Raw genomic sequence first — 532,429 nt, forward strand, 5'->3', positions numbered from 1 at the left:
AATGTTCAGCCGGGCTCAGCACTGCGAACTGGGTGATGTCATCCTCCTTAATGCAGTATCGACTGTGCTAGGAATATTTATAAAACCTGCTTCTGGGGGAAATACAAGCTCTGCTGAATATAAAATTCTCCTACATATGAAACGACTAACACCTCCCAGTCTATAAAACTCAACAGTCCCACAAGATGGCTTAATTTTATACATACAGAAGTGCATGTGATGATAAGTACAATGCTTGCATGCATTGAGGCAATGTGTTCACCCCAGTCCTTAATTTATTTGTAAAAACCCTTTGGATTCTCCTTAATTCTATTTGCCAAAGCTATCTCATGTCCCCGCTTTGCCCTCTTGATTTCCCTCTTAAGTATACTCCTACTTCCTTTATACTCTTCTAAGGATTCGCTCAATCTATCCTGTCTGTACCTGACATATGCTTCCTTCTTTTTCTTAACCAAACCCTCAATTTCTTTAGTCATTCAGCATTCCCTATAGCTACCAGCCTTCCCTTTCACCCTGACAGGAATATACTTTTTCTGGATTCTTGTTATCTCATTTCTGAAGACTTCCCATTTTCCAGCCGTCCCTTTACCTGCGAACATCTGCCTCCAATCAGCCTTCGAAAGTTCTTGCCTAATACTATCAAAATTGGCCTTCCTCCAATTTAGAACTTCAACTTTTAGATCTGGTCTATCTTTTTCCATCACTATTTTAAAACGAATAGAATTATGGTCGCTGGCCCCAAAGTGCTCCCCCACTGACACGTCAGTCACCTGCCCTGCCTTATTTCCCAAGAGTAGGTCAAGTTTTGCACCTCCTCTAGTAGGTACATCCACACACTGAATCAGAAAATTGTCTTGTGCACACTTAAGAAATTCCTCTCCATCTAAACCTTTAACACTATGGCAATCCCAGTCGATATTTGCAAAGTTGAAATCACCTACCATAACTATCCTATTATTCTTACAGATAGCTGAGATCTCCTTACAAGTTTGTTCCTCAATTTCCCTCTGACTATTAGAGGGTCTATAATACAATCCCAATAAGGTGATCATCCCTTTCTTATTTCTCAGTTCCACCCATATAACTTCCCTGGATGTATTTCCAGGAATATCCTCCCTCAGCACAGCTGTAATGCTATCACTTATCAAAAATGCCACTCCCCCTCCTCTCTTGCCTTCCTTTCTATCCTTCCAGTAGCATTTGTATCGTGGAACATTTAGCTGCCAATCCTGCCCATCCCTGAGCCATGTTTCCGTAATTGCTATGATATCCCAGTCCCATGTTCCTAACCATGCCCTGAGTTCAGCACCATTCATGACTTCTCAGATACTAAAGGAGTCCATATGCAAATGCAGCAGGACCTGAACAACATTCAGAATTGGGCTGACAAATAGCAAGCAACATTTCCGCCACACAAATGCCAGGCAATGATCCCCTCCAAGTCGAGAGAATCTGACCATATTTTGACAATCAATGTCACTGAATCCCCCACTATCAAAGTCCTGCAGGTTACCATTGACCAGAAATTCAACTGGACCAGTCATATACAGTAAACAGTGTGACTCCAACAGCAGGTCAGAAGCTGAGAACTCTGCAATTCTTAATACCCCAAGTCTTTTCCACCAGCTACAAGACACAAATCAGGAGTGTGACGGAATACTCTCCATCTGGTTAAGTGCAGCTCCAACAAGAGTCAAGAAAATTAACACCAGGACAAAGCAACCTATCCCTCACCTTCAACACTCACAACCGATGCATCGTGTGTACCATCTACAAGATGCACTTCAGTAATTCACCAAGGCTCCTTCAACAGCACCTTCCAAACCTATGACTCCTATCAACTAGAAGGTCATGGATAGCAGATACATGGAAGCACCAAGTTCTCCTCCATGCTGCTTACTATCCTGTCTCAGAAATATATCAGAGTTGAAGAGTGTGGTACTGGAAAAGCACTGCTGGTCAGATCGCATCCGAGGGGCAGGAGAGTTGAGGTTTCGAGAATGAGCTCTTCATTAGGAATGAGGGGGTGGGGAAAGGGGACTGAGAGATAAAGAGGAGAGGATGGGGGCTGAGGGGGAAGGTAGCTGGGAATGCAATAGGTAGATGAAGGTGGGGTGAAGGTGATAGGTCAGAGAGGAGGGTGGAGGGAATAGGTAGGAAGGAAGATGGACAGGTAGGGCAGTTCAAGAGGACAGTGCCAAGTTGGAAGGTTGGATCTGGGGTAAGGTGAGGGTCAGGGAAATGAGGAAACTGGTAAAATCCACATTGATTGCATGTGGTTGGAGGGTTCCAAGGAAGAAGATGAGGTGTTCTTCCTCCAGGCGTCGGGTGGTTAGAGTTTGGGGTTGGAGGCAGCCCAGGACTTGCATGTCCTTGGTGGAGTGGGTTTGGGTGGGTGGGGTGTGTGGGAATGGTGATGTTGAAGTGTCCGGATACAGGGCAGTGGAGTTCTTTAGTGCATGTGTCCCAGAGATGCTCTCTGAAACGTTCCGCAGGTGGCACTCTCTTACACTGTGTTCTTGTTCAGTGGCAGCAGAGGTCTCACCAATATTTGAGGTTATATTTAAACCTCAACTATGTACCATTTCAAATGCTGCAAGCTGGAAATGCCCTTCATGGTGAGATTGCCTGAGAGGGGGAATTACTTCGCTGACAGAGATCTGGGGTCATGCTGGAGGGGTTAGTGGAGGAAGGTGGTCTTCTGTCCTCAGGGCTTCCAGAGTAAACCATGGCATCAGGCCTTTCTACCATCTCCTCTCAGCTACCTCTGCAACATATCACCAATAATCTACCCACATCAACACTACAGTCAAGAAAACACACCAACGCCTCTACTTCCTTAGCAGGCTAAGGAAATTTGGCATGTCCTCAATTAGACTTACCAATTTTTATAGATTCACCATAGAAAGCATCCTATCCTGATGCATAACAGCTTGGTGTGGTGTTTGCTCTGCTGAAGACTGTAATAAGTTACTGAGAGAGTTGTGAATGTAGCCCAGCCCATTACATAAACCAGCCTTCCTTCCATTGACTCCGTCTACACTCCCCGTTGCCTTCGGAAAGCAGTCAACATGATTAAAGACTGTCCCACCCCAGTTATACTCTCTTCCACCCTCTTCCATTGGGCAGAAGTTACAAAAGTTTGAAAACACATACAACGGATTCAAGTGAGATAGAACCATTCTGAATGCAAGTCTGGCAGCCACTGAGTATCCTGCTGTGCCTGGCTATTCACGGCAGCCACCAACCTTCTCATCAAGGCACCCGAATAAACACATGCCAGAAGTAGTGTGGAACTGATAACACTGGTGAACTTCTCCCAACTTCGATCCAGTTTCCCCACTGTTACCAAACTTATGAACAGATCTCTCATATGAGAGTTGATCTTTCCCTGCACCTTCTCTGTAGCTGCAACACTATTTTCTGCATTCTGTTCTATTACCCTGATGTACTACTGTAAGTTATGATTTGTCTGGAAACATAAGCACACAAAAACTTTTCACTGTATCTCAGTACGTGTGATAATAGTAAATCAAATCAAATCAAGTGACATGCGTTCAAACTCTGCTGCTGCACTCGCCTCCCACCAAGGCTCATGATCTACCATTCTTGCTATTGCTTGCAGAATTTCTGCTTAATGGCTCTCAGCTACCCCAAACTACTAAACCTTCCTGCTCTATGCACTTCCTACTGACCCACTCGGACAACCTGACCACCTTTCCTCCTCCTGCACTAAAAATAACAGCTGTGTCAGCCCCTTTTGTCTCACTCAATCTCTCCTTCCTTTTGTCTCATTGTAGGAGGAAATGAGCTTTGCTAGACCTGAAAGGACTAAGACAGGTTTCATGGTGGCCAACATTCCTCTCTTCATCCTGTGTGAGGAGAAAATCCTTGAGCTCGCAGGAGAGGACCATGGTCACCCATGTACTAATACCAAGACTTCCATGTCCCAGCAATTTAGTTATGATGTGCTGCACTGCTCCCCCATCACCACCACTGTAAGTGGATGCTCAACAAACTCAAGCCTCTATCCCAGCCAGTACAACTCTCTTGTCTTCTGCAGACCTGCCCTTACAAGTCATCAGCTCCACCTCCAACCCATGAGGAAGAAGCCACAACGTCCCTCAGAGAATGCCCCGGCAGGGCTTTCTCCTATACCCTCTCCCTCCCTCAAATGCTTGTACCTCCGTGGATACTTTCTCAAAATTAGACATGGGAGCACATTGTGGTGAGCACCTCACTGCCATGTCTCCACATCTGGCTGAGGAAGAAATTTCCCCAACCCAACAGCTCTCAGAGGCTTGCTGGAGACCAGGAGTCTGCTCAGCCGATTCCCCACTGTATCATCTATTGATAACTCCTGCTAATTCACAAATAGATGGAGGAGGAGGTTTGTTGAAGACACTTGAGAAACTGGATCGAAGTTGGGAGAAGTTCACCAGTGTTATCAGTTCCACACTACTTCTGGCATGTGTTTATTCGGGTGCCTTGATGAGAAGGTTGGTGGCTGCGGTGAATAGCCAGGCACAGCAGGATACTCAGTGGCTGCCAGACATGCATTCCGAATGGTTCTATCTCACTGTAGCCACTGGTACTCAGTGTCAACAACAAAGTGACAGGGAGGATGAGGAAACTTGACCTCACTTCAGGTGCTCCTTCTTTACAAGGAGAAAGGGGGAGTGCCAGGATGCAATGACCTGAAGGAGAGGGAGACATCCCAGAAGCTTCCTCTCAGGACACTCCAGAGGTGCCTGGGCCCCTCCACCTTCCATCTGCATGTGATTCCCAACCCTGAGGAAGTCCAAGCTGAGAAGCATCAGCCTCGGCAGGATGATCCCAGGGTCTTTTGGCCCTCCAGCCACAAACATCCCTGAGGTCTTATGCTTAAACTTTCACAGCCATAGTCTGTACTATAGGACAGGCTCCCTCCAATCTACCCACAGGCCCCAGGACTGCACTTAGACATATTGGAAGGGAAATGAGTAGGTAAACCTTTGAGCACACACAGATGCCAAGTGTGATACTTCATTGTAATCAGAAATTCATGTTAATCAATATATTGATTAATTTAATCATTATCTCTCTGATTGACTATACTACATTTTCACAACAGGCACTGAAGCTCTTGAGGCTATCCTTCCTCAGTACCATTCAATGTTAGAACCCTGTCTGAAGGATTGCTGCTGTTTCCCTAAGGTCTAGTGTAACATAACATGTTATCATTCTTTAGCAGTCCAGAGTAAAAAAACACTGGGTTGATTCCAGACATGGGGGCAAGTCTTATGAGGAGAGGTTGGGAAGGTTAAACCTGCTGCAGAGGAATTTAGAAGAATGAGAGATGACCTTATTGAAACATTCAAGATTCTTAGGCAGCTTGGTACAGTAGATGTGAAAAGGTTGGTTTTCCCACATGGGTAGTATAAGGAATCACAGACTTAAGATGGAGAGGAGGAGGGATTTCTTCTCTCAGGGGGAATTGAATCTGTAGAATTCCTTACTGCAGTGAGCTGTCAAGGCTGGGTATTTAAGCATTTTCAAAGTTGACACCAAAAGATTTTTAATCTGAAGGGAATCAATAGTTATGGAGACAAGGTGAAAAACTGGAATTGAGGATTCTCAGGTCAGCTATGACCTATCTGAATGGTGAAGCAGACTTGTTGGCTGAAAAGCATCCTTGTGTTCCTATGTTTTATGGTTCTTCATTCTTGGAACCATCCTCGTGAACCTTTCCTGCACCTTCTTTGATGTTTTCACATCCTTCCAAATATGTGATGTCCAGAACTGGACAAAACATTCCTTCTGTATCTGAACCAGTGCTTTTTGCAGGGTCATCACACACTTTTCCTATTGTACTGTATGCCTCTATTCATGGAGCCCCGCTAATCCACGCTTTATTAATGCTGCCTCAACACGCCATCTTCAGTGACTGTCCACTTATATCCTTGGGTCTCACTGCTCTTGCTTTCCTTTTATCCTTCACTTCACATGCAGCACCACATTTTTCTAAGAATAGAAAAATGAATAAATTTTAAAAAGTTTTGTCCAAAAGGAAGTTTGAAACTTGGGATTTACAGAATGAATTTTGCTGCACAATCCAAATTTTTCTCTGTTCTTATCCAATAAAGAAGCTGTCCTTTCTAGTTTTATTGAATGCAACATCTTCCATTTGATGTTAGAACTCCAGCCAAGAATTGACAAATTGAGCCTTCATTGGTACAATTAACGCTGAGGTGAATTATCAGTCAGAAAACTCAGGCAGGGATTAATAATGCTCAGTGATATGATATTTAAAATATACAACTACTTCCTTTTAACGAATTCAGACACAAATGCAGACAAAACAAATGTACACCCTGCTTAAGGGCTTGATGGTAGTTCCATTATACAAACCAAACAATCACTGTCTCAGAAAACCAAATCTTGTGAGTCGTGTCAAAACAGTCATTAAACACTTCAAATTAACAATAAGGCATAAGTATCATTTGCAGGTTTTCCAGCATTCATGTTTCACCTTAAAATTAAACTGATATGTTATTTTCAATATTCATTATACATGAGTCAGATCTAGTTTGTTAATTGAGTTGAATACTCTATGGGCCTTTTGTTTACAAATTAACATTTACAATTATATTTACATATAAAACTTGTATTCGCTCAGTCACTTTCCCTTTCTCATCAATTTTTCATGTTTCATTACTGCTTATTTTTATCTCCCCAGAAATAAACATTTGTGGTGAAGTTTGAAACATTATGATCGAGGTTTAAATCAATAGCAGTTCCTTTCACTCAAGGAGTTTAAACAACAGATTATGTTACCAGAAGACACAGGGGTAGAGGTAGGCCATTAAACCGTCAGTTCTGTTCTACCATTCAATGGGAACATGGTTAATCTGATAATCCTCAACTTCTTTTTCCTGCCTTTTCCCCATAACCCTTGATTCCCTTACACAGATAAAAATCTGCCTATCTCAGCCTTGAATATACTTCATGATCTGACCTCTAAAGCCCTCTGTCATGAAGAATTCCGCAGATTCACCATCCTCTCGGAAAAGAAATTCTCCCCAGAGAATGGGTTAGTAAATTTGCGGATGACACGAAGGTCAGTAGAGTTGTGGATAGTGACAAAGGATGTTGCAAGTTACAGAGAGACATTGATAAGCTGCAAAGCTGGGCTGAGAAGTGGCAAATGGAGTTTAATGTGGCAAAGTGTGAGGTGATTCATTTTGGAAGGAGTAACAGGAATGCAGGCTAATGGTAAGATTCTTGATCGTGTATTTGAGCAGAGAGATCTATGTCCAGGTACATAGATCCTTGAAAGTTGCCATCCAGGTTGATAGAGCTGAAAATGTGTTGCTGGAAAAGCGCAGCAGGTCAGGCAGCATCCAAGGAACAGGAACAGGAACAGGAGATTCGACGTTTCGGGCATAAGCCCTTCTTCTTCCTGAAGAAGGGCTTATGCCCAAAATGTTGAATCTCCTGTTCCTTGGATGCTGCCTGACCTGCTGCGCTTTTCCAGCAACACATTTTCAGCTCTGATCTCCAGCATCTGCAGTCCTCACTTACTCCATCCAGATTGATAGGGTTGTTAAGAAGACATACGGTGCGTTAGCTTTTATTGGTAGTGAGAATGAGTTTTGGAAGCATGAGGTCATGCTTCAGATGTACAAAACTGTGGTGTGGTCACATTCGGAGTATTGTGTATAGTTCTGGTCACCACATTATAGGAAACATGTGGAAGCTTTGGAAAGGGTTCAGAGGAGATTTATTCGGAAGTTGTCTGGTATGGAGGGAAGATCTTATGAGGAAAGGCTGAGGGACTTGAGGCTGTTTTTGTTGGAGAGAAGGTTGAGAGGTGACTTAATTGAGGCATTTAAGATAATCAGAGGGTTAGGTAGGTTGGACAGTGAGAGCCTTTTTCCTTGGATGGTGATGGCTAGCATGAGGGGACATAGCTTTAAATTGAGGAGTGATAGATATAGGACAGATGTCAAAGTTAGTGTCTTTACTCAGAGTAGTAGGGACATGGAACCACTGCCTGCAACAGTAGTAGTCTCACCAACTTTAAGGGAATTTAAATGGTCATTGGATAGGCTTATGGATGAGAATGGAATAATGTAGGTTAGATAGACTTCAGATTGGTTCCACAGGTCAGCACAACACCAAGGGCCAAAGGGCTTACACTGCACTGTTCTGTATTCTATGTTTGTTTTAAACATACAACCCTAATTTTGAAATTATGCCATCTGGTCCTAGACTTTCCTACGCTGGGCTAAAAGTCCTACCGAGCTGCCTCACAGTCTTGTACATTTCAGTAAGGTTGCCTCTCATTCTTCTAAACACCTGTGTGGGTCTGCCCAACCTACTCAACCTCTCTTCATAAGACCATCTATTTAATGCCTGGAATCAACCTAGTATTCCTTCTCTGGCCCTGCCTTCAGTTACAGTATTTAGATCTGGGGTCCTAAATTGTTCACTGTATTCCATCATGGTCTGACTAGTGCCTCTGGTCAAGACGCACTTGACAAGAATTCCCTATCGTCACACTCCAATCCATTTGCCTTTCCAATACTTGCTGAATTTGGAGGCTAATATTTTTTGCAATTCATAGACAAGGATTCCCAAATCCCTCTGGTCTGTAACTTTCTGCAATTTTTCTCCATTTAAGTAAAATTTAGATCCTCTATTTTTCCTGCCAAACAGCATAACCTCACATTCTCCCACATTGTAATCCATCTGCCAAATGTTTGACCAATTAATCTGCAGACTCTTTGCATTGTGAACCTGATACAAATGTTGTGAAGATTTCATTCAGCATCTTGAAAGCTACGGAAAAAAAGTCAGGTCAGAATGGAGTCTGTGATTTGTTTAGTTATCTATGAGTGACGGAAGGCAGCTACTTAAATCCGTAACTGTTGAAGGGGTTTTGAGCAGAGATTGCTACATCAGAGAGCTGCTTTGGAACTTGCAGAGATGAGTTAATTCTCACAACTGAAATGTTGAAAATCTTGCCTAAAGTGTGTCTGCCATCTGCATGATTTTTGGTCCTTTTGTCAGGATTCACTTGTATTTGCCATCAGCCGACATGATGTAGTTACAGGTTCTGCTCACGGGATGGCTCTGATGTGAACTTTGGAAATTCCTTTCCCAATTCTGTAACCACAGAATGGCTAGTGGGACTTGTGGCACAGTAATGGTGTCTTTAACTCTAGGCTAGAAATGTTGTGTTAAAGTCCCATCTATTATAATGGTTGCTTTAGGACAATGCAACAAAAGGGGAGTATTTTGCTCACCATACCTGTGCCAATTCTTTGAGAGAATTATTCAATTAATCAGGGACTGTAGACGTTCAGAAAGGCAACTTATCACCACCTTCTTAACGGCAAGTACGAACAGGCAATAAATAGTGGCCCAGTCACAACCCACACATTATTTTTAAAATTCATATCTGCCTCCATTTATAAAGATAGCATTATATTAGATAGCCTTGGTCATGTTCATAGTTAAAAAAATATAAAAGTCAACTATAAAATAGTTATTAAATATTTTTTTCTTTTGGAGAAGTACAGTTATTCTTATGTATAAATACATATGTATCCAGTTATTCACTTGCAAATTCAATTATTTAACAAATGCATTCGATAGTTAAAATCCAAAACTCAGCTGGATGTTTTCCCATTTCCTGAAGATGTGCAGTGTCCATGGAGACACAGGTCGACACAGTAGCCAATGAAAAGACCAAAGACAGGACTTCTGTTTATTATCCCTGGCATATCAACAAATACCTGAAACCAGAGCCATTTACTCTAATCATGAACTGGTAACAACCCAAGCTTGTCAGTAACCAAATGTACAAAAGCCAATGGCCAGAATCTCAGGCAGAAAAGATCCAAAACCCTGGCATTCTTTCTGTTGATAACAAATGCTTCCACAAGCATTTTTGTATCCCAGTACTAAATGTTCTACTCATGTCCACTACTTTATTTACGACTGCCCCCCTACTAGTGCTGTTGTCCTTTTGTTCTACAGATAATGCTTAATCATTATAGATTAACTGGCCATTTTCTCATGGCTGATTGGGGAATGTTGTTGGAGCAGAATAGTTGCTGCAGCAGTATGCATTGCTAGTGTGGAGCATTTATATATTTTTATTGTATTTGGAAGAGGAATCTGTCTTTGTTTTTCCAACGTTCTGACTCACGTTGGCATCCTGTTGTGTTATTTGTTCATTGGATGTGGGGTAATTGGCTGAACAGAATCATCCTACTGTTGCAGGTAACGGCACCCGCCTGTCAGGTTGCTCAGGGAAGGAGGGGCTATCTCTGACACCTGGCTTCCCTACGCTTTCTTCCAACCCCTCTCCCCTCAGTCAGCAACCCCTGCCTTGTAATCATGACACCCTCCCTCATGTACAGCCTGGGTCCCTTGGCAATCCTAGCCCTTGCCAGTGTCTGCCACTTCTCATGGTGCTCATAAGGGAGAGTTGATGTCCGAGTGGCTGTCAGCTCAAAGCTAATGGGATTCTACTCATGGGGCCCTACAACCCAGAGATGGCCTGATACTACAAGTGCCTGATGGGCAATAAGACAATGAGTCTCGTCCAATGGAGGTGAGGCAAGGCTGTTGCTCCAGCCAGCAGGCAAGAAAATCCCTGATTCCTGGATTAAATTTCACTCCGTGTTCACTTTTACTTTAAATATTAAGCTCTATACCATCAACTTCAACTATCATTTATACAGCACCATAATCTTGGAAAAGTGCTGTATAGAGTGACATTTCAGTAATAACCTGTTTTCATCACTATTTTGTATTCCCTTTCAATCACCTCCATTTATACTCTCATCAACAGATACGTTCTCTTCCTCTACACTTTGCTTGCTTTCCATTTTTAAACCTTGCTTTCTAAACATGTTTTCTCTTCTTTTCAAAAGTGGCCAGGAACTAATAAATATTTTCTCATTTCTGATAGAAGGCAATTAAGGGAATTTATCCAATCATCTTCATTACTTAAATACAACCCACCCTTCATCAAATAAATGATCACTTAAATTGGAAAAGTTATGGTCAAACTTTTCAATTTTGATGAAGCCATTACTCTGACCTAGCATATATTAATGTTTTATTCTAGATTTGCATCTCAGTTTTGCTTTGGTGGGAGGACACAGCAGAAAATATTTAATACCTATGACAAGTGCCCCCGATCCCAATGTTTCACTTCCACTAAAGAATGATGTGGATCATTCTTGCTGGATCTTAAACCTTACATTGCTTCCATACTAATAGAAATATTTCACATAGGGTAACAAAGTTGAGTGGAAATCTACTTCCACCTATAATTGCTGCTATATAGAGTCATACATCATATAGCACAGAAACAGATCCTTCAGTTCAACTAACTTAGTCCACCCACCTGAGCTTGGCCCATATCCCTCCAACATTTCTTATTCACGTACTTATCTAAATGTCTTTTAAACATTGTAACTGTATCAGCGTACATCACTTCCTCTGTAGGTTCATTCTACACATGAACAACTCTGCGTAAATAAAATTCTCTCATTTCTTTTCTACTTTCACATTAAAAATATGCCCCCTAGTCTTGAAATTCCCCACCCTAGGGAAAAGACATCAGCCATTCACCTTATCTATACCTCTCATAATTTTATAAACGTCTAAAAGGTCACCCCTTAACGTCCGATGCGCCACTGAAAAAGTCCCAGCCTATCCAGCCTCTACTTCTAACTCAAGCCCTTCATTCCTGGCAACATCTTGGGAAATCTCTTACAAATCCTAAGCAGTTTAATAGTAGTCTTCCTATAACAGGCATCCAGAACTGTTCACAGTACTATTGAAGAGGCCTCACCAACATTCTGTACAACCTCAATATAGTGTCCCACCTCCTATATGCAAAGGTCTGAGCAATGAAGGCAAGTGTGCTAAACATCTTCTTGATTTAGAGATGACGGTGTTGGACTGGGGTGTACAAAGTTAAAAATCACACAACACCAGGTTATAGTCCAACAGGTTTAATTGGAAGCACACTAGCTTTCGGAGCGACGCTCCTTCATCAGGTGATAGTGGAGGGTTCGATCATAACAGAATTTATAGCAAAAATTTATAGTGTGATGTAACTGAAATTATACATTGAAAAACTGATTGTCTGTTAAGCCTTTCATCTGTTAGAATACAGTGATAGTTTCACTTCTTTCATGTGTAAATCACAAAACCTTTTTTTAAAAGTTGCATTCTCGGGTTAGCTGTTAACAATGGTGATAGCTAGACAATATGTTGAAGGTGTTAGCTCCCTGTGTTCTCTGTCTATGCCATGATGTTTAGATTGATTCTAATCTAAAAAGTGAGATAACAGAGTTTTACATGAATTCATGCAGTTTTTGAGCAAAGTACAATGTAACCCTGAAAATACAAATTCACCCCACAAAATGTGTGTGTGCATGTGGGTCTTTGTCTGTCTGTGTGTGTCTGTCTGTCTGTCTGGGATAGGGGTTGTGAATATGAGAAAGTGTGTGTGTGTGCGTATCTTAAGTCTTTGAGGGGGTGCATGTGCGAGTGTGTGTGTCTATAAGGGTGTGTGTGGGTGTCTGTGTGCGTGTCTGTGTGTACCTGTGGCTGTGTGTGTGTGTGTGTGTGTGTGTGTGTGTGTGTGTGTGTGTGTGTGTGTGTATAGGAATATCTGTGTGTGTGTGTATAGTGCAATGGTAGTCGCCTGTAATGTGACATGAACCCAAGGTCCCGGTTGAGGCCCTCCCTATGGATGCTCAACTTAGCTATCAGCCTCTGCTCGGCCACTTTTCTCTGCTGCCTGTCCTGAAGTCCGCCTTGGAGGATGGTCACCCGAAGGTCCGAGGTCGAATGTCCTGGACCACTGAAGTGTTCCCCAACTGGGAGGGAACCCTCCTGTCTGTTGATTGTTGTGCGGTGCCCATTCATCCATTGTTGTAGCCTTTGCTCGGTTTCCCCAATGTACCATGCCTCCGGGCAACCTTGCCTGCAATGTATAAGGTAGACAACGTTGGCTGAGTCACATGAGTACCTGCCATGTACAAGGTGGGAGGTGAACTCTGAGCTCAAAAACTGCATGAATTTATGTAAAACTCTTATCTCACTTTTTAGATTAGAATCAATCTAAACACATGGCATAGACAGAGAACACAGGGGGCCAACACCTTTAACATATTATCTAGCTATCACCATTGTTAACAGCTAACCCAAGAATGCAACTATTAAAAAAAGATTTTGTGATTTACACATGAAAGAAATGAAACTATCACTGTATTCTAACAGACGAAAGGCTTAACAATCAATTTTTCAATGTATAATTTCAGTTACATCACACTGTAAATTTTTGCTATAAATTCTGTGTGTTAGGATCAAGCCCTCCACTATCACCTGATGAAGGAGCGTTGCTCCGAAAGCTAGTGTGTTTCCAATTAAATCTGTTGGACTATAACCTGGTGTTGTGAGCTTTTTAACTTTAAACATCTTCTTATCTGTCATTTACTTGTGATGCAAATTTCAAAGAATTATGTACCTGAACCCCTAGCCTCTCTGTACTACAACACTCTCCAAAGCCCTTCCTTTTTATTGTATAAGTTCTGCCCTTGCTTATTTTACCAAAATGCAGTAGCTTGCATTTATCCAAATTAAACTCCATCTGTTACTCCTTAGTCCATTTAGCCAATTGATCAAGATCCCTTTGTAATCTTAGATAACCTTCTTCACTGTCCACTATATCACCAATTTTGGTGTCATCTGCAAACATATTAACTATGTCTTCTGTATTCTCATCAAAATCATTTAAATAAATGACAAACAAAAGTTGACCCATCACCAATTCCTGTGGAACATTGTTGGTATTTATATTTCTCTATATTTATTTGTGTGTTTGCTGTAAAACTCCTATCTAGCAATTACTACACAATTAGTTCATATACCTTTCTCCAACCCCTGCAGACATGAAATAATACCAATACTGTGTTTTTTTTAGAACTTATCGGTTTGATCATTCTTGCACTATTAATTCCCTAATGCACTAATCTATGCCTTTGAATCAAGGTGATCCAATTGTGTAGTTTAGGATAAACAAGCTTCCCTGTGCAACATATAATGTCAGCTCTATATCAGAGCTTCCAAGTGTAAAGTACATATATTTAAAATTGATATTTCCTTCTGCAGGTTTTTTTTTGATGGACTAGATTTTAAAATCACATCCATGTACATTTGCAAAGCTACAAACAAGAGGACTCTGCACGTTCAGCGTGCAAACAGTAACAGCAAACAATTAACCAAGTCAAAACACAGCATCCAACTGATATAAGTGATTGTTCAGCCTAGAGCTCTTAGGACAAATAATCAGCCGAGGCTTGGAATAAGGTAGAGATAGGTTGTAATTAGTATGCAGATGAGTCTCTGAGGAATGCTGCGATGTAGCTGTGAGCTCAATAGCTATATGATAGAGACTCTGCTAGAAGGTTGGAATTGGGACTGTTTAGGACAGAAGGGTCCTTTTGTATATAATGTAAATAAATGCCTGGTGAAGATACAGACAGAAGGCTGTCCCATACTGAAACAATTGTCTCCACCCCATTCCCTAAAACTAAAGCTAGTAAAATGAACAAGTTCTCCAACTCAAAGTGACCTTTTCTGCATACATTGGAGGGAGAAGCTTGGCTTTAGGGAGGGTATCCAAGTAGCACTGTATTCTACACCATTCACATGAGCCAGGCTTCTTGTTCTGGATAATGACAGATCCAATGGGAGTGACAACAAACCAAGAGCTTCCACTGCCATCAAATAGATTCCCAGAGCTGGAAAAGTCTGGAGGGACGGACTTATGACAGGAATTGAGCGAAAAGTAAAACCTAGCCATCAGGCGCAGCCTAAAATCCTGGAGGAAGCCCCAGTCAATAGACAATAGACAATAGGTGCAGGAGTAGGCCGTTCTGCCCTTCGAGCCTGCACCACCATTCATTATGATCATGGCTGATCATCCGCAATCAGTATCCTGTTCCTGCCTTATCTCCATAACCCTTGATTCCACTATCCTTGAGAGCTCTATCCGACTCTTTCTTAAACGAATCCAGAGACTGGGTCTCCACTGCCCTCTGGGGCAGAGCATTCCACACAGCCACCACTCTCTGGGTGAAGAAGTTTCTCCTCATCTCTGTCCTAAATGGTCTACCCCGTATTTTTAAGCTGTGTCCTCTGGTTCGGCACTCACCCATCAGCAGAAACATGTTTCCTGCCTCCAGAGTGTCCAATCCTTTAATAATCTTATACGTTTCAATCAGATCCCCTCTCAGTCTTCTAAACTCAAGGATATACAAGCCCAGTCGCTCCAATCTTTCAACATAAGATAGTCCTGCCATTCCAGGAATTGACCTCGTGAACCTACGCTGCACTCCCTCAATAGCCAGAATGTCTTTCCTCAAATCTGGAGACCAGAACTGCACATAATATTCCAGGTGTGGTCTCACCAGGGCCCTGTACAGCTGCAGAAAAACCTCTTTGCTTCTATACTCAATCCCTCTTGTTATGAAGGCCAGCATGCTATTAGCCTTCTTCACTACCTGCTGTACCTCTATGCTTGCCTTCATTGACTGGTGTACAAGAACACCCAGATCTCTTTGTACTGCCCCTTTACCTAACTTGACTCCATTTAGGTAGTAATCTGCCTTCCTGTTCTTGCCACCAAACTGGATAACCATGCAGTTTAATGTGGATAAATGTATCTGCCATGCATCTGACTATTCACCTAACCTGACCAGGTCACCCTGTAATCTCCTAACATCCTCATCACATTTCACCCTGCCACCCAGCTTTGTATCATCAGCAATTTGCTAATGTTACTATTAATACGATCTTCTATATCATTAATATATGTTGTAAAAAGCTGCGGTCCCAGCACTGATCCCTGCGGTACCCCACTGGTCACTGCCTGCCATTCCTGGGAACACGTGCGCTGCTCAGATATGTGAAGATGATCTTTCTAAGGATCCAAGCTGAAAAAGAAACTGCACAGAATCAACTTTTTGGAGTTACGATGAGAAAGTTTTGTATCATTCATTCTTTTGTTTTTGAGTTGTCACTTGTAGTAACGTTATCCTGTTTTGTGGTATTGATGAAAAATGTGTTGCTGGAAAAGCGCAGCAGGTTAGGCAGCATCCAAGGAGCAGGAGAATCAACGTTTTGGGCATAAGCCCTTCTTCAGGAATTGTTGGTCTGAACGTAGTCCGGAGTCCATGCAGGGGTCAGTCGGTTCCGTACACAGGTGCTGAGGAAGGAGATGTGGCTGTGGTAGCGAGTCTGTTTGAGAACGTGGAAGAGCTTCAGGGCAGAGGAGATGACCTGGGGGGTGCAGTGAGAGAGGGACTCACTGAGATCCTTGTAGAGGGAGGAAGAGAGCTTCTTCAAGGAAGGCATCCTTGCAAGAGGATTCGCAGTAAGTTAAAATCAACTAGGAGAAAATGAGGACTGCAGATGCTGGAGATCAGAGCTGAAAATGTGTTGCTGGAAAAGGTCAGGCAGCATCCAAGGAGCAGGAGAATCGATGTTTCGGGCATAAGCCCTTGAATCTATGTTTGTGAAAAGAGATTGAGTGTGAAGGGGAGTGAGATGTCTGTGCTGAAACCCTGGAGCTGGGGCTTAGTATTGTGATGGGACAGGTTGGGGGGAGGGGGGGGGGGGGGGAGGGTAGTGATTGTTGGATGGCAGATGCTAATGGCCGTTGAACGATAAATACTAACTCTGGTTCTATATTATTGTCATTTCTATATTGGGTCACAAATAAGAGTACTTTGTAAATGCAAGCTGACCAGTAATGTTACTGGAACATCTGTACAATGGTCTGGCCACAATTCAAGATCATTGTAAGGATAAGTCGAAACCATCACTGCACCCTTGTGGACAATGCTGAAAACTACTCAAACAGTAATAAGCAGAGAGTTTGAAACCTCACATCCTTGATGTCAGTTATGTATCTGTAATTTATAATCTGCGATATTGAGAATAATTACATTTACTGTCATAGACGTTATCCCTGACTAATTATTTATATGCCAAAGCCACAATAAGGGGTCCAAGAGGCCATTCTGGGTCGCTCATCACACCTTTTGTTGAATTCACCTGTATGGACCTACCTTTATTTTCCACGTTACTTGGACGAGACCAGTACAGGGATTGGTAGCCAGTTCAGGTATTCCCCTGTCACAGGTCCCTCTCTGACCCTACAAAGCCAGTCATGTGATCCCAAGCAGGCGTCAAACTGCTTAGTTATTTACCAGAAGAACTGGTCTTGCCTTTTCTTCAGCCATTAGCAATCCTCTTTCTTTTTGAAAATGTTTTGAGACACCTTGGGGCAGGATTGTAAGCTGACAGTCATATTGCCCACCTCTAGAATCTGGTCCCACATTAGCCTATCTCCCTGAGAAAGGGCCTCCAAACTTACTTACAGCTTTTTTAACTTAAAGTGTTGGCTGTTGGGGTTTATTACCGCAAGACAGTGTCTTTGTGTCCCAAGTTAATTTTCAATACGTGTTGGTAAAGTCAGACAGTGCAGAGGAGATTGCATTCACTGGTGAGAGCGGTATTGCAAAGAAGTCCTCTAGTTTTCTAATCTATATGAAAACGTGAATACTCAAACAAACTGTAGGATAGACATGGGAATAAGGTTTTGTAGTGGATGCAGTAAAAGATTTTCAAAAGAGTACAGATCAACTAGTTTGAATAGACATATCATAAAGAAATTAAGATGGATAATAAATGTTAGGTTTAGCCTGAATCATTGATAGACAGCTGTATACAATGAATGAAATTAATACTAGGGTAACTAGAAATGGATAAACAGCTTTAGACATGCCATTTTTAACACCGAGACAGTGTGCCAATTGAAGTTGAAAAGTGAAGTGGAATTCTAACTTATAGATAGCTAGAACAGTAACATGGACGTCTACACAGGCTGTGCAAAAATGTTACACTGTACTGGACCACACAAGGTACTATAGTCAGTTTTGGTCATCGTGCCAAAAAACATTGAGAGGGAGGATACAGAAAAGAATAAGAACAACTTGTGTTAAGATGTTGTTGGGTTAGAACTTTAAATGATCTCAGTGGTGTATATAAAATAGTAAATTCTATTCATAAGGTAAACCCACAGATTATTACTTCAAAATGTGATCAATTAACAAATAAAAATCAGTAATATGTAAAAGTTATAGCAGTAAGGAATTATTAATTCAGTCTAAAATTAGTTGGAATAATTCATCAAAGAACAAGTTATATTCATACAGTGTCTTTAAACTAGTAAAATGAAACAAAGGACTTCATGAGGAGATTAGTAATAAAAAAAACCCACCAAGGCAAATAAGAAGATGCTTCTTCCAATAATCAAACGTTGGTCAAAGAGTAGTTTTGATGGAGTGTCTTCATGGAGGAAAGTCAGGTAGAGACACTGAGAAATATAGGGAGAGAGCTCCAGAGTTTAGGACCCTCGGAATTAAAGGCCTGGCCACTGAAGGTGGAACAACTAAAATTAGGATGTTCAAAAGACCAGAAACAGTTGAGTGCAGATATCTTTGGAGCTGGAAGGGATTTATGGACATATGCAGAAGTGAGGCCATGCAGAATTTTGAAAACAAGGATGACCACTTTAAAGACGAGGGCTCGGCTACTAAAAAGAGACAGTGAGGTCTGCAGATGGTGGAGATCAGAGCTGAAAATATGTTGCTGGAAAAGCGCAGCAGGTCAGGCAGCGTCCAAGGAGCAGGAGAATTCACGTTTCGGGCATGAGTCCTTCTTCAGGAATGAGGTAAGTGTGCCAAGCAGGCTAAGATAAAAGGTAGGGAGGAGGGACTTGGGGGAGGGGCGTTGGAAATGCGATAGGTGGAAGGAGGTCAAGGTGAGGGTGATAGGCCGGAGTGGGGGTGGGGGCGGAGAGGTCAGGAAGAGGATTGCAGGTTAGGAAGGCGGTGCTGAGTTTGAGGATTAGGACTGAGACAAGGTGGGGGGAGGGGAAATGAGGAAACTGGAGAAATCTGATTTCATCTCTTGTGGTTGGAGAGTTCCTAGGCGGAAGATGAAGCACTCTTCCTCCAGCCGTCGTATTGCTATGGTCTGGCGATGGAGGAGTCCGAGGACCTGCATGTCCTTGGCGGAGTGGGAGGGGGAGGTGAAGTGTTGAGCCACGGGGTGGTTGGGTTGGTTGGTCCGGGTGTCCCAGAGGTGTTCTCTGAAATGTTCCGCAAGTAGGCGGCCTGTCTCCCCAATATAGAGGAGGCTACATCGGGTGCAGTGGATGCAGTAAATGATGTGTGTGGAGGTGCAGGTGAATTTGTGGCAGATATGAAAGGATCCCTTGGGGCCTTGGAGGGAAGTAAGGCGGAAGGTGTGGGCGCAAATTTTGCATTTCTTGCGGTTGCAGAGGAAGATGTTGGGAGTGGAGGTTGGGTTGGTGGGGGGTGTGGACCTGAGTCACGGAGGGAGTGATCTTTTCAGATCGCTGATAGGGGAGGGGAGGGGAGGGAAATATATCCCTGGTGGTGGGGTCCGTTTGGAGGTAGCAGAAATGACGACAGATGATACAATGTATATGGAGGTTGGTGGGGTGGTAGGTGAGGACCAGTGGGGTTCTGTCCTTGTGGCGATTGGAGGGGCGGAGCTCAAGGGCGGGGGAGCAGGAAGTGGAGGAGATCCGGTGGAGAGCATCGTCGATCACATCTGGGGGGAAATTGCAGTCTTTGAAGAAGGAGGCCATCTGGGCTGTACGGTATTGGAACTGGTCCTCCTGGGAGCAGATGCGGCAGAGATGAAGGAATTGGGAATATAGGATGGTATTTTTACAGGTAGCCAGGTGGGAGGAGGTGTAGTCTAGGTAACTGTGGGAGTCGGTCGGTTTATAGTAAATGTCCGTGTTGATTCGGTCGCCCGAGATAGAAATGGAGAGGTGTAGGAAGGGGAGGGAGGAGTCTGAGACAGTCCATGCAAATTTGAAGTCGGGGTGGAAGGTGTTGGTAAAGTGGATGAACTGTTCAACCTCCTTGTGGGAGCACGAGGCAGCGCCGATACAGTCTTGTAGTGGAGGAAAATGTGGGGGGTGGTGCCAGTGTAGCTGCGGAAGATGACTGTTCCACATATCCTAAGAGACAGGCATAGCTGGGGCCCATGCGGGTGCTCATGGCTACTCCTTTGGTTTGGAGGAAGTGGGAGGATTGGAAAGAGAAATTGTTCAGAGTGAGGACCAGTTCAGTCAGTCGAAGGAGGGTGTCAGTGGAAGGGTACTGGTTGGTACGGCGGGAAAGGAAGAAGCGGAGGGCTTTGAGTCCTTCGCGATGGGGGATGGAGGTGTACAGGGACTGGATGTCCATCGTGAAGATAAGGCGTTGGGGACCAGGGAAGCGAAAATCATGGAGGAGGTGGAGGGCGTGGGTGGTGTCTCGAACGTAGGTGGGGAGTTCTTGGACTAAGGGGGACAGGACCGTGTCAAGGCGTACCAAAGCTCACCACGCCTAACCCCGCCCCCACACCGATCTCTGTCCCCACGCTGAACCCCACCCCCGCCCTGATCTCCATTCTCGCCCCCACTCCCAGCTCCAGCCCCACACCAGGTCCCAGGTCCCATCTCCCAGCCCTGCCGTGTTTTCTCCATCCCTCCATAACGACCCTTCTCTACGATGAAAGATCAGACCTCAGCAGAGGCCTCACCTTCATTCCCCTGCACGCTCGGATTAACGAGTTCAACACGCAGTGAGACATCGAACAATTCTTCTGCCGCCTTCGCCTCCACACCTACTTCTTCAACTAGGATTCTCGCCCACCCTCTGACGACCCCTTCTCCCGCCTCCAACACACTCCATCCACTTGGACACCATGTGCTGGTCTCTTACCTGCCTTCGATCTCTTCATAGCCAACTGCCGCCGCGACATTAACCGCCTCAACCTCTCCACCCCTCTCACCCTCGGAACGTGAAGCCTTTCACTCCCCCCATTCCAACCCCAACCTCACTATCAAACCGGCAGACAAGAGAGGCGCGGTAGTAGTTTGGCGCACCGACCTTTACACCACTGAGGCTAAACGCCAGCACGCGGACACCTCCTCATCCTGCCCCCTTGACCATGACCACACCTCCCACCACCAAACCATCATCTCCCAGACCATCCATAACCTCATCACCTCAGGGGATCTCCCATCCACCACCTCCAACCTCACAGTCCCACAACCCCGCACCGCCCGTTTCTATCTCCTGCCCAAAATCCACAAACCTGACTGCCCCGGCCGACCCATTGTCTCAGCCTGCTACTGCCCCACCGAACTCATCTCTGCATACCTTGACACGGTCCTGCCCCCTTTCATCCAAGAACTCCCCACCTACATTCGGGACACCACCCACGCCCTGCACCTACTTCATGATTTTCGCTTCTCCGGTCCCCAACGCCTTATCTTCACCATGGACATCTAGTCCCTGTACACCTCCATCCCCCATCACAGAAGACTCAAAGCCCTCTGCTTCTTCCTTTCCCGCCGTACCAACCAGTACCCTTCCACTGACACCCTCCTTCGACTGACTGAACTGGTCCTCACCCTGAACAACTTCTCTTTCCAATCCTCCCACTTCCTCCAAATCAAAGGAGTAGCCATGGGCACCCGCATGGGCCCCAGCTATGCCTGCCTCTTCGTAGGATATGTGGAACAGTCCATCTTCTGCAGCTACACTGACACCACCCCCACACCTTTCCCTCTGCTACATCGATGACTGTATTGACACTGCCTCGTGCTCCCACGAGGAGGTTGAACAGTTCATCCACTTTACCAACGCCTTCCACCCCGACGTCAAGTTTACCTAGACCGTCTCAGACTCCTCCTCCCCTTCCTAGACCTCTCCATTTCTATCTCAGGCGACCAAATCAACATGGACATTTACTATAAACCAACAGACTCCCACAGCTACCTAGACTACTCCTCCTCCCATCCTGCCCCCTGTAAAAACGCCATCCCATATTCCCAATTCCTTTGTCTCCGCCGCATCTGCTCCCAGGAGGACCAGTTCCAATACTGTACAACACAGATGGCCTCCTTCTTCAAAGGCCACAATTTCCCCCCAGATGTGATCGACGATGCTCTCCACCACATCTCCTCCACTTCCCACTCCTCCGCCCTTGAGTCCTGCCCCTCCAATTGCCACCAGGGCAGAACCCCACTGGTCCTCACCTACCACCCCACCAACCTCCGTATACATCGTATCATCCGTCGTCATTTTCTCCACCTCCAAACGGACCCCACCACGAGGGATACATTTCCCGCCCGTCCCCTATCAGCGTTACGAAAAGACCACTCCCTCCGTGACTCCTTCATCAGTTCCACACCCCCACCAACCAAATCTCTGCTCCCGGCACCTTCCCCGGCAACCACAAGAAATACAAAACTTGCACCCTCACTCCGCCCTTACTTCCCTCCAAGGCCTTAAGGGATCCTTCCATATCCACCACAAATTCACCTGCACCTCCACACACATCATTTACTGCATCCACTGCACCAGACGTGGCCTCCTCTATATTGGGGAGACAGGCCACCTACTTGCGGAACGTTTCAGAGAACACCTCTGGGACACCCGGATCAACCAACCCAACCATCCCGTGGTTCAACACTTCAACTCCCCCTCCCACTCCGCCAAGGACATGCAGGTCCTCGGACTCCTCCATCGCCAGACCATAGCAACATGACGGCTGGAGGAAGAGCGCCTCATCTTCCACATAGGAACCCTCCAACCACAAAGGATGAACTCAGATTTCTCCAGTTTCCTAATTTCCCTTCCCCCCACCTTGTCTCAGTCCCAACGCTCAAACTCAGCACCGCCTTCCTAACCTACAATCTTCTTCCTGACCTCTCCGCCCCCACCCCCACTCTGGCCTATCATCCTCACCTTAACCTCCTTCCACCTATCGCATTTCCAACACCCCTCCCCCAAGTCCCTCCTCCCTACCTTTTATCTTAGCCTGCTTGGTGCACTCTCCTCATTCCTGAAGAAGGGCTCATGCCCGAAACGTTGATTCTCCTGCTCCTTGGATGCTGCCTGACCTGCTGCACTTTTCCAGCAACACATTTTCAGCTCAGCTACTAAAAGCAAATATATCAGTGACCAGAAAGGTTGGAGCTGAAGGGAGCTTGGTGAGAGTTATGACATGGACAGCAGAGGTTTGGGTGACCTCAAGATTAAAGTGGAGATATCAAACCTGAGCACAGCTATAGAGGCTAAATCATTGTGTTCATAGTGTAATGTACAAATCACATCTTCTATTTTTGTCTGCATTTTTGATTGTGGGCTGCAAGGGGAAAAGAACTTATTTAAAAACAAAGGATTATGGAAAGAATTACTGCACATTTTTTAAAAGCAAGTCACCAGATACTCATAGCGAGTATTGTGCTACAGTGCTGTTTGTTCAAATAGAGGGAGAGGTTTATTGCAGGTAAGCAAATAGATTAACCCAGCAACAAGCAGCTGATTGGGCAGTGGAGTGGTGACCAGTTGTCGATGAAAATGGCCTCTATTGCCAACAACTATATATTTGGCACCCAGGCAGCTGAACAGCTTGTGGGTGTGAATACTTGGTCAGAAGCCATTGGACTCCTAACCAAGGAGTAACAGATACCTCAAACCAGAAAAAAAAGTTTATTTTCCCTCATCAGTTGCTGTAAACTGTGGCTCTTAACTGACAAGTCAATAAGTGGATAAGAATGTCTCCTCAATTGAGCGAAAGTGTCTGGAGAAGGAAGATTGAGGAGCAGCAAATCCTGATAACCCAAAATGCTTATTCCAGTGACTCCTGTGGACAGGGATCACTGAACTACCTTCCCAGACTTTCCCCTCTGTCCATGACACCATGTTTTTCTTTTGTTGATGTGTGCGTAGAGGAGTTGCATAAGGGAGTCCGCATTTTAACTAGTAGAGTTATATCAATGGCTTGTAATACTTTAGCTGTAGCTAGAATCTATTTATTTCAAACAAATAGCAATCCTTCTCAAGTACAGAAACTTGATCCATGTTTTCTGTAAACCTGGGTCTAAATGACAAATAAGTTGGGGAGTTTTGGTTATTTTTTATAAACTTTTGTGATGACTGCAGGCATATTGGGGCTTGCTTTCCAGCACACTACTCAGTGAGGTATGACAATCACTAGGTGCTATTTCAGTGAGGTATGACAATCACTAGGTGCTATTTCAGTGAGGTATGACAATCACTAGCTGTTTCGGGAGAAGGACCAAACACAGCTATACAATTTAACAACCATTTCTCATTCTTGGCTTTTCATAAACGCTCAGCACCCAGTATTCGCTTTGCTGAGAGATAAGCTGTTTTTATTGCAGACTGTCCATGCACACTATCCTCAGGCAACTCTAATAGTCTCTCCTGATTTTCCACAACTGGTGAACAGTAATCCACTAACGGGTAATTGAGTGTGACAGAAAACGATCCCACATCTCCACATGAGAGTTGAATGTGGAAAGCATCCATCAACACGTGGCAAGGAAGAGATACCTTGTTAATAACAAATTAACACAAGTTGTTGAGTGACTGAATTTCAACAAATTACTGCATCTGCATTAATTTAAAATGCTGTAGGAAGTTAGCTAACAGAGTTATTGTTATCTAAAAGCAGAGTATGGTAGATAATAAATTGTTATTACAATATTCTCAGTTCTACAATTTAAAACTTTCTTAATCTTCTTTCCTGTCTCTCGGTTTTCTCTTCATTCACTTCCTTTTCTTTCAGGGCTTGCTTTGACTCTAGTTTGCCATTTTTCCATCTTTGTTGGCCCTCTGTTTATTCCTGTATTTTTAATTTTCATTGGTTAAGGTGTTAGAACTTTGGAGCCATTATTCACAAAACTTCACTTCATGTCATTGTAAACGTGCATTTCCAGCAATGAGCTCGGCAATATATTTACAAGTTGAAGCTTGAACACTCTTATTCCACCAAAGCCAAGTTTCTAACCCTATTTCTTTCCTCCAAAACAATACCTGCCCTCTGCAACTTACAATGCCTTTGTATCACTGCATTTGCTGCTGAAACACATCCCATCTTTCTCACCTCTAGATCAAACTATCCCAATGCTCTTGTAGCTGATGTCCTTCAATACTTCTGCTACTTGTATCCCATTCTGTCCAAATTGCAGATATGCATCATGAGACTATTTCCAAACTTACGGACATGCTACTGGAATGGAAATAAGCTAATGTTGTCTTTTGTATTCAGAAAAGGTACTGTGCCTTTATTGGTCAGAGTATTGAGTGGCGGAGTTGCGAGGTCATGTTTGGATGTACAGGGCATTGGCAAGGCCACTGTTGGAATATTGCGGGCAATTCTGGTCTCCTTCCTATCGGAAAGTTGTTGTGAGACTTGAAAGGGTTCAGAAAAAATTTACAAGGATGTTGCCAGGGTTGGAGGATCTGAGCTACAGGGGGAGGCTGAATAGGCTGGGGCTGTTTTCCCTGGAGCGTTGGAGGCTGAGGGATGATCTTATAAAGGTTTACAAAATTATGAGGGGCATAGATAGGATAAATAGACAAAGTCTTTTCCCTGGGGTCGGGGAGTCTAGAACTAGAGGGCGTAGGTTTAGGGTGAGAAGGGAAAGATCTAAAAGAGACCTATGGGGCAACTTTTTCTTGCAGAGGGTGTTACGTGTATGGAATGAGCTGCCAGAGGATGTGGTGGAGGCTGGTACAATTGCAACATTTAAGAGGCATTTGGATGGATATATGAATAGGAAGGGTTTGGAAGGATATGGGCCAGGTGCTGGCAGATGGGACTAGATTGGGTTGAGATATCTGGTTGGCATGGATGAGTTGGACCGAAGGGTCTGTTTCCGTGTTGTACACCTCTAGGACTCTATTTAGTCCACAATATAGCAGAATCAATAGTGACATTAACATACAGAATCAATCATTAGGAATAAATTTGTCCTGTGCTAATTACAAGGAATTATTGTCCAAATAATTTGTCCCCATGGGAGATTGGTTAGCAAGGTTAGATCTCACGGAATATAGGGAGAACTCGCCATTTGGATACAGAACTGGCCCAAAGGTAGAAGACAGAGGGTTGTGGTGGAGGGTTGCTTTTCAGACTGGAGGCCTGTGACCAGTGGAGTGTCACATGGATCAGTGCTGGGCCCTCGACTTTTCATCATTTACATAAACGATTTGAATGCGAGCATAAGAGGTACAGTTAGTAAGTTTGCAGATGACACCAAAATTGGAGGTGTAGTGGACAGCGAAGAAGGTTACCTCAGATTACAACAGGATCTTGACCAGATGGGCCAATGGGCTGAGAAGTGGCAGATGAAGTTTAATTCAGATAAATGCAAGGTGCTGCATTTTGGGAAAGCAAATCTTAGCAGGACTTATACACTTAATGGTAAGGTCCTAGGGAGTGTTGCTGAACTAAGAGATCGTGTAAGAGTGCAGGTTCATAGCTCCTTGAAAATGGAGTCACAGGTAGGTAGGATAGTGAAGAAGGCGTTTGGTATGCTTTCTTTTATTGGCCAGAATGTTGAGTACAGGAGTTGGGAGGTCATGTTGTGGCTATACAGGACATTGGTTAGGCCACTGTTGGAATATTGAGGGCAATACTGGTATCCTTCCTATCGGAAAGATGTTGTGAAATTTGAAAGGGTTCAGAAAAGATTTACAAGGATGTTGCCAGGGTTGGAGGATTTGAGCTATGGGGAGAGGCTGAACAGGCTGAGACTGTTTTCCCTGGAGCGCGGAGGCTGTGGGGTGACTTCAGAGGTTTATAAAATTATGAGGGGCATGGATAGGATAAATAGACAAAGTATTTTCCCCGGGGTCGGGGAGTCCAGAACTAGAGGGCATAGGTTTAGGGTGAGAGGGGAAAGATATAAAAGAGACCTATGGGGAAACGTTTTCATACAGAGGGTGGTACGTGCACGGAATGAGCTGCCAGAGGAAGTGTGGAGGCTGGTACAATTGCAACATTTAAAAGGCATTTGGATGAGTACATGAATAGGAAGGGTTTGGAGGGATATGGGCCGGGTGCTGGTTGGACTAGATTGGGGTGAGACATCTGGTCAACATGAACGGGTTGGACCGAAGAGTCTGTTTCCATGCTGTATATCTCCATGACTCTATAATTGGAATATTAGCTTTTGATAAGTAGTAGTTTCTCCTATGGCATTTTAAGTTCAAAGATTTTAAAGTAAAATGTTGAAATAAATAAGTGATTACTGAAGAAAATAAATGAGAGAGTGCTTGTTAATGGAACCAATGTGTGGAGGGCAGTTGTGTGGACATTTTGAGTGGAGTACCTCAAGAATTAATGTTCTGGCCAGTTTAGGTTTTAATTTACATCTTTGGCTTTTTATAAACTGAAAGCAATTTGGCAAGTTCACCAAGTCAGGGGTGGAAGCATACACAGTCAGAGGATGCAGTTATGAATCAAGAAGTTAAAGTAAATCTATAAACATAAAGAAGCGTGACTGGGAAAAGAGTTACTACCCATCGTAACAAAATGTGGACAATATATATATAAATAATGAATAACAGAGAAAAACCCAAATACGCAGACAAAAGAGTTGCAGATGTTAATCAAGTCAGCGTGCAGTGGCAATTAACAAAGGGTATAAAATACTGAACGATACTGCCAAAATTGAGTCAGAAAATGATATGTTCTGGTCAGACTGCACCTTATGCATTGTTTCAGATTTGGCCGCCAGGGCACCATTGAAACATTCCAGTCCTGCAGGCAATATTGCAGAGCGCAGAAAGACTGGCCCTGAAGAGCAGAGGCCAAATTCTGAGGGAAAACTCCAGAAACTGGAGGGTAAAAGAAAAAGTGAGAAACTGACTTTCCAAAAGTATGAAATGTATATAAACAGCAAACCCAGAAGACTACTTCAAGGTTCATCCTAACAGTGAGATCAGGATGCACGGACTCAGGGAAATGAAGGTGAATTTAAGGAATACATATTTGTTATTGAAGTGATCGGCACTTCAAGATGGTGCAAAGTGTTTCACAGCTAACATCTTACCTTGTAATGTAATCACGATTATTTTGCAGGAAAATACACAGCCAATTTACGCACAGGAAAGTACTTTGATCACTAGTGGGCTGAAATACAAACATACAGATATGACAGGTAAGGAATACAACACAGTCACAATGATTGGAGAATCACGACAAGAGAATCCTGTGGCCTGGCTTGAGATTTGGGATTCCATGGTGAATGTTGATAAGACACTGGGAGAACAGTCTATTCAATGAAGGAGGGTCATCATACCCTTTGTCTCATCCCAATAATTCAGATGAGTCCACAGTTGACTGGGAGATGCAGAATTTTCATCAATGCAGAACTGTCAATAGCTCTGAGCTAACTTGGGATAGATTTGAATAGACTCTCAAATGGTGTTGGGATCTAAACCCTTGAGGATTAATCAAGAGCAATTGGATGACTTAATGAGCGGATCTGGTTCTTTTGTAGACAAATGGACTGAATGGCCTTAATCATCTGTATTTATTTTGTGAAACCTTTATACAGCTTTGGAAAGTTCTTGCTAGAGTTTAACTCGTGACGAAAATCCACTTTGCGTTTAATTGGTTTCATATGCAGTGATATAAGATTGGTTTGCATTTCCAATTCTTCACAAAAGTGGTCACAGACTTTACCAAACTGTAAGGAAGCAGCTTGGAATGTATGTGCGGTACTCCTATACCTGGAGGATGTGATATGATTTGCTTTGATGTTCCTGCTGGTAATAATCAGCAATTGGCCAGCAGCAAGAACCATCCTAATGCCCTAGGTAGGGTGAATTGGGGTGATCAGTCCATGCCCCATGATGAGGTGGGAGATGAGGTGGTGGGAGGGGCAGTGATCTATGTTGCCACCTTGGCCTCCTCAGTAGAACTAGCAGCCAAGGTGGAAGGTGACCTTTTGAATAGGTGAGAGTGTGACCTTTTTTTTGTTTTGTTTCTGGTTTAGTTTGAGAATGGGATGGGTGGGAAAGTTTGAGGGAGTGAGGATGCAAGAGTTTGACCTTGGAGGAGTGGGGAGCCCTGCACAGTGTGAATCGTCCTAGGCCCCAAACTCCACTAAGGAAGGCTTTCTCCAACTTGAAGTCATTTGTGTAAGGATTGGGTAAGAAGCAGGGAGGATCAATCAGGACATGTCTCACAGTGTCTTTGGGTCGGAGGAGACAAAACTTTTAATCCCCTGATCAACCACAACCCTGTATTTTGAAAGGCATACTGAAATAATGATTAAGCCAACAGATTTTCATCATCTCCAGAGTCAATAAAACAAAAAGCAAAGCAACACAAGAGAATGGTGAAACATTTAATTGTTGCAATAACACTTATACAAACATTCAAAAATTTAAATCTCACAGATAAAAATATAAAGTATATGAAAATGCATCACACAATCCTGAAAACCTTTGATCCTATAGTTTAAAATGTAGAATGCTATTCATTGGTAGCACTTGGTATATTTTCCTATTTCAGCAATCTCTTTAATTCAGCAACCTTGCTAACCATATGATGGAAGGTATGTTTGGATCTTGGTAGATAATTGTTGGAACTACATTGCAGCTAATCTATTGATTGAGTTGTCAATTAGTGGTTTTTTTTTAGAAGACGTTATCTTAATACTGCCTGTAAATGGTCATTTAAATGATAAATGAGACACCCAGTGCAAATTTGTGTTTGTGACATGGACTGCCCATGAGCAAGCTGGTTTGTCCATGTCTGCCAACAATGTTTAACATTGCAGACAACTCCAAAACTGTTTATTGTTGCCTGACAAATGAATATGCTTTCCTCACTGTTACCGTAATGTAGCAATCTTTAGTTTTCATGTCAACTCACCATCCTGTCAGTTTAAGATATCTTTACAACATAGCTTTCCTGGTTAAAGGTCAGTCATTTGACATAACTTAAATATTTATTGTTATCGATTTGATGGTTCCACTAAGTCCACAGGTGGTTTACGTCCACAATATTTAAAGTGGGAATCGCCTGTAGTGGCCCAGTGACTAAATATATTACATACAGGTGAGCCATATATGCCTGTGGAAGTAGAAGTTCCATCACTAATCTGTAGTGAGTTTGCTAACTACTGACAGAGCACCATGGGGAGGGGAAGCGTCTTAGTGTCTCTGAAGAGAAGAAGAGGAAATTTAGCCCGTGCTTTCATACCTGATGGCCATCAATTGACTCCTCTTGGATGTACATGTTTACATCATGGAGGCGGACAAAGTCGAGTTCAGTCATGAAGCCCTTTGATGTCTAAAACCTCAATGCCATACACTGCCCAGTTTCAAACTCGGGGATCGCACTGAAAGGGTGAACACCAACTACCAAACTGTACTCAAGAAACAAGAGTCGCTATCTTCAGAAAAAGAGTGGGGGAGATTTATTGGGGGAAGAAAACAGATGAAAGTTTTCAGTTGAACGCGTGCAGTCTTGAGAGAAAACATCATAATTCAGTCTATCTGAAGAAAGGAATGTCATTCATTGTTTTGACTGAACTCCGATCTGACCTCTGAATCCATTGTCTACAATGAACTGGGCTGTAATACTTAGTGAGCCCTCCTTTTATGATTCAAGTTCAACAACGTGATTCCTTCCAACAACCTGCTAGTACAAGGTGCACTGTAACATTTAAAAGTACTTGTGAAGTTCAGGAATCTGGAGGGGTATGAAAATGTTTTCTCTATCTTTCGGTGCTAATTCGTGAAGATAGTCTCACATGATCACTGAGCTTCATTTGCATTCATGAAGTTTTATACTTCCACTTCTGGGGCTTTGGACAGACCCAAGGCCTGGACCACATCCGGAGTCAGACCGCTCTTCAGGGTTCTTCGTACTGCACAGAAAGAACAATCACCATTAGTACAGGTAGACTGAACACTTCTATCTAGTACTCTGGCCACCGATCCAATTCTTGATGGGATGAAAACATAGCACAGACGTTCCTCTGATATACTGCAAACTTGTACAGTACCATTCCATTCAGGAAATATAGCCATTGTGGGAAGTATTACACAATTCACACTGGCACACCTGAAATGTTCTGCTCAGATACAGAGAAAGTCAGATCAGTGGCACAGGACAGACAGTAGATCAGGTTATTGACCAACATCAGGTTGGCCTATGACAGAAGAACCAACTTGTATTCATACAACATGTTTCATAACCTCAGGATGTCTCCCAGCACTTTACAGCTTTTGGAAGTATAGTCACTCTGTATTCCACATCATCGCAATTTGATAACCACCAACTAATCTGAGTGGAACTTTGTTGAGGCAGTGGGGGATCTTGTCAGATGGCTATGGAGCTGGTGAAAGGCCCATGCTGCCTCTTCCTGGGATCATGAACAATACACCAATCAGGCAGTGACAAGGCCACCCGAGGTGTTGCTCGTCAAAAGGTAGCAACTCTCACACTTAGCAATGACACAAAATGAGATTTGAACCCTTAGGTTCAAGAGCTTATAGCACAGAAGCAGGCCATTCAGCCCATTGTGTCCATATCAGTCAACAAAGACCTGATTACATCAATCACATTTTCCAACTCTTGGCCCATTGCCCTGGAAGCTATGACAATGTAACCAAATATAGGTCCCACATGGTAGACTGATTAAGTAAGGTTAGATCATATGGGATCCAGGGAGAGATAGCAAATTGTTTCTGTGCTCTATGACTCTAAGTACTGCTTCAACGTTACTAGAGTTTTTGATTCAATCATCCTTTCAAGCAGCGAGTTCTAGACTCCCACTGTCTTCTGGGTGAAAACCTTATTCCTATCTCTCCTCCACCTTTAATCTATGCCCCTAGCTATTGACTCCTCCACTAATACAAGAAGTGCCTTCCTATCTATGCTCCTCATAAACGTATACTGTACATATCTGTTCCCCTCTCAACCTTTGCAGTTTAAGAGAAAACAACCAGAGCCTCTCCAATCTTTCCTCACAGATCAGATCTTGCAGCCCAGGCAACATCTAGTAAACCTCCTGTGCACACTCTCCAGTGCTATCACATCCTCTGCAATAATGTGGTGACCAGAAATGAGATGTGACTCAACCAGCATTTATACCATTTCTGCATAAGCTCCCTGCTCTTGTGTTCTATTCCTCAGCTAATAAAGGCAAAAGTCTCCCAACTGTCTCCTTAACTACCTTAGCTAGCTGCCTTACTCCTTTCAGAGATATCTGGATATACACAGCAAAGTCCCTCTGATCATCCAAACTTTCCAGGGTCCTACCATTTATAGTGTCATCCCATGCTATGTTAGCCCTCTCCATCTGCGTTACCTTACACATTTCCAATGAATTCCATTTGACACTCCTGTGCCTCACAGTCTGCTGAAAATCTTCCCACAACTATCCTCAGTATTTACCATCCAACCAATTTTTGTCACCTGCAAACCTCTTAATCATAACCTTTAGACTCAAAAGGAGTCTCAACAGGACCATGGCCAACAGTTACACTGACCTGGCGTTTTGGTTAATGCTACTTTATAGGAAGGGTGTGTAGTGCAAATTGCTTTGATTCCCAGTACTGACTGTTCACTTTGCAGATATTAACAGTTACCTCCTCCTCTCTCAGTAAAAAAAAACTTCTAACAAATCTTTTTTTTAAATTGGAACTGATATTTTACAATTCTGTTTACCAACATTTGGCAGCATGAACCATGTTGACAATAAAAATACAAGTTAAAACAGCACCAAATCTCCCCTCCACAGAAAGCAGATGGACAAATCCTTTCATTAGCTGTCTAAAATACAAGTGACAATAAGTGGCTATTCTCTTCTTAAAAAAAAGACAATACACATGCTGAACGTTAAAGAAAATCACAGACATTGTAAAACCCCAATTAGAAAGCAAATGAAGGGCACTGCCTGAAGACTTGCATTTTAATTTTTCAATAAGTGTGATAAAAGATTCTGACATTTCATTTGGACCCAGCCACAAGTAATAGTTTCCAATGACAATTCTGAATAACTAAAGAAGCACAGAGTTCAGAGGAGGCCCTTTGGCCCTTTGAGTCCATACTGCCAAAACTATACTAAACTTACACTATTCCACTTTCCAGCACTAGACCCATAGCCTTGAATGTTATGACATTTCGAGTGCGCATCCAAGTACTTTTTAAAGGTTGTGAGGATATCCACCTTAATTATACCCACCCAAGCAGTGCCCCAAGGTGAAAACATCTTTCCTCCAATTCTGTCTGCCTTTCACCTTAAAAGTGAACCTTCAACTAAGGCAAACAGCTGCTTTCTGTTCACCCTGTCCACACACCTCAATATTATGCACCTCAATCATTTTCCCATTTCAGCCTTTTCTGATCCAAAGAAATTAACCTGAGCTTATCCAGCCTCTCTTCATAACTAGAATGCTCCAGCCCAGGCAACATCCTGGTGAATTCCTCTGCACTCCCTCTAATGCAATCACTTTCTTCCTTCTCGTGCGGTGACTAGAACTACACAAAATGCCCCAACTGTGGCCTCACCAAAGTTCACTATAGCTCCAACATAACCTCCCTGCTCTTATAATCTATGCCTCAATTGATAAAATCAAGTGTTCCATATGCCTTCTTAACTACTCTATTAACCTGCCCAGCTACCTATGGACAAGTATCCCACGATCCCTCTGTTCCTCTGAGCTCCCTAATGTCCTGCCATTCATTGCATTTTCCCTTGTCTTGTTACTACTTCAAATTGTGCCACCACACACTTACCATCTGGCACAATCCACTTCTGTACTCCTCTAACTCAAGACCTTCTTCCTCATTGTCAAAATACTGGGCCCATTTTTGTGTCATCTAACACGTTATTTACCATCTCATATTTTACCAAGGTTGATGCACCTCGCCTGCACATCCCTGGACACTACAGGCAATTTTCCATTGCCAGTTCACCGAACCTGCACATCTTTAGACTGAGAGAGGAATCTGGCGCACTCAGAGGAAACCCAACCAGACATGGGGAGAAAATTCAATTTCCACACAGTCAACTGAGGCTGCAATTGATTGTGGGTCCATGGTGCTCTGAGGCAGCGGTGCTAACCAGTGGGCCACCATGCAGTTCTGTTGCTGTAAATTTTCCAATGGCAAGATTGCTTACATCCACCTCTGCAAAATTTCCCAATTTCATCGCTGCCACAGCTCATCCAATGTTAAGCTCTTATTTGTGGATGTGAGGCACTGGGACTTCGCCTGCCACAGTGTCAGGCTGGGACTTCGCCTGCCACAGTGTCAGGCTGGGACATAACTACTGCACTGTCAAACTGGGATTTAGCTACTTCAGTGCTCTCTTAACTAACGTCCATTCTTACACGTGCTACATGCTCAAGGACATGTTAACTACTGTCTGTAAACCATTTCACATTAAATCCCCTTTCGCAGCGTTATAATTGACCGACACTAGCACCTGGTCTACCTTGATTGTAAAACTCTCATCCTTATTTGGAAATGCTTCCCTGGGCTCATCCTCCCTGACTCTGCAACCTCCTCCAGTCCTGCAACCATCAGACATTTCTCCTCTCATCCAAATCTAGGATGTTGTTCTTGTGCATTTTCTATCTCTCCACCATTGCTTCAATTGTCTCAGTCCAAAGCTCTGGAATCCTGGTTAAAGCTCTTTGCCTCTTCAATTCCATCTTCTCCTTTCCAATGCTCCCAAATCCTACCTTCCTGATTACCTGGGATCTCCTTTTGAGAAAGGAGCACAGGAGGTCTTGTGACACTGTAGGCTCTGGGCTCGAATGCCTGTCCAGGTCTTACAACCCACAGAAGGAGTATTTGCAACATGGACTAATAGGTTGAGCGTCAACTTTTAAGTCTTTGCAATGCACTAATGGCAGGTCATGGAGTCATAGAGTCATAAGAGATGTACAGCACGGAAACAGATCCTTTGGTCCAACCTGTCCATGCTGACCAGATATCCCAGATATTAGGTCTCATATCTTTCCCCTCTCGCCCTCTAGTTCTGGACTCCCCCTCCCAGGGAAAAGACTTTGTCTATTTACCCTATCCATGCCCCTCATAATTTTGTAAACCTCTATAAGGTTACCCCTCAGTCTTCAACGCTCCAGGGAAAACTGCCCCAGCCTATTCAGCCCCTTCCTATATCTCAAATCCTCCAACCCAAGCAACATCCTTGTAAATCTTTTCTGGATCCTTTCAATTTTCACAACATCCTTCCAATAGGAAGGAGATCAGAATTGCACGCAATATTCCAACAGTGGCCTAACCAATGTCCTGGACAGCCGCAACAGGGCCTCCCAAACTCCTGTACTCAATACTCTGACCAATAAAGGAAAGCATACCAAACACCTTCTTCACTATCCTATCTACCTGCGACTCCACTTTCAAGGAGCTATGAACCTGCACTCCAAGGTCACTTTGTTCAGCAACACTCCCTAGGACCTTACCATTAAGTGTATAAGTCCTGCTAAGATTGGTTTTCCCAAAATGCAGCGCCTCGCATTTATTTGAATTAAACTCCATGGTTGGCATGGAAAAGGGTCTGTTTCCATGCTGTACATCCCTATGACTCTATGTGTTACTATCTGCAGGAGAGAAGGATGGTAGGTCTCTTATGTGGCTTTGTCTATCATTTTTGTTTGATAGTATTCCTGTGAAACCCCTTGAGATATTTCACTTTGTTAAAGGTGTTATATAAATGGAATTTGATGTTATGACTCTGAGAGAATTGCAGTTCTGCATAAATTGCTTGGATCTTCTTGTAGATTTCTTGTAAATGTCAGGCCCAAGGTCAATGGCTGGGTTTCTCCTCCTGTAACAATGGTGCAGTTGCATGAAATATGTCAATTTCTGTTGGCAGTTTGAAACTAATTGGCTTGCTGCAACCATCTGTATTATGGTACTTATCTTGAAAAGAGACTCACTTCAAAGAAAATTGTATGATTACAATGCAGTTGATTTTTCATATGATTAAAAACTCGTGAATGTTGCACCCATAAATGGAGGGGTGTTTGGCAAAAGGTCAATCGTGTTAGTGAATGAATCACATTATCACAACAAGCTAGACAAAGGTGTGAGCTAGTCGCTGCATGCCACATTACTTTTCATAATCCTGAGTGACAGTCTTACGTGCCCTGAGGAGTTATACCAATATGAATAATGCAATGTGCATTGACGTTTTTCATTATAAATGACTCACTAGGTCAGATACTTGGACAGCGTAATATCACAACCAGGAGGTCAAGTCCTGGAGTTGTCTATCATACCAACTCACATGCTTCAGAAGAAAGAATCTTATCCGTTTATAATCAGAGTGAGAAATAAAATGGGAGGCATGGTGAAATAAAACATTCAGCGTACTCTCGCTGTAATTTATTCACTGTCAAATGATCGCTTATTACGGCATTTGGCAAGGTATTATAATAGTGAGCTGCTTTTAAGAAGAGCAAAGAAACAACTTGGGAAGGCTAAAAATAAATGGATGTGTACAATGAACAGGAAAGCTGTTGTATGAGCATTCAGCAAATGTATACCATATTCTGCACCAATTAATATGAGCCAAGAAGTGGCTTATTGAGGAGTGCACTGAATGTCTACATCTAAACTTCACTGGCTTACATGGAGTGAATAAGACTGCAATAAAGAGAGGCTCAGACTTACAAATTTCACATCAGAAATGCTTCCTTTGTTGCAAATTCAGAAGCATCTTTAAAATTAATAAAACTATGTTCAAGTTCAGGAACATGGAGAGTTTTAACATAATTGCACATGGCTAGCTGACGGCTATCAAACTACAAATTTCCCTATGGCCTGGAATATATTTGATCAAAGGTTTTTCTTGGATCATCAGTTATGAATCATAGCTGTAAATCAAACATGACCAAGTTCTAGGTCTGAGAACCACACCGCAGTATTTCCAAATGGAAAGCAAAATAACCATGGATGTTGGAAATCAGGAACAAAAGAGGAAATTGTTGGAAAAGCTCCACGGTCTGGCAGTGTCTGTGGAGAGAAGTCAGAGTTAATGTTTTGGGTCCTGCATGAACTCTTGATTTCTCTCCACAGATGCTACCAATCCTGGTGAGTTTTTCCAGCAATTTCTGTTCTTGTTTCCCAGATGTACATTGCAATCATTATTTCACTCTTTGCATAGTGATTTAAATACAGGATGTACTTTGCGCCTTTTACTTCCTACCTCTGTGAGGATTTTGTAATATGATTGGTTGATCCTCATAAACAGCATCCAATTCAAAGTAGGTTTGGAATGGAGGATTTCTATACTACAGAATTCATTCTGTTCTCAACTTTTCTCAAAATTAGGACTTGCTGTTAACTCTTCACTAACGACTGTATAATTTGCGCCAACATTCTGCCTCAGCTAATTTTACTTCAGCAACTTGCAAGTGTATAGCATCCTCAGACAAGAAGAAAATGTATCATAGAAGCCTAATCAGACACAAGGCAATAGCAGTAACTTAGGAAGTAACGCTATTGCTACACAGTAGAACCTTGATTACCAAATGAGACGGGCAGGGAGTATTTTGTTCAGGTAGTTGATGGTTCAGATAATCAGAACCAAGCAGTAATTTATGAGTGGCTGTTATCCGAACATTTCTCAGTTATCTGGCAATGCAGGTCATAATGCCATTTAACTGATAACAGAATGCTCAGTTGCCTAATGCTGTTTTTACAGGACCTTGAGATCTTGTTTAGGTAATTAGAAATTCGGATAATTGATGTTCAGATAATCGAGGTTCTACTGTATATGCTTTACCTTTGATTAGTTAGATGAGTGAGAGGATTTTTTTTCAACAGCCCAGAGTAGAATTTTGTTATATGGGATATTTCATTCAAACAAGTTAATACTTTATGAATCCAGGAATATGAAAACTCTATAAAATACTGGAAACTTTACCATTAGTACAAGCAACAGTTCTTTTGTGATCAGGATTCTGTTGAAAAGAGAATCCTCATTAAGAATAAATGATAAATTTGCTTCATTTTGAGTCTGAGAAGGTTTTGAGGAAAGAGTCACTGATTTCACATCAACCTCCTGTCCACTCCCCCAGAGACCCCAGTGTCTATCATAAACACTTACAAGATTTCCTATTTGCTCTTGATCTCTTGCGTTCCTTCGGGGTAGATGGCCTCTGGTTGGGATTCTGGGTGACCGATTTGACCAGGCGGTCCATAATTTCATCAGTAGCATCATCGGGTGGACTCGCTGCTTCATCTTTAGGAACAGAAGGATTCGGCGGACTGAACCTTCCTATAGCTGTATAAATCAGAAGAGGAAAATAGGAATATCAGTTGAGTTTGTAAACAACTGCTGCACTAATGTTTGTAATGCATTGTAAGCATCAAACATTTCTGCTGATCTAGTGGTTGTGTATTTGTTCCATGTATGTGCAAATTGGACAACCTGTTTTAGCCAATAAAGACACAAACTGACTCTGATCTCTTTATAGTTATTTCTAGCAAAGATTATTAGTGCTGAATGATACTATTGACTTAAAAAAAAATCAATGTAATAGACAGTTTGAACCTATCCTTGCCTGTACAATTGCAGGGATAATTGAGTTTGTATAAAATAGCTGGCCCATAGTCTGTACTGAACTCTAATGAGGAATAATCTTGCACTAAACTTCTGCAGGGAACCTCAACACCATCCAATCTAAAGTTCCAATGGTTCAGTTGGGTAATGCCAAATACGGAGTTGACTCAAAATAAGGTGGCATTAGATTTCATGTTTAGTCTGCTCAGAATTAACAAATCTGAACTACAATGATGTAGGGATCAACTGTTGGCCTCAGGGGCTCCTGCAATAGGGAGAATTAAAAAATAAATCAGCCGAGATTCCTGCCGCTGTTCAGTATCTATCGGGAAAGAACATGTTTATGGAAGTCAGATGCAAGAATCATCTATTTAGATTGTGATGCACATCATTAATGAAATAGCCCCACAATATACTTTCCATGTTGCTTCTAAATTGAAAATGCTCCAATTGACAGGATTCTGGAGGGCGTTCATTATCAATGGACGGCGACCTCAGCAAGGGCCTGTACTACCAAGTAACAAAGGCAAGAGAAATTGGACTGTCCACTGTAGCTTTCATCGTGTGCATCGAAATTCTACAGTTATGAATCCATGAGGATTTTAAATTGTTTCTTAAAAGAATACAATAAAATACAAAGAACATTGATAAATACTGAAATAGATTACGATAAATGTTGCCTCAGGACTGAATGTTGGAGAGAATTGGCACTAAAGTTCTTGAGCGAAATTGTGTACAGTCCAAGATGTGCAGATTGCTAAAATGCTCTGACTAAACACAATGCACTCTCAACGAAAAAAATTAAAAGTAAAGCTCACATCTGTTGCCTCTGCTCCTTCGAGTCTGTGGCTCTGGAACAGACAAAACATTCTTCATATTTTCATGCTCTTCATCGGCTTGTAGCTGGTGATCTGGCGTTTCAGGGGCTGGGCTACTCTCAGTGCTACCAGCAGCTGTGGAGAACTTTGCAGTCTGCAATTGTATTTGACGAGAAACATGGCTCAGTTAGATTGGTTGTCAACATAAAATGGACTTGTTTCCACTCACCATGACCTGAATGTTTTGGTCTCTTCATGACACACAAAATGCGATAAATTAATGGCAAACATTATTATATTATTAAAAAAATTGAAGCTGACACCCTATAGTTTTAATTGGTATGATATTTGTGTCTCCATTCATCAGTAATTAACATAAATATTCACAGGGTATAGGAGTTTGGACAATACATTATTAATATGCTAACACACAAACTTAGTTTTATTATGCAATGACTGCTTTTTGAGGAATATACCTGACACTCAAAAAGTTCAATGAATGCAAACCAGCAACTAGCAAAGCCAGTATAGAATACTATGAAGCTAATACAGTAGGCTACAAGTCAGAGGCGATTGTGATCAAACCACAGTACTCTGGTCAGACTAGGGTCCTGTTCTGGTCACCAAGCCACAAGGGAAATGCTCAATTCTTGGAGACAGTGCAGAGGAGACTGAACATATGCCAAAAGAACCCCAGGCTCTTTGGCCTTAAAAGGAGCCTTCTTGCACTGTACTTAAGAGTTATTTTTAAGATGTTTAATGGTATGGAAAAGGTGAACCGGGAAAATACTTCAACAGACTTTGCAAGATTTGGAGAAGGAAAAACGCAGGTTCAAACAAAGGAAAACTTAACATTTGCACATACAAACATGCAAACACTTGATTTGATTTATTTACTGTAATGTGTGTCTTGTTATAAAACACAGTGAAAAGTTCTGTATCGTATACATTACTTAGTGAACGGATATATTCTTCAAGATAAAAAACCTGACAATTCTTCAAAGGCAGTTGGATACCCAGGGTCTTTCTGGATGTATGTACCAAGATAGACCTCAAGGTCTCCCTCATCAATAAGTACCTTGAAAAAGAGAAATCTAATCCCCTCAGGAATTTTATTATACAACCAAATTCCAAACATCATGCTCCTTTTTTTTAATGTAAATAAAGATATTCATCATGAAACTATGTCAGCTTATTTTGATGTTGACACATTTCTAGTAAGGTGACAACACAGTAGCTTTTTAATTTGAAAGAGTGCATTTTTATAAATTGCATGTTATCGTATTTGATGTGAAGACAATGGAATAACTACTTACCTATTGGACTGAATTATAATCCACAGAATAAGGGACAATCAGATAATCATGTTCAGGTATTGCCACCTTTTCCATTTGTGTTTATTTTGGATGCATGACCCCATTTAGTGTCTTTGGGAATATTCTCTGAATTTGGAATAATGAAAGCTGTTTGGCTTATGCTTAACATCTTGCAACCACTTGCATTCCTGATATCTGATTAACCAAAGGGCAAGTGTGCAGTGACAAATGTACTTGAAAATAACTCAAGCAAATCAAAAGGTAACAGTGCTCAAAAATAATCTTGCATTGGTCTAAACATTGCATTTGGTCTTGAAAAACAAACAAACAAAAACTCTCTTCTGGGTCAGATTGACCTCATCAAAATAACTCAGCCTAGAGCCAAATATTAAAACAGAGTTGGACATTTTTCCTACTTAATATCTAATTTTTTTTTACAAAATCAGACATGGCGCACATTCTTCAATTTTATAACCAGCAATCCCTTGAGTGTAGCAAGAAGAGTTCGAATTCTGTGCTTGTCACCCTGACCTACACACTCAGAGACACCGTCATTCGTGTTGAATTATTTTCTGGTATAAAATTAAAATAGTCTAAAGGCCAAACTCAATTCAAATTACATGCGAGCTGGAAGTCGTCATATTATTTTTGTTAGAATGTCGCTGCGTACAATTGCTCAGAATAAGGAGCAACAACTTAGAGGAAAAGCAAGTATTTTCCAGCCAGGTGAGGGGTTGAGTTTAGAGCAAGTTGATCAATGAAATCAAAAGTTCTATAGACGGTTTCAGCCTGCTCTCCCCAGATTGAATGGGGAGAAAACAAAACTACAGAATGAATTGCATTACCAAATTGTTGATTTCTCTACCTGCTTGCCTTAGTTTCCACCCTTTCGGTTTGTAATCCATTTTAGTCTCTGGAGTTTAATGCTCTTATAAACAATGAAAGAAACTTGTTAACAATCCTGTATTTGTAGATGAAGAGATTTTCTATACAGTGCTATAATGTTGCTTGAGGTTTGTTGTGTGCACTTTCTCCCATAAAACATTGGAACTGGAGAGCAATTGATAGGCCAATCAAATCAGTAGTGTTATAAATTTTGTAAATGTCAACACGTGGAGAATACTTGCACAAAATGAAGCAAGATAGAAATGTAGCTTGTGTTTTTGTGCTAGTTTGTCTCAGTGCAGAATTATACTGAAGCTTGTGTGTGATCAGCACAGTGTGCACTCCAAGAAAGGAATTAAAGCTCGTTCAGGGATACAACAACAATTTGAAAGTATTTTTTGGCCTTACTTTAGCAAAGATAGGAATGACACCTCCTGCTTTAGCAGAACAAATCTCTTTCTCAAATAAATCTAATAAACTTTCTAAGAGTAGACTTTATTCCATAGGCTGGCAGATGGAATGATCTTGTAAACTGAGAAGCCCTGAAGTGAATGACCAAAGCTCAGTTGTTGATGTCAATGATAACCCATTTACAATGAATAAGTTATTGTTGATGTTTGATTTGGAAAACTTGGACTGATTGTATAGCACACCAGCAAAATAAGAAGACAGAAAATGAGATCAATCACAATGTAGTGATTAGGCAAAGTCAAGCTTGGATTTTAAAAGCCTGTTGATTACAGAGGTTAGAATGGTTGAGCAGGACAAGGAGATGAATGCTGATGCATTCTGGAAAGATTTGTTTACTGTTCTTGCTTGCAACAGACCTGAAGGACAACATACATGAAGCTTTGGAAGAACAAGGAAAAAGCTCAGAGAACTAATGATTACAATGCTATTTTAAAAAGACAAGGTGACTCGAAAGGCTGCAAAGGAGAGAGACATAGGAGAAGGTGAGGACTGTAGATGCTGGAGATCAGAGTCAAAGAGTGTGGTGCTGGAAAAGCACAGCCTGTCACAGGCAGCATCCGAGGGGCAGGAAGACAGATTGGCAGTTATCTAAAGACAGCCTTTTTGTACTATTAGAAGACAGTTTCTGAAAATGCAAGGAATAATCTTGTGCTAGAAAATGGAATTTACAAATCAAAATCTAAGTTGTTATAAGGTAAAAGAAGAGTGTGGTAAGAAAATGGAAGTTCAAATTTGTCAATAATGGAGATATTTCTGATTTGCCATTTGGGAGACAAACAATTGGATCTAATCTGATGGCGTGACTCAAGAGTAGCAAACACTTTCCAGTTTATAATATATGGAGCTGCTTCGACTGGGGTGTCCAGATATAAAGGGTCAGCTTTTGGCAATTATTCCCACTTTGAAATGTCGCAGTAATGGGTTCCTGAGTATTGCTGTCACTCACTGAACTTAAATAAGATGAGATTTTCAGTCCCAGCTCACTATGTTAGGAATAATGAAGAGAAGGGTCACTGAAAATTTGTTAGCTGAGGTAGGTTTCAAAAGTAAGCATAACAAATGAGTATTTGCACATCCACTGTTGTAATTAGATGACCGTACTGGTACCCTTAATGCATTCAACTGGGATATAATTGCAGTCCAAATTATGCAACTTCCTTACTCTTAGTTTAAGTCACAAAATTATTCTTAATTTCTGTGGAAGACTTGGCACCGAGCATGGACACTTATCTGAAATTAACTTGCTCTGATCTTTTATGTTTATCAAAGAAAATAGCGGGTGGAGCTTGTTCATGTTGCTCTGGTTGTTTCAACTCAGATCCTTCAGCTCCTCCTTGCTGTCGTATACCTGAACCAGAATCCTGAGAGGTCATGGGTTCAGTTTCAACAGTGGCTTGACAGGACAGAAAGTCGGCCTCCAGTCACGTGCTGGGCTTGCTCAGATCACGGAATTAGAAATGATCACACGTTCCTGTGGCATTAACTTGCCTTTCACTGGATTTTCAGTTACCAAGACATTATAATCTGATAAGGTAACCCTGGCCTCTTGAGTATATATTTAAGTCCTCAGGAGAGGAAATACAAGCCCATAATTCACCACTTAGAAGCAAGCTTTGATCTATAGTGCCAAGCTACTATGCAGACCTCCCCAGTGCACATCCAGAATGTCAGGGATACTTGGGGACTTGAAAAGATGACCTCATGCAGACCAGGAGGCCAAAGCCCTTAGAAACAGAACACGCGCACAGCTCAGCCTCCTGCATTGCACATTCATTCCGTTCAACTGCTGTTAGATTAAAAATCTTTCACTGAACTTGTCAAGCATTTCCTCTACTAATGGTTCAATGTTAAATGTTTCCATTTCAGACATAGTAGATAGCAACAAGAATTGTTGTGTCTCCTTATTCTACGTCTAGTTGGGCTAAATTATGCCCCATGTTTAAGAAAAATCCTTTTTGTATAAAATCATAATTCACCTTGTTAAACTGCAATTTTACATTTCAATTCCCAGAGTGGATGAATCTATCTTAGACACATCTGATGCCTTGGACCTGTGCCTTCATTCCTCTCTGCATCGTTTTGCGAAGATTCTTCCAATATGTTTCAATTTAGAGTCCCAAGGCTCAGCCATGAAAAATCCAAGGCTAGAAGAATTTCTACAGGGCTCCAAAGGCAGGAATTCATGACAAATTCTTAAACAGTAACCCATACGGTCTCTTCACGGGGTTTTTATTGTCTTAGAATGTAAGGAAATCAGAGCCTAGGATTGTAGGCCTTGTTGATGTTTACAGGCTACTGAAGAAATTCCATTTTCAAATAACCATAAAGTAAAAAAACAATGAAACCAACTGAATAAACTAATCATTCACATGTCTGGAATGAGGTCTATTCCAGTCATTTGAGGGTAACAGACTTCTGTAAATGATACATTAAAAAGCTGAAATAGCTGGAGAAACTCAACGGGTTTGGCAGCACCTGCAGAGAGAAAGCAGAGCTGTGTCGTATGACCCTATGACTCTACAATGTTTTGGGTTCACTGACTCTTCCTCAGAACTGACTGTACCTAGGAAAAGGCAGTAGATATGCTGTCGACATGGAGTGGGAGTGGAAAGGAGTAGGAGGCAGCACTGGAACCCAGAGAAACAGCAGACAAAAGGATGGATAATATTGAACCAGAGAGAAAGCAACGTTGATAATATGGACCATTAGTAGACGATGATGAAAGCAGCCCATGTCATAACATGGACAGGGGTGTGGGGCTGGATAAAGGGCATGGAAGAAAGTAGTTAGGCTCCAAAATTATTGAACTTGATATTAATATTTGAAAGTTGCAGGGTCTCCAGGTAGCAAATGAGATCCGTCCTTACAGCTTGCACTGAACTTTGCTGGTGCTGTTGCACTGAAGTGACAGGCAACTGGAAGCCCAGGGAAACGTCTGCAGAGAGAAAGTTGGTGTTCTGCAAAGAGATTGGCCAGTCTGTGCTTTATCTCCTCAACATAAAGGAGATCAGGTTGTGAGCAGAAAGTACAACAGATTTCACCTGGACAGTGTCTCTGGGGCCTTGGATAGTGAGGAGGGAGGAAGTAAATGGGCAAGTGCTACACCTTCTGCAGATGCAGGGGATGGTGCCATGGGGCTGTGGAGAGATGCTGAGAGTGAAGGAGGAGTGGACCAGCTTGTGCTGGAGGGAATGGTCCTTGCAGAAGACTGACAAGGGACAGAAGGGGAATGTGTGTGTCTGGTGGTGGCATCTCACTCGAGGTGGCGGAAATGGCAGCGAATGATCCTCTGGATGTGGATGTCGGTGGGGTGGTAGTTGAGTATTTGAAGACCCTACGGTGTTGAGGGCGAAGAGAGAGGGGGTGAGGGTAGAAGTGCAGGAGATGGGTCAGACCTGGCTGAGGGCCTTGTCAACCACCGTATTGGGAAATCCTCAGTTGAGGAAGAAAGCATCAAAGTTGGCATCATCAGAACAGTTCCAACGGAGACAGAGGAATCGGGAGAATGGAACAGAGTCTTTACAGGAGACAGGGTGTGAGGATATATAGTCAAGGTAACTTTTGGTGTCAGGGGTTTGTAGTAGATATTGGTGACAAGTCTAACCCCAGAAATGGAAATAGAGATATCGAGGAAGGGAAGAGAGGAATCAGGAATGGACCAAGTGAAACTGGAAATAGGTTGGAAATTGGAAGCAAAACTGATGAACTTTTCCAGTTCCAGATGAGAGAGGGAAGCAGCACCAATGATGTTATCAATGTACCGGAGAAAGCGTTATAGGTGGAGTAGGACTGGAACAAGGAATGTTCCACATACCCCACAAAGAGACAGAGGTGACTGGGGCCGGTGTTGGTACCCATGGACACCCCTCTGACCTGAAGAAAATGAGAGGCTGAGCTCAGGATGAGCTCAACCAAATGGAGGGCAGTGGTGATGGATAGGGATGATTGTGGCCTTTTCTTTCTGTAAATGCTACCCTGACAGAGCCAAATAACAAATAAAACCAGGAAAGGCTGGAAATACTTAGCATGCCAGGCAGTACATCTAGAGAGAGAGAATCAGGGCTAACATTTCACCATTGACCTGGAGAATTAACTCATTTTTACTTTCTACAGATTCGGCCAGACCAGCTCTGTACAGGATCATTGAAACCTTACAGCATAGGGAAGAAACTACTAAGTGCAATGCAACTCACTTCAAGAGCAACTCAACAAGTACCCTCTGTCAACTCCATCTTTATCCTGTAGCCCCCTTGTTTCTTTTACCAATCACTTTAAATTGGTTTTCCTTCTTATTGACCTCCCTGCCATCAATGGTAGCAGTTTCTCCCTATATACTACGTCAACACCCCTCATGACTTTGATTACCTATGAACAAGGAGTAGGCCATTCAGCCCCTCAAGCCAGCTTTACCATTCAAGACACAAACTCCATATTCCAGCCTGCCCTCGTGAGTTTCTGCTCACTTGTTGGTCAATAATCTCTTTACCACTGCTATGAAAGTATTCAATGACTTGTATCAATTCTGCCTTCAGTTTTCACTTCTCCAAACTGTCCATGCTATTGAAGCCTCTCATCCTGGGAATAGGGCACGAAGAGAAATAGGCCATTCAGCCCTCTGAAGCCCATTCACCATTTAGAGACATCACAGCTGATCTCCGACACAACATAACCTGTTTGTACTATCCCTTGATGTTTTTAATATGTAGATAATTATCAATCTCAGTTGTGAATATACTCAATGACTAAGTCTCCACAGCTCGGGGGCAGAGATTTTCAAAGATTCAGTACTTGCTAAATGAAGAAATTTCTCCTCTTCTCCTCCCTAGATGGCCTGCCTTAGGGAGAAGGTACAGAAGCCTGAACACATGCACCAGCCGGCTTCGCAACAGTTTCTACCCTACTGTTGTTACTGAATGGACTCACAAACTCCGAACATTCTCCTGTACCTGTGTTTTTGTTTTTGCCACTGTTTACCTATTATTTATTTATCTCTGCTACTTAACTCGGTGATCTGCCTGAATTGCTCGCAAGACAAAGCTTTTCACTCTGCCTCGGTACGCATGACAATAAATCCAATTCAATACTTATTTTGAGACCATGTCCCTGCTTTGAGACAGCCTTACTCCAATCACTGACTGATCTTCCCTCTGTGTCAACCCTGACAATCTAGGTAAAAAGGTGGGAATGTAATTTTATTAAAAATCCATTTTTCTAAACTCGAGACATTAGAAATAACCTAAAACTTATAATACCATGATTACTATTCCCTCAATTTTCCCCTACTGATCCAGCATTACAGAATTTTCCTGAATATACTTCAGAAACTTTTCCCCCCTCTCTGCCCTTTAACATATGACCATTCCAGACAATAATAGGATAATTAAAGTTTCCTATTATCTAAATCAATAATTTTTACATCTCCTTCTAATTTTCTTGCAAATTTGTTTCTAAACCATTTTTACTGTTTGGTTGACATCAAGAATACACCCAGTAATGTAACGGTACCTCTTTTCTTTAACTTGAAAGAAACAGATTTAATCCTTCGCCCCTCTAGAACATCCAATTTCTATTACGCTGTAATATTCTGTCATACCTCTACCTTTCTTTCCCTTCCCAGCTTTCATGATCACTTTCTATCCAGAAACCTTTACTACCCAGTTCTGCCCATGCTCAGCCAGTTTCACCATGGACCTCAACTCTGGTCTCCCTGCTATAGTAAGGATGTTGTGAAATTTGAAAGGGTTCCGATAGATTTACAAGGATGTTGTCAGGGTTGGAGGGTTTGAGCAATAGGAAGAGATTGAAAAGGTTGGGACTGTTTTTCCCAGAACGTCAGAGGCTGAGGGGTGACCTTATAGAAGATCATAATATCATGGGGGCCATGGATAGGGAGAATAGCCAAGGTCTTTTCCCTGAGGTTGGGGAATCCAAAATTAGAGGGCGCAGGTTTAAGGTTAGAGGGGAAAGATTTAATAGGGACCAAGGGGCAACTTTTTGATGCAGAGAGTGGTGCATGTATGGAATGAGCCTCCAGAGGATATAGTGGAGGTTAGTACAATTACAACATTTAAAAGGCATCTGAATGGGTTTATGAATAGGAAGGGTTTAGAGGGATATGGGCCAAATGCTGGCAAATGGGGCTAGCTTCATTTAGAATGTCTGGTTGAAATTGACAACTACTTGGACTGAACAGTCTGTTTCCGTGCTGTACATCTATATGACTATTCTAAATGGTAGGGCATGCTGTTGAAGAAATCTTATTGAAATGTTGCAGTCCATCCTGTAGACTAGACACACCACAGTAACAAAATGGAGGGTTGTGTTGGTGCTGGTGGCACATATAGTAGGTGTTTAAGGTGAAAGAGGAGGTGATAATTGAGCTGGCTGCTTTATCCTGAATGCTGTTGAGCTACCCAAACACTGTTGGAGCTATATACATCCAAGAAAGGGGAGACTATTTCAGCATACACCTGGCTGTGCCTTGTAGATGGTGAAGAAGCTTTGAGAAACAAGGAGGTGAGCTACTTACAACAGAACAGTTCACCAGCTGACCTGCACTTACATAGTTTGCCTGTTTGACTTTCCAGTCAATGAAGAGATCCCAGGGTGTTGATGGTCACACCTGTTGTGATGCAAATAAGGCCTTACACCCAATATCAAGTGGGCATAGAGATTATCCAGTCTGACAATGAGATTGGCTATTTTTAGATCAAATTCGTCTTAAGTCCATGTTAGCTTCCAATTGTCTCTTCCAGTGACAAACTAAGACCAACAAGTGGGGAGCAAAACTACTGTCCTGTATTAGCATTTTAATCAACAGAAAAACATAGCCTTGTAAAATTGCAGCACCAAAGCTATTTCAATAAAACTGCATTCAATTGTAATTGTTCTCTTTAAAAAAAAACTGGAGATAGAGAGTTAATTTTAAATCAGCATACCTCGGTGATCATTTTCCCCCTTGTCTTGTTCCTCTCTCGATATGCAGCCCTCTTCTGTTTCTGCTGCAGGACCCGTTCTCTGGTGGTCCGATATTCTAGTGCAAACTCACTAATTATTTTACAGAACCTGGTAATCTTCAGCTCTCGGGCAGAGTTGGAAGGATGGCCCAGGTAGAGCAGAAAAGAATGGAACCTGGAAGAAATGGTGACATGAATTTGGAATGACTCGACACAGATGAAATTAGAAAGGTAATTCCATGGGTTTGCGACTGAGTTACCATAGTGATGGTACCCATGCTGTGATATGGGGCCTCTGGGGTCTAAGCTAAGTGCTTTTGCTTTCTGTGATTAATGATGAATGTAGCAACTTTCACACATCAGATTCCTCCACAAGAGTGCACCAAAGCACAAGAATGCAAGTTGACATCCTTCACTGCAACGATGTTGTTCTCTTTAACTGGTTTAAATGGTAGGGGAAATTTGTTACAGACAGGAGTATTTTGTGAAACAAATTGCTGACTGACAGTGGCTCCACATACACAAGGGGCTAAAAACTGGCTCTAAATTACTTTTTGCTCCTTGTTGAATTTAATGTTTTGATTGACAACATTTTTGTGGTTTTGGATTTGTCTGTAGATTTTTGGGTGGAAGTTTTTATCTCATGCTATAATTATGCAAACTCCATTGAAATTCTGAAGGGACTTTTTTTGCTTCTCACTTCTGGCACAATGAGAGAAAAGAGATTAATCAAGGTGAGGGATGTTAATGCTGCAAATGGAACACTTTTGTTTTTGTGCCCAGACTATTTTTATCTTCGAAATTCACATTCACTGCTATCAATACACTGTCTGAATGGTTGCAATTGTAATATAGGTCAGCCAGGTGGATATCATAGAATATGAGTTCCCTGATTGGGGCTGTTAATCTGGTCCAATTAGGGACTCCTGGCTGACAGATATAAAAAGTGTCTGACATCCTGTTCACTCAGAGCTAGCTCTGAAAGAGCTCGATCAGCATCAACAACTCTCCACTTGTAATTAAAGGGTGACTTGGTCACAGAATACCAGCCTCTGTGGAGCTATTTCACCAACCTCTCAAAGGTTTCTCCATTCCCCACATCAGTTGTTAATTTTGGGAGAGGCAGTAAATTTAGAACCAATTACACCTGAATCAGTGTCTTAGGGGCCAAGCAGATTAGAAACTGGGGAGAGCTGATTCAGGCTCATTGCATTTCGGACCCATAGAAGTTGCAAAGGGAATTTGTAACCCTCCCATAAGATTATACTGGCTTTAAGCAAACAATATACAGAAATGTAAAATATTGAAATGTCACCCACAGCCAACAAAAGTTTATAATTTACTATTTTTCATTGAGAAATTAATTCCTTAGAAAGTCCCCTGCAACCTTTTCAGTCACCTGATTTGTCTTACAGCTGACAGAGTGGGCACAGAGGGATCACGATTAGTCTCAGTAGTTCGCCACTAGGAGGCACCAGGTTGTTTCTGGAAATAACTGAGTCACAATAAAAGCCTTAACTAATCAAAAGAGTTCAGTTGAAATCATAAGCAGAATAGGTTCACCTTTCCACAGCACTCATCATTTGTGCAGTAATGTTTTGTGCAGTTGCATCATTCCCAAAAAGGTATTTTATTGTCCAAAACACAGCAGTCTGTCTCTGTCAGGCTCAGTGCAGTAGTACAATCGTGCCACTTTCAAGGAGTAATTGTAAGAGTCTGGAAATTACAGTTTTTCTGAGAATATTTTCTATTGAGCCTGAAAAGTTCCGTTGAACTTGCTACATGTCCCCCACTTTGGACTATTCTTACCATCTGAAATTACTGTGTTTCATACTTCCTGTACTTGTATTTATTCCCAGGATGAGAGAGTAACCAACTATCGCCCATCCCTACGTATCCCTATCATATTCCTGTTTCTGGAGTCACATAGAGACTGGGTAAGGATGGCAGATTTTCTTCCCTAAAGGGCAATAATAAATAACATTGGTTTTGACAACCAAAGCAGATCAGTATTTTCATGGTCACCATTTCTGAGACTAGCGTTTTATTCGAGATGTGTTTAGTTAATTGAATTTGAATCCATGTGTCCAGATCATTAGTCCAGGCCTCCTCATTAGCACAATGCCATGACCTTCTCTCTTCCTCCCCTGAAGCTAATGGCTCCTCTCTGCAATGGTTTCACAGTACTGGCTGCCCTCCAGTGATTCACTTCAATGGCGTGCCTTGACAGACTGTTCAACCCTGAAATCATCACAGCTGCCATTCCAGAATGAACTGCGGGGGCAGTGACCAAGGGTGTGAAATCTGATGGATTGTTTTTGTTGAGCCTGTAGTACCATGCAGAGTAGCTACCCCAGTGTAGGAGCAGAAACCCCCGTGTTCCGTACGGTTCAGTTACTCACTGTGTCCTCTTTTTTGTTGCTAAGTGAGTGGAAGTGAACCTTCTGGGGCTTGCAGTTTGGTCTCTCTTCCACATCCAAAATCATACAATGCAACAGCAAGCCTTTTTCTATAACCTACTGTATCACACCTGCTTCTAAGCAAAATACAGATGTATCTTAATCTTTGAATGTGCTTTCAACAAGGGATAGGCACCAAAAACTAAATGACACTTCATACGAGGGTGAGCGGACGGGGGGAGGGGGGGGGGGGGGCGGCGGCAGTGCGGTGGTGGTGGAGAGAAGGTGGTTGGAATTGGTAATTTCCAAAAGTAACACTTTATGGGAATTTGTGATGCATAGCCTCTGCCTTTCCAGATCCATGCTGGGTAGGTAGATTGTGACAGAGAGAGACACACACAGACAAACACAGAAAGCGACTGAAAGAGACAAGGACAGCTAGCCAGACGAAACAGACAGACAGAGAGATAGAGATAGAGAGAGAGATAGAGATAGAGATAGAGAGAGAGATAGAGATAGAGAGAGAGAGAGATAGAGATAGAGATAGAGATAGAGATAGAGATAGAGAGAGAGAGAGAGAGAGAGAGAGAGAGAGAGATAGATAGAGACATACACAATTATGAGAGAAAGAGATACACAGAGAGACAGATAGACAGATAGAGACACAGTGAATCTGACCAAGCCTATAATCAGGAATCTTTTCACACTAAAGGAAATCTGAAATGATCCACCCTGGAAAGCGGTGGATCCTGGGTCAGTTGGAATTTTCAAGACTCAGTTCAATAGCTTTTTTTAAATTAGGTAAAGACATCAACAGATATAGGGCAAGGTTGGGAATAGAGCTGAGGTTCAATACGAACACGTTCCATCTGAATTGTGGAACTGAATGGCCTACTGTTAATGTTTTTGGCTGTAACGATGGTCCTTGCCATTGTAATAAAGGAAAGCAACTTATGGACAATCACTTAGATGCCAGTTCATTGAAAGACTGCTGATTGTAGAATGGGTTTTTACTTTTAACAGAAGTTTCACCAATAAATGTATTTCAATGTTAATGATTCTGACCTGTTTATAATTCGACGATGTACTACTTTGAGGATTATAATCCTTTCCGTGCTGTCCTTCAGAAATTCAGTCATTTTATTTTTTAGAACAGGCTTGGTTTCATGCTTAGCTATGACCTTCAGGTGATCCCACGAAGCTTTACATTTTCTTTCCAGCTGAACAAGGCTTTCTGCCAACTGATCAAAGTCAATCTGTGAATGCAGACAAGAGAATGTGAGACATGAGCAGCTCAGGAACAATGTCCCATCAAAACTGAACACCTTTGCAGCTAAAAGCAAAAGCACGAGTTATGAACTGTAGCTGCTCCCATCAAATGTGGCACATTAGTCAGAAGGACATTGCATTTGGTTTATTAAATGATCAGTGGAAATGAAAGTGCTGTAGATCTGTACATGTGCAGAGGGCAATTTGAAAAGACCCAAAATATGCAAAACAGTCCAATATAGCACAAATTCCATTTGCTAAGAAAAACCTGAGACAATACAATTCATTATCATATTGGACTGCATTCTTGGACTGTACATTATAGAATGTCAGACCCTTTTCCACATTGTTTTTCTGCAAAAATTCAAAAAGTCCCTCGCAACCTCATGAGCAGCAATAACTAACAGTTTCCATAAAACTGCATTTCAGCTGCAGCTCACCCATTACAGACATAGATTTTGCCACCTCCCGTGCTTTGAATTTGGCCAGTCCTGTTTTAACTCTTCATTACTGTCTTGTCAGGATGGTAAGGATGGTTTGGGGAATGCTGCAAGCCCAGCTGCAGTCTGTCCTGGTGCACTGAAAATTGTAGGACTTGAACCTACACTAGCTGAATGCAATGGCAACAACAACCTGCATCATGTGGCCATTTAACACAACAAAATGTCCCAAGATCCTTCAAAGGAGCATAATGAAACAATAATGGACATCAAGACATCTGATCATCATCCACCTGTTCAAATAAATACCTATTTTAAAGAGTGGAAAGGTGAAAGGAAATGGGCAGGGAATTTCAGACATTATAACAAGTTGGCTAAAGTTATAACCTCCGAGTTATTGGATGGATATTATGAGGGCGCATGATGGTCATGATTGGAAGCGTGGATGGGACCAAAACCGTCTTCTCTATCAGCTAGGCAGTAGATATAAGACCATATGACATAGGAGTGGAAGTAAGGCCATTCGGCCCATCGAGTCCACTCCGCCATTCAATCATGGCTGATGGGCATTTCAACTCCACTTACCCGCATTCTCCCTGTAGCCCTTAATTCCTCGAGACATCAAGAATCTTTCTCAGGTGGGATTAAAACATTGATAGAGCTGAGTATCAGAAACCTTTCTGCGTAGCTAACTTTGTATCAATCATGCAGTTTGGAATACTTACTACCACTAGGTATATGAAAGAGAAAATAGCAAATTTAGCAGCATTGTCATCCTGCACCAAACCTTAGCATGCTGTGAAATAACAACAGAAAATGTTGGAGAAACTCAGCAGGTCTGTGGAGCATGATGATGTGGAGAAGCCGGTGGACCGGTGTGGACAAAGTCAAAAATCACACAACACCAGGTTATGTTGCAACAGGTTTATTTGGAAGCACTAGCTTTTAGAGTGCTACTCCTTCTTCAAGTGGTTAAGGAGCAGTGCTCTGAAAGCTAGTGCTTCCAAATAAACCTGTTGGACTATATACTGGTGTTGCATGATTTTTAACTTTGTGGAGAGTGAAATAGAGTTAATCTTTCGAGTCCAAAGACTCTGCTTCGATATTGAGTTCCAATTATGTCTCTCTCTCGCGCGCTCTCTCCCCACCACACCCCCACTGGAGTTGCTAAACTTCTCCAGCATTCTGTTTTTAGTTCCAGATTTCCAGTGTCAACTGTATTTTGCTTTTTATTTCAACTCAGTGGGTGTCTTCTTGGCACTTACTTTAGCAGATCTCGTGATTGCTGCAATCTCGGAATACACATCTGTTGTGTCTGGGAATTTCTCCACCACAAGGTTACACATGTGATACAGTAAAGATTGCCTCTGAAGCGTATCCTTCACCTCAGACACTTTCTCCAGATAACTCAGCTCAAATCCTTTGGCCTAGGGGAGAAAAGAAACAAGACCTAATATGTAAGCATTCGTGAGGGTTTCATACAGGAATTCCATTATCCTGAAATGAGATTGGCTTCTTACACTGGAATTGTTCAGAAAATTTCCAATTGCGAGTAGAGTTGCCAAAAGGCATTTAAAGGTTTTATTCTTCGCAAGTTGCTCCATTCCATGCTTCAAGTCAAACAGCGGCTCGGCAATTTCCTACGACAAGAAGTTAGAAGATTCATTTTAGAAGTTTACATGCAAACTTTCTCAGGGGTCAAACTTGAACAGACTAAATCAGTAGAAATTATTAAGCAGGCAATCTGAAACATTTGAAAGATTTAGGAAAATGGATTCACATTTTTTCTTGAATTATAGTACCCTCCTAAAAGCATTAACCTATTAGGCACCAAGTTTATAGCTGCAAATCCAACTGTGGATCAAACATCAACATGTTTTATGATATAATGTAATGAGTCTTTCAGCATTGTTAACTCCCATATGCATGTCAATCTAAATATTTCAATGTTTCTCTTAAACTACAAGTAAATGTAACAACATACCCATCTATGCATCTAGGATTACCAAAGCTGCTTATTATCAGTCTGGCTATCTTGAACATATCAAGATTTGGATTGATCACAACTGATAATTTACATTACATTCTACATGCTATTAACTCGGTGTGTCTCTACTTATATATGGAATTTTTATGGACTGTATCGTACACAATACAGAAATGTTTATTTATAGTCTTTCCCCAATGAATTACCTTTCAATTCTGAACATTACACAAAATCCAGAACTCTGTAGAAAATCCAGTATATGAGATTACATTTCTTTTTAAAGCTCAAACATTCCGTAGCAATGTAGCGCAAAGATTCAATAACAATTCCCACCTTTTCCATGAGCTCATAGTCCAGTTTGAAAGCCCAGAGTTGAAGCCTGGCTGTAATCCCATTGATTGACGACAGGGTTAAAAGGAACTGTTCTGCCGTTCCCAAAGGAACGTCGGGATTCACCAACTGAGCTTCTTGGATCTTCTGTTTCTCCTCTTCTGTGGGCACCATGGTCAATATTTTCTGTTAGAAAACAGGAGGGGGAAGGGTGGTGGGGTTATCAGTGGGTAATCGCATCATTCGACACATTAACTAAATAATTAAATTAGTTTGAAAAAGTCATCCTTCAACTGATTAGATAGAATAGGATTGCTCTTTATATGTGTTTATTTTAGAACAGTTGCACTGTGAACCGAGTAGCCAGTTAGCTCAGCTAGTTAGAGGGCCAGCGTGGTGTTTGGTGTGTGTCAGTGCAGGCTTTTAATGGTTTCTGACTGAGTTCATTTTGGAGCTTGTGTCCTTGCCCTGCCCCACATGGGACTTAGCCATCGTTCAGTAAATAGTCACCAAGGACCAGTCTTCAGGAACAAAGAAGAAGCATTTCAAACATGAATATCCTTTTATCTCCACAACGAACTCCTCCTAATATTTTTAAAAAGCCTCTTTAAAAGATGAGTTATATAAACTGAATTTTTTTTCAGGCAAGGGCATTATAAAACATGAAACCAAGGAGAGTGTAAATGGAGTTAAGAGACAGATCAGTCTTGATCTAATCAAGTGGCAGAACAGACTTGAGAGATTATGAACTGCTCCTGTTCCTAAACAACTGACACTCTCCTGGTTAAACACAACGATATATTATGTTACCATTAAGTCACATTCACATTCTACTTTGAGAACGAATTGACAACAGGAGCGACTGAAAGTGCCCCACAGCACACTTATGAAGCATCAGAAAAACTGAAACATCATTGTCACAGTGAGCTGTGTAACATTAGGATAATGCAATTTTATAAGAGTTCTTGTAAACAGCTAATGTATTCTGTTTTTAGTGCTGATGTCATACTTTTATCAGAATGACATGATCTGTGATGACCCAGATAATACACTGATCTCACCATCAGCCATTCAAAGCTCTTTACTAAAGCTGAACTCATGCAGACATATCTCCGTCTACTTATCTTTGAGATTCACAGGCCCCAGCTTTTAGTCTTTGTTACGAATGGCAGCACAAATGAAAATAAAAGTGAGGAAGAATGACTCTTAGAGGTGAGCACTATTAGAGGTGAACACTAAATATTTATGGATAAACAAGGAATGAAGTTCCTCACCCAATGTTTGGTCTCAGTCAGATTTCAAAGTCCCTATAATGGATAAGCCCCCACACACCAAGGCAATGGATGCTGGCAGGAAATTGAGTCTCCAAGGTTTTGCCATACATATTTTATAAATTAGCTATAGGAATAAATATAAACACATTACAAACAGCATAAATTGAATTTAATCCTCTTGGGTTGAAGAGTTGGCAAGATTTGTGGAGGCTCCATTGTATCTTACTGTATTCCCAGATGGCAGAAGGAGAGAGGATGAGAAAGGAGACAACTAAAGGATCTAATGAGGTCTTTCCCAGGAATGAAGGTTGGTAACTAATCTTGGGGTGAAGTAGCAAGGTGGAATTAGTGTTGATTATAGAGCATAAAGCAGAGGAGGACCATTGGGTCTACTTCCCCTTTTTTTTGGTGCAGAGGAATTAGACTTGGCTTGTCACATTTTGGAGGATTTTTAAAGTATAAATCAGCAATGAAATTAGATTTAATTTTGAAAACATGAACAGTTCCTGCCTGAATTGCTTGTCAGCACACCATGTTTAGTCACATTTGTCTGCACTTAAAAAAACACATTGCATGTATTCCATGTCATGCTGCCAGTTCAGTAACCTCCACAGTGAATATGTTGGAATTTCCAGAGCGACAAGTTGATATTAGTTATAAAAATGACCCGAGTGGCACATAGCAAAACATCCTTTTGCTAGAGATTGAATTTTATTTGGTTACTTTGCATTTTGTTAGTTTGAATGAAAGTTAGCAATGATGTGCGGCTGCAGGGGTGACTGAAGGAGAGTGTTCAATCTCTGGGCATCACGGTGTGAGTCAGCCTTAGTAGATCAACTTGTCTTTGCCTGCCCATAAATTTCATACATCTGTATGAAATCTGAATCCAAATACTAACTGATGCATGCCAATGGTGGAGCAAGCAATGGCTGCAACCTAATATTCCCATTCGTGTTCTTGTCCCTTGTTAAACTGATGTACTCCCCCAATGCCCTAGGCCTACAGGTTCAAGTTTACTTGCCTTACCTCAATACCTTCCTTGTTTATGGCATATTCGTCAAAGTTGAGGATGGCATTTTTGATGATATGAACCGGTGGTAATACTGTGAGCCCAATGTTAATTGCATTACTCCTCTTTGGGTCCAGCACGATTACTTCTTGCCTCTTGGCATCTGTTCCTTTCTAGAAATTAAAACAGCAACCAAGGTGAAGTTTGGTTGTTTCATTTTATTTTTAAAAAATATATATTTGAAGCACAATAGCCACTGTATGTTGGGCCATTTGTGGATATAATGACCTCAAAGTATATCCACTGTTTGTGTTGATATTCATCATCACCGTCCATCTATTATCAAATAAATTCAGTCAAGACAATTATAAGCTGCAGCATGGACAGGAAGCAGGTAGGCTGTTAGCTGTCACTATCCCTTGAGCATGAGTTTCCTTGGATCAATTCTTGAGGATTTTCACAGAAAAGTAGGTAATTGTAGATCTTTCATGTACTCCAGAAACTCCCCCTATTTTACCTTGGGGTCGGTCTACCTGTGCAGTGAGCAGATCATCTGCGAAAAGAACTAACTTCATTCAATTCCTCTATAACCAAAAGACATTTTTCACAAACTAATTTTGAAAGTAATTCATGAAGTAGCCAATCCCTGGTAAGTACAGGAATTATTGACAAGTTAAAATGAGACTCACCTCAGATTCTTATGGGATAACAGATAGCTATAGAATATCCAAATGTTCTACATCTCACAAGGACTTTGATTGCAAGGTGAGTCTGGGACCAGAGAGGATAGGCTCAGAACAAAGGGAAGCCAATTTAAGACTGAGATGAGGAGGAATTTCTTCTCTCGGAAGTTGAGTGTCTTTGGAGCTCCTTACGACAGAGAGCTGAGGGGTAAAGTCCTGGTATATATTTAAGGCTGAGATAGAAAGATTTTTGATCAGTTGGGGAATCAAGGGTTACAGTGAAAGAGCAGGAAAGTGCATGCGAGGAATTTCAGATCCGCAATGATCCTACTGAACAGCAGAAAGGCTCAAGGGGCCTAACAGCCTACTCCGTTCCTATTTCTGATGGTCGTATACCTTTTAACATCAATATTCTTTGTTTAGCAGTTCACCATTGTGTATTCCAAAAAAATTAAAATAGCATTTTGACAGTGAGGAGAGATGCACTGAATTTATCTGATGTTCTTGATGACATTCTTAATGAAGGCAGGCAATATCAGAGGATCCAGACAGTGGGATGCAACTGAGCTGACACTGGCTACAATTTCAGCAGCTGGGCACTGCAGATCCCAACAGCAAACCCTAATCAGTACTGGTCACCTGCTTTTCACTCAATGGTGACTGTGTTTCCTACATTACAACGGTGATGACATGTCATTGGCTATAAAGTGCTTAGTCACTTACTGAGATAGTAGAAGTCGGTGTATAAATTGCTAACCTTTCTTTTTGCAGGCAGAGGGGTGAGAGCTCTCTTGCACTCACCAGTATATGGTGCAGGAATGGGAAGGACACAGATCCTTGTGCCTCTTTAAGGCCTTCATTTTTAATCTGAAATATTTTCTGGTCTGTTAACCTAACATCATGCATATTCATTGGGAACTTTGAGACAAAGCCTTCACAAAAGAATTTCTGCTCCTATGTCTTGTGGCTTTATGATATCAAAGTGGTATCTACTCACAAAATACTGTTTTCCCGTTTAACACAAAAAAGAAGAAAAATTCTGCATGAGATTATTTCAAATATGTTTGCATTCCACTAATAGTTCACTAATTTTATCGAGGTAAGTAGTTGAATTATCGAGACTAGGAAACTAAGTTGCATCATTGACCGGCACTGTAATAATGAATTGTAGCTGTTACAATTGCTATCTCAGTCCATGCAATAGGGAGATGATATGAGTGGTACCTGCTGGAAAAGCACTTGTCTGGACTTTGGACAAGTGTCCTGGTGGCACTCACTTTCAAAAGCCTCATGGATGAATAATGGTTACTGTTCAAAAACTATCTCCTGACCACACAGTCATATCACTCAGGAGATGAAAAGAGGGGTGAGAATGAGGAAATAAGGAAGAATGAACAAACTTTAATATGATAAGAGTACTATTTGCAAGCTTGGTGATTTCCCTTCAGCCAATGAAGTTCTTTTGTAGTGCAGACATTGTTGTGATATAATACACAGAAGCAGCATAAAGACCTAACCTGAATCAACAAGCACAGCAATAAAAACACCAAAGCCGTCTTCCTGTCTATATTTCAGGCCATAACAGATCTCAACTCCAGTCACTTGCCATCAGAACAACAGGAAGGTCAGTCATTCTTTCCTGGAACCTGCGGTGTTGGTATTCAGCAGGAAGTACACAGGAATGTCAACCTGTGGTTGTCTTACAATCTACAACTTTGAAAAGGAACAGCAGATTTCGAAACCAAATTGAATTAAAGGAGGCAGGTAAGTGCTATCACTGATAGATACTTACCCAGCATTCATTCATAGTCTACAATAAGGATTGAAAGTACAGACTGACACAGTTCTCACTGTAATGTAAAATATTTTCCTATCTTCTGTAAAGATCATCTCAACCTTAACAACATGAGAATTGGGAACAAGAGTATCGAAGGGGCCCCTCCAGCCTGTCCTTCCATTCAATACAATTATGGCTCATCTTTTGTTTCAATCCAACTTTCCCGCCTGATCCCCATATCTCTAGATTCCCTGAAACACCCGAAATCTGTCGATCACAGTCTGGAATGTATTTGATAATGGTGTATTAAGAACCCATTGCACTGGACAATTTTAAACACTCAAAACCCTTTGAAATGAAGAAATTTCACCTCATTGTGGTCCTCTATAGTTGGCTTCTAATTCTGACACTGTGTGCCCCCATAGTAGATCTTCTATCTCAGAATGATACAGAAATGATAAGTGTTTCTGTGAGAAACAGATCTAATTTCCTGTTGTTTAACATATACTCCATGCTTCAGCTCTGGCTTCTAGCACGTTGTACAATTTGTTTACTTTTCTCTAAACCCACAGTCAGGCATGAACAATCAACAGACAAATATAATCAAACAAGTGAACACGACACACCCACCTCCCGCCTTGACCACCCAGGAGGAGAAAACTCTCAGTTGCTCCTGTGTCAAAAAAAACTGCTGCAAAGGGATTACCTCTCATTCCTCTAAACACCACAGAGTACGGGCCCTAGATAAGCATGAGGTGCTGCATTTTGGACAGGTAAGTCAGGTATGACTTATATATTGTTGAAAAGTGTGGTGCTGGAAAAGCACAGCAGGTCAGGCAACATCCGAGGAGCAAGAGAGTCGACATTTCAGGCATAAGTTTATACCCAAAACATCGACTTTCCTGGTCCTCGAAAACTGTCTGACCTGCTGTACTTTTCCAGCGCCATATTTTTTGACCTCTGATCTCCAGCATCTGCAGTGCTCACTTGCTCCTAAGACTTATACATTTAATGGTAAGGTCCTGGGAAATGCAGGTTCATAGCTCCTTGAAGGTGGACAACTTTTATTCGTCAAAGCATTGAGTACAGGAGTTGGGAGGTCATGTTGCTGCTGTACGGGACATTGGTTAGACCACTGTTGGAATACTGCGTTCAATTCATGTCGCCTTCCTGTTGGAAGGATGCTGTGAAACTTGAAAGGGTTCAGAAAAGATTTACAAGGACGTTGCCAGGGTTGGAGGGTTTGTGCGATAGGGAGGGGCTGTTTTTGCTGGACCTTTGGAGCCTGAGAGGGGACCTCATGGAGGTTTCTACCATCATGAGGGACATGGATAGGGTGAATAGCTAAGGTCTTTTTCCTGATGTAAGGGAGTCCAAAACGAGGAGGCATAGGTTTAGGATGAGAGGGGAAAGTTTTAAAAGGGACCACATTTTTACACAGAGGGTGATGCGTGTATGGAATGAATTGCCACAGGAAGTAGTGGAGGCTGGTACAATTACAACATTTAAAAGGCATCTGGATGGGAAGGATTTAGAGGGATTTGGGCCAAATGCTGGTAAATGGGAATAAATTAGCTTAGAATATTTGGTCAGCATGCACAAGTTGGACGTGAGGGTCTATTTCTGTGCTGTACATCTCTATGAGTCTCAGTGCTCAGCCTCCCAGAGGACGTCTTTTTGTCCCAAGAACCAACCTGGTGAACCTCAGGGGTACTACCTCCAATACAAGTCTGTCTCTTCTTCTACATGGAGACCAGCACTGTACACAGTATTCTCGGTGCAGTCTTCTCTCAACCCTGCAAAATGTCAGCAAACCTTCCTTATTCTTGTCTTATCATTCCCTTGCAATAAATGCCAATACAGTCAATTTGCCTTCCTAATTGTTTGCTGTACCTGCAAACGTCAGTGAAAGTAGACTCTCTGAACATCAACATTTTTGCATCCATTAACCAAATTTTGCGATAGCTGTGGTTATTATTCCGGGGAATGTGGGAGTTGTGCATGGGGCCTATACGGATTCCTGATCATGGCAGATACCAAACAAATTGCACAGGAAAGTGAAGATTTTGCTGGGCCAGCCCTCCAACCTTGAAGACCTCTGAGAATACCCATTTAAATTATGCAGTTCAGATGGCTCTGATGAAATTAAGTGTGTAGTTATTCAGTAAAAATTGGACCATTTGATACATGCTGTAACTCCTGAGTGATTATTCACCTAACCCTGTACCTAACGTAGACATCCTTAGACAAAAACATGCACACCCTATCCTCTCCTACAGGGACCCTCTCCCACTTAGCCCCAATCTGAACCCAATCATCTGCATCTGGCCCATTTTCCACCTCTCCGGACCTAATATCTCATTCCCCACCACCCACCCCTGCAAGGCTGTGGCCCTCTCCGCCCTCTGCTCTACCTCTGACCCTACCTCCCTCCTGGACCCCTATTTCCCTCAACCTCAGTCCCAATCCTCCCCTCCCCCCAGCCCAACATAGCCTCAACACCAAATCACAAACCTGGCAAAGTCCTCCTTGCCATCCTACCCACCACACTCAACCCACATGACACCCTACCCATCTGTTTCCCTACCCGCTCAGCACACTAACCTTACCCTCACCTTACGTGCTTATTGCTTGACTGTTGCTGTCAAAGTGGATGGGATGCTGGATCTTTTAATGTCAGTATACAACAGCTGACTGCTGTGCAGATGGGGAGTGGTTTGCCTTCCTCTGATAGTCCAGCACTACCAAACAACTGTCAGAATGGAAGCATGGTTCCACATTTCCGAGGGTGCTCGGAGCAGGATCTCATGTCAGAAACACAGAGCTTTCTCCTTTCTGTGAGATAGCCTCTCCTTGGAAAAGCCAGCCCATTCCATTTTTATGCTTGTGCTATCAATGTGACTAAATTTGTAGTTCCCTATCTTCTACACCATCTGTCTCCTTGATCCTCACTCACTTGATTCAGTCTATGTCTTCCTCATGATTTACATCCCCACCTGGCTTTGTATGATCAGCAAACTTAGGTAAGGCAAAGCACAATGCATCCAAGTCATTAACATAGGTTGCAAAAGAGTGATACCCCAAGCATGGATCCTTGCAGCACTCCACTAGCTACAGCTTCCTAATTTGAAAATACACCATTCATCCCAATTCCTAACTAGAGCTAGAAGGTAAAGCCTCAAAATAAGGGGGAGCAGATTTAGGACTGAGTTGAGGAGGAACGTCTTCACCCAAAGGGTTGTGAATCTGTGGAATTCCCTGCCTAGTGAAGCAGTTGAGGCTACCTTGTTGAATGTTTTAAAGGCAAACATACATAGATTTTTGAACAGAAAGGAATTAAGGGGTATAATGTGCGGGCAAAAAATTGGAGCCGAGTCCACAGAAAGATCAGCCATGATCTTACGGAATGGTGGAGCAGGCTCAACAGGCCAGATGGTCTACTCCTGCTCCTATTTCTTATGTTCCTTTCCAATGACCAATTCCTTGTTTACACTAAAGTATTACCTCCAGCTCAAAAACTTGCAAATTAATCTTTGTGTAACACCTTATCAAATAGCCTTGAGTGTCCAACCATATTACCTCCATTACTTTCCTTTTGTTACCTTGTTAACTACACCTCACAAACAAATTCATTTGTCAAGCATGATTTCCCTTTTTTAAAATCATGGTGATTTTGTCTGATTATATAGGGATTTTCTAAGTGCACTGGTAAGAGTTCCTTAATACTGTAATAGATTTTCTCAGTGGCTGATGTCAGGCTAACTGACCCATTAGTCCCTCATTTCACTCTCTTTCCTTTCTTGAATAACGATGCTACATTTTCCAACTTGCAATCCACTAGGACTGTTCCAGAATCTAGAGAATTTGCAAATTACTTAAATATATTTATTATTTTGTTATGGCTCTTTAAATTCTTTCAGGCACTATAAAAGATTCATTAGTTAAACATTTACAACAATTATCAAATCTGGGAGTGATTACTATGACATCTTATTGCTTCCTTCAACATACTTGGAACCAAAAATCATAGAATTTCAAATTCCCTGAGGCCCTGAAACAACACAATCAGAAATATCGCCATCCCAGGTTGTGGTTTTACAAACCTTTTCATGACTTAAACAGGAAATGATTCAAACAATGAAGAATTAATCGCAGCGCAGTAAGTGTGTGCGTTAACTAATAACCCAGGTCACTTTAATTTCGTTGACAGGTTCAGGAGGTCTTTGGCAGTTCTTGTTAATAATTCCAGACAAATCACACACCACAGCAGAAAATTAGCCAACATTAAACCTTTACTTAGCTATAATATCCTCCCTGCTCAGAACTGCATGTAGTTAAGGTCTCTCTGCAAGAGCATCTCAAGGTTAACCACTGTGGGGATACAGATCATTGAGTCTCTCTAATGAGGAAGTGCTTGATCCACATTTTGTACCTTCCCAAGAGGGATGGCTAAATAATTAGCTCACTGAATCAGCAATTGAAGAATCAATGAACCTAAAACTGTGGCACAGTACACTGGCACTCTGGTCTGACTTGACATTATGTTCCCACTGTACCTCATTTTTGAGATTTGATCATGGTGATTCTATTATTTACATACTTTTGCAACACCAGTATTGCAGGTTTATTTTAGAACACAGTATTGCAGCACACAATGAGGGATGAATCAATATAGTAATTACCATGTGCCAGTGTTAGTTCAGTGCAAAGGCTCTTGTCTCTGAATCAGAAGGTTGTGGGTTCATGTTTAGCCTAGGGAGAGTTCAGTGAGAGTCGGGATTATATGTTTACATTCTGTCGTGTACTGACTGATGGAGAACTACACTGTCAGAGGTGATATTGTTTGGATTAGAAATTAAATTGAGGTTTGGCTAATCTCTCAAACCACTTCAAATGGTTGCAAACTAAACAGCAGCACTGCAATCCTCCCCAGGGTTACACCCAACGATCTACATCAATGAAGCAGATAATCTGACTAGTATAAAACTGGTGTTCATGGGAGCTTGCGGTGCCCAAATTAACAGCTACATTTTCTCCAGTGCAACAGCGACCACATATCTATACTACTTAATTGGTTATGAAGGCTGAGGACATCCAGAAGTTGCTACAAATGCAAAGCTTTTTTTTCAACTTATTGCAATTAAAGCAAACAACAATATCTTTTGCAAACATAAAGAAACCGGATGCCTGTAATTTAAAACTTTAATTCATTGATTGTACCTCACCCACCCAGTGTTTAACGGAACAGATTCGAAGTACAATGTTTGCTGAACAGGCGACAGGAAGGGGCAGGGATAATAGACTATCTCCTGGTCCCAGGAACCCTGCTGGAAGAAAACTAGGAGAGTGGGTTTGCAGGAGTCCTGGAGAAGAGATTGGCACATGTGAATGGGCAGCCTTCCTCCGTGGCCTTTCCCTGAGGATGACAAATATTGGCAATGAACAGATAGATACTCAGGCTGCCACTGATCTGGGCAGAAAAACTGTGCAAATCTCAGTTTTCTTATTGAGTAAATTAATTCATTGTCTGACTGTATGAAACTCAATCTCCCAGTATCCATGAGGTCAGATGAAAAATCACAAAGGAAAATACAGGTTCCAGGGAGATGCATTCTAAGAGCAGGGAAACAGATACACAAAGACAACCCATAGAGTTGTTTGATGAAGCAAGATTTCCAAAATCGATCCCAATCATTTGAGAGGACTACATGAAAAACAAGAGAAAGAGAAAAATGTAGTGATTGTAATGAGGTCAGCCAGATGGATATCATAAAATAGGAGTTCCCTAATTGGACCAGATTAACAGCCCCAATCAGGGAGCCCTGGCTGACAGATAAAAACAGGAGTGTCAGAAATCCTGTTCACTCTGAAGGAGCTGGATCATTGACAAGAACTGTCCACCTATAAGGGTGACTTGGTGACATGATACCAACCTCTGTGGAGTTATTTCAGAAAAGGATAGGAATGTACAACTGAAACAAATTTAAGGCTGACTATAAATTTCTAACGTTGCTCTTTGCATTCACTAAAACATTGAAAAAGACAACACTAACAGAAATCACTGAGTAAAGATTTGCTGTGGTAGGACATGTAACAGCATCTTCAATTAGTCAGACCTGCCCTTGTGTGTTTTGATTTAACAATATTTTTATGGCAACTTGCTGAAAGCGGAGATATATTCTAACCAAACTGTTAAGACATGTTAGGACACACATCTAGACTTGAATCCATATGATCTGGCTCAGAGATAGGGACACTACCACTGCACCACAACAGCCTTCAAGATGATACCGAAGCATTTGAATGACAAATATTAAGGATAATTGGCAGTAGACAGATTTCTGAAAATATAAGCTAGCAACTCTGCAGTGAGAAATCTAGGAATTGGATGAACAGGGCAAGCAACTATGTAGCTCCTTAAAGAATTAGATTGAAGGATTGTAAAGTTAACAGGGGAAGGATTGAGACTAATATATAAGTAGATTGGGTGATTTAAAATCAAATAGGATATAGATAGAAATATAAAGAGTGAAAGAAATATTGACTCAAAAGCAAAAGGAAGACATTCATAAAAGTAAAATACTTTAGCTTTAACATGTTAAAAATCTTCAACAACAATTAAAACCTGACAAAATGAGACTCCATTTGAAATAATGAATGTTCAGTGTTGGAGAGAGATTGACTGAAGATAATTAGCATTTATCCCATTATTAAAAGGATACTCAAGTGAACAAGACTTAACTTTAATTAGTATCCACAGTGAAACCATAGCAACCTCAAGTCATTTGATACATTTCAATGGCTAAGTGGTAAGTGAGATATTGTTTTTGCAATGCCAGTGTCAGAGTTATGCATGTTTTTTCAAACTTCAGAATTTCTATGTTTGACCTCATATCAGCTCTCAGATGAAGCATTGCTGCAGCATTTCTGCACAGATAATGGATGAAATTACATTTATACAAAGTACCATCCATTGCAGAAACTCACAAGGCCCCTAAGATAGTATTTTCCAAACTTATGGCCACTTTCATCAAGGACAACAACGACAACAGATATATGGGAACACCAGCATCTGCACGCTCCCCTCCAAGCCACTCACCATAATGACATAGAAATATATCGCCATTCCTGCAGTGTCACTGAAACAAAATCCTAGAACTCCCTCCCCAGTAGCACTGTGGGTGTACCTACAACAAATGGAATAAAGTGGTTTACGGCAGCAACTCACCACCACTTTCTCAAGGGCAACTAGGAATGGTGATGAAGACAGGGTATTTGAGAACACAGTTTGAATATCAATCATCTAGTCCTCAAAGTAATAAACCTGACATTGGACTAATATTGAGTGGAATACGACTCGTTAAAATAGAAAACGTTATCTGCATGGAACACCTTATGATCTTAAAAATAGTTGAGTCTTCATTAGCTGATCTTGCCTCCACAATGTGATAAGTTCCTACACTATCTATGTAAAACATGGCAGTAACATGGTACAATGATTCATGCAGGACAAAACTATTGATCCATATTATAGATCATTATGAATTCTCTCTCAGGATCCTGACCTGATTTTGGATGGATACTAGTTCACCAGAGTAACTATTCTTATCCTATTTTTAAAAATCTTTTTATTCCACAATCCCAGGGTAATTTTTCCCATAAGTCTATCACTATCTTATTAGTGATTGCTAAAAACTGTATTTTCATTCAATGATTGTAAGGTAACCACCATCTCACTAAGTGTCTTACCAGCTCAGGTTCGAGAAAAGTGAGGAAATGCACACGGCACATGTCAGGTGGCCAGCATCCTGTGTCAGGCAGATAACATATCCAGAAGTGGCACTTAATTTCAAATGTGACAGGAATGAGCAGGTTCACTACAACTGAGAATTGTTGTCACACCTCCTTATCTTGCAGCTATGTTACAGAATTGAAGAGGAGCTCCAGATGAGGTCACCAGTATAATTTAGACATCTTTACCTATTGTTTATAGGTTACAAGCTAACATCAAAAATTTCATTTGCTTTTTAGTCCCTGGAAAATTAAATGTTTTCATAATATCCAATAATCTTGCCAAAAAACATTGATTAGTGTCAAATTCTCTCTGTGTTTTACCTCCCTCTCCATTGGTATTGATAATGGTGCATTGATTAGCATCACTAGGCAGCTTACTGTCATCTGTAAATTTAGACCCATTGGAGCTGGGTCCACTGTTGCAGCCATCAAATCATTTATGAGACTATTGATTCCTGTGGATTTCACTGGTAGATCCTTTTCCACAAAATTACCCTTTGCTGTGTAAATTCCGGCTAAATAAATACAACTAGTGAATCAATTTCAAGTCTATCTCAAATATCTTTCTGATATCATAGCAATACAAATATGCCCTGACTCCTCACCCACATCCACCACATCTCTAACATCCCCGAAGGAATTCATTACATTAATCAGCTATAACCTGCCCAACAGAAAGCACAGTCTCATTTGAAGCAGATATTACTGACATGCAACTCTTATGGCATGTAAAATGGCTTTTTTTTGTTAGCTTTTCTCAGTAATCAAAAGGCAGATGAATCCTTACCTTTGTTGGTAACTCCTTAGCTTTAGACTCAAACAGATGTTCCAATTTAGTGGTGTCCACTGTCACTTTATCTAAGGAAGCCCAGACAGTGCCCCGGCCAAATTTACAGCTCTTGGAGGGGCCTTCGGGCTGCTTCAGTTCCTTCCAGAAGAGCTTGACGGTCTTTCTCTTCTTTGTTAATGCAGAGTTCGCTCCTTGTGAAGGGAAAACATTAGTGGGTGGAGGTGGGGGAGGTAGAGGAGGGCCAGATGATTGTCCAAAAGGTGGAGGTGGTGGAGGGGGAGGTCCTCCAGATGGTGGAGGGGGAGGGGGAGGAGGAGGAGGAGGAGGACCACCTCCGGGCGGTAGAGGGGGTGGAGGTGGCAGCACCGATGGAACCACTGAACTCCCAGGTGATCCAGAAAGATCATGTTTAGCAGTTGCCTTGGTCATGCATGAGTCTACATCTAATACATCGATGTCCTCCTCCTCACGGAGATCTGTGAAATCTAAATCTTTGATTTTCAGCACTCTAGGACTTGCTTCTAGTTGGTCCCACATGTACTCAGAGTCCTTCTTCATAATGGATGTTTTTTCCACATTTTTCTCATTAAGTTCAGCCTCAATGCTGACCTGTTCCTTCAAAGCCTTAACCTGAGGTTCTGCAAACTTCTCCAGTGTGGACTTTACACTTCCAGGGATGCTTTCAATGCTGGCTTTCTTCTCACACTCCTCAGTCTGATAGCTGGCCTGCCTGGAAAAGTGTTTGATTAGACTCTCGGTAGATTCCTCCGAAGCCTTTTTGGTGACTCTCCTCTCACTTTCAGTGGGACTCTCTTCCTTGGTGAGCTGAAAGTTATTGACCTTGGCTTTAGCATAAAGCATATCAAGCATGAATTTCTTGTCATTGGAGATGGCACTGCACTGATCCAGACTGGACTGACGGATGATGCATCGACCTGCAGACAAGCAAGACACCAACATAATAAGCTACACTAACCTGTTAAACAATCAAACCGTTTCTAAGCAGTTTTTTTTAATATATATGTTCCAAAAAGAAAAGACAAAACTAAGGCTAACAGTAAATCGCAACCCTCCTGGCTTACTTTTGTGGTGTCCAACATTGGGACAAGGCCCTGAGCTTCCACACACCACCATTCTGAGCTTCAGAAAGCAAAATGATGTTCTTCTTCAAGATGGCAAGTGCAGCTTTGTTGCACATTTCACGCTATGCCGTGCTCTGTTCAACAAACTGAACCCAAACTAAACAGAGCACAACAGTTGTTTTGCACCAAGCAAAGAACGTGACCATTTGATCAAAACAATTTACATAGTTTTTTCTTAAAAACATAAACGTCAAATTACAAGTAGTTTACTCTGCCAGGCAAGGGAGTTGAAGTTAAGTGTGCATTCTGGCAGGAAGCCCAGAGTTCTTTCAATCATATTAACAAAACTTCTGATACTTTAAAAAACAGCAGAGCAGATTTCAGCACTTCCCTCTTTATTTAGTATGGAAAGGAAAGCAGTCCATTCTTCTGGGGTTGATTAGGCTGGTAACCCACCAATTTATCTATCTTTTACAAAGAAACATTTCTTGCTGTTTAATGAGAAATGCAGACCCTTTGTTTAGTGGATGTCCCCACAGTTTGCTCTTGGGGATTGAACGGATACTGGAAGATGAAACCTCTCTTGCCTGTCTCATTATCGCCAGCCTGTCTGTCTCCCCTCTCTTCCCTCTCCAACGTGCTGCTGGTTGATGAACTGCTGGAGGCTGAACATGGCTCTCTCTCGTTTAATGCTTCATTCTGTTGCTCCTTTTCACTCAGCACCTCAACTGAAAGCAATAAGAGTGATTCAGTTTAGGGAATTTGACAACATATTTTTATCAACAGTCATCAACATACAAAAACCAACAGCTTGGAAAAAAAAATCCATTGTAAATATGCGTCTTGTTATGAACCAAAATATCCCAATGATTTCTTAATTCCAAGAAGTAATAACTCAGAAATTATTCATCTGACTAAGTACTAAAATAGCTACTGAGTAATTCAACATAATCTTCCACAACTGATGATTGCAAAATACAGTGTAGTGTTGGATTACTCAGACCAACAAGTTCCTAGGGATGCTCATTGGCATTAATTAGTAAATCCAACAGCCTTAGCTGAGTTTGGGTACAACAATTGGCCTCAGTACCAGAAGGTTAAGATTTATCAAAGGGTTCAAAGAGAGAGTAAAGAGAAATGCTAGGAAAATCATCTTTATGCTGACAAAGAATGGAATTCTTTGCCACAATAGGAAGTACAGGCAGAAACTGCAAAAAGCATTGACAGATCAGCAGCTGGTCATTTACACCAGTTGATGATACAAGATCAAATAGTCAGAAAGAGAACACCTCTGGGCCGCCCGGACCAACCAACCCAACCACCCCGTGGCTCAACACTTTAACTCTCCCTCCCACTCCACCGAGGACATGCAGGTCCTTGGACTCCTCCACCGGCAGAACATAACAACACGACGGCTGGAGGAGGAACGCCTCATCTTCCGCCTGGGAACCCTCCAACCACAAGGGATGAACTCGGATTTCTCCAGTTTCCTCATTTCCCCTCCCCCCACCTTGTCTCAGTCGGTTCCCTCAACTCAGCACCGCCCTCCCAACCTGCAATCTCCTTACTGACCTCTCCGCCCCCACCCCACTCCAGCATATCACCCTCACCTTGACCTCCTTCCACCTATCCCACCTCCATCGCCCCTCCCCCTAGTCCCTCCTCACTACCTTTTATCTTAGCCTGCTTGGCTACTCTCTCTCATTCCTGATGAAGGGCTTATGCTCGAAACGTCGAATTCCCTGTTCCTGAGATGCTGCCTAACCTGCTGTGCTTTAACCAGCAACACATTTTCAGACCAGAAATAACAGGCCAAATAGCCTTCTTCTGTGATGTAAAGTTAACACTGGTCTAGCTGCTGATTATTTGATGTGTACAAGTTATGTGTAATGATGTCATTAACTTGTAGTACAATTCCACAACTTCATGAGGGAAAAAATCCATTGGCTATTTTGAATTCAGAAACAGACTTTTTATTTTGTTTTGGTACTTTCTACAATTTCAATGTAAATAGCGATTGGGAAAAATTTTATCACCATGTTTATAAAGCACAAAATGTTAGAACACCAAGTGTAGAATGGCTAAAACCCACTCACTTTATGAAGCAAATATAATCTCTGATAATCAACTCCCCTGCAGTGAAGTCTTACACAATGTCTCCCTGAACTCAATAAAGGTAATCAAGTAAACTTCAGGGATAATTACAATCGAACTGAAAAGCTGGGAGGTATGCCATGAGCCAGACAAGTATTTGTAAAGAGCAGCAGACAATGTATATTACCAGTTCATTTATTCCTACAATTAACCTGCTTTTAACATGGTTCCAAAGCAAATAAATCAAAGAAATTAACCATCAAAACAAAAGCAGGGTATGGCAGATACTGGAAATCTGAAATGAAAACAGAAAACACTAGAAATACTCAGCATGGCTTGGTACATCTCTAGAGAGAGAATGTTCAGGTCAAGGAGAGTAAAAGGACCTGAGATGTTATCTCTTCCTTCTCTCCACAGCAGTTGTTAGACCTTCTGAATGTTTTCAGCACTTCCCAGTTTTTCTTATTTGAACTGGAAGTTAGGCCAGAAATTCAAAAGGCTTTGAAATCTTGCAAACATCTGTATCAGCACTCTTGTGCAATCTCCACAAACCTTCTGCTCCATCAGCACCCCAGCAGGACCCCAAAATCTAATTTATTTTATAGCAGCTCCACATTGGTATCTGCTGGTCAGCTGTTATCTTAGATATCCTGAAATATGGAAAGAAAGCTCTTCATTTTTCATGATTCATCTGAGTAGCACCTGTTAAACAGGTTCAGAAATCATTCCAACATCAGTTGCCTCAGTCAGTTTCATCATGTTGTCAGCCAGAGCTTACTCTCTGTGCTGCAGGGAATATCACATAGAATCCCCACACTGCAGAAGTAGGTCATTCGGCCCATCGTGGTCACTCCGACCTTCCAAAGAGCAACCCACCAAGACCCACATCCCCCCATCCTAACCCCATAACTCTGCAAATCCCAGGGTTAAAGTATCTAGCCTGCACATCCCAGGACACTACTGGCAACTTCCCATGGCCAATCCACCTAACCTGTGCATGTGTGGACTATGGGAGGAAACAGGAGTACCCAAAGAAAACCCAAGCAGACACAGGGAGAATGAGTAAACCCCACACAGACAGTCACCCAAGACTGGAATTGAACTGGGTCCCTGCCACTGTGGGTCAGCAGAGCTAACCACTGAGCCACCGTGCCACCCAGTTATTATTATGGATGTTTCTGTTGCATACAAGAAAGTGGATAGGTTGTAGCATCGTATAAGTTTCTTTCCTTGTTACATGCTTGAGTTCTCTTTATGATGCATTCTTCATCTTCACAAAATTACTTCTGGTTCTCTCTGTACTCCCTTTAACTTCTGCATCCCATCTGCCATTTTCTGCTTTCATTGTCCTAAAGAGGCAAATTTAACTGCTTTTTCTATCCTGACATAACACGCTTCAATCTTCACTGTAATGTCTTTGAATATACTTCTAACTACCATTGATTCTAATCTTAAGCTGTTCATACTCAATGCTCACATTACAAACTTCAAGAGTGTACATGATCTACAATATTTTACAGGGTCTCTTCTGATTCTGCAAGTAGTGCTTTCAATGTACAGAAAATTTGTTGGGTTCTTAACACAATAAATTGTATCCCTGGGAGTATCTCTAATTCTATAAATAATTCAAAGTTTGGGAGAAGATTTATAGCTCGGGTGCTCATTGTTGTGGTTCTGTTTGCCGAGCTGGGAATTTGTGTTGCAGACGTTTCGTCTCCTGTCTAGGTGACATCCTCAGTGCTTCAGAGCCTCCTGTGAAGCGCTTCTGTGATCTTTCCTCCGGCATTTATAGTGGTTTGTCTCTGCCGCTTCCGGTTGTCAGTTCCAGCTGTCCGCTGCAGTGGCCGGTATATTGGGTCCAGGTCGATGTGCTTATTGATTGAATCTGTGGATGATTGCCATGCCTCTAGGAATTCCCTGGCTGTTCTTGGTTTGGCCAAACAGAGAATTATTGTGTATAAATTGAATAATTTTGGTAACAGCCTTGTAATTTATTTTATTCACCTGAAATATGTCTGAATGCTCAATACTTGGTCCCAAGTGTATGCTGCAGTTCAATCTCATATTTTTAGTGTCAATGTTACATTTCAGCAACACATCCAATAACTTTTACTGATAAAAACAAGTTATTTTTCAAAAGTCTATGAAGCACATGTAAATGTCCTTGGTTCCTTCTCTGTATTTCTCTAAGGTTTTTGGTTTAAAGGTCCTTCTCTCATTCCTACTCCAGGTCTAAATCCAGAATTTGTTTCATCAATCCATGCTTCAGGTTACTAGACTGGGTCTGTCACAGGGGATGCGGGAACCAATAAGAGGCAAAAAACATTCTTAGCCTCATCCTCATCAATCTACATGCTGCAGATGCTTCAGTAAGAGTGGCCAAGAATTCCAATCTTCACACTGAGAATACTCTCCATTAGGTGATGCAGTACGATCATTGTGCTAAATGAGATAGACTGCAAACAAATATAGCAGCTCGAGGCTGGGTATCCATGAGATGATGTGAGTCAGCAGGAGAATTGTACTACAACAGAATCTGCAACCTCATTGTCTGGCAAATCTTACTATTTCTTACTATTACAATTTTCAAAATCACTTGAATAAGATGATTCACTCGGGACAGACCCTTTGGTTTTATTTCAATTACCAGCACTGAAATTAGGGATTTTCAGTGGATCAAGCAGCCAGTAAACCAGCAGTTAGCATCACTTCAGATGGAGAAGACACTGCCTGATCACACTGTTGCAGTTCCTTGGGTAAGTAACAACTCAAACAAAATGTGGTAAGCTGTATAATGTATATTTAACAAGGTACCATAGAGAAGAATTATTAACCCCAAAGCTGTGGAGATTTGGTGCAAGAAACTGGTATATAATAACAGATAATGATTAGAAGGGTAATACCAAGGTGATGGAGGGAATTGGTGAGTGACATTCTTTATGGTCCAATTTTGGGACCACTAGAGTTTCTAATTTACATCAATGACTAGGATTCTGAAACTCAATGGAAATGAATTGGCAGTGACGCCGAACTTGGAAATGTAATAGCATTGAAGGAGTTAGTCCAAGCAGATAAACTCAATATGTTAATGGAAGGAAGTGAGGACTGCAGATGCTGGAGTGTCAGAGTCGAAAAGTGTGGCGCTGGAAAAGCACAGCAGGTCAGGCAGCAGCTGAGGAGCAGGAGAGTCGACATTTCAGACGTAAGCCTTTAATGGCAGGAACAACAGAAGCTGAAGTGTAATATCTCCACGTATAAGGCATTGTCTATTTTCCTTCCTGTTTGCAATAGTTTCTACTTTAATGACTGGTACTAAAATCGATTTGAATGAAGAGAGATCGGGATGTCATAAAACCTCAAGTTCAACCAAAACCAAGCAGCAGTTAACAAAGCCAGTGGAATATTGAATTGCAGTTAACACAGTACTGTAGTTGGAAATTGTGACAAAACTGAGCAGTGTTCTGTTCAGACCACCTCCTGAGTGTTGTGTCCAGTTCTGATCACTGAAGCACTAGCAGCCTTCCAATGACCAAAGGCAGTGCATGATAGATTACAACTGTCTGAGTTGTGAGGAAAGCCCGTAAAAATGTTGGCATTTCATCATGGAAAGTAGCTAACTGAGAATAACACCTGAGAGTATATCAGACAGAGGGAGGCAAGGAAAAGAGTCATGTGGAATGTGAAACAATATCAGCAAAGTAAAAGGAGGCAAGTTTTAAAAGGTAACTTTTTTAGATTGAATATTTGGAGACTGCCCTGTGTGATGAGCATAAACAATACTTGGAATGACTTCTTTCTGAGCAGGATGAAGACATAAACAATATGAGCCCTTAAGTAACAAAAGGATGCATCTATGGGACAAGTGCATTAAAATGGGCTGAACAGTCCTCCTCATTCTTAATTATGTTATGAAAGATCAGAGCAACCAACTTACCGTCAGGAGGTCTGTCTGTGGGTATGGAGGTAAAGTCTCTGGAAAAACGCGACTTGTTTAAATTCCTCTCTCTTTGTGTGGCAACAAGATTTTCTAAAAAGCGATTTCTGTAAAAGTTACAGCAGGATCTCAGCATTTCACATTAGGCAATCCCACAAACCATTTCTAACAATGGGAGCACAAGTGACATTCCAACTAACTGATTTTCCACAGCACACCATAGCTGAACATGCAGTTAAGCACACCGATCCCTGCACACGGTAAAGCAGAGTTTTTGCAGACATTTCAAATCACAAAGCACTTTGCACTGATACTTTTGCCCTGCTTTATTACTTCAGGAGCAAATAGATCCAAAAAGGCAAAAAATCAATCCGAATCAAACTCTGGTTGATTCATCTCATGGAAGAAAACAATCACCCAATTCCCAAGAAAACAAGATAATAGTAAACATCATTCTCCTCTCACCCAGCACCATGGCACCAAGCACCAATGCATCATTCCAAACGTCTTACTATAGGCCTGTACTCAATTGTCTATGGGTTCTTAAATGATGAAACAAGAACTGATGTTCAATTTGCAAGTATTTCAATCAAGGTGATTAATTGATACTTCAAATATTAATTGGAACATGGTTTAATTATGGTAGAGTTTTTCTTTGAAAATAAAAGCTCAAAAATGGCCTTTTGTTTAACACAATGTCGAGATTATTGCTGGATTCAGATACAAACCACCAACAAAAGCTGAGGAAAGGTTGGTGAGCTATCCATGAGATGCATTGCCATGACTCTAACCGTTCAAGATCAGGTCAAATGTCCCCACATCCTCTCACCTTGTACAGGCCTATAATAAAGATAGACTTCAAACTGTGTACCTGGAACAAATGGAAAGATCACAAAAAAACCCAGTCCAGATCACAAAAGTTGAAATTTCCATTCCAATCCTAATACTTACTCATACTTTCTCAGAACTGGTTTATCAATAACAGCAACTTTCTCAGCCCTGAGAAAAAGATCAATTTCAGTATAACAACTTGCATTTATATTGTACCTTTAACCTTGTGAAACATGCCAAAACACTTGAGTGTTAGCAAACAATGATTGGCACCAAGCCGTTTATGAAGTTATCTGTGTAGATGACCAGACATTTGGTCAATAAGTGGGTTTGGGAGTGGTTTAAAATGAGGAAAGAGATTTAGGGAGATGGGAGGGAACTCCAGAACTCTGGAACCAGAATTCAAGGAGCGCAGAGATCTCAGAAGGTCATAGACCTAGAAGATACAAAGATAGGCACGGGCAAGGTCATGAGGGAAGTTGAAACGAAGGATGAGTATTTAGAAACTAAGATGTTGTTTAACAGAGGTAGTGAGCAGAGATGTGAGGGATAAATCATAACTTGTTATGCATGGGAAGTTCATAAGTCATTGGAGGTGTCGGAAAAGAAACAGATTTTATAATTTCAGATTGAAATAGTTGATAACTCAATCATTGTAACATTACTTACAAAGTCCTATGTGGTCCTTAAAGACACAGCTATTGTTGTGACCATTGTACATTAGTGGTTGATTGAGCAAACCATTTTTGAGAAAATGTGACCTAACTCTTGTTTTATGGTTAAAGACCTTAACCTTTAAAAATGTCTGATCAAAAAGAACTGTCGGTTGTACATCTGTATCTCTACCTGATATGCTCATAAATACAAGACATTCACTTGAAGTTTTCAAATCTCTGCCAACAACCATCTACATTCTTGACAAGAATCTTAACTGAATGAGATTGGGTTTGTCTGTCTGAGAAAATCATGGATGAAATAGGTCTTTGTCTCATCACGGGAGTGCCCAAAGACATCCTGTGCACCTCGCCAAATATCGCTTCTTATTTCTTAGTTCATTTTCTCTTTCTGACTACTTGATCAAGTGGAATCCAATGGGGTACAAACTGTCTCCTATTCAAACCTGAACTGTTTGCCCATCTCTGCCTTTGGCCCATTAGCAATGCCACGACTTCCCACAACGTGCATACCTTCTTCAATCACATTCTTAGCCCAACGTCATTGAAACTTTGATGTACATCTTTTTCATTCCAGGCTTGAATTTGCCAAAATCCATCTATTAGTTCCTTGAACCATATTCTGTGAAACCCCAAGTCACCCAGAACTCTGCTTCCTTAACCCTTGCTATTTCTTAGGTCTGCTCCCTTATCATTCTTGCGTTCACCCCATTTGCACTATTACTGCAGAACACAAAGTTAGATATTTATTTCAGATTTCCACAAGTTTATATACTATGATACTTGTGACACCATGGTCTTACTTACTTCATAATACTGAAAAGGGGAAGGGAAGATGCTGAAAAAACTGAGTAAACTTTCAATATAAGTATTTCATACTTTACAGAACAAAATAATTGTCTCATTACAAATTGACAGGTCTATTTAAGTCAATTTCATTGCCCATCATGGGAGGTATCAAGAGTTCACTCTGCATGACTGTCTGATAACATTATTTGAACTGGAGGAAAAGTTAAAGAAAATAACAGTCTGATTTTAGTCAGTGGGGAGAGTGGATTCAATGCAGTGGAAGGTTCATATGGAAACAATACATTGTAGGCAAAAGTAAGGACACGGAAACCATCAAGTGACAGATTAGTTTGACAGTACTTTAAGAATTGAATTGATTTTTAAAACTACAAACAGAGAAAAAGTGACACTTAAATCAATATTCAAGCTTGAACTCCATGTAAGTGGAAAACAATTCACAGGAATGTACAGCATTTGGAGTGGTAGATGAAACTATGAACTGAATTAAACAACTACCAATTACTTTCCGTGATGTGAGAAAGCTCAGAAAAATAACAACTTTATAAAGCACCTTGAACATAATGAAGCATTCAGCACAGGAGTGTTAACAAACTCTCAAAGTGCAGAACTGATAAATCAGTGCAGCCATAATGATCTTTCCTGATAAGGATTCCCTCCAATGATGAATGGTATTCTGCTGTTTAATTAATATCTCTAATTTTGATCCTATACATATGGAAGAACAATTCACTATCAGAATGATCAACCAATACAGTACAATACAAATAACCAAGGAAACATCACTGTGGCTTTGTATACCAGGATAAAGTGAAATAAGGCAATATCCTTTAAAAGGTTTCATCCTACAGAAAGTGCTGGCTCTGCTAGGCAGTCAGGATGGCAGATAATAGACTGACTTCTCAGCACTCCAGAACTTGGGTATTACTAAACAGACAAATATATTGCCCAAGCTTTTCATCTTGCACTCATCAGGTCAAACACAAAAGCCAGTTCACACTGTGACTATACAGCCGCTACTAACAGGATGCTGCCGTCAGTCCAAAAAAATGTTCTTACTGTGTATGAATTTCAGTGCTTGTGCAATGTCAAATGTCCCAACAATCAGCTGACCAAATCGAATGGCATTTTTCTTTGGCTGTTCATTACGGACAGAGGATAGTTAGTACTCAAACAGCCTGTGCTTACAAAACCCAAAATGAAATCTCTCCTGTTACATGTGAATCTGTGTTTGGGCAGCAATTACTGAACAATCCTGAGCTACACTAATAACCAATTTAAAATTATTAGTTGAGCTCACAACATGGCTTAAAGACAGTTACTAGAAGTGACATACATGAGTGTGCAGGGACCTTGTTCTATCCAAATGAAAGGAACATGTTCAAGCCTTATGCTTCTTTTCAATTATACAGGAGTTTAGAAGTCAACAGTTCCCCACTACCATCTCCGTGGCAATATCTTGGCCAATCAGAATCAACTTACCAACCAACTAGTTACCTTTTCTGGAGTATAAATTACTGTAATATAAATTTAGTTTTCATGCATTTGTCCTCAAATTCACAAGATGAAAAGCTCAAGTAATATGGCTGCCTTTTCAGCAATGATGGAATTGTGGATAGTTAGAGTTCCAAATTTACTTGCTGCATTATACACTTGTTACAAAAACAACTTGTGATTACTAACCACAGATAATCAAATTCTCTTTCACTGCTCTGACTTACTTGAAAATGCTTTTTTCTCCAGGGCTTGTTTTCATTGCTTTCTCCTCTGAAGGCGTGTTCAGCAGATCTGGCTTGCTAAACGATGAATACAATTTTCTGGGTGGAAGGCTGTAGACAGATAGAAGATCATTTAGGGAAAAAAAAATCAGCACACTGTAACAAATGTTTGCTTAAAAACGAAGCAAAGTGCATAATGATCTGCCAGTGTTTTCACAGAGAAGCCCCACAGCAATCTCACCAGTCCTGCTGAATCTCAAAAATGAGCCAATGTCATCAGTGTCTGCAGACTAAACATCTTCCTGTCAGTTACCAATCTTCAGTATCAGGCTGATACCCTCTGAATCATTGGGATGTTGCAACACTGAGGAATTGATTTTCTTTCATGAAGCAAAGCAATTCATATACCATCAATGCACATTTATATGTAAATTTTGAATAGCTACCTCAAGAATAATTGCATTGTAACATGTCAGAATAAAAATCCCTGCAATATACTTTAACCATTAAACACAAGTTTCAGAAATTGGTGATATTGCATTTAGCAAGAGTCTATGACCTGACTGATATAGTAATTGAGAAACACCAATTAAATGTCTAAAGGGTGCGTTTTGTCATTTTGGAGAGAAATGGTTTGAAAGGAAATATTCTGATTGAGCAACTCTGCAAATCAACTGAACAACAATATCCAAAATAGGTCTCATAAGTTAACTTGTAGTCAAATGCACTTTTAAAAATGTTGGAATCTTATGAAAGGATAATAAATTTGAGAGTTTTAAAGCTCACAATTATACGGAGAGAAAAATGTCAAAGAACTATTTTGTATATAGAGAATTATTTTGCTACAAATTTTGACCAGAGGAATTTTATTACCACATATCAAACTCAGAAAAATAACAAGGTTTAAAATTTCCCTTCTATCTCATGGATAGGGTAGTTTCCTTCTAATTGCAATACTGTAAGTGTTCCCAATGCCTCAGCAAGGTTGCCACGTTGAACATATAGAGGTTAAGTGGTTAATACTTTCATATGCGCATCTAATCTCAGCACTGTGCCATTCACTGAGCAGGGAGAACAGTACAGATGTGATGATGGGGAGAAACAGTTCATGAAACCACCTGGAATGAGGGATTCAAATCCTGAGTTCCTGGAAAACCACAGGAAATAAGTCATTGAAACAACCTTCTGTCAAAACCTATCCCAGTAAAGAACTTTAAGAAATAGAACTATTTCGAGGCATTTGATAGGGAATATCTAAATTCAGTTCATTAAAAACCTCAGGTTTCTTTTTTTTTCACACTTTAAAATCTTTGCACTTACTGACATGAGGACTGCTAATTAGTTGTTTGAAACAAGAGTCAACCTTTGAGCCCGTTACTACTGGTACATGCTATTTTTGGAATATAAAACTCATTTCTGGAATTTACAGAACTTCCTGAATTCACTTTTTGTTTGAAAGCTAGACCTTGAAAATGTCCTTACTGCCAATACAAATGTAACACCAACCTGGGGAGGTTCAGGGAGCTCTCATCTGATGCTTGGTTAACAAGGTTAGGTCTTGATGGAAAGGTGAAAGAGGTTACTGCATAGTAGCTGGTGTAGGAAAGAGTCCTAATAAAAGGACCAGAGAGGTAAGAAAATAATCTGGCAAACAGCAGCTGGAAAAAGTCATCCACCAAACAGTTTGTGCACTATTAATAAAAACAGCATGCGAAACAAGTTGTTAAATAGCTCAATAAAAGCATGAAAATGGGACAATTGATATACTTCAGTGTTGCAAAGAACCTACATTTCATGCAGACTGAAAATATTAAGATAAGCAGCTAAAGGCAAATAATTAATCTTCTGAAAGCTAGTAAAGAAGTGAGAGACAATTCCTTCATACCAGCAACAATAAAATCAATGTTAAGGTACAAACAGAAACACTTTTGTACGATCCATTGGTGTGGAGTTAGATGAAAGAGCACCTGAGTTTTGAAAGATTCACAAGAAAAGGTGGGATTTCCTTGGTGGCTAATCCCAAAGCAGATCAACATTCATCAAAGCACTTCATCGGAAAATCACAGATCGTAGATGCTCAATTTTCTCCATATGACCATAAGACCATAAGACATAGGAGTGGAAGTAAAGCCATTCGGCCCATCGAGTCCACTCCGCCATTCAATCCTGGCTGAAGGGCATTTCAACTCCACTTACCCGCATTCTCCCCATAGCCCTTAATTCCTTGTGACATCAAGAATTTATCAATCTCTGCCTTGAAGACATTTAGTGTCCCGGCCTCCACTGCACTCTGCGGCAATGAATTCCACAGGCCCACCACTCTCTGGCTGAAGAAATGTCTCCGCATTTCTGTTCTGAATTGACCCCCTCTAATTCTAAGGCTGTGTCCAAGGGTCCTAGTCTCCTCGCCTAACGGAAGCAATTTCCTAGCATCCACCCTTTCCAAGCCATGTATTATCTTGTAAGTTTCTATCAGATCTCCCCTTAATCTTCTAAACTCCAATGAATACAATCCCAGGATCCTCAGCCGTTCGTCGTATGTTAGACCTATCATTCCAGGGATCATCCGTGTGAATCTCTGCTGAACATGCTCCAGTTCCAGTGTGTCCTTCCTGAGGTGTGGGGACCAAAACTGGACACAGTACACCAAATGGGGCCTAACCAGAGCTTTATAAAGTCTGAGTAGCACAACGGTGCTTTTATATTCCAACCCTCTTGAGATAAGTGACAACATTACATTCGCTTTCTTAATCATGGACTCAACCTGCATGTTTACCTTTAGAGAATCCTCGACTAGCACTCCCAGATCCCTTTGTACTTTGGCTTTATGAATTTTCACCGTTTAGAAAGTAGTCCACGCTTGTATTCTTTTTTCCAAAGTGCAAGACCTCGCATTTGCTCAGATTGAATTCCATCAGCCATTTCTTGGACCACTCTCCCAAACTGTCTAGATCCTTCTGCAGCCTCCCCACTTCCTCAGTACCACCTGCCTGTCCACCTAACTTCGTATCATCAGCAAACTTCGCTAGAATGTCCCCAGTCCCTTCATCAAGATCATTAATATAGAACGTGAACAGCTGCGGCTCCCTGTTTAATGGTCAGAATCTCCTCAAAATTTCCAAACCAATGTATTCTGTAAGCTACTGTACCTTCCTGTTGAATAAACCCAACCAATCTCAAGAGATAAAAGCTGTCATCCTCACCAATAATGTTGAGTGTACTTTTGCAAGGGACTGTCTTAACATATTTTAATCTTTTTGTGAGCACAAAGATCACTTTAAAGAGCCTTTGAATGTTTATTTTGACAAAGGCCACAGTTTAAGGATAGGGATTGGGCACTTTAGGACTGACATGAGGGGAAATAGCTGTATGATAAGTAGGATTCTCTGCCACAGAAAGTGACTGAGACCAAAACTTTAATTGCTTTCAGGAAGGTATAATTCTTCAAGCTAAAGGGATCAAAGGGTATGAGGAGAAAGTGGGAACAGGGGACTGAGATGATCAGCCATGATTATATTGAATGGCGGAGTAACTTTGAATGGTCAGATAGATTATTCCTGCTCTTATTTTCTGTTTCAAATATCCCACTGTAAGGAACCAATAGGGAGTTATTTTCATATTTCCAATTCTGAGTGATACAGTGGATTGATTAACAGGCAAGGAATGTTGCTTACACTAATCAGATATGAGCATCCCCAGCTTAATATCAGCCTAGAAATCAGAGTGGAGCATTTGTTGTCACTTGTAAGACTGGAGGAGAGTCATAGTCATGAAGCACAGAAACAGACCCTTAGGTCCAAAGAGTCCATGCTGAGCATAATCCCAAACTGAACTCGTCCCACCTGCCTGCACCTAGCCCATATCTCTCCAAACCATTCCTATTCATGTACTTATCCAAGTGTCTTTTAAATGCCATAACTGTGCCTGCATCTACCATTTCCTCAGGAAGTTCATTGCACGCACGAACCCCCGCTGTGTAAAACTAATGCCACTCGTGTTTTTTATATCTTTCTCCTCTCACCTTACAAATGTGCTCCCTAGTTTTGAAATCCTTCCTCCTAGGGAAAAGACACCTACCATTAACTCAATCTATACCCCTCATGATGTTACAAACCTCTATAAAGGTCACCTCTCAACTCCCTATGCTCCAGAGAAAAAACTCCCAAATTACCCATCCTTCTTTACAACTCAAACCGTCCATACCCAGCAACATGCTGGTAAATCTGTTCCGAAACCTCTTCAGTTTAAATAATATCCTTCCTATAACAGGGCGACTAGAACAGGACACCGTATTCCAGAAGAGGCTTCATCAATGTCTTGCACAACTTCAACATAACATTCCAACCCCTATACTCAAAGTCTGACCAATGAAAGGAAGCATGCTAAACGTCCATTTTAATCAAAGCCAGGAAAGAAAACAAAGAACTGCAGATGCTGCAGATCAGAAACAAACAAAATCAGAAACTACTGGAGAAACTCAGCAAATTTTCTCTTCAGAGATACTGCTCCTGAATTTCTCTAGAAACCCTGCAACAAAGGACCCAGAGACAAGAACGCCAACACCAGTCAAAGTCTTGCTGCAAGATTAGTTGTTATCACCTGAGTTCATTAACAAATTTCTGGTGACTCTACAGACATCAGAAAGATTCATTTCATACTGATAGGCAAGCTTGTTGTGATACTAACAAGGTGTATGTTTGTACAGCATAATTGGATACATAGGTCATTTACTATATACCGTGAGTAATTCACATTTAACCTTGCTATAGTTTAGCTGCAAGTAGATCACAAAGTAATAATATGTATGGAAAATCTGCTATTTGAGACTGAAAATAATGTTGGTGAAGGAAGAGCTGGCAATACCTTTATTGGTCAGAGTATTGAATATAGGATTTGGGAGGACATGTTACAGTTGTACAAGACATGTTTTGTCCACTTTTGGAATCTTGCGCGCAATTCTGATCTCCTTCCTATCGGAAAGATGTTGTGAAACTTGAAAGGGTTCAGTAAAGATTTACAAGGATGTTGCCAGGGTTGGAGGATTTGAGCTATAGGGAGAGGTGGCATAGGCTAGGGCTGTTTTCCCTGGAGCATCGGAGGCTGAGGGGTGATTTTATACAGCTTTATAAAGTCATGAGGCATATGGATAGGATAAATAGACAAAGTCTGGGGTCAGGGAGTCCAGAACTATAGAGCAAAGATTTAGGGTGAGAGGGAATAGATATAAAAGAGACCTAAGAGGCAACTTTTCACACAGAGGGTGGTACGTGTATGGAATGAGCTGCCAGAGCAAGTGGTGGAGACTGGTACAATTGCAATATTTAAAATGCATTTGGATGGTCTAAGAATAGGAAGGGTTTGGAGGGATATGGCCGGGTGTTGGCGAGTGGGACTCGATGGAGTTGGGATAGCTAGTCAATATGGATGAGTTGGACCGAAGGGTCTGTTTCCATGCTGTACATCTTTATGACTCTTTCGATCCGATACCTATGAAGATGCAAAAGCCAGGAACACCATGTTCTACCTCCTCTACAAGTGTATAAATCTTAGATGTTGTTTGAGTGTATCCTAGATGACAAACGACCTGCACCTTCCTGCAGCAGATGAGCTGCAGATAGAGTCTTGGCAGAGAACCATACTATTACAGAGATGTTATGGCATAGGAGGAGGCCATTCCACCCATTGTGCCTGCACCAGATCGTTAAAACGAACAGCATTGCCAATTTTTGGTTCCACCACACTCCCCATTCATTCCACATTATTTTTATCCATATGCCCTCTTGAATGTCTCAGTTGAACATTTCCAGGAGTGCATTCATCTCCCTAACTACTCTGTGTTAGGTAGAGTGAAAGAGCTTTTCCTCACTTGGTCCTTGCTTCGTTTACAGATCACTTTAAATCAATACATTCTTGTTTAAAATTCTTTTATGAGTGGTTACAGTTTATCCAAATCCAATCTATTCAACCTCCCCATGATTTGAATACCTGTCTCCTTTCAGCCTTGTTCCCTCCAAGAAGACAAATCCCAACTTCCTCAATCTATCCTCGTAACTGAAGTTCTTCATCCCTGGAACCATTCTGGTCAATCACTTCCACACACTCTTTAATGAGTTCACATCTTTCTGATAACGTGGCACCCAGAACTGCACATAATGTTCCGTAGAGGTCTAAGAAGTTAGTTTATGAGTTCAACATCACCTCCTTGCTGTTGTATTTTATTCCCTTATTAATAAGGTTGAAGGTACTGTATGCTCTACTTACCACTCTCAGTATCTTCCATCCGTTGATTCTACCTATACTATCCGCTACCTCAGAAAAACAAGAAAACATAATCAAAGACCCTTCTCATCCCACTGTACTATGGTCCACGGAGAAGATGATATAAAAAGTTCTTCTCTGCTGCTACCAGACTTTTGAAAGGACCTCTCAAATGTTAATTCTGATCTCTCTCTCTACACCTTCTCTGCAGATGTAACACTGCATTCTGCACTCTGTTCTGCTACCCTGATGCACTTTGTTCACACAGTCTGCCTATAAAGTATACAAAACAACACTTCCAATTGATTTATTATTGTCGCATGTACTAAGATACAGTCAACAAATCAATATCTGTCCTGAAACTTCCAATAATCTATACACATAAACATTTTAGAATTGTACCTCCTCTTATACATTACCTTTCAATGTTCTTCCTATCAAAGTGCATCACCTCACACTTTCCTGCATTGAACCTCATCTACCACCTATCGACCCATTCCACCAACTTGTCAATGATCTTTTGGAGTTTCACACTGTCCTCTTTGCAGTTTACAGTCCTTCCAAGTTTCATGTCATTTGCAGACTTTGAAATTGTCCCCTGCACACCAAGTCCCAGACCATTAATATACATCAGGAAATGCAAGCATCTCAATATCGACCCAAGGGGCACACCACTACAAACCTTCCTCCAGCCTGTAAAGTATCTATTGACTATTACTGTCTGTTTGCCATCACTCAGCTAATTTAACATCCATGCTGCTACTGTCTATTTTATACCATGACCTATAACCTCCCTCACAAGTCTGTTGTGCAGCACTGTATCAAAAACCTTGTGAAAGTCCACTTAAGCATATCAACAGTCTTCCCTTCATTGAGTCTTTCTGCTACCGCTCCCAAAAGACTTCAAGTTAGTTAAACATAAATTTTCCTTTAGAAATCCATACTGTCTCTTCCTATTCGAATCTAACTTTTCCCATGTAACTGCGAATCCGATCCTGAATCATTGTCTCTCGATGCTTCCCAATCACTGAAATTAAACTGACTCATCTCTTTTTGTTGAGCCTATCCTTACAACCATTGTTGAACAAGGGCACAATGTTGCAATTTTCCAGTCTTCTGGTATCTCCCCAAAGACTGAAAGATCATGGCCAGTGCCACCAGCATTTCCACACTCGCTTCCTTTAAAATTAGTGGATGCATCTCATCAAATCCAGGTGCCGTGTCAACTTTAAGTACCAACAGTCCATTCAGCAATTCTGGCCAATCAATTTTGAGACCTTCCAGTGACTGAGTTCCCTCCTCCAGCACCATGGACTGAGTTGCTTCACATGCAAACATCTGCAGGTCCAATAACAAAGACCCACTTCTTGGTAAAATGTACATGGGAGAATACCTTAATTTTTTTTTTATATATTGCCTATTGTTTGCTGCTGCCAGTTTAGATTAACTGCATGTGCCCACTTGATATCCATCAACACAAAGGTGGGTTCCCCCAATGCAACATTGGTGTTACGTGCCCATCGTTTACTGAGTTTGCTACACAGCTCACCACTTTCCTCCCAACTCTCAGTATTCCACTCACCATCCCCTCCCAACCCCTCATCGCTCGACTCACCATCTGCCTCCCATCTTGTCATTTCCTCATCCCCTCACTACCGCCTTTCTGGCACTTCTCCCAATCACTTGTTACCACATTCACTGTCTTCCTCCTACCCATCTCTGCTCTACGTCCACCATCTGACTAACAAAACCTAGCCCAACCCATCAGTGCAACTTACAATGTCAATTAGTGGCAGTTCTTCAGAAAAGCCTTGTTCCAATGGATCTGTACTGTAAATTGTATTGTACTGATGCTTCTGAAAAATAAACCATTTTGATCGCCTACCTGCTTTATGATATGGAAGTGCCAGTGTTGGACTGGAGTGGACAAAGTTAGTAGTCACATGACACCAGATTATAGGCTAACAGGTTTATTTGAAATCACAAGCTATTGGAGTGCTGCTTCTTAGTCAGGTAAAGTGACAAACGAGCAGCGCTTTGAAAGCTTGTGATTTCAAATAAAGCTGTTGGACCATAACCTGGTGTCATGTGGCTTGTGATTTTGGTTTTTGGGGATGAACATTGTCTCAACAGTTCTCAATAATGCCAGAGTTGCCAACTTTCAATTGCGATATTAAATCAAGATTCCATCTGCCCTTAGGTAGACAAACGATCCTTTGGAACCATTTCGAAGATGACCAGAGAAGTTCTCTCTCTTGTGTTCTGGTCAATGTTGCTCCTTCAAGCAATGTCACTATCTAATATTTAATCATATTGTTTGGACCTTGCTGTGCATAACATTATTGCTAGAATTCCAATTTAAAAGTGCTGATTTGGCTGTGAAGCACTTTGCAATGAGCTGAGGTGAACGGTGATATCTGAGTGCAAGTCTTTCTTTCTTATTGTGTCAGTGTGCAAACCACTACAATCTTTCCTGGGTGGAAATAATCAACTGATTTCTAACAATAAACATTAACTGTTGAATCAAGCAAACATCTAAATAAAGGCCTACATTTCTTTTTGACCTGTGTTGAAATGATTACAGTGATTATGTTGAAACTTCAGTCAATCATAGACACTATTTTTCCTTGAAGGTATCTACTTGTTACAGGGGAGAATTTGATATGCCTGCATTAAATTTGCTGACTGCATGTCCACTTCCTACAGTCTTTGACTGCAGGAAATGAGTAGCACAGTGAGTGCAGACTGAGAGGTTAACACATGCTGCTTCCATATCTAAATCATTGACACAGTGCAAATGGAAAGTACAGCTACTCATCCTAGCAATATAAACACTGGCACTTTGATTTATTCCTGTCATGTGCACTGAGGTACAGTGAAAAGTGTGGTCATACATGTTTCATAGTCAAATCCTACTATACAATGGCATTAGGGTAACAGAACAGAGTGCAGGACACAATGATCCAGCTGCTGAGAAGGTGCAGAGAGAGATCAACACTAATATTAAAGAGGTCCTTTCAAAAGTCTGATAATAGCAAGGAAGAAGCTATTCCTGAATCTGTTTGTATGTGTATGCCTGAACGAACTCACTTCACATTTTCCTAAACATTAGAGAACGAAGGCCCAGTCTGTTTAATCTGTCCTCATGAGACCATTCCTCCACCCTATAAACTTGGTGAACTTTTGTCACACTCCCCCCATGGCATGTACATATCTTCATAGGTAAGAGACCAAAACTGCACTCAATGCTCCAGGCATGGTAGCACTGAGGCTCCATATAAATGCAGAAAGACATCTTTACTTTCATTCATAAATCCTCTTGTCATAAAAGCCCAGATATTACTTGCCTGCTTTCTCTCTTGCTGCAACTAACTTTCAGTGGTTCATGAAAAAAGACACCCATTTTTCTTTCAGGACAAAGGGAGCTAGTTCATCCTATTTTCACATTTCATTACATTCTTTGGTTTTGCATTATCTGTTTGCATGTTTTAATGGGAGGAACACACAACAGCCACGTAGAGAAACAAGCTAAAAAAACAGTGTATGCACATCAGATATATGTCATCGTGTTAACTAGACCTTAAAAGCCTAATTTTATATTGGATATAAGTAACCAACATGAGAATCTCAGACATTTCAGGCCTGTTGTCAATTTATTTGTGTAATTGGTAAGTGTTGATTCTGGCTCAAGTTTATCTATTTCAGAAGTGTTGCAATGATTTTTGTTTTAAGTAATTGATTCAGTCTTATAATTACAAATAACGTACAGGATTTCTAATATCAAAAGAAGTTAATTATTTCTTATCATGATCTGCCCAGATTTCAAAAATAATTTAATTGCAAAGGACTTGAAAATTTAAATCAAAATTGCAAGTATCATGATTTACTATATCCCCTTTCAGCATTGTATGGTGGAAGACAGTGAATTTTCTCCATTTGGCAATGCAAAGGCATTCGTGAAGTGTGCAGGCAAAAGTCTTAAGGTTATTAGAACATAGAACATAGAAAAGTACAGCACAGAACAGGCCCTTTGGCCCACGATGTGTTATTCTTGGAAGTTGGAGGAGCTGGATGAAAGAAAGCTTGGAGCTGTTGTATGTGACAAATACATAATCTAGCATTCATCCTGGTGTCTAGGCCAACATTTCCCCCTCAACTAAGATCCAAAACTGATGCAATGTACAGTGATCTGATTGTTGTTTGTGGGAACTTTCTGTCAACTGTGACTTGGTGAGGCACTCTGGGACATTTTACTACATTAAAGTTATATTGGCACTGCAGGTCATTCTCGTGTCACAGCCAATTAAGCCACAGAGACAAATGACTGTGAAAAACAAATGCTCACCACCTCCACTAGAAAAGCACTCCTGTTTGATTTAAAAATCCCCTTATCAAACCTCTGCTGATTTTTGTAACTATACCTACTGAGCCACCTACACAAAAGGATCCCAAGTTTATTTTCATTAATTTCTAACTGTCATGAACCTTCTTTGTTCTCGCTTGCGTCTAATTTGACATGAGGGATTAATTCTGTTGCTTTGAGGTAAGTAGGTACTATTGATACTGTGTGTTGATATAACAACCTCCATTAAGGTCAATTGATTTCATGCAATTGCGTAGAACAGATCATAATGAGCTTGTTGCTCATCTCTTCAGTTAATACTTTGATTAAAGTCAACAGAATTAAAATTTAGGGAGATATGAAACAGACGGCTGATTTGCTGTCATCAATTTTACACCATCACAAAATTAAAATTACCTCCAGTGAATGAAAATCTGAAAAGCAAGACAGAAGAGGAAACTTCTCTCTTTCAAACACACTTTCACAAAATAGTTATCAATAGTAATTCACAGACTCAATAAAAACTGCAGTGAAACAGCCAACAACTAATTCTGCCGGGAAGGCAAAGAATGTTACAGGAGGCAAGCACAAGGGGGCATAGCTTTAAATTGAGGGGTGACAGATATACGACAGATGTCAGAGGTAGTTTCTTTACTCAGAGTAGAAAGGGTATGGAATGCTTTGCCTGCAACAGTAGTAGATTCGCCAACTTGAAATACATTTAAGTCGTCATTGGACAAGCATATGGACGTACATGGAATAGTGTAGGTTAGGTGGACTTCAGATTGGTATGACAGGAGGGCTGAAGGGCCTGTACTGCACTGTAATGTTCTATGTTAAGGCAGAACTCCCAGCTTCTTTGTGGTGCCTTCATGATTTTCAACTTAAATGCCTTTTCCATTTGCAAATATGATTATGGACAATTAAAATGTAGGATGGCAGAAGTATACCCAACCAAAAGGAACAAGGTGATGGTACGCTGTTTTACACTTATATATTCTGGTCAATGCCAGTGTGTTGTACAACATTCAGCTAGCACTGCTGCCTCACAGCATCAAGGATCCAGGTTCAATTCCACCCTTGGATGACTGTCTGTGTGGAGTTTGCGTGCTCTTATGCCTGTATGGGATTCCTCTGGGTGCTCCAGTTTCCTCCCACAGTTCAAAGACGTGCAGGTTAAGTGGACTGGCCATGCTAAATTCCCCTGTAGTGTGCAGGCTAGCTGGGCTAACCACGGGAAATGCAGGGTTATGCAGTTTGGATCGGGCGAGGGGAGGCAGGGATGGTCTGGATGGGATGCTGTTTGGAGGGTTGTTGTGGATTCGATGGGCCAAATAGCCTACTTCTACACTGTAGGTAATCTCTGTTAATCTCTGGATGACAACATGATGAAATATTATCATTTCAGCCTGTCTTTAAATTTTCCATGAAATGTAACATGCTGTTAAAAAAAACACTCCTAATCAAAAGTTTACACAATTACACAAATAGTAATTTAATATGACAGAATGTTTACTGCCTCAGGCACAAGTTAAATTGTTCAAGTATATAAGGAAGCTTTTAGTTTAGGAACATATACCTATCACTCAACCTTTTCCCAATAGAATACCAGGTGGTAAAGTGCTTTGCTATCCTTAACTAGAAATGTAGAATATACCGTGTGCACCATATAAATGAGAAATATTCAGAAAAAAGTTTTAAAGGGACGAGGTGATGATGAAATTGAAAGGGAGTGAAATGCACTTTGATTGACCTTCACAGTGATAATGAACCAACAGGAAAGAAGCTCCTGTGTCCTAAGAAATTAATGAAGTTTCACAAGAGATGTTTGTACTGGTGCTTCCGAAAACAGTCCATATGGGAGAAGACTTGCTCTATGACAGTATTTTGTACAATATTCAAGATAATACACTGTGCTATGCTGGGCTTAAAGTAAGCACTGAGATTGAAGAAAACCATATTGGCTCAGGCTATGCCAAAGCAGGGGTATGTAAAAGTGTGTCCTCATGGTTAAGCCTGTTTCCATGCCCCCTCGGCTTCAAAAATGCTGCCCATTAGAATGAAAGAAATGCTCAGCTGACAATGATTCAAAACCAGCAATGGTATATCTGGGACACTGTGGACAAAGGATAAAATGGTACATCTCTTTAATGAATGAGATTAACACTAAATCTAAAACTAAAGCGAGAAAACACTGAGGAGGGTGAATTAGAAAAGGTAAATTCAATGTTAAATCATATAAAGAAAGAAAAATTTAGAAAAGGGAAAGAATGGGTAAGGTAGATAAACAAATGACAGAAAGGAAAACAAACAACTTATTTCAAAGTTCAGTTTTAAAGATCATCAATCAACCTGAAGAAGTGAGACTCCACACTTTATATAGTTTCCTTTCGAATCTAGAGATTCTGATTGTGATATTCATAAGCAATGTCAACGTTAAAAATGGGACTGATACTAGGGCTAGATATTTTAAAATCAATCTGTTCAGATTTGTTATGACACAGCTCTGGAGCAGCTGGGAGCTGAATTTGGACCTTCCAGCTCAGAGATGGGAACACTACCATTGCACAACAACTGCCTCAATTACTAAGCATACCTTTGTCTGATGAAGTTAATGTGTAAATCATGACAATCCTGGGGAGACTGGAAGATAAGGGGAAGATATGGTTTTCTTAGAACATAACAGTACTGGATGTGTAACCACACTACATGAACTGCAGTGATTCACTGTAATCCTAGGGAAACTTAGGAAGGAATGTATGCTAACCTTGCCAGAGATCCTCACAACAAATAAATTTTAAAAATTAAGAAATGATAGAGGAGTTCAAACTGGCCAGCAGATTATGACGATTCACAAATCATGAGATTTCCCTCCTTACCAAAGCTGACTAAATGAGGATGACTGTTCACATTCTGCAATCTTTTTCAAGAAATTCTAACCAAACATTGGTATTTACACAGTACCAAGTGCTTCACAAAAAAACAATTCAGAAATGACACTGAGCCAGAGAGGGAGATTAGGGAAGATGATCAGAAGTTTAGCTAAAGGAGGTTTCAGGCTGCCTTAGAGGAGCAAATTGAAATGAATGGACTGGGAGATATAAGGAAGTAATTTTAGACTGAGATAACTTAATGTTCTTTAAAATGTGCAAAATATGTAAACATTCAGAGAGACATGGGTATATCCCTACAAGAAATGCAACATTTGTGTTCAGATACAGTAACCAATTAGGAAGACAAATGGTTATGTGGGCCCTTATTGCAAAGGGATTAAAACAGAATAATAAAGACGTCTTGCTACAGTTATAAAAAGCTTTGGTCAGATCATATCTGAAAATGTGTTGCTGGAAAAGCGCAGCAGGTCAGGCAGCATCCAAGGAACAGGAAATTCGATGTTTCGGGCATAAGCCCTTTATCAGGAATCTCAGATCATATCTGAAAAACATTGCGCCATTTTTGTCACCATTGTTTTATTTTATTCCCTTTGTAAATTTGCCGTGGAAGTGGGACAGTGAACTGTATCAGTTTCTAAGATGACGGGTTTGACTGGTGATGACGGGCTGACCAAACTGTATTTAAACTGTGCGACATTTAGAACAAAAGGAGGTGATCTCATTGAATAGTTTGAGACTCTAACAGGGTTGGACAGGGTAGACACAGGCTGTTTCCACTGGCTGGGGCATCTGGAACATGGCAGCATTCTCTCAGGATTAGAGTTTTCATATTGCAGTAAGGAATTCCTTCACTCAACCAAAGGTTGTGCATCTTTGGAACCCTCTATCCAAGAGGGTTATGGGTGAGGTAGATGGAATTTTGAAGTTTCCTGGAATCAAAATATATGGTGAGGGGGCAGGAATGTGAAGTTAAGGCTGAAATCAGCCACAATCATAATGAATGATGTAGTAGGCAAAAAGAGTCATACATGCTACATCTGCCTCTATTTCCTTTGGTCTTTTGTTCACATATCCAGCACAGAGTATTGTATACCGCTACCTGCACATTGAGATACCGATCTGGAATAGTTTGGGATATGGGTTGCACACACACTATTCCCGAGTCTGCCTGTTCCTAATCTCTAAATAAGGCTCTCCAACTCTTCATGTCTGTAACAGTCCTTTGTTTACTTTGTGTGCATTGGTCATCTCATGTGATTTCGAAGACTTCTCTTTTCACATGCTCATTCTAGCCTTCATTAGAACGGTTGTCACAGTTACGTGATCAGTACATGACTTTTGTTATACCGCACGGAGCAGGCTGGTTGTTTCATCTAGGCAGGAATGCTGAGAGGGGTGTGCATGTCATTTGGTAGATCCACCGTTACCAAGGACAGATTTTGATTATGGATTTTAGCCTCGTTCCAAAGAGGCATTGTTTAAAAAAACTGAAGTACTGCATACTACATAATGAGCAGGCAGATACTCCTATCTTGCTAATAACACACATTTCTGAAACAGTTTTAAAATATACTTTATATGTACCACATCCATATTGTGCACATTATATAATACTATAATTGAGAATACCATGGTCCATTTGATAAGGGGTCCTTGAACTAACAGGATTTGAAAGCAACTGACTTATAACGAAGGACTGAGGGTACTCGGAGGAGTCGTCTGAAATTATGAAACAATAACTTTTAATTTCAGCATTATCTGAGTCCAGCAATAGCTTGGACAGACATGAAACCTGAATTAAGATCCCCAGATAGGAAGAAATGGTGCCATGTTTCTTGCGTGTTTTCACATCGATTGTGTCCTCCTAATCAACATTAAACTAACTTTCATCTTTTTGTAATCCGCATCCTTCATCCCTATGGGACTGTTGATACGATGTGGATTGGCAAGATACTGGTTCATAAACAGGAAAAGAAAACTTAGCACAGATGAATGGTCAGAGTCAATGTCAACGATGGGTCACGTTTTATCCGTAGAACACACTAAGACTATTCATGTTTAGTCCAAATGATATTGTAAACTGATTCATGATTCTCAAAGATTGGTTGAGCATTTTGAATTTTAAACCGACAGTGGACAACTGGTCTCCCCTGTGTACAATGTACTTTCTAAAACACTGGCTCAATTAGATGTTTTAGATAATGTAAACAAATTGGAGCCAAGCATGGAGCTAAATGAGATGGGCAGATAGCTTGTGGGATAATAAGTAAAGTCCAATTAACTTCGATGAACTTATCACATTATAACTGGCAATTACTTTAATGGTGAGCACATAACGACACTCCCGCTCTAAAAGACTGGTTCCTTTTAGAGCACTGCAGATTAACAGCACAAAGTGATACTGCAATATACACATCATCCTCTGCCCAATGTAAAGTCCGTCAAATAACCAAGAGATGACTACTGAACTGAAGTGTTCCAAGGTGATAAGGAGCTCATTGACCCATCAGTTCTTTAATAACATTAAAAGAAAGAGCTATGTTGCTTGGGAAATTTCCAATTTATTTTAAAACTGAAGACATTTTAAGATTTATAGAGTAAACAGCAGTCAGCAAATAAGTGAAGTTGCAGGCAGGTCCCACTCAAACTGGTATTTCTACTGGTTCTGAAAGTCTGTGTTAAACAGAGATTATAAAGTGGAGCTGTGCTGCAGATTTCAGATCAGCTCAGGGGGAAAATCACAAATCCACAACACAACTGTTTTGGAAGCTATAAAGACTGCTATCCCCAGATAGCACATTGTCAAGGTTGAAAGCTATTGTAGGTTCTCTCTATTGGAAGCTGATGAACCCTTCAAGTGTTTGGAGTTTCATTATGGAGATCTTTTCAACAGGACGAACCTACCTCTGAGGATGAACTATAACTGAGTGCTGCTGGGCCTTAATGACTGTCAGAAAAAAATGGACACATTCTATTTTAGAATCACTGTCAAGACATAAAACGACTTCAATAGTGATACAGTAGAGAAGAAAACATGGGAAAGAATGTCTGCACAAACAAGGAACAACAGTATGCTACTCAGCTCTTCAAGCCTCTCCACCATTCAATAAGATCATGGCTGATCTGATTTCGACCTCAACTCTGTATTCATGATAACAATCCCCGACAATCTTTCATCTCCTTGATAATCAAGAATGTACTGACCTTGGCTTTAAAAACATTTAAAGATTCTGCTTCCGTGGTCTTTTGAGGAAGACTCTCAACCCCCCCCCCCCCCTCCCCCGACCCCCCAAAAAATGTCTTTTTTTTTAAAATGGCACCTTCTTAGTTTTAAACTAGTCACCTCTGACTCTTAAAGCTTTGGGAAGCTTCTGGAATGGTTGAGGACTGCTCCAGATAAAACAGGCTAGCTTATCCTCACAAGGCAATCCACTCATTCTAAATATTAGTCTGAACTGCTTCCAATGCATGAGCATTCTTCCATAAATAGTCACCAATACAATACACAGTATTCCACAAGTGATTTCATTAATGCCTTGTATAACTGAAGTATAACCTTCTGCTCTTGCATTCAATTCTCCTTGCAATAAAGCTTACTGATTACTTGCTGAATCTACACGCTAACCTTCTGTGATTCATGCTGAAGGAAACCCAGATTTCACTGCAACTCAGAGCTTTGCAACTTCTTACCATTTGCATAATATGCTTACAAAGTCATCAGCATGGAAACAGACGCCTTGATCCAACTAGTCAACAATGACCAAGTTTCCCAAACTAAACTAGTCCCACTTGCCTGTGTTTGGCCCATTTCCCTCTAACCCTTTCCTATTCATGTACTTATCCAAATGTCTTTTAAATGTTGGAACTGCATCTGCATCCATCACTTCCTCTGGAAGATCACTCTGTGTAAAAAAAAAAGTTGTCCATGTCATTTCTAAAAGTTGCTCCTCTCACCTTACAAATATGCCCCCTAGTTTTGAACTGCCCCACCCTAGGGAAAAGACCCTCACGCTTTTTTGTATTTTGCTAAAATGAACTATTTCACACATTCCTACATTGTATTCCATTTGCCAAATATCTGCCCACTCACAAACTATTTATGTCCTTTCGCAGGCTCGTTATGCCCTCTTTGCAATTCATTTGCCGACTTATCTTTGTGTCATTAGCAAATTTAGCTACCCATGCCTTCAGTCCCTTCATTTAATCATTTATATAAATTATAAGCTGGGGCCCCAGCACTGACCCCTGTGGTACACCACTCGTAACATTCTACCAGTCTAAAAAAAGACCCATTTATGCCTACTCTCTGCTTCATTTTAACAAGCCAATCTTCGACCCCTGTCAATATATTAGTCCTTACACCACAAGCTTTTATTTCCTGCTGTAACCTTTGATATTGTACCTTATCAAATGCTGTGTAGAAATCCAAATTTAATACATATTTGATTCCCCTTTCTCTACAGCACAAATTACTTCCACAAGGAACCAATACATTAATTAAACATGATTGATTTTCAACAAAGCCATGTTAGCTCTGCCTGAATACCTTGAACTTATCCAAGTGTCCTCTTGTAACATCATTAATAATAAAAATCTTTAACAATATATTTAATATTTTCCCCATGATAGATGTTAAGCTTGCCGGCCTGTAGTTTCCTCCTTTCTGGTCTTCCTCTTTTTGAATAAAGGGAGTTACATTAGCTATTTTCCAATCTAATGGAACCTTGCCTGAATCTAATGAGTTTCGGTAAATGAAAACCAACACATCAACTATTTCATAGACCATAGAATTTCTACAGTGTGGAAATAGGACCTTCTGCCCAATAAGTCCACACTGACCCTCCAAAGAGTAACCCACCCAGACAAATTGCCCTACCATATTACTCTACATTTATCCCTTACTAATGCACCTAACCAACACATCCCTGAACACTATGGGCAATTTAGCATGGCCAATTCACATAACCTGCACATCTTTTGATTATGAGAGAAAACCAGAGCACATGGAGGAAACCCACGCAGACACGGGGAGAATGAGCAAACTCCACACAGACAGTCACCTGGGACTGGAATCAGACCTGGGTCCGTGGCGTTGTGAGACAGCAGTGCTAACCACTGAGTCACTGTGCCACCCACCAGGCCCTTCTTTTAAGACACTAGGATGAAATCCATCAGGACCAAGGACTTGCCAACTCAATGATTTACTCAGTGCTACTTCCCTGGTAATTATAATTTTCTTGAATTCCTCTTTCCTTGTATTTTCTGATTTACAGCTATTTCCAGGATACTATTGGTGAAGACTGATAAAAAAAATGTTCAATTTGTCTGCTGTCTCTTTTTTCTTGATAACTAGTTCCTCCAGACTCATTCACGACAGGACCAGGACTAACTTTGTTAACGCTTTTCTCTTTTAAAAATCTGATGAAATGTTTCCGACTTGTTTTTACATATTTGGCTAACTTTCTCTCGTACCCTCATTTTTCCCTCCTTGTTAATCTTTTACAAATTCTTTGTTTATATATATAATATATATACACTGTCTAATCTTCTGACCTGCTACTTATCTTCACAGAATGATACATCTTTTCTTTGAGTTTGATACGATCTTTGCCTTTTTGAAGTTAACCTCAAATAGCAGGTCTGTCCCTTAGAACTTTTCTTGTTTGTTGGAATGTACTTATTCTGTGCTATCCCCTTAAATGTTTGCCATTGCATCTCTATTGACCTATCCCCTAGACTGAATTGGAGCAGTGTCTAGAATTCATTACTAGACATGGGCTCAAATCTGGTATGTTCTTTTACTTAGCCCATTTCTCATCCAAAATATTAGCTCTAATCCGAGACTCGAGTGGCAATAATAACCAGAGCTCACAGTCAGAATTAGTCTGTATCTGCCAAAAATAATCCACCAGACTACCAATAAGCAATCTTAAATGTTGCAAAACAAGGCATCACAGAAACTTTGGTGGTTACAGTCTCTGACCTTTTATAGGAAGAAAGTCCTTTTATTTTCCAAAGGGATGGCCAATTTGAGAAACTTCTAAAATATATGAATGGTGACCACAAATGCTGATAGTTTGATAGTCTGATTGACCAAAGTGGGCTGATGGGAGGGGGAGGGGAGCAGAAAGTTTCCATCCATTGGCATAATAACCTTTCTTTCCACATCCAAATGACAGTCTAAGTCTTCTTGACTTTTGTGGAGAGATTTAGTCCCCTCTTGTCTGGGTTGAATGAAGCTGTTCCATGTTTGCCTTTATTCTTATTACTCCTGTATATTATTATCGATATTACAACTGAAGTCAACACTCAGACACGATAGGAAAGAAATAAGGAAGTAAATAGTGAGGAGCGGCAATGTTGCATGAGTCAAAGTTATTCTAGAAAGGCAAGATACCATTCCCATCACCCCTTTTCCTGGTACCATGCAGTTGGGCCTGGTCCAACCTGTTGAACACTTCAGAGTCAGGAAGCTGTAGGCTCCAGTCCCACTCAAGAGGTCACAGCACACAATCAAGCACACTTCACATGAAGTAGCGAGGAGCATGTTGCACGACAGATGTCATCTCTCGGATGGTTGCTAAAACAAAGCCTCCATCTACCCTCTCTGGCAGATATAAAAGACCTCATGGCACAATGTGAACAATTGCATGAGGAATTTCCCCAGTGACCTGATCAACATTTATTCCTAGCCACTACCTAAAGAGGATGATTTGATTCTCATTGATTTCACCTTGCTCGTGAAAGTGATCTACTGTATTTCTTACAAAAGCAACTATTCTTCACAAGTGTTTGACTGAGTGTAACACTCTTATGGGACGTTCTCAGGCCATAAAAGGCAATGTATAATTGCATGTCTTCTTTTTCTTTGTTCACTACAGGAGAAAATTAATGACATAAGGAAGGAGCAGATGGTGAAACACTGCAGAACTATTTTGGCAGTTTTGTGAACATTATGAAGGGGATTCAGTACTGAATGAGTTAATGTTTTACTCAATTGGGTATAGCATCATGTTTCAACAACCAATCCTATAAACATGTGTGCTGGCCAGATATAATACTGTTAGACTTTCACAATGGCTCCAGCTTTGTTTGGCACCACAGCAGTCTCCTGGTATTTATTTGCTCTTGGTGTTCAATCATTACTCATAACCTCACATATACACTTCCCAAAGTCAAGTCTCAGGAACATTTGATTCTCTACAGCAGCAACAAGGCTCCTCACCAACATGTTGCTATTTTTCACCACAAGGGGCAGAATCTTAGTGGGGTCTGAGCAATGCGGACCATGGCGAGATTCATGGCAAAATCAGCCAGGAAGGCCAATCTCAACATCAGGACCATCTCGCTGTGCTGTTGTCCAATGGTGGGGTGAGTTTTTCACAATTTGCCAATGAGAGGATCGTAGCTTGTTAAATGCTTTATGATTGCCACTATTCACCTCATTAACATTCAACTTCTTATTTTACCACATGCATCACCCAAAACAAATGGCAAGGATCTCCATACTGGATACTGGGCACCGACATCTCAAAATCCATGGGTATCAGCTACATGTAATCCACATCCACTGACAGTGACATCCAACATGTGCCAGTCCTTGTGGTAATCTCAGATCCACTTGCTGGGCACTTCTGCACATCACTGCTGTACCAGCCATCATCGTCATGCTCTGTGCACTCAGGAACAAACACCCAGCTCATATACAGGACCAAGTTGCATCTCTAGGCTCTCTGCTTGCTGTCATCGTGTTCACTCACTCTGAGCCAACCTTGGTGCCCACAGCATCCCTGCCTTGCATTTCCTTTCCTCAACTTTTTGTGATTTGCCTCTTCAACCTAGGCTCACTGTACTTCTGTCTTGCCTTGCAGTTTAATGCAGACACAAAGCCAGGAAACTTGTCATGGTTATCAGCAGTCCTCAGTCAAATGTTTGAGGAGGTAACAGGAATGACTGAGGAGGGAAGGACAGTGAATATTGTCTTTGGTACATGGACTTTGCTAAGGCACTAGATAAGGTACATCATAGCAGGCTGGGCCAGAGTTTCATGGGATCCAGGGTGAGCTGGCTAGATGGGTACAAAACTAGCTTAGGCATAGAAGAGTCATACCAGACTTAAAATATTAACTGTTTTTCTTTCTCCATTGATGCTGTCAGACCCGCTGAGTTTCTCCAGCATTCTCATTGCTTGTTTCAGATTTCCAGAATCAACGGTATTTTGCTTTTATTAAAGAAAAAGCCCCAATTGTTAAGATCTTTTCATTGTTACAGAACTGTTACTCCTGATCTTCTTTTGTTGTGTGGTTCAATGCCACCCTATGAGCTTGGGTTAAAGACAGAGTGAATAAGGAGAAGGGAAAGTCAAGTAATGTCTTCAAAATAATCCCATTTGTTATACATAGAGTCATAAAGATGTACAGCATGACAACAGACCCTTCGATCTAATTCATCCATGCCGACTAGATATCCTAAATTAATCTAGTTCCATTTGCCAGCACTTTGCCCTATCTCTCTAAACCCTTCCTGCTCACGTACCCATCCAGATTCCTTTTAAATATTGCAATTGCACCAGGCTCCATCTCTTCCCTGGCAGCTCATTCCTCAAACGCACCACCTTTGCATGAAAACATTGCCCATTAGGTCCCTTTTAAATCTTTCCCCTCTCACCCTACACCTTTCCATCTAGTTTTGGACTCCCCCACCCAGGGAAAATACTTTGTCTATTTATCCTATCCACGTCCCTCATGATTTTATAAACCTCTACAAGGTCACCACTCAGCCTCTGACACTCCAGGGAAAATAGCCCCAGCCTTCAGATTCTCCCTGTAGCTCAAACCCTCCAACCCTGGCAATATCCTTGTAAATCTCTTCTGAAGCCTTTCAAGTTTCATTGATGCTGAATACTGCTTTACCTGACATTCACAAATAATCCAGATTCGGATCTTCCAGTTATATTAGGTAAGGACTGATTTATCATTTCTGTGTGTTTGTATCAATGTGTTTTTAACACACTCTAAAGTTCTAATCTAATGTTGGATAGTCTAGAGTAGGGTGGTGTATTCTTCTCGAGTGTCCACTCTGTGCTATTTGTGACATTATTTACAAGGATGCTCCAGGGTCCTGAAGCCTCCCAACGTCAAAACTCACTGGAAACCACGTTTCAGCTCAATTCATTACCAGTCACTTTCAATGTCCATACATTTAAAGATGCTACTTTAATTTCAAGAGTAAGTCTTATACGCTTTATGGTGACAAGATACTTGGCACCATGTGGGTCAAAGCAGATCATTTGATTGGTATTCCATCCACCATTGATGCAAGGTGGCAGCAAAGTACACTATCCACAAGTTACATCTGCAGACACTCACTAAGCCTCTTTCAACAGAATGTTCCAAATTGCAAACCTCCACCATCCAGAAGGACAAGGGCAGCAGATACATGGGAATATCAGAAGCTGCAAGCTCCCCTCCAAGCCACCCACCATTCTGACTTGGAAATATAATCACCATTCTTTCTCTATCACTAGGCCAAAAATCCTCAAACTCACTTCTTCCCAACAGCACTCTGGGTCACTCTAAATGCCATGTGGTTCAAGAAGTGGACAGGCTGGAGGCTGGAAGAACACAGCAAGTCAGGCAGCATCAGGAAGTAGAGAAGTCAACATTTCAGGTGTAACCCTTTTTTTAAGGCTGGGGGTGATTGTCAGGTGAGCTGCAGATAAAGAGGAGGTGGGGGAGGGATTTGGGTGGGGAGGGGGCAGAGTGTGAGGCGGTGGTAGGTGACAGGTACAGGGTACGACCTGGTGGGTCAATGGGAGGAATGAATCCAGTTAGTGGCTGGAAGGAAGGGTCAGTAAACAGAATGCAAAGGAGGAGAGGGGCCGGGAAGGAAAGTTATTTGAAATTGGCGGACTCAATGTTGAGTCCTCCGGGCCATATGCTGCCCATACAGAAGATAAGGTATTGTTCCTCCAATTTGCAGTCTGATTCGATGTGGCAATGGAGAAGGCCAAGGATGGTCATGTCAGAAAAGAAGTAGGAAGGGGAATTAAATTGGGCCGAGACTGGGAGGTCACGTCAGCTCCTGCGGGCCTGGCTGAGATGCTCAGCGTAATGTGCCCTTAGTTTGCGTTTGATCTCTCTGATGTAGAAAAGACTGGAACACCGGATACAGTAAGCTAAGTTGGAGGAGAGGCAGGTAAACCTCTGTCTCACCAGGAAGGACTGTTTGGGGCCCTGAATGGAGGTGAGGGAGGTGTGCTGGCAAGTTTTGCATCTTTTACGATTGCAGGGGAAGGTACCGTGGGGTTCGGGGGAGGGGGGTTGTTGAGAAGAGTGGTATGAACCAAGGATTGATGAAGGGAGTGGTCCTTGCAGAAGGCAGACAGGGGTGGGGAGGGGAAGATGTCCTTGGCGGTAGGAGTCTAGTTGGAATTAGCAGCAGTGTTTAAGAATGATACATTGGAAAGCAGCTCACGGTCACCTTCTCCAGGGCAATTAAAGATGGGCAGTTAATATTGGTCTAGCCAGCCCACAACCCACAAATGAATGCAGAGAAATTCACGCTGTTAGGAATCTAACGTAACCACAGATAAAATAAAGATGCAGTTCAATTGTACAGAGGAAAGAATTGCCGTTGATATTGTTCTCCTCATATTGTTCAGAGCAACCTTAAAAACTCACACATTGTTTTGAAGTGCAGTCAGTGCAGAACAGCCAAGGGGTCTGTGAAACAGTGGCAAGTTTTTGTTTAGTTGTGCTGGTTCAACTACTGGATAGTGATCTACCATTCCTCTCGAGCTGATATTGACATTTGTAATTAGTTACTTAAATCTAAAAACATGGAACTCGCAAGTGTCAAGATTGTCATCGAGGGCAGAGGTCTTCAGGCAACACTGCAAAGTATCAACATCTTGTATTTATATATTCCTTCAGTAGCAAAACATCCCAGGGCACTTGACTGGAGCAGTATCAGGCAAACTGAAGGCAAGCCAAAGGTTAGGATAAGTGACCAAAAAAGTGACCAAATTATTCATGGGAGATTGAAACAAGTTAGCTCTGAAAAGATCGGATTTTGTTACATTATTCACTCAATGTTTTGAATTGAATGAATAGAGGGAAGTTTGCATTAACTATTATGTTCACGAAATGCATCTCAAATAAAGTAGATTATTAATTTCCAAAGCTCCTCCGATTAGGCTACGGTCAAAAATTGAGCCCAATTCCAGGCATTACACTTTAGGAAGAATTTCACCTGTAGAAAGGGTGCATTAGAGATTGACTAGGATGGCATTAAGGATGTGGGGCTTCCATTCTATGGACAGTAAAAGAAACGGGGGATTTCTTCTCCTGAGAGCAAAAAAAGTTTAGGAGGATCTATGGAGGTATTCAAAACCATGAACGATTTTGATAGAGTAAATAAACAGAAACTGTTTCTAGTGGCAGAAAGGTTGGCAACCAGAAGAAATAAATTTTACAAACTTGGGATAGAAGCAGATTCTCTTTTACTCACAGTGAGTTACGCAGATCTGAGATTCATTGCCTGAATGGGTGTTGCAAAAAACATGCAATAACATTTTGAAGAGGGAATTAGATAAATTCTTGTATGAGAGAAAGTTGCAGGAGTACGTTGAAAGAACCAACGAAAGGAACTGCCTGGAAACTATTCACAGTGATAGCACAGGGATGATGGGATAAATGCCCCCCTCCTTAAAATGAACCCCTTTGACCAAGCTTTTCATTACTTCCTGTAATGTCTCCTTTAGCTTGCCTTAAGTGTAATTCTAATCACCATCTCTCATCAAATGTCTTAGTCTTCCTTCAGAAAGGCTGGAGAAACATGCAATGAGGACACATGTGAATCCAAAAGGGATTCCTTTTGCAGCAGTCTTCGGTCTGTGGTATGATTATGTCAGAGTGCAAGATGCTCAGATGACCTTTAGGACTGAATAGCACTGCTATTGTGCATGTTAAGCAAAGTAGCCAGCAAATCCCACTACCCGTTGTCCCCCCTCTTACTTTCTTCAGTCAGCCATACACAAGGAGTACTTTTCCTCATCAGGTCAGTCCTCCCCGATCCAATTATCTCTCCTGGATACAGCACACTCCCCAGATTTTCTACCTTTATTGAAAATTTTAGTGAAAGAAAATTAAGGGAAGCTATGCACTGACGGATTCCTCCAAATATTTTATCGTCACATCAAATATACTTTAAAAAATACCAGATTTCCTGTTTAGCCCTATCTGAAGCCAGAGAACTAACATGTCAACTTGTGAGATTACAATTTGTTGAATATAATTGGAATCACATTTCCCTGCTCTCTATCAATACACTGCATGTAATTTTATAATTCAGGGAGCCTTGCGCTGATCAGAATCAACACACAGCTGGATTAAAATGTGTTGAGAAAATGGATGACACCTTATACATTTCTGCAGTATAAACTACTGACAACTTTATGTGCAATACTATTAGCAGAGCAGTTAAATTGTAATTGATTAAATGTGCAGATACACTTAGAACGTCATGTCTGATGTATGGGGGGGGAGGCTAAGGAAGACGATTTGGTTCACCCTCATACCCTCAGTTCCTCTAATAAACTGGGTCATTTCCAAAGTCGGATTACTCAGTCAGTGGACCAATTCCACTCAAAGAACAAGAATTCAGTGGGCACTGGTTCACTGTGAATAAAAGCCTCCTAGGGAAGAACATCACCATCAGTCTGAATCAGAAGCAGACAGGTATTCATGAAAATCTTAACTTTGGCTCCCTCTGCCTGAGGATGCTTCAGATTCCAAACTGAGTTTCGCCTGGTTTCAGGAGCACCAACCCACTGGGGAGAGGCTGAATATGCTGGAGCATCAGAGGCTGAGAGGTGACCTTACAGAGGTTTATAAAATTATGAGGAGCATGGATAGGGTGAATAGCCCAAGATCTTTTCCCCAGTGTAGGGGAGTCCAAACCTAGAGGGCAGAGAGTCATAGTCATAGAAATGTATAGAACGGAAACAGACACTTCGGTCCAACTTGTCCATGCCGACCAGATATCCCAATCCAGTCTAGTCCCACCTGCCAGCACCCAGCCCATATCCCTCCAAACCCTTCCTATTCATATACCCATCCAGATACCTTTCAAATGTTGCAATCGTACCAGCCTCCACCACTTCCTCTGGCAGCTCATTCCATACACATACCAACTTCTGCGTGAAAAAGTTGCCCCTTAGGTCTCTTTTATATCTTTCCCCTCTCACCCTAAACTTATGCCCCTCTAGTTCTAGAATCCCCTACCCAGGGAAAAGACTTGTCTATTTATCCTATCCGTGCCCCTCATGAATTTATAAACCGCTACAAGGTCACCCCTCAGCCTCCGATGCTCCAGGGAAAACCGCCCTGGCTTATTCAACCCCTCCCTATAGTTCAAATCCTCCAACCCTGCAAACATCCTTGTAAATATCCCTGAACCCTTTCAAGTTTCACAACATTCTTCCAATAGGAAGACCAGAATTGCACACATTATTCCAACAGTGGTCTAACCAACGTCCTATACAGCCACAACATGACCTCCTAAACTCTTGTACTCAATACTCTGACCAATAAAGGAAAGCATACCGAACACTTTCTTCACTATCCTATCTACCTATGACTCCACTTTCAAGGAGCTATGAACCTGCACTCCAAGGTCTCTTTGTTCAGCAACAGTCCCTAGGACCTAAGCATTAAGTGTGTAAGTCCTGCTAAGATTTGCTTTCCCAAAATGCAGCACCTCACATTTATCTAAATTAAACTCCATCTGCTACTTCTCGGTCCATTAGCCCATCTGATCAAGATCCCGTTGTAATCTGAGGTAACCTTCTTCATTGTCCACTACACCTCCAAATTTGGTGTCATCTGCAAACTTGCTAACCATTCCTCTTATGCTCACATCCAAGTAATTTATATAAATGATGAAAAGTAGTGGACCCAGCACCGATCCTTGTGGTACTCCACTGGTCACAGGCCTCCAGTCTGAAAAACAACCCTCCATCACTACCCTCTGTCTTCTACCTTTGAGCCAGTTCTGTATCCAAATGGCTAGCTCCCCCTGTATTCCGTGAGATCTAACCTTGCTAACCAGTCTCCCATGGGGAACCTTGTCAAATGCCTTACTGAAGTTCATATAGATCACATCTACCACTCTGCCCTCATCAATTCTTTTTGTTACTTGTTCAAAAAAATCAAGTTTATGAGACATGATTTCCCATGCACAAAGCCATGTTGAGTATCCCGAATCAGTCCTTGCCTTACCAAATACACGTACATTCTGTTCCTCAGGATTCCTTCCAACAACTTGCCCACCACCAACGTCAGGTTTGAAGATGAGGAGAAAGATTTAAAAAGGGACCTAAGGGGCAACTTTTTACGCAGTAGATAGTGCATGTGTGGAATGAGCCTTGGAAGGAAGTGGAGAAGGTTGGTTCAATTGCAACATTTAAAAGTCATCTGGATGGGTATATAAATAGGAAGGCTTATGGGGATATGAGTCAAATGCTGGCAAATGGGACTAGATTATGTTAGGATATCTGGTCGGCATAGAAGAGTCGGACCGAAGAGTCTTTTTCTATGGTGTACATCTCTATGACTCTATGGCTGAATAATAGATCAAAGGAAGTTCTCAGCCGTATCAAACCATGGGCTAAATTGGACATGGTGGTCTGAGCAAAGACCTAAACTAAAGAACATTCCAGTGGGAAAAAAATAGGCTACACAATCAATGATAATTGCTGAAAAATGACAGGTAGGGCAGACTATTTTTCTTCAAAGAGACAGATAATCACATAACTTGTTGAAATATTCTATCATCATTCCTTTCTCCTTTAAATAGCTATCAAATTTTATGAGTCGGTGTCTACCTTACAATTTAATTTTATGTTTGGAAAGAAAAGGGAATGATAAAATAAACATTGGCTGGCCATACACAATCAAATGTTGTTGTCGTGGTTAACTGGTGTTGACCAGATAGTTTAAGGCTGTCTCTTTAAAAGTCTTTTTGTCAGACAATCGTTTCGTGATTATTTAAGTAAGTGATTTTCTGTTGTGTTTCCTAACCTTTCACCTCTTTGGGCCTCTTCCCAATCTTGCCTCATGCTTTATTTGTGAATTACCCCTCTAAACAAAGATTCAACAGACACAGCACAGTCTTCAATAGGCATTTTGGCTAGGACCAAGCAATGTGACAGGATAATCTTCTGGCATTAGGGTCTCAGTCAGAAACATTCAGTACAAAGCCAGATTTTACAGTGTAGATAAAGTTAAAAATGAAGGATCAAGCATTAGATAGTATAGGAATGCATTCAAATGTTGCTTGAAGGCCAAAGTTTGTCTTTAATAGACAGTGAGTTTTTTTTGTACTATTTGTTATATTTACACTTATTGTCGCTTGAAGTTTGAAACAAAATTGCCTGTTTTGACAACTTATTTCCAGTAAATCAGTATTACTATCTACAACAAGTGGTGACTCATGTTCAATTCATCCTCATTAAATAATTCGTAGGACACCAAGATTTATCGGTTAATGTCATTCTTAATGGATGGTTTTTCTCATATTAGCTTTTGAATGGTTCATGCAGACAGGCTAACACGATAAAATAGGCAGTAAATGTGGGCAGAATGGTGACTCAGTGGTCAGCACTGCTGCCTCACAACGCCAAGGTCCCGGGTTCAATTCCAGACTCGGGCGACTGTCAATGTAATACTTGCACATTCTTCCCATATCTACGAGGACTTCCTCTGGTTTCCTCCCACACACCAGGGATGTGCAGGAAGGTAGGTTAGTCATGGGAAATGCAGGTTTATAGGCATAGGATCCGGATGGGATACTCTTTGGACTCGATAGGCCAAATGGCCTGCTTCCACACTGAAGAATCATGGAATTTCAGACTTTCAAAAGCTTTCTCTATCTACTAGGCAGGAGATTACAAGATCTACATCTTAGCAGGAAAATAAAGAGCTGGATTGAAAACTGGCAAATTAGGGAATCAGAGTTCTTTACAAATGGTAAAGAATCAGCCACAAACAGTGGACAACAGTTCACCAATGAAACACCAGTCATTCAAAACACCTCCAGCACTAATCAGTCCTCCATATACAAATCAATATAAATTGCACAAAATAGATCCCATCTCAGTATTGTAAAAGAATTATTCAACACAGTAAGTCCATTGTGGCTTTTTGTAAACAAAAATAATCCAATTCATTCATTCCTCATCTCCTACCCTGTAGCCCTCTAAAATTTTCCTTTTCAAATATGTATTCAATTTCCTTTTGCCAGTTCTTTCAAAATCCGTCCATGTCTCATGAATGAATGAAAATAAAAATGTTTCTAAAAGCCCCTTCTGGAATCCATTTCAAATGACAGCAAATGTATTCTACCTTTCTAACCTTTTATTTTATAGGGTGCCATTAAATTCAAAGAAAATATCCTTTTTGAAAAATCTTAAAGATAGATGTCATCTGATTACAATTGCTACTTTGCTACAGTCTGGAATTTAAACTTTGCTGTCATTGGGTCAAAGGTCACAGACCCATGTTATGGAACGTTATATGATCTACCAAATCTTTGACATGACTCGAGTGTAGTGAGTTAACTGCTAGCATCAGCCGGAGACTTCATCTAGGGTGGTTTAGTCAGGCCACACACTAGGTTATGATGAGACTGATGTAGAATATAAATAGAATTCTAAGAATGAGATGAAACACTCTGAAAGACAAATTCATTGCAAAGAGCCTCATATGGGAAGCAATGCATAGTTACTTGGTTAGAAAGGAACTTTTTGTTTTTATTCATTTACAGAATGTGAACATCACAGGTCAGGCCAACGTTTATTGCCCATCCCTAACTTGTCCAGACGGCAGTTAAGAGTCAGCCACATATTGGTAGATCTAGAGTCACATGTAGATCATCATCTTCCAGAGGAGCATTCAAAACTAAGTCCCCAAAACATTACTTCGGTCTCTGCCTTAATGGTTCAGTGATAAGGTCATTGCCTACCCTTTGTTGAGGACACCCAACATGGTTTCATGGAAATAGATCATGACTTACAAATCAAGTTGTGTTTTCTTTAAGAAATATGAAGAGTGGAGAAAATGGATGCCCAGTAGATGTTTGAAGATGTTATCCAGTAGACTTGCAAAAGTTTTTCTCTATGTGCTAGGCAAAACATTAGAAGACCAAAGACTTTGGTACTAGCAGTAAAATAAAAGGTTGGATTGAAAACTGGCAAGCTGGATGTAGGCAGTATGAATTTACAGATGGATTTAGATCTGTTTGGAGACTACTCCCTAGTAGTGACCAAGAGCTAGTTATATGATCTACCTTTTACTATTTTTATTAATCATTTGGGGATGTAGATGCTGGGTGAAACAACTTGGAAATCCACAGAGGAAGTTCTGTGGAATATTTGTGTGTAATAGGACTGTAGAGGACACTTGCCTGCCTCAGGGAGATCCTGACGAACTGAAGGATTGGACTTCTGGCTTGGCAAGTGAAGTTTAATTTGGACAAATACATGGGATCAGGACATATTGGTTTATCCTTGCTCAAGGTATTGATCGGGGCATACTTGGATTACATGCTGAGTTTTAGTCTCCTCACAAGTTAGGTGTTTGTGAAGCTTTGGAAATGACATTGAGGGCAACTGGTGGAAAGCATCTCAGTTAATAGACGGGTTATAGAGTTAGGACACTATAGTTTCTCATAAACTTCACTCAACTTCACTAACCTTGATTATCTGGACTAAATATATAAATTAGGAGATAACAATTTGAAAGAATGGAAAGATTAGATCAACTCATCTCATTCTTGGTTCAGATGGTAACACTCGTGCTATCTTTAGAAGGTTCTGGGTTCACACAGCCTGACACTTTGCTGCTCTATTACACATACTGCCTTTGGACGAGGTATGAAGCAAAGGTGTCGTCTGCTCACTCATCAGAGACAAACAATCCCATGGGGCCATTTCAAAAAACAGCAGGGGAGCTATGCTCAGAATCCCAGTTGATAATTAGCTCTCAATCATCACAAAGTTGGTTCATCGGGTCATTCTCACATTGTGATTAATGGGAGCTTGCTGTTTCATCATGTATATTAAGGTAGTGCTTACTCTTCAGACAATACTTCATTGGGTGAAGGTGCTTTGGGACAGACAATGAAATATAATACATAAACATGAATCATTCTTTGTTTATCCAGGAAGCTCTTTTCCCAGAGAAAGGATGATGAGCTTCCAGGGCAGGATGCTGTCTCACATGGTGCGGGCCAACTTGCTGGATTCCTTCCTAGAAGGACTGGATCACATCTTGCAGAAGGAAGCTAATCCTGGAAATTCCCAGTCAGAGAGAGATCTCCTGAACTGCTTTGGATTGTCTGCATGGGTGGGCAATCAGATCTTACCAAACCCACTCTCTTCAGCCCGGACTTGGTTAGAGGGTTTGCTCAGTTGACTGCCTCACTCAAAAGATCATATGGATTCAGGTGGGGTGAACGGTGCATAGAACGCTGATATACCAAGCACCACAACTGTGTCAGACAGGCTGGATAGTATCTGCGCCCAACAATATTCATATGCTTGCAATAGATCAAATGTTGAGTTTGGTGTCTTTCTGATCTGTAGACCTTGGTTGGATAAATTGGCTGGACCGCTGGGGGAGTTAGGAGTCCTTGTACATTATTTTAGCAATTTATAGGCCTATTTTGTTTTTTATGTGCTTGTTTCAGTGTCCTGCATTCTGTTTCCTTAATAAGTTTGGACAGTTACTGCATCTGCTTTACAGATACACAATTTCTAAACCCGACTTTCATTATATCTGTGATCTATGTACTAACATGGTAAAATATGCCCACTTCAATAACTCACAAATAATTGTGGTTCGCTATGAGCTAATTCCTCATCATTCTCTTTAAAATCAGGAATGCTAAGCAGGCTTTCATTCAGACACAGTGCTGCTATAAGGATGAGCTGGGCAGTGTCAACGTTTCTACATGTCATGCCTTAAGGTGACGAGTTCAGTTATCACATCTGGATAAAATACACATGCTTTTCATTTATGGGTTGGATTCAACACTGGGCAACAGCACAAGCAGCAAGCACATGGACGCAGCTGTAAAATGCCAAGTCGACATAGGATGACAAGAAAGTACCTAATTCCTTAGCTTTTACCTATCGGGCCAGAACCCAATCTACCATTGCTGCTGGATAGCACAGAACAATAGCTTGCTATGGTTAAGAAGGCAAAGGACCAAAAATATTAACAAGGATAAAAACATGTTTGTACTGACGTAAGATCTCAGGTTACATCACTGATGGTGCTCATAAAATACAACTTGGGACATAAGCCAGCAGCGCCATGCATCATTCCACAAATTAAAGACTTATTGAATTCCTCTTTGATGATAATACAAATGACAGTCAATAGATTCCTCTCTTTAAAACAGAACCGAATGTGTATGAAAAATGTACAATTAATGCAAATTTACAAACCAACAGCTGCATAGCAAAGGCCAGCGGCCATCCAGTCACTGAAAGCATGACAGAACTTGTATGCATAGACGTTTTTATGACCTCGAGATATCCCAATATGCTTTGCAGCCAATGAAGTACTTGCTTTTAAAATATTCAGTTACTTGTTATGCTGGAAATGCTTCAGTTCACTCAATCACCTCAGCAAAAATAGGGCTGTTAACATATTTGCTATTGTTGGACTTCATCACTGTCTTCACAGAGTGAAAAATTGCATTAATAACGCCACAGAAAAACATCATTCCAAATTCCAGCTCTAGCTTAGTGTCCAACATAAAGCATTTGTTAATATCACACAGATTAAATTCAATGTTATAACTTACTCTGTTGAAGCTTTCACTTGGTTTGTAGATGGTGAATTTAAATCACATGTAGGAGTTACTGGTGTGGGTGAAGGTGTTGCAGAATGGCTTTGGGTGGTTGCTTGTGCTGACTGAATGGAAATCACCTTTGAATTCTTTACATCAAACTGGGTAGGACTGCTTGGACTCACTTTTCCTGGCGTTGGGCTGTGTGCTCTTGCTGGTACTGGACTGGCTGCTAGTTCAGCCATGTTTTGTCCTACTGATCTCCTAGTTTTCCGTCCATCGTCCCCATTTGGGGTCAGCTTCCTCCGGTCCCTACGTGCGTTTGGCATCTGTCCATCATCTTCACCGTCTTCGTGCTTTAGTGCATTCTGGGTAAAAGGAAATCACAGTCAGCTCTAGACCACATTAAGCTGGTGACAGAAATCTTCATATGCAGAGGAACTGGCAAGCTTGCAGTAACATTTTTGCTATCAAATCCCAAATCAGAGTGAAAACAATAGAATTATTTTACAAACAGAACTAAACACTTTGATATCTAAGCAGACCAGCATCCAGGTAGTTTGCCACCATTAATGTAAAAAGACACCAGCTTTTAACTTTCTATATTTATCTGGAATTAACTCACAGATGTGATCTGACTTGTGCCTAGTTTTACAGCTCCACTATTAATGATCATGCCTTTCAGCAGCTTAGGCCCTAAGCACTGTCAATCCGTTTTTAAACCTCTGCACCTTGAAAGGCATTCCCTACAACCTACCATTTTGAGCAAATGTTTAGTCAGCTGGCTTTGCATAATCTCACTATAATAAATAGTTTTATTTGATTATGCTCCTGTGAAGCACCTTGAGATAGCATTTTGCATCCACAATGCAATATAAATGCAATTTGTTGCCATCAGGTATTAAAAAAAAATTAATAGTCTAACAACAGTCTAGTTTACCCAATATTAGATGTTTCCAACCCTTAAAAATGGTTGCCCTCTGCATGGAAGCGAAGGGGAATGTTGCTCAGTCTTTTGAGCATAGGAGTTGGGAAGTCATGTTGAGATTGTATAGGACATCAGTGAGGCCTCTTCTGGAGTACTGTGTCTACTTCTGGTCACCCAGTTATAGGAAGAATGTTATCAATCTGAAGAGAGTGTTCAGAAGAGATTTACCAGCATGTTGTCGGGCATGGATGGTTTGAGTTATGAAGAAAGGCTGGGTAGACTGAGAGCAGAGGAGGTTGAGGGGAGATCTTATAGAGATTTATAAAAACATGAGGGGCATGGATAAAGTTAATGGCAGGTGCCTTTTCCCTAGGATGCGGGATTTCAAGATTTAGGGGGCATATTTTTAAGATGGGAGGAGAGAGATTTTAAGAAGACATGAGGGGCAAATTGTTGACACAAACAGTGGTTTCCTGAGGATGTGGTGAATGGGGCACAATTACATGTTTACAAGACATTTGGATAAGTACATGAATAGGAAAGGTTTGGAGGAATATGGACCTTAAAATTAGAGAGGGTAAATTCAGAACAGAAATGCGGAGACATTTCTTCAGCCAGAGAGTGGTGGGCCTGTGGAATTCATTGCCGCAGAGTGCAGTGGAGGCCGGGACGCTAAATGTCTTCAAGGCAGAGATCGATAGATTCTTGTAGTCTCGAGGAATTAAGGGCTACGGGGGGAATGCGGGTAAGTGGAGTTGAAATGCCCATCAGCCATGATTGAATGGTGGAGTGGACTCGATGGGCCGAATGGCCTTACTTCCACTCCTATGTCAGAAGCAGGTAGCTGGTAATAGTTTAGTTTGGGATTATGTTCAACATGGACTGGTTCGACTGAAGGGTCTGTTCAGGAACTGTATGGCTCTATGACTCTATGAGCAGACTAAAGTTCTGCCAATAAAGTTGAAGAGTCAATTTTTACAATGCATTTTTGTATTTCTGAAATCAAAAACGTTTTTCAGACTGAGCCAGGAACTCTCTATTCTTTTAACTGGACATTTTGCCAGGTTTCCTTTCCAGTGGTTGTTTTGTCCCTTATGTGCCGTGAATCTACATACAAGAGAGTGGAGAGGAACCTTTCAGTAAGGCTGCTTATATAGGCAACAATAAATGATGGACAGGAGGAGGAAAAAAGCTGTTATGGAGGATATCTGGACAATAAGACAAAAGCAACAAAGAAAAGCAAAGCAATAGGTAAATACTTCAGATATTTTCCCAGGATTTTCATGTTGATTATGCATTTCTACCATCCCACAATAGTTCAACTACCTTTCACATTTATTGTTGTAATTGTGTGTGTATAAATATGGAAGAACAAATAAATTTCAAAACACGTTTTTTATAAATGGTCATTTTTATAAAAAATTCTGATTGTGATCTGGAATGGTAACAAAAAGCCAATAATAAATGTTATGGATAAATTCAGCATTACTCAATACTTTCAAAATGGACATTTAACAGGAAAAAACTGCGATCATTCTAGAGAACTCTAAAAATAGCTCAGTTATGCCTTATAAGGAATCAGAGATCCAGGTCTTGCTACACAGTTAATCTGTCCACAGCCAAAACTTCAAAGTCATCTCACGTTACACAGGATAAAAGGTTTTCCGATTTTTGCAAGTGCCATCTGATTTTGCGTGCACAATCCAACTTATCTGTGGGGTTTCTATTCCTGGGTTTCACATAACATTGAGCAATGAAAACAAAGTATACAGTATTTTAATACATATTTAGTGTTTGAGCTAATTATGGAAAAACACAGATTTATCAAGCTCTACAGGGCAGGAACAAAGAACTATGAAAGGAATGAAGTTTTGGTGCATGCATTTCAAAGAAAATGAACTGTTTCCTACAGTTCATAATGGCAAACTGCTTCATCCCTTTAAATGCCATCCATTCCAATTAAAGACTGCATGAAATCATTTGTTTGTTTCATCTACTAAGAACTTTCTAGTCAAATTGTCAGACTGATTGCATTGGATTGTGTAGTGGGCTGTGGGCCTCAGGCAATGGGACCAAATGGCAACCCTAAGCTTGGTGGTGCTTGCAGTGAGACTGCTCAGCAGTATTCCCAGAGGCAGGCGATGTTCCAAGTGGCTCCCCAATCAGAGGGCTTGCAGCAATGGAGCCTGGGATAGCCCTAAGGGAAGAGGTGAACACTGCTGATGCAGTCAAGAGATTTCAAGGCAAACTTACCATGGAGATGCTCTCCGAGGATAAAATTACATCGAATAAGCTGGGGATTCTGGATGCCAGGTCTCTCGGATTGGAAGGGAAGCCCTCCACATCACGCACTGGGTCTGGCCAGGACCCTTTGTTTTGGGATGGGGGATCCTGGGCCTAATTGTCCCAATAACTGCTGCAGGGGAGCTACCTCAATGAGGTTGGTGCCCTCTTCACATGGTGCCTGTTGTACACCCAAAGTGCCAGTGAGCTGGTAATACCACCTCTCACATGGCCCTTAATTACTTCACTGTCTACCTGCCTCTGTAGTGCACAGGGCATTATAAAGGCCACGCCTAGTGTTTCATGGACAGTTTTTCTCTCTGTACTTGAGGAATATACTGGCACTGGAAGCAAACCAAACAAGGTCATTAAGCTGCTTCCTGGGACAAAGGGATCATCTTAGGAGGAAAATTGGGTCTGATTATTAGAAGAGTGAGAAGTGCTTTTATTGAAACAATAAAAGATTCAGAGGGGGCTATAAAGGGTAGATGTTGGGAAGATGTTACACTTTGTGGCGAAATTGGGAACTAGGCAGCACTAAAAGTAAGGAGTCTCCCATTTATCATGAGGAGGACTTGGAGGATTTTCCTCTCTCAGAGGGACGAGGAGTCTTTGAAATTCTCTGTGTCACACAGCAGGGGAGTTTGAGACATCGATTGCGTTCAACACTGATTTTTTGAGCCACAAGTGAGTCAGTAGTTACATAGTGGGGGAGGAGCCTGGAAAGTAGAGGTTAAGGTCACAGTCAAACCCACCATGATCTCAGTGAATGGTGGGGCAGGCCCAAGGAGCCAAATGGGTAATGCCTATGGACATTTCTCACAACCTTATCTCCAGCATCTCCCTGGGGAACGCTCCAAGCAGCAGGACTGCCCAGAGAGGTCAGCCTGAAGCGCCTCCCCGCTATTTTCCCACCTCTACCACCATTCTTATTCCCACAGGAGGCTGTGAAAATTCTGCCCAAACACCTTGCTGTAGTATCTGTTCGATACTAGTCACCACCATAAGTTGAAACCAGTTTTAATGAGGGCCAACATGACTTGTTTGATCTCCCCAAAACCACAGTGCCACAGACTGAGGATTTCTGCTGCATAAGGAACCATTTCAAACAAGGGCAGAGTTTGGAGCAACCCTTTCAATCTGATGATGAAAGGCCTGTTTGGTTAACAACAGTAACAAGTTCCACATAATTAAATACAAAGAACATGCTGATTTTTGTTTATGATATGAGAGGAGTCCACCACAGTGATATTTGCTTCTTTTGCAATTTAAGATGAAAAGGACTTTTCAGATCTTCAGCTTTCACTCCGTAACCACCATTTCACTTCCAAGTAGACGCCACTTCGACTCTGGTCAGGAATCCAGAATCCAGCTTCCAAACAGCAAATGGTTTAAATACATTGAGGGGTGTTTGGCTTATTGAGGTTTGGAAAATGACCCACACCGAAGAAGAGGTGCAAACGGCATTGAGAGTTGGAAGTGGAGTCAACAGAGAGCAATAAGCTCAGTGTGGAGTGTCACAAGACTAGACACGCACAGGAAGAGAGCCTCTAACCGCTAAACAAGAGGGCATAAAAACCAGGACAAGATTTCAAGAGAGAGCCCCAGCAACTGATTGAGCAACGTTTCAGACTGCATCAAATCATGGAGAATGCAGCAACTCCATGTTCCATCAAGTGACTACAGTAGATCAATAGATTCATCGCAGATTAAGTTGTCAAAATCAGAAGGGACCATTTCTTTAATATAAGGTAAATGAATGGATCGTTTAATCTGTTCAGCTATCTGCCTGCAATAAGCCTGGATGATTGGAACATTTGAGATTAAAGGGGGTGGGGTCAGGGCGAGCTGGATTGTTTTATTTGGAAAAAGGTGCAATGTAATTACACTCAGAGAAAATGGCAGCAATCTGTGTGTTAATAGCGAACAGAGTGAGTCCCCAGAACCCCACAGAAATGTTGAGGGAGTCAGCTTGCGAACAGTTGTGTTTTAAATTGTCGATGAAAAAAAGAGCAGTCGTCTCAATGATGGCTAATCAGTAACAATTTATGCATTATAAAACTAGAACGCAAAGTCACCACAGTCCATAGGCGAGGGATAAGGTTGAGAAGGGGAGTGCCTTCGTGGTAACATCAGCCCATGTGGCAATTGAACTCACACTGTTAGCATCACTGTACATTGCAAGCCATTTGTTCAGCCAACTGAGCGAACTGACCCCAATACAACTTGCCATGCTCTTGTGCTTTCAGGCGGGATGAGTACAAAGGGATTAATTGTGATACTGGATTGTGGGCTTTCCTCAACCACCACAATGTCGCCAACAGTTTCAATTAGCTAGTATCTGGGACAGAACCAGCAGTTACTTCAGCTTGCCATTATGGCTCACCATGCAAGGATGTGGATGGCAGCTCACATTCCAAAAATGGAGACCAAATTACGAGGGAGTTAAAACAAACCTGGAAGATTTCTCTAGCCTTAGTTGGAACGAAGAAGTACCTAGAGAACATTTCACACTAAAGGACAATTCTGGTGTTAAGTTTCCACGCTGAGAAAGGAAAACACCAGAATTAAGTCATTTGGACCGATTCTGGAGAACTGAATGTCTACTTAAAAGGACAATTTAACAGATTGGTTAACCCAACTGTACTGGGTTTTTTTTTTGTCTTAAGTTGTAGTCACGTTTCTATTCGGTAAGCACAAGTTGCTGACAAAAGTAAATGTTTGGTCAATAGTGTCTCTGGTCTATTTGCGACAGGAAACATTTTAAAACAGGAAATGAAAGCAAACTATTGCAGATGGTTAAAATCTGAGGCAAACACAGACAATGCTGGAGAAACTCAGCAGGCCTGACAGCACCTGTGGTGAGAAATTCCTGAAGAAGAGTCAGAAGGTTCTTAATGAAATGCACAGCAGCCTCAAAGGACTGAATGGCCCACAGCCACTGACATTTCATGTGCTGGCATCAAGTCAGTGTGAAAATGGGCTAAAAGACTGACACATTATTGAATAGCATTACTTTAACAGTTGAGCAGGTAACCCCAAGTCTCGCACACATCTGAAAATTGAGTGTGTTCATAGAGTGTTCCACTAGCAGAGAAATATTTTGGATAGTGTTTGTCAGTTGGGCACGACTTCAGGATGTGGTATTACCATGAGCACTTTTCAGAAGGAAAGAGCTAACTGGTTTGAGAACGATTGAGAGTGGCATACCTTTACAAGAAGTAACACATGGATTGTTACTGCAGCTATAAAATGTTGTCAACGCATGAGGTATTTCAAAACCTGGGGCAAGACTTCAACATACTCTGTTTAATTTCATTCATTTCTCAAATGATTGTCCCATTCAAGAGATTCTGTGTATTTCAGCATACAGAACTGCAGAATTGACACATTAAGATGTCAATTTACTGATACCTCCCTGAAGGTCTGTCCAAACTCATGAATCTCCTAAAGAATTTCTTTCAACCAAAACTCCTCAAATGAAATTAACAGATTAATCATCTTTTAAGATAAATTAACCAGTCAAACCAAGAAAAAGGTAAATATAAAACATGTTTAAACAAAGTAGTATTGCAACGGAAATGGTCGATCACTGTTTCAAGTGAGAGTGCGTCATCTGTGGAAGTTGATACAGAGTGACCTTTACATCCGTTCCTACCTGTCGAAAGCATATTAAAGTTTATCCCAAATCTTTTCAAAGTTCTTATGAATGTTGAGAATCTCTGTATAGTAAGCAATTGTTACACTGAAACAACAATGCATCCTGATGATTACACACAGTATCCTTTTAAGTATGGAACAGAGGCCCCAAGTAATTTATAGGGAGGGTAACTGTAACCAATTTTGCAATTATTTTCTTAAATCACAGCCCATCAGTACCGGGCGTGAGATTCTATTTATATTCCACAGCCTCCCTGGGGAGGTTTAGGAGGTAAATAGTCCCTGAATATAGTAAACTTTGTTACAGCTGTGGAACATCTGTGTGGCAGGTGTGGCAGTCATGCTTTGACATATTTTATTTCTGGCAAGTGTGAGTCAGTGCCAGGAATACTGATGCGACCTATACGCTGGAATGATTGTCCTTCCTCACGCAATGAAGTCAACGTCATTCCTGAAGGTGCAGGCTAACAGATAACACTTTTCCCCACCCCTAACATCTTTGCTTGTCCTGCAGATTTACACTTCACTTGTAATAAAGTGTCATCTGTGGAGCAGCCATTCTGAAGTCAGCTGCCACGTGCAAACAGGAATTGATAGAATGTAGTGGTCGCAGCAGTTGGTGTGGTGTTGCACAATGCATCCAGTATAAAAATGTTATATCTTGGCATCAATCCACAAGCAGTGGAGTTTTATCAAAATAATCACATCGCCACAGGTAACAATGTCCAGCAGTCAGACTTCGGTCAAGTGGATGTCTTCAGAATCAGAAAGGTATTTCTTATCAATCTAATTGAATACAATAGCGTCTGCTTTGCCTGGCTGCCAATTATGAGAAATTTGGGGAATAAGAGACGGTAACCAAAGGCCTCTGTGAAGAGCTCCGCTTGTCAAAGGATTGTGTCTTGTACTGTACTAACAAGGGTAGGCCCAAACAATATCAACAATAAAACAAGACTGTTCAGCAAAACGAATGAAAACAGCAACCCACATCACAGTGCTGTAAAAGGCAAGATAGCACCATGGAGACACTTCAGAAATTCTGCTAATAGCAGATTCAGAGTATGTGGGAGCCATTCATCTTTTTTCTGAAGTGTGTAAGTGATGCTATTTGGGTTATCCATGCATTCCTGACCTTGAAACTGCTCTCATGGATAGTTCCTCATTTCCACCCTCTCTGATCTTGACTCATCCAAAGCCCAGCTGTCCATATCTAACTCTCAGAATCCACCGTGCTTGTCGATCTAAAATGGCTCCTCATTCAGCAACATTTGCAAAACCTTTCATTGGCTCACTACTCCATGTCTCTATAGCCACCACAAACCCTACAACCCACTGAGACTCCCACAAGGTGGGACAAATAAAGTCAGAATTCACTAGATGGTGAAAGAGATATAGCGCAAGAGGAATCAGAAATAGGGAGCTCATTATGTGGATAATATGAACGAAAACCAAACTGCATTCAAAAACCTCAGAGAAGAAAAGTAAACAAGAGAGGCAAAGAGAGAGCATGAGAAGGTGATAGCAGTTAAGATAAAAGGCAACTCAAAACTCATTGATGGGAATATAAAACAGTTCGTAAAGTCAATGGGACCAATTAGGAACCATAAAGATGATTACGCATGGAGGATGAGGAAATGCCAAAGATATTAAGTTTGAACCTCGGATCTGTCTTTACCAAATAAAAAGATTCTATTGAATTCATAGCAAAAGAGGTGGTGGTTTAGACAGTGGATGGGCTATAAATTGATATGCAAGTGGGATTAGAAATGCTCGCTGTACTTAAGTCACCAAAGCTAAATGGGACTAATTTAAGAAAGTTTAGGGAAGTAAAAGAGGAAATTGTAGAGACACAGGCATAATCTTCCAAACCTTCCAAAGAGTCTTGCATGTGTATGAAATCAGTAAAATTGTAAATATTATGCCCTTGGCCAAAAAAGTGGGCAAAGTCCAGTAACTGCAGTCTAGCCAGTTTAGTTTGATAGTGGGGGAAAACATTTGGAAATGATAATCTAGGACAAAATGAACAGGAGGGAAGATAGGTGTAGACTAATTAAAACAAGCCATCAAGTATTTACTAAAAGCAAGTAGTGTCGTACTCAGAATCACAGAATTATTATGACACAGGAGGAGACCATTCAGCACATCATGTTCAACACTGGCTCGAAGTATGTTAACTTAGGGCCACCACCTGTCTTTTCCCAGTAAGCCTGCACATTGTTTCGATTTAAATACTATCCAATGCCCTCCTAAAGGTCTCAATTGAAGCTACCTTCCCCAATTGAAGCTACTTCCAGGTACTGCATTCCACACAGTAACCACGCAGTCAGTGAATGGCTTTTTTCCTCCACTTCTGGGCACCATACCTCAGAAATGACATGAAGGAAATATAGAGAGTTCAGTAAAGCTTCATAAGAATGATCCCAGGGATGAGGGTGAGAGTCACCCAGGTTGACTGGAGAAGCTGAGGCTGATCTCATAACCATGTTTTCTGTAAAGTGTAGAATCAATAGAGATCTTCAAAATCATGAGGTAGTCCAGACAGAGTACAGATGGAAGTGGTTCCCACTGGCAGAAGGTTGAGAGCCAAGATTTAAAAGGTGATTGGCAAAGGAACCCTAATTGGAGATATAAGGAAATGCTTTCTTTTTAACACAGTGTCTGGCTCTGACCTGGAATTCACTGCTGGAGAGGGTGTTAGAGGTTGATTGAATTGCAGCTTTACTAAAATGAATTGGACAAGCACTTAATGGGAAAACATTTGCAGGACCAGGGAGTAAGGACTAAGGGGTCAGGACTAGGGGGGAGGCAATGGGACCAGCTGAGCTATCTTTCAAAAGAGGCAGCACGGATACAATTGACTGGATTGCCTTATTGTGGGCCATAACCATTCTATCATTGTAAGACCATATGTCCTTTCTCCTCTGATTCTTAACCTCTTCAGCATCCCAATTCCTTTTGGCAGCCATGGCCATTCTAGTTTGTCCCTAAGCTCTGAACTTCTCCCCCTAAACTTCTCCACATCTCTCCCCTCTTATAATTTTTTTTAGGTTAGATTAAATGACCTACAGTGTGGAAACAGGCCTTTTGGCCCAACAAGTCCACACCGACCCTCCGAAGAGGGACCCTCCCAGACCCATTACCCTCTGACTAATGCACCTAACACTATGGACAATTTAGCATGGCCAATCCACCTGACCTGCACACCTTTGGACTGTAGGAGGAAACCCATGCAGATGCGGGGAGAATGTGCAAACTCCACACAGTCACCCGAGGCTGGAATTGAACCGGGTCCTAGTGCTGTGAGGCTGCAGTGCTAACCACTGAGCCACATTGCCACCCATTACAACCACAACCTCAACTTTGGGTTCATTACTGCCTGTCACATCAATGCTATTTTGTAAGCATGAGGTCTGTACAGCCCAAACACTTCAACCGTACTAACTCCACCATGGTAAGGACATTAGGGACATGCATTGGGACTAGAGACAATAAACAGTCTGTGACTTCAGTCGGTACCTAACTATGATCTGCAACCATTTGGATTGTGCTGTTTGAGCCAATGTCCTCTCTTATATCTGCAAGAAGCCTTCCTCACTTACCTCTGCAATTAATTAAAGGATCATCAATAACTTGCAGGTTAGTTGCTGACTAATTTCTGATGGCTCTTTCAAGTCTGTGAAACCATTTGATGGGGTTAACAGTTGATCTTGACAGGGGTTGGTGCTATTATAGTGGAAGGTCTGGACAGTGACAGATAAGTGCTTTGGTCAGGCCATCGCATGGGTGCCATAGTTAGATCCTCTTGGGCTGCAGCACATGAGGGGGAAGGAACAGAGACAGGATGAGAGAAGGCAGAGCCTTCATGCAGTCAAGCAGAAGCTCTTCTCTGACCTTGACCTTGACCAGGAAGGGAGGATGGTTGTCCAAGGAGGTGCTCATGAAACTGTGCCACCTCTTCAATCAGACCAGCAGCCTCACGGCAATGTGAACTATGTGATAAGAGTAGAGCTGAATCTCTTCACATTCAGATTCTTTCAGATGGAACAGGCAAAATCTGTAACGTCCCAGTTTGTCATGCACTGCTGCATTACAAAGGTCAGAGGAGCAGGGAGAGGGGAGCACATTGCAAAAGGCCAATCTGTGGGCATATGGTTTTGAAAGTATCCCATGGTTTCAAGGGTACCACCAGCACCTGGCTCTAAGTGCAAAGTTGTACCATAAATCACAAGGTTTAGTGCTTGTTGCATGTGTGACTGAAGTGTCAGCACGTTGTTATGGACCAGGCCAGACACCCTCAAAATATTTCAAGAAGGTAGCACATACCCTAACTTTGCTAGTTGTTTTAAGCACCTGCAATATAGATATTCCAGGAGAGATTATGCTGGTCAAACCACTTAGTTTTAAACAAAATAGTATTATTTACAAGATTACTGAATTAAACTCAAACAAAAGAGAGCTGATTACAAAATAATTTAACCGATCAGAAAACCCAACAGATTATCCCAACTTAATGATGCTGTTCCAATACTTGCAACAATTTCCATAAACACCCCTTGGATCAAAAGGTAAAATCAAACCCAGGGTCTTACAGGAAATAAGTGAGAGAGAGAAGCAGATCAGCCTGCTTTTTTAGGGCCAGTAGCTTTTTCTCCCACTACTGCTTAAACAAACCAAACCAGAGAAAGGCTGAGTTGGGAGAACTGGCCATTCCCTTTTTATTGTACAAGTGTGCTTTTTAAAACTTCAAAGCCATCTGCCAGTACCTGTTAGCTATAATCCTTCATACCCAGACTTTTGGGAATCTGTGTCTTTTATGACCTCCCTGGGGAAAAAAAAGCCAAGGACATTTGTTGGAGGAGCAGCTTTGTCACAACATTCAGAACACTACCCTGAAGCATGTTCACTACCTCCACAACAGTGATTCTGCACCAGGCTGCCACTCCTGCAGTGTTTAAACACCTCATCAATGAAACCTTGGCTGCTCTATACCATACTCTACAATCCAGACCACTGTTGGTACTACAATGGAAACTGAGGTATTGGCCATCAGACACTGCACCACAATTGAGTGCACAACTGATGTCATGAAGAAGGGTCACTGGATCTGGAATGTTAACACTGCTCCCTCTCTACAGATGCTGACAGACCTGCTTGAGTTTCTCCAGTAATTTCTGTTTCTGTTTCAGTGCTTTCATGTAGTTGGTTACATCTTGGAAAGGACACATTCCAAATTAGCTCCAAGATGTTCTTGCCAAATTTGAGCTGCATTCCTTCAGACTCTTTGATACTGACATCAGATTTGCTGGCAGTTTTCCCAAGCACCAAGCATTTTACTGTTCAAACCGGTCAGCCCTTTTTCTGAACACTATTCCATTAGTCCTCATCCCCCGGTCGCAGGATTCGTATGTGGCTTCACCCACCCCCGCAGAGCTAGCACCTTGTTATGTATCAAGGGTTGCAGTGAGGGGTGGGAGGCCTTGGATTTTGTATCTGACAGGAATTGAACTCATAAAACTTGGTGACAAGATGTAATAATGTCAGGAATATGGAAGTTATCAATTACATGGTGCAGCTTTTAAGTTGGCTGATAAATCTTGAAAGCCACCTGCCTGAGGCAATATCTGTTAGCAATAAACCATGGCAAGAGAGATCTGTAGGTTAGAATCCTGAAAAGCATAATTTCAGTGCTTATTATCCAAATACAAGTAATAAATTAATGTGCAGATAGCAAATTGAAATGATATCAGTGAAAGACTCTTTCAATCTCACCTTGACATTTATACTCACTGCTGATTCCATAAGATGTAAAAACTGAGATACTATGATCTAGATATTTATCTTCCAGTGTGTACCAAACCCCTTTTTCTTTCAGATTCTTCTACAACCAAATTGTGAAAAGAATATACCTCCTTGTGGGCCCAGGTCTGTTCATCACATTGGCTGCCTGTAACTTTATCAATCGCCACAGGATTTAACCAGAAGTCAAATATTATGGATGTACACACTACAGCTATCATGGATCATTTTAAGACTGCAGCTACCAACCTCAGCCCATTACCTATCTACAGAGACTAGATGAATTCTACTACTTAATTTTATCCCTTCTGATCAAGGAAAACAAATAAATGGGGACCTGGTGTGAATCTGAAGCGATGTGAGGTGTTAATAGCCTGATGGTAGTTTAGATAGTTTAATATTTGAATCAAACAGCCAGGTTTCTGTTAGCATGGATGTGAAACTATTTTGCATTGTAGTAATAAGTAGAATCCAGCATTATCTTACTGAGAAAATTTCACCACTGGCAATGCAATTTCCATCACTTGTCATAAACACATTGGTCTACATGTGACTTCATCTGTAACATGGTTGAAGGTAAAACTAAAAAGACAGCGAGCAGCACATTCTTTTCAGGGGAAGAGGAAATCTCACCATCCACCTCGCTCTCCTAATTGTTAGCAGAATCTCAACACTGAAATAATCACAATTTAAGGAGTGAGAACAATTGATTTGAAACAGTTCAAAAGCTGACTTTGGCTCAAATCAGCAGAGCCATTTAAAATACATTATTGAATTGCTTAAAATAGTGCACTAAATAGGTGATTAGTTGCTATAGTAGAATATTTAATGGGGTATCTGTCATTAATTAGACTGGCTCGTGGACATTTAGATTCAAAATGCTCTTGCTTGGAAACGTGATGGAAGGGGAAGTTGATGACATCTCAGTGAGGGAAACCAGGCATTTGAGAGACATGAATAAACAAGGTAAGTAAACATTTATGTCTTTAACCAACCTGATTCAAACAGTGTGAAAGTGAACAGTGCAAGAGCTAAGGAGGAAGTCATTTGATAGGACCAAACTTAGGTATTATTAAAAAGTTTTGTCAAAGTTTTTTTTGCTTTGCATTCATCAGGACAATTTGCAAGAAATACCGAAGTAAATGGAAAACAACAGTTATACTCTGTGAAAGGAGAGAGCCCAGTTGGTTAGCAAGTGGATTCTGATTGGTAGGGGTGTTGTCATGAAGAATGCATTAATCATAGCTTGGCAGTTACTGGTCGGTCATTGATCAAATCTTAAGCAAAGCTGGTTGACTCTGATTGATCAAAGATTTGCCCTGACAAGTGAATCAGATAATGTTGTCAGCTAACAGAAGCAAATTACTGCAGATGCTAGAATCTGTACTGAAAACAAGAAATGCTGGAGATCACAGAGGGTCAGGCAGCATCCATGGAGACAGAGGAAGCTAATGTTTTGAGTCTGGACACTTCATCAGAGCTGAAGAACGGGGCCCTGTGTATTCCAAAAGAATGTTTTGCACAGTTGGGATTATGTAGCAAATGTTGTCCAATTGCAGAATTGCATCAAATGTTTGAAGCTAAATTGTGATCTTTGCAAGCATGAGGTGATTCAGTACAGTCAGCAGCTTGCTTTTTGCAGTCATCAATAACTGCTTGATCCACCATGGGCAGCATCTCTACCAATCAGAGTCCACTTGCCAATCAATCAGCACTGTCCTCTCATAGTGCATGTTATTTTCCTGTTATTTCTGGATATCTTGCAAAATATCCTGATCAGTGAGAGACAAAATCCTTTGACAAAACTCATGTGTTTTCAGCAATACTTGAGGCTTAAGTGTAAGTTAGAGAGGGTCACTTCAATCTCAGATTAGTTACAGAGAGCAAAACCAAGGCTGAAACTACCTGCTCAGACTAAGTATGAAAGCAGGAGTTTCCCAGTAGGGAAACAAGGATGGGAACGCCTGCCCGAGCTTTCGGAAAGCAGACAGGTGATCACTTGCAGGCTTTCTGCTAGAATTAATATCCCGGACCAGGACGTCCTAGCCACATGGTGATGCCAGCCAATCAGAGGCCAACAGCACTAGAACCTGCTGCAGTTCCACTTCCCAGTGTCTGGTGGCTGTTGGAAGCTGTGGAGCCTCAACTAAGGATCTCTGATGGCGATGGTAAGTGCTGTTTGGGGGCAGAGAGTGTTTCAGGGGTGGAATGGAAAGAGACTGGCTGGCAGTGTTGGAGGTACGGGGTAGGAGGAGGGTTGGGCACAAAGGCAGGGAGAGGTGACTCCCTGCCACTAGACTTCAGAGCCCCAAAAGTGCAGAAATGGAATGTGGAATTTGAAACAAAAAACAAACAGAGGAGCCATGATCTTACTGAAAATGGGCTGTAGGAGCTGACTGGCCTACTCCTGTTCCTATTCTGTATGCTTGCAATCTCCCTCCAGACTGCGCCACAACCCCGCCCCCCACACCAGTGGCAGACTGCCTCCATTACTGCCGGGTGGCACGGTGGCTCAGTGTCCAGTTGGGTTTCCTCCGGCTGCTCTGTTTTTTTCCTAGAGTCCAAAGATGTGCAAGCTGGTGAGTTAGTCATGAGAAACGCAGAGTTGTGGAGATCTGGGTGGGTTGGTTTGGACTTGATGGGCTGAATGGCCTACTTCCGCACTGTGAGAATTCTGTGATTCTATGAGTATATCTGTTGAGTGGGCCGGCTCTTTCTCATCCTATCAGGAGCGGAGATAATTGCAGACCAGGAAGGACACCATTGAGATCATTAACTGATATTCAGATGCAGGTAACACTGTCATCCTATCTCTGGGCCTGGAAAACGGCATCCTAACAGAGGGAAGGACTGGATCAAGAGATAAGGAAAGAGACAGAAAGGAAAAACAAGCAAAACAAAAATGTTCCATATTTAAAAGGTCCAAAAACTAAACCCTGAAGGAATGAGACTTGTAAGCATTCATTTTCAGTGCCAGGAAAGTTGACTAGCTATAATTAGTGCATACCACATTATTAAAAAGGTACTTAAACTGAGCTGGACAAGGCACAACTGTCTGCAGTCTGATCATTTCATATCTACTGTACAATTACAGTTACTTCATGTCATTGCATGAATTTTACTTAAGAGCCTGCCAGCCCAATGGTATTTCCACAAAGTTAGTTAGTGAGGGAGGGACACAACTAGGGGCAGCAACTTTTCAGATTTCTGGATTTATCTTGCAATTGTCCCTCTCCTAAAGGTGCTACACCATCTGTGCGTTAACAATTGTGACAATTGTTTACTTCAGCATTATTTTGACAGAAAATTGTGGCCTGGTTACAAACAGTATATTTCTAACTGATCTCAATAGTAATAGTTTGCCACATATCGGCAGTAGATAAAATTCCCTTGCAGCACCAAGACTTATTCATCCATCTAACTGATGGCAGATTGATTATGAACTAATTTGGACTGAGCCAAACTAACAGACTCCCAGGGCAAAGCAGACATGATGAACTGACAAAACAACAATAGGAAGAACTAAATAAAAACTGAACGAACTGAGGATGCCGTAAAGCTAAAACAAAAACAGAAGTTGCTGGAAAACTTCAGCAGATCTGGCAGCATCTGTGAAGAGAAGTCAGAGTTAACATTTTGGATCTGATGACCCATCCTCAGAACTCAATAGGAGAAACTAGTTGGAAGTCCCCATCAGAGATCAGCATAAATACAAGTAATGGGATCTGGGTGATTGTGTGGAGTTTGCACATTCTCCGAGTCTGCGTGGGTTTCCTCCAGGTGCTCCGGTTTCCTCCCAAAATCCAAAAGATGTGCAGGTTAAATGGATTGGCCATGCTGAATTGCCCCATAGTGTTCAGGAATGTGTAGGTTGGGTGCATTAGTCAGGGGTGAATGGTGAGGGTCTGGATGGGTTACACTTTGGAGGGTCGGTGTGGACTTGTTGGGCCAAAGAGCCTGTTTCCACACTAGGGATTCTATGATTAACTAGATCAGACAAACTGGTTTCAGTAAAGCATCACAAATTATAACCTTGAGAGAAAGTCAGATTATGTTAATAGTGGACAAAATCTGGGAGAAAGCATGAACTGAAGAGGGACACCAAGTACAGCAGACAGTATAAATCACCTGTTTACAAAATGCTAAATATATAAAGGCTTTCTAAAATCCTTATCCTCACTCCGAACTTAACTTCTTTGGGATTCAAGAACAGTCCCACGTTAAACTGCGTCTGGCACAACATGAGATAAAGCAATGCATTCACAACTTGGTATGAAAAGATGCCTGGATTGAAAGACACTGGTAGTAGAGCAATTTAGAAATAGCCAAATCAAACAAAAAGTGCAGTATACAGTGGCTCCAAGCCAAGACCACAACTTCCTTATATCTAATCTTTAAAAGAAAATCTTCAGTTTATGTTTAGGGCTCCAATTTTTTTCCTATCTTTCCTTTTTAAAAAAAACTTAAGTATTAAATTAAGACTGATGTTCTTTTTCTGTTTTTAAAAATGATGCATCATAAAGGAAAAGAGCTTGAGTAATTACTTTATAAATTAAATCAAATATGATAATGATTAGTGTTGCTGTGCAGCAAAGTGATCCAGAGCGCAAATATCTATTGGAGGTGTTTGCAGCTCAGTTGAGGAGTTGGAGTCTGAGCTACAGATATGGCTGCACATCAGGGAAGAGCTAAATTACTTGGACACTTTGAGCCAAAAGGTGGTCACACCCCTCAGATTAGGTTGTTCAAAATTGGCCCGTGATCAGGGACAGGAGGGTGTGACTGCTAGTGAGACAGTCAAGAGGATCCAGGGGATTATAATTGAGGAGCCTCAGTCCTTACATGTTTCTAACAGTACAAGTGGGAAAGAGTGGAGCCTTCGGGGAGGATGACCATAGCACCTTGGTACAGGGAGCTATTCACATGGGTGAAGGAATCAGGAATATAGTTGTGGTAGGGGCATTGATATTTTTCTCTGCAGCTACAAGCAGCAGTCAGATTAGCAGGGGAAGCCATGAGGAAGCTTGAGTGTTCAAGACAGTTTCCCAGATCAATATATTGTGGATCTGATCAGAGATTCAGACTATTTTTGATCTGGTAATGTGTAATGAGGAAAGTTTAATAACGATCAGAGTGTTAAAAAAAACCCTGAGGAAACAGTAACCATAATAGGTCAGAATTTAGCATAAAATTTGAGAGGGAGGAACTTGGGTTGGAAACAAAAACTCAAACAAGGATAACTACAAAGAAATAAGGCTGGCATGGACTGGGAAAAGAGTTCAACAGCAAAGACGATCAAGGAACAATGGCAGACATTTAAGAAAATAGTTTATGGCTCACAGCAAAGATTTACCCCAGGGAGGAATTTCGATTCTAGGAAGAGGCTAAGCCAACCATGGTTAATCAGACAAGTTAAGGATAGCATCACATTGAAAGAAAAAAAACACATAATATGACAAAGATTAGTGATAATGCAGAGGATTGTGTAAGTTTTTAAAAAAAAAACAAAAGACAACCCAAAAGTAAGACAAAGAGAAGATAACTTTGATGGTAAACTTGCAAGTAATATCAAGAAACTTCTTGAAATATATAAAAAAAAGTTAAGAAAAGCCAAAGAAAACATTGGCACCTTAGAGGATGGGGTTGGGGAATAGCATTCCAAAAGCACTAAATAGTCATGGGGCAAATAGATGAGAAAAAAGTAAGTAAAGTGGTTATCACTGGAGAAAAAGTCATAGGGAAATGAGCACATAGTGTAAATAGGGCTAAAGACAGAAATGTCCTTCGAACCTGATGGGATGTATCCAGGGATTTTCAAGGAAGTAGCTACAGAGATGGTGGATGTATTGGTGGTAATCTTTCAGAATCATTCAATTCCAGAAAAATCCAAGATGATTGGATTAGTGCCAATATAACACCTTTTATTCAAAAAAGGATAGAGATAACAGCAGACAGTTGTAGTCCAGTCAGCTGAATGCCTATTATTCGGAAAATGTTAGAGTCCATTACACAAATAGCAGAGCATTTAGAATTAAATAATACGATCAAGCTTCATGAAAGGGAAATTATGCCTGGCAATCTTAGTGGAATTCTTTGAGGAGGTAACCAAGTAGGATAGAGAAAGGGGAAGCAGTGGATGTAATATATATTTGGATTTTCAAAAGGTATCTGATAAGGCATTTGGCTGCATAATAAGATATGAGCCCATGATGTTGGAGATACGATATTAGTGTTGTCAGAGATAACTGATAGGAGACAGAGTTGGGATAAAGGGTCATTTTCATAATGGCAATGTGTAATTAATGGTATCCCACAAGAATCAGTACTGCAGTTACAATTATTGACAATATATATTCATTATTTGGATCTGGAAAATGAATATACCATAGCCATAGTTTGTGGATGACAGAAAAATAGGCGGAAAGGTAATTGTTGTGAATGACAAAAAGAGGTTGCAGACGGTAACAGACAGGTTAAGTGAATGGCAAAATGCTTGGCAGGTGTACCTAATGTGGGAAAATTTGAGGTGATGCACTTTGGCAGGAAGAATGGAAGAGCTGAATATTATTTATAGAGTCATGTACAGCATGGAAAATGACCCTTCAGTCCAACCTGTCCATGCTGACCAGATATCCCAACCCAATCTAGTCCCACCTGCCAGCACCTTGCCCATATCCCTCCAAACCCTTCCTATTCATATACCCATCCAAATACCTTTTAAATGTTCCAATTATACCAGCCTCCACCACATCCTCTGGCAGCTCATTCCATACCCATACCACCTTCTGTGTGAAAAAGTTGCCCCTTAGGTCTCATTTATATCCATCCCTTCTCACCCTAAACCTATGCCCTCTAGTTCTGGACTCCCCGACCCCAGGGAAAAGACTTTGCCTATTTACCCTATCCATGCCCCTCAAAATTTTGTAAACCTCTGTAAGGTCACCTCTCAGTCTCTGACGCTCCAGGGAAAACAGCCCCAGCATGTTCAGCCTCTTGCTATAGCTCAAATCCTCCAACCCTGGCAACATCCTTGTCAATCTTTTCTGAACCCTTTCAAGTTTCACAACATCTTTCTGATAGGAAGGAGACCAGAATTGCACACAATATTCCAACAGTGGCCTAACCAATGTCCTGTACAGCCGCAACATGACCTCCCAATTCCTGTACTCAATACTCTGACCAATAAAGGAGAGCATACCAAACACCTACTTCACTATCCTATCTACCAGCGACTCCACTTTCAAGGAGCTATGAACCTGCACTCCAAGGTGTCTTTGTTCAGCAACACTCCCTAGGACCTTACCATTAAGTGTATAAGTCCTGCTAAGATTTGCTTTCCCAAAATGCAGCACCCTGCATTTATCTGAATTAAACTCCATCCGCCCCTTCTCAGCCCATTGGCCCATCTGGTCAAGATCCTGTTATAGTCGGAGGTAACCCTCTTTGCTGTCCAATACACCTCCAATTTTGGTGTCATCTGCAAATTTACTAAGTGTATCTCTTGTGCTCGCATCCAAATCATTTATGTAAATGACAAAAAGTAGAGGACCCAGCACTGGTCGGAGTATTGATTTCAGGAGTTGGGAGGTCATGTTGCGGATATACATTATACTGGTTAGGCCACTGTTGGAATATTGCGTGCAATTTTGGTCTCCTTCCTATCGGAAAGATAGTGTGAAACTTGAATGTGTTCAGAAAAGATGTACAAGGATGTTGCCAGGGTTGGTGGATTTGAGCTATAAGGAGAGGTTGATCAGGCTGGGGTTTTTGGGAGTCCTTATGTATAAATTATGAAAAGCTAGCAAACAAGTTCAGCGGGTATTAGGGAAGACAAATAGAATGCTGGCCTTTATTTCAAAGGGAATGGAGCATATAAATAGAGAGGTTTTGCTAAAGTGATGCAAGACACTCGGTAGACTACAGATGGAATACAATGAACAATTTTGGGCCCCTTATCTGAGGAAGGATTTACGGCATTGGAGGCAATTCTGAGAAGGTTCACGAGGCTGATACCAGTATCAGTAGAACTGTCTTATGAGGCGAGGTTGAGTAGGTTAAGAGTTTGGAATTTGGAGTTTGGAAGAATGAGCAGTGAACCTACTGAAACACAAAAGGTTCCTAGGGGACTTGGCAGATTTAGATTTTTAAAAATTCTTTATATAAGTTGGCATGGTGTGGAGATAAGGTAGCAAAGTGGAGTTGAGGATTATCAAATCAGCCATTGTCTCACTGAATGACGGAGCAGACTTGATGGCTGAATGGTTTACTTCTGCCCCAATTATGATGTTGTTGTAGAATGTTTTTGTTGCCAATTTGACACAATTACAGAAATTCAAACTCAAGATTCCACATTCCATTTCTCTGTCCCTTAATGCAGCGGGTATGTAATGTCCTTCAGCAAGGTTCACAGTGAATCGACATGTGTAATCTCCATCTTGAAGCATCTTAGTCCCACAGATAAGTTTAAAGAACTGTGCGTGCATACATTGGAGTAGCACAGAACTACAGGAATCCTGAGGGAGGTATATAAAATAATGAGAGGACTGGACTGTGTGCATCAGCACCGAGTATTTTAGACTGACAGAACAGCGATAAATCGCTGTGCATGGCTAGGAATATTTGAGATCAACAGTCCACGAACTGGAACAAATGGGCTTCATACGAATAACATCATCAATCTCTTACCCGATTGGATTATCCTGGCAGTGGGCAGTAACCAGTCACAAGACCGATTCCCAGCACTGAACACTTTGATTGGCTACAATCCTTCCAATGAGGCCTATAACTATGCAGCTATGCAAATAAGTAGGAGGGTTCTCAATGGTCTCTCCATGTTATACATGGCTTCTTACCACAGAATGTACTCTGGGACAAGCATCCTTCTCACTTTGAACCTAACCTTCTGTTGAGTGACTGCCTTGTCAACCTATCCCACAGATCCACAGGAGGATAGATTTAGGTGTGAAACCTTCATACAGTCATACAGCATGAAAACAGCCCCTCCGTTCCAACCTAACCATGTTAATCATCTTCCCAAACTAAACTAATCCCACCGGTCTGCATCTGGCCCATATCCCTCCAAACCTTTCCTGCTCAAGTACTTACCCAAATGTCTTTTGAATGTTATAAAATGTTCCTGCACCCATGACTTCCTCAGGCTGTTCATTCCACATACAAATCACTCTGTGTTAAAAGAGTTGCCCCTCACATCCTTTTTAAATCTTTTTCCTTTCACTTTCAAAATATGTCTCCTAGTTTTGAACTCCCAAACCTTAGGGAATGGACCTATGTTAATTACCTTATCTACATCCTTCATGATTTATAAATTTAGATAATGTCACTTCTCAAACTCCTACCCTCCAATGAAAAATGTCCCAATCTATCCAAGCTATTTTCATATTTCAAATCCTCCATTCCTGACAAACATCCTGATAAATCTTTTCTAAATCCTGTCAAGTTGAATAATATTATTGAATCCCTATAGTGTGGAAGCCATTCAACCCAATCAGTCCACACCAATCCTCCAAAGAGCATCCCACCCACATCCATCCCATTACCCTATCCCTGCATTTCCCATGTCTAACCTACCAAATCTGCATAGTTCTTGACTCTATGAGCTATTTTAGCATGGCCAATCCACCTAACCTGCACATCCTTGGACTGTGGGAGGAAACCAGAGCACCCGAAGGAAACCCACGCAGACACAGGAAGAATGTGCAAACTCCACACAGACAGTTGTCCAAGGATGGAATTAAACCCAAGTCTCTGGTGCTGTGAGGCAACAGTACTAACCACTGAGCCACCGTACCTTCCAGGCTGACCAGAAAATCACCAGTGTCCTGTACAACCTCAATATGATGTCCCAACTCTTATTGTCAAACATCTGAGCAAAAAAGGCAAGCTTGCTAAAACACCTGAACCACTCTGTCTACCTTGACACAAATTTCAAAGAATTATGTACCTGAAACCCTGGGCCTCTCTGTTCTACAACACGACACAAGGCTCTACTTTTAATTGTATAAGTTCCGGCCTTGCTTGTTTTACCAAAATGCAATACCTCACATTTATCCAAACTAAATTCCACCTGTCACTCCTCAGTCCATTGATCAAGATCTCTCTGTAATCTTAGATAACCTTCTTCATTATCCACTACATGACTAACTTTGGTGTCAACTGCAAATTTACTAACCATGCCTCCTATATTCTCATCCAAGACATTTATACAAATGACGAACAAAAGTGGACCCAGTACCATTCCCTATAGAACACCACTGGTCACAGGCCTCCAGTCTGAAAAGCAAATGTGCTTAAAGGAATATATACCAGAAAATCTTCAAGAATAGAGCAGTACATCTTCTGGCCCTAGCACAAAGGGAAAGATTGCCAGATCCAAAATTATTTCGACAACCAGCACATTTTAATAAATTCTGTTTAAAGCAGTTTCAACATTCAAAGATAAGAATCAATTCAAAGAATAAATATATTTTAAAATCCATTTCTCCAGAAATGACTCATAAAATTGGGTACTCAGGATGTTCATTCTCCATTGCAAAATGACACGAGCAGCAAAAGTTTATACTTTTGATGCCAGGAAGTGCCTGGATTGTAATGGTGGAGGAGTGTGTTTGAGATCAATAAAGTCACTTTAGTATATAGCATTCATTCTCAAAGTAAATCCCAAGGAAATAGAGATGGAGTTTATAACTTTATTAATGGGAACTACTGAACAGGAAAAAGATCAATGATCAGTTGATTACATCATCATAAATGCAGGTCTTCCACTAATTCCTGCACCTGATGCAAGAAACATGTAGGACACCCCAAGTTTTCAGTACCTCTACCTCACCCACATTATGGTGATGACTGTTTCCCTGAACTTCCCTTTTCCTCTGAAGGTCAAAGTGTACTACCTTATGATATGCTGTCACACTGTGTCCTGCTCTGGCTCATTCTCACTCAGGTCTTTAGGCCAAATGACCTACTTCTGTTCCTACATCTTATGGACTTTACTCAATCTTCATCCAAGGTGTCCAACATTTTGGGAAGTGGTGTTCCATAGGAATCCGTGCTGGGACCACTGTTGTGAACCATATGCATAAATGATATTGACTTTGCAATTGGAGGTCTCATGTAGAAACGTTTATGTTCTCTGTCAATGTGTGGCTTTTTGATCCTGAGATAGTGGGGTTGTGATGTAGGTATTTGTTTTGTAGTTTGAGAGGCTACTATGTTGGCAACAATGACATACTTGCCGTCACTTGTGTTGTTTTCAACCAATGGGCCTTGGGCTGGCTCCTGACCTCTCAATTGTCAAAAAAAGGTCAACTACTCTCCAAAAATACTGCATAGCCTGGTGAGGAACAAGGTTACTGGGGAATTAAAGAATGGGATGCCAAACCTTCATGTAGAAAAAAAAACTTTTCTTAAACACATGCAGCAATGATAAAAGACTTTTTTTCAAAAATAATGTAATTTAATGCATACATAAAAGATTATATTCCTAATTTACTGGAATCTGGGAAAAAAAGGAAAGAAAAACAAATTAGTAAATTGCCTGACTCGAAATGCAAACTATTCAAAAGAGAGGAAGGGTGAACCACATCACTGATCATTCTCTGATTGTTCCTAGTTCTCTGAAGTTTTCACCATGTGTTACTCATCAAAGCAAAGCTGTATTACACACACTCTGCCAGACCATAGACCCAAATATTGAAGCTTCTACTTGATTAATTCTGTTATCCATTTGATCTGGCTTAAAATAAACACTAATAAAGTGCAGGTTTATGGTTCCATCATGTGGGGCAAAATGTACGTCTTCTTTGTGGAAAATGAGAAGGCATGAAATTATATTACTTCAGCATTTTACTCACAATAGAACACGGAGTATTTCTAAGGCCTTTGACCTCTAGCATGCAGATGCATTCCAACCTGACCATTAGTTAGTGGCCTGGACGCCATTCTCTCCTTTCAATGTACAAGAATAACACCTACAGCAAACCCACAGTTTGGTTTTACATTTGGCATGCACGCCACCACAGTTATAAATTTATAGCTAGCAAACAAGACAAATTATTTGTTTTATCTCACTATCTCAGGATCAAAAAGCCACACATCGACAGAGAACATAAAGGTTTCTACATGAGACCTCCAATTGCAAAGTCAATATCATTTATGCATATGGTTAACAACAGTGGTCCCAGCACGGATTCCTGTGGAACACCACTTCCCATTTTCAGTTAGTCTAAGAAACTTCCTTTAACTCCTACCCTGCATTTTTGGGTTTTTGGTCTTCCTTTGATTCAAATGTTCTTTACAAGTGCAAAATTTAATCTTTATATTTTACTTTATTTTTGATTGTGAATTGAATGGGGAAAAATGACCATTTTACAGTGAAGATCCGAGAAAGAAATTGGAGTACTTCTGAAGAAGAGCAAGCTGCTGAAACTCAATGCAAGTTGTGTTTACACTGTTGTTTTGTATGAGGTTGGAAAAGGTACGAAAGGAGTCTGTACACAAAGTGGGATTCAACTACCAACAGGTTTGCTAGTTGGTCACAAACTCAACAAATAAAAAGCCACCATCTTGACAAAAACTATTTGATTGGCTCCTGAGTGGTTGAAAAGCTTGTGGCGTATGAGCAATACTAAATTAAGCCTTTGGACAGTGGAAAGGAAAGTTGGTGGGTCTTTCTCCTGCCACTCACTAGTGAGAACCTCATTTCAACAAATGGAATTTAATTCAAAAACATAACTCATTACACTTGCCATGGAGAAAGGCCTCACTCAACTTTTCACACGTTTCTCCCAAATTTCTCACCATTACCAAATTGTGCAGGGTCTAGGAACAGTCTGCTGAATTATTTATTTACTGAACCTTTAAGGCCCTATTCCCATCTTAATTCTCCTTTGATAAATGCGTGCTTTGGAATGGTTTCCTATTTATTGATATTTCTTCTCTACTTTCCTAATTCTTTTTACTGTTGCCATCCTTCTTTACTGTTAATATAGTCTACATACATATTTTCTTTTGGATTCAATTTTATCTACCTTGTTTAATTTATTCATGCCATCTTGTTCTTGGCTAGTCTGTTCTCATCACAGAATGCTACATTATCTTACTAAATGTGCCTTAAATATTATGCACCACAGTCCAATGTTTTAGACATTTTGTTTCTAGTTAATCTCATCTTCCATGACTCTACCCTTTTTCATAGCAGTTTGTGTCCAATCTATCAATTTGTTCTTTGAGCCCAAATCATTTTGAATCATTATCTTAAGCCTAATTAGAATGCAATCACTATTTCCAGATAATCTCGTGTCCCTTAGATTGAAAACAAATCTTGTAAACATTGTAGAAATCCCATACATATCTCGCTTTTCACTTCCCCCCTCTGCTGCTATATGTGGGGACAGTTGAAATCCTCATGATTAAATTGTGTAGTCAATTCCTAGACTTCCTTTCATAGATTTCTTATCAATGCCCTAACCACAATTCATCAATCTATATTTTATTCCTAATAGTGTGCCTGATCTTCCTGCCATTGAACCCAATCCACATGGATTCCATTTCTGTCTTTTTGGTTATGTCTTTTCCTTCTACTGCTATTATGCAACATCTGATTAATACAGCTAACCTCCTCCCCTCCTTCACCATGATTGTCATTTCTAAACATATTATAACCTACCAAACATATCTAGTTTACAGCCATCAATCATATTGATGAACACATCCTCTTACTGCATTTTGGGTGATGCTTCAGAGATCTTTCCTGGAATGACCCAGTGCCACAAAAATTAATTATAACCATCACTTCAGAGCCATTGACACAGCAGTGGGGGTTTTTGGGTTCCCTAAATGTTCCTTTGGAAAGTGGACAGGAGGTAGTAAGATGCATGTTCCCTAAATTGGTGTCACTCTCTTCTCTTTTATCCTCTCTTGCTTATACTGATCTGTTTTTCAATTCTGAGGTGGGCCTACAGAGAGTGGATGCGAAAGCTTGAAGCTGAGAAATCTTCACTTTGGCTGAGGGGGAGAATCAAACATCTCCTGGTGGTCTCAAACAACCAGGGACATTCAATGCTACTGAAGTGTCTGGCAGTCTTCAGTCTCAAGAATTTTTCTCTTCCACTAATCTAGCTGATTTTGTCAAGATTCTGCAACTTGACTTGTTCAACCTAACTTACTGCTCATTTATTGTGAATTTGGGGCTATAATAGCATCAGCCTTTAATTTAAAAAAATAGGCGTTCAAGATAACAATACTTTCATGTTATTAGACACATGTTGGGATCAGTGGCATTGCTTGATCACATCAGCACAACCAGCAGTGATGACAAACCTCTGATGATTAATGCTTCACCCTATATCAGTAAACTTAAAGTGCCCTGTCTAGACAAACCCGGTCTTTGAAGAGCAAAATCTGATCGTATTGCTGTTAAAATGAAAGTTTCTTACAAAATCTCAGAAACCTATTCACGTTTTCATTTATTAAATTGCAGTAACACTAATAATTGCACATGTTTACCAATGAAATGCAGTTCTTACATTCCACATATAACATGAAACTGATTTTACCTCATAAATGGTAAACTGTTGCTTTACGTCTGGGTCAGTTCCTTTGTTACTCATGTGCCGTTGAATGATTTTTTCTAACCCCTGTTGCTCAAGACAGTCTGTAACATCATAGAATGAATCTTGGTCTGGAAGAGCTCCCAGTGTCTGTCAAAGAAAAAGTAAAGAACCACTCAAATCAACTTTAAACTTTTAACAAAAACCACTCAACACAACAAACCTAAAGCTTCCAGTCCCCAATTGTATCTTTCAATATCTGTTTGACAATCTCTAATGTTACTGCTTCTCTTTATGTATCTGGTAGCTTATTTCAAATACTACTAAAAAATGTATAATATTGAATAAACATTTCCTTTTCACCAGTTCAAATTTATGTTCCTGGTACTAATATTTAACTTGTATTAAGTATTAACATTTACCACATCCATGTCATTTAAGGATCTGTATGTTCCGATGAGGTGAAATGTTAGCTTGCTTTCTCTCCATGAATGCTGCCTGACCCACTGTGATCGCCAGCACTTTTGTTTCTAGTACAGATTCAAGCATCTGCAGTAATTTGTTCTTTCTAGATTGAACTGAGAGATTTTAGGTGGGGAGGCTATACGTTTCAAAGGCTGAGGGATCTCATCAAATAATATGTTCCTTTCATTGGTCATAACGGGCAAGGTACTGACAATACTCAACCAGCCTCTGATTGCTGAACTAAACATTGAGTCTAAAATTAGATGTGATTCTGTGATTGGACAGTGCTTGCTAAATAATCCCGAGTATGTTAGCAATTACATTGTCAGTAGAGCTCACAGTGTGGTGCAGGTTCCCTGTTAATACACTGGGCCCTGTTCTTTGCAGACACTGTACCCTGTTACAACTAAACAAAATAGAAAATAGCTATTTTCTGGTTAATTCCTTGGTTAAAGTTAAACAAAATGGAGCAGTTAACTGCCAGCCATCATGTAATTTGTGCATTCTCCACAGCTCTACCAATTAGAGTCTTGTTCATACAATCTCATACAGTATAAATTTGTCATTTGCTTTTATATTGTTTTTCTTCCATGAGAGCGCAAGTCAAAAAGCTTTGGAAAATGCACCTTTTTGTCACCAATAGTCAGGTTCTCCCCCACCAAATTACTCTGATGATTGTAAAAGCTGAATTTGTCTACTCTTTCCTGATATTCGATTTACTTCACAGTTGGGATCTTTTTGTAGCTGCAGAAATATAACATTGCGGAAAAATGGCTAACAGATTTCCCTATCCTCCATTCTCTTCCTTCACCACTGACTCCACTCTGGTCCTGCATAATGATTCACAAAAGAACATTCACAAAGTCCTCACTGTATTTCCCCAGCCTGAGCCCATGTAGTCTCCAAAATTGCTGCCTACATCCACTTTCAAGTCACTGTTTGTTTTCGCTCCTGCAAAAAACCACCCCCTTCTGATACTCTAAACCATTTTGTTGTTATTTTCAGGTGAATCAGTCCCACTACTGCCAAGCTCTCCTTCCAACTTCTAGCATTCATAAAACGGAGCTTGCCAAAATCTTTCCTGCTTGATTCCTCCTTCTGAGCTCCAACATTTCTGTGATTCTGTAACATCTCATTCTCCTGTCTCTTCTGTACTTTGGCTTACAGTGACCTTCCAGCAAAATCTTGGTTATGAACATCCCATTGTCATACTTAAATTTTTTTTGGCTCCAACCAAGATATCTCCATCACCTCACTCAGCCTGATAACTTTTAAGTTCCTTCAAATTTGGCCTCTTACTACCTTCATCCAACACAACGGCTTACTACTAACTCCTTCACCCACCCAATCTGAACAACAGCCCCTCTCCACCACGCCCCACCATACAAAGTAACAAAGTGCTATCCCTCTACCTGGATGAGTGAGTTCCAACAACTCACTTGACACCATCCAGAACAAAGCAGCCACTCAAATGGTGCCTCGTTAACCACCTTCAGCACTGACTCTCACAATAGCAGCAACATGAACAATCAGTAAGACATACTGCAACAACTAACTGAGTTTCCACCAACAACACTTTTCAAACTTGCAACCTTTACCACTTAGAAAGACGAGCGCAGCTGATGCGTGAGGAAACCATTAGTTCCCCTCACACACTCTCCTGACTTGGAACTGTTCTGTACTTTATGCCAGGTGAAAAATCCGAAACTCACTTCCAACAACAATTTTTGTATGGGACAGGGAGAGAACGTCCCTACCCCACAAAGACAACAGCAATTCAAAAACAGAGCTCACTATCTTATATATGTTAGTCTCTGCTTGAACCATCTGGATACATTCACTATCACCAATCCTTATTGTCGGTATTAGTCTGAACTACAGAAAACACGTGAGGAAGGAGGCCCAAACATTCTCGGAGACAAAAAAAAGGCTCAACCTTGATGAACAGTTAATAAGTTTATTATACATTACTTAATAGTTAGTTGCATTACATCTGACATACTTAATAGTCTAAATAAAAAAAAACGAAAGAACTGTGGCTGCTATAAATCAGAAACAAAAACAGAAGATGTTGGAACAGCTCATTAAGCCTGGCAGCATCTACGAAGAGAAATCAGAGTTAATGTTCCAGGACCAGTGACCCCTCAGAACGGTTCTGAGGAAGGGTCACCGGACTCAAAACATTAACTCTGATTTCTCTCCACAGATGCTGCCAGACCTGCTGAGTTTTTCCAACAACTTCTGTTTTTGATGCTTAATAGTCTTCTGAGAGGAAGGAGTAATCTTATAGTTAAGTATAAAATCCTGAACAATTACATGCTGTTGACACTAAAAACAATAAGTAAAGCACTGTACACAAGTCTGGGAAATACATAGAGAACTGCTATAGCAATACACTCTGGTTAGGTTCCTCCCAGGAAGGGTCCTTTATATTCTGATGGATTAGCTTATGAAGAAACATCAATTAACTCTTTGAGATACTAGCAGTCATATACAACAATGACCACTTTCTCAAAGGGACATAAATGTAATAAATATTGTAAGTGATGTATATATTCCACAAACAGATTTAAAAAGGTAAAGGTGATAAAAGAGGTAGCAAGGGCAACAAAGGAAATATGGAAAGAAACCTGTCAGATGATCAAAGGCCAAACAAAAACCCATTTCATAGACATTTGTTAGACAGTGATTTTTCCCAAGACTCCAATGTGAGGACCACGGCTTTTTTGATGCATATAAATAACTTGAATATCAGACCACAGAGTAAAACCTTGACAATTTCCAACAATACCATATTTGGAGATGTGGCATACAATGTGGATGGTGCCAATCAACTGCAACAAGTTATGAATAAGGGGCACGATGGAACCTAATACCTGATGAGGGCTCATGCCCAAAATATTGACTCTCCTGCTCCTCGAATGCTGCCTGATTGGCTGTGCTTTTCCAGCACCACACTTTGACATCAGTGGAAGCGTGAAGGGTTAGGGAGAGGCAACATGGACTTAATTGCACAATTCTGATCATTGTGTCCAGTTATAATCCCCATAACTTCGGAAGAATGTGACATTCCTTCAGACACTGCAGAGGCAATGAACCAGAATGGTTCCAGTCTTGAGGGACTTTAGAAAGCTTTGTTTTGGAAGCTGAGGTTGTACTCCTTGAAACTAAAGAGATTCAGGGAAGATTCTAGAGAGAACAAAAGATCATGCCATGTTTAAATCAGTTAAACAAGTAAAATATGTTGCCATAAGCTGATGGTACAAGGATTGGAGGACATAGACTTAAGGTTGTGTGCAGGGGAAATGTGAGGAAGAACATTTCTATAAAATGAATACTGATGACCCAAAACTTGATATCAAAGTGAAGACAATTATTGATTCTGAAGGAACATTAATAGTTACTTGAGGGAAATAAATGTGCAGTATTGTAGGGATACAGCAAGGAAATGGGACTGACTCCAGAGTGTGTTGACAGCAGCTTGATTGCCAAATGGATTACTTTTGGCTGTGATGAGTCTTATGAAAAAAGTATGGTGAAGAGTAACAGCTCACTGAATTGAAGGCAAATTACTGACCTGATTATGAAATGGGCTTAAGCAACAAGAATCTGACAGAAGGCATGTTCTGCGTTGGGCACTCAACTCTTCATTGTATGTATTAATGTCTTAAACGATGGGATAGAGAAATACATATCTTAAACTGCTGACAACACAAAGACTGTCAGCAGTGTAATCAGTTTACAAAGCACTGGTTAGATCATATCTGGAGTACAGTGAGCAACTCCATACATCACACCTTTAGGGGCTGATATAAAGACCTTTACCAGAATTAAACCTGGGAATTTAAGGATTAAATTATGAGGAGGTAAGACACAATCACGGTTGCATTTCTTGGAATTTAGAATATTCTAGGCTGATTTGATCCAACTTTTTAAAGTATTATGTGGTACAGATAGGGTAGTGAGTCAGAGCTATTTCCGTTGGCTGCTACAGACACAGGGAACAAATGGCTTCCTTGTGCAATTTTGTTATTCTGTCCTAGTTTGGATGTCTAGCACTGAGGGGTATGGTCTCTTGAAGTTAGCAAACACATGTATGTATAAAGGATAGTGGGAGTGTGAAACTATCTTCCTCAAATAGCAACTGATACCAGGTCAACAGTTAATTTTAAAAAGATTAATTGACATTTGCTCAAAGTTCTGAAAAGTTATGGGGATACGGCTGGTGTATAAATTTAGATACAACGCAATAGAACTGAATCATTGAATGGTCACAGCATAGGAGGAGGAAATTCAGCCCATCAAATCCCTGCTGGCTTTCGGCAAGACTGATTTAGATCAAGCCATTTCCCACCCTTTCCCCATTTTCTCTCTTCAGGTCTTTTCCAATTCCATTTTCAAAGCCCCAATTGAATCTGCTTCCGCTGTCTCTTCAAGCAACAGATTCCAGATCTTAATGAAGAAAAGTAAAGTTTTCTTATGGCCCCTCTTGCAAATCATTTAATTGCGTGTCCTCAATTCTCAATCCTTCCAACAGGATCAGGTTCTCTATCTAACACTGTCTAGATCCCTCGCAAATCTGGGAAGAAAGATTCCTCTCAACCTTCTCTGCTGTGTGAAGAACAGACCTAGCTTCTCCAACCTATCCATTCAGCTGAAGTCTCATATTTCAGGAACCATTCCTGTGACATTTTCCTCAAGTGTAATGTTTAGAATTGCATATTTTACGTCAATTTTGACTGACAAGTGTAAACGTCATTGTATCGTTTTTGCATTTGTACTCAATGCCTCTATTTATAAACCAGGTCCTCCCATATTCCTATAATCATACTCCAAGCAGTCCTGTAACCTCCAATAATTCATGCAGGTGTATCCCCCACATCTCTACACCTACTTTAGAATTGTATTCTTGTCTTTATGTTACTGCTCCTCATTGCCCCTGACCAAAATATGTCACTTCACAATTCCCTGCAATACATTTTAACAGCCATGTGTGCACCTATTCCACATTCGTTAGGCCCATTTGGAAAGAAGGAGAAATGGAGGGAGGAGGGATTTCGACAGTGAATTGCAAGGAATGGGTTTCAGTGCCTGAGGCTTGGTTGTAAATGATGAAGCAAGGGAGAGGACAGCCAATGGTCAAAATGCCACAGTCAGAAATAGTGACAGGAGATGTTATGTAAAAACCACATCTTTATATTTATTTCAATTTGGACTGCATTAAAAATGTAAGATCCTGCTTTAAAATGAGACAACTGTGCAAAGTGTTTACTGCAGCTATGGAAGTCTCATTCTGAGTGGTATGCAATGTTGACTTTTTTTAGAATAGCAAGAGTCAGAGTCTAAGTGGACAAAATGGAGCCAATGGGTTCTGAACTAAGGAACAATTGCTGTACAACTACTCTGACTGGCTCCTAACCAGGTGACCATGAAACACCTAGCTTCAAAAAAAAAGGCATCAGAAATCTGGGTGTGTGCATACGTGTGTATAGATAGGCACGTCTAGCTTGGATAAGCTGGGTTCCCAGATTGTAAAGCCTTCAGTCTGAGACTGAAGTCTGGGACTGGGAATGGAGTTGGTGGAACTGGAGGTTTAGCATTCCTAATTTTTACATGAATCAAATTGCAGCATACCCAACCCTAAATGTCAGACAAATGCTCTGACAAATCAGAAGCAATGGAAGGAAAGAGAGAGATGATGCTGGGTGCGAGTGTATAACTGATAGTTGACCCCGTACCTGGAGAGGAGGTTAGTAGCATGTGAGAATGGGGAGGGGGTAAAGGGTAGACTCTCAGAGGACTCTTGAGACAACATTACTAATTTGTGAAGAGAAGTCATTGCTGTTGATACTCTGGCTATGATCAAAGAGTAAAGGGATTTCCCAATGAGCTGGACAAAGGTGAAAAGGCAACAGTTGGTGTGGGTTATCAAAAGCTGCAGAGGTTACAGAGAGGCAAGGAGCAATAATATTCACAAATATATTTGAGACTTAAAGGGGAAGTACTGTAGCATGAATAGGAACAGATTCAAACAGGAAGTTGCAGCACATGGGACTTCAAGGATTTTGGAAAGAAAAGTTGGAGTTCAGACTGGGATAGGCAGAGGGATGGTGGGTTAATATATTAAAGGAGATTATTATAGAATCCCTAGTGTGGAAACAGGCCACTTGGCCTATCAAGTCCACACTGACCCTCCGAAGAGTATCCCACCCAAATCCACCTTGCCAACCCTATCTCTGTAACCCTGCATTTCCTATGACTAATCCACTTAACCAGCACATCCCTGGACTGTGGGGGCAATTTATAATGGCCAATCCATGTAGCCTGCATATCTTTGGACTGTGGGAGGAAACCAGAGCACCCAAAGAAACCCATACAGATACACAGAGAACATGCAAACTCCACACAGACAGTTGTCCAAGGGTGGAATTGAACCCGGGTCTCTGGTGCTGTGAGGCAGCAGTGCTAACCACTAAGCCACTGTGCTGCCCATATCCTTGAGTAATATGCAAAGAGTGGCCACCATTTCTAATATCAGTTAGGTAAGGGTCCCAAGAAGATCACATGCTATAATCCTATAGTGGGGCTCAAAAATCACAACCTTCTGACTCAAGGATGAAGGGTAGAACATTGGAGCCTAACCTTTATATACTTAAACTGTTGTTTACAGAGATACACACTACACATCATATACTTCCAACAAACAATCTTTCTTCCAGCCTGTTCCATACATATTAGCACAGATAATCCTCAGTGAACACTCATTACATGAATAATTAACACCCAGTTGATCTCGATTAATAAAGGGTGGTAGAATTGGTTGCTCTTGTCCCTACCCCTAAGCCAGGAAGCCCGGGTTCAAGACCCATCTGTTCTGGGGGATGTATAAAAACATCCCCGAACAGGCTCATTACAAAACACAGAACTGTGCGCTTAGGGCTGTTATGGCAGAGTGGTAGTATTCCTACCTTTGAGTAAGGAGAGCAGGGTTCAAGTCCCACCTGCTCCAGTGGAGTGTCCTAACATCTCTGAACAGGTTGCAAAAAAAGAACTGAGTGCTTAACCAAGCTGCCAGCATGGATAAACCAAAGATAAAATGGAAACGCTCTCAGTGGCAGCTTCAGTTTTAAGAAACATGGAAAGCAGGTCTAGTTCTTCACTGCCAGAACCCAAATAGGAACTGAAACTTGTGCCTTTATTGTGCTGCACTTCCTAATTTAAAAAAAAATTCCTGCAATGTCATCACATTGATATCATTTTAAACCACATGCCTGTAAATAATGCAAGGCAATTATACTTCAATTCCATTCCTCTTCTCCTGCCCCATGTTGATGACTGTAATTAGTTCCATGTCAGACTGAATAGCCCCCACCCCCACCATTCACTCTCTGTTGATTCAATGGTTTAGTCTCCAATTGAAAGGCCAACAAGATTTACACAAAAAATTAAGCAGTGTTTAATTTACACTTGCCAGCAGAGAGTCCCTTATTGTAGCCAAGCTTAAATATTTACAAAAAGACTGGAGTTTATATATAGTTTAATAACAACCTCCAGTTTAAGCAGCCCAATCTTTTACTAGTTATGCTGCTGCCTAGTGTTTCAATGAGAACAGAAAAGAACCCCAGTATAGAGCAGTCATTGTATACCTTAAGATCTACATCACCCATCTGAATTGCTCTATGACCTGCATCATTTGCAGACCCCATACACACTGGATACAAGCAAAAACAACTGCCAACAGAACTAAGCAGTTGCAGTAAGCACAGCCAATAAATCAGAATTAACCTAGTGTATAGGTGAAAGATTTTAAAAGCAGGTGCTAATTTAGAAAACTACTTAAACAGATTTGTACAGGTTTGGGGTCTGGACTGTTTGCTAATATCCTCCCAACATAGTCAGCCAACAACCGATTGGACAACCATAGTGCACAGAGGGTGGTCTAGGTTCCAAGCTGGACTTGTGCCCCTCACTGAGAGTTTGCCCAGTGATCGGACGAGTAAAAAATGAGGTCTGCAGATGCTGGAGATCACAGCTGCAAATGTGTTGCTGGTCAAAGCACAGCAGGTTAGGCAGCATCTCAGGAATAGAGAATTCGACGTTTCGAGCATAAGCCCTTCATCAGGAATAAGAGAGAGAGCCAAGCAGGCTGAGATAAAAGGTAGGGAGGAGGGACTAGGGGGAGGGGCGATGGAGGTGGGATAGGTGGAAGGAGGTCAAGGTGAGGGTGATAGGCCGGAGTGGGGTGGGGGCGGAGAGGTCAGGAAGAGGATTGCAGGTTAGGAGGGCGGTGCTGAGTTGAGGGAACCGACTGAGACAAGGTGGGGGGAGGGGAAATGAGGAAGCTGGAGAAATCTGAATTCATACCTTGTGGTTGGAGGGTTCCCAGGCGGAAGATGAGGCGCTCCTCCTCCAGCCGTCGTGTAGTTGTGTTCTGCCGGTGGAGGAGTCCAAGGACCTGCATGTCCTCGGTGGAGTGGGAGGGGGAGTTAAAGTGTTGAGCCACGGGGTGATTGGGTTGGTTGGTTCGGGCGGCCCAGAGGTGTTCTCTGAAGCGTTCCGCAAGTAAGCGGCCTAACTGGTCCTCACCCTGAATAACTTCTCTTTTCAATCCTCCCACTTCTTCCAAACTAAAGAAGTTGCCATGGGCACCCGCATGGCCCCCAGCTATGCCTGCCTCTTCGTAGGATATGTGGAACAGTCCATCTTCCGCAACTACACTGGCACCACCCCCCACCTTTTCCTCCGCTACATCGATGACTGTATCGGCGCTGCCTCGTGCTCCCACGAGGAGGTTGAACAGTTCATCAACTTTACTAACACCTTCCATCCCGACCTGAAATTCACCTGGACTGTCTCAGACTCCTCCCTCCCCTTCCTAGACCTTTCCATTTCTATCTCGGGCGACCGACTCAACACAGACATCTATTATAAACCGACTGACTCCCACAGCTACCTGGACTACACCTCCTCCCACCCTGCCCCCTGTAAAAACGCCATCCCATATTCCCAATTCCTTCGTCTCCGCCGCATCTGCTCCCAGGAGAACCAATTCCAACACCGCACAGCCCAGATGGCCTCCTTCTTCAAGGACCGCAGATTCCCCCCAGACGTGATTGACGATGCCCTCCACCGCATCTCCTCCACTTCCCGCTCCTCCGCCCTTGAGCCCCGTTCCTCCAACCGCCACCAAGACAGAACCCCACTGGTTCTCACCTACCACCCCACCAACCTGCGCATACAACGTATTATCCGCCGCCATTTCCGCCACCTCCAAACGGACCCCACCACCAAGGATATATTTCCCTCCCCTCCCCTATCAGCATTCCGCAAGGACCACTCCCTTCGTGACTCCCTTGTCAGATCCACACCCCCCACCAACCCAACCTCCACCCCCGGCACCTTCCCCTGCAACCGCAGGAAATGTAAAACTTGCGCCCACACCTCCACACTCACTTCCCTCCAAGGCCCCAAGGGATCCTTCCATATCCGCCACAAGTTCACCTGTACCTCCACACACATCATCTATTGCATCCGCTGCACCCGATGTGGCCTCCTCTATATTGGTGAGACAGGCCGCTTACTTGCGGAACGCTTCAGAGAACACCTCTGGGCCGCCCGAACCAACCAACCCAATCACCCCGTGGCTCAACACTTTAACTCCCCCTCCCACTCCACCGAGGACATGCAGGTCCTTGGACTCCTCCACCGGCAGAACACAACTACACGACGGCTGGAGGAGGAGCGCCTCATCTTCCGCCTGGGAACCCTCCAACCACAAGGTATGAATTCAGATTTCTCCAGCTTCCTCATTTCCCCTCCCCCCACCTTGTCTCAGTCGGTTCCCTCAACTCAGCACCGCCCTCCTAACCTGCAATCCTCTTCCTGACCTCTCCGCCCCCACCCCACTCCGGCCTATCACCCTCACCTTGACCTCCTTCCACCTATCCCACCTCCATCGCCCCTCCCCCTAGTCCCTCCTCCCTACCTTTTATCTCAGCCTGCTTGGCTCTCTCTCTTATTCCTGATGAAGGGCTTATGCTCGAAACGTCGAATTCTCTATTCCTGAGATGCTGCCTGGCCTGCTGTGCTTTGACCAGCAACACATTTGCACCAGTGATCGGACAGCAGCTCCACCAGCACCAGGGATTTAACTAGTGGATGGTGCCGGTATTGCAAGCAGCCCCGCAATGGAGGCCCAAATGGGTCCAGACCAAAGGGGTCATTGGACGGAGAGGATTCAAGCACCTTAGGACGGAGGGGAATTTGGGGAGGGGAGGGGAGGGGTTTTAAATTACAGGTGAGGAGGGGGGGAACTGGGCGCTCCATCATGTTGGGATGGGGGAGGTGCCCCTGATGATCAAAGGACACAGTTAGAAAATAGCAACCCCTTCCTTCCACCTTTTAAAACGTCTTTATAAAAACATGCAGCCCACATCCGCCAACTGCAAGATGAAACGGGCAGGGTAATATTTGAGTCAACTGAGTGGTAATAAACTAAGTTGAACTTTAATGTATTTTTACATGAGGTACCGATGTTGGCAGCTGCCCCATCCCTTGCGCCCTCCCAACTGGTGGAAATGCCAGGCATTTACTCTGTACCCCTCAACCCTCCCACTCCCCTGCCAATAAGACATTTGACAACGCGATTATAAAATCCAACCCATTGTCCTTCTCAGCCATCTGCATCAACTTGGAGTTTCGATGCAATTAGGCTAAGTTCTTTGATAGAATGGATGTGCTTCAAAAGAAAAAAGCTAGAAAGGGGCAATCATTGCCTCATTTAAATACACTTGAATTAAAAATAGAAAATATTGCATTTAATATCAGATAGCTAAACAAAAATAAATCATTTTTCTAGTGCGTGCAGTTATTTTGCTGTCTGATCGAACAATGCAGCCAGCCATCGTTAAACATACACCCAGACACTACACAGACCTCAAGTCAGAACAAACTGAAGTGGGCTGGGAACACTTGAACAAAGCGCCAGCTCAGCTTCTTCTGATGGACGCCAAAGCCAGGCCACCCATCGACTTTGAGCGCATCCATCATCTCCAGCAGTAGTTTTGTTTGACTCAACTATGATTGCTGATGACCAAATCATGATATTAGTCTGCGATGTGAAAGACACTGCACGCACCCCTGCTCAAGCTTAAAATATTACAATTCCAATAGCCAAGCGCTTTGCGACTAATTGTCTGTAAAATATTCTGTAAAACTGCATTCGCAGTTGTCACATTTTGAATCAGCACCTCAGGAACGCTAATATTCTCTGCCCAGATTAGCAACATTAAGGCACAGAAACCTGAAGACTTCTCACCCCACAACCTTCGCAAATTATCAAAGAAAATCACTTCAATACAAACATACAACATCAATGGGCAGAATAAAATCAGCCTGCCGAGACTCCTGATGGCTGCAGCTCTAAGACCAGGCACTTCTAGTCTAGCTGGCAACCATGTAATCTCTTGCAAGAGGCAAAAATAAGGAAATCCAGGACCAATAAGGAGAAAGTAAAAACACTTGGGAATTTCTTTTCCCCTCAGGTGATTAAAACCTGTCCAGGAGATCTCATGGACTCAGTGTTGCTTTCCCTCTATGTAATATATTATAGAAAACTTTACATTTTCTTTCAACATCTTGTTCAGATGCCTTACTTTCCTAATGTTTTTGAACGTGCTTTGTAAACTAGGTTTAGAAAAAGCCACGTTGCTTCATCTTTCCTGACAAGGCTACTCTGGGCAAAGACATCATAATTCTGCCACTGGAGCCATTCTGGCTGCAACAGGTGGAGATTTGGTTTAAAAGCAGTTATAGAGTCAAAGAGATGTACAGCATGGAAACAGACCCTTCGGTCCAACCCGTCCATGCCGACCAGATATCCCAATCCAATCTAGTCCCACCTGCCAGCACCAGGCCCATATCGCTCCAAACCCTTCCTAGTCAAAAACCCATCCAAATGCCTCTTAAATGTTGCAATTGTATCAGCCTCCACCACATCCTCTGGCAGCTCATTCCATACACGTACCACCCTCTGTATGAAAACGTTGCCCCTTAGGTCTCTTTTATATCTTTTCCCTCTCACCCTAAACCTATGCCCTCTAGTTCTGGACTCCCCGACCCCAGGGAAAAGACTTTGCCTATTTATCCTATCCATGCCCCTCATAATTTTGTAAACCTCTGTAAGGTCACCCCTCAGCCTCCAAAGCTCCAGGGAAAACAGCCCCAGCCTGTTCAGCCTCTCCCTGTAGCTCAGATCCTCCAACACTGGCAACATCCTTGTAAATCTTTTCTGAACCCTTTCAAGTTTCACAACATCTTTCTGATAGGAAGGAGACCAGAATTGCACGCAATATTCCAACAGTGACCTAACCAATGTCCTGTACAGCCGCAACATGACCTCCCAATTCCTGTACTCAATACTCTGACCAATAAAGGAAAGCATACCAAACGCCTTCTTCACTATCCTATCTACCTGCAACTCCACTTTCAAGGAGCTATGAACCTGCACTCCAGTTCTTGTGTTTATGAGAGGAGTGATGTTCAGAGTTAAGTGGTGTGCACTCTGTATATGACTGCAGAACAAAGGATGGCCAGAGCCATTCAGCCCACTGAGTCCCTGCAAGGACAGAAAGATATAAATTCGCCAGTCGTACCAGACGTTGGGCTGCTCTCTCATGAGAGTGAGAGAGTGAGAGAGTGAGAGAAACAGGTGGTGGTTCTACCCAAGGGTCACCATATCTCAGGCAAGGGGACAGTTTGAGAAGGAGGGCCCTTCATGGTGACCCCAATTGTTGTGGGAATTGAACCCACGCTGTTGGTATCACTCTGCATTTCAAACCAGCTGTCCAGCTGACTGAGTTAACCAGCCTCCTGTAAGACTAACACAAGAGTAACTCAATGAGTTCCACTCCCCCCACCAACCCAACCTCCACTCCCGGCACCTTCCCCTGCAACCGCAGGAAATGTAAAACTTGCGCCCACACCTCCTCCCTCACTTCCCTCCAAGGCCCCAAGGGATCCTTCCATATCCGCCACAAGTTCACCTGTACCTCCACACACATCATCTATTGCATCCGCTGCACCTGACGTGGCCTCCTCTATATTGGGGAGACGGGCCGCTTACTTGCAGAACCTTCAGAGAACACCTCAGGGACGCCCGGACCAACCAACCCAACCACCCCGTGGCTCAACACTTTAACTCTCCCTCCCACTCCACCGAGGACATGCAGGTCCTTGGACTCCTCCACCGGCAGAACATAACAACACAATGGCTGGAGGAGGAGCGCCTCATCTTCCGCCCGGGAACCCTCCAACCACAAGGGATGAACTCAGATTTCTCCAGTTTCCTCATTTCCCCTCCCCCCACCTTGTCTCAGTCGGTTCCCTCAACTCAGCACCGCCCTCCTAACCTGCAATCTTCTTCCTGACCTCTCCGTCCCCACCCCACTCCGGCCTATCACCCTCACCTTGACCTCCTTCCACCTATCACATCTCCATCGCCCCTCCCCCAAGTCCCTCCTCCCTACCTTTTATCTCAGCCTGCTTGGCACACTCTCCTCATTCCTGATGAAGGGCTTATGCCCGAAACGTTGAATTTCCTATTCCTTGGATGCTGCCTAACCTGCTGTGCTTTAACCAGCAACACATTTTCAACACATGATCTCCAGCATCTGCAGACCTCATTTTTTACCCGAGTTCCACTCCCTGTCTTCTTGCTGAGCCCCAGGAGGTTGCACATGCACCCGATAAGAAACTATTTCCCTTTAAATGTTTTGATTTATTGTGCTTTCACTGTATTCTCAGGCAGTGTATCCTGGATCCAAAGGACTCCCTGCATAAAAAAGCCTTTCCTCATGTCACTTTTAGATTTTTACCACTCCTTTTAAAATCAGTGTCAAATGTTTCTCAGTCGTTCCGTTAATAAGAACTGTTTCTCTCTTGAGAGTGAGTCCAGATCTCTCATGATTTTGAAATTTTTCCAGCAGATAAACTCAGAAATTGGGGTCGAGGTCATACTGATCTGGATGTGGGTTGCTTCAGTAGCTGAGAAGTTGTGAATGGTGCTGAACACTGCAATCATTGTTGACCATCCCCACTTCTGACCTTATGATGAAGGGAAGGTCAGTGATGAAGCAGCTGAAGATGGTTGGGCCTAGGACACTACCCTGAGGTATGTCCTAGAACTGAGGTGACTAAGCTCCAATAACTACTTTGCTCAATTCGGTTTCCCTCTCCGCAAGTGCTGCCTGACCTGTATTTCTCCAGCATTTTCTTTATGGGTTTGATCTTTCCTGATGCTTGGTCTAACTCCAACCACAAAGAAGTTTCCCTTTGATTCCCAATGGCTCCAGTTTTTCTTGGTCTCCTTTGAGCCACACTGGATCAAATGTGGCCTTGACATCAAGGGCTGTCACTCTCATCTCTCCTCTGGAATCCAGCTATTTTGTCCAAGTTTGAAGCAAGGCTGTGATGAGGTCAGGAGCTGGATGGCCCTGGCGGAATCCAAACTGGGCGTCACTGAGCAGGTTATTGCTGAGCAGATGCTGTTGATAGCATGAATGATGCTACCTTCCCAATACTTGACCAATTTTTGAGAGTTGACTAAAGTCAGAAATTTCTTCTGAATTTTTGTGTACAGGACATACCTGGGTAACATTCCATATTGTCGGGTAGATTTAGACATGCTGGCAGAGCTTGGGTAGGGAGCGACAAGTTCTGGAACACAAGTCTTCAGTGCCATTGCTCGAATGCTGTCAGGGCCCATAGCCTTTGCAGTATTCAATGCCTCCACCTGTTTTGTGATATCACATGGAGTCAATCAAGTTGACTGAAGCCTAATATTTGTGATGCTGGAAACACAAGTTGGGCCAAAGGGCCTGTTTCCATGCTGTAAACCTCTATGAATCTACAACACTGGGAGGAGGCTGAGATGGATCATCCAAGTGGCACGTATGGCTGAAGATTACTGTGATTGCGTTTTACACTGATGATCAATGTAACTGTTATAAAGAAGAATAACTGGACTCAAAACATTAGCTCTATTTCCTCTTCACAGATGCTGCCAGACTTGCTGAGTTTCACCAGCAATTTCTGTTTTTGTTTGTTTCAGATCTCCAGCATCTGCTGTTTTATTTTAATGATTTTTATATATTATTGTAATGGTCCATCATAGCTGAACAGAGGGACTGTAACTTAATGATCTATTGGGGGTCATGAAAGGAGCTGGTCAGTACTGTGTGCTCTATTGTACAGTCTGTTAACATAATTGTCACAGCTTCATATCCCTACTTACTCTTTCAAACTAAGACAGTAAAAATTGCACTTGTACAATAATAATGTGCACGGTTCAGTTCCTGTGCTTTCATGTAAGCTATAAAGGGTTTTCCAGCTAATCCTCACCACTGGAAGTGCGCTCATGTTCATGAGAAGGACCAATGAAAAGAGTCACCAAAATATGATCATTCACAGAGAAAATGTACCGAGTGGTTTTTTAACAATTTATTTTACTACAAAAGAACTCACTGCTTCTACATTAACTGACAGTAAAGTGGTCACAGCAACGGATTCCAAGGAGACTAGCAAACATGCCGCAAAAATGTAACATCTTTTCATCTAAAAATCAATAAACTGAAACTGGAATCAATTACTTCTCAACTGGTCTGCAAGGGACAGTAAATGCTAGAAAGCAGGCAACATTACAGAATCAAATGTGTTTTGGGAATGAAGATGAAAGATTTGATTTACAATGGCTTACATTCTTACGATGGACTGGAAACAATCAAGGAGCAAGAATTTGAGATCAGAAGCTAGCTGGGTTGTAGGAAGCAGCAGGTACAAGTTATGGCAAGTGATTCTGGCAGGCAGGAGGAAGAGAGACGACAAGATAGATTGTGTGGACTCCTCCTGTTTCTAATCTAAGTCAGTGACTTGGGACTTAACTTTTAGTCCTCAACTGCGGCAGAAGCTATTTGGTCCCCCAAACCTGCTCCATCGCTTAATGAGATCATAGCTGATGTGATCTGCCGTGTGTACGTGTCTGTGCATGTCCATGTGTGCGTGTGTGCACATGCACTTGTGCATGCATGTGTATATGTGTCTGTGAGTGTGCGCGTGTGCGCGTGTGCGTGTGTCCGTGTGCGCGTGTCCGTGTGTCTGAGTAGGTGGGTGCTCGGAGATCCTGCCTGACTAGATGCAGTAGTAGCTGCAGGCTGCCCTGTGAGATATTTAAGCTTGCTTCCTTCACCACCCCCAGCAGTCATGGCCTAGCTGCAAACAATACTGTTAATTTTAAACAAAGCTGAAGAGAAGCTGCCTCCATTTTAAAATACACTCCCCCTCATTGACCCTGCTTTCAAGTTGGAAAACCTTTGGCCCCATTGAGGCTGATGGGGGAATGGGGGAAAATTCAGAAACACTGAATACATTTGTTCAATTCACAGGTAACGCTAAACCCACTCAGAAGAATTGAAAAAGGAGGAAGCAATTGAGTTTGATGAGACATCCAAAGATCCACAAGAGATACTGGATCAAAACCAAAATAATAGAAGATAAAATTTGGGAAAGCGAACACAGGAAATAATACACAGAAAGCACAGATATCCTATGAATGATATTAGCCTAGCTGGAGTGAAGACGAAACAGATCTAAGGAAACACTAAGGGTCAACCTTTAACATTTCCAACTGTTTCTGAGCACCAAGTAATAAAGCAAATTGAGTCATGTCCCTAAATCAGCAGAGTTTAAACTGGAGAAGTTATCATTGAGCCGTAATGTGCTCTGCTCATCCTTACCGACAATTCCAGGTTTTACCTCAGAAATACAACCAAGTCACTCAAACTCTGAAGGACTCAAGGCTCATCTCTAGTGGAAGAGAATTGCGTTATAAGCAAAGATGACAAAACTTTGAAAAGGGGTCATTATAAATAAATACAATAAAGGATCTGGAGAAAGTAAACACCCAGCCCTAACTCGAAAGATAACTGTAAATCAAGGCAACAAGACAGAAGGTCAAACTGGAGAACTTAGGATTGATGTCAAGAGATTTGTAAACACCAAAAGAGTGATTAAACATTTAACACAAACTTTCAGGTGCAAAAAGACTTCTGAGTTACAATAAATTACTGGACTGTGTCTCTGTTTTTCTTGATGTATGAGTGTGTAGCCCATTATTTAGCATGTGTAACCTGAAAACAATATTAAAGAGTGACAGAGCAGCTGGAAACAGCGACAGAGTAAAATTCAAACACAACCCTGACCATAAAACTTGTACAACTAACAGCAGGCTACAAGCATTATGTCTTGGGGCAGAGAAAGAAACATTAAGCTTTCTGTTGTGCATTTTGATGCACTGAGCATTGTGGAGATAGGCTCAGCAGAATACACAGGGGATTCCAGGGTAATACCAGGATGCTGCTAGCGCTGCTCCTGAGATAAGGAAGGCAAATACTTACTATCTTCAATGGGACGAATAACTGAAATCGTAGCAAATTAGGTATAATAGGATAGAAAGGAACAACTTTTACCATGCAGGTTAGAAGTTGGTAACAGCATATCAGGTGAACTTTCCAAAGTTTCTGCATTGAGGAAATTCTCATTGACAATGTACAGAATTACCTGGTGTTTGGGTAAACACCATTGCAAATTACTGGTTGCCCAAAAAGACAACTGTAAGAAGATTCATGAAGGACTGAAAGAGGGTGTAGTTGAGTTATCAAGGCAACTCATGTTGAGCCTTGAAAGCATTTCTCACATTCACTGGCAGTTGATTAAAAAAAAAGCACATGCTGGCAGGAACTATAGAAAATACAGCGTCTTGTGATGCCTAGACTGTCAATATCCCAGCGTAAATTGGAGGTGTGAACAGGGACCTTGTAGAATTCCCAATGTATCAGACTCAGAATGAATTCCATGGAAAATGATATTTCCCTGCACTTGGAACCCTCCAAAAGTCTCCATTAGACTGAAAACCTCACAGGTTTCCAACAAAATTAAGTAAAATAGTTATTAAGGAAAAGTTAGATTATTAAACATATAATCCAACTCTTGTGCAGCTATACAATTGAACCCATACTTACCTCATACCCCCCCAGACCATTACATGCCCCAGGATCTGATACCACACACCTCACCCCCACCCACCACCAACATGTTGTTAACTTATGCTGGTTGTCTTCTGCTAATTTAAATACTGCAATGTCTAAGAAGGTAATGCTTTCTTCCTGTGCTGTAGCTTTAAGTTTCACGGAGGGCTGATAGTTACTGAGAGTGCGGATGAGTCATTTTAATTCAAAACACAAACACAAAAAGCAATGTGACTGTGTCACCTAATAAATAATGAGAAAGACAGGGGAGACCCTGAGAACCAAAAAGCAGACCCCATCAAAAAAAATTGCGCCCAATGATAACATTCAAAATGTGCCTGAAATAAAGCACTTTGGGACTTGCCAAGTTTTTGAAAGTTAGAAATCACACAACACCAGGTTATAGCTCCGAAAGCTAGTGCTTCCAAATAAACCTGTTGGACTATAACTGGTGTTGTGTGATTTCTAACTTTATACACCCCAGTCCAACACTGGCGTCTCCAAATCAAGTTCTTGAAAGGCACTATATAGATTCAAATCATATTTTCTCAGTAAGTCTAAAACTCAAAAATACCGATTCAAAACTGCATTTGTCGACGGTAGGCCATAAAACCTAGGAGTAGAAGTAGGTCACTTAGCCATCAATTCTGCCCCATTGTTCAATGGGATTATGGCTGATCTCATAATCTTCAACTGCACTCTTCTGTCTTTTCTCCATAGCCCCTGGTTCCGTCACTGATTAAAAATCTGTCGATCTCAGCCTTGAACATATTGAATGACCTATCCTCAACAAACCTCTGTGGTGAAGAACTCCACAGACTCACAACCGTCTGAGAGAGGAAAATCCTCCTCATCTGTTTCATATGGGTGACCCCTTATTCTGGGATTGTGCCCTCTGCTCCTGGATAACATTCCCTTGGATTCCCTTACTGGCTGAGTGTGCTTTTGAGCCCTGTGTACAGCAGCCACTCTTATGGAATTGGAAGTCAAAGCCACAATCAGTGTGCTCCATGTATGAGCAGATTAGAGAGACTCTCTCACAAAGGGAAATAACCTCTCCGCATTGACACTGTCAAGTCTTCTCAAAATCTTATTTATTTCAATAGGGTCTCCTCTCATTCTTTTAAACTCCAATGAGTACATGGGAGGCATGGTGTCTCATTGGTTAGTAATGCTGCCTCACAGTGCCAGAGACCTGGATTCGATTCCAGCATCGGGCAATGGTCTGGGTGGAGTTAGTACATTTTCTCTGTGTCTGTATGGGTTTCCTCCAGTGCTCCGGTTTCCTCCCACAGTCCAAAGGTGTGCAGGTTAAGTGGATTGGCCATGGGAAATTGCCCATAGTGTCCAGGGATGTGTGGGGTAGGCAGATTAACCATTGGAAATGCAAGGTTGCGGAGCTATGGGGATAGAATGGGATGCTCTTCGCTGGGTCAGTGTTGGCTCAATGGACTGAATGGCCTCTATCTGCATTATAGGGATTCTATCATTACAGAGAGAGAGTCCAGAGCACAGGCACTCAACCTCTCCACACATGAAAAATCTTCCGAACTCTGGATCGGCCAAGTGAGCCTTCGCTGGATTCTCTCCAGTGTCAGGATATCTTTCCTTAGATGAAGGAATCAGAACTGGTCACAATAGTCCAGGGTAGCATTAGGATTTCTATGGACATGGAAACCAATGAATGCCAATGAGAAAATAAATTGGATCTCAGAGAATTTGAGACTTACACCTCAAAGCGGAGGGAGTGACTGATGTCAGACCAGTGAGATACAAATTCCAACCCCACATTGCCTTGGTGAGGGATGAGTTGAGAGTGTGGTGCTGGAAAAGCACAGCAGATCAGGCAGCATCCAAGGAGCAGGAGAATCAACATTTCGGGCAAAAGCCCTTCACCAGGAATCCTGATGAAGGGATCTTGCCCGAAACACCAATGTTCCTGCTCCTCGGATGCTGTCTGATTGGCTGTGCTTTTCCAGCACCACACTCTCGACTCTGATCCCCAGCATCTGTACTCCTCACTTTCTCCTCCTTGGTGAAGGGTGCAACAGAATCGCAAGATTAAACAAACTTGCAAACTAGTCACATACAGCTTTTACCTTGTTAATGAGTGTCATGGTGAAGACAAGCAGCTCAGAATCAGCTCCATTCTTCTCCTCCAGAATTTCAACTAAATTCGTCCATGTCTTTGTGCCTGCAGAAAGTAAGGATTTTAATATGGTTACATGTCAGATGAAAAAGTTATATCCAGCATCAGGATAAATTCTAACTGCAGAGTTAAGAGACACAGGTACATTACTCTTATACAAACCATCAATACACAAAATTTCAAGTAACACATTAATACATTTAACCATACAATGTAGACGGTGACCATTCGGCCTTGTTGAAAGAACTATTTGTCTCCCCTATCGTTTCCCCACAGAACCAGTGAATGTTTCTGCTTGAGCTATTTATCCATTTCCCATTTGAAATTCCGAATTGCTGGCACCATCCTGTCAGGTAATCCGTTCCAGAGTATTACTGGCCACTGATTTAAAAAAAAATAAATTTGCGTCTCTCCCCGATTCTTTTGGTATCTACACTGAAGCACATGAATATGAACTGCACTAATATCAGCCAAGTGCGGTATTTACCCGAAAGTCAGATGGTCATTCTCAGGATCAGATGGCAGGCGGCATTTGACTTCTTGTATTTTAGTTACATTTGGCATATACGAATAAAGTCATCAATTGTACCTTACTTTAATGAACAGCAGCAAAACTCCATCAGAAACCAGCATTATCAGCAAGGAGATGGTGAAGAGATGGTTTTCTTGGCTGGTGGGGGTCTGGGGCCCAAGGGGGCACAGTCTGAGAGTAAGGGATAGGCCAGTCAGGACAGAGCTGAGGAAGAGTCCACTCAGAGGGAGTGAAGACGCAAACCATCGCCTCTTTTCACAGCACGCTGCTGCTATGTTCTGACATTTACAAGTCCTGAATCCCACATTGCCATACTGTCAATCAGTAAGTACAGAAGAGAGGTTTGAGATGAGGGTGCTGGGACGTTAGGGATAGGACACCAGTTGAGCAGGCTGACTGGGAGCTAGGTAAGTAGTGACCCAACTGAGTAGGAGATGGAGGGCTGGAGTAGGAATGCCAGATAGATGGGTGTCAGTGTGCCTAGTGGCAGGGTGCCAGGTGGGAAAGGGTAACATGTCAAGTGTGTAGATGCCAGGGTGTAAGCTGGTAAGAGGGGGCAGGTAAATGAGGCACTGTTTAGTGTAGGCTAGTGCAGAAACCAGGTCCAGCAGAGAGGGTCAGTGTCAGCTCCTGCAAGGGTATACGGTAAGGTGCAGCAGAGGAGTGGATCTTCGAGTGTGTTTCTGTGCATGTGTCTATGTGTCAGTATATGTGTTTCCACACGTGTGCCTGTGTATGTGTATGTGTGTCTGTGACTGTCTGTGTGTAAGTGAGTCTGTGTGTACGTTTGTGTGTCTGTCTGTGTGAGAGTGGGTGTATGTGTGCGTGTGTGTGTGTCCGCCAGTGTCGTTGTGTACAAACTGAGGGAAGTGGGAGTTGAGTCCAGTGGTAGGGTAATGGGAGTGTTGGGTGTGGAGTGGGGAAGGGGAGTTGGATCTGCAGCAGGGCACGTAGGGCTGGTTGCAGAATGGGACCGCTGAGGAATCAGGTCAGAGTCTGGGAGTGTACGGTGTCTTGGGGAAGCTGTGGTCAGGGCTGTGTGAACTTAATGTGGGCCATTTGAATAGTTACTCAGGAGTTAGGCTACATATTAAAGTCATTATTAAATTGTCTGTTACATGATGTTAGACTCAGAGCCTAACTACGTATAGTCTAATTTTTCATCTATTTCAGTGGGACGCTCTGAACTTTCCGATTTAGTTGGAGATTTTCCGAGGGTTCCAGGTGTAGAGAAATTAACCAGCAGCAGGAATTTCCTAAGCAATTCCTCCAGAGTGTGGTACACTGGGGATGTTGGAGGTTCCCCATGTACATCCACTGCCTTTGCTGGAATAACAATTGGCTGACCGTTGGAGAACAAAATGTCGAACAAAGAACTACCTGGTGCAGATGTCTAGTATGTACCCATTCCATTAGTCTGTGTGACAGAATGGTCAGACACAGCTATGTTGTAATGATTCGGGTCTTTGCAAATGAGCCAATAAGGAATTAAACATTTGGCCTGGGTAAAGAGGAAATATTCAGTAGGCAAACCATGGCTGGGTTCCCCAGCACGCCTCTACCTACTGGAGAGAGACATGTGCTGCAGGACACCAAAAACACAATGGGGACAGAGTTCTGAACAGACAGCGTGAAAATGCAATGCATATTTGTTACATTGCTCAGTGCCACCATCAGAACTTTCAAACAGGCACCAGGATACAGCTTGGCTGGTGGTCAAAAAGGGATACTCTCTGTCAGCTCCTACCTGGAGTTTCTCCACATTCAGACAACGCACTTAAGGCAGCTCTGATTGGAGGGTGGGGTGGGGAGGGGAGGGAGGGGGAGAGACAGGTCACTGGTCACCTTCTTTGGGAACGTGCCTTTGCAAACCAGGGGCTGGGAGGAGACACAGTGGGTGTGTCATGGCAACAGTTCACCGGACTGTTCCCTGTGGCACATACTGAGATAAACAAACAAACATCAACAAAAGCTATCAACTCGGTTATTCAGAGAGCTGTTGATTACTGGGTGGTATAGGCTGGTATTTTCCAAAGTCTGGGATAAGGTGGTGAAAGGACATGACAAAACCCCACCAAGGCTCAATGAGGAAGGCTATTCCCTAAGGTCCTCTGGGCAAAGTGCGGCTGGAAACAATGTAAAACCCTTCAAACTGAATAAGTGACATGCTTGAATGTTGTAAATAAAACCTAGTATTCTCAATGTAGTGAGACACTTTAGAGGGTTATTTTTAATTGATTTGAGGGATGTCAGCATCACTGGCTGGCCAGCATTTATTACCTGTCCTGAATTGCCCTTGACAAGGTGGTGATGAGCTGCCTTCTTGCACCGCTGCAGTCCATATGCTGTAGGTAGGCCCACAATGTCCTTAGAGAGGGAATTCCAAGATTTTGACCCAGTGACAGTGAAGGAAGGGCCAATGTATTTCCAAGTCAGGATGGTGAGTGACTTGGAGGGGGAACTTGCAGGTTGTGGTGTTTCCATGTATCTGCTACCCTTGTCCTTTGAGATGGAAGTGATTATAGGTTTGGCTGTCTAAAGATTTTCAGTGAATTTCTGCAATGTATCTTGTAGATAGTACACACTGCTGCTACTGAGAGTCAGTGAGCGAGGGAGTGGATGTTTGTAGATGGAATACCAATAAAGCGGGCTGCTTTGTCCTGAATGATGTCAAGCTTGAGTGTTTTTGGAATGGGGAGTATTCCATCACACTCTGAACTTGTGCTTTGTGGATGGTGGACAGGCTGTGGGGAGTCAGGAGGTGAATTACTCACTATAGAGTTGTTAGCCTCTGACCTGCTCTTGTGGTGAGGGGTTTTTGGTCAATGGTAACTCCTCCCATGATGTTGATAGTGGGGGATTCAGTGATAGTAATACCATTGAGTGTCAAGGGGTGGAGATGGTCATTACCTGATATTTGTATGTTGCAAATGTTACTTGCCGCTTGTCAGTCCAAGCCTGGATATTGTCCAGATCATTTGGATATGGACTGTTTCAGTATCTGAGGATTCACCAATGGTGCTGAACAGTGTGCAATTATGGGCGAACATCTCCATTTTTGACTTTATGATGGAGGGAAGGCCAATGATGAAGCAGGTGAAGATGGTTGGGCTGAGTACACTCCCCTGAGGAACTCCTGCAGGGATGACCTGGAGCTGAGATGACTGACCTCCAACAATCACAACCACCTTCCTATTTGGCAGGCATGACCCCAACCAGCTAGGAGTTTGCCTCGCTGATACCCATTGATTCCGGTTTTGCTAGGGTTCCTTGCTGCCACACATGGTCAAATTCAGCCTCAATGTCAAGGGCTGTCACTGTCACCTCACCTCATGTGGCACAATGATGGTATTCTTGCTTCTGAGCCATAAGGTCTGGGTTCAAGTCCCACCTGTGCTTGGAGGTGTGTCAAAGGCATGTCTGAACAGGATGTTCAAAAATAATGTGTGAGGCACTTTAGAATATCACACGTTACATTAAAATAAACTGAGCTGACTTGCACTTTATGTAATGAAAACCTTAAACTGTTCTGTAATGTTTGAATAAAATACACTGTGGAAAACAAAGTGCCAGGATAAAGGTATGAACTCAATTCCACAGCTCACCACGTCATCCTTGGCCACATCACCATATTCACAACCTGATTACACTGAACTTATCGAAGGCCCCTGCTATAATTTCTTTAGTAATAGTAAACAAATATTTTCCCTGGGAGTGATGCTCGCCTACATTTTCCTGCTTTCTGACTCCCTTTTTCAAATCTTCCAATCTAATGGGACCACTCATGATTGAAGGAAGTTTTGGAAAATTAAAAATAATGGATTAACCATCTCACTTGCCACTTCTTTTAACACTTAAAGATGAAGTCCATCACGGCCCAGAGATTACGAGGCACAACCAATATGATTGCAGAAACCCAGTAAGATCACCAGGAGAGATGGGGGTGATTGTAGCCAATTACTGTACACATTTATTGCCGCCTTCAACTGCACAGTTATAGGCAATCAGCTAATGTTAGTGGTGGTGAAAACCAGCTCATAGCTAACTGTAAGAATGGGAGCAAACCAGTCAGCCGAGGATACACGCTCTCCTATTGAATTAGCTTGTGACTGATCTGCATCTTCACTCCATTATTCAGCAGCTCGGGTGCACATTCTTTGCCCTTGCCTGACAAGAATCTATCAGCAAGTTTTCCCATTGCATTTAGATACCAGTCCCAAACGCTCTGATCATCTGCTAAGAATTAACCCACACAATGTTCAGTTTCTCACCACCGTTCTCCCCTCCACGCCCCCACCTCCCCGCAATCCTGATGCCGGCTCATTTAAGTCAGGGCTGCTGGCCTGTGGCCTGCATTAAAAATCGGTCAAGTACAGAATTCCTGCAGCCTGCCTGCCAGATTGTATCAGGGTGCAGAACTTTTTAACAGCTGCAACGATAAACAAATGGTGTAGCCGACGTTCAGTGCAGTGAGTCAGACACAGAAAGATGAAGAAAGTGGAACTGAAGACATGTAGAATTAACATCTGGCTTGGTAGCACATTCTTACAACTCATTAACTTTCATTCAGTCTGGCTACATAAGCTCAACATGAATGTAAGGTCACAGATTTTTTAGGTTTATCCAGCAAGATTAACCACGACTAATTTTTTTTTAAAATTGTCAACATATTTGTAAACTTCAGCAACTGAAGTAAAATTAGTAACTCAATTTTTGCATTTAGATTAGGTTCAAAAGTTTCGGTTTGATGGGCATGAACTGAGTTTTCAGATCCGCCCAGGAAGTGCTGTTACAATTTATAATTAATTGTGGGAATGCTGTACATTAAACAGCAGCATATCGAGTTCAAGAGGGAGTTGGTTAAATTACTTATTATTGTCGGGAGACATCAGCCCTTATTCCTGCTTTTCAAGATTCAAAGTGACGGCTCCAATGGACTTTTAAGAAGTGGGATTTTCTTTTAAGTCTTAGTCCCCACAAAACAAAATGGTCAGAATCATTGGACTGCCCACCACATCTTATTGTATATTTCAAATTCTTGTGACAACTTTAATTACACATAAGAAAGTGAAACCCTCAACTACCTCCGAGTGTCACTTTCCTCATCATTTCTTTTCTCAGCTGACTCCCTCAAAAACACATGGTCAGCATAGATCTGCACTCCCAGAGTCCAGAAACATGGAGTATTCTGGTTGCTGCAGAATTGAAACCCAGTTGTCACACACACCTACAATGCTGCCATGATTTGGAGTTGCTGGTGTTGGACTGGGGTGTACAAAGTTAAAAATCACACAATGCCAGGTTATAGTCCAACAGGTTTATTTGGAAGCACTAGCTTTCAGACAACCACCTGATGAAGGAGCGACGCTCCAAAAGCTAGTGTGCTTCCAATTAAATCTGTTGGACTATAACCTGGCATTGTGTGATTTTTAACCTACAATGCTGGTGACCGTGGAGACAATTCAGCAATCTGATTCTCACTATCAATACGATAATACAGTTACAAAGACAGCGATTATGTTGATGAGCGTCACTGTCCTGTCATAATGACCCATCATCTCCAGAAGGGATAGTTACAGCAACAATTTAAGATTCGCTTTTAGACTCACGGCCTCTGAGAGCCCACTGCTTGTGCCTCTTCACCTGTATCGATCACAGCCCTAAAGCCAGGCTCAGACTGAATAAATTCCATACTCCATGGGCAGTAAATCAATGGTCCAGCTTGCTCTAACCTTTTGCACTTCTCGTGTCGACTGACAAACTTTGAGGCAAAGTCAATAAATCTGACTTTTTTTTTGCTCCCAGTGGGGTCTCAGTACAAGGGAATGTACCTTGTCAGTCACAAAACCCCAGGGCGAATACTGAAGACCAGAGATTAGCATCACAAATGCACCACACATTTCAACATATTATTTTCAATTAAAGTACACTAAAATTTCCTTGAAGCATTCAGTCTGAAACTTTATCAAAAGAAGTCAACAGCAAAAACAAAAGCCACTGTCACCGTAATTTTAAAGTACATTTGCACCTCCAATAGTGTATTTATATACAAGCTAATATCAGTTTTGTCTATTGTTATAAGTAATGAATGCTGTGCTTTGAATACTTACACTGTCTGCCTCTAACTCTTCCTGATCTCTTTACAATAGCACTTACCTCTTTTATCGTCCACAGTATTGACAGCCTGGATCAGAAGAGCTGCGTTGTTCTCTGTGTATTCCACAAACACCAACAGGAGTTTCAGAGCAGTCTTCACCACCAAACGGTACTGGGATTGAGCAACAGAAAAGCAGACTGTGAGCTAATTGTCAGATTTACCAGCTAACAAGAGCAGCAGAGGGAGGGAAGTCGTTCAGTCTGAATTCCCTGACCTTACCAGGAGGTGTCATTGTAGAGCTGCAAGAGTTCAAGTTTGAATGAAACCATGCTCATTTGCCTTCTGTGACCATGTTCATTTCTTTTCTCTCTTATTTTAAAATGCATTCTACCAACTATTACAAATAATCAGCTCCGTAACAGATTGTTTGAGCGGAAATGGAACATATTTTCAGAAGAAAAGACTTCTGTTTCTTAACTTGTGACATTGTACAGACACTTTAGAAATTGAGAAAAGAGATCAACTAATTTCGAAAGTTAGCAACAAAGCCATTCCCACACAAAGGTGTGCTACCTGGTTAAATGCACCAAATGGTCAGGTAATGTTCTCTCTCTTATGGAGTGGGTGTGGCATCAGGTAATTTAAGATTTTTCTTGAGGATTTGCACTTTGCAATCCAACCCTCCCTCTCACCTCCCAGCATCAAAGGAAGCAAATAAGTCAGTCACATCTGATCACCTGGGATCCAAAAGACAGGAACCATAAACCCAAAAGGCAAGTTTACAGCAAGCAGGTTCCTTCAGCTCCCCTGCCTCTACCTGACTGCACCGCATGAGTGAAGCCTCTCGCTGTCCCAGTCCTCCTAAACTGAAGCTCTGCTATGCCATCCCAAGTACCATCCCATGGCTATGCCACTTGGTTACAGTGTACATAGTGGTTTAGTTAGATAAATCTGCAGCAAAGCTTCTGCTTAAATTGATTAAACAAGTCTGTACATTTCAATATAATTTAAATACAATAATTTTAATAAAGTAACCAGATAACTTTCAATTTAATGGCACATTCTTTGCTTTTTAAAGAAAAATCAAACTGTCTTTAAAGCAATTCCAATTTAAATAATGAACCGAATCAGAAATTTGAGGTTCCCCATCAAAATTGTTGAGCTTCCTGTTAGTTTGACTCAGTGCAAACCACAAATTGATGCTGCTTTCTGGCTGACTGTATAGACCCCCCTGCTGGCAGACTGAATGTTCAGCAGTCTTCTGACATGGCATATTTGTTGATCTAACAGTAAATACCAGCGCTGTCACATCATTAAAAAACAGCATTCTTTGTTGATAGCCGCTGGGCAGAACTATAAGTCAGTAATCTGGTGAAATGTGCTTTATAAATGGAAATGGCTAGTCTTAAAAATTAACTGTCAAATTTAATTCCTCTGGCAAAACAAATATCTCAGTCTGCTTGTCTATCTGTTGACATTCATTGTAATTCATTAAAGTTACATTTTGCATCCCATTTACTGATCATTTTCTATTAATATCAAAGATATAAAAAGAAATACATATTAATTATTTGTATATTAATAAATACATATTAATTATTATCCTTTTCCCAAAACTTTTATTAAGACCACAGCAGGTGCTTAAAAGTTAGCACCTTGTAAACATTTCTATAAAAAGACACATGTGCGGGTTAAAAAAATGTGCTGCTTCCTGTTCAGTAACAGAACATGAAAAAAAAACTGCCCGTTCCACATTGAGGCTCGAAACATTAGTGCGAGTCAATGGATTGCCTGGGTTCTATTCAAGTGAAAGCAGCCGGCTTTTGATTCACATCACTTGCAGTTTAACCAAAGCAACATGTTGGATATTGCCAGGGGAAATGGAGGTTACAATGGGCTCTGGTTTCCTGTAACATTGTTCTTATTACTTACATCTTACCGTGACAACACTGGGAAAAAAAGATACATCACTTGTATGTCAGCCTCAATCTTGTTTTATGAAATTGAAGCTAATCAGGTTACAAGTTGTCACGTATGTAACTGAGTCCATCATTCCAATAATTAACTGGTTGGTGGTGACGGAATTACTTGTGGTCAATTGAAGAATGCACTCTTTTATAATGAGAGGACTATTAGCCTTATAGAACTCCCTCTAGTAACTTTACATCTATATTAAACACTAAAACTGGACCCAAAGTCGCTTCACCAAAACCAGATGCAACTTCAAAATCACCTCCATTTGATTTAATTAGTTAATTAACACTTTTTATGGACGCCCTAAATTACTTCTGACACTATCCACAAACCTCGCTGGCCTCTTTCCTGCTCAGATCCTGTGACCATCTAATAGCAATATTCATTTCTTTGGTCTAATGAGATGATTTTACGTATATCCACGATCGATGTTATTGCAAGACAGAGAAAATTCATAAATGACTTGCAACAAAAACTGCTTGACACGCATCCTTTACTAAATACCCGGATACTGCCATCCTTACCTGGTCTGGCCTACGTGTGACTCCAGACCCATAGCAATGTGATTGACTTTTAACTGCTCTCTGGACAATTAGGGATAGGCAATAAATGGGCAGCGACCCCCTCACCTTGTGAATGTTTTTTTTATATAAAGCACCTGATCCCTTTGTTGTGTCCCTAGACTTTGTTATGGTTCTGCTGGGAAGTGTGTGTTGGAACTCAAGCTCCACTAGACCACACGCCATATCAAGAGTGTCCATGTCTTATTCAAACACCAAAAACGGTCAACATGTTTCTCTTCCTTACTGTCAACTAGAACAAGAGACTTTCACTGACTTCTCAATTAGCTCAAAAATAACATAAATTTTAGAGGAAACATAGTCTTAAAAAAAAATGGTATGCTGTTTATCAGCTAAGCTACCAGAATTAAACTATGCCACCCTGAATCCCATCATACACACATAGGATATGGATGTTCATTACTCTACAGAGCTATTACGTTTGGGGCAAAAATAATTAGGCTAAAGCGAAATTAAAAACAACATCTCTGTGGGTCAAGGAGCATCTTTCGATAAGAAATAGGTTGACCTCTCACATTAGGTTTGAATTGCTGTCCATGAAACCAGAATGCTGACAGTTTCAGTCTAACAAAAAGTCTTCAGACTAAACTTCAGTTTCTGCTGGGAAATGACATTTGAAACTGTACCAGGCTTTACTCCTGCTTCACTGACAGGGTTACGCACGGTGCTGCTTTACTCCTGCTTCACTGACAGGGTTACACACGGTGCTACTTTACTCTTGCTTCACTGACAGGGTTACACACAGTGCTGCTTTACTCTTGCTTCACTGACAGGGTTACACACAGTGCTGCTTTACTCCTGCTTCACTGACAGGGTTACACACAGTGCTGCTTTACTCCTGCTTCACTGACAGGGTTACACACAGTGCTGCTCTCAGCTCCAAAACCTGACTCTTACTGACTAAGACAGAGACAATACTGTTGCTGCTCCTTGACCATTTCTCCAACATCCCACAGCTGCTAGGTGTGCACTAAAAAAAACACTGCTGTTGCTATATAATGGCAGAATTAATCAATTAAGGCTTCCTTGGTCTGTTTTCTCAACAGTTAAAGCAATGTAGCTCTACTCTTATCTCTCCCTCTCTCAAACTTTGCTGGTCACTGCTTTCCGAAGTCACTTGCATTTTTGAAACAGCAAATAGACCATAGTCTCCTTTAATCTTTTGACTAAACAATCACAAGATAACTCCTTCATAACCCAGTAATGTCCAAATGCATCCATATTTCAAATCCCATGGTCCAAAAACACTTGCATTCCGAACAACTTCCATTACCACTGTTCTTCCCTCAAAGCCCATGCCATGTTTTCTGAAGCACCCAGTGACTAAAGGTTAAACTCAAGAGCAAGGACATACCTCGAATGAAGATGCTAAATTAAAAGCCTTATTGATTCAACCACATCCACGCCCCCGAGCAGTGAAAATCAGGGGCCAGAAAGAAATCAACCCCAAAAGGTAATGACAAGAACAGATTGCGTATTATTATTCATGAACTGTTCCAAGCAATGGCCAAAAAAATATTCACACCAACAGCAATATCGACAGTTGTTACAGACCTCTTCCACATGGGAGTATGGACAGCAAGCGATTTGACCATAATTGTTTTTATATCATTCATGTGGTGTGGATGCTGCTAGCTAGGCCAGAAGTTACTGCCCATCCCTAATTTCACAGAGGGCAGTCAATGCTTAATTACATTTCCATCAAATGTGAGTCAGACCAAGTAATGACAGCAGATTTCCTTCCCTAAAGGACATTAATAAACCAGGTGAGTTTTTACACCAATGGACTGTTATTACATGATCACCGTTAGACTAGCTTTTATTTTTAGATTTTTCGATTATATTGAAACTTCACCATCCAGATGCAATGGGATTCAAACCCATGCTCCCAGGAATGAGCCTGTGGTTCTGGATTTCAGGATCCAGTGCACCACTATCTGATATCCAAATGCATACACTTTTCAGCCATGTTCCTTGGGGAATGGACTCATTTCTGCAGTCTTGAGAAAACCAAGCCCAATTGCGATACCCTTCTGCAGTCTGGTGAAGAGTAATCCTGCTCGAAACTTTCAAATTCATGTAAAATTAAACACTCATCATAAGTTAGGATGCATGACTCACCATGCTGCCAGACAGTGTGTACAGCCATTGGACAGTCTCATTATGACCAATGACGCCATTCATTCCATCCACAAACAGCATTATCTGGCTCAGAGCTGTGAATGAAATTGAAGAGACTGTAAGCTATGTCCTGACAATTCTGATGTTTCAAACAACTTTACTCAGGTTTGGTGTTGGTACCAAAAAAATCACTGCAATTACTGAAACATTGATGTAGAAACAAAGTATTAGCAAAAGTCAACATGTCAAGCAACACCCATGAGAAAACTGAGAAGTCAGTGCTTCAAGTGAATGTTGTTCATTGGAGTAATCACCTGGACATTCATTTTCCAACAATTAATACAGCTCACACTGGTTAAATGCTTTATAATTTTTTTTCAAACCTATTTTTCGAATCAACCTGCTCGAAGATGTTGTTACATATCCCTGGAGCAGGTGGGACTTGAACCAAGGTTTGGGACACTAGCACAGCTCAACAAGAGCCATTACCAGATCATAATGGTTAAACTGGGGATTTAACGTGCCTATTAGGGAGTGGTGCTGGAAAAGCACAGGAGGTCAGGCAGCATCTGAGGAGCAGGAAAATCGACGTTTCAGACAAAAGCCCTTCATCAGTTTCCTAATGAAGGGCTTTTGTCTGAAACATCGATTTCCTGCTCCTCAGATACTGCCTGACCTGCTGTGCTTTTCCAGCACCACTCTAATCTAGACTCTGATTTCCAGCATCTGCAGTCCTCACTTTTCCTGAGTCCATTAGGGACCCAAGGGAAAACCTTCACACAGAGACAGAGGACATACTTAACATATTAATTAAGTATTTTACATCTGTTTTTGCAAAGGAACTGATATGAAGCCCACACCAGATGAGATAATTAAAAAGGACGCACTAGAAAAATAAGTAATACTGAAAATTTGTAAGTCCCCTGGTCCCAGTGGACTGCTTCTTCAGTTACTGAAGTAGTAAAAAGGCAAAAATAACTGAGGTATTGGTCCCAATCTCTCAATCCTCAATGGATAAGGAAGTAACATTTGGATCACTGGAGAATTATTCATTCAAAACCATGGAGGGATAGTGAGAAATTGATAGGCCTCACATCAATGGTGAGAAAGTTATCAGTAACAAAATGATCTTTAATCTGGAAACACGCGGATCAATCAGGGTCAGTCAGTCAAGGGGCAACCTACTGAGACCTTCAGGATGAACAAATAGGGACAAATCATGACTTTGTTCTGTCAATACCCTGGAATTACACAGTGAAAATCATCGACAACCGATCTAGAGAAAAGGTAGAGAGTTGTTGGGGTCAGGGAGGTGCTACATGAAACGCTGTTGAAACAGATTTGTAACTCCATGTGGGAGTAGGCACAGAGGCAGATGGGTATGAAAACTCACAATGTTGGTGAGCATGCCAGTCTTCCAGCACCCATCCTGGACCATTTTCCCTGGGGGTGGGATTGGTGGGGTGGAATCAATGAGACTAACTAGTTGTAAGCAGTTGGATACAACTGAGCTGCTTGATGTCCAATGAGCAAAGACCATTGGAATTCCCCAGTCAGCCTTCAGGCTCTAGGAGGGTTCGGGTGTTGAAATGGCTGACTGCAGCAGTCTCCCAAGTGGCTGATCTGAGGACCAGCTTTCCAGTCACCTACCTGCCCAACCACAAGCCAAGGATGCCCTGTGTAGAGGGCATCTCCTTCCAAGATGGGTGTGGACCTCCTATTACCCCTTCAGCCTCGAGAACCCGTTTAATTTGGCAGTGAGCCAGCCTTGAGGCTACCAATTAGCTTATTCGGTTGAGGCGAGGGGGGGTGGGGGGGGGAAGAGAGAGAGAGTGATGATACCACAAGGTGATCCACGGTTTGCGACCACCGAGGTGTGTAGGCAGCGATGAGGATCTTACAGGATTATGGCCAAAAAGGGTGGCAAGTACCTTTTGCAAAAAGCCAGGACCAGCGGGATGGAGGAAATGGCCTAGTCTGTAATTATGCTATGATGCGAGATGGTTATACATGGCCAAGTAGCAGAAAGGAAACAGTGGACAAAGCTCCCGGATAAACCAGTGAGATATCAACTGCAGAATGTTGGTGCTGAAATCATTTATTTCTCCGAAGCATTCAGTAAGAAATGGTTCCTCGCACAACATATTAGCCCAGAAGCCATCATCACTATGTAACCCTGTTAGAATCATATAATCCCCACAGTGTGGAAACAGGCACTACAGCCCAACAAGCCCACACCGACCCTCCAAAGAGAAACTTACCCAGACCCATTCCCCAATGCTATTACTCTACTTTTACCCCTGATTAATGCACCTAACCTATACATCCCTGAACACTATGGGCAATTTAGCTTGGCCAATTCACCTAACCCGCACGTTTGGATTATGGGAGGAAACCGGAGCACTTGGAGGAAACCCAGACAGGCACGGGGAAAATGTGCAAACTCTACATAGACACGGGGAGAATGTGCAAACTCCACATCAAGAGGCTACTGTAATCCTGTTAGACTCATAGAATCCCTTACAGCATGAAAGCAGGCCATTTGGCCAAAGTCCACACCGACCCTCCAAAGAGTAACCTACCCAGACCCATTCCCCTACTCTCTTACTCTACATTTACCCTTGACTAAAGCACCTAAACTGTACATCACTGAAACCTTTGGGCAATTTAGCATGGCCAATTCCCCTAAGCTGTTCTGGGTCACGAGGCAGACAGTGGAAGTGTTCCATAGATAAGGACTGTGAAAGGTGGCCTCTGCATTGCTAAGTTCATCAATAAAACAAAACTAAAATGAAAAGACTCAAATATTTGAATCAGAAAAGCTGAATTGAGAGAAGGAAAAACTGACATGCAGAATTACAGCTTTTCAATGGGAAATGTTTAACCTGGAGCTAGAAACACACAACAGAGGAAACAGGGAGAAAAGAGAAGGCTGAAGGTTCCTACGTGGACAAAGCGATTCAATCAAACTTGGACATCTTCATTTAAAAATTAGTGTTTACTGAGACACTAAAGTCAGGGCAAATACTTGTAGCAAAAAGGAAATTCCAACATACAAGATGATCAAATGTCAGCAAAATAACTCAGAGCAGCACAGAGGCTCTGCAGTGACATGTCTATCAGTCCCCCGAAGGTTGTGGAAGGTCATGAAGCTGGTGAGCCTACAGCACAGGCTTAGAGAATGGCCACTTCAAAATAAATACAGAGATATTGCAGCATCAGAACACCAGAGGGGGCTGTAGGACGGTGTTCACAGAGAGCACTATCAACAAAAAAGGTTAAAAATCACACAACACCAGATTGTGGTCCAACAGGTCTAACTGGATGCACACTAGCTTTCGGAGCGACGCTCCTTCATCGGATGATAGGGAGCAGGAGGCTGTGGTTCACGTGAGAAAATGCTAGGCTGGGACAAGACAAAGGCAGGAATCCAAATTTGTTATAACTGGTCCAGTTTTCAGAAGGAAATTGACAGTCAATTCAAATAATTTATTTCCGTTGACTGACTGGGACGGCATTTATTTTAATGTTATATTTAGATTGCAAGTCATTTAACCCTCAATCTCTGTGCTTGGACTTTCCCCTGCCTTTTCCCATTCTATTTAATTTTGCGAAACCAATCTATCAAACTTTGAAAATCTGATTGCATGTCCACTGACTTTTATTTTGCTTGAGAAAGCATTCCCCATCTGTCAATCTTTAAGCTTGAAGGGTTGGAGTGGATACTGCAAAATCTTTTAATTAAAAAGGGCAAAGAAATAATTGATAATGAAAGAAAAACCTGCGAATCTATGTTTAAAATTAAAAGAGAAAATGCTGGCAAGGCAGATTTGTCAGGCCCAAAGCCTGTTCCAAATCTAAAACATTCTCACGGCTCATCGGGAGAAGCCATCTACACAGGGAGTTCAGATTGACTTTAACCTAAAATAAATGTCGCTGAACATTGAGTGCAGAAAAATTCCATAACTTGCATTCCCAATACCAGCATATAAAGGTCAAACATCAGGGATGCATACTAGAGTGAGGTACTACTCATAGTTCTCTCATCTGGTCTCCCAATTGATTCTGAGGGACAAAAGAATTCCCAATCGTAACAATGAGGGTAAGAACAATCGTAACAATGAGAGAAAGAACAGCAAATAGATCATTTGGAAACAAAAACAGGCATTTCTGGACAAACTCAGCTGGTCTGGCTGCATCTCTTGAGAAAAATCAGAGTTAAGGTCCAGTGACCCTTCCTCAGAACCGATGGTAGCTAGGAAAAAGTCGATTTTAATGCAGGAGATAGTGTGGGGGGAGGGGGTAAGGAGTAAGCGATAGGTGGGCATGGAACCCAAAGAGAGAAAAGAACAATTGGACAGACGAAGGAGTGGATAAGGATCTGGCTAAAGAGGGTGAATAGCTGTTAATGGGGACTACGAGTGGCGAACAATGGGTTGTGTGTAATAGATGATAAAAAGGCCTGATGCATGGGATTGGGTAAACACGTGGGGAGAAGGTGGCTCAAGCCCTAAAATTGCTAAATTCGATAGAGAGTCCTGAAGGCTGCAGGGTTCCCAAGTGGGAAATGAGGTGCTATTCTTCCATCTTGCTTTGAGCTTCACTGGAAGACTGAAGCAAGCCTGAGATAGAGATGTTGGCCGGGGAACAGGGTAGTGTGTTAAAGTGGCAGGCAACTGGAAGCTCAGAGTCTTCTTTGCTGACAGAGTGTAGATGTTCTGTGAAGCAGTCACCCAGTCTACACTTCATTTCCTCAGTGCAGAGGGCATTCAGCTCAGCTTTGCAAACTCAGCAATTTCAGAGCAAAGCCCATCTCTCCAGATCAAATACTAACTCTTGACAGTAAAAACTCCAACTGGAAAATCTGTACTGATAAAGAAAATAGTTCATAGTAGGCAGTCCTTCAATTAGCCTTTTCCTCTGTCGACATTTAATCAGAAGAGTGAGCTGGTGATGTCCTTTGTCGAAACTGCATGCGCTGCTCATCACTTCTCACCGTGAGTGCACCCAAAAACAAAATCAAAACCAGGCTACATAAAGAGAGCTGCTGTATTCACTGAACAGGGTCTGTCAGGAACTGTGAAGAGTTACGAAGTGGAGCTGGGAGGCTGAAAGAATCATATGAAGAGCTAACTCTGAACATTAGCTTGATCGCACTCAATGGAAGACAAGCAGGAGGCTGGAAGAACACAGCAAGCCAGGCAGCATCAGGAGGTGGAGATGTCAACATTTCTGGTGTAACTCTTCTTCAGAACTGGGGGTGGGTGCAAGGGGAACTGCAGATAAAAGGGGGTGGGGAGTTGTGAGGTAGGGATGTTTACCTGTGTTCACCAATCCCTACCTCATAACCAAAGCTGGAGATTACAGCTGGTCAGACAGTATTCATGGAGAGAGACATGGGGCAGGGTTATCTTCAGTACAGATTCCAGCATCTGCAGTCATCTGCTCCTTGGGTCTTATTTTGATGTTATTTACCTGCTATAGAGGGCACTTACACCAACAAGACTGTCATGTGGGACAATCATGATCAGAGGTCACAGATTACAATTCCATTTACAGTTCTGGTTTATGGAATTAGAATTAAAATCCCTACAGTGTGGAAACAGGTCCACACCACCCCTCCGAAGAGTATCCCACCCAGACTCATTACTCTACATTTTCCCTGACTAATGCACCTAAGCTACACAACTCTGAACACTATGGGACAATTTAGCCATGGCCAATTCACCTAACCTACACATCTTTGTGACTGTGGGAGGAAACCGGAGCACCAGGGGGAAACGCACGCAGACACGGGGAGAATGTGTAAACTCCACAAAGACAGTCGCCCGAGGCTGGAATCGAACCCGGGTCCTTGTTGCTGTTAGGCAGCAGTGCTAACTAAGCCACTGTGCTGCCCAATGAGAAGGCTCACCCTCCTGATTAAATGTAGACACAGGAAAAGGCTTAGTGAAGGACTGCCTACTTTGCACCATTTTCTTTACCAGTACAGATTTTCCCATTAAGAGTTTATACTGTCAAGGTTTCAGATTCCTAAACAGGTGCAGATGGCAAATATCTAAAAGTATTTAAATTTAACCTGAATCCCAGTTTGAATCTTGCCAGTAAGCACATTCTCATAAACAACATGATCTGATAACAAAATGATAGTGCAGCAATAATCTGCACTGTATTGAAGCAGAGACTGGGTACTCACGAACCTCGCAGGATGTAGTTCTGATAGTTCTGGTCAGCTTCAGCTCCCACTTTGATGAGACACGTCAATCCTTCAGCACTGACAAACTCGGGCACCAGGTCTTTGTCATCCTGCAGAAGAAGATGCACCTCAGTCAGGGAGTGACAAGCTATCTATTTGTGGCAGTCACAATGACTCTCACAGTGATGGGAACAACACTGAGCAGCAATTGCACTTTCACACTCCCACCCCAAGAGAAATTCACTAAACCAATCTGGCACATTCTGGGTATGAAGGAGCACAGTGCAGAGACTCAAATAGAGCTTGACTCCTCACTGAGGACTTCAACATGAACTCAAGGGTGAGCTCACAAGGAACTCAACGCAAATTCCTGAGGAACTCGACATAAATTCACCAAGGCCTTGGTGTGAAACACGAGATCCACGTGTACACCCACAGATTTCTGGAATGGTGCTGGTGATACAATGATTTTCTTGGGTCAGGCTCAGGTCACTGAACCATAGAGAGGCTGATGCCCATCAGTACAGTTGGTTTACATTAAGTGAACAGAGCTCCACTTTCAGACTTGGTGACTATGGGATAGAGAGATGCTCTCACCCTCCATTACACAGATTGACCGAAGCATCAGTTAGCACCAGGGACTGAGACTGCAGCTGGGTGGCCTCACATCCTGCTTTCATGAAAAGATCAAAGTCACAGAAACTATGCAATAGCAGACAGATCCGGGACAGGAAGAGAAGAGAAACACAGCAGGCCTTAGATAAAAGCTATAAATTGAACTGTGTTTAATCAGTAGTCATTTCCAACAGCTAACACTGTACATGCATGCACTCAAACACTTTTCTGAACGTCTGTACATTTGACGTACTTGGTATGTTGGCAGTCCCTCAGGGAATTGGAGTTATATTGGAACATGCACCGTTACATGAAGGTCTGGGAAGTGATGACAGAAACTGCTGTGTTCTATCCATCACATAGATTCAGAGAGCCACACAGCCTGGAAACAGACCCTTCAGCCCAACTCATCCATGCTGACCAGGTTTCCTGAACTGATCTAGTCACATTTGCCTGTATTTGGCCCATATCCCTTTAAAGTAGAGATCAGAGTGGTGCTGGAAAAGCACAGCAGGTCAGGCAGCATCCGAGGAGCAGGAAAATCAATGTTTTGGGCAAAAGCCCTTCATCAGGAATATCCCTTTAAACCTTTCCTGTCCATGTACTTGCCCAAATGTCTTTTAAATGATGTAATTATAATGGCCTCTATCATTTTCTCTGGCAGCTTGTTCCACAGATGCACTACCCTGTGCGTGAAAAAGTTAGCCCTTAGGTCCCTTTTAAATCTTTCCCCTCTCACCTTAAACTGGAGTTTTGGACTCCCCTACCCTGAGGAAAAGACCTTGGTCATTCACCTTTTTTCTGCCCCTCATGATTTTATAAACCCCTATAAAGTCACCCCTCAGCTTCCGACACTCCAGGGAAAAAGGTCCCAGCCTATCTTCTCATAACTCATACCTTCTAGTCTCGGTAACATCCCTGTAAATCTTTTTCGTGCCCTTTCCAGTTTAATAATGTCCTTCCCTATAGCAGGGTGATCAGAATTGTATGCTGTACTCCAAACGGGGCCTTGCTAAGGTGTTGTACAGCAATAACATGATGTCCCAACTCCTGTACTCAATGCTCTGGCACACATGATTGACCAACAATCTCTCCTGCCATTGGCATGTGTATGGAAGGATTTACAAGATGATAATTAAAACCTGTGTAGCCCACAATATAAACGCTCCCTGATCTTCAAGCCTTGGTACGGGACTTGAACCAAGAACATCTTGATCAGAGGTAATTCACTGCACCTCCTCCTACTTACCAGAGAAGGAGAATTAAAACATAGAAACTCGAAGAACAATTTTCATTCACATGTCATTTCTGGCAAACAGCTCAAACGGTTCAGAACACAATGAATTCTTTTTGAAGACTGATGAACAGCAGCCATGATGTGCAGCTCCCCATGGAGCAATGAGATGCATTCAGTTCATAATCGGACGTTATTGGTGGAGTGAGGGATATTGGACAGGAGCATAGGAGAACATCCTGCTCCAATTATTTTGCATCCACCTCGACAGGTAGCGGTTTAACATCCCAAGTGTAGTGCAGCAACAACACAGCAGCAGATAGCCAGGTTCTCACATACTGCACAATAACTATTTGTTCATGGGATGTGGACATCACTGCCAAGTCCAACTTCTGCCCATCTCTAAATTCCCTTGACAAGGCGGTTGTAAGCTGCCTGCATGACTGCAATCCATGCGATGTAGTTTCAGAGAACTGTTAGGGTTGATAAAGAATGATGAAACAGTTCTCCATCAGGGTGGTGAGAGACTGAATAGAGATTGGCCAATGCCAGTATTTCCATGTATCTCCTGTCCTTCCAGGTTTGATTTGATTTGATTTATTATTGTCACATGTACCAAAGATCAATGAAAAGTATTGTTTTGCGTGCTAACCGGATAAATCATACCTCATGTACGTTCATCTGGAAAGTAGAATAGAATTCAGAATATAACGTGATAACTACAGAGAAGGTGCAGACAAAAATCAACTCTGACATACAAGAGGTCCATCCACAAGTCTGATAACAGTGTAGAAGAAGCTGTTCTTAAATCTGTTTGTAGGTGTTTTCAAAGTTTTGTATCTTTTGCCCAATGGAAGAGGGTAGAGGAGAATATAAAAGTGGGGTGGGAGGGTTCTGAGATTATTTTGACTGCTTTCCTGAGGCAGTGGGAAGTGAAGATGGAGGCATTGGAAGGAAGGCTGGTTTTCATGGTAGAGGGCTCAGGTTTTTGGAGGTGCTGTTGAAGTGAATTGAATTTATTGTCACGTGTACCGAGGCACAGTGAAAAGCTTTGTCTTGAGAGCAATACAAGCAGATCACAGAGTTAAGGAGCATAGCTAAGTAAATAATAGATAAACAGCAGCAAAAACAAAAACACAGGTACAGGCGAATGTTGAGAGTTTGAGAATCCATTCAGCATTCTAACAACAGTGCGTGCAAAATGTTTTGAAACCGGCCAGTGCGGGTGTTCTGTTGTAGAAAAACATTGCCAGAAGAACTTTATACCTGTACATCTTGAGGAGCAATAACACAATAACTTCTAATTTGAAGCAGATTAACATGTGCATTTAATGTAAACCAAGAAATTTGATTTTGTAAGTACATTTTACCAGCTTCCTTCATTTAAATCTGCCACACATTAACTTCCCTTTGCAGCAACCATTTCAGCAAAAGAGCCAGTTGGAATCTCCTTGCAGTATCTTTAACTTGTTCACACTCCTCTGATAGGAGGAGTGTGACCACTATTTGCCCAGTCATCACAAATGTGAAAAAGACCAATTTAATGGTTCATGACTGACTGTCTACACTTCCAAATGAAATGAACTCACATCAACTTCTGTTAATAAACAAAAAAAAACCCGAAGCTAGCCTTTAATGAATAGAAAAATAGACTATTAATTATTGAGATCTAAGTTTAAACTGTGCTCCCATTAAATTCAAACACACACACACACATTCATAAATAGCATGGATAAGACAGATGTAACAGACATTTTTGACGAAATATCATGGAAAATATAGACAAAAAGGAACAATATTTGTGGATCAAGAGTTCAAACCTCAAGGGGAAAATGAAGCAAGTTTCTCAAAGTTCTTTGGTTTATGGTAATGATACCACATTGTTGTCAACTGCAGTCACGCTCAATTCAACAGCAGCTTTTTATTGCTGGTTTTCTTCCATACTTTGAGAGAGAGATCCCACATGTTTGCAGGTCTGAGTATAACATGTTCTCTTCCCTCAGCTCTGTCTATGACTTGAAAATCGGTCCAGAAGCTATTTGTGTTTTTTTTCAACCTAAAGGTACCAGATGCCAGTCTGACTCACAAAAGTATCAAATCCTCAACAAAGGTGACATCTTCCCATGCAATAAATAAGTGAGCACCATACCGCTCCAGTTTTATTTCAAACTGGTTCTCTCTCTCTCTCTCTCTCTCTCTCTGTGACATTGCAGTCCAAATTTCTACTAATCTCCAGCTACACACTTGGCAGGAGCTTCCAGGAGGTGGGATTGGCCCTTGGCCTTGAGGTCACTGACATTCCTTCACCGGTTCCTTTTCCATGCTTCCTCTTCCAGCCAGGTGCTCGTGAAGAAATATATCACTTCGTACAGGAGCTTCCTCCAAATCAGCTGATTCCCCCATGTTGCATTTCTTGAGGGAAGTCTTCACATCCTTCCCTTGTTCGTGTGTCTTCCTTGACCTGAGTGAAGCAAGTTTGCTTTGGTAGTCAAAACTCAGGCATCCTAAACAAGTGGCCAGTGCAGCAAAGGTGGGTCCTGATGAACACGGCCTTGATGCTATTGGCTGTTTCAAGGATACAAATGTTAGTATGACTGTCTTCCCAGCTGATGCTCTCAAACAACGTTGACATTACTTCTCAATGGCCTTGGCATCCATAAGTAGTCCAAGTGCCACAGAGCTGAATCAGAAGGATCTTGGTATCAGCATCGATGTCACAGTCATAGAAGATTCTCATCCTTGGGTGTTCAATGGTGCCACTCTCAGATTGGATGCGATGTTGAATTCCCACATCAATGGCAGCAATGAGAATTGGCTTCACAGGTAAGAGACAACTTTCACTCTTGGGAAGATTTCTCCATTGTTCATGAAGGAGGCATGGACCAAAACTTGACCTGGGATGGATTGGTAAAGAATTCAAATCTTCTGAGCCCGAGACCAATTCTTTGGTATGTTTCCATGAAGGCATTGAATAAGGCCCGAAGGTACTATTCTGAGAGAGCAGAGTTGACATTGTCATCTGCATACAAGTGAGGTCAGTGATATTTTCATCTTGGATTTCAACTGGTTGAGATTGGAATATTTTCCGTCTATCCACACCACTGGGAAGCTTGTTTTTGCCAAGATGAAGAAAGGTGGCATTGAAGATCTCAGCTACACAATCTCAAATAAAATAGATGAAGTCCTTACAACCTTTATACATGGCTCCTCCATATCACACAGACAGAAACAGAAGTTGCTGGAGACCCTCAGGTCTGGCTGCTTTCGGTGGCTTCAGGTCTCCAGCATCTGTAGTTCTTTATTTATTGCACAGACAGACATTAGGTGGCACTCTGATTTCATTTATCATTAGGCACTGAAGTCTGATTCCCTTGAAACATCAGTTGTAAAGATTGTCATGACTCAAAGTGCAATTTTTTGTTTATTCCTTTTAAATACATTGTGAATTATGCCTCTATGTTTAAAACTGCTGGCCTTTTTTTGGAATAAAAAATATCTTTGAACAGATCCATTCCTGCAAACTTTCTAAGTCAGGCACTTTTATTGAGACAATGACTATTTGCTTCTTCAACAGAAGTGCAACTCTAACTGTGTCGAGAGTTAATGACTGTGTTAATGACTGAAGTGGATACACCTTACAATAGAGAACACAGAGAACAATAGAGAAATCGAGAACACACACCGGATCATCAACGCCACACTCTCAGCCGATTCACTCGAGAGGAAGAAAAGGACAACCAACTCCAATTCCTATACGTGATGGTACAAAAAACACTGAATGGAGAATTCACCACAAAGGTATCCAGGAAGCCACACACACAGACCAAGTCCTAAACTACGAAAGCAACCACCCCAACACACAAAAGTTGCATCAAGACACTGTTCAAAAGGGTGACAACACACTGCAGCACACCAGAACTGCAAAAAGAGGAAGAAGAACACCTATACAATGTATTCGCCAAAAATGGATACCCATGCAATTTCATCAACAGATGCCTAAGGGAAAGACAACAGAATGAGAACATGCCACAACCCAGAGGACTAACCACACTACCATACATCAAAAACATTTCTGAACTGACAGCCAGACTACTGCAACCACTAGACTCATAACAGCACACAAACCAACAGCCACTCTCAGACAACAACTCACCAGGACGAAGGATCCGATACCCAGCATGAGCAAAACCAAAGTAGTGTCCAAAATCCCATGCAAGGACTGAACAAAACACTACATAGGACATACAGGAAGACAGCTAACAACCCACATTCACGAACACCAACTAGCCACGAAACGACACAACCAGCTATCCTTAGTAGCCACACACTCCGATGACAAGCAACATGAGTTCGACTGGGACAACACTACTATTATAGGGGAAGCCAATCAGAGAACAGCCAAGGAATTCCTAGAGGCATGACACTCATGCACAGATTCTATCAACAAACACATCGACCTGGACCCAATATACCGGCCACTGCAGCGGACAGCTGGAACTGATAACTCGAAGCGGCAGATACATATCACTACAAATGCCAGAGGAAAGATCACAGAAGCGCTTCACATGAGGCTCCTAAGCACTGAGGATGTCACCTAGACAGGGGACGAAACGTCTGCAACACAAATTCCCAGCTCAGCGAACAGAACCACAACAACGAGCACCCGAGCTACAAATCTCCCAAACTTTGAACCTTACAATGCAACATTGATGTCTGCTTTGTGATGTATTTTTCAAAATTCTGGCAGAAGTAACATGCCTGAGCAAGGGCCAGTGGAGACAGTGCTTGGGCCTCTTCATATACTTCTCCCTATTCAGCTTAGCTGAGACCCAGCTCCCTCTCCCTACTGGATGCTGAGAAGTCTTTTTTAGATTAGATTAGATTTCCAATGGTGTGGAAACAGGCACTTCGGCCCAACACATCCACACTGACCCTCCGAAGAGTAACCCACTCTGACTAATGCACCTAACACTACGGACAATTTAGAATGGCCAATTCACCTGACCCGCACATCTTTGGACTGTGGGAGGAAACCCTCGTAGACACAAGGAGAATGTGTAAACTCCACAGACAGTTGCCCAAGGCTGGAATTAAGCTGGGTCCTTGCTGCTGTGAGGTAGCAGTGCTAACCACTGAGCCACCATGCTGCCCAAAGTTCCATCAGTTTTCTGGATTGTACTTTGCTGAAATGGCCCAGCTCATGGTGGACACCATTAACTCAATCTCTTCCTCCAAATTTCACAGCATGAGACACATGGACATTGCATGTCACATAAAAAGCTATTATTGACAAGATTCATAATTTGTAAATGAGATTTCTTCACATATAATAAAAAGATTTCTTTTTGGAAAACGTAAACTGAACAATGTACCTCCAGGAATATAATTGATTCTGAACTGCCCTCTGGGCAATAAATGTTGCGTTAGCTAATGCTGCCCATATCCCATAAACAGCTAATGAATATAAATGCTGAAAACGTGTTGCTGGTTAAAGCACAGCAGGTTAGGCAGCATCCAAGGAATAGGAAATTCGACGTTTCGGGCATAAGCCCTTCATCCTGATGAAGGGCTTATGCCCGAAATGTCGAATTTCCTATACCATGGATGCTGCCTAACCTGCTGTGCTTTAACCAGCAACACATTTTCAGCTGTGATCTCCAGCATCTGCAGACCTCATTTTTTTACCCTAATGAATATAAATGCTCTTGTTGCAAGAGTGGGTGGGAGGCTGAAAATTCTGTGGCAAGTAACTCACTTCTCATCTCCCCAGGACTGACCAGTATCTTAAAGACACAAATCAGGAGTAATGGTATACTTGCCATTGGCCTAGCTGGGTGCAATTCAAATAACACTCATGTGTTCGACACCATCCAAGACACACCAGTCCACTTGACTGGCAACCTTCCACCACCTTCAGCATTCACTGTCATCACCGTCAATACACAGTGTGTACCATCTACAGACACGTTTCAGCAACTCACCCAGGCCCCTTCAACAGCATTGTCTAAACCCAATGGAGTGTACCACCGAAGGCTAGGGACAGCAGATGCTCATCACTACCTGCAAGATCCCCTCCGAACCACACACCACCCTGACTTGGAACCTCCTTCACTTGCACTTCGTCAAAATCCTGGAACTCCTCTGTGCACAACCCTGTGGACAGCCCTACAGCCCAAGGACTGCAGCAGTTCAAGACGACAGCTCACCATCACATTCACGTAGGTAAAGAAGGAAGAGCAATAAATGCTGGGCATGTCTGTAACATCCATATCCAATGACTGAATATAAAAAAAAAGAGATAGGGTCATTGACCAATAGCGCACCAGCACACTGAATAGATGAGGGGGTATTAACACAACTGGCTAAAAGTTCATCTCAGCTATTGGTGCAGAATGAGAGACCACGTGACCATAAGGTATAGAAGCAGAGTTCGATCATTCAGCCCATCAGCTCTGCTTCACCATTCAATCATGGCTAATATGTTTCTCAATCCATTCTCCTGCCTGCTCCTTACTAACCTTGATCCCCTTACTATACAAGAATCTTTTTATCTTTATCTTAAGTATACTCAATGACTTGGCCTCCACAGCCCTCTATGGCAACAGGTTTAACCACCCGTTGGCTGAAGAAATTCCTCCTTGTCTCAGTTCTAACACATCATCCTTTCATTCTGAAGCTCACGGGTCCAAGTCTCTCGAACATCTTTTTTTAGATTAGATTACTTACAGTGTGGAAACAGGCCCTTCGGCCCAACAAGTCCACACCGACCCGCCGAAGCGACAACCCACCCATACCCCTACATATACCCCTTACCTAACACTACGGGCAATTTAGCATGGCCAATTTACCTGACCCGCACATCTTTGGACTGTGGGAGGAAACCGGAGCACCCGGAGGAAACCCACGCAGACACGGGGAGAACGTGCAAACTCCACACAGTCAGTCGCCTGAGGCGGGAATTGAACCCAGGTCCCTGGCGCTGTGAGGCAGCAGTGCTAACCACTGTGCCACCGTGCCGCCCCTTTGTCCATGTCCACTCTATCCACAGGCCTTTCAGTATTCTGTAAGTTTCAAATTCTCTTATTTCCTTCCAAACTCCATTGAGTACAGGCTCAGGATCCTCAACTGCTCCTCACATGACAGGCTTTTCCTCCCCGGGATCATTCTTGTAAACCACTTCTGGCCCTACTCCAGCACCAGCACATCCTTCCTTAGATATGGAGTGTAAAACTGCTCACAATATTCCAAGTGTGGTCTGACCAGAGCCTTATACAGCCTCAGCAGCACATTCATGCTCTTGTATCCTTGTCCTGCCAAAATGATTATTAACATTGTATTTGCCTTCCTAACTACCAACTGAATCTACACGTTAGCATGAAGAGAATCCAGAGCTCGCATTCCTATGTGTTTCAGATTCCCAAAGCCTTTTCTCCTTTAGAGAATAGTCTACACCTTTATTCATCCAACCAAAGTGCATAACCTCACACGTTGCCACATTGCATTCCATGTGCCACTTCTTTGCCCACTCTCCTTGCCAGCCCAAGTCCTTCTGCAGCCTCCTGCTTCAATACTACCCGCCCTCCAATGATCTATGTGTCATCTGCAAACTTAGCAACAACGTCTTCAGTTCCTTCTTCCAGGTCGTTCATGTATAGCGTGAATAGATGTGGTCCCAACACAGACCCTGCGGAACTCCACTAGTCACCGGCTGCCATCCTGAAAATGACTCCTTTATCCCCACTCTGCCTTCTGCCAGTAAGCCAATCCTTGTCCAGTCCAGTACCTTGCCCTGAATACTATGGTTCATCTTATCTTACTTAGCAGGCTCCTGTGCAACATCTTGTCAAAGGCCTTCTGGAAATCCAAATAGATTACATCCACTGGCTCTCTTTTGTCCAGCTTGTTCATTATCTCTTCAAAGAATTCTAACAAGTTTGTTGGACATGGCCACCCCTCAACAAAGCTAACTCCATGTATTATCATGTATTTTACAATCTCATCCTTAATAACGGACTCTAAAATATTATCAATTACCAATCTCAGTCTAACCAGTCTATAATTTCTTGTCAACTATCTCCCTGCATTCTTAAGCATGGCTGTTCCATTAGCCATTTTCCAATCCTCTGGAACTTTTGCTGACTCCAGTGATTCCTGAAGAATCAGCACCAATGCCTCCACAAGCTATTCAGTTATTTTCTTCAGAACTCTGGGGTGTAGTCCATCTGGTCCGGGTGATTTATCCACCTGCAGATCTTTCAGACACCGTAGTGATGATCACTACAATGCCTCTGCCCCGGACTCTCTTAAAACTCTGGTTTGCTGCTAGTATCTTCCACTGTGAAAACTCACACAAAGTTCTTATTCAGTTCCTGCACCATTTTATTGTTCTCCATTATGACTTCTCCAGCCTGGTTTTCCAGCAATCGAGCATCCACTCCTGCATCTCTCTCTTACCTTTTCAATATCTTTTTTTTTAAAAAACTCTTCCTATCTTCTTTTATATTTCTAGCTAGCTTACCCTCATTTTATGTTCTCCCCACCCCCAGTACTTTTTTTTCCCTATTTGTCCTGGTTTGTAAAGGCTTCCCAATCCTCTGGCTTCCCACTAACCTTCACCACATTGTATGCTTTCTATTTTGCTTATGCTATCCCTGACTTCCCTTGTTATCCACGGTTGTCTCACCCTCCCCTCCATATGCTGTTTCTTCCTTGGTAATAATTTCTGCTATGCCTCCTGAATTATCCTCAAACTCCTGCCATTGCTGTTCCGCAGTCTTCCCTGCTCAGCTCCCCTTCCAATCAACTCTGGCCAGCTCCTCCCTCATATCTTTGTACTCATCTTTACTCCAATGTAACACCATCACATCTGATTGCAACTTCTTTCTCTCAAACTTCAGAGTGAATTCTATCATATCATGGTCACTGCCCCTCAGGATCCTTCACGTTAAGCTCCCTAATCAAGTCTACCTCATTACAAGTCACCAAATCCAGAATATCCCATTCCCTAGTGAGCTCTACCACAACCTGATCCCAAAAAAAGCATTTCCTAGACATTCCATAAATTCCTTTTCTTGGGATCTGCTACCGATCTGATTTTCCCATTCTACCCGCATATTGAAGTCCCACATGATTATGGTTATATTGCCTTTCTTCCATGCTTTTTCTATCTCCTGACTTATTTTCTTCCCCACATCCTGGTACAGCGAGGAGGCCTATAACACAGTTCCTAATAGGGTCTTTTCTTCCTTTGTGGTTTCTCAACTCTATTCACATACAGTCTCACCCTATATCATTTCTTGCTATTGATTTAATTTCATTTCTTACTAACAAGGCACCCCCACTTCTCTGCCCATCTGCCTTTCCTTTCGAAAAGGCATGTGCTCTTGGATATTTAGGCACCAGCCCTGATCCCCTTGCAGCTATGAGGCCCATGATATTGTCAATTTCAACTCATTTAACTTGTTGTGTATACTGCATGTATTTTAGTACAACATCCTCCGGTCTGTATTGGCTGTCCCCCCTTCTCATATTTGTTCCCCTACCTGATGGGCCTGCAGTCAGATTCCTGACCCTTTCCAGACTCTGTCCTATTACTTGTTGTGGAAATTTTAATGACCTCTGCTGAGTCCTCCCCCACTTTAACTTTGACCATAATTTTCCATGCAACTGAACCCACTCCCTCATCACGTAATTTAAAGCCCTGTCCACAGCCCCCAGCTTTGTAAAGCACCAGGATGTGGCCGAGCATGATTCAGGTGGAGCCCGCTCCATTGGAACAGCACCCTCCCTCCCCATGAGTAATACCAATATGCCACATATTCAAACCCCATTTTCTCCCACACCAATCTTTGAGCCACATGTTTACCTCTGTAATCTTGTTGACTCATTTACTTACTGGTGGCTCAGGTGGTAATTCAGAGATAATTTTTCGCTCTGCTTTTTAATTTAGCTCATATTCCCTCAGCAGAACCTTTTTCTACATATATCATTGGTACCTATGTGGGTCTTTCCCCTTCTACTCCAGGTTCCTCTGCAGCCCAGATGGAACATCCTGAACATGGGCCCCGGACAGGCAGCCTTCAGGATTCTTGATCTGGCCACAGAGAACAGCGTCTATTCCCCCAACTACACCATCCCCCATTACAGATAGTTCTGGGATAATGCGCATTTCGGCAGTACGATTTGGCCATAACGTTGAAGAATTAGGGAATGGTATTTTGGAGAATGCTTACTTCCATTGGCAATAGCGCAATTCCAGAAGGGATTGCTTCATGTGCTTGGTTCTGCACGTGTGCCGATGTCAACAGCTGACGGAGCAGCTTTCTGTGAGAGGTCCTGTATAGAGAGTAGCTTTCTTACAGTTTATAAATGTACTGTGTTAAATTTACTTTATGGTTTCAAACATCATTCAGGCTGTGCTACACTTTACTTTAGTTGTTTGGGTGATTTTTGAGCGATCGGGAGTGACTTTCTTACTGGTGTGTCTCTATACCACTTTTCCCAAAAGCCCTATTATTTTTATTAAGCAGTTGTCTATTAAATGAGGTTTCACTGAAACACAACTACACATTAAAGGAGAACTACCTGGACAGTTATATTTTTCATTTCTCCACTGTCGTCAATAGAATTGGATGATCAATTGCTGCACAGTATGGGCTTCCAAATAGATTCTGCCCATTTGTTACCACTGCCTAAGGCCAGATAGACTGACAATGCATAGTGCAATATGCTTTGAAGTGTCCAATGGTACAATCGTACATGTAACCATGATGAGGGAAACCAAACCATCTGAATTGAAAAAGTGTATGAGCAGATAGGGAAAGAGTTAAGTTTTAGTTGTGTGACAAAGGCTCAGCTAGCCTGACTTTGACCAGATAAGAACTTGCAGTAAACAATGAGGTGCTGGAGACAAGGATAGTGGGTTAAAAAGGTAAAGAGCATCCATTGTATAATGCCATTAACAAGGCTAAGAGCATCCATTTGATAGTGCCAGATAGCTTAATCTTTACTGTTGATGCTCACTGATTGTAATGGTCATCCAATCAATACAGATGTTACCTTATTTGGATGCTGCTCCCTGTAATTGACTATGTAATCTCTAAAGAATCTGCTGTTTGAGAGAAGACCGAAAACTCATGTCTTTGCATACATGGGCAATCGTTCTCTCTCTCCAGGGCCCGGAATAAAGATGGAGAAGATAAATCCATACTGTGTCTCTGAGTGTTTGCTTCGACAGATATGGGGACAGGGAAACAGGATGATAATATAAGCAACCGACAAAAAACACCTAATGACAGACGTATCATTTGACGGTGACACTGAGCACAGCAGAGATGCATTGTTGAAGGGTGGCAGAGAAATATGAACCAAAATCATAGGATCCCAGAATCCCTACAGTGTGGAACAGGCCATTTGGCCCACTGACTCTCCGAAAAGCATCCTACACAGACCCACTACCCTATCCCTGCATTGCCCCTGGTTAATGGCACTTGGATGCCAAAGAGCATAAGCAGCAAGTGATAAGCAGAGCTAAGCAATCTCCCAACCAACAGATCTAAGCTCTATAGTCCTGCCCACATCCAGTTGTGAATGATGGTGGACAATTGAACAGCTGAACAGCTCCACAAATATCCTCATCCTCAAATGATGGAAGAGCCCACCACATCATTGCAAAAGATAAGGCTGAAACGTTTGAAGTAACCTTCAGCCAGAAGCGCTCAGTGAATGATCCTCTTCCAGCCTCTTCCAGTGGTCCCCAGCATTGCAGATACCAGTCTTCAGCCAATTTGATTCATTCCATGTGATATGAAGAAACAGTTGGAGGCACTGCAAAGGCTAAGGGCCCTGACAGCATTCCAGCAATAGTACTGCAGACTTGTACTCTAGAACTTGCAACTCCCCTAACCAAGCTGTTTCAGTACAATTATAACACTGGCATTTACCTAACAATGTGGAAAATTGCCCAAATATGTCCTGTACACAAAAAGCAGGACAAATCTGACCTGGTCAGTAACCACCCCATCAGTTTACTCTCAATCATCAGTAAAGTGATGGGAGGTGTCATCGACAGTGCTATCAAGCAGCACCTGCTCAGCAATAACCTGCAGTGATGCCCAGTCTGGGTTCCACCAGGGCCACTCAGCTCCTTATCTCCTTACTGCCTTAGTTCAAACATGGATAAAAGAGCTGAATTCCAGAGGTGAGGTGAGGTGAGAGTGACAGCCCTTGATATCTAGGCTGCGTTATACCGAGTGTGGCATCAAGGAGCCCTAGCAAAGCTGGAATTAATGGGACACTGGGAAAAATCTCTTCAGTGGTTAGATTCATACCTGACACACGGGAACTTGGTCATGGTTGTTGGAGGTCAGTCACGTCACTCCAGGACATCTCTGCAGGAGTTCCTCAGGATAGCGTCCGAGGCTCAACCATCTACAGTTGCTTCATCAATGACCTTCCCTCCATCATAAGGTCAGATGTGGGGATGTTCATCAGTAAATGCACAATGTTCAGCACTATTTCCCATTCCTCAGACACTGGAGGCAGCCCATGTTCAAACGCAACACGATCTGGATAATATCCAGGCTTGGGCTGACTAGCGGCAAGTAACATTTGCACCACAAAATGCCAGGCTACGACCACCAGCAGTAAGAGACAAACTAACCACTTGTCCCTTGTCATTCAATAGTGTTACCATCACTGAATCCTCTACTGTCAACATCCTGGGGATTATCATTGACCAGAAACTTAACTGGACTCAGCACATAAACACAGTGGCTACAAGAGCAGGTCCAAGGCTAGGAATGCTCTGGCAAGTAACTCACCTCTTTACCCTGCCCAAAGCCTGTCCACCATCTACAAGGCAGGAGCATGATGGAATACTTCCCACTTGCCTGGATGAGTGTACCCCAACAACACTCAAGAAGCTTGTCACAATCCAGGAAAAAGCAGCCCGCTTGATTGGTATTACATCCGCATCCATTCCCTTCACCAACAGAACTCAGTAGCAGCAGGCTGTACTATCTACAAGATGCACTGCAGAAATTCACCAAAGATCCTCAGACAGCGCCTTCCAAACCCATGCCCATTTACATCTGGAAGGACAAGGGCAGTAGATATATGGGAACACCATCACCTTCAAGTTCCCTTCCAAGCCACTCTACCTTGGAAATATTTCACCATTCCTTCAATATCACTGGCTCAAAATCCTGGAATTTTCTAGAGTGCAGTGCCAGAAAAGCACAGCACGTCAGGCAGCACCCTAGGAGCAGGAGAATCGATGTTTCTCCTGCTCCTCAGACGCTGCCTGACCTGCTGTGCTTTTCCAGCACTACACTCTCGACTCTGATCTCCAGCATCTGCAGTCCTCATTTCTCCTCCTGGAATTTTCTCCCTACTGGCATTGTGGGTCAACTCACAGCAGGTGGACTGCAGTGGTTCAAGAAGGCAGCTCATCACCTTGTCAAGGGGAATCTGGGATGGGCAATAGACATTGGCCAGCTAGTGATGCCCACATCCCAATAATGAGTAAATAATCCACTTAACCTGCACATCCCGGACACTATGGACAATTTAGCATGGCCAATTCACCTAACCTGCATATCTTGTGGGTCTGTGGGAGGAAACCCAGAGCACCCGGAGGAAACGCACACGGACAAGGGGAGAATGTTCAAACCCTACAAAAACAGACCTGTCAGGCTGGAATCGAACCAGGGTCCCTGACGCTGTGAGGCAGCGGTGCTAACCACTGCAGCTTTTGGGAAAAGTGCCTGAACTCAGCTCTTTAACTTCAATTTTTCTAGATGTTGACAGACCTGATACTTTAATACGATAAGTCTGAGCCTTGTATCTGCCGGCAGAATCTGGCAATTGAGAAAAAGTTCTTCATCTTTCCCTTTGGCTCGTTTACCCAGGAATGGACACGAGTGTCCATGTGGGTTTCTAGAGGAGGAGAAGGACCTGAAATAACACGGACAGAGAAACGGAAGTGAATTGCTCAGGGCTATGTGATTCGGTGGCTTTTATTTTCAGTAAATAACAAGCTCCATTACATGGCCAAAGTAATGAGCTCCATGTGTCACCGGGGTCAGACAGGGTCATTTCAAAACGGATGACTCTACCTTTTCTAAAGTTCAACAAAGAGGTGCTCGTAGGTTCAAATAAACCCCAGATGAATACAGAACCTGCAGATATCAGGGGAAGTAAATACAGAACCTGCACAGACTAAGATTTTTCACAATATCCTAATGTACATGAAGTACGTTTGAAGCATACCCATTGCTGTAATGACAGGAAAACATAAAAGGAATCTAAACGGCAATGTGACAGATCAGCTGCTAATGTATTCTGCTTTCTCCAGTTTCCTCATTTCCCCTCCCCCCACCTTGTCTCAGTCGGTTCCCTCAACTCAGCACCGCCCTCCTAACCTGCAATCCTCTTCCTGACCTCTCCGCCCCCACCCCACTCCGGCCTATCACCCTCACCTTGACCTCCTTCCACCTATCCCACCTCCATCGCCCCTCCCCCTAGTCCCTCCTCCCTACCTTTTATCTCAGCCTGCTTGGCTCTCTCTCTCTTATTCCTGATGAAGGGCTTATGCTCGAAACGTCGAATTCTCTATTCCTGAGATGCTGCCTAACCTGCTGTGCTTTGACCAGCAACACATTTGCAGCTGTGATCTCCAGCATCTGCAGACCTCATTTTTTACTGCTAATGTATTCTGAACGATACAGGTTGAGACATTCATGTTGAATCTCCCTGCTCCCGCTTGAAATGTGACAAGCAAGTTTCTGAGGTGCCCTGAAGGTATGAGAGCGCTCGGCAGCTCGTGTCAGATTCAAGTGACAAAAGTATCTTCCTTGTGCAAACCCTGCAGTTAATTTCAAACACGTAGCGCATCTGGTGCTCCTGTTCAGTGTGTGGTGGTCAATACAAACTCAATACTTAAACAAGGAGTTCACATTTCGCTGCTCGTTGGATGCTGCCTGAACTGCTGTGCTCTTCCAGCACCACTGATCCAGAATCTGGTTTCCAGCATCTGCAGTCATTGTTTTTACCTTAACAAATAACGGAACAGTCCATCTGCCCGGTCAACAGTTCAAAACTTGCCCTGCAGTACCACTAACTCAGCGTAGGAGCCCGCTGTCTGCTACAATATTGACAGCTGACAAAAAAAACACTCCGAGATTGAAATTGACACAGCGATTAATTAATCTTCGTTGTTTTCCGCTTAGCAACTTCGCCAGAACATGCTGGAACAAAATAAAATTTCTTTCTGAAACCGTCTCAGTCCCTTCCTGTTCTGACTTATTACACTCTCTGTCTTTATAGGAGAAATAGTTGTCAAACTGGTTTAGGAGGTGAAGGTTTCAGAACAATTCTTCCGGGCATGAAACAGAATCTCTTTTGATATGGAGATGACTAGACGCTACGTTACTGTCTTCTATTCACAACGGTGAGAGTTCATGCCCAACATTTTATTAACCCAGTCAGGGGAGGCACCACCTAATTCATCTGATTAACTTGGAACAAACTCAAGGTGGCACGCTGAGTCCTTTAACAAACAATGAGAGCTGTCTCACTGTGTAAACAGAACCTGACGCAGCGCTGTATGAAGCACCCATTCCTCTCCCTTTGCCTCGTTTTCTCAGCACCTGACACAGCAGCACACTGCAAACAGAACAGCTGAGACAGGCGAGCGGGGAGAAAGGGAGGAGGAGGGAGAAGAGGATAGACGAAGGAGAACATTTTCAGTTACTTAGCTCCACTTCAAGATACCCGTGCAGCATCCTCTCTCTTTATAGAACCATCGGACAATGCTGCTCAAGTTTGCTTGCAATGAGCTACACAAACTAACCTCTCCCCTCGAAGAAGAGAAGGCAAGAGAGTGAAAATGAAGAGACAGCACAGTAAAGGGCAGCACACTAGTTCAGTGTTGCCTCGCAGCGCCAGGGACCTGGGTTTGGTTCCAGCCTCGGCCGACTATGTGGAGTTTGCACATTCTCCCCGGGTCTGCGTGGGTTTCCTCCGGGTGCTTCAATTTCCTCCCACAGTCCAAAGATGTGCAGGTCAGGTGGACTGGTCATGGGAAATGCAGGGTTACAGCGGTGGGTCTGGGCGGGATGCTCTTCGGAGGGTCGGTGCGGACTCGATTGGCTGAATGGCCTGCTTCTACACTGTGGGGATTTTATGAACATAATAAAGAGGAAAGAGGCTCTGACAAGGGTATCAGGAAGAGAGCAGTGAGATGTGACTGAAGAGAGAAGCAGTAATTTCTTTCACTGAAAGGGAACGGAGAATTGTTGTTGTCCTCGGGATTCATTTGATCACAGGAATACAAAATACACTGCATTAATTTTTAAATCTCATCGATTAACCTGAAAGCTTGAACACCAGATAAAACACTAAGAATGAGCTGCAGTATTGAAAATTATCCTCAAAGCCTCCTACCCTGAAAGTGACCAAGCACACCAGGAAATTATAAAGAAATGTTTAAATAATACAGCTGTACCTGTTTATCACATTGTAAGCTGAATGTGAAAATTCAACATTGCAAATGTACAGCTTGCAACAAGACCTTCAAATATAACAGAGATGTAAAATCAAAAACTTATGCCTCCCACTCACTATTTACATCAAAGAGTAACAGAGAGACTCTGACAATGAACTATTGAAAATTTTGGTGTGAATGGATGGTCTCCATTGCAGGTTAACTTCCTGTTAACGGGTGGAAGCTATGATTCCAGATGTTTTTAAATAACCTTTTCAGATCTGTTATTACAAGAGTCCTCGTCTGTATCTTGGCTTGTGACGTAGGACAAAAGGGTCCAGTTCCAGGGAGTTGCTGATCTCTTTGTGACTGGTTGGGCAGAGAGAAGGGGGAGATTTTGATTCTTGCGACAGAAAATCATAACATTCAGAAACATCCGACACAGCAAGGAGGAGAATTCTCTCTCTTTGGACTCTGTGTCTGGTCCCTGCTCAGCACACCAATACCACAGTCACCACCACAGACATCAGATTGACTTTCCTGAGAATGAACCCATGGAAAGCAACCAGCCCGGATGGAGCCCCCAGCCGTGCACTCAGATCCTGCTCGGACTATCCGGTGGGAGCATTCACAGGCATCTTTAACCTCCCTTTACTACAATGCGAGATTCCCACCTGCTTCAGGATAGTGCTTCATTCCTGTGCCCAGTCCATCAGAAAAACCAGTCTTCCTTCCATCAACACTGTCTGCTGCTTCAGGAAAGCAAACAACATGATCAAAGACCCCTCCCACCCCGGTTATACTCACTTCCACCCTCTTCCATCGGGCAGAAGATACAAAAGTTTGGAAACACGTACCAACAGATTTAAGAACAGCTTCTTTCCCACTACTATCAGACTTATGCATGGACTATATATTAGAGTTGATCTTTCTCTGCACCTTCACTGTAGCTGTAACGCTATTCTCTGTACTCTGTTGTGCACTTATGCAAGGTATACTTTGGCTGGGTAGCACGAAAAACAATACTTTTCACTGTCTCGGGACATGTGACAATAATATATCAAATCAACATCAAAGACACAGATCTAGAGATAGGATCAGCGAGAAACCTTGATCTTAAAATCCAAGAACCAAAACTACCTCAATTCAATAACATTAGGCTTTTACAACCTGCAGATTATGACATTGAAGACTAGATTAGAACTCAAGTTCCAGAGGTTAAGGGCTGTGTTTATCCACCTATTAGGATTCCTAATGGAGTTTGATTCAAGCAGTGACCTGCTATTGCACAGTGCACAGTTTTAGTCACAACTCCCATCAAGGCGTCCCTCACAGGCCACTTCCAGCAGTATTTCAATATCGTCCCTCATAGAGTGGAGGGCAGAATTTCTAACTCTCAGTGCCTGATGTCAAACTAAATGTACCATACCGGCCAGGTAGGAAGGTATTTAATCACAATCATGCTGTATTGTCTTATCAGAACAACCTCAAAAAATGCACACACCGCTCCAAAGGAAGCTTGTCTAAAGAAAAGAGAGAAATTCACTGTAATGAGGAAGTTTGGATAAATATCTGACATGGAAAAAATTAATGGGAAGTAATAATTAAAGTGACATACAATCTTTTATAGTCTTTGGAACCAATTTGTTAGTATCGTGCATTCCCCAGCAGTCAGCACAGTAAAATTAATTTGCACATTTACAGTGCACAGACAATTGTCAATTGGTTTTTATACCTCCACAATAAAAGTCAAGTTCAGACAATGGGTTAGCTCAAACAATTGTTCTGAACTGTAGTCTCACTGGCAGTTCCTACGCAGTTTCTGCTCAAGAATTGAGGTGACGGTGTTGGACTGCAGTATACCAAGTTAAAAATCACACAACACCAGGTTACAGTCCAACAGGTTTATTTGGAAGCGCTAGCTTTCGGAGTGCTGCTCCTTCATCAGGTGGTTGTGGGGTATAAGATCATAGGACACAGAATTTATAGCAAATGTCTACAGTGCAATGTAACTGAAATTATATATTGAAAAAGACTTAGATTGTTTGTTAAGTCTCTCATCGTTTAGAATGACCATGTTGGTTTCAGTTATTTCATCTATAAATCGCAGAACTTTCTTAAAGTTACATTCTCAAGTGAACTTTAACAATAGGTGCCATGTTGGCCCGAGGATGGTCACCCAAAGTTCTGTGGTCGAATAGCCCAGACCACTGAAGTGTTCTCCAGTCAGAGGGAACACTCCTGTCTGTTGATTGTTGTGCGATGTCTCTTCGTCCATTGCCGTACCCTCTGCTCGGTCTCACCAATGGACTTTGCCTCAGGGCATCCTTGCCTACAGCGTATGAGATAGATAATGTTGGCTGATTCTCACGAGTACCTGCCACATACATGGTGGGGGTGTCCCCAGGTGTAATGGTGGTATCTGTGTTGACACTCTGAGATGTCTTGCAGTGTCTATCGTGACAAGGTTGGATGGTGTTCTCCTGAAAGGCAGGCAGTTTGCTGCGAACAATAATCTGTTCTGTCATGTTCGCTCATACACTCACATGCACACACGCACCCTCTCTCAGACTTATACCCCTCTACACTCACTCACACACGTACACACACTCGTAGTCACGCTGACCAACCCCCAACACACACACCCACATGTACGCATACACACACATAAAAGTTAGTATGGTGAATTTGTACTTGCAGAATTGCATTTTATTTTGCTCCAAAACTGCATGGATCTATGTAAAATTTTGTAAATCCTTCTTTTAGATTAGTATCAGTCTGAACATTGGGGCACAGACAGCCTCACACAGGGCACCTCACACCTTCAATGAATTATCCGGGCCAACATGGCACCTATTGTTAAAGTTCACTTGAGAATGTAACTTTAAGGAAGTTCTGGGATTTACATATGAAATAACTGAAGCCAACATGGTCATTCTAAAAGATGAGACACTTAACAAACAATCCAGGTCTTTTTCAACATATAATCTCAGTTACATCATACTATAAACTTTTGCTATAAAATTTTGTGCCCTATGATCTTATACTCCACAATTATCTTTTGCAGGAGCAGCACTCCAAAAGCTAGTGCTTCCAAATAAACCTGTTGGACTATAACTTGGTGTTGTGCGATTTTTAACTCTGCTCAAGGAAGTATGGAAAGTAACCAGATACCAGCCTGGAAACTCCCAGCTTCAACCCTGAAGCAAAACGGCTTTTTAAAAAAAAACTTGTGAAATTTATTCTTAAAGTGAACCAGTTTCACAGACCCCTCTGCAACATTCTATTTCAAAGCAGTTAGAAGTGGAAACTAGACTCAGCAGAAGTAAATAATTAACACACAATATGAATCTTTACAGGAAGCTCCAAGGTTCTGGATTAACCAATGGCAACAAGGCTGTTTGTAGTGGAAGGAATCAGCTCTGATTCTCATTCCCAGTCACTACCCAGTATTCCCGAAGTCAAAAAGTATTGAAGACTGAACACTGACACGAAACTCTCTTTAGATTAACTTCATTAATCTTTTACGAGACAGAAGCTTCTTACCGCGCTAATTCATGAAGATTGATCAAAGTGTACTTTCTTTGCCTTTAATCCCACTCTCAACTAATTTCTTTACAGCACATTTTCTGAATACTTGTAGTTTACAGCCTACTCTGAATACTGTGCAGTTCCAGTTGAAGATAGTGAGATATTTAACCGCCTTGCAGTTTGTATGTGAGCCAGTATTTGCTTAAGACAAACCTGTCAGAGCTGGGCAAAAAAAGGATAGGAATCAATTTGCTTAAATGAGCAAAAAGCAGGGAGAAAATAATGACATCTATTGTCAGTTGTCAGCCATCAGGAGGCAAAAAGGTATTTGTGGGCAACATCTCTAATGGGTGGCACTATCTGAGATTTCCTGGGTAAAATATACAAGCACATAGCACAGGTACAAGTATGTAACTCACATTGCATCAAAGTTATGACTGCGTTCTGCTGGCTGCTCACACTAATCTTCAACAGTTACAGTGTCATTATTCATTCTGTTCAAAAGTTGTACCTGCCACTGAAGCAGCTCCAGCAATATATTAAAGGGACCTTTGTGAGGTACAAAGCACTTTATGATATTGAAGGTCTGTGCTATGGCTTTCAGCATTTCTGACTCTAGACAGACTTTAAAGCCAATATTCCTTTATACAACTATACAGTGTATACCATAGCTTCTAAACCATCCATCAATATTGTTCTTTTCATATCATGGACACCATAAAACACAAATTAGATGCTGGATTGTAAGCTGTTCCGTGAGATTGTCAGATAGCACAGAACACCAAATGCAGGGAACTGATTGTTATTTTGCTACAACTTGCATTTGTACGTTCCTTTAATATAGCAAATAGTTCCTAGATACCCAACAGAAAAGCACTGGGCAGGGGTAGCAAGTCCTCCGTGGAATATTACTGTTTTAAGAGGAAGCTGCAGAATGTACATCCATATACGATAGAAGAATGCAGAATTGCCAAAAGGGCTGGTACTGACCTGCTTTGACTGTGATGAGTGTGGAAGATTTTGCTGCATTCTACCAGGTAATTGTGCTTCACACACTCTGCCAGTCTTTGCAGGGGTACTGGTGTTCAACATTACTCTGTCTCTATCGCACCACATTGCTGGGCTGTCACAGCCAGCTGGGCAAAACAGGAAGATCATGTCAATAGTAACTTATCCCAATTTACACTTCACCCTGACCAAAACTCACTCACAGAGGAATTCCTCTTTATCGTCAGGTAGAGTTTGCCCAAGAGTGTGGGATTGGGGCAAGTGTATTGAGATGGATAGAAAACTGGTTGACAGAGAGGAAACAAAGAATAGGAATTGATAGTTATTTTTCAAATTAACAGGCAGTAACTAGTGGGGTGCCACAGCTCTTCACAAAATATGTTAATGATTTGGATGAAGGAACAAAATGTAACATCTCAAGGTTTGCAGATGATACCAAGTTGGGTGGGAGGGTGAGCTGTGACAAGAATGCAGAGATCCTTCAGCATGATCTGGACAGAGTGGGTGAGTGGGCAAATCAATGGCAGGTGCTGTATAATTTGGATAAATCTGAGGTTATTCATTTTGCAAGCAAAAACAAGGCCAATTACTATCTGAATGGCTGTAAATTGGGAGAGGGGAGAGTACCTGGATGTTGCTGAAGGTAAGCATGTAGGTGCAGCAGACGGTAAAGAAGGCAAATAGTACGTTGGTCTTCATTGTGAGAGGTTTTGAGTACAGGAGCAGGGATATTTGCTGCAGTTATATGAGGCTTTGGTGAGGCCACGCCTAGAATATAGTGTGCAATTTTGGTCTCTTTTTCGGAGGAAGGATACTCTTATTCTCAAGGGAGTGCAGCGAAGGTTTACCAGACTGCTTGCAGGATGGCAGGACTGACGTGTGAGGGGAGATTGACTGGGTTAGGATTGTTTTCACTGGAGTTCAGGTGAATGAGGAGGGGGATCTCATAGAAACTTATAAAATTTTAACAGGACTGTTAGATGTAGGGAGGATGTTCCCGATGGTGGGTTTGTCCAGAACCAGGGGTCACAGTCTGAGGATTCGGGGTGGACCATTGAGGATGGAGATGAGAAGACTGGGGAGCCTGTGGAATTCATTACCCCAGGAAGTAGTTGATGCCAAAATATTGAATGTATTCAAGAGGTGGCTAGATATAGCACTTGGGGTGAATGGGATCAAAGGTTATGGGGAGAAAGCAGGATGAGGCTATTGAGTTGGACAATCAGCCACAATCGGGATGAAGGGCAGAGCAGACTTAATGGGCTGAATGGCCTCCTCCTGCTCCTATCATCTATGTTTCTATGTAAACAGCTCTGAACGTGAAAGTAATGCTATCTAAATAAACATTATATAATATTAGTATACAAAATAAGATGTTAGTTTTACTTATAACATAGATTATGGGCAACATTAATGGCCATGGTTTTACGTTTGACATGCCATAAATTCCATTTGAAGCCTTTGAAATCAGTATGGAATGTCTAGTTGGAGATTATTTTTATGAACATTCTTTCATCATATTCTTGGCTCCCAGAAACCACAGATAAATGGACATTGACCACTGGTGTCAACGGGTGATATAGAGCAGAGAATGATAAGCGAGGGGAACTGAATTTGTAAATGGCAGATTACTGTAGTTTTTTCCTCAAACCTTGAATTTCTAGAGAATGAAAGAATCTCACAGCTCGTTATGTAAAAGGGTTTAACCTACTCTCTGTTCCAAATATCTCGCAAGTAATTTATCGATAGCTCCCCATTCTAAACTCTTTATGTGTTCAAATTGTTCAATCTACTTCTCCCAACCATTTATAATAAATATCCCAATTATATCCCTCTACAATCTGATTAAATGAGCTTGAATTGTTCAAGTCCTCATATTTGTATTATCATGCACCAGGACCCTTGTGAATCCATCTCTCACATTATTTTAAACTTCAATATGCTTCCTCTAATTTTCCAATTAGCGTCTTGAGGTTTTCTGTAGCCTTATCATTACTTCTTAGCTTTTATACGCTACACTTCTATGGGAAAAAAAATCCTGAGATTTATGTGAACTTTTTAATTTAATTTTTATTTAATTTTATTTCAGTTTTTCAACCTGAAATCTTCCTTTAGTGGGCAATGAGCCTAAATAACTTTGCTCTTTCACAATAAGTTTGATGCCTTGTGTAAGTGTGCTTCGCACCTTATGTTCACATCATAGACAGAGTCATAGAGTCATAGAGATATATAGCATGGAAACAGACCCTTCAATCCAACTCGTACATGCCAACCAGATATCCCAACCTAACCTAGTGCCACCTGCCAGCACCTGGCCCATATCCCTCCAAACCCTTACAATTTATAAACCCATACAGATGCCTTTCAAATGTTGCAATCGTACTAGCCTCTACTACTTCCTACGGTAGTTCATTCCATACACAAACCACCCTGTGTGTGAAAACATTGCCTCTTAGGTCTTTTTTATATTTTTCCCCTCTCCGTAAACCTATGCCCTCTAATTCAAAAAATTTCCCCACCCCAGGAAAGACTCTTTGTCTATTTATCCTATCCATACCCCTCATGATTTTATAAACGTCTATAAAGTCACCTCTCAGCCTCTGATGCTCCAGAGAAAACAGCCCCAGCCTAATCAACCTCTCATGATCGCTCAAATCCTCCAACCCTGGCAACATCCTTGTAAGTCTTTTCTGAACCCTTTCAAGTTTCACAACATCCTTCCGATAGGAAGGAGACCAGAATTGCACGCAATATTCCAACAGTGGCCTAACCAATGTCCTGCACAGCTGCAACACGGCCTACCAACTCCTGTACTCAATACTCTGACCAATAAAGGAAAGCATACCAAACACCTTTTTTACTATCTTATCTACCTGCAACTCTACTTTCAAGAAGCTATGAACCAGTCTCTTTGTTCAGCAACATTCCCTAGGACCTTACCATTAAGTGTATAAGTCCTGCTAAGATTTGCTTTCCCAAAATGCAGCACCTTGCATTTATCAAAATTAAACTCCATCTGCCACTTCTCAGCCCATTGGCCCATCTGATCAAGATCCCATTGCAACCTGAGGTAACCTTCGCCACTGTGCACTACACCCCCAATTTTGGTGTCATCTGCAAACTTACTAACTTATACCTGTTATGCTCACATTCAAATCATTTATATAAATGAAGAAAAGTGGTAGACCCAGCAATGATCCTTGTGGCACTCCATTGGTCACAAGGCCTCCAGTCTGAAAAACAATCCTCCACCACCACCCTCTGTTTGTCTGTCACTGTTTTCTGGTTTGTTTAAATTCCCTAGTATCAATTAAGCCTTCCTGTACATTTAATTCAAGGGATGAAACCATATCTCTCTGAGGTCTCTATATCATATTCTCATTGCTATGGGCAGCAGCACTGGAGGTTTCACTTTTTTTTGTGAAATAAAGCCAAGACGAGTATATGAAAGTGTGGGAATGGACAGCATGGCTAAGTGGCTGACACTGCTGCCTCACGGTGCCTTGGTTCGATTCCTGCCTCGGGCGACTGTCTTTGTGGAGTTTGCATATTCTTCAGGTGCTCCAGTATCCTCCCACAGTCCAAAGTTGCGCAGGTTAGGTGGCTTGGCCATGCTAAATTGCCCCGAGTGTCCAGGGATATGCATGTTAGGTGGGTTAGCCATGGGAAGTGTGGGGTTACAGGGATAGGGTAGTAAGTGGGGAGGGGGAGTCTGTGTGAGATGCTTTTGGAAGGGTCAGTGTGGATTCGAAGGGCCAAATGACCTGCTTCCACACTGCAGGGATTCTATGGTTCTATGACCCTTACTCGCAATCAGACAAGCACATGTTTTTAGCTGCTGTTGTGGCAATGGTGCAAACTGGGAACTGAGCTGTACCACTGAACGTCAAAGGGATTCAACAACTGGGAAGCAGAACCAGTCTCCAGTCTTGAGTTGCACTAAGTTGTAAGAAGAGAGAATTCACAACTGACTTGTATCCTCAGTATCGGAGAGGGGGGACTTGGTTGGGAAGGGAGAAAGAGACGTGTGCATCTCAAACTGTTTCTCTAATTTACTGTTATTTCTCTGCTCATAAACATTTACAGAATGAAAGACTCATCATGTCTGTGCCAGTCAAAGATCAATTCCAATTCCCAATTTTTGGCCCATAGCCCTGGTGGCTATGGCAATTCAAGTCAATATCTAAATATTGTTTAAATGTTAGGAGAGTTTCTGACTCATCCATATTTTCAGATAGTGTGTTCCAGTCACGCACCATCCCCTGAATGAAAATCTTTACCCTCAACTCTCCTATGTGCTTTAATCTTGCACAAGAATCTCTTATGCCAGACTTTGTCAAATGCTTTCTGAAAATCGGAATGTACCACATCAACTGGCTCCCCCTTGTCAACTCTACTAGTTATATCCTCAGAATTCCAACAGATTTGTCAAACATGATTTCCCCTTCATAAATCCATGTGCCAGCTGAGGTTACCATGCAGGTCCTGCCCCCTCAATCTCTTACCTCTCCTGAGGCACAGTCACCCTCACGTTAAACCACCACTTGTTGTCTCTCTCAAATGAGAGAGCAGTCCTTTGGTCTGATAAGAGATTGGAAACTTTACCTGTAGTTTACCTTACAGCGCTGAGGCCACATTTGTTTGCAACGAATGCTATGTTGGACTGTTCACTCCAACAGACTGAAGATGGAAACAAGACAATGGAAGGGTAACTGTGGCTGATCAGTTTTAAAATATAAACTGAATGCTGCATTGTAACTTCAACATGCTGCATGGTGCCACTCTGAGCCAGTTAACTTAATATGAATTTGATGCTGTCGTAAGTGCACACAGTTATAACACTAGGCACCTTGTGTACATGATAGAAAAATCCATTCACTGAATGATATTGCTTTATGGATTAAATAAGTCCCAAAGGCTGTTACTGTACTGGCAGCATCACAAACAGTATTAAAACCTTACTGCAAAAACAGTTAGGGAATGGGTGCCGACTGGCTGGAGTGTATCCCATTGATTTGTGTTCCAAAGTGTTTTTAAGGTTCATACTTTTGCCATTTGTGACGTTTTTCAGGACACCATCGCCTGCTCACAGTGGGACCATACAGTACATTGCTGCTCCAATTCAATTTGGATGGTCTGTGCGCACATGCACAACTTTCAGACTCAGGCTGTTCAGCAATGTTCGCACCACACAAGAGCCAAGCCTTGACAATCGCTAATAAAAGGGATTGGTGGTTACCACTGACCAGAAACTTCACCAGACCAGCCACGTAAATACTCTGGCTACAAGAGCAGGTCAGAGACTGGGAATTCTGTGCTGGATGACTCATTTCCTGATTCCCCAAAGACTTTCCCCTTCCTGCAAGACACACATCAAGCTTTGATGAATATGACTGCAACAGCACTTGATAAGCTCAACATCCAGGACAGAAAAAGTTCATCATGACCCTCATTCTCTGTCTTACATATTCACTCTCTCATCATAGGCCACCCTAGAAAGTATAATCAAGCTTCTCTGACCCTGAAATCTATGACCTCTTTCATCTAGAAAAACATAAACATGAAGCACGTGGCAACACTACTACCTCCAAGTCACACACCATCTTGACTTGGAAATAGATCACCATTCCTTCATTACTATGTCAAAATCCTGGAACTCCTTCCTTAACAGCACCATTAGAGTACCTAAAGTAATGCCTCCCAAGCTTTATCCTTAAGGTTGGACCAAAAAACACTCTCATCCCATGAATTAATTTTTTAAAAAGGACCAAATGGAGATAAAGAGATCAAGAACAGTTCGACTAAATAGATGTATTCGTACACATGGAGGATAAAAACTGACATGGGTAGGCTGGGCCTTTTACACGGTCTTAATTTTATTACGAATTTCCATGTAACTATAAACAATTCGGTAAATTGCATTCCAATATTGGACTGTTACATTACCTGGAATAGTTGCTTCAAAGAGAAAAGTGATCTTCTTAAATCAGGGCCGGTTGAATTGTACAGCTTTTCTGTAAACAAAAATAAATGTTTAAGTTATGGAGCAAATGGTTCTGTAATTCTGAACCACAATTACATCTCAATACAATCCAATACGGCATAGGAACAGGCCCTCCAGCTCACCAAGTCTGCACCGGTTCCAAACCCTTATGTAGACCCACTACTTACTGCCCATGCGCACAGTTTGTATCCCTCTGTCCGCCACCTGTTCATGAGTCTATCAAGATGTGCCTTAACTGTTGCTAAATGTCTGCTGCCACCATCACTACTGGTAGTGCATTCCAGGCACCCACCACACTCTATGTGAAAAAAATCAAAAACCAAAAGGATGTTGCAGATTTAAGAAAGCAAATCACTCCTCTCCCCACAAAGACATTCATCCAAGTGCTGCAATTTGTTCAAACTGATACTCAAACTTACAAGCACTATAGTGATGGTGGTCAATCATAGTTGTTTTAATAACTAAAACTGTGAAGAATCACCAATGACAATCATCTGCCCTACACCCCAAATCGCCCTCACTGCCCCTCTTGCTCTGTGGGGTTGAATTCTGCTGTTTGCTGGAGGTGGATGAGACTCAAACATCATAATGAAGCTAGGTATTAAAAAAAATGGAGTTAAGAGGTCATATAAATCACTACTGTGCAGTGACAGTCCAACAACCTCTACATGATTATTGTTTGTTGAATGCATTTTAGTTATCTCCTAAATACACAGTGAAGACCAGGAGGAATGCACAACGCCAAATACTCCAAAATAACACTTAATAATAAAAAAATTTGGTCACAGTAATTACCAACGAGGATTTCCTTCACATCTGAAGTGTTTAAACAAAAATGGCTGAAGAGCACTGCACAAGTGGTTTCTTCCAATAGAAAAGATCATCTAAAGTAGATCCAAACTATAGTTTTGGGATCTTCTGTGACTGACAAGATCCATGACAGTATAAGCCCAGTCAGCTGGGTTCGGTTTCCGCTTTATGATTGATGAGAGATCATTGCCCTAATATGTTAAACCCAGCTGATCTCCACAGATGCAAGGGCACTGCTTGTCACAGGCCACTCGGGTTTTTCCTTTCTTCCTGGTGGTGGAAATTAAATAAAGATTTGTGCACTTTGTGTCTCTCACTGCGTCTCGCACTTGCACACACACCATGGGTGCTGGGGAAAAAATAAGCACTACCGCAGTTAGGTGGTAGTGTGGGGGGTAAAGAAAAAACAAAAAAAGAAAGAAATGAGAAAAAAAAGAGAAAAAAATATCTCCACAGATGCCATCTGAACTGCTGAGCATTAATTTTAATCGGGCTGCTTTAGATCATTCAAAATTGGACCCTCAGTAATGGAAAAAAGACAAGAATAAATGCATCTCATTAGAATCTGGAATCAGGCCCTCCACGTTTTCGACAAATCTCTGCAGTTTACGGAGACACACAAAGCTACAAACTGCTGTACTCTGTCGGACCCACTTCAAACCAGCGAAGTAACTGTGGACATTGGGATTCCACAGCCAGTGGAAGCCATTTGGTCCATCATTCCTGTGCTACAGAACAGTTGTTAGGTAGCCACATTCAATTCTGCCCCAGAATGGGGTTTATTGCAAGATTTACAATAAGTTGCTCAGAATAGTTTAAGGGCCACTGTGAGGAGTTCAAAGGTTACAGAAAGAGACAAAGGATGTGAAAGGAGACCATGGGTAGACAGCTGCAGTTGGCTGCACTGCTGAACTACAGATTCCATGCAGGGAACTCAGGGAGGAGTCAAGTGCTGTGGCTCTGTGCTGTTAGAGGTCAGACAGAGGTTCTAGGAATTAGAAGGCAGTCAGTTGTTGGAGACAGAACTCAGAGGAAGGTCTGTGGCATTGAGAAAGTGGGAAGGCCAATGGCTCTGTGTGAGGGGAAGCCTTGAGAGAGTTGGAAGAAACCTGAAAACATTCATAATTCATGGCGGCTGAGAGAGTGGATGTTGAAAAGCTCACTGGCAGTATTTGCTTGAGCACAAGGGAAAATGTAAGGGCAGGACCAGCTAAACCCAGGGCAGGACCGGCCAGACCCGGGATAGGAATGGCTACCCCCAGGGCAGGACGGGCTAGACCCAGGGCAGGAATGGCCACCCCCAGGGCAGGACCGGCCAGACCCGGGGTAGGAATGGCTACCCCCAGGGCAGGATGGGCTAGACCCAAGGCACGATCTGCCACCCGCAGGGCAGGACCGGCCAGATCTAGCAGTAGAGCTCTTTAGCAGTATTTGCTTGATGCAAATGTGCAAGGCTGGAGTGCAAGGGAATCCGCAAGGTCAGGACTTCAGCTGAGATCACATCTCATTTCCAGAATGCTTTTCATCTTATTCAATATTACTGAAATCCTAACCTATAAAATTCATCACCTCAAGCATGTATATCCCCAGTAATCTCATGAGCTCCAGTCAAGCTCCCAATTCTTAGTCGCTCACTAGAGTTGATCCCAGTGTCCATCTTGGTCCTTCCCCATTACCAGAGATAGTTAACCACAAAGATAAAGCATTATCTTTAATTCAGAATCCCACCATAACCATGCTGTACAGGCCTTCCTCTTGAACTACAACAATTCCATTTCTCTGATTGAAAATTACTCCTGCTACTTCCATTGTTGATTCTTCTCTTTGGAGTTCCCTTCAAAAACAGTCAGCTTTGTAACTTTCCTATCCAAAGCTTCTTGGAAATCCTAGTGACTGATTGCACCGTTCTCTTGGTTCCTCTTCTCCTTCCTGCCTGGAGCCTATAAGTTTTAAGTTAAAAGTTCTTCTTTTTATACAAAAATCTCGACAGAAGTTGTTTGACTTACAGGAACCCTGGGAACAGAAGTATGTTCTCAGGAAGGGTCGCTCGACCTGAAACATCTGGGTGGCGGCACGGTGGTTAGCACTGCTGCCTCACAGCGCCAGGGACCTGGGTTTAATTCCCGCCTCAGGCAATTGACTGTGTGGAGTTTGCATGTTCTCCCCATGTCTGCGTGGGTTTCCTCCAGGTGCTCCGGTTTCCTCCCACAATCCAAAGATGTGCGGGTCAGGTGAATTGGCCATGCTAAATTGCCCATAGTGTTAGGTTAGGGGTATGGGTGGGTTGCGCTTCGGCGGGTCGGTGTGGACTTGTTGGGTCGAATGGCCTGTTTCCACACTGTAAGTAACCTAATCTAATTAACTCTGATTTCTCTCCACAGACCTGCTGAGCTTTTCCAGCAATTTCTGCTTTTTTTGACAGGAGTATGTGCTTGGCTGTAAGTGTGTTATATTAAATGTAGGTCTGTCAGAGCACATCGCTGGATGCAAGTTGTGTAGCCTCTGCGTATTGTCTAAAGGAACACTGCCAGAAGGTTGATGATTGCAAATGTTGTTCCCTTGTTCAAGGAGGAGGGTAGAAACAACCCTGGTAATTATGGAACAGTGGGCCTTACGCCTGTTGTGGGCAAAGTTTTGGAAACAATTATAAGAATTAGGATTTATTATCATCTAGCAAGGAATAATTTGATTAGGGATAGTCAACACAGTTTTGTGAAGGGTAGATTGTGCCTCACAAACCTTATTGAGTTCTTTGAGAAGGTGACCAAACAGATAGATGAGGGTAAAGCAGTTGATGTGGTGTATATGGATTTCAGTAAAGCATTTGATTAGGTTCCCCGGCAGGCTACTGCAGAAATATGGAGGCATGGAATTGAGGGCATTTTAGTGGTTTGGATCAGAAATTGGCTAGCTCTAAGATGACAGAGGGTGGTAATTGATGGGAAATGTTTATCCTGGAGTTCAGTTACTAGTGGTGTACCACAAGGTTCTGTTTTGGGGCCACTGCTGTTTGTCATTTTTATAAATGACTTGGATGAGGGTGTAGAAGGATGGATTAATAAATTTGCAGATGGCACTAAGGTCAGTGGAGTTGTGGATATTGCTGAAGCATGTCACAGGATACATGGACAAGCTGCAGGGCTGGGCTGAGGGGTGGCAAATGGAGTTTAATGCGGAAAAGTATGAGGTGATTCACTTTGGAAGGAGCAATAGGAATGCAGAGTACTGGGCTAATGGTAAGATTCTTGGTTGAGTGGTTGAGCAAAGAGAACTCAGTGCCCACGTGCATAGATCGCTGAAAGCTGCCAGGTTGCTAGGGTGTTAAGAAGGCATATGGTGTGTAAGCTTTTATTGGTAGAGGGATTAAGTTTTGGAGTCATGAGATCATGCTGCAGCTGTACAAAACTCTGGTGTGGCTGCACTTGGAGTATTGTATACAGTTCTGGTCACTGCATTATAGGAAGGATGTGTAAGCTTTGGAAAGGGCTCAGAGGAGATTTACTAGGATGTTGCCTGGTATGGAGGGAAGGTCTTAGGAGGAGAGGCTGAGGGACTTGAGGCTGTTTTCATTAGAGAGAAGGTGGATAAGAGGCAACTTAATAGTGGCATACAAGATGATCAGAAGATTATATAGGGTGGACAGTGAGAGCTTTTTTCCTCGGATGGTGATGGCTAGCATGAGGAGACATAGCTTTAAATTGAGGGGTGATAGATATAGGACAGATGTCAGAGCTAGGTTCTTTACTCAGAGTAGTAATGGTGTCAAATGCCCTGCCTACAACTGTAGTGGACTCGCCAACATTTAATGGTTGTTCAATAAACACATGGATAATAACGGAATAGTGTAGGTTAGATGGGCGTTAGATTAGTTTCAGAGATTGGCACAACATCGAGGGCCAAAGGGCCTGTACTGCACTGGAACGTTCTATGCTCTGTGTGTGATGTGACCAGAACTGTGGAGATATTCAGAGAGGTTCAACAATGGCAAAGCTGCCATAGGTGACCTGCTGCGATGTTATGTCAACTGTGATGGCCTCAGAGATGATAGAATCATTTTAGTTATTCAACAGTCCAAATCAAGCAGAGTCTGGTCATTGCACACTGTGCAAGTTCTCCTGACTGATGGGTCCACAGCTGCAAGTAGCAGACCATGTGGTCAAGTAAAAGCTGACCCAATGGTGCTGGACCAACTCAGGCTGTTCTAATGAATGAAGCTAAAATGCAAATACATCCTTCTATAGCTTTCAATGGAACAGCAGTAACAGGCTAAACTAAGCTGAAGATTCACCACTCCATTCAAAGTTTCTAGCGGCATTATCCCAATGTCATGGATTCTACTGAAAAAAATTATCTGTCTCATCCAGCCTCCCCAAGCCAAAAGTTCTACAATAAGGTGCCCTGCTGACCAGAGTGACCAATAAGGCAGAAAAGCTCAAAATCAAAGGCTACTCTGTCAAATATTCTCCACTCAAGATCACTGCTGAAACCAGGAAATGGAGGATCTGGCGGGGAAGCAAAAACTCAAGGTACTGTACACACCCGGCAGGTCTGCACACATCTGTAGAGAGACAGTGAGAAACGGAGTTAACATTGGAATCCAGCGGCCCTTTGTCAGAACAGAGCACAGCTGGAAAAGGATGGCATTTATGCCGATGACAGGATTAGAGTGGGTGGAGTCCATGTCTTGTGTGTGAGAGAGCGCGCGCAAATAGGAAAAGAGAGCACGCATTACTGAATACATAAAGGAATAGGCAAACAGAGATAAGGAGAGAGAGAGAGAGAGAGAGAGAGAGAGAGAGAGAGAGAGAGAGAGAGAGAGAGAGAATTACTGGGTAGACTGCCAACAAAATATGTAAATTGCTGAAAATGGGTTGGCTGTGCCAAGAGCAACGAATACAAAAGAGGACCTAAGGAAGGGGGTAGGTAATGGACACGGAGGGTGTTCACATTCTGAGATTGTTAAATTCAATCCTGAGAAGCGCTTGGCTGGTGGTGAGAAGGGCTCCGCCTGAGAGATCCTTTATGCATGTCCGGACTCTCAGCCACACCGCACACTGCCCTCGAAGCGGCTGCGGGGGAGGGGGGAACGAGACTGTCACACACCTCCTTCTGGAATGTGCCTACGCAGAAGAAGTCTGGAGAGGAATGCAGTGGTGTTTGTCAAGGTTCGTCCCGAGCAGTGCTGTGACGCGGGACTCCGTGCTCTACGGCCTGTTCCCCGAGACGCACACCGAGACGAACATCAACAGTGCTTGGAGGATCATCAACTCGGTGAAGGATGCTCTCTGGGCGGTCCAAAACCTGCTGATCTTTCAGCCGAAGGAGTTGACCCTGACTGACTGTTGCAGACTGGCACATTCCAAGGTCCAGGACTACGTGTTGAGGGACGCGCTGAAGCTTGGGGCAGCTGCCGCCAAGGCGCTGTGGGGAAAGACCACTGTGTAACATCTGCCTGCCTAAAGAAGAACAGGGGGCCCATGCAGTCATTTGGGCTCTGCTGACGCCTCAGCTAAAAATTGTAATTGTACACACCTGTAAATAGGAATGATTACTCTGTTTCGGTATGCAAAGAAATGGAATATTTACATATGTATAGCATGTCCACTTGTATAGATCAAAGTATTTTATGAATAAAGTATATTTTTGAAATAAAAAAATAAAAAAAAAGAAGAGTTGGTGTTCACGTAGCTTGTGTTGAGTCTCACTGGAACACTGCAGCACGCCTGAAATGGCAGTGTTATTCTGAAGTGGGAGGTAGCTGGAAGGGTTTTTGGTGGGGAACATTCTTTATGGATAGAGAGTAGTGCACAAGAGACCGTAAAGTGAAAACAGGTGGTGGGGGTGCTGTCTGAAAACAAGAGGAGGCTGGAAATTGTATTCTTTTAAAATAAAGTTATCATCGCTTCCCGATGGATGCATTGCTCTCATTATTCCCAAAGCCCAATCACAGGCGACAATATAATGGTAAGTGCTTCCTTTGACTCCTCAGTGGTTAATGCACAGTGGGCTCCCACTGTGCTATCAATGTACCTATATACACATTATTGCTGTACTGCTGCTCATGCTTCACTCCCCACAGGGAAACTAACAACAATTTCCTCTCTTTATTGACCAATCTGCACTGACAAGGAGTGAAAAAGACTTCTTCACACATGATGGCTCAGAAATCACAATTACTGTTATCTGTCAATGATGAAACAAAGAGACAACAGTGGAGAGGCATAAATCCAAATATAAAGCAGGACAAAGCAAGAAAAACTGGGTCATTTGTTCCTATCAGCTGATCTGTGAATGCACAGAGTTTTAGAACATCTGCTGGGACTTTACAAGACCAATGCTCAAGTGGGTACCTGCATCATAAAGTGTGGTGATGTCTTCAATGAGACATGAAGAAGTCTGACACTATCACTGCAGCTCTATTGCACAATTATGTTCAGAGGTCAAGCAAGATGATGTTTGTTTTTGATGTACAGCATTCACTTGGAGGAGAACTACTTGCATTACACAGGGCTCTCCCAGAGTTTGAATGTACTGCAGCAGCCTCTTGGCTACCTGCTCAGTTATACTCTGTCCCACCTCCCTGACCTCAGCCAGAGGCGAGTCTCTAACACATTGAGAAGTTTTTGAGCTAGCTTTAGATATAGAACTGTTCATGTCCTTATAAGGCAAATTCACTAACCGAGTTCATTGCAACATTAGCATGGACTGCACTTCAAGCAAGCAAACAACACATTCCTACATTTGTTGCCAGGCATAATCTTGCCATCTGGATCATTTACAGCATAAACAGTTCGTTGATTATGATGCCACAGTGCCCTGTTACCACAAAGTGGTATTTTAACATGGCTGTGTCATTAAAATCATGTCCCTTTTGTACTCCCACTCCCCTCAACCCCCAACTATGGTGAAGTATACAAAGTTTACACATTCAACCTTTAAAGTCTGGGCAGTTGCAATACAGCTCTGGGGATGGTGGGGTTGAACAAGCCCTAAAGCAATGTTTCATCATTGACAGATAACGGTAATTGTGATTTCTGAGCCATCCTGTGTGAAGTCGTCTTTTTTGCTCTCAATTTTCACTCAGGCAAGAGTACTTTTTAATTTTGTAACGTGAACCCCTGACATTTTCACCAGAGTAGTAGCAGGCAACATTTCATATTGAGTCACAAATGACCAACAGGCCAATCAAAGAGGAAGGTTTTTTTCATAGATAATTCAAAGAAGGCCTACAGAGTGGAGCGGGCCATTCAACCTGTCCTGATGAAGGGCTTTTGCCCAAAACGTTGATTCTCCTGTTTCTCAGATGCTGCCTGACCTGCTGCGCCTTTCCAGTACTACACTCTCGTCTATAATCTCCAGCATCAGCAGTTCTCACTTTCACCCATTTAACCCATCAACAAATCCACACCGACCCTCTGAAGAGCATCCCACCTTGACCCCTCCTATCCCCGTAATCCTGCATTTCCTAACTATATACTCTGGGCAATTTAACCTGGCCAATCCACCCAACCTGCACTTTTTTGCACCATGGGAGAAACAGAGTACACTCACACAGACACAGGGAGAATGTGCAAACTCCACACATACAGTCACCCGAGGCTGGAATCGAACCCTGGTCCCAAGTGGTATGAGGCAGCAGTGCTAACCACTGAGTCACTGTGCCACCTTTTAAGAGGGAGGTGGAGAAGGTATGGGGGGAGTTAAAGGAGATAATTTCAGAGTTTGGAGCCTAGGCAGCGAAAAGCACAGCCATAAAGACGCCAGCACTGCAGGAGTGTACGTTTCATAGAGATAGGCTGGGTGATGTTAAATAAGTAGAAAAAAGGAAAGGACATACTGCGATTTGGAAACAAATAAGCAAAATTTGAAATCAAATTTAAACTTAAGACCAGTAGTTCTGGAGTAGAATTTAAACAAGAATTGGTTGAGGGAATGGTCAGGACAAAGAAAAATGATGTGATAGTTGTGCTGTAAGATTATTTTGAGACGAGTGAAATATCATCCAGGAGGGTTTCCAGATGGTCATGTGACAATGTTCAATTCCTGAAGAGTTGACCTGGGGATCCCTGCAATAACTTATGGAACAAGTTTTCATCACTGGCTGCTTCCTGTCAGCTCTCTGAAGCACAAGCCTACAATTTATAGAAATAGTGCATTTCTTTAATTATTTCTATATTGTTTGTGAACAATATGTCACCATATATAGAATCAGCTGTCCTTGAAAGACAGTTTATAAGACAACTAATAAGGTGAGTCAAATCAATACTTGAGTGGAATGGGATGTCAAATGCCTTCCAAAGACAAATAGAAAATGAATATATTGCCTTTCATTTCCAAATGATTAAATTCACCAAAACCAGAAGCAAATTAAATTAATTGGGTTTCGAATTATTTGGTGAGGAGGTCATATGGAGTCATGAATATTTAGGTTCAAGTCAAAATCTTGATGGATGGCCTGGAAGGTGTGTACATAAACTAGCCAAACAGGTTTGGGTTTAAGGTGAGAGGGGAAAGATTTAAAAGGTCTAAAGGACAACATTTTCACATGGAGTGGGGTTCATGTATTGAATGAGCTGCCAGAGGAAGTGGTAGAGGCTGGTACAATTACATAATTTAAAATGCATCTGAATGGGTGTATGAATAGGAAGGGTTTAGTGGGATATGGGCCAGGTGCTGGTAAATGGGACGAGATTAATTTAGGATATCTGGTCGGCATTGATGAGTTGGACCAAAGGGTCTGTTTCCATGCTGTACATCTCTATGACTTTATGAGTATCTATATGTAAGTCCATATGCTAGTGGCAGAGAGAGATTCTTGGTCACCATGAGATGGAAAGAAAATTTGAACCACTATCATCATTCATTGCTCCAGGCTACAAAATGCATGTAAAAGGTCATGTTGCCCTAGCAACTTGGACTACCTGGAGGGTCAGTTGGCTTGACGACTGATGTGGAACAGATATGTATGGAACTAGACTCCAGCTCCCACTGGAGTGGATTCAAGATCTGCCTACTTGCTCTACCTGTGGAAGTGATCATACTGCTGTGGGTCACACCCATCTTCAGGGCAGAGATGTAAACAATTATTTCATTTAAAAAGAGAAGCAACTTACATGGGAACACTACTGCCTTCAAGTTCTCCTCTAAGCTATTCATCATCCTGACTTGGAAATATATCACTGTTCCTCCACTGTTGTTGGCTTAACATCCTGGAATTCCCTTCATCAGGGCATTATGGGTCAACCTACAGCACAGGGGCTGCAGTGATTCCAGAAAGCAGCTCACCACCTTCTCAAGGGCAACTAGGAGCAGGCAATAAAAGCTGGTCCAGCGAGTAACATTTACATCCCGTGAATAAATTAGAAAAAACAAGAATTAACTTCACAAACTGATGATTAAGCCATGCTGTTCCTTTAAAGATGAACAAAAGCATGTTTTGCTGAATTAATTTTTCTTTAATGACCAGTATTTTGGATTCCTTAAATAGTTAGAAATAAATACCTGCTTCAAACCATCCAGTTCAGTACAATATCCAATTAGATCATGGAGACAGATCCTCAGATTAATTCATAAGCATGTGCTTGAAGTTCATCTCAGTCAGATTGCTACTAACAACAGCTAAACATGCTTGTTACCTATTGACATTCTTTCCTATTGTACTTCGGCAGAGTTCTGACTTACAATCATACCCTTTGAATATATAGGTTAATCTGATCAGTACACAGCAAAGCATGACCATACACTTACCACATTGTCTTAACTTATATAACTCTCTCATAGTACATCCTCCAGACCCAGAGTATACTCAAATATATTCTTAATACATTAGCAGTCAATAAAGTGTAAAACAGTTCACCTTTTCCCTCCAACCCCAATAATCAAAGTGAAAACAGTAAAGAATATTTATCTGAATTATTTTCAGATGGGAAAGAGTTACTAAAAGTGAAGAATCCTGTTTGTGAAATGCGAGCTACAATAAAGTTGAGTCCTGTAAAAGTTATAAATTGTCTTTCACAGAAGTCTCCCACAGGAAAAGTCATGACCTTGGCATTTATACAGCACTTTCCACACAGTGCCATACCTTCCAAACTGGGCCAATTAAAACAGCTTTCCAATATATTTATTTGTGTAAATAAAAAAAATTAACTCACACACTAACATTCTGTACTCTCCAAACAAATGTAAGTTCCCCTCATTCCCATCTGCAAATCAAGCCAACTTTTCCTGTACAACCTTAACAATGAATAGCTCCTGTACTGCGGAAGTAGAAAATCATGTGATCGTCAGATAAATAGTCCACCTACGACTAGCTAATTTTTAAAAAATTTAAACTGCAATCAGCATTCAGTGACCCAAATAAAATCATGGAGTTTTGGTAGTTCTTTCCAAAGGTTTCAGTGTTTTCAAATCTCATTTTTGAGCTAAAATCTGGATTTAATTTTATGCAACAATTTGTAAATGTTGATGATGGCAGATTCTTCTCTCGTAAGGAGGCTATGAAAGAGTCTAATTACAGGGTCCATAACGGAGTCAGTTTATCAAGCCTCAGACAAGGTTGAACTTGTAATCAACATGGTTAACAACATTAACATGATATTAATGTGGTTTCAGAACATGGCCCATTAATTTTATTTAGGATAGAAAGTTGTTCTGGGCTATTGAATTGAGACAACCTGGATATTAAACAACAGCAAAGGTATTAACCATTTGTGGGATTCTTGTGGCACAGTGGTAGTGCTCCTAACTTGGGTCAGGAGGCCTGGGATCAAATCCCACCTGTGCCAGAGGTGTGTCATAACATGTCTGAACAGGTTGCTTTAAGTGCTGAAAATGTGTTGCTGGAAAAGCGCAGCAGGTCAGGCAGCATCCAAGGAGCAGGAGAATCGACGTTTTGGGCATGAGCCCTGAAGAAGGCCTCATGCTCCTCCAAAACATCGCTTCTCCTGCTCCTTGGATGCTGCCTGACCTGCTGTGCTTTTCCAGCAACACATTTTCAGCTCTGATCTCCAGCATCTGCAGTCCTCACTTTCTCCTAGGTTGCTTTAAGTGTCAAGAATGCAAATGTGCTTACAGCAAGTTAACATCAAATTAAGATTGGTTCAGTGGTTATGTACACAATGTGATGTGGTCCTGAACTATGCAGGCCAGGAAAAACTAACATTCAATTAGCGGGCTTAATGGACCAAATGACCTTTTCCTCAATGCATGCTTTCTTTGTTTTCTGATACAGTATCTACCACAACAGTAAATACAAACTCTGACATGACCAACTAGCAATCCAGCATCAATGTCCCACCTTCTAACATCAAACTCATAGGTATCGGCGTTTAAAATGCACCAGACCCACATCAACTTAATTCAAAAATTCTGTTTATAAACTAAGTGACCCTGAAGCCAAGGTCTGCTTCCACTCAGAATGACTTACTGGGGCTAGCTGCAAAGTTGACTCACTGAAATTCAATGCCCAGTTACTTTGGAACACAAAACACAAAACAAAATCTGGCAGCACATCACTGTTCCAGATATGAAATTAAAACATGCAGCACATGGCTATTCCCAATGGAATAATATTTGGAATCAGTGCAGTGTAGGAATGAAAGCTCCATCCAGGAAAGTACAGCTTCTCATCAAAGGTATAAATAAACGTTAACATCAGAAACATATTTATGGAGGCTGGTGTAGGAACAGTATTCCCTTAACTCAGAGGGCATTACTGCCAGAATTGTTCTTTTGCAGTAATTTATTTGGTGAACACTAAAGTAAGAAGAAAATGGGGCATTAATTAATTCATTACCAAGGTGCAACCTCTGAGAAGGAAAAGCAATCAGACACACAAAGCATCCAAGTATATTGATTATACAGATGCAAACACCTCCCCACCCACCTCCTTCTATAAAGCATGGATTTAAAACAAGCAAAAATAATTAAATTTTACTGTACTCCAATCTAGAGGTTTGGACTTGGGAGCACACTCAAATCCCATTGTAGCCTTTTGAGAAATGAAGTGCTCTCTTAAAAGAAAATCTGGGAACTGGCAATGCCATTAATATAACCATTTATCAGTAAAAGAGGCCAAACTGGTGGACAGCCAAAATCCCATGCTGGTTTACTAATGTCTTTTAAGAAAGGAAACCCATCATTCTGATGCCAGTCTCACACTAGTGTGGATGAAATTTCACTGCCTTCTGAGGGATACGCAATAAATGCTGGCGATCCAAGATTGTTGTTTTTGTATCTCTCTCAATGGGAGTCACATTAGTGCCAGGTGCCCCTACAAAAAAGGTGCAGGACTAGACCACTTGGTCTCTCAAGCCTAAGCTACCATTTAATTAGATCATGATTGATCTGACTGGAACCTCAAAACCACATTCCCATCTACACTTGGTAATGTTCGCCCTCTTTCCTTAACGAGAATCTGACCACCCGCTGTCTTGAAAATATTCAAAGACTTTGTTTCCACCACCTTTTCGGGATGAGAGCTCCAAAGTCTCATGACCCCCTGAAATTTATTTAAAAAGCCTCATCTTTATTTTAAATGGGTCACCCCTTATATTTTTAAACAGTGACTGAGTGCTAGATTATTCCATTTTGACCTCAGGGGGTGTTTCGAGCAAGCAGGCATAGTATTTGACCATTTCAATTTTGCCAGCTGACATCCTGGGCCTCCAGGAGTTAAAGCCTGACCAGTCCTGAGCACTGCTGATGCTCTGACCAATGTTCCAATATTGGGACAATACTGACTATCGGCAAAGTTTCAGATTAGTGCTGCAGACTGAAGTACAGCTCAGACAGGAACCCAAAACTTCCTCTGGCGTAAATCCTGTACATGACCTTCAATAAAGGAGAAATGTTACACTTGTGTCTTTAAACTCTGTTCTGTTCTCCATATTACCCAAATTATGAGTCAGCATGTTTCACAGAAGCACTGGGTTTTGAGGACTTGCTTAAGAATTCATTAAATGAACGGTGCTTCACGATTTCTTTCCAGTGAAGCATCTATTAGTGTTTGTGTATGTTTCTGAATGATGTATTAAATTGTCAGACTAAGCGAGCATCAATCACGCATATCTGTCTGAAGGGCCTAATGCAGGATGTAAAAGTCATGAACTTGGAACTCATCACGATGAGGTTGACAGCTTGGAAAGATGGGCCAGATGAATATTGCTGACTGCTTTGTACAGAATAAAAGGAACATATAAAAACCTTCAGCAGAACTCCAAAGTGACTTTACTTCCTCAGATGTTTTGTAAAGTCATTAGCAGCGAAGTGATATAGAACTTAACAAAATTGAAAACAATGGCAAAACAAAAGCAGATATTAAAGAACAAGGGACTGAGACAATAAACTTTTGTCACAGGAAATGATTCATATCCACACCTGAATGAGGCTTTGTTTGCAACTGGGGTCTACCTGCCCTAATAGAGACACTGAAATCAAGGGGATCAACTTCAACTACCTTTCATTCTTTGAACTATCATTTACCTATCAAACTTATTTTCAATTGCACAGCTATTTGCTCTTTATAATTTGAGGTCTATCAAGTAACATATAAAAGAATTACATATGTTTTTTATCCAAACAAAAGCTAAGATACCATGATAATAGATTATCTTAGAGTAATTTTTAAACTAGTCAATGAGAGTGGATTGCGCATGTGCCCATTGAAATTACAATGATTTCAAGCCCCAGTCCAGAAACTTTATGTAATCTCAGCTGCCACTACAGTGCAATGCCAAAGGAGGTACCACTTGCTAGAAGAGAACATGTAACAAGTCTACTAGTTCTGCTGATGCAAAAGAACCCATGGCACTATCAAACGTGTCCTGACCCCAATGTATATGCCCTGACAAAAACACCAAAACAGTTTATTTAATAATTCATCTCACCAGCTTTCTGCTATTATATATGCCTATACCACCTGTGCCTACAAAACAACAATGACTAAACTACAAAAGTAGTTCAATATCTGAAAAAGGGGAGATATCCTGAACTCTTGAAATTAGCAGTACAAATCCTTTCAATGATATTAATTCCTAACAATATCCTGGCTGTAATGCTGAATATAGACATCTCCCCCAGTGCTACTAAGTCACAGGTATTTACCTGACAACATGTAGGTCCCACCCACAGAAAGCAAGAAAAATCTAACGTATCTTATTACATCATTAGTATACTCCTCCCAAACATCAGCAATATGATGTGAGAAGTCAGCAATACTGCAGTCAAAGCAACATCAATCTTGTTGCTTTGGTTCTGCTATCGGTCAGCTCTTGACTTTGTTCTAGGTGAGGTAAAAGTAGTCTCCAAAGTCCCAAAGGATTATCGGGCTGTTTTCACATTAGAAAGAGATGAGTGGTTACCACACCTCTGACAAGAGGAGAGGGTGAGGAGGAGAGTCCCTCATGGTAACCTCAGCTGGTGTGGGAACTGAACTCATGCTGTTGACAGGCTTACAATTAGAACAGTGTAGGTGAGGTGACAGTAGTTGGCTTGAACAGCATTGGACTGAATTTGACACCAAACTGAAGTCATCGGGCAGCTCCCACTGCCAGGAATCACATGGGTACAAACATCTCGAAAACTGAAGAGCACAGCTTTCACTGTTTGAACTCTGAAATTCCACACACACCAAACTTTGCAGGGAGAAGAAGAGAGTCTAACTTAAGGGCATCTTTCTTTTACATTCAGATCTTTGAACCTGTTGTTTTCTTTAAAAAAAACCTACCAATGATGAGAATGGGCCCAATCATGATGTGGGCTAAATGGCTACAACATGGATCAGCAAATTATTAATTCAACTCCAGATTCCTTTCAGGGCAGTTCTCAGGCCCAGCTCTCTCATCCATAGGGAAGGGCCAACCTAGAGGCTGGGCACTTTCTCACAGATTTGGATACACCGCAGTGGTGGTGCAAGCAGAGCAATGTTGATGCTTTGACTGTTGTCAGTGATGGATTTTGAGGTTACTTTCTCCTTATCACTAAATAAGGATCTTTGACTCTTTATGTATGGCAATACACCTTTACTCACATCTGTGCACAGAAAGGTTCTCAAATACAGATCCATTGTGTGGTATCGGAGACCCCTCCTTTCACATACTCATTCTAGATAGGTCTGTTCTCTCTTACTGGTGTCTGAATCCTGCAGTTTTTGTTTTGATTGAGTGCAGGTCACTTTGAGATTTTCAAAGGGATTATTGCTGTGAGGGCCAGTGAGGTTTCTCACTATAAATGTGTCTCAGTAGCAACGTGATTCACTCATATGGCAGCCACACATCCAATTCTACCCTGACCTCACCAGGCGCTATTCCAGAACAACTCATCACTTTGCAGATATCCACCAAAAGACCAGCATCCCTGGCAGCCACACCATCTTTAAAAGGCTGCGGTGCACCCTTATGAGCTTTCATGACAACTGGACCTTAGAAGTTGCAGGTTTTCATTGTGAGAGGAGACTGTTAAGTAAGACAATTTTACAGCTACACTGTATAAATCCTGCTCTGAAAAGAGCAATTGTTAGCTCAAAAAGGTCCTCAAAAGAATTGATCGATTTTGACTTTTCAGTCATTATACTCTGGGCGCGATATGGAGCAATGGCTGAGACAGGTGAGAGTAAGCGATGCCACGGAGAAGGAAGGAAGGTGCAATGTAGGTCATTCTGTACGCCGGTGCATGAGGGTGAAGTCAGTTGTTTGATCGTAGACTGTCCTTACATGAGAAACATATCACCATCCATTCTGCACAGCAGCAAGAATGGCAACATATACTGACATATTACAAATAAAATCCTGACCAATTAGCAGTAAGACCTCACCTATAATTCCCATCCCTTCCTATATCTCTTCCAATATCCCAATCTTCCATATGATGTACAGCGTATGCTGCCTGAAACATTAAGCTCATCAAAGAAATTTTGTTCCCAGAAAAATTTACATGTAAAATTGTCTTACTCAGCATTACTGTAGCAGATTTATGAAACCATTGTGCTTTATCCCAATGATGTAGCTACAGCGTTTGTACCACAGGTTGCTCATATGTAGCTGTAGTCTTTTTGTGGTAGTGCATTTTTAGTTGAGCTCCTGAATAGTCTATCTGTGTTTTATGTCTACTGATTTAAATGTGAAACACAGACTAAATCTGTTGGGGTATGATGAATATCATATTAACTTGGAGCATAACAAGTTAAAGTTATATCAATGATGTCTGCGTTGTTGTAACAACTGGGTTCTTGGAGCCCTTCTTCATCACAAAAATGTGGATTTGTAAGTTTTATGAAACATTTTAGTAGCTGTTGTGTAAACTGTCACATGACATGACAAATTTTGGGAGGTACTGTGCTTAGCACTGTTGCCTCACAGCACCAGGAATCTGGGTTCGATTCTACCCTCGAGCGACTGACTGTTGCAGTTTGCACCTTTTCCCCATGTCTGTGTGGGTTTCCTCTGGGTGCTCTGGTTTCCTCCCACAATCCAACGATGTACAGATCAGGTGAATCAGCCATGCTAAATTGCCCATAGTGTCCAGCGATGTGCAGGCTAGGTGGATTGGCCATGGGAAATGTAAGGTTACAGGGATAGAGTAGGGAGGTGGATCTGGGTGGAATGATTTTTGGAGAGTCAGTGTGGACTCTGAGTCAACAGCCTGCTTCCACACAGTAGGGATTCTATGAGTGCTGTAAATTCACACATATGCACATTACTTTACATTGAAGTGTCTTGGTGCAGACACTTTTAGTATTCATTTCACAAATATTTAAAGCATGGAGATTGAAATAATCAAATGTGCGATTAAGAATAAGATTCAATTTCTTACATTCTCTGTCAATCAAATTTATTACAGTAATCAGAGGGTATTCCAATTTATACAGGTTCTAGTTTTTCCTCCAAAAAAAAAGATACATAACTTTCCTGGTTTCCCCATGACATCTAGTACTGTACCAATATACATGGTGCAAAATGTAATGGGTCAAATAACTCTGGCAGCGTTGCCAATTAAACTGCTGGGTTTTATTGTGCATCACATTACACACTGAGGATGTGACATGCAGTGCAATAACATAACTAAACTCACTGCTTGCTGAGATAATTGCAATGAATGGTTTTATGGTTAGAAAACAGCCTAACACTCTATCTAACTTTACATATTACTGTGTAATCTTTCTCTGATATGACAATGTGATGAACACTGTTACAAAAACAAAATCACCGATCCCAACAACTACAGCTTCATCACAGAATGGAAAAACTTCAGTCAGTCACACTTCTTAAGGGACTGCAGAAATTCACCAAAGATCCTCAGACAGCACCTTCCAAATCCACAATCACTTCCATCTAGAAGGACGAGGGCAGCAGATCCATGGAAACACCACCACTTGCAAGTTCCCCACTAAACCACTCATCATCCTGACTTGGAAATACATCGCCGTTCCTTCATTGTCACTGGGTTGGAATCCTGGAATTCCCTCCCTAATGGCATTGTGGGTCAACCTTCAACAGTTGGACTGCAGCAGTTCAAGAAGGCAGCTCACCACCAGCTTCTCAAGGACAACTAGGGACAGGCAATAATTGCTGGCCCAGCAGCAACGCCCACATCCCACTAATGAATACATTTTTAAAAAATAATACCGGTAACCAGCTTCCATTTCTTGACACCCCCACAAGCTGTTTCATGTCCAGTTCTAACCTTCCACAATTTGCTGCAGTGGTCACCACTGAAAATTAAGAGGTTTAGACAAGTAAAACTAATCAGGACTGCACAAAGTCTTTGTTGCACTCGAAACGTTAGCTTGCTCTCTCTCCATGGTTATATCTAGTCTTTTTGACATTTCAGAGGTAATGGTGCAATGTTCCACAGCATTACTCTGTCCATTAAGGATGCACTCCACTTGCTGTGTTTCACCAATCTATTTCACTGCCTGATTTTGGAAAAAGTGCAGGGCTCAATTTTCAGTCAAGTGGAGCTGGAAGTGGGTGGTCTCACAATTTTCTAGACCTGTTCGTCACATGACTCAGTGCAAAATGTTGTGACATTCAACCCATTACTTCCAGAATTTCAAGACCCTGATGCCTAACGTTAATAATGTCATCTATATCAGAGTTGGCAAAGTAGAATGGGAAAGTGCATGGTTGAAATGAACCAGGAAAATAGCTGCTTTGTTGAGGAATAAATGGTTTTAAAACCATCAGTCGTAGTAAGTAGCACTGAATCATGCGCAGGGATTTCCAGAAAAAACATCAGGCTTACGGGCAGTTGGTTGCTATCTCAATAAGAAAAAGCAAGTACCTGATTTCTCATCACATGCTGCCTGTATTCACTTGGAACATCAGATAGCAAAGCAAGGATTTTACACAAACTTATGACATAAGACCTAGCGGTTATCAACACATGTGGCAGTGATTTGTTTTTATTGAATAACAATAGTGTTACTGATAAGATAAGAATAAATACAGTATGAGCAAAAAATGCAGGGAGTTCAAGCCGGTACAACTCGAACATATGCAAATTCAGGCTGTATTGAATCTTCTTTTGTTACCCAATTCTTTCATATTTTCCTCAGTATCAAATACATATGCATTTGCAATTTAATTACATAAATGTTTTTTTGAAGTTGCAATAAAAAAAGAAATTGTGGAATCTGATTCCTTAGAATACTAGAAGTCCCAAAACCAAACATAATAGAAAATAAAATTTAGCTTACCATCTCCTTTATCATTCTTGCAAATTGTTCAATGCTTTACTGGGTTGACAGTTCAAGTATCTCTATATCGCAAATGAACTCAATTTCTCAAATGACCTGAACATATTACAAAGTAATGTGGCTATATCTAAGTAGGAGCAGATTACTGCAGATGCTGGAATCTGTACTGAAAACAACAAATGCTGGAGATTTTAGCAGGTCAGATAGCATCTGTGGAGAGAGAGCAAGCTAACATTTCAAGTCTAGATGACTCTTCACCAAGACTCAAAACGTTAGCTTGCTCTCTCCATGATTATATCTAGTCTTTTTGACATTTCAGAGGTAATGGTGCAATGTTCCATAGCATTACTCTGCCCATTAAGGGTGCACTCCACTTGCTGTGTTTCACCAATCTATTTCATTGCCTGATTTTGGAAAAAGTGCAGGGCTCAATTTTCAGTCAAGTGGAGAAGTGGGGCTGGAAGTGGGTGGTCTCACAATTTTCTGGACCTGTTTGTCACGTGACTCTGTGGGCAAAACACATCTCATAGTTGGCATCATTTGCAGGATTGCTTAAGTACTGACAGGACTCATAGTACCTTGCTCTCTGTTACCTGCATCACCAGGTTGCAACTCCTTCAATGCTGAAGGACCTCTAACTGTTTTGCAGCTTTCGGAGCCCACTCACCATCTCCAAGTGCCTTTTAACTGATGTGTGCAAGCCATGCTCTTGTCAGTGTGGGGGGTTGGTATCCAGAAATAATCAGGGTCCCAAGCCTACAACAAAATACAGCTTAGACCTCTGGTTGAGGGGCACACTAATCCTTAAATAAATCTTCCATGTCCATGTTTTAACCATCCCTAACAAAATCAGAAGTTGCTGGAGAAACTCAGCAGGTCTGGCAGTATCTGTGTGGAGAGAAAGAGAGTTAATGTTTTGAATCCTGTAGCCCTTCTTTCTAACCTCCTTTTGCTACGTAATTTTGAAAACAATTGCAACACGTCAATTGCTACTGCAACTCAGATGAGATGACTCAGGCTTTCTCTGATGTACAAAGAGCTGCATAAGGTGCAAATACCAAGGCCTGAATGGCAATGCTGACAGTGCTCACCTTTACTATGGTTTAGATTTAGGGGTAAAAAGTGAGATCTGCAGATGCTGGAGATCGGAGCTGAAAATGTGTTGCTGGTTAAAGCACAGCAGGTTAGGCAGCATCCAAGGAACAGGAAATTCGATGTTTCGGGCCAGAGCCCTTCATCAGGGCTCTGGCCCGAAATGTTGAATTTCCTGTTCCTTGGATGCTGCCTCACCTGCTGTGCTTTAACCAGCAACACATTTTCAGCTATGGTTTAGATTTAGACTAATTATCGCATGTACTCAAGTACAGGAGTACAGTGAAAAGTGTCTAATGTCCACACACGTGGTGCCATCTAGGGTACAAGTTCCTGGATATAAACTCTTAAGAACGGAGTAGAAAGAAACAAAAAGAGGAAAGTTAAAAGTTAAACATTAGCCCTTCTAAGCATTAAATAGAAAAATAAAGAAATAAAGCTGGGAGTTCAAACATTACGGTCTTTCTTAAGTGCTTAGACATGCTGTGACTGCGCTTCCTACAAGGGTTCGATCTCCTCCGCTTTGGCATGCTTTCCCCACGCTGGCTCAATCTCCCCTGCTCTCGACACCGCTGCAGATGTTGGGGGAAATTCCATTGCCACATAGGACTCACTCCTGGGATCTCAGATCGCCAAAGCCCCAATTTAGGCCTCCATCTGCTACCACACACCATATCACCAAAGCCCCAATCCAGGCCTCCAGCTGCTACCATACACCACATCAAAGCCTCAATCCACACACCTTCTGCACTGGCCTTCACGTTCGGTCCAAGAGCGCTCCTTTGATTCACCTTCAGTCTGAATCAGATACCAGGTCAGGAGTCAGCACACATAGGTACACATGGAAATCTCTAAGTTATTGGCCAATTTGCCCTGCTCCTCCACTTGCTTTACTATATCCAAATCTCAGCGACAGACTCAGTGTTGAAATCCATGTAAGGCTGGGTTGCTGTGGTATGACCAGTTACCTGCTGAACAATGTAAAAAGTGAGGGTTGATGCATTCAGATCCGAATTAACTGAGCAATATGCCTTACTTTGTGCAAATAACCACACTAGGACTGAGAATGTAATTTTACAAGTCTGCAGTCTAATTCCTTCAGAATTTACACTGAGGCCTGGGTTCATAGCCTGTGGTGAAGGAAGTGTTTTCTTTTACAGCTATACAGTCTCCTTGGAATGGAGCCTTGTACCTGAATCACTGAAGCCTTCCACAGGGAATCTGTGATGTGTAAGAATTGGGACACTTGAATCACACTCAATAATCCTCACAGAGCCATGAAGACAAGGATTTTTCCCACAGGAGGATCACAGAATTGGCAGAACCAATTGGGGGGGCTGGTAGTAATGTTCAGCTGGAGCCCTCTGGGGAAGTATAAAGAACAAAAAAAAAGTGCTATAAATGTGGAGCAGAAATCCTCAGACCTGCAGTCCCAGGATATGGGGTAGGCCAGTTCGGACTCAGATGAGGAATCATTTCTTCATTCAGTCCTGTGCATTTCACAACCACAGACGGTTGTGGACCGCTAAATACCTTACTTGTGAAAAAAGGCAAATTTTTTGGACCACTTGTAAAGGTTAAATTTATGGGGTCAACTATTACATGGATACTACTTTTGAGGGGCTGAAATTCATGCTACAGTCCAAAATGCCATATCATTAGTAGAAGCCTAATTGATCTCTAAATGAAGAAAGAAAAAAAAACCACAATGGATTACAGTAATATGACTGTATTCCATGAATGCTACAGGGGGACTGAGCTCAGCTGAGTTGCACACAAAGGGAGGTCGTCACCTGACTCGGACCTGATGTGTTGTAAACTCTCCGCACCAAACTGGTGAGAATCGTACATCAAAACACAAAGCAGCTCGAAAAAGAAGTCACTTCCTCATTCCAACTTGAGGAACAGGATAATCCCTTGACTCGCAAATCTGTTATCTGTGAAGAACTAGGGCCGACTTTTACATGAGATATATGGAAACTTCAGGATTTTTCTCGCCAAAAGTAGGGGATTGACTGTTACTCAAGTATATCCAGTATACATAAGGAAGAAAGTGACAATGTTTTAGATGTTACAAATTTCAAGAGGCACACACAGAAGAATATAAAGTCAGAGACAGATGAGCAGCCATGATCACACTGCATGGCACAGCAGAATTTAAGGGCTGAACGGCCTCCTCCTGGCCCCCATTGCTAAATACTTCTACATGGTGACCAGATTCAACAGACATACTCCTCTGGCACCTATAGCTTCATGCGGGGCTGGTGGATTTAAGTGGGAAATTGAGAAACAAATTTGTAAGGAGATCTGTTATCTGTAAGAATAATAGGGTGGTTATGGTTGGGGATTTTAACTTTCCAAACATAGACGGGACTGCCATAATGTTAGGGATTTAGACGGAGAGGAATTTGTTAAGCGTGTACGAGAAAAGTTTCTGATTCAATATGTGGATGTACCACTAAAGAAGGTGCAAAACCTGACTACTCTTGGGAAATAAGGCAGAGCAGGTGATTGAGGTGTCAGTGGGGGAGCATTTTAGGGCCAGCAACCATCATTCTATTAGTTTAAAATAGGGATGGAAAAGCATAGACCAGATCTAAAAGCTGAAGTTCTACATTGGAGGAAGGCTAATTTTGATGGTTTTAGGTATGAACTTTCAAGTGCTGATTTGGGGCAGGTGTTCACAGGTAAAGGGACAGCTGGAAAATGGGAAGCCTTCAGAAATGATATAATGAGAGTCCAGAGACAGTATTTTCATGTTATAGTAAAAGGAAAGGCTGGTAGGTATAGGGAATGCTGGATGACTAAAGAAATGGAGTGTTTGGTTAAGAAAAAGAAGGAAGCATATGTCAGGTATAGACAGGATAGATTGAGTGAATCCTGAGAAGAGTACAAAGGCAGTAGGAGTATACTTAAGGGAAAATCAGGAGGGGAAAAAAGGGACATGAGATAGCTTTAGCAAATAGAGATAAGGAGAATCCAAAGGGTTTTTACAAATACATTAAGGACAAAAGGGTAACGAAGGAGAGAATAGGGCCCCTCAAAGATCAGCAAGTCAGATTTTGTGTGGAGCCGCAGGAGGTTGTGGAGATAATGAACAAGTATTTTGCATCAGTGTTTACTGTGGAAAAGTACATGGAAGATATAGACTGTGGGGAAAATAAATAGTGATATCTTGAAAAATGTCCAGATTACAGAGGAGGAAGTGCTGGATGTCTCAAAACACATAAAAGTGGATAAATCCCCAGAACCTGATCAGGTGTATCCTCAAACTAGGGAAGAAATTGCTGGGCCCCATGCTGAGATATTTGTATCTTCGATAGTCACAGGTGAGATGCAGGAAGACTGACTAACGTGGTGCCACTGTTTAAGAAAAGTGGTGAGAACAAGCCAGAGAACTATAGATCAGTGAGCCTGACGTCGGTGGTGGGAAAGTTGTTGGAGGGAATCCTGAGGGACAGGATGTACATGTATTTGGAAAGGCAAGGACTGATTAGGGATAGTCAACATGGCTTTTTGCATGAGAAATCATGCCTCACAAACTTGATTGAGTTTTTTGAAGAAGTAACAAAGAGGATTGATGAGGGCAGAGTGGTGGACATGATCTATATGGACTTCAGTAAAGCATTCGATGAGGTTCCCATGGAGACTGGTTAGAAAGGTTCAATCTCACGGGATGCAGGGAGAACTAGCCATTTGGATACAGAACTGGCTCAAAGATAGAAGACAGAGGGTGGTGGTGGAGGGCTGTTTTTTTGACAGGAGGCCGGTGACTAGTGGAGTGCCACAAGGATCGGCGCTGGGTCCGCTGTTTTTCGTCATTTATATAAATGATTTGGATGTGAGCATAAGAGGTATAGTTAACAAGTTTGCAGATGACACCAAAATTGGAGGTGTAGTGGACAATGAAGAAGGTTACCTCAGATTACAACAGGATCTTGATCAGATGGGCCAATGGGCTGAGGAGTGGCAGTTGGAGTTTAATGTGTGAGGTGCTACATTTTGGGAAAGCAAATCTCAGCAGGACTTATACATTTAATGGTAAGGTCCTGGGGAGTGCAGGTTCATAGCTCCTTGAAAGTGGAGCCATAGGTAGACAGAATAGTGAAGGCGGTGTTTGGTATGCTTTCTTTTATTGGTCAGAGTATTGAGTACAGGAGTTGGGAGGTCATGTTGCGGCTGTACAGGCCATTGGTTGGGCCACTGTCGGAATATTGTGTGCAATTCTGGTCTCCTTCCTATTGGAAAGATGTGGTGAATCTTCAAAGGGTTCAGAAAAGATTTACAAGGATGTTGCCAGGGTTGGAGGATTTGAGCTATACGGAGAGGTTGAATAGGCTGGGGCTATTTTCCCTGGAGCATCAGAGGCTGAGGGGTGACCTTATTGAGGCTTATAAAATCATGAGGAGCATGACAGGATAAATCGACAAAGTCTCTTCCCTGTGGTGGGGGACTCCAGAACGAGAGGGCTTAGGTTTAGGGTGAGAGGGGGAAAATATAAAAGAGACTTAAGGGGCAACGTGTTCACGTAGAGGGTGGTACGTGTAAGGAATGGGCTGCCAGAGGAAGTGGAGGTTAGTACAATTGCAACATTTAAAAGGCATCTGGATGGGTATATGAATAGGAAGGATTTGGAGGGGTATCGGCCAGGTGCCGACACGTGGGACTAGATTGGGTTGGGATATCTGGTCAGCAGAGATGAATTGGACCAAAGGGTCTGTTTCCATGCTGTACATCTCTATGACTCTACAGGAAGGCAACAGTCAGGAGAGCATACCCACCAGCAGATAGATTATGGAGTCATCACCAATCTGACCTCAAAAGGTTAAGCTTACCTTAACCAAGTCGAAGGGAGGCTAATGTCAGTCAAACCTCACATCTAGCAATGTCACTCAATGGCGCAATTGCTCAGGGATGAATGAGACAAGTAAACAAAACATCTTTTTTAAGTCTCCAACATTAATTAAACTTGCAGCAAGTGAGGCTCCACGGCTGTCAAATTAAAAACTTATCACTCCATTAAAAATTCACCGATGCCGGAAAGTACCAACCCTCAAGTTTGCTGGCATGTCTGGCGGCTCACTAGAATAACATTATGTATTTTGTGTGTTTTAGTGAGTGACTTAGTTAGTGATGTACTGGTGTAGCAGTGGGAGGACGTGCAACTGGCAGAACCGATAGCAGCGATGGTAGCAAAGATTAGCCGGAGCACTCTGAGAAAGTATAAAGAGCAAAAAACGTGTGCACTCTTGTCAAGCCGTAAGTGTGGAGTTTGCTGAAGTGTAGGGAGAATGGATGATGACACTCAGGGTTGTGTATTCAACTAGGCATATATTATTCCTGAATTACAGTTCAATTTATTCCATAATAACGACTTGCATGCATAGCCTTATTTTTAATCTTAACACCAAACTCCAGGCTATTGTTGGTGACCATCCTAAAACAAAGTTTTAACTTCTTCAGAACATAATTTTGTTGTTTTCTCTATCTTTAAGTCACATACTTCTTTCCCCTCTTTTGTTTTCTGTATGAACTTTTACAATAAATTAGGCATTCTAATATATATTTTCTGTTTCAGATTCAGTGGACCTGACGTCAACTCGTGTAAAATGAATGGTTTTCGGCAAATTAAAAATCCATGTCTTTAGTGAGGATTCTTCAATCTGATTGGTTTGAAGAGTGTTGCTGTTGCTTGCTCTGTGCACACATACCACAGATTCCCTCCGGAGGGCGCTGCTCTTGACCAAATAAATTCTCTTTTCCAGAGTAACTAATTCCTCACAACTGTATGTAGAAGTACTAATTCAGCAATTGGCTGTTACCTTTAGTCTCTAGGTGCTGGACTGAGTGGGCAGGGGGAGCAGATGTTAAGAAGAAAGACAGAAGAGAAATGGATGCTCAGGTGAGCAAGAGAGAGACAGAGATCACAGGAAAGAGAGAGAGAGAAAGAAAGAAAGAAACAGAAAGAAAGAGAGAGAGCGTGGTTAGAAGGGAGAGTGAGAGGGGCAAATGGATGCTGAAGTGAGGGGGGGGGTTGATGACAGGAAGGGCAAGATGGTGGGTCCCAATTGATAAGCTAACTTTTGGATACGTGTCAAGGTGTTGGATTGCAAATTTAAATGTTTTTCATTTCAAGATTCTGATCTTGTTAACTGTGAAACATAGGATTACTTAAAGTAAATGGGAAAGCATCACTTTTAATGTGAAACATTAACATTTTTCCCAGTGTGCTTGCCCCAGATGTCCCAAAGAAAACATCAGTATTGTGTCTTCAACAGATGGAATTCCTTTGTTTGTTAGGCCCTCCAGGACTAGTGAGGGATACGCAGTATTGTCACTGCTGAAAGCAATTTCCAGTGTAACAGCTCAGTTTTAAATCAAGGCCTGTCTATTCTTGTCAGTTTATGAGGAGCCATTGTTCAGTTCCTTCCTAGGTCATTAGATTACCATGCTATAAATTACTTTTAAAACCAAAGGACACAACAAAACAACAGCATTGCCATGGTTTTCAAGTAATTATTGGAACTCTGGTAAGGTCCGTGAGTCTCTTCTGACAGACTCCAGTAGAAAATTATAATAACAACTTGGTCTTTTCTTTTTGTCCCCATGCAACCTAACACTCAGTCTGTTCTTGGCAGTTACAAAACTGCCACACGGTGAGCAATGGTAGCAGTACCAGCAAGCATCGTAAAAGCACTAGTTTTGCTCAGGGCCTCACTAACTGACCTGCGGGAATTGGAATAACTTAGTGAACAAGGTGAGAAAGGGCCAAAGAAAAATCCAAAACAAAGCCTCTTTAACACTCGCTTGTCATTCTTTTGAAGCCAAATTTTATACATTTTTTAACATATGCATCCCTCGAACTATAGCCTTCAAATCTCATCCTGACTCTCTACACTGCCCCTCTCTCTATTCCCCGCAACACACACAATTTAGGAACACAAAGAACACTTATTCATCACCCCCAATCCCCTATCCTTATGGTTCAACTTCTGGATCAAGCTGCTACCAGAATTTGAATACAGAGATCTAATCAGAGACCTATCAGATGATGATGTGGCATCAGTAATGCTGGGATGGTCAAAGTCACAATATATATGACAAAGGCTGCAATGAGCTGCATCTTACTTTTTATTGACAAAGTCCAAGTCTTTTGAAGAGTCTGTCACAGTGAGGCCTACTGAGTTCTCTCATTCTATCTTACTAAACTCACCTCATCAATGGCCTACTACACCCCTAGGATGTCTCCCACAGCTGAGTTCCACCCCATCTTCCCACGGGAATGACTCACCACTCAGCAGATATCCCAGAATTCACTGGCAGCCCTGAGCAAGACCTAGACTGGCATCATTTACTAAAACCAGAGCCCCAAGTAAAGGGTCTGGACGGTTTGCTCCTAGGAGAGTCAGTGCAGACGCAATGGGCCAATGACTTCTTTCCACACTGTAGGGATTCTATAATTCCCTAACATTGGCTGTGTGCGACCAGTGCCCATACAGCGTGCCTGCGATATTAGTGACTGGTTTCTAACATGGAAGTTTTTTGGACCAATTAGTGAGCTGAACCTGCCAGGTACCAGAGTTGAGAGTGTGGTGCTGGAAAAGCACAGCCAATGAGTAGGACAATTGACATTTCAGGCATAAGCCCTTCATCAGGGATGAGGCTTGTGGGTCAGTGCTGAGAGATAAATGGGAGGGGAAGTGGGGTTGGGGAGAGGTAGCTGGGAAAGCGATAGGTGGATGAAAGTGAGGGGGAAGGTGATAAGTCAGAGGGGGAAGGGTCTGGAGGGCAGTGCCAAGTTGGAGGCTTGGAACTGGGATAATGGGGGGGGGGGGGCGAGAATGAGAAATTTGTTGAAATCCACATTTATCCTGTGTGGCTGCAGGATCCCAAGATGGAATATGAGGCATTTCTCCTTCAGGCATCAAGTGGTAGCGGTTTGGTGGTGGAGGAGGCCCAGGACCTGCATGTCCTTGACAGGGTGGGAGGGGTGGGGTTCAAGGGCAGTGGTATGTGAAGTGAAGAAGATGAGATGTGCTGGAGAGCATCATCAACCAGTCCTCACCTTTTCCTGCCAGTTACCAGGCCTGGTTTTCCTTGTCATGTTTTCCTGACATCAAACTTGTTTGGCTGCGTTTGGTGAGATGGGAGTCTGAATATTAAATAGGTGAGTGGGATTTAACACTCTGTCCACTGACATCTCACCAGTGCCCAGAAAGATTCTTAATGTGGCACTTATGAATAGCATAAAAGATGGAGCGAGATGACCTCAAATGTCAAGATGGGTCTGACTGTACTTGTGGCCCAATTCTGCCACTCTTCTCACTGTAAGCCACATTGCTCAGGTCCCCATAAGATCTAGCCTTCTGTTACTAACTCATTGATTAAATACAAGAGGGAGTTTCCCTCAAGTCCTGGCTGACATTTATCTGCGTCATCACCACCTAAAACTGATTACTTATCGGAGTGCAGTTTGCTACACCCAAGTTAACCATATTTCACCATATCACAAGGTTATTTATTCTTCAAAAATATTTTGTTCACTCCAAATTGTTTTGGCAAATCTCCAAATCATAGAAGATAATATGTAAATGTAAGTTTGTTTGTGCATTATTCAAATGAATAAACTATTTACATTTAATTCTGTTAATTCAATTCTTCATTCTCCAATTACTTATTTCAAGTTTATATTGTTCCCCTGATGGTAGCGAGAAATTATGGTTTACAATTTAATTGCTTGAATCTTCAAGGAAAACATTGAAACAGGACTAGTAAGGAGTACAGTTTGCAAAGAAATTCTGCTCTGTAATAGATTTGGTATTGAGCATGTACTACACAAAGATGGACTCTACTTTAAAGTTGGGGAGCAATGGTTAAAAAATGCAGTGCTTCCTGTGATATGTCAACTGTGGATAATTTTTTAAAAATTCAGCCTTTAAGTTGGTTATTTCCGTAGTTTATATTTTCTATCTTGTCAGCTAGCATCTAAAATGCTTATTCACCTACTGGTGATTGCTCAACTTCCAGCAAGAAGTGCTCAGGAACAAATGTTTGAAACATTTGTATTCAAATAGGATATTTAATGCTCATAGGATTTGACAGGTTATACTTTAAATTCTTTGTCCAACATCCTGTAACTATAATGTTAACAATTCGGGAATGAATTTGAGTGAGTCCAAATCTATATTTAACTCAGTTTAATGAGAGGAAATTTGATCTGAGGCACTGCCAAGCAACTATTGCAGCAATTAATGATGGACACCATCATTCTGTTTACTGCTTCATATCAGTCTAGAACAATATGCAAATATAAATTACTACCAGGTTGATTTGTTGTTCTTAAGGTTTGCAAATGTTGTGCTATACAAAGTGAATCATTTCATTAATCACGCAGAGTTTCAACTGCAATGTGTAAATGTATTTTCATGCATAAATCATTTGAGGACATTTTAATATCTCCACACAGTAGGATTCACACGCACTAAGCATGCTTCTTTGATTAGTAAGCCTCAAGTAGGGTCTTAATCAACTAGGAGAAGGTGAGGATGCAGATGCTGGAGATCAGAATCGAAGAATGTGGGTGCTGGAGAAGGTTAGGCAACATATTTCCTGCTTCTTGGATGCTGCCTGCCAGGCTGTGCTTTTCCAGCACCACACTCTTCAACTCAAGTAGGGTCTTGTTTGCTAACTGGCTTGAACCTTTCTACAATTCAAAGCTATAGCTTTCTAAGGATGAGGAGTATACTCATTAGAGAGTTATTTTTCACAAGAATCCTTCCTTTAGTTAAGAACTGCCTGAGTTAAAATCCTCTTTAATGTCATATAATTTATCTTCAGATGCCAGCTGACATACTTCTTTCTCACAAACAGTGAGTAACATGGATTTGCTGAGTTATTTACCTCAGGGCCTTCCCACCAATTTACTGTAATAGGCCTCAATTAAAACAGACCATGGAACGCTACAGTGCATACAGGCCCTTTGGCCGTCGATGTTGCGCCGATCTGTGGAACGAATCTGATGCCTATCTAGAGTCATAGAGATGTACAACACGGAAACAGACCCTTCGGTCCATGCCGACCAGATATCCCAACCCAATCTAGTCCCACCTGTCAGCACCCGGCCCATATCCCTCCAAACCCTTCGTATTCATATACCCATCCAAATGCCTCTTAAATGTTGCAATTGTATCAGCCTCCACCTTTCCTCTGGCAGTTCATTCCACACACGTACCACCCTCTGCATGAAAAAATTGCCCCTTTTATATCTTTCCCCTCTCACCCGAAACCTATGCCCTCCAGTTCTGGACTCCCACACCCCAGGGAAAAGACTTTACCTTTTTATCCTATCCATGCCCCTCATAATTTTGTAAACCTCTATAAAGGTTACCCCTCAGCCTCCGACGCTCCAGGGAAAACAGCCCCAACCTGTTTAGCCTCTCCCGGGGGTAGCTCAGATCCTCCAACCCTGGCAACATCCTTGTAAATCTTTTCTGAACCCTTTCAAGTTTCACAACATCTTTCCGATAGGAAGGAGACCAGAATTGCATGCAATATTCCAACTGTGGCCTAACCAATGTCCTGTACAGGCACAACATGACCTCCCAACTCCTGTATTCAATACTCTGACCAATAAAGGAAAGCATACCAAATGCCTTCTTCACTATCCTATCTACCTGCGAATCCACCTTCAAGGACCTATGAACCATCACTCCAAGGTCTCTTTGTTCAGCAACACTCCCTAGGACCTTACCATTAAGTTTCATCCATATGTTTATCCAACGACCATTTAAATGCATTCTCTGTCAGAAACACAGTTCGGCAGTTTCTGAGGCAGGACTAAGGTCTGGAAAGATTTGACAGGCCCCTGGCAGCAATGTTCAATTGAGACAGTAAATTTTTTTGGTTTTTTTGTTCTTCATCATTGGGTATCACCGACAGTCACAAAGAAAGGGCCGGTGTGAATTTAAATTATAATTGTTTATGCCTTCTTAAGTCTAAGACAGTGAGGTATTCTTAGATTTACTCATTTTTTCCTTTTCATTGTTATCCCTTACTGAGGTAGGCTCAGGGTGATCTCCCACCACCAATCTTGGTTTTCACATTCCAATTTTTGAAATAAATCCTTTAAAGTGAAACCAAAAGGTAGGGTCCATTCACAAAACATTCAAACTATGGAGCAATTGCTCTGCTACTCCATTCACACATATAGGCGCTCGGAAAATTAAAGACAACTTGAGTGGAAGGATAAAGGTTACAAATTTCACGATTTAGTAAAGTGACAGAAATTAAAACGCAGTTTGTGGGGGTTACAACTTTGAGACCAGTGTTCATTAATGGTTTCCTTGAATGAGCTTGGATTCCTTCTAGCCAGCAAAGTCCAGACAGAGACAGAGATGGAGCATGCTGCCAACTCAGCACTGGAGGTCAAACAGTACCTCAAGTAGAATCCTAGCATTGTATACCTCAGCCATTTAATAAGCTCATATTTCTACTGTAGTTATATATTAGCTAGGATGGTTGTATCAATCTGTAAACGTGCTTTTTAAAATTAATTTAATGTGCATAAATTAGTATCTGTCCATATGGAGATTATTACTTATTTATTAATAAAAACTCAGGCACTAAAAGGCCCCTTTGGAGATTGGCAACAAGAGTCTCCAACCTAGTGACTGTGCGATAGTGAGGTGAGAGTGTGGATTTCAACCTCTCAAATATATTAGTCCTGTCCTAATCATGTAAAAACCTTTCGGCTAAAAGCTTAATCTCAGAAACCAACTTTTGCACGAGAAAACATTCACCCAATGTGACAAGATAAGCAGGGCGGATACATAGTTAAAATTCTTCAAATAACTCCAACTTTGTTGACCCGCTCGTGTTTATCTCTAAAATTGTGAACTTTACCAGATGTACAAGGAGAAAATTCTTTGACAGCAACTGAACCCTGGCAAAATGCAGCAAGGGCAAAACATCGGATTTTTCTGGTTTCCTCAAACTGAAAAGTGCAATCAAAGTGGGGAGGAGATTAAGGGATTCAGTTGACTTCGCTGCAGCATTAATGTTAATACCAGAAGCTTATAACTCCATCCATTATACACACAAAATTCACAATGTGAAAATCCAATACAGCCAGGAAATCAAAAAGTTTCCATCCTCGGAAAAGCACCAAACATGACGAGTTTGACCAACACTTTCCACAAATACCAGTATTCTGTCGGATTCTACTTGACAAGAACATGGGACTAATTTACACAACATAGAAAAGTCATGTGTTTCCAAATTGCACATTAGCAGAGCTCTGCTAGCCGAGGATAGAAGCTGGTTTAATGATTACATGAAAGCATGCCTGGCCTGACCTGGGAGCAATAAATTTCAAAATGGCTTTAATTCCCCAATATCTCTCTGACTAACAAACATTCTGGTTTACCAGCTCATAAAAATAGTTTACTGATCAGAAAATCTAGGACTGAAGTCCATCATCACAAAGTATTTAGGGCGGCATAAATTCCTTCCCATATGTTGGTGTGGTGCCAACATTGCAGTTATAATCTACGTGGCTCGAATGATGTCACTCTCTGAAAATGAAGCATATGAAATTCAGATCCTTTCGTTCTTAAATAGGTCTGAGCTCCAACAACAAAATAGCTACTTTCCTTTCCCCATGCGTCAGTGCCATTTACATTTATTAAAGTCATCCAGTACTTTATTAGCAGTTTTCCGCACTCATCTTCTGACAGCATTAGCTGCTTGACTAGAGGGGAAATAAGGTCCCCAGATCTCACCGTGGTCCTGAAACCACAGAAACACGGGAGCTTCCACAATGAGTATTGGCACTGATTGTCAAACCCAGGCTGCACAGTTTGATCCCACCCTCACCCATTGTCCATGCATTGACATATCAAGTGCAGTTTACTTGATGATGATCAGGAGTGGCAGTTCCACCCCAGTTTTCATCTGACTCCAAGAGGACATTAGAAGCCAATCGCACCCTTTATCCCAATTCATCAACTAGTGATTAGCAATAATCATAGCTTGGACCTTTTAATCTGGATGGTCAGCATTGCATTTAAATCATATTCTGGAAAATTGATTGTACATTAAAATAATATGAGAATCAATTGGAAATTCTCCTGGATATAATCACCTCCAGTAAATCCAGTTCTTTCTATATATTTAACGCATATCACTCAAAATGCTAGATTCAAATCAAATCTTTCAGTCTCTTGCTTTACGAACAGTATAAGAATTGATACAATGACGTAAAGGTGAAAGTTCTCTTAGAGGATAGCCGTCCTAGGGAAAAAAAATTGCCCAACTGTGTTTCCTCATCCATTATTTAGAGAGAGCTGTTTTCATTGTGATAACATCACAGTCAAGTGACCCACTCAACATTTCAATGGAATTGTATTCCCTCTCGATCCGGACTGAATTGAAAACAATTCACCAAATATACAATGTAGTCAACATCCTTTGAACTCCTCCCATTAATAAGTGACTGGGGTTTGAGGATGGAGAGAGATTAAAGATCCCCAGTTGTGAAGCCATTCAGTTTTAAACAGACAAATTATCAAACCTGCGTTTGACTGTTAACATTCATTTTACCTCCCCAAATCAGGATTCGAGGGGTGATGTTAACAAAAAAGGTTTAGGTTAGAGTACATAAACTGCACTGGACAGTTTAATTCACAACACTAAGTGAAAATCATTGTTACATCTAAACTTAACCATCCCAATGTAATTATGACCAATTGCTCACTTTTATCACCCTGTGAACTTGAAGCCAATCAGAGATTTTGTTGTCCTTCTCTTAACTTACATCACGTCTGATCCATCATCCCTATCATTGCTGACCTCCACTGGCTCGTATTGAGCAATGCTGAGATTTTTAAACTCTTAACATTGTTTTCAAATCCATCAGTGGTTAGGGACCTCACAGCGCCAGGGACCCGTGTCTGCGTGGGTTTCCCCTGGGTGCTCCAGTTTCCTCCCACAATCCAAAGATGTGCAGCTTAGGTGAATTGGCCATGTAAAGTTTTCTACAGCAATCAGGGATGTGTAGGTTAGGTGCATTTGTCAGGGTAAATGTAGAGTAATAGGATAGAGTAACGGGTCTAGGTGGCTTACTCTTCAGAGGATCAGTGTGGACTTGTTGGGCTGAAGGGCCTGTTTCCACATTCTAGGGATTCAATGATCTGTGTTCCTGCACCTGTCCATTTTGTGGTCCTCTGTGATCCCCTCAAGGCCTACAACATCATCCCTGTCCCCCACTCCCACAAATATCTGCACGCCTCTAAGTTTTGCCTCATGCCGATTCAGAGTTTTAATCATATAATTGATGGCCATGCCTAAACTCTGGAATTGCCTCCATAAACCCCTCTCTCTCTTTCTTTCTCTCTCTCTCTCCACCTCTCTTTCCTCCTTTCCAACATAAGATTTCTTAAAATTCTTTGATTAGGAATTCGATGATCTCCCCTCTCCTTTATATGGCTTAGGAGAAAATATTGTTTGATTACACACTTCTGAAGATTACATGCAATGGGAAGGTTTGCTACATGAGGCACTAGATATATACAAGTTGCTGTTGTTGAATGAAGCATGGCCTCTGACACGGGCACCCACTATCTCTAGATACACCAGGCTAGGCGCATGGATAACCTTGTTTACTAAACTTTCAATTCAGTTCCAAAAAAACTGCTAGCAGTCTGATACAACAAGCATCTCCATGACTGCGGAGATATTTCACAACTGGCTTAGAAAGTAGAAAGTTTAATCCTCTCTATACGCCACGCTCGAGTTATTAGCAGACATTAAAAATACAAAACAAGCTTCGAGAACAAACACAGGTGTAATGGTGTTCTGAATACTGACAAATTTTCCACATCTGGGCAACTTGTGTGAAAAATGCAAGCTGTCAGCCAGACCATATAGGCTTTGCTGACAACCTGTGCATTGACTACAATGCGAAATTAAGTGTAGGCACTCACACAGACATTGAATGTTACAATTGATTTGTCTGTTCAAATGTTGATTGTAAAGTTTTTGGATTAGCATCACTGATTTTGCTGCCTCTGCACTAAAAAGGTCCGGAGGTCTGATAATGTTCAGCAGCTACAGCTATCTAATCTGGGAGGCTATTCCAACAGGGCTTGAAGGTTCTGACACAGCTAGTATCATTTCTTCTGAAAAGTGCTAGCCCCTTCTTTCTTCCTAGATACTATACAATTTCAGAACTTCTATATAGTCCCACTTATTCACTGTTTCATCAGCAATTTAATGAAAAAGAGGGGCGGGTTGAGATTCCCCCAAACTTTGTCTGGCATTGAATTTGAGTTGATCGCAACACTTAAACGACCTAATCAAGTTGTCAGCATATGCGGATTTTCTTCTTGTCTTTTTCAAGAGGAAAATATTCTTGAAATATTGCTAGCAAGCCAACTCCTGCTGTGACATCTCCAAGCTCTCAACATCTATTAATTGGCTGACCTGAGGACAATTATATGGCCTGCAGGAATAACTCACCTGCTGGATTACAGACTGTGTGACATATCCATTTAAAACATTCACCTTGAGCATGTGAAAATCAGCTTCAAATTTTATCAAACATTCTCGTGAATAATTAAGAGTGAGATTAATGTGAGTGCAGATAATAAACTTTGCAAGGAATTCAGTTTATGCGAAGGTTATTTTAATGTCAGATCACAGTGTTCTATTTTCTGAATGAAGGTGGGTTTGCATGCCCAGTGTGGCACAAGCTCAGAGAATGGGCTAGATCGGTGCCAGGGAGAACACCACCTGCTGACCAGGTTGTCCCAGTGACGGAGCAGGAGCAACCCTCTCACCTTGGTGTCATGCTCCTTCCAGGTTTTAGCATAGACCTTGGTTGCTTTGAGCCACATCTCCATCAACTACAGGTAACCTGACCTGTCAGTCAAAGGGATAAAAGGACAGTCAGCTTAGTTCCTAAAGAACATGGCCTTGCCTTCACTTTGATTTCCCTCAGCTCCTGCAGCCAGTTCGAATGGGTTGCTGAAACTCAAGTCTGTGCACCGACACCTGACATGAGCAGAAGACAGTGAGGTCGTCTATGTACAGAGAGGCCTTGAACTGAAGACCTCCACTGCCTGGAATCATTACTCCACTCAACCCACATCCATTCCCAGATCTTGTTCCATAGTCCTGAAGGAAACAATAGTATTGTGGTTCAGTGGTTAGCATTGCTGCCTCAGTGCAAGGGACCTGGGTTTGAATCCATCCTCCAGTGACTGTCTGTGTGGAGTTATTCTCTGCACATCTGCATGGTTTCCTCGGGTACTCCAGTTTCCTCAGACAGTCCGAAGATGTGTGGGTGAGGTGGCTTGTCCATGCTAAATCGCCCACAGAGTGTAGGGATGCGCAGGCTAGCTGGATCAGTCATGGAGAAACGCAGGGTTATGGCCTGGGGGTTGGTCTGGGTAGAATGCTCTTCAGGAGGGTCAGTGTGGACTCAATGGGCCAAATGGGCTGCTTCCACAACTTCGGGATTCTCTGAAGATTCTATGAACAGCTCGTGGAGACATGATAGGAGTTATTAAATCTGATGAGGATTTTTCTCACTGCTACCCTTTCAGGCAGTGAACTGCCACCCCACTGGAGGGAAGAATTCTCAAGAGCTCACTGATCCTTCTGCCAGCTACCAAAAACATATATTTCTGGGGGCATTTGTTTTTCCGCATGCTATCATAACAAGTCTGTGATTACCAAAGTCAACATCACCATTCATCTCTGCCATAGTAGAGTGATTTTAAAGGAGAGACTGTAGTTATATGTCTCCAAAGCCTGATTCAAAGATTCATTGACATTTTCATCGATCTTGCCCTGAAGTAAGGTCATCTGCCCTTGCTCTTATGCAGTGTACAGCTTCAAATGGCCAAAGATTACAGTCGTCTCCTCCTGCCACCTCCCAGCCCAATTCTCTCTATTACTTTAAAAGTATAAGTTGAGTGATTTCAGAGGCGGAACTCGCTTCTGTTTATTTCAGTCAACTTACACGCTCATTTAATTACTTTGCATTAGCTTTAATCTCATTCTCACCTTTTAGCTGCAGCAGTGGCCAATACAGCAAGGAGACATCATTAGCTACTAGCTGAGCGGTACCTGATTAGCAGTAACAGAAACCTCCAAATTACTAACAGGAACTGAAAGTGCTGCTCCATTATCTCGGGAGCAGCCACAACCAGGTTGCTGGTTACCAAATTTTTATTGCCTGATTAATATATTCTCAATAACCCAAGAGACACACTCATTGCACGTCACACTGACGAATGCTTTCAGATGCAGACATTTTGTCATGGGTGTGGGAAGCAGAGTTTGTAAGTTATTGTGTAATCACAAACATGTTTATAATCAGTTTGGGCATCATTAGATAAAGTAAATACAAGGTGAGGTCATTTTTTTTCTAGTCTTATTATAAAGCCCACAGAAAGAACACACTACATTTTAACTCAAATCTATAAACAGTTCATTCACATTCAGTACTATTCATTTTCAAGTGATTAAAGACAGGCAAACTTTTAAAAGTCACATTATTTGTGTTTGTATGATAACGTAAAAACAACATTTAGAAACGCAATTATTTTAAGAGTAAGATGAACATTTAAAATCAGCTCCTATACGACTTGCATATTCCTTCTAGTCCAGTCTGTTCCACAGCTGTGGTTAACACTGCATCATAGTTAGGTGAGGAACTTTAATCCTGAGAAATGGATGCTCCATCTTGTAATTGGACCTCCCAAACTCTGACCTTTAAATGGAACGGGTGAGAGCTGGCAAGCTGTCCAATTTGAAGAGCTGGATTTGGAAACTACTCATGTCAATTTACAGTCAAGTGTTCCTTTTATCCCCTTTACTGACAGGTCAGGTTACCTGTAGCCACATCCCCATCAGCTACAGGTAACCTAACCTGTCAGTCAAGGGGATAAAAGGACAGTCAGTATAGTTCCTAAAGAACATGGCCAGGCTAATCCCAGGCTGTCTGTAGGCCTTTGTATGTGAAAGAGCTTCAGAAGTACATGAGTTTACAAGGTACTTGTGGTAATATCTTGCCTTGACAATGCAATGTTAAGGGGAAGCTAGATAAGCATGCAACGGAAAAGGGCTAAGCTGGTAACAGGGAGATAAAGGATGGGAGGAAACTGGAGTCATGAAACCCAGTCATGAACTCTTTGGGCTGATTGGCCTCTTCTGTATAAAATTCTATTTCATTCTCAAAACCTCCCCATATGAACCAAACTACTGTTTTGGAGAGTTCCTTCTTCCAGATAAAACAAATCAGATTGTGGCTTCTGCCGTTGATTAAGATGGAATTCTGCTAAGACAGTACTGAGCCTTGCATTTACTCACAATCTTTATACTGGCTTCCCCTCTTTCACAATCAAACATCATACCATCCTTCAGTGTGGAAGCAGGCCGTTTGGCTAAAATTGGGAGAAGAAAATAAGGACACCTCAAAATGGATGCCCCTCCCAAAATCTGTGGGGGAAAAAAAAAATCTACAATAAAGTGTAGCCAGATCAAACCACATGGAGGATATTCTGTAGCCACAGTATGTGCCCCCTGGTTATTGTGACATGTGACGTGGGGGTTATGGTAGGAGGGTGTGGGCAGCTGAGGAGTGGCATCACTGGCAACTCCATCCACCTGCCAGCTTCAGCCTCAGCAGAGGCCCCCGTAGGCCCTCCCAAACATTCCACAGCCTGTGAAGAGTGCCTTCAGTAGGCCATTTAATGCCACTCATTTCCAACTCCCACCCAGCAGCTACCTCAACTAAAATAGGCTGGAGGTGATTTTTCAATTCGTTCAGGAGATGTGGATTGCCACCATTTATTGGCCATCTCGAATTGCCCTGAACAAGGTGATAGTGGTACTTCCAGAACAGAGAGAAAGTGAGGACTGCTGATGCTGGAGATCAGAGTCGAGAGTGCGGTGCTGGAAAAGCACAGCAGATCAGGCAGCATCCGAGGAGCAGGAGAATCGATGTTTCGGGCACAAGCCCATCATCGGGAATGAGGGCCTTTTACCCAAAATGTTGATTTTCCCTCTCCTCAGATGTTGCCTGACCTGCTGTGCTTTTCCAGCACCACACTCTCGACTCTACCTTCTAGAACTGTCTTTTGAACGCTGTTAGGAGGGGCGTTCCAGGGTTTTGACCCAGTAACTACAAAGGAATGGTGACATATTTCCAAGTCGTGATGGTGAGTAGCTTGGAGGGAAGTTGCAGTCAGTAGGGTTCCCATGTAACTGCTGCCCTTGTCCTTCTGGATTGTTTCAGTTGTGGGATTGGTTGGGGCTGTCCAAATAGCATGGCTGTGATACATCTGAGCACAGCTGTTATTCTGACCTTATCTGCCATTCCAGACCATCAACGGCTACTCCATCAATTCCTAACTCCCACAGTGGCGTTCAGATTCTTGTAAAAGTTTGTGAGAAGATTTGTAGCTCGGGTGCTCGTTGTTGTGATTCTGTTCGCCGAGCTGGGAGTTTTTCTTGCAAACATTTTGTCCCCTTTCTAGGTGACATCTTCAGTGCTTGGGAGCCTCCTGTGAAGAACTTCTGTGCTGACTCATGTTGTTTGTCATCTGAGTGTACAGCTACTAGGGATAGCTGGTCGTGTCGTTTCGTGGCTAGTTGGTGTTCATGGATGCGGGTTGTTAGCTGTCTTCCTGTTTGTCCTTTGTGCAGTCCTTTCATGGGAATTTGTACACTACGTCGGTTTTGCTCATGTTGGAGCCACTCTCAGACAACAACTCACCAGGACAAAGGACCCGATACCCAACATGAGCAAAACCAACGTAGCGTACAAAATCCCATGCAAGGACTGCACAAAACACTACATAAGACAAACAGGAAGACAGCTAACAACCCGCATCCATGAACACCAACTGGCCACAAAACGACACGACCTGCTATCCCTAGTAGCTGTACACTCAGATGACAAACAACATGAATTCGATTGGGACAACACCACTATTATAGGACAGGCCAAACAGAGAACAGCCAGGGAATTCCTAGAAGCATGGCACTTTTCCACGAATTCGATTAACAGACTCATCGACCTAGACCCTATATACCGGCCACTGCAGTGGACAGCTACTGACAACCGGAAGCGGCAGATTCAAACCAGTATAAATGCCGGAGGAATCAGCACAGAAGCGCTTCACAGGAGGCTCCCAAGCACTGAGGATGTCACCTAGAAAGGGGACGAAATGTTTGCAAGAAAAACTCCCAGCTTGGCGAACAGAACCACAACAACAGATTCTTGTAAAAGCCAAGATGGGGTCATTCAAACTTGCCCCTTCTGGCTCTCTCCGGTGTGAATTACTGCAACATGATCAAATGGGAATGGGACTTGTGCATCCAGCTCTTTCCTGCCATTATTAAAAGTCAACAGACATCAAGGACACATTCAACCGGGTGTGAGATCAAGAAGCCCGAGTAAAACTGATATTAATGCATATCAGAGGGCAAACTCTCCATGAGTTGGAGACATACCTGGCACACAGGAAGATTGTTGTGATTGTTGGTGAATAGTCATCTCAACTCTAGGACATCTCTACAGGAGTTCCTCAGGGTAGTGTCCGAGGCCCAACCATATTCAGATGCTTCATCAATGACCTTCCCTCCATCATAAGGCCAGAAAGTCACCGATGAGTATGCAATGTTCAGCACCATTCAAGTTCCTCAGCTACTGAAGAGCAGTACAAATGCAACAAGATCTGGACAATATTAAGACTTGGGTTGACAAGTGACAAGTAACATTCATACCACATGACCATCCCCATTAAGAGACAATCTAAGCAATGCCATCTTGACATTCAATGGTGTTACCATCCCTGAAACCCCATTACAAACATTCTGGGATTAATATTGACCTCTCTAGATTGGAAAAAATATGGGTGGCACAGTGGTTAGTATCGCTGCCTCACAGCAACATGGACCTAGATTCAGTTCCAGCCTCAAGCAACTATCTGTGTGGAGTTGCACATTCTGCCCATGTCTGCATGGGTTTCCTCTAGGCGCTCCGGTTTCCTCCCATAATCCAAAGATGTGCAGGTTAGGTGAATTGGCCAAGCTAAATTGCCTATTGTGTTCAGGGATCTGTAGGTTAAGTGCATTAGTCAGGGAAAATGTAGAGTAAGAGGATAGGGGAATGGGTTTGGGTGTATTGCTCTTTGGAGGGTCGGTGTGGACTTGTTGGGCCAAATGGCCTGTAACCACACTGTAAGGATTCTATGAGAAACTCAGCTGAACTCACAATATAAATACTATGGCTACAAGAGCAGGTCAGAGGCTCGAGTACCACACCTGACTCCCCAGAGTCTGTCCATCATCTACAAGGCACAAGTCAGGAGTGTGATGGAATACTCTCCGTTTGTGTGGATGGGTGCAGCTCCAACAACACCCAAGAAGCTTGGCACCATCTAGGACAAAGCAGCCCACATGACTGGCACCACATCCACTCTGCACCACCAATGCTCAGTAGCAGCAGTGTGTACTATCTACAAGAATTACTGCAGAAATTCACCAAAGAGCCTCAGACAGCACCTTCCAAACCCACAACCACCTCTATCTAGAAGGAGGAGGGCAGCAGATATATGGGAACACCACCATTTTCAAGGTCCCCTCCAAGCCACTCACTACCCTGACTTGGAAATATTCCTTCATTCATTCATTATCGCTGAGTCAAAATCCTGGAATTCCCTCCCTAAGGGCATTGTGGGTCAACCTACAGCACATGGACTGCAGCAGTTCAATAGGGCAGCGCACCACCATCTTTTGAAGGGCAACTAGGGATGGACAATAAATGCCGACCAGCTAATTATGCCCACATCCTCCGCATGAATAAAAAAGGTCTTAATGCCCTTTGATGTGAAGAGCACTGCTTGTCACTGACCACTCGGGTGTTTCCTTTCTTCCTGGTGGTGGAAACTGAATAAAGATTTGTGCACCTTGTGTCTTTCACTGTGTCTCACACACCTGCACACACACAACATGGGTGCTGGGGAAAATATAAGCACTCTGCAGTTTGGCGGTAGTGTGGGGGCTTAAATATTAAAAAAAACTGGAGTGACAAACATCCCGTTCCCTCTCAGAGCTGGCACGGAGGGAGCTGGATCAGTGTCATGTACTATGTACAGGTAAATAAAGGGTGACTTGGCGACAGGATACTGACCTTCCTGGAGTTATTTCAACATCTATAATCAAGCTGGGTGTCGAGCTGTGTATCTAAGTCTTGTGGATTGATCTGGGCAAAAAATAAATAAATAAATACGGTCTTCCTGATTCTGAAAACGTGGCCCTGTCTCAAAACTGTTCTACAAATGTCAACAGCAGAATGTAAAATGATCAAAGGATCACCTATAAAAATAGAGGGCCTGAGAGAAGATTGGTTACAAGTCAAGCATGTTGGTAATTGTCCAGCATTTTATTTTTATATCTGTATCTTCTGACTAGTATTCAAAAGCACAATCCATAACACAGTTCATACAGGTTGGTGTCTATCCATTCTAACAACATATCACTTTTGGTACAAATCAACAAGAATGTTTCCAACTGAAGGATGATGTCCTCCTCGTTGAGAATGAAGTTTAAACATTATAGTCTAGCACCGACTTACTAGTGGGGATAATGTGAAATTCTGTTCTGAGCTTTTCGGGTCTTCTCATGCCACACTCATAGCTTGGCACCTAACCACAGATGCCCAGCACTGGCACATTTTGATTGCCATCTTATACATGGTGAAAATCACCTCTTTCAACAAAGTAACTATTTTTCCTGTCTTCTATAAATCTCATTTTAATTTCAAATATGCTAACATTCAATTCTGCCCACAGCCATCCAGGCATATTTGCAATGTATCTTCACGAAAGTAAACTTGTTCAATGAAACGTTAAGAGGGATTATTGAAGGTCATACAAAATGCCAGCACCAAGACTGTACATTACACTATTTTCCGAGAAGTCTTTATCTCAGCCTTGGCAATGAAGCCGTTCACATCTTGCATTGGGCTCTGCAGTAATATCTGTTCAGTCTTTTGGCAAAGTTAAACTTCTTCCATTATATATGCAGATTACTATGTGAAGAAGCAACATGATTCAGTAATAGTTTGCTCCTTAGATGCACTGCTGGTCAAGGCAGAAGATCACAGTGGCAAAAAAGACAATCAGCTCACTGACACAATGGGCCACTTTTTATAAAACCGCCTGTTCTTTGTACCACAGGAATTATTTCAGGTTAAATACAATTAGACAGTTAAACACAGAATTCAAAGACTGGTGGGAGAAATGGGTTTTTAATTCACCTGTACTATCCTGGAGCCAGCTTTCTAGAAGTTTGCGTAACTAGGGTGGCAGTGGGTTTTAAACTAAATTGAGAGTCAAGGGTTCAATATGGGGAGATGTGCTAAAGTGAATAGAGGAGATAAAGCAAGAGAGAAAGGTAGCAACATGAGAAATGAAGATCAGAGAGTAGCAGGAAGGCACATAACATTCAAATCAAAGAGTACACCAACAGATAAGGCTGGAGGCTATAAAATTGATAAAATGACAGAATTGAGGGCTTTGTATTTGAATATACAAGGCATTTATAACAAAACAGATGGATTGGCAGCAGAAGTAGAAATCAGTGTGTATGATATGGTAGCCATTAGAGAGGCCTGGCTATAACATGACAAAGACTTGGATTTGAATACCCAAGAGTACTGGACATTTAGCTAGAATAGGAGGCTAGGAAAATGTTTAACCCTATTAATTAAGGACGGTATCAGTACAATGGAGAGTTCGAGAGACCAAGATGAAGAATTACTTTGAGTGGTGCTGAGAAATAGAAAAGCCAGTAAGTTGCTTGTGGGAAAAAAAGGCTTGTTGAAGGGAGGTGATTCAAACTGGTTTAAGATTAATATTTGTCAAGTGCCTTTCATGACTTCAGGATGTCCAAAAGCAATGTACAGCCAATGAAATACTTTTTTAAAAATCTCATCATGATTATAATGTAAGAAATGCATCTGTCAGATTGTGCACAGGTACCTGCCACAGGCTGAAAAGTGACAATGATCAGATCATCTGTTTTACTGGTGTTGGCTCAGGGACAAATCTTGTCCAGGAAACCAAACAAGTTTGCTTTTTCATGTGTAGTTCAAGTCTAGTGCAACCAATACCAAATCAGGTGTATTATGAAATATGGGGGGAAAGAGTTTTCTACAAAGTAATTGCCAAATGGTCAAATTCATAGCAGTTAACTGGAGAAGGAAGGCCGATTTGCTGCAATAGGTCATTGAAAGCAAGTTAGAATAATGTGATAGGTCTTTGTAGGTTAAGCCCATAGTTTGCAAAATAACCTGTGTATAATGTACTGGTATCCATAGAAGCTGCTGAAAATAACTCACTGGTCGCAGATTATGCTCTCATCCTGCAACCTCTATGCAGCAAGCTTCCTCTGAAAGTCCTCGCCTCACTGGCCAGGCAGATGCTATCTTGTTTACACATGGAAAAGAAAAATAGCTGATAAATGCAAGTGCCTGAGTCCAGCATGTTCGGATATTAAAACAGTTCACTACCTGCAAAGACTCATCATTGCAAATCTACATTAAATCTCACAGATTTGGAGATAATACAGTTCCAGAGCCAACACTCCACATCAATGAAATGACAGAGAAATCTAGACAGGTGGCTCAGTAAAACGTTAACTGGGCCCTTTGGAGAGATTCTGCTCGTTTTTCAAATAACTCGCTTTCAAAACAGAACTTGAAGGCTCCAAGAATATTCTTGACATCATCAAACATACAAATATTAGGTTTAGGAAGAGAAAAGTGTTAAATATTTAAAGAATATATAAAGAAGAGCCAAGAAAGTGATGAGAAGAGATATACAAGATCCTGCACTGTTGGCGGAGGGGAATAATCAGGCTGAGCTTTCTGAAATTGATTTCAATGGAAAAAATAATCACATGCTGTCCATTCACCTTCTAACTGAGATTGGTTCCAGGGCATCGGTTTAGCTCAGTTGGCTGGATTGTCAGTTTACTGGGCAGTGTAATGCCAATAGCGTGGTTTCAATTCCCATCACCGGTTTGACGTTACCATGAAGGACTTTCCTTCTCAACCTCTTCACTCACCGAAGGTCTGGTGGCCCTAAGGTTAAATCACTGCCAGTCGCTTCTCTCTCTGATGAGAGAACAGCCCCTATGGTCTGGTACGACTACGGCGACACAACTTGCATTGGCTATAAAGATCAATCAGTACTGTGGGTATGTGCAAACATTACCAAGTTGTTGCCATATAGATTTATTTTAATGGTTCTTACAGATCCAACATGAAATGCCTGCAAGATAACCTTGACCACTTTTTTATGGAAATCATACATTTCTAAATCATGCACTTCAAGCACAAGGAGAGCTTAAAATTACCCACTTGCTGTACTCCATTCAGTATAACTGCACACTGTACACAACTAAACTGGCTCTCAAAATGAAAATACAGAATCAACAGATTACAGACTAAGACAATGATCATCTTTATCTGCAGTTAAAATTACATTGTGTAGAACATTTTACTGAACAATTAACACACTAGATACGCATAATATGAGCCTCCAGAGTGCGTTATGACTGAGGTTGGAAGAGTGCGCCAATTCTTTTCCAATTCCATTCATCCAATGGTCACACCAAACATTCCCTTTGAACAGGCTGATGATATAACTAATCACATCATTGTCAGATTCCTTCCAGTTCAGTCACAGAAACAAGTTGGGCCGATTTCTTTACTCAACACAGAACAAGTTTACTACAAATAAAAAACTTACTGAGACAAATGATTGAGATTATTGACAAAACTAAAGGTTTCAGACCTTGCCAAGGTAGATATGATTGATATTCAAAACATCCCAGAATCAAGAGGTAAATGTAAGTAACAAAAACTATGGTCAAACATCCCTCGGAACCCATTAAGCAGCAAATGGATCAAAATAAATCGCCTGGATTCTTCAATAATGCACTCCCTGATATTAGTGACTCTGTGGATTGCCAAATCTCATTAAAATTTCAACAAAGGATCCCAATGGTTCATTTTTGCTTGCTTATCCTTGAAGTTCCCTCAAAAGCTGCTCCATCTGGACTGCTCCCAATGGCAGATCACATTCCAGTTATTCACTTGCTCTTCCTGGAATTATGTTCCCCTCAAACTCCAATTTGGCTCTTCTTCACAAGCCCAGATCCAGCTGTTTACAAAAGGCAGGCAGCATCCCAGGAGCAGGAAAATCAATGTTTCGGGCCTAATGAAAGGCTTTTGCCCAAAACGGTGATTTTCCTGCTCCTCGGATGCTGCCTGACCTACTGTGCTTTTCCAGCACCACTCTAATCTAGACTCTGATTTCCAGCATCTGCAGTCCTCACTTTTGCCTCTTTACAAAGCTTTTCTTCCTCCCCCGTGCTCCAATCTTGCACCAAATCTGATTCTGCTGATGGGTGAGTGCCAAACCAGAGGACACAGCTTAAAAATACGGGGTAGACCATTTAGGACAGAGATGAGGAGAAACTTCTTCACCCAGAGAGTGGTGGCTGTGTGGAATGCTCTGCCCCACAAGGCAGTGGAGGCCCAGTCTCTGGATTCATTTAAGAAAGAGTTGGATAGAGCTCTCAAGGATAGTGGAATCAAGGGTTATGGAGATAAGGCAGGAACAGGATACTGATTAAGGATGATCAGCCATGATCATATTGAATGGTGGTGCAGGCTCGAATGGCCTACTCCTGCACCTATTGTCTATTGTCCAACTCCAAAACCTCTTCCTCACTTTCAGCTGTACAGCTACCCAATTTCTCTTAACCTCACTAAACCTCAAATTACAAACCAGCTGTAGAGTTCAACCACCTTCTCAGCAGTTTACATGATCAATTCTTTGCTGCAGAGAGCCTACTTGTCTCTCTCAGTCTTCTAAAAACAACTGACTGTGACCCTGGAACCATTCTACAGTGACCCATTGAAAAACTTGCAACAATCCCTGTTCCTATTGCTAGGCAGGACCAAAGGGAGTAACTAGCAGTGGGATTCCAAATGAAGTGTGTACATGTAACAAGTCGATCTCTGAAGCCTTGACAAATTTCTCCTTGACAATGCACTGGATATAAAGGTGAACCAATGGCCTAGATGTGGGCATTCATTCAAAATGTTATCGGCATCTAGCACAACATTTTGAATTGTCTTGAACTCCTTCACATATTCAGTGTCACCTGGTTGAGATCCCTGGCGACTGTCAGAGTTAGAAATGCAGGTCCCTTTAAGGATCAAAGGGATCAGCTCCAGAGTGGGCTGAGAGTAGGAGATGTTCATTAGAGGTTTGTATTTAGGAGCTGGGTTCCTGAGAGGGGTGTTGCCTCTTGTGGTGAGACAAATCCCATCTGCTTTAATGGTGTATAATAACATCATTTGATGAAAGGCTCGTTTTATGAAGAGAGACTGGACAGCTTAGGCCTCCATTTGCTAGAGCTTAGAAGAATGAGAAGAGACATAACATAAAGAGGGATATAAATCGCTAAGCAGGATTAGTACACGTAGTACACATAGAGTAGGTGTTTCCCCCTTGTGTGGCAGTCTAGAATGGGAGTTTTAGGATAAAAGCGGCTCTTCCAGCACCACTACTAATCTAGAAAGTGCCAGATTTAACAGAGATGGGGAGAAAATATTTCTCTGATTTGGTCGTAAATCTGCCAAAGACACTGGGGCATTGGATAAATTCAAGAAGGTGACAGACTGATTTGTAACCAGTGGGAGAGTGGGATTGAAGCCAAGTTGAAATCAGTCATGGCAGAATAGACTCTACAGACAGAAATGCCTACTCCTGCTCCTAGGACTTGTTCTTATGACTGAACAGGTTAATTAGAATTTTTTTTTAAAAAAAAGAGGTGAGTGTGGCAGAAGGCCAAGGTTCAAATCCCACCTATTCGAGGGCTGTGTAATGATGTGTCTGAACAGGTCAATTAAAATAACTCAGAGCCGAGTTCTACCCAGTAGGGTGTTGGCTTGAGGATAGGGGAAATTGAATTCTTATGTTTTCAAAACATTATCAATTCACAATAAACCTTCCTAAATCTCTGACAGACATTTGACATATGAATATCAGTATATTAAACAGGGACCAATTGTAAAGGTATTGCTAAGTAATATATACATGCGTGAGATTAAATATTTAGGATCGATACTAATGGAGCACACTGTGGCTAAAAACAGAGGGTCAGCTAATGTACCAAGTGTGTGCAAAAAAAATGAGTTTTGGGGTCTGCACGATTGGGGTTACCTCATACATTAGCTCTACTTCTATGCTGTGATTTATCGTCGATCCTTCATGTTTCGAGAGTGAACAAAATAACAATATCAGAAGCCAATCAGGGCTTGAAGCCGGTTTTTCTCGAATATATGCCATCTATCAACTCTCTCACTGAATTAAGAAATCAAGAATTTTCCTAAGTAGTTAAATCAGTCGAAGTAATTTTCAAAAGTAGATTGCAATCCAGTCTTTCAGATGGTCAATGATGCCCTGAAACGTAGTCATAGAGATGGACAGCATGGAAACAGACCCTTCGGTCCAACCCGTCCATGCCGACCAGATATCCCAACCCAATCTAGTCCCACCTGTCAGCACCCAGCCCATATCCCTCCAAACTCTTCCTATTCATATACCCATCCAAATGCCTCTTAAATGTTGCAATTGTACCAACCTCCACAACTTCCTCTGGCAGCTCATTCCATACACGTACCACCCTCTGCATGAAAAAGTTGCCCCTTAAGTCCCTTTTATATCTTTCCCCTCTCAACCTAAACCTATGCCCTCTAGTTCTGGACTCCCTGACCCCAGGAAAAAGACTTTGTCTACTTATTCAATCTATAGCCCTCATAATTTTGTAAATCTCTATAAGGTCACCCCTCAGCCTCTGATGCTCCAGAGAAAACAGCCCCAGCTTATAGTTCAAATCCTCCAACCCTGGCTACATCCTTGTAAATCTTTTCTGAACCTTTTCAAGTTTCACAACATCTTTCCGATAAGGAGACCAGAATTGCACGCCATATTCCAACAGTGGCCCAACCAATGTACTGTACGGCCGCAACATGACATTCCAACTCCTGTACTCAGGAGGGCAACAAGCAATCAGCCAAGGTATTGCAACTAATTCATTTTCCTAGGCTGTGAATCTGCTATCACAAAGGTAAGGTTGCAACCCTATAAGCAGAGTCAGATTTTGTAATAATCAGTGAAGGGTACAATCCAAAGCACAGTATAGCTGAGTGACTGATCTCTCTCCAAATAGCCTGGAGAGATTAACGTTAAGATTCCTAGACGTCTAACTAGATTAATCATCTTCCTTAGCAGTGCGAGTATCAGCCTGGTTAAGGCATATTTCTTAGATTAAACATTAATCCAAAGTGCATGGAAACCAAAATTCTTAACTGCAGACCTGAAAGTGCTGTATCTGCATGAATATTCTTGCAGTATTATTGTACTGAAATTGAGGGCTGTCTTTCTTTAAAGTCTGCTAATTGAAAACATCTTTCTTATTGGTAACATTATACTTAACAGACTTTCTTTCAGAAGTTGTTTCCCAAGTAGGAAACGTGCTGCTCAATGACACATCCACCTAGAGGTGGTGAGCGTCATTCAGTAATGTCAGAGGCACAACCACAAGTATCTGAACATGCAGTTGCCTGGTTTGCGCACACACATATTCAAGGAATTTTGGTCTTCCTCAATTGGTGATTAAACACTGATCAACGATGATTGACAGAAGAAGCAAAAGCAACAGGAGAGAAAGCTTTGAGTGACTGTGAACTGGAATGCAGCACCTGAGAAAGTGCTGGTGGCAGATTCAACTGTGGATTTGCAGGGTTACATGGTAAAGGTAGGACTACCTGAGTTGGATCTTGTGTAAAGTAACCATTCTTCAATTGTAGGAAATAGCAGATTTCATATAAAGCTGAGGACAGTTTCACAGAAGGCAGGATGTTATTCAGATATAGATCAAATGCCTCAACACCCATGACTAGCGGCCACTTATAGTCTTCCATTCACATTTTGTCTGGCATAGAAGTAGAGATTTATTCAAATATCATTTCCAAAAACATGTATCTGCTTGTTAACAACAAACGGGATAATCTTTCCTGCACTTTCTAGCCAGAGTGGTGAATCTGGAGAATTCACTGCCACCAGTAGGCTGTGGAGGCCAGGTCATTGAGTATATTTAAAACAGAGATGTACAAGTTCTTGATTGCCAAGGGGATCAAAGGTTACAGGCAGAAAGCGGGAAAATGGGGTTGAAAAACCTATCAGCCATGGTGGAGCAGACTCGAATGACCGAATGGCCAAATTTCTGCTCCTGTGTCTTATGGTCTCTTATTTTGTCACTTCATCTGATTTTTGTTTTGAAAGCAGAAATATCTCAATTGAATAGGGTCTTGAAATGGGAAAAAACTAACAGCTCAAAAGGTTTTCTTGAGAAATAATTCATCAAGGAAGAGATCAAAATGAATACTAAAACATGAATCAAAGAATTGTACTTCAGGTTGCATTTTTAATGCAGCCAGGCCCCATTTTCCGCAGTAGGCAAAGGTTGAGCAAGTTGCATATTTCATGGCCACTGTACATTAATAAACTTAAAAAGTATACAGAGCACATTGTATAAATTAATTGAACTCATGAATTGTATCACAATTTTTTAATGATACAGCCAGTAGGATATTCAGCAAACAGTTGAGAGGTTTGTGAACATATCAATGGACTGGACAGATGGATGGAGAAGACAAGTAATTGCAGTCTGAGCACAATAAAAAAGATGCTTAAAAAGTCCAGGTAATAATGAATCACAGGAGTCCAACCTGTGTTTTACAAATAGGGGAAACACATCAACAGTAATAGGTTATTTAATCTCCTGAGTCAATCATCCCACTGGTGCATGGCTGAAATCCGACTCAACTATACTTACCCTCCTTTGATTTTTAATCAGTCGGAACTCCTCCCAAATGAAGATTTATCAGACTGGAAATGTTGTACAAGATCAAAGATGCAGTCCAAGGCAATGGTTATACCACTGTGTACTTTGCACAGTTTTGGTTATAATCATTAACGAGAAAGCAGCACTTCTGAATAGTAGTCCATCACCTTAAACATGCTCATGATTCGACAGGCAAGGACGTAATACAGGGAAATTTGAGAGATTTGATTGCAGCATGGAAAAGAACACTTTCCCTTGGTTGGAACGGCAGTCAGAAACGAGAGGCCATCAATTTAAAATAAATGATGAATTCTAAAATAATTGCACAGAGGCCAGTATCCCGTCGCCAAATGGCCCTTTATCAACTAGTGGTCAGCCAGCTCGGAGTCAGTCCTCAACTGAGGAGATTCCAAATCGCCTGGTTAAATTTTTCTTTTCCATGGTGTGTGTGTGTGTGCAGGTGTGAGACACAGTGAGAGACACAAGGTGCATGGATCTTTATTCAATTTCCACCACCAGGAAGATAGGAAAACACCTGGGTGGCCAGTGACAAGCAGTGCCCTTCACATCAAAGGGCAATGCTGTGTGATCAAACAGTGAAGGGGAGGGCAGGGACTAAATCAAAATAGAGTTGGAGGGGGACATAATGCACTCCACTCCCTGCTGCGCCCATCTCCTGGTTAAAATTTCTTTTTTTTTTTCTCTTCTTTTTTTTTCTTTCTTTTTTTTAAATTTAACCCCTACACTACCGCCTAAATACGGTAGTGTTTATTTTCCCCAGCACCCATGGTGTGTGAGCAGGTGTGAGACACAGTGAGAGACACAAGGTGTACAAATCTTTATTTAATTTCCACCACCAGGAAAAATAGGAAAACACCCGAGTGGCCTGTGACAAGCAGTGCCCTTCACATCAAAGGGCAATGCTGTGTGATCAAACAGTGAAGGGGAGGGCAGGGACTAAATCAAAATAGAGTTGGAGGGGGACATAATGCACTCCACTCCCTGCTGCGCCCATCTCCTGGTTAAAATTTCTTTTTTTTTCTCTTCTTTTTTTTTCTTTCTTTTTTTTAAAATTTAACCCCTACACTACCGCCTAACTACGGTAGTGCTTATTTTCCCCAGCACCCATGGTGTGTGAGCAGGTGTGAGACACAGTGAGAGACACAAGGTGTACAAATCTTTATTTAATTTCCACCACCAGGAAAAATAGGAAAACACCCGAGTGGCCTGTGACAAGCAGTGCCCTTCACATCAAAGGGCAATGCTGTGTGATCAAACAGTGAAGGGGAGGGCAGGGACTAAATCAAAATAGAGTTGGAGGGGGACATAATGCACTCCACTCCCTGCTGCGCCCATCTCCTGGTTAAATATTTTTTTTCCAAGACTTCTGTTTTTTTTTGTTTATTTTTTTTTCTTTTCTTTTTTTTTCTTATATTTTTTTTCTTTTTACCCCCACACTACCGCCTAACTGCGGTAGTGCTTATTTTTTTCCCAGCACCCATGGTGTGTGTGTGTGTGTGTGCAGCTGTGAGACACAGTGAGAGACATAAAGTGCACAAATCTTTATTTAATTTCCACCACCAGGAAAAGTAGGAAAACACCCGAGTGGCCTGTGACGAGCAGTGCCCTTCATCAAAGGGCAATGCTGTGTGATCAAAACAGTGAAGGGGAGGGCAGGGACTAAATCAAAATAGAGTTGGAGGGGGACATAATGCACTCCACTCCCTGCTGCGCCCATCTCCTGGTTAAATTGGTCAGCCAAGGCTTTCCTGATTGGCCAAGGTTAACAACCCCAATCAAAAACCTCAGTTAATGAGGTCAACCCGATTCTAATCGCTACACATTCCAATTCAGATCAGCTTTATTCATATTCCCAACAACAGGAGAGGAGAAAGAAATGAGAAATAGTCTCACATAATAAAATCTGAAGCATGAGTTGCATTCCAGCAGGAATGGTTAACAAAGATAGCAATTAGGAAGCAGGGCAGCACATTGCTGAGGTACATGTGCAGCACGGCAGCCAAATGGGCCATCAACAGAGAATATGTGGCAATATTTCACAGAAATTATTTGGTTGTGCAATTTGTAAAGCATACTTGGCATTATTCACCCATTGTCCATTCTATCTAATGAGGTTGAAACTGAAATCAGATAATGAAAAACAGAAGTTCCACACATCCAGAATTAATAGCACATTGTTTTTATTTGAATCATATACTTTAATCTCATCATTTCAAATTCTTGTTTGGGTTTGTTAATCCAAGCTGGACTTCACAGACAGCAGTAAGCATATGCTAGTGGAAAGTTCAACCTTTGGATTCGAAATTGGCTTTTATATCAGAAACAATGCACTAGTGTATAAATAATTTAATGTCGTTTAAATTGGTCATTTAAATTGCATACTGGAAGACATTCTGAACCAATGAAACGTTTTAAAACTGAAAACACACATCATGTAAACAATGATAAACAGAGCGCCTGCACATATGGACGGAATATGAGTGTAATTCCTGTTTATAACAAATTATGCCAAAACCTCAACATTGCATCTGGGTTTTTTTTTGGTTAGTGAAGGTATATCTAAAGGAACCTGTATTCAACCACATTCTGTCACCTCTATCTACCACTACCATCAAGCCACAGACTAATACTAATTCAGTGAGGACTATAGGAGAGCATGCTTGGAATAGCACCAGGCATACCTGAAAGTGGTGGAGATATAACATAGGACCACATGCATGCCAAGTGGTCAGAACAACATGTTAAAGGCAGAGTTAAGTGATCACACAACCAATGGATCAGATCAAAATGTCACAGTCCTATCATATTCAGTCCTAAATGGTGATGGATGATTAAATAGCTAAAGGGAGGAGGACGTTTTGCAAAGATCTCCATACTCCGTGATGGAGCCTAACATATTAGAGCAAAAGACAAGTTTTGCTCCCACCTTCAGCCAAAAGTATTTACTGTATGATCCATCTCAGCTCCTCCGCTGAGTTTCCCAGCATCTCAGAAGCCAATCCTCTGTAAATTCTGTCTGTTCCATACGATAAAGAATTATCAGAACACATTAGATACAACCCCAGGACAACTCTGTAGGAGTTCCTCAGGGCAGTGTCTTCTGCTCAACCACCTTCAGCTGCTTCCTCAATGATCTTCCCTCCATTAGAAGCTCTGATGAAGGGATGTTTACTGATGATTGTGCAATGTTCAGCATCATTCATGACTCCCCAGATACTGAAAAAGTAGTTGCCTGTATACAAAAGATCTGGACAATATTTTGCCCTGGTGATAGAGGAAAAGTAGTCCTTGGGTGACCCAAGTGCCAGACCATGACCATCTCCTACAAGGGAGAATCTGATGTCCAATGGCATTATCAACATTGAATTTATCCCCCTCCCCACCCCAATGTAGTTGGGATTAGGGACAACACACAAGTGTGATGGAATACTTTCCATTTGTCTGGATGAGTACAGCTCCTACAACAACCAAAAAGCTTGTCACCATCCAGGACAAAGCAGCCCGCTGGGTTGACACCACATGCAACACCTTCAACTTTCACCTCCTTTACCACCAAATGTCCAGCAATAGCAGCAGCAGCAGTGATTTACCGAAGAATCTCTTCAACAACATGTTCCTAACCCTCAACCTCAACACCTAAGAGAATAAAGACAACAGATATATGGGAAAACCACTGCCTGCAACTTTCCCTCCAAATCACTTACCATCCTGACCTGGAACTATATTGCCATTCTTTCAGCATCGCTGGAATGAAACCTTCCTTCCAAAAAGAACTATTTGTGTACCTAAATCAAGCAGTCTGCAGCTGTTCAAGACAGTGCTTGAATTTAGGGCAGGTGATGGGTAATAACTTGTGACACCCATGTCCATTGAACAAATTCAAAAAACGTTAGCTACATTTGATACTAAACTCATGATGTTTTATATTTTCTGTATTTTGCTTTGAACAAAACAGGAATCTGTGACAATGCATTTTCTGTGTCGCGCTCAGTGACTGCTCCATTGCACTTGTGGCCCAGGTAAAGACAGACAATCAAGCTCAAAGCTAGCCCCAGCATTTCCGATTGTCAGGACTATACATAACAGAACAGCGGCTGACAAAGCTTAGACCACAGCAGATAGCAGGTGTTACAAAATATTAAATATCTTACAGTTAATTCAAATGGGCTCAATTTTCGCTGTGTCATTTCATAAAATCTGGTGCTATTGCAATGCATAACATTGTAAACCAGTAAACTGATAACTCAGCTAATTAAGAAAATGTGAGGTTGTTACAAGTGCATGAAGCTTGGCTTAAATTTGGTTGCCATGCTAATTTAGATTAGATAACTTACAGTGTGGAAACAGGCCCTTCAGCCCAACAAGTCCACACCGACCCGCCGAAGCGCAACCCACCCATTCTCCTACATTTACCCCTTTACCTAACACTACGGGCAATTTAGATCAGAAATTTAGGTGTGGTACTTTGAAAAGGCCAGTTCAGTGAGTAGTATATGCCTCACATAAATTCACAGGGGTGAGCTTCTGGCTTATTTTTCCTCATTTTCCTGAAAAGAATCAGAAGGATTGAAGTGTACATTAATCACTTAGTACATAAATGATCTTGGATGGATTTCAGAGATTAAAAAAAATGGAAAAATAGTCCAGCAGGTGGAGGAAGGGGCAAGACTCAGTTCACATTTCAGCTCACTCACTTTGTGAAAGAAAGGGCCAAGGGTGAAGGGGGAATTAAAGAGAAAGGAAATAACTGGCTACAAAACAAAAGCAAAGGAATGAGCTGTAGAGTAAATACCAGGAGGAAGGAAGGTAACTACATAACTCATGTAATAATAGTATCAGTAATGTGTATATACATTGTCAGAAATTTGGGAAAGAAGATATCTCAGGGAATCAGAGGATGGATCTGGTTAGAGCAGAATTGCAGGAGGAGAGTAACTTGAAAAATCAAGTGTCACAGGTTTTAACCATCTGCAGTGTGCTGGGACATCCAGGCTAGTGGGCAGCAAGGCTGCAGCACCATCAGTCATGCATCCATTTCACCTACCAGTCTCCCCCATCACCAGGGAGTGAGGCTAAACCCATTCTTAAAACACTGAGGCTGGTTCACAGACAGGCAAAGGCACAAGTGCCGAGTTAGACAAAGTAGTTGCTTCCCATTGAGCACGTGTGGAGCGCCTTTTGGCAGGACTGTTATGGAATGACACAGTAATTTAGATTCCCAGCCCACCTAAAAACTTTTCACTTCACTCTAACCCATTAAAAAAAATGCAAGAAACATCAATTTAGTTTCTGAATCTGCAACACAATAAAGCCCTCAAACTAATAAAGTCAATCCGCCTGGACCAGTGACTTCTCTGTAATCGTAACAAGGTTGTTCTATTTAAAAAGGGCATTGTGGAAAGGACAGACAATTCCCAAAATCCACAAAAGATTGTGTGGTGGAAACACTGCAATCCAAAGCTTCTCAGGAAATTTGGTCTTGATTGCAAGTGAAATGATTTGCAAAGTTTTCCAACCATTTAATTAAGAAGGTTCAGGTGTGGGGGTGGAGGGACAATTGTTAATTTAAATCAGTAAACCACACATCATTTGAAATGGTATTTACAGCGTTCATTCTGATCCTGAACATGCAGTTAAATTGAACCCCTCCATCGCTGGTACTGTGTAGGATGGATCTGAACGTGTTGCCTTAGAACACGACACTTAGCTGCACTGTACTGTACCACCAGTCCTCATGGAGGAGTCCCGCAAAAGAACACCTCTGTTTACACATCCATCATGCAGTGGCTGTACATAATGTCTTCAAAAGACTTGGGGAAAGAAAATGAGATGGTGGATTCAAGAACAAAGAAAGTTACAGCACAGGAACAGGCCCTTTGGCCCTCCAAGCCTGCCCTATCTAAACCTGTCACCTATTTTCTAAGGATATATATCCCATTGTTCCCTGTCCATTCATGTATCCGTTTAGATACATCTTAAATGACGCTATCATGCCTGCCTCTACCACCGCCACTAGCAATACGTTCCAGGCACCCACCACCCCTTGTGTAAAGAACTTAAACTTGTCCCCTCTAACTTTGAACTCATGACTCCTAGTAATTGGGACCCCACTTTGGGAAAGAAAACTTCTTGCTATCCACCCTGTCTATAACTCTCATGATATTGTAGAACTCAATCAGGTCCCCCCACTCAATCTCCATCTTTCTAATTAAAATAATCCTAATCTACTCAACTTCTCTTCAAAGCTAGTGCCGTCCGTACGAGGAATCATCCAGGTGAACCTCCTCTGCACCCTCTCCAAATCATCCACATCCTTCTGGTAATGTAGTTACCAGAACTGTATGCAGTACTCCAAATGTGGCCGAACCAAAATGTTATACAACTGTAACATGACCTGCCAACTCTTGTACTCAGTACCCCGTCCAATGAAGTATGCCGTATGCCTTCTTAACCACCCTATTGACCTGCGTTGCCACCTTCACGGTACAATGGACCTGAACACACTGATCTCTCGTACATCAATTTTCTCCAGGCTTTTCCATTTTTCATTCCATTCAGTTGGTTCCATGGGCAGACCACCTTAGACATTTGTCACGTTGCCACATCACCAGAGAGTTCAAACAAGTACAAAGATACTGATTGGCTTTGCAGGAAGACACTGAGAGATTTTCTCTTCGCCAGCCAAAGTTTTGCCCCCTCAGCAGAGTGACTTCCCAATGACCCAAATGGGGAGAAACTTTCACCAGTTTCCTTTTGGAATTTGGCTTTGTAAAGCTGATCTAGAAAAGGATGGTGTGATTTTTGTTGTGATTTATCCTGAGCAGCTCTGTCCTCTCTGGCCTGTCCTCAGGGACACAGATCCACTGCAGATGAATGACCTTCAACTCAATGAAGTGCATAATTGATCTCCCAGAGACATGCTGGACATCCAATGCAGAATGTTGTCCATGACATTCCGAAGTTCAGGAATAAATGCGGAGGGATGTGCCAGAGCTTGGGGCAGCTGCTATAAATGTCCAATGGAGAAAGGTTTTACATGATGGCCTTTCAGCCATAGTACAATGAGGAATCTGGAAAATGTAACAAACTATATAGAGGTTTGCTATGTAATGAAGATGTTGAATATGCATTGTAATGGGGTGTAGGTTTGCTCGCTGAGCTGTAGGTTTGATACCCAGACATTTCATTACCTGGCTAGGTAACATCATCAGTGGCGACCTCCAAGTGAAGCGAAGCTGTAGCACACAAACCCACCAACACACTCAAACAAAAACTGACAAACTTAAAAGACTCAGTACAACCCATGGACAAAACCAACGTCATCTACAAAATTCCATGCAAGGACTGCCACAAACACCACGTGGGACAAACAGGAAGAAAAAGTTAGCCACCAGGATACATGAACACCAGCTAGTCACAAAAAGACACGACCCCCTCTCCCTCGTAGCCCTACACACGGATGAAAAAAAAACCACCATTTCGACTGGGACAACACATCTATCCTGGGACAGGCTAAGCAAAGGCACGCAAGAGAATTCCTAGAGGCCTGGCACTCCAACTACAACGCCATAAACAAACACATAGATCTAGATGCCATCTATCAACCCCTCAGAAAATGAACAGGAAAATGACATCACTACAAACCCCAGGAACCTCATCCAGGAGAAAGATCTAAATAGAAAGCAGGAGACAACAGCTTCGCTTCACTTGGAGGTCACCACTGATGATGTTACCTAGCCAGGTAATGAAACATCTGGATATCAAACCTACAGCTCAGCGAGCAAACCTAAACCCTAAACCTCAACCTGAGCTACAAACCTTCACAAACCTTGCATGCATTGTAATTTCAGAAGAACAGGAGAACCAGGAGTAGGTAATCCAGTCCCTGAAGCCTTCTCTGCTATTTAATATGATCGTGGCTGATCGCATCTCGGCCTCAAACTCTTTCCTGCCCATTTCCCATAATCCTTCAACCCGTTACTCATTAAGAATCTACTCATCTCCTCCTTAAATTTATTCAGTGTCCTGGTATCCACCACACTCTGGGGTACTGAATTCTACAGATTCCCCACCCTGGAGAAAAGTAATTCTGACATAAATCGTTCAGATCAGCTCACAAAGTGGAAACATCCCCTCGGTGTCTCCTTTGTCAATCCCCTTTAAATATCTTGTATACCTCAATTAGTTCTCCACTCATTCTTCTAAACTGAACATAACGTACAGAGATCTGGTGGTACAGTGTAGTGCTCCCACCTCTAGGCCAGACGTGGAGGGTTTGACATCATGCCAGGATCTGTTGGTGATGGAAGATGTGTTTGCAACAAGGTCAAACAGGTTGACTGTCAGCCTTTAAAATCCTTCCAGTTCACCTGGTCTCAGGTGGTGAGACTCAGACAGTAACCTACAGATGACAAGGGCAAACTACTACAGAACCAGGCCCAAAGGCAAAGACTAATCTAATGCAGAGCCATAGTCCCAAATAATCGAATAATAAAGGACAGGAGAAAAAAAACAGAAGTAATAGACAGCAATGAAAGAAACTAAATTGTGTTGCACCTCATGTAATATCAGCTTTGAACAATCAGAATATGTACAGCACGGAAACAGACTCTTCGGTCCAAACCGACCATGCTAACCAGATATCCCAATCCAATCTATCCCACCTGCCAGCACCCGGCCCATATCCCTCCAAACCCTTCCTATTCATATACCCATCCAAATGCCTCTTAAATGTTACAATTGTACCAGTCTCCATCACTTCCTCTGGCAGCTCATTCCATACACGTACCACCCTCTGCATGAAAAAGTTGCCCCTTAGGTCCCTTTTATATCTTTCCCCTCTCACCCTAAACCTATGCCCTCTAGTTCTGGACTCCCACACCCCAGGAAAAGACTTTATCTATTTACCCTATCCATGTCCCTCATAATTTTGTAAACCTCTATAAGGTCACCCCTCAGCCTCCGACACACCAGGGAAAACAACCCCAGCCTGTTCAGCCTCTCCCTGTAGCTCAGATCCTCCAACCCTGGCAACATTCTTGTAAATCTTTTCTGAACCCTTTCAAGTTTCACAACATCTTTCTGATAGGAAGGAGACCAGAATTGCACGCAATATCCCAAAGATGGCCTAACCAATGTTCTGTACAGCCGCAACATGACCTCCCAACGCCTTTACTCCATACTCTGACCAATAAAGGAAAGCATACCAAACGCCTTCTTCACTATCCTATCTGCCTGCGACTCCCCTTTCAAGGAGCTATGAACCTGCACTCCAAGGTCTCTTTGTTCAGCAACACTCCCTAGGACCTTACCATGAAGTGTGTAAGTCCTGCTAAGATTTGCTTTCCCAAAATGCAGCACCTCCCATTCATCTGAATTAAACTCCATCTGCCACTTCTCAGCCCATTGGCCCATCTAGTCCAGATCCTGTTGTAATCTGAGGTAACCCTCTTCGCTGTTCACTACACCTCCAATTTTGGTGTCATCTGCAAACGTACTAACTGTACCTCTTAGGCTCGCATCCAAATCATTTATGTAAATGACAAAAAGTAGAGGACCCAGCACCGATCCTTCTGGCACTCCACTGGTCACAGACCTCCAGTCTGAAAAACAACCCTCTTCTATCTTTGAGCCAGTTCTGTATCCAAATGGCTAGTTCTCCCTTTATTCCATGCTATCTAACCTTGCTAATCAGTCTCCCATGCGGAACCTTGTCGAACGTCTTACTGAAGTCCATATGAATCACATCTACGGCTCTGCCCTCAACAATCCTCTTTGTTACTTCCTCAAAAAACTCAATCAAGTTTATGTGACATGATTTCCCACACACAAAACCATGTTGACTATCTGTAATCAGTCCTTGCCTTTCCAAATACATGTACATCCGGTCCCTCAGGATTCCCTCCAACAACTTGCCCACCACCCACGTCAGGCTCACTAGTTCCTTGGCTTGTCTTTATGACCCTTCTTAAACAATGGCACCACGTTAGCCAACCTCCAGTCTTCCGGCACCTCACCTGTGACTAAATGTATATTTCTTGAGAAAAGAAAATCATCGCTGAAAAGGTTCATTGGCTATGAAGTACTTTTGGGGCAAGTTGTAGTCATGAATAAATGCGCTATATAAATGTAAGCTCTTTCTACCATTATATCCAAATAAATAATAAAACTGACTGATAACCTTCTTCAGTGTTTCTTACCAAGTCATCACTACAGTACAGTAGATGATACAATTACCATTATTTGAGTGGAACTTAATTCAGGACTTGGGGGTTTTGCGTCGCCTTCTATGGTGAAGGGCTCATGCCCGAAACATCGATTCTCCTGCTCCTTGGATGCTGCCTGACCTGCTGCGCTTTTCCAGCAACACATTTTCACCACTTCACTAATTGTCAGTCTGGCACTTAAATGGACACCTCATTATTTTCCCCAAGTAGCACTGAGGGAACAATGATAGCTGCCAGGAAGACACAGGATCAGTGAGATGTTAGCACCATGAGGGAGTGAAGGCTGGATGGGGTGAGGGTGCAGGGGTTTGTTGGTTTGTGGGGTGTTTGGGATTACCCATTTCCCAATACCGGGCCATTTAATCACGCACTGAGTGTCGGCAATGTGGGGAACTGCAAAACCTCCCACTCCACCCCCAACCCCAACAATATGCACGTTGTCAAGTCGCCAGGTTTGCTTTTCGAACTTTTCAAGTGATGATTGCGCTTGCCAGTACAGAACATATTTTATTCATCATGGAGTTTGCCAAAGTAAAACTTTATTGATGCTGTCAAAATTCCAACACATCCAGAAAACATTCCACCTGTTAACTCTGGAACAGAAAATGCAGAGAACATTTTAAAGTCAGGCTGTGGTGTCAGTGTGAGCATGCAAAACGTTTCTCCTTCTCCCCTGAAGTTATTTTCACTTTCTGCATTTTCTACAGTCCTGTTTTGCAAACGTTTCATATAGTCTTTGTACAGAAAGTGCATTTTTTTTAAAGAGCATTTTTCCTTTGTTGTGAAGCATGTTCTGACTAACGTGTCAAGAGAACGGAAAACTGAATTTGCTTGGATACCAATAATATGTCAGAAACATTGAACACCTGCCAGTAATTGTTCATATTTCAAGCTAAAAATGTGGAATTCATCTTACACTTTATTTAGACATAAAAGTTGCAGTGATTATTTTGAGCACCTAGGCCGGTTGCCAGTTGTGTGACCATTGGCCAAAAACACCTTTGAAATGCTTTGCTTCAGTACATCTGCTACATAATATCAATCCATATAGATAGGTCTACGTAAAAATACAGGCTCTCCAATGTAATGGAAGCATATCTTTGCTATAAGTGCGTCTGCAATTGAAGAAATAGTGTATTACAAGAAGCCTCAGAAATAAGGTGTTTATCTTAAAATGGAGACTCCATCCAAGTCGTTAATTCGGCCCGATGTTGAGAATCTGAAAAAGTCTTTCTCCTACTTTCATTAGGACACGTGTGCTATTTCTATTGCTAGATATTTCCTTCCTCTCAGAGTACAAGCAAGCAGGACTGGCAATCTTCATTGCCTTTTTGTTAGAAGCTTCCGGTAATGCATACTGCAGGCTTCCTCTACACATCACATCACAATATTACAATTACTTCACTCTAGCTACAGTCATAATGATAATTGTTTTGCGATCGTATGGCACTGGCTCATCTAACATCAGGAAAAACTTATTGCATGGTGCTGATTGTGGGAGTGAAACAATAGCAAAGAAAACCTGTCTTCTTTAAACTGCATCAGCTCCATTTTGGCAGACAGGCATGCATTTTACCTCGTTCTCCAAACTGGGAAGCATGCTTTAACCCAACTCATGAAAATAAACCTCCCAATGATACTTGACAAGCAAGTACACAGATTGCAAAATAAACTTTAGTCAGTTCAGTGTGTTGTGTGTCAAACAGTAGAATCTACTTACAATGATGCTGCAAACTTTCCAAACAATAGGGTACAGAACAAGCTTTATTATCAGACCTCACTACTTTGTGGAAAATAGAGCTGGCGAGCTTGTCCCCTGTTGGATCTCCAAACTCTTATTCCAACCAAGACCTGGCCAGTCACACATTTCACTTCCTCCACAGATGGAAGGGTAGAGTCACTGGAATATGTTGAACATTTCCCATGCTTTGGCTGCCAAGGCATGGGAAGTGTTCAACATGTTGCAGAGTCTCTGCTTCAAGCGGTGTCGGAAGTGGGATGTTTGACTGGCCAGGTCTTGGGTGACGCAAGAGTTTTGCTGGAGTAATATTCCAGGTCAGGTTGCATTTTTTGTCTGCAGAATCAGGGAAATTGAGAGTGGTTTATTAAAGCTGGTGCAGAGTGGGAGACCACACTGCAAATTGTATGTCAATCGCAGTCAGATTAGGTCTGGTGTGGATGTAATGGAGATTAAATGGGCGGCACGGTGGCTCAGTGGTTAGCACTGCAGCCTCACAGCACCAGGATTCCAGGTACGATCCCAGCCTCGAGCGACTGTGCGGAGTTTGCACGTTCTCCCAGTGTCTGTGAGGGTTTCCTCTGGGTGCTTTGGTTTCCTCCCAGAGTCCAAAGATGTGCAGGTAAGGTGAATTGGCCATGCTAAAATGCTCAGTGTTAGATGCATCATTCAAGGGGAAATGGGTCTGGGTGGGTTGCTCTTCGGTGGGTCGGTGTGGACTGGTTGGGCCGAAGGGCCTGTTTCCACACTGTAGGGAAACTAATCTGACCCAAGCTAAAGACTGATATGAGGTCCGTGATAGTCTGGTAGCAAAATCCAAAGATGACACAGAGAGAAAGTATGCTGTGAAGAAGACATAAGAAGGATGCAGACCCATATGGACAGGTTGAGTGACTATACTCCATCTGTCAGATTTTTGCTCAATGTGGGAAAATAGGCAATTATTCAATTTGGCAGGAAGAATTGAAAAAATGCCAAGTATTACCGAAACAAAGAATGGCTGCAGAACTGCAGAAGGTTCTAAGAATCACAAATCGCTGTTACGCAAGCACAGTAAATAATAAAGACTAATGGAATGCTATCCTTTAAAATGAGAGGAATCATCATAAAACGAAGGATGTTCTGTTTCAATTATACAGGCCACATCCCAAAGCCTGGTGTGTAGTTTTGATCTCCTTATTTAAGGAAGGATGTAAAGGTGACGCAGGTGGCCCAGAGGAGATTTACGAGATCATACCTAGATTGAACAGGATCTCTTATGAGGAAAGATTGAACATGATGGGCTTGTTTTCAGGAGTTTAGAAGAGTGAAGAGTTGATTTGATGGAAGTGTGGAAGATCTTGAATGTTCTCAAGAAGGCAGATGTGGAAAGATGCTTCCCCTGGGGGAATCACTCCAGAACTAACGAACATCTGCTGAGAGTTAGGGGTCTCACTGTTAGGACGTGGATGGGAAGAACTATTTTCTCTACAAGGGTTGTGAAAATCTCTTCCTCAGAAGGCAGTGGAAGTGGGGTCATTGAATGTTTTTAAGGCAAAGGTCAATACATTCTTTTTAAACAAAACAATTTAAGGCAATCAGGAGTAGATGAGAACGTGGGATTTCAAACACAAACAGATCAGGCATGAATGACAGAGTACGTCCAAGCATCTGAACTCATATGTTCCACAAGACAGTATTTAACACTCACACCAGAGGGCAGCTCATCTTTGTTGAAGAAAATGAAGACTGAAAGCACTGCATGGGCTTTCATAATTGCATTGAGACTTGGACTGTGTATCAGTGACACGTAAAAGTGGTAGGGAAATTCCACCAGCAATATCACTGCCGCACTCTCCAGGTTCAGTGGGATGACTGTTGAACAAATGCTGATGTCCTTCTTGAAGCCAGCTCTACAGCATTCAGACAAAACTCTTGCAAAGCCAACAGTAATGGACTGGACAGAGTGTCTGGAAAACTGGGAACCATCAGCCCCACTAGGCTCTGCTTTCTCAACTTCCAAATTGCCAGTGTTCCAGGGAAGGACAAAGCAAATTGCGACAAAGACGCTGTGAGACCCTCCCTGAAGCCTGGCAGCACGAACATTAATAATTGGGTGGAACTTGCTACCAACTGTTGAGAATTTAGACAACTTGCCCATCAAGTTGTGGCACACGGAGTCTAAATCCCTGAACACTGAGGCAACGGGACAGCACAGAAGGAAACTGCACTTTGAATCTCACTCTGTGTGGCATGTCCTGCCCAAAGGTGTATGAGTTGAGAATCAGCCTATCCAGTCACATGAAGAACTATAGCAGAAATACATGACCCTGAGAGATGTCAGCCTTCAATCGAGAAACAGCACCTGGGATATGCTCCTCAAAGAACCTTCACAATCTCAATCAGGGACTAGGGGTAGGATGGGGGCAACGCGACATGTTAATTATGATCACATGACCTTCCATACAGTCCTTGTCCGACAACAAATTTCAGTTTACTTCTCTCCAACTATGTAAACCTTTGACAGTAATTTACATAAAACACAGACTTCCTTCCTTCAATTAGCATTGCTAATTGAGACATGGCTTTGTTCACAGCAGAATACAATTTAGTTCAATTACAGTTGGTTGATTTTCATAATGTAAATCAGGGCAAGAGATAAACCTAAAAAGTCATCATGTAAAACATGTATACATTCCTGTGGTGTAAAGAGTTTAAAACATCTTCCAAAGTTTTATGATTTTATTTTCACCGAATAACAGAAAATATGGTGAACAAAGGTTGCTAACTTGCATTGGTATTCGTGAAAAGAAGAGAAAGCAACCAAAAAAAAATGGGGACAATCTATATGAAGAAGTTACTGCAAACATGTCATGGTGATAAAATGACTGGGGTTCTTCTAACTTAAACTCAATTCTGTTTCAACACAAGCAACATAGAATTCACACTCTCCATGGAAGCTGACAGAGTTATTGAAGCAAATCAGAATGTTGGACTTGCCGTAGCCATGGCAACTTGGCAAAATCCATAACTTCGCATGAACTGAAAACTGTAAACTTTCTTAGCAGGTACGTGAGCCAACATTACATTGCCTGCGAAAGAATCACAAACTAGAAGATGTGCAATGCGCGTCAGTGTAATCCAATATAGCTAGGCTTTGACCATTGGGGTGTGAGGGCAGACCCGTGACTCTCTATACTGTGAATTCACCACCACAGGTCAGTCTATCACTGAGAACACCCTCAACCCCCATATCACAGCTCACCAGAACAACCAGTCTTTGGATCACAATGTCAAAAGAGGCCTCCAAGGTTGCAGAGTGATTAAAGAGTTATAATCATGAAAACGGCTGCGAGGAAAGTATGTGCAGCATCTATGGATGACGGTCAGGAAGTGAAGTGCCTACATGTTAATTTAGAAATATCTTAAATCATAGGAGCATCTTATCAAATGTTTGATCAGCATAAAGATAATGATCCTCACTTTTAGTTAGAGCTTAGATCAAGTATTACATATTTATAGCAGAACCAAAATATTGAAGATTTTGACTGAAACAAAACTAGAAAATACTGAAAAATCTCCACAAGACAGATATCATCTTCAGAAAGAAAGAAAGTTAATGGGCAGAATTAATGTTCCAACTCACTCCCTCAGAGAAACGTTCAGAGGTAAAAGAGGGTCAGTTTGGAAGGTGCAGGTAGAGATACTGCCACCTCCTAGCTATGAAGTCCCTTGGTTCCCTCTAAATCTTTTAAAGCGGTAGCCTAAACCCTACACTTCCTTATTTTAAAGGCAAATGTAACGTGCTGTGCTCCAGATGCAACTTGACTGGTCAAACTACTCAACGATAAGCACAACACTGATTATTCAAGCACTATAGTTAAAATACAACTAAAGAAAGGAAAAGTTAGATTACCTCAACTCTATTTGAAAACTTGCTGAGAGTAATAGATACAACAGCTATTACTAATTAACTGTTCCAATATACTAACATCCCAGAATCACACGAGGAGAAAGTGAGCACTGCAGATGCTGGAGATCAGAGCTGAAAATGTGTTGCTGGAAAAGCGCAGGTCAGGCAGCATCCAAAGAGCAGGAGAATCGACGTTTCGGGCATGAGTCCGGAAGAAGGGCTCATGCCCAAAACGTCGATTCTCCTGCTCTTTGGATGCTGCCTGACCTGCTGCGCTTTTCCCAGCAACACATTTTCAGCTCCCAGAATCACACCCCAGGGCTAAAACACAAATGCAGAAATTAGACTTTCTCATGTGCAACACCTGCAGTAGGAAGAGAAACCCCAACTTCTAGCTGTAACCAAGAGAGGGGAAAAAGTAGGCTCTACTCCAAGACTCCAGAAGCTTCTAAAAGCTAAATAAACCTAGAAATCCTGATCTCTGAGAGCTGGCCACACCCATCCAGGCTGCTTCTATTACTCCAACTTTGAAAAGAAAACCCAAGGAATCGCAAGCATTTTACATTATCACAGACTGCTCAGTGCCTCTTATTAAATCTCTCTCTTAAAAGAAACCAGGATAAAATACAACTCTAAAAGCCATAGCATTGTCGCACTTTCCAGAGAAACCAAAGCCCTCAGTAGCTTGCAATGGTCCATACCTGCTGCCACTGATAGACAAGCAGCAATGAGCAGGAGAGTTGGGACACCGGGACAAACACAAGTCCGATTTGTTTGCAGTTATGTGGACTTGGAAGGGAAGGATGTACTGAACTCTCAGGCTCCTTTGTTTCCGTGTGATGGACCTGCTATTAGGATAGTCAGGGTCTGCAGGAAATCATACCCCTGTCCTCCCCACACACATCCCACCCTGGTCAGTAACCCCCACCTTTGTGTGTCCTCACAGGCTCCAAAACCAATCCTTCACTGTCGGCTCCACTGCAATACCACCAATGGCCACAGCTGCTAGTGGCGCTGTCAGTGGTGCAGTATTGCAACTAACTCCGGCTGCACATTTTGTATCAGTTGGGAATATGGTGTCGGCCCTATCTGTGCAACTTGGAGTGTTCATGAAATTAGCCTCGTCAGCTACTGCTGTTATATCAATGGAGCTGGCATCTTACTAACAAATAACATCATTGAGTGCAATGATGCACCCACAGGGTGAATGCCAGAATTTGCATCAACAGACACAAATGAATTAAGAGTCATTGCTAATAATTCACAGTTCAAGATTATATGTAATAATTTTTATTTCCTTTGCACAATGGCTTTTATAGTGTGTTGCTGTTCTTAATTACAAACAGGCATCAGCCAAGATTTCTTTACCCATTTCAAGTTGGTCTTTTTTCCAAAAACAATGACTCAGAAAACACTCACATTTGGCAAACACATTTTGACTAACTAATGAAACACAGTGGGCATTATAAATGGAATCCTTAGTGTGAGGACAAGTTGGACCAAAGAGTCTGTTTCTGTGCCATACATCTCTAAAGGCTGTTAAAACTGCAACTGATGCTGTGCAAAGTACAATTAAACAGTAAATGTTCATCCCACTGGGGAGTTCATGGGACTTTAGAAAAGCCTCACACCACTTCCATTAAGTATGGGCACATGGTTGAATGTGCACTGAGTGATTCCTGAATTTCAGGTCTCTACACGTCTCTCACAGGTCAATTTTCCATGTCCAGCCTGGCTCCCTGATCCAATGTTTGACACTCAGTCTAATTCTGAAACTCGCTTTACCCAGTGGTATCTTCCCCTCCTGCCCAGCTCCCACTCCACAGTCGGTGTGTGACCTCCCACATCCACCATTTGCTGAAACCACATCTCCATCCAACAACAGAGCTTGGCTCTGCATCCCAGCTTGCATTTTCACAGCACGTTCATTCAACAGAAAAATGTTGCTAGCCGATCAGGCACGACCATCCAAGGTTAGACAACACTGAACTGCAGCTAGTTTGTGAAAAACGGACAGACAGGCTGAAGGACAATCAGATCATCAGCCAGCCAAGAGCTTGCAAAGTGAAGGGACCTTAATTCCAGAGGTGCGAAAAGATCATGTTGGACGCGTCAATGCGCTCATGGAGTGAAACTGGGCTTCAGACTCAGAAGGCTAAGTTGTGGACTGCATCCCACACACATTCAAGGCTCTGTCAGGGTTTGGAGATGTTGCCGAAGGTATACACGTCCTCAAAACCCAGTTTAGGAAGTTCGACCTGAATCGGTCAGACAACTTCCGTACAGCACCTTGATCAACCGATTCGGAGAAGTTTTCACATGACACAAGCTGACCTCTGAGGCACCTTTTTTTTTTGCCAAAGACGTGTTAGTTTTCCAAACCACACAGTGTCACCGACGTCACTTGTCCCTCCCCAGTTTCAAACAAGCAAAGGAAGAAACGAAAGGACGACATGCAGCAGGAAACTCAGGCTCCAGGTACCAAAAGCTTGAACCAGCTGCATCAGGCCTTGAGCATTCTCTCTGTGTCCCAGATTCCACCTGAGGTCAAGCACTGGCTGGTCTGGATTACTTCAGGTACAGCAGGCACTGCTGCCCTTAAATGAGTTTTGCAGCTTTGGAATTTCTGTACAAAATCAAACAAACAGTCTCACAAGGATCTTGGACATTATTAAACATTAGCTTGTGAGCGGACATAATTGATGGAACTTAATCAAGGTCCTGATAGGATAGGAAAACAGGAAAAGAACTTCAAAAGAACACAACAATACAATGTCAGCACACCATTCCAACCCCAATTAACCAACAACTATCAACGCTGCATTTAGATGGGACATGTGGATTTTCAATTGAAGTCTCCTCGTTTAAAGAAATAAAGCAAAAGCTTCAGGAATGACTGAATGGCTTTAGGATGTTTGGTTCGAGTAGTCTGCAGAACACCAACAAGAAATAGCTCTGCCACACTCTTAATATTGTTGTAAATATTAATCTACAACAAACACTACTAATACTCTTATAATTACTGTTTATGCCAATCAGAACTTTTCTCTCTATTTGCTTTTGTGGGCCATCTTCAATGTCAATAAACATGGTCCATTCAGCACATACAATGTTGCCTTGCGGTGTGATCCTTTCCAATGTCTAAATTGGCAGGAGTCACGGAAGGCATCCTATGTATTCACAGTAAGCAATTTACAGTGGTTGCTATGGCAACACAATAGAGCAGAGACTAAAGACACAAGTCTCTGTTAATACGAGACTGCTTATGGAAATTATTTGCCTTTCACAAGAGAAAATAGTTGCTGGGCAAAGAAAAACCAAAATTCTAACCACTCTAAGAACCGTCTGGTTTCAGCGGCTTGACCAAATTTTATCTCTTTTTATGACCAGACAATGTGTTATCCAGGGGGCTGCACTCTCACTGCTGCCGAGACCAGGATTAAACCTGCTCCTTCCCACTGCAAGACACACAATAGTGGAACCTTAACCAGCAGGCCACTTCTTAAAGTTTGCTTTGCCGTCACTTTCAAGAAATTAAATGTTTGCAGAAACAGCCTCAAGGGTGCATGGAGTTTAGTGGCTTTTCTAAGTTTATCATGGTGAAGTTCATTCATGATATTATTACATGATTTACTTCTCTCCGTTCCTCATTAGTTCCTACAGCCTCTCAAGCATATCTTCATAGGGTCCACAGGGCACAGAAACAGACCCTTCAGTCCAATCCATCCACGCTGACTATAATCTGAAACTAAACTCATCCCACCTGCCTGCATTTTGCTCATTTCCTTCCAAACATTTCTTGTTCATTTACTTATCGAAATGTCTTTTAAACATTCTAACCGTAACCTGCAATCATCACTTCCTCTGGAAGTTTATTCTACACATGAACCATTCTGTGTTAAAAAAAATTGCCCCTCATGTCTTTCTTAACTCTCACCTTACAAATACACCCCTTAGTCTTGAAATCTCCCATTAATTAATTAATCTCCCTCTTTTGGTGAAGGCATTGCTGGAATTATGAGACATCATTTTGTGGGGGGATTCAAGATTGCTGTCACATGATTATTCATAGTTAAAAATCACACAACAGTTATAGTACAACAGGTTTATTTGGAAGTACTAGCTTTCAAAGCGCTGCTCCTTCATCAGGTAACTAGTGGGGCAGGATCATAAGACACAGAATTTATAGCAAAAGATCACAGTATCGTGAGATTAAAACAATACATTGAACAAACCTAGATTACTGTTAAGTCTTTCATCTTTTAGAATGGGTTGCAGGTTTCGGTTCATTAATATGTAAATTCCCGAACCTCTTTGAAGCCACATTCTTGAGATAATACCTTAAGTTTTTATAAATAAAGGTGACATCTCAGCTCAGACAATGTATCAAAAGCGTGAGGTTAGAGTCTGAAAATGTGTTGCTGGAAAAGCGCAGCAGGTCAGGCAGCATCCAAGGAGCAGGAGAGTTGATGTTTCGGGCATGAGCCCTTCTTCAGGTCATGAGGTTAGAGTCTGCCTGTATTCCGTACATTCCATTGAATTAGACTGGTTATATTTCCAAAGTAGAAATGTATAAAATATTATATGGATTAACTGCCTGCAGGTTGTGTGCTTTATGAGCAAAAATACAATGTATCTTCAAATGCAAATTCACCCCATAGAATAGTAGGTGTGTGTGCATGCAGGTGAGGGGATGAGAGACAGAGAGACAGAGAGAGAGAGAGAGAGAGAATGGGAGTGTGGTAGTGTGTGTTTGTGTGTGCGTGCGTGTGACAGAGTATAAGCTTGGGAGAGGGTGTGTGATTGAGTGTGCGTGCGTGGGGCACCTAACCCAAGGTCCCGTTGAAGGGTACAGAACTTGCGATCAGCCTCTGCTCAGTCACTTTGCACTGTTGTGCATCCTGAAGTCCACCTTGGAAGATGGCCACCCGAAGATCCAAGGGCAAATGTCCCTGACCGCTGAAGCGTTCACTGACTGGGAGGGAACACCCTTGTCTGGCGATTGTTGCATGGTGTCCATTCATCCGTTTGTTGTAGCCTCTGCTTGGTCCCGTCAATGTACTATGCCTCAGGGCATCCTTGCCTGCAACGTAAGAGATAGACAACGCTGGCCGAGTCACATGAGTACCTGCCGCGTACATGGTGGGTGATGTCCCCAAGGGTAACGGTGGTATCAATGTTGACACTCTGACTTACCTTGTAGTGGTTGCCATGACAGGGTTGGAAGGTGCTGTGGTCGACGTTGTCCTGAAATCTAACCTCACACCTTTAATGCATTGTCTGAGCTGAGATGTCACCTTTTTGATAAAACCTTAAGTTATCTCAAGAATGTGACTTTAAAGAAGTTCTGGGATTTACGTATTAGTGAACCAAAACCTGTAATCCGTTCTAAAAGAAGAAAGACTTAGTAGCAATCTAGATTTATTCAATATATTGTTTTAATTGCATGACACTGTGATCTTTTGCTATAAACTGTGTCTGATGATCCTGCCCCACGAGTTACCTGATAAAGGAGCAGCGCCTTGAAAGCTAGTACTTGCAAATAACCCTGTTGGACTATAACCTAATGTTGTGCGATTTTTAAACTTTGTCCACTCCAGTCCAACACAGGCACCTCCACATCATTATTATTCATAGTCAGCCGGCCCAAAAGCCATGTTAGGTTCAACATGAACCTGCTTTATGCTCTACCCTTTCACTGTGTACAAATCCTTCAAGGCTGGGAGTCAAGTCTACACTGAGGCCAAGAGTCTGAGACCATGCTGAGGTCTGGAGTCCGAGTCCATGCTGAAAGCATAACTCATTAACCAAATGAACGCAGTAGCCATAATTAATAAAAACAGAAAATGTTGGATAAAATCAGTAGTTCTGGGAGCATCAGTGGAGAGAGAAACAGATAATGTTTTGAGTCCAATACAACTCCAATGGACATGAAATGTTAATTCTGTTTCTCTCTCCACTGATGCTGCCAGACCTGCTGACTTTCTCCAACATTGTTTGTGTTATTATTTATGGCATTTTATTTTATTACTCGAGTACATTCATCCAGGTGATTGTGCTTTGCATTTGGAGAGGCAATGAGAGCAGAAAGTGAGGCATTCATCGTAGAGTACATAGTATCTGTCCTGCTCTGGTAACTACGGTAATAAAGCAAAAAAGGGAAAATACTGTAGCTACTGGAAGTCTAAACTAAAAACAAAAAATGGCAGCAAAATCTCAGCAGTTCTGGCCAGATCAGTGGAGAGAGAAACAGAGTTAACATTTCAGTCCATTGGAGTTGTATTGGACTCAAAACATTAACTGTTTCTCTCTCCGCTGATGCGGCCAGACCTGCTGGAGATTTTGCTGCCATTTTCTGTTTTTTAGTTTCGATGAATGCCTCACTTTCTGCTCTCATTGCATCTCCAAATGCAAAGCACAATCACCTGGATGAATGCACTCAAGTAATTCAAACTTTCCAGTAGCAACCCCACCACTGGACTGAGTACTCTTCTCATCCCCCGACTCTGATTGTAATATACACTTCAGCAGTCTTTCTTTGAGAGAAGCACTCATCAAGCACAGAGGACAAAAGACAAAAAACTATGGAAACACTATCTCCTTCACATTCCTCTCGGAGTCATACACACTTCCAATTTGCTTTCAGTCACTGCATTATAACTTCTCACAAAAGACAAAGATTGCAGGTATTCCTAAAGCTAACCCACCATCACCGTCACAGGGAACACAGGGCCAGAGAATAAAAGTGACTTTGCCAGCGTTCCAAAAACAAATATATACTTTTTAAAATCTAAGACACACAACCTCTGAATGTCATGCTCTCAAAACCATTCGTACTTGTACTTCTGCTCCCACCCTGCCAATTCTGGCTTTGGATAAATGCTGGGTACCAGAATTCACAATATGATGGTTGCATTAGTAATAACACCACATATTTGTACAACTAAAATATTTAAAATAAAATTCAAATAAAATAGCCTTTAGGAAAGCTTGTATTTTAATGCAAAATTTCTTGATTTACATGTGACAATCCCAGGTTTTTTGGCAAAACTAAGTTCTCCTCTTGGTCATAGTCATATAGTTGTACAATACCGAAACAGACCCTTTCGGTCCAACTCATCTATGCTGACCAGATATTCTTAATCAATCCTGTCCCATTTGCCAACATTTGATCCCTATCCCTCCAAACCCTTCCTATTCATGTACCCATCCAGTTCCTTTTAACTGTTGTTATTGTACCAGCCTCCATCACATCCTTCCTATGGCACAGCGACTTGAAACAGACCAGAATTGAACTCAGTATTCCAAAAGTGGCTTAACCAATGTCTTGTATAGCTGCAACACGGCCTCCCAAATCCTACATTCAATAAAGGCCAGTGTGCCAAACACTTTCTTCACTACCCTGTCTGCCTGGGATTCCACTTTCCAGAAACTATGAAACTGCACTCCTCTGTCTTTGTACAGCAACACCAGGACCTTACCATTCAGCATATAATTCCAGCTCTGATTTGCCTTTCCAAAATGCAGCACCTCACATTTACCTAAATTAAACTCTATCTGTTACTCTTCAGCCCATTGGCCCTCTTTCTGCCAATGTCCTATAAATGATAAACTGCAGAGGGGTTCATAAAGGCAGTTTTGTTTCTAATATTAAATGTTTTTCAATGAATTCAGCTAATTTTCAGAGGTCAGCATTAATACCTGTACTTGACACTTAATACCTTGGAGGATAAAGTGGATATGTCCAAGTTGTAAACATGCCTCCATGCTCTGCTCACATTGTACAAGGTAAATTTTGAAATATTTGCTTTGAATGGCTTCAGAAGTCAAACCAAGGTTGAATTATCCCTCTGTGATGTGACTGTGAATTACCAACAAGTTTTATTCCTGTACACAAATGAATCTGGTTCGCAAATTAAGCTGAATGCACGTCCACAGATACACGCAGCTAAGCAATTTCGCATCACAGGAAATGATCTATTCAATTTAATCTCTTCCGTAAATCTGTTTTTTTATGAAATGAATTACTTTCAAAACATGTAAATCAGTAAACTGGGCAAACATTTGACCCTTGACAACATGATGGTCACATTTCAAAATGAAAGGAGTAAATAGATTCCTCAGCACTGGACATGCTATGATGAAGAGAAGTTGCAGAAAGATTGATTCAGGATCTGTCCTGTTCTACTGCCATGTGGCTTTAAAATATTCGATTACACATTTAGGTAACGATTAAATTGCCAGTATTCTTCAATGAAACATCTAATTATACAGAGCAGGAGGTGGTCTTCCATCTTGGGCGACTGTGTGGAGTTCGCACATTCTCCCAGTGTCTATATAGGTTTCCCCTGGGTGCTCTGGTTTCCTCCCACAGTTCAAAGATACGCAGGTCAGGTGAATTGGCCATGCTAAATTGTCCATAGTGTAAGGGGCATTAGTCAGAGGTAAATGTAAGGTCTGGGTAGGTTACTCTTTGGAGGGTTGGTGTGGACTTGTTGGGCCGAAGGGCCTGTTTCCATACTGTAGGGAATCTAATCTAATCCAATCATCTTAACATTATAAGTACCAACTCGCTGGACAGTGCGCAGGAAATTAAGCCCTACTTTATCTGGAGTCTTCCCAAATGTGAATATTTGATTAAACCACCAATTCAATGTGATACAGATTTTAAAAATACGTGCACCTGGCTTTTTCGTTAACAAGAAAGCAACTACTTATTGTAATCAAACATTTTAATCAGTGGCAAGAAATGTGAATTGCTATTTTATATCTCCATAATTTACACTCTGCCCCTTTCTGAAAATTCCCATAAAGAACAAACAGGTGAATCAAGAAACAGACATTGAGGGTGTGAAAATAAAGTGAAAAACTGTTCAAAGTACTCAGCCACACCACAGGGAAATGATGAGTTAATTTGTTTCAGTTCCTTCCACTTCAAGACCTTTGCAGATAAAATGAGGTTGTTTGCACATCAATGTTATCTTTCATTCAGTTACTGAGAATTTAACCATTCCTGGTCTCAAAATGGATTTTCTTCATTTTCCTTTCAACGGGCACTTCAGAGAGCAATTTACAAGGAAATAGTTGGTGAAGAAGATTGACTGTTACTTCTGTCCACAGGAGAAGAGACAGAGGTTGAAGAGCTTCCTCTTTGCAAAGTAATGTTTCTGCCTCATTGCCCACATGCGAGGCTGTAGCCATTTACCCAGGATCTAATCAAGTGGCTGTTACTATGGTGAGGCATCCTGAACCCAGCCAATGTCCTGTACAGCTGCAACATGACCTTCCAAATCCTGCATTCAATAAAGGCCAGTGTACCAAACACTTCCTTCACTATCTTGTCTGCCTGGGATTCCACTTTCAAGAAACTATGAAACTGCACTCCTCTGTGTCTTTGTACAGCAACACCAGGATCTGACATTGCTCAATTGAAAATACAGTTAGGGCAAAACTGAAAAAGGCAACACTGTAGCTTCAAATCATAATGACTCCAGTAATTCGCTTTTAAAACTGCAACATCTCCTAGCACAGCTTGTTTGGTGTTAAGCAGTAACCTTTGAGCATTTTTTTTAAGTCAGTAGCTCAAAGGGAATAAAGTGGCCACTACTTATACCTATCACCCTTTACTTCATTTGACAGCTGCATTAAGGTTTCACACCTTCTGAGATTATGTTGTCTTCAAAAAAAAAAGAAAGTACCCACAGAATGACCTGCCCCTTGTCTCAATCAAGAAAATCTGAGTCAAGCATAGTTACCAGCACAGAAGGCCAGTTGGCCCATCCTGTCTGTTGTAGCAGAAATAGAGCTATCCAACCCAAGCCCACGTTCCAGCTCTTGGTTATTGCTTCTAGATGATGGCACACTGAATGCATAACCAAACATCTTTTAGCTGTATTGAGGGATCTTGCCTCTACCACTTTATCAGTAGCCAGTTCCAGACTCTCACCACCATAAACCAGTCTGGTCAATTTCTTCCTGATTTTTCCACAGATTACTTTAAATCCAAGTCTTCTGGTTATTGATCCCTCTGCTCAAGGAAATGGGTCTTGCCTATCCCCTCTAATCTTACGTACACCTCAAATAAATCCCTCTTCAGCCTCTTTGCTGCAAAGAAAATCACAATCGATCCAATCTTTCCTCAAAGCTAATATTTTCCATTATTAATGACATCCTTGCGAATCATCTCTCTACTCTTTCTAGTGTGATCATATTTCTCCTGTCAGGTGATGATCAAAACTGTGCACAATACTCAGGCTACAGCCTTAAGTATTGGTTTGTCCAGGCATCAGCTCCCAACTCTTACAACCCACACTTGGTTAAAAATCACACAACACCAGGTTATAGCCCAAGTTGATTTAGAGGCACTACCTTTCGGAGTGCTGCTCCTTCCTCAGCTACCAAATAAATCTATAACCTGGTGTTGAGTGACTTTTCACTGTTTAACACTGGCTTCTCCACATCATTGAATCCATACTTGGGCAAAGAAAGGAAATCTTTTGTCTTTTTAGCCAGCTTCCTGCTTCCCATCAGTATCATCACTGGAGAAATCAATTTTTGACTTGATGGCACGCAAAATTGTCAACTTCTTTTTTCTGAGTTTTCCAAAAATAATTCTCAGTCTTTAGATGTTCTGAGAAAGGAATAGAGATAAAGATTTTGAACATTGTCTCTCAAACTTTGTAGCTTTAATCCAAAATTAGTACAGTTTTCCACAGTCCTTGTCTTGCCTTGTTTGATCTCTATAAATATATTACTTAGGGTCATAGAGTTATACAGCACAGAAACAGACCTTTCGGTTCAACTCGCCCATGCAGAACTAGCTCCATTTGCATGCACGAAACAACTGGTCAGAGGCCAATATCACGTCACCAAGACTCCCTTTATTTACATGTGCACAGTACACTTGCTGGAGCCAGCAAGCTTGGAGTCAGTCCCTGATGTGAGGAGTTTCGAATCTTCTGTTTTTTTTAAAACATTGGCTATGGCCAGTCAGCTTGGAGTCAGTCCCCTGACACAGATGGAGAGTCCTTGATAGGTCAGTCAGGACTCCTGATTGGCACGGGTTAACAACCCCAATCAAAGATCTCATAGTCAATAAGACCCAACCGGTTCCAACCACAAGACTCTGTTCGGTCCATATCCCTCATTTACCTAACCAAAGTTAAAAATCACAACACCAGGTTATAGTGACTATTACCTGATGAAGGAGCGTCACTCTGAAAGCTAGTGTGCTTCCAATTAAACCTGTTGGACTATAACCTGGTGTTGTGTGATTTTTAACTTTGTACACCCCAGTCCAACACCGGCATCTCCAAATCATTACCTAACCAAATGTTTTAAGTGTTGCAGTTGCACCAGCCTCTGCCATTTCCTCTGGCAGTTCATTCCAAATATGCACCACCTTCTGGTGTGGCAAAGTTGCCCCTCAGGTTCCTCTTAAATCTTTCCCCGTTCACTTTAAACCTATGCCCTCTAGATTTGGACTCCACAAAGCTGGGGGAAAGACCTTGCTATTCGCCTTACCTATGCTCCTCATGATTTTATCAACTCTAAGGTCACCCCTCAGCCTCTAGTGCTGCAATGAGAGGGGTCCCAGCCTATCCAGCTTCTCCTTATAATTTAAATGCTCCTGGCAATATTCTTATTAACTTTTTCTGTACCTTTTCTAGTTTAGTAATATCCTTCCCATAGCAGGGCAACCAGAATTGTATGCAATGTTCCAAAAGTGGCTTCAGCTGCAAATTTGCCACTTTTCTGCCAACCTGACTGATTTATTGTCATATTCCTACAGTCTACAGCTTTCTTCCTTGTTATTAACTACACAGCCAATTTCTACAGCAGCACAAACTTCTTCCAAGGACCTGTAATTTTCTCAATGCTTTTCCCTACATATAAATCTAGGCTATATAAAGCAAGGGACCGAGCACTATGGAAACCCACTGGAATCAACTAGGCAGAAGTGGGTACTGCAGATGCTGGAGATTAGAGTTGAGATTAGCGTGGTGCTGGAAAAGCACAGCAGGTCAGGCAGTATCCGAGGAGCAGGAAAATCGACATTTTGGGCAAAAACCACTTGATTCCGGATACAAACCCTCAATTTTCTTGCTCCTCGGATGCTGCCTGACCTGCTGTGCTTTTCCAGCACCACTCCTATCTTGGCCCCCACTGGAATCATAAAAACACAGCTGCTGTCATAAAAAAAAACAGTGGCTACCACCCAGAGCCAATTTTGGGTACAACTCTTTTCCATCCAATTGTCCTCCACAGGCTCCTCATTTCCTGACCTGTTTGTCAACGTGGTACAATGTAAAAGCCTAACTAAAATCCATACCGATTATATCAAACCCATTAGTCTTATCCATCCTCTTTGTTTCATCCTTGAGAAATCAAGGAAGTCAACCACACATGTCCTCCTCTTTATAAATCTGTCCTTGATTAATCTGTGCCTAAACGACAATGATTACCATTCCTTAGAATTGCTTTCCATAATTTGCCCTCCACCGAATGTCGTCTGGGTAGCCTGTAATTACTTAGGCTATCCTTTCCTTCCGTTCTAAACAATAGTTAGCAGTCTTCTGGCACTCCAGATTTGCAACCAGAGACGTTTAGAAAATTGTATGTATCAAAGGTACTGTCGCTTCCAGCGAGTTTCAGCATTTCATTCCCCGTTGAATACAATGTCTCAAAATACTCTGGGGATTTCTCTGCGGCTTTGAGAAAACTTTTTAAAAAGCTATGAGTGGGAGCTCTGGAATGGCTGTTCTTTCCGTATTTACTATTTCCAGCAAATCAGCTTTTGACTCTTATGGCCCTGATAGCTACCCTGATGCCTAAGTGCGTGCCGTACACAGCAGGATCCCAGCTTTGATGCCTGGTCTCTGCTGAGTCATCGTTTCTCAGCTAGAGTGGTAATATGGATCTGACAGTTAACATGTGCTAATGAATAATTAAGGCAAAGCATTCAGGGTTGGTCCTCCTGATTTATGTCCAGTGACCACACCCCCATCCCCAGGATGCCTGCACACATGATCATGGGTAACGGACAGGATAGGGCTTGGTTGCAATGGTACTTCAGATAATTCATCAGCTCGTTCACAAGCAAGTTGTCAGCACTGTGTTTCAACAAGAGCCGGTGGCAATGAGCAAAGGAAGGGAATTGGAGAAAAATGTTCATGATAATGGTAGTGAAGAACTGGAAATAGTGAAAGCGAGACCAAAATGTGATGACTACTTCCCATTAACTCTGTGTCAACTTTTACTTGAATGCAGAAAGATTGCTATGGAGGTTATACTGTGCACCAGCATCTGTGTATCATTAAGGATTAAGAATAACTGTCTTGGTTGGAAAATTCTAAACTAACATTGCTGCTTGACATATAGAAAAATGTTAAACAAACAATGTGTATAAAATGTTACTCATTTTGGCAACAGTAGTTTTCCTACAATAACTCCCAGGTTACATCTATATTTAGTGACAGCTCTCTTTCCCTCATCTCAATTTAGATTTTGTATTAAGCAGCAAAGTATGGAATATAAAGTCAATATTAACTTGAAGTTTTATTTTGCATTGATTCATTTTCACTGCAATGTATTCTCCTTTGAAAAAGAAAAACATATTACTAATTACCCTAACAAAAAAACATGCTGGAGATCACAGTGGAGCATCTGTGGAAGGAGAGCAAGCTAAAGTTTTGAGGCTCTATGACTCTTCGTCAGACCTCTCTCCATGGATACTACCTGACATGCTGTGATTTCCAGCATTTTTTTTTCAGTACAGATTCCAGCAATTAGTCTTCCAAGTCAGAGACCTCTACGTTTGACATTCACAAGAGGGAATGAAGCCTGTGTTTCTCATGGTCTCTTCCTCCTGCAGCTGCATCACAAACCCACAGCCTACCTGTTAAAGTTTATAATTTGCAGACAACAAATGCCTATCGAATGGACATATCAGAAACGTACATAAAAGTTACTGGATTTGATTAGATTACTTACAGTGTGGAAACAGGCCCTTCGGCCCAACAAGTCCACATTGACCCGCCAAAGCACACCCACCCAGACCCATTCCCCTACATTTACCCCAGCACCTAACACTATGGACAATTTAGCATGGCCAATTCACCTAACCTGCACATTTTTTTGGACTGTGGGAGGAAACCCCAGAGCACCCGGAGGAAACCCACGCAGACACAGGGAAAATGTGCAAACTCCACACAGTCAGTCGCCTGAGGCAGGAATTGAACCCGGGTCTCTGGCGCTGTGAGGCAGCAGTGCTAACCACTGTGCCGCCGTGCTGCCCAGACAAACAGCCCTGAAATGAAGCAGCTCTCAGGTTTCAGTCATCTCCTAGTAGAACATGTTGGATTTCCACTCAAAGCCAGAATTGGCATTTCATTACAAAGCCCTGGTGGACTGGGAAATGAGAACATTGCTATGGAGACCCTGGCACAATGCACTGCATTTATATTAAATAGTCAATATATGTTTGCACTGGCTGAACATTTCATATGTTAATTGTTTTCTCGTGCAATAGTTTGAGATTTGAGTTACAAAGTCTGAGAGACAATGATCAAAACGTTTATCTGTATTCATTTCTTGGGATATAAAGATTGAGCATGTTTGTCCTTTGGAAGCCTCAGTAAAAGGGAAGTTGGCAATTTTGCGTGCAAGTCTCCAAGCACGGCAAAAGTTTATTTCCACTGTAAACTACTGATCATTGTTATGTATCAAGGCCACAAAGGAGAAGAAAAAAAATTTTTTTTTAGAAAATACAACATGAAACAAACAGGAAGTATTGACTGAATGCACAAGGGACAGCACAGCAGTGCTGATGGGAGAAAGGTCCATCATGTTCTTCCTGATTTGATGCCAAGTTCCACAGAGATACTGCTCTTCTTGGAAATTTTCAAACATTCATTAAACAAAACAGCATTTTGTATCTAATACTGACTGGGTTTTACCTTTTCACCTCTGCCAACCACAGTCTACGATAATTGCAAATATTTTGAATGAATTATTCAACCAGGAAAATTAAGCAAAGTAAACAATACAATAAAGTGGGAATGTAATGCTAAAAACAGAATTAGCAGATCATCAAAACTGAGCAAATTTGAATCTGGAGAGATAGCCCCACATTGAACTTATTTTCTACCATGTATTGACTTGAGATAGAGTTATAGAGTCCTAGAGATGTACAGCATGGAAACAGACCCTTCAGTCCAACCCATCCATGCTAACCAGATATCCCGACCAATCTAGTCCCACCTGCCAGCACCCGGCCCATAATCCCTCCAAACCCTTCCTATTCATATACCCATCGAAATACCTCTTGAATGTTGCACTTGTACCAGCCTCCACCACTTCCTCTGGCAGCTCATTCCATACACGTACCACCCTCTGCATGAAAAAGTTGCCCCTTAGGTCTCTTTTATATCTTTTCCCTCTCACCCTAAACCTATGCCCTCTAGTTCTGGACTCCCTGACCTCAGGGAAAAGGACTTTGCCGATTTACCTTATCCATGCCCCTCATAATTTTGTACACCTCTATAAGGTCACCCCTCAGCGTCCAATGCTCCAGGGAAAACAGCCCCAGCCTGTTCAGCCTCTCCCTATAGCTCAAATCCTCCAGTAGCTCTTACAGTACAAGAGAATGCCATTTGGCTCAACCAGCTTGTGCCAGATCCTTGAAGCAACTAATTAACAACAACTTCTGTTTTTGTAGCAGCTTCAATACAGTGAAACATGCCTAATAACTTTCAAAAAAAAATTGCCACATAGGCTGGATAACCAAAACCTTGGTCAAAGAGGGAGCTCCTGTAGCTCTCAGCACATAGTGATTTTTAAAATTCAAAAAATCCCAGCATAAAACAGGGCTTGTCTTGTAGAGTATGCCAGTATGGGTGGTCACCATATTGAAATGTTATAAGTAATTGATGCATTGGCACGTCTTAAAGTGCCACAGATCTTTGCAACACAGCCATATTGCTGCTGGATTCCTCGTGATCAGTAGGTGAGAGTGGAAAGATGTAAAAGAGACTTAAGGGGCAATCTTTTCGTTTGGGAATGAGCTGCCAGAGGAAATGGTGGAGGCTGGTAAAATTACAAAGCTTAAAAGGCATTTGGATGGGTATATGAGCAGGAAGGGTTGAGGGATATGGCAAATTAGATTAATTTAGGATATCTGGTTGGCATGGATGAGTTGAATCAAAAGGTTGGTTTCTGTCCTGTACAGTTCGACAACTCTAGCTCAATACTCACAAGAAAAATGCATTGAATTGATTTTACATTAATTGTCTAAAGAAGTTTTATTTAATTTTCCAAAAATCACATTTTAGAGAAAAGCTGTAGAATTCTAAAAGCGGCTAATATTCAAAACACAGGTATTAATCCAAACTGAGTTGTGCAGTGGGAGGCTCCTTCCAAGCACAGCAACCTGAAACATTTATTGTGACTTAAGTTCTGAACTATACCTCTCCACTTCATAATTTACATTAATAAAAGAACTATAATTTAAGCAACTAACAAGCTAGAGATCGATAATTTAATGTATACTAGCAAAATAAAAATGGTCTTGGTACATGGTCAGGAGATTTAACTAACACCTGGGTGCAATTTGTACTGCAAATATGGAAGGTTTGGCATAAATACATCATTTTCCTTTGTGCGATTTATCAGTTACTGGAGACTGCAGCCACCATTCATTCAAAATTCCAAACCTAAAAATATTACAGTTGCTCTTCCATAAACATGTTTCCAGGGTGATTAAAATATCCACCTCATCTGGATAATCAAGGTCTTAAAAGCTTAATGTCAGTGATCTATAAACCTCTCCCATTTAATTATCTCTTTGGGAAGAGGCAGGGAGTCTGTTGACGGCAAAAGTTGAAAAGTAAATTTCTGATTTCAGATTGTTGTTGTCATTTCTACCTTCTCAACCTCATCAAGCTTCTCGTTTCACTTTTAGAGAAAGCTTCTTGCCATAGAGTCATACAGTTTTACAGCACAGAAACAGACCCTTCGGTCTAACTGACCCATACCAACCAGATATCCTAAATTAATCTGGTCTCATTTGACCCATATCCCTCCAAACCCTTTCTATTCATTACCCATCCAGATGCTTTAAAATGTTGGAATTGTACCAGCCTCCACCATTTCCTCTGGCAGCTCGTCCCATACATGCACAACTCTCTGCGTGAAAAAGTTGCCCCTTAGCTCCTATTTACATCTTTTCCCTCTCACCTTAAACCTATGACCTCTATGTTTCAGACACCCCACCCCAGGGAAAAGACCTTGGCTATTCACCCTATCCATGCTCCTCCCATAATTTTATAAACCTCTATAAGGTCACCCCTCAGACTCTGACACTCCGGCGAAAACAGCCCCAGTCTATAGCTCAAACCCTCCAAACCTGGCAACAATCTGTAAATCTTTTCTGAACCCTTTCAAATTTCACAACATCTTTCTTTGACTAGTGACACTTTGTCAACTTGTACTGAGCAAGTACTGTACAACTAAGTACATGGTTCTCTTATTTTCAATCCACAGCTGCTAGCTGGCCTACTATGTTTATCTGACAATTTGCTGTTTTTGTTGCAGGGTTCTGCATCTGCAACATTTTTATTTTTGTGGAAACTTTGAATACAGAGTAAGAATTTAAGTCTTGTTCATTAATATTGCATGCAATGTACATGGAGACATTATATAAAGATAGTGAAATCGTGCATCATAAGTAATACCAATGTACCAGCCACCTTCTGTCATGAAGGCTTAGTCGACTACACCAAAGCACCGTGTAAAGCTAATCAGTGTGTTTTCAGTTGCCATGCAGTTTGTGGTATTCTGGTTTCACTGTCACCAGTCCCCCTTTCTCAATATCAAGTCTAGGGCCTGTCTAATTATCAATGGTAGAAGATAGATAACTGGTTAGAAACAAAAGCAACACATATTTAGATTAGATTCCCTACAGTATGGAAACAGGCCCTTCAGCCCAACACATCCACACCGACCCTGCGAAGAGTAACCCACCCAGACTCATTCCCCTGCTATAATGCACCTAACACTATGGGCAATTTAGCATGGCCAATTCACCTAGCCTGTACATCTTTGGATTGTGGGAGGAAATGTAGGCACAGGGAGAATGTGCAAATTCCACACAAACAGTTGCCCGAGGCAGGAATTGAACCTGGGTCCCTGGTGCTGTGAGGCTGCTGTGCTAATCACTGAGCCACCGTGCTGCCATCTTACATAAGATAGTTTATTGCATAACAGCAATGAATACAGTTTACACTCATTTGCTTGTTACAATTACAGACAATCCCGGGGTTGTGAATGGTTTCCATTCTGGAGTCCATTCACAAATCGACTTGTCCACAAGCCAGAACACAATGCAGGACAATATAAAATAGCCATTCATAAGTACGGGAAAGGTTCATATGTTGGATCTTTAAAATTACACCTTTATTATGGTTGCATTCCTAAGTATGAAAGTCAGATGTTCGTAAACTGGGGACCCCCATCAGTGAGGACGTTTGGAACCGTGCAGAATAAAGCTGCTCCCTCCGGGTTCTCATGCAGAATTCAACTCTCTCCGTGAAAAGACTATGTGACGTCATGAAGTTGGATGGAGCTCATTGACATTAACTTCCTCAAAGATGTTACTTACACAACACACAACTGAAATCAAGTTTTGTTTACTTCTTGGACAGGATGTCAACCTATTCAGCCCCTCCCTATAACTCGCACATTAAAATAGACTCGAAAGCAGATCTGACCATGTTGCCAAGACCACTTCATTAACTGGTGTAGGTTTCAGTCATGCAAGCTGGTACCATGAACATGGCCATGAGCATGGCCAAATTAGGTACTGAGTACTTGAGAGGAAGGTGTCATGCTTTAAATGTCTACAGCATGTGTCAATCTCATAAATAACCAAGAAATCCAATACTCATGGATAAATTATGCTCCTCTCAATAAATACATCAAGGACACAGAGCAAGTTTATTTAATTTTCCCTTTGAAATTTACAACAAAACAAAGTAAATTCACTCTGGCTGCAGGCATGTTGACTGTTGTATTGAAGAATGATATTAGACTGTTTGATGGCATATAGAAATGGTAGCTCAGGATGTGTTTACTTTGCAAATTATTTAATGCTTTTTTATAGTTAATACATTTGCACACCAATTATCAGTCTGATAAACAGTAATTTCTGAAGTTTACTGTACCTGCTGCTATTATAGAGTAACAACAGTCTGAGGCTGTATTGTAATTTCCACACCAAATAACATTTTCAGATCAAGCATGCAGGTACAGTGCTAGAGGACAGAGATTGAAGGTGAAAAGGGAAAAGATTTAATAAGGACTTGAGGGGTAACGTTTCACACTGAAGCAGAGGAATACAGAGGAACCTCGATTATCTGAATGACACAGGCAGGGAGTATTTGTTCGGATAATCGAATGTTTGGATAGTGGAATACCAGTTTAGCCAAGCATCGGGACCTTGCGATCTTGTTTGGATAGTCCAAAATTTGGATAATCAAAGTTCAGGTAATCAAGGTTGCTCTGTATACAGAATGAGCTGCCACAGGAAGTTGTGGAGGCTGGTACAATTGCAGCATTTACAAGGCATCTGGATGGGTATATGAATTGGAAAGGTTTGGAGGGATATGGACCAAATGTTGGCGAATGGGACTTGGTCAGATTGGGACGTCTGGTCAACATGGACGAGTTGGGCTAAAGGATCTGTTTCCATACTGTAGGATGCTATGACTCCACACTTGGGATCTGTTGTCAAAAACAACCAAGAACCTCTCTTATTCATAGTATGCAAAGACCAAGTAAAGAAACATGCTCCACAACAGCAGCTCTGGTGAATTTATTTCAGGATATAAATATACTCAAGTGAAATCCAATATCAGCTACCCTTTCAACGGCCCCCCACAAAACTGAACCAACATTATAGTTAACCTGTATCTATCACCCTCACCAGTAATCTATTTTCACTTCTTTCCCAGTAGGAGATCAACCCAAGTGAAAAGACCTGGTTCTTCTGACAGTATCAGTCCAAATGCTTACAAGATGTTCAGCATTCAATCAGTTTTTGTTTTCTATTAACATACTATTCAGGCAGCACATTATAGACACCCATTTCCTTATTTCCTCTCGTTTACATTAATTATACTCTTACTGAATTATTATCTCTCTTTATGAAAACAAAACTGGGACTTTACAATGAAATTTGGAGTCAGCTTAGTATTTCCCCCTTTTAAAGTATAACCACACTGTTAAAAGTCACCAAAATCTACAGATTTAGTTTATAGTACGATACTCTTGGTTTTAAAACAGAATCCCTTTAGTGTGGAAGCAGGCCATTCATCCCTTCAGGTCAATACTGATCTTCTGAAGAGCATTCCACACAGACCCATTCCTCCTACCCTATCCCTGTAACCCTGCATTTCCCATAGCTAACCCACCTAACCTCCACATCTTTGGACTGTGGGAGGAAACCAGAACACCCAGAGGAAACTCTCACAGACACGGGGAGAATGTGCAAACTCCACACAATCGCTGGAGGCTGGAATCGAACCCAGGTCCCTGTGTTAATCACTGAGCCACCGTGTCACACCATGGATGAAAATATCAAACCAGAATATCCATGTAAAGAAAAATATCAAAACAATATATGCTTTTATATTTCACCAGTTCCCTTCAGACAAATCTTTAGTGATTTATAGGATGAAACAAAGTTACCTGGGAAGGCAGTCTGCCAATGATATTGCTTACTAAGTGGGAGCAATGTATGTATTAAAATCCCCATGGGGAGGCTATTAACCAAATTGGCTAAATTTACTAAATGACCCCCAAGTAAAGAAACTGCTAACAAGATTCCACATATTCCAGTGTTCTGAAGAAGGGACCCGAGTTAGCCCTGATTTCTTTCCACAGATGCTGCCAGACCAGCTAAGATTTTCCAGCAATTTCTGTTTTTGTTTAAGATTCCACTTATTACAGTTTTCACTGTAACACAAATCAGAGTCAACGCAAATTAAATTTGAATGAACAGGTAAATGGTGCTTCAAGAAAGGTAAAGTTAACTTTAAATAGTTGACACAATTTATATACATCTTGAACAGAAGGGCTTTGTAGTGCAGTGGTAGTGTCCTTATCTCTAGGCAAGAAGCTTCAGATTGAATTCATCACAATATAATGGCTACTGCCATATCTTATCTAGATTGATGATAAAAATACAGTGATCTTCAGCAACCACTGACATCCCCACTCTTCCCTGTATAAATGAGGCTCTACATAGATACACACTGCTACAATGTGCTGTTCTTGATGGTAGCTGAGGCATCTGATTCAACAAGAGATTTCCTCTTAGCATGTCACATGACGACTCTCTCCCTCAACCATAACAGTCCTAGTGATGGAGCTTTCTAGAGTTACTCTTCAAATGATGAACCAATAAAACCCAGCTTCATGGCTTGGCCACCTCAGCAAATAAACACTTTCGCATCACCAAGCTATTGACACAGCTCTCCAGGCTTGAGGTCTTTTTAACTAGCTCACAGAGCCTTAGTGAGCTCTCGAATCCTTGTTTACCCAACAACAAAATTAACTTCTCCCTCAGAGTAATTTGCACCTTTGCTTACAAAACAAATGCATACATTCATCTTTTTTTACCCTGTCCGCTTCAGACTTGAGACTTTATCGTCTTCCCTTCCTCTGATTTTAGTTATCCTTTTGTGTCCACAAATCTCCTTTGTATTTGGCCACGTGTCATCGGCACTCTGACTTCCTTCCTGATGGTACAATTTCCAGGTTAAGGGTTACCAGGTTTCATGGACCTGTTCTTCTCCTCCAAGAAAGGTAAAATTGATACCTTTTGCAATTGATGTAACCTCTTGAAAGCCATTTCAAAACTTTCTTAAATACAATTACACATTTTGCATGCAATTTTTAAAAATTACTGATGCTCCTAATGGTACAATGCCCAGGTCAAACCTCTGCCTAAACCTGATGAAGGAGCAGCACTCCGAAAGCTAGTGCTTCCACTTAAACCTATTGGACTATAATCTAGTGTTGTGTGATTTTTAAAAACTTTGTCCACCCCAGTCCAACACCGGCATCTCCAAATCATAACATGGAAAGAGCAAGACTGAAATATTCCTGGTCTGGGAAGGAGAGGTAAAGATAATCAGTTGGGTTTTCAACTTGCTTGTAATGGAGTGGAGTTGAGAGTGTGTTGCTGGGAAATCACAGCAGGTCAGTCAGCATCCGGGGAGGAGAATTGACATTTCAGGCATAAGCCCTTCATCAGGAATGAGGCTTGTGGTTCAGGGCTGAGAGATAAATGGGAGGTGGGTGGGGTTGGGGGGAGGTAGCTGGGAAAGCGGCAGATGGATGAAGGTGAGGGAGAAGGTGATAGGTCAGAGGGGGCAGTGATGAATGGGTCTGGAGAGCAGTGCTGAGTTGGAAGCTTGGGACTTGGATAATGTGGTGGGGGGTGGTGGAGGAATGAGGAAGCTGTTGAAATCCACGTTTGTCCCGTGTGGTTGCAGGGTCCCGAGGCAGAATAGGAGGCATTCCTCCTCCAGGTGTCGGGTGGTAATGGTTTGGTGGTGGTGGAGACCCAGGACCTGCATGCCCTTGATGGATTGGGAGGGGGAGTTGAAGTGTTCAGCCCACGGGGCGGTGAGGTTGGTATGTGCGGTTGTCCCAGAGATGTTCTCTGAAATCATCCGCAAGAAGAAGGTGTCTTACCTCCATGATGTAGAGGAGACTGGACCGGGTGCAACAGATATAGTAGATGACATTGGTAGAGGTGCAGATGAATTTCTGATGGATGTAGAAGAATCCCTTGGGACCTTGGACAGAGGTGAAGGGAGTGGTGTGGGTGTAGGTTTTGCACTTCCTGTGGTGGCAGGGAATGGTGCTAGGAGTGGGATGTGGGCTGGTGGGGGGTGTGGACCTGACGAGGAAGTGGTGGAGGGAATGGTCTTTTTGAAACGCTGATGGGGTGGGGAGGGAAATATATCTCTGGTGCTGGAGTCTGTTTGGAGATGGTGGAAGTGGTGGAGGATGATGCGCTTTATGCAGAGGTTGGTGGGGTGGTTTTTGAGGACCATGGGGGTTCTGTCCTCACCTTCGACCCCACCAACCTCCGCATAAATCGCATCATCCTCCACCACTTCTGCCACCTCCAAACGGACCCCACCACCAGAGATATATTTCCCTCCCTATTCCTATCAGCATTCCAAAAACACCTTTCCCTCTGCCACTCCCTCGTCAGGCCCACACCCCAGTCCTAGCACCATTCCCTGCCACCACAGGAAGTGCAAAACCTGCACCCACACCACTCCCTTCACCTCTGTTCAAGGTCCCAAGGGATCCTTCCATATCCGTCAGAAATTCACCTACACCTCTACCAATGTCATCTACTGCATCCGTTGAATGCAGTGTAGTCTCCTTTACATTGGGGAGGCAGGACGCCTACTTGCAGATCGTTCCAGAGAACATCTCTGGGACACCCACACCCACCAACCCCACTGCCCCATGGGTGAACACTTCAACTCTCCCTCCCACTCCATCAAGGACATGCAGGTCCTGGGCTTCCTCCACCACCTAACTGTTACTACCTGGCGCCTGGAGGAGGAACGTCTCATATTCCACCTTGGGACCCTGCAACCACACGGGATTAATGTGGATTTCGACAGCTTCCTCATTTCCCCTCCCCCCCGACATTATCCCAGTTTCGAGCCTCCAACTCAGCACCGCCCTCCGGATCCATCTATTACTGCACCCTCCGACCTATCACCTTCTCCCTCACGTTCATCCACCTATCGCTTTCCTAGCTACTTCCCCCAACCCCACCCCTCCTCCCATTCATCTCTCTGCCCTGACTCAAGCCTTATTCCTGATGAAGGGCTTATGCCCAAAATGTCTATTCTCCTGTTCCTCAGATGCTGCCTGACCTGCTGTGATTCAAGCAACACACTCTTGACTCTGATCTCCAGGATCTGCATTCCCCATCTTCTCCTTGTAATGGAATGGACTCTACTATAAAGTGCATGTGTGATGGTTGTTGGATGACAATGCTTAACTCCAATGCCCACCACACCATGTTCCTCCATTCTGCTGCTGTGTGGGTTTCTTAGGTCCATGCGTGAAAATAATTTCCAGAACCAGAAGTCAATGCTTCCACCCACTGAACAGCATGTGCAGAGCCCCCAAGGACACAATGAATAAGTGCTGACTGTCCAGGCTCCTGCCTGAAAACCAATGACTCCATTGTTAGTCATTGCTCAGCTGGAAAAGCTGCAGCTGCTATGTCCAAGAAAGAGAGAGAGTGTGGGACCACAGCACTCTGACTGTGAACACCAAACCCTACCAAGCCTGAAGTATCAGTGCACTCCTCCAAAATGTTAAGACTTGAGTCAGTCTAGTGGTATTGTCACGAGATTAGTAATCCAGAAATCCAGCGCATGTTCTGGGATCTCGGGTTCAAATCCGACCGTGGTTGAATTAAGAACAAGACACATCTGCAACATTTTCCTGGCAGCATAAGGTCACCAGCTCTGAGGTCCTGGAATGTGCTAATTGATATACTCATTTTCTAAATCAATGAAGTCTGTACCAGCAGAACCATATACATGGAATAACTGACAGCCAAAGGACTCTCTGTACAGTGAACTGGGTCACAGTCTCTGAATGACTGACACCAGTAATCAAAATGTTGACAACTTTAACCCTAACCCTATTGGCACTGATAAATGGGCAACAGTCACTGATGTCTTCTGGAAGTGGACCTTCTAGAAGAGCATCGAAGGGGGGAACAGAAAACCAATATTACATCTGGAAAAGAAATGCGCCCTGAGAAAAGAGGCCAGCGAACCGTGTACCTTCCCAGTCCACTGGCTTTCTCTGCAGTAAATGCAGCAAAGACCACCAGGCTAGAATGGGGAGCTACTCCAGGTGATGGTTCACACAGAGTTTATCAGCACTATGCAAAGCATCATTTCACAACATGGAGGACTGCCAATGATGGAATGTGAGACATTCTTGTTTCAATATCAGAACACTGCCATGCTGAATGTATCACATTTTAGAGAAGATGCTAAACCAAGATGCCAACTAATCTCTGAGATAGAAACATAAAATATCCCAGCTCTTTTTTTTTTAAGGAATGCAGGGAAAATTTCCTTGCTCCCAGGCCAATATAATCCCTCAAACAAATTACTGAAACAAATTAATTGGCCTTATCTCATTGCTGTTTGTGGGATGCTGCTGTCTGCATAATGGGCCCCACTATTTTTCCAATTCAACAGTGACTGCAGATTAAAAAGTACTTACCTGTCTATAAAGCACATTAAAATGTCCTCAAGTTGTGAAAGAAGCTACATAATTCTAAATCTTTCTTTTAAAATATTGCTGAACTGCACTTGAGAAATCACTGGTGTTTGAGAAGAAAGTAAATTGAAAAAACTGTCAGGAAAACAAAAAAAAAAATGCACGTTAAACTGCATTTCCTTTTTGGCATATCTAGTTGATGTTTTTATACATTCAGGACATTATGTTTCATCTATGGTAACCGATAAAAGGGATCATTAAGCAAGGCCCCAGCTGAGGTCTGGATACAGACAGCAGAAGCAACTGAGACAAAAAGTCAATCTGGGTAAATGGAAAATCTCATGTAAATAGCAATACATTACATGCCAAGATAATGCAGTAATGCATAAAATTAGCCCTCAAAAGTAACATTGTCCCTGCCTTTGGCAGTGCAACAAGACCTCTGAAGCATAATGATGCCAGTCATCATAACATCTAGCCATATTAGAACCAGCTGCTGAATAAGTCATAGATATCCAAATAACTCATTTTAATGGTGACTCTATTGCAATGCATTATATTAATTCAAGCATTACAAACAATAAGGTCCATACAGTTCCACGCTAATGTTTCACAAATATTCTTGGAAAGTTGGAGAATCTAATGCGAAATATGATTTTTCTTTTAACTCAAAATATAAAACAAGAGCCATATCATGAGAAAAAAATTACATGGATGGGTCATGTTTCTTTTGTAAGTTCCAACACCTGCAAACGAAGAATATTTCACTCACCTATAATGGCATGAACTCTTACAGAGAGCTGGGTCCGAAGGATTATGGTAGGTCGTCTCCCTTTACTGAATGAGAAAGAGATGATTCGTTAGTCAACTGGAATGCCAATGTTTTTCTGCTCCTTCTGTTTAGTGTACAGTACTACAGTAAACTCCTCTGTGTGAAAACATGCAATAGTTGAGCAGCAAATGCATGTTAATAAGATTGGAGGCTATTTGCCTCACCAGAAATAGCTACAGGTCTCTTGGTGAGCACAGCATTTCAAACTAGGTGGGTATTCAGGAAGCCTGACTGTTCAGCATAACATCAGAGACCCACAACCCCAAGCATACAACTCTGTGTAACAACTCTTGCCATGATCCAGTTGCTATTAAAATGGCATCAGCAAAGGCAAGCCACAACAAATCATATTTCAAGCTTTGTGCATCATGCATTCTAACAAAGCATTTTAAAATTAGGACCATAGAGATGTGCAGCACAGAAACAGACACTTCGGTTCCAACTCGTCTGCATTGACCAGATATCCTAAATTAATCGAGTCCCATTTGCCAGCATTTGGCCCATATCCCTCTAAACCCTTTCTATTCATATACTCATCCAGATGTCTTTTAAAGGTGTAATTGTACCAGCCTCCACCACTTCCTCTGGCAGCTCATTCCATACATGCCTCTGTGTGAAAACGTTGCCCCTTAGGTCCCTTTTCAATCTTTCCCCTCTCACATTAAAACTACGCCCTCTATTTTTGGATTCCCTCACCCTGGGGAAAATCCCTTGGCTATTTACCCTATCCAGGCCTCTCATGATTTTATAAACCTCAATAAGGCCACCCCTCAGCCTCTGATGCTCCAGGGAAAGTAGCTGCAGCCTATTCAGCCTCTGCCTAAAGTTCAAACAGTCCAACCCTGGCAATGTCCTTGTAAATCTTTTCAGAACCATTTCTAGTTTCACAATATCCTTCAGATAGCAAGGAGACCAGAATTGAACGCAGTATTCCAAAAGCGGCCTAACCAATGTGCTGTACAGCTGTAGCATGACCTCCCAAATTCTATACTCAATGCTCTGACTAATAAAGGCAAGCATACCAACTGCCTTTTTCACTATCCTGTCTACCTGAAACTCTACTTTCAAGGTTAGGGATGTATTATGGCTTGAAGTTTAATTTATATTTCGTGTGTTAAGACGGGGGGCATAGTTTAAGTTTCACTTTTAGAGCTGTTCTTGAGAATTTGGTACTCACAGGTTTGTTTCCAGGCATATTTAATGAGGCTTGACCCTACAACGGATAGTGAGTAGAGCTGAGAAGATCATCAGGCTCTCTCTTCTCTCCATTACAGACATTTACACTACAAGCTGCATCTGCAAGGCTACAAGTATTGTGGAAGACCCCACACAGCCCTCACTCAAACTCATCTCCTTCCTACCATCTGGCAGAAGATACCAGAGCATACGGTCTATCGTGGCCAGACTGTGCAACAGTTTCTTCCCCCAAGCCATGAGGCTCCTTAATACAGTATAATCAGACCTTTCCCATCGGAAAGTCTTTCAAATTCCTGCTAGCAAAATGATTATCAATCATTCTTCTATTACACTGTAACTTGAATTATTTTGCACTTCTTGTGCACTTTATGCCGTGTACAATTGTATCGTTTGTGCTGCCCATGTAGCATCTTGGTCCTGGAGGAACGCTGACTCATTTTGACTGTATCAGTTGTATATGGTTGAAATGACAAATAAAAGCTACTCTACTTTACTCAGTTAAAACAAGAAGTTATTTGCCCACAGGTTTTTAAACTCAAAACATTTTGCATACTCCACACATAATCGGACCATTCCTTGAACATTATACCATTATACTGATGCAAAGGTGTTTTGGTGGGGTTGGGGAGGGAGCTGTGCGATGAGAAGAGATCCAGTATTCATTAATAACCATAGAATTGTACAATACAGAAGACGACAGACAACTAACATGGAAGAGAAGCCCAAACTCTTTGGCAGACACATAAATATTAAAAAGGGTTGGGGAGGGGGCTTGGTTGGGGTAGTAAATGAATATTTTGCATCTGTGTTTATCAAGGCCATCATGTTACTGGACCACAGTGAAACAGGGAGCAAGTCAGTCAGTCAGCAGAGGGGTTCAAAATTGACAATGAGGTATTGGACAATGAGGAATAATGTGTTGCTGGAAATGCACAGCAGGTCAGGCAGCATCCAAGGAGCAGGAGAATCGACGTTTCAGGCATAAGCCCTTCTTCAGGAATGAGGAGGATGTGCCAAGCAGGCTAAGATAAAAGGTAGGGAGGAGAGACTTGGGGGAGGGGCGTTGGGAATGCGATAGGTGGAAGGAGGTCAAGGTGAGGGTGATAGGCCGGAGAGGGAGTGGGGGCAGAGAGGTCAGGAAGAAGATTGCAGGTCAAGAAGGTGGTGCTGAGTCCGAGGGTTGGGACTGAGACAAGGTGGGGGGAGGGGAAATGAAGCTGGAGAAATCTGCATTCATCCCTTGTGGTTGGAGGGTTCCTAGATGGAAGATGAGGCGCTCTTCCTCCATGCGTTGTGTTGCCATGATCTGGCGATGGAGGAGGCCAAGGACCTGCATGTCCTTGGTGGAATGGGAGGGGGAGTTAAAGTGTTCAGCCACGTGGTGGTTGGGTTGAATGGTCGGGGTGTCCCAGAGGTGTTCTCTGAAACGTTCCGCAAGTATGTGGCCTGTCTCCCCAATGTATAGGAGGCCACATCGGGTGTAGCGGATGCAGTAAATGATGTGCGTGGAGGGGTAGGTAAATTTGTGATGGATATGGAAGGATCCCTTGGGGCCTTGGAGGGAAGTAAGGGAGGAGGTGTGGGTGCAAGTTTTGCATTTCTTGCGGTTGCAGGGGAAGGTGCCGGGAGTTGAGGTTGGGTTGCCAAGATGCTGGGACTGAATGATATATCCAGGGATACTGGTAAAAGTGAGAGTGGAAACTGTAAGGGGACTGACCTGAGTATTTCAGTTTTCTTAAGACTCAGGGTGGTGCCAAATGATTGGAGAATTGTAAACAATACCCCTTTGTTAAAAAGGGAGCTTGCAAGGATAATTTCAGTAAATATTGGCCAATCAGCAGTGCGGAAACCTCCAGAAACAATCATTTAGGAGAGAATTAATAGTTGCATAGACAAATGTGGGTTAGTTAGGGATGAGAATGGGTTTCTCCTCATTCACTAAATTGCTAGAGTTGGTGAGAGTGTGGACATTTTCTACAGTGCCATAAAACAGATTTGTAAGCAAAGTCACAGCTTAAGGAATAAAAGGGACAGTGGCAACATGGATATAAAATTGGCTGCGTAACAGAGGAAGGTTTGCATAGGTGTTCTCCAGAAAGTGATATTGGGACCATGTTTTTCTGGATATGTATGAATCATCTAGATCTTGGTGTGCAGGGGACAATTTCAAAATTTGTGAATGATACAAAACTTGGATGGCTTGTAAACTATGACAGTGTTGAACTTCATCAGGACGTTGACAAGCTGGTGGAGTGGGAAGGTGGATGAAGTTCTATCCGGACAATTGTGAGGTGATACATTTTGGTATAAGGAACATGGAAAGACAATATAATGTGTACTATTCTAAAGGTTTTATTAATAGGACCACAGAGCATAACAGCAAGAAGGTTATGCTGAACCGGTGTAAGACACTTGTCAGATCCCAGATGGAGTATTGTGTACAGTTGTAAGTGCCACACTTTAGGAAGGGTGTGAACACATTGGAGAGAGTGCAAAAGAGAACAGTTCCAGGGATTAGACACCAGTTATGAGGAAAGATTCAAGCTATTGCAACTGTTTTCCTTGGAAAGGAGAAGGATAAGGGGAGATTTGATCGATGTTTTCAAAATCACAAGGAGTCGGTACAGAATAGACAGACAGTAACCATACTTATTTGTATAAGGAGTTGAAAATGAGAGGGTGCAAATTTAAACTTGTTTGCAAAAGAAAGAAGTGTGATTTGAGAATAATGTTTTTCCACACAGTGACTAGTTTGGGTCTGGAATACAGGCTAGTGGTGGGGGCAGCAGGTTATGAGAATGCTGTTCCTATTCAAATAATGACCCAATGTCAGGATAAAGAGGGAAAGGCAGGAAAATGGCAGTACGCTATAAATCATAGAACAATACAGCACAATACAGGCCCTTCGGCCCACGTGTTGTGCCGAGCATTATGTTAATCTAAGATCAACCTGACACACCCCTCAGTTTACTGCCATCCATGTACTTGCCCAGCAGTCACGTAAATGTCCCTAATGTCTCTGACTCTATTACCACTGCCAGCAGTGCATTCCATACACCCACCAATCTCTGCAAAAAGAACCTACCTCTGACATCTCCCCTATACGTTCCTCCAATCACCTGAATATTATGACCCCTTGTGGCAGCCATTTCTGCCCTGGGGAAAAGTCTCGAACCATCTATGCCTCTCATTACCCTGTACACCTCTATCAAGTGACCTCTCTTCTTTCCTCTCTCCAGTGTGAAAAGCCTTAGCTCACTCAACCTCTCCTCATAAGACAAGCCCTCCAATCCAGGCACCCTGCTAAATCTCGTCTGCACCCTATCTACATCCTTCCTATAATGAGGCAACCAGAACTGGACACAATATTCCAAGTGTGGTGTAACCAGGATTTTAAAGAGCTGCAACAAAACCTCACAGCCCTTCAACTCAATCCCCCAGTTAATGAAAGCCAAAACACCATATGCCTTCTTAACAACCCCTGGGCTGAAAATGTGTTGCTGGAAAAGCGCAGGTCAGGCAACATCCAAGGAGCAGGAGAATTGACATTTCGGGCATGAGCCCTTCTTCAAATTCCAAAATGAATCACTTGGCATTTATCCAGGTTGACCTCCATCTGCCACTTCTCAGCCCAGCTCTGCATCCTGTCAATGCCTTGTGCAGCCTGCAACAGCCCCCCACACAATCTACAACAGCACCGACCTTTGTATCATTGGCAAACTTATTAACCCACCCTTCCATTTCTTCATTCATTTATAAAAAAAGCTACAGAGAGCAGAGGCCCAAGAAAATTTCCATGCGGGATATCACTTGGCACTGACCTCCAGGAAGAATATTTTCCATCCACTCAGTCTTCTTTTGGGCAGCCAATTCTGTATCCAGACCGCCAAATTTCCCTGTATCCCATACCTCCTAACTTTCTGAATAAGCCTACTGTGGGGAACCTTATCAAACGCCTTACTGAAATCCATATACACCACTTACACTGCTTGACCTTCATCAACTTGTCTCGTCACATCCTCAAAGACCTCAACAAGGCTTGTGAGGCATGATCTGCCTCTCACAAAGCCATGCTATTTTTAATCAAACTATGTTCTTCCAAATAATCATAAATTCTATCTCTCAATCCTTTTCAGCACCTTGCTTACCACAGACATAAGACTGACTGGTCTGTAATTCCCAGGGATTTGTCTATTCCCTTTCTTGAACAGAGGAACAACATTCGCCTCCCTCCAATTAGCCTGTACCAGTCCCGTAGAGAATGAGGAAGCAAAGATCATCGCCAGAAGCACAGCAATCTCATTCCTCATTTCCCATGGTAACCTTGTATATATCTGGTCTGGCCCTGGGGACTTACTTGTCTTGATGATTCCCAGAATTTCCAGCACATCCACTTTCTTACGATACTCATTTGGTGGGCCAGTTCAGACAGGATGGGACAAATGGCCTCCTTCTACACTGCAAACATCCTGTGATTTAGTCTGTCATGAGAATATTGAAGCATTGAAGGAACTATCCAAATTTGCCAGACTGCCCTGTTCTTTCACCATGGCTTTGTGATAATACAAAGTATCGGTCCTTCTCATTTAGGGTTCCAAGAGAAATCTTTTCCTAGATTTTCTTAAAGCCAAGAGTCACATCCCCTGCCTAATTGCTTGGTTCAGAACCAACCCCATTTAGCATCAATGAAAGTTCTTAATTTCATATTATGCCTCCTCCCCCTCCCTTGACAGCCCTGTTCCTGATCATTAACCAATGGCTCCTGTTAAGACTACATTAACAAAGACATCGAAGTAGGAAAACTGAACATCCACTTTCTTATGATACTCCTTTGGTGGCGCAGTGCAGACACAATGTTTGGAGAGTGTATAGGAACTGAGGTGACGCTCACTGGCTAAGAACAAGATGTAAAGAGCAGCCAGTTGGACTCAGTAGTGGAAGACTGCTGAAACCCATGGAAATATAACCCGATGTGACTCAGCACCCAGAGCAGGAAGGAACATTTCAAAATAATTACTTTGTAAAATTCCACACAGACCGAGATGCCTTAAAGATCAGTGCTGCGCCTTATTCTGAAATACTCCTGCATAATTCAGAGTCAAAGTTGGTTTATTTAGTAACACTACATGACAGATCACATGTACAAATGAATAATCTCCATATGACTCGGTTGAAGTCACTTCAAGCAAGCCACAGTTTTCAGGCTTCCTTGTCAAAGCCTGAAAAAATGTGCTTGCACAGCATCATGTCTGGTAGCATTTTACATCTCCTCTTTGTGGTTGCACTGCATACTTTTATCCAATCCTGCAATGATCAGTCTTTTAACCAATATACACAAAATTAAACTATTCCAGTTTCAAGATATCTTGCTGCCCTGCTCTAAACTTGCAAATAAACTTAAATAAATAAAGTCACCCATTCAGGTAAAGAATCCCCTTATGCGATTTTCCAACGCCTAGTAGTTAGCATATAATTATGTTCACCATATTATAATATATAGCATATAGTTCACCACAGAGCTTCAAAGAAAATCAGTTTGATCTGTTTGAAGCACAAGTGAAATTCAGAGTATGAAGTAATACTTTCCATGTAGGAGCGCCAACCATTCTGCACTTTGAACCCCATACACCTGTATAGAGACGCCTGGACTACATGTTGTTTCCAAGACCATTCATTCAAGCTTAGCTACTCCAAGACAGCATCCAACTTAATAACATGAGCAAACACACAGAAACAACATTGGTATAATCCAGGCATCAGTTTAGTTTGCAAAATTGGTGTATTTAGATAATTGCAACCTTTTTCAACTGGTAGTACTTGGGTAATATCTACGGAAAGCGAGCGGATTGGAACTGTGCTGCTCGTTTGGCCTGGATTTCTGGTGAAGTAAGCTCAAAACACTGCCAGACAAGTTGCAGTTCTGTTTGATGTTACTGAGGAGGCGATGGAAAGGTTAGTTCTTCACCAATATTAGATGAAGTTCTAAGTATTACAATTGCTCTTAATTCACTTCACATCAGTTGTGACTTTCTCTCTCTAAGTGGTGCAAAAATAAAATTCTCCAATGAGCTGTCATATTATATCAAATCCAGGGGTGGTAATTCAGCTGGAGTGCTATAAAACACAGGTTAGGCATCAGCTGGAGCACAGCACGCAGTTCTGGTCACTACAGTATAGGCAGGATGTGACACATCAGAAGAGCTACAGAAGGGATTTACAAGGATGTTGCCAAAAATGGAGAATTTTCAGAATGAGCAAAGTTTTGGAAGACTGATGTTGGTTTCTTTGTGCAAGCAATTTAATTGGGATGTGTGTAATTAAGAGCTTCCAAGGTAGAACGAATAGGAAGAACATCAATAACTGACAGGTTTAAAGCAACAAATTTAAAATGAAGGTCATTAGTAGTTGAAGAACAATGTTTTTCATAGATGGTGATCTCAGGTGTGGAATTGACTACCCAAAGGATTGATAGAGGCAGAAGCACTAATCACATTAAAATAAAATTTGGATACACTGACCAACAGGTCTCCAAATCCAATGCGGGAAGGCAGAATTAGATGATATCCTAATTAGTCCTTTAAAGGTTAAGGATAGGCTATTTGCAGACTCAAACGAAAGAGGGAATGAATTCAAATGCTGACAAGATTTCAATGGAACAAGTACCTCAAGTAATTTATTACTCCAAGTGACTGATCCAACAGGAACTTGGAGAACAGAGGACTGGAAAAGACTCAGTTGCCCATCTGGATCATTGGGTATGTTGGGATGGCTTCCAGCCACATATTGAATCCCTGACCACAACTGGGCCAGATACAGAGAATTCAGGACTGGTTGTGCTTAAATAGTGGTTGCTAAGTTATCATAGAATGTGAGTTTATTTAAACCTGATGCGGTTTTGCACATCAACATTTACTTCCAGTGGTAGTTGTTTCTTTTCTATTTTCTTGATGTTTTCCCTGGCCCCAAATTAAACACGAAGAACATCCCTAATTTGTCTGCTTTTCTGTGTCTGTTTATAAGCAGTGTGAGAGGATGCAGACTGGTTGAATTGTGTAGCATTGATTGAATAGCTTGATATTTATTTCCTTAGTTCATTTTCAAGCCAGTTCTTATGTTTGACATGAGCAGAGGAACTGTATCCAGCTCATTCTGTTGGCATCTTTGCAAGGCTGTCACACTTTATATCCACTGTGTGGCTTATAGGTTCCTGTCTTCCTTTGCATGCCTCGTGAAGGTGCGACAGAAAGCTAAGGATGGATTTTGAATCTCCATTAATGTCAATGGAAAACCAAATGGTGTCCACATCCATCTTGTGTATTCCCAGTCACTAAAATGAACAGAGGACTAGATGTTTGTCTCTCTTAACACCAAATCAAACTACTTATTTCTTTTAGGACTGAATCTATGTAAACAACGACTAGTTTCATCTACCGCAATAGCAGCCCAACTGTTACAGATTTTGTACCAGCCAATTGCCCTCCAGAGCAGATACACTGTGATTGGGCCACTGTGCTTTGGACCCAACTGAGAAGCCCAAACCCAACCCAAACTTGGACTCAAGCCACGTACAAAGGTTCCAGGATGAGCCACAGTATCTGACTACCCATCATGCCTGACTGGTGGCATTAGCTGTGCGCCATCTTGCCTGGGTGGTGATAGCTAAGTTCTAGTTGGCAGAGTCAGGCTAGGTGGAAAGTGCCAATTCAAGGTTGGCACTTGTTCAAGGAGAAATGGGAAAACATTCCTGTTCCTCCTGGATCCAATGATCTTTGGAAGAGGTCCCCTAATCACTCATTCTTACAGATGCACAGATTACAACTTCATTCTGAAAGTAGGAAGAGGTGTAGGAAAACACAATTCCTAAACTGGAGGGGACAGTGAAATGCACTCCATCGAAGGCACTCCTCCAGCACTGCTTCAAGGGTAAGTGCAACATCTAGGTGTCCTTCTGAGGATTATGGATAAGCAAGTCTCAGTTTCCCACACCAGCCTGAGCTGATCTGAAACAGAGACTAACTTTCCTCAGTTAGGGTGAAGAACGATAAAACCCTTGCTTTGTTCCCATCATTATCCAGAGAGTCCAAACTGAAAAACTTCACAAATATGGGGACTACAGGAGACACCTTCCTTTGCCAACCCATTTCAAACATTCACACTCCAAACATTGACAGAAGAAAATGAGCCAGATGGCAGATTCAAGTCATTTTCTGGGGGCAAAGTGAATTCAATCCCTCTCCTTTCCAACAGAAAATGAACGTGTTGGCATCACCCATGTGTGTCCACCTTTGCCAGATCTCCAGGTTTCACTCCCTCCAAACAGACTTTCACCTGGTCACTGCAGCAAAACAGCTCTTTTCATAGTCACTACCGACTTTCTATGTGACACAGCAAACCTTCCATCCTCATCTTGACTTGTTTGCTGCCTTTGACACAGTTGATTCACCCTCCTTCTGTAATACCTCTCTACTCTCACCAAGTTGGTTGGGACCTCACTCCCCTGTAACCATTCTTCCCCCATTGAATTGTGACAAGAGTACAACTGACATTGGTTCCTTAACCTGCTCCTACGCATTCTAATCTCTGGCTCTCCCAGTGATCTCTCCCTGGTTCCCTCCCCAACACACTGCCTTTGGTGACACTGTCATCCGTTCCTGATGCTGCCCAGCTCTAACTCATCACCATCCTTCTTGTTGCTTCCACTGTCTCAAGTTTGTCAGACTGTCTGTCTGGTATTCAGGACTGGATCAGGAGAAATGGTCCTCCAATTAAATATTGGGAAGACTGAAGCCATTGTCTCAGTCTCTGACACAACTCCATTCCCTAGCAACTCACTCCATCCCTCTCTCTGGTAACGATCTGAGGCCAAGCTAATCTCCAAGAGGTCACTAAGACCATTTCTATCTCTTTGACGTGGCCAATCTGCCCAGAGCTTTGCACCCACCTCATTAAATCCTCATCCATGCTTTTGTTACCCCTGGATTTGACTATTCCAGGCAATTCCTGGCTGGTTTCCCAAATTTAACCCTCTGTAAACTTCAGTGCATTCAATATTCTTGCACATATCCAATTTGTATCCTGAGCTAAGTCCCATTCACACATTACCCTCCCAACATTACACTGGCTCCTGCTTAAAAATTCTCATCCTTAACTTTAAATTTTTTCATGGCCTGAACATCCTCCATTGCAGTAATCATGGGACATAATTCTGATCCTCTGTGTATCCCTGATCTTAACTGCCACAATACTACTGTTAGCTGCCTCAGATCTAATCAATTAAGATCCGTCCTTACACCTCTCCATCTCTCACGTTATGAAGCACCATAAAACTAACCTCTTTCCAAACCCTTACCCACCTTCTCACCTTATGTTGTTCTTTGTCAACTATCATACCTGTGGGGATTAGATACAATAATGGTGTTACATAAGTACAAGTTATTGCTGAGACAGTTAGCTAGATTTTCAACTTATCATTTGAGCTCGAATTTCACTTCCATTGACTGATTGAAAGTTTAAAATGCACTCTTCAAATGAGAATGAAGGAGAAAACAGGATGGAAAATAAATGGAGCATATTAAGCTACTAGATCAATGCAACCAAAATCAATTATTTTGCACATCCCACCAGTCTGCATCCTCTTTCATTGCTCATAAATAGAGGCAGAAGAGCAGACAGTTTAGGAGTGTCCTTAGTGTTTAATTTGGGGCTGGGGAAGACATCAAGGAAGCAGAAAAGAAACAACAAACTGAAAATAAATGCTGATGTGCAAAATTGCACATTCTATGGTAACATAGCAACCACCATTTAAACACAACCAGTCCTGAATTCTCTTTATCTGGCCCAGTTGTGGTCAGGGATTCAATATTTGGCTGGAAGTCATCCTAACATTGCTGCTTCTAATACCTAATGTGGCCACAGTTTTATTAATTCTAAATTAGTTACACAATCTTTGGCACTTAAAGCTTTAGTTTTCAATATAAAAAGTATTTCCACTACTGTTCGAAATAAAGTTTGTAATGCAGATCAAGTCCCAATCTGTTTTCCTATCACTGTCACTCTTCCCCAAAGGTACTCAAAAACCTAAACGGGTAATAGTTCTTTAAAAGCTTGTACTTAGATATTTGAATATTGCAATTGCTTCACTAAATCCATGTCAAAACACAAATCACTGTCTAATTATAACAAGCTCAGCTATTTAAAATACAGGATGGTTCTTCTTTTGCATTCCTAACCTCGTAATGATAGGAACGGTGCTCACGTGAAGCTTGTACAGATGCCTTGCTGTTTCCTGCACCCAACAAGCCTTCAGCTGTACAATGATCAGGACAAATGAGTCATCATAGCACAACATCCTACTACCTCTGTGCGTCAAGAGTTATCAGTTTTATAAATAGTAGTTCATCGAGACATACAGCATGGAAACAGACCTTTAAGTCCAACTCATCCTTGCTAACCAGATATCCTAAACTGACCAAGTCCCATTTGCCAGCATTTGGCCCATATCCCCCTAAACCCTTCCTATTCACATACCCATCCAGATGCCTTTTAAATGTGGTGATTGTACTCACTTTCTCTGACAGCATGTTCCATACACATACTACTCTCTACATGAAAAAGTTGCCCTTTTAAATCTTCCCCCTTTCACCTTACACCTAAGCCCTCTAGGTTTGGTCTGCCCTGTCCTGGGGAAAAGACCCTGACCCTCATGATTTTATTAACATCTTTAAGATCACTGCATAGTCTCTGACACTCCAGGAGTAAAAGTCTCAGCCTATTCAGACTCCCCCTATAGTTTAAACCCTCCAGTCCAGGCAACATCCTTGTAAATCTTTTCTGATCCCTTTCAAGGTGGGCTGGCACAGAGGCTGTGGTTAGCACTGCTGCCTCACAGCACCAGGGGACCTGGTTTGGTTTGATTTCAGCCTCAGGCAATTGTCTGTGCGGAGTTTGCACCTTCTCCGTGGGTCTGCGAGGATTTCCTCAGGGTCCTCCGCTTTGCTCCACAGGACAAAAATATGCAGGTTAGGTGAATTGTTCATAGTGTTCAGGGATGCATTAGTCAGGGGAAATGTAGACCAATAGGATAGGGGAATGGGTCTGGAGGATTACACTTCAGAGGGGCAGTGTGGACTTGTTGGACCAAATGGACTGTAGGGATTCTATAATTTATGGAAGTTTCACAACATCTTTCCTGTAGAAGGGAGACCGGAATTGAAAATTATATTCTAGAGGTGACCTCGCCAATGTCCTATAAAGTCACAACATGCTGTCCCAACTCCTGTACTCAACGCATTGACCAACGAAGGCAAGTGTGCCTTCTTCACCACCCTGTCTACCTGCGACTTCACTTCCAAGGAACTATGCACTTGCACCCCGAGGACTCATTCTGTAACTCTATGATTCCCCAGGACCTTACCATCAAATGTATAATTCCTGCCCTGGTTTTCTTTTCCAAACTGCAGCACCTCACATTTATCTAAATTAAACTCCATCTGCCGCTCCTTGGCCCATTGGTCCATCTGATCAAGACTCTTCTATACTCTGAGATAACCTTTTCCACTGTTCGCTACACCACCAATTTTTGATGTCATCTGCAAACTTACTAACCAAACATCCTCCTGTCACATCCTAATCATATAAATAAATTGTTGCAAATCTGTTCAGGCAGTGAAAATGGCCATATCAGAGCAAAGTTAAGGATGACAATTCGCTTTCCCAAGAAATGGATATTATGGGATTGCAATGTTCTATAAGCAAAGGGGACTTGGCAATATCTTATTTCAGATTTCCACAGACTAGAAAAGACATTTCCATCCAAATTGGTCACTTTCACATCCTAAATGTGAATCAATAGTGTTGGGGAGCTATGGGAGTTGCCTCAGAAAGTAAGCAAGAGGGAATGGTGGTGAAAAATTAAAGCAAATCAAAAAGGTCCACCTCTTTCTGATTTTTGGTCATAAATTCCAGCAGCCAGCTACAACTGAGATTGATGTTCTCTGGATTTCTAATCAGTCAGAGCAGGGCCAGGCTGCTCGGAGAGTGGAAGAGAAATCAGAAAAGTAAAAGGAAAATAACCACAAACCTACTCAAAATCTGATCAAATCTTTTGTGAGAAGATAGTGAATTAAAAATATAATGTTGAAAAGAAACATTATAAATGAATCTCTGTTATGGGCAATGGAAGATTGAAAAGTTGTATACTGTCTGGCTGACAGCCAACTGGTTGGTTCTAACATCATGTATCTGAAAGCATCTGACAATTAGGTTGCAACAAGATTTGTTTATTTCATGATCATCATTCTGTCGAGCGAGCAGATTTGATCTTATCCCACTATTTAAGCTTCATCATTGGGATTGGTGAGAAAAAATCCTTTTAAGTTGTTTCCATATGGTGGAATATTTTGTTGCCATTGCAAATACAACATACAATAACCCATCACAGTTTAAAAATACAATTCCATTTGAATGGAAAAAGCAGAAACCAGAGACAGTTGCAGGTAGTTTACCAGTGGATGGATTGGTGAGGTGAGCTGGTAATTGACCAAACCTACACATTTTGCTTCCCTTGCATGTCTTGTTAATGTTAGCAATTCCGACAGAACAGCTGCCCAGTTAACATGACTTGACTCTTATATCTGACAGGGAAATTTATCCAGAAGCTTGTTTTATCATCCCACATTTATTGCTAGACACAATGTCCTACCCAACACCATTTTGAGAGCACCATCAGTGTAAAGGTAAGAATGGTTTAAGGATAACACATTTTGGAATGCACAGTTAGTACCTTATTGCCAACAGGAACTGATGTCTTAAATTAAATACTATTGATTTCTATCGTGTACTACTGTCTGAGGTGGAGTTTAATGGGAAGAGAGAGACAGAAGATGCGGAAGGCAAGTTGGCAGCCAGCTGACAAACCGAAATGGACCCTTCCCCACAGCCATAATGTTCTGCAGGGTAGGCTAAAGCTCAGCCCTTACTCATCAGTGGCAGGACATCCCACTCTCTGCTAGCCAACCTTCGCTAGTGGGATGCTGCAAGTAGACTCAAGATGAAGGGGCCAATGTTTCCTGGACTCGGGTTGGACAGCTTATTGGGTGGGGAGAGCATAAACATCTGAAAAGGAGAAGTGAGTGAGAAGTAGGGCAACGTTAAAGTAAAGTTCAGGTGGGGGGAGGAAGGAAGGTGCCAACTATCACTTGGAATATTGTGTCCAGTGCTGGTTGCCTTACCATAGGAAAGATACAGAGGCTTTGGAGAGAGTGCAAAGAAGGTTTACCAGGATGCTACCTGGACTGGAGGGCTTGCCTTATGAAGAAAGGTTGAATAAGCTCAGACTTTTCTCTCTGGAGAGGAGGAGGAGGAGAGGAAACCTGATCAAGGTGTACAAAATAATGAGAGGAATAGATAGAATCAATTTTCTCTGTTCTATCAGGGCTGTACCCCAATACCTAAAGGACAGTCCCAAAGATAGCACCTCACCTACTTTCAGAAAAGATAGGGAGGACAGTTGAGTGAGAGGGAGGAACTGAAGCAAATCTATATGAGCAAAGATATAATGCTGGGATATTAATGAGGCTGAAGGCTAATAAATGCCTACAGCCTGATAATCTACATCTCAATGTACCTAAGGAAGGTGCCCTAGAAATTATGGATGCATTGCTGGTCACCATCCAGGATTCTTTAGACCCTGGAACGGTTCCTACAGACTGGAGGTTAGGTTATGTAACCTGTCTATTTAAAAAGGGAGGTAGACAGAAAACAGGGAATTATAGACCTAATGTTGGAGATGGGGAAGATGCTAGAGTCCATTATCAAGGACTTTATAGCACAGCATTTAGAAAATAATAGTCGAATCAGACACAGTCAGCATGGATTTATGAAAGGGAAGTCATGCTTGACAAATCACTGGAATTTTGAGAGGATGGAACTAGAGTTGATCAGGGTCAGCCAGTGGATATGGTTTATGTGGACTTTCAGAAGGTTTTTGACAAAGTTCCACATAAGAAATAAATATATAAAATTAAATCCCATGGGACTAGGAGTAGTGTATTGAGATGGACAGAAAGTCATTTAGCATACAGGAAACAAAGAGTGGGACAAAATGAGTCTTTTTCTGAACCGCAGGCAGTGATAGTGGGTACTGCAGGGATCGGTGCTTGAATCCCAATTAATCACAATATATGTTAATGATTTAGGTGATGGAATTAAAATGTAATATCTCAAAATTTGCAGATTACACAAAAGCTGTGAAGGGTGAGCTATGAGGAGGAGGCAGAGATGTCACAGTGTGTTTTGACAGGCTGAGCAAGCGGGTAAATGCATGGCAGATTCAGTACAACATGGATAAATGTGAGGGGATGCACTTTGGTAACAAAAACAGGAAGGCAGATTATTATTTGAATGGCTGTAAAACGGGCATCAAAAAGTGTGGTGCTGGAAAAACGCAGCCGGTCAGGCAGCATTCGAGGAGCAGGAGAGTTGATGTTTCAAGCATAAGCTTTTCATTAGGACGCACCACACTTTTTGACTCTGATCTCCAGCATCTGCAGTCCTCACTTTCTCCGGAATGTAAAATGGGACAGGGAAATGTTCAACGTGACCTGGGTGTCCTCACACACCACTCACTAAAAGTAAACGTACAGGTGCAGCAGGCACTAAAGAAAGCAAACAGTTTGTGATATTGCAATTACACAGGGCATTGGTGAGACCACACCTGGAATTTTGTGCACACATTTGGTCTCCCTATCTGAGGAAAGATGTTCTTGCTATAGAGGGGGTGAAGAGATATTGAGTTGGTTCGAATTGTATTCAATGGAGTTTAGAAGGTGAACTGGAATCTCAAAAATCCATAAAATTCTATAAGTGACAAGTCACAGTAGATGCAGGAAAGCTGTTCCCAATGATGGAGGAGTACAGAACCAGGCATCACAATTTCAGGATAAAGGATGCACCTTTTAGGACTGAAATGATGAACATATTTTTCACCCAGAGAGTGGTAAGCCTGTGGAATTCACTACCACAGAGAGTGGTCGAGACCAAAACATTGTGTTTTCAAGGAGGAGGTAGATCCAACTCTTGTGGCTAAAGGGATCAGGGGTACTGGAGAATGGGGTGAGGGGGGGATTAACGCATTGAGCTCAATAATCAGCCAGAATCATATTGAAAGGGAGAGCAAGCTCAAGGAGGTCGAATGGCCTACTCCTGCTCCTATCTTCTATGCTGCTTTCTGCCTTTGAGACCTTGTTAAAAAAGAACAGGCTGCTCACTTGTGGCAACCTTATTATGGCTTGGCCAGGAGAATGTTGAGCTTAGTATAAGCTCAGTTTTGGCCCTTAATTATTTATTCAGATAAGGCAGGCAGAATGCCAATTTTAAGGCTCACACACTCCTCATATCATGGGCCAGCTCAGAGATGATTGGTAAGGTGGGGTCTGGGCACTCTCCCTATGTCCAGGTCTCCATGCTGAAAGCAGACCATCATGGAGCATGTAGAGTCCAGGCCTAAGTGACCACAGCATTTCATTGTACTTTCACTGAAGGTCTGTGAAGAAACTTAACTTTGCACAAGTGTGCTAATCAAACCAACTGAAACCATTACATTATCCTTCACATTTGACAGCAGGTAAACCACAAGAAATTAGGTCTTACCCTGTCAAAATAAAATACCAAAAGTATGGAGTTTGAAAGTCGCAAAAGATCATCATGCAGTGGTCAATCAGCCCCATGTCAATTGTAAAATCCTGTTGTTGCTCTATGATCAGTACTATTGCTTGGTTTTAAAAATGCACAGCTTATTATTATTGCTATTACAAGTGAGAACTTCACTCTGTTATTGTTACAAGACTTCCATGTGCTGAGCTGAGGGGTTTCAAAGAATGTCATTAAGGCAGGATGACCAGTGAAATAGCTAGTCATTACAGGGAAATTATACAGACCTTAACCTCAAGGGAAGCTAAAATCTGCCACAGTGGCACTTTGAAAAGAGAATCTTAACATGTCCGTCAATATAACTCCAAACCTATTTGTAAAGTGTCTAAAGAATTGTACTGTTAATAAGTAGACTGGTGAAAATGTCAAACTCTCGCTTAATGTTAGATTTCTGTTGAGTGATCGATTACTCAGCAAAGCTGCAGATTTGCTGAGCACATACTCGTTATATGTTGGATCTTATTAACCTTTTTTGCTATTTTCATGTTTAGCTCAGTAATTAATTCCTTACCCAACTTCTTCATAGAAACCTTCCAGCTCATCCTTCTGCTCATCCAGTGACAACTCCAGATCCAAATAATTCCCATTCGGAGCTAACTGTAGCACACAGTCTTCCAACTGGACAGACAGGAGAAATATAAAAAATAAATTTTACTTTTGCAGCAGGAATATCCAAACTTAAAAGAGGAAAAAATAAAGACTGATATTTATATAAAGCCTTTTCTGAACTCAGGACACCTGAAAGTGCTTTATAGCCAATAATGAAGTTGTGATGGAGTAAATATGGCAACTGATTTCCATACAGCAAATTCCATAAAGTCAGCACTGTGAAAGTGGATCAGCTGTAAATGTTAGCCAAGGGAGAAATATTGGCCAGGACAAGGAGGAGAATACTCTCACTCGTCTTCAAATTGTGTTGTGGGATCTTTTATCCACCCCCAAATGTTTACAGGGCCTCTGTCTGACATTTCATTAGATATGCAGTCCCTATTGCAGTGCAATATTTCCTCAATGCTACATTGCAAAGCCAATCTAATCTACCATACACAAGTCGTACATACATGGAGCATGGAAACAGACCCTTTGGTCCAACTCATCCAGGCCAATCAAGTTTCCCAAACTAAACTGTTCCCACTTTGCTGTGTTTGGCCCACATTCCTCTAAACCTCTCCTATTCAGATACCCATCCAAACATCTTTTAAACGTTGTAACTGTACCTGATTCTACCACTTCCTCTAGCCGTTCATTCTACACGTGTGTGAAAAGGTTGCCCAAGTCCTGGAGTGGGATTCAAGCTCACAGCTTCCTGTGAACAGTGCTACCAAGGCTGACTGAGAAGCCTTTTTGTAAGTGAACACATCATTCCAATCAGACTGTGACTGCTTGTTGTGTTTGATGTCCTGGAACTTTCTACACACAGTTCCGAATTGAATTTTTTTTTATATAAAAAGTATCTTGTCCCATATTGTCACGGTATCAAACAGTTCAGAACACAAGAGCTTCCTAATTGATTTGCTGTTACATTTTAACAGTAAACTATTTGACACATTAGGTTTTGCAACAGCATGAAACAATTCCATGGAGTTTACAGCAGTTTGAATGTTTAACAGAGGGCCCTGAATAGAAGAAAGGGAGGACTGTCGATACTGGAGATCAGAGTCAAAACGTGTGGCGCTGGAAAAGCACAACCATTCAGGCAGCGTCTGAGGAGCAGGAGAGTTGACATTTCGGGTAAAAGCCTTTCATTAGGAACTTATGCCTGAAACATTGACTCTCCTGCTCCTCGGATGCTGCCTGACCTGCTGTGCTTTGCCAGCGCCCTAAATTTTTGGCCCTAAATAGAAAACAATCGTGGACTACTTCTCATGGTGAATGGACATTAAAAGACCTAATTCAAAAATAGTTCATCTGTGAGCAGCTCTTTATTGCAGAATTATATTAATTACTACATTTTCCTTCTCAATAAAAAATATTCAAATTAATAAAATTTTGAAAAAAACAATTTGGACTGTGGAATATTAAAACTGAAGAGAGAGCAGGGAATTACCAATTGTGAATAACCTTCCTTCTACATTATTTTGCAAAGATAAAGATGCCTGACTAGCTCTAATGCTGTACCTAGGTCTCATTCAGATAAATGCATCCATTATATCAGAGCCAGCTCAGTTCAAGAAGACATGGAAATATATGACTTTGGCCTGTGGGTGTGCAAACTATGACTCAGCAGTTACAAAGAGGCAGCTCTCCAATTAGGAATGAACACCCAGCCAAGCTTCTCACTGGTCCTGCAGGGAACATCAATTTGATAATGCAGGCTAAAGGTCTTCAAAACAAGTTGGGGAAAAGAAGGTCCTGGGATATGGTGTGGGAGAGAAACAGTAGGACAAATCACAGATCTTCTCCCAGCAAGGACGAAGCAGGGAGGCTGCAGGAGATGAGAGAGAGAGATGTGTGTGGGGGTGGGGGGAAAGACAGAAAAAAAAGTTCAGAATAAACACTGACAGAGCTAGAGATAAATCAATGTCTAAAAATCAAACAACAGCCAAAAACTACATGCCAATTGCTGACAATTTCATGGCCTGTGTCCATTTGCTCAATGTTGTGTCTGGCTTCATCCCTGGTTTCCAGAATATGGAATTCTGCGATCTTCCATGATTGGGGCATTTCAGGAATATCCACCATCCAAAGAGCTGGGATCAGTGCTGATGAGGGGTGAGGGTAACACTATGAACTGGCATTGAGGATATTGCGGAGAGAGAGGAAGGATGATGCTAGTGTGAATTGATGGAGGGTGAAGAAACTTGCCAGTCTAATTTCATGGAGGTGAGGATTGAAGGGAGAAGAAAGTGTTCTGAACTGATGGAGAGGTGTGCCAGAATGCGTCTCAATATCCTTTAACACATTGAGAAATGTGTAAATTACTGGTAAAACATTATCTATTTTACTATCACAAACTGTCTGTATTATTGCAGCATTCTATCCATACGTTGGGAGTCCACTGTAACTTTGTATACTTAACACTTTGTTTTTACTTCCACCACATGACAGCAATAGCAACTATTCAGTACAGCAGTTATGGGAGCATTAGTCACTAATGGTCATCATTATTGTAAAAATCATGTTGCACAGAGAAGTTCAAATTCTGAACTCAGCTGGATCAGGAATCCCAGCCTTCATTCTGGCAAGTGGATAAGAAATCAGTGATACAGAACCCAAATGTCAGACTTCTTTTTTAAATGACACAAATTGAGAGTAACTACATTTGACATCACATCAGTAACAAGTGATTCAGGTGGAAGTTGCAATTCCTTTCCTAGATATATATATATATAGGTGAGTAATGAATACCAAAGGCACAACCACTTTGATCAGTTCTTGGGCTGCACTGTCATCTATAGCTATGCCACAATTAAGAGAAGTCACAATGATTACTCTACCATACAACCGTTATTGTCTTACATCAAGAGGTACTAGAATTAATCCATAACCCTTGAAAACCTTAGTCTAACAAAACATCAGTCAACATCCTGATTGAGCTAGCACTCATGGCAATTTGGGGGGAGAGAATTGCAAATATTCACAGGAAAAAGTGCTCCTTTGACTTCACTCCTGAATAGTGTTAGATCTAATTCTATGACAGGTAGACTTGGAGTTTTCCAAAGTCCCACAAAGTGTTGGAAGTACTGGAATAAAAATAGTTGTGCTGCGAACTGTACATTTGCTCTGAAGATTAAAGATTGTCATGGCCAAGACTGACTAATCAGCATTTCTACTGACTTAAAGGGTTCAGAAAAGATTTACAAGGATGTTGCCTGGGTTGGAGGGTTTGAGCTACAGGAAGAGGCTGAATAGGCTGGAGCGGTTTTCTGTAGAGTGTCGGAGGCTGAGGGGTGATCTCATAGAGGTTTATAAACTCATGAAGGGACATGGTTAGGATAAATAGACAAGGCCTTTTTCCTGGGGTGGGGGAAGTCCAGAACTAGAGGGCATAGGTTTAGGGTGAGAGTGGAAAGATTTAAAAGGAACCTATGAAGCAACTTTTTCACAGCAGAGGATGGTGTGTGTATGGAATGAGCTGCCAAAGGAAGTGGTAGAGGCTGGTACAATTACAACACTTAAAAGGCATCTCAATGGGTACATGAATAGGGAAGGATTTAGAGAGAGTTGGGCCAAGTGCTGGCAAATGGGACTAGATTATGTTGGGAAATCTGATTGGCATGGATGAGTTGGACAGAAGGGTCTATTTCCATGCAGTACATCTCTATGACTCTAAGTCTATTGTGTTTGATGTTGTAATTGTGATATGCTCACACCAGGTAACAGACTTTCCAAGGCTAACACAGACAGTGCTTTTAAAGATGGAACCTCTGGTCCAGAAACATCCCTGTGGTTTGTCATGAGGAATGTGGGTGGGAGCTTGCATTTGGATTGACAGACCAAATTCATCCAGAGTTAAACAAGGCTGGACAGATTTCCTGGTTTGGACCAGGGGAAGCTCATCCAGGAAAAGAAAACCTCAATGCGATCAACAGTGCAAGGATTGCAAAATGGCAGACTGAGAACAGAAAAGAAAAGGAATAAATCTGCAGGAGCTAAGGTTCACTTCTCAATTGATAGATATTATTTGTATATTTATGTATAAAAAGTACATAGATTAAAAAAAAAGACAAAGCATTAGTAGGACTAATAAAAAAAGGTATTCCAATCTCTAGTTTAATGTATTAAATTAACTACAAAGATAGTGGTTAGTTCAATGTGTTTTTAGTCTTTTGTTGCTGCACGTTTAAAAGCTAAAACCTTGACTTCCATATTGTGAAGTTGGATCTTTCTGAAAGTTATTGGTCTCTACGGGCATCATAATACACATAGCCATGCACTTTTATTATAGGGAATGAATTAAACAACCTATCCAGAGTGTGTATAATTAGAGGTTTACAGACAAGTCAAAAATTGCTTTCAGTCAACTGTTGTCATTACTGAAACTAATTATCTGGGACAATTGGAATTGAACAATAAATGCACCATGACCTACATTCCAAGTAGGAATAATTGGAAGTGCTAGAAAATAAATTTTGTTAATTTACATAAGTGTTCATATCTGTTACCAGATAAATGAAATACACCACTGATGCATTCTAAAATATTGGAGAAATTTGCATTTTTTGGAATTATGTATTTGGACAGTCACTTCTCCTCCACAAAGAGGATTGCATTGCAATATATGCCATTGATAGAGAGAGATACAATGAGCTTATTTGTTATTCTGTTAATATTAGCGAGTTTTGAGAAGATTTGTAGCTCAGGTTGAGGTTCTGGATGTAGGTTTGCTCACTGAGCTGGAAGGTTCGTTTTCAGCTTTCAACTCAGAGAGCAAACTTAATCCAGATTCTATTAATATCTAATTTTAGTGAACACTTTTAAAAAGGTATCCTTTCCAAATTTCCTTCTGTTGTTCTCCATTTTAAAGTAAACAGTAAGGAGTGTATCATCTATCAGAGAGCAGGTAAGAGATGCGTTTCAATAGAACAGAAAGATCCTGGGTTCTGATCCGAAGTCTATGCTGAGTGGACCAATCTCATTTTGTTAGCAGTTGTCAGCTCCCTTGAATTGGGGAGAGGGAGTTGAGAAAATGAAGAGTCAGGACAGATTCTCACTCCTGATTGCAATCCTGCACTCCTAAACGAAATAGTGCCTGCCTGGAACTCCAGTAAAAAAAACAGCACCGCCTCTGCTGCCAAGTCATTGACAGGCTGTCTCCCCTTAGTTCAGCTCACACATTTAAATAAAATGTGAAGAACAGGCAGGAGCCGACTGCCTCCCAAGATGAGTTAATGGAAGATAATTACCAAGAGATAGAGTAGAACGTGCTTGCGAACTCTTAGAGGAGACGTTAACAGGCAAGACAAGCTTAACTTTGCCAATGGGGCGTACAATATTTTGACATGTATTTACCTGCATGTGCTACTGTTGTGCTGTACGCCCAACCTGAAAGGATGCAAAGATATTAAATCCCAACACATTGCACATTTATGATGTTTACAGATTCCAACCCAATTATCACTCCCACTGCGAAATAAACACATACAAAACAGAAGTGATTTCATTTCTACCTAACATGTTCAAACAACTCAAAGGTCAGTTTAAATTCGATTGTTGCAATTTGTACCCAGAACAACACACACTTCTGACTTGACCACACAGATCATCCTAAAGTCAATTCTCAGCTTCAACTGATTATGACAATTTGTTTGCTTTTAATAATTAAATATTACTATGAATAACTAGATTAATGTATACTAGATAAATGTTCTACAAAAAAGAATGCACCATCTAATTGTAACCAGCGGGAGGTTTCATTGCCCACGTTTAATATGATGCCATCCGACGGAGTCAAGATTTAGGATTCCCAGGTCAATTCCGTTCCACGGTATCCAACTATGCCGCAGCTCTGCTGGACCTGCCCTGCTAATAGGAGCCATATCATAGAAAGTGATAGTGTTTGTCGGAGACTTTGTCAGGTGTGAATCTGAAAGTTTGACTATGTCAGGCCATTTCTTGACCAGTCTGCAAGATAGCTGTCCCAATTTTGGCATTATCCCCCAGATGTTAGTAAGGAGGACTTTGCAGGGTTGATAGGGCTACCATTGCATTGTCGTCAGTCTCACTGAGATTTTTTAGTAGCTTGATACAACAGAGTGGTTGCTAGGCACTCTGTTGTATCAAGCTACTGGAAAGGGCAGTTAAGAGTCAACCACATTGCTGTGGGCCAGGAGTCACATGTAGGCCAGATGAGGTAAGGACAGCAGATTTCCCGCCTTTAAAAGGACATCAGTGAATCAAATGGGTTTTTATGACAATTGCCGATGGTTTTATGATCATTAGACTTTTAATTCCATATTTTATTGAGCTCAAACTCCACCCTCATTGTGGGATTCAAATCTGGGTCCTAAGCCTTATCCTGGTCTCTACATTACTCTCCCTGTGGCAGTACCACTGCACTACCAACTCCCCCATACCATTAATAGCTTAATATAAAGCAATGACATAGCAAATAAACAGTATAATGAATAATTCAGTAAATGCTGGGAATATTCAGCAGGTTGTGGAGTGCCTATGAGCGAAGGAACAGTTAGCATTTCAGATTGATGAGTGTCAATGGATTTTGGATAGATTCATACTTGATCGGCTGAGTATTTCCAGCATTTTGTGCTTTTATTTCAGGTTCTCAACATCTGTGCATTGTGATTTTACATTGGTACAGTTCAATTGTTTTACACTATAGTACATCCATTTTGGAATTGCTGGTTTCCCACACACTGGTTTAATGTAACTGCATGGAAAACCCATAGGGATTTGTTAACACTAAGTCTCTTAAAGCTTCCCTGAAACAAATACATTTCAGGTCAACATCAAACAGTATTAATTTACCATTACTAATGAACAGCTACCATTACTGAATGAGGTCAGATCTCCTATGAAGGGGGGCAGAGGTTGAGGAATGTGAGAAAAGCAATTTTTATTAACCTAGCCTCATAATGGATGCTTAGGACAATTTAAACATATTAAAGTTAATATCCTGAGTAGTCCACTGCTAGTTATTTATAAAAACTAAAAGCGCTTCTCTACGAAGAGAAATATCTCACGAATTAATCTTACAATGACATTCCTTAAAGTTCAGAGGTCACAACAGAGACAGCAACTAAATGAGACTGGATACCCTTCATTTATTTGTAATGTTCTGGCATATCATATGGCTTCTGTTAAGATTTTGAAATCATTAGCTCCATCCTTCAGTCGATCAGATTATTCAGCAGCTGACAGCTTCAAAGTTTCATCTTTTGCTTGATACATCAGTTACTGCAGTAACCAATCTGGTGGATATTATCTCAGAGTTTCAGTGAATAATGAATAATGAAAATTAGGAAGTGAAACTGGACTGTTTGCCCACGTGAGTGACAGAGACACAATCTAAATGGAGCTTCACAAACCAAAATTACTGTAGTTGTTAGCTACAAAAACCACCTTAACCTACAAATTGTACTATTTGCTGCATTACAGGAGAGTCCAGTTTTAATGAATGTTAATTTTTCTTTATTCGTTCATGGGATGTGGGCATGCTGATGAGGGCAGCATTTATGACAGGACAGTTGTGCCTGGGTAAGGACATTCCATGCAGCGTACAATACAGTGTTCTGGACAAGGCGAGCTCCATGGTGTGACTGCTGAAAGGGACAAAGTGGTTCTATACTAACCAGGGTAGCTTCTAGGTCCCTAAACAGAGGACATCAAAGCAAACATGAGCCCAAAGGATGATCATGAGTCTGATGAATGAGAGGCCTTCTCTCATGTTGTGGGATAAGGAGAAGGACCCAGATGGTAAGGAGTGAGTGGACACCCTAACACAGGGATCCCTGGACCCTCCCCAGGACCCAAGCCTGAGCTGCAAGAGCTTTCAAACATTTTTGTACTCCTAAGCATTCCCCGAGGATTGCCTCCGTCGAGAAAAGACAGAGCGTTTTAGTCAATGCTTGCTTCCAGGAAAACTCTTCTCAAAACATTAACTGTCGTACGAGAGTCCAGGGAACAGATAATACCCCTACAGAAGCAGAATATCCCCACAAAAACAGGTGTCACATACCAACAGTGAGATAGTGTTGCTGTGTCAATTGCCACCATTAAACACTTCACTGTGTAAAACACTAACTTCAAATGAATTAAACCGAGAAAGTGAGACCAAATGCAATTTGAAGTGGATTCTCAGGGGAGCCATACTCCAGCACAAATCTGTTTCCACATGTACTTTAACAGTGAGCTTTTACAAAACCTCATTCAAGTAGGTGTTCATTCAGCATGCTTATCAGAAGCACACACCTACACATTCAACAATTCAACTGCATCCCCTGAACTACTTCGAAAACTTTATATATCTTAATAGAAGTCTCTTCAAATGTTAAGAAAACAGTTGATTAAACATGAGTGTCTAATTCATTGAACAATTCTGCATTCCCATGTTTGATATTCTCTAGAGAGAGAGATAGATAGAGATAGCTGTGATTCAAATATTGCTACCATGTGTTATAAAAACCAGGGTGGGAAAATTGCTCTGAACAATAGCTGCCAGATTTGATGTAAATGATTCCTTACAAAATATTACTGAAAAGTTTTTTCTGCCTCCTTATTTGGTTTAATATGTTTGAAGTCGCTAAATTCCACTTTTCTGTGCCATTTACATTGTTATGCCACAGTGTAAAGCTAAAGGCTCAGAGACCTTTGTTATTTGTCTGTAGTTCCAGGTTGTAACGTCACACCTATGCTCGCATTTCACATATCCGGCATATACATCACCTACTCTGGTTTGCCGCCGGCAATATCACAAATTCCAAGAAGCTGACAAACAAGAAAAGTCTATCTTTGTGGCTTTTGTTTTTAAAGTAGGTGACTCAGGTACAGTTTTTAACCCTTCATCATTTGGCATGCATCTTAATAGGTCTTTACAGGCTTCTTTTTCACTTCCAAGACTTTCTGGTTACACTATTGACAATACAGGCAATACACAATTGGCACAATAATTAACAAATAACATCAATCTATGAGTTGAACCTTCAAATTCCTTTCTAAGTCAAAATGAAGCAAGACTGAAATTTGTACAGAGTTAAAAAGGCATTTAGCACGCTTGCCTTCATTGCTCACACCTTTGAGTATAGGAAGGGTCACTCGATCCAAAACATTAACTCTGATTTCTCTCCATAGATGCTGCGAGACTTGCAGAGCTTTTCCAGCAATTTCTGTTTTTATCTTTTGGTAGAGGAGTTGGGGTTGAGTAGAGAAGGCATGTTGAGGTTGTACAGGACACTGGTTAGGGATCTTCTGGAGTACTATGTGCTGTTCTGGTTGCCCTGCTACAGGAAGGATATTATTAAGTTGGAGAGGGTGCAGAAAAGATTTACTAGGATGTTGGCAGGAATGGAGGGTTTGAAATATAAAAATAGACTGGGAAGGCCGGGACTTTTTTTGCTGGAGCTTAAGATGTTGAGGGGTGACCTTATCAAGGTTTATGAAATCACGAGGGGCATTGTCAAGGATCTTTTCGTAGGGTGGGGGAGTTCAAAGCTAGGGGGTATATTTTTAGGGCGAGAGGAGAAAAATTGAAAAAGGACATGAGGGGAAACTTTTTTCGACGGAGTATGTTTCGTGTGTGGAATTAATTGTCAGAGAAAGTAGTGGATGCGGGTACAATTACAATGTTTAAAAGACATTTGGGTGAGTTCATGAACAAGAAAGGTTTGGAGGGATATGGTCCAAGTGCAGACAAGTAGGACTTATTTGAGAACATGGTTGGCGTGGCCTAGTTGGACTGAAGGGTTTGTTTCTGTGGTGTATGACGATAACTGTCAGCTGTGAAATACTATTGGGTGTTTGAATCTTTGTAACAAGGTGGTAGGTGAATTACCACAGCTTTAACACTTATTAAACCATAATTAATGATATGCCAAATTACATTTACTTCCAACCACATTGCACAACCACATACGAATTAACCACTGGTAGCAGCAATCTCAGAGATCTACAGCAGCAGCATGGCTCTGCCCTAAATCTAACACAGCTTTGATGGTTTGTTGCCATTGTATCCAATGAAAATGTGGTGCTGCAGGTTGTTACAAAATATACTGGGTGATAACAGATTATTCAAAGCCAAATTCACTTTTTTGATGCGAGAGACAATAGACAAAGCTTTCAACATTTAAGCGTTAACTTTAGCAAGAATGTGACTGACGCAATACAGATTAAAACAGGTGCAGTCAGTGGAATGTGACAATTTCCCCTGATCTCAGAGCTGACCTGCAGTTATGCACTACACCTGACATTTTTGCAACTAGTGACTTGATCGGTTCATGACCACAGTGTTGATTTATTACTGTTTATTTTTGTCAGAAACCTCATTTGCTCTCTTTTCTCCTGCCTTCTCTCCTTTTCGAAATCTGCGTTGCAGTTTCACAAGTGTTGGGTTTCAGTTCCAGAAAGAAGCCATGTGGTCAATCATTATATGTCCTGCCCTCCATCCAACGTTCACATATGTTTTCCAGCCAAGGTAGAGGAGAAATTGATAGTGAGTGAGGACCTCACCTTTCACAATATAATCTTTTAAACCACGCTTTTCAATCTCCGACAACAATCAGCGAAGTCAGCACTGACCAGGGATCTCCCTGGTTGTAAAATTAAATCACTCAGTAAAATCATTAAGGGAGCTGTTTCTACATTTCCCGCCCCACCACACCCCCCACCCCCATCCATGTTAAAAATACATACGTTAAAGATGATCTATTTAGTGACCTGCAAAATTATCAGGGGTGTGGGAAGGGAAATGGAAAAGACCAGCAAATAGGTTCACATTTTCTAAGTAAAATAATAATTTGTAAGCAGAGTGGGAGAGTAGGTCTGGGTGGGATACTGTTTGGAGGGTTAATGCAGACCCAATGGGCCTCTTTCTGCATTGCCAGGTTTCTACAATTCTAAGTCTTGGATTTGCCTTTCCCTAGCTCAAGACTCTGTTACCATGTCTTAGGTTTGTAATCTGATTTGAAATACATTTTAATGGGTTTTGCTTTTTTATCAGTTCATTCAATTATTTTCATAAAATTGCTGCGAGACAGCAAAGCTCAGGGTTTGCGACTTTTCCTTCTGCGTTAGACCTCTGACTGTCTGGCTGGATGTTCTTTGTACTGCATCCAGTAATTCAACATTTCCCTTGCAGGTTAGAGGTCTGAACCAGAAACAGAATTGAAAGTTGGATGGGACTAGAGAGACCAGTTTCATGAATGCCTCATTGTCGTTCACATAGTTACACAGAATTCACAAACACAAAAATGGGTTATTCAGCCCAACTGGTAATTATATTTAATCCACCTATTTAGATATGCTATGACATATCTCAGGGGTAGATGGGACTTAAACCCTGATCTTCTGATCCAGAGGTGGAGACATTACCATTGTGTTACAACGACTAAGCCCAGTTACTGTGTAATGTTTACGCTCTACACAACACACCCTGGTTTAATTATATTGCTCCTTCCACTTTTGCCCACATTTCCTTCTATTCTGTGTTCATAGAATCCCTATAGTGTGAACACAGGCCCTTCCACCCAAGTCCACACCAACATTCCGAAGAGTAACCCACTCAGACCCATTCCCCCTACCCTATATTTACCCCTGACTAATGCATCTAACCTACACATCCCTGAACACCATGAGCAATTTAGCAAGGCCAATTCACCTAACCAGCTCATCTTTGGGAGGAAGCCGGAGCACCCAGAGGAAACCCAGACAGTCACCTGAGGCTGGAATTGAATCCAGGTCCCTGGCGCTGAGGCAGCACTGAGCCACCATGCTGCCATGCCACCCTCTCATATTCGCTCATGTCTCCATCAAGTGTGTAAGTGCACTCCTTCAACCGTTCCACATTCTTACTCATTTCTATGTAAAGAAATTTCACCTAAATTCCTCATCGAATTTCTTAGTCTCCATCATATATTCAGCAAAATTCCTTAAGTACCTTCCAAACCCATGGCTACTACCACCTAAAAAAAGGACAAAAGCAACAAATATACGGGAACACCACCACCTGCAAGTTCCCCTCTGAGCCTCTCACCATCCTGTATTGATGTTCCTTCAGTGTCATTGGGTCAAAATCCTGGAATTCCCTCCCTATGGCATGGTGGGGCTACCTTTCGTACATGGTGGCAGCTCCACACCACCTTCTCAATGGCAACTAGGGACAGGCAATAAATGTTGCTCGGCCTGTGAATGAAATTTTTCAAAACATTCTCATTCTGACTTCACCCAACAAAATTTGCTTTGTTGATAGTTGCTTCACAATGTTGTAATATGTTGACCATCAGATCTACTCTCTCCTTGACAACATTCATAGGAATTACTCATTTTGTTTCCTATCTGCAATACTTCACACTTCACTTGACTGATTCGAATCTATCATTTTTCAGTCACACAGAGATCATGGCCAACTTTTAGTTTGAACTTTCTAAGCTGTTTCCCAAGAGTTCATTTCTCCTTCTATTTTTGTTCCATTTCTGCAACTGGAATGCAGTCACTGTTATTGGTGTATAAAAGGAAAATAAATACTTCTGCTAATATCTCACTTTTCACAAATTTAGGCCATTCAAAATGCTTTTCAGTCATTTTGTTTTGAAGTGTAATCACTTAATTACGTAAAATTAGCAGCAGCCAATTTGCACAGAGCAAGGTCTCAAAGCAATATGACAATATTGGGGTGGCATGGTTGCTCAGTGTCTGCATGGGTTTCCTCCAGAAGTCTGGCTTCCTCCCACACTCCAAAGATGTGCAGATTAGGTAAATTGGCCACGCTAAATTGCCCCATAGTGTTTAGGGATGTGTAGGTTAGGAGCATTAGTCAGGGGTAAATATAGGATAGTAGGAGAATGGGTCTGGGTGGACTACTCTTTGGAGGGTCAGTGTGGATGTAAGGGCTTGTTTCCTGTAGGGTTTCTATGACAAAGCACAGTCAGTCTCAATTTTTGCTGCTGTTTAATGGATAAATGGCAGGACACTAAGGAGATCTTCCTAGCTCTTTCCTAAATAGTGTCATGGGCTCTTTTATGCTCACATGAGAGACCAGAGATACCTTTGATCTAATATCTAACCTCACAGTACCTCTCACAGCGTAATATCCCAGCAATTTATATATTGTGCTCAAGTATCTGAAAATGGGAAGTTGAACATACAATTTCTGACTCATTAGCTCTGTGGCAGCACTCTTGTCCTTGCTGATATCCAATTAGAACAATTGCAATCCTCTAATGTTGTTCCAAGTTCACAAAAAGAAACTTGGCAAACAGCCTGTAACATACTTTTCAAATTGAGGATAGGTAGGAGCGCCAATCTTATCCATTTTGCGATCAATCAGGTAGAAACAGGGAAACAAATGGTCTTGAACTTTTATATTTCAGTCATCGAAACAAGGTACTCCTCAATGTTTTCATTGCAATACCTAGTCAAGCTTTACCAAATTGAATTGCTTATGATAAAAAAAATCAACAAACATCTGTCTTCCAACATGAACTTCTGTTATCCAAAAGTTGTCATCATCATCGGCAGTTCCTTGTAGACAAGGATGGCTCTTCTCCACTCTCAGGCAGAGTCTGTCAGTGGCTGTATAGACCGATATGATTACCGCAGATCCAAAGTATCGCTGGTATGGAAGCATTGTCTTCTCAGAAAGGCTAAGCAGACTAGGGCTCCACTCACTGGAGTTTAGAAAAATGAGAAGCGATCTCAATGAAACATCTTGCATTCTAAAGATCAAGAAGATATCTCCCCCACCACGGGAGAGTCTTAGGCCAGAAGGCAGTCTTGGAATAAAGGAGTACCAAGTTAAGATTGAGATGATCCAGAATTACCTCTCTCAGAAGGTTGAGAGTCTTTGAAACTCCTTGCCACAGAGAGATGTGGAAATAAGCCCTTGTGCATATTTAAGGCTGAGATAGATAGAATTTTGATCATTGGTGGGGGACGGGGGGGCTAAAGGTTATGGGGAAAAGGGCAGAAAAGTAGATGTGAACAATGTTGGAACAGCCATGATCCTATTGAATGATGGAGCCATTCGAGGTGCTGAATGTCTTACTCCAGTTCCTATTTCTTAAGGTCTTCGTATGACAGTCAGTCATTCTCAGAATATAGACAGAAATATACTATTAAATCACCGTCAGGAGGAAGTTACAATGCATTGCACCCCGCCCCAGCCCACAGTTGCAGCATTAATTTTTATTTCCCTTTTATTTTGTTTGACCACCTCTAACAGTTGGAGAAAACAAATCCTCAAAAGGTGAGCGCCGTAAAATATACATGGTGGGACTCTTCGGTACTTTCCTGGCATGCTTCATTTTTAATTATTTAAAGATAGTTGTAAAATGAATGGTTCTTCTTTTCTTTTCTCAGTTCCTCTCAATGTTAATCTATACCACCTAACTCAGTTACATGAGTTGCAACAGAGACCATCAGTGTGAGGCCTTGCTCAGAATGGCAAGGTACAATTGGGGAATAGGTCACACTATCCACTAAGCGCTGTGTACCCTTCCCTCAATCACAAAATGGAGATTCTTTTTTTCTTTTTACAAAGGGGAAGGGACAAGCCATCTGAAAAAGTTCCACAGAGGCCAATGTCCCAGCACCAGGTTACCTTTTATTAATACATGGTAAGTCCTTGACACTGATCCAGCTCCCTTAGAGCCAACTCTCAGAGTGAGCAAAACCTCTGAAAGATGGAGATTAAATGTCAGTACAGTCACTATTTTATCTGCGAAGTACATCATCAAATAAAACATTGATATCACACTCTCTTAACCTGAAAAGGGCTCAGTTATTCAATGATAGAGGCAGCATGAGGAAGAGAGCTTTGTGTCTGATGGAAATGAAATGTCACCATCTGCTTTGGTGAGGTTTGAACCATGTCCCCAGAACAGCAGCCTGGGTCCTGGATTACTATTCCAGTGATATGAAAATATGTGTCAAAGAGTGTGGTGCTGGAAAAGCACAGCCGGTCAGGCAGCATCTCAAGACCAGGAGAATTGACGTTTCGGGCATAAGCTCTTCATCAGGAATGAGGCTTGTGGGCCAAGGGGGCTGAGAGATAAATGGGAGGGGGCTGGGGCTGGTTGGGGGGGGGGGGGGGCAGGCGTGAAGGTAACTGGGAATGTAATGGGTGGATGAAAATATGTCACCATCTCCCCGGCATTGAGGTTACAACATTCCTGAAATGACACCGGCGGGTCGAGAGGTTCATATGTTCCATGTACCCCTTTCATTTATCAAACTATTTGGAAAAGGCTACTTCAACAGGAAGTAAACAAAATGGCTGACATCAAGCTAAGCAATAGGCACGGTAGAAGTGACCATGTGGCCACCTTGAGTACTTGTCGTTTATTCGTTGATGTTCAAACAAGTGATTTCTATCACAGCCCAGTGTGGTGGTCTCTCAGCCCAGTATGGCCTCGGTGCAGGCTTCCAGTCTCAGGTGATTCCTCGAAGTGCGGTCCCACCACGGCTAAGCACACAAGAAAGTGTTTGAACTTTCAGCTTTATTCCTTTATTTTCTACCTAAAACTAAGAATGTCTGCAATGTGTAACTTTTAACTTCATCCTTTCTTTCTACCCTGTTCTTAAGATTCTGTACCTAGGTACTTGGATGTAAGATGGCACCTTGCATGGCAACATTACACACTTTTCACTGTACTCCTGCACTTTTGTACTTGAGTACACGTGACAATAAAATCAAAATAAAATAGCCATTGAGTATAAAGTGTATCAACAAGTGCTTAGAGTTGGGGGTGGGACGGGGTGCAGTCTATGTCAGGTGACTAGCTTCATCAGTGGAAAGATGGACCAGTGAAGATAGAAGATGACTGGGAGAAAAGAGTTGGAATATTGAGTGCAATTCTGGTCTCCTTCCTATCGGAAAAATGTTGTGAAACTTGAAAGGGTTCAGAAAAGATTTACAAGGATGTTGCCAGGGTTGGAGGATCTGAGCTACAGGGAGAGGCTGAACAGGGTGGGGCTGTTTTCCCTGGAGCATCGGAGGCTGAGGGGTGACCTTATAGAGGTTTACAAAATTATGAGGGACATGGATAGGATAAAGGATTCGGAGAGTCCAGAACTAGAGGGCATAGGTTTAGGGTGAGAGGGAAAGATATAAAAGAGACCTAAGGGGCAACGTTTTCACGCAGAGGGTGGTATGTGTATGGAATGAGCTGCCAGAGGATGTGGTGGAGGCTGGTACAATTGCAACATTGAAGAGGTACTTGGATGGGTATATGAATAGGAAGGGTTTGGGGGGATATGGGCTGGGTGCCGGCAGGTGGGACTAGATTGGGTTGGGATATCTGGTCAGCATGGACGGGTTGGACCGAAGGGTCTGGTTCCATGTACATCTCTATGACTTAATCCCAGCAGCAACCACTTGCATTATTTCATAGATCTCTTCAGAAATAGCAAAACCAAATGAGTAACAGTCAGAACTTCCAGACACCACATCAGCAAGAAGACAGCTATGTACTCCCCTATGTACTGAAGTGACTGACATTCTCCCAAGCATTTACGATCTCAGTACTGGTCAGGAATTAAAAATGAGAGTTTTCTGGACTGGATATATCAGTACACACGTAGAGCCAACAGAATACTGTGAAGAACTCGAAGCAAAAAATCAACATATTGCGAAAATGTTGTGCGCAGTGTTGGGCCCCATATCTCAGGAAGGATATATTGGCCCTGGAGCATGTCCAGAGGAGATTCACGAGAATGGTCCCAGGAATTAAAGGCTTAACATATGAGGAACACTTGAGGACTCTGAGTCTATACTCGATGGAGTTTAGAAGGATGGTGTGGGGTGGGGGGGAGGGGGGGTGGGAACCTAACTGAAACATACAGAATACTGAATGGTCTGGACGGAGTGGATGTTGAGAAGGTGTTTTCATTGATAGGAGAGACTAGGACCCAAGGGCACAGTCTTAGAGTCAAGGGAAGACCTTTTAGAATGTAGATAAGGAGAAATTTTTTCAACCAGCAAGTGTTGAATCTATAGAATGCGCTGCCACAGAAGGCTGCCACTTGGAGGCCAAGTGACTGAATATATTTAAGACAGAGATAGATAGGTTAGATAGGTTCTTGACTGTCAAGGGGATCAAGGGTTATGGGGAAAAGGTGGGAGAATGGGGATGAGAAACTTATCAGCCATAATTGAATGGCCTGACTTCTGCTCCTATGTCTAATGGTCTTAAAGGATTACTTAGCTGTCAGTGCAAACAAAGAGACTGGAATTATATAGCATAAACTATGGAGATATATATAACAAATATAACATCAATTTAATGATGGACCTATCTAGTGCATAGATTTATATATAATTTTGAGGAAAACATTGTCAAAACACTTCATTTCAGATACCTGTTTGCAAAGTTTGGATTTGGGCTAGCAAGTGATGTTTGCATGACAAACTGCCAGTCAATAATTATCATCCCTCCTTAACATTCAACATCCTGAGGGTTATCATTGACCTGAACCCGACTGGGGTCAGCTGTAAAAAGATTAAAGGCTCTAATAGCAAGATTGGAGGTTCGCTGTCAGCTGTGAGTAATATACCACCTGATCCCCACGAATCTTGTCCAGCATTAGGGGGCCTAAGCCAAGGGTGTGATAGCTCCAACTACAATCAAGAAGCCTGATGCCATCTAGGACCAAGCAGCCCACCCCATCTACAACCTTCAGCATTCTTTCCCTCCACCATCGACATATTGTGGCAACAGTTTGGCAACACTCAAAATACACAGGGGAAGTTTGGAAAATTCACCCCCTAAAACGCCCAGGAAAATTTAATTACAGGCACAGCCAGTGAAAGATCACCTAACCTCCCCCAAAAGAATGGGCAGAATCTGTGCGGGGTTACTTCTGCAGTAAGAAGCTGCTTCTCTCTCCAGTTTGCAGCTGATGCTGACAGTGAATGTGTCAGAGCAGCTGCCTGTGATCGGAAGAGCAGCAAGAAGCAGTTTGTCAGTCATGGGCCAGGCGGCTGGGCCAGAGGATGAGGCGCTACTGAGGACACACCTGGGTAAAGATGGTAAGGCCACAAAGGGGAGAGAGGGGCTGCAAGTTGGAAATAAGGGTTGCAAAGGGGGAAATAAGGGCTGCAGAAGTGGCAGAGAAGCTGAAAAGGATATGAGAGGTTTATATTGGACTGGACCAAACCCCCTCAAAATATATTACGATGATAACTCAGACCCTAACTTTTTCTGACTTGAAAGATGTTGTGTTCCAGATGCAATTCTGTTGGTCAAACTACTTGACTTTAAGCAAAACAAACTTTATTTTTACACAGCAGTTAAAATACAGACTTTTTTTAAAAATCGGCTTAATTGTAATTCTGTGGAAATGTTTAACAAGATAATATATACAGTATGAACCACTGTGAATTAATTGTTCCAATATAGTAACATCCCATAAGTGCATCCTTGGCAAAGGCAAATTCAGTGAAATACATTAGCTCACATGAAATTCTAGCAGCAGGAACAGAACCCTAGCTGTTAGTGTAACAGTGAGAGGAACAAGAGCTTTCACATCCAGCTTCAAGTCCCCAGTAACTGCTGCTGAAAGCTAAAACTAAAGCTCCTAGTTCTGTGGAAGCTTCAGACTGCTTCTATTGGTCTAACTTTAAAACAAAGCCAAGACCTCACAAGCTGTTTACTTTATTGGCTTTGAGCAGTCTGCTCACCACCTCTGTCTTAGTCTTTCATCATAAAAAGGTCAAAATACACCTCTTAAAGCCATTGTATTATCACAGGCTGTAAAAGGAAGATGGGGGTTAGAAAGGGGAAAGAAGGGCCGCAAAGATGAGGAGGAGATTAATTCTGACAGTTCAAAGAGTCTCACATACTAGGAATTACTTGAGGTGCCAGTGGCTGTGATAGAGATAAATATACAATCATTTAGTTGTGACCTCATAGGTTTGTGGATATAAGCTGATGATAATGCGTTTTTGGGTACAGGTGTGTGACATATTTTGAAAATTAACAACAAAAGTTATTTTTTATGTCTACAGAAATACAATTTATATTAATAAAGTTGCTTTAGTATAATAACATTGATGAATTTGCTTCACTGAAGTACTACAAAACAAAATACTGATAGTGCTGTCACGTCAGATTATCGACAGAGAGCTAGAAAGTAGCATGAGGAAGGATAGCTCCTTTGGAGCCAGGATAGGTGTGATATGTCAAATAGAAACAGAACATTTACAACCCCAAAGGAAACACAATGTTTATTAACTCTCTAGTCTCCACGGGTTATAGCAGAGCAGAAACCTGCATGCAAATTAAAACACTTGTCCTTTAGCCTCCAGCTACCAACGACCTAACAGTTGACTCTTTTCTAACATTTGAAATATAAGGGCAGGCTATTTACCTTTATTAGTGCTTATAAATGATACCAAAGAAGTTGAAGCTGTCTATTCCAAGTTGATCCACAATAATCACAGCCTGAGTTCAGCTGCACTGACCATCTCACATCAGTGCAACTTCACTACCTCATAGCAAAGTGCCAAACCATGTGACAGTTATAAATTAATCTTCAGAACAGTTTATTGGCAACAGACATATTGATGTTACATGGTAACTAATTATAGAAGGAACTAATGACAGAAAGTCACCAGTCAGAAAATTAGAAGGAAGGCAAAAGGTTATATATCAGATGTTCATCATACAGGGGAGGACACTAGGAAGTCTATCTACTCAACCATTTTATCAGTGAAGCAGCAATGGGAACGAATTATATTCTAAGGGAGTAGGTGAGGAAAGTCACTGTTGCTATTCACAAACACCTCCTTGTAAGTAAACAAAACTGTCAAAAGCCACAAAGCATTTTGCAATATTGAACATGGAATCTGAAGTAAAGAAAAGACTTCCAGTTATTGCTGAAAAATGTGTATTGTCAAAGTTTTTTCTCTTGCTTTCAAGAGGACAATTTGTAAGAGATTTTATTTAAGGGCAAAATTGTCATTTATACTGTCATGCATTATCCAACAAATGTTCTCTCACTGCAGAATCACATTTAATATTGGATAGTGTCATGAGTTTCCTAAGCATGGACTAGTTGGGTTATGGTCTGTAACATGCTTGTTCAGAACAGCCAAAAGGTATATTCCATGCAATTGAAAGTTGGCCTTATTGACAACCTCACAAACAGACCGTCCACTGTATTTCATGTGGAAATAAGAGTATCAAAGCCATCCTGCAGGATTAGAACATCTCTCATTGCCTGTGTCTCACTATGTGAGACACAATCACTTTTGTTCCTGAAAACTCCTCAGTCTACCTCAGGTAAGATAACAAAATGTTTGAGCTTCAGGTATTTCATGTTGCTATTACACAAATAAATTCTGGGGTATAGAAATTTCAGAGCTGGTATGAAGCCAGGTTTGTAGGCCTTGCATTCAAAAGATTGTTTCAAACAGCACATTTCTTTAGCTTTTCCCAACAAGCAAGGCACTGACCATATATAACCAGTCCACATTTGCAATACAGAGTCTGACATTAGATGGCATTCTTGAATTAGACAGCATTTGCTGGATAATCCTGAGTGTGTGAAGAATTATGCTGCCAACCAAATTAGGATTGTCAGGTGGGTTTCCAGTCTAACACCCTTGCGTGTACTGGAAGCTGAATTTATTAATACACAGGGTCCTATTCTTTTGATGGAAAGAACACCTACATGCACTGGTCCCACTTCAACACGTCGTGGCATGGCTCTGAGAAATGAACCAAAGTCAACCTGTTTGGTTTAAAATTTAAACAAAACCTGGAAGAAGTTATCTGTCAATCATCATTAACTGCTGAATTCTCCATCACAATGCCTCTATCGATCAGAGTTTTCTTGCCAAGCAAACAGCACTCTCCTCTCAAAGCATAAACACTGGCTTTCCCCCTTAAATCAGTATTTTTTTTGTGAATTGCCTAGTTGAGTGCAAGATGAAATGCGTCTTATAAGATGCAGCAGAACTCAGCAAGATATCAGAAGCATTTAATTATTGTGAACTACAAACATTTTACTGACATTGGCCCAGACACTGGGAGATCTTCAAATAACGGCATGGGATCCTGTGTATCCACCTGACAGAACAGATGAATGACTGTTCCGAATGGTGACACACAATGCAACACTTCCTCAAGACTGCCCTGTTTATTTGCTCAAGTGTGGGCTTTGAACCCACAACTCTCTGACTCAGAAGCAAGAATGTTACCAATGAACAACAAACATTTAACATGGTATTTTAAAATCAGGAATACTGCTTTTGAACAACAGTCCAAATAAGCCAAGAACATGGAAGTGAGTGTACAGGAAAACAATGAATTTCCCACCACGGTCATTCTGTATCAACAATGCCTTTAGGATACTGTGGTTACAGTAGATTACAAAGTGTGCCAAGCCATCAATATGTTCGCCAGATGTCTGTTATACACAATATTCCTCTTTTGTACATCAGCACTGAGCCAGGACCTGGCAATCTAAAACTGCCATTCAAGAGTTAGAATAAAAAGTCTGTGGGTCTGGAGTTGGAAAATAAACCAGACAGGGTAAGGATGGCATGCTTCTGCCCCAAAAGGATACCACTGGAACAGCTTGGAATTGCCAACAAACCAGCTGTTTCACGATGGTTTTACTGACATCAAAGTGAATTTAAATTGTCAACTGTCAAAGAGGGCGGGGTGGGGGTTGAACTCACTGACTTGAGGCAATCTGACATTCGAGCGTCCTGTCCCTTCCTATAGCCCTAGCTGCACTTGTACAGGACCTTGACTGCTAATTATTACGAGTAAAAAATGAGGTCTGCAGATGCTGGAGATCACAGCTGCAAATGTGTTGCTGGTCAAAGCACAGCAGGCCAGGCAGCATCTCAGGAATAGAGAATTCGACGTTTCGAGCATAAACCCAATTATTACAGACAACACAAGATGTGGGTATTCCAACTAGCAGTATGGAGGGGTCATGAATTCCAGCTGCCACATTGCTCAATGCACCAACAAGAATATATTTTTAAAAGGACTTCACAATCATCAGGCAGAAAGATTCAACAAAACAATCCAATAGAGGGAGGGAGGATAATAGAAACGAAGAACAGAATTGGCTGCCAGAAGGATCCCCTTCAAACTGCTTGGGAGATGCTGGCACCTTTCGAATGATAATTGCACAATCCGGAGTGTCCAAGCCATTTCAAATGTTTAAAGGAGAGGGGAGAGGGGAGAGGGGGCAACGGTCCCTTTAATGCTTTCAAGTGTTTATGGACATTCGAGGTTTCTCCCCCCCCCATTGTTCAAAAGAAACCCAGTGTCTAACCAGAGGAAGTCAGTTACGAAATTCAAATCGGATGACATTTTTTTATTTTAGAACACAGAGGGTCTAACTGGAACTGACAGTGAAAGGTAATGAGAAAGCTGAGCTCCCTGAGCCAGGATTACCCCCCTTTTCCTATGAGTACACCTGTAGAGGAGCTTTGCAGCAACAGGGCAATAACCTCCACCCGGGATGGGGTGGGGGCGATACTGTGTTTATCGACAATTGTCTAAAAAGTCCAGGGCGAACCATGAGTCAGCCTCTTGCCCTCAGAATGAAGCTTACCTTTAGCGGGGAGTCCAGCAGCTTGTGAACTCCCGCCACTTGCTCTATTAAAGGGATGGTTTCATAGAAGTTGTAGGTCGGCGGTCTCCTGGGCTCAGGGAAGTTGGTGCAAACGAACGGGTCCGTGTCATCCAGATACTGCACTCTGCACGTTATAGTCGCCATAGTCAAACCTCTTCATTAACACTGCACATAAACCGAGTTGGTAAAGGACACAGTCCCGGCGAGTGTGTGTGTGTTAGACAGTGACCCTAATCCCAGACTGTATTCCTGAAGGAGCTATCTCAGCGAAGCAGACCTTGACGCAACCCGGAAGTAAGACTCAGTCAGTCAGCGGCTTAAAGAGGGAACGGAGGCGACTTGTCACTGACTGAGCCCATTCTCTTCACATTTCAGGACGGCGCTATTTTTAAATTTGCTCCCGCTGGTTGTCATTTACGACCGGTCGTCTGAAAATAAACAAGGCACTGAGTCCAACAAAACCTGTTGTATTCCCAGCACTGGCGTAAATAGTGAGTCATGGGCAGCAGAGCACATTCCCACAGGGAGCTAATACTTTGCGTGCAAGACCGAGTTGAAGTTTCAGTTCGTGTCCAACGAATTGGTGGGAGGTTGCAAATCTTCCACGGACACATTGAGATTGCCTGCTGGAGTGGGAATTCCTCAAGTATTTTGCCTACAACGCCTCCCCCTGAGCTAATATCACGAAGAAATCTGATCATTCACCTTTCCGGGATCTTATTGTGCACATTTTTTTCCTCCCCGCATTTAACAGGATTTTTTTTGAACATGAAGATTCAGATATTACTAAGGTACACCAAAGAAGCTGAAAAATGGAACTTCTTTCCTAACAAGTTAGTTTTAAGTTGCTGCAAGACATTGTGTTTTTTTTAAAGCATCATAACATTGAGACTATTATGAGAATGTTTGTGCTTTATTGTTTCAGACATCCTGCCGGAAATAACTATCTTCAGAAATAACCAGGCATCATTTTAATAAGATCATTGTGAAATTCATTTAAACAGTCCAGCACAATGCCCCTCATAGCAATATCGAACCTCCCGGAATATTTAGGAATTAAATTGTTCTTCAAGTGTATTGCTTTTTAAAGTAAAAGAAAACTGAAAACAGGTAACCATGGCAAAACGCCGCCCTCCGGTTCATAACACACATGACAGATTGTTCTGCTGAATATCAGAAATCCTTGAGGTGGTCTGATCATTACAGGAGTGCAGTGATATTCACTGTGGAGTCCTGCTTTCAGTAGTGTCCTTCTGAGAATAGCACTACACAATATTACCCACACGTGACCACACGCACTGCCCCATGAAGTCGTTTAGGAAGCCAATCAGTTGTAAACTCAACTATTAGGTTAAAAGGAGTCCCCGGTCACCTTCAAACATAACGAGTGATGCCTGACAAATAAATCATTGGTGGTGTCACCCACATCCCTACAGCAATTCTTGTTTTAAAATGGTCATATTTAGGTCACCCCCCTCCAGACTTGATTACAAATTGGGAGCGTTCAGGCATTCTGAAATGAGTGAGATTATCCGGTGTGTTGCAGGTCAGGAAGATTCCCAATTACAGTCCGTGGTTTGTGTTTATCACAGTCTTAGGACGTCTCGTTGGGCAGGACCAAATTGCCGAGGGTTTCAATGGTATCTAGTGACCCCTGTTGGGAGGGTTAGACTGGGCTGGAATGCACTTCCAGCTCAAACAGCCTGAGAAAACTCACCATGAGGAGACAATCTGAATAAAAGACCCTTCTGTTAGACACCAGACAACTGAAACAAAATAAAGAACCTTTACATAGCTCTTATTCCAGCACCAAGTGAAGCACTTTTGAAGTGTAATAATGTGACGGATAATGTTAAGAATAACAATGTAGGAAAAAAGAGCAGCCTAGTTTCTCACAGGACAGTTCTGAAAATAGCAACAAAATAAATAAGGAGATCATATGGCTTAGTCTTTCCTGTCCTCTATCACAGAGGTCATAGACAACAGCATGCAAGAGAGGCTGGACTAGCCATTATCTCTGGATGAGCTGACCAAGGCCCTGAGTCTTTAGAAAAGAATAAAACTCCCAGAGTCGATTGAGTTGTGTTCAGCTCTGTGCGACTTGATTAGGACTTGTTGGAGGTATACGACAGTATACTTCCTGCAGCTAGTATGTGTGAATCTGTGAGGAAAGGCATCATTACCCTCATCTACAAGCGGGAGGAGGAGAGGGAGGAATTTAGAAATTAGCGACCAGTCTCATTGCTTAATGCAGGTTACAAAATCCTGTCTAAGGTCATCGGCAACAAGGGCAGTTCAACCCTGTGCTGTACTGGGCAGGATGATCTCTGAGAGCCTTGCACTCCCCAGAGATGCAGGACATGGGTATGAATGCCTGCCTCGTCAGCCTGGACCAGGAGAGGGCCTTCGACAGGGTATCACACTCCTACATGTGGGATGTGTTCTCCAAAATGGGCTTTGAGAAGGAATTCACAATTGGATCCCACTGTTCTACACCAACATAGTCAGCGCAGTCTCAATCATGGGTCGGAATCAGAAAGCTCCCCGTTCAGACCCGGAGTCAGGCAAGGCTGCCCATTCTTTCCTGCCCCATTTGTGTACTGCATAGAGCCTTTCACCCAATCCATCAGGATGAATGTGAGCCTGACTATTCCAGGCAGCAGAGGCCTGCAGCTCAACGCCTCATTGCACATGGATGATGTTGCCAATTTCCGCTCAGATCTGCTGTTCGAACTGGTCTCAGGAGCCAAGGTCAATTGAAGCAAGGCTGAAGTCATATTCTTTGCGAACTGGGCCGTCCAATCCTTTATCCCCTTCACGTCTGCATCCTTCCCCGGTCTGGTCTACATGTGACTCCAGACTCACAACGATGTGGTTGACTCTTAACTGCCCTCCGACATGGTCTACCAAGACACTCAGTTCAAGGGCAGTTAGGAATGGTCAATCATTTTCTGGCCTTGTCAATGATGGCCTCACACCATGAAAGAAAAGGAGAGGCTCTTAGAGGCTGCAAAGTCTTTCTCGAGTGCCACTGTTCTGAGCCACTTGCATCTCTAGCTTGTTCTGGATCAGTGGTGCTGGAAGAGCACAGCAGTTCAGGCAGCATCCAACGAGCTGCTCGTTGGATGCTGCCTGAACTGCTGTGCTCTTCCAGCACCACTGATCCAGAATCTGGTTTCCAGCATCTGTAGTCATTGTTTTTACCTTTTCTCTAGCTTGTTGTTAACTTGAAGTAACTCTTTCTTCCAATATAAAATACATTGTTTTGAATGCAGCTCTTTCATACACAGTTGCTGTCAAGTCTCCATTATGCACTTCTCTCTCTCCCTGTCTCTGCTGATGACAAAGCTACATATCATTTCCATAATTGTCCTGAACATATGCTGTACAACCAATTAACTAGCCCAGCTGGTCTTTGGTTATAATGAATTGGCATAACTTATATTTGTAATACATTGCACAGTGAATTTTGTCGAGGGACTGGGACTGTAAATAACTCTGGGAGCTGATTGCAGTTGGTGCACTTGCTCTAGTCCTGAACCTGACATTGGCTGCAGTTGTTGGTGGTTTTAGTTGTGCCACCAACATTGTTACGATGTGTGGTTGAACCATGATGCCAGTGCCTTCTAACCAATCAAAGGGAGGCTGCTGCTGATATGCCAGCCAACCTCTAACAGTTATGGAAAAAGTAAGGGCCAGGGTCTGAAAAATTGCTCCTTATTTTGCATTTCATGAAAACATCTTTTTATTTAACCTCAGTCTTCTAAGGCTATGCAACATTTGACTTTACTTTGCATGAATATTATTTGATGTCTCAATCCCTCCTGTTAAGTACACACACCTACTTGAACTTTACCTAGTAACTGCACATGTCCCAAACTTCTAGCTGCACGCAATCTCATCACTCAGTAACTGCATCCTCCAACCCTTGTCCACTCCTGTACGCTTGATATTGATAACTGGGTGAAGTGATGGCCTACATTGCATTACTGAGAATTAATAAGATAAATTCATCAATCCCCAAGGTTGATGCTTGAAGAAAGGATAGAAGTAAACATGAGGCTATAGGATTAATTCTGTCTTTTCAAGCAAGGCTTGTAGACAGTTTGTCTATTCATTGTTCTCCCTGTTTTGAGATTTGAATCAATGTGTTGCCCTATTCTTTCTTAATATTTCCTGCCTGACTTTTTTAAGCTCCATTTTTTTGTTATTTTACTCTTTTTTTTCCTGTCAGTGATGACTCACACTGCAGAGTACTGGAATTCCAGTGATATCTTATTCAAATAGGCATCCTGTGTACAGCCGGGAAATTAATGTCAACTATTCTATACAGGGCAGTCCAGAGATAGTGTCCCAACCTGACGTCACTTGTTAGAGGGTATCACTAGGTACCCTCACGAGCAGAAACCCTCACTGTCTATTCTAGCCTTGATAAAGAATGAAAGTGAACCTTTAAATAGCACCTTTCACAACATCAGGATGTCTGGGCACTTTTGTATGTAGTGAAGTATATTTGTTGTCACTAGTGGAATACAGGAAGCTCAGCGGCCAATTTTGACACACCAAGCTGTGACCAACAGCAATGTGAGAGTGAGCAGTTAATCTATTTTTGTTGAGGGATAAATATTGGCCATGATAGAACCTCCCAGCTCTTTGATTAGTGCCATTGTAACTTTGTTAGAGAGAGGCCACACTGAGCTTTGGCTTTACCTTGCATCCAAAAGGCAGCACTCATCAAATACTGCACTGAAAGCTCAACCTAATTTTACACTCAAGCCTTCAGTGCAGGACTTGAACCCACAACCGTTTCACTTGGAAGCACCATTGAGCCACTGAGCCACACCTGAGTTTTGCTAGAGGATGATCAGACAGCACCAAGGGTTGAGTTGGAAAGACTATTATACATTTGATTATGAACTTTATGAGCATGTGAATTATGAAGATTGGGCCTTTCATCCTTCAAGCCTGCTCATTTGATAAAATCAAATGAACTGCCTATGGCCTCAAAATCACTTCCCTGTTTCCCCTTGTGTCCCCTTTCATTCCCTTGTAGGTCAATAATGTAATAACTCTGCCTTAAAAATCTGAATTATCCCTGTCTCCACTTCTGGTGAATGGAATTCCATAGATTGATGACCTTCTGAAAGAGAAAATACTGCTTAATTCTTCTTAAGTGAGCAATTCATTTAATTTTAAAGATTGGCTCCTTGGTCTAGTTTCTCTCACAAGAATCATAGAATCCCTACTCCGTGGAAGCAGGCCATTCAGCCCATTAAGTTCACACCAACCCTCCAAGGAGCATCCCAAACAGACCCATTCTATCCCTGTAACCCCAAAGATAATCCACTTAGCCTACGAATCCCTGGACACTATGAGCAATTTCCCATGGCCAATCCAGCTAACGTGCACATTTTTGGATTGTGGGAGGAAATCAGAGCATCTGGAGAAAACCCACGCAGACATGGGGAGAATGTACAAAATCCACACATACAGTCACCCAAAGGTGGAATTGATCCCAGGTCCCTGGCACTCATTCCTGATGAAGGGCTTATGTCCGAAACGTTGACTCTCCTGTTCTTTGAATGCTGCCTGACTTGCTGTGCTTTTCCAGCATCGTGCTTTTCCACACTGGCACTGTAAACTATCAGTGCTAACCACGGAGCCACTGTGCCACCCCAAGATAAAACATCCTTTCAGCATCCACCTTTTCAAAGGTCTTTCAGGATCTTATATGTTTCAAGAAGATTATCACTGAACTCCAATGGTTACAGGGTCAACCAGCCCAACCATCCCAGAGAAGATAACTCATTCATCTCAGGAATCAGTCAAGTGAACTTTCTCTGAAATGTTTCTAATGCAATTATGTCATTTCTTAAATAAGAAAATTAAATTGTTCACAGTACTTCAACTCTGGCTGTAGCAATGTTCTGTACAATTATAGCAAATCATCTCACTTTTATATTCGATTCTTCTTTTATTCAACAACAATATTCATTTTTTCTTCCTAATCACTTGCCATATCTCACTACTAATGTGTTGTGTTTCATGTACCAGGATACCTAGATCCCACTGTATTACAGCTTGCAATGCATTTAATTGCCTAGCCATCATTCACTGAATAATGTATTGTTGAAAAGAGCTTTAACATTGTTGTTGTCCTTTTTGTTTTGCCTTTTCTTCCTCTTTTTTGCTTGTTATAATTGAGGTTTATATAATTGATATATTTTAGGACTGTGTCTTTAGCTAAGGGTAAAATATGTGATCTGTTCTGAAGCCTGTTTAAACACTAGCCTGAACAACATTGCTAGTAAAATTTAAAGCGAGGTTCGGTGTAAAGAAGTTGTAAGGTGTACACACTTGGAGACAATAGCAGCAATCTACGTGGTTACAGTCCTGAGACTGCTCGGTTCCAAAGTCCCAGGAAGGTGTTAAGAATGTTGAACTATTTACAGTTTTGTTTTAAACTATCCATTTGCTTTCATTAGATAAGAGAGTTGGCCTTTCCAAGATACATAATCATTTTTATTTGGATACAAGGCCCATGTGATTCACATTGCTATGGAACTGGGTTTTTGAGAGGCGAATGGTTTCGAAAATACCCCTGAAATTCACAGACAAGTTAGGTAGCCAGCATCTGGACAAGAAAAAACAGCAATGACTCTATGACTCTAAATGGCCAGAATTCACCACATAGTAGGGTGGGAGGGAACCTTGAACTCTATTAGGGAAAAAAAACAAGTTTGGGAGATTTGAAATGAGACTGGAAATTTCACCTAGTTTGAAGAAGGAAGAGATTTATCAAGAAATTTTCTCAGTGTTAAAGACAATTAGTGTCATAGAGTCATGCAGCACGGAAACAGATGCTGTGGTCTAATTTATCGATGCTGACCAAGTTTCCCAAACTAAGCTGGTCCTACATATTTGCATTTTGCTCATATCCCTCTAAACCTTTCCTATTTACATACCTATGTTAAATGTTGTAACTGAACCTGCATCTATACTTCCTCTGGCAGCTCATTCCATATAGAAACCATTCGCAGTATGAAAAAGTTACCCCTTAGATCCCTTTTAAATCGTTCTCCTCTCACCCCAAAAATATACCCGCTAGTTTTAAACTCCCCCACCCTAAGGGAAAGACCTTAGCTATTTATCCTACCCATGCCCTACCTGATTTTATAAATCTCTTTAAGGTCACCCCTCAGCCTATTCAGCCTCTCCCAATAACTCAACCCCTCCAGTCCTGGCAATATAGAGATGTACAGCACAGAAACATAATCTTCGGTCCAACTCATCCATGCTGACCAGATATCCTAATCTAATCTAGTCCCAGTTGCTAGCACTTGGCCCATATCCCTCTAAACCCTTCCTATTCATATACCCATCCAGATGCCTTTTAAACGTTGTAATTGTACCAGCCTCCACCAATCTTTCCTGCACCTTTTCAAGTTTAGTAATATCTTTCAGGATTGGAAACCAAACTTCTGATTCCAATTGTACAAAAGGCAATACACATTTGCCTTTAGAAGAGTTCTTTGTGCAAACATCTGGGCCAGGAACTTTCTCAGCGGAAGCAGTTTAGTGTAGTACAGCAATGCATGTAGCCAGTTACAAAGTGGATTAGTGTCGAACCCATACGAAAATGGGTCAGAGAACACGAATGTTGGGTCCTGTGGTTTTCAGGGGAAATTGGGGTCAGGGGGTGGATGTCAGGCCTGGTTGGGGGGGGGGTGTTTGGGCCTTTCAGCAATAGGGGAGGAGGAGAAGCAGGAGTGTAATTGGGTGGAGAGCTGGTGTTCTGGGGAGTTGCTGGTCAGGTTGAGTTGGCTCTGTGCGGCATATCCAAGTTGAAGCCAAAGGCCAAGTCAGTGGGGTCAATTTAATTCCTCATTAAAGCAGGTTTTATTTCCTCTAACATTTCCTGCCTAACTACTAATCTAAGTCACTTGGAGCACTTCCAAATCCAACTAAGTTGGGAATTTTTTCGAGGCTTCCAAACACCAGGTTATTCCCCATTGGAAGTTTAAACTTCCATGCAATTCCCAGGGAGTCAGCTGCTTGGGGGATTCCAGCGTGGTCCAAGTGCCCCACTCTGCTCTACAGTGCTGGGGTGACAATCTTCCCATTGGAAGATCTGGGCCATTGTATCCCTGCCAGTAAACAGGGCACTTTTAAAGGAAGACCACAGTTTCCTCAACAGCATTTCCAGAAAAAGAAGACATCAGGGGTGACATTAGCTCTGCTGCCTCACAGCACCAGGGACCTGGATTCAATTCCACCCTTGGGCGATTGTCTGTGCGGAGTTTGCAAATTCTCCGCATGTTTCCTCTGGATGCTCTGGTTTTCTCCCGCAGTCCAAGCATGCGCAGGTTGGGTGGATAAGCCATGGGAAATGCAGGGTTACAGGGATAGGGCAGAGGGATGGGTCTAGGTGGGATGCTGTTTGGAGGGTTGGTGTTGGACTCAATGGGCTGAATGGTCTGCTTCCACGCTGTGGTGATTCTACAATCAGCTACAACCTTAAACTGACAGCAGGAAAACACTCTCTTTGCATGCCCACAGCCAAAGCAAAAGACAGCGACAAACTGAACTCTCATTTAACCTTGTATTTTCTTAGTTAGTTTTAGCTTGGCCAATTACTCTGTAATGTGTAGTAGTTTTGAATGTTTGGCTTGTGTACTTGCCTGCGAGTGGCGAAATGTTTTTCTTTGTATTTTTACCTGGGCAGGTAACCAACTCCTTACTTACTTGTCCAGTTCAAGAAATTCCGTCCACCTGAGCCTTAACCATTTGTTTGTCACTTGATGAGTACACATTAAAATGGCACATCATCCGTTTTAAAAAAACATTTTATCTAAACAAGGAAGGGAAAAAGAGGGGAGTCATTCTTCCCCTCCTCACCTGTTCATAATATTAGTTTAAAAGGTTGCTCCTTATTCTCCTGTTTTCAGGATCCTGTTATTGTTCTTTATGCTGGGAAATACTCTTAGGATTGGTCACAATATGGGTCCAGCCCCTGACATGTATTCAAATCCACTTCAGATTTGCTTCTGGATTTCCGTCTCTATTTCTATTTAGATTTCTTTTACAGCTGTTGCCTACTCCGGACTTTTACTCATACTGGAGCAGAGCTCTAAAGTCAATTACTGATCTTTGATAGTTTTCTGTGCAGTATGTTATGAAATTATCTTTGGCCCCGGGGGAGTGCATCAGTGTTAAGTCTGCTAAAGCTGCTAATTATATTGATGCAACTTCCAGAAAGAGATTGGAGTGGATAAATTCTACTTTTGTTTTGCAGTCCTTCCTAGTGCAGGGCCACTGGTAATTATTCCAAATGAACTGCTAGTCATTTCCCACTTTAAAGTCTAGAAATCAAGTCTGTGGCCTTTCTAAATCAGAATAGGTCAATACCACATCATATATTTATTGATTCAAAATCTGAGCTACGAAGGGCAGTGTTTTGAGGTTACTTCATGTTAAGTGAAAGCCAAAAAGAAAGACTAACAGCAGATATTGCTAAGAAACATAGCATCATGCTTTTGTGTTTGTGAGCTTTCCACTTGGGAGGTATTGGCCAGACACCAAACATTGGGTTGGAAGAGCACTGAAAGAGGCTTTCTAAAGTATAACAACAGGCTCAAAGTCCCCTCCAATTCAAAAAGGAGACTAGCTCAACTTGGAATGCACTAAGAATTCGGGTGCCCTTCACATCCTCAGGATAGCCCAAAGGATCCCACAGCCAAGTAATCACTCTTGAAATGTAATCATTGCTGTTATGCAAACAATAACATACTGCCAACTCTAACAAACATCAATGGCATGAATGATTGGTTGATCCTTTATGCTGGTGAAGGTTAAGGGATGGATGTTGATCAGACCATTGGGAAAACTGCTCTGTTCCCCATAAATCCACTGCTAAGGGACTCCATGCATCTGAACAGGCAGATAGATGGCTTCAGTCTATCTGAATGACAGAGGGTATGTAATTCATAGCACTCCAAACCTGCATTCCGGCATTGAGTCCCGCACTAGGGGTTGGAATGCACACTTTAGGGATAAAATTGTTGTCACTGGACCAATGTGCAATGGTTTGATACCTCAAAGCAATTAGGATTGGTCATAAAAATCATCAGAATTGAGGGATTACGACCACAAGCAGCAAGCATGGGCAGTGTTCTCCAGAAAGGAAGAATAACAGGAGACCTAATACAGACCTTGACAATTATGGGGAGTTCAATCCATTACACATGGATAAATATTACGCATGGGTAAGACCAGAACAAGAAGCTGCAAGCATAAGGTAGTCACAAACTGATCAAATGAAGAATACATGAGGATTTTGTTTACACAGTATGGGTGCAGAACATGCAGTCACATGCCAGAGGAAGTGGTGGAGGCTAGTACAATTGCAACATTTAAAAGGCATCTGGATGGGTGTATGAATAGGAAGGGTTTGGTGGGATATGGGCCAGTTGCTGGCAGGTGGGACTAGATTGGGTTGGGATATCTGGTTGGCATGGACAAGTTGGACTGAAGGATCTGTTTCTGTGCTGTACATCTCTATGACTCTATGACTTTATCTAAGAGGAGCCACCTATCTAAGAGGAGCCTTTACACATTCACAAAGGAACAGGAAAGGGGATATAGGGGATAGAGCTTTACTAAGTCGTAAGATTGGCAGTCCAGGTGCAGAACTAACACTTAGGACAGTTCTTGTTAATGCACAGTGGGGAAAGGTCACAGTCTAAAGTCTTTCTGCCAAAATATAATGAAGGTCTGTTAAGTTTGAGATCCCTTCATAACCTTATAATCATAGAATCCTGACAGTGCAGGAAGAGGGCATTAGGCCCAGTGAGTCCATTTCTACCGTCTGAAGAACATCCCCCCCAACCCATCCCTGTAACCCTGCATTTCCCATGGCTAATCCACCGAGCCTGCATATCTCTGGATACTGTGGCCAATCTACCCAACCTGGACACTTTTGGACTGCAGCAGGAAACCAAACCACCCAGAGGAAACCCATACAGACAGGGGAGAACATGCAAATTCCACACAGACAGTTGACCGATGGTGGAATCGAACCCAGGTCCCTGGCACTGTGAAGCAGCAGTGCCTTAATGGCAATGTAAATTAGATGCCTGTCATACATAATTAAGGCGACATTTTTGAATTTGGATTGCACAGCCTTTGTATTGTATCTGAGATAATTTGTGAAACTGATTGGTCGGAGATTAAGTTAAGCATAAATACTGACATAGTTGTGTTTTTGTGTGTGGCTTTATATAATCCTACATTAAAAATAATTACAGATGAAGAAAACTATTAGTCATTGGCATTCAACCGAACTGTATTACCTTCCATTCCCCATTGCTGCATCCAATAGTCTGTTTACATGATTCCAGGCTTTGACCTCTAACCCTAGTGTTGAAAGTATTTCCAAAGTCAGTGTTAGTCAAATGGAATTTCCTTTTCCCTTTTCACCCAGAAATAGTTCCACTTTGGAAATTTCCCATTCCTTCAAGAAGATTACAGAGGTTCACTGGGAAAGAGGGCAGAAAAATGGTTAACAGTAATTGCTGCTTTTGATCACAATTCCTATTGACCTTGATAGCTTTTCCTGATAGTTAATATAGGTGTCTGGATGTCATGTGAGGTAAAGATTTGAATTGCTTGTCACAGGGACCCTGGGCACTGAGGTAAAATTCACATAGAGTCCATAGAAATGTTATTGGAATTCCCCCAGATCTTCGAAAAATATGGATCTGTGCATCAACCTCAGATTAACATCTCATCCAAAGTTGGTATCTCCAACAGTACCAGACTCTCTCAGTATTGCATTGAAGTGTTAGCCTAATTATACCCTCCAAGCACTGGAATGGTACTTGAACCCATCTCCGTCCAGCTGAAAGACAAGCGTATTACCATTGATTCAAAGCTAACAACTAATGATAACCAATGTCACTGTGTGACTGACTGCTCTGAAATTGGATCATACAGAAAATGACAATCTAACTTGTATTTGTTTCAGATGTGAAATTAAACAATTCAAATTGAAGGAAAGTACTTTTTTCAATAGATTGCAGTGAATCTTTTTCCAATAAGGCATCAGTTAAGGATTTCGCAGATTTGTATTTCATGAAATCCACAGAATTCCAAACAGAGATTTTTATACCTGTTGAATGGAACATGCGAAAAGCTACAGAAACAGAACAGAGAGTGTTCACTTTGTACCACAATGGAATTCTCCACGTATAAAGGTGATGTTGCTCTTCAATGCTCAGGTTTGCTGTTGGTACAAGCATTTTACTTTGTTCATTTGCTGCTTGACATTGGAATGATGTTTTTGGTTTCACCACCACCATCCCCCACCGGCCCCCCACCTGCCTCCCCACTGCCACTGACCCCAACTCCCAAATGGAATTGCATCGTCAGAGTTTGAAACTAACTTCACTAAATTGTAGTACAGTCCAATTTCTGACAGTATAGTACACGACACATTGACGTGCCTTATTTCTTCTCCTCAATTATATGAAGGTGGCTGAACTACAGTTAAGTGCTGACTATAGGTAGGCAGTGCCAGAATCTATCACAGCCAGAACAAAGAATGAATCCAGTGCAGGGTTTGAACCCTGAACCATGTGTCAGCCAACTAGTCACCTGAGCTAACCAGACTCTCTGATCATAAAGAAATCTCCAATCACAAATGCCAGCAAAGACTGTGACAGCTTGAATAACCACACCACCTTAACAAGCCATTCTTTCTGACAATTTACTGTAGCCAATAACACAGTAAATAGTTACATTTGATCACACCTTCCACCAACAATCTATTTGTAAATTGGTGTAGTGCATTTTAGCTTAAAAGCTGCATTTGGCTAGCTGCAAGTGTTCTTTGTTTATCCAAGCACTTTGGCTCTCAAGGTGTTAAGGAGGTTAAGGGTCTTTGGGGTCTGGTGTGCCAAACAGTAAATCAGTGGTTATTTTGGTCATGCTTCCTCAGAGGTTGTTGAAAGGAGTTGGTACAGGATCTTGTCTTGCTTGGCCGCTCCCACGTTGTTGTTCAACATCTCATGATCAAACAAATGCACAGATCAATGAGTAATGTGTTGCATATTTCCTGACTATTAGAATCATGCCCATCACCGACTTCACTCATTACAAATTGTTGAATAATTGTCAATGTTTCTTCGACACGAGAGACAAGGTAGGCAACGTAATATCATTAGCTCGTGAGGCAAAATGACATCAAAAGAGAAGAGTTTTATAATTGTTTAAAGTAACGTAGTTGATTGTAGACGGACATGCATAGTCAGTCCACAGATATGCAGGCTTAGGTGATTGGCCATGCTAAATTGCCCGTCATGTCCTGGCTAAGGTGGATTATCCCTGGGAAATGCAGGGTTACAGGGGTAGTGTTGGGGGTTGTGTCTGGGTGGGATGCTCTTCAGAGGGTTGGTGAAGTCACGGAATTCATGCTGTCTGTAAGAAAATGCCCAAGCACCAAATTTTCCTCAGTATTGGGATCTTTTAGATTGTTAAATGAACTACTTATTAAGAAAACTACTAGTAAACTTGACTGAAATTGTAAGTGACAAACTTTCACAATAATAATGCTGAGTGGCTGCTGGAAAGGAAGTCAACAGTAAAACCTATAACATGCCTCACTTGGATTTTACAGTCATTTTTTAAACAAATCCACATAAAAGACAATTAATTAAGTTTGAAAAATGTGGGAAGCTAGAATAAATTTTGGAAATTAGTAAAAAAAGTATTTGAAGTGTAGAAAATAAATAGCATTTACTCAGGTTTGAGGAGGACCCTTAAAAGCTGTACTCCAAAGATCAGTGCCAGCTCCCTGCTGTTTCCAATCTACATAATATTGATTCATGCAAATTGATTACATTTGAGGATGTCATCAAATTAGGAAGAAAAATAGACTCCAAATTGACAACACAGAAAAAAATAACAGATGACACCCAATGTCATAGAGTCAACAACACAGAAACAGACCCCTCGGTCCAACTGGAGGACTGCAGATGCTGGAGATCAGAGTCAAGATTAGAGTGGCGCTGGAAAAGTACAACAGGTCAGGCAGCATCTGAGGAGCAGGAAAGTCGACATTTCGGGCAAAAGCCCTTCATCAGGAATTGGGCTTTTGCCCGAAACATTGATTTTCCCGCTCTTCGGATGCTGCCTGACCTGCTGTGCTTTTCCAGTACCACTCTAATCTTGATCCTCAGTCCAACTGGTCCACACTGACCATGTTCCGAAACTAAATCGGTCCCACCTGGTGCGTTTGGCCCATATCCCTCCAAACCCTTCCTATTCATGTACTTTTAAACGTTGTAACCGTTCCTGAATCTACCACTTCTTCTGGCAATTCATCCCACATACAAACCACTCTCTGTAAAAAAGTTGCCCTCGTGTCCTTTTTAAATCTTTCTCCTCTCACCTTAAAAATGCCCTTAGTTTTGAACTCCCTCATCCTACTGAAAAGACCCTTTTATAAATCTCTACAAGGACACCCCTCAATTTCCAGTTCCAGACAGAATGAAAAAAAAGGCAATACACATTCTAAGTATGCTGCTGAAATGTTCAAAAATTAGGTTGAAAAGACAAATGATACATTCAACATGTTTCAGCTAATGTAAAACAGGAATTCACAATGAAACATCAGTATAATACAAGTCAGGATCTGAGTGTATAGTACTCTGTTCAGACTACAGCTTGAGTATGATATCTAGCTCTGTTCCCAAAAAAAAAATGATATGCTAAAGGAATGAAGGCAAGTGAGAGAAAAACCATCAGTATCAGAATCCTGAATTGCGGAAAGAGTGGAGAAACCGGGCTTTTTCATCTTCAACACCCCAAACGTGATCACATGAAAACAGACAAGATAGGTCAGAGTATGGAAAAAATTCATAAAATCGCACTGTATTTTTATTTTACTTGTGCAATTCATTTCAGATTCTTAAAGGGAAAATTGAAGATAATTATGAGAAAGTTTCTGATCTATATATGAAAGCTTTTCCTGGTAACTTTTGTTACAAATCAGTCACACTTCGCCAAGGCAGTTGTACTGTTTGTTTGGGGTCTAAAAACACTCGACTCAGAATCAGAGTAAGTACTGGGACGTGAGCCATGTTTTTGTACTTGTGCAGTCTTGAAGCATGATTCATGATCCATAACATAATCTGTCCTAGGATCAGCTGTTTTCATAATAATGTCACCAGCTTTTTTATGAAAAGGCAAATGGAACAAGTCAAGGTACATTTGGTTTGCATACAAGCAGCTCAACCCTGCCTCAGTGTTTTCACAATTAGAAATGTTGTCTGTCTGTCTATTACTCATCTACACAAATGATTAATGTTGGGGATAATTTAAAAGCAACTTTGTTGGTGGAACGAATTAGAAGGTTAATCTTCAGTCTAGCTTTGACCGCTAAATTGCAAAACCATTCAACTGAAGAAAGCATTGAAGGTGTCAATACTTAGTCACATTTCAATTGTAAAAATGACTTAATACTTAGGGCTGTTTTTAAATTGCTTTGCATTGGTGTGATGTTGAAGCCTTCTGAGGTGTGTCAATGTATCCAAGAAAACATTTAACTGGGAATAACCTGGAGAAGAGTTTGAAGGATTTCCTAAAATCTCTAGTGTTAGCAATCTATTAAATATTAATTTCCTGTCATAAAGAAACTTAATCAATTTGGTACTATGGAACATAAACAATTGTGCAAATAAACAATTTAAGTTCTAAACCAGTTGCTGAAAAGTTTTTGTACCTCATATAAAGAGGAATCTTTAATGTGTTTGTACTAATACGCAAATATTTTCTCTCAAATGAAAGATGTAGGAGCGCTTGTTAAAGCTACCTGTTTTCTCCACTCATCCTAATTCATTAAGTCTGTATTTGAAAGTAAAGTACTGTGCTTATAAATATCTTTGGAAAGATTTCCCCAGATAAACTAGATTTTGTAATCTTTAGAATCTACATTGAATTATTTAATTCATTTATTTGTGACATTGGAATTGGGTATTGCCTGTCATTTAGTGCTCATTTCAGTTTGAACTGTACTTGAAACAATTACTAGAACTGTGAAGGCCACAGAGGGTACAACATTGGGGCTACCTAGAGTCTCATACAGGCCAGAGCAGTTCATGTGTCCAAAGGATAGCTGTGAATCCAGTGGGATTCGACAGCAATTACCTTTTACTGATATGAGCTGCTTACTTCAAATGTTTCTTTTAAGCTGCATTCAGAATCTCAAACCGGAATCTTGTTCCGATAATGAGAACTCCAGAAACATAACCGCTGTAATATTGTACCTGCTTCTCCAAGGTTGTGGTCATCTTTGGCACAATCAAGAACCTCATAAGAAAAAAAGGTGTGACCGTTATGATTAGGTAAACAGAATCCATTTCATTTAACATTTAAGATTCATGGGGCTGTACATGTTTATGGCTATTGGTGTTTCATGGCAGACATCACTGGTAACAACTGATTCAGGTGTCCTTGTAGAATTTATAGTTGGAGTGGATCATTACTTAAATAAAAGGGTTTCAGAGTGGGCTCATTTACGTCTTTTTTTTGGTGTTTTAAGTGAAATATTGATTCCAATTTAGCATCTGAGGCACGAAGGTTATTGCTATGACTGAGGACAGCTTCCAATGTTATTCAAAGTTGCTAAAGTCTATCTGGAAATGGCATGGCATGTGCTAATGGCTTTGATTATTCTGCATAAACCACTTGTCCCCAGATACAGTGCAGTAGTGGATCACAACATGAAAGGGAAACAAGAGCGAGACAACAAAGAATAGATCAACCTTTGGAAAACAAAGGGGGAGGTGGAGGAGCTAGGAGTTCATCTCCATACCGAATGTTCAGGGAACAATTCTCCGAACTGAACCTCAGTGCGAAGGGGATAGTGTTGGTGCCAGAGTGTCACTGAACCGGTGTAAACTAGAGGTTTCATTCCATCAGGAGACATGCCACAACTACCCAGTAAGAGGACAATTACTTGGTCAGCATTGCGCTGCCTGGCAAATTAAGTCCTCAATAAGGACTCTACATCAGGGTTGCTGTTCAAGACTGGTAGCTCTCCACCAGGACCACTGGGTGCAGTGGCCACTGATGGTGATGGTCTCAGGTGTTGACCAGGGAATCATGGCTGGATTCTTGGCCAGAGTTAAAAAAAAAAGGGCAGGTGGGATGTGGGAGGGGGGTGGAGATGGTTGCAAGTGAGGCTACGGAGGGGATTTGGTTGCAAGGACAAGGGATGAATTTTGGTGGATCTACCCCTTCCTGGTTTCTCAATTAGGCACTGAGACAGCTCGGAAGAGCCGGGGGGGATCATAAGAAGTTGTTGGCAGATAGGATCAAGGAAAACCCTAAGGCCTTCCATAGATTTTTCAGGTATAAAAGAATGGCTAGAGGAAGAATAGGGCCAATCAAAGATAGCTGTGGAAAGTTGTGTGTGGAATCTGAGGACATAAGGGAAGCACTTAATGAATACTTTTCATGATATTTTTATACTATGACAAGTACTATTCACATTGGTAAAGGGTAATGTTAATGAGAGTACAGAGATCAGGCTCCAAGGTTAGTTGGGATTAAGGTTAACAAAGAGGAGGTTTTAGCAATTTTGGAAGATCTGACAATAGATAAAACCCCTGGGCTGGATGGATTTATCCTTGATTTCTCTGGGGAGCAAGGGAGGAGATTGCAGAGACTTTGGCTTTGATCTTTATGTCATCACTGTTGACAGGAGTAGTGCCAGAAGACTGGAGGATAGCAAATGTTGTTCCCTTGTTTATGGAGGGGAGTCAGGACAACTCTGGTAATTATAGGCCAGTGAGCCTTACTTCATTGTGGGTAAGGTGTTGGAAAAGGTTATAAGAGATAAGATTTATAATCATCTGGAAAGGAATAATTTGATTAGGGATAGTTAACACAGTTTTGTGAAGGGTAGATTGTGCCTCACTAACCTTATTAAGTTCTTTGAGGAGGTGACAAAACCGGTGGATGAAGGTAAAGTGGTTGACGTGGTGTATATGGACTTCAGTAAGGCACTTGATAAGGTTTCACATGGTAAGCTATTGCACAAAATACAGAGTTTTGGGATTGAAAGTGATTTATCGGTTTGGATCAGGAATTGGCAAGCTGAAAGAAGACAGAGTGTGGTAGTTGATGGGAAATGTTCATCCTGGAGCTCAGTTACCAGTGGTGTGCTGCGAGGATCTGTTTTGGGGGCCACTGCTGTTTGTCATTTTTATAAATGATCTGGATGTGAGCGTAGAAGGATGGGTTAGTAAATTTGCGAGGGACACTAAAGTAGACAGAGTTGTAGTCAATGCTGAAGGATGTTGTGGGTTACAGAGGGATATAGATAAGATGCAGAGCTGGGCTGTGAAGTGGCAAATGGAGTTTAATGTAGAAAAGTGTGAGGTAGTTCACTTTGGAAAAAATAACAGGAATGCAGGGTACTGGGCTAATGGTAAGATTCTTGGCAGTGTAAATGAATAGAGAGATCTCGATGTCCAGGTGCATAAATCCCTGAAAGTTGCCACCCAGGTTGATAGGGTTGTTAAGAACGCATATGGTGTGTTGGCATTTATTGATAGAGGGATTGAGTTTCGAAGCCGCTGGGTCATGCTTCAGCTGTACAAGACACTTGTGTAGCCATAGTTGGAGTATTGTCTGGTCACCACATTATAGGAAGGATGTGGAATCTTTGGAAACAATTCAGGGAAGATTTACTTGGATGTTGCCTGGTATGGAAGGGAGGTCTTATGAGGAATGTTTTTGTTGGAGAGAAGAAGGTTGAGAGGTGAGTTAATCGAGACATATAAGATAATTGGGGGTTAGATAAGGTGGACAGTGAGAGCCTTTTTCCTTGGATGGTGAAGGCTAACAACAAGGGGACATAGCTTTAAATTGAAGGGTGATAGATTTAGGATAGATATTAGGGGTAGTTTCTTCACTCAGAGATTAGACTCCCTACAGTGTGAAAACAGGTCATGTGGCCCAACAAGTCCACATTGATTGTCCCTACTAGTAGGGGCTTGGAACAGCCTGCTTGAAACAATAGTAAATGCGCCAATGTTAAGGGCATTTAAATGATCATTGGACATACATATGGATAATAATGGAACGATGTAGGTCAGATGGGCATCAGATTATTTTCACAGGTCGGTGCAACATTGAGGGCCGAAGGGCCTGTACTACGCTGTAAACTTTCTATGTTTTTTATTCTATGAAATGAGGCCCCTTGGTAGGCAACTGGCAATTGGGTTTGGTATGCAGCCTTCTGGAGTGACGGGAAACTTGTGCATGTCTTGTTTAATCCCTACGGCACTATTAAGTCCCAGCTGGCCTGGGGATAATTTGAGTTAATTGGGTCTAATTGTCTTTGCACTGCTAGTCAATTCCTGTTAATGAGAGTCGGTGCATGGTCTCCTGTGGGAGTCAATGGGCCTGTTTACCATCTTCCCCCTCGAACGTTTTCTACTAAATTCCATCAGATGTCTTTGCTTCATTAAGACTGTCCTCATCAAGGTTGTCCAGCATCTGCACCATCAGAGTAGAGTGAGGGTGACATTGCCAGTGATTGGGTCTATTAACTCTTGTGAATCTGATTCCTTGCAGCATGGAGCGGGCATGGTTTACTCCAATGTAGCAGTCCTCAGTTGCTAAGACCAAGTCAAGATTCACTGTGGGATATGTCATTTGAAGATGTAACCACTCCTGTCATGTCATTAAACTTATTCCAGCACCAAACCTGAGACTCCTGGTGTTGACAACCACAGCTATTTGGTCTGGAGAGCTTCCTGGCACAGTAAACTATTTCTCCTTCTCTCCACTTCCTGTGCCAACGCCTCTACTGCATAATCAGAAAATCCCTTTCTCCTGATCCCACCACTTGTCAGGTATTGGCTATCCCTTCTAACCTTCCATTTTCTGTTGGTGAACAGTCCGTACTCAGCAAAGGGCTTAGTTTTATCCCTCTGTGTCTCCACTTTAATGAATCTTGGGCTAGACATGATGTGAACTCTTCCTCCATCGCCTTCGCCTACCTGCCTCCTTCTTTGGACAAGAGCCCTCTCCCCATCCCATAGACCCCTTCATCCAGTTCCAACCCCCTTCCCATCCCTGGACCCCACCCTCTGGCCTCCCACCTGTACTCCATCTGTTCATCAAGAACTGTCACCAATTCCAACCTCCCTCCCTCTGACTGAGTGCATTCCGTGCTCTCAGATCCAACCCTGACTTTGTTAATAAGCCTGCTGATAAGGGTGGAGCTGTTGTCGTCTGGTGGACTGGCCTCTACATTGCAGAGGCTGGGCGCCAGCTCTCAGATACCTCCTATTTCCTCGGACAATGGCCCGACTGTCGAGAACCAGGCTACGACTTCCACAACTGTCATTAACCTCATCTCATCCCCGCAACAGTTCCCCCAACTCCGTACAGCGCATTTCTACCTTATACTCAACAATCAAGGACTGCCTGGGCAGACCCACTGTTTCTGCCTGTTCCTGACCCACACAACTCAACTCTTCCTACTTCAACTTCGTTTTTTTTTCTCCTCTTGTCCAATCCCTTCTCACTTACATCTGCAACCCCTCGGAGGCTTTGTGTCTGTTTCAGAATTTCCAGTTCACCAGCTGCCTCCTGTTCACTACTTACATGCGATCCCTTTACACATTCATCCCCCATTAGGATGGTCTCAGGGCTCTCTGCTTTTTCCTGGGCAAAGGGGCTTAACTGTACCCACCCACTACCTTCCTCTACTTGGTCAAGCTCATCATCACCCTCAACAACTTCTCTTTTAATTCCTCCCAGTTTCTCCAGGTCACAGGGTGGCCATGGGTACTCGCATGGGCCACAGCCATGTCTGTCTCTTTGTGGAGTAGGTGGAACATTCCTTGTTCCAGTCCTATTCCAGCCCCCACCCACAACTCTTTCTCTGGTACATCAATGGCATCATTGGTACTGCTTCCCCCTCTTATCCAGAATTGGAAAAGTTTATCAATTTCACTTCCAATTTCCCTCACCTTCACCTGGTCCATTTCTGACTTCGCCCTTCCCTTCCTTGACATCTCTGTTTCCATTTCCAAGGATAGGCTAGTCACCAATATCTACTATAAACACACCAACTCCCACAGTTACCTTGATTATGTGATTATACATCTTCACACCCTGCTTTGTGTAAGGACTCCATCTTATTCACCCAGTTTCTCCATCTCGGGGGGTCTCAAATGGCTACCATTTACCTCAACCGAGGATTCCTCAGCACTGTAGTTGACAATGCCTTCAACCGTGTCAGACCCAGCTCCATCATTTTTGGCCTCATCCCTTCTCTTCCATCCTATAACAGAGTCAGCGTCTCCTGTCCTCACTTACCGTCTCACCAGCATTCACATACAAAGGATCATAAGCAGCCATTTCCACCACCTCCAGACACATTGTCCTCTCCCACACTTATCCGCCTTCCTCGGGGTCTGTCCCTCTGGGCCACCCTGTTCCAATTCTCCTTCACTCCCAACACACCCCACAGCAGCTTCTCCTGCAACCATAGAAAGTACCTGCTTTCTTTCCCCCTCCCCCCTCACTATCTAAGGCCCCTGATATACCTTCCAGGTGAAGCAACGCTTTCCCTGCACTTCACACGATCTAGTCTATTGCATTCACTGTCCACCACAACGCCTATACTGGGTGACAGCTTTGCACAAAAAAAACCCGAGCTTCCAGTTGCTAACCATTCAACACACCACCCTGTTCCCTGGCCAACATCTCTGTCTCAGGCTTGCTGCAGTATTCCAGTGAAGCTCAGCACAAGCTGGAAGAACAGCACCTCATTTTCCACTTGGGGATCCTGCAGCCTTGAGGGGATGAAATCGAGTTCAATAACTTTAGAGCCTTACTCTATCCTTCCATGTCTTTTTATCCACATCTACACAGAGTCCTGTTATGATATGGGTTGCTTTTAGCACCATCAGCTACTCTCACATACCCCTATGCCCATTCTCACTTTATATGGGTTGTACTCAGCACAGCTAACCCATTTTCACAATTCAGCTTTTATTATCGCTTATTCAGCTTTTCTCTGCCTTGGCCTGTTACCTATTACCTCAATGTTTACCTCCCCATTTCATATCTCTCGCTCTTTCTCTGGGCTGTCTCCACTTATTCTTACTCCCTGTCAGCTTTGGCGAAATGTCAAAATGCGACTGACTGTTAAGACATAAGGATGAAGATCTCACATACCCTTTTTTGTCGGAGGTGATGGAACTCAGTTTCTGATTCTATCCGGCCTGCTCTGCTTTGCCCTTTGTGGGTGGAAATACTAAAATTAATCCTGCTGGAGAAAGGTTCTCTCTCCACACCTTTCCTTGTTCGCTCAGGTACCAGCTATGCAAATACCGTAAAATTTTGCAATTACTTATTGTTATACCGTTATATATCCTGCCAGGTAGATGGTGGCAAAGGAGGACACTCCAGCCGGAGATCCTCACCTCTGCCTGCTCTTTCTCTTTCATTGCTTTTTTTTCTCTGATTTTAGTAGTTCCCAGAGCAATGTGAGGGGAAGCGAGTCCCGGGGCAGAGCGAGGGGAAGTTAGTCCTTGAGTAGTGCAACTTGCCTTGGTGCAGCTGAGTGTCTGACAGAATGGAGTGGAGGCTTGGAGCAGAGTGGGACTGTTATTGGACTGGACCCTGGTGCAGATGGTCAGACCACGTACTCACTGAGCCACTGAAATGTAATTAAAACGTGTGGCGCTGGTAAAACACAGCATGTCAGGTAGCATCCAAGGAGCAGGAGAATCAACTTTTTTTTGGCATAAGCCCTTCCTCAGGAATGTGGGGGTAGAAAGAGGCTGAGAGGTAAGTGGTGGCGGGGGTGGGGGGAGGTGGGCATGGGACTGAGGTGAAGGTTTGCTGGGAAAGTCATAGAGATGTACAGCATGGAAACAGACCCTTTGGTCCAACCCGTATGCCGACCAGATATCCCAACCTCATATAGTCCCACCTGCCAGCACCCGGCCCATATTCCTCCAAACCCTTCCTATTCATATACCCATCCAAATGCCTCTTAAATGTTGCAATTGTACCAGCCTCCACCATTTCCTCTGGCAGCTCATTCCATACACGTACCACCCTCTACATGAAAAAGTTGCCCCTTATGTCTTTTATATCTTTCCCCTCTCACCCTAAACCTATGCCCTCTAGTTCTGTACTCCCTGACCTCAGAGAAAAGACTTTACCTATTTATCCTATCCATACCCCTCAGCCTCCGACGCTCCAGGGAAAACAGCCCCAGCCTGTTCAGCCTCTCCCTGTAGCTCAAATCCTCCAATCCTGGCAACATCCTTGTAAATCTTTTCTGAAACCTTTCAAGTTTCACATCTTTTCGACAGGAAAGAGACCAGAATTGCATGTAATATTCCAACAGTGGACGAACCAATGTCCTGTACAGCTGCAACATGACCATCCTGTACTCAATACTCTGACCAATAAAGGAAAGCACACCAAACGCCTTCTTCACTATCCTATCTACATGTGTCTCCACTTTCAAGGAGCTATGAGCCTGCACTCCAAGGTCTCTTTGTTCAGCAACACTCCCTAGGACCTTACCATTATGTATACGTCCTGCTAAGATTTGCTTTCCAAAATGCAGCACCTTGCATTTAGATCTGAATTAAACTCCATCTGCCACTTCTCAGCCCATTGGCCCACCTGGTCCAGATCCTGTTGTAATCTGGGGTAACCCCCTTCACCTCCAATTTTGGTGTCATCTGCAAATGTACTAACTGTACCTCTTATGCTCGCACCAAATCATTTATGTAAATGACAAAAAGTAGTGGACGCAGCATCGATCCTCGTGGCACTCCACTGGTCACAGGTCTCCAGTCTGAAAATCTACCCTCCACCACCACCCTCTGTCTTCTACTTTTGAACCAGTTCTGTATCCAAACGGCTAGTTCTCCCTGTATTCCATGAGATCTAACTTTGCTAATCAGTCTCCCATGGGGAACCTTGTTGAATGCCTTACTGAAGTCCATATAGATCTCATCTACTGCTCTGCCCTCATCAATCCTCTTTGTTACTTCTTCAAAGAAACTCAGATTTGTGAGACATAATTTCCCACGCACAAAGCTATGTTGACTATCCCTAATCAGTCCTTGCCTTTCCAAATACATGTACATCCTGTCCCACAGGATTCCCTCCAACAACTTGCCCACCACTGAGGTCAGGCTCACTGGTCTATAGTTCCCTGGCTTGTCTTTACCACCCTTCTTAAACAATGGCACCATGTTAGCCAACCTCCAGTCTTCCGGCCCTTCACCTGTGACTCTGTGATATAAATATCTCAGCAAGAGGCCTAGCAATCACTTCTCTGGCTTCCCACAGAGTTCTCGGGTACACCTGATCAGGTCCTGGGGATTTATCCACCTTTACTCGTTTCAAGACATCCAGCACTTCCTCCTCAGTAATCTGGACATTTTGCAAGATGTCACCATCTATTTCTCTATATCTTCCATATCCTTTTTCCACAGTAAATACTGATGAAAAATATTCATTTAGTATCTCCCCCATTTTCTGTGGCTCCACACAAAGGCCGCCTTGCTGATCTTTGAGGGGCCCTATTCTCTCCCTAGTTACTCTTTTGTCCTTAATATATTTGTAAAAACCCTTTGGATTCTCCTTAATTCTATTTGCCAAAGCTACCTCATGTCCCCGTTTTGCCCTCCTGATTTCCCTCTTAAGAATACTCCTACTTCCTTTATACTCTTCTAAAGATTCACTCGATCTATCCTGTGTATACCTGACATATGCTTTCTTCTTTTTCTTAACCAAACCCTAAATTTCTCTCGTCGTCCAGCATTCCCTATACCTACCAGCCTTTCCTTTCACCCTGACAAGAATATACTTTCTCTGGATTCTTGTTATCTCATTTCTGAAGGCTTCCCATTTTCCAGCCGTCCCTTTACCTGCAAACATCTGCCTCCAATCAGCTTTTTAAAGTTCTTGCCTAATACTGTCAAAATTGGCCTTTCTCCAATTTAGAACTTCAACTTTTAGATCTGGTCTATCCTTTTCCATCGCTATTTTAAAACGAATAGAATTATGATCGCTGGCCCCATAGTGCTCCCCCACTGATACCTCAGTCACCTGCCCTGCCTTGTTTCCCAAGAGTAGGTCAAGTTTTGCACCTTCTCTAGTAGGTACATCCACATCCTGAATCAGAAAAATTGTCTTGTCCACACTTAAGAAATTCCTCTCCAGTGATGGGTAGATGCAGGTGGGAGGTGATGGTAATAGGTCAGAGGGGAGGGTGGAACAGATAGGTGGGAAGGAAGAAGTTCTTTACTGGACTGTAATGTCAATCCTTCAATTATGTTATAACTATCTTATTTCTAATATTTTTTTAGACGCCAAGAAATGCCATTACTTTTCCTTTTATTCCTCATTTGTATCCAAGATTTGTACCTAGGTACTTGTACCTGGACTTGTACAATGGCTCCATTAGAGGTAGTCGTTGTAAAAAGCTTTCACTGTACTTCTGTACTAGAATATATGTGACAATGAAAGGATATTCTATACTATTATATACTATCTAATTTATGGATATAGATATAATGTATGTCGAACTGTTGTTCTTCCAGAGACATTTCCTGTCAAATACAACTATTGAATCACACAAATGTCACGTTACTCAGCTTAAGATTGCATTTGGTTCTTGTATTAATCACATTTATTAAAGTAGTCAGCCCACGATGTGATAAAATCTGAGTCATGCTTGAACAATTGAAGCTGCCTATCTATTGAGAAACAATACTAGCTACATAAAAAATGGAAGGAAACCATTTCCGTGGTGACAGGAAAGCAATGAGGAATGGGATTTGCTGAGTTGTTCTTGCAGAGTCAGCACAGTCTATACGTTCTCTTTATGTACTGGAAACATTCTATATTCCATTATATTTCAGGAACATCTCATATTGATGTGATTCTTGACTGAACAGCAGAATTCTTCCCTTCTGATCCAGAGCCATTCCATACAGCGTGCCGAGACATGAGTTCAGTTCTTGCAATACTGGGCTGATATCTATCAGGTTACTAGCCTCTGATGGGAGCAGAGTGCCATCAAAACTAGACAATCATCAGCTGAAAGTCCTGTCCACTTCACATCATAGCAACAGCCCAAGCCATGAGCTGCCAAATTAAAACTGAATGGCAAAACTGGGTCATCGCTGGGTACAGAGAGAAAGAAGAACCTTTTAAGAGAAAGCTATTCTCAGTTAAAAGATGGAAAAATGAGGGAATTGCTTGACTCTCAAAGGTTTTCTGTAACAGTCTTTTCTGAGCAGTCATTATAAAGTAGCAACACTCTAATGTACACTTTCTCCCAAAAGGGCTTTGCTCAATCTCCTCTCAGTTTGTAGACAGAATGTCAGAGCCATCAACTCCCCCAGCACCCAATCACCCCATCAAGAACATAGAGTCTCATCTCTCCTAGCTTAAACAGAAAGCAAAAAAATCCCACAAAAATGGATAAACATCCTGACATAACAGAGAATGGCATAATAATTACATAATATATATTTACATATACATCGCCTTATCTTCGATATAAACTGGTTTCTTTCTAAAGGAAGACCAAATTATCTTTTTAACTCTTGGTTGTTTCATTCTTTGTTTGCATGGCTTTCACAAGCAAAAGAAAATCCATAACTGTCAGCAGATAAACTCAAGACTCAAGTCAATACTTTACAAAACTTGAGTACTCCACGACATGTTGAACTTTTAATGATCTGAAGTGGATTTCCACTCTCTATCACTAAAAAAAAAATCACTTCTCTAGTACAGACTGTATGAGAACAGAAAAGACTGGAAAATCTCAGCAGGTTAAGTAGCATTCATGGAGAGAGAAAGAGAAAATATTTCAGGCTGATGACTCTTCATCAACACTCTGAAGAAAGGTCATTGATCTGAAGCACTAACCCTGCTTTTGTCTACAGATGCTACCTGATCTGCTGAGATTTTCCATCTTACCTCAGTGTTTGTACTGCTTTCTACATCACCATGTGACAAATGTGAGAAGAAAGCTGAATATCTGGTTTGCTACTCTTTGCATTAAAGCTTTCTGTTAGTTTTAAGCAAATATGGTCCGATGCATGTAGCATGGAAACTATCTTATCCCTTAATACAACATTGTCAGTGCACTGTTGGGTAGCTAAAGCACTAGCGACAGTAATTTCAATCAACATTTGAAACTAGCAACCACATGTTCTGTTAGACTAAAGAGATAAGATTCCTAGCTGATTCATCCACAGATTAAAATACTTAATAAAATACCAGAGGCTGTCTGTTAAGCCCGTCTGACAATAATTTTGGTGGAACCTTTAACATCGTGAAGTCTGCTGCTGTCAAAATCCACCATCAGTTTCCGTAGGCCTGTCTTGTTTGGTGTGAAGGATACATTCACCACCACCTCTTGTCCAGGATGGATCGCTGCGGTACTTCAGTTGTTTAGAAAGAGAAGAAATAAACAGAAGCAAGAGAAATATTAAGAGAGTTTCTTCTAACGGGGGAGAGGGGGGTTCTAACGGAATCAAAATCAGGTAAAATCATCAAATGGATCACATTTGATTTGTGAAATGCATATATATATATTATATATAGATATATATGATGCAGATGTACATTCCCTTGCATAGGATTGCATACAATTACCTTATCATTATTTACATTGGAAACACACAGTTTTCATCTAAAATATAAAGTGAGAAACAGTGGGAAAAAAATTTCATAAGAGACATAAATATTGAAAGCATAAGACCAATTAATGACCTATGTTTAATCTTCTTTTGGAAATTCATTCATACGGCATACTTAGAGGAAGCTGAAAGTGACACTGGTATAGAGTCATAGTAACATACAGAACCAGACCAACTTGTCCACGCCAACCACCCGAAATTAATCAAGTCCCATTTGCCAGCACTTGGCACATATTCCTCTAAACCTTTCCAATTCATGTACCCATCCAGATGCCTTTTAAATGTTGTAATTGTACCAGCCTCCAGAACTTCCTCTGGCAGCTCATTCCATACACGTACCACCCTCTGAGTGAAAACATTGTCCCTTAGGTCCCTTTTATATCTTTCCATTCTAAGCTTAAACCTATGCCTCTCTAATTTTTGACTCACCACCCTGGGGAAAAGACCTTGGCTATTCAACCTACCCATGCCCCTCATGATTTTGTAAACCTCTGTAAGGTCACCCCTCAGACTCCACACTCTAGGGAAAACTGAATGAAACAGCTCCAGTATTGGGTGGATATAGATCTATATCAGCTTCTCACATCAACAAGAATAGCCTCATTTTCACACACTTAAAATCATGTATGAATTGAATTTGATTACGGCCTACACTCAGAAATATTGAACTTATAAAGACAGTAATGAATGCTGCCGTTTCTTGGGCAGTCTTCGAAGATAGGATGGGGGAAGGTAAGATAAGAAACAGTTGGATTGAAAGAGTCACAATAGTTGTGATTGAAACTAAAGATAGAAATAAATAGATAGTATCTGAGGAAGCTTTTGTTTTTCTTTTTAACTTTTGGCACAGCTGGGATTATCTAGGTGGGAGACTGAGTGGCGGCCTGCTGAGTTGATTTGGAGTGGAGAAGCTGGGTTGCACAACTTGCAGGGCTGACTATATAGCATAGTAACAAGATTCGATAAAATCATTCTACTGCTCTGGCCTCAGGCTAAGCCTGGACCTTAGAGGTCAAAAGTAATTTTACGGCTACAGTTCTTCCCTTGCAACATATTCAACAGGTTTTTTGTAACAAGAAAATGTAAAACAAAATGGCAGAATCCTTCAATTAAATTGTCTAAATGGTTCTACATCAATCACTGGGAAAATGGAGCCCTCTGTCAGTGTGTCATTGTCTACTGGGCTGGTTGAGAGCTTCATTGGCTTGTTCCAATGTGTACAATAGAATGAAGTGGCACAAGGTCCCTTACAGTGTCTGCAGCACAATGCTAACAGCCCAGGATCTCAACACCCTATTGCAATGTATGTAACAAATTGAAGAAGGTTCTGGTATTTAGTCCCTATTGACAAAACAAAAAGCTGATGGGATGAAATGGCTCTGGCTATCAGATTATTTGCACTGTGTGTTGCAGAAGATAGAGTGACATACAACATGACAACTTTGTCCCCATGATTCTCCACGTAATTAATTCTCAAAATCAATCGGAGAACAAAACAGCAAAGTGGTAGGCACCTCCTGACAGTAACAGAAGATAATGGTGTCAGCATTAAAAGATAGCGATGTGGAAATGCAATGTGATATAAATGACAAACAACTCAAGACAATATTCAAAGACTCTGGCACATAGTTTCCAGCAGATAATCACAAAACATCACCAATAGCAGGAAGGCAATACCTTATCTGCTTTCTGGAGTTAATTTTAAAAACAAACAGAACTAGGCTAACAGGTGGTCAGAATAAATCCAGCACACGTCTCATTTGGATTTGAGCTTAGCTTCAAGAAATGAAAAAGTTGTGTCCAATTGTCAAAATTTAATTTTTTTATCATTAAACATACACATACATAGACACAGCTGGTATTCTAATTCACATTACACAGCAGCTTTTGTTTCAAACCCCACTGAAATACACTGCTGATCATTCATCACCACACATTAGCCTTCATTGTGGTATTACTGAAACCATCTCTATAATGTCACCCGATCAGTTACTTTGGCAATGGCCAGCAGGTGGCAGTGCTTTCTTACACAGTGTCTAAAAGATGCCAGGACATGGAACAATCTACAGAGACACAGGTACTCTAACCTACAGTGTCACAGTGACACAGGTACTCTAACCTACACTATTATACAGACACAGGTACTCTAACCTATACTGTCACAGAGACACAGGTACCTTAACTGCACCATTATGCAGAATATTGTCTTGAGTTGTTTGTCATTTAAATCACATTGCATTTCCACATCGCTCTCATTTAATACCAAAACCACTATCTTCTGTTACTGTCAGGAGGTGCCTACCACTTTGCTGTTCTGTTCTCTGATTGATATTGAGAATTAATTACATGAGAATCATGGGGACAAAGTATATACAAACACAGGCATTCTAACCTGCCCCATTATACAGATACAGATATTCTAACATGCATCATTATACACACACAGGTACTCTATTCTACACCATTATACAGACACAGATACTCTAACCTACACCATTATACAGACAGGTACACTAATCTGCACCATTATATAGACACAGGTAGTCTAACCTGCACTATTATACAGACACAGGTACTCTAATCTGCACCATTATACAAACACAGATTCTCTAAGCTGCAGCATTACATAGACACAGGTACTCTAATCTACACCATTACACAGACACTCTAACCTGCACTATTATACAGATACAGGTATTTTAGCCTACACCATTAAGCAGACACAGGTACTATAAACTACAGTGTCACAGAGACACAGGTACTCTAACCTGCACCATTATACAGACACAGGTACTCTAACCAAGCAGTTATACAGACATAGGTACTCTAACCTGCACCATTATACAGACATACACTAACCTGCACCATTATACAGACATACACTAACCTGCACCATTATACTGACACAGGTATTCTAGCCTACACCATTATGCAGACACAGGTACGCTATTCTGCAAAGTCATAGATACACAGGTAGTCTAAACTGCACCATTATACACACACAGGTACTCTAATCGACACTATTATATAGACACAGGTACTCTAACCTTCACTGTCACAGAGACAGACTCTAACTGCACCATTATACAGACACAAGTACTCTAACCTGCGCTATTATGCAAACACAGGTACTCTAACTTGTACTAATCACCCACACAGACAGGAAGTGTTCACCTGTAACATCTCGGACACACACAGGGACTGATCACCATGTAACATCCCATATTTTGATTTGTTTGACTAATATTAAAAAGGATAGCTATTAAAAATGTTCATTTCCATCTCTGAAGATTAGCAACATTGGTAATAATGGCGTATCTGATGATGATTAGTTACCACCCAATATCTAATAGTCACATTCCAACACATCTCTGTTATTTACGGTGATATTAATGTTTGTTACTCACGGAGACTTAATTTCCTGGAGATGTGTGAGCCCAGTGCCTTCCACACTGAAGATGCCGTCAGTTAGTGTGATGGGAAGAGGATTTGCAAACTTTATTTGGACAGTTAACTCCCGATGCAGGATTGGTTCACCGATTACCTAGAACAAGGCAAGACTGTTTCAGACATATTCATCCATTCCATTTGAAATTAATGTTTTAATCAGTATCTAACTTGTAACATTTTATTAGGAGTGCTTGAAACCAAATAAATCCTGTATGACTTTGTATATAATCAAATTGGTAAAAATGGGCCCTCATATAAATCTGGGAGAAAAGTCTTGTTTGGTGTTGTTTTTATGCTCAAAAATCAGGTTTCCATCTGCGTGCATCCATAATGTCAAGACTTACATTAAAGACCATTGATAATGATTGCATCTATATTACAAGATGGTTTAGCTGTAATGTCACTGGTTTAATACTCCAGACAGCCTGGTTAATGTCCCAGAAATAAAATCAAAAGTGCTAGAGAAACTCAGCATGTCTGGCAGCAGCTGTGGAGAAAGAAACAGAGCTAACGTTCAGAGTCCAGTATGACCATTGTTCATAACTCTCGTGGGCGTAAGTTCAAATTTCATCACAGCGACACGTGGAAGTTAAATTCAGGCCACTAAAATCAAGAAGTGAAAGTAATGGTGACCATAAGACTATCATTGATTCAAAGCCCATCTGCTTCACTCATGTCCTTTAGGGAGGATGTCTGGCATTGTTATCTCTACATGACTCCAGACCTACATCAATGTGGGTGACTCCTAACCACCTCCCTCTCACCCACTCACCCTCTCCCACTCACTGCGCCACCCCACAAACCCTGCCCCCTGCCCCACCCCTGACACTCCCAACACCCCACACCACCATCACCTTGAAAATAGCCCAGCAAACTACTCCATTTTGGTCACAAATACTACTCTAACAGAAACACACATACCCCATGAAAAAAAAAGATACATTTTGTACAATGATAATATCCTGTTCAAAACAAATACAGAAAAGTACATTTTAGCATCAATTGTGTCCCAATCAGTTGAGAGTTTAAACATATTCAGACTTGTTCACCATGCAATGGCAGTGATGTGCTTTTTAAATACTAAACCTAGCTATCAACATTTTGTAACACAATCCATCTACAAATACTATAAACTCATTTTACTGCTAAAATAGCTTGTCAATATTTTAAAGATCATGTAACTGCCCTGGAGGACCACACATGTAGAGCTAATGCAATGTGTAAATAGCTGTTTGATATTTACTGTGTCTTGCCTTGAGGTTTTAAGTTGAAAATTATATTGATGATTTTGTACGAGGTTACAAAGGTATTTTTAGCTTATGCCTTTTCGCCTGGATTGTCTTCAACATATTAAATGCAAAAACCTGGAAAATATCTTGAAAAACCCAGGATATTAAAATCAACAATAACACTCACCTCAAAAATACTTTTATTTAAAGGGTCTGATTTTACACTTATGGTAAGGAAAGATCACATGCTCACTTAATAATCTGCTGATTAAGTTGCAGGACCAAGCAATTTTGCAACTTAAAAATTCCTAAGATTTTTTTGTCATCATTGTTAGAAAAAAGCTTATAATATGATAATTAGCTTTTTACCACTATTCAAGCCATCTATGACCACTTGACTTGCAATTACTACATTTCCCAGTGTTAGCTCCGTCACAGACAGCACAGTGTTCGTGACAAACATTCCACAATATTTATCTGACCCTGACTCGGCCAGTGGGTCTTGTACGTGTTATTAACACAACCTTAAAAGCACAGACTCTAGATTTTCAGAAGAACCAATATGTAACATAATCCTCTGTGCACATCATCGCCACTTGTTTCCCATTTGCTGTCTCATATCTCTTGATATTTAAATCCTTATCACAACCTAGCAACACATAGCCATAGCTAGTGGTTTCTGTGCCTCATTTCTGACTAACTTCGGCTCAAGGGTAAGACAGATGTTGTTGCTTCTTTACACTAATTACAGCAATCACTTATGTGCTTACTTTAGCTTTGGACTCTTGACAACTCCGCCTAAACTAACTTTAACACGCTATTGTTTCATGTTCTGTGATTCAGCTGTAAATAAAACTATTTTCTTACTCTTCGAACCTTCTGTCAGCGTACGTGCAGAAAAGTAAGTAAAATAAATTAAAAGGAAGCGGAGTAGAACATGGCATTCAAAAGTAGCGACCCTACTCTGATCTGATGTTGCAAAACTACTCAGATGGGGGCAGAAAAGGATTCCACTAGTTAAAACAAACCTGGATCTGTACACATGCGTTGTTACGAGAAGAATCATATGTCTTTCAAAATGGAAAATGTGTCCAACACTGGGTTTAAACATCAACACAACATGTCACTTGAAAGAAACTATGAACCTGTTTTTCTCACCAACTCTGAGGAATCTCATGGTTACCTTCACAGTGAGCTGAGGCAGGTTCAGAGCGATGTCGCACTCCTTGAGACTCACTTCAGATGTGCCTTTAGAGATTAGCATGGCCGTCATTCGAATTAAGTTGTGCTCAGAGAGATGTTCGCCATAGTCTCTATATTTCAGTCTCAAAACTTCTTTCTGAACTAACAAAAGCAATGACAAATAACATGTTTGTTCCACAGAACCATTCCTGCATTTGTTGAAGCAAATGATCAGTAGGCCATGAGATAAAGGAGCAGAATTAGGCCACTCAGCCCATCGGGTCTGCTCCACCATTTGATCATGGCTGATATACTTCTCAACCCCATTCTCCTGCCTTCTACCTGTAACCCTTGATCCTCTTACTAATTAACTCGCCAATTTGAGTATGATAAAACACTCAATGACTTGGCCCCCACAGCTCTCTGAGGCAATGAGTTCCATAGATTCACCACCCTCGGGCTGAGGAAATTCCTCCTCGTCTCAGTTCTGAGGATTGTCCCTTTACTCTGAGGCTGTGCCCTTGGGCCCTAGTCTCTCCCACTAGTGAAAACGTCTCCTCTACGTTCACTTTATCCAGGCCTCTCAGTATCCTGTCAAGATTCAATCAGATCCCCCTTATCCTTCTAAACTCTGTTCAGCACAGACTCAGAGTCCCCAAATGACAAGCCCTTCACAGCCAGGATTCCAGTAAATCCCTTTTGCACCCTCTCCAATGCCAATGTATCCTTCGCTAAATACAGGGCCCAAAACTGCTCACAATATTCCAAACACAGTCTTTCCAGAGCCTTTCACAACCTCTGCAGCACACCTCTGATCGAAGAACCAGCTGCAAATTTACCAGTGAAAATGTTTTTGAAAAGGTAAGTACAAGTTTGTGGGTATTTCCTGCTGTGTGCCCTCAGGGTTGAGAGAGAGAAGTTGTGGGGCTGGGGAGGACGGTTGTGAAGAAAGTAGCTGTGGGGTAGGTAGCTAGTTTTGAAACAGTAACAGACACATACCCAAGTCAGCTTAGACGAGATGGGACCATTCGCCACAGCACATTCGCCACTGACGCTTAGCCACTGCCCATTGGCCACTGAAGATGCTTAGCCACCGCAAGTAAGTCGTACATTTTGAATATTGGTGGTATATAAAATTGTCGTTATATTGGTTAAGGTTGTGTTTGTGTTGTTTCAGTCACAACTTATTTTCGTTATAGGAGTTTTTTTAAGCTTGTATTTTTGGAACAGGAATTTTTAGTATGGAAACAGAAATTATGAGTAAATTTGGAAATAAGTAGTTTTACCATGATGGTTTTATATATATTTTTGAAAAACTATCCAAGAGTGATTCAAGTATTAAGTTTTGGCGATGTGATAAAAGGGGGCCGATGCAATGAATGGATCCACACCAAGAGTGGCACTGTGATAAAAACAATAAATGGACACACACATTCTCCTTCTGCAGCAAGTGGCCAAGATGCGAAAGTGAAAAGGTCGTGCAGACGAATCGCAGGAAGTACCTAGTGTTCTTATTAACGAATGTGTAGCTAATGTCCCTCACAGTGAGGATTCCTGATGAAGGGCTTTTGCCCGAAACGTCGATTTCGCTGCATTTTGGATGCTGCCTGAACTGCTATGCTCTTCCAACACCACTGATCCAGAATAATGTCCCTCAGTCAGCCCGAGCATATTTACCGACGACAAGCAACATGAGGAAAGTGATTTGACGAAAAAAGGAGTGATATTAGTTTAGCGCCACAAAACCCGACTGATCTTCAGCATGTGGTGATTCCAATTAGATACAAAATATACAAGCCGGATAACAGAGCAGAAGAATAATTAATGACAGTGCAAAAGGGGCGTGATTTATATATGGAACAGCTGAGAGCTGGTTACCCACCACAAATAAAGCTAAAAAAAATCGAGACACAGATGATAGAATTTAAACAAAAATGTTCTTGAATACGGCAAAAGAGATTGTTTGGAATATCTTAGAGGAATAGCACATAACTATCAAATGAACTGAAATTTCATTGTTTAATATGAATGTGAGATTTTACTGCCATTATAAAGATTTTTAAAATATATTTCCTTTTTCTGGTTAAAATTTTTAAACTCTTTTTATAATAAACGAATAAAATGATATTTATTTTACCGCTTTTTTTTATCAATATGTAGTTGCATAAATAAAGGGGACTGAGAAGTATGAAAGAACAGGTAGGAGGGAAAATAATCAGGACACATATATATATATTTCCGGTGGCGAATAGTCTCCAGAGGTCAAACAAGCCCAGTGGGGAAATGCTGGTGGAGAATCGTCGCCAACCCCAGCTTAGAATGACACTGCCACTATTTTGGACTGAATTCTTCTCAATAGCACTCACAGCTCAATAGCTGTGTGGTAGAATAAAAATCTAGCATTGTGTAGCATCATACACTGTGACAGTTGCTTACTCCCATTCACAGCTTTTCCAATAATCAAAGGAAATGTATACTGTTCACCACACCTGACAGTTTATCAAGAAACTTATACTTTTTGGATCACAGAAAAGACACAGTTTATTCAAGACCTTAACGTAACTTAGAGAATGAGGCTTGCTTTTAGGGTAAGAGAATATTAATTTCACAAGAAGCAAACCTCATTATGCCCAAACCGTAGTCAACAGAAGCTTCCTCAGGATACTCTCAGCTCTGAAGCTTTGACACGAAAGAAAATACCATGGCAAGGTTTGATTAAAATGCGCTTGGGAGATCTGGTTCAGAGTTATATGTACGTAGGTCCAACAGTTATCCTGGGTGGACTGAACTTAAAATCTCCAGATTATATAAGTGAACTACGCTTCACAGTTTTGTTGTGAGCAGACCGGAAAAGCATCAAAAACATATTTCCTTTTCGAAACTCCTTCTCCAATTTCTCCCTGATAGCCATCCCCTCCTTAAAGAAGCTACTGAAACTGGGTCTGGGGTTCTGACATTCCAAGATGCATTCCTACAGTGTGGGAGCAGGCCATTCAGCCCACACTGATATTCCCATCTCCCTATCCTAGTATTTCCCATAGCCAGTCCACCTAACCTGCACATCTTTGTGATTGGGGGAGGAAACTTGGAACACCCAGAAGAAACCCTATGCAGACTTGGGGCAAAGATGCACACTCTACACAGACAGGTGCCTGAGGGTGGAATCGAACCCAGGTCCTTGGTACTGTCAAGCAGCAGTGCTATCCACTGAGCCACCATACCGCTCTATTCTTCAAGTGTATATTTAGTCAATAATGTTTGGTAGGCTATTCAACCATACATCACTTTCCAGATAAATTTTAAACGTGTTAACCAAGCATCATCACAAACTATTAAAAAGTACTTTATGTATGCAGTTATCAAAAAGGCACAGCAATTATATCAGAATGGCATGTTTCACCTTTAGATCAGAAGTGACGCTTGATAGCTTAATTCCTGACCAGCAATAACATTGGATCTGCCCTTGACAAGATGCAAGAGAAGTGCAGTGCCTTGTCTCTCCAACTTCCCATTCTCTCTGGGAGAATACATTGCTGACTGTTCCTTACTTCCTTAGCACAGTAAGTATTATAGACTCACTGCACCTATTTCATTCTAGGCTTACAGAATTTCAGGTTCAAACTCTAAACCGTGGCACCACAAAAGCAAACATTTACTGTAATGAGCTTAAATACAGTCACTCACATTTTAGTAGAAAACTACAGTTACCTGTGGCAGCTTTTAATGTAAATGTAGTTGATCTCTTGCTGAATTGTGTTAAAATAAACCCATTATATGTTATAGTGGTTGCAGACAGTGTTAAATGGATATCTTTGTCCATAAAACCATTGTTTACAATGTTGAAGTAAATGTCAAAATCACTTCCAAGGATTGGCTGAGCATATTTAATGCTGATCCTTAAATCATTTTCCTGAATGTTGGCAGATCTGATTTTCATTCCGGCTTTGCTGTAGACTTCCCGTTCCTTTGTAGAGCCTGTGAAATGGAAGACACTGTTAACCCTGTGAGGTAACGAGAAATGGAGTTGGGTGTAGAATCAGGGGTAGGGAGTTGATAGCAGAAGGTAAGGCGAAAGTGATGGAAATAGCCCCTACGTAACTTAAATAAGGTGTTTTTCTACATTGTTTGGGGAACAGTGATGCTAAGACCCTGTAGCTGCAGGGCGCACACTTGTTTATAAATTGGAAGTCCATTCAGAAACAACAATGATTAATTACAGTGAGCCTGTAATCAATGTGACCCCGTTTAACATACAATTCTAGTTCTGAAGAACAGGACGTGGATCTAAAACGTTAACTCTGTTTTCTCTCCACATCTGATGCATTTCTCTCACAATTTCAGATTTCTAACATCTGCAGTTCTTTATTTTATTCATGCTGTTTGCCAACTAATTAAGCTGAGTCTTGAAGTCATCTTGGTCTAATTTGTCCACAACCACCTTATGAAGGAGCAACATTCTGAAAGCTAGTGCTTCCAAATAAACTTGTTGGACTGTAACCTGGTGTTGTGTGATTTTTAACTTGGTCTAATTGACTTACAAATTAATGCAATTGGATACTATAATTGCTTCTGTATTACTCTGCTTCTATCATTTTGTGTATTCACTACTATTTTGAATATGAACAAGATCAATAGTGCAGCAATTATGGACCCAAATTGATAGTTGACATTAAATTTAGAATTTTTAAAAATGATAAAAATTGAGAGAAGATACTCATTGAATCAAGATAAGCGTTATGTTTTCAATTGAGTCTTTTCACTCCCAGTTTCCAGACAATGTTATTATACAAGGGAAGGACATCTGTTAAAATAGTGATCTAACTTAGTGAAACAACTTTTATATTTATGTAGCAACATTAACACAGTAAAACAACTCAAACTGCTACGTAAAAGAACAACCAATAAAAACATCTTTGATCAAATAGATATCTAGATAGATTAGGTAAAGCTGGTAAAAGCAATGATTAAGGCCAGGTAGCGGAAACATGGCAGTCAACTGTGGAGCATCTATAATCTTCGATAAGCAAACAGCCAGAATTGGAGATCTGTAAAGATCTTGAAGGATCATAGGACAAGATTAATCTATCAGAATATGGGGTTTGGGGGTTGGAAAACAAGGATAAGGATCTTAGAATCGAGGTATTGTTAGATCAGGAGCCAGCAACCTGCTCAGAAGTGCTGGGTTAATGAGACTTGGAGTAATTGAAAGTATCGACTGCAGAGCTTTGGAAGAATGCAAATTTAGATAGGATGGAAGATGGGAGGGATGAATTCAACTGAGGAAGAATGATTGGACACAACAGCTTATCAGTTGTACATATTTGTTGACTCTTCACACTGCAATAATGGAGTCAATTTTAACCTAAGCAACTTGTTTGTAAACTGATGGGATTGAGTTCAATTCTGGTTTTCATCCCCATTTGATTTATACCTCGTCATCATCGCAACCAGCTTCCAACTAATCTCACATGCTTCCAAACCTTGCATTCAAATTAGTCTAATATTTTTCTCATCTAACATCCCTACTGGTAGTGTGAGCAGTAAAAATGCCCTACCCTCTGGGTATTTGTATTCATGTGTTAAGTCCTCTCGTTCATCTGTGTAGGCACTTTTTGTAATGATCTGCTTTCCCACTTGGTGGTATTTGACTCCCAACTCTTGTTTTGATCCATCTTTATTTACCAGCCAGTAAACCACATCTGCATTGACCTCGGCGAAGATGAATACAGCATCATATTTCACATCTACATGACCTTCTTTAATTGCTTTGACAGGGCAAGGACCGCAGCAGTAAATGCCTGAAAGGATAATGACACCACTATAAGACACTGGAGGAATGCTTTCCGGGCCATTTTGTACCTTTGATCCTGTTCCAGTCCTGAGGTTTGATTAGATTAGATTACTTACAGTGTGAAAACAAGCCCTTCGGCCCAACAAGTCCACATTGACCCATTCCCCTACATTTACCCCATCACCTAACATGGCCAATTCACCTAACCTGCATATTTTTGGACTGTGAAAGGAAACCGTACCACCCGGAGGAAACCCACACAGACACAGGGAGAATGTGCAAACTCCACACACAGACAGTCGCCTGAGGCGGGAATTGAACCCAGGTCTCTGGCGCTGTGAGGGAGCAGTGCTAACCATCATGCCGAACATTTGCTTGCCACTAAACCCCACAGGCAGAATTTCTTCATGATTGGGCCTCACTGAGAGTCTCAGTTAAACCCAAAAGCATTCACACCCAAATTCCATGGCAGTATTTTCAACAGGGTTGCTATAGAGGGGAGGAATGGGGGACTCATGTTGAGCCTCGAATAGCTAACTGAGAGGGGCATATGTGGGATCTTAGTTACAGAAAACACAGTGACCAGCTTAGAAATCAAGAAAGGCCACATCAAATGTAAAACATGAAATGAAACATTCCAAACAATTTCAAGTAGTCAAATCACAGCAGTAGCCATGTAATACTTTAAAAGAAATGCATAAAATTATGCAAATGTTTGGTAGGGTAAATAGTAAAAGACTATTCCTAATTGTAGGTAAGTAAGGGCTTAATTGCAATAAGTATACCAACACAAAAGAAGTTTATTCATTACAATACAGAATTTATCACACAAGGGCCATTATGCTAAAGCAATTGTACACTCAAGAGGAAATTAGATAAACCCTTAAAAAAATCCTTAACAGCACAAAAAATAAGCAGTTAATTATGATGTACAGCTAGCCTCTCTGCTAAAATTTCTATGATTCTATAATCCTCACCACAACATCTTCCAGGGAGAAGCAGACAGACAGCATATACATTGCAACACCACCACCCCCATAAATTCCAGTTCAAGTCACACACAATCCTGACTGAAAATATATCACTGCCCATGCACTGGGTCAAAATCCTGGAACACCCTTCATAACACCACACGGACTGCAGTGGTTCAAGAAAGTAACTCATCACCACCTTCTCATGGATAAACAGGGAATGGCAACAAATGTTGACTGTACCACTTTGCACATTTATCACTGCTGCTGCACTGAGGCACTTCCCACTGCAGTGGAATTATTACTTTAAGTTGCATACTTCAGCCAATTGAGGCCACTTTGATTTTAGGTTACAGCATTTCAAACATAGTTGTAATATAAACACATTGTTATTTAGGTCCCTTAGTTGACCAATATCCTTCGCTGTTTGGGAACCTGAGAGCATCTGGAGAAAAAAAAATTATCAGGATTTCAATTCCTGAGTGATCTCCAGGGAGCATTGCTAAGAAAACACACAAGCTGGAAGAATGAAGGGGCACAGGATCAGTCTAGTTCAGATTCTAGTAGCCTGATGATTCTCATTCTCAAGGAACGTTTTGGAAAACTGACTATTGGGCAAGGGGTGAATGATCTCTGTGAACTCACCCTAGCATAGGCCTGTGTTTTCAGTAGATGGAGGGCGGAGGGGGTCAAAAATTGGGTAAGTACAGGCAGACAACCCTTGATTTAAAATCCGAAAAGCCCCACAATCCGAAGGTTTTCTTTGTGAAGTTTTTTGTCTCATCAACAAGGCTGTTTGGCATGCAAACAGTTAAGCTAATTCCGCATCCACTCAATGCATGTCACTCGGATGCAATGTGGGTGGGTGTGGGCCAGCACTGGCAGGCCTCAATTCTGTCTCAGGGCCCGTTACTCACGGTGAGTCTGCTGCTCGGGAAGATTTTTTAAAACTTTCACCATTGAACTGTCACTTATTCCGAAATTCGAAAAAATCCAAATTCCAAAAACCAACTGGTCCCAAGTATTTCAGATAAAGGATTGTGTACCTGTACTTAATGCTTAAAGACGCATCAAGCGGCAATTTAGGATGTAATGCAGATCCAGCAGATTGATATTACGGTTACATAAAATAATTATAAGGACGGGCTAAATAAACTAGGCTTGCTTTCCTTTGAGTACAGAATAGGTAAAAACAAGGACTGCAGATACTGGAAACCAGATTCGAGATTAGAGTGATGCTGGAAAAGCACAGCCGTTCAGGCAGCATCCAAGGTTCCTGCTCCTCGGATGCTGCCTGAACTGCTATGCTATTCCAGCACCACTCTAATCTAGAATTTGAGTACAGTATGTAAAAGAAGTGATCGAATAGAGGAACTAAAGACAGTTATAGGATTTGATCGGATTGACAGAGAAAAATTATTTCCTCTGGTGGGAGAGTCGAGAAAAAAAGGGAACATTACTCTAAAACGGCTGAAAGAAAGTCATGTTGCTAAGCTTCTTGTGTGACACTCATCAGGACAGATGCAAAAGTGCCAAATTTCACACAATTATAAATATATGCCACAGGATAAAACAGTGCTGATTAGTCAACATGGTATTCCCATGCAGAAAACAACAGAGAACTATAGGCCCCCCAAACTCTCAAGTATTTCAATAAAGATGCAGGGCTTGAACATATTTTGTTGCTTATAGAGAACAGGTCCCTATATGCGAATATATGTTGTTTCCAAAAAGTGAAATTAAGCCATATTACAAGCTAGACTGATTAGCTTAAATTGGTTGTTAGGGTAATGATCAGAGTGCAGTGGTAGTAGTCCCTTGGAATTGACTTGCCAACCAAGCACGGTGGCACAGTGGTTAGCACTGCTGCCTCACAGCGCCAGGGACCTGGGTTCAATTCCCACCTCAGGTGACTTGACTATGTGGAGTTTGCATGTTCTCCCTGTGTCTGTGTGGGTTTCCTCTGAGTGCTCCGGTTTCCTCCCACAGTCCAAAGATGTGCGGGTCAGGTGAATTGGCCATGCTAAATTGCCCGTAGTGTTAGGTAAGGGGTATATGTAGGGGTGCGGGTTGGTGTGGACTTGTTGGGCCGAAGGGCCTGTTTCCACACTGTAAGTAATCTAATCTACTCTTTCCCTGGCGTAAATTGTTGTGATGGTTTGAACTTCATCTTTCTTGCATCTGTCGCGACAAGTTCAAAATGAAAATCTTTAGCAACAGTTCATTCCTTTCAGAAATACTCATGTTCTAAACTACCAAACAACTTTAAAAATAGAGATGGGCATTTAGGGCTAATGTTAAGAAGTGCTTCTTCAAACTAAAGGTCATAGAAATCTGGACCTCTTCAAAAACTGTTGAGGCAAGGAGTTACTGGAAAACTTCAAGACTGAGATTGCTTGATTTTGTTAGAAATAAGACTAAAGGTTTATGGAACCAAAACAGAGAGGAGGAATTAATGTAGAAGTCAATTGTGCTTCAAGTGCATGGCAAATGAAGTTCAAGAAACTGAATGGATTATTTCTACAGAACATTACAACGCAGTACAGGCCCTTTGGCCCTCGATATTGCGCCGACCTGTCATACCAACCTGAAGCCCATCTAACCTACGCTATTCCATGTTCGCTCATATGCTTGTCCAATGACGACTTAAATGTACTTAAAGTTGGTGAATCTACTACCGTTGCAGACAAAGCATTCCATACCCTTACTACTCTCTGAGTAAAGAAACTACCTCTGACACCTGTCCTATATCTATCACCCCTCAATTTAAAGCAATGCCCCCTTGTGCTCGCCGTCACCATTCTTGGAAAAAGGCTCTCCCTGTCCACCCTATCTAACCCTCTGATTATCTTATATGTCTCTATGAAGTCACCTCTTAACCTTCTTCTGTCTAACAAAAACAACCTCAAGTCCCTCAGCCTTTCCTTGTAAGACCTTCCCTCCATGCCATGCAACATCCTAGTAAATCTCCTCTGCACCCTTTCCAAAGCTTCCACATCCTTCTTTTAATGCGGTGACCAGAACTGTACACAATACTCCAAGTGCGGCCGCACTAGAGTTTTGTACAGCTGCAGCATAACCTCATGGTTCCGGAACTCGATCCCTCTGTTAATAAAAGCTAAAACACTGTATGCCTTCATAACAACCCTGTCAACCTGGGTGGCAACTTTCAAGAATCTATGTACCTAGGCACCGAGATCTCTCTGCTCATCTACATTACCAAGAATCTTATCATTAGCCCAGTACTTTGCATTCCGGTTACTCCGACCAAAGTGAATCACCTCACACTTGTCCGCATTAAACTCCATTTGCCATCTCTCAGCCCAGGTCTGCAGCTTATCTATATCTCTCTGTAACCTACTACATCCTTCGTCATTATCCACAACTCCACCGACCTTAGTGTCGTCTATAAATTTACTAACCCACCCTTCTACGCCCTCATCCAGGTTGTTTATAAAAATGACGAACAGCAGTGGACCCAACACTGACCCTTGTGGTATACCACTGGTAACTGGACTCCAGGATGAACATTTCCCATCAACCACCACCCTCTGTCTTCTTTCAGCAATCCAATTACTGATCCAAACTGCTATATCTCCCACAATCCCATTCCTCCGCATTTTGTAACATAGCCTACTGTGGGGAACCTTATCGAACGCCTTGCTGAAATCCATATACACCACATCAACCGGTTTACTCTCATCTACCTGTTTGGTCACGTTCTCAAAGAACTCAATAAGGTTTGTGAGGCACGACCTACCCTTCACAAAACCGTGCTGACTATCCCTAATCAACTTATTCTTTTCTAGATGATTATAAATCCTATCTCTTATAACCTTTTCTAACATTTTATCAACACCTGAAGTAAGACTCACTGGTCTATAATTACCTGGGGTGAATCTACTCCCCTTCTTGAACAGGGGAACCACATTTGCTCTCCTCCAGTCTTCTGACACTATTCCTGTAGACAATGACGATTTAAAGATCAATGCTAAAGGCTCAGCAATCTCCTCCCTGGCTTCCCAGAGGATCCTAGGATAAATCCCATCCAGCCCAGAGGACTTATCTATTTTCACAGTCTGCAGGATTTCTAATACCTCCTCCTTGTGAACCTCAATCCCACCTAGTCTAGTAGCCTGTATCTCAGTAATCTCCTCGACAACATTTCTAGAGAGAATACTGTTGAAAGATATTCATTTAGTGCTTCCCCTATGACACCACAAACAACTTCCCACTCCTATCCTTGATTGTTCCTAATCCTACTCGTCATTCTTTTATTCCTTATATACCTATAGAAAGCCTTAGGGTTTACCCTGATCCTATTCGCCAACAACTTCTCATGTCTCCTCCTGGCTCTTCTGAGCTCTCTCTTTAGGTCTTTCCTGGCTACCTTGTAACCCTCAAGCACCCTAACTGAGCCTTCACATCTCATCCTAACATAAGCCTGCTTCTTCCTCTTGACTAGAGATTCCACTTCCTTCGTAAACCATGGCTCCCGTGCTGTACAGCTTCCTCCCTGCCTGACAGGTACATACTTATCGAGGACACACAGGAGCTTTTCCTTGAATAAGCTCCACATTTCTCATGTGCCTATCCCCTGCAGTTTCCTTCTCCATCCTATACCTTGCCTAATCGCATCATAATTGCCTTTCCCCCAGCTGTAACTCTTGCCCAGTGATAGACATCTATCCCTTTCTATCACTAAAGTAAACATAACAGAATTGTGATCGCAATCACCAAAGTGTTCACTATTTCCAAGTCTAATACCTTGCCGGGCTCATTACCCAGTACCAAATCTAATGTGGCCTCGCCCCTTGTTGGCCTGTCTACATACTGTGTCAGGAAGTCCTCCTGCATACACTGGATAAAAACTGACCCATCTATAGTACTCGTACTATAGTGTTCCCAGTCAATATTTGGAAAGTTGAAGTCCCCCATGACAACTACGCTGTCTCTCTCACTCCTATCGAGAATCATCTTTGCTATCCTTTCCTCTACATCTCTGGAACTTTTCGGAGGCCTATAGAAGACTCCCGACAGGTGACCTTTCCTGTTTCTAACTTAGCCCATACTACTTCAGTTGATGAGTCCCCAAACATCCTTTTTGCAACGTAATACTGTCCTTGACCAACAATGCCACACCTCCCCCTCTTTTACCGTCTTCTCTGTTCTTACTGAAACATCTAAATCCTGGAACCTGCAACAACCATTCCTGTTCCTGCTCTAACCATGTCTCCAAAATGGCCACAACATCGAAGTCCCAGGTACCAACCCATGCTGAAAATTCACCCACCTTATTCCGGATGCTCCTGGCATTAAAGTAGACACACTTCAAACCAACTTCTTGCTTGCCGGTGCCATCTTGCATCCTTGAAACCTGATTTCGGACCCCCCTACTCTCAACCTTTTCTATACTTGAACTACAATTTTGGTTCCCATCCCCCTGCTGGATTAGTTTAAACCCACCCCAATAGCCTTAGCGAATTTCCCCACCAGGATATTGCTACCCCTCTGGTTCAGATGAAGACCATCCTGCTTGTAGAGGTCCCACCTACCCCAGAAAGAACCCCAATTATCCAAGAATCCAAAACTATCCCTCCTGCACCATCCTTGTAGCCACATGTTCAACTCCTCTCTCTCTCTCTCTCTCTCTCTCTCTCTCCCTATTCCTCGCCTCACTAACACATGGCACAGGCAACAAACCAGAGACAACAACTCTGTTTGTCCTAGCTCTAAGCTTCCATCCTAGCTCCCTGAATTTCTGCCTTAAATCCCCATCTCTCTTCCTACCTATGTCGTGGGTGTCTATGTGGTGAAAATGTGTTACTGGTTAAAGCACAGCAGGTTAGGCAGCATCCAAGGTACAGGAAATTCGACGTTTCGGGCCAGAGCCCTTCATCAGGAAAGGGTGTCTATGTGGACAAGAACTTGGGGCTGCTTCCCCTCCCCCTTAAGGATCCCAAAAACACGATCAGAGACATCACGAACCCTGGCACCTGGGGGGGCAACACACCCAACCGTGAGTCTCTCTCGTCCCCACAGAACCGCCTATCTGTCCCCCTAACTATGGAGTTCTATTCCAATATTTCTAATAATTTGAGCAGTAGGCTATAGAGGCAAAATGGATTCATGTGTGGATTAAGGAACAGTGAAACATAATGAGTCATGGTGACTTTTCTTAAATCTCATTCAGTGTCAACTAGTCAACTAGCTTGATGGCTCTCAGTCTACCTTGGTAAAACAAAGCCTTCTTCTGATTCTTCTCACAGCCAAATACTAATTGTTGTGAATTTAACCTGGACACCATTAACTATATATATATATATATAGAATATTTATATATTTATTGACAATTCAGTTCCAACATTACCATCACTCTGTTCTTGTGGAGTAGGATCCAAGACCTGCCATCCGTCATAGCCAGGGGGAAGGTCAGGACGGGTCATCCATACTTCCAGCCAGCAATGGTAGTTCCTGTGTGAACCACGTGTTAATGTGAAACGATTACAGTAGAAGTACTCATCCTGATTCAGCAGGCCTACCGCAATGAGGATGCAGAAGTGCTAACAGTCATGTGTTGTCAAAATATTAACACTTGACCACTTGACACATCAAACAAGGAAGGGTGTCGACAACAGTGCTGAAGCCAGAGAATGGCTCTCTCTGATTCCAAAAGCAGAAAAGACCTCATATGTTATTTCCATCGGGGATAAGCCAAACTGTTTTGTTAATTGGGTGCTCATTAAATGCTCTCTTAAGAGTATGGAGTAGTCCATAGACTAGAAATCATGACAAAACAAGCAAAGGAAAGAGAAAAAGGTGATTGGTAAATAAATAAAGGTTTTCCAAAATAACAAAAGCGCAAATGGGACAATTCTATGGATAGTTGCACTAAATTTATGATTTTTGAGAACTGTCACACAGCCATGCATATATGTAATGCCCATGAACAGGCACTGAAAGGGAATACCTACCATACCATGTCTTTCTTTTTTGAAGGAATGCGCGAATAATCTTCACTGCTATAATACTGATCCACTTTGAGATTGCCATCAGTGTCATGAGCAGAAGAATAGTTTGTGATGCAACGACTCGGGATCCCCAAGCATCTGAGAACTGGAAAACCAAATGCAAGTACAGTGAGAAATATATCCATTTCCAACTGGCAATTCAAGGCACGGCCAAGTTCGTAAGTACTTATCAAACTTTCCCTATTAGTCACACACTACAGTCATTGCCAGTGAGCAACTCAGTCATAAAATTCAGGGAATTTTTGATCCCCAGTCTGAGAATTAGTTGGTGATTTCAGCTGAGGATACTACAGGTTTGTCTCAACAAGAGTGAAATTAAGGAAGGGAAGAAATAAGCCAAGAATGTGACCCTATATTGATATTCCTGGGCAGAAATTTACATTGAGTGTTGGGCTTGTCTGCCCGATGTCATAAAGCACTGGGGGCACATTAAATTAGTGCCTCTCAGTGGCAGGAAGTCCCACCCTCTGGGGTTATATCCAGTGTAATTGCCCAAACAGTGCCAGATCTCCATAGTGGTCACTGCTGGGACTGCAGATAAATCCATGAGCGATTAATCAGCCCCCTGACCCAAGGAGGTTGGGGGTATAGGGCATTGAGGGTTTTGCTGCCTTTGAGAGGGCCTGTAGATATGGATTTGAACATTTGTCTCAGTAGGAAGTCAGAGGGTTACTGTTTTCTGGGGCTGTGTCTCCAGAGGGCAAGTGGAACCCTCCAAAGATGAGACTCCACCTTCCCTCTATCCATTTTGAAAACTTTTGTAAAAGCAGATTGCCCAGTCCCACTCACCTGCCCTGGCCAATTTTGTTAAGGACAGTGTAACATTCGGGTTAACAGAGTTTCTTTATTAAAAGGTGCTCAATTGACCCTTAATTACAGATTGATGGTGCCGCCTGCCCAGCCCTTTATTATGTTGGAGAGCTTTGAGTGGGGGGGGGGGGGTGTAAGGTGGGGTGGGTATCCATGAAGCATCTTCCAGAGAGAGAAAGATCTGAGGCTGCCTCACAAAGATGTGTGGGAAACCTCACAGGATCTTACCTGTGCAAGCTACAGCAGCAAAGACCCAGCACTGCCCATATCGGACTTTCTCAGCTCCAGAACCACTCCACAGGCGCAAAATTGGGAGACTCCCAGTCCATCGGGTCGGGGCAATCCCATCAGCATAATTACCATCCCATCTTCCCAAAAGCACCCCTTTATCATCATTCGCATTCACCTCGGAGGATGAAAATGTAATAACTAGTTGTCTCTTCAGTAATAAAATGAACAAATATGCACACCATCTTCTGACAAAGAAAGGGTCTCTAAATGAAGGTGGGGCTTTATTAAGCAGATTTAATATACAAACCATTCTGACACAGAGGTAGTTTTAATAAAAGGAATCAGTTGTAGATTACATTTTATATTTTATTGACTTTAAGAATAGTGTGGTGCATTTTATCCATTAACAAAAAAGAGTTAAACTTGCTTATCCAGTACTGGGTACTATCTGAGGCCATCTTTTGATGTCGCCAGCCAGTCTCAGATTGTGTACAATGTGAAATACATGCCAAATATTAGCCAGACCATTTGGGATCATTAAAAGAAACCTTTTATACTTAAAGAGCTTGGATTCCTTCTTTCCAACAAATTTTCGTGGTGGTTGATGAATAGGAATAGCTTGTAAATTCTAGGAGTAAATAAAACAATCCTTACCTTATTTACAGCTGATCTTGCACATAGCTGACTGGCTACCTGGCTCGTTATTGGTACAAATAAGAGACAAACAAATCTCTGTGCGTCGTTTTTAATGAGTTATTTCATCTGTACTTTAAATTTAATGTTGTAAACAGGGTTAAAAGGAGTACACATTTTAGAGGAAGCCATCGGGTCAAAACCACAGACAAAACTATGCTTTCATTAGCTTCAAAAACAAGAATTATTAGGTTCACAATGATCCTATGCTACTGAATGGTGAGCCTACATTAACAATATTACAGATGCATTTCAGCCATGCCACTAAGAAGTGGTGACCATGGTGAAAAGGTACATTATAATGGGGATAAGGGAAAAAGTCCCACTTGAGGACTGAATGGCCAATGTTTAGGATTCAGTTAGTTTTCAATAATGATTTTTTAAAAATTTGTTTAAAAAGCAACCTCTGCTCCATTGTAGTTATTTGCTATGCAATTTCTGACAGGCAGTCACAAGCCCCAGGTCAAAAGTAAGATCACGGGTTTATGTTTTTATGGTTGTTTTTAGGGCTCAAACTAATGTAAACATAGGCTAATAAATGTCAAAATGCTTTAAGGTACAGCGTATTAACTCAAAAACACAGCTATGTTTTAAAATGGTTTAAGTTTTGTAACTTTGACTATGTATGTATTTTAGTTTTACATGGTGTGTTGTTGAGTTTTAATTTGTTTCAGGTACGAACAGTTAGTGAGTTACAGGTGTTGCTAAATTCCAGAATTTTTCAATGCATTAATTGGAACATGTGGGATGATGTTAAGTAACTGGAAAAAGTTGGGGGGGGGGGGGTCACATATACAAGCAAGAAAATTCATACATTTCTACACTGGTAGCGTGTTAACTCTGTAAAGATTGTGGAGTTGGCAAGCTATGAGGGTTAAGCTGTTACTAAAGGGTTGATCTTATAAAGTGATTGATATGTCAAAGAACAAATCAGGAGACAGCAGGAAGTGCTATCAGTAAGATGACCATTAAAGATACCAGTACCAAATTGGGCATACAGTGTAGTGTTTAGCTAATCTGAGAATGATTATGCTCTGTTCAAGCATTGGCAAACCAATTAAAGTTTACAATGTCTCTGATCATGCACAGAAGGTAGTGAATAGCAAAGGTTAGTCAGTGATTATCCTTCAGGGTTCGGTGCAGAAGAAGACTGAAGATAGGAGAGAACTTCTGTCAACAACAGATAACAAGAGGCACACACCCTGTCAATAAGTGCCACATTCTGGTGTCCTGAAGTGGATCAACTGAAAAATCACAGATTCACTTAGGGAAATGTCTTTTGCATTTGTTATGATGAACTTAATAATTTCTGTGAAACCTTTGAAAACATATTTGCATCAGGAACAGGTTTTGGAACTAATCAGGTAAACTTCTGGGTGGCTCAGCTAAATAGATTAAGTGTCAACTTATGACATCTTCCAAGATATGACAATGGGGAGCAACACGATTGGGAGAGATTCCTGAGCAGCCATGTGACGGAATAGAAATTGGTATCACTACCATCACTATCCATAACTCCAGGCTCCAACATGCATATAAAAGTGTAAAGTGTCACAGCAATGAGTGTGTTTTTGTGCGCATGTGCGTGTGTGTGTACATACACATGTGCTTCTTGGTTTGAATGTACTAACACACATACACAGACAAACATCGACTGCACCTGGAGGACCATCAACTCAATGAAAGACGCTCATTGGTATGCCCAAAACGTGTTGGTTTTCCAGAAGAAGGAATTGACCTTGAACGAGAGTTGCAGACTGGCACGTTCTAAGGTCCAGGACTACATGCTGAGCGACGCACTAAAGCTTGGGGCAGCTGCTGCCAAGACACAGTGGGGAAAGACCACTGTCTGCGGTCTTCCTGCTGAGGTTAGTTCAAGATCTGTTCAGTTCATGGACCCTCCTTGTGCCTCAAATGCATATAAATATAGTCTTGTATATGTAAGAGAGATTTTTGTTTGGATAGAGTCAAACTCCAGTGTTTGTTTGTTTCCTTGATATGCTATTGTACAGAACCAAATTATGTTTGTGACTATGTATATATACACAAAGACTTTTTTTTTATAAATAAAGTCTATTCTTGAAATACAAAAAACTGTTTAAGTGTGCTGCTTGGTTTGAATGAATCAGTAGGAGCCTATAGCAAAGGGTTTTCCCTGTACATCCATGGAGTAGATTGCAGGGCTATAATTCAGACCTCCCTTCAGGCAGAGAACTGAAGAAGAAATACTTCTTAAGGACATCTACATTAAAAAAAATTAGACATCTCCAAACTCACCATTGCGGTCACTATTCTGCTGACATATACAGGATCATTTCTCCTTGCAACATCAGCCAATGGATCTTTAAGAGCAGAGAGACTGTTGTCCAAAATTTGAAAGCAAATATCAATGACATCTTTTTCAAACTGTGAACAAATGACAAAAGATGGAACTATATCTTGGAAGAACACACTAAAAATGCATAAGAAGTGGTAGATGGATTGTGGAAAATTAAGAGGAAATATTACTTGTCCAAAATTCCATGGTAATGTGTAGATGTTGGTATATGAGCCATGATAGAGCAATCCATTCTCATTCAGAATATACTCCTGCAACAAGTCTTCGTCAGGCAGGTATACAGCATCCTCTGAGGGGATAGGAAACATCAATTCCAAACAATGCCACATTCATCCTTTTAGCTCTACTTCATTTGCACTTTATTTGCACTCAGCCAGCTCAATCACTTCTCTGTAGGAGACACTTAAACCAAACACAGCATTCCTGAGCTGAATGGCAGAAACATAGTAAGAATGTTTGGTTGAAGAATGGTCATCGAGCTGAAACATTTCCTCTATTTCATTTCTCTCTCCACAGATGCTCCAAGACCGCTGAGTCTTTACTGCATTCTCTACTCTTGTCGTAGGTTTTGAGAATTTGAACTAATTTGCTTTGACAATGAGTTCCTACAGTTATTAGCAGAATCAGCTGACAAGGGTACCTGTTGGGCGAAAGTGAGGAATGCTGATGCTGGAGATCAGAGTCAAGATTAGAGTGGTGCTGGAAAAGCACAGCAGGTCAGGCAGCATCCGAGGAGCAGGAAAATAGACGTTTTGGGCAGGAGTCCTTCATTAGGAAACCTGTTGGACCAGTACATTATTTACAAGAGCCTTACTCACGTGTTGAAGTGAGAAATACACTCCATCTTGTCTCTGTAAATACTTCCTAATTTGTTCTGGCCTTACAAATCTATGTTCTCTATATATCGTCCCTTCTTCCCCAACATTACCAGTGACAGAGCCTGCAGTCATTTCACTACACACACTCAAACTTCCTCCCTAAAATCTCTCAGTCAGACTGTGCTTGTTGTCTCCCTAAATCAAAATATTCCTTAAAACTGTCTCTTTTATCATGTTTTACAACTAGTTCTGCTATTTACTATTTTCTACCCCAACAGAGACCCATCCTCCACTTTGTTAAGTACCTTGGCGGGGGGGTTTGCCATTAGAAATGGGATACACAATTATAATTTGCTGTTGTTGCAGTTACACAGAATGCGCTAGCTTTTGCAAACGCTGCACATGTCCTTGTTTTAAGCTTTATAAAAACTGACTGAAATAACCAATTCCTCCTCAGGTTAGTAATAGCTTATTACCACTGCACTCAACATTGTATACTTATATTCAACAAATTTGTTGAATATTAAACAGTGTCATGAAATTCCTTCCCTTATTCAGGGTGCTCATTTCTAGCACTGATGAAGTAAAGATTTTATCATATCCAAAAATGGCAGAGTTGATGAAATTCACAGGATCTATGCCTGAATGACTTGCTAAGTTGCCATTCTACTCTAGTAATGGTAACTATTTACCACTGCATAAACACATGATAAGGAAATGCAATGTGGCGTTAGTATCATCGAGCTGGGCTTTAATGTCAAAGTTCACTGCAGGCCTGGAGTATGAAATTGCCAACAGTCAGGAAACAAGGCGGTTAAGTTGCTAGCGAGATATTTCTCACTGACAAACAGTAGACTATTCCACTGCTCTGTGTTGCATATATTCTCTGTATTAAAGATAGTTAAGTGAAAACTAGGTCATGGTCTTGGCATGACTACAGCGTTCTTTATCTAAATGAAATGTTTAGAATTTTTTTAGGAGAGCTGCAATATATGAAAGAGTGTGCTGTGCAAGTTTGATTGTGGGTACTTTTAGAATTTGGTATATATCGTGCAGACATTAAAGCTCTGTCTTATGGCGTACATGTGATTACCAAGACCATTTAACAGCACACAGTGAACACTACACTTAGATTCTCTGAAGGTACACACATAGGTGCCAAATAACTTAATTGCATAATTCTTCTCTCAGTGATTTCATCAGTGAAGCAAATAACAAAATACTCTTATGCAGTTCTACAAAAACTAAATACGCCTGCAAAATTTATGTTCCCACAGCAGTAGCAGCTACTCCTTATAGATAAGTAATAAGGTTTACAAATCTTATTTAGCAGAGTAGATTCAAAGAGTTGGGGCTCAGCATTTTAATGAAGCATTCATCTAGGAATGTGTTTGTGCAGTCTTTTTTAAATTGACCAGGCAAAACTCCAAAGCTGAGGTAATGTAATAAATGTCAGAACTGATACTCCAAAGGGTTGGCCTACAGAACAAAATGTTTTGGATGGATTTTGAACAGGAGATCAGTATAGTGAAATAACTTTTTGTCTTATAGATGTTATCTTTTTCAGATTTCCATCACTGCTGGATTGAGAAACAATACAGCCAAAGAATTTAGGAAAACAATCATGTATATGATCTGTTTGGATGCTTGTATGGTTAATGGATGAAAGGGAACTGATTGTATAATTGTCTGGTTGCCCATTTCTCAGCAACACTTCTTACTACTTCCAATTATATCGTATTTAATCATAGATTGGTAATTGATAACTTGATAAGTAGTTCTGAGAGTCAATTATCGTTTTGCCTGTAGAGCTTTATCGCCTAGCCCACAATGCCCACATTCCTCAACTGAATTTAAAAAACCTTGGAAGCATCGTCACTCCATAAACACAGCGTAGCAAAGGTTTAAATAATGTAATGGTTTCCTTTTTTTCTCATTGATGAACTCTCTCATTTGGAGGCTGTACCTTCTGTTATTGCTCCTAGGTTTGTTGTATGGGTTTGTATGAATCTGCTTCACTGAGCCTCAGCTATAAATCATTGTTTTACCCAATGATCCATCTCTCCATCTCTCTCTCTCTCTCAACCAGGTTGTTGGTTCAAGCCCTACTTAAGATTTAAGCACATCAACTACACTGAAAGTTTATTGTCAACGGGACTATCTTTCAAAGGTCCTGACTACCATCATTACCAAATGGATTACCTGATCATTGCCCATTGTGGCATTTTGCTACACACAAGCTGGTTTCGTTGGTTACTTCTAAAACAGTGACTATATCAGAGAGTATCACCTTGATTGTGAAATGCTTTGGCCATGTGAAAAGTCAAAATACATTTTCTTTTACTATTCACAATATCATTCCTAGAGGAAAGGGATATTTTATGAGCACAAATTCTTTAACATTCCTTTTAACTGGAACTGCTTCTCTCAAAGACCACACAGACACAGAGCACACTGAATGGAGCTGAACTGTGTGTTCTATTTCGAATCACCCCCAATACTTTCATATCATCTCCAACAGCCTTTCTTTTGTATTGAAAACTTTCTAGTTAAATATTGCCACTCCTTCCCTATTGTTGAGTTAAAATCCTGGAACTCCCTAGCTACATAGTGGGCTGTGCCTACACCACCTGGATTGCAGTAGTTCAAGAGGACAGCTCACAAACACCTTTTCCAGGGCAATTAGGGATTTGCAATAAAGCAGCCACAACCACATCCCTTGACTGAATAAAAAAACAATGAAGTCAGAGGTTTTCAAAGAGAGATAGATTTCTATAAGATTATTAGGTTTATTTTCATTTAGAGAAAGTACTATTCTATACTGTAAGAGCAATGATTTGAGGGTGCTGCACCTTTCCTTTGCCTGGTTAACATGGACTTTGACAAATTAAGTTCAGTCTTATTGGGTGGGTGTCTGGAGAAATCCATGAGAATATATTGACATGAAAAGTCATTTCCTCATTGCACATTATGAACCAGGCCAGATCTCCTCAAAACATTTCAAGAAATTAGCCCGGACCCTAACATTGCTAGTTGTTTTAAGCAGGTGTAAGTGGATATTCCAGGAGCGATGCAGCTGGTTAAACAACTTAGTTTTAAACAAATCAGAATTTATTTGCAAGATTACCAAATGAAACACAAACAAAAGAGAACAGAATACAGAATAACTTAGCCTATCCCAATTTAGTGATGCTGTTCCAAATTCCTATAACAATCCCCACAAACACCCGTTGGCAGAACGTGGGTAAAATCAAACACAGGGTCTAACAGGAGAGATGTCAGAGAGAGGGAGGATCAGCATGGACCTGCCCCTTTGAGACCAGCAGCTTCACATCTGACTGACTGCTTTCAATGAACAGTCAGATTGCTAAAACCAACTCAAACCAAACCATAGAAGAGCTGAGCTGGGAGAACTGGCCACTCCTCTTTCACTGTACAAGTGTTTTTCAAAAAATCTTAAAAGAAACTCAATAGCTAAACCCAGATTTTTTAGAATCCTGTTTTTACAACCTCTCTTAAATAAAAAGGCATAAACAGCATAGTTTTGTTAAAGGAGCCATATCATCCCCATCTCAGAAAGTTTCAATGTATTTGAAGTTGCCTTTAGAAGGGAAAATTAAACTGGTACATAATTAAAACACGACTTGTACATTTAGCACAGGAGTATTCCTCAGGAGATACACATTGCCATTACAAATATATCTATTAAAAGATGCATGTCCTCTCAGCCATTTATTTACCTTGACACCAGGGGTTGAAGAGTAGGTGAAAATCTCCTGCTGTGATCTGTTGAATGGATGCACCTCCACTCGGGTAAAGGACCAGGTAGATTTGATAGTGGCCAGTGCAGGCATTTGGTGGACTCTGGACAGCCAGGTGAACATATCCTGGAGTTGCCTGGAGACGGAATGTCCATTTGCCCCTCTTCAGCTTAGAGTGCAGTACTTGAATTCGAGTCCCATCTGCTTCTGATGGGGCAGGCCCTGTATTGATGGTTACATATCTCAACCGAAGCACACTTCCAACCTAATCACCTCCCTCAGAAAATAGAACGGGAGGGAACAATGAATACTGAACCTTAATCCAACCCAGATATTCAAGAGTCAACCCAAATAACCATTCCAAACTAATTCAAGATTCACTTTATATATAGGGCACACATGTATTTTGACTTGAAAACAACAAATGCTGGTGATCACAGCAGGTTCTTTGGAGAGAGACCAAGCTAACATTTCAAGTCTAGATGACTCTTCATCAGACCTGAACTGAAATGTGGGAGGGTTTATACTATAGTTTGGGGCAGGGTGGTGGGATGTGAAGTGCTGGAGAAGAAAGAATGTTGATAGTTCAGATTAAGTGATCGGAATGTGAGAATGGCAGAACAATAGTGTGTCTGACTGCCAAACAGGGAAGAACAGACTGTTCCACTGGAATGGGGGGGAATGGGAGAGAGGACATGGAGACAGAGAATATAACATGTAAAGCTAAAAGAAAGGGATGGATTAGGAGTGGGTTCACAATTTGAAAGTGTTGAACTCAATATTAAATCCAGAAGGCTGCTAAGTGCCTGTTCTGAAGATGACATGTTGGTTCTCTAGTGTGTGCCGTGATTCATTGGAGCATCACAGCATGCTGAGGGGACAGTGAGCATGCAAGCTGGACTCTGTTAAAATGAGAGGTGACAGGAATGTCTGAGTCCTACTTGCATACAGACCAGAGGTTTTCTGCAAAGTGGCCACCCAGCCTGCGTTTGGTTTCTCCAATGTAGAGGTGAAAACAATGATTGCAGATGCTGGAAAACAGATTCTAGATTAGAGTGGTGCTGGAAAAGCACAGCAGTTCAGGCAGCATCCCAGGAGCAGGAAAATCGACATTTCAGGCAAACCTCTATTCCTGATGAAGGGCTTTTGCCTGAAATGTCGATTTTCCTGCTCTTCGGATGCTGCCTGAACTGCTGTGCGTTTCCAGCACCACTCTAATCTCCAATGTAGAGTAGGCCACATTGGGTGCAGACAATACAATACATAAGATTGGAGGAGGTACAAGTGAAATGCTGTTTCACCTAGAAAGACTGTTTAGGCCCTTAGATGGTGAGCAAGGAGATGATGAAGGGGCAGGTGTTGCACCTTCTGTGGTTACTTGGGAAGGTGGCCGAGGGAAGGGAGGTTGTAGTGGTTGATGAATGGACTAGGGTGACCCAGAGGGAACCATTCCTGTGAAATGCAGATGGGGGGAGTGAGGGGGAGATGTGAATGGTGATGGCGTTCTGCTGGAGTTGTCTGAAATGGCAATAATGGTCCTTTGAGTGTGGAGGCTGGTAGGATGAAAAGTGAAGACAAGCTTGAAACCGAAAGCGGGATGTGTGCTGTTCTGGCGGAGTCTTAAACCGAGCGAGTCCGGACGAGTTAACCTCAGCACAAACCTGTGTGCACAAACATTGCCAGCTGGTCTCCACCCTCCAGGTATGCCTGCTCTTTAAACTCCACACGGAGGCGGAATTCCTGTCCCCTCCGGACTAGGAGCCTGTCCTTCTCAATCTCGATGGTGTGATGCTCGGTGTTGTTGGTCTCACACTGCATGTCCACCGCCCCCAAGTACATGTCTGCAATCGGAAAATAGCCAATGCTTTCATTTATATCTAGCTACAGGCATGTGGACATTGCCACCCCATGTAAGTCTTATTCTTTGCTTTAGAAAGAATTGTTGCCAATTTTAAATCAACTATTATTAAATCGATTTACAAATGATATATTTAGGCACATTTAATTTTATTCTAGGCGTGGTAATTAAGTCTTACCGTTTGTTGCCATATTTGAGCTGCCTTCACTGTACAGAAATGAAGATCTGCTCTTGCTGTTCCAGTCTGCTGTTCGCGTGGCAAAACGCTATAGATTGATGTCCATTAACATCATATGTTCAATCTCCATGCGTTAAACTTGGATCTCCAGTTCCAACGTCGTCAGAATATATATCCATCAGTTCCACTGGTACCAAAGGAGCTACAGCAAACACGAACTACCTGATTGGCTAACACAGGAATTCCCACAGGAGCAAGAAAAAAGCCAGGCAATTTCACTCCTCCCCAGCTCCATTCAAAGTCAACACTGGGAGCCAGTAATATTAGGATAAAGCAGCATGCAGAAAGATAGCATTGAGCTACACACACAGACACAGAGGAGTGTTGATGGGCTGGGGGATGTTTACACTCCAGCTATGCTAGGAAACTGACTGAACCACTCTCCCACTTACTACAGGAATAGCTGCACTGTGCTCTACAGGCTGTTCGCCTGGCCATACAAACATGAACTGCCCCCGCAGGACCATCAACTCGGTGAAAGATGCCCTTTGAAGTGCCCGAAACTTGGCCTTCCAGTGTGAAGAGTTGACTTCAGCCTGGCACATTCCAAGGTCCCGCATGCTGAGGGAATAAAATACTAAAACTTGGGACAGCTGCCACCAAGGCACAGTGGGGAAAGACCACTGTCTGAGGTCTTTCAGCCTAAGTATAAAGAGGAGAAAGTGAGGTCTGCAGATGCTGGAGATCAGAGCTGAAAATGTGTTGCTGGAAAAGCGCAGCAGGTCAGGCAGCATCCAAGGAACAGGAAATTCCTGATGAAGGGTTTATGCCCGAAACGTCGAATTTCCTGTTCCTTGGATGCTGCCTGACCTGCTGCGCTTTTCCAGCAACACATTTTCAGCTAAGTATAAAGAGGGCCCATTCAGTGGTCAGATTCTCTCATTGTCTCAAAATAAATAGGGTTTCTTGCATAAGTTGAAAATGTCTTTGGTTTTACAACTGCAGAGAAGCTGTGGGAAATGTTTTGCTAATTTCTCTCAAAGATTGTATAGAATTGATTTAGAACATTGAAATGTACTTGTAGGTGATTTTTAAAAATTATATATTTTTGACAATGGAAAACCACTCACCCTCACCTGAAACAGACATTGCCAGATGGAAAAAGAGATTAACTCCTTATCCTGACACATTGTCCATTAAATCACATAGGATTCACAATGAGCCAAGAGTAAATAAATGTCAGCTTCATACTGGGCAACATTTCAACTGTGGTCAACAAATCTCCCCAGTGGATAGTGTTGTTGTGGGGGTTAAGGAGGGGAATGCTGAAAGGACATAAAATAGCCAGTCTCGCTTTTGACTTTTCACTGCAGTGGGAAATCAGAACAATGACTTAACTGTGTTTACATTGAAACCACTTCACTGCAACTGTGAAGCTGATGGGTGGATACACCCTAACTGTACACAGCTTGACGAATCTGAGCGACACCACAGGAAGGAATGAGTAGCTGTAGATTGCTCAGACTATCGATCTGGAATTGCTACACTGCTCGGATAGCAGGATTGTCTCTATGGGTCTGAAATGTTGTTAGCCTTTTCGGGAATAAAAAGTCATTCAGTCTTTCATTCCGGTAAATTGACTGCAGAAACAGAGAGATGAGAAATATCCCAGCCAGCCAATAATGCTGCTTTAAAAATCTCTGCTCTCACTCTTATCATTCAAAGAGAGTAAAAATTAAAACACACTTGACTTTGCGACATTATTCTCAGTATGCTTGACTTTATTAGTTCCAGTTCACACTCTTGATCATCTCATATTTTCAAAGCGGCCAAATGGATAATAAATAACATTTTGGAAATGGAAGACACAGTTCTGTTTGGTAGAATAAAATTTATTAATCTTTAAACAAACAAAAAATTCCACAGGATAATATGACCATAAAGTACAAAAGTTCTATTGGTAAGTTGTGGCTTGCTGTTACATTTTACAGTGTAGCACCAACTCTGTACATCTAATCAAATCCAACATTGTCTTTCTAAACAAACATACTAAAATGTTGGAATTTTGTTATGCCTGAATGTTAGATTAGATCTACATAATTTGCTTTCAATATGGTGCACAAAAAGATGGTGTAATGTCATTTTGATTTGGGATTGATTGGAAGCAACACAATGAGTAAGGTTCCTTTAAAGACATAAAGTATCGCTTCCAAAATGTAAATAAATTGCTTCTGATGAAAGGTTCAATCTCCAAAGTATTTGATCATCTTTTCATTTCACTCCACGTGTTGTAGATTTTCAGCATTTTGTTTTATCTTAAGTTTACATAATTCCTGGTTTCTCTTTTTTTCCATTAAGTTTACCCCCACCCACGTCAACCCTCCTTCAGTTCATTAAGCTGTTGAGAACCAATAAACATCTTTGTACTCAATTCAAGGCTGCAACTTGAATTTGGCTAAGTATTCAATTTTGTAGCACTAATTTCTTACTCTCACTGGCATAATACAAATTATTGAATAATTCAAGTTTTGAATATTAAAAAAAATCAAGTGATCAGGATTAGATTTATTTCTGATATGTTACAGAAAAGAAACGTAAACTCTTTTACACTCTCTACATAGATACTGCCTAAGTTGCTGAGTGATTTTTTTCCCAGCAATTTCTGTTTGCGTCTCAGATTTTCAGCATCCACAGTATTATTTTTCAATTAAATCTTTTAAAATGTCATTTTCTACAGCTTGGCCTGGATGCCAAGAACTTTTCATTGGATTTAAAACATTCAATCTGGTAATTCTACTTAGAATGTCAGAGACTTACTGCTGTTTATTACAGGAGAGAACTGCAAACTCCAAATGGTGTCAAAGTAGATAAGCATTTGGTACCCTAAATTAAACAGATTTACCTATGACCAACTAAAGTGGAAATCACTTTTCCTCCACAGCCTACCTTTCTTAAAAAATGAGTGGCATGACAAAAGTCCTCCAAAGCTGCCACATAAATTCAGCATTAACAGTTTTTAACTTGCAGGAAGTGTGGATGTATTGCAAATATAATTAAATTGCAAGGCATTGCTCTGAGAGTTACACATGTTCAGAGGTATCAAGTCAAATCAAAAGTATTTAAAATTACATCGAAAAGAACAGTATTTACATATCCACTTCCAAACAAGGCAGTAGTTAACATTGCACTATTTTCAGGAATTCAAAGCATTACCTGTAATTTAGGACATTAATAAACTGTAATTACAGAGATTTATCAAATTACAAATTTAAACAAAAAAAGTACAAAAATCAGGCAACAAAATGATTTTTATATAATTTGCAATGTGATAGAAGTCAGCAAAGTGAGTATAAAAAAAATGATATGCATGTTAGGGACACATTTTTGAAATGGGCATTGAACACCGTGCATTTATCTTTGATGTGGAGATGCTGGTGTTGGACTGGTGTGGACAAAGTTCAATATTTATCTTTGAATAGTGCCATGGATTGGATCCAGCATCTGGCACATACTGTCTTGCTGTGAATTGTTGCAGGCGGATAAAGAGTGCAAAGTAATTCACAGTCCTACTCAATCAATCCCCAGCTCATCATTAGAGATCAGGAGCTGTCAATCTAAAACAAGTAGCCCATACGTCACCATACGTCACCCAGACTAAAAGGGCATAAATGTAAATATGATTATTAGTCCAATTCCCACATTGTAACAACAATGCTATAAGGCAATCTTAGTTACAATTGTACGGTTGGAAAAATGTGTATAGATCTGCTTAAAGGTAATTAACTCAGGTGATTTATTAATTATTATACATGCAGATTACCTACTTATTCTTCAAATTCAATACCTAAAATACGCCTGGGTGAAACATTCACTGCTCATGAAAGGAGGGTCTGCAACATAAGGACCAGTTCATCTGATCTTAAAAATGATTTCTGTTATTTCTGCTCTGCTTCCAAGTCTCATTGGAATTCCGTAGTAAATTGTCCCAGGAGTTACATACACTAAATTGTTCTCACCAGCTTTGTAAAGACCTTCAAAATATGGATTCAAAAAATAAGCAGCTATTGCCAGTGGAAAAATCTGCCCAGCATGAGTATGACCTGTTGAAAGGAAGAGTAAGAATGACTTAGATATTACATTTCTATTAATAATTCTAACCAAGATGTTATGAATTAGAATAACACAATCCAGTAGTGAAATATATGCCCACTCTCCCAACAATGCCCAAGATCTTACACAGCCTTGTGGATCAATATGTTTCAGCAAGCTCAAGGGACTGAATGCTCTTATTTTCTATGTTTTCTTGGAAAGAAAACGCCATAGTAGCCAATTACATCTATGCTTACTGTGCTAGCATGCATTTCATTGCATGAAATCATTCCATTATTTCGTATGTGAGGGAGCAGAACTCAGGATGCATATACACACATATTAGATTATTTAAACAGAAATGTTTTTACATTACAGATGTCTTCAATTTCAAAATATACTTCATTGGATTTAAAGATGTCCTAATATTATGAAAGAAGTGATATAAAATGCAGTGGTGGGGAGGCGATGTTCCAATGGTATTATTGCAAGATTATTGATCTAGAAACTCAGCGAATGTTCTGGGGAGCCGGGTTTGAATCCCATGGTAGAATTTAAATTCAATTTTTAAAAAAGTTTCTGGCATTAATAGCCTAACGATGACATGAAATTATGGTTGATTGTCAGGAAAACCCCATCTGGTTCACTCATGTCCATTAGGGAAGGAAATAGAACGTAGAACATTACAGCGCAGTACAGTTCCTTCGGCCCTTGATGTTGCACTGACCTCTGGAACCAATCTGAAGCCCAACTATCCTACATTATTCCATTATCATCCATATGTTTATCCAATGACCATTTAAATGTCCTTAAAGTTGGCAAGTCTACTACTGTTGCAGGCAGTGCATTCCAAGCCCCCACCACTCTGAGTAAAGAAACTACCTCTGATATCTGTCATATATCTATCATCCCTCAATTTAAAGCTATGCTCCCTCGTGCTAGCCATCATGACCATTGGAAAAAGGCTCTCACTGTCCACCCTATCTAACTCTCTGATTATCTTATATGTCTCAATTAAGTCATCTCCCAACATCCTTCTAACAAAAACAGCTTCAAGTCCCTCAGCCTTTCCTCATAAAACCTTCCCTCCATAGCAGTCAACATCCTAGTAAATCTCCTCTGAACCCTTTCCAAAGCTTCCATAACCTTCCGATAATGACCAGACTTTATGCAATTCTCCAAGTGCAGCCGCAGCAGAGTTTTGTACAGCTGCAACATGACCTCATGGCCCCGAACCTCAATCCTTTGACCAATAAAAATTAATACACTATATGCCTTCTTAACAACCCTATCAACCTAGGTGGCAACTTTCATGGATCCATTTAGATGGACACAGAGATCTCTTTGCTCATCTACACTAACAAGAATCTTACCATTAGTCCAGTACTCTTTATTTCTGTTCCTGTTAAATCTACCATCCTCACCTGGTCTGGCTTACAGGTTACTCCACATCAACAGCAATATGGTTGACTCTTAATTACCCCCTGGGCAATTAGGGATGGGCAATAAATGCTGGCCTCACCAGTGACACCCTTACCTCATGAGTGAATAAAAAAAACAAGCTCTTTAAGTTAAAAGCAACAATTAAATGAATGATCTAGTCAATATAATAAATTCGATGTCAATCAAGCCAGTGGGTCAGGAGGCAGAAAAGTAATAAAACACTGCTTTCCCAATCAGGAAGAAAACAATGATCCTTTAACTACAGAGATTCCTGTTTGCCCATGACAAACGTTTAATCAGGAGTATTTGCAGAATTAACAAGATTGTATTTAGCCCCATTTCAAAACAGCTACTTTTCTGTGGTTTCCTCCTTTATATAAGATGACTTTGAACATAATTCCCTGCTGCAAATGCAGGATCAAGTAGTTTGTACAAATTTTAAACACAGGTTTCTTTTGTATGTAGTTGTATATTCCCATACATTATTAACTCAATTGAGCACTAAAACAAAGAGTGTTCAATGAAGCCTTCTGTGGCAAACAAACTTTCACAAACGCTTTAATCACAGAAAGAAAGCAAACGCATTCGTGTACCCTGATAAGATCTCTAGATTGAAGAAAATTGTCAAAAGATTGTCTCAGAACCTCTGCAATGTCACAAATTAGTACAATTTTCCTTATCTTTATTTTCTGTTCCAATATTTTTCCCTTACTTTCTTTTGATCTGAAGACAAGTACTTATTCTAGACTGTAGTTTCCACAGTATGAGTAGTCTTGAGTGGCTTAATCACAGATGAAACTTGAAGGCAAGGGAACATTGCAGTGGAACCTATACCTGACCTGACGTGATAAAGAGGTAGTATTCATAGGATAATAAACAGGAACAGGCTGATTTGTGCATTCCATTCCACCAACCACCTTACCTTGGAATGATAAGATTTTGGAACTCACCTGGTTAAGATCAGTTATCTCACCACACACCAGGCATTAGGCCTTGACTCCTCAGGCCCTAGCAGTTCATTAATACGTTATACAGAGCATTTATTTATTTCAGCTAAACAACTGACTTTATAATTGGTGTTTGCAAAAACTATAGAAATGAGAAAGAGTTTGGAGAAATTAGAAAGAGCTTAGAGAGGAAAAGAGAGAGAGCCAGGGGGAGTATTTGGTTCTTTACCAGCTCAGGAGGAGTCTCTCTGTTCTCTGCAGTCAAAACACACAAACCTGAAGAAAATGTTGATCTTACTAGTAATAGTTATTGGAAGCACTAACTTTGAACTGGAAAGACAGATAATTTTAATCAGTAAACCAGCCACCTTGTGTCTCTTACCAACTTGTGGAAACATCTGGAGAAAGATAGTTGAAGCAATGTGTAGGCCAACAGAAATTCCTTAAAGATCTTCTCAACAACAGAACCTGGGAACAAAGACTATGGAACTGTCTTTCCAGGTTTTCCCCTCTGTTCATAATTTATCTCACCCTGCCTCTCTGCCTGTGTATTTGTAACGGTGCATTTATAAGGGGATTAGAACTTAGTAGCATTGTATGCTGATGGTTTATTACTGTTTACCTGTAACTAGAGTTTAACTATTTGAAATAAATATTGAATCTTGTTCAGTACAGAAACTTGGACCATGCTGTCTATCAATCTGGATCTGAAAGATAGGTAAATTGGGGTACATTTATAAAATCTTTTGTGATGGCTTCAGGAATAGTGGGGTTCAATTCCAAGCATACTACCCCAGTTAGGGGTAACATCAGTTTCTCCATCTTCATAATTTCTGTTCTAATGGTCCTTTTGTATCCAACAGCATCTCCAGTCCAAGAAAGTAGTCCTGGGCTCTGCCCTCAAACTTTTTCTATTTCATTTCTATAGATACAAAGCATGCAAGGCTAGCATTCCTTTGATATTAACTTCCTCCTTGTATAAAGTGACTATTCAAGTCAGCAGTACAAATCTGGAAATCCCTGTGAAAAAAAGGCACAGCAAAGAACAGCCCTTAAACCAAAAGTACTACATTTTCCTGAGGAACTGTACAAAGGAACAGCTCAAATGCACAGTCCAGTTTCCAAGTTAGCAATCTTTTATAATAGAAGGGACAAGTGATTCATTAAATAACAGTTTTTAGTTGCGCAGATTATATAGCAACATTGGAAATATAACTACAGCCTTTAATACAGGCTGGATCGATAGAAAAGAAAGCAATTTTTCAACACATGTTTAACTTAATAGTCACTTATGTCTGACTGCTGACAACTATAGAAAAGCAGCTATGTCAGTATGTATGAAATTAGTGTGAGGAACAGATCGTTAAATCAATGCCATATACCCAGCAGTATGTAATCTGCATTGCTTCAATCATATTTCAGTATAAAAAATATTCGAACCTTATTAAATATTGCTATTAAACACCATTTGGGCTGTCAGACAATAAAGTAACATCCTATATTTCTCTTTGATCTGCATTTCCACCTTCCTCCTCTGAATCCCCCATTCCTGTTTGAGTTTGAATACCTGATTAGAAGGTTTGGGACAATTCAGGGTGTAGAGGTACTCTGAATTGTACTTGAACATCGATGTGGTGAACAATTGATGAACAATTCTGGAGTTCATTCGCCTTTGTAAACCTCTATTTCTCTTTGATTCTCAAAATTATCAAGAACATTTCTGCTCTCATTTCTAGTAGTATAAAAGGAGAACTGTAACGGTTGCCCGAGACCTGTACCTGGATGGCCTCACCAATTTTTTAATATCATGTCCTCCACTTCTGTCAGATTGCCGATTACCCTCTTTATTGCTATCAATGCTGCTGGAAAGGATAGGCATATTTTCAGAGCTTCCCACATTCATTCTTGTGGTGCACATTCTGCAAATTTAACTCCAGTCAAAACTAGAATTGGGTCTATATTTGATACTTTGACCCAGTTTAATAACTTAAATGTCAATACAGATTGAGACATTTTCGAATGGGGTCTTGCGTACAACCTGCTGAATTCCATTAGAGTCTTCCATGGTGTTGTTCTCGGTCTTTCTAAATTTGTCAAAATCTGTCCATACCTCATAAGCAGTCAATAAATCATATTATTAATACATTTTTTCCACAAATGTTGACCATCTGCCCAAACCTACATCTCTCTGACTCTGTGACTGTATATATATATATCATCAGCCTCCACTTCGAAAACGTTGCTTCAGATCTCAGTTCTGTATGACAATGAAATTGCTACGGCCGTACCTAGTTTCCTCTTTGCTAAAGAAATACCACCTAGTAATTTCATTGTTTCATAGTAAAGGTCCACCTAGTAATTTCATTGTTTCATTAATCATGAAGCTAATTTTTCAGAAAATAAGGGTGACTAATCATGCCCCTGAAACTGTATATTTTGACACCACCCATCCTCATCAGTGTTATACTCCAAAACATAAATGTATTTAAATAGAGTTCAAGGCCACACTTTTTAGTGAGTGCTCTATTTCAGTTAACCACACCCCATGAACCTCACATCCTACTAATTCACATCCAATGAACTCCATCTATCAATCCACTATTCCCACAGTCTATTCGTTCTCAGGTATTCATTCAAACCATGTTTGACGATAACATGTCAGACACAAATCCATTTGAAACGCTCAGTCAGTTACTTGGTTGGCCATTGAACAAATCTTGGCTTAAAACATGTTAGTATCAAAATGAGAGATAAGTATGCATACAAATATTGCCTAAATAATGATTTCTAGATAGAGTCATAGAGATGTACAGCATGGAAACAGACCCTTCGGTCCAAACCTTCCATGCAAACCAGATATCCCAACCCAATCTGGTCCCACCTGCCAGCGCCCGGCCCATATCCCTCCAAACCCTTCCTATTCATATACCCATCCAAATGCCTCTTAAATGTTGCAATTGTACCAGCCTCCACCACTTCCTCTGGCAGCTCATTCCATACACGTACCATCCTCTGTGTGAAAAAGTTGCCCCTTAGGTCTCTTTTATATCTTTCCCCTCTCACCCTAAAACTATGGCATCTACTTCTGGACTCCCCGACCCCAGGGAAAAGACTTTGTCTATTTTTCCTATCAATGCCCCTCATAATTTTGTAAACCTCTATAAGGTCACCCCTCAGCCTCCGATGCTCCAGGGTAAACAGCCCCAGCCTGTTCAGCCTCTCCCTGTAGCTCAGATCCTCCAACCCTGGCAACATCCTTGTAAATCTTTTCTGAACCCTTTCCAAGTTTCACAACATCTTTCCGATAGGAAGGAGACCAGAATTGCACGTAATATTCCAACAGTGGCCTAACCAATGTCCTGTACAGCCGCAACATGACCTCCCAACTCTTGTACTCAATACTCTGAGCAATAAAGGAAAGCATACCAAACGCCTTCTTCACTATCCTATCTACCTGTGACTCCACTTTCAAGGAGCTATGAACCCGCACTCCAAGGTCTCTTTGTTCAGCAACACTCCCTAGGACATTAACATTAAGTGTATAAGTCCTGCTAAGGTTTGCTTTCCCAAAATGCAGCAATTCGCATTTATCTGAATTAAACTCCATCTGCCACTTCTCAGCCCATTGGCCCATCTGGTCCAGATCCTGTTGTAATCTGAGGTAACCCTCTTAGCTGTCCACTACACCTCCAAGTTTGGTGTCATCTGCAAACTTACTAACTGTACCTCTTATGCTCGCATCCAAATGTAAATGACAAAAAGTAGAGGACCCAGCACCGATCCTTGTGGCACTCCACTGGTCACAGGCCTCCAGTCTGAAAAACAACCCTCCACCACCGCCCTCTGTCTTCTACCTTTGAGCCAGTTCTATCCAAATGGCTACTTCTCCCTGTATTCTGTGAGACCTAACCTTGCGAATCAGTCTCCCGTGGGGAACCTTGTTGAACGCCTTACTGAAGTCCATATAGATCACATTTACAGCTCTGCCCTCATCAATCTTCTTTGTTACTTCTTCAAAAAACTCAATCAACTTTGTGAGACATGATTTCCCACGAAAAAGTAATGTTGACTATCCCGAATCAGTCCTTGCCTTTCCAAATACAAGTACATCCTGTCCCTCTGAATTGCCTCCAACAACTTTCCCACCACTGAGGTCAGGCTCACCGGCCTATAGTTCCCTGGCTTGTCTTTACCGCCCTTCTTAAACAGTGGCACCACGTTTGCCAAACTCCAGTCATCGGCACCTCACCTGTGATTATACAAATATCTCAGCAAGAGGCCCAGCAATCACTTCTTTAGCTTCCCACAGAGTTCTCGGATCAGGTCCTGGGGATTTATCCACCTTTAACTGTTTCAAGACATCCAGCACTTCCTCCTCTGTAATCTGGACATTTTGCAAGATGTCACCATCTATTTCCCTACATACTATATCTTCCATATCCTTTTCCACAGTAAATACTGATGCAAAATATTCATTTAGTACCTCCCCCATTTTCTGTGGCTCCACACAAAGGCCGCCTTGCTGATCTTTGAGGGGCCCTATTCTCTCCCTAGTTACTCTTTTGTCCTTAATATATTTGTAAAAACCCTTTGGATTCTCCTTAATTCTATTTGCCAAAGCTATCTCATGTCCCCGTTTTGCCCTCCTGATTTCCCTCTTAAGTATACTCCTACTTTCTTAATGATCTTCTAAGGATTCACTCGATCTATCCTGTCTGTACCTGACATATGCTTCCTTCTTTTTCTCAACCAAACCCTTAATTTCTTTAGTCATCCAGCATTCCCTATACCTACCAGCCTTCCCTTTCACCCTGATAGGAAAATACTTTCTCTGGATTCTTGTTATCTCATTTCTGAAGGCTTCCCATTTTCCAGACGTCCTTTTACCTGCAAACATCTGCCTTCAATCAGTTTTCGAAAGTTCTTGCCTAACGCCATCAAAATTGGCCTTCCTCCAATTTAGAACTTCAACTTTTAGATCTGGTCTATCCTTTTCCATCACTATTTTAAAACGAATAGAGTTATGGTCGCTGGCCCAAAAGTGCTCCCCCACTGACACCTCAGTCACCTGCCCTGCCTTATTTCCCAAGAGTAGGTCAAGTTTTGCACCTTTTCTAGTAGGTACATCACATACTGAATAAGAAAATGTCCAAAAATGTGCAGGTTAGGTGGAATGGCCATGCTAAATTGTCCCATAGTGTCCAGGGATATGCAGGCTAGGTGGATTAGCCATGGAAAATGTAGGGTTATAGGGATAAGTTAAGTGGTGGGTCAGGGTGGGATGCTCTTCAGAGAGTTGGTGTGGATTCGATGGGCCGAATGGTCTGCTTCCAGACTGTAGCGATTCTATCATTCCAATAAAATATAGGATTCTTTGCACTGAGTCTAAACATGACTCATTCTTTATCAGAAATGTGAAATGTGTAAATACTTGCCTCCTTCAGTCTCTCCTTTATCCCAAAGTCAAATTTTAAAAACTCAAACTTGGCATTACTTAACCTGTGCTAACACAGTTCTTTTCTTTTCTCTCCTACTCTTTTGATTCTTGGTGTACTGCCCCAGGAACCTTGCTCTCCCGCAACAAAAAAATGTCCTTTGCCTCACTGTAATGGATATTATTTTCCTCTCTCCATTCCTTCTGACTGCACTGGCTCAATATGTACAAACCTGTCCCATTAAAGTATGCCCAACTCCAACCTGATTTAATACTACCTGATCACAACACGCTGCTGTAATCTCAGAGGTAACACTAGGGTACCTCCTGTTGCAAAGTGAAATAAGTGGATATTGGAAGTAATGAAAAGGTGTCTTGGGCAAAAGAGGAGAAGTTTGGCTTAAAAAATAATAGCCAGGATTTTACAATCAGGAGTGAAAGAATGGTGTTCATCTTTGCCCGTGCTTTACAATTCCCCACAGACTTGTGTAGGCTTTTGAGCAACAATTCATTATTCCTCAATAGCCTTTTCATTGCCCTATCTTCTTCAGGACACCTGTAACATGTAAAAGTAGGGCAAGCAACAGAGAGAGTCCTCAACCAATAAGATTAAAAATCCTCCCAAAGTCTCACAGACTCTCAACAAATAAGTATAAATTAGAATATTTAGTGATAAAATCATGTCATAAAATGTGAAATAAAAGGAGGAAAACAGAATGGAAAGAAAGATATCCTTGTGAATTGTCATAAACTACTTTTGAAAATGCTTATAAAAACAAGCTGTTGTTGAAAGAAATAAAAGTGATAGAAAGCAGGTGTAAAAAAATACATTCTTAAAAATTCTACAACAATTAAATTCTGAAGAACAAGACTACACAATTGTAAAAGTAACATTTCAGTGCTGCAGAGGCCATTTGGCAGTCAAGACATACCACACCAAGAAAAGGAATTTGTACCTAAATGTGCAAGCCCTTACATTTAGTGAATGACAAGTAGATAAGGACTGAAAATCCAGGGTCTACTGGCAAGTAACTTATTTGGCAAAGCTGTTGCAGGAGCAAGGCAAAAGAGAAATCAACTTCTTGGTTACTCCATTGTGCAGGCTCTTGAAGATATTATCCAATTTACTCCATAACAACAGCAGAGCAGCGAAAGCCTCGAAATAGCAACACTTTAAGTTATAATAAAGCACTTAAATGAACAACTCAGCCAACAGAAGTAGACTCAACAGGTCCAATAGCATGACTTCAGATTCAAATCAATAAATATCTGAACCAAGAGGGAATGCTTTATGAAGAAATCACATTCTATTTACCGGACCATTTCAGAGCACAGCATTAACAACTTCAAGGTCAAGAAATAAATATAAGCACCAGAAAATGTAATAACCTTTCTCACTTTTTGCAGAGGATGACAACATGAACCTCGGTTATCCACATCTCTTTCTGAACCCTTCTAACTTTCAAGTTACTGGAAATGGTTCGAAAAATCATGTAAATTAATTACGAATGAACTCTGTACTAACAAATAATATTTTAGACTTTGCTTTAACACATTCTGATTTTCACACCAGATGTTTTTTGCATTAAAGGACAAAACTAAACAAGAAATAACAGAGGAGGTGCATACCTGAGAGAATCAAGCTGATATCTGGTCTGCTTTGTAAGGCACGTTTAGCAGCTATTGGTTGGTGTGCCAACAATACTATAGCATCTTTAGTACTGCAACCATCTAGTGCTTTATTTAAGTCCATACCATGTCCAGGATACCTACACAAAAACAGCAACAGGCAGGTCATGAGATACACTAAAGTGATCAATAATACATGGGTAGAGTGATCCACCTAGCTCCTTTCATATCCTTGTTCTGTAATAGGGTACAGAGAGAGAGAGGTGTCATGGACCAGGCCAGACTCCCTCAAAACATTTCAAGAAGGTAGTCCAGACCCTAACTTTTCTAGTTGTTGCAAGCAGGTGAGATATGTATGTACCAGGAGTGATGTAGCTGGCCCAACCTCTCTGTTTTGAATAAAACAGGATTTATTTACACACAAACAAATGAGTACAGAACATTGAATAACTTATCTGAAAACCCAATCGATTCATCGCAGCTTAATGATGCTGTTCGAAATACTTGCAATATTCCCACAAATATCCCTTGGCAAAAAGATCAATTTAAACACAGGTTTTTACAGGAGAGAGACTGTAGAGAGACAGGATCAGCAAGGAGCTGTTTCCAGCAGCTTCTCTGACTTCCCAGCTAAAACCTGACTAGCAATTGCAAAACAGCCAGACTGCTAAAACCTAACCAAACCCTGAACAGGGAGAATTGGCTGCTCCCCTTTCATTGTTCAAGTGATTTTTTGTCAAACATAAAAGCTTCTTCAAGTAGATCAACCCAGACATATCAGAACCTCCGACTTCACGATCCATCTGGAAAAAGAAACCAAGGATAACATGATCTCGTTAAAGGAGCAGCATTATCACAGAGATAAGATTTGCTCTTAATCTCTCAGACCCAGCTTTGTACTCCTCATTTTCCAGTTCTATTGAAATACTATTTCTTGTTAAACTTTTTTAAAAAAATATTGACATAAGGACATTCCACTAAGTGGTTCAGGGTAGAGTCTTTTTCTGATATCTTGGTACTCAGCAGTTTTTTAAGCAACTTGCATAAAGAGAAAAGCAACTTAATATTGCAGTACTTAATATCTCCGTTTTCTCCCCTTGGATATTCCTCTCCACCAGCCCCACCACAAAAAGCTCAGACGTGGAACTAAGGCGGCTGACAAATGTGCCACTGCCCATTATAATTTGCAGCTCCGAATTGATCTTTAGGGGAGGAGATTAATTCAACACAGAGGTAATACATTCCACACTCCAGAGCCTCTGTTCAATACCTTAGCTGAGATAAGGAATAAAGACTTCGGGCAATCTAACCCACAGTAAATTCTGTCACAGCAAAGACAGCAGTCCGGCTACAACCCAGGGGCCCTTACGATGTTGATCTGGTTCCCTTCACTGGGATTTAGTTCTAGCTATCTGATTTCCCCCTGATTGGCTGGTAAATAAGTTGGACCTTCAAGTGTCTACTAATGGGGAGGCCAAATGTAATTAAAGTGCCCACAGGTAATTAAATGGCCAGCATCTGGTCTTTCACATACTTGAATCCCAAGTGGGGTGGGGATTCCAACCCTACAGCTGTCAGCCATTCTCCAAAGGCTCTCTTGTGGTGCCGTGGCAGTGTCCCTACGCCTGGACTGGGAGGCCTGGGTTCAAGTCTCACCTGCTTTAGATGTGTGTCATGACAGGTTCCTCAGTTAGGCACTGGTTGTCTGTTAACCACTAAACAAGACTGTAACAATGTCCTATCTCTGAACCAGGAAGCCTGGGCTCAAATCCAAACAGCTCTAGGGGTATACCAGGACATCTCTGAACAGGTTGGTTCGAAATCTAGTCTGCTTAGCAACCTTCAGGAGACTGTAAAATATCTGATGCACCACTAAATTCCGATGGGCTCAGGGATAAACATTAAATTCTGTGTTTTTAAGAAAATGCTATTTCACGATTTCAATTATTACGTGGTACTCAAGTACATTTTTTTTAAAAATCATAGAATGTTTACAAAATAATTTCAAAGTCCAAAATTCCCATTTTTGGGGTCAATTTTCAAACTGAGATATAAGGTGCATTTGAGGGTTTTCCCAGGTCTGCAACATCTACAAAGTGCCTCCGATTTCAAGAGTACCTTCTCATGCATGGAATGGGGTATACCATTGTCTCACTAGAACAATCCAATAAAACCATGCACGCAGCTATATTTGGATTCAAACAGTTACTTTATAAAAACTGATGGCCTCCATTTTTTCAATTCATTTCATTATTCTCCATCCATCCTTGAAGTTAAGGCACCATACCTGGCCATTTAACCAATCCTGCACAGCAAATGCTATTGGCATAATTTTCAAAGTTGCGTATTATTTTCACAATCTTTATCTCGGTTTAAATAAAGGACGTAGTAGTCTGAATCACACGGGAATGTGTGGCTTGAACTTTACGTTCAGGGAAAGGAAATCTGCAAGGTTTCACTTTGACAAGTATGCAGTTGTGCATTACATTTCAGTGAATAAATCACTGACTTTTTGTTGAAAGGGAAAATGTAACAAACTTCCTTTTTGCTTTTTGTACATGACTCAATGAGGAAAAAGGAGGCCCGCTACTGTGTGCGAGATATTTGACTTTCTCAGAAAAGCTGCTGCATTCTATACCTTTGGAACACATTCCACAAGGCTGAGTACACAGTGTCAGATTGGAAAAAGATGAACCCACCGTAACATCTCTGCTTCGATGTCATCAACCCCAGCCAGACAGAACCAGTCCTTGTCCTCACGGAGACTGTGAATCTTCACATGGTCATTGTGGAGCGGCCGGATATTTAGGGACTGTAGATGCTTAAACCAGTTAGTGATATCAGCACTGTAATAGTCGTGGTTACCTGGGAGTCATTCAAAAAGGTGACACACTCGTTACTACGGTTTATTCAGCCACACCACACTTCCATCAGTTGTCTCAAATTAACGAGGTTAAAAAAAATGAGGGAGAACATGCTCATGAATTCTATGATATCCGAACAATCAAGAGAAAAGACTGGAAATCCTGATTGCCAGCATAATCAGAATGTGAGAATCCTTGTAACATGGTAAACATGGGAATATTTTTTATTATTTCACATCATGGGGGCATCGCTGACTAGGGCAGCATCTATTGCCTATCCCCAAATGTTCTTGAGAAGAACATGACAAGCTGCCTTCTCGAACTTTTGCAGTCCATCTGGGTGTAGCTAAACCCAAAGACGTTGTAGGTTTTTGAGTCAATGATAGAGAACAGAGACATATTTGATATACTTCCAAATTAGGATGGTGTATAGCTTGGAGGAGAACTTGCAGCTGGGAGAATTAATGTGCTTTCTAGATGGTGGAGATCACAGGTTTGGAAGGTGCTATCAAAGGAGTCTTGCGCATTGACAGTGGGAGGGAAAAGATTTTTTAAGACATTGATCAAGTCAGTGCTTTGACCCTGATGACATTGAGTTGTTCGAGCTGCAGTCTTCCAGATAACTAGAAAATATTCCATTATACTCCTGACTTGGGTCTGGAAAATACAGGACAGACTTTGGGAAACAAGAGGTCATAGAATTCTCAGTCTTAACCTGGTATTGTAGTTATGGTAATTATATAGTTGGTCCAGTTCAGTTTCTGCTGAATGGTAAACTTCGAGATGTTGAAAGTAGGGATTCAGCAATGGTAATGCCATTAAATGTCAAGGTGCAATGGTTAGATTTTCTCTTGTTAGAGACAGTCATTGCCTGGAACTTAAGTGACAAGTTAAATTCACAGCATACCCAGTCTGGGAATTAGTGTTGTCCAGGTCTTGCTGCATGCAAAACTGAACTGATTCAATATCTGAAGTGTCACAAACAAGACTGAGTTCTGCACAATCATCAGTAGTCATACTTATTTCTGCCTTCATGATCAAAGAATTGAATCACAGACCCTACAGTGTGGAAGCAGGCCATTCGACCTCTCGAGTCCACACCAATCCTCCAGGGCATCCCATCCAGACTCACCCCCTACCCTACAACCTTGTATTTCCTATGAGTAACCAACCTCGTCTACACACCCCTGGACAATTTAGCATAGCCAATCCACCCAACCTGCAAATCTTTGAACTGTGGGAGAAAATTGGAGCATCCAGAGGAAATCCACACAGACACCGAGAAAACATGCATCGCCACACAGGCAGTCACCCAAAGGTGGGATCGAACCCAGGTCCCTGGCACTCTGAGGCAGCAGTGCTAACCACTGAGCCACTGTGCTGCCCTGACAGACAGAGTCACTGATAAAGCTGCTGAAAATGATCGGGTCTAGAACATTACCATGAGTAACTCCTGTAGTGATATCCGGGGGTCAAGATGATTTGTGGTTATTGGAAACCATCATCCTTCCTGCTACTGGTTATAATTCAACAATAAACAGCTACCCCTGTTCCACTGCAATTTCCATTGACTTCAATTTTGCCAGGACTTTCTAATGTTGCATATGATCAAAAGTTACCTTGAAGTCAAGCACAGTCAGTTACTCTAATCCTGCCCCTGGAGCAGCTCTTTACCAAGACTGTAATGAGGTCAGAAGCAGGGAACCAGGCAGAACCCAAACGGAGAACCAGTGAGCAGGTTATTGTTGGGCAGATGCCACTTGATAGCACTGATGTTGACACTATCACTTCACTGATGATTAAGAATACACTGATGAGATGGTAATTGGCTGAAGTGAATTGATGTCAACAAGATATACCTGGACAATGCTCTACATTGTGGTGTGCATGCCAGTATTATAGCTGACCTAGAAGAGCTTGGCTAGAGGGTGTGGCTTGTTCTGAAGTTCATGCACGACAGTCAGGATCCTGTTTGGGCCCAATGCCTTTGTGGTACCCAGTGACTTCATCCACTGAATCACAGATGATTGATACTTGTGATGCTGGGGACCTCTGGTGGAGGCTGAGTCAGATCATTCATTCAAAATGACGACAAATGCTTCAGCCTCGTCTTTGGAATTTATACCTCCTCACCTCCCCCGATCATTACGGATTGGGGTTATTAGTGGAGCTTCCTCTTACTGTTAGCTCGTTTGATCATTCACCATTATTAATAACTTTCTGTGGCAGGACTACAGAGCTTAGAATTGATTTGTTGGTGTGGGATCACACAGCTCAGTCTATCACATTTTGCCTTCCATGTAGCCCACACCAGTAGTTCTGTGTCGTGACTTCACCAGGTTGGCAATTTTAAATATGCCTGATGTGCTCTTGGCATGCTCCTATACCTTCCTCTTAGAACCAGAGGTGATCCCCTGGCTTGAGTGGACATATACTGGGCCGTAAAGATACAAACGAGGTTGAATACAATCCTCTTGCTGTTGATGGTCAACAGCACCTTGTGAGTACCCAGTTTGGAGTTGCTAGATCAGTTCTGAATCCATCAGAATTGTATCAAATTGGTAGTGCCATACATGATGAAGCACACCCTCAATGTGAAGTCTTCACAACAAATATTCAATGGTCATTCCTACTAGCCTATCATGGACACATGAATTTGTAACAGGTAGACTGATGAGGGTGAGGTAAAGTAGACTTTCCTTTTTTATTGATTCGCTCACCATTTGCTTCAGACCCACTTGGTTGACATATCTTTCCACACTCAGCCAACTTGGTCAGCACTGGTGCTATCAAGTCATACTGGGAATTAAAGACCGTCCCTCCAGATTATGTTCTGCGCCCTTGCTACCCTCAAAGCATCTCCAAGTAGACAGTATAAAACTCGAGAATTTCATGCCCTTGTTTGGCCTGATGCCATGATAGTACATGGGTCCAGAGTCAAATTTTGAGAATGCACAGGGCCACTTCCTCCCAAATGTGTACCACCGTACCATCTTCTCTGTTGATCTGTCCTGCCAGTGGGACAAGGCTTTTGATGGAGTGGTCTGGTTGTAAGGTATAATTCTGGGAATGTGATTAAGTCAGGCTGTTGTTTTACTTGTCTGTGGCTGCTCTCGTAAATTTGTCACAAATCCTCAGACTTCAGTGATAACTTTCATGGTCAACTGAACAGAGTGTGACTTTCTGGTTTTTGGTGCCTAGGTCTGTGAGTTTTATTCTTTGTCGCCCTCTCTGTAGCAGAATTTGGATTTAGACTTAATTTGTATTTGCCATGCATGTCTATTTTACATACATTTGCAATACACCTGCACAGAAACATTTACAAATTACACACTGTTTGGTGAGTGGGATTTTTTCCAATTATTTAAGAGGTTGGTGCACCCTTAGAATGCTGAAAGATTCAGGGAAAGGTCTGCCTTCTTGGACTAATTCATTTTGCATGGGTTCATCCTGCGTATTGTGACATGGAAAATAAAAATCTATACATTTAATTCCTCTAATTCCCAATTTGTTTTAATAAAGCATAGTTTCAAGGGCTGTTACTTGTTAAATGAAGAGAACCTTTACCTGTAACAAAGTATGTCCCTAATTTTGGCATCAGCTGTCGTAGTGGTTCTGTGGCTTTTCGGAGGTTGACTACCTGAGAGTCTGAGAGGTCACCAACAATCACAATGATATCTGAAAATCATATAGTTAGTTAGATAACGTTTACTATCTCACTAATTCAAAATAAATCATGGCCATATGTACAGCAATATTTGTCAGAAACATGTGGACAATATTGTCGTTGTTTTTGCTTTTCTTTGACTTCCTAGGAATAATTAGAACAAAACACACCCAGTCCACGTCAACACTGCCCAACTTCCACAAGAAGTTAATTGCAATTGCTATTCTTAACCCATAACTTTCCACTCACTAATCCAACCTCATGCTGTACGTTGACAGTTTCCCTCAACCATCATCCTCCAAGTGAATTCCACATCCTCGCAGCTCTGTGCAAAACATGTGCAAAATCTGCCCTATCTTCTAAATCAGAGTGCAACTGTATTATACATTTCAGAATTCATTTTGGTCCCTGATCCATACTGAGCGAGCTAATCTCAACTGTATTTAGCATGGGAACATTTGGCTGCAGTGCACTGCAGGAAGGAGGAAGGCAAATAAATAAAACTCAGAATAACGCACTCTGACAGGAGGGCAAAATTGATCTTGCTTTTGATATCCTTTAAATTCTACAGCTCTACACATGCTCACTGACATGGGCTATTTGAGAAAAGGGTAGCCCTAGACTGCAACTTGGCGAGTGTCACTCAAGCCATGTGAACTGTAAGTGTTGATCGAGAGGGACATAAAACAGCAAACTACCAGTGGACATGGTTAAGAAAGAAGACACAATTCATCCCATGTGCTATTACACAGGAATTAAACAAGCAGGAGCAGGACTGGGTCCTTAGCCTCACCACTCAATAAAAACACAACTGATCTTCCAACTCAATCCTACCTTTCTGCTCCTCATAGCCCTTGATTCGCTAAAAGAAATATCTGTCACATTGGATTTTAAATATTTTCAAAGATCGCGCATCTACAACCTTTTTGGGTTAACAATTCTAAAGTTTTACCAACCTTTGAATGAAGGGAATTCTCTTTGTCTAAATCCTAAATGACTGACCTGGAGATTATGTTTTTGTGGTTGATTTTCCCAAAGAAGGGGAAACCACCTCTCAGTGTCTACCTTGGCAAATCCCTTCAGAACCTCATGTGTTTCAATTGGATTACCTCTCATATTACTAAACTTGGAAGAATTCAGGCCAATTCACTTTGTGCTTAAGAGGGAAAAACCTAGGAAAGAATCTAGTGAACCTTTATTACATTGCCTCCAATATGAGTACATCCTAGCTGAAATATGAAGACCAACACTACAGCTCTGTACAATTGTAGCAAGATTTCATTATTCTTCTATTTGAATCCCCTTGCAATAAAGGTCAACATGCTGTTTGTCTTACTGTATCTGCACATTAGGTTCTTATGTTTTTGGACAACTATTCCCAAACATCTCTAAACATTAATATTTAGGGGCTTTAAGTCTTTATTTCTGTTCTTACCACTAAGTGAATAACTTCACACTTCTACATATACTCATTTTACAAACCTATTGTTAACTCATTTAACCAGTCTATATCACTTTGCAGCTTAATTGCACCCTCCTCTCAGCTTGTATTTCTAAATAGCGTTGTATTGTTAGCGAACCTGGAAACATTCTCAATTTCTCAGAGTGAATCAATAAAATTGATTATAAATGGTGCAGGCCCCAGCACTGATTCTAGTCACAGCTTGCCAACTTGAAAATGACACCATCTGCTTCCCCTTCATTATCATTCCTCTATCCATGTTATTATATCACTTTAAACTTAATGAAGCATTATCTTTTGATTTAACTTTTTGTGTGGTATATTGATCAAATGCATTTTAAACTCTTATTGACAAAATACTAAAAAAGAATTGTCTAAAATGATACTCTGACAAAATCATGGTAACTTTGATTATGCTATGATTCGCAACTGTGTTTTAAAACTTGCTTGATAATAGGTTCCAACATTTTGGGCTAACTGATCTGTAATTCCCAGTTTTCTGTCTCCATCCTTTCATCAGTAGTTGCATTATATTTGCTAACTTCCAATCCACTGAGATCTTTCTAAAGTCTAAGACATTTTGGAAAGTTGTAGCTACTGTATACACTGTTTTAAAATGCTCCAATTTAGGCTGTTCGATGTCATCCACTTTATCAGCTTTTTGACCCTGAAGTTTCTTGAATACTTTTTATCTAATGCTATTAATTAGATTCATTCTTCACCTTTATTAACCCTATGGTTAATTTGTGGGATTACTCATTAAATCTGCCTCATTATACAGGGCTAGTTTTATGTCAAGTTGGTTCGATAAGAAACAGGAGCAAAAACAGGCCAACGTATTGCTTCAGAAAATGGTTATGGAAGTATTCTACAAAATTATGTCCCAGATTGCCTTTGTCAATTTGATTTTCCAGTCTATATGCATGTTAAAGACCACACAAATTTTGCATTGCCTTTGTTACAAGCTCCAATTATTTATTGTTTGATAATGGTAGATGTTTTGTTAACTACTCCCAACAGCAGCTTCTGGCCATTTTTTTTTGTTCTTAAATTTCCACCAATACATATTATACTCCCTGATCTTGTCAGGCAGGATCCTTCCTATTCCTGTTCTTATATCCCATTACTTCAGGGTGATTTCTCATTTTAAATTATTGGTTGTCTTTTCAAAATGTTCAAAATATCCTGCAATATTTATTTCCCAACCTTGATCAGCTTGTAACTACATCCCCATCATGGCAATTGGATCAAGACTATTCATCTCTAATTGTCCTGCTGATTCATCTATTTTGTGCATACATTACACATTCAAAAACAGCCTTGCTTTTCTTTTAATAATTATTGTATACATGGACCTAACTTGACTCTGACTGCAACCAGGTGGCATGTGCTAGCTCAGGTAACCATGCAAAGCTCGAGGTTCTGCCTTTTAATTTGGAGCCCAACTTCTCAAACTCTCCATGTGAACTGTTCTTTCTAACTTCAGGTTTCCAATGCAGAAAGGAGGTTTTGCCCTCTTTGGCTTGGCTCTTGTTGAAGCATGGGGATCCATTTATTAACTATGCAGCGTACCTGGATTGAGTTCATTGACCATCTTCACAACTGTTTCAAGTTTGGTCCTTCCTACTGTGGGCCCTAGGTGAATGTCAGCTAACAAAACCATCCTCAAATTATGGAATGACTGAGGTAGTTTGTGGACAGGTATTTCCACCTGTTTGACGAGAGGAGGCTGCCGAGCATTGTGAAGGCCCACAATAGTGCAGCTAACACTGAAGAGGAGGGCCAGGAGCAACTTGACTGTATTGCGGCTGTGAGAGGGGGCAGCCCGGCTGAAGGGCAGCAGCTTGTGGGCCTGTTCCAGGAGCCCAAGCACCAGGAGGCTGAAAATGAGGAAGACGTACATCCCCAGGCAGGTGTAGGAGACCAGGGAAAAGAGGTGAGGCTCTTCTGACACCAAGGCCAGCAGGGAGAAGAAGCTGGAGTGAGCCAGGAGGAGGAAAAGCCACACAGCCACCTTCCAGCCGGTGAAACACTGGGAGCCATGGGCGGAGAGAGTGTGCAGGTTGGACACGGCCCTCTTCCAGATGTACCTCGAACCGATTGACATGAGGCAGTTGATGAAGAGCAGGAACTGCACCCGGAATAGCTGCAACAGGGTCGTCTGGTCGAAGTAGTCGCCGAAACTCCGCGAAATGACCATGGAGCAAAGTACAGCAGCGGCCGCCAGGGAGACCCGGACCTCCCAGGACAACCTGCCCAGAGACAACATCTTCCAGCAACAACAACAACCACCCCGGGCCTCCTCTTCACAATCTCTGCTGCTGCTGCCCTCGTTGTCAATTCCACTCACTCACTCCCGGCGATTAATGCTGCAACAGTTGCATCAATCCAACAAACACCGCCAACTTCCTCAGTCACTCGCCGGGCCCTGCATTTCTGCAGCGCCCACCGCGTCCTCGGCTCCCGGGCAAGCAGCTTGGGGGCGGAGTGACAGCCCCGGGTTCCGTTGGAACGTGGGCCCGGAGATTCCGGGTTCGAAAACCTACCGCTCGACCGCGCGCGCCCTGCGAACTGCAAAACCATAGCAACCCACTGTGGAGGTACCCTGCTGGCGCGAGGAACACTGTTATGATAACTCGCAGCAGCATTGCAATCAAAAACAAAGCAGCCATATACAAGTCAGGCATTTGATTGTCTTTATAGAAACTGAAAAAAAGCCTTTCAAACATGGAGTCAGGATGGCCGAGCGGTCTAAGGCGCTGCGTTCAGGTCGCAGTCTCCTCTGGAGGCGTGGGTTCGAATCCCACTCCTGACATCTTTTCCTTCTTTAAAAACTTAAATATCGATTTTTCAAAAAACTTCTATTCTCACGTGCATGCGATGTCCTTAGAAAACAGTGCTTTTCACAAATTGCGAGAATTCTTAATATTCAATTATATATTTTGTCTGTGCGTATTCATATTGCACAGCAAAAGGGACTGTTCACATCTGTGTCACTTCTGAAAGAGATACGGAATTATATCTCTAAAGTATGCATATCCCCTTGTCTTCTAAAAGTTACAAGTGAATCAAACTCTATCACTCTTCAGTCAGCAAAATGTTTCCTTCTAACAATCGCAAGTAAAGGGGTAATTGTGAGCAGTTTAGGGAATTATCTGGGCAAGTGGAAGGTGGGTCGGTGGTTTACTGATTGTGATCATAATTCAGCTAAATTATGGAAAAGGGTCATGTGTATAAGTCGTATGTTGTGATAAATATAACTTTGCTAAGCTGAAGTATGACTGGCAAAAATGGTTTGGAAAATTGCGACTTTGCGGTAAATCATGTGATAGCAGTAGGAGGCAATCAAAGGTAAGAGAAAGCTGTCAGGTTCAGTGACCAGAAAGGAAAAGGATACAACACCTAAATCTTGACACCCCTCCCCAGAATACGAGTAATTACAGGTGTGTTCAACTTCGATGGCGGACAATTAATTGAAAGAAAGTTTGAGAGTCTATAAATCATTATTCAGAAAGGTATGGAATAATCAAGGACAAAAAACATGGATTTATTAGGAAATCAAAGAGCCATGGGATCCAAGGGACACTGACAAGTTGGATCCAAAGTTGTTTCAGTGACAGGAAACAAAGAATTATGGTTAATTTTTGTTTGTGACTGCCAGGCTGTTTCCAGTGGGTTTCCATAGTGTTCAGTACTGGCCTTGTTCTTCATTTTATGTATCAATGATTTAGATTAAAATAAAGGGAAAGCAATGAAGAAATTTGAGGATAATACAATCCAGGGCAGGTGGTAGAAGTTATGGTGGGGGATTTCTTTGGGAACAGTGAGTAAGTTTTAGAATACTCGTAGATAAATAAGAGTGGTCCTAAGGGAAGAGTACTAAACTGAGCCAAGGCCAATTATATCAAAATTAGGCAGGAGCTGGGAAATGTGGATTGGACACAGCTATTTGAAGGGAAGTCCACATTTGGGATGTGGGAGGCTTTCAAAGATAGGTTAACGATAGTGCAGGATAGGCATGTCCCGTTGAAGGCAAAGGATAGGAACGGCAAGATTCGTGAACCGTTAATGACAGGAGAAACAGTACGACTAGCCAAGAGGAAAAGGGAAGCGTACATAAGGTCTAGGCAGCCAAGAACAGAACGGGCCCTGAAGGAATATCGGAAGAGTAGGACAAGTCTTAAACAAGGAATCAAGGGGGCAAAAAGGGGTCATGAAATAGCTTTAGCAAGCAGAATTAAGGAAAATCCCAAAGCATTTTATTCTTATATAAGAAGCAAGCGGGTAACTAGAGAAAGAATTGGTCCACTAAAAGATAACGAAGGAAGGCTGTGTGCCGCACCTGAGAGAATGGGTGAGATTCTGAATGATCACTTTGCATCAGTGCTCACTGAGGAGAGGAACATGATGAATCTTGAGATGAGAGATAGAAGTTTGATTAGTCTGGATCATGTTGGCATAAGTAGGGAAGATGTTTGATTAGATTACTTACAATGTGGAAACAGGCCCTTCGGCCCAATAAGTCCACACCGACCCACCAAAGCGCAATCCACCCCTACATTTACCCCTTACCTAACACTACAGGCAATTTAGCATGGCCAATTCACCTGACCCACACATCTTTGGCCTGTGGGAGGAAACCGAAGCACAGGGAGAACATGCAAACTCCACACAGTCTGTCACCTGAGTCAGGAATTGAACCCAGGTCTCCAGCACTGTGAGGCAGCAGTGCTAACCACCGTGCCGCTCACAGCATGTGTTTGGTATGCTAGAGGTTATTAAGGTGGACAAATCCCCAGGACTGGATGGGATCTATCCCAGGTTGCTGAGGGAGGTATGAGAGGAAATAGCCGGGCCCTGACAGATATCTTTGTGACATCCTTAAATACAGATGAGGTGCCGGAGGACTGGAAGGCTGCTCATGTTGTACCCCTGTATAAGAAGGGTAGTAGGGATATTCTGGGTAACTACAGACCAGTGAGCCTGACGTCGGTGGTGGGGAAGTTGCTGGAGAGAGTACTGAGAGATAGATCTATTTATATTTAGAAAAGAATGAGCTTATCGGTGATGGGCAACATGGTTTTGTGCGGGGGAGATCGTGCCTTACCAACTTCATAGAGTTCTTGAGGAAGTGACCAAGTTGTTAGATGATGGAAGGGCTGTTGATGTTATACACATGGACTTTAGTAAGGGGTTTGATAAGGTTCCCCATGGTAGACTAATGGAGAAAGTTAAGTCACATGGTCTGCAAGGTGTTCTAGCTAGTGGATAAAAAACTGGTTGAGCAACAGGAGACAGAGAGTAGTAGTTGAAGGGAGTTTCTTGAAATGGAGAAAGGTGACCAGTGGTGTTCCACAGGGATCAGTACTGGGGCCACTGTTGTTTGTAATATACATAAATGATCTAGAAGAGGGCACTGTTGGTATGATCAGCAAGTTTGCAGATGACACGAAGATTGGTGGAGTGGCAGAAAGCATAAGGGACTGTCCGAGAATACAGGAGATTATAGATAGACTGGAGAGTTTGGCGGAAAAATGGCAGATGGCTTTCAGTCCAGACAAAAGTGAGGTGATGCATTTAGGCAAGTCTAATTCTAGAGCGAATTATACAATGAATGGAAGAGCCTTGGGAAAAGTTGATAGGCAGAGAGATCTGGGAGTGCAGGTCCATTGTATCCTGAAGGTTGCTGCACAGGTGGATAGAGTGGTCAAGAAGGCATCTAGTATGATTGCCTTCATTGGATGGGATATTGAGTATAAGAGCTGGCAAGTCATATTAAAATTATAGAAGACATTGGTTCGGCTGCATTTAGAATACTGTGTACAGTTCTGGTCCTCACATTACCAAAAGGATGTGGATGCTTTGGAGAGGGTGCAGAAAAGGTTTATGAGGATGTTGCCTGGTATGGAAGGTGCTAGCTATGAAGAAAGGTTGAGTAGGTTAGGTTTATTTTCACTAGAAAAAAGGAGATTGAGGTTTACAAAGTCATGAAGGGTATAGACAGGGTGGATAGAGACACCAGGGTAAAGGATTCAATAACGAGAGGTCATGCTTTTAAGGTGAAAGGTGGAAAGTTTAAGGGGGATACACGTGGCAAGTACTTCACACAGAGGGTGGTGAGTGTTTGGAATGCGTTGCCAGCAGATGTGGTAGAGGCAGACAAGGTAAATTCATTTAAGATGCATCTGGACAGATACATGAGTAGATGGGGAGCAGAGGGATACAGGTGCTTAGGAATTGACCAACAGGTTTAGACAGTACATTTGGATTGGCTTAGGCTTGGAGGGCCGAAGGACCTGTTCCTGGGCTGTAAATTTTCTTTGTTCTTTGTACAAAAATTGGCAAAGAAAGATGTAGATACTAGAAAGATATCTATGGACTGGTCAGATTGGCCTAAAAGTGCTAGTTGGTATTCAGTCTAGAAAAGTGAGAGTTAGTGAAAGTGAATTCTAGAAGGACAAACAAGGCAAGTATTTATAATAAATTAATAGGATTCTAAGAATTGTGGAAGAACGGGGTGGGGGGGTTTGCATTACATGTCCACAGTTCCCTGAAGGTAGCAGAACAAGGTGATTAACAAGGCATATGGGATTCTTTCATTTATAGAGTCATGATTCTGTATATGACTCTACAAGTACATAGGAAATAGGAGCAAGAGTAGACCATGGTTGATTGAACCTGGTGCACCATGTACTATGATAATGGGCGAATTTAGGCTTCAGTTCCATTTTTTTGCCCATTCTCCATATTGCTTGATTTCCTGACAGACAAAAAAAAACTCTCAGCCTTAAACAAACAGTCTTCTGTGGTAATTGTTCTAACTACCCAGTCAGGGGGAAGAACAATGGCAACCTTATCAAGCCATCAGTTCATCAGCTTTATTGCAGATGCTCTTCACATTCAGATAAACTCTCTGTCCAAATCAGTTTGACTTTAAGCTGCATTCATGTACTTTTCCATTACCTCAACTTCTATCTTTGGATTTTTAAATCTTCCTTCTTGTGAACCCTCCTCCCTTTCTGACCATATTTGCTGATGCACTCTTACTTTTGTATGTCCTGTCTCACATGCTGGCTATGACTACCTTGCCTTATACCAGTGGGGGAGAGGAACGAGGTAAATTGCTCTTGCAAGGATCCTCCATTGACACTAGAGGTTGAATTTTCCCTTTTATTCATGATTCAATGTTAGTCCTATGTCTACCTGAACTCTACTATCTCTTTGTACTGTCCTTGGTATTTTACCATTTCTGATCTACCTGTTGTTTTGATCCATGAGAATGAAAAGTTTTTTTGGTCTGGCCAATTGCCGCCAGAAATTACACAGGTGCTTAACATCTGCAAAGATATTTAAAAGTGACATGTTGGAAGTGCTTTCATTGTCATCTCTGAGAATGATGAGTTAATAATTACATAAAAAGTAGGAGCAGGAATAGGCCATTTGGCCCTTCGAGTCTGCTCCACTATCCAATAGGATTGTGGCTGATCTTCTATCTGCCCATGCCTCTTGATGCATTGACCTCGGTAAATCTATCTCTTTCTTGACTATATTCATGATGTGAAGGCGCCTCTGTTGGAATCGGGTGGACAAAGGTGAAAAATCACATGACACTAGATTATAGTCAGGATACATATAAATTTTATGTCCTAAGTAAAAGATCAAAGTTCCATACAACTGATGCGATGTATTAGACAAACCTAGATGGCTAAGTCTTTAATCACTTTGAATGTGGTATCAATCGAAGCCTGCATCACCATCCTAAGTGACTAAAGACTTCAAAGCCACCTTTGTTTGTCAAATACACTGTACACCACATCAGTTGTGTGACACTTTGATCTTTTACTTATAAATTCTGTGTCCTATGTATCCAGTCCCACTAACTACCCAACGAAGGAGCAGCGCTCCAAAAGCTAGTGCTTCCAATTAAACCTGTTGGACTATAACTAGGTGTTGTGTGATTTTTAACTGAATACATACAAGGTCTTGGGCTCAGCAGCGTTTTGTGGTGGAGATTTCCGCAGGTCCACTACCCTTAGAGTTGAAGTATCCTCATCTCATCTGCAAATGTGTTGCTGGTCAAAGCACAGCAGGCCAGGCAGCATCTCAGGAATAGAGAATTCGACGTTTCGAGCATAAGCCCTTCATCCTGATGAAGGGCTTATGCTTGAAACGTCGAATTCTCTATTCCTGAGATGCTGCCTGGCCTGCTGTGCTTTGACCAGCAACACATTTGCAGCTGTGATCTCCAGCATCTGCAGACCTCATTTTTTACTCGAAGACTTTATCCTCATCTCATGACAATTACATAAAAATGAGAAAGTAGAGGGGAAAAAGACATTGCTGAAGAGTCACTGTTGAATCTGGAAGACACAATAGTGGCTTTGAAATCTGACATTAATTGTGAAGGGGTATGAGGCAGGAGAGGGGGATGAAAAGGAGAGGCAGTGTCAGGAGTGGGATTCGAACCCACGCCTCCAGAGGAGACTGCGACCTGAACGCAGCGCCTTAGACCGCTCGGCCATCCTGACTGTGAGTGTGAACGGCAGTTAGATGGATTGGTGCAGCAGGGAAGCGGCTGTGACCAGCGAGCGGCGGCGGTTGATGTGTGAGGGCGGACGGTGATGTCGGCCCCGCGGTGTTTTCGCAGTTATTCGGGAAGCGGCTGCGGGTGAACATGGCGGCGGTGGGCCGCAAACTGAGCCGGGAGGAGCTCGCCGAGCTGGTGTCTCTGGCCTTGCGCTGCGGCCTCAGCCAGAGGGACATCGCGGGGCTGCCGTCGGTGCAGAAGCTGCTGGGCCGCTCCCGCTCCGGCTCCGGCTCCCGGCGCGGCCTGCACGCCTGGGCCGCCCTCCTGCTCCTGGTCCTCCTCCTCCTCCTGGGTGGCCCGCTCCTCCAGCCCGGCCTCCGCCTGTGGTTCTGGCTCCGCGGCCTGCCGCCCCACACCCAGATGTGCGCTCTGGGCCTGGGCGAGCTGCACAACCCGTTCCGCCGGCCCCTGGACTGCCGCGTCTGCCGCAACATCACCGGCGTCGACCGGAGGAGTAACCTGAGCCACGAGGAGTTCCTGCGGGCGTACGCCTACTCCATGCAGCCGGTGGTGGTGGAGGACGGCCAGAGGAACTGGTCCGCCAGGGAGGTCTTCAGCTTCGAGTTCTTCACACGGATCTACGACAACGAGAGCCGGGCCCTGGACAGCAGCGCCAGCGAGTGCCAGTTCTTCCCGTACGACACCGAGTTCGTGAACCTCGGCGATGTCTTCAGCATGGAGGCCGGCCGTGCCGCCGGCATGGACAGCAAGGCCAAGCCGTGGTACATTGGATGGTGCGTGGGACACTTTCAATGTTCTTGCACAGTTCAGAGGCAGACACAGACACAAACAAAACCCACACACACACACACACACAAAACACTAGGATACATGCAAAATGCGCACTAAGGGAGCGCACACATACAAAATGCACACAAAGTGTACACACAGACACATACAAAATGCACACAGACGTGTACAAGGCACACAAAAACACACACAAAATGCACACACAGGCATAGAAGGCAAGCAGACATATGCAAAATGCACACAGACATACAAAATGCACATGCACACAGACATACAAAATGCACACACACACAAAACAAACGCGCGCAGACACATGCAAAATGCACACACACAAAGCAAGCACACTCAGCACGCACACAGACACATACATACAAAACGTGCACACACATACAAAACATACATGCAAAGCACACGCACACATGCAAAACGTGCGCGCACACAGATACATGCAAAACGCACACACCTACACATACAAAGCGCAAGCGCACAGGCGTGCACACAGATGCGTACAAGGCGCACGCACCAACACATGCAAAATGCGCATGCACACCTACACATGCAAAGCACGCACACAGACACATACAAAACACATGCACACAGACACATACACAACATGGGCGTGTGCACACATGTACAAGGCACGCATACACAGACACATACAAAATGTGCGTGCGCACAGACACAAGCAAAACACACGTGTGTAAAGCGCGCATGCACACAGACACAAAGTGTGCACACACAGACACATACAAAACATGAGCATATTGACACTTGCAAACATGCACACACACAGACACATGCAAAACACATACAAAGCGCACACGCGCACACAGACACAAGCCAAAACGCATACACGTATACACACAAAGCGTGTGCACGTACATACAAACAAACACGCAGGCACATACAAAACACACAGGCAACCTGACTGATGAGCAAGGGCAGGTTGGTGATTGTCTTGGGGATCGGATAAATTTTAAGTCCACAAAGAACAATGGATTGAAAGTGAAATTAGTTTAGTAAAACAAAGAACTGGATCCTGGGTCACTGGACTGGAAATGTTAACTCTGCTTTTTCTCTGCCAGACGTGCTGAATTTCTCCAGCAGTTTCTGTTCTTGCTTTAGGTATTGTGGACTCTTTTTGGAATACCCATAATAATCTTATGTCCAAGTTACCTGGAGAGGAAATTAGGACACATACATTAATTTTACATGAAGCCTTACTTTAATGTTGAAGTCCAGATCTGATTTAATTTCAGTAGAATTGCTTGTGTGGTGATCAGGATTTCCGATTTTATATTGCTGTCACATATACACATGGTAAAAGGTCAGAGTGGTATATGCTCTGTTTTGCTCTAGCTGTAGTATACTTTTCCTCCAGCTTCAGCAGTGAAGAAGGGTCAGTGTAATATGTAGGCAAGAGGACGGAAATGTTGGAAGCTTTCAGATTGGGGGCATGGGAGTGTGAGGAAGAGAAACAGTTAACAGTTCAAGCCACAGTAATACAGTAAATACTAAGATGTATCAGGTAATTATAGATTAGGGTAGGACTTTGTTGTTTGAGCTGATTTTTCATGGCTAATTCACTGCTACAACACATAGACAATATTGGTTTTAAAATGATTAGATAAAGAAGGAAATCTGCCCTGTTAATTCCTTTACCACATCTGTCCCTTCCAACTCAAAACACGGGATCAATGATAAAGTTGGCTAAGTTAAGAAATTCCAGCAGTTCCAATGTCCAAAATAACATTTTAGCCCAGGAATCTGACTGTTGGTCTTGAGGCTATGTCACCTGCAGTCACGTGTGTGATTATAACCTGTATTAAGATATCATTTGCACAGGTTACTGTTCTGTTTGAGCTAAAGAAAGCTTGCAATGTAAATTCTGGCAGGTTACTACATGAGCTCACAGCAAGTTTGCAGATAAATTGTTAATGAGACATTAATTGGATGTTTCATTATGTGAAGGGGCAGGCATTACCTGGGAATTCACTTGTGCTCCTTTTTGTAGCAGCAAACTGTAAATGTGTTGATAGAGAATTGAAGATGCATTTTTGAAATGTGTCTCAGTAAATAAATCTTACGTGTAAAGAGTAGGCTCTTATTCAACCTTGCATTGTGGCCATCTTGCACAAAGGTAAAGCCACCATGGTTCCAGCTGTCTCATTAAAACAACATTGTCAGTTGTAAATTTATTACTAATTGATCCATTAACTGTTCATCATGTGATTAATTCTTTTATATGAGAAGTGAAATTGATTTCTCTCTTCATTATAAAATTAGGATAGCAGGCAAATGGAAGTGCCTTTGTTTGCAGGGTTGGCAGTTTTGCTGTTCCAGTATTGTGACTCCTGAGTTAGTCAGTTCCTTTCACTTGACAGTTCATATAAGCAACATCATGTCCAAAGTGATCATAACTGAGTATTCAGATATAGCATTCATCACACTACAGAGCAGGATGCACCATAGAACTTACACTAAGCCCGAATATAGTAAAAGCTGGTATCAGGGAGAAAGTTTCTAGTCCACCCCAAATTATTTATCTCACTGTCCAGTCTGGGCAAGTTATTGGTGATGAATGTGGAATACTTTATTGTTGAGGCTTTTCTGCTTCCTTGGGCACAGTGATATGTTGCTATGCGTAATCGACTTATGCAGGCTTGTGGGATGGGACATGTGGGGCTGCAGGAGGAAGAGGGATGCGAGTTCCATTTGCTGATTGTTTATTCTGCTTTTGTTTCACAGGAGTAACTGTGATTCCAGTGCAGCAAGTATCCTGAGACAGCACTATAAGCGACCATATTTTATCCCAGCCATTTCTGAATCCAGTAAAATGGATTGGATATTCATGGGAGTACCAGGGCATGGAGCCCACATGCATGTAAGAGTGAGAAACTGTGACTGACTGCACATTTGCCCATTGGCCAGATAATTTTTGACCTATGCAGTAAAATCTCTACACAAATTGGGGCCTCTCTCTTTTGTCTTGTTGCTGCAAATTAGGCTTTAGAATTTCAGTTTAGAGGCATCTTAGGACATTTCGTTTGTATTTACCTCGGAAAATGGACTGCATGCTGTACGCCACGAACATCAGTTATGTTGTCACATGTTTAGGAAGGTAAATCTATTGTAATATATCCTATCATACCACCAACCCAGCCTTAAAACATGGAATTTGTCTTTGTCAAAACGTGCTGTATTCCTAGTAACTCATTTCAAATACAATGTCACTTCTTTCAACTGTTATTGTATTCCTTGTCTCACTGTTGTATTTTTTTTAGCCCCTCTGTATGAGGAACACATTATTTTCAATTTCCCTGCCTCCAAGACTCACCTCCTACTCTCTATACCTTTTCTCATGAAAATACTGAAAACATGCAGCACGACTTAGTCGTTCACCCCCTTTGAGTCTGCTCCACCACTTCAAAGATCATCGCTGATTAAATTGTACCATCAAATTTGGTATTTCTGTCTACTCCTACGATCTTTTTATCCCCTTGCTTAACAAGAATCTCTGCCTTAAAAATATTCAAGGACTGCTTTCACTAACTCTTCAGGAAGAGAGTCCCAAAGACTCCATTCTCTGAGAGAAAAAAGCTTTTCTGTAATCTTTGTTTTAAATGGGCACGCTCTGATTTTTTAAAAACATGACCCCTAGTTGTAGGTTCTGTCATAAGCAGAAATATTCACTCCATATCTAACCCGTCAAGACCCCTTAGGACCTCGTGTTTCAATAATGTTGTCTCTTCCTTTTTTAAACTGCAGCAAAAACAAGACTAGCCTATCTAACATTTTCTTATAACATGGTTCACTCATTCCAAATATTAAAATTCATTCAACACCAGGTTATAATCCAACAGGTTTATTTGGAAACGCTAGCTTTCGGAGTGCTGCTCCTTCAGGTAAAGGAGCAGCGCCTCAAATGCTATGGCTTCCATTTAAACCTGTTGGACTATAACCTGGTATTGTGTGATTTTTAACTTTATGCACCCCAGTCCAACACCATCACCTCCAAATCATTCCAAATATTATTCTGGTAAAGCTCATCTCTTCCAGCATGTTTACATCTTTCCTGAGATAAAATGAACAGTATTCTCGATTCAGGCTTGCCAGTGTCCTGCATAGGTGAGGTATAACCTCCCTACTTTTGTATTCAGTTTTCCTCACAATAAATGAAACCATTCTATTAGTGTTCCTAATTACTTGCTAGACCTGTGTATTAACTTTTTGTTATTCATGCACTAGGGCACTCAGATTCCTCTGCATCTTAGTTCTGCAATCTTGTCCTAATTAGATAATATTTCACCTTTTTTCTAAGTCTTTTTGCCAAAGTAGACAATTTCTCCACTTACCCACATTGTGCTCATTTGTCACATCTTTTTGTAGCCTCCTCATATCTTTATCACAACTTACTTGCCTACTTAACTTTGTTAATAGACAGGCAAGAGGTTGGAAGATCACAGCAAGCCAGGCAGCATCAGGTGGTAGAGAAGTCAACGCCTCAGGCCTCCTGCCTGTCTACTTTGGATTCCGGCATCTTTAGTTTTTTTTGGTTCTGTACTTAACTTCATGTTCCAGTAATAATCTGAGTCTAAATCCTCTTCGTTACAACCTGCTCAAAAGATTTTTGATTTTAAAAATCATTGTTAGATCCCTTCCAACCTCCTTTGTTCTTAAATAAAAAGCTCCAATTTTTTTTGTACCTTCCTCCATCAGTGAAGCTTTTGATTCAGTACTGAATTTTTTCCAGGATTGATATATCCTACCGCATACAATACTCCATTGTGTTCTAATGACCTTGCACAATTTCAATATTACTTCCCTCTTCTTTTTATTCAGTACCTATTTACTCATTGGTTACCAATGCTATTCATGCTTTGTAATTTGTTGATAGTAACCTGTGCATTTTTATAATAGCAAGCTTTATTAAAATCACGATATTGGTTTTGCTTTTGCATATAATGACAAGCAAATAATACAACCTGGTTCCCAGGCTCCCGCCACCTCTTCCACAGTCCATTTTAAGAGAACAACACAAGTCGTGGAGTGGATTCTGGATTAGTGGTGCTGGAAGAGCACAGCAGTTCAGGCAGCATCCAAGGAGCAACGAAATCGACATTTCGGGCAAAAGCCCTTCCTGATGAAGGGCTTTTGCCCGAAACGTCGATTTCGCTGCTCCTTAGATGCTGCCTGAACTGCTGTGCTCTTCCAGCACCACTAATCCAGAATCTGGTTTCCAGCATCTGCAGTCATTGTTTTTACCTAACAAGTCCTGGAGTGACCTGTTCCCATTTTCCAGACCTTTTTCCAGCTGTGTGACTTTAGATCTTTAGAATGCTTTGCCATAAACAAAACATTGGTTCTGTTTTGTATTATAAGAGTCTCGGCATGTGCTTACACAATACAGAGCTACTGATCCATTGGTTACAGGTTTATCTGTGGCTGCATTGTTATGCATTTACCTGGCTTCTAATGCTTTGTCTTTGTGCTACACATTGGCTCAAATCTTCTGATCTGAGTGAGAATCACTAATTCTCACCGAAACCAGACTAAAATGTGCCCATTCATCTTTCTTGGGTAAGCTTCGGGACTGGAGCCTCCTAGCTGAAGCTGGACGAGGTTAGGAAAGGTTGTGGCCGACAGTGGAGTGGATGAATGCTGAAATCACACCTTCTTTACTTTGTTGTGACACATTCTGTGATTTGAATGTCCTTAAAACACTTTGACAGCTACGGAGAGAAAGTAAGTGTTTAAGGTAAGGTAGTGGGTTAGGTGGGAGGTGAAGAAGTCAGGAGTGTGATGCTGGAAAACCACAGCAGGCCAGGCAGCATCCAAGGAACAGGAGACTCGACGTTTCAGGCGTAAGGCCTTTCCTGATGAAGGATTTGTGCCCAAAACTTTGATCCTTCTGCTGCTCAGATGCTGCCTGGCCTGCTATGATTTTCCAATATCAAACTCTCAACTCTGATCTCCAGCATCTCTCGTCCTCACTTTCTTCTGGCAGGTGAAGAAGTAGGATTGGTTAAAATTATAAGAGACAGTTGGACAGGCATAGGATGCCTGGTAGATTGCGGGGGTGTTGTGGTGGCAAGTGGGTGATGCAAAGGCTTGAGTTAGGAGGAGTTTGAGGCTACTAAGGTGAGTCTGATAAAGAGTGGGGCAGGGGTCACATCAGGTTGGGTTCAAGGGTGTTGAGGAAGCTGGGTTCCATGGTGAATTGAGTGATCTATGGGTTCTTCATGATGAGGCTGGGGGTGGGGGGGGTGCTGAGGTCAGTTTAATAATTAGCTAAGAATTAGAGCAGTGAGGTCAGTTTAATAATTAGCTGAGAATTAGAGCAGTTTTCAATTCCTCTAGCTTTTCATGACTAGCTTTTAAGGGAGGTGAGTCGGAACCATCCAAAGTCTCTGACTCTAACTCCGATTTAGGGACTTTTGCAGAGGTTTCCAGACGCCGGGTTATTGCCCATTGGAAGTTTCAACTTCTGGGACAGTTCCCGTGGAGCCAACTGTATCAGAACTTCATGTGGTCCCGACATGCACCTCCTACATTTGCTGATGCAACAACTGTCTTCCTTTCAGAAGATCTGAGCCATTTTGATTATAATATGGTAATTATTTAGGCCAAATGTTAAAATGTCGTCAAGATGTAGATGTTTCCATTTGCTGCTTTTGTGTGTCTGCTGTTCCTACACAGAGACAGGATTCAGATTTTCCTTTCTCATTTACTTTGAGTAAAAATGCTGAAAGATAGAAATAGTGTGATTAACATTTTTAAATAGTTTTAAATCATCCTAGTCAGTGTCTTGCAGAAAGCCTGACACTTATTGTTTATTTTCAGACTTAAAACTGCAGGTTTTTTTCAGATTAAGTAGAAAATATATTAAAGTTTGATTTCCAGCAAGGTTAAATGTAAAGGGTTTCATTTTGAAGATGAATGTGATTTGATTTTTATTTTAATCTCTCAGTTCATCTGTAATATCTAGGTTGTTTTCAGACTGGAGGCCTGTGACCAGTGGAGTACCATAAGGATCAGTGCTGGGTCCACTACTTTTCATCATTTATATAAATGATTTAGATATGAGCATAAGAGGTATAGCTAGTAAGTTTGCTGATGACACCAAAATTGGAGGTGTAGTGGACAGCGAAGAAGGTTGCCTCCGTTTACAACAGGATCTTGATCAGATGGGCCAAAGGGCTGAGAAGTGACAGATGGAGTTTAATTTAGATAAATGTGAGGTACTGCATTTTGGGAAAGCAAATCTTGGCAGGACTTATACACATAATGGTAAGGTCCTAGGGAGTGTTGCTGAACAAAGAGACCTTGGGAGTGCAGGTTCATAGCTCCTTGAAAGGGGAGTCGCAGGCAGGTAGGATAGTGAACAAGCCAGTAGGTAGGGTAGCCACTGTTGGAATATTGCATGCAATTCTGGTCTCCTTCCTGTCGGAAAAATGTTGTGAAACTTGAAAGGATTCAGAAAAGATTTACAAGGATGTTGCCAGGGTTGGAGGATTTGAGCTATAGGGAGAGGCTGAACAGGCTGAGGTGTATAAAACTATGAGGGGCATAAATAGGATAAATAAACAAAGTCTTTTCCCTGGGGTGGGGGAGTCCAGAACTAGAGGGCATAGGTTTACAGTGAGAGGGGAAAGATATGAAGGAGATCTAAGAGGCAACTTTTTCATGCAGAGGGTGGTATGTGTATGGAATGAACTGCCAGAGGAAGTGGTGGAGGCTAGTACATTGTAACATTTATGAATAGGAAGGGTTTAGAGGGATATGGGTCTGGTGCTGGCAGGTGGGACTAGATTGGGTTGGGATATCTGGTCAGCATAGATAGGTTGGACCGAATGGTCTGTTTCCATGCTGTGCATCTCTATGACTATGACTCTGTGACTCTATGAACCTTATGAGTGCACCACAGGAGTTATGCTTTTCCTTGCCCACTGAGCTGAAGGTTTATGACCTTGACCTACCTGACCTGTCGCTGTGTAGAGATTACAAAAATTCAGATTTAAACATGTAAATTCCTTAATTTGAATGTTAAAATTACTTGCTAATTTGGATTTTCCCATTAGATTGATGATGTAGATAATCCCTCATGGCAGGCCCAAATCAAAGGCATCAAACACTGGAAACTGGAACCTCCAGCTGAATGCTATTACGAATGTTCTTCTCTGGAAGCCATTGTGTACCCTGGACAGATCAGTAAGTACTATGGTGTTGTGCACGATTCTTGTCAGCACCTTTACAACTCCTTTCAACTAATGTTTTTAACATTGGAAAGAACGTTGACTCCTGAACTTCACATTTACAGCTACAATTTGCAGTCTTATTCACAGGGACCAAGATTATACCTTAGGTCCAGGGTATCCACAGGCACTCACCTCAACTTGATTACTTTAAGCAGTTCAGGCTTGTCACCATCTCTCCAGTCGTGCCTGGAAATGGAACATTACAATTTATTATTATGCAATCTGTCATCAGCTGGTGATTAGTTTCCATGCTGACTCTCAGTTGGCTCTGTCCCAAGCCTCATTCTACAGTATTTGACCCACTCTTTGAGTACCAGCCCAGTGAGCTATTGAAGCGTAATACTGGATAATTCACATTGTACATCAAAGATAAAGGCAGTCTGTCAGGGAGTTTTAGCTGCTCCCTGAATGCAGCATTATATTTGAATATAAACGTTTGTTGTTGGGTTGGAGATCAAATGACAAGAGGTTCAATTGTGTATGCACAGAGCTGTTTCAGATAGTTTTTCAAACAATGGCTTCAATTTTTCTGAAAAAGTATAGTATTTTGAACTAAATCTTCGGGATGACTACCCGGCTAAACAAGCAGTGTTTACCAGAGTCTTGATCGGACTGATTGTAGAAAGAGGACATAGCATCTTTGTGACGTGAAAAGTGCAACAAATTGTATTTTAGATTTAATTTTGTTTAACATGTCCTTCAGCCCTTATTGGATGTACAAGTGCCTCACTAAATCTGAACTGAAGAGCTCTGATGGCTATTGCAGCATGACAATGTCCCAGATTATTTCCTTTGCTAAATTAATTGATCTTAACTCTATAATTGAACCATTGATCTGTTGCAACAAAAGAGGCAAGGGAACTAAGATTTCATTTGTAGTGACCATGTAGCAAGCAGTAGGTCAGACTGAGTTTGAAAATATAAGGTAATTTTGGGGACATTTTCCCCCAAGATAGGGACTTAAAATGAGGTCGGGGAATGTGATTGGTGAGTGAGATGAGGAAATAGTTGGGGATGTGCTTGTGTTTCATACCTGCTTCCAAAAGGTATATATATAGGAACAGCTGATGAGTAGGAATGTGATGTTTCTGCTGTGATATTTCATGTGGTGGAATAGCCTGTTACCTCTCCCTGTCTAAGAGCACCCATCAGCAGTGGGTGAAGAGCTGTGGACACTTGCAAAACTAACAAAGCACAAGATACTGCTTTAGTAGAGGAAGGGTAAAAATCGAGAAGCAGAAGTAAAAACTGTATTTATGTAGTTTATAGTCATTCAGTTGGAATCTATAAATGATTAAACGAAAAGAGAAATTCATTATCACAACTGAGAGGCCAACAAAGAGTTCTCATTGGTCAGAGATTTGGCTCATTTATTGAACTGCAGCCAAGAGTTCAGTGGTGCATGATTTATAGTAATTATATTAATATTTCTTTCTTGTTAAATGGTTGATGTTTCAGTTTATTAAAGGTGCTACAGTTTTAAATGTAATAAACACCTGCTAAGTGCTACACTTAGCACTGTTATAGAATACCGTATTACTAACTAGTCACTATGTGATGTCCTTCCATGCATATCATGCAAAGTAAACGCACCAGTAGCACGACAGGTGCTGAAGCATTAGGTCCCACGACAGTATTTATAGAAAGCACATAAAAAAGGCATAAACATTCTAAATACTAATTGTTTCTTTGTAATACAACACAAAAAGCCACATCTTGGCCCACAGCCCATAGGACTTTGACACCATTTCCAAATTAAACATTGATCTCCAACTGCTACAAACAGCAACTCATTTGAACAAGAACAAAGTGCATTAATGGAAACACCTGTGTCGTCTACTATTTTCAATCAGGTTGAACAATATGAATTGTTTATAAAAGACAAATCCAACAGAACAACACCAAAAGCTGGGCCATGGTCTCTTCCAGTCCATAGCCCACCTGCTTATTGTCAACCCTCCAGGCTCATGGCCTTTGCTGCTCTTTGTTCCTCTTTCCCTCTTCTGAGCTTGCAGCTCTTTCACCCTCCCTTGCTGTTGATCCTCTCGGCTTATGGTCCATACAAAAAGGGCCAACTGTAATTGCAGGGATTTTTTAAGAGCCTATGATTGGTATTGTTGTGCACCTGCAAGAGAGTTATTTCAGTGCAATCTGCAGGCAGTATCCTCTCTGTTCTACTGCAATGGAGTGCATTTAATCTTACAAAAAAAAGACTGTAAAGATCTGCTAATCCACCAAGTAGGTCTGTGCCAATCAGCATTGTACAACCCACACATCAATCAACCCACCCTCCAGAGATGCGTGATCCCTTAGGAGAGGTACAAAACCAGAATGAAAATTCACTTTGACTTTGGAAAATGACATTGGGAAATTTTTCTCCTACTGAAGATGCTGTCAATATAAATCACACCTTTTAACTCAAATTCTTTTAAAGTCTTTCAGTGAATTCTCACTCATCACACATCCAAAGATCGCTAGGTGGCTAGTATTACTCATGGCACTTTGCCTACTTCTGTGTTTGCTGAACGTGCATTAATATTAGCTGAAAGGATGGGTCATTCGGTCTGTCATTTTCTGTTCCTTAATGACTTTATCAAAATCATTCATGCATTTCTATCTTTGTAGTAAAGCTTTTAGTTTTTGCTGTATCATTTCCAGTTTGAAATTAACATATATGAATCAGACACTAAAGAGATGACGCAGTAGACCCCCTTAGTTACCGTTTGTAACTCATTTTATTGTCCTTTCTCACTATTTAAACTTTGATATGAATTATACTTACAGCATTAATGTAATTGAGGAACTAGAAAGGAATGAGGCTGACTTCCCAGTGGTCACATATTTTGATGGCAGCATTGGGACTTGATTGACTTTTGTCTTGGTTTCATTTGGCCACACCTTGGGCCAAAGATCGGGAAAAGCAAAAATTTGCCATTCATTGGAATAATCCTCTTGGTTTTTTGTGGAGGAAATTATTGGTATTTAGCAAGACTACTATGATAGCCTAAGGGATACGAAAAAAACAAAACAAAATTGTTCTGATGCCTGGACACTTGAGTCAAATTATATACAAATTAGATTAAATTACATTTTCTGCCTAAAAGTGGAATCAGACATGAACAGACATAATCTTACTCTGGATTTTGTTTCGGATTGTATTGCAGCAGAGTCTGATTCCAAATGAACTTTGAAAAGCTTCGCTCAGCCTTCACTGTTTCTCTCGTTCCCTGTGACTTGTCATCCTATTTCTCTGGTATCCATTGTTGCATGAGTGAAACCTTCCAATAGGAAGGCTGAAGTTATTGGCTTCAGTCCTTCCACAAACCTTTGTTTTCCTGATCACCGTTTCTGTTTTCTTTCCTGTCCACCATCTGAGGATGAATGAAAGAATTTACGACCTTAATGACCTATTTGATCTGAAGCTGAACGTTCAACCACTCAATTTCAAGAATGCCATTTTCACGCCTGGGATTGTTAGTTTCTAGCTGTGCCTGAGGCCAACTGCTGCTGAAACTTTCATCCATGCCTTTGGACTACTTGATCCCAGATGAAACAACCCTCTCCCAGCTGGCCTCCCACTTTGGCTCGACCAGAGCTGCTGTCTAGATTCCAAGTCACATCAAGTTTCATTCACCTTTCCCTTGTGTTTCCTGATCTCTATGGACCACTAGTCTGGGTATGCTTTCGTTTTAAAATTCTTACCCAGGTTGAAATTCCTTTATGGCCTGTCCCTCCACATTTCTCACTCTGCAATCCTTCAAGACCTTACTGGCCATTTCCTCATTCACTGTTCCCTTCATAACACCATTGTCTTCTCCTTCAACCCTGGAATTACCTTAGTAAAGCTCCCTGTCTCTCTCTTTGTGTGTAAGTTGCTCCTTAAAAACAATTCTGACTAAGCTTTTGGTCACCCACTAAGATCTCTATGGAGCAGCCTAACTCACTCAAAACATTTTAAGAAGGTAGCCCAGGCCCTAACCTTTATTTTGTGTTAGGCAGATATAAGGTAGGTATTCAAGGAATGCTGCAGCTGGTCAAACCACTCCGCTTTAAATAAAACAACTTATTTACACACTATGGTTGAAACAAAACCAAAAGAAAACAGAATTTAGAATAACTTAGCAGATTTGTTAAGCCAACTGACTCTATCACAACTTAATGAAGCTATTCCAATTGCTGCAACATCTCATAAACACACCCTTTGGCAAAAGGTAAATTCAAACACAGATTCTTACAGGCAGGAGAGTTTTCAGAGAGAAAGTTCAAGCAAGACCTCTATTGAAGCATGGAAGCTCTTTTCACTGTAGCTGCTTCTCTAGGTCCCCAGCAGTTTTCCAACAGCTTGCTAAAATAAACCAAACCAGAAAAAAAACCTGAACTGGGAGAACTGGCCACTCCCTGCCTTTGTTCAAAGTAACCATATCCAGACAAGTCAGTTCCTCTGCCTTTACGACCCCTCTTGGAAAAAAAGCAAGGACAACATAACCTTGCTAAAGGGAGAAGCATCATCACAAGGTCCAGTGTCAGATTATTTTTGATAACACTCCTGTGAAACGTTTTGCACCATTTTACTGTGTTAAAGGTACTATGAAGTGCAAATTTTGGTTATTCGATTCCCATTTACCACAAGTGGGGCATTAAATTGAGGATTCATCTGCCCCATCAAGTAAATCTAAAAGATCTGTGACAGGGTTCAAAAAAGAGTAAGAGAGTTCTCCTGATTTCCAGGCTAATATTTATTCCTCAATCAGTAAGCCTTTAATGTTTTGTTTCCTACATTGCAACAGCAAATACATTTCAAATGTATTTCATTCCGCTGTCATGAGGTCTTGAAAATCCGTGCAAGTTCTTTCTTTCTCACGTGTCGGGATTTAATGTTAACATATTTCGTTAGTTTTTTGTTTACTTTGAGTCAAAATTGGGGCTAGGGCAAAGGCAACTGTCCAAACACCCACCCTTACCTGCGTTGTACATTTGGTACAAACAGCCTGTGAGCACTTATTAGATATATTTAAATGTTTACTCACTATTACTTGATCAGTGTTTTATGGTTTCAGCTGATATATAGACTCACTTGCTGTATTTGGGCAGCATGTGTTGTAGGTGAGAAGTTACTACTTTGGCGACAGCCCCTGTGCCCTTATATAATTTTCTATAGAACCTGCATACTGCACAGTCCCTCATAACAGATTTACATTACTGTGATGTTGATCTAACGCCTGTTTTGGAAAATATGTATTTATCAAATTTATAAAAGTACATTACAAAACCTATTAACTTAGACTGCAACAAAATTCAACTTGTCTGCAAAAACATATTCTACTCTTGGATGTCATAGCGTAGTTTTAATGCTCAATATTTACAGTGAGTTCAATGTCAGGAATCCAGCCCAAGGGCAAAATGTTAAATTGAAATTACAGTGTGTACTGAAATTTAATTTTGTGTTGATCTGATATTTACCATGCTAAATAAGTAAGCAGGAACTGACATGATAACACCATTGCTGTTGTAACTTGGTTTTCCTTTTCTTTTTAGTTGTGCTGGACACAAATAAATGGTTTCACGAAACACACATTTTGGGTGAAGAACTCAGTATCACTATTGGTTCGGAATATGACTGACTTTGAGCAGGTCTTAATCTCGGGAAAAGAAACACAATGCCACATTGTTATGGCTTCAGAAGAAGAATTGGGAGAAGGCTATAGGATTGGCTAATGACTGTTACAGTTTGGATGTAAGCCCAGCTTCATGCATGGTGGACCATTGTACACAACATCTAACGATGGTCAACTGAAAGGACTGTAAGATTTATGTCTCTCTTAATCCTTGAAAGCTTAATTTTTCAGAATGTCGGAACAGGGCAGAAGAAGATAAATAGATTCATCAATACTACTGTTTCTGTTTCTGTTTTAAAAAACAAATTCTGAAGATGTAACACCCTTTATCTTTGGATAACTGACTTTCAGAAAATGAGACTGAAGAGTTTGGATCCGAGCAGTGTGTTAACATTCCTTAGTGACCTCCACACACACGTTGAAATTTACAGTCACAATGTCTTGTGACCAAATTCAACAGAAGTTTCAAAAATGTTCTTTATTTCCTCTCCCAAATTTCAACCTGTCACAATTGCTGCAGAGTTCCTGCAAGGTTCTTCCATTCCCTTTCAATCCTGTTCAGCACTAGTGTATTTTATTTACAGTGAGGTTTCATTTGTTAGCTGATGGGCCATTTATAAAATATATAGAACTCTGAAATCTCATTTCAGTACTTGAAAATTGGTTCACAGGTCATTGATTTCATTGTTTGACTCTTTGTGAACTTAGAGTTTCAATGATCTGGTCTGTTAATCTTGTTGTATGCAATTCAACTCATGAACTGTTTCCCCAACACAGATGCTGTCAGACTTGCTCAGGATTTTCAGCATTGTCCGTTTTTATTACTAACTGATCTCTCACTTTCAGCTTTTAAAGCAGTGAATATGCTGAATATTCCATAACATTATTGGCTTCCAATGAGATGAGTTTGCAGTTACCTGGTTTTATTCCTTTTCTTTTAAAAACTTATTCAAAACAGTAGCTCTGAATAAATTCAACTAGAGATTGCAATTGGATTTTCCAGTTCTCATATTGAAATTACAGAGTGGCGGCTGTGAACGGCCTGGCTATTTCATTGCAACAACAATAGCTCTTCCATTTAATTCTAACTTGATGTCAGAAATATTTACAATTTAAAAGAAATAATCAGATGATTTACTCTAAGTACAGGTGAATTATCAGCACAGCATTTAAAAATTAAAATCCTTATCATACACAATGAATTTAATTTGTCCAAACTTGCAGTAGGGAGCCCTACATTGTGATTCAGAGGATCAGCTGTATGTTGTGATGCAGAGCCAATCAGGCTAGGAAGGACTACTTTTGAGCAAAAAAATCATGTAGAGTTGGAAAGTCATGTGTATGACCCATGTACATCCAGCCTTTGAGGTGGAATTCAGGATGGTTGGAGGTTTGGGTTGTGGGAGGGAATTGAAACCTTATGGTGGTTCCTGGTCCTGACTGCTAACCAATGATTCTCCTGGTTTGGACTGGAATGTGGCTTACTGGTAAACTCCAGCCCAGTTCTGGTAAGTGAAGACTGGAGCTCAGGCTCTGAAATCCAGTGGGATACTTGGCTAAGTGTCTATCAGCTGGTATTAAGCTGGAAGGGATGTTCACTTTTGCAGGCTGTTAGTCAGCCTGCCAGTCCTTCTAGCGCTACACTCTTTTCTCCAAAGGAACAGTGTGAAGATATGAAAACAGTCTCCATGTTGGATGTGTGTAAGTGGACAGGGGATCAGGTTCTATTGGAATAAATAGCTCATATTTGTATACAGTGTATGTTGGGACTAGGCTTATGTAGGAGGTAATCGGGAGCTACTTGCATCTGTGCGACTGGAACTGCCTGATTTAAAAAGAAAAGAAAATGTGTAAATGCTTAATTCAGCCTGAGTGAAGTTGACCATCCACATGTCACTTCATATTTGTCTGATTTTAACCAAAATCCTGCATTTGGTTTGCCAGTTCATGACCAATTATATTCATAGTCCACTCTAAAGCAGGTGAGCCTTTCTCTGACATTTCTCTCTAAACTCCATCCTTTTCAAGTGCAAAGCTGAGCATATTACTTGCAGCTGCTGTTAACCTCATGACATTTTTGTGTCTAAATTCCTTGGCTTTGCTTGTTTACAGTAATGACACTTCTGTAACTGCAGTATACATTTGTAATGTATAATGTGTTTAATATGTGGTTTAAAGGCCTTGTGTTCCTGTTAGAAAGGTATGTAATTAACTTGGTTATGTTTTGTAAGTCATTGTCCTGTGGACACTTCCTATAAAAATTTCTCAAGTTACTTGATGTAACCCATCTGTCTGATTTTCATATGGGAATAAAGGTTTTTGTCTATCGTAAAGGGTTTTTATACTTTATTGATGTTTGAGACTGTGTTAAAACCTATACTAAGCTAGTGTGCAATTTCATTCTGTTTCCAGACACTATGTTTGACAAATTTAAAACTCAAGCAGAAATGTAAACATTTTGCACTTTTATGCCACCATTAATTTAGTAAATCACAGAAATGTTACAGCACACAAAGAGGTATCTCAGTACACCATACCTGCAGTAGCTCTCCATATGAGCAGTTCACTTTGTGGGGCCCCCTAATGTGCTCTGTGTGACCATGCCTGGTTTTTAATAGCTCATTTTGGAATGCTTCGATTGAACCTGCCTCCACCAAACACTCAGGCACTGCATTTCAGAGATAAAAACAATGACTGCAGATGCTGGAAACCAGATTCTGGATCAGTGGTGCTGGAAGAGCAAAGCAGTTCAGGCAGCATCCAAGGAGCAGCGAAATCGACGTTTCGGCAAAAGCCTTTCATCAGGAATACAGGCAGTGAGCCTGAAGCGTGGAGAGATAAGCTAGAGGAGGGTGGGGGTGGGGAGAAAGTAGCATAGAGTACCATAGGTGAGTGGGGGAGGGGATGAAGGTGATAGGTCAGGGAGGAGAGGGTGGAGTGGATAGGTGGAAAAGGAGCTAGGCAGGTAGGACAAGTCCGGACATGTCATGGGGACAGTGCTGAGCTGGAAGTTTGGAACTAGGGTGAGGTGGGGGAAGGGGAAATGAGGAAACTGTTGAAGTCCACATTGATGTCCTGGGGTTGAAGTGTTCCAAGGCGGAAGATGAGGCGGTCTTCCTCCAGGCGTCTGGTGGTGAAGGAGGCCCAGGACCTCCATGTCCTCAGCAGAGTGGGAGGGGGAGTTGAAATGTTGGGCCACGGGGCGGTGTGGTTGATTGGTGTGGGTGTCCTAGAGATGTTCCCTAAAGCACTCTGCTAGGAGGCGCCCAGTCTCCCCAATGTAGAGGAGACCGCATCGGGAGCAATGGATGTGCAGGTAAAACTTTGATGGATGTGGAAGGCTCCTTTAGGGCCTTGGATAGAGGTGAGGGAGGAGGTGTGAGCACAGGTTTTACAGTTCTTGTAGCAGGGGGATTGTAGGGCGGCGTGGACCTGACCAGGTAATCACGGAGGGAACGGTATTTGCGGAAGGCGGAAAGGGGTGGGGAGGGAAGCATATCCCTGGTGGGGTATTTTTGGAGGTGGCGGAAATGTCGGCGGAGAGTTGGTTTATGCGAAGGTTTGTAGGGTAGAAGGTGAGCACAAGGGGCGTTCTGTTCTTGTTACGGTTGGAGGGGTGGGGTCTGAGGGCGGAGGTGCGGATTGTGGACGAGATGCGTTGGAGGGCATCTTTAACCATGTGGGAAGGGAACTTGCGTTCTCTAAAGAAGGAGGCCATCTGGTGTGTTCTATGGTGGAACTGGTCCTCCTGGGAGCAGATACGGCGGAGGCGGAGAAATTGGGAATACAGGATAGCATTTTTGCAAGAGGTAGGGTGGGAAGAGGTGTCATCCAGGTAGCTGTGGGAGTTGGTGGGTTTGTAAAAAATGTCAGTGTCAAGTCGGTCGTCATTAATGGAGATGGAGAGGTCCAGGAAGGGGAGGGAGGTGTCAAAGATGGTCCAGGTAAATTTAAGATCAGGGTGGAATGTGTTGGTGAAGTTGATGATTTGCTCAACCTCCTCGCGGGAGCATGTGGTGGCGCCAATGCAGTCATCAATGTAGCGGAGGAAGAGGTGGGGAGTGGTGCTGGTGTAATTACGGAAGATCAACTGTTCTACGTAGCCAACAAAGAGACAGGCATAGCTGGGGCCCATACGGGTTCCCATGGCTACCCCTTTGGTCTGGAGGAAGTGGGACGATTCAAAGGAGAAATTGTTAAGGGTGAGGACCAGTTCGGCCAAACGAATGAGAGTGTCGGTGGAAGGATACTGTTGGGGACATCTGGAGAGGGAAAAAACGGAGGGCTTGGAGGCCCTGGTCATGGCGGATGGAGGTGTAGAGGGATTGGATATCCATGGTGAAGATGAGGCATTGGGGGCCGGGGAAACTGAAGTCTAGGAGGAGGCGGAGGGCGTGGGTGGTGTCTCGAACGTATGTGGGGAGTTCCTGGACTCGGGGGTTATAGAACAGTGTTGAGGTAGGTAGAGATGAGTTCATTAGGGTAGGAGCATGCTGAGACAATGGGTCGGCCAGGGTGGTCAGGCTTGTGGATCTTGGGAAGGAGGTAGAACCGGCAGTGCGGGGTTCCCGGACTATGAGGTTGGAAGCTGTGGGTGGGAGATCTCCTGAGGTGATGAGGTTCTGTATGGTCTGGGAGACGATAGTTTGGTGATGTAAGACACAGAATTTATAGCAAAAGTTTACAGTGTGATGTAACTGAAATTATATGTTGAACAATACTTTTGATTATTTGTTAAGTCTCTCATCTGTTAGAATGACAATGATAGTTTCATTTCTTCCATATGTAAATCACAAAACCTTTTTTAAAAGTTACATTCTTGGGTTAACTTTAACAATTGGTGTCAGCACAGATAAGATGTTGAGATGTTGAAGGTGTTAGCCCCCGTGTTCCCTGTCTATGCCATAATATTTAGATTGATTCTAATCTAAAAAGTGACTGAATAGAGTCTTACATAGATTCATGCAGTTTTTGAGCAAAGTACGTTGTAACTCTGCAAGTACAAATTCACCCCACAAACATATATGTGTATGTGTGCATGTGGGTTTTTATGTGTGTGTGTGTCTGGGGTGGGGGTTTGTGAGTGTCTGTGAGAGAGTGTATATGTATGTGTGTGTGTGTGTGTGTATGAGTGTAAAGTGGTCGAAGTCTGTGAGAGGGTGCATGTGTGTCTGGAGGGGTGTGTGTGTCTGTAGGAGTGTGTGTGTGCGTGTCTGGGGTGGGGGATTGTGAGTGTCTGTGAGGGAGAGTGTATATGTGTGTGAATGTAAAGTATCTAAGTCTGTGAGAGGGTGCATGTGTGAGTGTGGGAGTTTGTGTGTCTGTGTGCATGTCTGTGTATAGGTGTACGTGTGTGTGTGTGTGTGTGCGCGCAATGGTGGTCATCTGTAATGACATCTGACATGAACCCAAGGTCCTGGTTGAGGCCCTCCCTACCGAACTTGGCTACCAGCCTCTGCTCGGCCACTTTTCGCAGCTGCCTGTCCCAAAGTCCTCCTTGGAGGATGGTCACCCGAAGGTTGAATGTGTTGGACCGCTGAAGTGCTCTCCAATTGTGAGGGAACACTCCTGTCTGTTGATTGGTGCATGGTGCCATTCATTCTTTGCCATAGCCATTGCTCAGTTTCACCAATGTACCATGCCTCAGGGCAACCTTGCCTGCAGCGTATGAGATAGACAACGTTGGCTGAGTCGTATGAGTACCTGCCACGTAATGGTGGTATCCATGTCCACACTCTGACATGTCTTGAAGTGCCTACTGTGACAGGGTTGTATGGAGTTGTCCTGCTATGAACAATGATTTGTTTGGAGGTTTGGTGGTTGTTTAAAGGCGAGCAGTGGAGGTGTGGGGAAGGTCTTGGCGAGATGCTCATCCTCATTGATAATGTGTTGCAGGTTGTGAAGAATATGGCATTGTTTTTCAGCTCCTGGGAAGTACTGGACAACGAAGGGTACCCTGTCGGTTGCAGCACGTGTCTGTCTCCTGAGGAGGTCATTACGGTTCCTTGCTGTGGCACTTGGAACTGGCAGTTGATGAGTTGAGCATCGTACCCCATTCTTATGAAGGCATCCCTGAGTATTTCCAGGTGCTCATCATGTTCCTCCTCATCTGAACAGATCTGGTGTATGCCTAGGGCTTGTCCATAGGGGATGGCTGTTTTAATATGTTTTGAGTGGAAGCTGGAGAAGTGTAGCATTGTGAGGTTGGCTGTGGGTTTGTGGTAGAGTGTGGCGCTGAGGTGACAATCCTTGATGGAGTTGCATGTGTCCAAGAATGAGACGGATAGTAGAGAGTAGTCCATGGTGAGTTTGATGGTGGGATGAGACTTGTTGATAACACTGTGTAGTTTTATCAGTGACTCCTCGCCATGGGTCCAGAGGAAGAAAATGTCATCAATGTACCTGGTGTATAATGTTGATTGGAGGTCCTGCATAGAGAAGAAATCTTGTCCGAACCTGTGCATGAAGATGTTGGCATATTGAGGTGCAAATCTGGTCCCCATGGCTGTTCCATGTGTCTGGATGAAGAACTGGTTGTCAAAGGTGAAGACGTTGTGATCAAGGATAAAGCAGATGAGTTGTAGGATGGTGTTTGGAGATTGGCAGTTGTTGGTGTTGAGTACTGAGTCTGTTGCCACGATGCTGTTATTGTGGGGGATGCTGGTGTAAAGTGCCAAAAAGTCCATTGTGACGAGGGATGTTCCCGGTTTGACTGGTCCATGGGTGCTGAGTTTCTGTAAGAAATCCATAGTGTCACAACAGAAGTTGGGGATCCCTTATACAATGGGTTTCAAGATGCCTTCAACATAGCTGGAAAGATTCTCACACAGGGTCTCATTGCCCGATACGATGGGACGTCCCGGTGTGTTGGCTTTGTGTACCTTTGGAAGGCAGTAGAAGTCGCCTACACGAGAAGTACGTGGGATGAGGGCCCGTCGAGAACTCTGAAGGACTGGATCCAAAGTCCCGATCAATGTGTTTAGTTCACGGGTGTGTTCTTTGGTCAGATCAGCTGGTAGTTGCCTGTAATGTTCCTGGTTGTTCAGTTGTTGGTACACTTCCTTGCAGTAATCTGTTCTATTCTGAATGACGGTGGCTCCTCTCTTTTCTGCTGGTTTGATGACAATGTTGTGATTAGTTTTGAAAGCCTGGATAGCATTGCATTGTGAACGGGTGATGTTTTGCTCTACCTTGTGGGTACGGCTGAAGAATCTGGCATTTATATATTTCCTGGTGGTTTGAGCCCAGGGCAGCAGCCCTCCGGTGGGGTCCAAGTTGACACCTTCTTTGGTCGTTCCTCTACGGATCCCTCTGATGACTGTTCCAGTTCGTCAGTGGGTTCATTGGGATCACTGCCGGCACCTTGAAAGAATTCCCAGAGTCTCATTCGTCTGATGAACTCCTCCGTGTCTGCTGCAAGAACCAAGGGGTCCATTTTGGTGGTGGGGCATTTTTCTCCTGAGCCCATTGGTTAATAGCGCCATTTTGGAGCACTACAATGTTCACCTTGCCAAGAGTGAGTGACTAAGAATAAAATAAGGATAATACCTGAAATCTCGTCAGGATGGCATCCAACATTTAACAGTACCAATGGAGGAAGTGCTGAAGTTGATGGATGTGCTCCCCTAGCTATGTCAAAGTAGCCAAATTTAAATTGTTTGACTCAAAAGAAAGTTCAATAGTAATGACAACAATAAATACATATGTGGAAATATTCCCCCTCTCATCTTTAATCCCACAGTTAAGAGATGGTAATTGCTTCTGGTTACAATAGCACAGTGTACAGTCCTATCTGAGTGAGCAAAGAGTCACTTCTTAATTCGTGTTTGCCAAACTTTCACTTCTTGAGATTGAATGTTGTCATTTATGGCCATTTGCATCTGATTAAATATCAGGAAGAATTATACTGTTCACTGAGTGCTAAACTTACTGAAAACAAGTTTTCATGTCGGTAAGTTGCTGCAAAATTAAACTGTCCTTTGTTGTTATTTTGAAAAACCTTTTTCCCAGCTGCTAAATAGAACAGTAGATCATGCAAATTAAAACATTAAGCTATTACAAATCCTGCTCCTTCATCATGAATTTTAAGTAAACAGAGTAATAAATACAGTGCAGTTAGTACACTAATAGGATTTCAGCAGTAAAATGAAACACGTAGATTTAACCACATTAGAAATATTTCAGCAGCACCTGCCACGAGAAAGAGAGACACTTGCATTTTTAAAGCGACTTTTTTTTGTAAATGTTACAAATCTCAAAATGTATTACAATCAATGAGGTATTTTTGAAATGTAATGCGGGAAACAACAGTAGACCAATTGCACACAAGAGGTTCTCACAAACAGCAATGCAATTATACCAGAATAACTGAAATGTGACATTGATTAAAGTTTACATATTGGTGAGTATGAGTTGAAAATATGTTGCTGGAAAAGCGCAGCAGGTCAGGCAGCATCCAAGGAACAGGAAATTCCGACGTTTCGGGCATAAGCCCTTCATCAAGGCTTTTGCCCGAAACATCGAATTTTCTGCTCCTTGGATGCTGCCTGACCTGCTGCGCTTTTCCAGCAACACATTTTCAGCTCTGATGTCCAGCATCTGCAGACCTCACTTTCTCCATATTGATGAGTATACTGAGATAACTCTCCTACTCTTCAAACTAGGGCAGACAGATGAGGTTGTAGTGTAACGGTTCATCCAACAGTACTGTACCTATGACACTCCCTCAGTTATTGACCTTTAACATACTCAGGGCCCTGGAGTGGAATTTGAACATGCAATCTTATGATATCAGGATGGACAGATGTACTTTATACTCAGAGATGTTATTACACATGTCTTAAGTAGGTGGGACTTGAACCTGAGTCTCCTGATTCAAAGGTGAGGACACAACCACTGTGTCACATGAGCCTTCTTTGCAGCCAATTAAACACTTTTAACTTGTAGTCATGTGTGCAACATAAGGAAACTCTGCAGCCATTAAGATGTTTATTGAAGGATAAACACGCTCAAGCCCATAAAGAAAACTTCTATTTTCTCAAATGGTGTTATGGGACAATTAACATACGCCTGAGTGGAAAGGTGAATATATGGGTAAATATTGCACAGTTCCTCAGTGTTGCAGTGAACGGTCATCCTGGATTATGTGTCAAGAAGGATTGAAACTCAAGTTTTTTGAGTTAAAAACAAGAAAGAAATCCACTGCAGCCAATGCCTGAAATTTAATGCAGGGGTTCTTAACTTTATTGCTTCGGAGGTTTGCCTTCCACATTATAAACATTCCACAGTACCCTGTCATAAGACAAATATCAAAGTAGTTCAATTGTCTCCCTCCTATCGGAAGGATATTGTGAAACCTGAAAGGGCTGAGAAAAGATTTACAAGGATGTTGCCAGGGTTGCAGGATTTGAGTTACAGGGAAGAAATTGAATAGGCTGGGGCTGTTTTCCCTGGAGCATCTGTGGCTGAGGGGTGACCTTATAGAAGTTTATAAGATCATGAGGGGCATGGATAGGGTAAATAGACAAGCTCTTTTCCCTGGGGTGGGGGAGTCAAGAGTCAAAAGGCACTGACACTTACACGGCTGCAGAAGGGCAGAACTCAATGCAACACGCAATGACTAATATACATAACAAGTCTTAAACATGTCTCAACTGTTTCCAAGGAAGCTGTCTGATGAAATTCAATCTCTTGAGCCTGTTCCATCTTTCAATAAGGTCACCCTCAATCTGATTGTGACCTCAAGTTCACTTTCCTGTGCAATACTTTCACTCCCTTGTTCATCAATAATTAGCTAATTTGCCTTCAAAAATATTCAATGAATGCCTCCAACTTACCTGGGGAATAAAACAGCAATTCCACAGACTCACAATGAAGGAAGATAATTCTGTTCATCTCTCTTAAATGAGAAATCCCTTTTTTAGAAACTGTATTCCTGACTTCTACTCTCTGCCAAACATCCTTTAAGCATCCATGCTGTCAAGTACCTTCAGGACCGTATAGGTTCTCATTCTTCTTAATTCCAGTAAATCTATCCAACCCATTTTCACAAAATAACCCCAGCCCCTTCTCTCGGATCCCAGTAGTTTTTCACTGCATTGAAAGCATCCTGAAAACCTGGTCCAATACCTCCTGTTGACAAAAGCAGCTTTGAATTTTCTGCACAGCTTTGGAATATTCCTCAATCGATGCTACAGCCCCCAGCACAGAATCCAGTGTAATCCTGTCCCCAGCTGGAGTTCCCAGACCATCTAACTATTCAAAAGTTAGGTTTTGGGCTTGAGTTCTTCACAGAACACAGAAGTTTTATTTCATTCCCCTTTCCACACAGACTGGATGTAATTATTTAAATGATATATTTTAGATATAATTGTGCATTCATCTGTATCATATAGTTAAGGAAAGCACTGCAAAACTTTCTTCTGACACCCATCAGTTTTGCTACTTGTTATTTTTTCCAGTTCTTTGCTTCTCTGGACTTTTCCACACGAGTTCAATGGCTCCTGATATCATTGACTACTCAGGAAACAGATGTATTTATTTCTGCATGAGCAGTTTTTCACATCACTAAGTAAGCTGAGACCACTAGTTTTATCAGCGATAATGCTGGATTTCATTACTGTAATAAGGAGCATGGACCTGGGATGTTAGATAGGACTGGTTTAAGACACAATCTCAAATCAAATATCACCCAAGCTATTTATACAGAATGTTTCGAGAAAGTAGCAAGAACAAAGCAATGATTGGCCGATATGCAGCAGGAAATAATTCGAGGGGAGTTGGATGTGTTTTGTTCAGCAGTCAAAGGGTGTCAGATATGGTAATGTTTGGCTGAAGTTAACGCCCTCTACAGAGTGTACTCAGCAGACAGGTTCCTGGTCGGCTCAGTATTCAGTCTGGTTTAGGTGTGAGAGGATGAAGTTTAGCTGACTTTGTTTTGAAGTGCCCCTTTGACTGTTCCTGTCTCATTATGGCTGACTTTCCAGATAAAATTAACACTCAGACCAGTACAAGCAGCAGTGGGGTGAGCTCCAGATTCGCCCCAGTCGCTGTGGACATTCATTTCCTCAAATCCTCCATTGGAATATTGATGCTAGTCGAATTAGTAAGTTAATTCATTTCATGGTTCGTTCGAAACGTTCGGTTAACGTGTTAAACTAAAACTTTAACTTCAGCTGTTAACAAGGTTTGATTCTGTGTGTTTGTTGCTGCGGGATAATTTGCATATTGAAAAGCTTCAGTGAGTTTCGTGTAATAATGCAACTTCAGTGTCGGTGCACCTGGGCTGCCTCAGACACTAACTTCAAAACAAGGTATTTTTGTTTTAAACAATAGGAAACATGCTCCTGCTAACTTGAATATTTAAGGGTTAATCCATAATCAGAAAGTGCTGCAATTGGAATAAAGGGTTAAACCCGATTCTCACCTGTTGGGACGATGTGAAAGACTACATTAACAGCTAACTGTAATTGCAGGAGTAAATCGATATGAACTGCACCGTTTAAGGAAAACGCCTCAATAATTGACACTATTGTTGGAAACTAGCCACTCACGTCCATTTCTGAGCATGGACAAGTCTTTCCAATACCGAGCTGGAGGAGACACTCCAGCATTGGTATTGTGGGAGGCTTTTGAGAGCTGCTGTCGAGAAACTACCTACAAACAGCCAGTGATGATCATGTATGTTTCCATTGTCAGATTCCAGGAGTCGTTGTGGGGAGCTTTAAGGACTAGTGGTAAGAGATAAGGGATTTGTGAGGGGTTGCCAGAAATAGAACAAAGAAAATTTACAGCCCAGGAACAGGCCCTTCGGCCGTCCAAACCTGAGCCGATCCAAATCCACTGTCTAAACTTGTCGGTCAATTCCTAAACACCTGTATCCCTCTGCTCCCCACCTACTCCTGCATCTGTCCAGGCACATCTTAAAGGAATCTACCGTGCCTGCCTCTACCACCTCTGCTGACAACGCATTCCAAACCCCACCACCCTCTGTGTGAAGTACTTACCACGTGTATCCCCCTTAAACTTTCCACCTCACCTTGAAAGCATAACCTCTTGTTATTGAATCCCCACCCTGGGAAAAAGCTTGTCTCTATCCACCCTGTCTATGCCCTTCATGATTTTGTAAACCTCAATCAGGTCCCTCCTCAATCTCCTTTTTTCTAATGAAAATAAACCTAACCTACTCAACCTCTCTTCACAGCTAGCACCTTCCATACCAGGCAACATCCTTGTAAACCTTCTCTGCACCCTCTCCAAAGCGTCCACATCTTTTTGGTAATGTGGCGCCCAGAACTGTACACCGTATTCTAAATGCGGCCGAACCAATGTCTTGTACAATTTTAACATGACTTGCCAGCTCTTATACTCAATACCCCATCCAATGAAGGCAATCATACTAAATGCCTTCTTGACCACTTTATCCACCTGTGCAGCAACCTTCAGGGTACAATGAGAGACATGTATTCCCGGGTCTCTCTGCCCATCAACTTTTCCCAAGACTCTTCCATTGATGATATAATTTGCTCTAGAATGAGACTTACCTAAATGCATCACCTCACATTTGTCTGGATTGAAAGCCATCTGCCATTTTCCGCCCAACTGTCCAGTCTATCTATATTCTCCAATAGTCCCTTATGCTTTCTGCTACTCCACCAATCTTTGTGTCATCTGCAAACTTGCTGATCGTACCAACAATGTCCTTTTCTAGATCATTTTTATGTATATTACAAACAACAGTGGCCCCAGCACTGACCCCTGCGGAACACCACTGGTCACCTTTCTCCATTTCGAGAAACTCCCTTCAACTACTACTCTCTATCTCCTGTTGCTCAACCAGTTCTTTATCCACCGAGCTAGAACACCTTGCAGACCATGTGACTTCACTTTCTCCATTAGTCTACAATGGGGAACCTTATCAAATGCCCAAAATGTCGAATTTCCTGTTCCTTGGATGCTGCCTGACCTGCTGCGCTTTAACCAGCAACACATTTTCAGCTCTGATCTCCAGCATCTGCAGACCTCACTTTTTACTCGAACCTTATCAAATGCCTTATTAAAGTCCATGGACATGACATCAACATTGAATGGCTAAGAAAAACATTCTGCAGTGCTTCAGTAGCATAGGAGAAACCAGCGTCAGTATTGGGGAAGCTGCTCCTGCCTGTCAGGTTGTGCTGACAAAAGGACCTATTCATAGATAGGGTGGTGTTTGACTTGATGGTACTGGGGCTGTTGACTTCCATTGGAGTTTTTAAAACACAAAGTTGATCGAAGAATGCAAACAAAAACTGGGCAGGAAGCATCCCACTTTCATCCATATTGCCAGCATACACCAAACCCTGTTACAGCCTTTGAGCCAGTTTTGCTGACAAAGTTGGGATTCGGGCAGATAAATAACATGACGCCTCTAGAGAGAGAACAAACTTAGATATGCCTACATCTTGCATGCAGATAAATGCAGCCTGTTGGGATAATGGAATATAAATTAAGTGAAAACTTTTTTGCATCTGTTTTTTACAGCAGAAACAAGGAAACTTTAAAAAAGAAAGATATAAAAGAGACTAAGGGGCAACTTTTTAACACACAGGGTGGTACGTGCATGGAATGAGCTGCCGGAGGAAGTGGTGGAGGCTGGTACAATTGCAACATTTAAAAGGCATTTGTGTGGGTACATAAATAGGAAGAATTTGGAGGGATATGGGCCAGGTGTTGGCAGGTGGGACTAGATTGGGTTGGGATAACTGGTCAGCATGGATGGGTTGGACCAAAGGGTCTGTTTCCTTGCTGTATATCTGACTCTATAAATAGTCCTAATTCTAAAATTTAGCACAGGAGTTGGCATCTTGTCATTGACATGGGGGGGATTGGGAAATCTCAGATAGGGAGTCGATGGTTCAGCTTGTTCTGACATTTACTGAAAGCAAAATTCAGATATGCCTTACTCAACCTTAAGCATGTATTCCAAGAAAAAATGTGACAAGTTTACATAAAATGGTTGACTTTCTTCTGTGTTTAATTTGTTTTTATTCTCCCTTTTTGTTTTCCAATAAATTTAAGTTCTGTGCCTCTTCATATCATTAAACATAGCATACTCTGGATGCTGCAAATTGAAAACTAAACGTCAAAAATGCTGGAAAAACTCCAGTCTGGTAGGATCTGTGGAGAGAAGCAGAGTTAATGTTTCAAATCCAACCTGACTTCACAGCATTTCCAAAGGAGAGTCATGTCAGACTCCAGACTGTTTCTCTTTCCACAGATGTTGCCAGACCTGCTGAGTTTCTCCAGCAATTTGTTTTCACTATACGTTATTACTTGGTAAAGGAAAGCAACAGACAGCACGTAGAGCCAGGGCAGACGAGGCTTGTGCAAAAAGATGACAAACAGGCAGTAGTGTTTAGAAGGAAAGATGAAGTGGAGCAAGCAGGTAAAATCTTGTCCGAGTATGACAAAGCAAGAGGATTCAGTACTGCAAGAAAGACTAAGACACTATGAGGAAGAATTCATCTGTGACTGAGTTTTATGGTCAGATGTAAAACATGGTCTTGGAAGTTCATCAGAGGCATGTAAATGGTATGGGTGCGGCAGTGGGGGAGAAAAAGCTACTTTGTGTGCTACTGACTGTCATGCTTAAGTGAACTATCTGACCGACTGAATGTTCTTATGAGAACAGCAAAATTAAAACAATTCTTAAAGATTTGAAAGTAGAACAAGGGATTATGATTATCAAGAAATGTCTATTGGCTTAAGAACAAAAAGGTTCAATTTTGAAATATTTGGTGTTTCAAGAAAGTGAAAATGCTGATAATCACACTGAAAATCTGCAGAGCGATAGAGGCATAGAGTTATACAGCACGGAAACAGACCCTTCAGTTCAACCAATCCACATCGTGCATGTTGCCAATCTAAACTAGTCCCATTTGCTTGTATTTGGCCCATATCCTTCCAAACATTTCCTATTCTTGTACCTGTCCAAATGCCTTTTAAACATTGTAACTGTACCTGCATCTCCCACTTCCTCTGGCAGTTCATTTCATGTACGAACTGCTCCATGTCTTTTAAAACAAACATGCCCCTCGGATTCCTTTTGAATCTTTCCCTTCTCACCTTAAAGATATGTCTGCTAGTTTTGAACTCCCCCACCCCAAGGAAAAGACCATTTCATTTTCATCTTATCTGTGCCCCTCATGGTTTAATAAACTCTAAATTCACCCCCTCAACCTACACTTCAATGGAAAATGTCCCAGCCTTCTAACTCAAACCTTCGAGTAAAAAGTGAGGTCTGCAGATGCTGGAGATCACAGTTGAAAATGTGTTGCTGGTTAAAGCACAGCAGGTTAGGCAGCATCCAAGGAACAGGAAATTCGACATTTCGGGCCAGAGCCCTTCATCAGGAATGAGGAGAGTGCCTGCCCCCAAGTCCCTCCTCCCTACCTTTTATCTTAGCCTGCCTGGCACACTCTCCTCATTCCTGATGAAGGGCTCTGGCCCGAAACGTTGAATTTCCTGTTCCTTGGATGCTGCCTAACCTGCTGTGCTTTAACCAGCAACACATTTTCAACTTCTAACTCAAACCCTCCATTTCTGGCAATATCCTGGTAAAATTTGTCTGCTCTCTCCAGTTTAATGATATCTTTCCTATAGCAAGGCATTGTTGCTACAGATGTTGTCTTTGAGTGATTATGAGATATCCAGATGTAAATTTTGAGCCTAAGGATGTCTTAAATCATTAGTAGAAATCCTAATATAAAATTGGTAATCAAATTAAACTAGGAGAAAGTGAGGACTGCAGATGCTGGAGATCAGAGCTGAAAATGTGTTGCTGGAAAAGCGCAGCAGGTCAGGCAGCCTCCAAGGAACAGGAGAATCGACGTTTCGGGCATGCGCCCTTCTTCAGGAATCAAATTAAACTAGTCAAACTACGTATGTGAACAAAGAGACCTTTCAGCACAAAGGTAGAAATGCCAGCTGAGGAGAATACCAAGTCGCGTTACACAGGTTAAGTGAGCAAATGTTTGGCAGATGGAATATAATGTGAGAAAACAAGATTGTCAATTTGGGGACAGGATGTTTAGAAAATGGAGAAAGACGGTAGAATGCTGCATTACAGGGGGATCTGGGTGTTCTGGAACTGGTAGTTAGGAAGGCAAATAGATTGATGGCTTCCGGTGTGAGGAATGAGCTGTAAAAGCAGAGAAATCTTCCTACAACTATTCGGGATGCTGGTACAATATATTCCAGGTGTGGTTTTACAAGTTTAGTCTCCTTACCTTAACACCAGGTGAATGTCAAGTGTATAAACTTTCCAAGAGAAGTTTGATAAGGTATCAGATTATAGATTTAATAATAAAATTGAGAAAAGGGGTAATGGTAGTGTGTATGAAATTTGGCTAATAGGGAGGAGTTTTCTTTTTGTTTCAAACTGGAGGAAAGTATACGCTGTACAACACGTTATACTCTTAACTGTCCTCTGAAGTGGTCTAGTAGACACTCTGTTCAATGAGCAGTTAGGAATGGGTAGCAAATGCTGCCAATGACAGCCATATCACACATAGTATTTGTTTTAAATATTAGAGGAAAGTAATAGCTTAATGGGTTTTGGTGAAATGGCATAATAGGGGGCTCACCAGGAACGCGCACACTCGTCATCCTGCTGAGCTGAGAGCTTGTTTCTGTCTGTGCTGTACTTATGACTTCAAAACTTTGCTCGTGTGTCAGTGGGTAGTTAATAAATGATGTTTTCCTCAAGTAACAAAATAGATTGGGGCAGCACGGTGGCGCAGTGGTTAGCACTGCTGCCTCACAGCATCGGGGTCCCAGGTTTGATTTCGGCCTCGGGCAACTGTCTGTGTGGAGATTGCACATTCTCCCCGTGTCTGTGTGGGTTTCCTCTGGGTGCTCCGGTTTCCTCCCACAGTCACAAAGGTGTGCAGGTTAGGTGATTTGGCCATGCTAAATTGCCTGTAGTGTTAGATGCATTACTCAGGGATAAATGTAGGGGAATGGGTCTGGGCAGGTTGCTCTTCGGAGGGTCAGTGTGGAGTTATTGGGCCAAAGGGCCTGTTTCCACACTGTAGGGAATCGAATCGAATCTAGTCTAATAGATCCTCTATAAACACATAGGGTTGGAAAATAGGGTTAAAAATTGATGCTGGTTAGAGGGAGAAAAAGATACATTCTTTGCAAATGAAGCAATTGTCCTTGTATGCACAGTACTATTTAGCAGGGGCTTTAGTTAGCCTTGTGATGCTGTCACTGTGTTACCTATGTTTGTTGCCTTCCAGATCATTCATCCTGTAAAGCAAATGGGTTTCAAAGTCCATGCTAGAATGGAATGTGACCAGGAGAATGTATAACACACCTTAGTTAACTGATAATGCTGATCTATAACTTATTGACATTTTTATTTTTCATCGGCTGACTCTGACAAAACTGTAAGTTTATTTTCTGAACCAGCCTCCTCCGGATATTTACTCTTTTAGTCATCATGCAGACAGGTCCTGAGTTCTCTTGAGGTTTGATGTGGTGCATGTTTACTGATGTATCGATGTGCGTGGTTTAAGTGCAGTTCTAGTCATTGTATAACTAACAATAAAATCAGGTCAGCTGATTAAAAATGGATTAAAAATTAACACTGTAAAAGAAGTTTAATACCAGATCAGAAAATAAAAGAATCTCCCAAAATTGACTTCTAAGTGAACAATCTGGAAACAGAATGATGTTCTTCACTAGGGTTATGTGAAAGCCTTAGGTTAGTTTAGGCCATCAAGTTTCTCAAACCTCTCTTGCTGTTCAGACAGATGATTGGAATCATGGTGCAGACCAACATTTAGTTAATATCCCTTACCACTTCTGTTTTAAAACTCTCAGTTAACCAAGGATCCACAACCACTTTAAGTGAGGCGGGGCGGGGCGGTGCAGAATTCCAAATTTCTACTTAATGTGAAAAAGATGCAAACTGATTGTACCCCTGAAATGGCCTTACATTTGTTGTGAGAATTTGTAAATTCTCTCTCTTAGTATTGATCGCTTTTTACTTTGTATTTACCCTATCACATCACTTGTTAACTCCAATTCTTATTTTAGACAAGTTGATAGAATTGGGGACAGAAAGTGACTATTTGGCCCATTTGAAATCATGTTAGCTCTTTGAAAGAGTTATTAGGGGATACAAGTTGGCGGCGATCAGAGTAGATCTGCCTTGCTGAGCTCTGCACCCCAGCCCAGCAGTAGTGATATTTTAATCCAACCTCACACCTTAGCTTTTTCTCTGGAGAAAGTTGTGTTCAATGGTTATAACCGCTTAAATCCATTTGCAGTGGAGTCTCGATTGTCTGAGTGAGATGGGTGAGGAGTTTGGATGGCCAGAAACAAGCGGTAATCCATGAGTGCCAGTTATCTGGTGACTCACCTCCTGGTTATCTGGCAACTTGTGTCATAATGCCAGTTAACTGATCACAGAATGCTGGGTTGTCTGGTGCTGTTTTTGCGAGGCCTTGAGCTCTTGGATGTTCAGATAATTGAGGTTCCACTGTAAATTCTTTTTGACTGAAAACGTTATCAAATTAGGCCTACGTTCCTTTTCTTATCCCTGCAAATTCTACACCCCCCCCCCCCAGTATTTATTGAATTCACCTTTTTTTTGTTGAATGTATTTCCATCGACCTTTTCAGGTAGAACATTCCAAATCGTCAAATGTACTAGATTAAAAATGAAATGCCTTTAGTGTTCTGGTTCTTTTGCTAATTGACATCAATCTGTATCCTCTACTTATTGACCCTTACACCACTGCATACAGCTTGTTTACTCTCTACAAACAGTTGATTTTTAGTGCCTTTATAAAGTCTCCACTTAATTGTCTGTGTGAAGGAGAACCTCCCCTTCTGTAGTCTTGTTGTTCAACTAAAGTGCCAAATCTCTGGTACCGTTCTTGTACATGATGATCCCTGCACCCTCTCCAAGGCTTTGACTTTCTTTTGTATGTGCAAACCTTGTCATACCCCGAGTTAAGGTGCTTACAGTTTGGCGTAACCTCCTTGCTTCAGTAACCTATATTTTCAATTCGAAAGTTAGGGCTTGTTTGTTCTGAAAGCTTAAAAACGGCCATTTCAATCTGCCCAGATCCTTGGTTCTGCAGACCTTTTAAAATTACACTCTTTTTGTTTATACATTGAAGCTCTTCATTTTCCTTACAAAAAAACACTACATGTCTGTGTTAAACTGGATCTGCCATGTGTCTGGTCATTTAACCATTCTATATTTTCCAAGTCTTTTATTATTTTTATCACTATTTACCTCACTTCCTAGTTTTATTTCACCTGTCTACATTTAAATAATGCTTTGTTTGGTCAAGTACAGCTGATTGTTCTTTTTGAAATATCAGTGACCCTAAAAAAAATCCCTATTTAATAACTTCCAAGTTCTGATATCATGCTCATACATCAGTTTTTTGCACCTTCACTTATACACATATGCCTTTTAGACCTTTTTTTTTATAATCCAGAGAGCAGAATGATTCACAAAATGCCCAAATATGGCCTCACTGAGGATCTGTACAGGTTTTAGCATAATGTCTCTTTTTTTTCCTCTAGAAATAACTCTGGGTTATTTGCATTTTCTGCCCTTGCTAATCTGTTGTGCTGCTTTTAGTGATGTATTAGTAAAGGCCCACCCTTCTGCCATTTTGCCACTCCCAATCCCAGTGTTCCTGCCATTTAGACATGTACTTTCCTAAGAGTGTGTTGTGTCGTTATTCTTGCTACTAATTCCTTACCTTTTTTAAATTCAGTCATTCTACAAATTTTATGAATGCTTTCCTGGAGTTGTTTCAGTCATCCTTCCCTATCTTAACCACACCTATACTTTGTCAGTCACTAAGCCGGGAATTGTACTTTCAATTCCTGAGTTTCAGTTGCATTTGTAAATGGTGAGGAAAAATCATCTCACAACCAGTCCTTGTGGAACATCACTTTCCATTGATTCTCAATCCAGATAACTACTCTGGACATCTCTTGTCTATTTTTATAACTAGCTAGCAATCAATTATCCTGCATGTCCCCTCACTCCACTTATCCTTACTGCACAGCAGACTCATGACTAATGTATCTTAGCAGATGTCTTTGGACGCTTGAATATATTGCATCTACTGTATTTCCTTTTGAGTGGTATAACTTCAAAGCTTTCAATAAACCAAGTGAAATATGGGCTTCCTTTTCACAATCCATAATGTCCATTTTCTATTTTCAGTTTCTAGATTTTGGTTTCCCTATTACAGTTTTGAAGGAGTCCATTATTCTCTGTATCACTGATATCGTGTTCATTGGTCTGTATTCCCAGCACTATCTTTCCTATTCCTCTATATGTATCTGTGAAAATTGATCCTCCTTGACAGATGATTAAAATTTTAAAAAGACATCTGCAACCTGTTGGACAGGCTGAAGCTTGCAACAAGCTCTGTTCCCTCACAATGTGCTTTGGCACATCTCTTCGAAGAGATATTAGATGTGTGGGCTCAGGGGAATTGGCATCCGTGTATCTGGCATAATGAGTTTTATTCTAAATTGTGGCTGAGCAAGTGCTCTAACTCCAATGCCCTGAGCCAGCTTCATTGTAAAGGAGTATTGAATGACATTCTCTTTTTGTCTCACAATAATTCACTGCTTAATGTATCGCTGGAACATCAGAAACTCTTAAGGTCAGAGGTAATGGGGACACTTGATCTTCCCTAATTTGTCATCATAAAACACAAAGTAAGCACAGGAAGAGGCCCTTCAGCCCACCATGTCTGTGCCAAGCTAAACTAACACTATCTGCTTACACGTGGTCCATATTCCTCTGTTCCCTGCCTGTTCATGTCTTGTTGATGTTGCTATCGTGTTCGCTTCTACCATCTCCCCTGGCAGCGTGTTCCAGGTACCTACCACAATCTGTGTATTCGTCCTAAGCTTTTGTAAGTTCCTCAGACTTGTTCGATCTCCCTTATGGATATAAAGGAATCACATTAGTTCCCCTGTGATTTTAAACATTGACACAAAAGCAAATGGCTTATGAAAGTATGAACTGATTCAGTTCAACACCACCAACACATCTTTGTTTAATCCTCACTTCATTATCGCAGGCACTTACAAATGAAGGAGTGTGCATTCTGCCAAGAGTCCCATGTTGTGTGGAGGAAATTGGAGAATATTGTACACCTGCAGGAGTCAATCATGTCAATAACAATGAGGTGGCAACCCAAGGGCACATTCCAACAGAGCAAAGTAGCTGTCCGCCATTGTTGGGGCCACCATAGTCCTGACATAAACTACTGTACTTCCTGACACCATTTTGTCAAGTCTTTAGATGCTGTTGTTACATCATTGATATGAACAACTGCTTAACATCTATTTGAAACCATCCTGAGGTACTTCACAGGGCAGTTTTCAAATAAAATTTGACACCAAGCCTTGTTGAGAAATTGGAACGGTAATCTAAACCTCAATTTTTGAGGTAGGCTTAAAGGAGGATGGCTCAGTGGTTAGCACTGCTGCCTCACAGTGCCAAGGACCTGGGTTCAATTCCACCCTTTGGGTGACTGTCTGTCTGTGTGGAGTTTGCAATGCACCCTGTGGGTTTTCTCCCACAGTCCAAAGATGTGCAGTTTAGGTGGATTGGCCATGCTAAATTACCCATAGTGCCCAGGGATGTGCAGGCTAAGTGGGTTAGCCATGGGAAATGTAGGGTTACAGGGATAGGGTGGGGTGGTGGGTCTGGGTGGGATGTTCTTCAGAGGGTTGGTGTGGACTTGATGGGCCAAATGGCCTGCTCCCTGTGTAGGGTTTCCAAGAAATAAGGAACAGTTTAGGAAATTCAATCAGCTGAAGGCACGGTGTCAATATTAGAGCAATGCACATCAGAAATGTGAAAGAGTCAGGAGTTGGAGGATAGACCAGAGAAAGAGGTAAACAATCACAAAAATAAACTTGCTGTTAAACTTACTGTCTGTGATGCATCCATTATCATAATACATGGAATACCCATCAAAATACTCATGGGAACTTCCAATATCTGCTATTCAAATTCAGACCAGATGCCTACAATTCCCACTTGGGTAGCTCAACATGTCTGCTTTTAACGGAAGACAGTTTAGAAGACCACAACATAAATTTAATGAGTATTGCAGCTCAAGTGCTTTCATTGACTCTTGGGATGTGGATATTACTACCGTTTATTGCCATTCCCAGTTATTCTTGGAAGTACCCATTTTCTATTTCATTGGCATTAAGGATCTCACGAGTATAGGACTAAGATCGTCAGGCAAATCAAGAGCATGGTAACTAGTTCCTCTCCCCACTGCAATCCTATGATAGTAGTAATGGTGCAGCAATACAAATACACTCCTGCTTGTTTTTCTGGTGTTAATTGACAATGTACAATTTAGTTCAATGTTGCAACCTGCCAAGAGGGGAATTTTCCTCCTCTGGATTGTTCGCTTATACTGTTTTTTTTTTCCCTATTGCACAATCCGTATATAGATTATCTATATGGAAACTACATGTAAAGAAGGTGGGCTGTTTTTGTCTCGACTCGTGCAGTGACAAAATTAATTGCATGAAATACTTAATATGTCAGTGAGCTGATAAATCCAGACGTCATTTCGAACCTCAGGGCAAGAGCACTCTCAACTTCATTATTAACTAACAAAAGTGTTAGTGTAAAATTTGCATCATAAACTGTTGTTCACATTTTGTGCTCCAAGTGGGAGAGAATAGTTGATGTTAAAATCCATATTTTTGACTGGATAGCTGTGAGAAAGTTCACAAAATCCTAACAGTGGGTCTGATACAGGTCTTTGGCATATTTGGGTGAGGGGGAACGCAACTAGAATTTTAATTTACTCCAAGAATGTGTAGGTCTCTAGTGTATTATATTCTGGCCCTTCAGTTACTTGGTCTTCTGCCCACCTTGTACTGTATGAGGGGGCAAACAGCTCATCACCAGACCTTGATTAGTAACTGTGTTTAAACCCACCCACAGGAGAGATGTTGTTATAAACAGCAGGGATTGGAACTGTGGAAAACTGTCCATCCAGTTTTGGGATGGAGGTCATTAGTCATGGTTGCATTGTGCAGGTGCTGCAGCCTTTGAATTTGGGCTTTAAATATTTTTACTGTAAAATGTCTTTCAGATATGATAAATTTTGAAAGTCATGCATTTCACTTGGGCTTCAGCTTCTGAACTGAAAATGTGTTGCTAGAAAAGCGCAGCAGGTCAGGCAGCATCCAAGGAACAGGAAATTCGATGTTTCGGGCATAAGCCCTTCATCAGGAACCCTCTGAAACAATTAAGAACTGAAGAAAAATAAACTTGCGCACACTACCATACAAATATTTACCTTTTAACCGTTCAAAAGCCTGTAAATAGTACAATATTTTTGTAATGTAGTTAATGTTACTGTTTGCATATAAAGTACCAGAATTATACCACGTTAAATGCTGGCGTATGAATGTTGTGCATTGGATCCTGTATACTGTATATACTGTGGTGAGAGACATAAAATAGTAAGGTTTACTCGAGAAAGAGAAATGAAATGAACAATCTCCTGATACAGGAGTGGTGGTCTCTACACTTGCATTAGACTGGTTTGTGAGAGACCGATAAGGACCCCATTTTTGGGGGGGGGGGGAAGGGAAGAAAAAGTAACTGTCAAAAACTTTGTTTCTCTTGGATGAGATGTCAAGGCGCCCTATATCTCTTCTGTTGAGTGTAAAAGATGGCACGACAATTTAGAGAATGTCCTGTCTGACATCACAGTCAGATCGACTGGATCTTCATCCGACTGTTATTGATTTTTAGCAACTTGCTGCATACAAATTAGTTGCTACTTTTTGTCCTACAAAATGCATGACCAATTCCAAAACAGCTCATTGGTGGTGCATTTTGGGATAGCTCCCTGAGTTGAGAATTTTTTACACTGATTGTGTTTTTTAAACCAGTTTGGGTACGGTTATCCTTCACTCTCTTGGAATATACATTCGGTTTCTGAAGGTAAAATGGGGATTATCTAGTTCTGGAATGATATTACTGATATGTCGCAATTAACTGGAGCTATTTCCCAATAAGTTTAAAAGACTGGGTGTGGTTATTTGCACGTAACTGATTTATTGAAGGTAAAATAAAAATACCAGAGTTGTATCTCATCAAATATTTGTTCAATAAATCCTGTTGCACGTATGTTGTGCATTTGGATCCTTCTCTCCATAGTGAGAGATATAAATAAGATGGAAGTGATCAAAGCATGCAGCAAATCCATATGTGGTATACATCAGCGTCACATACTTGATCAAAGATTTGAAATGGGAATCACAACAGCAAAGGGGGAGAAAAAATACACTGGCTGTATTTTATAAAATAGAATAATCTGGTCGCAGTTGACAAACAAGTACCTGATGCTCTCCAGTAATGAGTGAACATGTCTGTGTCAATTTTAAAGACCATTTTTTTTTCAATGAAGTGAATCACTAATTTATTTTCCCAAGGACAATCCCATAACAGAACAAGGAAACAGTCACAGCTCTGCCACTTGAAATCTTAAAGACTCATCTTTTACATTATTTCCATCTGCGTTTTCATCATCGGGATTCCCATATCAGCAAGTCAAGCCTGGTTTAACCAGTCAGATTTCAAATGGATGGGAAGAGCAAAACCAATAAGACTTAAACTAGGGACTTGTCATCTCAAAGCTGGAATATTGTGAACAATTTTGAATCCACAAGGCTATATTTTTAAAAAAAAAATACATAGGCCATTTGGCCCTTTGAGCTACCTCTGCCATTCAATAGAATCATGGCTGATCCAACATCCTGCCTTTCCCCGACCCTTGATCCTGTGACTGACCCTGCCTTAACTATACACCAGGACTCTGCCCCCACAGTGCTCTCTGCCAAGGAATTCCAAAAACCCCTATAACTCTCAGAAGAAATTCCTCCTCAGCTCAGTCTCCATATAAAGGGACACCAATTTTAGACTCTGTCCTCTGGCCTAGACTCTCCCATGAGGGGGACCATCCTCTTAACCTTGACCCTGTCAAGCCCCTCAAGAATCCTATATGTTTCAATGAGATCACCTCATTGTTCTAAATTCCAGTGAATAGGGTCTCAATCAGTTTAGTTTCTGTTCCTTAGAAAATTACTGCATACCAGGAATCATCCTAGTGAACCTTCTCAGAACTGCCTCCAATGAAACAACACCTTTCCTTAAATAAAGGGACCAAAACTGCTCTCAGTACTCCAGGTGTGGTCTCACCAGTGCCTTGTAAGTTGCAGTAAGACTTCCCTACTTTTATACTCCAACCCCCTTGAAATAAGGGCCAACATTCCATTAACTTCCCTCATTATCTGCAAGCGTGCTAGATTTCTGTGTTTCGTGCACAAGTACCCTCAAGACCCAAAAACAACAACGTTCTGGAGTCACAGTAGGTCAGACAGTATCCATGGAGCAAGTTAACGTTTCAGTCAAGATGACTGTTTATCAGTGCTGAAGTGAAGTGTGGAGGGCACAGCATTTATGCTATAGTTTAGGAGGGGTAGTGGCGGGTGTTGATGGAGAAAAGATGTTGATAGTTCAGATGAAGTGATCAGAACATGAGAATGGCAGAATAAAGGTAGTCTCCAGCCAGACTTAAAACGACAGCAAGTGAAATGGGGGGAGGGGAAAACATAATTAGCTAACAGAAAGGGAGGAGATGGGAGTGGGTTCACAATTTGAAAGTGTTGAATTCCATATGAAGTCCAGAAGGTTGTAAAGTGCCTATTGTGAAGATGAGATGTTCCCCAGTTTGTGCCGTGAATCCGCATGCCAAGGGGACAGACGTGTGATCATGCGAGCAGGATGCTGTGTTAAAATGACCAGCTGCAGGAAGGTCTGGGTCCTGCTTGTGCGCAGACAGGAGGTGTTCCTCAAAGCAGTCACTCAGCCTGCATTTGGTTTCTCCATTGTAGACTGGGCCATATTGGGTGCAGAGAATATAATACACAGAATTAGAGGAGGTGCAGGTGAAATGTTGCTTCACCTGGAAAGACTATTTGGGCCCTTGGATGGTGAGCAGAGAGGAGGTGAAGGAGCAGGTGTTACATCTTTGGCAATTACATGGGAAGGTGGCAGTGGGAAGGGAAGCTTGATGTTGGTGGCTATGGAATGGACTAGCGTGTCCCAGAGGGAACAATCCCTGTGAAATGCAGATGAGGGAGTGAGGGGGAAAATGTTTGGCGTTCTGCTGGAGTTGTCTGAAATAGTGAATTATCCTTTTGGAAGCGGAGGCTAGTGGGATGACAAGTGGGCGCAAGGGGAACCCGATTACAATGCTGAGTGATGGGAAGGAGCAAGGGCAGAAACACAGATGAAAGGTCCAATGTGGTTGACGGCCCTGTCAATCACGGTGGGTGGGACTTCTTGCAGTTTTCCTACATTTAAAATAATACCGTTCTTTTGTGTTATCTTCCAAAATAAACAACTTCACATTTCCCCACATTATACTGCATTTGACAACTTTTCCCCACTCACTTAACCTATCAATGTTCTTCTGTAAACTTTGTATCCATCTCACAACCTACTTTTCCATTTATTTTTGTGTCATCTGCAAATTTGGCTGCAGTATGTTCACTTCCTCTCTCCAAGTCATTAGTATAGATTGTAAACGGTTGTGAACTAGCACTGAACCCTGTGAAACTGGGTTCACCCTGTGAGCTAACAAAAGCCCTGTGTTCCAGGTCACAAACCTAGAAAAAATCCCATATCCCTATTGGCTGTTCCATGCTCATGAGCCAATTCTCAATTCATGCCAATACACTACCTTCAATGCTGTGGGCTCTTATCAGATGATCCCTTTGTGAGGAATCTTGTTAAACGCCTTCTGGAAGTCCAAATGCAACACATCTTCTGGTCTCTCTCCACTCTGGTTGATGTTTCCCCTGGTGAATTAGTCCGACATGACTTCCCTTTCTTGAAGTCATGCAGACTCTACTAGATTATCACTTTCCAAATATTCTGCTATAATGTCCCTTCATTTATTTTTGGACAAGGATTGGAATTAATTTTGGGCTATTCAATCTATAATTATCTGCTTGTTGTCCCCTTTCCTTTTGAACAGGGGTGTCACATGAGAACTTTTCCAATCCTCTGGTACTTTCCCAGAATCCATTGATTCTTATTTGAAAATTTACACCCAATGCATTCACTGTCTACAGCTACTCTCTTAGGATCCTAGAATGCAGGCCATCAGGGCCCCAGGACTTTACCTGCCTTTTAGCTCCATTAGTTTGTCTGATACTTCTACAGTGATGGTAGTTAATTCCTTCCCTGTATTCGTCAGTGTGAACGAGATGTCCGAAGTATCTCCCACAGTGAAGGCTGATGAAAAATATCTATCAGTTTAAATCCTGTTATTTCCTTGCTTCCCGATAACCATCTTCCCAAGTTCCCTTTTCGAATGGGCCTATATGTTCATCTTTCTTTCTCTCCCTCTCTCTGCTCTCTCTCTTCCTTTTTCATAGAATTGTAGAATTCCTACTGTGTGAAAGCGGGCCATTCGGCCCATCAAATTCACATCGACCCTCTGAAGAGCATGCCACCCTAGTCCCATAACCCTGTATTTCCCATGGCTAATCCACTGAACCTGCACATCCCTGGACTCTATGGGCATTTGACTATAATTATAGTTGACTACAGTTTTCTCAAGGCAAAACAGTGACAATGTTTTGAATGTTTCCCAGTGGTTCCACGCAGAGTGTAAATGGGAAAAATTTGGTGGTAAGATGCCAACTCCTAGCTATTCTGCAGCTGGCACAGCATGAGACTATGGATAAACTCTTCCTTGCTGCTGTTGCACACATAGAATGCAAAAGATCGTGGTGGTACTGAATTTGAATTGATTCCACTACATGGAAGCTTTTTTTTTAAAAAAAGTCTTTTTTGTAAAATAAATGCATCATTAGATAACAACAGTGACTGACAGTGCAACACTGATTTGAAGTTTTCCAACAGAACTCCAGTGGAGACAGGCTGCAGTCACCAGGACAAGTTCAGGGCATTCAACTACAGACTGCAGCAAAAAAGTATCAAAAGCAAACTGACTGTTCTGGACCCTGAATGAAGTCTGGCCTGTTGGACCACATTGTGGTTAAAATGGTGGTCAGTCACGTGAGGCTGCAGAGGCTATTTGACAGAACTGAAGTTTATTACTCTAACGAAAGATATGAATAAAAACAATCCCTCTAAATATAGAAAATGGTTAGATCTTAAAGCAGTAAAACAAAGCTTCAGCTTGCTTTCCAAAGCCATCATTTAGTGATTCAAATTGAGAAAGCATGTACCCTATCTCCCAGTTCCTTTTGGTTTCAAATTCTCCGACTCCTGAGCGTTGCTGTGGATGTGGAGTCCATTTGAGTCTTTTCCAAATCTGTCAAAATGAATTCCTCCTGAACAGCCTAAGCTTCCCAGGTCTAGTAACCTGTAGATTTCTACTCCAACTCTTATGGTGTAGAAGTTCCACAAGTTAAATGTTTCTACTAAGTTGATTGCTTTCCTTGAATGTTTCTGTCAGGAGAGAGAACTACACTCTTGCTGCAAGGGAGGGTTTAAAACTAGATTGGCAGGGAGGTGGGATCCTCTACAGCAGGGAGGCAAGTGCGATCTCAAAGGAGATACAGTAATCAGAAATAGTAAAGTGAAGAGGCAGGTCAGGGACAAGAAATACCTGATGGATTAAATCGCATTTATTTCAGTGCAAAAGGACTGACAGGGGTGTCTGATTAACTCCGTGCGTGGATAGATATGTGGGACTGGGATATTATAGCCATTACAGAAACATGGCTAAGGGAGGCACAGGACTGGCAGCTTAACGTACCAGGGTACATGTGCTTTAGGTGGGACAGAGGTGGTGGAAAGAGGGGAGGGGGAGTTCAATTTTTGATTAAGGTGAGTATCACAGCAGTAATCAGGGATGAAATAACTGAAGAATATTCCATCGAGGCTGCGGGTGGAGCTAAGAAATAAGGAGTTGGTGATGTTATTGGGGTTGTTATTAGAGACATCCAAATAGTCAAGGGGAATTAGAGGAACAAATATGCAGGGAGATTGGGAAGACTTGCAGGAGCAATAGGGTTGTCATGGTAGGAGATTTTAATTTTCCTAACATAGACTGGGACTGCCAGAGTGCGAAGGGTTTAGATGGGATGGAATTTCTTTAAATATGTTCAGGAAAATCTTTTCCTCGAGCAGTCTATAGAGGGTCCCACATGGAAAGGGCAATACTCAACTTTTTCTTGGGATATGTGGCAGGACAGGCAATGGATATGACAACGGGGGAGCACTTTGGGACCAGTAATTATAGTTCTATTGACTAGTTATGGAGAAGGACAAAACTGGTCCAAGTGTTCAAGTTCTAAATTGAGACAAGGTGAAATTTGATGGAATTAGACAGGAGCTTGCAGGGGTTGATTAGAGTAATTTGCTTGCAGGCAAAGGAACCTCTGGCAAGTAGGAGGCCTTTAAAGTGAGATAGCTGGAGTTCAAGGTCTGTATGTTCCTGTGAGGGTGAAGGGGAAGGTTGACAGGAATAGGGAACCCTGGACGAGGAGATATTGAGGCTTTGATCAGAGAAGAGGCTTAGGTACAGTCAACTGGGATCAAGGGAATCTCCGGAGGTATATGGGAGTTTACTGAAGAAGAATATCAGGAGGGTGAAAAGGGAGCATTAGACAGCCTTGACTGAGAAGATTAGAGTGAATCCAAAGAGGTTCTTTAAGTGTATCAAAGGAAAAAAATAACTGGACAGAGAATAATACTCTTCAAGGACCAAAGTGGACATTAATGTGTAGAACTGCGGGAGATGGGGGAAGTTCTCAGTGAATATTCTCCTCTCTTTACTGAGGGGAAAGACATGATGACTTGGAAGTTAGTGGTGACATCGAGGGGATAGTCCATATCACAGTAGCGGAGGTGTTGGATGTATTAAAATGTATGAAGGTGGATAAATCTCCTGGTCCTGACCAGATATATCCAAGAACACTGAAGGAGGCTAGGGAAGGATTGTGGGGGCCCTAGCTGATGTTTTTGTATCATCGTTAGCCACGGGTGAGGTCTGGGAAGACTAGGGGGAAAGCAAATGGTGTGCCCTTATTCAAGAAGGGCTGCAAAAAAAAACATGGGAACCATAGACAGTGGACCTAACATCAGTGCTGGGTAAGTACTTGAGAAAATTCTGAGATAAGATGTATATGCATTTGGAAAGACAGGGTTTGATTAGGAATAGTCAGCATGGCTTCATGGAAGAGAGATCATGCCTCACAAATGTGTTAGAGTTCTTTGAAGTGACCAGGATGGTCAATGAGGGGCAGGGCCGTAGACATAGTCTATATGGATTTCAGTAAGGCCTTTGATAAGGTTCTTTGGTAGGCTGCTGTGGACGGTTAGGTAGCATAGAATCCAGGGAGAGCTGGCAAATTAGATATACAATTGGCTTGATGGTAGGAAGCAGAGGGTAATAGTGGAAGGATGCTTGTCAGACTGGAGGCCTGTGACTAGTGGAATGCCTCAGGGACGGCGCTGGGCACATTGCTGTTTATGTATATTGATGATTTGGATGAGAATGTACAAAGCATAATTAGTAAGTTTGCAGAAGACAGTAGGTGGCATCGTGGACAGTGAGGAAGGTTATTGAAAAGTGCAGCAGGACCTTGATCAACTGGGGAAGTGGGTTGAGAAATGGCAAATGGAGTTTAATATAGATAAGTGTGTCATCTTGCGTTTTGAAAAGTCAAATCAAGGCAGGAGTTTCACGGTGAATGGTAGGGCCTTGAGGAGTATAGTGAAACCGAGGGACCTTGGAGTCACAGGTAGATAGGGCAGTGAGGAAGGCTTATGGCACAGTGTCCTTCAGTCAGGGCACTGAGTATAGAAGTTGGGAAGTTAAGTTGCAGTTGTACAGGACATTGGTGAGGCCGCACTTGGAGTACTGTGTTCAGTTTTGGTCACCTCGTTATATTATAGGATGTTATTAAACTGGAAAGAGTGCAGAAGAAATTTACAAGGTTGTCTGGACACAATGGTCTGAGTTATAGAGAGAGGTTGGACAAACTAGGACCTTTTCTTCAGAGCATAGGAGACTAATGAGGGAACTTTTTATAGAAGTGTATAAGATCATAAGAGGCATGGATAGGGTGAATGCAATCTTTTTTTTTCCCCAAGAGTTGGGGAATCAAGGACTAGAGGGCATCAGTTTAAGGTTAGAGGGGAAAGAGTAAAAGGGAACTGGAGGAGCAATGTTTTTCAGTGTGGTATGTGTATGGAATAAGCTGCCAGCTGAAGTGGTTGAGGTGGGCTCATTAACAAAATTTAAAAGGGCACTTGGACAAATGTGTGGATAGGAAAGGTTTAGAAGGATATGGGCCAAGTGCAGGGAAATCGGGTTGGCATGGGCAAGCATTTTGGTCGACATTTTTGGGCCAAAGGGCCTGTCTTCTATGCTGAAGGGCTCTGACTCTAAATGATTTGAGGCCACTCAGGTCCTTTCCAAACCGCCCTAAAAACTTTCAACCTCTGGACTTTCTGAACTCAAACCAATCCCTAATTATTCTAAACTAAAAAACTAATGACCTTCAATGTTTACGTCCCATGAGCCTCACAGCATGGTTTTGCAGTCACCTATTCTCAGACCTGTTCGGTCACTGTTTGAGACTTTGACTGCTGTCTTTTGTGAAGAGTCACTTTTCCTTAAATAAAAGGAACTAACATCCATATGCCACCCTGGGGTCTGAAATCAGCATTCTAAATGTTATAAATAGCTATGCATCTTTTTTGAGAAATAAACCTTGACCAGGGCACGGGAGTCATTCTTGCTCCTCAGGAAACTTTTTACATTTGTTTTTGATGTTTCAATGTAAAGGCAGTTCCATTGGCAGTGCAGCCTTCCCTCAGTAGTGTATTCACTGGAGAGTTTGCCTCCATGTTTGTGCTCCAATTTTGAAGGAGGACTTGAATCTGGAACCTTGTGATTCAGTTGCAAAATATCAAGTTAAGCAACACATGAAGTCTTTTAAATGTGAGATGTCTTAAAGCCAAAATGCACATACAACAGCAAAAGTTAAATATAAAGTTCCTATGAAGAGAATTTTGGAACATTCAGTAAAATGTTCATATTGCCTTTTCCCCAACCCAGTCAGTTCTCATTATGCGTTCATTTACAAACTTGCTTCAGGGCACAGAACATTCAAACATTCATCAGTAATGAGATGGACAATGTCCTCCAATAATCTGCAAGCTCATGAAAATAGGTTGACTGTGTTGTAAAACAAAAATGATACTGATGTACTGGTCACAGTTTCCTCAAAGAGGGACCCATATTCTAGCCTTCTCCCCATCTCCACATTTCCCATCTCTGGAGGGTGAATGCGGAAGAGCTTGGGGACTTATCACCCTTTTGTTCGTCTCCAGATGTCACCATCTATTGAAATCCTGAGTACTGTGGCTTACAGATTGGGATCAGTAGAGCACTTTGCCAATTATTGCTCCTCACACTGCAACAAGCATCAACAATACCTTGATGACATAGGATTACATTTCATTCAATTTTTTATAGTGACAAGGGAAGCCTATTGAAGCGTGTCATGCACTATGACAACACATTATAAAGCAAACAAAAATTGGAACACTGAATCATTGTCAATCTGCGACAGTGAAAACAATGGAAATGCAGCAGTGAGAATGGATCAGCCCTTTAAAACAACAAAGCGCACTGTACAGCTATGTACAATTCTTCCCTTGCAAGGATTCACAAATGCTAATTCATTTAGGGTAATATTAACGATTTCTTGTATCTTGTTCTAGAATTCTTGTTTTGAATTGGATTTGAATTTCTTGAATTTGTTCGCTGTTTTGAATTGCTCTTTCCTCTTCCCAACACTGTCAGATTAATGCCAATTCTAACTCTGTCGCTAACATCAGTGAGCTCGAGATTGAATCTGGAACCTAAGCCTATACCTGAAAGTCAAATCAGGTTAGGTATTCCTGTAGTGAACCACCAGAGAACTATAAAGAATACATAGCGATGGACTGCGGATATCTTCAAACTAGAACTCTTTGATTAGTGACAATTGTTCTCAAAGTGGGATAACCTTTTGACCACACTTTCTAACTTAAAAAAATTGTTCTTGGGGTGTGGGTGTTGCATTTATTGCCTTTTACCTATTAGTCCTGGCCAAGGTGGTGGTTAGCGTTAAAACTACAGCAGTCTCTGAAGTATAGAGATATTCAGTGTTAGGGAGGGAGTTTCAGGATTATTTTACCCAACAACAATAACTATTGTTCCAATTCAGGATTGTGGAGGGGAACTTTGCACGTGAACACCACTGCCTGGAGCTGCTGTCCTTGTCCTTGTAGATGGTAGAGGCTGCAAATTTAGAAGGTGCTGTAGTCAGTTACTGTAGGTCATGACACTGTGTCATGGCAAAGGAAGTAAATAGTACCATGTCTACTGCCAATCAAGCAGGCTGCTTTGTCCTCGATGGTGTCAAGCTGCTTGTGTATTGGAACTGCACCCATCCTGGAATATTCCATCACTTGTAGATGGTGGACAGGCTTTAGGGAGTCAGGAGGGGAGTTACTCGCTGCAGAATTCCTAATCTCTGATCTGCTCTTGGAGCCACTGTACTTATGTCTTATCCAGTCCAGTTTCTGGTCAATGGTAACCCCAGGATGATGTTAATTGGGCAGGGGTGGGGGGAGCTTAGATTCTGTCTTGTTTCAGATGGCCTTTTCCTGGCACTTATATGCATGAGTTTTACTTGCCACTTATCAGCTCGAATCTGCATATTATGCAGGTCTTGCTGCATATGAACATTAATTACTTCTGAGTATCTGAGGTGTTGTGAATGGTGCTGAACATTGTGCAATCTTCAGTGAATATCTCCACTTCTGACCTTGTGATGAAGGGGATTCATTGAAGCAGCTAAAGAAGTTTGGGCCTAGAACTTTACTCTAAGGAAGTTCTGGAGCTGAGATGACTGACCACCAACAACCACACCGATCTTCTATCTGATAGCAGAGGTTTCCCCCCGATTCCCATTCACACATGATTTCCTTCGCCTCCTATCGTTGACAGTTATTCTCCTCCCCCTCTGGAATTCTGTTCTAGTCCATGTTTGGACTGACAGTGTAGTGAGGTCAGGAGCCAAGGACCCTTGGTCGAGCCCTAACTGATTGTCAGTGACCAAGTCGTTATTGTAAATCTCTCGATAGCACTGTTGATGAGACCTTCCATTATTTTTGCCAATTATTGAGAGTAGATTATTGGGGTGGTAACTGGCTGGATTGGGGTTGTTCTGCTTTTGTGTACTTGACATAACTGGGTGATTTTATCTTAGCCTGCCTGGCACCCTCTCCTCATTCCTGATGAAGGGCTTATGCCCAAAATGTCGAATTTCCTATTCCTTGGATGCTGCCTGACCTGCTGTGCTTTAACCAGCAACACATTTTCAACTGATTTTCCACATTGTCAGGTAGATGCCAGTGTTATCTTCAATGCTTAGACCATTGAGTATCGGAGTTGGAATGTCATTTTGAGGTGGTATAGGGTGGTGGTGAGGCCAATATTGGAGTAGGGTGTAAGGTTCTGGTCACCTTGCTATAGGAAGGATATTACTTAAACTGGAGAGGGTTCAGAAAAGATTTACAAGGATGTTGCCAGAACTGAAGGATTTGAGCTATAGGGAGAGGCTGGGACTTTTCTCACTGGAGCCTAGGAGTTTGAGGGGTGACCTTGGGTTTATAAAATCATGAGGGTGCCATAGATCAGGTGAATAGCAAAAGTATTTTCCCTAGGGTTGTGGAAGTGGGGCCTCTTTCCTTTACTCCATAGTCAGTCCGGTGTCTGTGGGGATTCGCCGATTGCTATGGTGGTCTCTCTCCAGCAGGATCTGAAACTTCAAAGACCCAGAATGCTGCACTAGGGCAATTCCATTGCAAAGAGTGTGCTGAACCGAACTCACTGTTTATAGCCTGACCTGTCTTCAGCCCCAAAGGGTTGGTGTCCAGAATTGCAGTGAGCTCACAGCGAGGAGAGTGAAAAGGAAAAGAGCCCCAATAGCTGGCCATGCTGTCCCCTTTTACCCTTGCGATTCCAAAGGGTAGGCTGGCTCTGCCCCTCTCCAGTGATTGCTGGGGCTGGTTTAATCTCATGGTTCATGGAAACAAAAGGGTCGATACCATCCCAAGTTTACTTCATGAAGCGTCCCAAACTGTTCTCAGGTTAGAGTAAATTGTTATCCCACTAGATAGGCTCCATTGTTCACAGTTTTGGGGCTCGTTCCCATTTCTATGCCTGTCCCTTTAAACAATGTCTGGCAGGTGCCATTTTGTTGGTCGAGTTGCCTCATACCTCTGAGGATCTCTGTCCCCAGAAGAAGGTGTGCCCTTATTCTGGCAGGCCTGCTGGGAAATCCTGCCTGCACAGATGCCAGGTTGTGACTAGTTTTTCACAAAAGGCCACTTTCTTTCAGTCTTTCCTTTTTTTAAAACTGGGGATTGCCCTGAAACTGCTGCAGGGTGGACCGGTTCAAAACTAGGGGGCATACCTTTTATGATGAGAGGGATTTCAAAGGATCCTGAGGGGGATCTTTCTCATACACAGGATGGTTCCATGTGGAATGAACTGCCAGAGAAAGTGGTGGGTTGCAGACACAGTTATAATATTTAAAAGACGTTTAGTAAGTACATGCATAGGAAGGGTTTGGAGGGATATAGACCAAACATTGGCAAGTGGAACTACTTTAGTTTGGAAAACTTGGTCGGCATGGACAAGTTGGACCAAAAGGTGTATTTCTATTACTCTGTGGCTGGGGGAACGGCAAGTTCTGGGGTAGGTGTCTTCGCTACTATTAATGGGATGTTGTCTGGGCCCAGAGCCTTTATAGTATCCAGTGCCTCACTCTGTTTTGTGATACCATGTGGCATGAATCAAATTGCTTCGATATTGGGGTCAACTGGAAGAGGTGCTGCACTGAAATAATGTGACTGCGTCTTTTAAAAGAACACCTAATAATGAATGTTTTACAATTTTCAGTATTCCCCTCAACACACAAGCCCAAAATGTACATTTCTAACAGATTATATATCACTAATGGTAATGGTTTTCCTGCTAATTAAAAGCAATTTGTGTTAACCTGCCTGTGATGGTAAAGGGAGGATTCTTAACTTGTCCTAGAACTGATCTGGATGCTCTAATAGTGGAGTTGGAGACCAGGCTTTGTTAGGATAAATGGAACTTCCCTGTTTTTATTTCCCTTGTGCTCTTACTTGCATCAAATATATAGACAGGATGTTTAAAAAAGACATTTGCCTTCATTGTTCAGTCCTTTTGAGTGTATGAGTTGGGAAGTCCTGTTAAGGTTGTACAGGACATTGGTGAGGCCTCTTCCAGAATACTGTGTCCAGTTTTGGTTGCCCACTTATAGGAAGGATATTATCAAGTTGGAGAGGGTTCTGAAGAGATTTTCCAGGATGTTGCCTGGTATTGAAAGTTTTTTGGTTATGAAAGACGAGGACTTTTGTTTTCACTGGCAGTTAGGAGGTTGACAGGTGACTAGATTAGAAGTTTATAAAATAATGAGAAGTATAGATAGTTAAGGATAATTGTCTTTTTTCCCTAAGATGGGGAATTTTAACACTGGGGCACATTTTTCAGGTGAGAGGAGAGAGATTTTTAAAAAAAAACATGGCAGCGAATGTTTTACACAGAGAGCGGTTCATGTGTGGAATGAACTTTGGATGTGGGTACAACCACAATATTGAAAAGACATTTGGATAGATACATGAATAGGAAAGGTTTTGACAGAAACAAGCAGGTGGGACCATTTTAGTTGGGATTGTGTTCAGCATGGACTAGTTGGACCAAAAGATCTGTCTCTGTGCTGTATGACTCTGAGAAGTACTCTGCTTTTAATGGTTCTGGTACAGTGACAGCACTTTAATCTCTGTTCGAGCTGTGGATGGGGTCTCACTCTAAAGGTTAAGCACCAAATCCAGATTGAAACTCCAACATTGAACTGCTAGTGGTGCCATCTTTGGAACAAAACATTCATCTCACATAAATGTAAAAGGACTCATAGCCCTGCTTTGAAGAGAAGCAGGAGAGATATTTTTATTGTGAGGATCCTGACCAAAATTGGAACATCAACCAATCTGCTGAGAACCTATTACCTGAGAATTTGCTCACTGCTGTTCATGGGAGCATGTAATGTGGAAAATGGCTGCATTTCCTACAACATGACCTTTCACAAAAAGTACTTGTTGATCTGTGAGCATCCGGAGGGAAGGATGCTATTTAAATGCAAGTTCTTTCTAACAGCTTTGTTTTGTTTTGTACAGGCTTTTGGCTTGCTCGTGTGGGCATTGATTGCTGGTTCAAGAATCTCACACGGTGATGCTGCATTCGGATGGGTGATCTTTGTAGCTGTAACCCTATGGATACTCACCATTGTTATCTTTGTCTTCTATCTGCTGAGGCTGACTCCGAAACTGCCAATGGTTCCATGGGCTCATCTGGTAAGTTTCAATTTAAACAGCAGCACCTTTTCAGTGTAAGTGATGTTCTAGGAACAAGTGGCATTTGTCACAATGGTGAACAGACAACACATTGCACACTTGGTTTCATCACTTTTTCAGTTCTCTACTTTTTAAACCTTTGTTTCAGGATACAAGTCATTTGTCATTCTGCAAAAGTAAGCCTAGTGAGTGGTAGGGATCAGGCCAGTGCCATTAATATCTTTGGCACTTCCCATTCACTTTCATTCCTGATCGTCACGTAAACAGCCAGAAGTGATAATGAGGACCGATTTAAGCACAACTTATGATCTATATACAGCACCTGGGCTCCGAATGGGAGCAGATTTCAGCATTAACTTCCAAAGGGGAATTGGCTACATTTTGTTTTGAAATGAAGAAAGTTGCTGGGTTTTGAGACAAGATAATGGACTAATTGTATCTGTTTCTTTTAATCAAAGATCCAGCACAAGGCATGTTGGTCCAAATAGCCACCAATCAGAATGTTTTCACCTTTTTATCATCAAGGATTTTGTTGCCTGTTCTCTGGTTTATCATGCACTACCCAAAATGCATTGCTAAATTTGTTTATCTTTGTATTGTGGTGTTTGATGCTCAAAGGAGTTTCCCGCCTTGTAGGTAACAGAGCAAAACCTTGGCCCCAGATGGTGCATTCTCATTTTGACTGCATTCTTTGGTAACAAACAAGAAGTTCCTGGCAAAACTCAGCTGGTCTATCAGCATCTGTGGGAAGAAAGCATAAACTTGTTTGCCTTCTCCCATTTTGGTCTGGTTGAAAAACTGTTGCCTTTATTATAGCTATTGTTCTCTGGCTATAGTTTAAAATACTATGTACAGTGTAGAGAATATGAGATTGGCTGAATATAGTAAGTGGCCTTAATGAAGGAGCTATTAGATGGACATGGGGACCTCAGGGCAAGGGTAAATAAGTTTTTTTTTATAACTTCTGCATCTCTGGCAAGTATTCTCCCAAAGAACACTTTCAAGACTTCCCACATTTCCAACTAAATGAATTAGAGTCTTGGATATCTCCAAACTGATTTCATCTTAAAACACAGTCACACTCTTGAAGATTTCTTTTTTCCCAGTGGATGAGTTTGTTTCCAGCTTCTCTCCCCTCCCCCATTTCCCCCCCCCGGTACCAAGTTGGGTGGGAGGGTGAACTGTGACAAGAACGCAGAGATCCTTCAGCATGATCTGGACAGAGTGGGCAATGCAATGGCAGGTGCAGTATAATTTTAATAAATCTGAGGTTATTCACTTTGGAAGCAAAAACAAGAAGGCAGATTACGACCTGAATGGCTGGCTGTAAATTGGGAAGGGGAGAGTGCCACAGGACCTGGGTGTCACTGAAGGTGAGCATGCAGGTGCAGCAGGCGGGAAAGAAGGCAAATAGTATGGTGGCCTTCATTGGGAGAGGTTTTGAGTACTGGAGCTCCAGTTGCTGCAGTTATGCAGGGCCTTGGTGATTAGATTAGACTTAGTGTGGAAACAAGTCCACACCGACCTGCCGAAGCACAACCCACCCATACCCCTACATTTACCTCTACCTAACACTACGGGCAATTTAGCATGGCCAATTCACCTGACCCGCACATCTTTGGACTGTGGGAGGAAACCGGAGCACCCGGAGGAAACCCACGCAGACACGGGGAGAACGTGCAAACTCCTCACAGTGCCTGAGTCGGGAATTGAACCCGGGTCTCAGGCGCTGTGAGGCAGCAGTGCTAACCACTGTGCCACCGTGCCGCCCACAAATGGTGAGGCCACACCTAGAATATTGTGTGCAGTTTTGGCCTCCTTTTCTGAGGAAAGATGCTCTTACTCTCAGGGGAGTGCAGTGAAGATTTACCAGGCTGATTCCAGGGAAGGTGGGACTGACGTTTTGAAGAGAGATTGACTGACTGGGTTAGGATTGTTTTCACTGGTGTTTACACGAGTGAGTGAGGGGGTGGGGTGGGGGGGGGGGGGGGGGGGGGGTGGTATCTGCATTGAGGCTTAGAAAATCCTAACTATCTGGATAGGGTGGATGCAGGGAAGATGTTCCTGAAGGTCAGAGTTCACAGTCTGAGGATTTGGGGTGGATCATTTTGGACAGATGAGACCGTTCTTCACCCAAAGAGTGGTGAGCCTGTGGAATTCATTACCACAGGAAGTAGCTGATGCCAAAACATTGAATGTATTCAAGACATGGCTAGATATAGCACTTGGGGCGAATGGGATCAAAGGTAACGGGGAGAAAGCAGGATTAAGGGTATTGAGTTGGACGATCAGCCATGATCGCGATGAATGGTCATCTCGTGTTCCTATCCTCTGTTTCAGTAAGGTAGAATGCTACAGGAAAAGCTGTGTAGATGTGTTACCTTTAGGAAAGGGAGGCCGGTAGTCCAGGAGTCTCCTGTGACTATCCCCATCTCAAAAATAAAAAGTATGCTGCTACGGAGAATACAAGGCTTATAGACTCTCATGGGAATGTAGCACTGACAGTCATGTTACTAGTACTGTGATTGGCTCTACTGTAAAGAGGGGTATGTTGGGTTCTAACCAATTGATTTTGTGATGAAGGACTCAGTGGTCGGGGGGCACAGATTGACATTTTTACAGCTGACAGTCAGACATGGTGTATTTGCCTCCCTTGTACCAGGGCCAAGGATGTCTCTGAGAGGGTGCAAAATATACTCAATGTATCTATGACCAGCGACATAGGAAGAGAAAAGCATGCAGTCCTGCTGAGAGAATGGAGGAAGTTTAGGCAGGAGGTTAAAAAGTAGGTACTAAAGGGTAGTAATATCCGGATTACTCCTGGTGCCACGTGCTAGTGAGAGTAGGAATAGCAGGATAGAGCAGATGAATGCGTGGCTGAGAAGCTGGTACAAGGGAGAAGGATTCACCTGTTTTGGATCACTGGAATCTCTTCTGGGGTAGAATTGACCTACAAAAGAAGGACAGATTGCATCTGAATTGGAAGGAGACTAATAGGCACTGACATGGAGATTTGCCAATGCTACTCTGGAGACGTTAACCAACTAAGGGAGTGGAGTGAACCAGAAAAGTTAGCAAGAAAGAGAGAAGTCTGGGGCCAGTACAGTTGAAAAGTCAAGCAGTCAATGCAGGCAAGAGCAAGGCAGCAAACAAGAGAGAACTGACAAATTAGACTGCATTTATTTGAATGTAAAATACCTTAGTTCTGGAAAGTGTGAAAATAGATAAGTCCCCTGGGCTGGATGGGATTTAATCCTAGGATTCTCTGGGAAGCCAGGGAGGAGATTGCAGAGCCTTTGGCTTGATCTTTGTCATCATTGTCTACAAGAGTAGTACCAGAAGACTGGAGGATAGCAAATGTCCCTTTGTTCAAGAAGGGGGGTAGAGACAGCCCTGGTAATTACAGACCAGTGAGCCTTACTTGGGTTGTGGGTGAAGTGTTGGAAAAGGTAGGATTTATAATCATCCTGAGAGGAATAGGTTGATTGGGGATAATCAACACTGTTTTGTGAAGGGTAGGTCGTGCTTCAAACTTTTTTATTGAGTTCTTTTGAGAAGGTGACCAAACAGGTGGATGAGGGTAAAGTGGTCGATGTGGTGTATATGGATTTCAGTAAGGCGTTTGATAAGGTTCCCTACAGTAGGCTATTGCAGAAAATATGGAGGCGTGGGATTGAGGGTTTGGATTAGAAGTTGGCTAGCTGAAAGAAGACAGGGTAGTGATTGATGGGAAATGTTCATCCTGGAGTTCACTTCCCAGTGGTGTATGGCAAGGATCTGTTTTGGGTCTACTGCTATTTGTCATTTTTATAAATGACCTGGATGAGGGTGTAGAGGATAGGTTAGTAAATTTGCAGATAACACGAAGGTCGGTTGAGTTGTGTTTAGTGATGAAGGATGTTGTAGGTTATAGAGGGATGTAGATAAGCTGCAGAGCTGGGCTAAGAGGTGGCAAATGGAGTTTAATGTGGAAACGTGTGAGGTGATTCACTCTGGAAGGAGTAACAAGAATGCAGAGTACTGGGCTAATGGTAAGGTTCTGGTTGTGTAGATGAGCAGAGTGATCTGTGTCCAGGTACGTAGATACCTGAAAGTTGCCACATAGGTTGATAGGTTGGTTAAGAAGGCACAAGGTATGCTAGCTTTTTTTTTGGTAGAGGTATTGAGGTTTGGAACCATGGGGTCATGCTGCAGCTGTACAAAACTCCTGGCGTGGCCGCATGTACAGTATTGCGTATAGTTTTGGTCACCGCATTACACGAAGGATGTGAAAGCTTAATAAAGGGTTCAGAAGAGATTTTCTAGGATGTTGCCTGGTATGGAGGGCCGGTCTTTTGAGGAAAGGCTGAGGGACTTGAGGGTGTTTTCATTGGAGAGAAGGTTGAGAAGATTATAAGATAATCGGAGGGTTACATAAGATGGACAGTGAGAACCTTTTTCCTCTGGTGATGGCCAGCACAAGTGGGCATAGCTTTAATTGAGGGGTGATAGATATGGGACAGATATCAGAAGCAGTTTCTTTACTCCGATAGTAATAAGGGCATGGAACGCTCTGCCTGCAACAATAGTAGACCCGCCCAACTTTAAGGGCATTTAAATGGTTATTGGATAGACATATGGATGAAAATAGAATAGTGTATGTTGGAGGGCTTCAGATTGGTTTCACAGGTTGGCACAACATCGAGGGCCGAAGGGCCTGTACTGCTCTGTTCTGTTTTATTATATCAACAGAATGCTGATCCTGAAATTTTGTAACTGAAAACATGCATCATGACACAAAAAAAGCCCTCAAATGGGGCACATTGAAATCTCAACATGTTTAAAACCCTACGAATTGCGTCCTGCACCATAATGTCAAGGCCTTTAAATATCACATCATTCATTTGTCCAGTTTGAGTTGTTGGCAAGTTATTTAATACTTAGTACAGAATGTCAAACCATATGTTTTTTTTTGTCCTTTTGTAATAAGGGCAGATTCTCAGAGTACCTAACACTTGTGCTTGGAGAAGCTGGCCCTGTATTGTGGAGAGACTTTATAATAGTTATAACCCCATACCAGATTGTGACTCAACATTGACTCTCCTGCTCCTTGGATGCTGCCTGACAGGCTGTGCTTTTTGACTGATTCAAAGGGCCCAAGTTTGGAACGTTCCAGAATGATCCTTCAGCATGTGTTAACCTCACTGGGATTACAGCTTCACCGAATCTTATCCAGCTTAGATTCTGAGAGTTAGCTTTCATTGTGGCAAATTTCAGACTTTGGCTTGTATCTTTTTAATTCTGGATTTGATGAAAGAGGCTTGTGACCAGCAGTGTTCCATGGGAATCAGTGCTGGGTTCACTTTTGTGTCTCCTTTATATAACTGATTTGGATGGAAAGATAGGAGGCATGTACGTTTGTGGTATAGTGCACGATGAAGCAGGTTATCTAAGATTACAAAGAGATCTTGATCAATTAAGTCAATGGCAGATGGAGTTTTGATTAGATTAGATTAGATTCCCTCCAGTGTGGAAGTAGGCCCTTCTGCCCAACCAGTCCACGTCAATTCTCTGAAGAGTAACCCACCCAGACTCATTTCCCTCTGACTAATGCCCCTAACATTATGGGCAATTTAGCATGGCCAATTCACCTGACCTACACATCTTTGGACTGTGGGAGGAAACCAACATAGACACTGGGAGAATATGCAAACTACACTAAGGCTGTCGCCCAAGGCTGGAATCGAACCTGGGACCCTGGTGCTATGAGGCAGCAGTGGTAACCACTGAGCCACCGTGCCATATTTATCCAGTTAACTTGGATAAATGTGAGGTATTGCATTTTGTTAAACCAAGGAGGTAGAATTTGTACAATTTAAAAGTAGGGCCTTGGTTAGGGTTATGGAATACAGAAACTCAGAGTGGAGGATTTTAAGACTGGGGACATTTTTAAGGTGAGAGACAGACAGATGTCTTTTTTTATATAAAAAAAACCAAGGGGCAAATTTTTTACAGTAGTTCATGTGTGGAATGAGCTTCCAGAGGATGTGCGGGCAGTTACAATGTTTAAAGATATTTGGATAAGTACAAGAAATGTTTGGAGGGATATGGATCAGGCAGGTGAGACCAGTTTAATTTGGGAATGTGGTCGGCATTGATTGATTGATTGGACCGAGGGGTCTGTTTCCGTGTAGTGTGACTCTGAGGAGATTTCAAAGAGAGCTGGTTATAGATTGAAAAGTGAAATTAGAGGCTATGGAGAGAGTGCTGGAGAATGGGAGTGAGATGGGTAACTCTTCTGAGAGCTAATGCAGAAAAAATAGGTCAATTGGCCTCATTCCTCCTGTAAAATTCTATAATTCTAAAAATTTTTATAGCTGGAATTTACTAAATGGTGACATGCCCCAGGATTTTAAATCCTTAATTCTCTTTCCCTTAAAGCAGATGTTTGGGAAGGGGCATGTCGAATGCATATTTGATTACATTTGTGACAATACACAGATATTCCTAGTCGATTCAAGATTCTTTTAAATATACTGTAGTGACCTGCAGCTTGTGAGAACCTGTTTTATCATCTTCATTCTGCAGTGTCTGTACTTTAACTTGGGTGCTACAGTTCTGTACTTAACCGCCTTCATTACCAATGCATCATCTGTTGACCCAACATCTCTTAAAGGGACTTACAGATACAACAACAGAGCAGCTGCTGCGGTGAGTGTATACATGTATTTTAAATTTTGGCTTTTATTGTTTAACGTGATTGGTGTTTTAATTTATTAATGTTCAAAATGTTAAAATCTGACATTAACAGTAATGAAATAAATCTTATTAATCTTGATAATAGGATAAACAGTACATTTCCTTTCTTGTTTGTTATAACAATCTTGCTTGTTATTTTTAATGGCTCTGTTTTTATAAAGCTGTTCAAATTGAACAGCAAATAACAGCTGTTTTTTTTTTCTGGTTTCTATTGTCAGTAGGGACAAGTCATAAGACTTGCAGGGAACTGAGTATATTCCCTCTTGTATCAAGATTCAAGTGTATAATGTCCTTTGTACCAACCATGTGAAGCAGCAAAGCCTGTAGACACTTGATCACTACAGAAATAATTTTGTGGTTGATTTAACAGTCATTAGTCTATTTTTAGTAAAGTGATGTATGTTTGCTAAATGTAGCACAACATGATTCCTCTTTCATTAGATGATTTAAGTTTTCACGTTCAATTGAATGTTGAAATTAAAGATTGCTCGTTGCCAAAACTGAACTTCTTCCTAAGATAAATATCCCCTTAAATTGGCCTGAAAACTTGAGGATTTGTTACCCTCGAACTAATGTTGGCTTGCACAGTAATCACAGTTTCTGTATAAGTTCAGGAATGGTCATGATCCTAGTCTGAGAGGTGTATGTATTTGAGAAACATAGGAGCATGAACTCTCTATATTTAGCACAGAGTGCTTCACATTTGGTGGACCACTACTGATTTGTACCTTCACTCTATTTACCAGCTTTTGATCCATATTCTTCAGTACACTTTCCAAGAAAAGTCTGTTGAGGCTCAGCCTTGAAAATTTCAATGGGCTGGACACTGACTGCCTTCTCAGTGGAAGAAGTCTAAATTTCAAATATTCTTTGGCAGGGGCAGGGGTGGGGAATGCTTTTTGATTTCACTCCTAATAAGCTGATTCTAATTTCAAGATTCTGTTCTTTCTTGCCCACCAAGGGACAGTTTGTGTGTCATTTTCCAGTCAGAACGGTAATATGAAAAAACCTGAGACATGGTATCTGCTTGGTTTTTTTTAATCCCCAAAATAAAAAGCTGAATTTTAGAAATTTTAATACAGAGCATAATTGTTCTAAATGTACCTGTTGAAAAGTGCAGTTACACTGTAAGGTTCTACTTTTTTTTTATTGGTTGCAACCATAGTTTCTCATACAACTGAAATAGTAAATAATCCTAAATGTGCTGTTAGGACCTATTCATTTTACCATATGAGTTAATCACTGAAAAGTGATCTTAGTTCTATTTCCCCACTTGCTTCACTTGCCTTCCAGCATGTCAGCAGCTTCTGGGGAGTGGTGGAGAAGGGAAGTCTGTTTTCTATGTTGCTGGGTTTAATGATCTGTTTTTGCTCAGTTCTTTGCAGGTGTGGTGATGATATCGTATGGGATAAGTACTTTCCTCTGCTTCCTGTCAATGCGAGGACAAGGTAGCAATGCAGCAACAAGTCAGGCAACTGGAAGTAATTCAGCATAAGAGTTTTGAATCGAGCTGGAGGTTACAACATATTCTGCTATACACTTTTATTGAAATAAAACAGATTGTGCTGTCCCAGCGATTTCCAAAAACATCTCCATTTCCAGCTCTTCATTGAGGTTGGTTACAGTCTTTAAATACACTGCAGATACCAAGGAGCAGAATACACCATCTTGTTTTTGTTTTGGATTTTTGACTTCTTGATAATGCAACCTTGTGTAAGGTTTGCCCTGTTATAATACTTCACTAATAATATCACCAGTTTTGACTTTTACATGAAGCATTTATATGATGTGTAATCAAACTGCATGGAAATGAATCGCATCACCTGCATTTTGGGGTATTTATTTGCGCAATAGTCCCGAGTGCTGTTTAAACACCTTTAAGGCATAATGCACATTGACTACTCCAAATTGGATAAAGGTGGTGTAGTGCTTGACTGGATAGTCCAGGAGTTGGATCTGATTGGCTGGTTCTGAGTTTGCTTATCTAGGGCAGAAACACTTGAGCTAGGGAGGGATGGGGAACCCTAACTGATCCTGATCACCATCTGGTAACACTTGCTGTTTTATATTAGTGTTGGTAGGCCATGGCGACACAGCCTGCCAGTGCCCAGTATTGTAACTTCACAGATAGAGTGGAATATCAGATTGGCAACACTGTCTAGAGTGGGTGGAGATTGAAAATCCAACTGTACCTTCTACAAAATGTGAGGAATATTTGCCATCAAGTGTGCAGTACAATTCAAAGATACTTGTATCATCAAGGAGTAAAATGCAGGTTTTTCAAATTGATCTTCCAAGTCCCTCAGAATGCAGAGAATTTTCCAACACTAGAGCCATTTACTGTCACTGAACAAACTGCTTTAATCACTCTCAGTTTATCCATTAGTTTGGAGGTGTGAACTACAGAGATTCTACTCACTCTAGAAATTAGTTTTAAAGGAATTAAAACTATTGTGAACTTCACACAAAGGTTTGGATCACACTTATTGTTCTTACTGCTATCATTAAACCACTGATGACAGTAGATATAGTTCAAGTGCATTGGAGTTCTAATGTTTAAAGTCAAGACTGTCGAGTGTAGGGAGGTAAGATGAGGTGGGATTGGGAGGAGACAGAGGGGCAAGGGTGCTAAAGTACTGCTGAGATGCTGATCTCTTCTATTGTGGAGGTACCTGAGGAGAAATTCAAAGTTTCAGTGTGCCATGGCCCTAATCTATGATTGACATGTGGCTCAGGAAACATCAGCCACAGCAGAATACAAACTCTTTTTTTGGATATTTGGTATCATTCAAAAATAAAATGAAACAAACCAAGGTGCTTAATCTGAAAACAAAAAGACAGAAGCATAAACAGGTTGGTCAAAGCAGAGTCTTGAAAGGAGAGGGAGATGAACAGGATGGGTTAAGGGAGGGAGTCCAGAACATGAGGCCCTGGTGGTGAAGCCATGCCTGGAAATGTTGGAATGAGGAAAGCATTAGAAAGTAGACCAGAGCCAGGGGAACACTGAGAATATGGTGTGAGGGGGTCAGAGGGCTGGAGGAGATGGATTGATTTTTGTGGGGTTCAGTGAACAGAAAATGAACACTTTTTGTCTGTATCACTAAAGTGTATGGCTCTGCAAGTGTGCATGCTGCAATTTCAAAACTTAATATAGGGCAATGGGGAAGAAAAGTTAAATTGTGCAAAGATCGCAGTAGCGATATTCCAAAATAGATTTGGGTTTCTGCTAGCTTAGAGTCTAAAACCATTGTATTTATAGCAGCAAAACTTTTACTTCAAAATGTGGGAACTTGGTCAACATGAGAAATTACTATTTCAAAGCAGTCCTCATTTGGACAGGTCAGCTGTAATGTTGTTCAAGTGCTCCTAGTATTATAAAAATGTACCTACTCCAGTATGTGTATTATATATTTACAATTTGTTTTTCTGTATTTCATTTGTTAGTTTTAAAACCTAAAACAAACACTTGTGGTTTCTGCAGTATATTGATTCTAATTAACACAACTATCTAAAACATTTTTAAAAATAGTGCACTGACATTGTTTGTAAATAACTTCCTGAATTATAGCTAATGTATAAAATTCCTCATTTGTTTATGATTTTTAATGTCACAACGTTCTAATAAAAAAAATTGCCACAAACCTATGGTTGTGTTTTGTGTTGGTCAAAACTAAAATCTTGTTGACTTTGTTCCCTGTCTTTGCCCTTTTTGCTGTGATTGACTACATTATGGGGTATGCTGATGGGGCTGAAACTCCACTGGGTGGGCCATTTATAAATACAAGCTGAGAAATTTAACTGCAGGGTATGATCTAAAACAGTCCAAGAATTTCTCTCCTTCTGTTTTGAACAAAGGTCACTGGATCAGGAATGGGAGCCCTGATCAATTTTCTCTTCCCTCATCCAAAGCTGCTGAGCCCAGGTATACATAGATACAACCTTCTATCCTAAAAGTGTGCTATCTATCCCCATTGATGAGGGTATTTTATTTCAAATCTTTTTCAAAGGGTCTTGTGGCACAGTGGTAGTGTCCCTACTTCTGGTCCTGAAGGCTGGGGTTCAAGTCCTACCTACTCTAGAGATGTCATAACATGACTGAAGAGTTTGATTTTTGTGGGAAAGATCGCTACCCCCTCACCCAGGAGGCCAGAGTTCAGCTCGCAACACCTCTGGAAGTACATAATATCGCTGAACAGGTTGATTAGAAAATGCTTATGAGAAACTCCTGTTGCAATTTGCTGTGTTTTGATGACTGACCTCCCAACTGCAATTAAATTTGAAAGATCTTGCATCAAATTTTGATCTGATCTGCAAAATTGTGAATCTACTTCTGTACACTGTGTAGTCTCTCATTTCTCAATTACTACATTAAAAAGCATAGTTACATAAAACAAGGGTGTGGAGATGTTGGTGTTGAGCTGGGATGGAGAATGTCATAAGTCACATGACACCAGGTTATAGTCCAATAGGTTCGTTGAATTCTCAGGCTTTTGGAGAGCTGCCTCATTGTCATTCCATCTGATGAAGGAGCAGTGTTTCAAAAGCTTGTGATTTCAAACAAACCTGTCAGATTATAACCTGGTGTATAGTGACTCCTAACCTTGCCCTCCTTAATTGGAAATACTTCTGTGCTGCATTAAATACGTAATACAATACTTGAATCACAAAGAAGTAAAATGCAGGTTTTTCAAAACTGATCTTCCAAGTCCCTGAGAAAGAACTTTCCAATGCCAAACCCATTTACTGTCACTGAATAAACTGCTTTAATCACTCGGTTTATCAATTAGTCTGGAGGTGTGAACTACAGAGACTGAGGAATTTGTGTGTACAAGAACACTTTCTGGTTCAGTATGTGGATGTACCTACTAGAGAAGGTGCAAACCTTGACCTACTCTTGCGAAATAAGGCAGGGCAGGTGACTGAGGTGTCAGCGGGGGAGCATTTTGGGGCCAGCGACCATAATTCTATTCGTTTTAAAATAGTGATGGAAAAGGATAGACCAGATCAAAAAGTTGAAGTTCTAAATTGGAGAAAGGCCAATTTTGACAGCATTAGGTAAGAAATTTCAAAAACTGAGCACAGGTAAAGGGACAGCTGGAAAATGGGAAGCCTTCAGAAATGAGATAATGAAAGTCCAAAGAAAGTATTTTCTTGTTGGGGTGAAAGGAAAGGCTGGTAGGTATAGGGAATGCTGGATGACTAAAGAAATTGAGGCTTTGGTTAAGAAAAAGAAGGAAGCATGTCAGGTATAGATAGGATAGATCGAGTGAATCCTTAGAGTATAAAGGCAGTAGGAGTATATTTGAGAAAAGTCAGGAGGGCAAAAAGGGAACGTGAGATAGCTTTGGCAAATAGAGTTAAGGAGAATCCAAAGGGTTTTTACAAATACATTAAAGACAAAAGGGTAACTAATAGAATATGGCCCCTCAAAGATCAGCAAGGCGGCCTTTGTGGGGAGGCACAGGAGATGAGAGAGACTAAATGAGAATTTTGCATCAGTATTTACTGTGGAAAAGTACATGAAAGATATAGAATGTAGGGATATAGTTGGTGACATCTTCAAAAATGTACATATTACAGAGGAGGAAGTGCTGGATGTCTTAAACACATAAGTGGATAAATCCCCAGGACCTGATCAGGTGTACCCTAGAATTCTGTGTGAAGCTAGGGAAGTGATTGCTCGACCCCTTGCTGAGATATTTGGAATTAGGGCAGCACGGTGGCACAGTGGTTAGCACTGCTGCCTCACAGCGCCTGAGACCCGGGTTCAATTCCTGACTCAGGCGACTGACTCTGTGGAGTTTGCACGTTCTCCCCGTGTCTGTGTGGGTTTCCTCCGGGTGCTCCGGTTTCCTCCCACAGTCCAAAGATGTGCGGGTCATGCTAAATTGCCCGTAGTGTTAGGTAAGGGGTAAATGTAGGGGTATGGGTGGGTTGCGCTTCGGCAGGTCGGTGTGGACTTGTTGGGCCGAAGGGCCTGTTTCCACACTAAGTAATCTAATCTAATCGATAGTCACAGGTGAGGTACTGGAAGACTGAAGAGGGCTAATGTGGTGCCACTGTTTAAGAAAATAGGTAAGGACAAGCCAGGGAACTACAGACCAGTGAGCCTGATGTCATTGGTGGGCAAGTTGTTGGAGGGAATCCTGAAGGACATGACGTACATTTGGAAAGGCAAAATCCAATCAACATGGTTTTGTGCATGGGAAATCATGCCTCACAAACTTAATTGAGTTTTTTGAAGTAACAGAGGATTGATAAGGGCAGAGCAGTAGATGTGATCTATATGGACTTCAGTAAGGTGTTTGACAAAGTTCCCCATAGAAAACTGGTTGGCAAGCTTAGATCTCATGGAAGACAGGGAGAACTAGCCATTTGGAGACAGAACTGGCTCAAAGGTAGAAGACAGAGGGTGGTGGTGGAGGGTTGTCTTTCAGACTGGAGGCCTGTTACCAGTGGAGTGCCCCAAGGATCGGTGCTGGGTCTGCTACTTTTGTCATCTATATACATGATTTGGATGTGAGTATAAGAGGTATAGTTAGTAAGTTTGCAGATGACACCAAAATTGGAGGTATGTGGGCAGCTAAGAAGGTTACCTCAGATTACAACAGGATCTGGACCAAAGGGCTGAAAAGTGGTAGATGGAGTTTAATTTAGATAAATGCGAGATGCTGCATTTTGGGAAAGCAAATCTTGGCAGGACTTAATGGTAAGGTCCTAGGGAATGTTGCTGAACAAAGAGACCTTGGAGTGCAGGTTCATAGCTCCTTGAAAGTGGAGTCGCAGGTAGATAGGATAGTGAAGGCGGTGTTTGGTATGTTTTCCTTTATTGGTCAGAGTATTGAGTACAGGAGTTGTGGGGGCATGTGGCTGTACAGGACATTGGTTAGGCCACTGTTGGAATATTGCGTGCAGTTTTGGTCTCCTTCCTATCAGAAAGATGTTGTGAAACTTGAAAGTGTTCAGAAAAGATGTACAAGGATGTTGCCAGGGTTGGAGGATTTGAGCTATAGGGAGAGGCTGAACAGGCTGGGACTGTTTTCCCTGGAGCGTTGGAGATTGAGGGGTGATCGTATAACGGTTTATAAAATCATGAGCGGCACAGATATGGTAAATAGACAAGTCTTTTCCCTGGGGTCAGGGAATCCAGAACTGGAGTGCATAGGTTTAGGGTGAGAGGGGGAAAAGTTATAAAAGAGACCAAAGGGACTTTTTCACGCAGATGGTGGTAAGTGTATGGAATGAGCTGCCAGAGGATGTGGTGGAGCCTGGTACAATTGCAACAATTAAAACGCATCTGGATGGGTATATGAATAGGAAGGGTTTGGAGGGAAATGGGCCAGGTGTTGGTAGGTGGGACTAGATTGGGTTGGGATATATGGACGGGTTGGACTGAAGGGTCTATTTCTGTGCTGGACATCTCTATGACTCTAAACTGCTTCCTAGAGCGAGTAAAGGAATTAAAACTACTGTGAACTTCATGGATCATGCTTATTGTTCTTACTGCTATCGTTAAACCACTGATGACAGTAGATATAGTTCAAGTGCATTGGAGTTCTAATGTTTAAAGTCGAGACTGTCGAGTGTAGGGAGGTAAGATGAGGTGGGATTGGGAGGAGACAGAGGAAAAAATGAGGTCTGCAGATGCTGGAGATCAGAGCTGAAAATGTGTTGCTGGAAAGGTGCAGCAGGTCAGGCAGCATGCAAGGAACAGGAAATTCGACGTTTCGGGCATAAGCCCTTCATCAGGAATGAGGTAAGTGTAGACAGAGGGACAAGGGTGCTAAAGTACTGCTGAGATGCTGATCTCTTCTATTGTGAGGTACCTGAGGAGAAATTCAAAGTTTCAGTGCGCCATGGAGCCTGGGTACCTGGCCCTAATCTATGGTTGACATGTGGCTCAGGAAACATCAGCCACAGCCAAATACAAACTCTTTTTTGGATATTTGGTATCATTCAAAATAAAATGAAACAAACCAAGGTGCTTAATCTGAAAACAAAATGTCCAAGTCCCTCCCTAAAAAGACAGAAGCATAAACAGGTTGGCCAAAGCAGAGTCTTGAAAGGAGAGGGAGATGAATAGGATGGGTTAAGGGAAGGAATCCAGAACATGAGGCCCCGGTGGTGAAGCCATGCCTGGAAATGTTGTGATGAGGAAAGCATTAGAAAGTAGACCAGAGCCAGAGGAACAATGAGAATATGGTGTGAGGGGGTCAGAGGGCTGGAGGAGATGGAGTAACTTTTGTGGGGTACAACAAGACAGAAAATGAACAATTTTTGTCTGTATCACTAAAGTGTACGGCTCTACAAATGTGCATGCTGCAATTTCAAAAGTTAATATAGGGCAATGAGGAAGAAAAATTAATTTGTGCAAAGATTGCAGTAGCGATATTCCAAAATAGATTTGGGTTTCTGCTAGCTTAGAGTCTGAAACCATTGTATTTATATCAGCAATGATTTTACTTCAAAATGTGGCTTCTGACCTTGCCCTTTTTTTAATGCAGCATAGAAGTACACCCCAAGGCATTTCCCAGCAGCACAATCGAAGACACTCGGACATTTGGATTACTACAAACTGAAGCCAAAGGATGGACTAGAGAGAGTCTAGAAGGCCCTAAATGTGAGGGGCCTGCCAGTGGTGTAGTAAAGGACAAGATGTTGGAGAAATCAGTGCAACCAAAGCATGATAGCAGGTTAGACATAGCTACAGAAACAGCATAGGTTGAACAATTCAGAGGCTGAAAACTATATACTCAAGGGTGCGGTGAATTAAACACTCTTCATTTTAAATAACGCACATATGCTTGTGAACTGATATTGATGGTGGGGAATAGAAATAAAATAGCTATTTCAATCATTTCACCAAAGTACTGCGGAGCAAAAAAATATTCCCCTCACTGGCCTAGGAAAACTGATGGTACCAACCTTTAATAAATACTATAGAATATAATGTATTGGCTGCTCACAAGGCTAGCAACCATAGAGATATCAATAGTTCCTACTGACCTATTCTGCCAACCTGAACTATGATAGCAGGTGAGGTCATAAAAGGAGGAAACTAAAGTTCTGCATGCTTTCAAACTGTATTTAACAATTTACATTTCCTTACCAATAGCTGTATTTTTTTCTCTGCTAGTTAAAGCAAGCAATGTTTATACAAACCCAGACTTTAGACATGCTTGGGAAATATTGTCTTACAGCACTGGCATCCTGATTTGGGTGGTACTCTGATCTGATGGCTATGTTGTATCTTAGACTTATCGAAAGAACTGACTTTCAGCAGTAACTCCAAAAGTGTAAGGCTAGGCTTATGGACCATGTCAATGTGAGTAGACTATGATCTAGTGGTATTACTGCTAATGTTCTGGGGACCTGGGTTTGAAACCTGTTACAGCAAATGATGAATTTGAATTAAAAAAAACCCTCAAATTGAGAAACTATTGATGGCCAGTAATGACCTCCAGGGAAGCAAGGGCAGACCTGCCCAGAAAGCCCGGCCTCTAGCACTGCCGATGAAGATGACAGTGAAGACGAACCAGCTGATCAAGGAGATGGAGATGCACCTCCTTCAAAAAGGACTAGGAAACAATGTTGACTTACCATCTGAAATTGTCTAACTGTTCCAGTTTGTTTGAGGTGCTGCAATGATGACTTAAGTCACCAGTTTAAATTAAGGCTCCTCTTCATGGCTACTCAACTTTTTCTAAGATATATTTAAAAGTGGACAAGCTTGTTTCTTATGTAAACCATAAAAAGTGACAGTTCTATAATGTTCTTGTTTTTTTCTTTAGAGAAAGTGAAGTCTAGGTGATGAGGACAGATCTCAATCAGGCAGTTCTTGAGTAAATACATTCTTGAGTGAAAATTTGAATATTTAAAAGATTTTCAACAATTTTAACACAATGCAGGGATTCTCTAAGTAATTAAATCTGCAGTTTATCCATGTTCCCACAGAGAGGCACTGTGGGCCAAGGTGAGGCCTAGATGATTGCTGTTAGTTTTTAACTATGCCGAAAAAGCAGTGTGAGTTTGTAATTAGATTTCTTCATTAAAATGACTTTTAATCACGGCAAAAAAAAGACCTCCAGGGAAGGAAATCAGCCATTCTTACTTGATCTGGCCTACAAGTGACTCCAGACCCACAGCAATGTGTCTGACTCTTAACTGCCCTCAAATGGCTCAGCAAGTCACTCAGTTGTGCCAATGTGTACAAAGTCTCAACAAAGTGAGACTGAATAGACCATGTGGCATTGACCTTGGCACCAGAAACAACAGCAAAAACAGCCTGTCAACCTTATAAATCCTCTTTACTAACATCTGGGGTCTTGTGCTAAAATTGGGAGAGCTGACATAATCATATTCATGGAATCATACTTTACAGACAGTGTCCCAGACATCACCAGCATCGTTCCTGGATATGTCCTGTCCCATTGTGGCAGCTCAAGGGTATAATTTGGGACCGAGATGCCCTGAGAGCCCTTAACATTGCCTGGACACCATGAAGCCTCAGGTTAAACATGTGCAAGGGAACTTCCTGAATACACATACCTTCCTCTCTCTGCTGATGAATCAATATCCTCCATGTTGAACTACACTTAAGTACTGACAGTGACCACTGCACCGTCCTGTGGAGTTGAAATCCTATCTTCATATCAAGAATACCCTCCATTGTATTGAGTGGCACTATCACCATGCTAAATGGAACTGACATCTAACAGATCTAACAAATTAAGACTGAGCATCCATGAGGCACTGTAGACCATCAACAGCAACAGCACTGTACTCCAGCACAATCTGAAATCACGTGACCTGGCATATTCCCCACTCCGCTATTACCATCGCGCCAGGGAATCAAACCTGGTTCAAAGGAGAGTGCAGGAGGGCAGGCCATGAGCAACTTTGGACATACCTAAAAATGGAATGTCAAGTCAGTGAAGCTACCAAATACCAAACAGGATAAGCAACAAGTGATAAATATAGCTGAGCGATCCCAAACTCAAAGGAGAAAGTGAGGACTGCAGATGCTGGAGATCAGAGGTATAATTTGGGACAGAGTTGCCCAGGGAGCTCTTAACATTGCCCAGACACCGTGAAGCCTCAGGTTAAACATGGGCAAGGGAACTTCCTGATTACACATACCTTCCTCTCTCTGCTGATGAATCCTGAAGAAGGGCTCATGCCCGAAACGTCGACTCTCCTGCTCCTTGGATGCTGCCTGACCTGCTGCGCTTTTCCAGCAACACATTTTCAGCTCAAACAGATCAAATCAAAGTTCTGCAGTCCTGCCACAGCCAGTCGTGAATGGTGGTGGACAATTAAACAACTCACTGGAGAAGGTGGTTCCACAAACATGCCCATCCTCAATGACAGAAGAGCCCATCACTTCAGTGTAAAAGATAAGGTTGAAGCATTCACTGTGATCTTCAGCGAAAAGTGCCAAGTGGATGATCCACCTCTGCTTCATCCAATGATTGCCAACATCACAGAGACCCAGCTGCAGCCAATTTGATTCACTCCACATAATATCAAGAAACAGTTGGAGGCGCTGCAAAGACGATGGGTCCTGACAATAGTACTGAAGATTTGTGCTCCAGAACCTGCTGCTCCCCTAGCCAAGCTCTTCCAGTATAGTCCCCAGCAACGTGGAAAATTGCCCAGGTATATCCTGTAAACAAAAAGCAGGACAACTCCAACCCGGACAGTTACTTACCCATCGGTCTACTCTCGATCTTCAGTGAAGTGATGGAAGGTATCATCAACAATATTGTCAAGCAATAACCTACTCAGTGACGCCCAGTTTGGGTTCTGCCAGGGCCACTCAGCTCCTGACCTCATCACAGCCTTGTTTCAAACATGGACAAAAGAACTGGGTTCCAGGGGAGAGGCGGGAGTGACAACCCTTGACATCAAGGTTGCAGTTGACTGAGTGTGTTATCAAGGAGCCCTAGCAAAACTGGAATTAATGCCTATTGGGAGCAAACTCTCCACTGGTTGGAGTCATACTTGGCACATAGGGAGATGGTTGGGCTGACAAGTGGCAAGAACCATTTGTGCCACACAAATACCAGGCAATGATCATCACCAACAAGAGAATCTAAACACTGCCACTTAACATTCAGTGTTACCATCACTGAATCCTCCCTCCATTACCAACATCCTGGGAGGCTTACCATTGACCTGAAATGCAACTGGACCTACCATAAACACTGGTTACAAGAGCAGGTCAGAGGCTAGGAATACTATGGCAAGTAACTCACCTCTTGATCCCCAAAGCCTATCCATTAGCCACACATCACAAGTCAGAAGTGTGATGGAATACTCCCCACTTGTTGAGATGGGTGCAAATCCAAACACACTCCAGAAGCTTGACACCATCCAGCACAGAACAGTCCACTTGATGAGCATGACATCCACAAACAAGCCCACTCCCTCCAGCATTGATATTCAGTTGCATTGTGTGTTTTGCATAAATTCATTAAAGATCCTCCTTCCACACCCACGAACACTTCATCTAGAAGGACAAAGGCAGCATATACATGGGAACACCACCAACTGCAAGTTCCCTCAAAGCCACTCACCATCCTGACTTGGAGACATGTTGCCATCCCTTCACTGTCACTGGGTCAAAATCCTGGAATTCCCTCCCTAATGGTATTGTGGGTAATGTGACAATGTGGGTTCAAGAAGGCAATTCATTATCACCTTCTCAAGGGCAACTAGGGGTAGGCAATAAATGATGGCCCAGCCCACAATGCCCACATCCCTTGAATAAATTTTTAAAAATGCTGGCATTGGACGAGATACTGGCATCTTTTTTTTGTCATAAGAAAGTTGAGTGACTCCATCTTTGCTATCCAGACCAGGACTTCACTTTTGTTTGTTGCAAATGCAACTTTTACTTCCTCTCTCTCACTGTCCAAGGTCTCAAACTTCCCTTCAAGTGAAGCAGTGATTCAAACATACTTCGTCAATGTCCTGCCTACAACGTAGTCTCCTCTTCACAGGGAAGACCGGTTTTGCAGAGTACATCCATTCAGTCTGCAAGCATAAGCCCCAAATTCCAATAGCCTATCATTTTAACTGTCCACCTGGCTTACACACACGTATCCCTGTCCTTGACCTGCTGTACTGTTCAATGAAGCTCAACATAAGCTCAAGGAACAATGCCTCATCTTTCAATTAGGTGTCTCTGGAACCCATTTCTTTGCCTGTTATGGTTTTGCTTGCAGGCAGTAGTGTAGCCTTAAAGTACTTTATCAGTTTCTTTTCTTGCACTATCACCATTGCCTTTGGTCTCTAAGATAGCTGAATTGCTTTACAACTTGTCTTGTTTTTTCACCCCCTTTCTCCAGCCTACCCTTTGCTCAAAACCTATTACATCTCTAATTTGTCCAAATTCTGATGAGGTCGTTGACCAGAAAAGTTAAATCAAATCCCCACAGATGCTGCGATATCCAAATGTTTCCAACAATTTCTCGTTTCTTCAGATTATCAAAATCTGCCATATTCTGCTTTTCAATTATTGCACTTTCGATGTTCTCGGACACAGACACACTATTTTCTTGAGGATCGATGAAATTGCCAGGAGACAGATGAGAAGCTATGAATTAAAGATAATTATATGAAGGTGGTATGTGGAATTTACATGTTGTAGGTAACTAGGACTTATTATACAAATAGTAACATAAAAAGTCTGCTATACAATGCCAATATCTAGTCACACAACAAAACTGATACAACTTGTCTTACAAAAGTGCATTTCAGCAATCTTTTATTTAAAAGACATAGGAATAAAAATACGTATAAATATGAAAAATAAAGTAAGCATGACTTCATAACCCACAGTGAAACAAGAGCTAAATTGATAAATTTACTTCTGTACACATTAGGAAAGCCATAACACTCTGCATTCTTTCAACAAGATTCTTGTTCTTACACTTAACTGTTCAATGTGACAGTACGGTAGCTGTTGACTATTTAGTCCAGTTTATAAATGTACATTCAAAATCTCTAGTTTTGGCCAATCAGCCAATGGAATGAATAGGGTTTAAGTAATAAAAGAACTCAGGCTATTTAAATGTATATTACAAAATTTGTTTTTACAACCAGGTCAAATAAGTTACAGGATACTCTAGTTAAAATAGTGTTGGTGGCAGGTACAACATTATCACAGACATTACCTAACCGCATTACAACCAATGCATTATCCTGTGGAATTCTCACCTTTTGTTCAGGAAATACATTCGTCCTATGATAACAGCAACAAACCAAAGCACAAACTGAAGTCACCAACACAGAGGAGATATAAAATCCTGATTCAATCTCACCTATATTTACAGGTTCCCATGTATTAATAGAGGCTGAAGTAGCATCTCTGACCCAATTACCAGCATATGGGAATGGCCTAACTCAAGAACATGTTTTAATGTTTGAAGGGTTAAAGTAATTAAGTTACCAATGTCAGTTCCGCATATACTGAATGTAATGAAAAGCAACAGTCACGGACATAGGTTTTTGTATTTTTAAATAAAAACATCCCATTTTCCACTTTGAGAATTACTCTAATTTGAAGTTGCCTGAACTGTATCAATAGGGGCAAAAACCAAAAGCTATTAGTGTTTCTGATTTTGGAAACTATATACAAGCCTGCAGGTCAAAATGACATGTGAACCGTGCCTCTAATAATAATCTGTCAAGAGTTCTGGAAAAGCATATATGCTAGATGGGTCTTAAAGCCGTCCACATAAAAGTCTTACTTTCAGGTATTCCTAGAATCTTTGTAAGGTGAATGCTTATTATAGCTTGCATACCTGAAAATAGGGTTAGGAGGACTCTATCCTACATTTGAGAATGCTGTTAAAGATAAAATTGCTTAGTATCTAAAAAAAACGTTAAAATATTAGAACCAATTCCTTTTATTGTGGTTTTATGATGTACTTGTATAACGCTCCTTAGAGAATACTGTAACATATCAAAATGTCTTTATCATTGTGCTTGGTATATGCAAGCATAATGCAGAACTGCAAGCAACTATTAGAAAGGTTGCATGGTAGGTGAAGACTGAGGCATTGGAGATGATTTTGATAATGAAGTCACGACGAGATCTCCACTAAAGTCAAGGCCACGCCCTTCCTTTTCCTGAAAAGTAAATATAGTTTACACGAAGGAAGATTAACCTATTTTTAAGTCATTAGACAAATACTTAAAAATCATTGTGTGTATTCAAATTGGTGACAAATGAAAATGGAAGTAAATTTAAACATCAGATTTACATTTGACTGTGACATTTACAATGCAGAAATCCTAACAGAAAAATGTTCAACAAAATAAGAAATTAATTAGTCCAATTCCTCTTCCTCTTTAAAATATAGATATATTTCTTTCCCTTCTCAGCTAATCATCACATGGAAAAAAAAGTTTCTCTTATAGGTATGACCAATCATTAGTTCTATTTTCCATAACTACATTATTGAGAAGCACTTTACATTGAAGATAATGTTAATCTCAATTGAAAAACCACCACAGCTAGTAAGATCAACAACTATCCTTCATGTACTGTGTAAAAGCTGTCATATTCATCCACTGCCTTTGGCAGATACAAAAGATCCTTTGCCTCTATTTCAAAAGAGAATGGGTGAATTTTCCCTGGCCAACACTTATCCCCCCATCAACATCTCTAAAACAAACCGTCTGTCATTATCATGTTGTTAGTGAGAGCTTGCTATACACAAATTGGCTGACTTGCTTCCTACAATAGTAATTACACTTCATAAGAATGCCACTGGCTCTAACATTCTCTGGGATGATTGGAGGCTATAAAAGGTGCCAAATATAAATGCAACCCTACATTTTGTTAATCTTCATGCTGCTCTCCCAATCTACGTAGACATACAACAGTGCAGTTGGAATCTGTATAAGTTAGATACTTAATTTCTGGGAGAGTCAGTCAGAGTGGAAGAGAAGGCATGCAATTCAACAACAGGATTCAGTGGATGCTACCTGAAAGATAGGTAGGAGCTAAGGGTATGGGAATCTGAACAAAGAATACCACAAAGTACAAGCATAGTTGGTGAGTATCGATGTTTCAGGTAAAAAAGATTCATAGATAAAAAAATCCAGGGTCTGGTCATTTTAAACTTAAGCTACCAGGACACAGGAAACCACAAGAGCTGGAAGAAGACAAAGATGATAGTAATGAGAGGAAGCAAACCTGGGTAAGAGGATTATGGTTAGAGAAATCAAACCCGCCTTGTCACATATGTCATACTACTGCTCAAGCTCAGAAGGTGTTGGGTTTAAGTCCCATTCTGAAGACCTGAGCACATTATTTATGTTGACACTTCACGGTAAACTCCAGGAGATGCTGTCTTTCAAACTAAACAGAACCCACTACTGCCCTCTCAGGCAAGTATGTAAGATTTCATGTCAGCATAAAAATGAAAGCAGAGTGTTTCCCCAGCATCCTCGCTGATATTCATCAAATTAGATGATTTGTTGAGAAAGAATGATTTCTTTAGAAGGAAAGTTCAAAGGGAAGGCCGTATTTCCTTATTCATGTTTTCAAGGAAATTATTGGAAGCATATGGGTGGCATAGGGACAGAAGCAAATTATGGATACCTCACAACTCTAAAGCGAAAAAAAAACTTGCATTCGTATAGCGCCTTTCACTTTATCATTGCAAAGCACTAATAGTTTGAAATATAACCACTGTTACAATCTAAGAAACAAGCTGGCTAATTTGTACACAGCTAAACCCAACCAATAACATTGTGATAATGATTTTTTTTTGTGATCCAAAATTGAGAAGCGAATATTAGCTACAGAACCAGGGAAAATGCTCCAGCTCATCTTCAGTATTGTAACATGCGAGCATTTATGCTCATCTTAGAGAACAGGTACCGTTTCAGTTTAATGTCTCACCACAAAAATGGCAGCTCCCCCATTGTAACAAACCAGTAGTACCGCATTGGAATGTCAACACTGACTTCTGTGCACTTGAGTTCAGTGTTTGACTCAGGCGTGAAAGCATTATTAACTAAGGCACAGCTGTCACCCAATGATCTTTACTGTAGAATGGAGGCATTTCCTACATCTTGCAGGCTTAGCAAATACTTTGGCAAAGGTGATATCATACAAAGAGTGAGAGGAAGTTCTTTGGTTTCTCCACATGTGCTATCATACAGTAAGGTCATGGCTGAACTCACTGTATCCTCAAATTCCTGCCTACTGCTGGTATTCTTTTATCCCCTTGCTTAAAAGTAATCCAGTCAACCCTGCCTTAAAATTATTCACAAACTCTGCATCAACCATATTTTCAAGGAGTTCTAAAAACTCGTGAGCCTCGGAGACAGAACATTCACTCTTCTGTTTCTTAAAAAAAAATTCCTTGTTCTAGATTTGCCCTCTAGAGGAAATATCCTTTCCACATCCACCCCTCAGGATCTTGTATATTTCAGTCAACTTGCCTCGTACTCTTGTGAACTCCAGCAGACACAAGCCCAAACTGCCCAACCGTTTCTCTTATGTCAATCCAGGCACTAGTCTGGTGACTCTCGCTGAGCTGACCGCAATGCATTTAAATCCTTTCCTATGTAAGAAATACCCAGTATTCCAGATGTAATCTCACCAGTTCTCTGTATAACTGAAACACAACATCCCAATTTTGTATTAAATTCCGCTCGGAATAAATTACAACATTCTATTGGCTTCCCTAACTTTTCTATTGTTTGCTGTATCTGTATGCTAGCCTTTTGCAATTTATGTATTATAACTCCCAGATCCTTCTACATGTCAGCACTCTTCTGTCTTTCACCACTAGGTAATATCCTTTATTCTTCCTGCCAAAATGGATGATCTGACATTTTCCCACACTATATTTGTAAGATCTCTGCCTGTTCACTTATCTATCTACATCTTTATGTTGCCTCCTTATGACTGTTTCATTGTTCATCTTCCGACCACCTTTGTGCTACCTGTAAATTTGGCAACTAACTCCTTCATCCAAGTCATTTTTTTCATAAATTGTAAACAGCTAAGACCCCAGCACAAATCCCTGTCAACCTGAAAAAAAAGATCTATATATGCCTATTGTTTGTTTCTGGTCAGCTAGTCTTGTATCCGTGCCAATATGCTAGCCACTACATTTTTATTTTGCATAATAACCTTTGATGTGGCAACTTAGCAAATTTGGAAGTCTACGTTAAGAACATTCATTGCTCATCTTTATCCATAGCACATTACTTACTCAAAGTACAACAGCAAATTGGTTAATCACAATTTCCCTTTCACAAAACCATAAATGCGGTTTTCCAATATCATCCCACATAAAGGTACAATCTCCAAACTGATGCAACAAAGGACTACATTAAATATAAACATTACAAGGAGAATTTCAAGGAATAACAAAAGTAGAAACTCTCTACTGTGTCTTGAGAGCACAAATATCTCTGAGAAAAACTTCATAATTGGCCAAATGATCCAAGGAAAAATGTTTAATGAACAAATAAGGTACACCTAGAATCAGGTTGATGCCTGCTGCATTGAGCTTTCTGATGATGCAGGTGTTGACAGAGTGACCTGAGACCCTAGCTTTCATATCTACAAAAGGACAATATCCACATTACCACGATTAGAAAGTGAGCTGAATCTGGACTCTTTATGAGGTCAATTGTCTCTTTAGTCATGGTCACCAAGATCAATTGAATTGCAGCCCAGGACAGACCACCTTAAATCCTCCTGTACACTGCAGGTCAATGTTTAATGATGGTCTAATTCTATATGAAAAGTACAGCAAGGTTTAGTATACATACCATCCTGTAGTCAAGAAACATTTCTTTAAAGGCCAGGAAATCTGTGAAAGTCAGTAACATATCAAATATATCTCCAGATATCTCATCTTTATGCTGCCTGCAACAAAGCAAAATAGCACAATGGTTACTGCTTCTCAAGCCAATAAACATTAAATATTTATGAGGCAAAAGTGAGGACTGCAGATGCTGGAGATTAGTCAAGAGTGCGTTGCTGGAAAAGCACAGCAGGTCAGGCAGCATCTGAGGAGCAGGAGAAGCGACGTTTCGGGTAAAAGCCCTTCATCAGGAATGGGAGCCTAGTGGGTGGAGAGGTAAATGGGAGAGGGGTAGGGCTGGAAGGTAGCTGAGAGTGTGATAGGTGGATGGAGGTGGGGGTAATGATGATAGGTCAGAGGGCAGGGTGGAGTGGATAGGTGGGAAGGAAGATGGACAGGTCGGACAGGTCATGAGGGTGGTGCCAAGTTGGAAGGTTGGAACTGGGATAAGGTGGTGGGAGGGAAAATGAGGAAATTGGTAAAATCCACAATGATGCCATGGGATTGGAGGGTCCCGAGGCAGAAGATGAGGTCTTCTTCCTCCAGGCGTCGGGTGGTTACTGTGTGGAGATGGAGGAGGTCCAGGAACTGTATGTCCTTGACGGAGTGGGAGGGAGAGTTGATGTGTTCAGCCACGAGGCGGTGGGGTTAATTGGCGTGGGTGTCCCGGAGATGTTCTCTGAAGCTCTCTGCGAGTAGGCGTCCTGTCTCTCCAGTGTACAGGAGACTGCATTGGGAGCAACAGATGTAGTAAATGATATTTGTGGAAGTGCAGGTGAAACTTTGATGGATGTCGAAGATTCCTTTGGGGACTTGGACGGAGGTGAGGGAGGGGGGAGGTGTGGGCACAGGTTTTGCAATTCCTGCGGTTGCAGGGGAAGGTGCGGGGAGAGGAGGGTGGACCTAATGAGGGAGTCGCGGTGGGAACAATCTTTATGGAAAGTGGTGTGGTCTGATCGTAGGTGTCGGATGATGCAATGTTGGTGGGGTGGAAGGTGAGGATCGGGGGTTCTGACCTTGTTGCGGTTGGAGGGATGGGGTTTGAGGGCGGGGGTGCAGCATGAGGATGAGATGCGCTCAAGGGCATCATCAACCACGTGGGAGGGGAAATTGCAATTTTTAAAGTAGGAGGCCATCTGGTGTATTCTGGGGTGGAACTGGTCCTCCAGAGAGCAGATGCGATGAGGCGGAGAAAGTGGGAATATGAGATAGCATTTTTACAGGAGGTATAGTGGGAAGAGGTGCAATCCACGTAGCTTTGGGAGTCGGTGGGTTTGTAAAAAATGTCCGTGTCAAATCGGACGTCATTAATGGAGATGGAGAGGTCGAGGAAGGGGAGGGAGGTGTCTGAGATGGTCCAGGTGAATTTAAGGTCAGGGTGGAACGTGTTGGTGAAGTTGATGAACTGTTCAACCTCCTTGTGGGAGCTCAAGGTGGCGTCGATGCAGTCGTCAATGTAGTGAAGGAAAAGGTGGGGAGTGGTGCCATTGTAACTATAGATGATGAACTCTTCCATGTAGTCGACAAAGAGACAGGCATAGCTGGGGCCTATGCGGGTGCCCATGACTCCCCCTTTTGTCTATTTATTGTACCGTCCAGAAGTCAATTTTAGGTACAAATTGAATTTCTGAAAGATTCATATTTACTGGAAAATACATCGTGGGGGAGATTTACAAGAGCAATCCAAGCATAGACAATTTTGTTGGGGCATTCACATAAATCAGACTAAGACAGCAGGAAGGTCAGAATCACTGAGGTGTGGGTCTCAACATTTGAATCAGTGAGCTAGCTACAAGCACAATGCTGCAGTGAGTTTGTTTTCTGCAGCAAGAAAAGCAATGGCTTCTGCACAAAATCTGGATAGCCTCACCAGCAGATTCTAAACGTTGGAAATCAGACTCTCCTTTGATTAACATTTAGAATTGGGGGCAATTCGTCAGATAACATTTCCTCATTAAAAACAAAGCACTGAATCACTTTGCAAAATAGTATGTAGCAGCTCAGCTCTTGAGTTTACCCTAGGTTGATACAATAAATAATGTAGATTGTGTCGACAGGACAGAATTTCTGTTTTGAATTCTTCTGATGACCAAATAGAGCAAAAATTAGCACCTTACATAACACAACAAAATTCACAATTAAAATCATATGCTTTCAACAAAGCATTAATGAAATTCTGATCAATTCACCAAAGCAGTTTATAGCTCCATCTTGTGATCTTAAACGTCACATTATTTTTCAGATGAGCTGAATTAATATCATTTGCCAGAAATGTTACTGAATTTACAGACTGCAGTACTTCACCTACTTAGCAAGGTTCACCGCATCCCCAAAAAATGCATTCTGACAGGGTAAAGCACCTGAAACTGCAATTACTTTTTCAATACTGTGCCAGATACCAAAACCTTCTCATGCAACCTTTTTTCATAGAATCCCTACAGTATGGAAATAGGCCATTGGTCCCAACAAGTTCACGCTAACCCTCCAAACAGCATCCCACCTGGACTCACCCACCTATCGTATCCCTGTAACCCTGCATTTCCCTGGCTAATCCACTTAATCACACTTCCCTCGATACTATGGGCAATTTAACATGGCCAATCCACCTAACCTACTTATCTTTGTTCTGTGGGAGGAAACTGGAGCAGCCGAAGGAAATCCACTCAGACACGGGGAGAATGTGCAAACTCCACACGGATAGTCGTGCGAGTCTGGAATTGAATCCGGGTCCCTGGTGCTGTGAGGCAGCGTATTGAGCCACTGTACCATCCCAAAGGTCCAATGCTTGCTCATTTATCTCCTCCCTTCTCACCCATCCATGGCCTCAGACAAACCTTCCTTTCTTGATGAATTCTAAACTGCTCCCGAAATTTAGGATGCCTTCTCTGGCAATGTTATGCCTGCTGTTTGGATCTAAAACTATCTTTAATTTGTTTTGCATGCCATGGTCAAGACAGCTTTCCTGCTTATTTTTGGGCCAGATGGGAATGATGAATTGCTTTAATTGTTGCACATATTCCATAAATATTAGCCACTGCCATCCCTTTTCGTACGATTCCCAAATCTATCATTTACAACTGGAGCCTCATACCCTTGTAGTTCTCTCTATTTAGATTCAGTTTTGGATTTAACATCTCCTGCACTCTCTATCTGAATGAACAGACTCTTCCCCAATGGACCCCAAACAACAACTTTTAGTTAATCCTTTCTCATTGCATAATCTCAGTTTTGGATAACATGTTCTCTAGTTGGTTCCTCAACATTTTTCTCTGAAACAAACCATCTTGTGTACACTTCAGAAGTTCTTCCTTTAATGAACTTTAGAACTCTGATATTTGGTGGCCAGTGCCCAATTACTTTGAGTGGAAAACAATGGCTATGACTGAACATGGAAACATTCAGTTTCACTTCTCTAATCCAGCAGCACTTGGCCAGATATAATTCACTCACTCGTTCTGAGGCCAATGAATTCAGCACATTCCAGGGCTTGAAGAAGAGATCCTCATTTGTACTGTTCTGCTTTTCACCCAATTAACTTGCCAAGTTATATCGAGAGATCGGAGTTGGAATTTGAGTGAATTAAGTTAACTGAACTAGAAAATGTAGCATAGTTTGTAAGAACCAGCATTCCCCTGGATGACTATATCCCCCAGTTGTTTAACTTACTGTAGTGATGTAATGAATGTAGTCATATTGAAGGCTGGTCTCCTCTCTATCAACTGCTGCTCAATGTACTTCTCTAACAAGTCAATCTGCAGGAAAAGGGTACCGTTAATTGCAACTTGCCAAAGGAAGAAAAACATTAAAGTGATGTGATGGCAGCGTGCCAAAGTATTTAAGAAAAAAAATTGGTCCTCAGAATGCTGAGCCTGCACCTCCCTGCAAGAAAACAAACTGAGTAATTCAAGACATGTTCACACAGCAATGCTTCAACATAACGCCCAAAACAATAAAAAAAAATTCTTTAACACAAATCGAATGGAACTTCATATCTTTTGAAATCAAATTCGGTGAACAGCCTTCGTTCACAGGACAGTATATGAACATGAAATGGCTCCTTGGTTCTGAAATCCAGAACCCTTCAGAGAACGAGAGCCTCATGTCACGTACCATTACCGAGACTTGGGTCTCCTCCCGTTTTAAGGTAATATTTCGGAGTTCTTTCCTCTAATGGAGCTATATAAAAATCCTTTAAAACTTCCGGTTTCTCTTACTTTCCTGTCTTTATAATGGCTTTCACATAAAAATTATACTACCATTAGTACAGAACGTTTCATTTTATTTGAACATTTCAGGAAACTAGATATAATCTGCTGGTACACATATTTTGAAACTTTTTAGATTGTCAGAGAGATACAAAAAGACATTGAAAGGCAGAAACTCACATATTCTTGGAAAATTGAAGTGTAAATAAGTTTGTTTTCTTCAGTGTTCTCAAATTCTAAGTAGTATTTATCCATAAAGTTTCTCTGTAACTGTTGAAATTCTTCATCTAAAATAAAGGGATTGAAAGATCACATTCTGCAGCATTAAGTGTAAGCTCTGATTACTAATGGTATTAGATGGCTAATTGCATTACATTGATGCTAAACAAAGATATAGTGATATAAATACAGATGTAATGTATCAGATCTTGCAGCCATGGAGTCAGTCAGTCATTTACAGAACAGCAGGAGGCCATTCCAGAATTGAGTCCAGGTCATCTTTCTATTGCCCTGCTCAATCCTCCAAGCCCTGCAAATGTATGACTTACATATGCCCATTCAATTTATTTTTGAAACTACTGAACATCTCTATTTCAGACTGCCCTTGTAGCAGGAATTTCAGATCCTTGTCGCTCGTGTGTACATAAGAACTTTTTCATATCCCCTGCTACCCAAATACTTACATCAGTGTTTCCTAGTCCTTGAGCCATTAGCTAATGGAGACAGTTTATCCTTATCTACTATATTAAAAAATCTCCTCTCCATCTCTTTTGCTCCAAGGAAAACAACTCCAGCTTCCCCAATTTTACCTTCTCACTAAAAGCCGTCATTCCTAGATTTATTTTGGCAAATCATCTCTGCATCCTCAAAACTTTTCTCAACTTCAGTGACCAAGTCAGGACACAATACTGTAGCTGTGGCCTAACCAGACTTTTATAAGGGTTCAGCAGAACCTCTCTACGTCTGTTCGCTGTAACTGTTTGCCACCCATCCAATTTTGGTACTAATGGCAAATGTTGAAATTTTATGCTGTATTCGAACATCCAAGAAATGTATATACATCAAAACAGCTGTGGTCCTAGGAACTGACGCTTGAGGTGCACCAGTGTTGACAATCCTCCACTCTGAAAAGTAACCTTTTGGTATGACTCGCTGTTTTCTGTATTAAGCCAATTTTTTGCCTTATTCAAGCTGACTTTAAATACAATACTGTATTTCATAAGTCAACCTTATTAATCAGTTTCTTTGCCAAATAGTTTCAAAAAAATCCACCTAAACACCATTCATTGTATTCCCTTTAACATCCTCTCTGTTACTTTCGAGAGAAAAAAAAAGATTAGTCAAGCACAATCTGGCTTTTGTAAAATTATGCCTGTTCCCCTTAAATAACTGGAGACTCTCCAAGCCTTTGTAAACTTTTTTCTGATTGTTATTTTTAAAATCTTATGTTGAATTAAACAATCTGTATTGTTTGGACTGCCTTTACACCCTTCAATGAATAAGGATTTCTCACTTGCTTTGCTCTAAGCCTCTAACAACGTTGTCAGACTTACGTGCACATTTCAATTCTTTTTCTCATTTGAGCAAATTTCAGAAAAACAAAGCTTGGCACAACAATTCCAAAGCAATAATTTGATCATTTAGGTGAGTACTCAATAAACTGTCGGCAAAACATGTCAACCTGTGCAGCTAATTAATGGAACTGTTTCAAAAAATCTTTTTAGTTAAAACACCAAGCTAGAAAGAGAAAAACCAGGTCCAAAGATCTGATCCCCACGGAAAGGGGAGGTAATTGTGGCAGAGTTAAGGAGCTGGGTTTAACAAACACTGACCATGCCTCACTGATGGTTCACGCACACTCTAAGTTGGCTTCAGCTGAATTCATAGGAAAGTGGTGCCTGGAAGCTGATTACATTTCAGACAAGTTTCCCTTCCCCTTCAGCCAGCTTTACCAATAGGTTTTTGGAAGGGTTAGCTCCTCACTTACTGTTGCATGCATGATTCTTCTCCCACTGTTGTGTGCAGAATCTTTTCCTCCCTCCCTTTCACTAGCTCTCTCCCAGTCATTCAAAGCTCCTCTCACTCCCAGGCTAACATATCCCATCTGGCTGCACACACACTCCCACAATGGCTGTGTCTCTCCTTTCCACATGTACCCATTCCTTCCTTCTCACCATCTAATGCTCTCTTCCCTTTATTCACACCTTTGACCTTCCTCTTGACATCCCAACCTTTCCTCCAATCACAGATTCTCCCTCTGCCTCACACACTTCCTCTCTTACACACCTTCTCCTTTCCTCCCACCCCTCCCTCTCAACCTTGCCCATGATCTCCCTCCCTTAGTCTTGCACAACCCCTTTTCTCATCTCTCATACTCTCTCCCTCCCATCCTATAGCCTCCTTCTTTCATTCTCCCAGCCTCATGTTTTCTCTCCCTCCCTTGCATGCTCTACCTCTCTTCTTTCATTCCTGTTCTTCCTCACCGTGCATGCTCCCTCCCTCGTGCACATTCTCCTTAATTTCCACCCCGCCCCCCCCCCCCCCACCTACTACGGACACTCACCTCTACTTCATCCCTTTCTTTGACATCTCACCTTCTCTTTGCCCACTGTACCCTCCTCGCCCTCACTCACTCCTCCTCTCTTCCCCTTCCCATCTCCCTACCCTCCCTTCCCCTCTACCACTCCTTCACTTGCACCTCACCTTTTCACCATTCCTACACTGCCCAACCCCACTTCCCCCTCCATTCCTACCTCCACCATACACTCTACCTTGTCTCCCCTTCTTCCCTTTGCTCCCTTCTCTCCTACCCTACTCCTCCGCCACCCCTTTACCCTCCTGTTCTGATTCTCCCACCTCAGATGCTACCAGACCTGAGTTTTTCCAGCGCCTTTTGCTTTTACTTCCACTTGTACTTTCTGTATTTGGAACCTCAATGACAGTACCGGTGGAATCCCTTAACAGGCTGCCTATTGGACAGTGTGCTCCAGCACCTCCCCTTGTATCTACAGAAGATTGTATCATTATGGCAAGTACTTCCATTGGCAAACTGATATACAAACAATGAGAGCAGGCAATGTGGCCACTCTAAGATAGCCAGCTCTTCCATTACTTTTGCCTCTCAATTCTCACCCTATCCATTAGGTAGTAGCAAAGTGTTCTAGCTTTGCTCTGCGACTTTAAGCATACATCGTCCTCTTTATCAATAAGATTCACACAAACTGTTGCTACTCGCTCAAAATCTCCACGTCGGCAGAAGAGTTTTTGATTCCCTTTCACGCTGACGGCCATGCTACTCTCAAGTACTCTCTTCACCAGTCTGACTTTCCTTTTTATGTGATCTTTTGAGAGCTACGTTAGCTGTCCTAGCCAGGCACATTTGCGTTAAAAGCAATTCCCTCTAAAACACTAGCCACATGGAAGTTGAACTATTAATTTTGTGCTTAGGGAAAGAATTGGTCTCAAAATTCAACTTTTACCCTGAGTATATATGGCATGTGAACACAGGAAGTAAAGTGAATAAAGTTGGTGAGCTATAAACATAAATAACCATGTGGAATATGATGTAATGGCAAAAAAGGAAACGCGGCTTTAAAGGGGTAAAGCACAAAGTAATAAATCCCTTAATGTTCAGGAGGACAAATAAACAGCTGTGGATCTGCCAGCATCTACAAAATGCGAAAGAGAAGTAAATACTAAAGTTTAAATTAATTTTCTAATATTGTTTTCACCTACCCATAATAATGTCTTCTATGTGTCCAATGACTGTATCAAACTCAGCATCAATAGCAGATGAACTGGATAGGGAAACAGATGAAAATAGATATTAACTTTTTTAATAAGTCATTCATGACATTAGATTAGATTCTGTACAGTGTGGAAACAGGCCCTTCAGCCCAACAAGTCCACACCGACCCTCCGAAGAGTAACCCACCCAGTCCCATTTCCCTCTGACTAATGCACCTAACACTATGGGCAATTTAGTATTGCCAATTGACCTGACCTGCACATCTTTGGACTGTGGGAGGAAACCGGAGCACCCGGAGGAGATCCACGCAGACACAGGGAGAACGTGCAAACTCCACACAGACAGTCGCCCGAGGCTGGAATCGAACCTGGAACCCTGGTGCTGTGAGACAGCAGTGCTAACCACTGAGCCACCGTGCCTCCCACATATTATTAGTTATGATGTTTCCCAATTTCAAGAAATGGGGAGCGATTCAAACATCTTTATTTTGAGAAAGACATGTGGCCCCTTCCCACACCGTAGGGATTCTATGATTAAAAGTTGTATCTGTAAATGTGACATTATTTCAACAGTTGCTTAATTTATTGAAATTCGTTCTTAAATAGATACCAATATGTGACAATTTTGGTGAAAATTAGAGTCATCACAAATAGAATATTGCTTTGATGCGCACTGTGTTATCATGTGAAAGACATTTCTCTGGCAGTGCCTGATCGAAGTATGAAAGTTGAGATCCTTGAGACTGTTGATTTATAGAGGCTCCTTTCTGATTCTCATTATATAGCACCCACTGCCAGCATTATTTGAAACTTTTAGTTACACATGTATGTTGATGACACCCAGTTTTGCCTCACTATCACCTCTGTCAGGATGACTCCCCTGTTGCTGAATTACTAGTTGCCTTATTCAGAAAGCGATGATAAATGATCAGAATTTGCCTCGAACTAAACATTTTGTATCTTAAGTCATCATCTTCAACCCCTGCTACAAACTCCATTGCGTAGCTCCAATCTCTCACCTCTCTCCTATGCTTCTGTACTCTGCACCTGTTTACACACGGGATTCAATATTCCTTTTTAACAGCCTTCCCAACATGCCCTTCTACCTTAAAAGCCTTGTTTATATATACCCCGAGGAGTCTCTGTTCGTGGATTCCCTTTAAAAAGTACCATTTTAATTAATCTTTCTGCTAATATACAAATATTTTCTAACAGAGGTTTTAGTGGTTAGGTTTAGAGATTGTTTCAACATTTGATATACATATATGAGAGATAACATAGTGCACATCAAAGCAATATTCTATTTGTGATGACTCTAATTTTCACCAAAATTGTCACATATTGGTATCTATTTAAGAATGAATTTCAATAAATTAAGAAACTGTTGAAATAATTCCTTGTTTAAAAAAAAATCTACTCAGAAAACAATGGGATCAGACAATAGCCAATAATCCTCAGAAAATATGTGGATGTGTCACAAAGGAATGGCAAGATATAAAACAAACAAAACCATGTTATTGGTCATCGCCTCTGATAACTGTATTCAAGTGGAGGTTTGCTGAAAATGAAAGTGAAGTCCAGGATGTTCCTGTTCATTTCTCTTCTACAGTTTTTCAATAAGTCATTCAGATAATTGCAATGAAGTATGATTAAAATTTTGCTCATTCAAATTTTTGCAGGTTGCCCTGAACATCATAACAAACATCAATTTTCTATTATCAATACTACACACACAAGCTGATAAGGTATTTAAAAATGAGATGGTGATCATTCTAAAACCTGAGATGAAGAAAGTTGTTTGAAAGCAGAAGGACACTGATTCTCACCAAATGACCACTACTTAATATCTTCCATATTGGAATAATATGCATCACTGCACCCTTTTTCACATTTTTAACATGATCAGTTCATATGAAGGAAAGTCTGAATGTATTATTCATTTTAAGTTCCAGAAGACATTCTACTAGAAAATATTTTTAAAAAATGATTATTTTATGCTTGTAAGGTCAAAGGAGAACATCAAGCGATAATATGTTACAACGAGATTTTGTAAACTTGCCATTGAAAAAACAATTTTGCGGTTTCCTACCTGTTATGAGGTTATTGAAGAATTAAATGAAACTCTTGTTTGTCTGCATTGATGAATTTAAAGTTTGAGTTTCTTTGTCGTACTATTGTTTACCAGTATTTAAAAGCTACAACATTGAGGCACCTAATACGAAGTCTTACTCACTGTGAACAATACTAAAGTTACCGAGGAGAACGATCAGAGTAAATTATTTATGCATGTACGGAAATATGAATTACTATATAATACTTTGAAATGGATCACAATTCTCATGGACTCAGAATGCCAGTTCTCAAAATCTTGTCCAACAATCTGTCATTATTTGAATCACATAGTTAGATACGGAGTGATAACCCATAACTGAAATGTGTATGTACAGAAACAAAATCTGAAAAACTCAGCAGATCTGGCAGCAGAGTTAACATCTTGGGTCCAGTGACCCTTCTCCTGCAGGGAGTTTTCCAGCAATTTCTGATTTCCAGCATCTGCAGTTTTTTGGATTTGTTTTGTGTATATGCAGATTGTGACAGGCCGCATCAAATGTCAGTCCATGAGCTTTGTTGTCACCATGCTAGCATCCGTCTGCATGTGTGCACAGATAGCCCCAATGAGGTCACAGGATGTGCTGCTGATGCCACTTGGGAAGTAACTCCATTTTCCGCTGGTTGAGAATGAGAAGAAGTTTGGAGGTGAGGCTGAGGGCAAGGTGGAAATGGAAGCTGAAGCTCACAACGCAGAGCTTCTTCGCTTTGGTGATGTCTGCAGAGTATGTCTCTGCCACCAGTTCACTGCCTGGGCCAGAGGCCCTTATGGTGGCGGGAGGATGTAGATGGGACTGCTAGTGCATAATTGGAACCTGGACGAGGAGGCGGTGAGGACATTGGGCAGCACGTTGGAGTGGGTCAAGTGCAGCAGTCTTGGCCTCTGAATACAGCATCTTAGCTCCAGGAAGGGTCCCTCTCCACGTGCTGCGACAGTGGGATAAACAGAACAAGTGTCAAGGCTGAGGAGAGCTAGTTTACAGGTATCACCAGAGAAGGGAAGTTCTGCTTCATCAGCCCCAGTCTTCATCTACAAGTCCTGGAACACAAGGACTCTCAGCTGAAATGATTTCCTCAGAAGGTCCAGCAGAGCAAACTTTGAGACTTTGTTGTTTTCTGTCTGATTTGGACTGAAGTATTCTTCCTTCACGGTGTGTGCACTCTTTGCGTGATCTGAAGGTACGGCATGCAGCATACACACAGTTAGATTAACTTGCGAGTGACCACTCTTTATGAAATACTCCAACTGTGTGACTGTGAATGTTGGCAGTCACCCTACTACAGAAGCTCACTTACCCAGATGTAGCAAGATTGTCATCCTCTGAATCCTCCATTTCTACCATTCGATCTCCAGTACCAAAAAGAACTGATCAAAACAAAGGTAGAAAAGTAAGCCAATCTCTTATTTTCTATATATAATTACATTCAATTCTTCATTTGTTAATGTGTGAAGGCAGAAATTGAAGTATGGTGGTATAAACCTCACAGGCACCAAGTCCCCTCAGATACGAAACAAATCAAAACTTGGCAACCATGTCCTGAAACATGAGTAGAATGTTGCCCAATTCACTGCATAATGTGGAATGGTGACACACACAGCAGGAAGATTCAATCTTAATTTTGTGTCCAGTCAGCTCATACATTCTGACAGTGCAGAAAAGGCCCTTTGGCCCATCGAGTCTGCACGGACATAACGAATACTAATCCCAATTTTCTACACATGGTCCATACCCTTGAATATTATTTTGAAGTGGTCATCCAAATATTTTTTTTAAAAGGCTGTATGACTTCCAGCCACCGCTACCAGGCAGTGCCTTCCAGACTCCCACCATCCAGTGAATGTAAAAAAGTTTTTCCCCAAATCCCTGCTGAATTTCCTACCCCTTACCCTAAAACTATGCCCTTTCCTGGTTGACCGCTCAACCAAGGAGAATAGCTGCTCATTATTCATCTTGTCTATACCCCTTGTAACCTTATACACCTCAATCATGTCCCCCCTCAGTCTTCCCTGCTCTAAAGAAAACAATCCAAGCCCAACTAGTCTCTCCTTATAGCTCAATTTCTCCATCCCAGACAACATCCTGATAAATCTCCTTTGTACCCACTTTAGTATCACATCCTTCCTGTATTGAGGTGACAGAACAGCACACAGTACTCTAATTGTGAACTGATTAATGTTCCGTATAACTGCAATATTGCCTCCTTGTCTTATACTTTATGTCACAACTGCTGGAAGCATGTGCCCCATATGCCTTCTTAACTATCCTATTCACATGTTCTGCTTCAGGACAGGGATCTGTGAAGAATTACGCCAAGATCCCTCCATTCCTCTAAGCTACCCAGTGTCCTGTCATTCATTAAATACTCCCTCATCTTGTTTCTTCTTCCAAAATGCATCACCTCACACTTATCAGGATTAAATACCATCTGCCACTGCTCTGCCCATCTGACTAACCCATCTGCAATTTCCTGTAACCTACAACCATCTCCTTTGCTATTAACCACTCTACCAATCTTGGTGTCATTTGCAAATTTGCTAAACGTTACCCCCACATTTTCATCTATGTCATTTAGGTATATAATAAATAATAAGGGTCCCAGTTATGATCTTTGTGGTACACCGACCTCGAGTCACTCAAACAGCCTTCTACCACTACCCCTTGTATCCTATTACTAAGCCAGTTTCTGGTACATCTTGCTACGTTTACCTTAGGGCCATGCACATTAACCTTCTCAATCAGTCTCCCATGTGGGTCTTTGTCAAAAGCTTTGCAAAATTCCATATAAACTACATCAACTGAACTTTCCTCATCCACACACAATCACATTTTCAAAACTTTCCAACAAATTTGTTAGGCACTACCTCCCTCTGACAAAACCATGCTGACTATACTTAATTAACCCATGCCTTTCCAACTCCTTCAGAATTTTCTTCAATAGTTTCCCTACCAAGACATGAGACTCACCGGCCTCTAATTTCCTTATTCATCTTTAGCACTCTCCTTAAAAGGTGGAACCACACTTGCTGCTCTCCAGCACTTCCTCCTGGTATTTAGAGAGGAATTGAAAGTTTGTGTCAGAGCCTCTGCAATTTCCTATTTCGCCTCCCACAGCAGCCTGGGAAGCAATTCACCCAGGTCAGGGGATTTGTCTGTGTTTAAGCCCAACAGATCTTCCAAGACCTCCCCATTTCCTGTGTCGAACTGTGCACAATCCTTACAGTCTCTTTTCCTGAATTCCATACCTATTTCCTCCCTTTCCTGAGTGAAGACCGAAGAGAAGTATTCATTCAACACACTTCCAATATTTTGCAGCTTCACACATAGGTGGCCCCTTGGTCCTTAGTGGGTCCTACTCTTTCCCTTTAAAATATTTTTGGATTCTCCCTAATCCTGTTTGCAAATCCTTTTTCAAGACCCCTTTTTGGTCTTCAAATTGCTTTAAGTTCCCGTATTCTGCACTTGCCGTATTCCTCTCGTGCCAAAGCTGAATTGCTCCTTTTGGACTTGCTAAAAGTCTTCCTCTTCTTCCTTATCCAGTCCTGAATTGTCCATGACATCCAGGGTTATCCGAACTTATTGCTCCTACATTTCCATCTAACGCGTACATATTGGACCTGTACTCTTCCCAGCTCTTTTTCAAATTACACCCAACTGCTCTGCTGTAGACTTACCCACAAGGAGCTGTCCCCAGTCTACTGTGGCCGGATTCCATTTTATTTTCATAACATCTGCCCTCCCCCAATCCAAAGCCAGTTTGCAGGGCATCTTTTTCCTCATCCAGGCCAAATTTAAACCGTCTGTGTTGTGATCACTATTCCTAAAATGTTGCCCCACTGCAACATCAAACACTTGCCTGGCTCCTTTCACCAGAACCAGATCCAGCACTGTGCCGTACCTTGTTGGGCCTTCCATGTATTGATATTAAAATCTCCCCTCAATACATTTCAAGAAATGTGTCCCCTCCAACACTTAACACCACGACTATCCCAATTTATGTTAGGAAAGTTGAAAAGCTCTTGTATAATACCTGGTTTTTCCTCTTACACACCTCTGTGAACTACCTACATATTTCACAGATTCAGAGATATACAGTACGGAAACAGACCTTTTGTCCAACTTGTCCATGCTGACCAGATATTCTAAATTCATCTAGTCCCATTTGCCAGCACTTGGCCCGTATTCTTCCTATTCATACCCCCATCCAGATACCTTGTAAATGCTGCAATTGTACCAGCCTCCACCACTTCCTCTGGCAGCTCATTCTGAACACACACCGTGTGTATGAAGAAGTTGCCCCTTTCGTCCCTTTTAAATCTTTTCCCTCTCTCCCTACAACCTATGCCCTCTAGCTCTAAACTTGCCCATCCCAGGGAAAAGTCCTTGCCTATTTATCCTATCCATGCCCCATATGATTTTATAAACCTCTATAAGGTCACCCCTCAGCCTCTGACACTCCAGGGAAAACAGCCCTGGCCTATTTAGGCTTTCCCGAGAGCTCAAACCCTCCAACCCTGGCAACATTCCTGTAAATCTTTTCTGAACCCCTTCAAGTTTCACAACATCTTCTATAGGATGATAGCCAAGTTGGATACCCATGAGGTATTTGCTCCTTTATTTCCTGTAGACTCTTTGGGGGCCTATAATACACTCCCAGTAAAGTAGCTGCCCCCTGACATTATCTAAAGTTCTACCCACAAGACCTTGTTTGAGGGCCTTTCCAAGATATCATGTCTCCTTATTCCAGTAATCAACTCCTTATTTAATAGTGCTCTACCACCACACTTTTTACACCCTCTTCTATCTTGCCTAAAGATCCTACACCCCACAATATTGAGGTACCAGTCCAGTCCTTCTCTCAGCCATGCTTCTGTGACGACTACAATATCATACTTCCATGTCTTAATCCATGCCATTAACTCATCAAACTTTACCTATTAGACTCGTGGCATTAAAGAACATCCAGCCTTGCCTCACTCACTTGACACTCAATATAGTTGAACTCATTGTGACTTGCTTCCTTTGCTTTGGCATGACACGTCTCTGATTCATCAATATTGTGTCGCCTCCTCCTGCCAGATGAGTTTAAACTTTTCTCAACAGTATGAGCAAATCTATCTGCAAGGATATTGGTCCCAGTGTGGTTCAGGTGTCGACCATGCCCTTTGTACAAGTCCCACCTTCCTCAAATATAGTCCCAGCGATCCACAAATCTAAAATCCTCCTTCTTGCATCAACTCTTGAGCCACGCATTCATCTGTCCTATTTTCCTGTTTCTAAACTTGCTAGCATGTGGCACTGGGAGTAAGCCAGAGATAACAAGCATTGAGGCCTTGCTTTTTAATCTACTGCCTAGCTCCCTGAAACCTTGATGCAAGTCATCATTACTCACTTTGGCCATATCATTGGTATCAGCAGCGCTGGTTTTAGAAAAGCAGCAAAGCACATATATTTGGAGCTTCAATGTGCCATGATGGAAAAGTTCATGCAGACAGGAAGAGCCTTACCCAGAAAACTATATAAATGTTGATAATGTGTCAAGGCAAATTCCTGTTTGCGGATGGAGTGAATTGGCACAGTTGCAATTGAAAGCAGCGCCAGCTGAAATAACTGCTGAGTGGAATAACAAATATTGTTGCAACACTTGTGAAATACTGGACAGTGTAAGTGGCTTCAACAAGCTAGCGACATGTGCATTTGTAAATGAAGATACTACCACCAGCTTTAACAAGAACATTTCACCAGACCAAGTCTCTTCATTCTCTGGCTGATAAAATAAGACCATAAGACACAGGAGTGGAAGTAAGATCATTTGGCCCATCGAGTCCACTCCGACCTTCCATCATGGCTGATGGGCATTTCAACGCGACTTACCCGCAACTCTCCCCGTAACCCTTAATTCCTTGCGAGATCAAGAATTTATCAATCTCTGCCTTGAAGACATTTAACGTCCCGGCCTCCACTGCACTCTGCGGCAATGAATTCCACAGACCCACCACTCTCTGGCTGAAGAAATGTCTCATTTCCGTTCTAAATTGACCCCCTCTAATTCTAAGGCTGTGCCCACAGGTCCTAGTATCCTGACCTAATTGTAACAAATTCCCAGTGTCCACCCTTTCTAAGCCATGCATTATCTTGTAAGTTTCTATAAGATCGCCCCTCAATTTTCTAAAGTCTTAACAAATACAATCCCAGGATTCTCCGCCATTCATCGTATGTTAGGCCTATCATGCAAGGGATCTTGAGATAAATGACAACATTACATTTGCTTTCTTAACCAAGGACTCAACCTGCAAGTCAACCTTTAGAGAATCCTGGACTAGCACTCCCAGATTCCTTTGTACTTTGGCGTTCATCGTACGTTAGGCCGACCATGCAAGGGATCATCCGTGTGAATCTCCCTGGACACACTCCAGTACCGGTATGTCCTTCCTGAGGTGTGGAGCCCAGAATTGGACAGAGTATTCTAAATGGGGCCTAACTAGAGCTTTATAAAGTCTCAGCAGCACATCGTTGCTTTTACATTCCAACAGTCTTGAGATAAATGACAACATTTCATTTGCTTTCTTAATCAAGGACTCAACCTAAAAGTCAACCTTTAGAGAATCCTGGACGAGCACGCCCAGATCCCTTTGTACTTTGGCTTTATGAATTTTCTCACTGTTTAAAAAAAATAGACCATGCCTGTATTCTTTTTTCCAAAGTGCAAGATCTCACATTTGCTCACGTTGAATTTCATCAGCCACTTCTTGGACCACTTTCCTAAACTGTCTAAATCTTTCTGCAGCCTCCCCACCTCCTCAGAACTACCTGCCTGTCAACCTAACTTCGTATCATCGGCCCCAGATTACTAGAATGCCCCCAGTCCCTTCATCCAGATCATTAATATATAAAGTGAACAGCTGCGGCCCCAGCACTGAATCCTGTGGGACACCACTTCTCACCGGCTGCCATTCTGAAAAAGAACCTTTTATCCCAACTCTCTGCCTTCTGTCACACAACCAATCCTTAATCCATGCCAATAGTTCACCTCGAACACCATGGGCCCTCACTGTACTCAGCAGCCTCCCATGAGGCACCTTATCAAAGGCCTTTTGGAAGTCTACGTAGATAATATCCACTGGGTTTCCCTGGCCTAACCTACTTGTTACCTCTTCAAAGAACTCTAATAGGTTTGTCAGGCACGACCTCCCCTTAATAAATCCTTGCTGACTTGTTCTAATCTGACCCTGCACTTCCGAGAATTTAGAAATCTCATCCTTAACGATGGATTCTAGAATTTTACCAACAACTGAGGTTAGGCTAATCGGTCTATAATTTTCCATCTTTTCTCTTGATCCTTTCTTGAACAAGGGGTTACAACAGCAATTTTCCAATCACCTGGGACTTTACCTGACTCCAGTGATTTTTGAAGAGTACAACCAATGCCTTTGCTATTTCCTCAGCGACCTCCCTCAGAACTCTAGGATGTAGCCCATCGGGGCCAGGAGATTTATCAATTTTTAGACTTTTTAGCTTTTCTACTGCTTTCTCTTTTGTAATGGCTACCAGACTCAACTCTACACCTTGACTCTCCTTAACTGTTGGGATATTACTCACATCTTCCATTGTGAAGACTGACACAAAGTATTTATTAAGTTCTTCAACTATTTCCTTATCTCTCATCACTAGCCTTCCTGCATCAATTTGGAGCCGCCCAATTTCTACTTCTGTCTCTCGTTCGTTTCTTATGTTTTGGAAGAAACTTTTATTGTCATTTCTAATATCACTGGCTAGCTTACCTTCATTTTGATCCTCTCCTTCCTTATTTCTCTCTTTATTATCCTCTGTTTGTTTTTGTAGTCTTCCCAATCTTCTGATTTCCTAGTGCTCTTGGCCACTTCATAGGCTCTCTCTTTTTCTATAACACATTTCCTGACTTTCTTTGTTAGCCAAGGATGTCTAATACACACCCCACCACACTCCCCCAGATAATCTTTCTTTTCTTTGGGATGAACCTCTGTACTGTGTCCTCAAGTACACCCAGAAACTCCTGCCATTGTTGCTCTACTGTCTTCCCCGCTAGGCTCTGCTTCCAGTCGATTTTCATCAGTTCCTCTCTCATGCCCCTGTTATTATCTTTATTTAACTGTAACACATTACATCCGATTTTGCCTTCTCTCTTTCAAACTGTAGAGTGAACTCTACCATATTATAAATCGCTGCCTCTGAAGTGTTCCCTTACTTTAAGATCTTTTATAAAGTCTGTCTCGTTACATAGCACTAAGTCCAGAATAACCTGCTCCCTTGTGAGCTCCATCACAAGCTGTTCCAAAAAGCCATCCTGTCAGCATTCCATGAATTCCCTTTCTTTGGATCCACCGGCAATGTTATCCATTTGCATATCGAAGTCCCCCATGATTACCGTGACCATGCCTTTTTGATATGCCCTATTTATTTGCTGGTACATCTTGCGTTCCTGGTCCTAACTACTGCTGGGAGGTCTGTATATAACTCCCAATAGCGTTTTTTTTGTCTTTGTGGTTCAACTCCACCCACAAAGACTCCATATCATCTGACCCTATGTCATTCAGTGCCATAGATTTAATTTCATTCTTAGCTAACAAGGCAACCCCGCCCCGTTCTGCCCACCTCCCTGTCTTTTCGACAAGTTGTAAATCCTTGGATGCTTAATAGCCAGTCCTGAACCCCCTGCGACCATGTCTCTGTGATGCTTACCCCATCATAATCATTCACGATGACTTGTGCTGTTAATTCATCTACTTTGTTATGAATACTACAAGCATTCAGGTAATTTTCTTATCCTCATGATTTCCATCATCTCTAGTAGTATGTGCTAAGTTATCCTTCCTTTTTGCTTCATTCCTAGTCTGACTTGAACTTAAACCCTGCATACATGCTAACCTGCTGCTTACCTTTCTACTTGACTCCATGCTCCCTGTTGCTTTCCCTTTCCCTTCCCATGACTCAAGTTCAAAATACATCACTACAACATAACTCTATTTTGCCCTATGATCAAGATTCTATGTTAATGTGTTACCAAATACTCTAAAGAGTCCTTTTCACTAGCATATAGAAATTGACTGGATGCTGCTGGAAACACACCTAAACTGTGAATTCACCATAGCTAGCTGGGTACTTCTATGTCACATTTGATAAGTGTAACATCAAAAAGCCTCTCTCACCTTAAACTATGACCTCTAGTTTTAGACTCTCCTACCCTACGAAAAAGACCTTGGCCGTTCACCCTATCCATGTCCTTCGTGATTACATAAATCTCTATAAGGTCATGAAACAGCCTTCAACACTCCAGGGAAAAAAAACCCAGTCTATTCAGGTTCTCCCTTTCACTCAAACCCTTCAATCCTGGCAACATCTTTGTGTAAAGGGACCTACAGGGCAACTATTTCACACAGAGGGTAGTGCATATATGGAATGAGCTGCCAGAGGATGTGGTGGAGGCAGGCACAGTTACATTTAAAAGGCACCTGGATGGGTATATGAATAGGAAGGATTTAGAACAAATGGGAGTGGATTGATTTAGAACATAGATCGGCATATCCCTCTAAACAACGTTTAAGTGTTGTAATTGTGTCTATGCCCCTTCATGATTTTATAAATCTCTGTAAGGTCAACCCGCAGACTCCAAAGCTCCAGAGAAAAGAGCTTCTAACTCTCCTTATAACTCAAACCCTCCAACCCTGGCGACATCCTTGTAAATTTTTTCTGCATGCTTTCAAGTTCCACATCATCTTCCCTATAACAGGGAGACCAGAATTGAATGCTGTATTCCAAAAGTGGCCTAACCAATGTCCTGTACAGATGCAACATGACATTTCAACACCAAACTTAACGCACTGACCAATAAAAGCAAGCTTACCAAGTATCTTCTTCACTATTCTGTCTACCTGTGACTCCACTTACAAGGAACTATTGACCTGCACCCTAAGATCTCTTTGTTTGGCAACACTCCTGATTTGCCTTACCAAAATGTAACATCTAACACTTATCTAAGTTAAACTCTGTCAGCCACTTCTCACTCCATCGGTCCATTTGATTAATGTCCCATTGAGATAACCTTCTTTACTGACAACTGCACCACCAATTTTAGTGTCAGCTGCAAACTTAGCAACCATTCCTCCTATGATCACATCCAAATCATTTATATAAATGTCAAAAAGCAGTGGACCTAGCACCGATCCTTGAGGCACACCGTTGGCCCCTCCAGTTCGAAAAACAATCCTCCACGTAGCCCCCTCTCTCTCCTACCTACAGGCCAATATTGAATCCCATTGGCTAACTCTTCCTATATTCCATGCTTACCTTGCTAACCACTTTACCATATGGAACTTTGTGAAATGTTTTGCTGAAGTCCACACAGGCAATGTCCAGCGGCCTGCCTTCATCAAACTTGCCACTTCTTCAAAAACTCAAATCAGGTTGGTGAGACACAACTTCTCATGCACAAAGCCATGTTGACGATCCCTAATTAGTCCTTGGCTTTCCAAATATATGTAAATCCTGCCCCTCAGAATCCCCTCCACCAACTTACCGACTGGTGACATCAGACTCACTGGTTTATGGTTACCTGACTTCTCACTGGACCTGAGATGTTAACTTTAATTTCTCTCCCTGGATGCTGCCAGATCTGCTGGAGTTTCCCTGCAGTTTCTGTTATTGTGCACCCTCCATTCCCCAGGTCTGTCACCTGGTGAGCTGCAACCCTCCTCTTACCTTACCCCCTCCCCAGTCTGTCACCTGGTCATCTCCAAGATCCTGCACTCCCTCACCCCAGTCTCTCCAGGATTCCCCCCCTCACCCAGTATCTCTCTCACCTGGTGATCTCCAGGATCCCCCCCTCCCCCAGTATCTCTCTCACCTGGTGATCTCCAGGATCCCCCCCCTCCCCCAGTATCTCTCTCACCTGGTGATCTCCAGGATTCCCCCCTCCCCCAGTATCTCTCTCACCTGGTGATCTCCAGGATCCCCCCCTCCCCCAGTATCTCTCTCACCTGGTGATCTCCAGGATCCCCCCCTCCCCCAGTATCTCTCTCACCTGGTGATCTCCAGGATCCCCCCTCCCCCAGTATCTCTCTCACCTGGTGATCTCCAGGATCCCCCCTCCCCCAGTATCTCTCTCACCTGGTGATCTCCAGGATCCCCCCCCAACTCTCTCACCTGGTGATCTCCAGGATCCCCCCCCTCCCCCAGTATCTCTCTCACCTGGTGATCTCCAGGATCCCCCCTCCCCCAGTATCTCTCTCACCTGGTGATCTCCAGGATCCCCCCCTCCCCCAGTATCTCTCTCACCTGGTGATCTCCAGGATCCCCCCTCCCCCAGTATCTCTCTCACCTGGTGATCTCCAGGATCCCCCCCTCCCCCAGTATCTCTCTCACCTGGTGATCTCCAGGATCCCCCCCTCCCCCAGTATCTCTCACCTGGTGATCTCCAGGATCCCCCCCTCCCCCAGTATCTCTCACCTGGTGATCTCCAGGATTCCCCCCTCCCCCAGTATCTCTCTCACCTGGTGATCTCCAGTATCCCCCCCCTCCCCCAGTATCTCTCACCTGGTGATCTCCAGTATCCCCCCCCTCCCCCAGTATCTCTCTCACCTGGTGATCTCCAGGATTGCCCCCCCTCCCCCAGTATCTCTCTCACCTGGTGATCTCCAGGATCCCCCCTCCCCCAGTATCTCTCTCACCTGGTGATCTCCAGGATTGCCCCCCCTCCCCCAGTATCTCTCTCACCTGGTGATCTCCAGGATCCCCCCTCCCCCAGTATCTCTCTCACCTGGTGATCTCCAGGCCATTGTTGGAGGCCGCCTCCTCTCTCCACAGTAACGGAAGTAAGTGGTCCCACCGCAGAACCGTCCCCCGCTGCAAACAGCGGCGCCACCGCAGGTTCCTGGGGTCGAGTGTGGGGAAATAAAAAACAGGGGCAGAGCGCGATGATCTCGCATAGGGTTTAGCGAAACGGTTACTCTCCGTTACCCAACTCCAACTTACTTTTGGATAATTTACCCCCGGTCCACGAGCTCTGGAATCAGCAGCCGTTAGATCCGAGTGCGGTATGCTCCGTCAGAGGGACAAACTCCGCCACAGGGACAGGGTGGCCGGTGCGGGTCGCTCCGTCAGGGGGACAAACTCCGCCACAGGGACAAGTGTGGCCGGTGGCGGGTCGCTCCGTCAGGGGGACAAACTCCGCCACAGGGACAGTGTGGCCGGTGGCGGGTCGCTCCGTCAGGGGGACAAACTCCGCCACAGGGACAAGTGTGGCCGGTGGCGGGTCGCTCCGTCAGGGGGACAAACTCCGCCACAGGGACAGTGTGGCCGGTGGCGGGTCGCTCCGTCAGGGGGACAAACTCCGCCACAGGGACAAGTGTGGCCGGTGGCGGGTCGCTCCGTCAGGGGGACAAACTCCGCCACAGGGACAGGGTGGCCGGTGCGGTATGCTCCGTCAGGGGGACAAACTCCGCCACAGGGACAGGGTGGCCGGTGCGGTATGCTCCGTCAGGGGGACAAACTCCGCCACAGGGACAGTGTGGCCGGTGGCGGGTCGCTCCGTCAGTGGAGGCTTCATATTTTGTATCAGCTATTAATGCTCCTTTGCTACTCTCAAGTCACCGTAATTCACAGGATGGATTACAGATTCGTTCCTATTTAAAAACATTTCCTTTCCCCTATCTCACTTCAAAGTTTATGAAAAGCGGGTCTATCAGCACTAGTAGGGAAACTGAACAGTTAATGTTTCGACGGCAACGTGACTCTTCATCAGAGCTCAACTCGAAACACTAACGTTGTCTTTTCTCCCCACAAATACTGGCAGACCTACTCCATTTCTCCCAAGAACTTCTACTCCAGCCCCTCGTTCTTCGTTTGAGTCTAGTATTTATTCTTATTTTAAAGGTAACCAGTCATAAGAAACGGAGCCTTTGCCCCAACTCATCCATACCAAGCAGCTGTCCTAAATTAATTTAATCCTACTTCCCAGCAATTGGCCCAGATCCCTCCAAATCCTTCCTATTCCTATACGCATCCAGATGCCTTTTAAATGTTGTAATTATTCCAGCCTACACCACTTCCCTCAGGCAGCTCATTCAATACATATACCACCTTCTGAAAACACTGCCACTTAGGTCTCTTCTAAAATCTTGCCTTCCCCTTCAATCTATGCCCTCATCTTGGATTCCCCTATCCCAGGAAAGAGACTTTATTTACCTATCCATGACCCTCATTATTTTATAAACCTATGTAAAAGGTCACCCCTCAGCCTCTGATGCTCCAGGGAAAATATTCGAGTGTATTCGACGCCTGCCTGTAGCTCAAACTCTAGCAACATCCTTGTAAATCTTTTCTGAACCCTTTCAAGTTTCCAATAGCAGGGAGACCAAAATTTTCCAAAAGTGGCCTAACTGATGTTGTGGATGTATAGCACGAGATCTAAATTCTTGTACTCTATGCAACGACCAAAGGTAAGCTTACTAAACACTACTCTGTCAGCCTGCAACTCCATCTCCAAGGAACCATGAACCTGCACCCAAGGGTCTTCTTTTCTCAGCGACATTATGAAACCTTACCATTAAATGTACAAGTCCTGCCATTGATTTGCCGTACCAAAATACAACAGCTCACTTACCTAAACTCCTGTGACTCCTCTGCCCATCTAAATCAAGAGCTCGTACTCAGATAACCTCCTTCACTGTTTAACTCAGTTAGCTGGATTATCAGTTTATAGAGCAATGTGATGCTAACAGCGTGGGTTCAATTCCCATCACCAGTTTGAGATTACCTAAAGGACTCTCCTTCTCAACCTCTTTCTGCACCTGAGGGCTGGTGGCCCTCAAGTTAAATCACCTCCAGTTGCTTTTCTCTCTCTACTAAGAGAACAGTCCCTTTGGTCTGGTAAGACAATGGCAACACAACAATAGCAATGTTATTGTTACCTATAAAATTAGTAACCATTCCTCCTATACGCATATCAAAATCATTCATATAAAAGTGACTAAAATCAGTGAATACAGCATCAATCCTTGTGGCCACACCACTGGTCACAGCCCTGCACTCGTAAATGAAAAAAAAGGTGAAAATAGGGGAAAACCCAAGACCCATGACACTGTCCCCATCAGACACTTCTGGGGGAGTGAGCGAGCGATTACTGGGTGAAACACAAAAGCCCACTCTGCTCTTCTGAAGCAAAGCTGCCTCGACTTTGTTAAACAAAAATAAAGGATTTTTTTACTCTGGAGAAAAAGAAAATAAACAGTCAAGGTAGAGCCATTTTTTGGCTTATGTCTCCACCAACCTCTTTTGGGCAGGGACCACAGGGATCAAAATACAAATAAACTCAAGCAAAATAAATAATTGAATAACCTACTAAATAACTAAATCCTCTGTTCCATCCCCATCAAACACTCCTGGGACAGAGACAGAGACAATGGTTTAAAATCGAGGAAGTTCCTATGCTCATGTCAACTAAAGATAAAATACCTCTCACACTGATCCCCATAAATACATCTGACACAGACAATATAGGGCTAATATGGAAGTCCCCTCAGCGCTTCCAAGGGGAACAAACCCTCCATTCACCATTCTCTGGCTCCTACCTTCAAGTCAATTTTATACCAAATGGCAGACTTTTGCTGGATTCCTGGTGATCAAACCTTGCTAACCAGTCTACTTGCTGAAGTCCAAACAGACAACATCCATCATACTAGGAGAAAAAGTGAGGACTGCAGATGCTGGAGTACCAGAGTTGAAAAATGTGGTGCTGGAAAAACACAGCAGGCCAGACAGCATCCTCTGATGCTGCCTGGCCTGCTGTGTTTTCTCAGCATATTTTTCAACTCCAATGTCCATCATACTGCCTTCATCTAATCTTCTTTGGCACTTCAAAACAAAAACTTAATCAAGTTAGAGACACTACTTCCCACACAAAAGCCACATTTACTAATTAGTGGTAGTCAATCCTCACCCTCAGGATTCCCTCCAACTTACCCAACACTGACATCAGGCTCGCAGCTCTATAATTCCCT

The 532,429-nt window shown here is 41.9% G+C and overlaps 6 protein-coding genes and 2 non-coding genes across 10 annotated transcripts; 3 read left to right on the top strand and 5 right to left on the bottom strand.

The window, feature by feature from the left end:
* Nucleotides 1-29,337: 29,337 nt before the first annotated feature.
* fhod1 (formin homology 2 domain containing 1) lies at nucleotides 29,338-341,807 on the bottom strand. 2 transcript variants are annotated; one of them, XM_060838185.1, is made up of 24 exons: nucleotides 341,303-341,807; nucleotides 318,624-318,730; nucleotides 301,148-301,212; nucleotides 207,499-207,566; nucleotides 178,683-178,788; nucleotides 172,483-172,577; nucleotides 167,866-167,977; nucleotides 161,128-161,222; nucleotides 140,490-140,633; nucleotides 113,265-113,617; nucleotides 79,899-80,006; nucleotides 76,817-76,864; nucleotides 75,866-75,972; nucleotides 70,425-70,565; nucleotides 68,753-69,690; nucleotides 57,729-57,884; nucleotides 55,432-55,614; nucleotides 54,632-54,751; nucleotides 54,377-54,538; nucleotides 52,468-52,658; nucleotides 48,986-49,178; nucleotides 39,376-39,529; nucleotides 38,102-38,278; nucleotides 29,338-30,880 (listed from the first exon to the last, which is right to left on the bottom strand). In XM_060838185.1, exons 1-24 carry the CDS (start codon nucleotides 341,465-341,467, stop codon nucleotides 30,798-30,800), a joined length of 4,071 nt encoding a protein of 1,356 aa, XP_060694168.1. In that variant the 5' UTR covers nucleotides 341,468-341,807; the 3' UTR covers nucleotides 29,338-30,797. The 2 variants fall into 2 exon arrangements, with proteins under 2 accessions (XP_060694168.1, XP_060694169.1); XM_060838186.1 differs by lacking the exon at nucleotides 76,817-76,864 and having other exon boundaries at nucleotides 341,303-341,806.
* Nucleotides 341,808-367,062: 25,255 nt separating this feature from the next.
* Nucleotides 367,063-399,535, bottom strand: tgm2l (transglutaminase 2, like). Its single transcript, XM_060837767.1, has 13 exons — nucleotides 399,438-399,535; nucleotides 399,063-399,242; nucleotides 397,381-397,623; nucleotides 392,993-393,111; nucleotides 392,762-392,890; nucleotides 389,789-389,966; nucleotides 388,694-388,835; nucleotides 388,090-388,193; nucleotides 380,513-380,755; nucleotides 378,666-378,932; nucleotides 374,959-375,119; nucleotides 372,504-372,640; nucleotides 367,063-368,838 (listed from the first exon to the last, which is right to left on the bottom strand). The coding sequence occupies exons 1-13, from the start codon at nucleotides 399,448-399,450 to the stop codon at nucleotides 368,688-368,690; spliced, it is 2,067 nt and encodes a 688-aa protein (XP_060693750.1). The 5' UTR covers nucleotides 399,451-399,535; the 3' UTR covers nucleotides 367,063-368,687.
* Nucleotides 399,536-401,360: 1,825 nt separating this feature from the next.
* Nucleotides 401,361-423,595, bottom strand: tmppe (transmembrane protein with metallophosphoesterase domain). Its single transcript, XM_060838187.1, has 5 exons — nucleotides 422,545-423,595; nucleotides 419,411-419,521; nucleotides 415,679-415,844; nucleotides 412,980-413,119; nucleotides 401,361-403,537 (listed from the first exon to the last, which is right to left on the bottom strand). The coding sequence occupies exons 1-5, from the start codon at nucleotides 423,239-423,241 to the stop codon at nucleotides 403,347-403,349; spliced, it is 1,305 nt and encodes a 434-aa protein (XP_060694170.1). The 5' UTR covers nucleotides 423,242-423,595; the 3' UTR covers nucleotides 401,361-403,346.
* Nucleotides 423,596-423,704: 109 nt separating this feature from the next.
* Nucleotides 423,705-423,787, top strand: trnal-cag (transfer RNA leucine (anticodon CAG)). The gene has a single exon. It is a non-coding gene; the product is annotated as a tRNA-Leu (tRNA).
* A 5,630-nt stretch (nucleotides 423,788-429,417) lies between these two features.
* Nucleotides 429,418-429,500, bottom strand: trnal-cag (transfer RNA leucine (anticodon CAG)). Its single transcript has one exon. It is a non-coding gene; the product is annotated as a tRNA-Leu (tRNA).
* On the top strand, nucleotides 429,444-446,479 carry LOC132823987 (uncharacterized). The gene is made up of 4 exons (XM_060838188.1): nucleotides 429,444-430,293; nucleotides 433,058-433,193; nucleotides 438,391-438,520; nucleotides 444,103-446,479. Exons 1-4 carry the CDS (start codon nucleotides 429,647-429,649, stop codon nucleotides 444,186-444,188), a joined length of 999 nt encoding a protein of 332 aa, XP_060694171.1. The 5' UTR covers nucleotides 429,444-429,646; the 3' UTR covers nucleotides 444,189-446,479.
* Nucleotides 446,480-455,052: 8,573 nt separating this feature from the next.
* On the top strand, nucleotides 455,053-497,048 carry pllp (plasmolipin). 2 transcript variants are annotated; one of them, XR_009645583.1, is made up of 5 exons: nucleotides 455,053-455,286; nucleotides 481,578-481,754; nucleotides 488,322-488,444; nucleotides 489,868-490,106; nucleotides 496,997-497,048. XR_009645583.1 is itself a non-coding variant. In XM_060837769.1 (4 exons), exons 1-4 carry the CDS (start codon nucleotides 455,152-455,154, stop codon nucleotides 489,985-489,987), a joined length of 555 nt encoding a protein of 184 aa, XP_060693752.1. In that variant the 5' UTR covers nucleotides 455,053-455,151; the 3' UTR covers nucleotides 489,988-491,936. The 2 variants fall into 2 exon arrangements, 1 of the variants encoding a protein (XP_060693752.1); XM_060837769.1 differs by lacking the exon at nucleotides 496,997-497,048 and having other exon boundaries at nucleotides 489,868-491,936.
* Nucleotides 497,049-502,293: 5,245 nt separating this feature from the next.
* On the bottom strand, nucleotides 502,294-529,270 carry arl2bp (ADP-ribosylation factor-like 2 binding protein). The gene is made up of 7 exons (XM_060837770.1): nucleotides 529,189-529,270; nucleotides 518,695-518,764; nucleotides 515,278-515,339; nucleotides 511,723-511,829; nucleotides 511,004-511,089; nucleotides 507,303-507,399; nucleotides 502,294-503,630 (listed from the first exon to the last, which is right to left on the bottom strand). Exons 1-7 carry the CDS (start codon nucleotides 529,205-529,207, stop codon nucleotides 503,526-503,528), a joined length of 546 nt encoding a protein of 181 aa, XP_060693753.1. The 5' UTR covers nucleotides 529,208-529,270; the 3' UTR covers nucleotides 502,294-503,525.
* Nucleotides 529,271-532,429: the final 3,159 nt, after the last annotated feature.

This window comes from Hemiscyllium ocellatum, chromosome 17 (assembly GCF_020745735.1).
Source record: "Hemiscyllium ocellatum isolate sHemOce1 chromosome 17, sHemOce1.pat.X.cur, whole genome shotgun sequence".
In the NCBI taxonomy this organism is placed as follows: Eukaryota; Metazoa; Chordata; class Chondrichthyes; order Orectolobiformes; family Hemiscylliidae; genus Hemiscyllium; species Hemiscyllium ocellatum.

Bases quoted from the DNA above. Each gene is read 5' to 3' on its own strand.
- fhod1 (XM_060838185.1), bottom strand. From the start codon at position 341,467: ATGGCGACTATAACGTGCAGAGTGCAGTATCTGGATGACACGGACCCG. The intron at 54,752-55,431 runs GTGGGAATTGTT...TTCTTGTCGTAG, and splicing joins ACTATGAGCTCATGGAAAAG to GAAATTGCCGAGCCGCTGTT. The intron at 52,659-54,376 runs GTAAGTGCCAAG...CTGCATTCACAG, and splicing joins CAATCACGAGATCTGCTAAA to ATTGACTTTGATCAGTTGGC.
- tgm2l (XM_060837767.1), bottom strand. The intron at 380,756-388,089 runs GTAATGTTGGAA...TTATCCTTTCAG, and splicing joins TCCACAAGAACAGAGTGATG to GCATTTACTGCTGCGGTCCT. The intron at 375,120-378,665 runs GTAACTGTAGTT...TGCTTTTGTTAG, and splicing joins TACATTAAAAGCTGCCACAG to TTCAGAAAGAAGTTTTGAGA.
- tmppe (XM_060838187.1), bottom strand. From the start codon at position 423,241: ATGTTGTCTCTGGGCAGGTTGTCCTGGGAGGTCCGGGTCTCCCTGGCG. The intron at 415,845-419,410 runs GTAAAGGTTCTC...AATGACTCCCAG, and splicing joins AGGGACATACTTTGTTACAG to GTAACCACGACTATTACAGT. The intron at 413,120-415,678 runs GTGGGTTCATCT...GTTTTTGTGTAG, and splicing joins ATCGAAGCAGAGATGTTACG to GTATCCTGGACATGGTATGG.
- LOC132823987 (XM_060838188.1), top strand. From the start codon at position 429,647: ATGGCGGCGGTGGGCCGCAAACTGAGCCGGGAGGAGCTCGCCGAGCTG. The intron at 430,294-433,057 runs GTGCGTGGGACA...TTTGTTTCACAG, and splicing joins AAGCCGTGGTACATTGGATG to GAGTAACTGTGATTCCAGTG. The intron at 433,194-438,390 runs GTAAGAGTGAGA...TTTTCCCATTAG, and splicing joins GGCATGGAGCCCACATGCAT to ATTGATGATGTAGATAATCC.
- pllp (XM_060837769.1), top strand. From the start codon at position 455,152: ATGGCTGACTTTCCAGATAAAATTAACACTCAGACCAGTACAAGCAGC. The intron at 455,287-481,577 runs GTAAGTTAATTC...TGTTTTGTACAG, and splicing joins TATTGATGCTAGTCGAATTA to GCTTTTGGCTTGCTCGTGTG. The intron at 488,445-489,867 runs GTGAGTGTATAC...GTTTTTGCTCAG, and splicing joins ACAACAGAGCAGCTGCTGCG to TTCTTTGCAGGTGTGGTGAT.
- arl2bp (XM_060837770.1), bottom strand. The intron at 511,830-515,277 runs GTAGGTGAAAAC...CCTTTATTTTAG, and splicing joins CATAGAAGACATTATTATGG to ATGAAGAATTTCAACAGTTA. The intron at 507,400-511,003 runs GTAAGTTAAACA...GCTTTGTTGCAG, and splicing joins ACATTCATTACATCACTACA to GCAGCATAAAGATGAGATAT.